Here is a 472,582-nt window from a genome sequence, read left to right as displayed (position 1 = left end):
ATGTGGTTTGTCAGGCCAAAGATTAGCTGAGGGATTGCAGAGAGATGGCCTAGCAATGGATTATTTTGGGATCAGTTAGATGGGAGTCACTCTGAGCCCCTACTGTCTCTGCAGTCAGCCAGAGACAGACAGGAGAGTGTGGGGAGGGCTTGTTGCAGGAGTATTGACCACAGGGCCTCCTGTTGCAGAGGTCTGGGGTGGGGGTTAGGGGGTGTTCAAAATCAAGGTAACAATGTGGCTCTAAAGCTCAAAAGTCTGAGGAAAACCTTTCTGCTCTCATTTCCCAAGCCACAGGTGTTCCTGGCAGCAGGCCAGCAAGCCCTGCTTCCATGTCTGTCACATGGCTCACTTCTCTTCGTTTCTGTCTCCCGAGTCATAGCCAATCAGGGCTCACCTGAATGGCCCCATCTCAACCTACCAATCTTACGAAGGCGCTATTTTCAAATAAGGTGGTGTTTGAGGATTTCAGCAAGTCATAATCCAACCCACAGCACGGAGAGATGGAGGGAGCTGGAGGCACTCTTTCCTCAAGGTCCTCCCGAGCTGGTGGCAGAGCTCCCGCTGGAACCCATACCCACCTCCCTCTCTGGCCCTCTATCTCCCACCAGCCTAGTGGCTCCTTGTGGCAGAACCACCCCACTGTTTCTCACTAGAAACCCAGAACCATAGTCTCAGGGTGTGGGGGGGAGGGGCTCCAGAACCCCAGGTAAAGAATCTGTGTGCGGTTTTCACTAGTATTACAGTGGAAGGTTGAGCTCACTCCTGCTTGAGCTGAGCCACATCCCAGGAGAGGCTCTGCACCACTAGGCCCTATTGAAGGCAGTGGGGAGCCATCTTCCAGAGACAAACAAACCTACCAGAAGAGCAAAGCTGCCCCTTCCATGGAGCTCAGCTCAGGCTGGAGGAAGACAGGCTGTGTTTCACCTGTAACTGAGGAGGCTTCATGGATGCCCTGTGAGGCCAGAGGTTTTCCAGGAAGGAGGCCCACAGAGCACATTCAGCTTCCTGATAGCCTGGCCTAACAGCCCACAGTGAGTCCAAGCCCACAGTACAGACAGCGCAGAAAAAGAACTACACCCCAGCCAGCCCCAAGCTGGGCTCAGCATCACCCACACTGCACTGGGTCTTCCCAGGACCTCATAAACTCTGGAATTCACTGCAAGCAGGACAGTCGCATCCCTCTCCCCAGAAACACATATCGGAAACAGAGTCACTGTGTCATGACAATGACACGACACACCAGAAGTTAAACAGCCTCAGAAAGGCCGCTCCAATATCCATATGGAAAATGCATTGACCCTCAGCCTCACCATAAGCAAAACTCAATTCCAGATGGATGCAGGTGGCAGATGCTTTGAGGACAAACTTACCAGACACTGTCCATGACCTTAGAGAAGGAAAAAAACACACACACGTGCACACGTGCACACGTGCACACGCACATACACGACCTGTAACAAAATGAAGTATTAAAATGAAACACTCTGCTCAGCAAAGGACATCAGTGAGAGTGAAAAATCATCTTCTCCAAGGAGGAAGTGTCTGTCTGACACACACACTCCAGACGATCCAACTCCATGTACACATCAAGAAAAGATCACCAAACTGGAGACAGTCAAAAATCTAGCTAGCGTGAAGACATTTCATGAGAGAGGGTAATTAAGTGACTAGTAAACCTAAAATTTTCAGTCCTCAGGATATACAAACGATAGGGCACAAACGCACAATGTATACAAATGAAGTGTCACCGCATACCAGACAGGATGACCACAGAGGACAGTGACAAATGCCAGGGGGCTTTATGAAGCAAGCAGAAATTTCATGCGCAGCCCTGGATACTGTAAGTCGGCCAACAACCTGAAAACGTGGCGCATGCTAAGGCCAACTGCAGTGACGCCGTGGACCAGTATTTCCTCTTGGTTCACATTGGCACGCATGGTCACGTAAGCACCAGAAACATGATGTTCATAGCATCCTTGTTTGGTGTAACCGAAGGCTGAAATCACGCCTGGGCCCCATCAATACAAGGAAAGACCTGAAGTCTGTTCACAGACTACTACAGAGAAACCAGAACCCATGTAGAAATTGACCAGGTCAAAAAGTACAAAGAGCATCACGCAAAGGTAACAAGACCCAAGGGACTGCACCTTGATTCTCATTTAATGCAGCCTCCAGCCCAGTAACTGAGTGTTAGAAGCCAGGGCAGGATTGCCCTGTGGACTGCAGGAGGGGGGACAGTGAACACTCAGTGAGCTGTTCCCTGGGCCTTTTGGGCCTTTTGTGTAGGTGTGCCAAGCTTTAAAGTACACCAGGGCAGGAGAGATGCCTCAGTGACTAAAGTGTTTGCCCGGCACGCATTAGGGCCTGAGTTCAAATGTCCAGTACCCAGGTGAAAGCTGCATGCAGTAGCACATCTGTAATCACGGGGCTATTCCTGACCTGGAGACAGGAGAATCCCTGGAAACCCCTGGGCCAGCTAGCCTGGTGTTCATAACAGTGAACAGCAAAAGAGACCATGTCCAAACAACGTGGAAGATGAAAACCCGGGGTTCTCCTCTGACCTCCACATGCATGCTGTGGCATGCCCTGCCTCTCTCTCTCTCTCTCTCTCTCTCTCTCTCTCTCTCTCTCTCTCTCACACACACACACACACACACACACACACACACACACACACGTTCGCCTGTCCCCACAGAGTTAAGCCAGTTGTAGAAAAGCATGTCTGCCAACCTGCACTCAGGTGACTAAAGCGGGAAGATTGTGAGTTTAAAGCCAACTGGGGCTACATAGTCAGACCCTGTATCAAACACACAAGAAAAGTGTATGTAAAACAGATTTATACTCTGACTTTTAGTAACAATGTTCTGGTTTTATATTTGAAAATCAAAAGCCTCAACCTTAAAAGCGGTCCCCACCTGCCCGTCCCCGGTCTTCCTTTCCAAGCATGTTCCCTCTAGAGGCCACCAGGTGGCGCTCGATCCCAGCGCAAGATGCTCTGCTGGAGGCACCCACAGGCGTCCACTCGGCTGCAGATAGAGCCGCAGGCCCATCAAGGGTGGCTGGACATTCCAGTTGAGCTCAGAGTGGCACACATGCAGCACTTCACACCCCAGCTGAGGGCCCCTGGGCACGTCACTTCCCTGAGGCTATGATTCTTCCCCCAGAAAAGGATCAAGTAGGTATTTTAGAACAAGGTGGCATCCACGTATGCCAACTAGACAGGACTTAATGTGAATGTGGGCAGCGGTCGGGTCTGCCATCACCAAGGGGGGAACCCTCGTGCCTTGCGGTAGCAGATAAAGCCTACCCTCTGAGACAAGCAGATGGCCCTGGCCTAAGTGTAAAACCAAAAGGTCTATACAGATTTACGGAGAGACACTAACCCCAGGACACATGGGATCTGCGGGGTCCTAGAGGCCCTGGCATCATGGATGGCACAACATGATGGGTAGAGAGGTGAAATACTACAAGTAGCATTCTAGACTTCACGCACACACGTACGCCTACACACACCCCCCAATACAGTAAATTATATGCACAGGAAATTAGATGCCTTAAGATGACCAGAGTGAAGAGGAGAGGGGGAGGGAGGGTGGGAGAGGGCACGGACGAGTGGGCATCCAGTCCAGGGCTCCTGTGAGAAGAAGTCTGAGGAAGCTTCTCTAGCAGGTGGTGGTCGTCTTCTCTGCTGTGCGCTGGGGTACAGGCAGATTGTGTCTGTCTGCCCTGTGTCAGGCGGGGTGTGCACACAGCAACCCAGAGTAACCGACACCACAGACCAAAACCAAACTCCACCACCTGGAAATGACGTGTCACCCGCCTTCAGCATTCTTCCACACTTGTGAGCAAGGAAAGTGACAACCTCTCCTAGGTTTATGATTGCTGCATCTGGTTTTGTACCCAGTCTTGCTGGGCAGTGGGAAATCCAGGATGTGACCCAGATATAATTCTCACGCCCTGAGGCGGGGCTTGACAGGAGCACCATCTGACATCAGTTTCAAGGAACTACCAAATTCTGCCAGTCACCATCCAGGATTCGCCACCGCTGTGACATTATGCCTGGGGGCATCACAGTCCTCTCTCCCAGCAACAAAGGCAGCACCTCCCTGCCACCCCACTCTCTCTCCAGGACTGCTGCCTGTCAGCCAGAGCGCACCTCAAGACGCCTGGCTTCCAGACTCTGGTCTTCTGTGTGCACGTGCCTTCTGCTCCTTGCCTGGGAAAGCAGCTTCGTGCTGCCGCAGCTAGCCAACTTGAAGCTGCTGTCCTGGGGGAAGGCGGGAGAGAGATTCAGGGAACTGAGCACCATGAATTCGCAGCTTTTAAATTCTTTTCCAAGGCTGTGAACAAAACAATAATTAAAATGGCAACAGATATCCCTCATATCAGCCACGCTCCTAGACGGCTAATTTATCAAGCATACTGATGCTGCTGAGTGGCGGATGTTCCAGGCACTGGCAGCTTTGATGGGTGTTGTGACTGCAAATGATCTGAGGAAGACGTTAGCATTGGCCATGCATATCTTTGGCAAAGGGCGGGGGGGGGGGGAAGCCTGGGGCCTGGGAGATGGCACAGTGGGTAAGATTCCTTGCTGGGCAAGTATGAGAATCCCAGTTAAATCCCAGCCAGGTGTGGAGTGCCTGTAGCCCCAGGGACCAGCGACAAGGGGTGGAAACAGGTGGATCCTGTGGCTGGTTGGCTGCTCTATCTACCTGAAGGGGAAAGCCTTGGGTTCAGCAAGAATCCCTTTCGCAAGAGAATAAGGTGGGGAGCAATAGGAGAAAACATTCCACGTCTTTCTCTGGCTTCTGAATGAGCCCACACATGCATGTACACACACACACACCACACACATGCTTACATACATTCTCAGGGTGTGTATATATGTGTATGTGCGTGTTTGTTTGTGTGCATGTGTGTATATGTATATGTTTGTGTGCATCTACATATGTATATAAGTGTGTTTGTGTGTGTGTATGTTTATTTATATGTGTGTTTATGTGTATATGTGTACATTATGTGTAATATCAAGAAGTTTCCAGAATCAGTGTTTGCACTCAAGGTACAAATCCCAGGGAGAGTTCATGTCCTCTGAACATGAGGACAGCCTCCACCTGTTGTGTCAAAAAGGGCTGAATCATTTGAGGGCTGCTCCAAACCAAAGCCACATGCTGGAAGATGGGAAACTTCCCACAGAGCACTGAGCATCTTAGTTAGCCAAAGCTTGATGTCACAGCCCTTGAGCAATGACCCTCAGCCTTCCATAGGGTACCTGAGCATTAGAGCAGGATACAGAAGCAACTAGATGGGAGCTCCAGCTCTGTCACTTTCAGTGTGTGTGTGTGTGTGTGTGTGTGTGTGTGTGTGTGTGTGTGTTGAACAGCTGTCCCAGACTGGCCATTGTCCTAAGGACTGCCTCCTTCACTAGGCTGCATAGACATCAAAATGAATGCTTTCCTCAGGTCAAGCAGTCCACAGGGAGCAGGTAAAAACGTGAGGCCCCAAAGCTTACCAGTCACCACCACATGCATCTGTGGGGTCCTGTTTGTCACACAACTCAGGTCCAGTCAACACAAAAGGAAATAACAATGCTATGCAGATCCAGAGTCCCAGGCACCTATCAGGAGGCACCTATGGGAGCTGGCTGTTAAGAGTGGCATTATGGGAAGAGGAGACAAGAAGGTGAAGTTGTGACCACACCCTTAAACTCCCGGGCTAGAGGAAGGTCAAGTCAGAGACCCTGTTTCCCCTAGGGTTAGCAGCAACCCTGAGCAGAGCAGGGGCCCCTGAAGTAGTGGCACCTCATTGAAAACTTGTAGATAAAGAGCTAGGATGCACTGTGGAGGGGCAGAGCTGGGGTTGAGCCCTTCTGAGACCTAGGAGAGGCTGCAGAGTGGGCTTTAGCAGCCTCTGAAATGTCCGGGCCCTGCTGAACCTGAGGGCCATGCTCCCTGGACTCTCCTTTGTGTTCTGATGCTAGAACTCAAGGTCTCTGGTGGTCAAGGTGAGTGGCCTTGGCTTCTGCCTTCGAGCACCCACTTCCACAGTTCACTAATCCCCCAAGAAGACAAGTCCATACAGCGAAGAGTGGAAGACAGAGCAGTGAGTCTGTTTCTCTGACATGAGGCCCTTTCTGGGACTGCAGGCAAGCATCCAGCATACATGTGCAGAATTCCCAGGGCTTGGGCTGCAGGGCCCTCAGCTCTCAGGGCAGGCTGCCTTGCCTAAGGCATCTGCCTCCCCCAGGATGCATTAGGCAGGCTCCACTGGTCAGAGAAGAGCAGGCTTCAAGCAGCCTGCAGAGACACAGGCTCTGGGGGCACCATCCCAGTGGGGAGGCCACTGGGACTGGTTAGGGAAACAACAGAGGGGCCCACAGAGCCCTCCCTCCCCCTTCTTCAGAGTGGAGAGAAGAAAGGAAAGGCCTGAGAAGGGAGGCAGAGAGGAGGAGTGCTGGAGAAGTGGGGAGGAAAACTAAGATGCAGCGGATGCTATGGGGCTGCCTAACTCCTGTGTGTACCACTGCATGGAGGAGGACTAGGGACCATTCTCTGCAGCAGTGGTTCTCAACCTTGCTAATGCTGCTGCTCTTTAAAACAGTTCCCCATGTTGTAGTGGCACCAGCTATAAACCTGCTTCCATTGCTACTTTACGACTGTAATTTTGCTGTTATGAATCGTAATGTAAATATCTGTGTTTTCCAATGGTCTGAGGCGACCCCTGTGAACGAGTCACTCAACCCCCACCCCCACCAAGAGGGGTTGTGACCCACAGGTTGAGAACTGCTGTTCTACAGGGTCATCAGGACCCAGGCAGCTTTTCTGGAGCCAAGAGAGGGGAGGCCACACTGGCCACCAACCTGTAGGTTCACAGTAAACCAACTCGCATATCAGTAGACTTTCCTAAAGCCATGCCACTTAGGGGAAACAACTCCAGAGCCTCAGAAACCTCCAGAACAGAAACCTGCTCAGCCATGGTAGGGAGAAGGGATATGACACAGCTCTGCTGGGGTCCGCCTCACAATGTGTTTTCATCCCCTCGACATTCTGTGTACATACTAGGACTCCAAGAAGGTGGCAATTTCATCTTCATTTTGTTCATAGAGAAACCGAGGCCCAGAAAAGGGGAAAGAGTTGCCCAAATGTGCAGAATTAGGATGTTGAAGAACCAGGGCAAATTAGCAATTTCACAAGAGCCCTGGGCTCTCTCCTTAGACTGCCATTTTCTCCAGCTGCAACCATCACCTGAGCCTTCTTCCCTAGGTTCTGGGTGCTCAGCCCCAGAGACTCTGAAACGCAAATCCATATATTGTTGCATATCAAGGATCTTTGGGGCTTAGCTGGGAACCCATCCTAAACAAATCTTTTTAAACGTGCGATTGCTGTGTGGGAAGGAAACACAGTGCAGCTTTACAAAGGAAGCGGGCGAGCTGGCTGGCAGGCACATACCTGTGTCCAGGAATAGCAGGAATGAGCATTGGGATCAATTAATAACGTCTGCTTCCGGTCCCTGGATTTGGAAGTGGGTGGGTACTCCAAACACTCCTTTGCTTCCTCAGCTTTGTGCCTTCTCTAGAACCATTGCTTTGCAAAAAACTAGACATACCTCTACTTCTCAGTCTATCATGAGAAAGAGAAGATGACTCCAGTAGAACCATGAGCTAAGGCAATTTCACTAACCTCATCAGTAGAAAATTCAAGGAAGCGAATGAGAACCATTGAGGGAGACACTGTCCACCAGGAAGATGTTAGCCAAGTCTTGAAAAGCCCCAGTATGGAATTTGAGGCATATTGGAACTTGGAAGTTGAGGCATATTGAAAAGATGGCAGTGCTTAGCATGTGGACTAGAGCCTTTGTGGGAAGAACAACTGGGCCTATCCACAGTCACATGCCTGCGTAGACTTGCTTTCAGGGTGCGAGCCCTGTTTCAGGCTGCCAAGTGGAACCTTTCCCATCAGCTCTGTTCTGCTCAGCACCCCATTGGGTGCTCCACCAACGTGTCCCCTGGCCTCCTTATGGGTTGCTACATGTAGGTGGCCTGCTCAAAGTCCACCTATGTGAGCAAGCTGCCTTAAGAAGCAAGGGCTAGCTCAGCCTGCTCCTACCTTTCCAGCCCGTCACAGTTGAGTCAGTTCTTTCCGTGACCCTCAATTGTCCTTACACCAAGGACTGTGTCTGGAGCACTCGCCACCGAATACCTAGTGCCCGCAGAGATTGGATTGGTTTTCAGTTTCTTGCTGAATGAGAGAAGACTGAGAGTTTGGACCTCACCTCATACACCATTCATTGGCTCTGGCTGGGTGGCTGGCAGAGGGTGACGGCAGTATGGCAGCCAAGAGGAATCTCCACTCCTAAGCATTGGGGATGGGAGCGCTCCAGGCAGAGGCGAGCGCACCCTCTCCAGCATCTAGTCAGATCACTTCCTGTTGTTTGAAGAGGCCCGTACTTCTTCCTGAGCCTCTCTGTCTGTCCCTTGCTGCTTACTCACATCTGCAGGCAGGGCCTGTGTTCCTGGGAAGCCAGTGGATTATCAAAACTTGGAGACATACCCGGGGAAGACGGTGAAGCTCAGAGGCGCAGGACAGGCGGACCATGGGCAAGCGGAGAAGGGACTCTCAGAAAAAAAGCGCCTTACACAAAAGGAATAAATGGGATCAGCCTGATACCAGTAGGAGTCTTGGGGAGCAGGGTTCCCCTTGGAGGGAACTAGAAAGAAAAGTTGAAGTGGCATTCATGGTAGACTTCTGTTCTTAGACTGAGTGGTTTCAAGTTGAATACATGGGTGCTGGGAGGCTACATGAGTCTTCTAGAGCTAGGATCCCTGGAGGTTCCAGGAGTGATTGGCAGGAGACATACCCGTGCCAACAAGAGACCAGATTTTGAAAGAAGGGGAAAGACACCCCAGGGTACCGACAGTGGATGATTTTCAGAACCTGTCTGTTCAAAGAAGCCAGCCTCCTTGTTAGTTCTCACAACAGCACATCTTCCCCAGATCAAGACTCCTGTGCAAACACAATGGCCACAAAGTGGGTTTTGTGTCTTGGTTTTTCTGGGCCTCCCTCCCCCGCCCATATCTATTCTCCATTATTGGCCAGACAAAGCCCATCCCAAGATCCCTCGTCTCCGTTTGTCACTAACATCTGTCCTTTCTCACCTGTGCGTTTACCCATGCACGTCGCCACTGAATCTTTCATCCCATCGACATTGTAAGGGTTCAAAGTAAGGAGGTTCACGTTGTCAGAGAAGCCTTGATCTGAACGCCTTCCCCCACTCTTGCCTTAAATGAGTTGTTAACAGGAACCCAAGTGTCTGTTGAACCTAAAATACTTTTTTTCAAAAAAAAATAACATTTCAAGGTAACTTGCGACGCACACTTTAAGAAGCGAGGACTCAGCGTGTCCCCGGCTGCTTCCTCCTTGAAGCTCTGGTCTTCGGGGCTGTGGGAGGCATCCAATCAGACGGCCGCCGCTGAGGGCCAGGGAGGAGGGCTGCTGGGGGTTTTATTTCAGATTGAGCTAAGACCATGAAATGGAAGGCAGGAGGAAAAGTGAGTGAGCGAGCAAGTGTGCATCTGTGTGAGGACGGCCAGAATAATGAGTCACACTAATTCACAGGATTCCATTTGACCATCACACACGGCCCCCTTTTCTCTTGAAGGCCACTTTGAAAAATCCCATTTTTAAAAGTCATTTACTTCCCCTAGGAGGGCAGGCCTTCTAAAAATATTCCCCATTTCTTATACCTTGGAAGCAAATTATTTATGTTAAAGCAGCTTCGTTATCCCGGCCCCACTGGGCCAGCTAGGAAATGGAGGTGACTTCCAGAAGGCGCCATTGTCAATGGCAAAGTCCTCGGAACAGCCTGCTTCCAACCAGACAAAGCAAGGCTGGCTGCTAAGACCTACGGGGCTCAAAGAGCATGCTCAGGTCTATAAGGGAACCTTCCTTCTATTCTCCCACAGCCAAAGTGAGCCGGGCACAGCAGGAAGCACTGGGGAGTCACAGGGGCACCCCGCCTGCATCTTGAAGTTCACATTTTAACACAAGCTGTGTTTAATAAATCACAAATGAGGAGGGGCTAAGCACAAATAGGTACAGTCAAAGCTGGACAGTGAATGATGGACAGTGGTGACCTCTGGGCGGCACACACTTGCATATCCACTGGCCCCATATCAACCAGACATGTATAGAAAAGATTTTTGTTTTTTAAGATTGGGCCTACACTGGACATACAAAGACTTTTTCTCTGGTCATGATCTAAACAATGCAGACTAACAATGACCTCATGGAGTTTGCACAGCAGTAGAGATTACAAGTCGTCTAGGGGGTGGTTTAAAGTTTGATGCACAGGTTGTTTGCAAACACAATGCCATATTACAAAAGGTATTAAAGTACTGTGGCCCCAGATACCTTCCCCAGCAGATCCGTGGACTATGCTTTGACGTGCCACAGGACTTGGGGTCAAGATAGTTATGACTTCTCGGAGGTGGAGGGAGTTCCCAAAAGAAAGTCTGAGAACAAAGAAGCTAGTCTGCCCGGGGCAGAGAGCTGGGAGGTGCCTGGAGGGAGGAGAGGTCAGGGGGAGAATGCCTTCTCTGACCTGGTCACAAACTGGCTGAGCACTGGAGCCCCACAGTGCTTGGCCCAGTAAGCAGGAGGATGCTGGGAGACATCCCTGACCCACCCCTCTCATCTCCACTTCCTCTCTCCACCTGGGAAAACGCAATTAAAAATCACCTCTGAAAAGTCGGTGGGAGGAGGAGGGAAGCCAGGAGGGGATAGGCATTCAAGGTAGGTGGAACTGTCCCAGGCCCCCTAGAGGGGAGTTTGTCTTCCCCCTTTAATCAGCCGCGAGTCTTGTCATTATCCGGTGGGGGAGAGAGTCAGAGCGAGGCGAGGGCTGGCTCCCTGGAGAAGCTCTCCATTCTTCCCATGTCCATAAGGCAATTAAGTCTTCATGTTCGTGAACCTGAAGGTTTTCGAGGCTGTGCCAGTTGGTGTAGCTGCATAAGGAGGGCGTCTTGCACGAGACATCCCCTGGTAGGCACCACCTCACTACAGCACAGAGGTGCTGGTCAGGGATGCTGTGGAGGACAAGGCTGGATTTCAGCGCACATCCACCCCAGCACAGATAGGCTGCCCTGGGCGGGGGCAGGGGTCGGTGAGCCACGAGCCCCTGGGAGAAGCCGAGAGCGGGTTATACCCGGATGATCAGGAGTGCTGTGACGAGTATGCTGGGAGGGTGAGGCCCTTCCGTGAACAGCCTCATTACCAGTGAGCCTGCACGGAGCCTCTACCGAAAACCTCTCTCATTAGAGAGCTAAATATTCAGCTGCCATCCTGTGAATAGATGAGCCAGAATGGTTCCACCAGATTCCAGTGAGACCCTGGAGCAGAGATGTTCCAGCCTTTCTGACATGCTAGGGGAGGGCCTGGAACCAGCAGTGAGAACAGCATGCGCAAAGGCCACAGAGGGAGGCCCCACCGGAAGTTTGGAGGTGCAGTGATGCAGGCACGTGAGGGGAACTGCAGCAGGCAGCCTGGAAGGTGGGTGTGCTTTGAAAACAAAAGAGGGTGCTGGGAGATGGTTCTGGGTAAGGCACTTGCTTCACACGGGCACAAAGGCTTGAGTTCAGATCCCTAGCACTCACATAGAAGCTGGGTGAGGTGTGGAGATACCTTCTTGTAAGCCTGGCTCTGGGAGACAGAGATGGGGGATCCCTGGAACTCACCAGCCAGCCGATCTAGCGAGATGGGCAAGCACCAGCTTAAGTGTGAGACTCTATCTCAAAGAAAGAAGGTGGAGAGCGATAGATTCCCAACACTGACCTCCAGCCTCCTGGGTGCACACTCACAAATATACTGTTCAGGCCACACACCTGTGATGGCATGGACTTGGCACCTTCTCCAGCTCTGCTGAACCACCATGCTGATGGCAATGAGGCCAGGAATGAGACCAGGAAGGAGGACCCAGTAGGGGGAGAGAAAGTGGAGACCAGAGCATTGGGAACTGTTAACACTAGAGATGAAAAACTCTCCAGGGTCCCTGTTAGTTACCCCTCTGCTCAGCTGTGGATGACGGAGCTGCTACAGTTTGCCTCTGAGTGTTGCCCACGGGCTCTTGAGTTGAGCACTGGTGCCCACAGCTTGTGCTGCTGTTTGGAGAAGTTGGTGGAAACTTTTCACTGTGGGCAGGCCTGGCTGGAGGAAGTGGGTTGCAGGGAACCTGCCTTGAAAAATATACCTGGTACCAAATCTCCCTCCCCATCCTGCCCCTCCTCACCCCTCCCCCCTCCCTTCTCCCCCTGTCCACCATGCAATAACAAAGCTCAGCTGCTGCATGCATCCAACACCGTGATGTCCCACCCAAGCTCGAAGGGACAAGAGAACATGGATGGAAACTTCTGAAACTGAGCCCAGGTGATCTTGTCCTCTCTTCTGTTGATCTGTCAGCTGTATTTCTGTCTCAGCAACAAAAAGGACAGCTGCCACAGAGGAGGACCCTGGCCCTTCGTGTTTGTCCTAATCGGCATTGCGTGGATGCTAGGGACAGAGAACGGCTCATGCCTACTGGGGACAGAAGAGCTATAAGAGCAGGCTTGCCCTTGCTTCCCAGGAGGCTTCCTGGAGAAGGTGTCAGGCAGAAGAGAGAAAGGCATCCCCAGCAGCCACTGTCCCCTCCCTGAATAAGGCCTGAGCTTTCTGCAGGCCTCAGACCTGCATATTAGAAGGCAAGTGGGTGAACTAGGAGCTAGCACTGGCTGGACAGAAGGCAGGCTCCTGAAGCCAACCTCCGGACCCTCCCAATCCTGATAATTCAGTAATTCGCTGAGCCAATGGATGAAAGAGTCTCAGGGGATGAGCTGGAGATAGCCACGGTCATGGCTAGAGAGTAGCCTTCCCCAACAGTAACCCACGCACAGCCCTGAGAGGAACAGGACTGGGACCCAGGAACACATGTTAATCATCCCTGACTATGGACATTTGTCCGATGTCCATGGCCTGTGGTGGGCAAGAGTGCCATGCTGAGCTTCTGAGGCTGCAGAGAGGAATGACAGCCGAACCAGAGAGGCCAGTAGCTACGAGAACAGTTGCACAACAGACTGAGGAGTGGGTACATTCAGAGGTAGAACACTAACGATGACACGCATGACCCAGGATGTGGAATCCAGAGCTGCAAACTCAAAGGACCCAGGCTCAGGAAAGTGACCTGTGCTGACAACAGCCCAGAGCTGGGGAGCTCCTCCAGCCAGTGATGAGCTGATGGCTTCTTGGGCCACAGCAAGGAGACTGGTGGCTGGCATTCAGCATGGAGCAACCAGACTGCCTTTGACCTTGAGAACACTACCTGGTGCACACATAAATCCTCCCTCGGTGGTCTCCACCCCAAAAGCCTGAGGCCTGGCTACTTACCACAAAGAGTAAGGAACAGATCCCCGTACCCATCCTGATAGTTGGCCCTGTGTTCACACCCACCCAACACCCAGCAGACAAGAGCCTTGGTTGTCCCTAACGAGTTAATTGTGATGATAGACTGTGTCTCCCCATCCCTGCCCCAGCCTCATCAAAGCATTCCCTTAATGACGTGAGACCATGAAAGGCAACTGGTGGGTGGCTAAATGAAGCGTCTTGCCTGCGCAAGGCAGCAGGGAGAAACAGGGCTGTTTTGCTTAAGGAAGGCACACTGCTGGGCATTTGGGTTTGTTGTCTCACAGACATGGAGCCAACACAGGACTCGGAGATGCTCAGGTTCTTGTCTCCTCCCCCCACTACTCCCCGTGGCAGTTCCCCATGGGGTTGTGAGCCACCTTGCTCCTGCCTCCTCCCAGAAGCACAACCAGATTTCCCGTGGAGTGAGGCTCTTTACCAGCCCCTCCTCCACTCAGAAACTTGCAGTGCCTCCCGAAGGTCCTCCCAAGCTGTTTTTCTCGGCATTTAAATACATTGTAGCTATTAGAGCTCCTTCAGTGGCAAGTGACCACAACCTGGCTCATAGAGTGAAGCAACCAGGGTCACATGATTAAGTGAAAAGGTCATGTTTAATTACCTCTTATGATCTGACTCTTCTCTAGCCAGTCAGTCATCAGAAACAGCTTGGTCCAGAAGCCCAGCGTTGTTATCAGGCCTAGTGGTTCATTCCCATTTTTACACTCATCCTTTGTGTTACCAGGCATGAGCTACTGCAGAAGACAGAGACCTTATCTTCATGGGACACTGTCTGGAAGAAGATCACATGCCAGTGCAAGGACCAGGGTGCGATTCAAAGACAGATTTGGGGGAGAAACTAAGGGCTGTGGCAAGTGGCTCAGGCCCAGAGGCCTCTGTCAGGAAATGAGACTGACTAGTTAGAAAGGAGTAGGTGGGAAACACTGGCAGAAGAGCAGCAGGGAGGAAGGCCCTGTACAGGAAGGAGCCAGCCTCAGTGGCAGCAGGGAACAAAGGACTCTCAGGAGTCTCAGTACTACCTGAACCCCAGGATAGGTTGGACAGAGTAGGAGCAAGCCTGGTATGGACACGTGGATGGGGCGTGAAAACATCAAGTGGGGAGCCAGTTATGGTGGTAACATACTCCTATGACCCCTACACCGAAGGAAGATGAAGCAGGAACATTGAGAGATCCAGGCTAGCCTAGGCTACAGACAATTTATATGATGGGCCTGAGCTCTCACAGGCTCTGAGTGTATAAGCTAGTACATGGTGAGGCTGGGCCTTCACCTAACTGTCATTGCCCCCTGAGAGTCCAGTAGGGAGATAACAGGGTTCAGACAAGAGCTTATCTGGAACGTGCAAAGACAGAGGCACAGAAGTCTTAGGGCCCTTTGTGGGCTAGACTCTCTTCTGGGACTAGTTGCCAGTACCATCAGGAACAGCTGGGGTCACAGGCTGAGTGTGTCTATGCTGAATGTCTGTGCTGTTTGTCTTCACTGAATGTGTTTACACTGATGGGCTCCCACAAGTCAGAAACCACCTCCGTTTTCTGGAAAGCCAAGCCTATTCAGGGAATGGTTTTGCAGCTGAGTTTTTTGCCTGTCTGTCCTTTAACTCCCAGAAGCTGCTCTGCTCCTTCAATGGGCTCCCTCCGGGCCCAAAGCATGTCACAGGGCAAGGAGTCTCTCCAGAAGTAGTGACTGTAGGTTGGAAGGATGCTGACAGCAGTGTCTGGGGACAAGCAGGGAGGATGGCGAGGGATCAAACAGAGCCAGGGCCCCAACAGACTCTCACCTGGGAGAGGAAGCATGCAGGAAGTCCGAGAGCTGAGCCAGGAGAACAGAGCTCCAGCTTGGAGCCTGTACCTCTCCTGGGGTTGAGGAAGCTTGCGTCAGTCTCTGAGATGAGATGGCTTTTGGTTCCTACCCTGCAAGCCAACAACATGACACACTGAGGCTTGGTGCTACACAGCCTACCAACATGAACGAGAAAAGACCCTCTTCCTTCTCACTATCCCCTGAGGGAGATCTGCCATTCCTTCAGATGAAGAGTGCAGGCAACAAGCATCACAGAGCCCTCGAGATGGCACAACATGTGTCACAGTTTTCACATGACAGTCCTCACCAGACCCGACACGGGTGTTGTGCAGTGTGCCCACGAGGAAGCACATTGCTAAACCAAAATTCGAAAGAAACACTCGGGCACCTGTACTTCCCATGCAGAGCTCTTTCTTTCATTTCTGCATTTCAAAGCATTGCTCTGCAACTGCCAAAGGGTCTATAGCATGGTAAAGGTTAAGATCTGCTTCTTCAGTGGGTGAGAACAATGCAGAGTTGGGGACCCTGCTATCTTTCATCTGATGGCAGATGATCAGAGGTAGCTGGTGTCAGTACAAACCTGACCTGTCTTCCCTAGCCCCTACCCTGTCTCCCACCCCCACAAGGCCCAACAGAAGCTCCTGGGGCCTGCAAGTCTCCTGGGCGACTTATGTTCGGTGTGGCCCACAACCCTCACCTTCCTTGCCAACCTCACAGCACAGCTGTCTCCCTTACCTCGGTCCCCTCAACTTCTTGTTCCTCAAATATTTCCTGGGCCTAGCCTCTCCTCACCGGGGACTTCCACAGGGCCCTGCAGAACTTGTCCCTTTACATATCACCTCCCTTGCTCTTGTTGCTGTCACCATACTGGCTCCCTCCAACACATGCTGCCAATCATCAAGGACCTGCCTTTCACAAATTTGTCACAGCTTTCAATGAAACGTTAAGATAGGACCTTGGTCCCACGTACATCGGTCAGCATTCTGCTAAGATAACAAACACCCCCAAATCACACTGACTTACAAGCACTGCTTTCTTTCTCTGTTTTGATATGCCATATGCAGGTGGGATGCTGGAAGGAATGAGAAAAAGATTAGGGAATAGACTGCTGTTCAACCTAAGATATTTGCCCAGACCAGGAGGTCAGGGAAAGAATCGTATGGAGGTTCCATGGACTGGTGACACTTTCAGAGTTGCCCTATAAAATGAAGCCCAAAAATGGGCTTCTAAGGGGAATTGGAAGGAAGGAAAGGTGCTGGAGTTGGGTGGGCCGAGGTGTGGAGCTTAGCAGTAAAGAGATGCTGTATAGGGCTGTCTCTTATGGCAGCCCCTCTTACTCCTATGCCCTTTCCACTGACTACGGGCACACTCTCTCCCCTCCATGACAGGCCTCCCTTCTATTTCTGGTCTGTTAAAATTATCCAAAACTTCCTGTGCAGTTCACTGACCCATATTCTTTAAGGAAATGGATGGAATTTTTTTTGAGCCAAACTTAACAACAGAGAGAAAGGCATTACTAACCTGATTTTACTCAGAAAGGAACTGGCAGCCAGGACGTAACAAGTGTCTTGACAGGCATGTCACGTCAGAGTGGAAGGACCACAGGCTCTGCACGCCTGCCCTGGGGCAGGTCTCCTGGCCTTAGTTGCCCCACGTGTGTCCCATGGATGCCAGGGATCAGCCAGGATCACATATGCCCCAAATGTTCATTGAAGTTAGAGTCCCTCCCAGGCATTTGGGGGTTAGAAAAAAAAAAGACCACTGTCATCTCCCCTACTCCCACCCACTCTCAGCTACTTCCTTCCCCCACTGACCACCTTCTGCAGAAATTAAAAGGTCTGTGAGGCCATTTCTAAGCCATTTCGCAGCACTAAAAGTTGGAGAGATCTGACACAACATCCTCTACAATTTCTACAAGCTGTGATACTCCATAGCATGGCACATTTGACAGGGACAGAGTGGGCAATTTAAAGGTGGCAAACTGGACTAGATGAGGCAGGATATGATGCCCCAAAATGCAGCTGCTCAGAGCTGCTGCTGAACCTTCTGTAGCAAGGGCCTCCAAAGCACTGACAATTCCATCTCTCTGAGCTCACATCGGGGGAATCTTCCATATTACCAAGATAATACTATATTAAGCGAGGTTTTGTATTTGGTGTATTTAATGAGCAAGCAACTCCCCAAAGACCTTTCAATAACGCCAGTAAATTTAACAGGAGAAACGCGTCAATTGGCTTTGCTTCTCCGACTAAGAGGGCTGCCGCTTTCTGCTTCTCCACATCCTGCCGTGTATTATGCTAAGAAAGCCGTAGAATCAATCTCCAAGAAGAGGTCCAAAAGGTGGGCGCAATTAAGTAGCTAGTGCTCAGCCCTCGCTGCCCCAGCAGAAATGATTATTTTAATGTAAAAGCAATGAAGTTGACGAGAAGTCACCAACCCACTCGCCATCAGAATGTCCCAGCCCTGAAGGGTCTCTGAGAGGCCGCTGTTCATAAGGCAGGCCAGAGACCAATCAAAGACTAAGTGCATAAAGGCATGCTGTACCCCGAACAGCATGCTCGGGTGAAATTGATTTATGGAAAGCAATATTATAGGTTTTGACAAGAAGGGAGAGGAGATAAAATATTCATATCCTTCATCTCTTCGTGGTGACTGTGGGCCACCCCGGTGCCCTTGCAGAGGACTGACACAGGGGAACTACAGTTTGTGCTGTTGCAGGGAGCAGGGTCCTGGGTTAGGAGAGGGGGCCTGGCTGCCTTTATCGTCGACCTTAGGCATCTACCTCCCCATCCAGCTCACAAAACTTGGCTGTGCTCTCCAAGTGGTTTCATTTAGAACACTTAACATTTCACAGCAGAACGAAAGTACACATGGCTCTGCGGCCCCGGGAGCACAGCTCAAGGAAGCAGTTCCACACTCAAACATCTCCTGCCACTGTGAGGGCAGGGGCTCTCTAGACTCTGAGAGCAGACACGGGGAGATCTTTGGCCAGCTCCATGTTAGGATCTGAGTGTGGCTGTCCCCAAATTCACACAGAAGTTTGGTTCGAAGGGTCTGATGTAAAGGAGTTAAGAGAGTGGAACCAGATAGGCTTGGTGGCACACGCCTTTAATTCCAGCACTCAGGGAGGTAGAGGCAGGTGGGAATCTCTGTGAGTTTAAGGCTAGCCTGGTCTGCAAATCAAGTCCAGGATAGCCAAGCCAACACAGAGAAACTCTGTCTTGAAAAACCAAACAGAGAGAGAGAGAGAGAGAGAGAGAGAGAGAGATTGAGAGAGAGAATCCCACTGTGATGTTTAGGGCCTTTGAAGAGTTGTTAGATTGATTTAGGTCATTAGGGCAGAGCATTCTAGGAGAGAGAGATAAAGACACATATAGTTCTGCCGTGTTGCAATGCAGCCAAAGGGGCACCCTTGCAAGATCCTGCACTTGCCATTGGGACGCTGAGCTTCTAGAACCACACAGCAGAATAAACTTCTTAGCCTTTTTAAAAAAGTAGCTTGCCTCACGTACTTCATGACAGTCACAAAAGCTGGCCACTATAGCCACATACGCATGTGTCTGGCCAAAATCAGATGTGAAAGCAAGACCATCATCAAACTTCTCTTTCACCAAGCCTTTCCCCCAGGCCACACTCCTCCTTGCCCCTCCTTCTTCCTGTGGGGAGCCCCTCAGCAGAGTGCTCAGCATCTGCAGTCTGTGCCCTGTGTTTGCTTGTCCTTCCTGCAGACATTGCCAGCTACATAGTAGGTCCCTCCCTCCTTCTAGACTCTTTGCATTAGGTGGCCAGATGTGTCATCATTAAGAATATCAGGCTTGGACTGGGATGCCTAAGCTCAGGTGGATCAAGTATTGTACCCAGCATCAGGGTCTTGCTCAGTCGGGGAACCCTGAGCTCCAGCTCTGCATTCTCCTCCTTCTATACTTCAGATCATGGTTCCCAAGGTCGGTAAGCGGCCCAGAGCACCCCAGAGTCAACGTAGCAAAGCACATCCCAAGCAGCCCTGCATCAGGAGTGCACGGGTCCCTGTGTCCACACACAAGCACACAGAGCCCCCCCCCCCCGAAGCCTTTGCCCCTCTCTGCCATGTTCTTTGTACCCTGAAGCTGCATCTCCTTCCACACAGGTCAGTGCAGATCTCTAGCCTTGGGCAGCACAGTGGTTTTTCTCTCTTAATCCTGCCAACAGCACAGCAGGTAGACTCTTGTTATCCCCCACACACATACACACTCCTCACACTGAGGGCTTAGAGCTTCTGAAAGATGGACTGGGAGCCAGCACAGGAAGGTGGCAGCCTGGGGAAGGGGGTTTGCTCTCCAACTCTTCCCATGGATAATACATGGGGTCCCATAGTGTGGACAGCTAAAGACTAGTGTCTCCAGTAGATTGGTGCGGGTGTTGATTACCTTATTCCATCCTTTTAGCTTAACACCTGGCTGGATCATTCTGGAATTTGGGTACCTAACTTTTAGCCCAGGTTGTAAAGGAAGGAGCTGGCTCTAAGTTCAGGAAAGGGCTCACACCCTCTGCTGGATAACCTGACCCCCTGCTCCTCATGTATAAGAAGTGCTAACATCACAGAGCTAACATGGAGGGGTCAGGGCACCCCACACCATCTGCCACAGAGCTAGGGTTCTCCTGGAAGCCCCCATTTTCCATTTCCAAGAGCATTTGCCATGCTTGGGCTGCCTTGAGGACAGCAGATGTTCTCTGGCCCACAAAGGCCAAAGGGACTGGTCACTGTGGTCTCTTGACAGCAGTCTGGACCCCAGAGTGTTTCATCAGTCCTGTCAGGCCAGGTGTGAGCCTGCCTGGCACTGCCACTTCTGCATCCCTCTCCTCAAAACTAGGCCAGGAACAGGCAGAGTGGCTGATCTGCTCAGGTGACCAGGTGCAACCCAACTGCTCCACCTGGATCAGCAATGTCATGGTGTGAATTTTGCTTCCTCCACGCACGATGTTTTATGAACCCCACTTTGTGCCTCACACTCAGAATTCATTGTCAGAGAGAACTATATTCTTTCCCCAGAAGCTTACCATTCAGTGGGACTCAGGCAGCCAGGAACTTGATGTGTAGTTGACAGAAAGGAGGAAGGCCAGCATCTGCTCCTCACCACTGGAATATCCCCACAAGGACACGCTCCCCTGGTTCTGCTCCCCTTCCTGCAGCCTCCTGCCCGCTCCCTCCTCTCCATTGGAAGCCTTCCCTGACCTCTGGCACTCTTGGCCCATGGCACACTTGAGACAGGAGACTGTGTGCCCACCCCCGCCCCCGTGCAGTACAGGGCATGCTGTGTTCAAACAAAGCCTTCCTCAGATAGCTAGCAACACATGTATTCTTTATAACATGCAGAGGAGCTAAGCCAAACCCTGACCACCCACCCTGAGGACATCTTGATGTTCGTGCTCCTGGTCCTAGGCTCTGTGGGCACACTGGCCTGCCGGGATTTGTTTTGTTTTATCTCGACTTGTTTGTTTTCCTTTGCTTTGTGTTTTTATTTGTTTTGTCCTGTTTGTTTATTGATTTGGAAATTGTTTTTTTTTTCTTTTTAATTTGCTAGATAGCAAGACTCAAATTCTCTCTCTTTGTATCCCCAGAGGAAACAGGCCCAAGATGTTTCTCACACCAATCCCACACTACATTTTGCTTCCAACGGTAGGAACTGGGGAGAGTGAGCACTGCTGTGCTTAGTCTGCTTCCCGTCGGGGGTTCGGGGCCTTACAAAGGAGCTTCTCTGGTCAGATGCCCCTGGTCACCCCAGTGTCAGGCCTGCAGTTGGCTGCTGAGTGGCAGTACCCGGAGAGAGAATCTCACACACCCCAGAATGTGCCTGACCCTAAAGAGGTGTTAAGCTGAATGACTGCTGTCCCCACTTCTGAGGAACTTATCATCCCTCATGGTGATGCAGACAAAGGGCTCAGTGGGATATTACCTCAAATGCTGCAGGGCCAAGCCCCCTCTCACCTCCAGATGGCACATGCCTATCGAATCAGACCTTGTTTATTATCTGTAATTGTTCTAGGTGCAGCTACAAGGTACCTGGCTCCTTTTTTTTCCTGTTCCCTTCTTCTTTCTGTCCTGGGGACACAGCAGCAATAGGGAAGAGCCCTAATCACATGGTGCTTAAGAGCACAAGTGAGCCAAGCAGGATGAGCAGTGAGGACAAGCATGAAAGCTGGAGTGATGGGCATCGGGGATGGTCCAGGACGACAGAACATGATCTAGACAAGTAAGTGTCTTCGCTGGGTTTCTACTGCTGGGATAAAGCATCGTGACCAAAGGCCATTTGGAGAGGAAAGGGTTTATTTCAGCTCATGGTTCCACATAACGGTCTCTTACTGAGGAAAGCCAGGGCAGGAACCTGGAGACAGACAGAGGCAAGGTCTATGAAGGAGTGCTGCATACCGGCTGGCTCCCACGTCCTGCTCAGCCTGCTCTCTTACACCTTCAGGACTGCTTGTCTAGGGCGGCACTGCCCACAGTGAGCTGGGCCCGCTCCTGTCAATCACCCATCAAGGAAAATGCTCTATAGACTTGCAATCCTATTACAGAACAATCCTATTCAGCCATTTCCTCACTTAAGATAGTTGTGTAAAGTTGACATAAAAACTAGCCAACACACCAAGTGATTTACATTCTTTTTTTTCTCATTGTGTTTTGATCATACCTGCCCCTCCCCCACAGCTCTCTTTTCAATGACATCATAGTTAGACATGATAAAGCCATACTTAGCTCCACCTAAACGTGAAGATCTCAGTTATTTCTTCCCTCCCCCTCCCTCTCCACATATTATTTTTTGGATTTATTCACTTTACATGTATGAGTGTTTTGCCTGCATGTGTGTGTGTGCACCATCTGAGAGCCTGCTGCCCACAGGGGTCAGAAAAAAACAGTTGGATTCTCTGGAATTGGAGTCACAGTAGTGAGCTGCCGTGTGGGAACCAAACCCACAGCCTCTACAAGAACAAGTGCTCTTAACCACTGAACCATCTCTCTCTCCAGCCCAGTTGTTACTGTTGATCGGTGTGGAAGGTACCACCTCTGAGCACGTGGTCCTGAAGTGTCTAACACAGCCAGCTGAGTAAGAGCCAAGAGAAGCAAGCCAGTGAGCAGCATACCATGGTTCCTATTTCAGCTCCTGCCTCCAGGTTCCTGACTCAAGCTCAAGCTCTTGCCCTGTTTTCCCATGATGAGGGGCTGTAGAGTGCAAGCTGAAATGAACCCTTTCCTACTGAGTTGCTTTTGCTTGTGGCGTTTATCACAGCAACAGAAAGGAAGCTAGGACAGCAGGCTAAGGTCTGGGTGCAGGGAAGAGCTGAGGGGTTCAGCCTGCCACTGTAAGACACCAGCAGCCACGGGGACCAGCCAGGTGGAGCAGAGGAGGTGGAGAGAGGGGTTTCGCAGTGCGCCAGACACAAAGCCCCAGGAAGCTTTGTCAAGCAACTTAGACCAGTCTCTTACCCCTGGGGAGGCGCAGCTAAATGAGAAGAGGGTGTGGACCAGCATTTTGTCTCCATAATGAGATGCCTGAGACTCTGGAAGAAGGAAGATTTGTTCAGCCGTTTTGAAGGCTCACGGGTAAGGTTCCTCCATCCACGTAGCTCCAACATCTGGTCACCCTGTGGTGGATCACAATGGTAGGAATGCCTTCGAGAGGCAGAGAGCCACATCTGGAAAGCTTCCTCCCAAGGGCAGGGTCCCCACCAGACCCTACCACCCAATGTTATAGCACCTCCCATTGCTAACACTCTGGCCAAAGCACCAAGTACAATGGACCTGGAGCAGCCAAACCATAGTCCAACTATAGCAAAAAGGATATAAGTTTAAGTTCAGTCCTAACACAAAAGACAGCTCATCACCACCACAGAGACTCCAGGTCAGTGTGGGCATCAAGAGATCTTTAGGAGCTTGTGACAGGAAAAAGAAAAACAGTTTGAGGGCCAAGCAGACAGGCATCCACATCACAGAGGGAATTGTCTCATGAGTCAAGGTCCTTCCAAGGAATTAGATGCAGAAACTTTTTGAAGACCAGGATTTTGCTTTCACACCAAGAGTAACCCTACCTAGGACTCAACCCCCTTATTCTCCAAACAGAAAGCAGCTTTTTAAATTCTGTTAGTGGTTTATGGGTTCAGATCATGAGCACATCTTGATTGTGTGTGTATATGTCTGTGTGTGCCTGTGTGTGTGTGTGTGTCTGTCTGTATGTCTGTGTCTCTGTGTGTGTGTATATGTCTGTGTGTGCCTCTGTGTGTGTGTCTATGTCTGTGTATGTGCTGGGGATGGAGCCTAGGGTCTGATACATGCCAAGCAATCCTCTACCACCAGGCAACCCCCAACATAGCACAGCAGCTGGAAGGAAGGCTCTGTGGCTGTCCTACAGGCAGGCTGAGGATAGACACTTTCACAGACACAAGTTACTGTGATGCATTTGTTCCGAGGTGTGGCACTCGGAACAAGGTTGTCTGGGCAATGGCATTGTGAGCCTGCTTGCTGCACTGCAGATGGGCCAGCAGGGGCAGCTGTGCCATGGTGACATCATAGCCAAGCCTGAGGAAAGCTGCGCTTCTGCAAAGTGGTGAGACTGCATGGGGAGGCGAGTCACTGTGTCCCATTTTCCCTGAGCCAGCCCAGCACTGCTCCTTACCTACAGGGTCATAGCCAGGATCAGAAACCAGGCCACTGGGGACCACTGAGGTCACACCAGGGACTTAAACTTGCCTTGGAAGGGAAAGGAGAGAGTAGCGTCCCGAACTTGAGCTTTCAGGGAATGAGATCTGGTCTCTCTGCCTAGCCCAGGTGCTGGGTTTCCCAGGAACCACACTTCCAGCCAAATGTGCCACAACCATTCCCAGGGAGAAATAGCCTCACTGGCAGCAGCATCATCCCATGGACAGCCACCAAGGACAAGGACGCACACCAGAGGGCAGGGGGCAGCAAAGACTCACAAAAAAATCCAGGCTCCAAAGGAAGAGCCTGTCTCCACACTCAAAGCAAACTTTGCAAATGCAGACTGGCTGAACCGGAGGGAATGACTCCAAGAGAAGGGGCCCCAGGCTCTCCATCAGAGGTTCTCAACCAGTAGGCCCGAGACCCATCCGAGGTCGCATATCAGACATCCTCTATGTCAGATATTTACATCACGATTCACAACAGTAGCAAAATTACAGTTATGAAGCAGCAGCGGAATAATTTTACGGTTGGGGCTCACCACGACATGAGGCTAGAGGCTCACAGCATTAGGAAGGTTGAGAACCACTGTTCTGGAGAAAGAGGTTTGCATGTGGCTTCTTGGGACACTGTGTGCTTGTGCGTGTGTGTGTGTGTGTGAATGAACATGTGTGAGAGCATTATGTATATGAATACATGTGACTATGTAGATGTGTGTTAGTGCTTATGAGTGTGTTTGTAAATATGTATGAGAGTATGCATGAGTGAGAATGTCTATGAGTGTGTGGGAATTAATGTGTGTGAGCCAGCCGACTGGGTGAACAAACATGTGGGAGGGTGTATGTATGTGTGTTGAGTGAATGTGTGTGAGAGCATGCATGAGCATGTGGATGAGTGTGTATGTGTGCATGTCTCAATGTGTGTGAGTGTGAATGAGTGTGTGAGTGTGTGAGTGTGTGGATGTGTGTGTGTATATGTGTCAATGTAAGAGTGAATTGTAAGTGTGTATGTGTCAAATGTGATTGTAGTGTGTGTGCATTGTAGCGTATGTGTGTGTAAGCTTATTTGTATGTGACTATGTGAGTAAATGTATATATATATATATATATATATATATATATATATATATATATATGATTGTGTGTGTATACCATGATAGTGACTCGGGTAAGAGTGGTGAGTGTGAGAGTGTGTGTGAGTGAATGTGTGTATGTGTCAGCATGTAATTTGTGAGCAAGTGTTTGGATGTGTGAGAGTGTAAGTACCATGTCCACACACACCCATGTCCATGCACGTGCTGGCTTAGGTACTAGATGTGGCAATGAAAGGGGGAAGTGTTTCCAGGAACCATTGCGAGTACATGGTGGGAGGAGAAGGGGGTCAGCCGGGATGTCCCTTGGGCTTGGGACTCATTTGTCTGGTCTTTCGTTTCCATTTCCCCCACTGTCTCTTCCTGTGGAGGCGGGGGCGGGGTTGTCTTTTGTTCTCGGATTCTTTCTGTGTGTTGGTCCCGCTCAGGGTCTTGGTCCTCCTTCTCTGTCCTCTTTGCTCTCTCCCTTCCAATCTCCCTCTCATCTCCTCTGTCCCTTCCCGCTGTGATCCCAGTACCCTCCTTTGCCACAGGAAGTCTCTCCTTCAGCCTTGTCTGCCTGTTCTTTTGTGCTGAGAGAGGTGCGTCTTCCAAATGAGCCGAGCTTACTCCTCCGGGACACCGTTTCCAGGTCTGAATGCTTAATTCTGCATTCCAGCTCAGCAAGGGCGAAGGCTCAAGCCTCATTGTGCCCGGCTTATCATGCACTGTGCCTGTCTGGCTAACATGCTCTCTTCTCCCTGGAGGGCTGGAGTTCCCTCAGGAAGGGGGTGCACCTGGACTCCTCTCACTGGTTTCGCTTCCCTGGCATGGAAGGTTGGGGAGCCCCAAACAAGGTTTTCACTTGCTCAGCAGCCAGGGCACCCAACACATGGCCGTGGGCAGACAGCTCCATCTCCCAAGTTTTGTACCAGAACTCTTTATTCTGTTCTGCTCTGTTCCGAGATCAAGTGTGTGCTGTTTGCAGCTGTGTTTCGCTCAGTTTCGGTTTGGGAGAGTAGACACGGTCATGGATTCAGTGAATGAATGGTTATAACCGCTCTGACAGTGGTGGTTTCCCAGTCTATAGACAAGGAGGCTGAGGCACAGGAAATATACGACTCGTCAGCTCACACCGCCAGCTCACACCGCCACCTGAGGGGAACCCATCTACCCTGGCTTCTCACCCCTGCGTTACACTTGGGCGTTGTCTGGCTGGCACTTCTGCTCCCCTAAGCCATGAACGCTGTGCAGAGCCCACCCCAGGTTGGTACCTAGGAGGACATCTAAGCCCTTTTCCTGCAGAGTTTAGGGGCTAACTGCCTTCCTAGCAGCTTCTAATCTTAAACATGCTCTTCGTTTAAGCCACTCCACACTGCTATGCTCCTCATGGCTTGCACAATAGAAGCTTTCTTGCTACTCGCCATCTGTATTCCGGTCTACTCCCTCCCCCCTGCAATGGAAGCTCACTCTGTTGCCTCCTTCCCAGCTGCAAACCTCAACATCCAAAGTAGCCTGAGCTCCACAATGCATGTGGAGATCTGTGGGCACGAGGAGAGTGATATGGCCTTGAACAGAGAAGACATGAGAACTGAGAGACTGGTTCTGAGAACCAGGGAATGAGGGCATGACGGGTAACAGTGTGGGGGGCGAAGCAGGCAGTCACCCATGCTGTGCTGTGCATGGCAGGGGTTACAAGGACAAGAAGGACCAGGGTGTGAACCGTCACCAGACTGAGGGACCTGGACTTCACCAACAGGAATAGAAAGTGAGTGAGGAGCCTTAGGGAGAGGCCAGAGCAGACAGGGGCCAGGCAGTGTGGATGCCAAGAACACCCCAGCTGTGAACCAGGCAGGCGCAGAACCTAATGCGAGGGAGGAAACCTCCCACGATCTGCAACCGCCCTGATGCATTTTCTAGAAATAAGAGCAGGTCAGAATCTTTGTTTTCTATTTTCCCCTGCCCACTGAGGGCAATGAGGAACCGATCGTGTTTTCAAACACATCGCCAGAATCTGCAGTGGAAGCTGGAAGAATAACCCCAGGCTTCTTGGTCTAATTCTCAAGGTCAACTGATATCATTAGAATAACATGAACTCAATTTGAGTTACAGCAGGGAAATCATGTGAGGAAATATGGGTCACTCTCCACCGCCTGATGAAGCCGCTACCTCAGAAGTACTCGCTCAGAAGCCTGCCAACAGTCCTCACCCTGCTGTCGGGGTGGCTCCTCATAGAAAATCACCCACAAACCCACAGCCGCCTGGAGAAACAGAAGAGTGACTGAGCAGGGGACCTGAGAATCAGCCAGAATGGTAGGGCATCCCAGAACAAAAGGCCGATTGCTTCCTGTTACTTTTCATTGAGAAGTTTGTCCTGTGATTCTTGAGGTTTGCCTCAAAGTCTGCTGTGGGAAAGGAGACAGGGAAGGGCAAGATCAGAACGTACAAAGCCCAGCGCTGGTAGAGAAATCACCAATGCTGGGTGGGGAAACATCAGGTTCCAGTTGGGGCTGCACTGAGATTAAAGACAAAAGTGAGTAGCCGAGGGTCACGGGGACATCCTGCCTAAAAGAGGTCAGCCTCCACAGCCAACCAGCCCCAAGTGACAAGGCTTCCCAGTGTTCAGTGAAAATTAGAAGTCAGAACTTTACGTGAGACCTCCTTAACTTAGAGTGCTGCAGCATGGCAAAATTACACATTTTCTGCTGTGGGAGACAAATCCTGCCAGGATGTAAGAGTTAAAAATGCTAAGGAGGGAGGGTTTGTCTGCAAGTCTAGATACTCTTTGTCAAGAACTGGTGGCTGTTTGGGGATAAGTAGATGTCAGGAACTTGTCCTCTGCCCCCCCAAAAAAATCACTTCACATATGATCACCCCCTCCAGAAAAGAGCCCACAGCTGGTGGGTGACGTCAGCGGGCTTTGGTTCCTTACCTGAATGTAGACTGTCTCTGTAGGACCACGAGCACACCAAGGCTCCAGAAGACATGGCACCATGGGGACCTCCACCTCGGCCTGCCTCAGTTTCTTGTCTCCTGCCTCCCAGAAGACATTCCTGAGCCCTACCACTCTTACCTGATACAGAGAACCACCTTAATCATATGCTTTACAAGTACAATGTGAACCCTGAGTTGGGGGATCTAGAGCCCTGCCCGTGGCAATTCCCCGGCAACCCTTTGCTGTGTGTCTGTGTCGTGGTCTGAGAGCACAGAGAACAGGAAGAAGCTGTGGCTGGGTGACCAGCCACATGAAATTAAGTCTCCCGGATCAGAGCCTCATCACCTGGCAGTGCTGAGCCAACATGGGGATCTGCGGAGTACAGGGGTTTCCATAGGTTGGAGGATATCTAATTGATGCCAAAAACCCACCCCCGTGGGGGGCAGCAAACGGGGTTTCTAGGCACCTGAGAACAAATCTTCCTGTCCTTAAGAACCTGCACCCTGACTGCAGCCACAGATTGGGAGGTGGGGCAAAAGCTGACCAGGGCCTTGCCAGGCCTTCTGGGTGTGTGTGTGGGGGGGGTGGAATCCCAAGGCTGGCCAGCTGGTGGTGTGAGGTATGGGAGGAGCCAGCCCAAAGAGTTAGGCTTGTAGTCAAGTCCCAGAGACTCCTTCCTGCGGCATGGACAGCAGGCTTGCTTCTCCCAGCTCTGCAGCCTTAGGTGAGCTATGGAGACGCCCCGTCCTCCGGGAGACCCTGCAGACCAATGGTGTGATGCACAGGTGAACAGAGTGTGTGCACAGAACAATGGAGGAGACGTGTACATTCAACACACCCAGGCTCGGCTGAGGGAGCACAGCCTGAGGGGTTGAAAAATGAGTAGACAGGCAGGCAGGCAGGCAGGCAGGCGGGCAGATAGATATACTCCCTCGATTTGCATTTGCTCAAAGAACAAGGTATATTAACTGCCCAGAAACCATGAAATCCTAAAAAACAAAAACAGGAATTTTATTTTATTTTCACTTCAGGAAAACTCGCCGTATACAGTGACACACCCCAACCCTGGGTAGAATGCAGTAAAAGTGTGGAACACGCCTGTTGCTGTTTTTAATTCCAAGAAGAACGTGAACTAAACGCTATCAAAGAGTGATGCCACCTTGACAAGCGCATTCCGCCAGCAGTGGGCAGCAGAATCAGAAGTTTGCCTTGGCAACACCTGGAGGACGGCAAGACTTTGTGTGGCTGTCTTCCCTGCCTCCTTCCTACCCTCGCCAAGCCAGAGGGAAACAGCCAGCGTGGTCCTGAAATAGCTCCACTCCCAACAGTGACAGGAAACTGCAGCCCGTTCCGGAGAGCCGTCCTGTGACTAACACAGGGAGCCTTCACTAGCCTGTCACTTCCCTCTGGGGACTCTCAGCCGCCTACATTGCCGGCCAACTGCTGGGGCTCAGGATGGCAGTGGGTGGAAGAGGCCCAGAAGCTTGCTCTGTGGCTCTTCCAGCTTAAGCACAGGAGTCAGTGTACAGCCCCTATGCTCCTGCCCCCGACCATTAAACAGCTTGAAATCATTTTCTAAGGAGTTGTGAGTCTAAAATATGGAAAGAAAACTGTAAAATCAAAATTATTAGTCATTTCAAGAGTACAAACACATTTTTTTCATATTTTAAAGCAAAATTATTTTATTGAACTATTGTACTCAGTGTGAGCTGAGTCAAATATAATTCATGGCATGGAAAGGGGGGGTCCCGTCTTCAGCTGGCCCAGAACATGGGCTTCCTTTCACATCCACATGTGTCCATGGGACAGTGAGGCCGGCATAGAGTGTCCTCACTGGATGTACAGACTGGACCCAGAGACCCAGAGACCCAGAGAGACCCTGAGCCATGGGATTTGGGCTCTAACAAATGACACTAACCTGGGTCCCTTAGGTGTACTCAGAAGCTGATTCTAAACATTCAACATAAACATTTAACACCACCTCTCATGACTGAGCCTTTGTACCAACCACCCTGAATCTTCAAATGTGAGAGAAGATTCTGGGAGTCTGAGTATGAGCCTAAACCTTAAGCTCTGATATTTATTTATTTGTTTGTTTGTTTGTTTATGATAGAAATCCAGTACTTTCTGCACCCACATCTTGGCCAAACAAGAAACACCACTTTTATGTAAAGAAGAGGCCATTCTTTTGTAGAAAAGAAAACCGTTCTCAGAGCTTCATAGGTAAATAAAGTAGGACCTCACTTGCTTGCCTTCCCCAAGCTAGGTCCTTCCAACCCCACTCTCTGGCCCCCTGGATCCTCTGTGAAATCGCATGTGTTGGACAGAGGGCAAATGCCAGAAGGCATGACAGTGTGCCCAGTGCCTGCTGGTCCCCAGCTGGCAGACATCTCTTTCCACAGTCGGTGAGCCGGGTTGTGTTTATTTTGTAATTAACAAAAAACAAAGGAAGTAGCAGGGGGGCTTGGGGGTGGTGCTTTGTGGATTGTTTTGGGGGGCTGAAATTCCTGCCTCATCCCTTGTTCTCTTGGCTCTAGATATGTGGAGAGGTAGGAAGGGGTGTCATTTCATAGGGGGTCTGTGTCTTTTATGGCCAGGTCTCCTGCTATGACAAATGGGCCCTCTATTTCAAAAGAGAGGTGAGGGCAGAACTCTGCCCAGATGGGCCTTTGGGTTGATCAAGCCTGATTGGTGATAAAAGGCAGCCATAGTTGCTGAAGGAAAAGACTGTGAAGGGGTTGATCAACATAGGTACTCCCAGACCACGTCTCAGACAAGAGCCCCTAGTAAGTCCTTTTGTCATACTTATCTTCAAAATGGGACCATGTTCCTGTACCCTATGCAGAGATGAAACAGACCCTTTCCAACAAAAATGGGGAGGTTTGGGGGGCCTGGGAGGAACCTGTTAAGCAGATAGGATTCCAAGCTACCCACGGTAAACAAAGCAAATTCTATTTACTTCCACGGGAGCCGGAGATTTTGACAGCAAAGAGAGACTTATGGTAGAGTTGTCGCTGCATTTATATTTAATAAATTTAAGAGAGAGATGAAATAGACTTTAGCAAGGCTAGTGAAATATTTATAAAAGCACACCGAAGCTGTGTAAGGGAGAGAGGGGAAATAAAACAGCTCGCATGTGGGATCAAGTCGAGCAAGCCAGCTTTTAACCTGACAGCTCCCTAGCACTGCAGGCATGAGCGCTGCCAACGGGCCGCAGATGCACCACACCTGAGCTAGCCTGGAAGGTGGGGAGGGTGGACTGGGAAGTAATATGGGGACGGGTGGGCACAGCCAGCTCCATGCAGTCTGGGCAGCTGTCACACCTGTCCAGCTGCTCAGGTGTGCCTGGCACCTTGCAATGCTCTCCCATTCCTTTCCACCCTGGCCCGTGTCCAGTAAAACCCATGGCCTGGTAGGAACACACAGGGCTGCTGAGTGGCCTCGGACAGCTGAGGGCTGAACACTTTGTGGCTCATATCTTAAGATACCCCATCTGCCTTTAAGCTACTGTCCAAGCAGAGCCCCATCTTTGAATCAGCAAGAAAAGTGGTTACATTTGTTTGCATGTTTTAAACACACAGGTAATAAGCATATATGATGGAAAGCTCCATACATACAAAACACACAAACATCTGCACCAGCAAGCTTGTGAACACCTTGTATTTACCCTGTCCAGGGCGAGTTTAACGTCAGGAGGGTCGTTTCAGAGCAAGCGACGCTTGCAGCTGAATGTCACACAGTGCGGGCTGGACATTTCTTCTTCCATCTTAATCCAAATCTGAACTCGCCTCTCAAGCCCATGCTATCATGTCTCCCCAGAAGGCATCCACAAAGAACCACCTCCAGCCCCACTCTCTTTTTCTTCTCTGCCTTGAGGGCTTGAGCCTCTGCTTGGCTCCAGACCACACCCCAAAGCCATCGCACCCTACAAAAGCATCTTCCAGCTTCAGCACTGGGCTGTGAGCAACATCTGCTCTCTCTGGGAAAACCCCACCAGCACTTGCCTGCTTTCCCTGGAGAAGTGAAAAATTGTTTTGCAGTTTTCAGACTGAGCTGTAAAAGTGGGTTCCCTGAAAGCCAATTCGCAGGAGTCCAGTTCAGCACATGACAGGCTGACCCAGCCTCTTGGGCTTGCTTTAGGAAGTTTGTATTCCTTGGACCCTTCAAGCTATTCTTATCCCAAATAAATGAGCTGGCCACAAATTCTACCTCCATCTCCAGCCTTTGGACTTTGCTTTTGTGTGTGTGTGTGTGTGTGTGTGTGTGTGTGTGTGTGTGTGTCTGTTTGCAGGAACATATGCCTATGTGTGCATGTGCAGGCCAAATTTTGACATGTTTCTTCCTCAATCACTCTCCATCTTATGTGTTAAGACAGGGGTTTGACTGAACCTGTAGCTCATGGATGAATTCAGCAATGTTGACTGGCCCTGCTGATCTGGGGTTTGCCTGTCTTTGCCTCCTTAGCACTGGGATGACACACGGGTGTCACTATGCCCAGCTTTTTACGTGGGTGCTGGCTCTCTGAAGTAAGGTCCTCACGCTTGCAGGGCATGCACTTCGCCCACTGAGCTGCCTCCCCAGCCCCGTGGCCTTTGGACTTTGAATGGCTGCAGACAGCCCTGCCAGACAATCTAAGCCGTGTATCTGATGGCCCATTCAAAAGAATCGTGTCTGCAAACAACTTGTCCACACACTGGCTTTTGTGACTCATCACATATCTTCCTCTGGGCTGTGGGGAGGTTTGGGACTCATTTCCCTCAGTCCTGATGGCACCTTCTCTTTCTCTTTCAGGGCCTGCCTCAGTATCCAGATCTTCAAACATTTACCATGGGGCTCACTTGAACATCTGTAGGGGGAGACGGCCATGCCAGATACAGTCAGGAGTCTTGGAGACACTAAGCATGGGATGTTTTGAAAGCAGGCTACAGGGACAGTAACATCCAACTCTCCCCTCCCCACTTCATGACCTTCTTCTCCAGCCAGGCCTCTGCTCAAGTTGCTCCCTCTATTTGGGGTACTCTTCCTCACCCCCTCCCCTTCTTCCTTTTCTTCAAACATGTCTATTAGGGTTGGTTTGTGCACAATAAATGGCACACACTTCACTGCACAATGAGCTAAGTTTTGACACACATATATGCCTATGGAACCACAGTCAAGTCAGTGGACCTGTCCTCACCCCTCAGACCCCTCCTGGTGCTTTGTTATCCCTCCCACCCATTTGCCCTATAGTTGACTCACAGTCTTTACAGCTGAATATGTGTGCTTTGAATCACGTGGTATGATGCTCGTGTGTCTGCCTTTTTGCATGAGGCATCACCTCTGAGATTCATCCAAGCTATTGAGTAGAACGGCAACTCCTTCCTTTGTTTTGCTAAGTGACATTACATTTTATGGAGGTACCACAATTTATTCATTGTCCTCTCGGTGGACTGTTGACATTAAAAATAAAGCTGCTGTGAACATGCACACACTAAGCTTTACATGGACATATGTTTCACCCCTCTTGGTAAAGTCTAAGCTTGGAATAGCTGGGCTGGGTAACAGGTGCATGTTTAAACCTTTCAGAACATAACAAATCGGGGGTTTTGGCTCAGCATTATACGAGTTCTCGTTTGTCCACGTCCTCACCAACACTGGTAGCTTGTTGTGATACAAGTTTGCATGCTTGATGATCGCTGCTTTTCAGCTTTTCACCTACTCACTGAACACGTACTTGATAAAAGCTTGCCTGTTTTCTCTCTTTGGTGTGTGTGTCCCTGTGAGTTTGTGGCATGCGTGCATGCACATATGTACGCCTGTGTGTAGAGGCCAGAGGTCAATGTAAGTCAAGATAATATTTTGAGGAGCGGTCTCTCACTGAATCTGGAGCTTACCCATTCGGTGTTCCCCGGGGAGCCTCCCATCTCTGCTTCCCCGAGCTAAGACTTCTGTCTCACAGCACCACAGACATCCTCTTACGTGGGCGCTGGGAATCTACCTCAGGTCCCCCTGCTTGTATGGTGGACACTTTCCTGGGGAGGACACCTCCCCTTGTTTGTCATTGTCTGTTGGCTTGTCTTTTTATTTTGTCATTGAATTTTGAAAGTCTTAGAAATTCACTCTCAGAACAGATCCTTCTCTTGCTCGCTGACTGCAAAGGCCTCCCTGCCTTGTCTCTTCTTCCTTTCACTGCATCTTTCAAAGAGGGCGCTTTTCACTCTCCTAAAATCAAAGTCGTCATTGGCTTTTTCTCCTAGGGACCATGATTTTAATGCTACATACAGGAAAGTTTTGCTTACCTCAAGGTCACAAAGATTTTTTCTGATTTATTCAGGGATTTTTGATGGTTTTTGCGTTTTGCACCCGGGACTGTTGGCCCCATGTTCAGCGCTGTATATAACAAGTAATAAATCAAGGTGGGTTTATTCTGTGCAGGGCTCTTCAATGGCTCCAACCCAACTTCTAGAAGTGATTCTTCTAGAATCATTCTCCGAACATCAAGGAAACATGGATTTCCACACGTGGAGAGCTCACACACTGGTCCCTCAGATTGAGCTCCCCCATCCTAAGCCATATACTACTGTAAGTGGTGGTTTTGCTGTTAGTTCCTGACTCTTCCTCACTAGACTGTAAACACAGTGGGTTCTGTATATTACCATGTGTCCTGCAACCCACCTCAACATTATTATTAGTGATAGTGATTGTTTTTTAGATGTATCATAGTCCTACATAGGCAAGCATGTATACTGCAAATAAAAGTATTCCAGTTGCTTTATTTCCTTTATACCCAAGCACATTTGGGAGCTGGAACCACCTAGATGATGCTGAATAAAAGCAGAAAGAGAAGACAGGCCTTGCTCTTGACCTGGTAGGTACCCTCTAACCTGTCGTCATTAAGGTACACTGTTGCTAGTGGGTCTTTGTGGTCAAGGACACTCTGTGTCTATTGAGAAAAAAAATGGATGGTTTCTTCCCTATTTTTTAAGACTTCACTTTTTTTAATTTTGTGTATGAATGCTTTCTTTTGGAGAGCCTGTGCAGATGTGTGCAGATACCAGGAGAGGCCAGAAGAGGGCGTTATATTCCTGGACCTGAAGCTATAGGTGGTTGGTTGTGAGCTTCGCGAGATGGCTGAGGGGAACTGCACTCAGGGGCTGTATGTGAGCAGTCTGAGCTATCTCTCCAGCCCCTCTTTCTTGGGTTTTGGATAGGATGAATTACGCAGCTTAACGGCATGTTAGTTGCTTTTCCATCGCAGAGATAAAACACCATGACCATGCATGACCATGCATGAAAGAACATTTGCTTTGGCTCAGAGTTCCAGTGAGACCGAGTCCACTGTGGGGGGGAGGCACGGCAGCAGGTGGCAGTGTGGTGGCAAGAGCAGGAGGCTGAGAGACTACGTCTTTACCGTCTTTAACCACAGGCATGAAGCAAGGAGCAAACTGGAAATAGGGCAACGCTTTTAACTCTCGAAGTCCAGCCTAAGTGACGTACTTCCTCCATCCAGGCTGCACCTCCTCTTAACCTTCCCAAAGGTCTACTATCTATAGATCAAGTTCAGATTCCTGAATGTCAGGGATGGGGACAACTTTCACTGAAACCAGCACAGATGTAAATTCACCTGGTCAAGAGTCATCTTTTATATGTGTTATTGGATTCAATTTTAAAAGACATTTTCTTTTTTTTTTTTGAAAAGACATTTTCTATCTACAGTCATAAAGAATATGGGCCTATAGCTTTCTTTTCTTGTGTTGCCTTTGTTTGGTTTTGATATCACCATCGCAGCAACATAAACCATATGCAGTAAGGCAAAAATATTCTTTCTTCAAATTTCTGAGGGAGTGTGTATGGGACTATCACCATTCTCTTGTTTATATGTGATAATGGACTCTAACTCTCTAGAATCATAAGCCCAATTAAATACTCCCTTTTAGCTGTTGCTTTTGGTCATAGTGACTTTTCACAGAAACAGAAAAGTAATTAAGACACATATAAAATAAATATATAAGTAAAGAAATGAATATATATTTTTAAAACTTTCCTACTGGACAGTGGTAGCACACTCTTAATCCCAGCACTTGGGAGGCAGAAGAAGGTGGATCTCTCTGAGTTCCAGGACAGCCTGGTCTACAGAGAGAGTTCCAAGACAGCCAGAGCTATACAAAGAAACCCTGTCTCAAGTGTATGTGTGTGTGTATGTCCTACCTATAAACTCTGGGCTAAAAGCTCTTTGAGCATTTAAAAGATGCCATCTACTGCTTTCTTTTGCTTGAAGTTCAGTGAACATCTTGGGTGTGTGGGTTCTTAGTTCTCATTACGTTGAGAAACGTTTCAGTCACTGTTTCTTCAAATATGCTTCCTAGCCCTCTCTATAGAAGCCTGGAGCAGCTGTGGACAGGCGGAGGTCCCACCTGTTCACTCTTACTGCCTTGTTCTTTATTCTGTTTGTGCTGTTTCATTTGAGCTGGCTTCATCACTATGTCAAGTTTGCCATTCTTTCATTCTGTGGAATAGACGCTCCTGTCAGCTCCAGCTAATGTAACTTCTAGACTTCAAACTTGCAGTCTTCACTTGCAGTATCTTCATCTGTGCCTTTGAGTGTCTTCTGTGCCTTGCGTTAACTCTTTAAGCATAGAATACAATCAACAGAACTATTTAATGTCCTTGTCTGCTAACTCCAACATATGTACTCATTCTTTGTCAGTTTTGATTGAATAATTTTCCTCTTTCTCATAGGCCACATTTCCTGCCTCTTTGTACACTTGGTGATTTGTAAATGGACACCAAATGTAATTTTGATGCCGGATATTTTTTGTGCATGTATGCATTCTTAAGCTTTGTTTTGCATGCAGTTAAAGAGCTTAGAACCAGTTTCATCTTTTGGGGTCTTGTTTCCAGGATTTCTTAGGTGAAGCATGAGTGCTCAGCCTGAGACTCATTACTACCTGCTTCTGTGACAAGACCCCTGTGTCAGCGTCCCATTGCTGCAACGCCTAAAAGATGACCAGCTCATGAAGTGAAAGGATTCCTCTCGTCTCGGTTTGGAGGCTCTGGATCCTGGTTGGCTGGTCCCTGGTGAACAATGTGGTGGGAAGCACATTGCATTGTGAGGGACCAAGTCACAGGGACATCTAGGGCAACCTAGAAACCTTGCTGAACTCCCTGCCCCAGTGCCCTGCGAATCACTGGATTCTCCTCCAGCTGCTCAGACAGGTGGCACCCCAGCTCCGAGCCTCCACAGCCTCTTCTCTCTGGACGTTCAGTGTTCATTCCTGGACCGCAGGTAGTTTCCCCCTGGCTCGTAAGTACTGTAGTAAAACACAAGCAAGAACATCTTTGCTTTCTGAGCACAGCAACACTGTACTCTTAACTCCTGTTTAACTTTCTGTTCAGGGACCTGATTTTCTACTGCTCCGCACTCTACCCCGTGCTCAAGGCTTGGGCAGCCCAGCTCCTCCTCCCACCCCTGCACAGTGCTCTGACAGTCCAGCTCCTTGGCAACCTCAAGGCAAAAAGCTGAGGCAGACAAAGGGATTGCTTCATCTGACTCTCCTCTCTCAAGGAGCATAGCCCTTCGTTTCTGTGTCAACATTTAACAAACTACTGTTTCCATTATTTTGTGTGTTTTGCCTGCATGCATGTCTGCGTGTCACACATGTGCCTGGTGTCCCAGGAGGCCAGAAGCATGGGGTCACCCAGAACTGAAGTTATAGGTGGTTATGAGCCATCATAGGTGGTTATGAGCCATCATAGGTGGTTATGAGCCATCATGTAGGTGTAAGGCATCAAACCCAGGTCCTCTAGAAGAGCAGCCAGTGTTCTTAACTGCTGAGCCATCTCTCCAGGCCCCAACCTGCTGGCTTATTGTGCCTTTTGTTTGTTTGTTTGTTTCAGTCTGGCCCATGTTAGTCCATCTTAGCCAAAGTAGAAGCTCCCTAATTTCTGCCAGAAGTTATCCACAGACCCCTCAGTTATTCCTCTGGTGTAGTTCTTAACGGTCTGTATTACTCTTGCCTGATTATGGTCAACTGGACCATAAGAAAAACATAGACCTGGTGGGCCCAGGTCTTCCTGGGGACATGGAATGTAGTAATAATATGAACCCAGAATCAGGATGCTAACTCACCAGTTTGTGTCTTCATGACCCCAGTCAGTCAAGCCACACCGACTAGAGACAATGTGGACAGGAAGGTGACATGCGGAACCAAGGAGGACAGATGGCTGGGCTTCCCAGATAAACAGGGAGCATAGTCTCAGAACAAAAATCTATGGGTGTCCAGCACATCTTTCTTCTGAACTCCAGACTCCCCAACCCCGAAAGTCATGGAAAAGACCCCAGGCCAGGCAGTTTGAGAATGAAAGTCTACAAAATGACCTGATTTCAAATGATATTTTGGTCTGTGTTTGAAGGGGGGAGGAGAATGACACCTCTTAGTCAAAGAATGCTGAGCCCCTCCTCCCTGCCCTTCCCTTCAATGAGGCATTTCCATAAGAGACGCTGCTTGATGGACAGACCTGCTCCCTTTAAATTATTTCCTAACGATTCAGGCCCGAGCCTCTCCTTGGTTCACCTTTCCTTTCAATTACTTTCATTCTTCAGTGGAACAATGGCGGCGGCGGGCCCCTCCTGCCTGGGACTCTGCAACGTGTGCCCCTACAGCCAGGTGCTCAGGCTTTGTTCCCCTGGCCAGACAGCCAGTGTTTCATCTTCCCGTCTCCCCATTCTGCACCATTTAAACTTTAACCTGGTAGTAACTTTGCCCACCTTGGCTCCTGATTCAAAGGCTGGAAGATGAAAGCCCTCCCCTTGGATGTGGCTAGAAACTTCATCCTCAGTCTCTCTCTGTCTTTGAACTGCCTTGGAGCCTTTTTGCCCAGACCCTTTTATTCTCCCTGGGGTTCTAGCTTTCAGGCTTGGGGGCTTAAGAAAGGCAGCAATGGGGGCTTTCCCTGCTGGGGTCCTACAAGACCCTCAGTGTTCCTGGTGTGCAACTCACCTGTCCTCACACATGCACCGTCCCACCCTAGGGCCCAGGAACGTGTCTCTCAGGCCACCATCCCTGGCCTTGAAGGCCAGTCCTGTGCCTTCATCCGGCCCTCCCCCATCTCAGCTTCCCTTCACAAGCCCCAGACCCACAGCAACTTCAAGGCTGAGAGCCCCAGGTGGGTCTTGCAGAAACTTTTTCCTTTTCAATGCCAGGCAGGCCACTCGCTGCTCTCAGATGTTGAGCAAGGCACAATGAGAGAATTTTGCAATCACACACACACATGCACGCACACACATAAAAAAAAATCTAGGTAGTCAAGACCAAATGGAAGGGCAGGAAAATGAAGCAAAGAGAGTAAACCCAAAAGTATACCCAACTTTTCTTGGTCCTCCATGTGGGTACCACACTGCCAGGGGCACAGGACCACCGTCCAAAGCCACTGCAGCCCCACCCTGTTATTATACTCAAGGATCTTGATGTTTGACAGGGAGAATAGTATGCATCACCCATGTCTCTGTGCTGACAGAAGGAAAGAACGCTAGCCCAAGTTGCTTAGTGAACCTCAGAAAGATAAGCCCACTCTCTAACCCTGGGATCTGTGGTTATTGCCTGGCTAGAAAATTTGACTGTTTGTTGCAGATATGTTGAGAAAGGAAATCACTGTGAATTACTCCAGTGATGACAATAGTGAGGTGTCTTCTCAGACTAGAATACTAGCAGCCCATCTTGTGACACTGTCTTTCTCCTGTTTGGATGCCCACAGTTTCCTGTTTTGTTCAGAAAACAAAGAGGGGATCAGTTGGTCCCCAGAAGCTGAGATGGGAGGTGTGGCCACAAGTCAGGGAACTATTGCAATCACCAGAAAGTAGACTGTCCCCTAGAGCCTTGGAGCCTGGGGGAGTGGGGAGGAAGACAGTCCTAATGACACCTTGACTTTTAATGGTGACAGAATTAAGTTCTGTTTTCTAAGTCACCAAGCATGTGGCAATTTACCTTCAGGAAACATATGGAAGCATGCAAGCTGAGGGGAATTGCCTGAGCCATCACATTCCTTCCTCCCTGAGCCTGGATTGTCTCATGACATAACCAATAATGGCTTAAAAAGGGGCCTTAGCCAATGAGATAGGAGGGGAAGGCAAGCTGGGGCCAATGACCCCTCTCCTTTTCCAGGACCACATGAGGATGACAGAAGGACAGAGAGAAGGATAGGGCAGAGGAAGACTGCACAAAGACGCCAGCTCATCTCCACTGCAAGCTGCCCTCCAGGCTAGCATAAGAAAAAGTGCTTCCCAGAGAAGAAACTCTGCACTCAGGAGTCTAGACTGGAGAAGTAGCTTGATCTAATCCTGCCTCCTAAAGGAAACAAGGCACGAGTGAGGATGGAGCAGGAGGTCAAGACACACATGGTCCATCAGCGTTCTGATCTGAGAAGCCGGAACAGAATGCCTTCTGAAGATAGAACTTAGCTGACCACAGAGGCTTAGCATGGGCAAGGTAAGCAAGTATTCAAATGCCAGGCACATGGACTCATCTCCTGACCACACCTCTCAATTCATGCCTTGCCTTGTGAATGAGAAGAGCTATCTACAAATTTTAAAGCCAAGCAGAGATGAGGGGTCGAGCAGGAAGGAACTGAATCTGAAAGCAACTCAATAGTGCCAACACCCTTGTTGTGGGCATGGTACTCAGGCTGCACAGGGCCAGCAGAATGCCACCTCTCTGTGTGCCTGAGCAGCTGTGGGACCCAGTGGAGGTTCTGAGTGCCTACAACGGGTCTCCAGAGATGGCAGCTGAGCCTCCAGAGACTATTCAGATGGTGGAGATATTTGAAGCACCAAGGTGAATGGAAAACCTTTTACATGCCACTTGGTGTCTGAAGGGTATGTTTATAATGTTATATGAGACAAACTTGGTGGATTCCCCCAAACAATTAGGTGACAGTGTAAGGGGGATTCCAGAAAAACTGTAATATTCAGTGAAGACTGTGTGTGTGAGTGTGTGTGTGTGTGTGTGTGTGTGTGTGTGTGTATTCTTGGAGCTGTTGCCAGGTCCCACTTCCAGTGAAGCCAGTACTTTCTGGCAGGTGCCAGCTTCTGGAGACCAATGCTGCCCTAACAGTCCCAGTGCACAGACAGGCATTCCATTTGTCTGCCTTGACAGGAGGCAGAAAGCCCCTCCTTTTGCCTCTGTCATGGCCTGTGCCCTGCTCCTGGCCAAGACTAAGTCTTCTGCAGGGCTGGATCCTCAGGGAGCCTTGCCAGGAGGTCAGAGTCACTAATCACTCAGCATCTTGCCTATGTACAGGCTAACACCTGCTAATGGCCAGGCTATCACTAGGCAAAGGATGTGCTTGCTTCCAGAGGCACCCAAACCCCATTGAACTGATCACATAAATTTTCTCACACATGTAAATTCTCTGGGAAGAGGGGCTGGGCCATAAGCAATCTGCCGTTGAACCACTGTGATCAGCCTTGGCTTCCAATTCAAGGCTGATGACCATCCAGAGAGAGCTAGGCCTGTAACAGCCAACTATGGGCAATATCAGAGGCAGGTGACTTGATCCTGCCCTCCACAAGCTCTCCACATCCCAAATTCCCCTTCCACCTTACAAAGGTCTGAATGCCCTTTGCTACCCTACCTCCCCACACTGCTCGGCAGTGGAGAAGGCTCCTGGTCCCCACGCAATAGTAATGGTGACAGTCAACTGACCTGAGAATCTCTGAGTTCATGCTTCTCAGAAACTCTGCATGTAGGTAAAAATAAAAGAGTCCTTTGTGAGCTCCGGGATATTTTTCGGTTGATGATGGCCTTGCCATGCAGCAGTGGGTCAGCTGATCCAAGATGAATCATTGTTCTGGGGGTCCAGTGTCAGGTGCATACACAGCCATGATTAGGGAAGTCCTATCTCTGGAAACCCAAGGCTGCTTCAAACATCTCCCTACATTGCCCTACCCCCTAAGCTGGAACACATTCCCTGGAGCTAAAGACCACATAGGGAAGGCAACAGCACAGGGCTCTGTGTAGTGCTCCCTGGCCGGAAGAGACCACAGGAGGTTGAACTTAGAGCAGTGAACTTGTTTGTCCTCTGTTTAAGTGGCTGGGAAGGGAAGACATTGACTCTGACACAGCCTGGGACCCACTCACTCCTGGAAACCCATCTGCAAGAGCACAGGAGTATATGGGGCAGACTTTAAAGCTGCTCCTACCCCACCCCTGTGCTGCCTTGGTGAGGGAGCCAAACTGAGGCAAAGGCCTAGTAGTGCATTTGTGCATGAGTCAGATTTCCGGTTCTGTGACAAATGCCTACAGTATATCATCTTATAAAAAAAGGAAGGTTTACTCTGCTTCAAAAGTTCAGAAATTTTAATCACATTCCTTTGACCTTGCTGCCTCAGGCCTGTGTAAACAGGACACAACACCTGTTTACTTCAGGACAGCCAAGTAAGCAAAGAGAGACGCAGGAAGGGGCTGGAGGCCCAGTGACATCTTCAAGGGCATGCCTCTGATGACATAACTTCCTTCCACTATGCTCCACTTCCTTGAGGTCCCATTACCTCCAATAGCATTATGGACCAGAAACCAAGCCTCCAACAAATACAGCACTGGACAAAGTCAAAGTCAAAATGCAACCTCTTTCACCCGACAGACTGGGTAAGACAGCCTCAGCCTACACTGTACATGCCCCAGCACCCCAGTACTACCAGGCTCTGTGCGGACAGATTCCATTCTTTCTTCTACATCCTTGATACTGAGTATATAATTCATGTATTCATCAACTTAGTGACCAAAATGTGTGACAGGAATAACTTTTAAAAGGGTTTGTTTTGCTGAGTGGTGGCTGCTCCCAGTACTTGGGAAGCAGAGGCAGGCGGGTCTCTGAGTTCAAGGCCAGCCTGTTCTACAGAGCAAGTTCCAAGACAGCCAGGACTATACAGAGAAACCCTGTCTCAAACAAACAAAACAAACAAACAAAACAAACAAACATAAAAATCAGTGTGTGTGTTGTTGTTGTTGTTTTGACACACAGTTTCAGAGGTGTCAGTCCGTGGATGTCCATGGCTTGAGCAGGACATCAGAATGAGGCTGAGGAGCTTCTTCATCCCACTGTTGCCAGGAAGGAGAGGAGCAAGGCAGGGACAAGATACTACCAAGGACCTACCCCCGCCCCCGCCCCCGCTCCCCGCCAGCGCCCTGTGATCTACTTCCTTCAGCTAGTTCCCAATTCCTAAAATTCCAGCATTGCCAAAGACAGTGCCACCAGAGTGTTCAACCACACAGGAGCCTGCGGCGGACATTTCATACTCAAACCATGACAATTAATAATTCGTAACTGTAGCTCAGACATGAGCAGGTGATGCATCTGAAACCCACTTAATGTGCAGACACGTCTCACCACCCTCCATGCCCCTGCTTGGAGGGTTTTCTACAGCAAACACCTCCTCCTGAGTCCCAGCCTGCTTCTGGGCCATCCCACCCCCACTTTTAGTGAGCTCAAGGATTACAAACTAATCCTAATATATTTGCCTGAGCGAAACCTAATTAGAAAAACAAACCTGCAAAAAAAAAAAAAAAAGAAAAGAAAAACTGAGAGAAAAACCTATAAAACTGCAGAAGGTACCCCCAAAGCCTAGAGACTAGGGAAGGTGTGGGTTTCCTCACTCTGAGCTGTCTCTGTCTCGGCTCAAACAAGGGAGATGGGCCCCGCTCTGAAAAAGGCATAGCCAGAGAAAAGGCAGCAGTCTTTGATGACGGTTTGGAATTTTATCCTGAAAGGGGTCTGGATGTACTGCACCAGCCATCTTGTTTCCAGGGCCTTAAATTCCAAGCCCACCAGAAATTCTGGCAAATGGCGACAGGTTTCCATTGAAGCCACTAAAATCCCAGTTCCAAAAAGCTTCAGGAAAAAAAAAAAAAAAAGGAGCAGGGAGGGCAGGAGACAGAATGTGCAGGAACAAAGAATTTGTGACTCAGGTAACTAACTAACACCTCTGTGATAGAGAGGGTTGGTACAGTATAGCAGCTTCCACAGAGAACTCTCTCATCCTTCATCCCCTCAACATCACAGACACTGTCTTCACATGGACTCCTGCCAGCAAGCTGTTTCTACCCTCCCTACTCCAGGGCCAGTGGAGCAGAGGTCTGGGACCAGTAGTGGTTAGGTCTGATTGGCCTCTCTTTAGCCACTGGTGAGACCACATGCTAATCGCATGGTCAGAGGAGTGTCATCTTGACTGGGTAGCCCTGGGTCACTTGTTCCACCTCTAGATAGAGTTTTTCTCACCTCTACCAAGGTAGCTTCAAGAGAGAGGTTGATTGGCAAAGCTGAGGGGTAGCCCAACCTAGGACGGCTCTGAGTGGACAGCTTCTGGGAGCCAACTATGCTTCAGTGCTGGGCTGTTTAATGCTGACAGACATGCAGCCCCACGCTGTGTCCTACGGAATGAGTGGACAAGAGAAACTCCACATGGCCTGGGAACCTCAGGCCCAATTCTGCACTGCCATGCCACAGGAATACCATCAGTCCGTCTGTAAACCTAGTTGTCGGCAGGCCTCAGCCAGGAGAAACGGTCCCTGCTTTCTCTGAGGTCTCCTCTGCCAGACCCTGCATCTGTTGACAGGTAAGGCAATGAACCTCTCAGTGATGAGCACGATGCTATAAATCAGGTGTCACTCACTGAGCCCTAAGCGTAGACCTGGTCGTGAAGAACCCTACATAGGCCACAGAAACCTATTTACTGGGTACCCAAGTGTTCTCATACCCCAAGTGCAGCAAGCATGAATGGGTTTTTTTTGGGGGTGGGGTGGGGTGAAGGAAAGAGCTCCAGAGTAGACAGCAATGAGCTGAACCTGGAAGGATAGAGTTGTTTAACAGGAGGGGGAGGGCGTGCATGGGATCAGCAAGTTCACAAAACAGGAAATGTAGATGTAAGAGTGACCGGACTATGAAATATGTCAAGGCATTGATTGCCACGGTTGGTTTGGTTGATCTAGTTGTTTGGCTAAGGGGGGTGGGGGTGGGGGAGAGTCCCCTTCCTCCCTTACCACTCCACATGCATTTCTCCAGAAGCTGTGTGTGGCATTGAAGAGAATAAACCTTCCCTGAACAGAAGAACTGGCCTTCCATCAAAGGTCCGTGGGTAGCGGTGCTCTCCTGCTAGAACCCCCAAACAAGCTATCAAAGCTCAAAGGGGTTGGGGGAGTTACCCACAAGGGTAGGCGCCATAGCCAGCAGATGATGAGGATAGAAGATCAGAGACAAGAGTCAGCTCCTAGCAGCAAGACCCACGAGTTATTTTTCAAGTCTTTGCATGATGCTGGGCACACTTTGCTAAGTGTCTTGTTTTCTGGCATCACTCTCGGTATTACTGATTGGAGTAATTCATTCAGTGCTATGGCTATTACAGAATTATGACAGTACCAGTAGATAGCCATTAAGTGATTGGTGCTATTTTCATATGGTGCTATTATAGCAACACTGTGTCACTACTACAGCAATGCTCTATCAGCAAGTGCCCACTGAGTGCATGGTACTGCCATCTCATGGTATTAGCATCACCCCCCATTCAACAGACAGAACAACTGAGACTTACAGAGTCGTGTGGCTTGAGGCTGGAGTGCAAGAGGCAGGCTTCCTGCCCCAAGATAGCATCCTGTGGAGGATAGGGAATGCACTTTGCATCCAAGCTGAGGGGCCTGAGGAGGAGGCCCGCTGTTCCACTGTGCCACCCAGCCCCAACCCTTTCCAAGCAGACATACAAGGCAGGGAGTAGATGGAAGCCGCCCACCCAGGGACTGGTTCCAAACCTTCCAGAACCCGGCAAACATGAAACAATCACAGATGAGACAAGGCTTGAAAGCCCTCCGTGCTTAAAATAAAAGGACGTCCGCATTGTAAAAGACCTGGCAAAGATGACAAAAAAAAGAAAGAAAGAAAAAAAAAACTTGTTAAGATCAAAAATGCAGCAAACCCTCAAAAAAGAGACTTGGGATAAAGGAAGTGGGGATTTACCTGGGGGCTTCCACAGGGGCTTCTAATGTGGGTGAGGGTGGGGCCATACCCAGCAGGCCCTGGGCACTCTGGCTCTTTTGTCCTATGTGGGCATCTTTTATGTCCTCCCCTGCCAGGGCCTCAGGGATGGAGGACGACGCACAGACGTTGGACACCCGTTAAGTTTTCCAACTTGAAATTCATTTCTTTCCTTTTAAACTCAGAAACTTGGAATCCTTTCAAGGCCTGAGGATGGCGGGCATTCTCACAGTCCCCGTCTTCCTGCCTCTGCATGTGGAGATGGAGGGGATTTCTGTCCCTACCCCATGACTGACAAAGGACCTGATCTTCTGTGTATTGAGTCCCCTGAGGGACAGGACATGACAGGCCTCCAGCGCAGTTCTTTCTTGAAGAAGCGTGCTTCTGGGGTTTACCAGATAAGACTCCTCAAAACTGCCTCCCAACCAAGGGAGGGTGTTGGGGGCAGAGGGTGGGAGGGCAGCAAGCCCTAATTCCAGGCAGCCACTGCTTAAGGATGTCTCTCAAAACAGCCAGTCTTCACAGAAGGCTGGAGGGAGTCACGGGTTCTGTGCACCTCGCCTTTGAGGACAAGCTGCTCACTAGGCCTTACTTTAGCTCCTTGTACAGGAATTCACACAGCTGCAGCACCTCTCTGGCCAGGCACCATGGAGCAAGCAAGGGAGGAAGGAGCTCAGGTGGGAGAAAGGTTGAAGACCAACGGCTGAGGGGTGCGGCAGGCTCCCCCAGTGCCAGGTGAACTGAGCTCAAAGCTAACTAACATGGAAGCCAACCTCATGTGAACTGTGTTCTCACTTGGGCTTCACCTATAGTGTGCACAGTACCAATGCCTCCTACCCAGCTGTCCTGATGAGGGGATGGGCAGCCTTTGATCCTGGTTACAACCGTCGTATGGGCCATGTGAAGGTCACGCAGCCTAGATAGGTCTTTCCTAGCAGTCTAGGCTTGCTGGAGCTGAAGGACAGTGTAGGTGACAGGGGTCTGAAAACTGGAGGCAGGGTGATCATAGATCAGAGAATGGGAAACAAGGTCATACAGGGAGGTGAGAAGAAGAAAGGAGGGAGAGAGACAGCACAACTCCCTTCACCCACAAGCTCATGGAGTTTTGGGAGGGGTGCATGTGCACAGTGATGGCCCAGCCAGCCCCCTGCTCCTCGTGATCCAGTGGAGCACGCCCCCTTCAGGACTGGAGCCCCACCCTGAGAGCACCAGCTGGCGAGCTTGTCAGCACAGGCTCTGGGGGCCACCACCTGGGTGCTCTTCAGCAAGATCTGTGAGGCAGGTTTCTCTTGTGAAACCAGGATCTGGACTTAACCCAGAATACAAGGTCTCTAAGAACTTCCATGAGCTCTGGGGCAAATAGCCCAGCTCTGTGCAAGCCTCGGGAATCTGGACCTCTGTGTCAATGGCCTTTAGCCTCCTGCTTTCCTCTTCTTCACCCAAGCCCCTGCCAGCCCTAGCACTCTCCTTGTCCAGCATAGGAGGCAGCTATATCATGGACACCTCCCAACTCTCAACTGTGACCAGCGGCCTCTTAAAGGGATGCTGGCAGGCCCCTCCTAAGCCTGTGCTGCTTCCCATAGGAAAGTTTGGTCCCCAGAACAGAGATCTACCAAGTTCACAACACAATCAACAGTGTCAACCCCAAAAGGTCTAGAAAATCAATGTCCTTCATTCAAATTTCTCCGTAAAATGAAGCATACAGATGAAGGTGGACATGAAAGGTTGAGAAGGTGGAAGAGGGGGAAGGGAGGGAGAAGGAGGTGAGAGAAATGGGAAGTTAGAAGGTAGAAGGACTTGTGGAAGAGGAAGGTAGGGCAGTGGAGGACGGGGGAAGGGAGAAAGGGAGAGGAAGGGGGAGAGTGAAGAAATACATGAATGAGCCTTTGGAACCTGAAGGGGTAGGAAGGCTTCTTTGCCCAGGGATGTGGTCAGAAGATAATCTGTTCACTGGGATTGCTCCTCCTGGACCCTAGAGCTGAGCAAAGGACCAAGAGGTCAGCATGACTCAAAAGTACAAGACCCAAAAGGTCAAATTAGGTCTGGGTTAGGACTGCAGGGACACGGTGGCTTTAACGTCGCCAGCAAAGAGGCCTTGACCACTGTCCTTGCAGGGCTCCTGGCTCCCTTTACTCTGGACTTTGGAGTTTGCTATAGGGGGACCCAGAGTCAGTTTGCACCCCCCCCCAGACCCTGTGCAATTCTCTGTGACAAGAAGGCAGGATGTTTACATCTGACAGAGAAGCTGGGCAGTGCAAATCCAGAGTCCCTCAGGAACAGGAAAATTATTTCAAAGTCGGGTGTAGGCAAGAAGTATTGGTGCTGAGGAGTGGACATAGGGCTCTTGGCCCTCTGTCCTTGGCCCTCTGCAGAATCTGGAAGGTCCCTTGTCTCAATGAGCCTTTTTTTTTAACCCCTCAGTAGAAGGTGGCCAAGGACATGCATACAGGTAAAAGCAATTAGGGGCGAGACAGAATGCAACAAGGACTATTTAATCAGAAACCAGTCAGGTGTAGCCATGTGAAATTGTCTTTCTTGTGGACCAGAAATAGTCAAACACTTGCAACTTCATAGAGCTCAAACTAAAAATGATCACAATAGGTTTTTCAGAGACTGTGATGCCAGGTGGTGCATAGGGCAGGTCTGTGGAGCACAGGAAAATGAGGGCTTCGGTAAGGGACCCCCAGGTTCCTGTTAGCCCTGTTCTAGGATGCTGTATGTTTGCCATGAGGGACACGGAACGCGTCAATGTCCCCCTCTGATGTAGGCACGGGTGGCTCCTCCCCTGTCTGGTTCATGAAGCAGGTTCCAGGAACCCAAAGCACATGTGCTTGAAGATGGAAGGCTTGACACCTGACTCACAGACAAGCACAAGTCCTGGGGTGAGCCAAGGCTGAGAAAGTCCATAGTAAGCAGGTATTGAGAAAGAACTGTCAAGGGCACAGGGTGGACACACAGAGTTCTGAAGGTTACAGGGACACACACGTGGAGACAGACAGACGCACTACTTGGGGCTTCACTCCAGGGCTGCCTTGCAGTCTAGAGGTAGGTTGTAGGAAATGCCTCTAGACACCCAGTAGGTGGCGCTGTAGTAAAGACTAGATGGAGGCGCCCAGTGAGGTTCCTGGTCGCAGAGCCTAGCCCACAAGGAGCCCAGAGAGGCTGGAAAGAGGCTTCCTGGACCCATAGAGTGCCTGGAGCCCAGGCTGTCCCAGGTTTTCAGTGGACTCCTAAGACCCTGGGTGCTAGGGAGATGGAGCTGGACGGAGAGCAGTGACTGGTCATTTAGTGATGATGACCACTCTCTGAGCACCTGGACCCTGGTCCTTGTCAGAAGAAAAAGGCTCCAGGATGTGAAAGTCCCTTTAGATCTCAATGAACTATGAGGAAAGTGTGGTGTGAGGTGGGGGTGGCTGGGGTCTACTGATGAAGAAGAGAGACTCTAACTTTAGGGCAAGAGGCCCACTATGTGTTACCTGCCTGTCTAGGCTCTGCTCGGAATCCCTTCTCCAGGGACCTACTTCAGCCCTGGTTCATTTTACATGTAGTTGGTTCATTTTACATGTAGTTGACTCTCACCGGTCACCCTCCCCGCCTCAGTAGATGGCCACCTACCACCTGTTCAGAGAGGACAGGGAATCCTCAATAGGACCTGCCTGGGGCTGGAGGAGAGCAGAGCTGGGGGCTGTTGGCAGTGGGGGCGGGGGGCGGGCAGCAACAGGAGATAGAGACCCAGAGGGGTCTGTTTAGTTACCTTCCACATCACTGACAAAACCAGTTTAAGGGAGGAGAGGTTTATTTCAGCTCACAATCCCAGAGTGTTCGTCTGGCCCGGTGCACCTGGACAGGAAGCAGAGTGGGTGGAACACAGGAAGAGGAAAGGGCAGGATACAGAACCAACTATATGTACCCAGAGACGTACTTCCTAACCACCAATAAAGCCACTGGATGGCTCTCTAACCACCTGTCTGAATCCTCACGTAGAAGGCAAGAGAAGCAAAGCCACGGAGGCAGCTAGTGAAGATGGTTTGGGCAGCAGAGGGGACACTTTGAGCATCTGTGTGATGTGCAGGTCTAGGTTCAGGAACCACTGTGGATAGTCTTGTGTTCTTGCTGATCCTTCTTGGTTGCCAAGCAACCTTGTCTGATATGGGAGATAACTGATTATCAACAAAACACCATGGCCTGGCACTGAGAACAAGCCAGTCTATGCCATTTGTTCCTCTCTTATTTGTTCTTAAGACGCTTGGTAAGGCAGAGGCACAATTCAGGGCTGTGCTAGAGCCTTCGCCATGGTAAGTGTTGCTTAAGCCACAGATGCCACAGAGGCCAAGAGGAGAGTGAAGCCTGGGTGCACAACAGTCTGAGCAGCACATGATAGGCATGGTTTTAAGAATACATATGAGCTGCAAAGGTAGAATGATTTAAAGTGCATTACATGCTAGTCCAGTATGATGGTTAGGCAGATGTATCTCTGTGCCAAGACAGCAGCACCCACTGTCAACCTGGAGTCCTATGGTCAGGAGACCACAAGATCTGCCACATAGAGCAAGGTCTCAAGGGCAGGTAGGGTCCCAGGAGAGAGTTGCCCTTTGAGGAACAGTTGAAATCTTCACAGTGGGTGTTGGTATCTTGAAGAAGCGGGGCAGCAGTGCATGGGCAAGACTGTGGCCTCCTGGGTAGGCTGTTTCCTAGGACTTTTATTGAGCCCCTAGTCATAGGACTTGTAGTCTCTTCTTCTGGCATGGTCAGGCATGCAGGCCTGATTGATTTTGAAATCTTGTCTCTTACAGAGGAAAAGGTCATGTTTGCAGGTGGGCAGCCTGAGGCCTCTTTTCAGCAGGGAGCCCTGTCCATGCCACAGGACTTCCATTAGTACAAATGGGGGCTCTCGGCAGAGGGCTCGGGTAGAGGTGGGGGAGGCTTGAGTGTATCAATGTGAAAATCATTCCTCACAAAGCTGCTAAGAGCCAGAGGAGAGCAACTCCAGCCTGTCTTCCTGGAGGTGCCAGAGGAAGTGGGGGCTGCCATGGGGAACAGGGGATCATTGAGGTCCCATTCAGCGTCAGTGTCCCTAAGAAAGCTGCAGCGCAACGTTGACCATCCTTCTAGCCACAGGTAGGACTGCAGCCTCCTTCCACTGGCCTATGGTAAAGAGGATGGGTCCAGAAGCAGGGGCTGGGTGGGACCAATGCCTGAGGCCTGAGACAGTGGCACACGTGCTGTTTCAACATTACCACCTCTGACCAGACAGGCCTGGGGGGCCTCTTGGAGGCAAGTATTTGCACTAGACTGTGAGGACCCCAGATCCAAGGGTTCCTCCAGCTCCCATTGGACTCTTCCTTGAAGCTGCAAGGGGCCATCTGGGAGTGGGACCCATCAGTCAAGATCTGGGCCAGCAGGGACCTCCCAGAAATCTGACTCCAAAGCTGCCTGACTTTGCTTGCAGATGGGTTTGATCTGTAAAAAGGGCTTTAAAAATACCTTCCAGCTTGCTGGGAAACCATTTTACATTTTAAAACATAGAACTGAAAGACCTCACATTTTTAAAATGTAAGGGTTTGAGTGTGTATTCCAGGCCTGCTTTCTGAAGCTGGGGGTCAGCTTCCTGCAGCAGATCGACTTGGTGTGCCAGTCATCTTCCCCACCCGGCCTGAAGGCTGGCACTTTCCTTAACACACTGCTCCTAGTTGTCTCTCATTAGTGGAGCCATGAAAATTAGTAACCTACCCTTTCCCGACCTCAGGGCCTTTGTACTTGCTGTGGCATCCCCTGGAGATACTCTTTTGGATGGCCACAGTCTATCCTGAACCTCATTCAAGTCTCTGCCCAGATGTCACCATCATCACCAAAGCCCTTTCTTCCCCGTAACTTAGAACACATTCACCTGGCCCCTTGTCCCTTGTCTCCAGCCCATTCTACCAACAGGCTGTCCACTCAAGACAGTCCTTGTGTGTCTTAGCTACTCGCTTACTGTTAGCCTGTGGTGGAGCACAGCATATAGTGGATGCTCAATAAATTAAAAAAAAAAACAAAAAGGAAGAATGTAAGCAAGGAGCCTCCGAAAGCTGGTCTGGGACATATGGATGGCAGCCTCCAGGACTTCTAAGCAGCAGAGGAACAGGTCAGCTTGTCAGTCTAAGTCTTCCCTGGGAACTGTCTTCAGCATGTTTACAACAACACTGAGAGAGCTCATTTCCACACTGTCTATGTGATGTAGGTGACAAGCAGCCGCAGTGTGGCCAGCATCTGGGGAGAGAAAGGCCACCAGAGCCTGGCCTTCAGGAGTCTTCAGAATAACTGGGAAGATGATAAGGCATCAGAGGAGGGACAGGGGTCCCTTGAGCCTGCAGACCCATAGATCATTTTAAAGAAACGTGTCCGGCCACACACCCAACATGAGTTGATGGGAGGTTTGACCAGAAGTGGCTGAGAGGGCTTAAATCTAAGCCCCATTTTTATCAGTGTGAATTCAGTGGCCTGTTACACTGAACCCCAAGTGCTCATTTCTGTGCCCCAAATGAATTGATGAAGAAACACAAGGTTCTCTTGCAAACCAGATCAGAGAGGTGTAAAATCCTTGGGAGACACTGCTCAGAGCAGAGGCGATGGTGGAGACAGAATGGGTGGCATCCTTCCATGGCTGGGATGCTTTCCCTGTGTGTGATGTCTTTCCTGGTGCTGGATATTGGGTTCTGGCCCTGGGCTGGGCTCTCCCCAGAGCAGACACTTCTTCCTCTTGCAGGAATGTGCTCTGACTGGCCACCACTCTGTCTGCCATTTTGATGCTCTCCGCGGGCCCAGGATGCTGTAAACACCCATACGCGACTCTCCTGCAGGGTCTCGGGTTGCCAGCAATCACAGCCATCTGGTCGCATGGCATGGAGCCCAAGCCCAGTGTCCAGGGAGCTGTGCCAGGCAGCGATTGGTTCTGAGATGTGTCCCTCAAACAGGGCAGCCCCACCCTCTTCTGAGGAACCCCTGGGGTGCTGGGGAACAAAAGACAGATTTCTTTTTGCAAATTTTTTAAAGACCTATTCACTTAAGACTCAGCACAAAAGGAGGCGTGGGGGAAGATGCAGAAGAGTGTCTGTAGAGTTCTGAATATTCACAAGCTGGCTCTGAATAGCTCTGGGTCCTGGGGGGATCAAGAGGCAGTGAGGGCATGCTCCATGTTTAAAACATCCTCCAAAAGTCATAGTTTCTGCTCAGAGGTGCCTGTCCACAGCCACCTCCACTGCTCGGCCTCTCCATATGCTTCCCATGAAGCTGTAGGTGCCGCTGGCCTGGGGGTCTAGCAGCCAAGGGTGTATGGGAACAGTGTGATCTCTGTGGCCCTCATCAGACAGAGGTGACAGGGTTCGATGGGACAAGAGATGGTGGCATGTGTTTGGGAGGTGCAGTGCTCTGCATGTCTCTCGTATATGGCACACGTGCAAATCACTCATTGGTCCAGGAGGCACGGCTTAGTGTGATGAGGCCAGAGTGCTCTGGTCTCCGTGGCACGCATGTGCCCAACTTGAATTGGTGAGTGTGACTCCAGGAGCCGACTCCACTGTGTCGGCTACTGCTGACATCTGCACCCATAGAGTTGTGAGTGTGTCCTGTGGATGTCCGAACAAAGCCAACCTGCCCCGGCCTGGGTTCTCTCCCTTCTCCAGAGCCAGCTGTCTGCTGGGTATTTGGAGTAAGGGTTCTGTCCCAACCACTCTCCTCACCTAGAAGCAGGCAGAAGCCAGGTACCTCCCTGGAGACTTCTCCTTTGGCAAGTCTACCTTAAACTCGCATTTGGGGGCTGGTGCTCACTTCAAAACCCACAGCAGAAGAAAGCTGACCATTAAGAAGGGATGCTAGGCTGTTCGGGGGGCCTGCATACCCCCTCGTGCCTTGAGCAACAGCTGAAACCTGTACTGATGTTGCCTGAAGCAGGCTGAGGGTAGGGAGGGCTGAAGTGGAGGCTGAATGACTTCAAACTGCACCTGAGCCCCTCAGACCTGCGCCCTGAGACAGCCTAGCTCACCTTTGCCACCATGGCAAAGCAGAGTGACGTTCCATCCCATCCACAGATGAAGGAGTAAGGGGGATGAGGGGAACACAGACTATACCCAGGTGGTCCTGGCTTCAAAACCTCCCCTCGGGCTGTTGAGTCCACATTGCCTGGTCCACTGGGCCAGGGAAAGATGAGTGGCTGTGAGCTAGGCAAACTGTTGGAAGGGCTCCATTCCAGACCCTGTGAGGTCATTTAGCACCAACCATACCCTATCTTAACCCAGAAGATGCCTGTCTCACGGAGGGAGAAGACTGTGCTCTTGTCAGTCTCCTGGATACCCAGAGGCTACAACCCCTTTGAGAGTCGAGAAATGGGAGACTGGAAATATCTCTCATCTTTTCATCCTGTCAGAGATGACAAGGGGACATTCTAAAGTACCCTGGAACTTTTCTGGATCCTGCCATCCGGGCTGGGAATCTCAGTCTGGCGAGAGTGAGAGAGGAACCAATTGCTGAGATCAAGGACAGCCAGGTGTCTCCTGGACCACAGCACATCCTCTTATCCCCAGACTACCCTGCTTTTCACCTGACTGATAGAAATCAGGATGTCTCTGCTCTTGACGACCCCTGTGGTCAAAGGTTCCTCCTCATCTACACTGCCCCACAGAGCCTTTGGAGGTTCCACCGAGATTCCAGGGCCCCCCAAGACCTCAGGACTGATCCGGAGGGTCTCATACCAGCTGGTAAGTGTCATGTCTATGTCTCAGTCTCCGTCATTGTCGCTTTGTGCGGTGTGCAGTGTTCCCGTTGGCACCTATCTTCTGTATTCTGTTCTGCCTCGAGGCAATCTGTATGAGTGACTAAATGTGATTTAGACAGACGTGTCAAATAATCACAGTCACTGAAGTTGGGAGAGATGTCCCCCAACTTCATCAGTATCTAGAGGTGGTCTAGAACCACCCACCACTCAGGCTTCTGTGGCAGAGGAGCCAGAGCGGGAATCTGAAGGTCTGTTTTTAATTTGGCCAGCTGGTGGGTGTTTTTTGTCTCAATGTCTCTGTGCAGTATTTGTTTGTGTCTACCTTCTGTTTTCTGTTCTGAAAGGCCTCACGAAACTTGTTTAAAGTGTGTGCCTATGTGTTTATAAGGTATATAAACGCATATGTATAGGTTACCACGTGGTATATGAAGTGCCTCAGTGCCTCACCGCCATCTTGACTTTACCATGTGGGTTATAATGTGACTGCCATCTTGGTATGGGTAAAAAAAATAAAAAATAAAAAAATAAGGGAACCTTGGTCAAATAATTCTCATTTCCTTCTAGGTTAAAAGGATTAGTTATTTTAAATTGGTATTGGTCTTAGAAATTAAATTGTTTGCACTGGTAAATTCTGGTTTTAAAATTTGGTTTTGACTTTTAAGATTATAGTTATGCCTTGTGACTTCTCTCCTACAAAAGGGGTACTTTACTTTAATATTGTAAAACGGGTTTTAAAAATTGTTTAAATGTTTAGGGCTATAAAATGTTTAAAGTTTATCAGGCATTTGGGTGTGACAATGATCTTGGGCAGTCTAACAGAAAATTTAAAAGTTTCTCGATACTTTGGGGGAAAATAAAAATACTTCGGTATTTTATCAATTTTACTAAATGAAACCCTGCCGTATTGTTTGTGCTAATTGAAAAATTGCAGTTTTTACAATATATCTTGTGGAGAGCTGTTTGTTAAGCTGTTTTGTTTATGGAAAAACATGTTTCCACCCTGTTCTTGAGACACAGAAAGGAGGAAGTTTCACCAAGTTCCTTAAAGCTTGTTCTAAGTTCCTTAGAGTTTTTATGACTTTGGACCATCTTGTCTGCTACAAGGAAGTAATTTTAGAGAAAGAGTTTAGCAGTTTCAGAACTTTTTGTATTCATGTAACTTGTTTTTGCTTTGCCTATCAAAAGCAAATTGTGGATGCTGGGCTCCAGCAGGATCATGTTAGGATGGAAAGGATTTTGATGAGAGTTTTTATGTTGTCTAAAAAGCAAGAGAGAGAGCAAGAAAGTAAGAATGTCTGGTTAAGCCAGAAAAAGGAAGCTAGGAACCTGAAGGTATATAGAACGTTGCAAAAGGTTAGTGAATGTATGTAACCAGAGAGTTAAATATGATTACAGAAAAAAAAACTGTATTTAAATGTTATACTTCATTTAAAAGGCTGATGATTCCTCATTGCAAAATGTTTTCTTATGCTCTTTTAAGGGAAAAGAATTCTGGCTGATAGGTTTGGTGTGGCCAGAATAATTCATATAGTTTAAAATAGTTCTGTACTGTTCTGTTATGCAGTTGGTTCTAAAACTTATTTGATTGCTATGTTAAAACTTTTGGTTGTGGGGGATTGTGGATGCTCCACAGTGTTCGCTGTATCATCATCAGCACCTAATTGCTATGTTTGGTATTTTCATTGCTAGCCGCCATGATGATTTAGGGATAGAGAGCACGTGAAGCTGTAGTTTTGCTGCCATATTTGTTTAGGGCTTCCAGCTGAGTTCAGTTAAACGTGGCCAGCCGCCATGCTAGTCCAGAGATAAATAGGGTGGAGCCATGAGTTTTCGATCATCTTTGTTTAGGTCTGTGAGTTATGTTCAGTCCTCTGATTAGTGCTAAATGCAAAGCTTTTTACTGTTCAATTTTAATGCAAGTAGTAGGAGCAGCAAGATTTGCTAGCCTCTCTATGAACTGTATCTGATTAAAAGGTTTGCTTTAGTTTAGTTCAGAAAGAGCAGACTTAAAGTTATGCTAACAACTGCATTTGGTTAAGATGTTGAGCTTTACCTAGTGTCTTTGTTTAGGTGTTTTTTTTTTTTTTTTTTTAAGGTTAAGCCTAGGACGGGTAACTATAAAGTTGCCTTTGTAAATCTACTTAAAATATATAGTCCTAGAATATGCATCTCAGAAATATGCTAGAACTAGAGAGTATAGCATTCTGTTTTATAGGACACAGTTTAGAGCAGATGATAAAAACAGAGTAACTCAGATACGCTGGCCCTCAAACTTGTCAGAGATCTGAATATGGCATTTTAACATGTGTAAGCTTATTGTGACAGAAAGTCCCAAAATCCTGGCAGTAACTCCCCAAGGTCTCAGAGAAGATTTGGGCACAACAACAGATGACTGTGACTCTGGATTGTGGTATGCTAACCACTGGGCAATACTGCCTCAACTGGCTCACTGCTAGGTCCCAGCCTAAAGTGTGGACAAAGCCGGGGACACCTGAAGAGCCATTGTCTCACATTGTGAGAGGCAAGGTGAGGTCAGTCTCTCCTGTTCCTCTTTTCTCTGTCTCAGGGTAAAGAACAGGGTGTAAACATGTATGTTTTTTCAAAGGGAGTGGCTGGGGGTCTGGAGTAGGAGGGTATGGGATTGAATAGGAACCCATCATCCCCTGCAGCTCCTCTGCCTCGCTGAGCCTTGCTGGGTTAGTCAATGTAACGTTTAATTACACCGAGCGTCTAACGACACAAGGCAAGTCAGATGCGCAGTTCACCTCCTGCTGGGCCTCCTGGAAGCCCGGGCGAGGCAGGTTTCCTCCATATGTGGCTGTGTGGGGGTGTGCGTGTGTGTCTGCAGGGCCTGTCTTCATGCGTGCCTGTGTGCCAAACTGTTATGTGTGCCCCTCTGTGTGGTTATAGGGTGTAATTTTCTATAGCTGTGAGTGTGTGTGTGTGTGTGTGTGTGTGTGTGTGTGTGTGTGTGTGTATGTCTGGGTTGGACTGTGTGTGACTGTTTAGGTCTGAGTGTGCCTCTTTGCATATGTCTCTGTGTCCCTGACTCTGTCACACGTCATAGAAGAAATCTTGCAATAAACAGTATTTTGAGCCTCCCCAGTAAAAAGTATCCTGGTCAAAAACTCTCTGGTTGTGCACTGCTCTAGAGCACAGCCCTGGAGAGGGGAGGTAATGGCCATCTCCAGCACCACCTTCCTTGAAGGAAAGCAGGTACAAGAAGCAAGGACTCTCCCTCCTCATCTGTCCGTCTTCAAAATGTCTCCCCTAGTTGGGCCTAGACCCCAGTGGCTCTCTTTATGCTCATTTTTCTCTCTGTGCCTTTTCTAGCTTTGAACTCTGATCTCCTCTTTTGACTTCAGACTCCTGAACATCTCCAGGCAGTGGGCTATGGATCTGTGCCCCAGCCTGCCTTTCCCAGGGCAGCCCAAAGGAGATGGGATAGGGCACTGTGCTGTAGACAATGTAGTCAAGGCATGCCCTGTAAAAAGCTTGAGCCCACTGGGGTGTTGCCTTTAGAGAAGAAAGGACAGAACCTACAGTGGTCACGTGACCCTTACCAGGGCTAGATTACCTTCTGGAGAGACGTATATGTTCTCCCAAGCAGGCTTTGAGAGTTGATGGCCCATGGACAGCAGAACTGAGCTTGGTAAGGACTAACTGAGAATTTCCCAGAGAACTGGGCAACACCTCGATGGGTAAACTGAGGCAGTCCACTTGCTGCTTGACTCAGAGCATGCTGTTCTTGGTCAAATCACCTGCAACTCTCCATGCACCCCTATTTTTCTCTATACCAAAAGTGTTCACATCAAAAACCGACTGGAGTCCAATCTGCTCAGCCGACAAAGTCTAGAATTGTTACATATTCACACAGGGTACAAAGAATTAGGTACAAAGCTGTCCCTTGCGGTGTTGTTTATAGCACAAAAGGTGGGAACCATGCAAGTTTCCCATCAGTTATGGTTCGTTTATGCAGCCATGTGCTGCAATCACTATAAAGACTGGTCTGCAGGGAATCCAGTGTGTAGGGATGGACATGCTTTTCCCATTTCTACTGCTAAGTACAGTGAACACCCAGAACATTGTATATTACAGAGAAAGAGGGAAGGGAGAAAGGACGAGGGGGAAGGAATTTGAAAGAGGGCAACCTTGGGAACAGTGTGGCGATGTATACTCAAGCTTTGCTTCTTACAGCATAGATCCCATGCTCAGGATTAAAAACCAGGAACCCCAAAATGATCATGAGCACAGACCAAAAAAAGTCCAAATAAAAAAGACTGCTCTCTCTCTCTCTCTCTCTCTCTCTCTCTCTCTCTCTCCCTCTCTCTGGCTCTCTCCAACTGCTAAGCAGCAGAGAAGGAGAAGACTTTTGAGACTAAGAGTTGAAGCTGGAAAAATATCACAAATAAAAACAGTGGCTCTGTTTCCATCAGAGAGCTCGGACACTCACCCTCAGTCCACAGAGCTACCACGTGCCTTCACTGAGTGGGTACCAGAGGAGAGCAAGGAGGAATACTGGATGCTCACCCTTGCTGTACAGCAACAAGGATCCTCCTTGGAGACAGAAGACCCTGACTTTCCACTCCCAGGTGAGGGGCCCTCCCTCATTAGAGTGGTGTCAGACGCTGCTTAGCGAAGCCAGGCCCCGTGGGAAGCAATAACTCAGCCTTCCTACCTTCCTCAGCCTACCTGGATGTCTTGAGAACCCCCCTCAGTCAATGGAGGCAGAGTAGGGGACAGAATACTATTGGCAGCTGACATCAGGAAGGCTGTTGGAGAACCCCCACCCCATTTTTCCTTCCTGGGACTAAATCAAAAGATGTCATAGCAAAGGTTAAAATGTGATACAGAATTTGACAACATAGAAGATATAAACGTTTCAATAAACCAGGAGGATGTCAGATGGAATAAAACAGGATAGGGCAAGGCAGACTTGAGCTGACAGGCATGCTGGAACAACATAGGTGGTAATCCTAAAAATGATCCATTACAGACCTTCCTGAAAGTCTCAGCAAAGAAACATGTCATGGAGACCTGAGTAGAACTTTCTCAATGGAAATAATAATGGCAATGAGTAAGCATTTTAATTGCGCTCAACAGCAGTATAGAGGGGGCAGAAAGAACTCAGGGAGCTGGAAGGTAGAGCAAAAGAAACCATCCAATAGGAGTGAAAAACAAAATAAAGCCCTTGGGGACCTGTGAGTTTATAATAAAGATTAACACCAGTGTCCCAGGAATCCTGGAAAAATAGCAGGTAAATTATTATTATTATACTTGAGGTTATGATCTAAAGAAAAATCCTGATGTATTATAAACCCTCAGAACAGGAAAATCTGAGGAAACTTCAAACTTCACACAAAGAAACCCACTAAGACAGGTATAGACAAATTCCTAAAATAAAGACAAAAAAAAAAAATCTTAAAACAGCAAGAGGGAAGGAGAGGGCTTCTTGCAAAAAAAATCAGAGGCCAGAGAGATGGCACAAGGTTCAAGAAAGAAGCTGTCAAGCTGGAGCTGTACCCAGTGACAAACGTCCTTCAGGAATAAAGGGGACTGAAGATGAACACGGATGAAGGAAAGCCACAAGCGTCTGCACCCAGCTGGCTCTCAGAACAGAGCAGGGGACAATCTCTGACCATGAAAGAATCCGTGTATTTAAGATAAGGACTCTTGGAACACGAGGGGAAACAGGTAGGAAAAGATACATATTAGCACAATTGGTTTTCCTTCTTTGGGGTTTTCTAAAACACCCATTATATTCAATGACTCAAACAAACAAACAAACAATAAAAAACTTTAACAATGTCTGATATAAACTTGTATAGAATACTTAAAACAATTAAGTTATAAAGAGAGGAGTATAAAGAACCATAAGACAAGGTAACATTTCACACCTCCCCTGGGCTGGCACGGTGATGACACCAGATATTTACATATATTTTATTAAATTATTGATTAGTATGAGGGGGGGCATGGGCATGCTACAGCACATGTGGAGGTCAGAGGGCAAAATTCTGGGCGTCAGTTCTTTCCTTTTATACATGGTCCTGATGGTTAAACTCACTGGCCCACATTAGCAGATTTTAGTAAGCTATGTGTATGCAGTGTGAAGCTGAGCGCAGCTACGAAAAGGCTGTAAGTTAGGAAGTCCATTCAAAAACACCAGCAGTAAGGGCAGTTGAAGTTCTTTGTTTAATATTTATTTTTCTCATTTTTAGAAAATTGTGTATAGGTCGTGCTGGAGCCCCTTAAACTGGAGTTACAGATAGTTGTGAGCTCTCCAATATGGGTGACAGGAACCAAGCTCAGGTCCTCTGGAAGAGCAGCAAGTGCTCTTAACTGCTGAGTCTTCTCTCCAGCCCCCACCCCAAATGTAATTCTTTAAATTGTGTAAGGTAATAAGGCAGGAAAAAGTAACTGAGGGCTGAAGAGATGGCTCAGCGGTTAAGAGTACTGGGCTGTTCTTCTAGAGGTCCTGAGTTCAGTTCCCAACAACAACATGGTGGCTCACAACTGTAATGACCCTACCGCCTACCTGCCCACCTGTCCACCTACCTGCCCACCTGCCAGCCTGGCCCTACCCACCTACCTGCTCACCTACCTGCAGATTCCCTCTTCTGGTGTGCATGAAGACAGAGCACTCATGTATATAAGATAAATAAATAAATCTTAAAAAAAAAAATGAAAGAGGAATTGGCCAAGTATACAATAAAACTATCGGCAGTCTACATGAAAGTTGTGTCAACTATGATAAAAACATACTGAAAATACAAAGATGAGAAAAGATATATGATTCAAACATTAATCAAAAGAAAATGCAAGTGACTACATTAGCATCCAATTACAAAGACTTTACAGCAAAGATGATCAACCCACAGAGAGGATAATCTTAAAGGTTTAGCCACTAGCTATGCGGTAGTAGCACCCACCTTTAATCCCAGCACTCTGGAGGCAGAGGCAGATGGATCTCTGTGCGTTCTAGGCCAGCCTGGTCTATGTAGTGAGTTCCATGACAGCCAGAGCAACACAGAAAAAGCCCTATCTTGAAAAACCAAAAACCAACCAAACAAACAAAAAACATTTAGGCACCAAACAACAGAACTGCAAAATGCATGAAGCCAACTGATACAATGAAGATAAGAAACAGACATCCATTATCAAACTTTAGCAACCTCTCTCAACACTGATAGAGCCAATAGGAAATCAACAGGGTTATAGAGCAAGCCAGCAGTATCTAAGACCTAATATTAGGACATATAGAACACCATTCTTTCAAGTATCAACAGAACACATACCATGATAAGCCTTGTCATGGGCCATAGAACGTCCAACATAACAGAACAAAAAGAATTAAAATCACAATGTGTTCTCAGCCATGGTGGAACAAACTAGAATAGAAAACAAATAGGATAGGAAAGCCACCACACACTTGGAAACTAAAAAGGATACTGAGCTAAGATGACGTCTCAAAGGAAAACTTTTCATATAGATTGAACTCAATGACAATATGTTGCATAGCTTAAGACAAAGAATCAACTAGTATTGTGAGAAACACTTACAATGTGCATTTATCAGAAAAGAGGGAAAGTCTATAGTCATCAATAAAATTTCATATCAAGGACCTTAAAAACAGAACTGGAGAGGTAGCTCTGCAGTTAAAAGCACTTGCTGCTTTTCCAGAAGACCCAAGTTCAGTTCTCAGCACCTGTGCTGGGAAATTCACAAACACCTGTAATCCCACATACACAAAACCACAGCACAAACACACATACATAAATAGAAACAAAAATACATCTTTAAAAACAGAACTTTAAAAAGAAAAAAAAAACCAGGTATGGCAACACATGCTTTTAATCCCAGCACTCAGGCGGCAGAGGTAGACAGATCTCTGCGTTTGAGGCCAACCTGGTCTATAGAGTGAGTTCCAGGACAGCCAGGGATACACAAAGAAACCCTGTCTCAAAATACAAAATACAAAACAAAATCTAAAAAAATAAAATAAATAAAATAAAAAAAATAAATCCAAAATGAACAGGAGGAAATAATAGGAGAAGTCAATGAAGTTGAAAACATAAAATTTGACAAAACAAAAACTTGAGTCTTTGAAAAAAGTGATAAAATTGATGGGCCTCTAACATGACTGGCAGAGAGAAGACATAAAGTTCACGATCAGGGATGACATGGGCCATCGCTACAGACACTACAGGCATCAAAGTAGGAATAAGGGGACATTACAAACCGTTCCATACTCCATATGCAATGGATTGCTTTAATTACACATAATTATAACCACTAAGGAAGCTGAAATGATGATGGGGTCTGTTAGGGCAGGAGGGAGGGCTAAGTCACAGTACTAGGAAGCAGGGTGGCTGCGGGTAGAGTGGAGTGAAGCGCCCTCCCGAGGTCAAGCCCAACCTCAACTTTGTTAAGATGACAAGTTTCCTTGTCATTCTCGCAGGGCTGAGGTTTTTTCCTTTGCACTTTTAGAAACTCTTTACAATGTGTTTGTTTGCTGCGTGTATCTGCATATGTGTTGCTCACATGCCACCATGAACCCTCCAGATACGCCAGGGCCACTTGGATTCAGTTCTCTCCTACCACCATAGAGTCCTAGGGATTGAATTTAGGTGATCAGGCTTGAAGGCCTGTGTCTTCGCACACTGCGCCACCTTGCCAGCCCTCTTTCTCTCATTCTTATGAGGTGTTATTGATAACCAGCTGACAGAACTGTCCTCTGGCTGCTCAGCATGTCACCAAGGGCAGCACACCCCCACCTCTCCCAGTCTGAGATGCATGCATCCTCCTTCCGTATATAGATTCACAGCCAGTCGTAAGCCCTGTCTCGAGGCCTCCCAAGGAAGTCACAGACACGTTCAGAGCTTGAAAGGTAAGTGGTGGGCTTTGAGCCAACACGCTTATGGGCGAGGGAATCGAGGCAGAGAAGGATAGGGATAGTATGAACCTTACTTGAACCCCCAAACTATGTGTTAAAGATTTGGTCACCAGCCCCAGATGGGGCTAGGAGATGGGAAAACCTTGGAGTTGGGGCCTAGTGAAAGGTTGTTCGGTCACTGGAGACACGCCTGTAAAGAGGACACTGGGATTCCAGTCCTTCCTATTTTCGCTTCCTGGCTGTGGGGAAATGAGCAGCTTTGCATCACCATACCCTACGCCCTCCATGCTCTGCATTACCACAGTTCCCAGAATTACAGAACTAAGTGGCCGTGGACTGAAACCCCTGAAACTGTGAGCCAAAGTAGACCTTTTCTCCTTGTAAGCGGATTCTCCCAGATGCTGTTATAGTTACCGAATGCTGATTAACTCAGTGTCCAGAGCCACGTGGGCAGAGGGTGAGAGAAACGATCCCCATCCCAACACCAGAGAAGCAGAGCAAGCCCTTGTTTGCTGTTACAGCACAGACTCGTGTATCAAGACACAGAGCCTCGAGATGTCACGTCCTCACTATTTCTTAGTGTTTAACACAAACCAGTGGCAGAGCATCCTCAGAGGCCCGAGGACAAAAGCTGCTTTCCATGCGGCTCCTGGAGCCCTCAGCTGAATGCAGGAATGGGTGGCCACATTTGCACTCACTAAACGCTTGTGACATTGTCTGGGCAACTGCTCATAGCTATGAGAGGCTGGCATTTATACCTGCTCTCCAGATGGGGAAACTGAGGCATAGAGACAGCCAAGGATCAGGATCTAACCACCTGGTGGCCTGGAAGACGGGAAAAGAAAATATTTGCATCCTTCAGAGGAGGCGGAGATGTGCCTCCCACGTCTAACTCCCACCCACAAACCCAGTTTTCCCAGTGGCTGCTCAATCTGTCAAGCAGCACTTGCTCACCTGCTTCTTGTCAGGTACCCAAGGTTTGAGCCATTCTCTAACCATTCTCCAGAGGACTCAAATTGTGGCCCTTGGAATGTTTTTGTTTGTTTGTTTGTTTGGTTTCTGGTGTGAGCCTGAGTGTGTGTATGTATTTTAATTGGATTCTAGCATCGATAGTACTAAAATGCAGATGTTTCCCATGAAATTCTGCATTTCTTCCTCTCTACTGAACTTTCTGATGACTTGGGTTTGCATTCCTATGGGACAAAAGGGCTGGGGCTGCCATGAAGGAGGCATTCGCTTCCCTCCCCCGAGCCCACTTCCCTCCTCAGTCTGCAGCCTGCTCCGGTAAGTCTCAGGACGGGGTTCTGGCTGTAAACACTGGTACAGTCATTCAACAGGCACTCAGGGCTAATAACCGAGTATGCTGGCTAGTTTTATGTCCACTCGACACAAGCCAGCTAGTCAAGCTGGTCACCGAAGAGGAGGCAGCCTCAAGAAGATGGCTCCATAAGATTGGGGTGTAGGCAAACCCATGCCTATTTTCTTAATTAGTGATTGACAAGGGAGGGCCCAGACAGCTGTGGGTAGGGCCACCATGGGCTGGTGGTCCTGGGTTCTATAAGAAAACAAGCTGAGCAAGCCATGGGGAGCAAACCAGTAAGCTGATGGCCTCTGCATCAGCTCCTGCCTCCAGGATCTTGCCTTGCTTGAGTTCCTGTCCTGGCTTCCTCCAATGATGGACAGTGATGTGGAAGTGTGAGCCAAATAAACCCTTTCCTCCCAACTTGTTTTTAGTTGTGGTGTTTCATCGCAGCAAGAGTAATCCTAACGAGCACACTGAACAAATGCATCCCCCCCCCCACTTGGGGGCTTAATTCCCTGCTGTAGCTCTAGCACTAAGAAAGAGACAACTGCTCCATTCTGCACATTTGTCCACTCATGAAGCATTTACTGAGCACTTAGCATGACCATGTTCTGGGTACTAGGCAGATAGCAGAAAAAAAAGACCACATTGAGTCCTCTTGGAAGGACCTTCTTATAGGCTCTCACAGCAAAGAGAGGGGTGTTGGGCTGGGGGTGGGGTTGTTTGGCAGACACAGGAAGGGGTTTGGTGGGGGCAGGGTTTTCCATCAGACCCGAGGCTGTTAGTGCCACAGCTATTACAATGCTACAAAGCAAAGTGGAAGCAACATAATTCCACCAGACTGGCCGCCTGGCCTCTCAGCCTCAGCCCTGAGGCGTACCAAGAGGCCAGCGATCCAGGAAAGCTGTGGGGAGGGCTTCTGGCGGTGAGACACGGGGGTTAGTATGTGCCTGAATCTCCCCAGTGATCTTGACACAGCTGGCGGAGCCTCGCAGACTGTTGTTGTGTGTGTTTGCCTTAGCCTCTTCTTTCCAGGGTCACCAGAGGGATACAGCTGGACCTAGCAAGTCCTTCACAAGGACTTGTGCTATGTGACTAGGTGGAGCCGGGCATGGGCTTGGAGTTAAAAGTAGGGGCGGCTACGGCAGGTGTAAATTATGCATAGCTATTTCTAGAAGCTTCTCAGATTTCTCAAGAGAGAGAAATTAATTTGCCTGTTTGGGCAAATAACACCAATTTTTTCCCCCTGCTTAAGGTCATTTTGTTAAAATAAAATTGATTAACGTTCTCTTTAAAGTTTAAGTAGAAACTGCTCAAACATATTTTTATGCACAGAAGCACGGCTTGTGCCCTTCAGTAATTAATAACTCCACAAATAAGTTCACACCGCGCAGCCCACACTCAGCCCGCAGCAGCAGCAAACTCCGGTGGGCGGGGCTGTCTGGTGGGCGGGGCTGTCCAGGACAGACAAATCAGGACTCCGGGAGAGGAGGGCTGGCCTTGGGGGCGGAGCTAGCTCGGCAAAGTGCTCTTGCAGGCGCAGTACGCAGCCTCAGGACCTAGATCGCGTTGTGCCTGGGTCTCCTGGCGGCGTAGGGGGTAGAGGAGAGTATATGGTGGTTAAAGAAGATCCACGAGGTGCTTAGCTCGGTGCCAAGGCCCGAGTGCGCCCGACGTCGTTCCGCCCTCATTCAGAATTAAAACTTCGCGAGCTCGGCTCTGAGTACACTGTGTGCCGCTGACAGCACCGCCTGGCCTGAGGGTGCACAGCTAGTTAGTGGCAGAGCGGCTCAAACCCAGGTCGGTCAATTCCCTCAACAGTTGGGGCTCTGAGCGGTCTTTGAGCCGGCCTCTCGTCCTGTCCTTCATTCATCTTCACGCTCGCTTTCTCGCTTTCTGCATCAGGTAAATAAGCACTCCTGGGGAGTGTGTTCCCGCACTGGCGACACCCAGCTTCCTGAGTCAGGCTCTGCTGTCTTGCAGTTCCTCAGCCTCTCTTTTAATCACACACACACACACACACACACACACACACACACACACGATCCCCTTCAGGCCCCTTGTGATGGAGTGGGGCCACGAGTTGGAGCTGCTCTGTGTGTGATGAGGGCGGGAGTGAGGGAGTAGAGAGATTCCCCTGTCACAAGAGCACTGAGCTGCCCTTGAGACCTTCCTGAACCCTGCCTGGCTGCTCTTTAAGGTGCTGGCTGCTCTTTGAGCCATACTTGACAACCCGGATGAAGAAAGGCCCCTGGGGATTTGAATCAGGATGGCCATCGAGCATGATTGAGCAGAAAATCTTTATTGTGTCTGCCACTGAAAATTTGGACACTGTTGTTCTATGCCATAATCAGTCCTGACTGATACGTGTTCCAACAGACAGACAGTATAAAGTGTGTGAACTCCCATGATGGACTGATCAGCAGGCCTTACCAGAACTCTGATCTTTGGAGCCAGCTTCAGGTGTTGTTGAGTGCTGGAGATAATCAAATGAATGAGCACTTTAGTTACAAAGCTAAGAGAATGGAAAAATCAGCAAGCAAGAAAGCAGACTATTCTCATACAATATTTTTGAAAATCAGAATTAATGCAAAAACAATCTCAGGACAAAAAAAAAACAGATTTGATGCTGTGTTCTCCTCATCCAAATTGCATCATCGGGTATGTAAAAGAAGGGGCTGCCACCAATCAATTTGGAGATTAAAATACTAGGTTTTTGTTGTTGTTGTTTGCTTGCTTTGTTTTTTCCTCTTGAACGATGCTCCTGAAATGAGCATTTCAGTGACCCCTGCTCACAAATGAGGTGGTGGGGGATCACTGTAAAAGAGCAAAAGGTCATCCTGAACCAGAAGGGAATGAAGTCCCAGCAGAACACAGAATGAGACGAGCTGGAGAAAGCAGGGAGAGGTCTCCAAGCCTGTGCAGCTGGCTGGAGAGCCAGCAAGAAAACGGTAACCTTTCGACGTCTGCTAATTGTCCGGAGTCTCTCCTGCTCTCTACCATGGAGCACCTTCTCTCCTGGCAAGCCCACGAGGACCGAAGCTAAGCGTAAGCTGGAGAACAGTGGCCCGGAGCTTGCTGCTTTGACAGGCAACAAGCATTTGGGAGGCAAATCATTTTACAGTCTCTTCCCCAACCTACACCAATAAGCACATAACACACGAGGGGCAAGAACTGAGGGCTTAGTGCTATGGTCAAGTTACCTTCCTGCTCGTTTAAGGTGGCATCCAGCTTTCCAGCTTTTGAATTCACAACCATAGGGAAGAGAAATGAACTTTTTTTTTCTTCTTAAAGACACTCCTACAATTTTCATAGCCTTTGTTGATATCGCCTTGCTAGACTATGAACACATCTAACTTCTAGGAGTAGGATATGCAATCTATACCTGCCTCTCTTCAGGGTGTAGAGCCTGAAATCAGTTCCTTTATTAAGGAAAGGGGGAACCAGCAAGCTCTCTATGTCACTTACTGATGATTGTCATCATTACGTTTAAATAAAAGTATTGGTGGGAGTCAGACACTAAGGCAAAGGGCAAAAGGTGCCATCGCAATTCTGTCCAGTGTGTGACTTGGACAAATTCTGAGCTTCTCTGGACTGCAGAAAGGAAGTGATGGAGCTCTCCAAGGCAATGTCTAGCTTGCTTCTGTAGCTCAGAGCTCTGCATGGACTGAGCCGGCTTCCCACTCTGTGTGGCTCCTTTTATTCCATAGGTTCAGGCCACTTCCTTGGCACGATCCCTTTGACACAGCCTGGCAGCAAACACTGAGGTCTTTACCTGTCACTCACAGCTTCTGCCTTTCCCCATCATAACTGTGATTGTGTGTTGCTGAGTATCTCTGGGCTTGCTTATTTGGAGGGTAGCTGTCCAATGACTCCAAGCCACAAGGTACAAGGTACAAGGGCAAGGGACACTTGTACCTCCCCATCTGTGGCCCCTGTGTTAGGTGGTGCCTGGGGCACAGGAACAGTCAGAGGACAGCGGGCAGATGGATGAGTGAATGGGAAACTGGGTCAAAGTTTGAGTGCTCATCACCCCAATCCAAAGAACTCATCCCGACTAGGAGGGAGGAAACCCAGATGGGAATTCCACATTATCTAAACAAGAAAGAGCGAGCTGGGAGTCAGAAGGCCCACTCTGTGGTTGGGGGAGGGGAGGCACTAGATCTTCCTAGAGCAGCTTCCCCAGTGACCAAAACTCTTACCGTTCTGCTTCCAGAAGCTCTGGGAGGGTGTTGAGAACAGGGACACGTGTCCCAGGATTCCCGGGTCATTCCCAAGCCTGGGCAAAATCCCTCTGCCTACAGATTGAGCCTCGACGGTCTCCACTTGTAGAGGCACCTACCAAGAAAGTAGGCCTCTGGACACCCACCCCCAAAGCCAAATGCAAATGATACAGCTGGCTTCCCGCATCCGCCCGGCTAATGGTGGCCTGGGAAGAAGGCCTGGCCTCACTTTGCTCACAGCCGAGCCACAGGCACCGTCACATAGATGCCCGGGCTGCGTGGGGAACCGGCTCACTCAGCTCTAAGTCACTGATTTATAGCCGTGCCCCCACTCCCCACCCCAAACGCCGCTTGACAGCGACGAAGGCGAGTCCCAGCCCCCATCCCGCAGGAAGTGGAGAGGGGCGCTCAGCTGCCGCGATGGGGGCACAGCCAGCGGAGAACAATGGGGCTGGGCGAGGGGAGTCGGCGGGGTTCCCTGGCAGCCTTGTCACCGCCATAAACCTCATTACCTCGCCGTCCCCCAGGCCGCCTCTCTCCTTACCCAAGGCAGCAGCCGGCTTCGCCGCTGATTCCCACTCGGCGTGAAAAGCTCTTAAACCCCCCGCTGTATTTTTAATGGGGGCAGTGACTAATTTAGCCCTACGCCACCAACCGTCAAATCACATCTTCTGTTGGTACTTACTGAGGGCTCACCTGGGCTGCATGGGGCTTGGATAAATCCGGAGCTAGAGAGCGCCCAAGGGAGCGAGGTGGTGAGCTCGGGGACCTGGCCGGACAGCCTCCGCTGCCTGCAGACGGCGTTCCGGCCCCACCCGCTCCTAGCGGCCGCTTTGGGAAGCTTAGCGCCTACCCAACTTTGAGATCTCCCCAGAAAGGGCCAACCCCAACAGGGACTGAACATTGCGGCTTTCCACCTTGGCCCACCTGCACTCCAAGGCGACTTTCCCGTTTTTACGATCAGGGGCAGGCTCGTGGAGTGAATCCGTAGGCCAAAGTTCGCTTCGCAACCTGGGAAGCGCCAACCCCTAATCCTTGTAGGCAAAAAGAGGAAGGGCCTCCTACAGGTCACCGGAAACCCCTGGCTAGGAACCCCCTAGAAGATGAGGAGCCTAATTGCTCCAAATTCCGTTGACTCGCTATCACATTATAATTAGGTGCAATCTGTCTGCTTCATTTCCGCTCTCCTTGCCCCGGGTGAAACGCGAGCCAGAGAGGGTTCCCTGCACAGGGTCCAGCCTCGAATAGGCGAGTCAGACCAATTCTGTGATCTGTAGGAATGAAGTAGAGTAGGAGGCGGTCCGGGGAGCCTGCCGCAGTTCCGGGGTGAGGCCCCGGCCAGAAGGCTAGTGTGAAGCTAGGGATTCGCACCACCGCCGTCTGTGTGCCATTGGCCTTTGAGGACTGACTTCTGGAATTCTGCAACGGGAACACCTGCTCGTCCTGCTTCAGTCCTGACCCGGGCCCCAGGTCTCGGTTGGAGACGTGCTAATTCCGCCTTACTCCACTCTGGAGCCACCAGCCCTGACCTCACCCGGCTGGGTAGCTGCTGCCCCCTCCCCTCACATCCTATGTCTCGACTGAAGCCAGATGCTTTCTGCTGCCCCGGCCCCGCGAGGGGCCCCTCTATCTGCCGCCGTTCTAATGGAGAAATGGCAGCATCAAGGGAATGGCGTGGTTGGGAGTCAGTCATTAACATGTGATAGGGACACGGAAATGCTGCCTGCGGCCCGAGCCTCAGTTTCCCTATCCAGAAATGACAAGAGAAGTGCACTTGATCTTTGTGGATTCTTTCTTCTCTGATTTCAATGAGCCCTGCGGCTCATCCGGCCCTCAGGAGTTGGTCTAGGGCACTTCTTTCTGCGGGTCTATTGTGAGGAGTCCCCAGGGGCCTGTGTGAGCCCATGGGAACTCCCCGAGACACACCTCCTGCCAGCCCCTTGCGTTGCGGAGGAGAGAGCCAGGCGGTGTTGCTGATCGCATGGATTCCCTTTATTGAGCTGAGCTAGCTACTGCAGTCAGATCAAGTCACATTTAAAAGCAGGCCATCCAGTTGCACGGAAACCGATTATATTCATTACAGAGCTTTAATCACTGTCCGGTGAACTGGCAAATCCAATCAAAGCATTAGTCTTTAATTAAAAAATTAAAAGGAAATATTCAGACAATAGCCAAGCAATCACATCACGATGCACAATTACCTAGAATTGCAATTAAAAAGTAGTTAACCGAAGGGGGAGAAAGAAAAACAACAACAACAACAAAAAAAAAACAAAAAAAAAAAAAACAAAAAGAAAGAAAGGAAAAAAAGCAAAGAAAAAAATCACACTAATCTTTAAAAAAAACTATCAATACAATACAGGAAGGAACAAAGGACAAGAGCCTCAAAAGCAGGTTTCTCTAACGCTAGAAATGTACTCTGCGGCGAGAACTCTAAGAGCACGCTAGCTGTAGCAGGACAATAAAAAACACTGAGCATGGAATACTTTTAATCTCTGCCATTAATATTCATTTCCAGCTGCTTATAATAGCAGCGCCTCATGGCCAAATCATTAGAGTTTTACATCTGGGTTGCAAATGACACTTTGATTGGATGTAATGTTCAAATGGCCCTCCCCACGGCGTCTCCGGCAAGCCTTCTGCAGAGAGGTGTCCTGTCGCGAGGTCCCTCACTGCGCGTGCTGGCTCATCGTGTGGTTCTGCAGAGGCGAAGAAAGGAGACACGCATGAGGGCAGAAGAATGGCGAGCATGCCTGTCCCCTCCCACCCGGGGCATGGACGCCGAGAGCTGCAGAAAACGGCTCGATCATTACAAAACAAAACGCGAAAGCAAAGAGTGCTCGGGGGACGCAGCTGCCAAGGCGCCACGTCGATCCGAGCTTGGGGATCGGTTCCTGTTGCTGCCAGCCTGGGTTCCCCGTAAATTGTTATTTATCTGTTTATTTCTATTTATTTATTTATTTTAGACCGTTCGGGTCGTACCTGAGGGATGGGCTACGTGGAGGGAGACGGAACAGCCGGGGAGGTGGCAAGAGCGAGCACCACCTCTCTTTCCCTCCAATGGCGAGGAGGAAACTGCCGGCCTGCAGGCTGCCTCCCCACCCCACCTCACCCCACCTCCGCACCCCCTCTCCGTCCCTTGCTCACTGCTCTGAGCCTCGCAGGAGGAGACCGCAGATGTGCAGAGCAGCGCGGCTGCCCAGAGGCACCCGAGTGAGCGCAGACGCGCCAAGGCGGTGGGTGGGCGATGCCCGTAGCCCAGCCTGGGGACAGGTCACCCAGCAGGGAAGGTCCTGGGAAGAGCCTGGAACTGAGCTCCCAGGGTCCTGGCAGTGTGGTCACGTGAGAGGGAGGTGGTGCGCTCCGGCCGCTTAGGCCTGGGAAGCCAGGGCCCAGGTGGGACCTTGTAAGCCCTTCCTTCTCCACAGCCCACGCACATTTTTCCTCCTGCCAGCACCAGCGGGGCGGGCAGGGCGGGCAGTGTGGGTCTGTTTCCACCACAGCCAGCAGCCTGGGGATAGGGGTGGATTTTGGCTTCTGAAACCTGGTCTTTTTGTTTCTTTTCTGCCAGTGGTAGTACAAATTCAGACCATTATTGTCCCAGCTTCAGGCGGAGGTCCGCCTCAACACCTGGAGATGAAAAACAACATCCTCTAGGGACGAAGTCGCAGTGCTGCGACCCATCCTCATTTAAGGGCTTTTTAGTATACCCCTGTCTCCTAGCCTGGGCGCCCCACGAGGAGCCCCAGCCGGCTGAGAGCAACGGCCTGCATCTCTGTCACTAACCACCAGGGGGCAGGAGAGGCGCCGTGACTTTCTCCCAGACTCCAGTTCTGGCTTCCAGAAGGACTAGAGGACCAGACTTTTTTTTTTTTTTTCCCCTATCACGTCTGAGAACTTGGTATGGATGGAGATGGGACCACAGCTACTCTCCAGGATAGGTCCTCTTGGCATGCACGCAGGCCACATACGGACACAGACGCAGCACCGCTTTTGATTCTCACTAGACATCATGAGGAAAGTGAGACTCAGGCAGAAAAAATACCAGGCCGCTGTCAGCCTGCTAGCACCCAAGATGGGCTGATTCAGTACACCCAGTGGGTACATCGGTCCACCAACTACCCACCGCACCCTGCTTCAGAACCCTGCTCCAGGCTAATGCCAGAGTGACCTTGCTCCTCAAATGGGAGGTCCAAGGTCCAGAGCCTGAGGAGGGGTCCCGGGTGGTTTCCATGGGAACCCCATCCGCCAGCCACGTGGAACTGAAAGCACCTTACATTCAGATCTGCCCTCCTTGTAACTCTGGACCTGTGCTGCGCTAACACTCCTCCAGTGCCCTCCTAACCAGGCGTCCCTCCAGTGCTTCGGACATTCATATTGCTCGCCGTGCCTGCATTTCCCATGATAACACCTCCTGACCAGCACCCACATGAGCCTGTGCACTTCCTGTGCTCAGGCCTGGCTGCCTCTGCTGAGCAGAACAGTACCTGGCCCAAGGCCACATGCTGTGCTTCCCGTGCCCAGTGGTAGGTGTGGTAGGCACAGCTGCCTGGGAACAAAACAGTTAACGCAGGCCTAAGGTGCTAACCCACGCCTGGGTGGAGAGGTGGTGTGAATGTGCACTGGGGAGCATGCAGTGAGTTCTGGGTGTGAACCATCTCCAAAGACAGCAGGAAGCCAGGCAAGCCCCTGGCAGGTTGCTCACCTCCATTTTGGGAGGAGTGCCTGAGAACCTGGGAATAATGTGACACTGGCAATCCCTAGGGGTAGAGAGCCATGCCTTGGACCACTGGCTAGGAAACTCTAAATAAATAACACTTCTTGGAGCCTTCTTCCTTCAGGAGCAATAACAGCACGTGCTTTTTAGGTTAGACTTATAAAGGAACTTCCTCCAAGAGAGCTCTAAGGCAGATGAGAAAAAATTACCTTCCTAAAGTTTTGCTCTGCCAACAACAGCCCAGGATATCACAGCAGAAAGAAACGTCCCCCCTCAGTGCTTCCAACGTGACCAGCACCAGACAGAGAGCCTTCAGCCTGTGTCATCAAGTACCTGCTAGGTGTTCTGCTCTGAGCTGGGCCTGTGAGGCAGGGAAGATTACAGCTGGACCCATCTCTACAGGGGTCAGATGCAGCAGTGAGAAACACAGAAGAATTAATGGTAGCAACAGTAGGCGGGGGTTGGGGAAGACAAGGTCACAGGGTGTCCGAGCACACATTGTGTGTGCGTATGTGTGTGTGTGCACTTTTAGCAAGGCTGCTCACGGGGCTGGATGCTCATCCAAGGAGGACTTCACCAAAAGGCAGTCTCTGAGGAGGCAGAGGAGTATCCAAGATCCATCGCTAAGGCTCCCCAAACACCGTGCCAGGCACATCTGCAGTAGCACTTTTCCAAAGCCACGCACTGCTTCAGGGCTTCTGATGGCTTCTCCCCCCCCCCCACCGCCTCTTTCAAGACCATTCTAGCTCCAGCCTGTCTCTTCCTCTAGTTACGCTTATGTTATATTTAGTTTCTTCAGAGAAGGGGAAAAAAAATCAGGTTTTAAAAGATGCCCTCCATCTTAGCAGTTGAGCACTTCCCAGAACCATAAAGGCTGGCAGTGGGCCGGCCAAAGGCTGAGAGGAACCTGGCCAGGACTCCTGGCACCCACAGGCCTCACTGCCTGCCAGGGAGACACAGGTGTGGGGCAGGGAAGCAGGTGAGGAAAATGAAGCGGAGGCATGGTGAAGGCTCTCGGCTCCCCGCCATCCACTGGGGCAGCGCTCTCGTGCACTCATGGATGAACGGGTTCCCATGCTGCCCTGACTCAGGGCCTCTTCCTGAGGCGCGCATGCTGCTGGTGTCTGGCTGAGCCCACCTCGAGGAAATCCCCTTTGTGCTAGTGGTTCTTTAACCCACAGAATCTTCATGGCCCTTCTGTTGGGTGACAGCTGTTAACTTCTTGCTGGATTAGTGTCGGGTATGCGCTGGGCACAGGAGCAGTGGGCTGTGTGTGGACCCTGGCCGAAGGACTGTCCTCAGACCCTAGAGCACATGGAATGGGTGGCCCAGCTAGAAGGTCACAGAAGGTCTAACTGGGTACAGAGCTGGACCTCCACCTACTTTCATGGTCCACATTTTTTTTTTTTCTCTCCAGACAAGAGTTTCTCTGTGTAGCCTTGGCTGTCCAGGACTTACTCTGTAGACCAGGCTGGCCTTGAACTCACAGAGATCTGCCTGACTCTGCCTCCCGAGGAGCTGGGATCACAAGTGTGCATCATCTGGTCTGCAGTGTAGGTCACATCTTCTAGGTCTGGGTTTCAGGTTCTGTTCCTTGGCCTGCGCCTTGCTTGGTCTCTACAACCTGCCCACCAGCATCATGATTGAGGAGACAAGTATTTCAGCATCTTGGCAGGCTGGTAGCATAAAGAGACAGGGCTCCTACTGTCCTGGAGGCATGATTCTAAGCTTGAAGAAACATCTCAGCCTTGTAAATCACCTTGCCTGGCTCTCCCCAAATACCCCCATAGACCCTAGCCACCCTCCTAGGTGACCACAAACAGGAAGGCAGCTTCAGTGACCTGTTAGGTACCTTAGTGGCTAAAATGGGCTCCATCCTATGTTCAGTGTTAGCTGTCACTTGCCAGTCATGGGACCTAGTAGCAAGTTCTTACCTCAAGGTCTGCGGGTTGCCTCTTTCTGAGATGCCACTAAGACTAAGGAAATGATGGTCCTCATGGGAGCTACCTACAGACAAGCACCCCGGGCAGAGTGACTGCTTGCTCCCTGGTAGGACCCTCATAACCATTAACAGCTGGGGATACAAGGAAGTATCAGGGTCCCAGTGTCCCTGAAGTTGACTGCTTTCAGGAAATGTCTTGCACGGCTCTGCCCTCAGGAAAGCAGGTCTCTCCCTCTTCATCAGATCTGGCTGGATATTTGTTTTTCTCTTCTAGTAGGAGGGTGTGGTAACAAGAAGGGACCCAGGAGAGGCTATGATAGAGGGAGGTGTATATACCAGGATCCATCCATCCATTTATGTATCCATATATCCATATATCCACCCATCCATATATCCACCCATCCATCCATCCATCCATCCATCCATGCATCCATTTCACAGACATTCACTGAGTCTGTGAGGTCCCGGGCTGTACACTGAGCATGCAGATAAAGACACCCTGACCCCTCCCTTGTGGAAACACTGCCAGGGTAGGAAGTCTGGACTCAGACATCAAAGAGACTAAGAAAGCAGGGGGGAAAGCCTCATTCCTCGAGACCCGGCCCAGGCTTGTTGCAGACACACTCATCGCTCAGACACCACCAACAGCTCACTCTCTTTACCCACTTTGCACGAACCCCACCTATCATCATGTTCCTCACCCATGCTCTCGCTGTTCTATAGGGCCTTCCTCTTGAAGACGCTTCACCTTCCTCGGCTCCTAGTCCCTCATCCTACCACCGTGCCAATCCCTAGCTGGCTGCAGCTATGAGAAACCCTCGCGACCCTGATTTTACAGACCACGGACCAAGCCCTAGAATGGTCCTTAGTCTGAAAGTTTGTTTTCAGTGACAGACAGCTGCTTTAGCCTGGCTTGGCTGAGCAGGGCTGCCGTAGGGCTCCATTCATTGTGCCCATTTCGCAGTCAAGGAGGTTGGCCTTGGGCAGTGGACAGGTGAGAAGGAGACAGCGTGGAGGCCAGCCTCTGCCAGGTCTCCAGTGGCAGGATTTCATGGAGAGCAGCAGGGAGACAAGATTTTCTGAGGGAGACTCACTCAGGAGAAGTCTTCCTGCTGGCCTTCAAGGGCAGCTTGAGCTAGAGTTTATACTAGGTGTATGTGTGTGTGAGAGAAAGACAGACAGACAGGCATAGACAGAGGGACCGAGAATGAAGGAACACTTTGCGAAGCAGTATTAACCACCCAAGCATCTGTAGGTGCCAGTAACACTGATAAAGGCCATGATTCACTGGCCGGCTCTCAGCAGGTCGGACACCACGTGCTTCGGTAACACGCGCTCACCTGAGCCCTCAACAGCCCGGTAAAGTACCTGCTACTCTTATCCCTGCTGTGCAGGTGAAGAGTGGCGTGCAGGGTGCTGTGGACCCTATGGCTGAGAGTGACAGTGCAGGACAGACACCCACACAGTGTCTGTAACTCCCTCTGCCCGTGGCACTGCTCTGCCTGCGAAATGTGAAAAGTGCAGCATATGCTGGGGGAACAATGAATAATTCAGCTTGGCAGAAGCACGGGATATGTGCTATGGAGACAAGCCTCCAAAGGAAGGCAGGGGCCTTATTGATGAGGCTCCGTGATGCCAGACGAGGCAGCTTGCCCTTAAATCTGGGCCACTGGGAGCTATCGAAGGTATTTGAGCTGTGGAAGTTACACGACGCAAGACAGAGGGAAAGCACACGGCTCCCCCGAAAGGTGTCTCAGCAGAGGCCCTCCATCTCCCTCCGTTCCCTCTCAGGGCCTCCCCAGCACACACCATCACTTGTCTCTCCCTTTGTGGAGGGTGCAGACACACGCAGCTCTGCTCCCCTTTCTGCTGTGCATCACCTGGGCGGCCCCTCTCTGCTTGTGAGCACTTATTTTTAGCAGCTCTTGACAATCGTCCAAGGGTCTAAGACGAACAGATGGCCTGTCTTAAAGGCTCGTATGTTCGCTAGTTTGCACTTCTGACAAACGGTGGGCACACTCGAGAGCACCCCATAAACAGTGCCGAATGAATACTCACAACACAATTTAGCTAATGCGCGTCATTAAAATTAGGAGTGAGTGATGGTTGGGGCTCCCTATAAATGCCTGTCAGAGATGTGCTGCTCCCTGGGGAGGGGAGCAGGCCTTGAAATACTTGTACCCTACTTCCCCCAGGTTCCTCCCACCGTGTAACCCATTTAGCCCCAGGCCAGACAGAAGTTTGCTCCTATGCAAGTGACATCTACCTTTTGCATCAGAGTAAGCCTGGTGACCCAATGGCCTGGGACAAAGTCCTAACTCAGGTGACCTATGAGGTAGAGGAAGAGTGGACACACGTGGGGTTTGCTCACCCCTGCTGTCCAGCCAGCAGCAAAGAGAGGCCAGGAGCCTGCCACCACAGAACGGCAGCAAGTGAGCTGCAGAACTACGCTTAGCATGGGGACCTGGAGTTAAGAGCCAGCGTGAGCAAGGTGTAGCCTTGGGGGATACCCAAGAGCACAAACACAGTTGGGGACCCAAGAAACACCTTGAGAACAGGAGGAACGCCTGTGACCCAGACTCCTTTGCTAGTTGTTTCTCCCAGAAGCTGGCCAAGCTTTAGTTTTTTTATAGCCCCTCCTCCAACCCCTCAACTGTCCCCAGGACACAAAAGACTAAAGCAGGTGGCCTGATGCACAGCCAGTGCTGTAGGTGACAACTGTCTTCCCTTGCATGAAAAGATGGGAGAAAGTGTGAAAATATAAAGTCCAAAAGGCTGCTGGTGTGGGCTCCATGCTCCACCCCTAACACAAAGACCAACATTACCTGCCCAGGGAAGCTCAGCCTCAGTGTGAGGCACCTCACAAGTGAATGGGCCCAGTTGGTCTGTGTGTTCAGTGTGGAGTAGCTTTATGGCTACTGTCACAAGCAGAGGGAGGTGAAATACCCCTTAGGTCTATGTACGAATCTGACCCTGTGAGGCAACAGGGTGCACCCTTGATCCAAGCCCGGAGGAAACTTACCAACTGTCTGTCTCTCCAAAGATGGGCATTTGGGTAGCAGGTGGTCGCACACTCATTTCTGTGGAGACCCACCCCTCCTGGGCTGGCTACTGTACTGGTTCATTGTGAACACACCAGCCTGCTTAGACCCTACTTGGCCACTCTCAAGTATGAACTGGGCCTTGGGTCCCTTCCCTCAAAGGGCCCAAACCAGATCCCTAAAATCTGATTCCGCAGGGCAAGCACAGAGCAAGTCGGTCTATTACAAAGTCAGGCTAGGAAGAGTGCTATGCCATGAAGAGATGTGGGACCAAGAACAAGCCAGGGGGCTGCTCAGACCAGACCTGCCACTGCCTGGCGTCAAAGCGTACAACATGCCATGGGGCATACACATACACGTGGCACGCAGGCACAACCAAAGCAGCCTAGAGGTAGCTGTGGGGACTAACCTCAGGAAATGCTTGTGTCAGTAAGGAAAGGAGACAGATCCTAGAAGAACTGCTCCAGCCATGTTGACTGGGCTCTGCAGGAGTCCTCAACACAAGGCGGGTGGTGCTGAGGACGAGCGGAGCACACACCAGTGCAAAGAAGTGGGACCAGCAGGTCTGTGTCAGCCTCAAGAGCTCAAGCTTGGCAGGAAAGATGCACAGCTCAGCTCCAGAGAGGCCACCATGGGGATGCATGGGCTGGTAAGGCCACATCTGCAGGCTTTGTCCGAGAACTGGAAATGGGTTTTTGTTTTTTGCTTTTTAACTCTACCCTTCCTCTGTGTTGACGGCAGCATGGCGCTATCAACCACATGTCTCTCTTGAGTCTGGCCTGAGGCTTCTGGAGTCTTCCAGCACATGAACTGGGCCAGGGCTCCAAAGGCAGATGGCCCCAGTGCTGTGCAGGGTATAGGACTTGGCCTGGCGAGGCTTTGAAGAGGGTGGAGAGCAGGTTGAGAGGTAAGCTATAAGCTGTAGGAGTTAGGGATGGTTTCAGCTCCTCGCTGCCCCTGCCTGGCGTTGCCTTCCAGTACTGAGAGGTCAGCTTGCAAGCTGGGCAGCGGAGAGAAGGCAGCTAACACAGGGGAAGCAGCAACCCCCCAGCCCAATCAAGAACATGCTGGACAGTTGTCTCAAAAGTGGCCGGGATCCTTCCAGGACATTACACTAGGCAAAATAAGCTAGTCACAGAAAGATGCATGCTGCAGGAATCTTCTTGTCTGGGATCCTGAGTTAGCCCAGCTCGCAGAGCAGCACTTGGCTGCCAGGGCCTGGGAGGAGTGGAGCAGAGTTTCAGGCCAGGGAGATGAAAGAATTCTGGGGCTGGAGGAGGTGAAGTGTGCACGGTGCTGTATGCATCTCAGAGCCACTGAGCTCTGACACCAGGATGGGGAAAACGGGGGCTTCATGTTACATGGACTTACTAAGCAGGTAGGATAAGTGAGAGAAAGGTTGCATTCTACACCAAGGGCAGAGCATTGGCGGCATTTCTGTGTGTACACACACACACATACACACACAGACACACACACACACACACACACAGCCAGCCGTACCCTGTGGCACCCTAGGCTGGGTGGAACTGGAGCTGCAGCATCTAAGGACACCACGCCACCTGTCAGCAGTTGCTGGCATTGCGTGTAAGGAATCTCCATGTCCGAGCTGCAGCAAGCCTTCCTCCACAATAGCAGAACTGACCTTGTCAGTGCTGCGGCTCTCTGAACCAGGCCAACACAGCCACAGAACCAGGAATGAGCACAGAACCAAGGCCCCTGACAGAAGCCCTTTTCCAGGGGACAAGGACATGATGCCGAAGGAGGTGCCTGCATTTTCTCAACACTGGAAAGGAAGCAAGGGACCGGCATACCTACCACCCACTGTAAAAACGTGGGAACAACCTGGAGAGGGACGGCTGCTTCCTCTTGGCTTGTTTCCCACTCTTGGAAGGTTTTCACTACGTCCACACTGAATCATCCTACCTCACAAACCAAAAACCAGGACAACTAGCCAGGACTGGGATGTAAGACCTGAAAATTGGGGCTGCCCTGGAAAATCTAGGTCACACGGTCACTAATTATACTGAACACGTATGTTCAGGTCCCTGAACTGCACTGCCGCTTTTAGGTTTTGTAAATGATACATGAAAACTTTGATCCAGATCTCTGGCTACTTTTCCTCCAAATTCCCACTAAAAAGAAGACTTTCCTGCATCTTCAGATTTTCTTGACAATCATCCTTGCCAACAAAAAGCTGTTTCAGCAGATATTCTAAGGGTGGCTGCCCTTGGAAACGTCATACCCAGCACACGCAAATGGCTTCCAGGGACCACTCGGCTCTGCCCCTTGCCCACAGCCCCGCAGGCTGCAGGGGCAGGAGTCTTGAAGATGACCCTAATTTACTGTGATGAATTGTGGCATGCACCACTGATCCACACTGCAGCTGAGACCCATTACAGCTAATGATCACCACAGTCCTCATGAAACACGTAGGTGTGTACCCTTGCCAGTCCCGAAGGAGTCACATACCACAAATCGAAGGGCACAGGGTGAACCCCCCCCCACTTCTGGGATGTTGTTTTTATAGTCTGCAGCTCAGCCGGAAACCAAGCCATGGCCACAGCATTTCCACCCACACACCTGCCCTACCAACACCAAGTGGCTCTGCCCTATGCTGCCCTTCCACCATAGCGGAATCGACTGGTTACACGAGGCAAACCTACAGTCATCTGCAGTCCTGGTCTATTACATCCCATTCAGTGAACCGAAAGAGTGTGTGTGCATGCGCGCAGGCAGTTTTAAAGGAGAGTGTGAAATCAAGAGCATGTGAGGCATGGAGGGTGCGTGGAGAGATGGCTCAGCGGCTAAGAGAGTCTGCTGCCCTTGCGGAAGACCCAGGTTCAGTTCCCGGTTCCACGGGGCGGCTCACAACCATCTATAAACAGTTCTGAGGGATCTGACGCCCTCTCTGGCCTCTACTAAAGGCAGAACTCATGGAGAGAAAATATTCATACACATAAAATAGAAATCGTTTTTTTTTGTTTTTTTTTTAACAGCATAAGAGGAAGACACTTGAAAAGCTGTACACATGGGTCCTGGAGAAATGGCTCCGAGGTAAAGAGAACTTATTGCTTATGCAGAGGACCCAGGTTCAGTCCCAGCATCCATGCTGGGCAGGTCATAACCACCTATAACTTCTGCTGACCCCTCTGGCCTTGGGCACCTGTATGTGTGCATATACCCACACTGAGACACAGACATGCAGTACATAATTAAAATAAATGGTAAATAAAAGCTAATGTACATTTCTAAATACCTACAGGTGGGTAGATGTGTGTGCAGCTGCCAGAGAGACATCTAGTGGCTAGTTGTGTCTGGGAGGGTAGAGTGTGTGTGCCTGAATGGCAGGAGTAAATGAGTGCCTGGATGGATGAATGGGTTGGGGTGGGTGGACTGGCCAAAACAAACAAACAAACAAACAAACAAACAAACAAAAGTACAGTGGGGTTTGTCGTTCAAACCTGGCTTTGGCTACTTACTACCTCTTTGACCCTAGGCTCTAGGAAGACTTCATTACTTTTAAGTCCTGGCTTTTGCATCTGAAGTGGGCTAACTCTCCTGTCAACCCCAGTCTTGCTACCTTACAGTCTTGTTGTAAGGTTTAAAGTGGGCGGGGAAGGGTGAAACAGCACCCAGAATGCCCTGTGTTGTCAGATGGGGCAGCTCACTGCTGCCATGGAGAACTACAACACTGACAAAACCGAATATGGATGTAAATAAATAATCAAAGAATCAAGAAACAGCTGTGTGGTGTGGTAAAAATAAATAAATTAATTTAAAAAAAAAGTCTCTGGTGGTGGCCAGTTCTGCGGCCCCAGAGAGCAGATCAACCTCTGAGCGTCTTGGTTTCCTTATCTTGACAGAGTCATTGAGAAGATTAGGCATTTAGTGCTTAGAAGTGCTGAGGACCGTGTCTGGCACCAGAGAACGCTGGGATGATAATTATGGGGAACCTTCCCATTGCAAAAGACAGAAACCATTATTTAGCTTCGACAACCTCCAGGCCAGGAGGTTTACCTTCTGTGTTTTTTGATGTTCCGGTAACAGCAACACTTCTGTGTGTCCCCTTGCTCCTGTATGAGTGGAGAGTGGAAGGGTATTTTCTGGATAAGGCATGTTCCCCTGTCCCACACCCTGCCCCCTGAGTTTAGCCGCTTATTTCCTCCTCTCCCTCCACCACTGTCCCCACCAATGCCATGATTTGTTCTGAGACTAGGATGACCCAAGATTTATTACAACAGACACAAAATACGATCAGCTCTACATCCTTGGACATGTCCGTGTACTGGCTATCACACATGAGCCCCTGCTGTGTGCTCCTCACACCTCAGTGTCGAGTTTCTGTCATCTCCATTTCTCTGATGGCAACACTGAGGCTTTCCCTCAATCTTTCAGCAAAGTAGTTACCCAGCTGGCCGAGGCAGCACTTGTTTCTGGCTGTACCCTTCTCCTGTTGGTCCCCTGGTGCCACCTAAAGGCCACACCAAAACGAAACTGTCACCCAGAGAAGGCCTGGACCAACCCTGGCCAGTCTGCTTGATTCTATGTAAACTTCAGTGGCAGAGTGAGTGCAGCCGGCTCACTATTGACACAGCAAAATTAATTTCTTGGGCCCCCCCCATCCCCGCCCTCTGCTCCTTCGAGTGTTCACTGGGCTGCTGACTGCTGCTACTGAAATGCCAACTTGCATTTCTCATCATTAATTTCTTTCTAAATGTCATTAGTAATTGTTCCTGCTGCAGCAAAGATTACAATCCAAGCTCCCAACAAGAGCACTCTGGTCTCCTCTCTCTGCTGGTGGGGGCCAGGACAACTGCTACATCAGGGCCCAGGACCCTAGGAAGAAGTAGCCAGCTGCATGCACTCCCACGAAGAGGTGGTTTGAGCAAGAGTGGCCCAAGCGCACAGAAGCCTCTCCAGGGTACTAGAGCAACGACACTGGCCTGCGAGCCAGGCTGCCTGGGTTTCTCTCCCCACCCACGTCTCAGCCTTCACCTGGAAAAGGTATAGGTGACTGTACTGGCTGCACTGGGACTGTGTTGAGGGAGACAACGATGGGTGAAGGTTTCCCGCTGAGCTTGGCTCGGGGTGTTTCTGGTATCCTCACTTCTCGCCTCACACCACCAGGACTGCAAGCAAGCTCAGCTCTGACACAAGCTGTGTGACCTGAGGTCAACTCACTTATGTCCCTGAATCTAACCCATCAAAAGTATCTGAATCTGAGCCCCAGCACTCAGGAAGCTGAGGCAGGAGGATTAAGCATTTGAAGTGTACCTTGGCTACATAGTAACCACCTATCTCAACAGAGTCAAAGCTAGACAGTAGCAGTAGCTGCCGACTCTGCCCCCCATACAACCCCTCTAGCATGTCCTCTGGGATCTGGGTTCAGTGGCCTATTGTGCTGTTCCTTCTAAGAGGGGTCATATTCCCCAGGGCCTCGCAATCACACCCTGACCATGTCCTTACTGAGCATTAAAGACCCTGTCTCTGTCCGAGTGGGGCAGAGCTTTGTAGTGTGCAACCCTTTCTGAGCACTGAAGCGACATGTCACCCACTGTCACTGGTATTGTCATTGTTACTAAGAAACTGAAGGCATTTAGTCCTGCATGAAATGGCGCCGGTGAGGGGCTAGGCTCAAAAGCACACACAATGGTCCCAGGCTCGAAGCTCCTGGCAGTTCCCCATGCCCATCTGTCATGATGGCATGGTGCCCCAGAAAGTTGGTTGGCCCCAGCCCCAGGGCATGAATGGGAGGCTCCAACAGGCAGCCTGAGACCCACTCTGAATGCCATCTTTGCTCAAAGCTGGGCCTCTGGGAAGGCCCCCAATCCCACATGGGCCTCAACATGGTTATTGCTCAGCTGGACCAAACCCTGGGGCCCAGAGGACATTAGGCAGAGCTGGCCACAGGCTCCAGCCACTCCTCCACTCCCCCTCTGTGACTGAAATCCTCACACACCCAGGGCTGCCGGAGCAGCCACACTCTCATGCCGCAGCAGCTAGGCTTGGCCTCACCTTTATAACTGACCTCTGTGGAAACAAGGCTGCCATGTGCCGCAGCATCCTGAGGGCTCAACCTCCACCCCACAGTCTTAGGGTGAACTCTCTGACAAGGAGACCCGGAGAGCAGGCCTGGGAAGGGCTGGCCCTGGCAGGGGCTGGCCCTTAGGTTCCCAGCCAGCGTACCCTACTGCGCTAGATTATGGACACAGCCCATGTCATGGGTCCCTAAAGGTGGGACTGGTGTTCACTTTGGGCTCCTCTGAATACGGATCTTAACATTTCTGCACATAGTCCCTTGGTACATAAAGCTGACCTCAGGAGCAACGACAATGGCGGTCAGTAATGCGGACACACCACATTTGGATCAAGCAGGCTTGTACCCTTAGACATCAGACACTGACTGATCTCAGCAAATGGTAACCTATAGTGGGCAGAGACAGGATCCAGGCCCAAGGTGTCCTGTGAGGCTCAGCTCTGCAGCTGCCCTGTGGGCTTCCGTCGCTAGAGTGTGGATTGATTAACTGGTCAACCTATTTTGGATTTTTGGAGATCTTTTAATCAGAATGCTTGACACAAGAAGTGTTTCACACTTTGTTTTTGTTTGTTTGTTTAATTTGGAATGTTTGTGTATAATGTCTACCTTATAGGTGGGAGTCAATTCGTAGTTTGTGTACAAGCCAAAGAAAATTTTGTCGAACATTTAAAATAACTTTCTTCCTAAAATATGGTATCATGGTGTAGAAGTTTACACTTGTGACGTCATGGTGCCTCACAAAAGAAAAACCTAAAAATTTTAGAGTTCTTCAGATTTCCTACTTTTAGGGTAGAGCTGCGCAGTTTTGTCAGAGACTGAGGCAGCGGTGAACCGGTATGATCATCCCGCACTCCACAAGCCTGAACGAAAGGCCTGATCCTACTGGTGCTCGGTCCCCGCCAAGCAGCAGGTGCACAGTGCTAGGCCTGGGTGTGTCTGCGCTGTCTGTACACACCCGGCACAAAGGAGGTGCTCAGCACTGAGGTCACACTGAGAACAGGTACTCTGGGCACCCAGACCATGGTCGGGATGAGGATGACAGGGGTAACACTGGCCAGTGCTTATGGACTTGGTGCCGGGGCTCCGTGGGCAGCACAACCTTCAGACCCACCCAATTCAGGGAAGAAACTGCAATCCCCGGGCTCTCAAGGCACCATGGTCACACAGCTGCCTGGTGGCAGGGCTGGGATTCACAGGCAGGCTGGGCTGCAAGGTGGGCAGATCTGGGCTATGCTGGCTCTTACTGCCCCAGTGGCAACACAGTGACCTAGGTAGAAAGTCACTGATGCTAATCTCAAGAGTCCTGGCTTTTGAAAGCCTCTGCCTGTGAGAACGACAACCCCAGGCAGCAGGAACAGTCCTTGTTGTCAGAGGAGGCAGCTGTGCCCAGTGGGGAGGAATGTTTATGAAGCCTCAGAGTAGGGTGGCTCTGAAAGCCTGGCAGCAGCTTGGCCCTCAGGACCCAGGGCTCCTGGCCTCATGAGTGACCAATTCCCGGTGTTAGCAACAAATTCAAACACCCAGGAGCCACTGGGGTATCCCCCATCCCAGGCCCACCCAAGACCAACCTCTGCTCTCCCTCCAGTGGTGAGGTGCCAAGAGCCAGGCCATCTTTAAAGGAGAGTAGAGGAAGATATGCTATTCGCAGAAAGCACAGCTAAAGAGTCAAATGCTAAGCATATGCCTACAGCGCTTTTACTTTTTAATTATTATTAGTTATAATTATCTGGCTGGATCTGACAGCAGCAGCACAAAGAAGCAAGGAAACCAGCTCCTCGATTACCCATCTTATCAAGACCAGGGGTTCTGACAGTGGGATGAGCACCTGCAGATTGTATCCCTCCCCCCATTTTTTTTTAACTTTTTTTTGTTTTTTTTCCTGCTTGTGTTCTTTTTTTACTTTCCAAGTGTTCAAAACATAGAGTTCAACATATGGAAGAAAGTAAGGGATGGATGAAAACATGATGGATGAGCATGCAGGTGGATGGCAGGTGAGCGGGTACATGAGTAGCTGGGTAGATGGACTGGTGGATGGACAATGGGTGAATAAATGAGAATGGGTGGACAGGATGAGTTGATGGATGAGCTGATGAGTTGGTGTAGGAGAGATGGGTAAGGAGATGGATAGACACATGGAAGGACATTTGGATGGATGGATGAGTGGATCTGTGGGAAAATGAGTGGGTAGGTTGGTAAGCAGTGGGTATATAAGTGTGTGGGAAGGAGGGAAGGAGAAGTGGATGGCTGGATCTCTGGATGAATGAATGGATAGGTAAGTATGTGGCGGGTGGATAAGTGGATGGATAGGTAGATGATGGGTGACGTAGGTAGGAAGATGACCATGTGGTATGTGGATAAGATGGGAGGAGGAATGGGTGGATTAATAGGTAGATAGGTGGTAAATCTATTGGTGGAAGGACAGAGAGTAGGAGACAGGTAGGAGGATGGCTAGAAAGTGGGTTGATGGATGGGTGAGTGGGAGTGGGTGGCAGAAATCTTCATCCTCCAAAATCTCACATTTGCATGGGAAATCAGGAATACATGGGTCATTTCTAACTCATATTGATAAAGGGATCCAAAGCTAAACCAAGGACGGGGAAAGCCAGAGGGAGGTTGAGGGCGAGCATCCCAGAGATGCAGCCACTTGAGCAGGGTGAAAGAAGAAAGGAAGGGTGTGCCAGCAGGAAGATGGGCAGTTGCCTCACACTGGCCTTCTCCATTTCAGGTCCAGAATGAAATGCTAAACCTTTCTTAATTGCCCAATCCAGTTCAGCATTAACCTTTCCTGCACAATCACACACACACACACACACACACACACACACACACACACACACTTCTCTGTACTACCTCTGTCACAATGCAATTCATGAATCCACTGGTTTACTGTATCGCCCATAGGTTACCTGTGAGAATGAGGTCCCTGCCTTGCCCCAGCTTCATCTGATGCCCCTGAAATGTCACCAGGTTGTGAGTGTGTGATAAGTGAATAATGAAAATGGGGGAAAGGGACTGGGCAAAAAGCATCCCAGCAAAACTCAGACCACATCCCCGGTTCACAGACACCTCCCCCTGGCTGGGCACCAGGATCCAGCCTCGCAGGGCCGGGCTCTCGCCATCAGAGTGCTCCGGGTTGCTTGTTAGAGCACCAGCTCTGCTTTTAATCAATTGTAATCATTTAGCTGGAAGCGGCATGATTAGGCACACACAAGCAAACAGCGTGAGCTAATCCTTTAAACAGGCCCGCTCGGCGCTGTGCTGGCCGCTTGGCCGCCGCGGGCCAGCTCGGAATCAGTTCCTGCAGTGGTTCCCCCTTCGCCCCCCACTTTGTTACTGAGGGCCTCAAGAGTCCAGGACATAGAGCAGGCCCACAGTTCCCCCTGCCCAGCCCACCAAGGAATAGTGTGTAAACACATGTGCTCGAGTATACATGAATGCAGATGTTATGAAGTGGCCCAGGCAGGCTGTCCCCACAAGCTCAGAAATGCCAGAGTGTTACTTTGGTAGAAAAAGACAGTTACAGTTCTGTGGCTCCACCCCTACTGTGACAGTACCACATGAGTCCCTGGACAGCACACAAGCTGGAAAAGCAGCATCAGGAAGCAGGAGGCCTCGGGCACTGGCCTCATGATAGCCATGGCCAGAGCTATCACCCCTCTTCTCCGTGGCTAGCCCAGCCTTAACAGAACCCGCCCCCTGGCTCCTCTGCAGGTCTTCCGCCTGTCTCCCGGCAGGGCAGCCCCACCAACCGCTTTTCCACCTGGCTCACCCAGGAGCACTTTTCTTTTTCATCCCCTGTTACTGCCACTCGTGCTACCTGCTTGGCCCAACTACTAAAATAGTTTCTGGGTCCCCTGACAACAAGGCTTTTTATAGTTCAGCACTGCAGGCCTCATTTAAATCTATTAGCTCATATAAATGGCAATTTATTTAAACTTTGGAGGGTTTCTGTTTGCCTCGGTGGCAAAGACAATTTAGTTTTGCATGGGGGGCTCTGCCACTTAATTGACCTCAGACAAACCCCCAAACCTCTCAGAGCCTCAGTTTCCATTTCTGTACACAGAGATAAAGCCACTGTCTCAAGGCTGTGTAGAGACAAATTGTGCCAACTGTTTGGTTGGGCTTTGGCAGAAATGAAGCAAGAGGATGCCACCACTCTTGTTCACCTCTTCAGGGACGTGCCCACGATCATAGCCCAGCCCTGGAGGTAGCAGAGCACTGGCCCAGGTGTCTCTGGGTGAGGAGCAGAGGCAGAGAAGCCCTGAAGAGGGAGAAGGACACACCATCCGTGATCTATTGGTGGACACAGAGGTGCCCAAGGGGATGTAGAGACAGCTGGCTGGGAGGGCAGAGTCGGCTACCCCTTCCTTTACGTTGACTTACTCTGGCAAGGGGCCGACAGGGCCTCAGGCCTTCATCTGCTGAGGCCTACGGCTGAAAAACACAAGGCCAACAGCCCTGGCATTTTCCAAGTTCTTATTCCATCCTGCCCTCTCGAACCAGGGAAAAGGCCAGGGTCACAAGAAACATAGGCAGAGGGGCCTGGGGCCATATCTCTCTCATCTCATCTCAATGGTTTTCTCCAAGCCCCAACATGGCCGTCTGGTGCCCACAGCATCTAGGTCAGCATGGTTACCTCAGGCTTTCCTGCTTGGCATGGGAAATCCTTCCAGGTTATTTCAGCACCCACAGACAAGTGTCACCCATCTACCAGGAGGGGACGGAAGCTTCCACTGCAGGAACACTGCCAGCACAGCTGCTGTGGTTACCATAGAGGCCATGTGGGGGTCTCAGCTCCTCTATCCCTGGACAAATGCCCTCTGGCTGACCTTACCACTCTTACGAGGCACTCAGGAGAAACCCTCAGCCTTGCTTTCTTCAAACAAGCAGGACAATCCAGACCAGCGTCAGTTAATGGCAATGAAATCATAGAGCCTGAAAACCCTCCTCAGACTCAGAAAATTGCTATTCAAGTTACTTAACAAAAGCCATTATTTGCATAGATTTAGTGTTGTTACACTTCCCATTAAAATGGTCTGTAATTAAAATAATTAATTGCATGAAATAGTGACTTGTTAAGGCTATAATTTAGTGAGGCTCTTGTACTTGAGGATCCCATTCAAAGGTTATGGGGTGACCAGGGAACTAGTGGCTTCTAGGGACCTGTTTTCCTTTCGGGTAGTGCTGGAGATGGGCCCCAGGGCCTGCACATGCTACGAAGTACTCTGCCACTGAGCTACTGCCTTAGCCTTTACTCTTTAAGACAGAGTCTAAGTTGCCCAGGCTGGCCTTGAACGTTTGATCTTTTTGCCTTAGCCTCCTGAGCAGCCAGGATTACAGGCTTGGTTATTCATGGGTTGATCCACAGCCCAATGTTAGGCAGAGGCAAAATGAGGCATGGTGTCTTTTCCCAGTTTTCCAATACCCACACATTCAGGAAGTCAAACCAGTCCCCATAATGCCACCTACGTGGCAGAGAAACAAGAATGGGGTCTCTTCTTTCAGAGAGTAACTTATTATTTTTGTTTATTATGTATCTTTCCCTTTCTATCCCTGCGTGTATGTTAGAGAGAGAGAGAGACAGAAAGAGGAAGAGAGGGACAGACAGACAAGAGACAGAGACAGAGAGAGACACACACACACAGAGTGTGTGTGCATGCAAGTCATGGTGCATCTGTAAAGGTCAGAGGACAAACCTGGCTGTTTGTCCTCACCTTCCACATTGAGTCAGGGTCTCTTTGTTGTGTGTTGCTGCATGTACCAGGCTAGCTCTCCTGTGAATCTCTGGGAACTCTCCCATCTCCACCTCTGAACTCATGGTAGAAGCAGCAGGATTACAGCTATGTGGTATGGCACGGCGCTTTGCAAGGAATTGTAACTTAGAGCTCCATGCATATGCGGCAAGTACTTTACCCACTGAACCATGTCTCCCAAGCCCTCAGGGAGAAATCTTAAAGCTTACAAGAAGAGACCACCCTGTTCTACTCATGGTGTCTGGGACAATGGAAGAGGACAAAGCCAGGAAAGAGAAAGGCAAATTGTAAGGAAACCGAGTGGTTTACGCACACTAAGGTGTTTTTAAGCAGCCGGTCCTGTCGGGTTACAAAAAGCTTCATCCCTCAGGGGATCCTGACCTACTCTGATTGACAGATGGGCCACACAAGTAAGGCAGGTAGATTAGGACTGGTTGTGAAAACTATTTGGGAGAAAGAACATGTGCCACCAGGCAGGCAAGGCAGCTTCCAAGACAACCCAGCGTGGGTTGGTTGCTAGCTCTGGCCCTGGGTACTGGCTCCTCAAAGTCCTCAATACAGAGACTCAGGGTACAGACCCACTAGGACAGCAAGGAGGACCTGAGCCCCCACTGATAATGGTCTCCGATGATGCTCTGTTGAACTGAATGCCTAATTCAGCCTGTAGTGGGGAGGGAACAAAGGCCATGTGAACCATTTAAGAATGTTTGGGGGCTCAGAGGCTTCCAAAAGGAAAAGAAACCAGCAGTCCCCAAGGCCTGGTCACTCAAGCCAGAGGCGAGCTCAACCACGACCCAGTCAGCTGATGGCAACCCCCCTCTGCATCCTTCCTGGGCCTATTCTCAGCAGCTATGAAGATGGGGTGAGCTGAAGCCTCGGGATGAAGGCCCAGCACCAGGAATCACCACAGCCAGGAAAATGATGGGTAACCGTCCGCCTCAGGCTCTGGGTGGGTGGAAGGTCACTGGGTATGGGCTCGGCACACGTGTGAGGCGGGTGCACTCAGTGAGCGCACGGTGTTTCTGTAGGGATCTTGTCACATGCCAGCTCCCCTCTGCTTCCTGGCAGAGAGTGGGGATGCGATCAGCAACCTTGGCCTTCCAACCTGTACCTTCAGACACTCCATCCCAACCCTAGGTGGTGTGAAGTGATGGCATGTGGCTTCCTCTGAGAACCCTGTGTGGGAGAAGCTGACCTCGCATCTCTGCCCAGTGAAAGCTGGAAGAGCTGGTACACACATCAGCTGCCTCCTTCCCTCCTCCTACCTGCCTGGTGACCATGGAAACATAGACGGGCATGTGGACCCTCTGTGGGCACAGGCCACCTGAATATCATGAACTCTGCCTAGATCTGCCGTGACAAAGAAGCCTTTGTTCCAGGCTATAGTAATCTCAAGGATGCCGCTGCTACAGCCTGACCTCCCCACTGCTGCTGGTAACAGTGTCTCCCCAGCGGACAGCGCTTCTGAGAATCCATGAGGCATGCGTGGTTCCAGTGGCGGGAGCACTGTCTCTGGGACTGCAGTGCTCAGCTGTAAGTGTGCGCCATCCTTCAGTGTATACACCGCCAGTGTCAATGATGGTGCCTGGGTGGGAGGAACTGTCCCTTACACAGTGATGCTTTTGCAAGGTGTGACTTTTGTGTGAGTATGAAGGGTGTTTTCTGGTGGGCACGTGAACCCTTCCATGTAAATAAGAATTTCCCGGGAAAACCAGTGGGACAGAAAGCTCTGGATCCAGATCCAAATCATCAGAAAATCAGCTTCATGAGACACAAAGGCAGGGCTGCAGGTGTCCATCCAGTGATACCCTGCATGAAGATCTCTTGTCTACGGCAGACTCTGGAGGATCCAGGAAACTGATGGAGACCACTGTGGCCACCTGAGGGCCACACTGGCCTCGGTACTTATTGTGTTTCCTCTGAGCCAACAGATACCCACTACTTCTTATACTCCAGTTGTCTGGGAAGAGTTGAATTCAGGCTGCCTGGGCCACCAGCCACAAAGCCAAACCCAGGCAAATATCATCGGGTGATCCGAGTGGAGGGCAGAAGGAAGGGACCCGCTAGACGCATGATGGGTATGAGCTGGAGTCCTGCTCACAGGCTCAGCCTCCTGCTGTAGGCTCTCCCAAGGATGCACAGGCTGGACACACTATGCTGGCCAGCCAAGAGAACCGCCGCTGGGGGCACAGGGATTGGCACACTCACCTGCAACTCTGTCTGGAAGAAAAACTTCTGCGGGCACTGCGAGCAGTCGTAGATTTTGTCCTCCTGCCCATGCACGGCGAAGATATGCTGCTGCAGCTTGTTGGCCTGGACAAAGACTGTACATACAGACGTGGCAGGCAGAGGCCAGCCTCAGGCCCGCCACCTCTCCCGAGCAGGGAGCACCCCGTCGTGGGTGTGGCTGGCCAAGGACGACTGCCGGGAACGTTAGCCACTATCGGAGAACTCTGAACTAGATAAACTACACTGTGTCCCTCAGTAACTGTGCCACCTTGGGAAAGACAATTTAGCTCTCCGGGCTTTGCGTCTTCCTTTAAACGCTGGAGGCCGTTGTCCTAAATGCCTCGCTGGATGTCTAGGAGGGCCATATGGATAATTATGGAAGAGGTGTTTAAAAAATGAAATAGCGCATAGTTAAGATGGTAAATGTACCCTCCATAAAGCAAATGCCTTCCTTCACAGTGCAAGGTGCTTTTCACCTCATCTGCCATAGAAGGAAATCAAGGCTCCGGTAATGTTAAAATGACTTGCCCAAGGTCCCACTGCAAGTGGGCTGCAAAGTTAAGACTGGAATTAGGTCAGCGTAGCACAGTGCCTGGTACCAAGCAGCTAGTCAACCACATGAATCACTGCTCCTGTTGTCAGGGTTACTGCCTGCATCCTTGCATGTGATGCTAACAGATGGGCAGGGGATCCTGAGCTGGGGGAGGGAGGAAAGGACCAGGGTGTTTCGGGGCGGCTGGGCCCCCAGAGACATGTGCATACACATGCATGTCATGAACAGGTCACACATAGCACTGGCTTCCCTTCCCAGGGGCAGCAGTCCCCATGGCAGCCCAGACCTGGGCACACCCAGGAGGTGACCCAAAGCAGCTGTGTGTCTGGGAGGTAAGCACTTCAGAGATAGCCTCCTGCCAGGCACCCTCCCTGGGGTGGGCTTCCCGCAGAGGTAGACAGCAGATGTCGCGGAGGCCGGGAGAGCCCGGCTCCCTGTGCACACCGGCTGCCATCTGGGCAGCAGGAGGGGGCCAGCAAAGCCCCCGAGATATGCCTCAGGCCGGGACAGCCGCTCACTTGCTGGGGCTGGCAGCCAGCCTGGGGGCTGGGGACTTGGCCAACAAAGCTGCCCTCAAGCTGCTTGGCTGAAACCTGGCTGGGACAGGGGGCTCAAAGGCTGAAAGTGTGTAGGGTGAGGAGAGTACACAGAGCAGCCCCACTAATGCTGGCTGGAGCTCATGGCTGCATGGAGCATGGAGGAAACCAGGAAGGGCTGACTGCAGCAGAGAAGCTGAGCTTGGAGTGAACAATTGCCCAGCCACAAAAGAAGGAGGGACAGGAAAGGTGTCGCCCAAGGTGTCCAAGAGGAAGGGACAGGAAGGCTCTGTATGCAGGGAGACAGGGCTTCAAAGGGGAGGGTGGCCGAGAGGCTGGGCTCCAGCCATGATACAGGGCAGACTCCTCCCCCCTCCCATGCATTTTTGCCATGCCCACATGGGGTACCATACCTGTGAAGCATACGGGGCACTTGAAAGTACCGCCCATGCCCTCGAAGCTGTGCTCGATCAGGTGGCAGAGGAGCTTGGCTGGGGAGTCGAACATCTGGTTGCACAGCTTACACTCATGGTTAATGCCTTCTTCTGCAAGAGAAAATGACAACGTCCGTGACGCTCGAGCAACCAGAGCTAAGACTCCCTGTTCAGTCCCTGGACACCACCCAACACCCTACCAGCCCCAGGATACCACCCCACACCAGCCCGAGGACACTACACCAGCGGCAGGTCAGCCTCACTATGCATCTCTGATCACTGGAGTTGAAGTTGGTATAGGGACCACAGACACAAGTTCTCTCTCTGCTCTGGATGGCCCAGCCTTGACTCTTGCAGCCAGGGCTTAGGTCTAGATGGAGGTTTCTGAAATGTTGATCATGATTCTCCTGGTCATAAGCCATGTTCAACAGCCTGAGTTGTGAGCCCCTGTGGAAAGGGGGCCATACCGGGTACTAGATGGCTAAAGCGCATAGCCAGATCTTTAAAAGTAGAATTGCATATTCATCGAGAGTGTGAGAAATGCCAGGAACCGGCTAGAACGAGCTGTGCATTCTTTGGAGAATGACACAGATGGTTTTTCCCTCAGTCCAGTGGGGATGGGGATGACGGTGGCAGAGAGCATCAGCTGGTGATTTGGTTGCTCTAGAATGGAGTGGCCAGAGAGGAACAGAGTGGGAAAGATGGATGAGGGAGCTTGGTGAGACCCTAGAAAAAGCTGCAAGAAGCAACCTCTCTCCTGTGGGTCAGAAGGATGGGCAGCCATCTGATCTGCCTCCTACCCCAGAACAAATGCTCCCACCTGCGAACTTCAACAACACTGAAGCCTTCACTCAATGGTGCCCAGAGAGTAGAAAAAGCCAAGGACCAGCACATGACTGCTCACTTTCTGGATTTGAACTTAGGTCCAACAGCTTTGACCAGAATCAAGATCTGGGTTCAAACGTTGCCTTTCCCCTAACAAGCTCACGAGGCAGGCATGTATAAAGACAGCCTGAGTCTGTGCTCAACTGTGACAGGTGGAGCGGTCCTTTCGGTCAGTGAAGGTGTGGGCACTCCCCTGCTTGGGTATCACGTCAGCCAGAGTAGGCATTCCCTTTTAGAAGCATTCGGTATCATCCTTTCTCTTATAGTCAAGGTGTGAATTAATGAGTTAATTCACATAAAGCAGAACACAGCAAGTGCTCAATTAGTGTTTACTGCTAGGCATGGCTGTTTTGGCAAAAATGCAATCTGGGACAGCCAAGGACACAGCCCTCCCTTGGCTCCCCAGGGAAGTGGGCTCACCAAAGGTGCCAGGTGCTCTGATTTGCCCTCAAAGGCAGGAATTAGGTAGCAGAGGGGCTCTGCTGGTGGCAAGCCACAGACACAGATGGGCTGAGCCTCCTGGCGAGTCCCTGGGTCCCCGGGCCCTGGCAGGAATGCTGGGACAGCAGGCTCTCATTCCCCCTGGCCCCAGCTCATCCCCCATACCCTGGGCACCCCACTGCTGAACTGCACAGGTGGGCCTGCCCCACATAGCCCAGTGGCTGGAATCTGCCGGGTTTTTGTCATGTCCCTGGAGCCCCAGCAACTAGGCCACGTGCGCCTGGCAGAAATGCGCGCAGATCTTCCCTTTACAGGAGTGGAAAAGAGACTCATTGACAAGTTTGGGGACATGGGGCAGCCTCAGCACGCTTGCCACAGAGGCCCTACACACCTCCTCCACTCCCCATGGGAGATCCTCGTTGTAATTAGAGATGACTTCCAGTGTGGGGGCTGCCTCTAAAGACCCCCCAACATACCCTGCACTCCTCCCTGCTACACCAACAATGCCTCCCAAAGCCTGGTGTATGGGATGAACAAGTGCATGCAAGGCTAGGTGGGGACCACCCTTCTGTGTGGCTTTCCTAAGGCAATGTGGACACGGCCGAGGCAGAGGTAACAGTGACAGCTGTGAGAGGTTTCCACAGAGGTTTACGGCAGCGTTCGCAGAAGCAGTACTGCTGACTAGGAAATGGGATTTCCAGGAAGAAGAAACGGGTTCAGAGAATGAGGTCACTTGCTAAGATTGGGGTGTTGCTCTGTGCAAGATACAAAGCCCATCACATGTGTGTGGCCCGCTCCCACCCCCACCTCACCAAGCAGCAGCCTCTCGCTGCTCCATAAATCCAAGACTTTTCAGTTCCAGCCACGGCTGTGGGCAAGGATGCCGCCCTGCTGCCTTGAAGCTCCCGAAGCACAGGCCACCTATAGCTGGGCTTCGGAAGCAGGAGAGGGGAGGTGCCCAGCTGGGTCTCTGCCCCGGTTTGGCTAGAGCAGGCTCTGCAGCAGGGATGACGGATGGCTGACTTCTCTGACTCCAAACAGAGCCTTTCACCACTTGGCTGTGAACGGGGCCGGCACTGCCTGATATACAAACACTGAGAGGACAAAGAAGGCTCCTGCAACTTATAAATCAGAGAAATCATGTCTGACAGTCACTTTCCGTTTCCTGAGCGCCGAGCAATTCATCAGCTGCTCCCCTCTGATTCACAGAGGCAGCTCCGCCCAGCACCCGAGTTCATAAATATGTGCACAGTCAGGCGGCCCTGAGACGCCAGCCGCTTGCGGGGCCTAAACGGCTGACAAATCACAGCCCAAACCTGTGTCAAAGTGAGGTTCCGGGCTAATTAGATCAAAAGCCCAGCAGACAGACAACAGCCTATCTGGGACCCTTTCCTCTGTCTTCCCCAAGTGCTTAAAAGAGTCAGACCTTGGGAAGGAGGGGCCATATAACACATGCAGAAAGTGTGAGGGGACAACAAAGGGCCTGGGGTTCCGGCAGACCCGCGGATGCCACGGATACCTTTCACTAGCTTGGTCTTTGATTCGCCAGTCTTCACAGATCGGGCTCCTCCCTGTGTCAGGGTGGGCTGTGCTCCCTGGGGTGCCCCATCAAGTGCACCTCTGCCTAGAAAGGCAGCCGGAAATGGGGGAGGGCCAGGAGGCGGTGAGGGACTGTCCTAGTTAGTGTGATGAACGCTGCTGGCTGGTGCGCACGGTGCGTTTGACCCGCCGCCAGCAAGCGCAGCACACCTTGCTGCCATCACTCTCACCCCCAGGCTCCAACAGCCTCTCCTTGTCCCAAGACAGCGGCATCCTCTGAGAATCACTTCTCTGAATTATATAAGATTGCGCAGCGCTCACTCGCCACACCTCGGAGCAGAATGACAAAGCTGTCTGGGAGCTCCCGGGCCTCTCCGCCCCAGTGTGGGAGCTGGGGGACTTTGTAAGGCTCAGGATCGCTTCCATCCTTCTATTCTTTTTTTTAGCGCATGACAGGCATCCATAAGAGAGACCTGCACACCTCAAGCGAGTTGCGCAGCCCTGCTCGTTTGTAAAGTGAAATGCAGATCTCGCCCTGAAATTCAGATCTGCCTCCTGCTCCCTGTGAGTCATGCTGGCACAGGGAAATCTTATTGATTTAGTAAGATTTTTTTTTAAGTGAAATAAAGCTGGGCATGGTGGTTACACACGTGAATCCCAGCTCTCAGGGGGACTGCTATGGGGTCAAGGCCACCCTGGGCTACATACTCAGTTCAAGGTTAGCAAGTGCTACACAGCAAGAGCCCACCTCTAAGATAGACAGGCAGACAGACAAACAAACAAATAAATAAATAAATAATAAATGGTCACGATGTGCCGGGCAAGCAAGCCAGCAAGCAGGAAGCTTCCAGAGCCCCTGTTTTGTTTTGTTTCTTCTTCTTCTTCTTCTTTTTTTCTTTTTTCCCTCCTCTGCTCAGGAATAATAAGTGTTAATTTTACACTTCATTTCTCAAAAAAATAATAGGATGTGCTTCTGCTTAAAACCAAGTCAGCTCACTGGAACCTTTCAGGCTGAAACTGTGTCACCCAAAAGAGGAGCTGAGGGCTTTGTGGAAGAGCATCGTGCAGAGATGATAGCTCCCTGTAATGTCCTCGGTACAGACTTTTGTCTCCAAAAGCATTTGATCCCTGGCAGACACATACTTATTTCCATATAGGTCTTGGGGGAAGCTAGAAGGAGCGAGAGCTGATTATCAGAACCCTGAAGGTGAGACTCCAGTGGGCCTCGCTGATGTCAAAGGCAGGCCAAGCACACGCTCAGAGGCCATAATTTGCTGCCTGGGAGGGAGAAGCAGCAGGCTGTGGAGGGAGTGGACAGGGCATTGTTCTTGGACTCCACCGAGCTGAGCGGACCGCTCCAGACATATTGCCTGATCTGAATCTGTAGGCAGAGACTCCATCGGGAAAGCTACTCTGTTACCATTAATGTGTGTCCCTCTCTAGCAAGGGGACTGACTGGTAAGTGCTACCTTGTGGTGACAGGAGGCACAACTAGTCACTTATATTCAGGAAGTGATACGAGAGCTCATGCAAGTCAGAACAGAAACGCTTGTTTTAGAGCTCCACATCATTCGCTGTGCACATTTGGGTGACTCACATCACCTCTCTGTACTTAAGTTTCTTCTAGAAATTGCAAAGAATAACCATAAGGTTTTCACAAGGCAGGCAAGCAGACTAGCTCTGCCACAGGACTTCTGCCCTCATTGAAGCTCTTCCCAAATGTCCTTAACCTCCCTGTCTCTTACACTCAGGTAGACCTCCTTGAAGAGGTCTTAAGTAAGGGTCACCTCTCACTAAATCAGGGCACTCTGATCCCTTCTAACACCTTTCCTGCCTTTATAATCCCTGGGAGTGCTCACTACTACCACAAGGCTGGCTGGCTGGGTCACAGGGTTCAGGGTGGTGCCTGGCAGCTTGTGGTCGACACAAGTCAGCAAGGAGCAATGTTCACAATGCCTGGAACATCAGAAAAGGTTCTGGGAAATGCTGTCACATGCCTGTGGGCACTCCCAACCATACTAATTGATCTCTCTCTCTCTCTCCCTTCCTCTCTCCCTCTCTCTTTCTCCTTCCCTTCCTCCCTCTCTCTTTCTTTCCATTTTTGAGACAGGGTTTCTCTGTGTAGCCCTGGCTTTCCTGGAACTCGCTTTGTATGCAAGGCTGGCCTCGAACTCACAGAGATGCACTTGCCTATGCCTCCTGAGTGCTGGAATTACAGGTGAGCACCACCACCATCCAGCACTGATCTCTCTGGAACCTTTCAGAAGCACAGCTGTTTCTTGGCTCCCGCAACTGACCCAAGAGGAGGGGGGATGGGAGAGAGGTGGTCCCCTCTGAGGGGTACATAGGACATACAACCTTCCTCCTCTTGAAGTCCACGCTCGCCTTAGAAAACATAAGACGAAGACATCAGATTTGAGGACCAGAGCCAGCAAGACAAGACACCCTGTGTTCCTTATCACTTTTTTATGGTAAGCTGACAGTGACACTCAAACTCCTGGACAAGCAAAGGCCTAAGGCCAAACACTTGCCCTAGGACAAACACTTGTGCCTAGGACAGTAAAGGGTTTGTCCTGCCACTGAGATAAGCACATATATGTCCAAGCATGACCATGGCTCACTGAAATAAGCCACATCCTCAGAACTCTAGCTGGGGGAGGGTGCCAGGCAAAAAGGGCCCATTTCAGATGAGCTCAGCAAGGCCTTGCCTGTCACCCTGGATGCCAGGTCTTTAAGGACACTTACGGGGGGGGGGGGGGTGGAGTGGTGCAGGCAGAAGGGAGAAGACAGAGCCACCAGTTTCCACATTTGAGGAAGTTGGGCTCCTTGCTAGCATTAACTCAGGGTCAGCAAGAGGCCTGGGAATTTTTCTGAGTGAGGGAAAGACCATGACAATAGGGATGGTGCCAGCCTGTGGCATCATCCTTGGGACAGCATTGCTACAAGTGGAGGGACCACATGGGAATGCGATCCCAAAGCCATCACCTACCAAAGAGCCCCATGGGCTTACCCCTCAGTGTGAGGCAGGAGCCCAGGGCCTGGGCCTGAGCCTAAGCCTGCAGGCTACCCCAAACAGCGGGTCAAGAGAAGGCCCTGGAGTCCACAGCCCAGACCCAGACACATTCCCAAACCTCCACCCACGGAGGTAAAGGAGGAAAGGGTGCTTCAGTCCTGAAAGCAAAGGTGGAGGCAGGAAGTGTGTGTTGTGGGGAGACCTAAGAGAGGACACCCTCCCCAACACCTTGAGACAAACAACAGCATGTAGACCAGAACAGGAAATAGGGAGAACCAGCCAGGAACAGAAATCCCAGGGCAGAAGACAAATGTGGTTGCAAACACCACCCTGAGGGTGAGGTCTAGAGGGTTTCAGGAGGAGGGTCTTCATGGGATGCAGAGGAACTGCATGGGCACAGAGAGGTGAACTGGACCCTGGCAGGCCCTAGAACTCGCATCTCGACATCATTTGTCCCTGACCAACAAACATGGGTTGTAGAGTCTCAAGCTCAGCGTCAACCCCAAAGAGAAGATGTTATTTTCAAAGCATCCTGGTGTTTGGGGCTTGTACTAAAATGTGATAGCTGCTGATATAGCCCAGAGACTATTGGTCTGACCAGAGTACATACAGGGCACAGCTCTCTAAAAGGCGGGAAGTTATCTAAAGTTGCATTTTGCCCACACTAGCTAATATGGGAAATCATTTCCTGCAGGGAGAGATACTGGAAAGCCCACGAACAGGTGACCACTGCTCCTCCCAGCCTCCAATGCCCTGTACCAATGTTTGGTGCTGTGTGTGCTCCTTGACACTCCATACCAGGCAGGAAGGTTCAGTGGCTACTTGAAGGCGCACTGCCACCTCCACCTTGGGTTCACCATTCCCTAATTAATCCTGGAGGATGGGCTGTACCCCTCATCTGCCCCAGGGGCACCTTCCCAGGCCTGTCTGGCCAGGAGGGACCTATCATCACATAGTCCCTGGGTGTTTCAGAAGGGCGTATAAATGAGCTCTGGCAGCCTGAACCAGGGGCCCCACAGGGACCCAGAGCCTCTTCAAAACAGAGCCCTGACAATTAGGCAGTCTGAGTTTTGAAAGGCCTGGGATTGATGGCGTGGACAGTAAAAATATTACCTGGGGAGCTGGGTGTAGTCCTTGGAGGGTTGCCTGAGGTCAGTTGCTATGGCAACGGAGAATGAGCTCAACCTTGTAACTGACCCTTATCTTTTTTTGATCTGTGGGCCACTTGGGGCCAAGGCTTGAAATCAACTGGAAAATAATCCGGTCACATATCAGAAGGAAAACTATTTATACTTATTTACCCAGCTACCTACTCACACACACCCTGTCCCCTTAGATAGGGAGGCCGAGGCCATAAGGAGATGATGACGCTGCACCAGTACACATGGAGGCTATGTGGTACTAAGAAGGAGGAAGCCTGACTCTCAGCCAAATGTAGCCATTGTCATGGACAGGCCTGTGCACATGGAAGAAACTGTCACCCTCTCCCCATAGTCCCTTGCTTTCTCTTAGACCACTCTGGGCTTTCCTGCCTCCGGACGTCTAGCCAAGTCCTCTAAGCAGGTGGGCTCTGCAGGCTCTGCTGTGTAAGAGACCTTGTAAGCCTGGAATGATCCCCCTCCCAGCTCTCCCCTGTACCAAGGTTTGCTCTAGGCTGTGAGGCTCAGAGGTGCCAGGCAGATGTGAATGCTTCTCCATAACTGAGGCCAGCACGGGGGGGGGGGGTTTGGGTTGGTGGAGGACTAAATTGGCTGGCTTGGCTACGCACACTCCATCTGGGGTTCCAAGGTAAGATCATTCATATGGCCAATCCCCCCTCCAGGATGTGACTCTCCTAAATTACCAGTGCTTTGCTTTCACCTCCTCCAAAACTAAATCCAAAGACTCCAGATGGTTCCACTGACAGAGTGCTCCCAAGAACCATGTCAGGGGTCATATCTCAGCCAGAGGTCGGCAGAGCTAGAGGGGTCCCAGGTAGGCACCACTTTAGAGTAACTCCCTCAGCCAGCGGGGCAGCCCGCCACCTCACCTAACATGTGCCTCTTTAGAGGAGTAAAGGAAAGGGTCTGAGGCTCAAAGGCAGTCCTGGCTCTACCTCAGCCAGTGGGGTATAGCAAAGCAAAGACTTTCTGAACATGAAATGTGAAATACGTCTGCTTCCCATGGCTGCATGAGAGTGAGAGGTGACGGAGCACTGGCAATGCTGTGTCATACTCAGAAACTGGTACCCACTGTGCACACACTGGGGGAGCATAAGCAGGATAACAAGAGCCTAGGTCGCCCCCCACCCCCAGAATACATGGCCCTGGAGCTCATGTGCTTTCCTGCCACCACCACCCAAGACATGCTTAAGTTGCTCTTATACTGCAGCAGGCAGACCAGCCCTCTGTCATTCCTTTAAGGGGTTCACGTCAGCTTTGTTGCTCCCCTCCATCCACCCCCATACCCCTCTGCCACACTGTTGGGTACGCCAAGCTAGCAGGCTCCATGAGATTCCGATGTCCTCAGGTCCCACTCTGCAATAAGAGATGCACTCCAATACCTCACCACCTCTTACTGTTTAGAAATTAGTTAATTTATTTTTATCTTATGTACATTGGTATTCTGCCTGCATATATATCTGTGAGGGTGTCAGACCTCCTGGAATTGGAATTACAGACAGTTGTGAGCTGCCATGTGGGTGCTGGGAACTGAACCCAGGTCCTCTGGAAGAATGGTCAGTGTTCACCTCTGGGTCATCTCTCCAGCCCCCACATCTGACTTCCAGGGATCAAGCTCAAGCCATCAGGCTCATGCAGTCACCTGCTGAGCTATGTCCCTATTACCTTTTTCTCTCTCAAAACCCAGTGAGACTTTTTCCTGTGGAAGTCAAAGCAGTATGAAAGGGAGAGCGTGGCTCAGGTCCAAGTGTCCTTCCTGTGTCTTGGCCCTAGCCTACAGCTCTGGGCAAGTGAAAGCAGCTCCCTGGCTTGAAAGGCCTCAAAACCCCGGTCAAAGCCTGGAGTGGCTCAGGTGGGGTGCAGCTGGGAAGTCTTGTAGCACCCCAGCTGGGAGCAATGACAGAAGCACAAACCTTTAGCTCTCTGCATAGAGCAATGACAGAAGCACAAACCTCTAGCTCTCTGCATAAACTCTGGGACCAAGGGACAGAAGGTGACTATCTCCAGTGCCTTCTGGGTGAGAAAAGGAAGAATAGATGAGCCTTCATCATCAGTCCTCAGATAGGAGAAGCTGACATCTTCAACAGCAACAATTAGGTTGGAGTCCCACACAAGTAAGACTTCTTGGAGTCTGGCTTGCAGGTCATTGGCAGAGTCCTTGCCTAGTACATGCAAGACCTTATGTTCAATGCCCAGCACCACAAGAAAACTAAATTAAAAAGAAAACGTCTCTGCCTCCAAACTTCTGAAACTTGCAACTTTAGAGGATTTGAAATAGATTCAAAAGGAGCTGGTCCCCAGCCCTCCTCACACCCACATGCCTCTCTCTGCCACACTGGGGACTGATACTCCAGAAGCAAAGATTTCCCATCCCCTGCCTAGGCTTCCTGGGCACAAGTAACTTAGCCTCCTTAGCACAGTGCTGATCTTAGATTAGTTTTCCGCAGCAAGGCAACTGCCTAGGACCCCATCTTGTTAATAATCCTCAGATTAATGGCTTCTAATAATATACAATTAACGTGACAGGCAGGCTACAAAGCCCTCATTGTCACCGACCCTGCCGGGGACACACGAATTACCCCTGCTTCAAGGGTTTTCTCTACTGCCAGCACCTCTTTTTGTCCCTACCAAAAAAAAATCATTACTTGAAATGAGCGACAGCATAATATCAAAAAAGCCAGGCTGTGGCTCACATACATACAGAGACACAACACGTGGTGGCACTCGAAGGAGACTCGCTTTCACGGTGTCCCCAAGGTCAGAGGTAGAACAGTCCTCCCACTCAGGAGGCCCTACAGTGGGAAGTCCTGGTGCTCGGACAGCTTGGGACCTAGAGTTCACTGCTTCTTTGAGTTATCTTGGGCCCTTAACTGGACATTGGGCATCCCAACCCTAAGTAGAAACAAAACAAAACAAAAAAACAGAGGACCGAAAGTGATGATGGTTAATTTCTCTTGAAAATTCTTTTGCTTTCTTCTCCTCCTTCTGCTCTTCCTCTTTCTCCTTGTTTTAAAATAAAATAGGCATCTTCTAGATCTATACTGTCAGGATATGGCATGGTGAGGAATGGCAGGAACTACAACAGCACCGGTTTAATCAGGGTTCATTCGCTGAGCCAAACTGAGGTACATGTGCTTCAAAGCATGGTGTACCTGCTTACATGGGAACAACTCTGACCTTCAACTTACACTCTACCTTCATAATCACATGGCCACTGCTCGGGACCGGTAAGAGTTTGGTGAGTGTGGGAACATTTAAGAAGAATGTAGTTTTTCTGAGGGGTGGGACCCATAGCCTGTAACATTAGATAGACATGTGATGCATACAAAAGATATAGTTGTTCTAGAAGCCCATGAGCAACTCTACCATGGAGCCTGTCTGTTGTGTCCTGGCTGTAACACCCTCCATTGGCTCAAGCTCATACTAGCACTTGATTTGTTCACCTCTCAACCTGGGAGACCCCAGCAGGAAAGTCAGGAAACAGAAGATACTGGCTGAAGGTCAAAGTCGAAGAGATGGGACAATCTGGGATGTGCCTTTTAAGCTGGCTAAAGAAATGCATGCTGACTGGAAGGCTCCGAACAGCATCCTAGTGTGGCTTGTGCAACCTCTGCCTCAAAGAACCAGGTTTCTTGCTGGGACCTGAGTCCAGTGAGAAGAAAAGCCATGGTAGAAATCTGAAGGAAACATGGAATGAATTAACAAGCACAGTCCCATGAACGACACTTCCTTCAAGCAGGCCCATGAGTCCAAGGCGGTTAGGGGTTCCGGCTCTTCTGCCTTCAGTTTAGTGGAGAAGCCTCACAGACTGCAAAGCACAGTGTCCCAAGGTATGCAGGCCTCTAAGTGTTTCTTAGGTCCATCCTTGATCACCACCTCTCATTTATGTGTCACCATCTCCAGGGCAAACCCAGCATCGTCACCTGAACTTCTCCCCTCAGTATGCACAGGACAGAGGTAAGACAGAGCCATATCTGCTCAAGCTCACATCAGCACTTGATTTGTTTAGATCTGGAGATGGGAGGTCCTACATACTTCCTCAGGATGCTCTGTGGCAGAACCCAGAGTCTAGACACGGGCTTTACCATCCCTGGACGAGGTTAGAGCCCTGTCGCTCTACTGCTGCCCACGGCCGTGCTGCCTTCTGCCCTGCAGGTGTTGTAGGCTCAGGTCAGTGATGATCCCACTGGCCAGGACGAGGCAGTTTGGAGCAATAGCTCTGAGAGTTCCCACCCCAGAAAGGCGGGGGACAGGTGGCCAGCAGAGTGTGCAGCAAGAGAGAAGCAGACTGCCTGCTGAGCAGCTGGACACCAGGGTAGAAAGCATGCAGGTAGCCTCACTTCCCAGAGCTGCTGCACAGGCTGGATAAGATATGAACAACATGAGGTCACGCACACACCCCGTTCTCCACTCCTGCATATCTCTAGCTTTTGGGGTGTCCATTTCTTTTCAGAAAGGGCATTTTTTATATTCCTTTAATAAATAGCAATCTAACTCTGTATCTTGATTCTACACAAACACACACACACACACACACACACAATCTGTGCAGTAAATGCTGACCAACCTGGAGTTACTGCCCTTTGTCCATCATAAAGTTACACCTTCTACCAGAAGGCCCAGGCCCCACCTACCCAGCAGCCACCCACCTGGCCTGTGTTCCTCACCCCTGATACAGGAGGCCCTTAATCAGGCAGTTCTCTCTTGACACTATGCCTCTGCCCTCCTAACCGCAGACGTCTAAGAGACAGCTACTGTACAGTGAGCTAGCTGACCTGTTACAACAAATGAAAGCATTCTCTTTGTTTATGTCTACTTAACTTTCTGTTGCTTGTAACCCAAACAACCCTAGCTAATAAATTCAAGTTTTTATAAGCCCAGGTAGACACACAGGTGTTCAATAAAGGCCAGGTTGGGTTGATAAGCCGCTGGTTCATGTTTACTGCATCTCATGGCTCTGGTGCTGATTAGCCCAACAGCATACGGGCTACTGTGGTATCCCACACCATCCCATATGCTACCTGACATGCCTAGGTGCCATATTTGCTGTATGGCTCCCTGGGCACCACACATAATGAATGGCAAGGCTGGGTCTCTGCATTAGTCATGCCCAGCCAGTGTGCTGCTCTTAGCTAGTTCTGCCTGTCTTCTGCATACTTGCTACACTCAGCGGACACTTTCCAGGCAAGCCCAGCATTCACAGCACAAGTGCCAACTGCCACCCACAAGCTGAAGGCTCTAGGCTGGTGGCAGCACTCAGAGACCAGAGACTCCCTACCTTACAGGACTAGTGCGCACTTGCAGGTTATAGCAAGTTCTGTTATCATCAACATTATCATACTAGGGCTATGGCTGACTTGCAGGCCACATAGGGTGACAGAAGTGAAAAGGATCCTACTTATTTACTTTATCAATCATGCTGAGAAAGAAAAGTCTGAAAGGCCAAGCCAAGAGACATATGCAAAAACCCTTGAGGAAAAAAAAAAAAAAAGAAATCCCAAATCAGGACTCTTGGAGATGTGAAGGCCTAGGCTGGCCCAGCAATGCCTACACCAGTCCCTTGGTCCTTCCTGTATGCTACAGTCAGACTTAAAACACAGGGCTGGGACACCGTGGCCACTCTGAGGACAGGTGGTATCATAAGGAACAAGAGTCTTGTTGCCAAAGGCTTGCACTGGAAAGATGGTACCTCCCTTCCCACTACACACACACACACACACACACACACACACACACACACACACCTTGATGACGAGGCCAGCTGATGGTTCAACTGTGCAGAGCCATCTTGAGCTCCTTCTCTACAGGTAAATACAGCTCCCCCATTCCATTATGGTAACCTCAGGTTGCTGGGGAAAGAAGACACCAAAAACAGGCTTCTCTGCCTTTACTGCAAGTTTTAACTGCTCTGATCATACAAGGCACGGGCCTTAGAGAAGCCTTGGAACTCCTCCAACCAGGTCCCAGCGAAACGCGCTGAATACTAATTCCAAGCGCAGTTGTGCGCGCCTCTCCGGACAGTAGTTAGCACCTGTCCGTGGCCCTGCCCACTGGGACAAGCACTGCCTCTAAACAGCACTGTCTCCTGCAGTGCAGGCAAAGTGCACTCAGGACAGTACTATCTGGGTTGTGGGGTGGTAGGAGGAAGCAGCGAGGGTCACAGAAACCAAGGGACTACCTTCAAACAGTAGGAAACTTAGCATTGCCTGGCTGCACTGTCTAGTTTTTCTGCAATGAGAACAAATAGCTTTTGTAATAAAATAGAATTAAAGGCTTTTAATTTAAAAAATTGAGCTCAGGCCAGGCATAGCAGCACATCCTTTAATCACAGCACTTGGAAGGCACAGGCAGGTAATCTCCGTCAGTTCAAGTCCAGCCTGGTCTGGACTACATAGTAAGTTCCAGGACAGCAAGAGCAATACACTGAGATCCTGCCTTGAAAACATACAAAAAAATTGGACCCAGTGAATAATGACTGAGACAGTTGTGGTGCTGACAGTGTGCCCACTCTGTAACTAGAGGTGACTGGAGCATAGATCTTCTGGCCCCACTCAACCTCTGCCCTGTAGACCCCTGAATAAGACAGGCTGGTCAAAGTATGGAGAGTAAGCATCCATGGAACATTCAGCCATAAAGGAGACACCCCTTCTCTCCAAGAAGAATGTCACAGAAGAGGAAGAATTAGAAAGATTTTAAGAACCAGAGGTCAGGAAGGACCTGGGAGAAACAATGTCTTTGGGACATGACAGGACCACTGCACTCATGGTTATTCTACATAAGGACCAAGCCAGTCAACATCCCAGCTGGGGGAGCTAGGGGTTCACGAGCCCCCTTCTACCAGCTAAGGGGTATCGACAGTAATGGCTGCTAGAGGAAGGTGAGCCTATTTTCACTAAGCAGATGACACCAGGTAAGTCAAACAGAATTCTCAAAGAATTAATAAAATTACTATATCAAAGAAGAGACCTGTGGTTCCTCTCCTCACTTGGGCAGTTCTTGGGTTCTGGTCTCCACCTATGGTGGGACAGGCTGCTCCCTGTTGGCCTTGACTGTGTTCCCTCACCTGTCAGGAGGGTAGGTCACTCAACAAATGCAGGCTTTTCCACTGTGATGAGAAAAGTCCCCTTTCTGGCTGGGGAGAGGAGCCCCACCCCGTGTAGAATGAGGAAAATCATGACTGATGTCCCTGCTGAGTGATGGCATGCCTTCCTATAGCTTGGCAGATACCTGCTGGGTATGTGGCGAACCATAGGTTCTCAGCCTGGCAACGACGCGGTCTCACCATGATGCATACATAAGTCACCATGGGTTCTCTGCATTCTCACGTTAGGCATCAACTCGTAAGGCTGGGGGTGGGTGCTGAAGCCTCATGTCCTGGACAGCCAAATGTCCTGACTCCTCACCACAAAGCTGGAGGCCAGGAGGAAGGGAGAGAGTGCACGCCAGTTCTGATGGAGGAGCCCTCATGGGTGAGGAGCTGGCATGGAACAGACCCCATGACCTGCTCAGATGTTCTTAACAGCAGAGGCCTCTGGCTGGGTCCAGGCGGGACCCCTGGGGGCAGGCAGCCGCTCCAAGCGCCGAGGGCCAGATGCAGCCTGACCAGATCTGCGTTCTCCATGAGATTGAAGATGACAGGTTTGGAGGCAGGAGAAGCTGGGTCACAAGGAACTTGGCAGTGAGACCTGGAAGAGGACCAGCTGGACTCAGAGGGCCCTGTGTCCCCACATTTGGAGGACCCAGTGAGGGTCCTCTTCATCCCTGAAAGTCTTTAAGTAGTTACTGAATATTCCAGTCTGGGGCCCAGGCCCTCTTGTCGCCTACCCGTCCCTCTGGCGCCCAAAGACAGGGCAGGAAGTGATAGAAAGATCCAATGTTTGTTCGTTGAATGCTAATTTGACAGAGGAGTGGGCATGGGGGAGTGTTTATAATCAGCACTCCAACAAGCCACAAACGACGCCAGTATTTTATAAGCTTGTTAGAAACAAATCACCCCCTCAGCTGATATTTACTTACTGATGAATCACAAAAGGGCTCAATACACAAAGAGTAAATCCGAAAAGAATGTCTTTCTTGGTTCCATCTTCAGCAAAGTGCTGGGAGCCTTCCTGGCCCAGCCTCAGCCCTCTCCTCCCATCCCTAGCAGCCTCCCCAGGGTGGCATGTTGCTGGCACCAGCCCTCTGTGCTCCCCCCTTCCACTGGCCTCCGTCCTTCTGCCGCCCCCGGAGTCCTCTGCAGGAGCGGATCCAATCCTGCTAATTTGCATGATGATGAAGCCTCCAGTGCGGGCTGGGTCTTAAGAGGGTTGGGAAGAAATATGCCCTGTCCTTTGGAGAGGAGCACAGAAGGCTCTACTGCCCAGGAGGATTGGGGTTCCTGGCAGGTGGGTGGGGGTGACCAGGAGGGGCAGTGCCCGCCAATGACAACTCAGCTCTACTAACCTATAAGCTTATGTCCAGCTGGCTCAGCCGAAGAAAGACTGCCCAGGGCTTAACGCAGCGGGAAGTGAGGTACAAAGTGCCAGCTCCAGACTCAGGCTACACAGGCACAGGTCAGAGTGACCGGCACTCACAGCTAGCTGACCTTGAGCAATCATGGACCTCTCTACATCTCGGATCTGGGAAGCAGAGGGCCACAAGCTGGCCGGGAGGACCAGGAGAGACAGCTTATAAGCCTTGAGGAGAACCACCTATCATACTGCTGCATTCATATCTGTTATGTGAGAGCTGCCATTAGTCTTATTCTTGAGTTACCAGGTCCATAAATCTGTCTTCCCCACAGTCATCCCTTCCTGCCTCCAGCCAGCCAGCCCCCCGCTCTGAACCATCTATCCACTGACTTAACAAGGGCAAGTATGCTGGACACTAGGCAGTCCAGGAGACAGGGATGAAGCGGACACATGGCCCATCTTTAAACTACCCCCAGTAACAAAAGGCCTCTCAAAGGTGAGGACAGTGCCACCTTGGAGTCAGCAGAAGGCAGAGGCATGCAGTTTGGGGTGTGGCAAGGGGTGTCAGGTCTGCTGTTCTGAGGCCTTAGCATGCTGTACTCTCAGGGTGTGAGCTTTTGATGGTGCCTGCACTCTTGCCTAAGCAGGATGGGGAGTGACAGGCACACACATAAGCATAAAGCAGGCAGAAAGGAACAAGGGCCGCAGCAACTGCAAGAGGAAGAAATGCCCCAGTCTGTGCATTGCGTTAATAGGTGCTCAGGAACACAGAGCCAGTGAATGAGTGAATGAATGAATGAACGAACGAATGAATGAGGGAGGGCCTGTCTAAGAGCACGTGGGGATGCAGAAGTGAAGATGGGGTTCCCAAGCAGGAACTTCTGCATCCCCACGTGCTCTTTGTGCTGGAGCTGGGGGGAGGCTGGCAAGTGCTGGTATGCAGGGGGGTCAGGGGTGTGCCTGCACCTGGCCAGGCTCACAGTCAGGGGAGTTCTTCCACTCTGCAGATACTGAGTGCGGGCGCAGCGCTGGGGTTGGTAACAAGCAGAGACAGGGTGCAGTGCTCTGACCTCACAGCTCCCCTTCTTCTCTACAGAACTGCAGGGAAGCAGGGTCCAGGTGAGTCAACTGCTCACCACAGCAGGCCCTTGAGCAGCTGGGTTATGCCACAGCACAGACAGGGACACGGATAAATAAGTTAAGTGCCAGGCTTTGTCTATAGTCCTAGGAACTCAACTCTGAACTTCTGTGCTACTGGGTACAAACCAAAGGGCTCAGGATGGTCTTCAGGCGCCTCTAAAACAGGTCACCCTATGTCTCTTGCAACCCCCTAAGCCCACTGGGAGGAGAACAATTCTTAGTCCTATTTTGTAAAGATTTATTTGTTTTAGTTTCATGTGCATGAGTGCTTCTACCGCACATATGTATGTGTGTGTGTCTGGTGCCCAAGGAAGCCAGAAGAGGGTATCAGACGCCCTCCCTGCGACTGGAGTGACACCTGGTTGTGAGCTGTCATTTGGGTGCTGGGAACTAAACCTGGGTCCTTTGCAAGAGCTCTTCACCACTGAGTCAGCCCAGTCCTCTGTCTACAGATGTGACACCTAGCTTCTAAGCACTAGCACAAGGGGCAGTCTAAGTGACAACTCAGAAATCAACTCTTTTTTTTGTGTGTGTGTGGGGGGGTGGAGACAGGGTTTCTCTGTGCAGCCTTGGCTGTCCTGGACTAGCTTTGTAGACAAGGCTGGCCTTGAACTCACAGAGATCCACCTGTCTCTACCTCCCTGAGTGCTGGGATTACAGGTATGTACCACCTTGACCGGCTGCCTCTTTTTTTATTTTTTTTTATTCACTAATTATCTTTACATCCTGACCAGAGGTTCCCCTCCATCCTCTCCTCCAAGTCTCTCAGTCTCCCCTCCCTTCCCCCTATTGCCCCTTCCTCTCTCCTCGGAGAAGGAGAGATCTCAGGGATCACTCTTGACCAGGGCTTTCTCTGCTCCAAGGTATAGGGCAAGACAATGACAGCCACAGAAAAGAAAGGGCAGGCTGAGGGCACCCCAGCACATGCCAGCCGGTGTAACCTGAACCCTGGCCACCACAGGCCCTTGACATCTTGTCCACCTCCATGCTGAGGACCTACGGTTCACATGTGCCCAGAAGGTGCTCTACTGACCCAGTGCCTAAGGCTGAGCAAGAAGAGCAGCCACGGCAGAGCGATGGATGATAATTCAGCTGAGCCTCTGAAATTACTTTCCATGGTGATTTTGAAGTTTGGGTGCAAAATTACTTCACACAGCTCATGGGAGTGAATGGGTTTGTATGTGTAAGACTAGAACCCAAAGTTAGTGACTCTTCAGGACCCTTCAGTGTCTTCCAGGTGCCAACCAAGACTACTGGACACTGGATGATCTCGATGCTGGAGATACTTCTCCCAGAAGCCCTGAGTGTAGTGTTCCTGCACAATACACGCTGCAGCCTAAACCCTGAGCAGCAGAGCTGGAGCTCTGAACCCCCCGGCAGATTCTGATCGCTATCACTAAGAATTTCCATCATCAGTGCACATCCATCTTTGATTCCAGCACTGCCAGCCTGGTCTACGTAGAAAGTTCCAGGACAGTCAGGGCTGCATAAAGACCCTGTCTCAAAAAAAAAAAAAAAAAAAAAAAAAAAGGCCATTAGTAGCCAAAAGATAAGGACAATTCATTTCACACTGAAAACAGGGCAAGGTGTTAGAAGCAGCAGGATTATGAGGAAACTGTTGCCAGGAGGCTTCGTCCAGTCCACTGACAAACAGCAGTTGAGCAGCATGGCGAACAGACAAGCTCTCCACCCAGCGCTGCACAGACCAGCCCCACAATCTAACGCTTCTGACTCAATAAACAAGGGCGACACTTTTTAAGAACACATATCCTTTCCCTTCTGGCTACTTTCTACTTCATTTTAAGCTATTTTAATATTCACTTAAATCGTTATTTCCTCTGTTTTCCAAGAATAGCTCTCCACTCAACAACTGCTCTGTGATTAAAACAAACAAACAAACAAAAAACCCAAAAAAGTGTTCTGTGAGAGCTTCCTTGCTACAGCAATTCCCTTTGAGCCCACAGTACTCGTCTGTGAAAGGTGATAGTGGGCTACATCACTCCTGGCTACTAGGGCACAAGGTCCCAGGACATTAAATGCTAGTCTCCATGTCCTACCCATGAAGGACTTTACCACATCGTTTGCAGAAGATAAAGGAATAAACATGTGGGATTTCACTACAAAGTTCAAGGTTTATACTCAAGGACAAGACAGAGGGGAATGAGCTGCTCACACAGAAAATGTGTCTCTAGAAACTTTACTGTCATGTGCAGGCACAGAAGCAATGCCCCAGCTCATAGGCTCAGCAGAGAGCTCAGCTGCTCGGCTCCTGGAGTACTGTCTGCAATCCTCTCCAGTCTCTACAGTCCTACACTGGAAATGCTCACCCTGGTTGAGAAGAGTCCACTCTTAATGAAGAGCAAGATGGAAGACAGAGCTTGGCAGGTGTGACTGGAAAACACACATGCGGGTTTTCTGCATTCTGGGTAACCTTAGGAAAGTTGCCTAACCTCTGCTCTGCCAATAACAGGGCTGGAGGAGGGGTGCAGATCAACTGCATTGCATTTGAGCTAATCACAGAGACATATATTAGTCAGGATAGGCTCAGATGTGTTTGGGTAACAAATGGCCCCAGCTTTCAAGGGTTGTAGACAACAAGGTTTATTTCTCATTGTCCTTCACATACAGTGCAGGGGCTCTCTCCTCAGGCATCGCTTGGGCACCTGAGCTGGTGACAGTTAATGTGTCCCAGGCCATGAGGGTATTCCAGAGCACGCCACCCTGGAGGATAGTACTCTTCTGGAGATGACCTAGGCTACTTCCACAAACAGAATCCGCTACAAGAGGTACCCAATGCAAAGGCACCAGGATGTGCAACACAGCCTCAGGCCAAAAGAAGACACCAAGGACTTCCAGTTACCAAGAAGAACGTTGCTTGCCAGAGGACTCTGTCACTCTCGAAGCCAAAGTCAGGCAAACACAAGGCAGAAATGGAGGCCTGGTTGACAAGCCTCTCCAAGAATGAGCCAGCAGGCCAAGGTCCAGGCTTTGAAGGGGCAGGGAGATTGAGCCATACTCTCCACTTCTCAGGGTCAGCTCCAGAGCGGTGAGGGGGCCCAAGCAGGGTCCCTGCAGCTCCCAGGCCTTCTCCTGAATGCAGAAGGTGAGCCCTCGCTCCAAGCCTGTGCAGGCCACCAGCTCTCCAAAGAGCTCACCAGGTAAATGCCATCCGCCGTCCTGGGGCTTCGCGCAGAAGCCGCTCTCTCGCCGATAATGGCTTTAGGAGGCTATGCAGCCGCACGCCTGGCATCTGAAGCATCGTCTGAGGCCAGGTGTTGCATCTCTAATTAGGATGGGGATTTTTTTTCACCCCACACAGAATTTACATAATTGGGAAGGAGGTTACTATGAGGACCATCCCCACCAATTGTGCATTTTCCATGCCCTCCTTCCACTTTCTCTTGCACACTTCAAATTTAAGGCAGAAATGAATCGATTTGAATTTTTTGAAATTAATTATCATCATTGCCACAGAAAATGTATCCGCTGCCATCTTTGGGGAATTGTGAGAGGAGGGGGCGGTCTTGACTGGAGAGGAGTGCTGGGAGTGCCACACGCCACCCATTGCTCCCTCAAGCAGCCCCCTCCACCGGCGACCAGCCTCACCCAGCCTCACCCGGCGCTCCTTACAGCACCGACCTCATCATCCTGTGCATTCTTCAGAATTTTTGAGCACCAAAATTAATGCTTTAAAATGTCACTTGCTGCAGTAAAATTTATCAACATTATTATATACCACGGAAACTGCCATCCCAGACAAATGCACGACATTAAACTTGGTCTAGAGCTCCCCAGAGGGAACGTTTGCTGCAATTTGTATAACAGTTTATATATTTATGCTATTTAATGGTACAAAGCAATAATTATGACTTCATTCACTGATAAGCAGCGGCATTACATAAATCTGATGCGGATTTAGAACATGCCAGCTCTGACGCTGGTGGACCAGTTGTAAATTATGTTGCCGTTAAAAAAAAAAAATCCAAGCAAATATGAAGGAGCAGCAGGAAACTAATAATGCATCTCCAGCTGCTGCAGTTAACCTGCAAATGTGGCCATCTGCACCTCGGGAGGGGGGGAAGGGGAGTGGGAGGCAGGGCGGAGCAGCGGCGCCTTCCCAAGCACAAAGCCTGCCCTGATGGCCAACCAAGGACCTTGCTTCCTGCCAGCCTGCAACTGCCCCAACTCAGGACTTCCTGGCCTCCTCTCACTCCCCTGGTGCTCTTCTGTACTCAGCTGAAGGAAGGCAGGTGGCCAATCTCCTCTCTTCTCTCCTCCCTCCTCCTGTCTTCAGAGCTCCCAACTCTGCAGGGCCTGCTCCGCCAAGCAGCTTTCCTCACAATCATTTCTAGTTTTGTTTTTTTTCCCCTCATTTCTGGGTTTTCTTTTTTAACACTTCACAAACTTATCTTGCAAGGTTTGTGGGTTATTTAAAAATATATATCTATACATATACACACACACATATATATATATATATTATATATATATATATTAATAGCCAAGGTAGTGAAGGGAAACACAGCAGTGTTTATGAGACGAGGCCAGCTTAACCTACGCCAGGGGCCTGATGGCTTCCTTCTTCAGCAAGCAGAAGAGAGTTATGGTCCCTATTGCCCAGAAGCTAGAGGTCTTGGCTATGGCCTCGACCCTGTCTTGAGGGCATGGGAATACAGCCAGGTTCCCCAGATGGGTCTCAGGCTCAGAAGTGAGGTACAAGGGACCCTGCATTCTCTCCTTCCATATGAAGACTGGTTGTTAGAAGGCACTCACCCGATCCTTCGTGGGGAGAATTGTAGTGATGACATCAGAAATGTTTTCCCACCAATCTTCTGTGCTGAGTGCGGATGTGAAGCCAGGTGCTCAGGGAAGTAAACTGAGCCCCCAGAGAAATTACACAGCTGTGCATGTCAACTCAACTAAGAGACCACATTTGAGCCATGAAGTTCAGAAGAGTGCCCAGGGGCCTCCGGACTTGTATATCTCAAACTGCATTAGGCAGCACGAAACACCCATGACCTAGTCCCTCACTAGGACTCACAGGCATGAGGCCAAACACTGGCTATACAAAACTACAGCCACACTTAAAGAGGGTGGTGACTACACCCTGCTCCTGGAGGTAGAACACAGGACCTGTCCCCAGAGCCACCTGCAGACATGCTGTGGCATTCCTTTCTTCTTTCTGTCACACTGTTCCACAGCACCCCTCAAGTTCATTTGCCCCTTGCTCATTTCGCTGTTGGGGTAGACTGTGTTGGTTTCATGATCTGCTGATGGGTCTCCTTCCTTGATTTCCAGGAGGAAACCAGGACTTAGAGGTCTCCCATGGGCCCAAAACCCAAGCCTAGACCTCCAGGCCTCTTCCCACAAACGCCTGGCTTCATGTCCTCCCCAAGCCCTTCTTGAACCTCCTCAGGGCCACTTCTGAGCCCCCTGGGTCCCTGGACACAGTGTGATGCAAATGGAGGCACTGAGTGAGGATAAAGGAGGAGGCAGGGGCAGGGCTTTCAAGGTGGGTCCCACGGAAGATTCTGAGTGTCTGGTGGAGGAAATAGCCTGTCTCTGTGGGCTTCTCCTCAAGGTGGTGAGGGGTACCTTGCCTGGTCCCGGGATCCACTGAGCATGAGCTCACCTTCAAGATCCAACAGGGACCCATTGTGCCTGGCACATAGGGAGGGGCCAGCATGACTGAGATCAGACCTAAGAGCTACAGGGAAGAACGTCACAAGCTCGCCCAGACGAGCGCTGCCCCCTGCCACCACATCCCCAGCTGCAGGACGCTCGTGCCATTTCTAGGTCTTCTCAAACTGGGGCATGGGGTGAGAGACACAGCTCCACCAGCAGCCTCCCGCCTGCAACTTCCTATGGTTTTAACAAAATGATCTTAAAATTCTGAAAAAGCAGCCCATTCAGAGTGGGCATGGTGGTCCATGTCTATAAACATAGCGCTTTGGAGGAAGAGGCAGAAGGATTAGGAGTCCAAGGCCAGCCTTTGCTACAGAACAAATCTGATGCCAGCTGGGATTATATGAGACCTGGTTCAAGAAAAGAAAGGAAGGAAAGAAGGGAGGGAGGAAGGAAGGGAGGGAGAGAGGAAGGAAAAGGAAGGAAGGAAATATCATTTTCTTAATGACAGGCTTTTCCAAGGCAAAATGTCAGGCCTCCACCTATCACTCTTCCAAGCTGGCTATGGGTGCTTCCCAACTCCAGCAACACTCTTGGCTTGTACATGTTAGCACTTGTGAGAACATGACCTTTTATTTTGATGGGTTAGAAAAAGTGCTCCTCAGCTGGAACCTATTCAATGACCCACTCTGTATGTTCAGGGACTATCTCTTTATCAAAGCCCAAGGAACATGGATCAGCTCTGTGCACTCCAAACCCCACAAGGTGAATGGAAACCGGAACTCAGAGCAAGGCTGGCTTGGAAGAGCTGAGTCACAGGCAGAGCTGAAGATGGGGTCAGGCCAAGATGCCAGGAAGGTAAAGGTACAGCCCCTTGAGTGGGCTGCTGAGGACAAATGGGGATGTGAAGAAGTTATCTCAACTTGATACATATTTGGCAAAGAGAGAATTTTAGTTGAGAATACGCCTCCATAAGATTGGCCTCTAGGCAAGTCTAGAGGGCATTTTCTTGATCAAGAATTGATCTGGGAGGGACCAAGTCAGTGTGGGCAATGTCAGCCCTGGGTAGGTGGGTGGTCACCAGTGGTATAAGAAGAAAACAGGCTGAGGAAGCCATGGAAAGCGAGCCAATGAGCGGTGTTCCTCCATGGCCTCTGCTCCACTTCCTGCCTTGAGTTCCTGCCATGACTTCCCTCCTCGATGGAGTGGGACTTGAGAACTGTAAGCTGAAATAAACCTTTCCTCCTTTTGGTTGTGTATGTCATCACAGCACTAGAATTCTAAGTAAGAATGTACCCAAATTAGGTAGAAATCAAGACACAGAGACAGGTGGGGCAGCAGTACAGCCTCCAAATGGGACTGAGACAGGACAGTGGCCTTTAGCCTAAGCTGTAGCCTTTGCTGGGAGCCACGCTATGTGTGTGCACCCAGGAGCTTCAGAACTAGTTCTCAACATTTTAAAAGGCACGAGATTTTACATTAAATCTGGGTCTTCACAAACTTGTGATACTTCAAAATGCAGTCAGGCTCCTGAAACGGGAAGAGGGGCACGAGTACGTGCTGGCCTCTGTGACACAGCTGTCCTGTAACAGGCTGTCTCTTACACATGCTAACAGCCCTGCAGCTGCACACAGAAGAGCAAAGGACAACATGGCTCCAGTACCCCCGTCATGAATGGGCCAGGCTTCTGCCCCTCTCTGGGTCGCAGCAAAGCTAGAACGAAGGCTAGAAATCAACTCCTCTCATGCTTGACGCCTCCCCTGCACATCACCTCTGGCCCTTTTGCATGAGGGTGGCCTGATGAAAAGCTAGCACGGCAGGGACAGTAAAGCAGTGGCACGGCCGTGGCCGCCACCCCCAACAGCCCAGGGACCATCCCTGAAGCTGTGCTGACGCCACTCCTCAGAAGCTTGATATGAATATTGTGTCAGAGACCGGGATATATTAAGAATGACAATGCGTTATTATTGCAGCAGGCAAATCTCACGAGTCCAAGAGATAGAATTTCAAAATCCTCAGCCAAAAATCAATAGTAATGCCCAGGCATTTATAAAAGAAGCACGTCAGTCCGCATTGGAGGGGACATGCTTTCGGTTTCCGCAAAACCAAAGGGACAGGTGCAAGTGTGTCATTCAAACTGGCAGAGAAAGGGCGGCAGAGAGTGCCTGCAAGCCGTGAGACCAGGCCGGGGCCTTACCGGGCAGGCAGCAAGGCCAGGAGTGCTGCCTGATGGCTGCAGGAGAGCCCACTTGCCTGAGAGCTCTGCCCAGGAAGCAAGCTCATCCAGGAAGCCAGAAAACAGGTGTGGGTCCCGGAACAGCACTGGGGCTGTTCTTAGCTGCAAACGGGGTAAAGGAAAGCAGCCTGACTGACGTATCTCCTGAGACTGTTGTGAGGATCAAAACTCTGGTCTTTTTTACAAAAATCAAACGTGCCATAGGAGGCCTGAAGACCTGGAAAAAAACACGGGCTCTGAAGGAAGACAGAGCTCGGTCCGTACCCAGCAGTACCGCTGAGAGCAGCAACAGCAACCACCCCTCACCTTCCCGGGGATCACGGGGCCGGAGGGAGCCTCTGCTGTGTCTGGCACAGTGACACCTCCCAGTAATTACAGAATCTTCAATATTGCCACCATTATCAAAAACACAAATAAATGTAAGGTCTCCCACCCCTCCTATTTTTTTAGAGACAGGGCCTTTCTATGGAGCCCAGGCTGACCTTGAACTCTTGATCCTTCTAGCTCTGCCTCCTGAGTGTGGGATGGTTTACCATGGCTGTCTCTATGCATTTCTTAACCAAATTAGCTGACAGCTGGAGTCTCTTTATGGAATATTGTCTTTCTCTGATATAGGACTTCCAGTTTACGAAATTCCTGTTTTTCTTGAGTTAAGCTTGTAGAGGAAGTAAGGGAAAGTCTTCCCATTTCATAGGAAACGGAAGCTGCCAGACTGATGTGAATGAGACAAAGACACACATCAAACAGTCGCAGCAAGAGGCAGGGCATCAGTGCCATCCTTTCCTGAACTCAGGGGAACCCTGAACCTCCAGACTGCCCCATCCTTTGCTGAGTATGTGCCCTCTGCCCCCCTCCCTGCAAACAATGATCTCTTTTTATTTATGCAGCATTCTGCCTGCGTGTGTGCCTGTGCACCAGAAGAGGGCATCATACCTCACTTATGGATGGTTATGAGCCACCATGTGGTTGCTAGGAATTGAACTCAGGACCTTTGGAAGAACAGCCAGTGTTCTTAAACTCTGAACCATCTCTCCAGTCCTAAACTTTATTTAAAAAAAAAAAAAAGATTTATTTATGTATATGAGTGCTCTGTTTTCATGCACACCAGAAGAGGGAATCAGATTCCATTTCAGATGGTTGTGAGCCACCATGTGGTTGCTGAGAATTGAACTCAGGGACCCCTGGAAGAGAAGCCAGTGCTCTTAATTGCAGAGCCTTCTCTCCAGCCCCAATGATCTCGTTTTAACACTGGAAGGGATGAGGATAGGATGACCATGCCGGGGAAAACCTCAGAGAGCTTCTTTCTATTGGCTCCCGACTTTCCAGACCCCAAGCCTGAAGCCACACCTACTTCTGAGTGGAACCTCACTTCCCTCTCTCCCCACATGGACCATCAGGTGGTAGGGCAGGGCATAGCAGCAGGAGACACAGGCGTTGAGCCTGAGTCTGTTACTGCCACATGTGCCACAGTGGAGGCAGCGCCACCACAGGCGCCTCCAGTGAGTCCCCTGTGTGCTCTAGATCCCCACTGGATGACTGGGACACAGCACCCAAAGCCCAGTTACAGCTCAGCTATCTGGAATGCTTCAAGTACTAATAGTAAAGAGGAAGAAGGTGGAGGACACCTGAGGGGTCTCCAGATTCACCACTCAGACCAAGCTGGTTCAAGCCCAACCCCACTCTTTAAAGCAGTGCAAGCGCTCTGTCTGTTTGTTTTTTAACATGTGTCTGAACATAAGGATGCATGTATGTCAGCACAGGTGTGTGAGTGAATCTTCTTCAATTGCTCTCCACCTTATTTACTCAGGCAGGGTCTCTGAACCGAACCGAGAATTTGCTAAGTTATCCAGCTTGAATGGTTTACCTTTTAGAGCTTTGGGAATACAGGAGAACCCCTATACTCACTCAGCACTTACCTGGATGCTAGGGAAGTCCCACACTCTGGACTTCCCACTATATGGCAGGTGCTTTAACTACTGCGCCATCTCCCATACCCCTGTTTTGGTTTTTGAGCCCTAAAACCCAGAATCTGCTCCTCCTGCATCTGCTGAGATCCCAGGGCTATGCCACTCACTGTACTGAGCTCAGACACGCCAATGTATGAACCACTCTGGCCATAGCAAGCGGTCGTTCCCTTCCTGGCTAAAGGCTGTGTGAGGCCAGGTGTGCTCACCTAGTCAGCTTTGTGGTAAGCTTTCTGGTGATATGAAGTGCTTTATGTGACATGCAGTGAGCATCATTGGAAACTTGGAAGTTTACTTCAACTTTATCCCTCTCAGCAAACACTGTCAGGACTGAGTTTATTTCTCTGCAGAAAACATTTGGCATGAGATCTTTTTCAGTATTTAAAATTACCTGTGTGTGTATGTGTGTGTGTGTGTGTGTGTGTGTGTGTGTGTGCGTGCACCAGCCATGGCAACATGTATGGTGGTCAGAGGACAATTTGTGGGAATCAGTTATCATCTCCTACCATGTAGGTCCTGAGGATCAAACCCAGGTCATGAGTCTTCATGCCAAGCGCCATTCCTTGCTGCACCATCTTGCTGGCCGTTCCGTGAGACAGATCTTAAGGACAGCAGTGCCTGGCGGGAAGCCTACTGCACAGCTGGTGCTCAGCACACAGAGGGTGAAGAAACATTTGCGAGAACAGTTCAGAGTGAATAAATTGGAGTCTAAGAGGCCTTTTTGAGAGTCCGGCGAGTAAAAATGTCACTTTGAAACAAAGGACTTTGTCACTGTGGAACTTTCCCAAGAACTATCATTTCCTATGGTATTCCGTAGGCTTGCATAATAATTGAATGTTTAAAGAATTAACAGGCCTTATAGCAAATATGCCTACATTAAAGACAGCATGGACAAATATGCAAGACAGGACATTTCCTCAAAACGGCGGTATAAACAAAAGATGCAAGCTATTTCTTCCAAGTCCTTAATGCCTTACCGATAAGCACCCCCCACCCCCACACCACCCAACCGCCACCACCACCGCCGACACCAGTTCAGGAGCAACCAGCGTACCCACGGCTAGAGCCCTGGGCACTTCTGCTCAGGCTGTGAAGGAGGCACCTGGCAAAGAGCCTCTCAGCACACACACCGGAAAGCCGTTAGCTCTCACCGTGGACCTGACATAGCGCCAAGCACTTCGCTAGTAGCATCTCATTTAATTAATTAATCTTGACTTGTTTCTTGTCCTTTGCTCTTTTTCCCCACTTTCTCAATAAAGAGGTTCTCACACGAGGATTTGAGTTTAAGAAATCGGACTGCAGAACCTCTGTTTTAGTCCCCGCACTATAATGACCTTTGGGGTATATAAATGAGTGGATGGACGATGGAGGGATGGATAGATTGATAGAGGGATGGATGGGTGTCTAGGGAGTGAGTGGAGGATGGCTAGACAGACAAACATATGGGTTAGTAGATGTGTTTATGGGTGAGGAGATGGCAGATAAACGGTTAGTGGATGAACGGCTGATGGATGAAGGGATTAGGGTAGGATGGGTAGGTGGGAAGGATGGAGCTGGAGAGGCAGTTGAGTGGACGTTATATAATGTGTGGTAGACAGATGGGAGCGTGAGTGCTAACTGGATAGATGAAGGATGGGTGAGATGGAAGGAGGACACAGAGAAATGGGCAGAAGGACAGATCCAGGTAAGCAAGCAGTTTGTGCAAGGCCAGGTGTGCCTGCTGCGTCCCTGGAACACACACAGGATGATGACCAAAGGCTGTGCCCATCAAAAGACCAGGACATGCAGTTTGGGAAGAGAACATTTGCCTAGTGTGTGCCGGGACCTAGGTACAATCCCTAGTGCAGCAGAAATGAAAATCAACCAACCAAAACCCCAAGATAACCTGAGTCCCACAGCGGGTCTTCATCTCACTAAAGCCAGCAGAGGCTGTTGCCAAAGCCACTGGGCCACGGGTCGCAGAGAGCCACAGAGTATAACCATGGTCAGGAGAATTTGAAGAACATGAAGAGCACTAGAAAGGCACCAGGTTCAGCCCTTGCCAATTGCTCACAACTTTTTCTCTCACAATGAAGATTAGCTTGGCTTTGCTTACAGTTCAGCAACTCTTGTCAGATTCTTCTATAACTGTGAGTGTGGGCATCCTGTCCCACCCACTCGGAGGTGTTCACATCCCCTCTGCCATAGAGGGTGCTCAACAAAAATGTGACATAGATTCCAAGGTCCCAAACTGAGGCCTCCAAAGCCCTGATTCCCAGCTTGGCCGCGAGGGAACCAGAGCTGAACCCATCAGCAGCAGAATGCATTGCCTGCAGTTTCTTCTTTGTCCACAAGAGGGCAGAGCGTCTTGACTATCTGAACAGATTCTTTTGTAAATGCCTGGTGTACTTACAGAACACTGTATAACTCAAAAATTATAATTAAAATGTCTTAGCGCCTGTATTTATAGTAACATTTAAACTACTGTGCTTTCTTGAAGTCAGTCATTTACTTGAGAACAGCACACTTTATGGTGAACAGATCTTTGAAACAGTTCCGCTGGGACCCAGCCCAGGCACATGTAACTCAATATATGTCAACAGCTGTAAAAATATTGGTGGGAGAAGGCAGGAAGAAAGCCATGAGCCCTGATCAACTGTGCTGTCTCTTGCATCTGACTGTTCTTTAGCTGCTCCCTCCTCTTCCAAATAATTGGGCCATTTTGGTGCCCGCTGTCACACAAGGCAGGCCCTCTTTGAGGCTGGATGATCAAAAAGGTTATAAATGAAAATGATTTCGATGCCGGCGGCCTGGAGAGTGACCAGGGCATGCGTGGCAGCAGAAGGGGTGTTCTAATCTTGCCCACTGCACACCGCCATCGGGAGAGCATTCCTAGGGCGCGAGCAGCTCCCTAGGGTGAGGCCACGGTAAATTCTGCCTAATCCCTTCTGCATACAAATGAGCACTTGGCGGGGAGACAGGGCTAGACTGCAGCGCCCCCCCCCAACCCCATTCTCCTGGGTTGGCTGTCTTAGCTGAACAAACAACCCAGCCGCAAGAGTGAGGGTTGCAGGCTGAAGAAGGGAGGCACATCCAGAGGTCTTGCGGGGCAAGCATGCTGAAGCGTGGTCCCCACTCTGTCCTCACGGCCTGGAGGTGGCACACGGGGGCTGAAGAGCAAACTGTGGTGTGGCAGGGGAGAAGAGAAGGCCACCACAAGCGAGAACACGGACCACTCCCCAGACTCCAGGCAGCTGAGGCCAGGAGGTGACTTGACTGAGCAGTCGGGCCGGGAACCGCACAGGATGGCTCATTACCACCCACAGATCCACACCCGTCCCGCATCACATCACGTCCCCCTACCCTGAACAGCAGAAAAGAGGCTGGACTGCCACAGGCAGGGCGGTTAAGCGTGGGCCCCGGTGTCCCCAGCAGAGAGGTGGCTATGGAGGAGTCAAACGCCAAATCAGGAAGCAGAACCAAGAAAAGGGATGAGCGTTTGGTCAAAGATGGTGCGTGGACAGCAGGGACTTGGGGCACACGTGTCAGTTCTACCTCCAGTGAGTTTGTCGATCTTTGGGGCAAGTGTTTGCAACATGGCCAACCGGTGCACCTCATAAGAAAGGCTTTGTGCCCCTGCTCACAATGCTGTGCTTGGATGCAAATGCCCTTAAAACGCCTGTGTGTGTGTGTGTGTGTGTGTGTGTGTGTGTGTGTGATGTTCACTCTGGTGGTATGGAGAAAGTTCCAAGGCACAGAAAGGTTAATTGCTTTGTGGCTGGACTGACAAGGGCCCCTGCCCTAGCGCCGGGTCACTTCCAAACTTGAAGGTGTTCCAAGACAAAAAGAGTGGATTTGAAATGGGCTGGGGCCCTGCCCCACGAGAGGGGCCCCCGCCTTTGCTCAACAGTGAACCGTATGATAGGTTACATGATGTGTGTAGATGCATATTTGGCATAGCTCCAGAGCCAGCACATGGTCACTTTTCCCCAGGATTCACATGCACATGCTCACACACACACACACACACACACACACACACACACACACACACATGCATGTACACACACATACGCACTTATCCCACCTACCTCACATCTACGTCTTCCATGGAAAGCAACAGGAACTGCACATTCTAAGGACTCAATTAGGCTCAGTGTGTAGCTGACAACCTTTCAACTTCCAGAAGGCATTTTCACAACGCCTTCCAGCTAAGAAATTACTAGGTTCCTGTCCTTCCCCAAATAGTCTTGGCATCAAGAACCAAGGTGCATCTGGCAGTGGGAAGGAGATTCCACCTGAAGAGGTACCGCGGGTGACTGCGTGACCATGGGACATGCGGATCTCAGAGCAGTGGCAGTCCACGGTAGAGAAAAGTTCCCCCCCAAAATCCAGGAGGGCCCAGGCTCGGGGTCCTGGCACAGACTGAGCCCCGAAGGGCTGGGCAGTCTGTCTGGGTAATTCTAGAGCTTCAGCCACATCAGCTTTCCCTTCACCTCCACACAGCCTGCTCCTCAGCAACACTGGAAGGCAGAATGTACGCCTGGAATGGGGCTGCTTTCCATCTCACACATAGAGAGACTGACTGATCTATGGCAATGATCACACTATGTGACGTTACCTGGGAAAACTAGGTGGGATGGGAAGGACCCCCAATTCCCTGACTGTCCTAGCTTCAGTTTGGGGACAGATGGTCCCTGCACCTCCTAATCCTCCAGGAAGCCCACTGAGCCCTTTCAGCAGCTTCCACCTGACCCCAAAGAAATGACTCCAATCACTCCCTGGCTCCAAGTGGGCCCCTCCCTATCTTCCATCCAACTGGTCCTGAGAGCAGCAGGACAATGATGTTGCAGGGAGATTCTTTACAGCTCCTGGCTCTGTGCATCTGAGCTGAGAGCAACTGCATCAGAATCTATGGGACACTGCTGGACAATGACAACCAAGTCCTGGAATCTCAGAGCCTCCCAGCTCACTGGCATCTTCAAACAAAGGCGAGGAAAGTGCAGCTCAGTAGTACATAGGCTTGCCTAGCACGCACAAAGCCCCGGGCCCCTCCCAGCATCACCCCTGAAAGACTCTGCCCACCACATCCATGTTAGTACTTTTGGTCTTCAGGGTAAAGGGTGTACCCAGAGGGCTACCATGCGGTCACAACAGCCCTGTGTGGGGGTGCCAGGCACAACATATGCTCTGTGTGGCTTTATTTGAACTTCTCTCTCTGCTCCCTCACAAGCAGCAGGTTGGCGATTAGCAAAATAGCAATAGTGAAGAGATAGGTGACAATTGCCATAATTGTGGCAATGATGACAGCCATAGCCAGGAGCCAGCCTTGCTGCTTTCTGTTCACTGCCCCCAGAATCCCCACGTAAGCAGGAGCTTGAAACATTTTATGAAAACTTGGCCAATCATTTCCGTGAATCTTTGCTGCCTGGACAGATTAAACCCAGGCCCCAAGTGGCTCTCCCAGTTGACAATTTTTCTTTCAAAAAGGCAGAAGTTGCTGTGAGCCAAGTTCTTGCAGCCGAATTCCTGGACACAGTTTCCAACTATTCCAATCAGCCGGCTCTGCGGTGGGGCTGGGATTTCAAGCTCGCCACAGTATGAAGTCCAGTTTGGGCTATATTCCCTTCCCTCTCGCAGCGTGATGAAGGTTTCCCCGCAAAATCAAAAGGCTTACTGTCAAGTTTTCGATTGGTCTGGGCTTCGTGCTACCGTGTGTGTGGTGATGGAAGGAATATGAATGTGATGCCGGCTTCACCATGGGGCCTTGAGGCCTCGTCCGAGCCGTCCAGGGACCTTATGAAAGTGGAGCGGAACTCTTTTCATGTATATTCCAACTGCTGAAATTCCCCAGACGCGCCACAGTGAGCAAACGCAGTGGAGAAATGAACAATGGCTGGATAAAAACCGAGGCAGGTCCGCAGAGCACTCGGAAGGCAGACCCGTGTGGCTGCTCTGAGGGGAAGCCAGGCCCGGATCCTGCTCCCTTCCTTCACCTCTCCTGCCTCCTGGCCTCCTTCCTGCTCGGCACTTAATAAAAATAAAGTCACTGCATTTGGGGGGGGGGTTCAGGGTGCTCTTTACTTGAGTAAAATGGATGAGCAAATTCACCAAAGAAAGCTGACGCTTGGGAAAAACACGCATTTGACACTCAGGGCAAAGTGAGAGACAGCACTTGTCATCTTTCTCTTTCCTATTCTCTAGATGTGTGTAGGTGTGTGTGTGCACACGTGTGCATGCATGTGCGTGTCCACCTGTGTGTGTATATGAAACAGTGGTGTCCTGGAGCCAGCATCTCCTTACTCCATGTAGCCCAGTGTGTGTTTATCCCTCCCGGCAGTAGCTTCGGACTTAACGGTCTCCACTTTCAAAGAATAAAGGGAAGTTGTGGGGGGAAACTGGAGCATTTACACCACTGAAACTGGCAAAAACTATAAATTGGGATTTACCTTCCTCAGACAAGTCAGATACTTACTGGCTTCATCACTGTATCACTGCCATCACACCACGGCACTGTGTGTGTGTGTGTGTGTGTGTGCAGACATTCAGACACACACACACACACACACACACACACACACACACACACACACTGATGTCTGTATGTTCTCCCGAATCCATAGCTTCTCTTTAAACAGAAGTCAGGACTAGAGCCAAGGATCGCGGTGAATTGTATGCCTGTACTGTAAAAAGGAAGGTAAAGCAACTTGTTCCAAATACAAAGGCTAAGTTGATCCCTCTTTTCAGTGCCTGGATAGTAACTCTCTCCTGTTTCTGCAAATCTGCTGCACCCGCATTTTCCAGCAGCCCCAGACTTAAACACGACTCCAGTCTCTCCCTTCAGGTGCGTTAAGTATGGTATAAGGCACAAATGAATAGTTTTATTGATAATAAATTTTATAATCCATGTAGCACTTTGCTGAAAATGGATGTGTTCTGGATGCATTCGTTCTTTCTCCTAATTTGAAGACCGTAGGATCGCAGCCACCCTGCTCACAACACCTCTGACAATTGTGGGCTATTTCCTGCTAGCCTGAGGTTCAGCTGACAAGTTACACGCGTGCCTTGCATTAGGAGGATAAATGACAATAAAGAGTCCATCAGATTATTACTTCTTTCAGTTTCAGAGACTATCAACACTGGTTGGTGGCTTCTGTCTCCTACAGACAGAGACACCCTGCCAGTTTGACGGTGTGTGAACGGGGGTATAACACGCTGCTGGAGGTAACGTGCATACAGGTGAAACATGGACCATAAGAAGCCATCTGGGAAGTGAGCTGTCTGTAGCTGTGAGGGGAGATGCATGGAAAATAGTAAGAATGATGGAGGGCTTTGAACTTGTTTGCAAAGGAAGATGGTTAAAAACAGGGGTTCGTCCACAGCTAGTCCTGGCCCACAATCCCAGATGGACCATCTAGAATTATGTGACCCTTAGACAAGCTAACTTTCTTAACCCATGTTTCCTCATCTGAGAAACAGGTAAAGTAACACCTGTCCCTGAGAGGACAGGAGGGTGGCAGATAGTGTCTGTGCTGTGGCTGTCATGTTGTCTGTGCTGCTATCACTCACTGGATACAGCTACTGACTGTCTTGAGATTCTACCATGAAGTGGGGCCAGAAAAGTATACACATCCAGTGAGAACCACCAAAGAAGCATAAAGTTTGAAACTGGCCCATGATTGGTTGTCGTGGTAACCTTGGGTGAGCTCACTGCCTTGGGAAACACTTAAAAGCTAGATTACGGGAGAGATTCATGAAGAAGTGCCATCCTCAGACCAGATGGCTGAAGTTTCTGAGACTCTTGTCAAACTACTATTAAAGAGGAATTTGACCAAATTGCTGTGCTCATTATGTATTTACACAGCCTAAGTTGGTTGTAAGCATCACATGTTACCCCAGTTAATCTTCACAACATCACTCTGAGAGGGCTGTTATCATTGCACTTTTTCTTGCTGATATGTTGTTATTGGAGGGGCCAGGGATGGACCTGTGGCCTCGTGCATGCTAGGTAAATGATCCACCACGGGACTGTTCCCCAGTCTCACCCGTATTTCATAGATAAGAACCACAGGGTAAAAAAGTTAAAGAGTCTTCTCAAAGTCGGGTGGAGCCTGGGCTCAAAAGTAGTCCATGTCTGGGAGGCAGGTCCCAGCAACATGGCAACACTGCTCCTAGTTAGGCCTGGCCGTGGCTAATGATGACTGCACCTCTGCCTTACCCCTACCCCTCGGCTCCTGTCCTTATCTAGCATACTCCTGACACCTCACAGGGTCAGTTTAGGACTCCCAAGAAACATCTGGAAGATGGTTAAACATCAGGAAGAAAGGAACATTCCATGTCTGCGCAGGAGCTGCCAATCACACCACCAATGGGCCAAGGTCATCCCCACCATTAGATGGGCAGAGGCCACAGCCAGCATCTTTGGAGTCTAGGATTCTTCTCAATTGTAACCCATGGGAAGTGTGGTCCAGAAGCTCCTGACCTAATACATGCTTCCTCACTTGCTGACAGCCTGCCCGCTATACTGTGAAGAACAACAGTAGGCTCACTGTGAATGGACCACAGATACCACTGTGATGAGATGTGCCCGTGGCTGTACTATTTATAATCATAATGGTAGTTTAGTAGGATTTCTTCTTCTTCTTCTTTTTCCAACCTAGCGCTTCCACTGGGAAGCATTTTGCTTTATGCAAAAATCAGGACATATCCAAAAAAAGGAATTTCTCCCTCAGCACCCAGTTTTTCTAAGAAGGGAAGTGCTGTAGATGGGCTCTCGAGTGGCATCTCTGACAATGGAAAGTAGCCTTTCTCCAGCCTTGAGTCCTGCGTGGTGAGAGCTAAGTCCTTGCCAGGAAATGGCATCTCTTACTTTCAGAAGTGCAATCTAAAGAGCTCTACCTGCAGCCAGGAAGAGCCTGGCTCGGCAGACCACAACAGCAAATGTTCCTCGGCAAGGGGAAGCTGGTGCTACTCCCCCAAATCTGTGCTTGTCACATTAGCCAGGGGCACCTGGACACACTGCAGTGTGTCGAACTACTAGAGAGCTTCAGAAATATGAGAAACACCTGATGTCCAACCCCAACAAGTCCCAGCTGGAGCAAGGCACAGGGTGAGGGCGCTGTGCCCAGCCAGGCCTCCACTGCAGCAACACTCTGTTTCCTGGTCCCCAAAGTCCCAGTGAAGCAAAACATCCCTGGTCTAGGTGCTGGTAACCCCTCGGGTCTCCTCTCGCTCCTCAAATCCCCAGCGGTCCCCTGTCCTTTTCCTCCATTGCCAGACCAACAGCGAGCTAACTTTTCTCAGAGTTCCATCCTGTTCTTGAGTTTCTGTCGGAAACTTGGCCTAGATGACAGCTGTGTGGGCCTCTCCCCAGCTCGACCCAGCAGGAGTTCTAATGCACTTCATTCTGGGGCTGGTTGCTGCTTTTAATCTATCAGCACGGCGCCGCAGCTGCTGTAAGCTAGCTGAAAATTGTCTGCATACGGGTGAACAATTGTAACCCTTTTCCATGCAAGCACACACTTCAGCCCAACACCCTGCCCAGGACCTGCTTAGGAAGTGGGTAGGCAGGGTTTCCAAAGTACCAGGAGGCCCTCACCTGAAAAATCAGTAAACTCGAAAATTTGAGCCACCATTGACACGAAATGCCACCCTCCTTACAATCAGTACATTTTTGTCCTAACCAGAGATTTTAAAAGACCTTCCCATATCACAATGGGGCAGCAAGGACCCCTCCAACTAGGGCTATGACCCAGATTTGTTTCCCCTTCCCTTTAATTCTGCAGAAGAGAGGGCTTTTTCCCATAAGGAAATAGGCTCTCTCCACTTGTGGATGCTATCCCTAGTGCCACTACCCCCAACACAGGAGGGGCTGGCCTGAGGAAATGGCACCAAGTTCTCAGAACCACTAGTGCCATTCCCTTGCCCCATCCACTGAGCAGCAGCAGAATTAAATGGGCCCAGCAGGGCAGGTTTGGAGCTGAAGTCTTTGCCAAATATTAATAACTACCATTCTGACAATAGCCTGCACCATTCAGGCACTGAACACAAGTTTAGTAATCAATAGGGGATGCAAAGGAATAGAAGCAGGAACATAAACAGGAAAGCACATGAAGAGAAGTCAGAGGAGCAGCAAGGTATACCGCCATCAAGAGATACTGTCCTTCCCTCCACCAGAACCCCCACCCACAGTCCATCCTCCCAACCTTCCCTCCTCCCTCAACCTTCTCTTGATTCTCCCCAAACTTCCCTCCATTGTGTCTATCCTAGTTGGCATTAACTGTCAACTGACATAGACTAGAATCATCATAAAAGACCAGTTGAGTAACTGTCTTTATCAGGTTGGTTTGTGGACATGTCCTTGAAGAATTGTCTTGACAAATTTATATAACAGAGTCCAGCCCACTGTGGGCAATTCCACTCCCTAGGCAGCTGGTCCTGGGCTATTACAAGGAAGCTAGATGAGCATGAGCCAGAGCGAGTAAGAAAGCAAGCCAGCAAGCAGAGTTCTCCCATGGTTCCTGTGTGTCTTGAGTTCCTGCCCTGACTTCCTCCAATGATTGATTATTACCTGGAGTATAAGCCAAATTATCTCAGTTCTCCCCTCAAGTTGCTTTTGGCCAGTGAGTTTTATCACAGCAACTGAGGAGTAAGTTAGAGTACCCCTACATTCTTCCCCTTACCCCCTCAACCTTCTCCACCACCCTCATAGATCTCCAAGTGGGCTGAGATGGGAAGACCACGTTCCATGGCTGAGGTCAGTTCTGTGGCATCCTCATGTAGGTACTCAGAGGGCTGAGCTATCCATCACCAGCAGGTCTCCATTATGAAGAGGACAAACTTGGCTCCACCACCTACTCACACAACATTCCCCTCCATGCTCCTCTGCTGTCAGGGACTCTTCTACCCTCCCAGCAAGCCCATGAGCCTACCTGCCTGCTCACTCACATTACATTTCTGCTTCTAGAACGGCATTTATAAGACCCCGATTGCCCAGTAGGACCAGTTCCACATCCAATTCTTGGAGTGGATGGGAGCACGCTGTCAGACTCCAGCCCTAGAAATGGAATAAAGGGCTGTTCCAGACTTTAGAGCCCACAGTTTTTAAAAAAAAGGCTGAAGGGGTACAGGGCTCCCCAAAACAGTCCACCTCAAAATCCAGTCTTCCTTCAGAATTGATATGGCAGCAGCTGTATCTCTTTCATTTGAGTAATTATCATATAATTAAGTGCATGAATTACAAGAGAGCCAAGGCATTAAATTAAAATATTTAATGCTTGTAAATCTGAAAATGATCACTGTGCTGATGCACAGCCAGTGAGAAAGGAAGCTAATGGCTCAGCGGCCAGTGCTGGGAGGCAGGAGGCGGCAGCAGCAGGAACTACAAGTGAGGGCAATGTTCAGGGAAGTCAGCAGCTGGAGAGGCCCCGGCAGTGCACAAAACTTGGCTGGTTCCCTTCGAAGATGGAGGCCTTGGTTCTAAAGTGGAAGCCAAGTGTCCTCATGCCACTGGTGGCAACCACAGATGACAGAAACACCAATCTGGGGACTCTCACTGGGACAGAAAGGAATGGAGCCATGTTGTAGCACCCTCCATAACGGCATTTTACCCTTTTGACTCCCTGTAGGCTCAACAAACAAACAAACAAACAAACAAACCAAATGTCTCTCACCCAAAGCGAGCCTGCCACTGGTCTGTTTTGCTCTGTCCTGCGGACTCAGGTCAGCCTCAGATCTGCCCCAGTGAACTCATAGGAGAAGGGGAGGCAGGAAAAGGGCCTGGCACCCACAGGAAGAGTACAAAGAATCGGCATCCACACCAGGAACAAGAACACGAGTGTCATGAGAGCTTAGAAAAGCCCCTTGCTACCATATGCAGACTCCCAGGATGCATCATTTTATGGTCTCTGCCATCCAGAGTTGCGGGTGGCCAGCTACCGCTACATCATTTGACAGGGAGATCCAGGTAAGATGGATATGCCAGGGAAAGATGGCCATGGAAGCTGACTTTAATTCCTGGCATCATTCACCCTTCTTTTCCAGGAGAATGAACCTAAGGTTCATCTTGGCCAATGGGAACGGTCCATGTCCCTGGAATAAAAATGATTGGTCTGGAGACAAACACGTGACCAGGTATGACCAAATGGAGCCAATCTTAAAAGATTTCTGGTTTTACTGTCATTTAAAGGCTATTTTGTCCCTGGGGCTGTCAAACCAGAAAGACATGAATACCTATAGGACCCCTTTTCCTAGGACCAGAGACAAGCTTGCCAATGCTAAAGAGGGAGGGAGGACAGGGCTGCCTACAGCCTTGACTGAGATTTAGGAAACCAAGAAGACAACCCTTTTTGTTTCTGGGGTCAGTTTACAGCAATCTAGGCTCTTGCAATTCTGAAAAGGCTTGACACCTTCACTTCTTCCCAGGCAGACTTTGGCCCTTAATAGTCTATCTGTCTATCTGTTTCCTTTCAACTATTCTCCTAGCTAGTAGTATTTAGTATAGCTCTGGTCTGAACAAAGGCACACACACACACACACACACACACACACTATATATATATAAAGCCTGATGTTCCTTGCCTGGGCAAATGTTATAGATCTACCCAGAGCTGCAGCCTGTGCCCCTAGACAGCTCTTCTCCTTTCCCATCCCTGTCCCCTGTAGCCTCTCCTAAGCTCAGCAAACCCAGGGAGTTGCTGGCATGAAATACCTACTGTCCAAAAGCCCAAGGGAGAGCCTTGGCAACAGGGGACGTCCTTCTGTCCCTCTTCTGTTCTATGCAACTGGTCACAGGCCACTACCAGTCCCCATGGCCACTGTCTGCACACAGAGGAGTGAGGTGAGGCTCCTCCAGCCCCAGAGCATCCCCCCTCAGTGGCCTGGGCCCCTCCAAGAAGCTCATCCAGCACCTGCTCCCTCCTAATGGTTATCATATAATCTCTGGTGTCCACCGTCACCTTTCCTTGACCGGTGACAACAGCTTCCAAATCACTTTCCTTTCTCCCACAGAGCAACAACAAGGTGACCTGAGCCTTTCAGAGATTCCCTGGAAAAGAGTTAGTGAGGGGCATACAGCCCCCCATGGAAGATACCCTACAGACCCTCCAAGTTCATGGACCGTTCCATTAGACTCGAGAAATGTAGGTTGTCTTCCCGAACAGATGCTTCATCAGAGGCAGGAGAAAGGCGTGTTTTCCTGAAGAAGATGCGGCAGGGCGAAGAGTAGCTATGAGTACCACAGGCCTGAACACAAACTCTAGCCCTGAGATCTCCTCACTGCCCATCTGACAAGTTGGCTTTGAACTTCTGGTACCGTGACCTGGTCCATACTTGCCATTGCAGATAGAGAGCAAATGCTTGCATTCATGGAGCACTGACTGAACACTTGCCATAAGCCCTGTGACCTATGCCCCAGCAGAAACAGCACTTTAGGCTGTCCCAGAGCTTACTATGTAGACAAAGCTGGCCTTGAACTCACAGAGATGCTCCTGTCTCCACAACAAAAGTGCTAGGATTAAAGGCGTTCGTAGCCGCAGCCTCTCCCAGCTAGGTGAGGCCTTTTTTTCTTTTTCTTTTTTCTTTTTAGGACTAGTCATGTTCTTTTTTTCATTCATTCTGAAACACTGATGGTCAAGACAGGAAGACAAGTAGGCTAAGTAGATCACTTAATTAAGAACAAGTAAAATTTATCTTAAAACACACGAACAGAACATGGGGGGTGGCTTTGGTACACCATGGAAAGAACTATCTTTGGAATCATGGCCATAGAAGACAGGTACCATAATAAAGGCATTTTCCCCACATTTTAAAATTTTTATTACAATTTATTAACAGATGAGGCCTTTTAACTCAGCCCAACTCAAAGGAGGCATGTCTACGTTTCTCACCAATGATACACAATGAAGACACAAACTTCTGCTTCAGAAATCACATCTATTGTGGGCCAGACATTAGCTATTACAATAGCTAATGTAAAGGTGACACAGTCCTGCTTTCAGTTCACTGTGAGCATGAGCCTTGCAGACCTGAGGCAAAGGGATGATGAGGTAAGCTGAGGGACACACAATGTCCTTCAGAGGGATGTCCTATGCCAGGAAGAAACAGTTTCACGAGTGATGCTCAGAGGTACTGGACCTGGGCCACAGAGGGTGAGTGGATCCCAGTAGAGCAGGAGGAGTGCAGGTATTGGAGTTCTAGACTGAGTATGTGTGCAGAGCTAAAAGTGTGGAAGCAACAAAGAAACCATACAGGCTAGAAATGGGGGTACCTCCACCCACAGGTAAACAGGAGCGAACACAGAGGGCACTGGATGGACTGGTAAAACTTTGAGATAGCTTCTCAGACAAGGCAGCCACTGGGGTCTTCTGAGAAGAGGTATAACCCACAACTGCACTTGCACTTGGACTGAGAGAGTCTGTTGGAAGGGCCAGCAGGTCATCAGCGGCTACTAGGGCTCAGAGGAAGTGTGCTGAAGGTACAGACAGTTGTAGTGGCAGCGCGAAGGAGTGGAGATACAAAACTTCCCCATAATGCATGTTGGGGAAGGACACTGACAGTGAAAGGCATAGAGGAGGCTGTTCCAGGGCAGAGGCTCAACTGCCATGATCCTAGTACAACAATACTTAGGAGAATCTGCCAGCTTATATGGTCAGGCAGAGTGCATGTGGTCTCTTCATGAGCTAAAATTCAGAGAGACTTTAGTTGCCTAGTTGATGAGTTGATGTGTGGATGGCCACTTAATATGTAGATGGCTAGAAGAACAATTTAAAAGATCCTGAGTGATGGATGGGATGAATGGAATGCCAGGTGGAGGAGAGCAGTAGAGAGATGGGCATGGGACATGCTGGGTTGTATGGGACAATGGGATGCATGACTACTTCAGTGAGAAGGTGGATGGGTAGGGATTCCCAAAGAAGGTGACTAGAGGATGCTGGGAGTTTACATGTGTCTTACTTTATCATGTCCAGTTGAAACACCTCTCCCAGCCCTGCCCACAAGGTCCAGAAAAGAGCACAGTCTTGATTCCAATCATTTTATTAGACTGACTACTGACATCAGTTCTGACGCGACTTGCTACATGAGCGAGCTTAAACAAGCTCCCATCACCCATGGGTTCTTTCTTGACATCGGGCACAGTGAAGAGCCAAGACCTGCCTAGCATCCTGCTGTGGCATTCGACAGCCATCCCTACACTTTCGTATACCTCTCTAATCCAGTTAGACTCTCCTCCAAGAAAGCCTGGCAAGCTGAGCCCCACTTGCTTAGCGAACAACACTCAGGACAGTTGCTACTGATCTTGAGTGTACAATATTCCTTGTACTAATATTCCTTTTAGCCCTCACACTCGGCATCAGACTTAGGAGGCATGGGGTAGGGCTGAGGTTAGGACTCTGTAACAAGATTCCGGGTAAAGCTGACTCACTGGTCCTGGGCCCCCTCTTGGAGGGCCAGTGGCTGCAGGGTCCCATTGCTGCCCCCTGGAGTTTGTGTAGAAACCTAGAAACCATAGAGGGCGGTTTCTCTATCCCTGTTCTTTGCAGACATCCAAGGCGGTGGAGGACCTGATGAGAGGGATGGTCCTCTCCCTGCCCTTTCAAGGTCCTGCATCCACCCTCCCTCACGACGCTCCCTGCCTGCTTTCCTTCACTCCCGGAGCCTGTGAGGCCATCGTGCCTTCTGCCGCTTGCACAACGCCTGCCCCTGCCGCCCTCAGAACAGCTGTGGGCTTAATTATCAAAATAACATTTTAATAGTTTCATAACTGAACTCCCTTCAATATACGCCAGAGAAAGAGGAGGGAAGGAGTCCTTTTAGCACCTCTTCCCTCCCGCCTTGCTAATCGGAGGCATTTAAGCTGCCATGAGGCCCAGATGCCTTGCTGGCCCACAAAGTCTGCCACACAGATGTGGCTTTCAAACTTGCAGTGAGAGCTTCAGTCCATGCCAACCAGAACCCAGAGCCACCACAGAATCCCTGCTCCAAAGCAGTGTGCCAAGAGAACCAAGGCTCCTCGCCGGGATCACCAGGGGGCTTGCTTGCTTTTAACACATTTTTTAAAAACACATCTAAAAAAAGTTGCTTTCACAAGCATTAACTTTGCTCCTCCCATCCCTTTGCCACTTCATGTAATAATTCTACAGGGTCCACATGCTGGTACTTAGCTCCTGGGTTGGCTCACTGAAGACTCTGCTTCTCAGATCAGTTCTTTATTCTCCTGGTAGCCTCTTACATCCCTGGGTCCCTAAAGTGAAACCTACTCACTCTACCCAGCCTGTGGCTACAGTCAGAGCCCATGGACACAGGCCCAGCCCAGCTGTTTGCAGCTTAGCAGCTTAGCCAGGAGAAAGCTGAAGCTGGAAAAAGCTACACCAGGCAGTGGTAAGCTGGGATGGGCAGCAGCGGCCTGCGGCAATAAGGTTCTGGCTTAGCAGGGCAGGGCACACCTGGGAGTATAGCTGCGTAGCAGATTCTTTTGCCACAGAGCCACATCTTGGGAAGAGAGGGTTCATGGGACAAGGTCCCTGGTGAAGTTAGAACAGAAAGTGAGGGGACTGGGAAAGGTGGCATTCGAGCCCAGCCTCCTCCAGCAGCCCTGGCTCTGTCCCCAGGCAGAGTGCCAGACAGTGAGAAAGGAGATGAGGCATTGCAGAGGCCAGCACTCTATCCTGTCCTGGTATGTGTGCTTGCCATCTCAGCCATAGGAAAGATACTGCCTATGCCTCCTGTAGGGAAGTGCTCTCCTCCTTCCCCTACTGCTGCCATAGGCGCCTCCTGCTAGGCATGGAGGCAGGGGCTATGGGAGCACAGTATGTCTAGCATGTGATGCTTATCCAGAAGATGGACACACATGCTGCTGTCTGAGGTTGCACATGGGTCCAGAGGGGTGACAGTGAGATAGAAGTACCACCAAGTGCAGAGGCTGGACTAGCTGGGCACTGCTGGCTAGCCTGAGCCCTGGGAGGCTTAATTTTAGTACAGTTGGACCTAACCTTACATCAGTACAGCAGGAGTCTACCATGCCGCCTGAACACAAGCTTAGGACAGCTGCCTTTTAGACCAATAGACTTGGAGCCACCAGTCCCCAGTCAATTCTTCACAGACTGGCTACCTGCCCTTCGGAAAATCAGGCTTGAAGAATCCTAAATACCATATGCTTTGCTGGCCACAGCCTGCTCACAAGTCAAGAATTCTTTTCAAATCTTGCTCCTGTCCTTCCAAGCTGTGTGACTCTCACCCAGTTAGCAAGGCTGCGGCCCTTCGCTGAGCCCAGTATTTTTCATTAGCAACCTGTGCAGACGAGCACTTGGTGGACTCCCAGATCTGCCCAGAGCAGACATCACCTGTGTGGGGTCTCTACTCAAATATGTATGTGTGTACATTTGTTGTTGTTTATTTTTTCATAGTCATCTTTTGCCATAAGCAGGGAACTGGTTCCAGGAATCCCAAAGACACCGAAACGTGAGGACACTAAAGTCCCTTACGAAAGGAAGCACAGCTTTGCACAGCCCCCCATACTGTCCTATATGCTTGAATCATCACTATATTATTACAGATGCACCCTTTCTAAACATTTTCCAGACACATATGAACTCACACATGTGAAAGGCTGGCTGTATATATTATAGTCTTTATTAAGTACAAAGATTAGAGTCCATAAATCTGTCTCTCCTGTCCCCCTCTCTCAGTGTATGCCTGGTTGTCATGGAACTCACTAGGTAAACTCAGAGATCCACCTGTGTGCAGGTCTCCACCAGGACTAAGAGCGTGCACTACCACACCCTACCTTGAATGCCTTCTAAATTTAGTCTAATATTCAACTAGGTGAGCATCTACTAAGCATCTGTCAAGTCCAGAATGTTGCCAGGAGCAGGGCACAGATCATTGCTCTCAAGGACTAGCTTAGGAGAGAAGCCAAATGCACTATAGACAGAAGAGCAGCCAGACCAGACCAGCCCGGGTCAGGGCACCCGCAAAGGCTCCTCAGAAGGCACGGCAGCAGAGAATGGGCCAGTGAGGTGACAGGACCAAACCATCTCGCACACTCCTCAGAACATACTACTCCACTGGCCTACTAAATACTCACAGGCACTGAATACAAGGCCTTTCAAGGCCACCACCAAGGAGCAGACAGACCCAGAAGTTACATGACTTCCTCATAGCCACCGGCCAGCAAAGAGCATGCCTGGGGTTCACACCAGGCAGAGAGGTCAAGGTCTGAAGTCCACCTGCAGCCAGTATCCCCTGAACGTGACTTAGCAGTGGCCTGGCCGAAGGGAGGATAGGGCACATGGAGAGAGTTGGAGCATCTCTGACCCTGCTGAGAGAAGTAGAGGAATAGGACCCAGACCAAGGCTCCTTCAGAAGGGGAAGACCTCACTGCAGCACGGCCTCTCCAGTCCCTGTCGGCCAACACAGGCTGCCTAACACTCACCCACAATGCTTGGGACAGGAAGTTCTTTGGATTCAAATTCTGGAGCTTTTACATACATATCATGAGAGAACTCGGTGGGTCTCAAGTCTATGCATGACAGCGGCTCCATACAGTGTTCACACAGACCACAGAGCAGCTCCCACAGGACCCTTAGCTCACCTGCCTCTGACCATTACCCATCCCTGGGTTAGATGGGGATGCGCCACTTGCAGCATCACGTCATTGCTCAAAAGCTGGTCTGGAGGATTTGGAATGTTCAACCTGCCCTAGAGACCTGGCTCCCAGACACCCTGGATCAGTGCTAATTGGGACCCGCATGACCTGGCCACATGACAGGTCCATGTACCATGGGTGCTTGGCAAAAGCTGAGGGGCAGTGCCTGCACTTGGAGGAGGAACAGAAAGTAGAGGCACAGAATAACACGCCCTGGACTTTCTGGGCAGATCCTGGGAATTCCATTGCCATAGCCTTTGAAGCCACACAAGTAGCAATAGTGCCAACCAACAATGTCATAGACAAGACAGAAATCTGAGCCTTTGTCTGAAGATGGCCACCTTCCCAGGAACCCCATCTGTAACAAGCTCCCTCTCCCTATCCAGAGACAGCCCTCTACTTTGACCAGACGGGTGGAACACAGCTTCCCTGTCCCCCTAGAGCAAGCAGGATAGGGCTTCTTCCATTAGCCATCTTCATTTCCTTCACCTTCTCACACTGCACTTTCCAAAACAGGATATTAAGGGAAGAGAAACCAAGGGCTTTCGGGGCTTTGCAGCCTCCGCCCCAGGGAAAACCAGACACTCATCCCTGTCTGAAATTGCTTCACTCGGTGAGCCTGTGGGCCACGGGAGCCCTCCCTTCACAGCTGAGCAGAAAATAGAGTTTGTTTCTCCATTTCCCAGACCCCCCTCCCTGCCTCTTGCCCTCTCTCCCCCTGTTTAAGGGCTCCTCTGCCTGGTCCACAGCTGGGGGCTGGGGCCTGGTGACTTGACTTGCATGCTTCCTTGTACCAAGGCTTAGGGCAAGGCTCCCTCAGCCTGCAGCCCTGGGAAAGAGAAAAGAAGTTTGAAACTCTTCATATCTCCTCTCATGCCCCAGCCCCTGTCCATGAAGCCTTCATATAACCTTTTGTTCCCTGCAATATTCAGGTTTCCAGGTCACTCTCTGGCCTTGCCAGGAATTCAGTGTGCTCCTGGCTTGAGCGAAATGTGCTGGTGTTAAAATATTCATCCACTCTGGGTTGGGATGTGTTTCAGAGAAACACAAGCCTTGCTTGCCCCTCTGCCTCTGCTACTAGCCCACCTAAGAGGGCTGCGCTCCACCTTGATTAGGGTAACCAGTGTTTACATTTTAGAGTCCTTGATAGCTGTCTACAACACTGGGAGTGGGAGAGACACAAATGGGCTCAACTAGCTGTCGCCTCTCCGAGGGAAAGGAGAGAGATATTAGGTATTTTCTTGGAAGTTAATTCACTCAAAACTGGGCACTGGGAATATTCTGTCAAAGCAATTAGTCCCTCCCCCACCCTCTGCTGCCCACCCAGCATCAGCTGGAAGCCTACCGCTCTCCAGAGAAGCAGGTGCACACAGACCCCTGTGCAAGTGCCCGGGACAGGACCCCTCTTGGGCCAAGTGGGTCAGGCTGGCCCCAAGGATGCTTTGATTATCAGTCACATAGTTCTCTTTCCCTCTGCTCCCCATCCCCAGCACAAAACCTGCTGAGTGCCCACCCCGAGGAAAGAAAATCAGCTACCTCCTAGCCCTGGTCTGTAACTAAAGGCTTGAGCTAAATTATCCTGCCGGCCTCAGGGAGCTGGGGAGTAGGGGCTAGAGGAAGGGCTGGCAGTGGGTGTGTGGGGAAGGGGTAGGTCCAGACAGGTTGAGTCTGCTTCTTACCCTGTGCAGAGAGTACGGGGAGAGATTGAAGCAGGAGAGTAAGTACCTTAATTCATGGAGCCCTTGCTCCAGCCTTCCTGGGGGACCACCAGGAAAGTGTCATATAGTCTGCAGGGAAAGAAGACAGACATCCGTTGTCCAGTCCGTAGTGAGAGAAGACCTCTGATCATGAGCGGGAGGTGGGGGCAGGGCCAAGAAAGGCATGTGGGTGCATCCAGTGGCAAGGAGCCATTTAAGCTGACATTCTGCCTGCCTCGCTACTTCCCATGAGTTTGCCTGCATACTTTGGAGGTGACCTTGAATAGCCTTTGCACCCTCTGAGTGTCTACAAACCTGTCTCCACCAAGATGACACTGCTACACTACTCTGTCCTCCATTACTGTGACCGCTCATCTTTGTTCACTCATGACCCACTGCTACCTGGGGCCAAAGCAATCTGTACGACCCTATATAGGAGTGTATCCTGGTGGCTCAAAGAGTGTGAGAACCCTCAGCGCTCCTAACCAACTGAAGGACAATGTCACTTGGTCTCTGTCAACCTCTCTCATCATTGGAGCCACTGTGGTCATGCCCCACCCCATCCCCTGGCCCAGCATCCCAGGTCAATATTCCAGCTCTCCTCATGCTTTGCCTTCAAGACATACAACCCCCAATCCCACCTTTCTCCATCTCTGCACTAATTGTCCATCTCTCTATCATCAATTATATATCTGCTTGTTTGCCATTCAGTCTGTGTTCATGCCTATATGGTAAGCCAGACAAAGGAGGAGGAACCAAACCTACTCATTCTCTAGAGTCCAGCAAAATGCCTAACAGAACAGTGTTTGTTGAAAGATTTAACAAACTTCTGGTTAGCTCAAAGCAGAACCTTCCCATGGCCACCAGGTGAAGAAAGCAGGGCTCCAGGCACTTAAGACCCACAGAGGCAAACACTTCTCCAACCTGTAACGAATCTCAACCTTCCCGGCTCTTTCTTCATTCCTTTTTGTTATTTTGTCTTTTTTTTTCCCCAGAGCTGAGGACTGGACCCAGGGCCTTGCGCTTGCTAGGCAAGCGCTCGACCACTGAGCTACATCCCCAATCCCCTTTCTTAATTCCTAATCACAACTGGAGTCGAATATTTAAGAAGCCAGAAGTACTTATTCAATGCCCCAGAAAGCCTCAGAGATCAGCATCTAAGGGTAGAAAAGTTTCATTTTCATAAGGTCTAATAAAATCTTGCTTCCCTGAGCTGGCAGCAATGAACCCACTCAGAGAACAACAAGGCATTCTATGGAAAGCAAGGAAGTGTGGGCTGTGACCAGAATATGGAGTTCCCAAAACCCATCAGAAACCAGATGAGGTGGCCTTTCCAGGACTGACAAACACATGGAGAAGGCCTCCAGGGTTCACAAGCCAAGCTAATTTTCACCCGTGTGGCATTTATAATTATAAATTATAAATCTCTCAGGAGATGGTCAAGGCTCATGACCACGCTCCTTAGGAACTATGAACAAAAGTCACCTAATAAAGCAAGGAGGAGAAGTTGGCGGGCCCCCAGCCCACACTGTGGGCTCCCCCATTGCTCTGCTGTGAACGGAGGAACAGTCCGCATGTCTTCAGTCTCCCTGTCTTCCATGGCTGATTAAGCAGTTGGGAGCAGAGTTTACTGTGAAGAAAGCAAACAATTATGTGCTATCTGAGGTAAACATTACCTTGGTGGTGGAAGCTGAGATGAGGCTCGTTGTCAGGGGGGATTATCATTATAATACTTAAAATAACATTTATAACACTTACTGAAATTACGCCAATGAAGTCTGCAGAGACACGGGAATGAAATCAGCTCGATGTGTTTTTATAAGAATACCAAAATCTCTGTCCCTGGGAGGAAAGTTAGAGGCATTAGCGCTTTTTGCCGGCCTCCATTAGCTGGTAAAATTTGAATACTGTTTCTGAGGTGAGCGCTAATCTTCTTTGAATCCTCCCAACACATTTTATCTGTAAAAAATTGTAGTTAAAAATTTAGTTTGATGGAATGATATTTAAGTGCTTTCTTCATCTTACTCTCTGAAAGCGCCCCAGAGAGTCTCCCTGTAATTTGTTCAAACGAAATAATATTTTCGTTTCCCCGCTTCTCTTTGTTGTCTTGGGTGATGAAAAGTAACATTTCTTTTCTTTCAATCCTATTAAGCAAGGCTCTCAGAGTGCCAGCCACTCAATCCAAATGCGATCTGGCAGACAGGCCCTCGGCTTAGAAAACGGGGCCTGCCAACCCCGCTTTCTGTCAGGAACTGAGATGTCACCAGGCAGCGGTTCCAGGCAGCGGTTCCTAAGCAATAACGGGGGTAGCCAGCCAGCTGCGTGGGCCTTCCCTTTGCTCCAGCACTTGCCCTCTCCCCTCCTGCAGCTGACATGCTGGGAACCCGGGCCACAGTATTCATGCCCTGTGTCTGCCCAGCCTCCCTGTCACGATTCCCAGAGCACCCTGAGCTGAACCACACTCCAGCTGCAGTGTTGTTCCCAGGGCAGGGAGCGCATGTCCCTTTCTTTGTGGGCACAAACTCATCCGTCCTACACAACCTCTTCTATACCAGCCATCGCAGAAACAGCTTGAACTTCCAAACTCCTACTCACTCTTCAAAACCTCTGATCAAATGCTACTTTTGCTCTGAGGCTCTCCCCCAGAAACTTTTACCACAGCCGGAGGGGGTGACTGAACCAGTCATGATTGCAGCCATTAAATAAAGCTCTACAAAGCACACACAAACATCAGTAGAAGTAGCAGACAGCTTCTGGGAAAGAGAACATGGCAAGGCTTCTAGATGAGTTACACAGCAGAACGTTTACACTCTTGTGCGTCTTTGAATCTTTCCCCCACAAATGTGCATTTCATTTTCAGTGAAAACAATAATAATAAATCCATACTAACGAGAAACTTCCAGGGGCCTTATCTCAGCAAAGCACCGTGGACAGAGAAGGGTATCTCCTCTTGCATAGCCTCATCTTGCTGGCCTCAGGAACCCTGCTCCCTGTCCATATGTAATGGCTCTCTTGGCCTGTTACACATACTGCAACCCTCTAAAACTGAGATCTTTTCTGTGTCCTGCTCAAAACTGGGCTCGGCCACCCTCTTTCCTTGCCTGCCTGTGTCAAACGGAGAAGAACCAAGAATGAGGAGAATTTGGGGGCTAGCTCTGGGCCCTAGTGACAACAGAGCAAGTGGCCTCTCTGTTGTGATGGCCACAAATGGCCAAGTTGACACGGTAGGTTACTGATTTCTATCCCCGGACAAAGGAGCAGAAGAGCCCTCTCTGCCTGGGAAAGTCTGCAGGACACTGGTCTTTGGGGTCCCTAGATAAAGCTGCCAAGGGACATTAGGAAAGCATTTGTAATGGTGCTCACAGAACCAAGAGTGGGGGCCGAGGCTGAAATGGTAACTTCACTCCCTCTCTATGTAAAACGTCAGTGGAGTGAAAGTAACTTGAAAACAAACACATGTAGTCACAGAAACAGAAGCTCCTGTCAATGTTATCCTAATGACATAATCTTCTTTACAAATACATGCATCACCTACAAAATTATTTGCACATCACATGCATTCTTTATGCTAAACAAATGTGCACGCGCATGCGCACACACAAACACACGAACCATCAAGCTTAACTGACCAGGACCAAGAGACCTTGTGCTGAATGTCCAATGATGGGAAGACACCCAGCACAGTGTGATGCCACCAACAAACACTCAGTGACGCTTGGTCACTTGAACAATACAAAGATCCCATTACCAAGCACAGCTATCCTGGAAATGTCAGCTCCGTGGGGAAGTTGAGGATCTGAATGGATTTGCTGTGAATTCTTTACAGTGCAAACTGACAGGGAATGGTAAAGCCTTGGTGCTGAGGACAGGATGGCCACACAGCCTGCAGACATTAGCACCGCATGGTGCCAGGACAGCCTCTGACAACCACAGGAGCTGTCCCAAAGGTTTAAAGTATTCCTTCCTTAAATGTAGGTTCATTCAGCTGGGCATGGTGGCACATACCTGGAATCCCAGCACTCAGGGAATCAGAGGCAAACAGATCTCCATGAGTTCGAGGCCATCCTGATCTACAAAGTGAGTCCAGGACAGCCAAGGCTACACACAGAGAAACCCTGTCTTGAAAATAAAAATGTGGGTTCATTCAAGGACACCAACACCTCAAACGCAGTGAAGAAAAGACACGGAAGCACCTAAAGGTCTTCTTGGAAGTGGGAGCTGAGATCAGAAACTCCATGAAAGTCACTTCTAGTGGCAAGGCAGAGCCTTACTCAGCAGCCCTGTGTCCCTTCTAAGTGAGCACGGGTACTTAGGACAGGGCCTGTGAAGCTCTCATGGAATAAGCCCCACTAGGGACCCTCTGCCACCTAAGCCTGCATTAATACTGTCTCTGTCGAGCCTGTAAGGGCATTGCTGAACCTAGGCTCTCAGAGACTTTCCCAGTAGCCCCATTCCATCCTCCCCAGCCGCTAAGATGGAGCTGCAGGGATGCCTGCATGCATCTGCCAGCATGGCCCTGACACAGCAGCAGAGGACAGGGAGGTGTCTGGACAGTCCTGGAGGCAAATGGCCATAGTCCAGGTATCATCAGGGCTAAGTTTCTCCTGAACCTTGGCTTGCAGGTGGCACTGTGTCGTGCGTCGCCTATCTTGTTATACTTACCACCATGACCTCTGTGTGTGCGAGGCTCTGAAACTGAATTAGGGTACCAACCATGTCATCACCCCTATAGAGACCCTTTCCCAGCATTCACACCCTAAGGTACTAGGGGTTGGTTCCCACTAAGAATCTGAGGGAGCCACAATTCAGTCCCAGCTAACAGCCCGCTCTGTGGATCTCTGCTGTTCTAGAAGGGTACTTCATTCACCCCTTGGCTCCTGAGCCACAACCCGTCACTTCCTCTTGTATCTGAGCAAATCTTCCTCAGGCTTCTCTGAACATCACCAAGGCCTTGCCAAGCAAAGGACTAAGAGGTGATCGCTCGCAGAACTCCAGAGTCGATGGTAGTGGCAACCCCATCATCATTATCCAAATAACCTTCATCAAAAGGGACTTGGTAAGCCCCCCAGAGACAACTGAGCACCCAAAGAAGACCCACGCATATGGTCATAAGTAGAGGGCGCCTGAAACATGACACAAGCAGCCTAAGAGCAGAGGGATGTGCAGAAACTCTGCCTCTTGGCACCCCGCCATCCCAATGGTCACAGTCTCCCCACCACTCTGGAATGATAGCAGTCATCATTCCAAGACCTCGGTGGGTGTGGGAACAGGGTTTTTCAGTCACAGCCATTTCTGAGTCTGTCCATGTGTGGGATGCAGCTTGCCTCAGCCAGAGAGGGCACGCTTTGCAATCTGAACGGGCAGACTTGTTAACTGGCTGTTGAGTCTAATGTTATACCACTATTCTGCCTCTCGTTAGCAACACAAATTACCAGCAATTAGCTGGCTGACTGTTCAAAGGCAGTTCAATTTCATGTATAAAGAGAACTATATAATGCTTAATGTATCTATCAAATGTAATAGCCCAAACAAAATTAATGATATGAACACAATGAGTGCTTATACGGGATAATTACAAGGTGTCGGTCACAAGAAGCATGCCACGGCGTCAGACACACAATGCCGGCAAACAGTCACCAAAGTTGTCAAGGCTGGCCCAGCTCTTAGGAGAGAGGGAAGTCACTGTGAGGCATGGTGGGGGCTTAGCCCCATCCAATGACGGGGTGGGAAAAGCAGGCCACTGTGGTGTTCCCAAAACACGAGGCGAGCTAAGGATCCACTGAGACCTGAGGATCAATTTTTCTCATCCGCAAAATGGGGAAATTAGCAACTGCCTACCAGAAGCCTAACATGCACCCGTATTCTTGTGACAAAGAGAGGCTTTGCTAGCTGTCCAGGCCTCGCCTGGAGGAAGGCGGCGATGCTGTTGATGTTATTATTATTACCTAGAAATTTCCAAGGTGCGGCCCAGCAGACCTCTTCCCTCCCTCGTCACTAACAGTATGGTGGCACGATACAAACGACATTTCGATTTAATTACCATCCTTTCTCCCCCTCTGGTAACTAAACATTTTCCTCTGCTCAGTATCCCTGGAATGACAGGGCCATTCCCAGTGTATTACTTGCATATCTATAATTAAATAATTAAGAATTGTTCAAGCCCTTCCAAACACAACAAAAGCCGATGATTATTTCAAACCCACTTTAGGAGAAGTCAAGCCCCGATCAGTTCCATCTTTTGCTAATAGTTATGCAAGGCTGCGCCGGCAGCATTCCCTCTTGCATGCCAGCACACCAATAAATTAAGATATTCCTGGCCGCATCTGCACGAGGGAAATTAGAGCATTACCTGGTCCCCGCCAGTGTGCCAGCTCCGAGCGGCAGGCGCAGCCCACGCTGGGCGACCAGCTGTCTGCGAATGTGGCGTGTGGATCACAGCTCGGAGCCAGGGGATCTCTTAGGAGGTCTGCTCTAATATCAAAACTGCCGCACCGCAGGACTGTTCCCTTCACGGCACAATATTCAAACACTTCTGCCTCTCTTTCCAGATCTGAAACCACAGTGAACCTGGGCCTGGGACCATCCAACATCGCAGTCCCAGCCCCAAGAGCCCCACGCTGCCTGGAGTCCTGGATGCTGAGGTCAGCACCAAGGCACTTTGTTTTCCAAATCCCCGGCCCCAGTTTTGGAGAAGGGGTGACCTCATTCCAGGTGGGTGTAATGTCATCAGGCACAGTGTCTCAGTTTTGATGGGGCACAGTGGCCCTTGCAAAGGCTTCACAGCTAAACAGATTCCAAAAATGATTTTCATAAACCTGAGCTCACACCTTAGAAGAGGGGGAGAGACGTTTTCCCATAAATGGATGGGCTTCCAACCCAAGTCCCAGTGCGCACACCGCAAGGATCAATAGTCAGCTTCCCACGGTTCTTCAAGCCCCAGCCTGCCACTCTCCTGGCACGCTTGGAGACCCTGCTCTGGACCCTGTCCTCTAAATGGACGAAAGCAGACAAAAAAGCGCATTGTCCTGGCAGTCGGCAAGCATACCGGACACAGCAGAGGAGAAATACAGTACGGTCCAGCAATCATCAGGGATGGGCCCGCGGTGCTGAGGCAACGAGTCTGTTTGGCACTGAGGTGTGGAGGGAGGCAGAAACACCCTAAAGCACATCCCGTAAGACGGCCAGTAGACAGTGCGTAGACTACGCAGGTGCAATGGACAGAAGAGGCAGACTTCACTTCCGGCCATCGATCCGAAGGGAGTGGTCAGCAAGGCTCAATGATTAGCGGCCTGGAAGACCCCAAATCCATCAGCTTCCCGTCGGAATCCCCCAGCAAGACCTCTAAAGAGCATTGTGCCCATTTTGACACCTTTAACGTAGCCACCTAAGTTATTTTCCTCAAAGCCTTCCAGTGAACTCCTTGTAGCCATTCATCTTGGATGCCCACCCTCTTCCAATCCTCCTGTGGCTGTCTGCAGCCTAACTCACATATCTATCTTTGCTCATGAGATCAGGACAGCTATACTCACAACAATCTGAACACTTCCCTGTCTTCCCAGCCCCAGCCCCAACCCCCACCCCATCCTCTGATCGAGTCCTTCATGGGTGGAGGCTTTGTTTGTCTTATCCGGGCATAACACAGGCACGAAGGTGGCAGAACTAGAAGACACGAGAGGAAGTAGATTCCAAGCTCACGGGGGAGGGTCTCAGACTTTGTACTCATTCCACATGGCAGAGGGCTGTCCAGCTGCCTTCAGGTGTAGAAAGCAAAGGGCCAGTTATCAGAGGTTCCGCCCTGGTGTCCAGTGGGATAGACAGTGCTCTCCCTCCACACATCTGAGGCTGAGCACAGAGCTCCCACTGGGCCGCATGATGGTGCACACTGGGTCTTCTCCCCAGCAAAGGGGGGGGGAGGGGCGGCGTGTGTGCTGCACCAAATTATGCTGTGTCTTCCTTGGCCTCACAACTATCTAAACGCCATCCATGGTGGTCTTCATGGTGTGCAAATTTGTTACAGCCTTCTGAGACCCTTCCTCACTTTCCAACCCCTCCACACAGCCTCTTCTGTGATAAAAACATAGTTTGATTATGAGCTACTTAAGATCCGAGATGTTTTCTCTCTGGCCTCTCCAACAGATTGACAGCTTCTAGAGGCAGGAACAAATCCTACACTTTTTCAATATTTTCCTTGATCTAGAACCGAAAAAGCCTATTTGGCCACCACACTACCTCCATGCCACAAGTGGCAGAGACTGCCAAACAGGCACTCACCAGCTGTCTTGAGGTAAATGATCTGCTCACAAACTGTTTCTGTCCATTTTATCTGACGTCTGCCCTCCCCTGGACATTAAGGCTCTATGAAAAATAGCTTTCAGGAAGCCCCAGAGGGCACTGCTGCCAGGGCCAATGAGCTTACATATCTCCTCTCTCTGAGATTCCTCAGCCCTCCTCTGCTGAAAGCTAAAGGGGTCTCAGAGCATCAAGAGAAACAAAACCAAGATGCAAAAAACCCTTCTTCCCAATTCCTACAGCTCAAAGGCTACAACGATCCCAAAGGGGAACCTTGGCTCTCGGCAACTCTGCCATGCCGACTGCCCTTCTAACCAAACACTCAACAAAGACCCAAGACAAAAGGTAACGCTCTCTCAAGCCGTCCATTTTCTGTTCCTCAAATTAGTTGATGAACCTTATTTCTTCTGTTTTTGCTGCTCACTCTACTTGGGGCTAAGAAACCCAGCTCAAGACCTGATGTGGGTATCACTTTTCAAATGCCCAAATCCCTGTAAAGGTTTAGTGTCTAGCTGTGTGCATTTTGCTCAGTATTAACATGTTCAATGGAGTACTTTGATTTTTTTTTTATCTAGACGCCAGAAGCTGGTGAATATATGCTTCATAGCTTCAGATAAACCTTTTGTTCTTCTGGGGCTGATCAGCTGGTGGAGCAGCGAGAGGGAGAAGGGGAGGGGAATTCACAGGGGCTCAGCGGTTTCAAAAAGTCAAATTACCTCTGAGCCATAGCAAGGCTGATAATTTAAATGAAAAAATATATATACAGGCCGCAGCACACAACACCGTCTCTGTTAGGACTTTTAATGAAGCCCCAGTTGTGATGACACCGAAGCCGGGAACGCTACGGTGGGATAATTACTTGGCTCCTACACAGCTGAGTTCCATAGATGCATTATTAACGGCACATTCCTCGCCATAACGAGAGCTGAACAGAGGTAGTCTCACAGACCTTGGCGTCCGCCATTAGCGGCCTGGCACAAACACAAATGAGTGTTTTCACAAAAGCATGCAAAGGTTGTGAAATTCCAATGAATCTGTGCTAGGAGGCGGAGTCACGGGGGAAGGGGAAAAGGCCTGTGGGCTGTGTGTAGACACATATATGTGTGCGTGCACGCACACACACACACACACACACACACGCCACTGTGTGGGCAGATGTGACCGGAGACGTCACCTTTCCTTCACAAAGTACTTGGAGTGAGGCAACCAGGGAAATTATGGACTCAGAACACATTGATTTTTCTGCAGCAGATCCAAGCAGCAGCCCCAGTGAAGAATTACCGAGGAAACAAAAATCATCCAATTCTCTTAGAACCTGGCTCTGTCGTGCCAGCAACCCTGAACTCACCTGGCTGGGGCATTGAGCTGCTGCCCAGCTGGACACCCTTGTGGCACCATCAGGCAGCTCCCCATCTACGCCCAGGTTCTCTTCCTGAGATGGCACTCACATGGGCCACATTTTCAAACCATGCAGGCATTCCTCAGACTCCCAAGTGTTCAAGACATACAGGTTCTCCTTAGACTCCAAGGTCTTCTGGAAAGGGTGTAAATGCTGTTTGGCTATTCTTGCACCAAGCTAACAACTCCAATCACAGCCAAGAACCCAGACACACATACATCCTCGAAAAGGCCCTGCCAGATCCTATGAACACCCGGATGTAGGCCCCAGAGCCCCAGTGGCTTAAAGAAGGCTGTTGGGACACTGTGCCCCAGTCCTATGTTTCTCCTTGGTTTCCTCCAATTTGCTTCCCCCGAAAGCGTCTGTTTCAAGGTGACCCTGTTTCACGAGTTAGCCCCAGCGTCCCCCGCCTGCTCACAGAACCAGGGGCCTCCCAGTAATTAACACCCGCACTTGATGAGGTCCAGCTGGCAGACTGAAGCTGTGCCAGCATCCTCCACTCCAGCCCCGGCGTCTCCAGCCAGCCCTGGGAGGCCTCCCCCACCCCCACCATTCTGGCTACTCTGTCCCCAGAGAAAAAGGCAGAAAGTCACCCATCATGGACACTTCACACAGAGCCCTTTGTCAGAGTAAATCACTAACTGCTCCAATTGGAAGTATAAAAGGTGGTACCTTTTATAATGGAGTGCCAAGTGGCCAAAGATGATGGCAGGAAGGGTTTGTGCCGACCCAGAAAATCGGCCATCATCTACTGTTTGAGGATGCAGCACCGTCGTGCTTGAACCACATGCGGTGTGCTCTGAGCTGTATCACAGGGAAGCAAACAAGACATGGCTGCTTCTGCTACTGAAATCGGTATGGTCAAGAAGGCTTGTGAGTCACGGCATCCTGGTGGCACTTTCTGGCTTTGCTTGGGACTCAAGAAGCCCACATGCTTACAGCAATAGAGATTTGCTGCATACAGTAGCATGTCAACAGTTATTAATCACTTATCCATATGTGTGCTTTTCTGCATACATACCAAGCATCAATACAAAATTATCTTAAAGTATGTTTACATGTGTGCAGAGACCTTGAGTCTGGAAAGGCAAACACCAAATTGTTAACAACAGCTTTCTGGAAGGTAAGATTAAGATGAGTTCTGTATCTTCTTTCTGTGTATGAGCATCTTGTCTTCCGTGAGGAAAACGTATTACTTGAGTTTAAATAAACAAACAAACAAAAAGCTTTCTTTAAAGAGTGATGGGTAATTTGCCTTTAGTTATAAAGAACATAGCAATTAGCAAAGTTAGCAATAATCCCGCTGTCATTAGTTGATCAGCAAATACAACACCGAAACGCAGTTTGGATTTGTTCCCGCCCCCTAGAAAAGCACAGGCAGAGTCGTCCACAGAAATCTCTCGTGGGAGTGAATTGAGTGAGCTGCTTCCCCCCGAGTGTGACCTGTGGGCAGTGTGAATACAAACTATCAAAGGCTCAGGACTGGAGAGACCGGAGCACAGATGGACAAAGGCGAAGAAGGAGGAAACAGGATGTGCAGTCAGTGAAGGTGTATGCTGCCTTGCCAGAACCCAGCCTCCTGGGGAGATCTTAACCCTGCCCCAACTCACTTTAGCTGACTTTCTTAGAGGCCTGTCTAGCCCTTTAATTTCTCAGCTCCTGGCATGATGTCCCACCAATGTGTAGAAAAAAAGGGGGGAGTAGGAGGCAGTGAGCAGGGGACCAGAGTGACAGCAGGTGTGGCTGGGGTCAAAAAGGCAGAATAGCAACCCGAGCCCCCCTCCAAACAAATCCAGATTCTTTCTGTACCTGGATAACATGGGTTGAGGGCGGTTGTGTAGCAGAGTGAGGAGAGACCCCTGGTGGTGAATGCCACCCCAGCTCATTCTGGCAAGCAGAACAAGAGCTCTCAGTTCTCAGAGGGCTGTTCAGGGAGCTTTGCTATGAAGGCCTCACCCCTGCCCACTGGTCCTTCCAGAAGTCTGGAGAACTTCTGTGGAGATTTCTGGTGGGATTGTAGCACCTCCCTCAGGATACTCCCAGGCTCAACCAAGAAGCTTTGCTGCATCCGAGCCAGGCTTTTCCAGATGCCGAGAGGAAGGTGAGGGCCATGGCAGAAACAGGGGAAGGAGGAGTGACCCTCAAGATTCCAGAAACCAGAGTCATGCCTGGGGATATTCAGCACTGTGTATGTGCTGAATGAGGAGAACCACTCTCTTCAGAAATGGGTAGACACTACTTAGCTAGCGCACAGGGACTGTGCTTCCACCAGAGGGGAAAGTGAAGACTTGGCGGAAAGCTCTGAAAAAGCCCTGAGAATAGCACTCCCTACCTGTGAGATGCTTGCTCTTCCAGGTCCCTCAGGTGTGCCTAGAGGCAGCCTGCTCCCTGTGCAGTAGGAAATGCTGCCCTTAATTGCTGATGTGGGGTACACAAAAATGTGCCCCTTGAGAGCCCCTTCTCAGTATGGACAAGAATCAAGAGTAGCAAGTTTTGCTCCTCTAGGTTGTATCCGGTGGCTCTTAGCCCCAGTATAGTGTGCCCTTTCTTCATTAAAGCAACCCGCATTACCCTTCGTCGCCTCCCACCCACACCCTGACCCCTTCCTACCTCTTCTTTTTTCATTAGAAAGTTTTCTGGAAAAGGGAACTACTACCAGCAGCCTCTTTCCTGGAAATTACTGCCCAACCCTACACCAGTAAGGGGCTAGCTCATCTTCGTCTCTTCTCAGTAGTGTGCGCGCACACACACTACAGGGCAGGGAGGTTCATCAACATACAATTGCAGAAATACACAAAATGAACAAAGAAGCCAACAAACGGATGCAAATACACAACACTAAAGAAACACTCAAAGAAACTGGGCACGGTGGCGCGCACCTGTAATTCTGGCACTTGAGGAGGCAGAGACAGGCAGATCTCTGTGAGTTGGCGGCTAGCCTGGTCTTCAAGGCAAGTCCAGGACAGCCAAGGCTACACTGAGAAACCCTGTCTCAAACACACACACAAACATACACACACACACACAAAACAACAAATACCACAAGAAACACTTGAAGACAAACACAAAAATGAAGAGCCAAAACCAAATGTGTTGACCTCACAATCACCCAGGCACCTAAACACATCTGAACACAGAATTCACCCACAAACTAGCAACAAACAATGTGGAGACTCAGATCACCCACTACATCAAATAGCAACAGGAGCGAAAGAAACTCCTGAAAGGCTTAAAGACCCCTGTAAACCCTTAGAAGCAGATGCAGAGGGCAGCGGGTGCAGATGCCTGGAAGGGGAAGGAGGTGGAAAGGGGCTGTTCACTACAAAGCCCTGAGTTAAACAGCAGCTCACTGAAGGCAGCAGGGCCCAATCCAGCCCTTTAAGGACCTTCAACAGCCTCTTCTCATTTTGTTCCGTATACTCTCACTCTGGCTCCAAACCCCAGTGTTCTTTAACCCTCTCCAGGTAATCCTGATGGGAAATAGCCAACAGCTGGAGGGCAGGGCATGGATGGGGAAGAGAAAAGAGGTCTCTCCTCTGTCCACCAGGGCTGTTTTTCCCCTGAATGACGACTGTACAAAGGACAGACTCAAGAAGTTACTTGGCAGCCCCCTTCCAAATAAGAGACCTGCAATGAGAGACCATTATTGGGATACTGTCCAAGACAGTATGTATTTCAAGACAGACTGAGCATTAAGGTCAACTCTTTATAGATGTCCCCAGAACTCAAGCAGCCTGGATCAGGCCCTGAGGAAGCCTGAACTTAATTCTCAAACCTTCCATTGCCAGGCTTTCCAAGTCTCAGATGGCTGGACCAGGCCTGACTCAGGTAAATGAGCCTCCAATATGTACCTCCCCACAGAAGGGTACCCAGGTAAGAATTTAGATGGTAAAGTAGTCAACAACAGACAGGTCATGCCCATCAATGTCTAACAAAGACCCATATCCCCACTCCTCAGTCTGTAACCCAGGAAACAGACTCAAAACAAAACCTGAACAAAGTTCCTCAAACCCTGAGTGAGTCCTATGAAACAGCACCAAACTTTTAGACCACATTCATTTCCCGGAAGAAGAAAAAAAAAAAAAAAAAGAAGAGAAAAAAGAAACATCAATTGTCTTTTTAAACCTCTATAGTATTTTGTCAATATTTTTTTATTACAGCGGAGAATGTATAAATATTTTATTATAAACCAAAGGCCTAAAATAAACAGTTTAGTAAATAGTTATTACATTACAAGGAAAAACATCTGTGGAAACGGCTTTCTGTGTAATTATTCTTGCTATTTTACATTAGCGCTCAACGTGAATTTCTTTGGCACTAATGTTTCACTTGTTCTAAATCTTCCTCCTTGTTGCTATTATTAAAATCTTAAAAAGGTGCCAAATCTTAAATGAAGAAAAAAAATGATTCGCTAGAAATTATTCATACCACAGTGAGCCGCTACTAAACCTGGCAGGGGTGCAGTATTTTCGGTGAAATTAACATAAAATATACAACTGCAAATTATCCAGGAAATAGCTATGTTCTTTACGGCATGCTTTTACATTCAGGAAAAAAAAAGCTAAAGGAAAAAGAAAAACCGTTCTCCTCCATCTCGCAACAAAGCCACAAAAAGCTCCATTCTGGCAAGGTTTAAAGAAAAAGTAATAGATCTGTCAGCAAAGCTCGGGCTCCAGAAAAGGGCTAACGCTCACAGGCAGGTCAGCTGTAGGTGAGCACCAGTGTCACCCTGGATGGTCAGGGCAGAAGAGGCAGAAATACAGCCTCTTCTCTCCATTCCACAGAATGGATTTTCTCTCCAAGGCCTCAGCCCTTCCTCCTAAACATAAGAAAAACTGTAACACCATGTAAAATGCAAATGCCCCTGTAAATATTTTATAAAATTGTTGCATACATCCCAAAAGCTATAGGTCTTAATTGAGAGCAGGCGATTTTTCTAGTCAATATATGGAAATGGAAAATGCTAATTTGTGTTTTTCTACTTATGAAAGACCCTGGAGAACAGCAAGCCACAAATGCACTCACTTTAATATTATAAATATAATTTGGCTCCCTCTTTACCATCCCCACAGCCATGGCTTTTATCTCCCTGTGGCTGCAGGGGGAGAGGGAGAATCGCTTTCACAGCATTCGCCAGGGAAGGCAGCCTCGAATGATGGCAGGGGGGACATCAGCGCAAGGCTGCATGCATTCACCCCCACCCTCCCGAGACCGGCAAGCAGGGGTAGAGCACGACTGGGCCACATGCCAGAAAGCTCTGTCCCGCCTGATATGTGGCCTGCCCATGGGACAGAAGCCTGAGCAGTGGCCAGGTTGGGCCGTGTGGATCCCTTGCCCTGTGGGGCCTGCCTAAAAACCATCTCTCGAAACTGGGTTGGTCTGCATTGGGTTGGTATGGAGACACACCGAACACATCTCCACTTCAAAGTTTGATGGCTCAGCGGTTCCAGAGGTTCAATTCCCAGCATCCACATGGCAGCTCACAACTGTCTGTAACTTCAGGATCTGACACCCTCGCACAGACATATGTGCAGGCTAAACACCAATGCACATAAAACAAAAATAAATAATTTTTAAAAAGAGAATCTTAAAAAAAATCTCATTGGGTTGATTTTCTGGAACAAATATCGTATTTTTAGATGTACTGAACTAAATAAAGGTGTATTCTTTTATCTGTTTCATCTTTGCTCTTAATGTGGTTGGCAGAAGATTTCAAATGAGACATGTGGTTCTCGTTGTACATCTCTTTGGAAAGCCTGCTGGGTAGGGTACACAGATGTGCCGTAGGAGCACGTGCAAGCTGCGTGCTTGGACACAGAAGGACCCCAACTATGAGACTCTGTGGTCTTGGTGTTTAGGATTCTGGAAATTCCCAAATCCTTGAGTCTATGGTTCTAAGAAAGTTCCACAAAGCAAAGGGGTCCCATAGCTGGCCTCTAATCCAATGCTAAGTTCTTGCCTATTCCTCAACCAAAACGGCCCCAAAGACTTGGTGATCACAGCTACCTTCTCCCATCCCAGCCCCTCATACAGTTCAGATCATCCCTCCATACTTTGTCACCACAGGAGCTCCTAGCGCTGCAGAAATTTGTGCTCAGGGTAGTCCAGAGAGCCCTGGACTTTGAAGCATCCATACTCTAAGCCACATTTCACAGATGCACAAACACGGCCTCGGACAGCTCACTCAACCTCCATAAGGCCACTCAGCAAATGGGTGGGTCACTGCAAAGGCTCTTCCCGGGACAAGGCCTTAGCAACTCAACAATGTGGAAACCAGGTAGCCTCTATAACATAATTCATAACAGATCCAAACAGGCACAACCAACCCAAACCCAGTGAAATACCACATTGAACACACTCATACAGAGCAACTTCATTCCAGCCACCTCCATGGCTGTCATGAATGAACACTGACCTAAGAAGGCCAGACAAAACAGGAACAACCTAAGCCAAAATCAGTGAAATAACACTTTTGAGCACAGTCATAGAGAAGCAAAATATACAACAATGAAAAAAGGAATAGAACACCAATTTCATTCCAGCTCCCTGCCTGGCTGTCTTGACTGAATGCTGACACGAAAGTCACACTCAGCCAGTAGTACACTGTGAGCCAGGCAGATAGCCTGAAACAGGTGAACTCAGCCACAGGGCCAGACTTGGAACGGCAGCTGCCCCGCGTGGGGGCGTGCTGGACAGAGGCTTGAGGGAAAGACAAGCTGGTGATGCGGCACACCTGTGGACTCTTAACTCATGTAGCCCAGGCCTCTGCTCAAAGGAAGACTCCCTAGTACGGTGGCAGCAATGACCCCATGGTGGGGCAGGCCCATACAGCCCTGCCAAAAGACATCCCAAAAGCTAATCCAGCAGAAACCAAGTGTCTAGAAACCTCTCTGCATCAGAGACAAAATTTTGAGCAACTTTTTGGTCTCTGTGTTCCAATAAGTGCCAAGAGAGGATCCCTAACTGTGGAGACCAGGTTCAGTGGGGTGCCATGAGTTGGCCCCCCTCTTGTGGGGAGCAAGGAGGTAGCTGGTGACGTTTATCACCCGCCTGTAGTGAGACTGACCGCAGGCCTCCTCTGCCTACACTGAGCCATTAGCTGGTAATGGCCCCAGAGGCTCCCGGCCAGACCCGGGCTGCACACACTTGCAACACCAGTGACACTAATGACCGCCACATTGTGCAGATAAATCATCATTGCTCAGAAGGGGCCCCGACTGGCTGGCGGCCTCTAAGCTTCATTTCACGAATTTCCCTAATACTCAGCTGCCTTGTGAGGGGTTCTTGGGCAGACACATCATCTGCAAATTTCTCTAATGCAATGTTGTAAAGAAGGGGCAAAAGGGGGGATGTTAGCCCACATTGTACCATAGAGGTCCACTGTCAGGGGGGCCGATGGCCTGGAGCAGAATCCTTATCTGGGAGTCCTTGGGAATCCATGTAACACACTAAAAATGGTGATCCAGGGACCACTGGCAGTCCAAATCAGAATTCCTCATGCCAGGAGGTTCCATGCTTCACAGAGCAGCATGGCATGGTGGTCAAGGCCACAGATGACCACAACACCTAGGCTCCAGCCCAGCTGACACCTGCTGGCTGTATGGCTTCCAGCAGGTTCCTCTACCTCTGTATTTCCTATGAACAAAATGGGGAGACAGGGGTGAGAACCCAGTGTTCAGCACCTGATACACAGGTGCTAAGGTTACCACGGCCCTGACCTGATTAAGATTTAAAGGACAATCCACAGTGGCCACTGTAAGATGCTTGCTCCCCGCCGATTAGGACTTGGACTGTGGGGTTAGGGAACGCTCAGGGGCAAAAGGCTCATGGGAATCAGGGCCCCACCATGGCCACAGGACAGGGATGAGGAGTTGTGAAAGCTCCAGGCTTACTCCTAAGGCCTGCTGACAGAAGTCACCCTCAGCCTTAGGATCAAAAAGTGACACCAGTATCCCAGGGGCATCTGGAGAGCAGCCTCAGCCTGCCCTCCTGGAGGAGGGCACAGAAGGTAGCCTGGGCAAACACACAGATTCCTCAGGGCCAATAGGCCCTGGCCCTCCTCTCCTTTGCTGCCTGGCACTCAGCCCTTCACTGGGTGATCAGTTCTTAGTCTACCTCTCAGCCCTGTGAGAGAGTCCTCTCCCGAGTTCTAATCAACTTAGCTATTATATATAGTGCTACTCAATTATTGTTGATGCAGAAATGAATTTTACTTTTTTCCTTTCCTTCCTTCCTTTCTGTCTTTCATTTTTTGGAACTTTTTGTTTTTGTTTTTGTAATCCTAGCTGGCTGTCCTGGAACTCATGTTGTTAAAAACAGCCTGGCCTGGAATTCAGAGATCCAACTAACTTTGCCTCCCGAGTGCGGGGGTTGAAGGTATGTGCCACCACCACCTGGAGTTTATTTACCTCTTACACTTATCTATTTAACTTGCATAAGTGCTTTGCCTAGACGTATATCCGTATACCGTGTGTGTCTGGTGCATGAGGAAGCCAGAAAAGGGCATCAGATCCCCTGGGACTAGAGTTACAGACAGTTGTGAGCCAACCTAATGGTTCTGGGAATTAAACCCAGGTCCTCTGGAAGAGCAATCAGTGCTCTTAACTTCTGAGCCACCTCGCCAACCCTTAGCAGAACTGAATTTCTAACCCAACATCTTATTCCACCCTCAACAGTCTCAGCTTCCTGGTCTTGGACCAGAGATACAGCATTCTGACCCTCGCTCTGCTTAGGCTCAAAAATGACCAAAGGAGAGACCAGAGTCCAGATCACTGATGCCTCTGCCAGGAAGCTCTCTACGACCACTCTAGGACACCTCCTTCTCAGCTGCCAGGCTCTCTGACAAAACACTCTCCCAGCCTCAGAAGCTCAACCACCAGCTCTTAGTGCCACCATAGCCCCTACTGTAGGCCAAGCCTCACAAGGCCTCCTCATATCCAGGCTGGTGTGGGACAGAGGTCACTAGGGCTGTCCCAGTGCTGCTGCCAATCAAAAGGCAGGCCTGCATACGGAGGCGCAGTGATCACCTGCATCGGTTGGATGCAGTGATCCCGTGGGAACAGGTACACACAACCCCTCTCAAGTGGGAATCTGCTTGACAAGAGCTTGGCGCTGCCGGGAGACTGGAGCTGCAGGAGTGCAGCCTACAGGCCAGGTGTGGACTGATTTTCTTCTCCTGGGCTGTGCGTCTCCAGCATCCGGGAATCACTCCTTGCTTGATTCAAAACCAGGTCAGAGAAAAGTGGCTCTCGTTTCCGGAAGGGGTGAGCAGGCCTCCCGGGAAAGAGTTCTGCAAAAGTCTCCAAACCGAACTTGAGAGACGAGTGGGAACCAAGCCTCATTCCCTTGGCGGCCCCACAGCTGCCAAAATTACTGACAAACTGACCTACAAAGAGTTTCTATTTTGTGAGCAAACCCCAAAGGTTAGCAGCAGAGCCGCGGGCAGGCAAGACACGCCACAGAGCGGAAGCTTCTCCAACAGCCCGGCACTATGCCCAGGCACTCCGGCTTCCCAAAGTGCCAATGAGGGGAAAGATTCCACAGCCATAAAAGGCAGGGTCCCAGAGCATGGCCAAGGGGCAATTCTATTCCTGAGATCTAGACCACTGCTGCTATCAGGGGCTGACTAGAAGAAAGCCTGCTCACCTACACTGAAGATTCAAGTAATTGTGCATCAATTAAACGCCACCTTTGTGGACGTGCCTCAGAAGTAACACATTTCTTCAGAAAGTTAGATATGAGCCTCATGGTTTAAAAGACCACAATCTTAAACCATATCAGGGCCCCAAGCCATTGCCCCGACTTCATGTTTGAGAGTGCTCCAGCCGTAACCAGTGTACGACCCTAGAAGGGTTTCATCCTTGAACTGTTTATATGAGAGTGTCACAATGTCCCAGCCGCCCTCCATCCTCAGCCTGCAAGCTGTCCCTTTATGACTGGCAGTAGCGGAGGCAGGGCTAGAGACAGGCACGTGCACAGAGTTATCCAACCCTCTCCAACATGGTCCTTTATGCCAGGGAAGGTTCTAGGTGGCAGCAAGACCAGCGGAGAGGGATGAAGCAGAACGGATTTTCTCAGAAGTGGAGGATCTACATCCAGATTTTGGTGATGGGGAAACAAAGGCAGGTCGGAGTTGACACAGTCAGCTCCTTGTGACTCCCCCTGCCCTCTTACCTCCCACTCGGATCTTGAAGAGCACCAAAACCCACTACCTCCCCATCAAGCTGCTGGGCCGGCTGGGGAAGTGGCCACTCCAGGCACAGGAGCCTGGGGGCTCAAGAGCCTCTGCAGACCACCCACCAGGACAGGCTGACACACGTGTTCCAGGCCTCTTAATGATGGGAGGAGCAGAGCAAGGGGTTCCAGGGCAAAGCTTCCCGACCTTGACCACGGAATCTACAGAACACTCATTGTAGAGTGGAGCTCCCCAGCCACACATCCCCACTCTCCCGGGACACCTCTCATCCAGGGGCCCAAGGGCACCTGCATGAAGTATGGCTGTGAGACTAGGATTTGAGACATATCTGTTGGCCTCATTTCTGGAGTCTCTCAACAGCTCCAAGGTTCCCACCGAGCTCTCAGCCAGCAACAGCAGGTGTGGTGTGGCCCAGAATCCCGCAAACCTCCCCACGCTACAAATCCTGGAGGTGGAGCAGGGGTGTTCTTTGTTGCATAGAATCCCAGCCTCCTCCTCTGGAAACTGTCACTCAAAGATGACAATTTGAAACCTTTGCTGAATGAATAAGTGAGATCACATAGGTGACGTGACCACTCAAGGAATATTCCCTGAAGGAGAGAGGAGGCAGAACTTGGGGATGTCAGGGATGGTCTGTATTCAGCCATCTCTGATCAGCTGTGTGACCTTGGGCAAGTGATTTTCCTTATCTGGTTCTGAGTTTCTTGGCTGTGGCTGGATATGAAAACCATCCAAACATTGTTCCTGACACAGACAACACTCGGCCCTCCCTCCTCTGGAGACAGACCCAAGCTTACTCTGCCTGGAGCCACTCTTAACCAGAGAGGGGACACCTGTACCCCACATCAGGAAAACGAAATGGAATTTGCTATTAAATGGGGCCTACTAACCCGCCTTAGCCCGGGGAAAGCTGTGAAGTGGGCTGGGAGCATTTCTACATACCCCTCACCTGCTAGTTAATTTCCATTTTAAATAAATACAATTTCAAGGCCACGGCTATAGCTGACAGGGGGTGGATACTGAACCTAGGGTTGACTGACAGGTGTCAGTTTTCAGTCACGGCCTAGTAGTAGCCACCAGGCTGTAAAAGGAAGACAGCTGTGCTGTTTCCAAAACTTCCCACATCGCCTGACGCAGAAAGCAGAAAATTTCTCTAAGAGGGGTTACAGCCACCGTGAGATCCCCACACCTAGTACGGGGCACGCAAGGAGGCTGAGGGCAGTGAATGAAGCAGAGGGCTGGACCACAGCCATATGCATAGCTCCCACTGCATTCCTGCTGGCTCTGAGAATGTGGACAAGAACAACCATACTACCGAAAGCCCCATTCTCTAGGACCAGGAGCAGGGCAGTGTCAAGCCCATTTCCAAATGGGTTAACTCTTTAGCCATGTGGCTTGGACTGAGGGCTCAAGTATCAAGAGAGGGTCTGCAGGCAGTGGGGAAGTACGAAAGTGTTTTCACAATCATAACACAATTCCTGGGTCAAACACTGGGCCTGGAGCATTGTCCGGCACATGTGACCACAGGGCCCTGGGACATACAAAAACCAAGAGGACATCCTAGTTACGTGTTTGCTTTCATAGAGCAAAGTCCTACTGTCCCAGAAACAGGTTTCCCAAGTCACCGGGCAGAGATGGCACATGCCACCCAAAGGCCATCTGTCCCTGAGCAGTGATCTTTCCTGTGGTGTCCTGTGGGGACAGAAGCCACTAATAGCCAAGAGAAGGAGGAGTCCATCCGGAAGGAGAGGAAATGGCAAGCATCTGAAACCCAAATGACTGGCAGTGGCACACTAACCCTCTTTTCCTTGGTTAAATAGACAGTAAAGGCATTTGCTAGGACAGGCAAAGCCTTTCACACAGGCAACAGCTAACGATGTTCGTCCTTCAAAGAAGTACTCCTTACTAGAAAGCCCTTGTGCAAAGTTCACCCAAAGGGTTTTATGGTGGCCGCACTGTAAGGGGGATCTCTCTGCTCACTTCAGCCTGTATGAGGTGATCAAGCTGTATGACTCAGACACGTAAGATGTTAAATCAGGCTGAGTGAACAGAAAAACTCAACTTCTGTATCATTTGATAACTAATGTAGGGATGTCCAGTCTTGAACTAGATACTGAGGGCAGATTAGCCAACTGAAATGTCTTTTGGAAGCCAGTTTGTGCCAGTCTCTTGCATTTCTATCGGTCCCTCCAAAGCTTTAAAAGAACAGCGGGCAGAATCCTTTTCCTGGAAAAGATGGGCTGAGCAACAGGGCTGTTTTAGTCCAGTGAAAGTATGAGCAAGGCTGCTTCAGAACAGGTCTGTAATTAATTCACACATTCAGCTGTTAAGTCCAGAAATATGTTCATGTTGACAATTTGCATTCAATGCTTCAAAAACAATCTGTTGTGTTTTCATTTGCCTAGCAGCCTCGGAAGTGTCCTGACTCTGGTACCTACCAAAGCACTGCCTTTAGCTGCAAGTTCCTGGGGATGGGAGAAAAGGCTGAGAACGCTCAGCTGGGTAAATCGTGTTTGTGCAAGAACTGTTCCCCTGTGAAGGGACAAGACAACCAAGTAACCCATGAAGTTCTAAGTCCCACAACAGCTTGTAGCCCTAAGCTACAAGGGCTAGAAAGCTCTCTTGACCCTCTAGCTTCTACTTCAGTGATATCCTGATGCCTAGCCCTCAAAATAGCCTTTGCTGGCCGTGCATCTGGTTCAGCCCAGCAGCTGTCCACATGACAAGTCAGGGAGGCTCCCAGACCAGCCTGTCCACTTCATCAGCTCCCAGAATAACATCAGAGTTGGCGAGGAGAAGGAGAAAGACTACATAGGGAGCATGGACAAAGTCTCATTCCCATCCGCTGTACTCTAGGCATGGCTAGGCCTAATTTACAACACTGATGACCAGAGAGGCCTGCACAGTTGACCTTCCTCCATCTCTGCAGAGGAAGAGGGAGAGATCGAAAGTGATCCTGCCCCTCAGGGCCACATTTCTCCACAAATCCTTTGGCTCATGTTTCTGAGACATTGCTGAAACTCTTGACAGCCTGCTTAGCTTCTGGATGGATGGAACATATCTGGCTAAATATTGGACACTGTACAGGAAGGAAACAAGGCTGTTCTGACAGGTGACGAGAAGAGAATCTGCTAGAGACATCAGGACCCAAGTAAAAATACATGGCAAGGATCCTGATCTTCCTTTTTGCCTTATTCACCTCAGGCTTAAAGCTGAAGAGACTGACAATCCAAACACATCCACTAATTTTTTAAAATAATATTTTTACAAAAAAATATTGGGGTTCCTGCTGGCAATGTTTAATGAGGCACCAATACGTCCTATGTCCCCCTATTACAGTGAGGTCAGGGAAGCCCAAGGAGGAAGCCAATAACCTTCTCCCACTGGAAGCAACCAACCATAGCAAGGGCCTGCCACCCACTCACCTAGTGACAGTGAAAGCCAACCAGGGAATAAAGATGAGGCAGCCTTGCCACCAGAACTACCTAGCTGGGAGACTGAAACTCTACCATGCCTGGCTGTAAAGATGGCTCCTGAACCTCTCCTTTCCTAGAGTGCAATAGAAAAACTCAGGTGAGACAGAAGGTCTAAATAAGAGCCAGTGTTTCACCAAATAATCCAAAACATGATGATTTCAATCAAAAAACATTCACCCTCAGAGCTCAGAGGTAGGGTAACACATGCTTAGCATACACCAGACCTTGTATTCAACTCCCAGAACCAAAAAAAAAAACAAACAAAAAAAAAAACAAAAAAACAGCAAATAAATAAATAAATACATAGATGGACAGATGGATGAATAATAGCATCTGCCCTGCAAAAAGCCAAGAAGACATCACATGGGATGAAAAACATTATCAGTGTATACTTTCATTGAAATGATAGTAATGGAAGAACTAATTGACCAAGAATTTAAAGAATCCACAATAAATATGCCAAATAGTCAGCTATGAAAACATACTTACGAGTAAGATTACACAGGCTGAGTAGGTCATGCTTAGGAATATATATGTATGCATATACACATATATGCATATAACAGCAATTAATAAAAAAGGCCATTAATTTGAAGAAGATAAGAAGTAGTATATGGGAGGATTTGGAAGGAAGGGAAGAGAGAAATTATGAAATTATAATCTCAAAAAATATTTTAACAAATATTTATGAATACCCTTAAAAACAGAAAGTCTCATCAGAGACATACATACAAAGAAGCACTAAGCAGGGCTGGGGGTGGATCATGGAGAAAGGGCTTGCAGCATGAGGACCTGACCTGGGGTCCCTGAAAGCCACATAAAAAGGCGGATGTCTATAACCCCAGTGCCGGAGGCAGGAGCTGGAAACAGAAGGATTTCCGCAGCTTCATAGCCAGTCAGTCTGGCCATTAGTGAGCTCTGATTCCACTGAAAGGCCCTGTCTCAAACATTAAAGTGCAGAGCGACGGGAGACACCTGACACACACTTGAACACACACACACAAACACACACACACACACACACACACACACTCATGAACATGTAGACGTGTGTACACTATATACGGACACACACAAATTAAATACAAATAAAAAGAAGCACTTAATAAAAAGTTGAAAAAAAAAATAAAGAAAGTCAGGTATGGTGGCACATGCCTTTCATCCCAGCACTCGGGAGGCAGAGGCAGGTGGATCTTTGTGAGTTCGAGACCAGCCTGGTCTACAAAGCAAGTCTAGGAGAGCTAGAGCTCTGTTGCACAGATAAACCCTGTCTCAAAAACCCAGAAACAATTTAAAATACTAAAAAAAACTAGATAAACAAATAAAGAAGGAGACAAAGGAAAGAATCCATGAAGCAGAATGACCAAAATGACCCAGTCTGAACTAACAGCAAGTGGGGAAAATGAACAGCAGAGATTGCTGGAATTATAATATTCATGTTGTACATTCTAAGTTCCAGAAAGAGATAAGAAAATCAGAGCCACAAAAATGGACTTGATTTTTCAATTAAAAACTACCAAATTTGATGGACCTTATATACCTATTCAAGAAGCTCACTGTGCTACTCACTTCTTTGCTGTATGCTTGTTTTGGGTTGTTTGTCATTTTTGTCCATTACGGGATTTTTGATAAGAGAGCTCACTGTGTTGCCCTATCTGGTCTGGAATTGACAGTGTAGACAGACAGTTGGTCTCAAACTCACAGAGATCTTCCTGCCTCGGCCTCCTGTGTGGTGAGATTAGAAGCACAGGCCACTCTACCTGGCTGATAGTTACTTTTCTCATCACCGGGACAGAATACTGACAGAAGCAACTTAGGAAAGGAGGAACATATTTTGAGAGGGTGTGGTAAGAAGGCAGGTCCATGGCAGCAGAGAATGAGATGGTAGCCAGAGTACAGAGTCGAGTCTGGAACCAGGTCTGGGCTATGACCCACAATGCCCTTCTCCCAGTAACCCATTCCTCCAGCAAGGTTCCACTTCCTAGGAGTCCCAAAACTGCATCACCAACTGGGGACCAAGTGTTCAAACACATGAGCCTGTGCAGGACACTGCACAGTCAAACCACAGCATGGGATGAATCACTAAGGAATAAATCAAAGAAATCCATACCAAGACCCGTCTAGCTGGAGAAAATGGCACCTTGACGACAGCAACTACAAAGCAGCTGGGAGAACTGCAGATTTCTCAGTGGAAACAACGGAAGTGACGAGGAATGACAAATGTCCCATATATTGAAAGAAAAGGAACTATCAACCTAGTACCCTCCACCGAGTCTCCTTCAATTACAAAGGGAGAGAATCGAGATAGTCCTCAGACAGAGGAAACTAAGAAAATGGGTGAGCAGGAGGCCTGTGTTTTGTTAAATTACTGAAGGAAGTTCTCTAAGCAGAAAGGAAAATGACCAAAGACAGGACATTACCAAGGGAGGAACGCCTAAAGAGGTAGCATGGTGTATAGTGACGTCCCTTTTCTTCTTGAGTTTTCTAAATTAGTCTTGATACAAAACAAAAAGTTGAATTAACACTGATTTCTAGTAATTCTAGAAATATAGAGAATAAATAATTAAGGTGATAGCAATAAAAATGGAGGGTAGGTAGTGTTTTCTGCATTTCTACATTTCAATTGAACTGGTAAAATCATACAAGTCATATCTGTAAACACTAATACCGGCAATAACCATTCTTAAAAACATGCAGGAACTAGGGAGATGGTTGAGCTGATAAGAGTGCCTGCCATCCAAGCACAGGGTCCTAGCTTCAGGTTTCGGAGGCTTGGTGGCTATTTGGTCTGGCTGACTCTATAAGCTCAGTGACAGACACTGACTCAAAAAATAAAATAAAATGGGAAGCAATAAAAGAAGGTACCTAACATTGACCTGTGAAAGATTAAGAGTTCAAGGTTAACCTGGGCTACATAGTGAGGCATTGAAGACAGACAGACAGACAGACAGACAGAAAGAGAGTGAGGGAAAAAGACAGGAAGAGGAAGGGAGGAAAAGAGAGGAGTCATACATGGCTGTTTTTCCAAACATGATGAAATATATCTCGAGATTAATAGTGAAAAGATAACAGGTAAAACTCAAATGCTTGCAAACTGATATATATATATATATATGATCATATTTCCAAATAATCATATACTAGAGAGCAAGTTCAAGGGAATTTTTTTTTAACTATACCTAATTAGAACTCAAGAGCTGGCTGTGGTATGAGTGTTTACTATTCAAGCATGAGGACCGGAGTTCAAATCCCTAGTGTCCACATTTAAAAAGGCAGCTGTGTCCATAAGTACCTGTAACCCAATGCTATGGGCATCGGGAGTTAGCAGGACTGCTTGGGTGTGCTAGTCACTAGCCTAGATCCAGTCTGAGTGAAGGATTGTGTCCCAGAGGAATTAGCCAGAGCGTGACAGCATACACTCAACACCCTCCTGTGGCCTCTGCGTGCGCACACAGGTGTGTACATAAATCACAAACACATCACTCACACACACACACACACACACACACACACACACACACACACACACACTAAATAAACTATATTGAATTGAGTGAAAATAAAACTACAATATGTTAAGAATCTGAGGGGCATGGCTAAATCAATGCCAAGAGGGAAATTTATGACAGTAAGTGCTCAGAAGAGATAAAATGTCTTGACACCTCCATCTCAAAACCTAAGAAAATAAAGCTGTAAGGAAGCAGAAGAGAAGAAATAACATATAAAATTAGAAATCACGCAACAGAAAACACAAAATTGAGAATTAATTAACAAACAGTTGGCTCCTTGAAAAGATCAATAAAATTGACAAATCTCTAACAAGACTGAAAACTAAAGGGGGACGGGTTTACAAAATACCAGTATTGGGCTTGAAAGCAAGGCAATCATTATGAATGTCAGAAAAATAAGGGAACAATTAGATGAAACAAACTAACTTCTTGAAAAATAAACTAATAAAACTCACATAATAGGAACTACACTATACTGGTAAGGGAGTTAGTTAAAGTACTCATAACCTAAAACTTTCTGAGAAGAAGTCTTCAGAGCCACTGGATAATCCTAAAGATACCGGGAGAAGAGGGAACATCAGTTCCATACAGTTTATCTTAGGAAATGAAGAATAAATGGCGCTTCCCTCCCAAGTCATCTCACAAAGCTTGTCTGGTAACACGAACCACGCAAGCACAGGACAAACATTAAAGAAAGTTCAGACTAGTGGGTCCTCATAAACACAGACACAAAAATATTTCATGCAGTGCCGCCAAGTAAGATTCAACAACATGTAAAAATTACTCACCACCACCAAGTGGGCAGTGTGTCAAAGATGCAAGGCGGGTTCAATACTGGAAAACCAATCATTACAGGTCATCATTCATGAATAAGGAAGAGCACATGATTGTAACGACAGACGCATGTAATGGAAGTTTGGGCTTCTTTGTAAATTCGGCTATGTTATGTAACATAGCTTTTGTTTTAATCCCAAGTGTGGGATTTTCATTGGGCTACAGTTTGTTCACAGCTGATAATCGTCTCATGCAGGGCGTGGCTTTCGCCAGCTGTTAACGGCCTTCCATGGGCAGCATGGAGAGGCACGTGGTCTAGGACTCTGAGGATATAAACTGGAGAGCTGAGAAAGAGGTGGCATGGCATGCAGTGTTGGTGTGTGGTGTGTAGCAGTTTGGAGAGATCAGAGAGGCAGATGGTGTGACAGTTTGGAGCAAAAAGATGAAGAGGAATGCTTCAGGCATGGCGGCTTGGAGGAGACTGCTGGCGGTGTTTGCTCTTGACGGAGATAGGTATAACCCTAAAAGAGCTCATTGACCCTAAGCGGCCCAACAAGTAAAGTGATCTGCACGCCCTCTCCCAACTAACCTTCTCTCTCCTAGCTAGGGTTGGGTGATTGGTAGAAGGAAGGTAGAGGCCTAAATACCCCAAATAAAGAACAAACACTACAGTCCTAGCTCTAAAAATGACTGTATTCAACAGCCACCTTGTGACTCTGACAGAGGTTTGAGTTTGGCTCCCAGCACCCACATCAGGTTGCTCATACCTGGCTGTAACTCCAGCTCAGTGGGGGACGGGGACAATGCCCTCTTGTGACCTCCATGGGCAGGCACCCTTACACACATGGCTTTTATTTATACACAAAACCACATAAATAATAAAAAAATATATTTTAAATTACAATAAGAATTTCTTTGGGTATATTCTAAGATTTGTCTGAAAAGCATCAGCTCCCCTGGAACAGGAGTTACAGACACTGATGGCTGTCAAATGGAAAAGCAAGTGTTCTTAACCACTGAACCATCCTTCTACCCACCCACTTAAAAAAAATCCATTTTTATCCATGGCTGGTTATATCTAAAGAGACATAAGCTGTGGATAGAGAAGGCTGACTGTACTTATTCTGAACATATGGCAGTTTGATTTATATTGAAATTTAACTAGCCATCTAAATCTTAGAAGCCTAAGAGAGAGGGTTAGAATAGTAGAAGTATAGACCCACCAAACCTGTGTTCAAAAGAGAGACAGGGAAAAGAGAAGACATAAGGGATAGCCAGACGTAGTGGAAGTTTTGGTTTCTTTAAAAACTCAGTTATGTTATATAAATATGTTTTTGTTTTAATCCCTAGTGTGAGACATGGGACTACCTTAGTATATCCACAGCTGATAACAGCCTTGTGCAACCTGGCTCTGAGAGGGGCATGGTCTGTGCCAGCTGGAGTTAGTGGAATTCTGAGCCCAGAGAGAGGAAAGAGCTTCAAAGAGATGGACAGAGGAGGAAGAAGGTTGCTTGTTTATCCTGCTGTATTTGCCATTTGCTGTTGCTGACTGCTAGAAATCCTGACAACTGAGATTGGTATTTTCCCCAAAGAACCCAACCAACCCTAGGTAGGTAGAGGCTTAAGGAACCCCAAATAAATTCTCTCCTTAGTTCCTAACCAGCTGGAACTAAGTCTAGAGAGGTCTACATTCCCTTTCTCTTCTAACTTTTCTCTCCTACCTACAGTTGGGGGGTTGGAAGGGAGGTAGAGGCTTAAGGAACCCCAAATAAATAGTTTTTAAAAGAACAGCACCTATAGCCAGGGAACATACAAAGAAGTACCTGGTACCACTGAGGCAGCGCCATATGCCTAGAGATTGTAGGCTATTGGGTTTGCAGATGGTGATCAGACAGGGCCCATATGGAATGTTTGAGCAGGAAAGCCAGCAAGGTTCAGAAAGAAAGTGGCTTGTGGAAGGCCTGGGACTGAGGTCTGAATCAAACATTATTGAGTAGAGGGGCATGACCTGCAGCCAACCCTGGGCTTTCAGCAGGAACCACCCCTACCTAGTATCACTCCTTCCTGGTGGGCAACAGCACACAGCACAGCTATCCAAGCATCCAGGTCATGGATGCCAGACTAAAATCCCTACCATGCTCACAGGTGACCTTCCCAAACCAGGTACCCTCTTGAGGGGCTGCCACCAGCACATCCAAGGCCTCCTTTAGCTTCTGTGTTCTCTACATTCTCATGCTTTCTTCTTCAACATATGTTTGTCCTCATTCTGCTCTCACCTCTGGGTGGCAGCCAGTGTTATTGGCTATGACACTCAGTGCTTTGCACACAGGAATGGAGGAGCAAATGAAATGGAAGCCCCTTTGTCTGTAGCCATGGCTGGACATGTCTCATGGGCCTCAGTTGTGTCTTCTGAGCTGAGGTCTGGGATGCAAGCTTCACAAGTCCACAAAGAGGTCAGCGTGTTTTCATGAGACAGGTCTTCATCAGCATTGCCATTGTGTACTGGTTTCTTTAATGAGCTGGTAATCTTTCTGCACTCCCAGTATCTTCTATGTGCCAGGCAGTGTGCCCTGTCTTTTATATCTTTTTGAACCAGCCTAATCCACCAAACAGACCCCAACAGGTGGGTGTGAGATCCACTGTACATTGGAAATACTGTATCATTCATGGAAACGGATGCCTACCCTCCTTTCTAGAATGCCCGCCCCACTCTTGGAGGTGATGACTCCAGAAAGGGAATATTGTGCCATCCATAACAACCTAGCATGAGCAGCCTCGGGTCTTCGGAGGTCAGAGGCTCTCCCCTGACCCCTCTGCTGGAGCAGTGAGCTTTCACCTGTACCATAGAGACTGTCTGGGAAGAAGGGCAACAAAGGAAAGTGGGATGAGAGCAGAGAGGTAGGGTGGCAAGCTTGTGGTGAGTTCATTGGAGCCTCTAGATTCAGGCACACCTGAATCCTGTTGCCCACGCATGCCAGAGTTTGCTGTGACACAAACCAAGAGTAAAGTCTCTTGGCATATTGCCCAGAGTTCTACCTGAAGGACTCCATACTAAGCCTGGGATGTGTTGCAGAGGAAGATCCAGAAGCACCCGGGGTAGGCCCAAGCATCTGCCTGTTGTAGCACTTGTTCTCACCACCATGACCTTTATGGCTCTCCACATCCATTGAGGCTCCATTTCTTTGGACTGCTCATGCCTTTGCACACTGAGCCAACTTTTGATACTGAATGTAGATTTAGAAAAGAAATCTACAAGATAGACTCAAAGCACTAACTTGCTAAAGGATCCTCCTTAGAATAGCTCCCGTTAGTGCTCCGGGTTCTCACTATGCCCTAAACTCACAAGGTCATGTTCATTTTTAGGGATCTTTTCCTCTTCTCCCCAGTTCTATGTCCCAACTACAAGGACAATCAGCGAGGACAACCCCAACTGCTGCAGAAATTTTCTGTGTGCACCCCACTAGGCCTCAGAGGTCTACGAAGAAGGGAGACACAGCCGGTGTCCAGAACTAGTATGAGGCTCTGATAGTTACTGGATGCTCAGGACACAGGAGGCCATGCTCTGGAGCCAGCACTGCCCACAGGCTCCTTGATGTCTCTCTCTTATCACCCTGGGTGAGTATCAGCAGGAAGCAGATTCAAGGGAAACTGAACCAAACAGTGTGCTGACCACAAAGGGCATTCAATCAGTTAACACCATAGGCCACCAAGTCCATGGGGACATAAGAGAAAGAAAGGATGGACATACTTAATGTGCTGGTCCATGCAGGATGGTATGGGGCCTGTCCACCACCCAGTACCACTGGGTGGTACTGCCTCCTCACACCCATCCTGCCGCTTCCCCTGTCTACTGGTACTCTCTCCTTGGACCAGTGACATCCTCTAGTTCCTCCTGATGGAAACGGCTAACACATCTGGACCATTTAGACCCCTCAGCTCCTGCTCCTCTTATCCTAGCTGGGGACCTGGAGAGTGCAGGGGACACGGCCCACACCAATCAACTCCTTCTTCCTTCTGCCACTCCAATTCCCTTCGTACCCACACCACAGTGACACTTGTTGCCCAGGCCAGGAGACGCGCTTGGTAGGTTTCCACACCGTTCCCAGGCTCTTGTCTGCCTGAATGGCAGTGTGGGTGTCCTCACACTCACGTCTCTTGAAGATGCCTCTGCTATCTCCACTAATGTTCAGATCCACTTCCTGTTTCCTGTTAAAGCCTGGGATTTCCTGTTAAACTCCCTGCCTAGGGATCCATGGCCAGCTGGATGCCGGCACTCAGATCCACCATCTCAGGCAGGCCAGCTCCTTCATGCACCCAAGTACACCGAGGGTGAGGAGGCTTCAGGAACAAAGGTCTGGCACCCAAGTTCTCAGCCTTCTGGTCTTTGCTCAGATCTCCACCCTGGAATTCCTCACACTCCTCAATTTCCATGTATGGTGGGGGTAACAGATCCTCTGAGCGGGGTGCCACAGGGCTTGGTGTGTCAGCACACACAGACACGGAAGGATAGGCTTGCTGCTTGGTAAGCCTCACCAGACATAACTGGCCAACTACTCTGCCAGCCTGAAAGCACCCTTGCCTTTCCCCACCTACCTCACCGCTCCCTCCTCAGCTGTGCTCAAGTGCCTGCTGATACCTTGGCCAAAGTCAGCCTCTCTTTCCTACGACCTTTACTGTTTGTTTCTTCCACTGGACACTGCGCCACACATTTCTTCCCATTATCCTTGGAGACTCTGGTTAGATGGGGCCAACTCCAGAAAGCCTTCCTGGCACACTGGAATTGACCAACACAGCTGAACACCCCTATCTGAGACTGGTTACATTATGGTGAACTTAAAGTTACCATGCACCCGGTTGGACTAACAGTTCCTCAGAACACACAGAGGATTTTAGCCAGATTTGCTAAATGTCACAGAGTTACCCTTAGGGGAAAACTCAACTGTAGGCATCTTTCCTCCTCTTGAAAACATCACACACCAGGGAAAGTGAGAGTTGCTACATTTAAAATAGAGTGCCTGGCCAAAAGCTTTCTGGAACATACTAACAGCATTCAGTCAAGGAAACTGAGGCCTGCCCACTCCCTCCCCTGTCCAAATTGTGGCTGTCTGTTCAGGCTTATTACTCTGACAGAACAATCCCCAAACCCAAAACCCAGTCTCCAGGGAAGGAGATGTTTCATCACATACTGAGGTGAACAGAGGCATAGGTCTGGCATTACCAGAATCAAAGGCACCATTACGAAGCCTGGCAGGGAGCCCCTTTCCCTTTCCTTTCCATGGTAACCTCTGCAGTTTGATTTGAGAGTTTTGCATGTCCCTGGTGTCAGGGAAATCTCACTGATTTCTACTCTAAACCATCCCCCTTGGACCAGCTAGGACTGTGCCCCAAAATGCTGTGAGCTGGGCCCACAGGGGTCCCAGACTTCCAGGGGGCCATCAAGAAGAAGGGTAGGCTGGGCTGTTAATCAGATATATCACCAGGGAAGTACTCTCTGATATTCTCTCTCTGTCCCTGTCTCTCTTCCCAAACACACACACACACACACACACACACAAGCACACACCCCACAGAAGGATGTCCTATTCTGTATGGTGGGGGAATGGCTGGGAGGCTAACACTGGTGTATGCTTAAGTCCTGAGCAGGAGGTTCCATTCCTTGTCCAGCCCCTGACAGCACCAAGGGAAAGGGGCCAGCAGGACATGACTAGTGGCCCATGGGAAAAGTGTGGCCTTGCTGGCTGCCCGCCAGAGGGCCCATAATCACTGTCCAAGGACACTGAGGGCAAACAATCCTGAGGAGACTCCTCAAGGTCTGCCCCTCCTCAACCTGACTTCCTTGGAGCTCTCCCAGGAGTCCTTGAGGCATTGAGTAAGAATGTCCAGGGGTCCCAGGGTCTGTTAACCCCCTTAAATTACAGCAAGTTTCTTATCTTGAGGGCAAGTTCTTGGAGCCTTCATTTAGCCTTTATCAAATATCCCCCCACCCAGCTCCCCAAAATCAATACACGCCTACTAGCAGTCAAGAAGAGGCCAGGCTGCCAGGGCAATTGGTTTCTTGAAGATTTTTACATACCCATTGCAGGGGCTTAGCCCTGTGTGACATGGAATTTCAAAGGTGACCCTGTATTAAAAAGCTTCCAAAAATCCTTATCTCCAAAAACATTCAAAACCCCTTAGACCCCAGAAGCATTGGGAGGGGTATTTTTAAAAATGCCAGGGCTGGAGAGATGGCTCAACTGTTAAGAGCACCAGCTGCTCTTTCAGGACCTGGGTTCAAGTTCAATTCCCAGCACCCACACAGTAGCTCACAGCCACCTGTAACTCCTGTTCTGGGGGCTCTGATGCCCTCTTCTGACCTCCACAGGGACCAGGCACACATGTGACAAACAGACACACATGCAGGCAAAACATATACAGAAGAAAAATAGAGATACAAATTCTTTAGAAAACAAGAAAAAGGAAACTGCCTCTGAGGATGAGCTGAGTCACCCCAGCATCTCCAGGCAGCAAAGCCACTCGGAGCTCCCAACCCTCCGCCATCAAAAGCCTAGTTTAGCAGCCCCAGGGGAGGGCTCCGGCAGCCTGGGCCCCAGAGAAGCCCTGCCTCGGACCCCCAAGTGCCCTGACTTTATGAGAAGGCTGCCAAGCTGAACAGTGTCACTTCTACTCCAAAGTCCCCTTGGTGCCACTGAGGGGAACTGTTACTCGGGCCAGCTCCAGGGCAGCCACTCTGGACTCAAGCCATTTAGCAAGTGTCCCTAAGGACTCCTAGCCCAGCAGATTTGCTAGACTGCAGAACCAATTCTACCTCAGATCTCCTATGTTCAGGTCTTCCATGCACAAGCCAAGCATCATTGTCCGCTTGTGCTTGTCTCCACACCCCTGGGTGCCAGCAGGTAAGATTTTGTTCTCTTTCCATTTGTTTTCCACCCCCAAACTCTGCATTCTGTCTGATTAATACTCCTAAAATTCTCAGCTCCACCCAAGACACACCCTGCTCTAAAACCTTCAATGGCTCCCTAGTGTTTCAGCCCAAATCTATATACACAGACCTTATGGGGACTAGGCTGGTGACACAAATGAGCCATGAAGCTCCATCTAGCATCCAGCTGACCCCAGTGGGCTGCAGATCCTGGGGAACACTTGTCCACGTGTCTCACCCACGGGGAACAGCCGCTGTTTGTTCCCATGGGCTCTGCCTGTGTGGAGGTAGAAACCTGGTGCCACCTCTTCTAAAATTTCAAGAAAATCCAAACAGCATCAGTGAAGAGGACCCCAGTGATGGACCCCCGCCTACAGGATAAGTCCACATATAATCCCCTTCACTTGGTATTTGAGGCCCTCTGAGACTGTGCCCACAAACTGCCTCCCTATTCTCCCTGGCATGATGCTATGGCCATGTGCTGCCTCATCAGGTTGAGCTCCACAGAGCTTCCACTTTGCCCGTCCCCTCTGGCCCTTCTCTGAAGGGCAGATCATTCATGGCCAAACAACAATATAAAAGACCCCTTTTCCTATGCAGAGCTCACCTCTGTAGAGATTGCCCAACCATAAAGAAAACCCCTCTTCATCCTTCAACACTTAGACCCTGGTGATGTACAGGTCCCTGAACTGGTGGCATCAGCGTCGCTCCAGTACTAATCTGGATGCCTGCCTGCCTCCTCTATAGACAGGAACCCAGTCTTTCCCACCATAGTCCAGGCAGGGAGAGAGCCTGGCTATTGTCCGACCTGCCTCTACTGTGTACCAACTGTGAGCTCTTGAAAAAGTCATTTAGCCTCTGCAAGGCCAGACCCTTCTATTTGTAAGATGTGGACAAGTGCTGCAGTGAGGAGCCTAGCATGTCGCAGGGCCAAGTAAGCAGTAGCGGCTAGCATCCTTCTCAGAGTCCCTTTCTGCATAGCTGTGCCCTGCAGTGTCTTGTATAAGATGTTGTAAGACTTGAGAGCAAAGTGGTGGCCATTTCACCATCCACGGCCCCTTGGCTTTCATCATCCTGCCCAACTGGTGTTCTCTAATGGGTCAGGGTGACAATGTAAGAGAAAAGCAGCAGCTAGAAGGGCAAGTGAGGGTGAGAGGCACTACCCAGGCCACCTGGCTCACGGGCATCAGTGTCACACCCCATGCCTAGGGGACTAAGATCTCCGGGTCCCACCACTCTGAGCTGCTGGAGACCAATAGCTCCCACACATCCTGGCAGCAGGCCAGGTGACAGCGATGCAAGCAGGTGTAGGTGAGGGGCCCTGTCCAGCCACCAGATAAATTCTACTAACAGAAGCTCAGCTTGCACACAAAGCCGAAGGCCCATCACACCCTCCTTCCGAGATCCTGTAGTTGGTGTTGAGCAGCCCTCTTGCCTTGTGCCTAAGGACACATGCTTTCAGGCCACGCACGAAGGAAAGGTGGAAGGGAAGAGGGAGGGGGAGCACCTAGTAATCACCATGGTCCAATTAGCCAGCTCTCACCCTCCATGCTTACAAACAGGAGCCACATCACCACCTGCCACAGAAGCAAACATTTCCAGACATCTTCATCCGCATCTCCCTGGCTCTCCTGAGAAAGGGTCTCCCAGCCAGCGACTGACAGGGCAGCTTCCCTTCCTGTACTTTGCAGGGACTTTCAGGTAGAAGACATTAAAAAGCCACCAATCTCTCTGTCAGGCTGAGCCCCCTGGCCCACCTGCCCCTCCTACTCATTCATTGCCATTGAGTGCACCAAACACATGGCCAGGCTCTCTGCATTCAGAGGACAAACTCCACACCACTGTAGACAGAGGGTGACTGGATGAAGGGTGAGCAAGGACACTCAGCACCTGAAGCCACTAAGCAGGGTGTATTACAGCTGGGCGGGGACCAGGGGACCTTGCTCATTCCGTGCCATCTTCATTAAAGGGGTCCTATGCAGCAGCTTCCTCCATGTAGCATGCGAATGACATGACAGATGTACAGCGGCAGAAGGCCTCACACTGCTGGCTAGAGAAACTTGCATCCATCCACTCTGAGAATTGATGCATCACTGTCTACTGAGGGTGAACATCACATAGCCTGTGACCCAGGAATTCTATGTCTGTCCCCATATTCCCCCTATGTATGTGTGACACATTATATTATCTACACTATATGGTATTGAGATATTCCCACATCCCCATGAAGGTCGAAAGTATACATTCACTCACAGACATGTACAGCACCCTAGTCACAGCAGTGTAGTCTGTGAAACAAACCCAGGATAAGCCAGGAGGGAGCAACTACACAAAGGCATGCTCCTATGATAGAATAGTCCAACCTGAAATAACGGGAAGAATGAGCCTCAGACAGAGGCAAGCATGGGAACAGAAGAAGGCTCCCAACATGAGGAGTAGAAATGGGGGTGGAGGGCTTCCTTCATACGAGATACAAATCAGATACACCCAGCTGTGCTTTGTGACAGCAGGATGGGAGCAGCCTTTTCCCGGTAAAAGGGAACCTATGGAGCCAAGAGAGTTAGCTGATCTGGGGCGCTGTGGACATCTGGCTTTCTTGACCCAGGCAAGAGCTACAGAAGAATGCTCAGATTCAAAGACACATATGTGCCATTTCTGAAAGTGTGCAAAGAAGGGTTTTGTTAAGACCCAAATGAAAAGAAACCAAATGAAGAAAAGCAGAGATGGGGCAAGGGCAGGCTGCACGGGCTGACAACAATCTCTCTGCCCAGAACACAGGATTTGGGAGGTGAACAAAAGTGTAAGAAAAAGTCGGGGTACCAGTATTCCAGGATTTTTTTTTGAGACCTAGGCTGTCAAATACAGCCACCCAGTCACACCACAAACTGGCCCCTGCCATTTCAAGCTCTGTCCACTCCCACAGCAGCACAGCAGCAGTACCTCCACTCCCGAGACAGGCAGCCTTAGCTGCTCAAGGTCAGGAGGAAGTCACAGCATCCCTGGGAATGTTGGGCTGTGCATGAGCTCTGTGGAATTATGAAAACCTCCCTTTAAAAAGAAAATTTCCCAAAGTTCAGATCCACTTGAACAGGAACAGGAAGAGAACGGGTACAACTCTGTGAACATTCTCTTTTGACAGTGTCGAATGGGGAAACGTAAGCAGTTAAATCTATTCAATGTCATGACACACGGAATCGAAGCATAATTGCCCCTGAGTGCTCGGCAACCGGAAAGCACTCATTGCAGAAATGGAGGGAAATTTATGCCAGGAAATGGAAGTGTCTGTCAAAAGTTTGATTGCGGTGTGAGTGGCGCCTCGACAAGAAGGCTTGGGCAGAGCAGGCATTCCCGCCTCGCCATCTTGACTCACAATCAAAGACCACCAATCCTGAAAGTGAGAGATGGCGAGGAGCCACCTGTTTCCAGCCCCGGAGAGGGGCCTGGCGTGGGAGGACATCTCTTACCAATCATGTGGTTGGCAACGTGGATCTGGATCTCTCTCTCATTCTCAAAGGTCATCTGGCACTTGATACACTGGTACGTCTTTTTCTGTTTGGGAATGAGAGAAGGAATCAGGTCAGCAGAGAGAGAAAGGTCCCCACAGCCCACCTCAAGGTATCCCAGAGGGGCTTAGCCTCTCCCAGACATCCCAGCTCACTCTCGTCCCCTCTCCCTCCGACTCTTGCCTCACCGGGACATAAACCACCACCTTCCATGGGGTTGTTGCTGGAGTCGGGATAACCCTGCTGTGTGCCAAGGTCAACTGTGAGCCAAGGGGGTCTCCCCTGCTTAGAAAGGCAAATCCATGTATCCACCCAACCATCTGCAACTACCCCTCCACTTCAGCTTAGGTGCTGTGTACCCACTACAGTCTCTTGCATGAGAGGTGTGGTTTGCCAGCTGACGAGGTTTGGGGAAGTGCCTGAGAATGCTAGCCTGCGTGATGAAGTAATTCCTTGATAGATTCGTCTATGATGGCATTGCGTAGAAGTGGGGTCCAGTGCATGGAAGTAGGGGCCCTGGAACAAATTATCCTGTCCCCTGCCCCTTCTTCCATCCACCACGAGGTGATATCCTCTGGCACACGCTCTAGCCATCATCATGTTATGCCTCACTAGAGGGCCCAGAAATATAGAACCAAGAAGTCCTAGAAAGAAATCTCTGAGATCGTGAGCCAAAATATAGCTCCTCTCTCCTTAGCTTGATTTTCTCAGGTATCTGTCACACACACACACACACACACACACACACACACACGCATGCACTCAGGCACACACCACACACGCACATACACGAATGTAAGTAATGCACACTGTTTAGCCACCACTCTCCACCTTCCCAGCATACATCTCCTCAAAACTCAGCCTCCACACATCCACTCACACACATGCACGTACTCACCCACCCATCTGCCCACACTGCACCCCTTCATTCATCTCAGAACCTCTCCATCTGCTGACCCACCCTAAAAACACTGTGCTTGAGCAGTGGATGCTGCTCCCAGTGATTCTAGCGCTCACGGATGGCTCAGGAATTGCATCCTGGGTATACACAGCCCTAAGTGCCTGTCCCTGGTTCCCAATACACACTGGTGACTACCAATTGCCTTTGGAGGTAAATGAAGGCAGAAAGACGGAACCTAGCCGAAGTTTCCATGCCAGTAGCTCAGCACAAGTGGCTATAAAACCTGGCCCATGGGGACAGAAATGGAGTACCTGTCATGCGTGGCTGTGGTGCACTTTAAAAGGATACGGGCAGTAACAGAACTCAAAATAGCCAAGCTTTTTAATAGACCACTGGTTTCTGAGGTACTGGGGCCTCACTTACCTTTTGAAAAGGTGGTAGGCCTTCTAACCTCCTGGCTAAGGATCCAGGGGCCACCCTGAGCTACAAAGCCAGGATGAGTCATCAAGGAGCTCAGTGCCCAGTTCCCCCCAGGCTCCATCTGCAGGCTCCTCTCCTGGGACTCCTCTCCATCTTGGAGAACTCAGCTCAATGTCAGAGCTTGTGAGAAGCCTTCTGTTCCCAACCCACGGTGGATCCAGGGCCAGGCAGGTCCCCAGCAGGTCCTGGCTGAGTGATTCATCTACTCCTCATCTCTCCCTGAGCACCCAGAAGGCAGGGATGTGTGCTTTCCACCCCATGGGCCAGCACAGACTCACAAGAAGGACCTGCTGAACACATGAGCAAAATTGCTGAGTAATATGCAAAGTGCTACATTAGGCCAGAAGGGACTGAAAGAACTAGAGATGACTGTGTGTCCTGGGTTTCTGCCACCTCAAGAGCCTGGCCAGAGGAGTAAGTTAACTACTCAACTTTTGTGTTGCTTTGTCTAACTGCCCCTTTCCATTTTTTTAAAGCTCCATACAGAGTCTCTCTACATAGCCCAGGCTGTTCTCAAACTCGTGATTCTTCTGCCTCAGCTTCCTAGTATTGGGCTCACAAAAATTCACCATCACACCAGCCTGTTAGGTTTTCTTTGTGCTTATTATTGGAGCCAAGAAGCCCTGAATGGATGAGTGGATGGATAGATAGGTGGAAGCTGGGGTTGGGAGCTTCAAGCTCCAGCTTTAGTGCCCCTGCTCAAACCCCACTATTCCTCTGACAGCCCCCCAGTGTCTCAGGAGAACGTGGAGTTTGATGTGTTCCGAGTGCAGGCCATGACCCTGGTCTCAGAAGAGCATACTCAACTTGAAAGGTCCTAGGAAGAGCAGGGTAAGTCTCAGAGAGCGGATTAAGACAGGGCTGAAGAATCCAGCCCATTGTAAGACCATAAGAACAGGGGTCTGCTGAGAGGGACACGACTCCATAAGCTCTATCTCAGCTTAAGCCTGTGTTTGGAGAGAAGAGGTGCCTTGGCCTCTCTGCTACTAGAATAACTCCTCTGTCTCACACATTAAACTACCTGCTCATCCTGGCGAAGGTAGAAACCGCGGGAGCCTGACTGAATGCTGAAGCCAGTGACTACATGGACGCAGCTTTGTCGAGGGAGCTCTGGCTGAAAGGTGTCAGAGCAGTTATGCTAGACAGGCACCACCTGGCCCTGAAGGACTTGAGGGCAGAAGGCTGAGGGAGGCCAAAGCCACGGCTGTGGGAGGAGACGCCCACTTCTGCCATGGCTAATCTAGACCACTGTGACAGCAGTCTATAATCAGAGCAACCTGATCCTCCTCCTAGGGGCAGGTGAGTGAAGTGCACTTGCTGAGCTTGAGAAATAAATCACCAGAGGGTTGGTCTTAAACACCCTAAACGTAGAGCCACACTGGAAGAGCACTGAAGGATGATGGGGCTTTCCTGGTGGGCAAACAGGCCCCAGAAGATTTTCAAAGGAGGAACTGCTTAGCGCAAATAACACACACAAGGAGACATACACACCCACGTACTCACATGTGCAATCCCACGACCCTTCTCACGCCAACTCATCATCAACCTAAACCTCGTCACAAATACCCACAACCCCTGCATACCACTCTGCAGCACAGATTCACGTGTGCCCCGTGTGTTACAGGTTTACAGGAAGGAGGGATCCTTCTGGATCCACAAATCAATATAATGAACACATACCCAGAGACACGCACGCCTTCAGCTCTCACTGGAACCCTAGTGCCCACATCTCACACCCCCAAGTAGCATGTGACTGAAACACAGGCACGGAATCCCCATAGATCCAGAAGTGTGCATGCACTGCCAGCATGCAAACAAATGTATACACATACACACACACCAACACTGACACTTCCAAACTTTGCTCTACCATCTACTAGGTCTGCCTGTCTTCCCTAACATCCCAGATAAACCACCATCTCCACCTCCTCTTGAGCCTAGACCACACTAGGAGACATAACACAAAGGTAGAATTTGCTCTTCAAAGCACTTCCTTTGTCACAAGGCCCTTCACTGAGGTCAGCCCAGAAACACCAGCGCTGAGGGCCAGGGCCTGCAGCCAGGGGCTGTCCTCCCCGACACAGCTCTGAGCAGCCTTAGAACAGAAAGCTGACAGAGGAAGAAAAGGCAGGGAGGCAGGGAGGAGCTGGCTGGGCTCCTGAGAGGGAGAAGAGACAGCTTCAGAGTGTCCATCACTGTGCTTCATACACTGGGCATCCATGGCACGTGGGCAGTTTATAGTGCGGCCTCACTGCCCTTCCTTATTCCATACTGGAGAAAGAGACACCGCAGCTCCACAGGCCACATCACCCGATCCAAGCCCCATGTAGTAAGCAAGGTCACCGGGACCCACTGCCAGGCAGGCTCCCTCTGGAGTTACTTGCTGAGTTCTTCTCCTGGGCTCCAGGGCCCAGGCGTCCCTAAACAGTCTTGGTCTAGTTAAGAGAAAGCTGGTGCAACCCTCCCACTCGGAAATCCACTACTCTTCTATGAACGGGGAATGGGAGCACCCAGACTGATCCACCTAGAATGGAAGTAACACCCCGGGACCTGCTGAGGCACTGAGGCTTTGGGTCTCCCAGTGTTGGCTAGAGATGAGTCGATGTTGTTATTACTTATGAAAAGGGGGAGCTAGAAACCTCAAGCTTCACGCTCCAGCCGACAGCATCCCCAGCCCCACAGGAACCCAGTCCTCTGAGAGCTGGTTGCTATGGATACACTCCCAAGGGTCCCAGCCTTCCAGCCCCCAAGCCCCTGCACGGCCCCCAGGGTCTGCTCTAACATGAGTGAGTCCTGGGGGAAGCATGGGGTGGGTGAACAGACAGCTGGGTCCCTGGCCCCAGGCGTGCCCAGACAGGGGCAAGGTCCCAGGGGTAATGGCTAGAATGAGGAGGTACCTAGGCTTTGTCTAGCTCCTTTCTGCAAAAGGTCCATCTGTTTGGGCCTCTGGGCTGGAAGGGGTGGGCTTTTCAGGCTGGCACCTCCCACATGGACCTGAGGACAGGGAAAGGCCTGGGGGAAGGATAAGAACAAGGCTTCAATCTGCCTCCTGTGTGTAGCTTTTTGTTTTCCTCTATTTTTTTGTTTGTTTGTTTGTTTTGAGTCTGGGGTCCCTGTACCAAAACAGAAGCCTCACAGTAAGGCTCTTGCTTGTTGTGGAGACCAACCCTGTTGTCCCCTCACGTAATAGGGTTCAGTGTAGGACAGACTGGGGAGAGGAATGTTCCAGGAGCTCAGGATGTGGAGTTACCCAGGGCAGCCTCCTGGCACCAGGACCCTCAGCACAATGGTGGGAGGGCTGAAACGGTGGATAATCCAGGCTGGGATGCATTCAGAAAGGCCAAGAGGAGCCCAGCCACACTCCCCCTGCGTAAGAACAGACTGTCCTAAATTCCATTCCTGCTAGCAGCCCTATGCAAGCTGGATGGGCCAGAGTGGATAGGGAGAGTGATGGTCACGGGTATGAACTGTGAGGACAGAAGGAGTTCAAATCCCACCTCTGCCTCTTGACAGCTAAGGCCTGGGCAGCCAAACTCGTGCTCGTATCCTTTGTGAAAATGAGTGCTAGAAGGAATGCTTAGATGGTAAGTGACCAGCACACACTCACCTCACAGACAGTGGACCATAAGTGGGAGTGACAGCTCAGGATCCATCCTCTGTGCCCAAAACCCCCCACATGGGACTCCAGAGCCCCAACATTCCCCAGGACTAGCCACAGTGCCCTGGCCATCCAAGGCTCATGGAGACAGAGCTGGGCAGCAGAGCCAGCACCCACGCTCTGGATCAATGAGAGGTGCCCATTGGGCCTGCTCAGAAGCTTCACTCAGTTGCTAGGCCATGAGATAAAGCGATATCACGGCCCCCAAAGAGAGGCCTCTGGTCCTCCAGTTTCCAACAAGTTTCACTGTTCTGTATTTGGCCTTCCCTTAGTCAGGTGTCTACAGACAGGTCCCTTGGGTACACTGGGCTTCATCATGCCCACCCATGACACCCACAGGCAGGAGGACACCTTCTGAGGGATGCTCCTTCACTCTCTCCAGCCCTCTCCCTCTCTCAACCCCAAATCTAGGTTCCGATCCTGAGACAAAACTCCTGCAGCGAACACCCCTATGTTTCATCAAGCACCTGTGCCAGGTGGTTTCCCCAGCCCGCCTCCCCATCAATGGCACCAGCACAACCCTCCAGGGAGAGGTTCCCTTGAGACCTACGTGATACCTCCCTCATCTGGAAACACAACAGAGATGTGGTGGGAATTTCTAGCCCAGGCTGTCTGACACCAAAGGCCCCACAGGCTACAACCCCCTCAGGTACTCACTGACCTAAAGCCTAGACCCTGGTGGGCTGGCAGGTAGTCCACACTTCCTCTGTCAATTGCAGCAATGTGTAATGAGCCTGTGGCTCTCCTACATACGTAAGTCAAAGGTGGGATTCGGCCCCGGCTCTCAGGCCCCTCCAGCATAGGGGCACTCCAGACAAATGTGATGACTGCATCAAACAATTGTCAGAAAGCACCAGGCCATACCCAAGGGTCTTCCCTACACCATAGCTGCACCAGCTACCATGATGTTATCCGTGATACCGTGTCAGCAGAAGTTGTAGCAAGCACATACAATCCCAACCAATGCCTGGTTCTAAGTCTCAGGTGTATCCATTATCTTTAGGATCTGTGTTACAAGAATCAAAGATTGAGAGCCCGGAGCTGTGAAGTGATTCACCCAAGAAGACACAATAAGCCAGGTAGTTCACTCCAGATTAATAGCAAAGATGCTAGTTATCACATAAGCAACGCTTATTGTTTAGTAACCAGTATGCCAAGCAAGCACTTTTCTGCATGTCACTGGCCCCTCACAACAGCTTTAGGAAATCAGGATTACTCTCATCATACAGGTGAGCTCTTGACAAACCAGACTCAGAGAGGAAGGAGGAAGGAAGGAAGGAAGGAAGGAAGGAAGGAAGGAAGGAAGGAAGGAAGGAAGGAAGGAAAAAAATGTATACATGCCACACAGCTGGAAAGAAACGGTGATGTGGGGGCTCAAACCGAAGATGAACGGGGCAGATTGGACATAGTTAACTGACAAGGGCAGTGCTGCCTCCCTGTTGCTGTAAGACACACTGCCAAGAGGTATACGAAGGGGTGTCATCTCTGTGGGGAGCACCGATGCCTGAGGAGGAGAGGACGGGAATGGCTGTCAGGCTGCACTTACCCGGGGCACTGGTGACGTCTGGGCAGCTTTCCGGGGCCCGCTGGTCTCTGGTGTGAGATCACGATGGTCCACCTGCATGTGGCTCTCCAGGTCCTCAGCGCTCTCAAACTTCACGTTGCATTCAGGGCAGCGGAGGCCAGCACAGGGCCGGTCGGCAGGTTCGGGTGGGGCCAGGCCACCCACCTGTCCATTGGCACTACGGGCCATGCAGCCCGCACACAGGCCATAGGGCAGCCCGTTGACATCGAGCCTGACCAGGTCCTGCTTGCTACGGAACTCTTTGAGGCACAGGGCACACTTGTAGAGCTTCTGCAGCCCCTGGCCGTTGGGGGAGGATGCCGCCGAGCTGCCCGCCAGCTTCTGCATGTGAAAGGTGCCGTGGATCTTGAGCTCCAGCGTGGAAGTGACAGTCTGCATACAGACCACGCACCGGAAGCCGGTGAGGGAGTTGCGCAAGTCGGGGTGCATCTGGCAGTGCTCGATAAACTCCTCCTCGCTCTGCAGGGGCATCTTGCAGATGCGACAGGTGCCCGTGTCCAGGCTCTTGCTGTGGGTCACCTTGTGCTCAGTGAGCGTCAGCAGCGAGGGGAAGCGCTCGCCGCAGATGGGGCACATGTAGTGCTTGGCAGGGCCCCGGTGCGTCTGCAGGTGCTCCCGGAGCCCGTTCTCCGAGAAGAAAGTCCGCGAGCACACGTTGCACTTGTGGCTGCCCTTGATGAATTCCGCCTTCTTGCGCGAGCCATCGTCCTCGCCGGGCCGGATGTTGTGATCCCGAAGCCGGTGGTTCTGCAGCAGCACCTCCATGGTGTAAGCTGCACCGCAGATGTCGCAGCCATACATGGGCTCTGACGCATCCACGTCATCCTCGCTGGCCTCGTGGCTGTTGGGCGCCTCGGGGTTCTTGAGCAGCATGCCCTGCAGGTCAGCGGGCTCGGCCTTCTTGGCGGAGGCGGGCGGCACCCCGTTGGTGGTGCCGTTCTCGGCGGCGGCGTCGAACACGCAGTGCTTCTCGCGCAGGTGCTTCTCCAGCAGGATGGCGGCGTGGAAGGCCTTGCTGCAGAAGCGGCAGTTGTACTTCTTGCTGTGCGTGGTGATGTGGCACTGCAGCTCCACCTCGGTGCCGAAGGTCTCGCCGCAGAAGATGCACTTGTGGGCCTTGGCCGGGTTGCCGAGGTGGCTGTGCTTGACGTGCACCTGCAGGTCGGCCTCCTTGCGGAAGTCCCAGTTGCAGGCCGTGCAGCGGTACATCTTCTTCTCGTTGCTGTGCTTCACGGCCAGGTGCACCTGGATGGACACCTTGGAGTCGAAGACCTCCTGACACAGGGTGCAGTGGTAGAGCACGAAGGTGTGCATGTCCAGCAGGTGCTTCTGCAGGTCGTCCACCGAGGAGAACTGCTTGTCGCAGCTCTCGCAGACGTAGTGGGTGGACGTGGTCATGTAATGCACCGTCAGGTGCTGCAGGAGGGACTCCTGGGAGTCGAAGTCCTCTTTGCACTGGGGGCAGGCCTGCTTCCGAAGCAGCAGCTCCAGGTGCAGCTTCAGGTGGGTCTGGAAGCTCTCGAAGTTGGAGAACTTGAGGTCGCACTGATTGCAGGGGTACTCGCCGTTCGAGATGGAGTTGGCACTCCCCGAGAGGCGCTGCCGCTTCGGGGAAGACACCTCGACGTCAGAGGAGACGGGGCTCTGCTCGGCCTTGGACTTCTTGCTGTGTGCCAGCGGAATGTTCTTGTGGTTCTCTTTGATGTGCTTAGTGAGCTTCAGGATGGAGCCAAAGATAGGGGAGTTGGTGCAGTAAGGGCAGGAGTAGACCTCCATGAAGGACTGGGTGGGCTGCACCACAGGAGACTCCAGCTTGGTGCTGCCCACGCTGCAGTGCGCCTGCTGGATGTGCTCCGTGAGCGAGGCCTCAGTGAGGAAGCCCATGGAGCACTGGTTGCAGAAGAAAGCATTGTTACCATCAGGGGGGTTGGCGTTGCTGCCGCAGTGCGAGACCCGAATGTGCTCCTGCAGGCTGTTGATGTCAGCGAACATCTCGGGGCAGTAGTTGCAGTGGAAGGCAGAGATGTTGCCAAACTGCATGAGAGGGTAGGCGTGGCTCTTGTGCAGCTTGCGCACGTGCTCGTTGAGGTTGTAGAGTGTGGGCATGGAGTCCAGGCAGATCTGACACGTGTGGCTCTGCTGAGGTTTATCTGCATGAATGGTCTTCAGATGGATCTCCAGCACAGCCAGGCTGGTAAAGTCCCGCTTAGAACAATAGGGGCAGCTGTAGACCACCTTGGACCAGCTTTGCCCGTCATCCCGCATCTTCTTCTGCCCCCGCAGTGGCTTCAAGGTGGAGTCCGGTGTGGAGCCGCGTTCCACAGAGGCGCTGGAGTCAGGGGTAGCGCTGCTCATGGAAGCCACGCTACCCAGCACGGGGTCAGGGCTGACGCTGTGGTTGCTGGAGTCAGGCTGCCGGTGGCTATCCAGGTGGCAGTACACACCCTCCACGGAGGAGAACTGCTCGGGGCACATGGGGCACTTGTGTTTCTGGTTGGCGTGGGCCTGGTGGATGTGGGCAAGCAGCGTGCTCTCGTCAACAAAGACCTCGGGGCAGTGGATGCACTGCAGGTCCGCCTTCTCAGAGAGCTGCGGGTGCAGGGTGAGCACGTGCTTCTCCAGCTCCTCCGTCTGGCTGAACGTGTCCTCACAGTAGTCACACATGAAGTCGTCCTTCTTGGCTTCCTTCTCCGACTTGGCCAGGTGCTCCTTGTTCTTCTTGTGGGCCTGCATGTGGCTCTGCAGAGAGCTGGTGGAGGAGAAGCCGCGCTTGCACACGCTGCACTTGAACGGCTTGCTGGAGCTATGGGTCTTCAGGTGGATCTTGAGGTGGTCGCTGCGGGAGAAGGCCGCCTCGCACTCGTGACAGTGGTACTTCTTGTCGCCCGTGTGCAGCTTGATGTGCCGGTCCCGGCTCCTCTTGTGTTTGAAGAGGCGGCTGCAGTAGGTACACTTGAACGGCAGCTTGTCGCTGTGGATCTGCTCGTGCCTCTTCAAGTAGCTCAGGCGGATGAAGGACTTGTCGCAGAACTGGCAAGGGTATGGCAGGCCCGTGCCGCCTTCCTCCTCCCCGAGGCCGAGGTCACAGCCATCTCCGATCATCTGCGTGGGTGACGCAACATCCTTGCTGGAGGGAGATGAAGCCACCCAGGAGAGCTGTGGGTCGTCATCACCATCTGCAGGGGAAGGCAGAGGAGAGATTAGAGGCAATTCCCAGGGCCGCTGGGAAGCGAGGACAGAGCCAGTTTCTCGACAGCTCTCGGCTGAACCTATGCAGCTGGCCAACTGCTGCAAGGGAGGGGTGACGATGGGGCCGGAAGTAAGTGGACATACAGGCCTTCTCATCCACAGAGGACATGCAAAGGTGTGGCAGTGCTGAAAGGGAAGTGTCTTTTTCTGCAGTGACACCTGCCTGAACCGGCCTGATCGCAGTACACCCTCAGCCACTTCCCCTGGAGAGGGGAGGAGGGGCAGCCTGGACAAAGTCACCGGAAATGACCTCACAGACCATCAGTCCCACAGGCCAAAAGGAATCCAAGTCCCCTAATTCCAATCACATCTGGGAGCCGACTTCCATCAGTCCTCAGCCCTAGCCCCTAGTCCCCGGCCCCCAGGCCTCGGCTCCCAGCCTTAAGGGATAGCCTACTGGTCCTTTGGGCACAGCCAAAATTTAGCAGAGACAGAAAATGCCTTTTATTTTGACAGCCCCACCATATTCATGGATGGGGGAGTGATGAAGTTGGAAACTGCTGTTTTGCTAATAGACAAGACATGAGGGGTGTAAAATTGCAGGGCTCCCGACATCAAACTCCAGTATGAAAATGAAGCAAGCTGAAGTCAGAAAGGAAGACCTGAGGTACCCAGCCAGCATCCCAAAGGAGTTAGCTCTTTGTTTTCAACCCTGGCTTTATCCTACTAGCCCAGGAGCCCAGGTGATAGCCATAAGGGTGGACCAGGCCACCAAAGGCCAGAGCCCAGGCCCAGCAGCCCTTCAGTCCATGTAAAGGACTCTATGCTCTCCAGAGACAAGAAGGACTTCTCTGGCCCTTCCAACCTTCTGAGGGAAGCTAAACAAACCTCAGGGCTGGCCGTTTCTGGGAAAACAAAAGCACACAGGACACAGCAAATAAAGCCAGGGAAGTTCGCAAAGCACAGCAGGGGCTGGACAGAGCCAGCACGAGCAGGGATGCATTCGGAGGCTCAAGTTTCTCATCGAGTGGATTTAAAACTTAATAATGAATGAAACAGACCGCAGGCTGCTGCGGGCAGGGGAGAGACAAACAAAAGCCCAGATTCGGCTGCACTGACCTTGTCTTGTGACCCCAAGAAAAGAGACCAGGGCCCCTGGCCACACTGCCAGTCTCCAGCCAGCCAGCTCAGTCCTCAGAAAAACCTCACAGAAGTTGCCCCATCCGCAGGAAGAAGACAGAGAGCCACACACCCAGCATATGCAACCATAAGTGCGCACACACGCACACACCTACACATTTTACACAGCACTCCCAACCCCATTCACATAAGTAAGCACATGTGCTCACCACAGTTAACACGTAGCTCCCAAAACTCACCTATGTAATCACACAATCACACACACATGCACCCCCACACTAGTTCATACGCACACCCATTCTTGCTGTGTGGCTTGTGTGTATGCAGCCCACACACAGGAGTCACAAGGTTCCTATTATGGATGCCATATACTTATGCATAAACACACACCTTACACACACTCACACACACACACACCACCACCACCACCACCACCACCACCACCACCACTACACCATCACAGACCCAGGGCCCCATACAATTCTCTCTGTAGTCACATTGCTGTTTCTCCCACCACAAAAGCTTATTTGAAAGATAACAAGAGCTTGATAGGAAGTCCCTTATAACTAGCACTGGGAAGGCTCCACTGTCCACCGCCTAAACCCTGCTTCCAAGGCATAGTTACCCCAGCGGGCACCACCAGTCCAGCTCGGCCTGATGAAGCGTGCTCTCCATAGCTCCTATTCTGTGTCTCCCGGCAGCCTCCTCAGCTCTAAAGCCCAGCACCCCTAGGAACGCCCTCCTGGAGTGAGGGCACCTTCTCTCCTGGGGGCCTCACATTACAGGCCCTTTGGCCGGGTAGGACGCAGCCGCCACCAGCTTCCTAGATTAGGCACAGTGGGAGGTGCCTTATCCCTTGCCTATTAATTCCCAGCCTTTGCCAGCTGGGCTCTGAGGGGCACAGACAAAGGGACCCAGGGGAAGAGGTGGATGGAGCTAGGACTTGCTTGGCCTCTGCCCACTGGCCAGGTTCAACTACCTTTAGGTTGTTTTGATATCATAGCTCAGAAATACTCAAACTACCACAGAACCTCTCCCGTGTGCCCGCCTCTACTCAGTGCTCCCTCGTCACCGGGGAGGCAGGAGCCAGGGCATTTCCACTGTATGGGTGGAGAAACTGAGGTGGATCCCAGAAACAGAATCCTGACAATGAGACCACAGCGACAGGGCTAACACCAGGACCGGTCACTTCCCCAGGCTGGCTTCCTTTAGTGCCAGGCAACTGAGCTGACATTGCCACAGGTAAGGAGAGGAGGTCACAGGTGCAAAGCTGCCAGCGTAAGTGGGCCCCACTCTTTTCCTAGTCCTCCCTTAAGATGTAGGCATTCAGGGTATATGTTTCAGGGAGAGGCCACCACGCCTAGGGAAGACCCCTAAATGACAGATGACTGGAGAAAATGAACAACCAGGAGGGTAAAACCAGGAAGACACTCTGCCCCTCGGACAAGCCTGAACTAGCACGTCTACTAAAGTCCTTGGTTCCTAAAACCTTCGTGCCAACTGATGGCCAAAGGGCAGCTACATGTGCCCCTGGCCTTCCAACCCATCCATACCAGGGCTGGTCCTCACTAAGCACATCTAGAAAAGAAGAACCACTGTGAGAAGGAGATGAGGAAATTCATATGAAACCACTATAGCTCTGTTGGCACGCATCCACAGAGAGAGCCTGCTCAGGACTCTGAGGTTGAATATGGGTGCAGTGGCTCAATGACAAACTGACAAGCAAAGTCTGCTGAGAACATGAAAACGGGTGCAGTCATGACTACAAAGGACCACACAGTTCTGAGGGCTAAGTACAGAGGTGCTGAACTGTATACCAAAATAAGTGAGTGTTATGGGATGCAAATTATACTTCTATAGAGCTGGTAAACAAAAGCAGTATTTTGCCAATAATAATAATTAATTCTAATTAGTACCACTAGCGCTAATTTTAGCAGTCACATTTATCACTCATGTCCCACATGCCAGCACTGTCTGATGCTCAATGAGTCTTTTAGCCATCACAATATCCATATCTGGAGGACCCCATGTCTGAGGTGAAGATGCTGAGGCCCGGAGTGGTGAGAGAGCTGGCCACACAAAGCTGGACGCTTCACAAGCTTGCTCCCTGAATTTCCAGATCTGGCAGCATCTCTTCCTATGCCTCCATCAGCCGCTCACCACCATCACCACCACCTCCAAGGGAATCATGACCTGCTGGGTTGTGCCAAGGTACCCAAAGTTCATTGCAGGTCTGGATGCCTGGCTTTATTTTCTGCAAACAAGTTTCAAAACTGAAGGGAAGTGTATTATTCTCCATCAACAAACCGAGCGACTGCTGCGATGGTAATCATCTGAATTGAAATGAAAATAAGGCTCCTTAATGTGAAAAGGCCCAATCAGGGGAAAGGGGCATGTTGACACACGAAGCCCCAAACTGGCCACCCTGCTTACAGCCTGTTATTCAAAATCACTTGGCCCTGGTGGTTCTCCTCCCACCTGCTCCAAGTGCATTTTGCACCAGGGGCATCTAGCCAAGGGCACCAGAAGAAAACTATTCGAGAGATGAGCAGGGGCCAAGCTGCCATTGGATCGACAAGGGCATCCGCAGAGGAAGGGGGCCTATGGGTCCTCACGGTAACAAACACCCTCCAAACACTGTTAGCATTGTGTACAAGCATGACCACCCACGAGCAAGCATAACGACCCGTCAGCAGCATGACCACACATCCTCTAGCAGGACTGCAGAAAGGGAAGGGAGAGCGTGGAAACAGACAGGGTGAAGGGCATCTCAAGGTCCCTCTCCATGTGAGCATGCCAGGGTTCAGCAACAAACAGGTTCAAGGAAAGGCTCACTTGTCCCCACTATCCTTTCATCGTCAAATGAAGATTTTCTGTGTTCCAGGCGTTCTTCTAGGACTTTCCATGCATCAGTTCAATCCTCAACAGTTCAATCAGCTGTATTATTACTTCATTTCCATTTACAAAAGGAGAAAAACAACACAGAGAGAAACTGACTTGCCCAGTGCTACCCAGCTGCCAGGCAGTAGAGCCAGGAAGCAAACCTACTTAATCCTATTCAATTGGTGGCTTCATCCACAATGCTGAGATGGGAGACACAGTGACAAATGCCAGCCCCTCAGCTGTTCCCTCCTCTAGAATAAGCATGGTCAAAGTATAACAGAATGTGAGGAGAAAAATTACTTTCAAAATGGAGATTTAATTCATTTTAAAATGACTAATCCAGCAAAAAGGCCTGGAAGGGAATGGTTTCTAGGAAACTTCTGCTGTCTGCTGGAAACACACACACACACACCATTAAAAAAAAGGAAATTTTGATAAAAATTCAATTAAGTAGAAAAAAACGATTAACTGGGCTTTTGAATACATCTGCAATATAAGCAAGTGGGTCCCAGGCTCCTGTGGTCATACTCAGAGACTGCCAGGAAGCCAGGGGCAGGAAGTGGCCACTGCAAGTGCAGCAGGCCAAGGTTGCAACAAAAGCACCTGACACCAGAAGACAGCGTAGGACAGACACCAAGGAAGGTAGGAAGCAAGGTTCAGAGCTCTATCCATCAAAGAGCACCAGGGAGCTTCTCCAAAAGGTGCTAGGGCCCAGGAGGGAGGATGGCCTAGCCCTCAGACCCAAGGGGTTAAGCTAACAGTGACTACCCAGCCATAAGAGGGGAGAGTGACCCTCCATCACTGAGACAAGAACTTTAGTGGAGATCCCCGCTTCAGAAACAAGAGGATTATAGTTGAAACCTAGGAAGTTCTGGGTCTCCAGGACATTGCTAGGCTGAGAAGTGCCATCCATGTGAATAAAAAATGAAAGCAACCGATGATGTCTGCCATGATGCAAAGGTGTGTGGGAATGGAATGGTCTCAGAGCACAGAACAATAGGAAAAAGGGTCTCCCCAGGTTCCTCCTCTAACGAAAGACGCTATTCATTCTCTGTGAGTAATGAGGCAGGGTCCCCCAAATCCTGCCATCAGTGCAAAGACAAAAGGACATGAAAGATAATCTGCAGCTGCGCTGAGGTCTGAAGAGGGGTTGCCAGCCAGGTCAGCTCTAACCCCAGCTGATGGGAGCCTTTCCTGAGCAGACACAAAGCTGCCTGGGTGCTCAGAACACAGCTGTCGGTGCTGCCTAGAGCACACAAGACATGCATGCATTTGCTGTAAGGAATACACAACCTGCTTCCTTCGAAGCCAGTCAGAACCGAAGTAGGTGGCTTTCCAGAAACAAAAGGGTATGACACAATGTGGAGCACCTAGGCGTGACCCTGCTTTCCATCCAGGAATCCTGAGTCCTGCTGCAACGGGAGCACATGACCCAGGGAGTCTATGGCCCTGGTCCTCAGAGGTGGGAATAGCTGATGCTGGCTGGCCCTAGGGAAGTCACCATACCTTCCTGAACCAACAACACCCCTATACCATGGGTGGACTGGAACTGCTTCCAGCAATCAGCAATGCAAGTTTCCCAAGAAGCCTAGAATTCCCAGCACACAACCCAACGTGTTTCATGGCTTTCCTGGGTAAATGCAAAAGAAATGTCAAGACTAAAGAAAGATTTCATTGAGTCCACGTTGGCATATAGATGAGCTACTCTCTGGAGCACATGTGACTAATGGCATCTATTGCTCACCTTATATAACTTAGCATTTCTCAGATTATATACAGTTAGGTCAGGAAGGAATTGGAGATTGGCCTCTCAAGAAAGGGACTTATGATACTCCACTTCAAGAAGGTATGTTAGCAGTCTCATTCCCATGGACCTAGTATCTTCTATCTAGTTCTACTTCTTCACCATGACTCAAGTCACGGTCTCTGTGTGTCACTACAGCCATTCTTGCTCCACTTCACAGTGGTGATGGTATGAGTGTAGCCATCCGAGGCACAGCCAAATCCTGGGCGACGCTGCTGACTGGGGAAGCAGACTAGACTAGGGTCTGCTGCAAACACCCCTGAGGGCAGCAAAGCAGGCTGCCTACAGAACCTGCACAGGACCAGACTCAGAGATGGTGCTGGGCAAACGCAAGCCCTGAAACTCCACATAACCTTTACTTTCAGGAAAGCATAGCCCAGAGGAATGGACGTGGGTGTGGCTGTGCATTTTGCTACCATCTCAGGAAAATCAAGAGGCCAGTGTTGAGTCACACAGAGACTTTTTTAAGAGATGAAGGGTGTGACTCTCAGATCATTCCGGATCAAAGCAGAGTGTCTGGAAGATTTAGGAGCACTGTCCTCCAGCCATATCAACAGAACCCAAAGGCAAAGACAGAATTCTCTAGAAACTGCCTCTGAAGGAGGCCCTTGTCTAAAAGAGCAATTCCCCATGAAACACACAGGAGAGCCACAAGAGTCTTGAAATTTTTATACCAGCAGAAACACTGCCAGGTTAGCCCAACAGGGAGAGAGAGGGTACAAGATGAAAGATGTCCAATCACACGCCCAGAGTCCTACAAGCAGGAACCAAGACAGCGGAACTGCTCGGATGCACCTACCTTTGTAGATGGAAAGGATGACTCAGTGGGTGGAAGCTCAAACCCGGAGGGTGGAGCCATGAGCTATCAAGGATGAGATCACTATTGGACCAGGCTCACACATGGCACCATATAATCATACACAAGGATTCCCTCTCTTGCTGTTTTCTTTGCTCTCTTAAAAGACAGACTCAGAGAGGCATGTCTCCACAAGCCCCTGTAGCTCTAGCAGTTGACACAAAGTCTGCCCCGATTACAGGAGAGTGCTGCAGTGAGCACCTCAGCTCAGTGTGTCTCCCTCCCGGTCTGGGTGTTTCATCCGTCCAGGACATTTTGTTGAGCTTGCTCTATATTCCAGGTTTCTTTGTTGCAGAAGGTACCTAGCACCCTTGGGGTCCCTATGGTGGTATCTACCCAACATCTATTAATTAATTCATTATTATCTGTTTACATTCTAAAACAACTTTTGGCTGATTTCAAAAAAATATTCTAAAAGGAAGAAAAAAAAAAAGAAAAGAAAGATCCCTTCTATGGCAGAAGTCGTGATTTCATTTTCCTAAATCCACAGATAGGGGTATGGTGAAAGGATAGAGGAAGTCCAAAGCCCACACCAAGGAAAAGGATGGGAGGAGCTGGGAGCTCATCTGAGCAAGCCACAAAGCTACCATGGCCAACTCGGCCCACTTGAAATCTTGAGTTAGAATTATGTTTTCAACAAACATAGCTGAAGCTACAACGTGCCCATCAGGAAATTCAGAGTCTTTCTGGATATGGTGCCATGATACCATCATTGTCCCCAATGAGGCTGCACCAAGAAAAATTAGGGACCATTCTCAAGCCTTATGGTGATAGTCTGTTAGGGTAGAAGTGGCCATGCCGAGGTCAGAAGTCTTTGGAAGCCCGGGAAAGCACTATTGCCATCAGAGAATGGGAGTCCCACCTCTGCCTCACCACAAAGGTATACCTGAGCACATAGTTCTGAGACCCTTTGGTCCCTCAACAGAATGATGGCCTCTGCCAGGCATTTCTTTTACCTGCTAACTCTGGGTTTCCCATAATATCATGAAACAGCAAATAACTACCATCAAGAGCCTTAATAAGCCTTCCAAAGAGCCAGGCTTAAAGAAACAAAATGTGTTTAATCCTGGCACTCCGGAGGCAGAGGCAAATGGATTTCTGTGAGTTCAGGGTCAGTATGGTCTATACTGGAAGTTCCAGGATAGCCAGAACTACACACTGAGACCTGTCTCAAAACAAAACAACAAAAACAAACAAATAAAAAACCAAAGATAACTGTAGGGAGAGGGCAGAGGTCTGGACCAACACAGGCTTGCCCTAGACTCAGAAGGGCCACTGCTCATCAGCTGTGTGACCCCGGGCAAGCCATTGCGCCTCTCTGACACTCTGCAGGATGGGATAACAGAAATCACTGCCTTACAAAGTGGCTCCTGCATTTGTGCTTCAAAGGTTGGCAAAAGAAAACAAAGGAGAAGGGAGCCAGAGAGATGGCTCAGTGGTTAACAGCACTTGCTGCTCTTGCAGAGGACCTGGCTTTGATTGGTTCCCAGTACCCACATGGTGGCTCATACATACATACATACATACATACATACATACATACATACATACGTAAAACAATCACATACATAAAATAAAGAAAAGGAGGCCCTGGATAGTTTATGCAGCTACTGGCAATCAGAAGCCGGCCACTAGAGTGGTGACACTTCACACCATCGACAGCAATACCATCCATCAGTGGCACATTTGCTTCTGCAGGCACCCTGTAATGAGCCCAATGACTGCCAAGCTTGTGGGCACCCCAAGAGAAAACCCAGTTTCCCATCTAGTGACTGTCCCCCTTCATATTCAAAGGAGGTCACCTTATGGATGGGAATCAAGAGAGGTGCCACAAAGCCAACGGTATTGGCTTTTGGCCAGCGAAAGCAGTAGAAACGATGTCCTGGGCAGCAAAGCCTCAGGTCGCCGTAGCCTGCTCCCACCAAGCAGTTATTGGGTATTTTGGGAAGACCAATGAATTTACAAATCATCCCTTCTGAATGGTTTTCAAAAGTCCACCTTCCCTCCAGGCCAGTCCTGGGAGAGGCTGAAAAGCCCCAGAGGCACAGGCCACCTATCCATGGTACAGAGGAGCCACGGCTCCCTTTCTAACCAAGGACACTTGCCTCCCAGCATGTCCATACCCAGGAAGTTCCCCTCTTTGGTCTCTGTGGCCTAGACCCAGAGAGCATTTGCATTCCCAGCAGCTAACCAGCCAGCCACTGGGTGTACCCCACTTCTGGCTCCACCACATCCCATTCATTATGCAAGCTCATTACCCTGATGCAGTTTTACAGATAAACCTCAGTTTTCTCCTCTGTACAATGGGGACACTGACAGATGAATTGGGTGTTCATGAAATGTTTTTCAAGATTAACGCTCTGAAGAGGGTGCAGGAGCCACTGTTGCTGGCTCCCAGTTTACCACAAGATGGCCAAAGTAGAGAGGAAGTTTTGGCAGTTTCAATGGCCAAGACAGTGAGGGAGATTATCTCCCCAGACTCATAGTGGCTAGCAAAAAGGAACTGAGTTGAGGACCACAGGTCACCCTGCAGGTGCCGGTTTTCAAGGCAAAAGAAATGACCTCTGTGGAGGCGAGGGGTAGCCCTGACTTTGCAGCTCCGGAACACCATCTAAAAGGGACTTTTGAGACCACCCAGCCCAACATACTCATGACAGATGGCAAAGTGAAAGCCCCAGCAGCCTTGCAATGGCTGTGCTCCACTCACAGCACCCGGCAAGGCAACACAGGAACTGCCATTCCCAAGCCCCGCCCCCGGACTCACAGAGTGAAGCAGGAGGCAGTGTGCTCCCCTTAAACTTCCAACCTGACAGAACACAAAGCCTGCTGGCTGCACTATTCCTTAGACAAATTTACTCAGTACCGATATTGTAAATGTAATCACATTCGAATTTTATTGCAGAAATTAAACAGATTAGAAAAAACAAGACAAGACAAAACAAACAAACAAAACCACAACAGCACACGTCAACTGAGCTGGCTCAATCAATCCTGCCAGCAATGGATGTGGCTCCCCAACCTGCCCCTCCAGGACTCCAGAGAAACTGGGCGCTGAGAATCCAGGGGACCCTGCAAACCTGCGCTGCTCTGCTTGCTTGCACAAGGAGCCAGCACCCCAATAAGTGACCTCTGTGAGGATTCAAGAAGCTGCCGAAGGCCGGTGCACAGGGCGCCCTGCTGACCAGAGAAAAAACAGCGTGCTTTCGGCTTGAATCACTGTTTTTCTTCACTCCCTTTGGAGATCGGCAGAGCCCACATTCGGCCACGTTCATGGACCTGGGACTGTAGACAGCTGCGCTCTAATTACATGTAAAGTGTACCAAAACATCCCTTTTATCACAGACTGGAAATCTGTTAGCATCTGTCTCTCCTTTGTTTCTTCCACAAGATACAAGCTTGTTTCTACATTTTTCTCACCTGTAGCGGTGATTAAAATTCATTATAAATGAAAGGAGTGAACAGAGAAACAAGTTCCTCTGTGTACCGTTCTAAACTCAAATTAGAAACAGCTGTTTGCTAATTCATGCAGCGATGTTTTGTCGTGCTCTGTGAATCAATAATAACTCACCCTATTGCTGCAGAAATTTTTGGATAATCCATATATTTAACGCGGCATCGGGTTCTCAGACACAGAAGCTCTTAGCAAAGCAGGCAGGAGGGGACTTAGACTGACACTCTGGAGACAGCTCCCATACCCCACCCCAGGTAATCTTAAATTCAGAGCCACCTGGTGCCTCTCCCCCAGAAGAACTGCTGAAATGGTCTCGTTCCCTTCCCTTCTTGGGAATCACAGGAAGGAAGGAAGGAAGGAAGGAAGGAAGGAAGGAAGGAAGGAAGGAAGGAAGGAAGGAAGGGAAGAAGGGAGGAAGGGAGGGAGGGAGGGAGGGAGGGAGGGAGGGAGGGAGGGAAGGGAAATGAAGGGAGGAAGGGAAGGAGGGAGGAAGAAAGAAAAGAGAAAGGAAGGGAGGAAGAGGGGGAGGGAGTGAAAAAGGAAGGAAAGAAAAAGAAGGAAGGAAGGAAGGAAGGAAGGAAGGGAGGGAGGGAGGGAGGGAGGGAGGGAGGGAGGGAGGGAGGGAAGGGAAATGAAGGGAGGAAGGGAAGGAGGGAAGAAGAAAGAAAAGGAGAAAGGAAGGGAGGAAGAGAGAGGGAGGGAGGGAAAAGGAAGGAAGGAAGGAAGGAAGGAAGGAAGGAAGGAAGGAAGGAAGGAAGGAAGGAAGGAAATTGAATTCTGATTAAACATCAACCATATATGTTCTCCAACCACTGAAGGAAAGAGCAAAATGAAAAGTCTAATTGGTGCCCTGAACAGTTTAAACGGTTAAGTGTAGGTGAAGCTTTCCATGAGAAAACAGTCCTCTGGTTGAGGTTAGGTGAGTTTGGATAGCTTTCTGCCCGTGCTTGAGTCTGAGGAACAGAAGTCAGAATCACTGTCTGGAAGCCCATGGGCGCTGTGGGAGGCATGTGGGTATACCCGCACCAGCTCCAGGGACAAGCAGGCAGCAGGCAGAGCTGCACCCCTGAGGCGAGGCGGGGAGCTGTCTCTGCTCTATGGTGAAGAGGGTGGCTGAACGTCTGGAGGACTCTCTGCTGCTCCCTGGTACACCACCTTGCTGTCTGTCTTGGCTAACACAAGCTGTCCTTTAAGACACTGCCTCCAGGAAGCCCTCCCCAATAGCATCTGCCATCTGTTGGTGTCCCCACCTTAGCCTCAACAAACTGCTTGTCTGTATATGGATGCTTGAGGTATCCCTGTGTCCCCTGCACCCTTTTGTGTTTGGGACATGGTCACACTGACCCCTCTCTGTGGCCAGCTCTTTATGAGCTTTACATATGTGAATCTTTACTTCCAACCTGGGCAATGACCACCTTCGGTATGGCCCTATTTTACAGCTTAGAGGTTAGGGACTTAGAAAGACCCAGGGCCTGAGTTCCTTGACACTCGACTGGAATGACCTCCCCGTTTATGCAGAAAGTCTTAGCTAAGACTGCTTCAGTTCTATAGCTTCTATGTCCAGGCCATGATGCCCAGCAAGGATGCCCTCTACTGGCCATGTAGCCCAAGCTGCTCAAGACCAGCTCTGCCACACCCCAGCATCCCAAAGAGCCCCTATGTGGAACTATCAGGCCACATTCTCTCACTTCCCATCCACATGAGGCTTCAGAAGACAGCAGTCCAACGCCCCTGGGCTCCAGGGCCAGACCCTGGTGAGTTCCCACTGGAAAGCCAGACAGAGCCTTCCCTAGGGAGGTCCACGTTACAGGACCGCACCAACTACAGACAGGATCAGGCAAGCACAGAAAAGCACTTTGAAAGACAGGAGTTCTTAAATTGGGATCTGAAGACCAGGTAGGTTCTCCATAGACTTTCTCCAAACATGGGTTCCCTACTGTCCTGGAACACTGATGACTGGAGGGGGTATCAAGTCGCTCTTAGTGACACTGATACTGATTCAGCAGTTGCCCCTCAGCTCCTTTACAATCCTTGGGAAGGGTCAAAGGCAGTAGACCCATTTAATAGTGTCTCTACCCTCTCATAGAAAAAGATCAGACCCAAACTGGGCATTCTAGAAGGCTCCTGGCTGCTGTGATAGGATCATCTTTGCTTCTGTTTTTCATTTACTTTGTTTGTTTGGTTGGTTGTTTTGAGGCAGGGTCTCACTGTGTAGCTCTGGTTGTCCTGGAATTCATTGTGTACATCAGGCTAGCCTCAAATTCAGAAATCCACCTGCCTCTACCCCCTGAGGCCTGGTTTTAAAGGCAGGTGGCTGCCACTCTGCCTGATGTTTTCCATTGACTTTCAAGTTCCCCATCAGTTTAGAGCAAATGGTGCTGTGTTGCACCTGCAGAATGAAGTCAATGAGTTTGCCTAAGTATGAAAAATGGGAGGCCTCAAGGGGAAGTACCAAGTCTCAGCACTGATTCCAGGGTACAAAGGCTGGGGAACTCCCAGGAGAGGTAACCAAGAGACAGTAAAAAGACAGGAGAAAGTGGGAGTGAAGCGGCTGTCAGCTGATCAGCCATAGGAAGAAGTTTGGAGGGTACAAAGCAAGCCCAGGGCAGACTCCCTGACTATTAGGCATAGAAGCCCAAAAGCATAGTTCACGGTACCAGGGAGCCACCGCAACATAGAACAAACTAGCCATAAGTGGGCTCCGAATGACTCCAGTGTTAGTACCAGGATCACATTGCTCCAAAGACCAAGTGTATAAATCACTATAAACAGCAGAAGCACCCACAGTGGCGACCTCTAGTACACCCAAGGAGAGGACACAGCATTTCTCAGTGAGCTCCATCCCTGCAGCAGCATTCCCTCCAGTCTTAGAATGGACCACCATGGCCCCAGTCTGTATACGGGAGCCAGGATGACCGGAGAGACACATATTGGACCTCAGAAAGATCTGCTCTCTCAGAAGGAACTGTGGTGGCTGGATAGTTGTAGAACCAGCAAGCCAAAGTTTGTCTCACGTCCATCAGCCTTTCCAGAAATGCTAACGAACCCGAAGCCACCGATGTCACACTGGGGTGCAAGGTGACCCTAGATCTCTGCATTATCATCCACGGCAGGGCTCCAGCTCTCAACGACAAAGCCCCCACCCACCAGCCTAGCTGGAGACACAACGACATTCGGTTTACTTTTGGTTGGTTTTGGATTTTGTTTCATTTTTCACATAGAATCTAGCTAGATATCCTGACTAGCCTGGAACTTGGTATGTATACAAAGCAGACCTTGAAATCAAAGAGATGCCCCTGCCTCAGCCTCCTGAGTGCTGGGATTAAAGATGTGCCGTTATGCTCAGCGAGGCCTTGAACTTCTGATCCCCGGCCTCTACCTCTCAAGTGCGAGGACAACAGACTCCCAGCCTGCACTTGTATGGAGTGCAGTTCCTTCTTGGCAGGCATACTATACAGATCTTCTCAGAAGGAGAGAACACTCAGAGCCCCAGGCCCATTTCACCCTACAATGCCTGTGACTGAGGGTGCCCTGACTTTGGAGCCAATAGCTCAGGTGGTCATGCCTCAGTCTCTCCTCAACCTAGGAGCAACCCATCCCTGCCCTCACCCCTTTGTCATTGACAGTCCTGGGCCCTGAAAGAAAACAGAAGTTATAGCAGAGTGTGTGTCTAGCACAGCTCAGCTTCTCCAGAGAGCACACACATAAAGAGGTGCCCATTAAGGGCCTCGGTGCTATGAAGGGAAAGACAACTATGCTACCGGCCTGCCACGCCCACAGGTGGCTCCATCCCAGCAGCCCAGAAACCACTGAAGGGCTCGATGAGCTCACAGAAGGTGCCAGAGGGAGGCCAGAGGCAGGGTGTGGGGAGCAGACTACACAGGTTCAGGTCTCCGCAGAGCCACATTCCTAGGGGAGGCCAGGCAACACCAGTTATCAATACCACACTGTCCTCTTCTGGTCAGCTCATCCCCAGAATACAATCTGACCGACTCCTGACTGTGCCTTTTACCCCGCTAGCCCAGCATCTTCCGAGTGCCATGGGTATGGGGAAACCGCTGGGCCACACTCCACTGGCTCTTCAACAAAACACGGCTGGCTTATGGAACTTTCTTGCTGGAAGTGGAGGCAGATGTGACAAGTGGAGAGCACCTCTCGGCAGCTCCTGTGGAGGGTGTGGACCCATGTCCGAGAGGAGCGCACTGAGAGGTGCAAAGACGGAGGGTTCACCATCGCAGCCACCGATTCCTTCAGCGGTAGCTGCTGTCACCCTGGACAGCCTGAGAGCTGGGGCTTTGTGTCCCAGCCCAAAACCCTGTGCAGGTCTCTCCCCTCTCAAAGGTCAAGGAGTCGGTACTCCCACGGCGATCCTTCGAGGAGCCAGAGAGCCAGCGGTGACAGGGACATTCACAGGCATGCGACCCAGAATGAAGGTCCGGCAAAATGGAGCCTGGTGATCTGCAACTGGTCCCCGAACAAGCTTTCCCCTCTCTCCTGCCTCTGAGTCAGAGTCTGCACCACATATCCCCGCCTCGGGCTCCAGGTCCCGACAGCCTGTCCAAGCATGTGCCTAAGGTGGTCCAACGTGTGCTGGGTGTGGGTGGGTGGCAGCCCCTTCGCAGTGCCTGCCCCTGCTTAGATTTGCATACTGGATGACGCCCTAGCACAACGGCTCAGGTTGGTCCTCTAAATTGCCACACCAGTGACAGAGCTACCTACCTAAGGCCAGTCCTAAATCATGACATGGAGAAAATTGATGCGCTGTTTTCATAATGTCTGTTAAAATGAATGCATTACAGAAAGAAAAAAAACAAAAACAAAAAAACAAGTTGTCCATTCTTACAAATGGCCTGGGGGAGACCCTGGAAAACCCAGCTCTGGGCACTTTCCCCTCTCGCTCTCCAAGCCCCTAGTGTCAAACAGACAGTGGCATGCCTGGGTAGCCACCGGAATTTCAGCACCTACCACTCCTGACGGAGGCAGGAAAGAAGGAGGGGGTGGGCTAGGATCTGCATGGAAGGAGTAGGAAGGAGGAGATATGGTGGAATCTGTGTTCTGGTGCCAGCCCACAGCTACTCTGAAGGCCTTGTTCGGCCTTTGTGCTCAGCAAAGAAAATTTCCACTTTCTCCATATTTTCATGTTGCAGCCTCCAGAAAATCTGCCACCATGGGCTTTACTGCTGAGTTGTAGAGCTTCTGGAACGGAAAGATTGAAGGTTGCCCTCCCTGCCCATGTTAGCCCGCCATTGAGCATGCTCCCTGTGTCAGGCATCTGAACAGTTAGTCTTAAGTGTCTGGCTTGTTTGAATGCACTGGGCCTATGCTCTCCCTTCACTAGACACATTTTACAAATGAGGAAACTGAGGCTCGGTAGGACAAAAAGGGGCGTGGGAACTACCTGTACATACAGGGAAAATGAGGCTTCTAAAGGAATGGGGGGTTAAGCTTTCCAAGTTCAGAGCAAAGCAGGGTGTAGGGTCCTCTGACCCAGCCACCTGCCCGCATGAAACCCTGGTGTCACTGGAACTATAGGGCTGTCTACCTACCACCCAGACACTACCAGGTCACCTTAGTGGCTGATGCAGAGCACCGATAGGCATCTCCTGAATGCAGCACTGCCGAAGCTTTCCATGAAGCCACCTGTCAGTAATGGCTCAGGACAGAGCTGTACGAGCCTCACCGCAGCCACAGTGCTCCTCCTAGACCGCATCTCCAGATGGGCTATACGAATTCTCACAGGTGCTCTGCATTTAGAGATACCTTCAGATCGCCCAAATAAACCAGGACTGTCCTGACTCATGGGGCCTCACAGGTACCTGGCAAAAACTCTGGTGGATGGATGATGGATGGATGGATGGATGGATGGATGAATGAATGAATGAATGCAGGCATTAATGACAGACTACAAGAAGCAGTTGGTAACTACGGGATGGATGGATGGATGGATGGATGGATGGATGGATGGATGGATGGATGGATGGATGGATAAAGCATTATGGTCTGGGGCTTGGTCCAAAAAAGACATTTTATATTTATGGTATGAATGAATATGTGTATGCAAGAATGAGAAAATGAACAAATGATGGATAAATAAGATTTGCTGAGAAAATGAACAAATGATGGATAAATAAGATTTGCCACAGAGCAGAAGCAAGGAGCTAGTCAAGACAGACCTTGTAAGGGAGGGGGCTGAGGAGTTTTGACCTTGACTGCTCAGACTGCCTGGGCCCAAGGGGTCTGCCCTGAGCAGGGACCCTCCAGCTGCCAAGTGTAGAGCTCCCACACTTTACGGCAGAATGCAATTAGAGCAGTCTTCTGTATGACCTGCATTTGCCTTTTTTTAAAAAAAAGAAAAAAGAAAGGCAGAGGGTAGTAAGGAGTGGTGGGGACATGGGGACAGAAGGAAGAGCTCCACCTCTGGCCAAAGCCTCAATCCCTAGAGAAATACTGTTAAAACAAAAGAGATACCAGGCAGGGAGGGGGCTCTTGTTTGCTTAGACCAGAGCAGAACAGCCTTAATAAGATAATATGCTGAGATTCCCTCCTCTTAAAGAGACAGACATAGCAGTGAGATGAGAGGTACACATTTTTCTAGCAAAGCCACTCAAGTGGTTGTCTCTCTTCACACACTGGAGATTTGTGTACATTCCACAGACATGTCCCATGTGACCCCCAGAAAAAAAAAATCCTGACTTACTAAATTGTATCCCCAAGCAAGTGAGCCCTCTACAGGAAAATGGTAAAGCAAACTCTGGCACATGCGTCTTCCTAGAAAAGAGCTGCAAATGGTTATCACCCCTAGTCAGCCAGGACTTCCATCTCCCTGCCTGATGGACAGTCACTAGACTGAGTACTTCCTATTCATGCTGCATCCATTCATGCCATCAAATCGCCAGTCATCCTCCAAATATCTAGAGTGCCAACCTGAGCCACACTGTCCCCGGTAAAAAGCTCCTGCAGTGGCTGCATCTGGGCACCAGAACAGAACAAGAAAGCCTAGAAGAAACACTCACTGCACCTATGATGGCTGGATGCTTCCAGACCGGGGTAGCCTGAGTGGAGACCTCTGCAAAGACCCCTAGTGCACAGCAAGATAACTACAGCAAACCCTGCCCTTCCTCCCAGCTCACTCTTCCCTACCTTAGTTTATCACCTGTTAACTCACACCCTGCCCCAGTAACATCCCGTGAAAGAAGTTATCGTGAAAGAGAAAGCCAAGCACCCTGTCTTGACTCTGAGCCCCAACATAAAACCTGAACACAGAAGGAACCCTGAAGGAGATCTGCAGTTCTTTCTCCAGTTAAACCCCTTCTGCCATGAGGTTTGGTCTCTTCCAGTGATAGAGAACCCACTCCCCTCCAAAACCTCTTAATATTCAGGAACAAAATATCTTATTGTGAGTCCTAAAAGAACAACTGCTCACACCATTTGGGAACAGGAATAACAGATACCCTGATGCCAGTTATCCGTCATAAATAAATAAATAAATAAATAGTCACCTGTTGCCTGGAAGCCATCTTTAAAGTGACACTGCAATTTACATTAGTCTATTCCTTCAACAACTATTAACCAGTGCCTCCTCCACCAGCCCGCTCAAGCCTCTGGGGACAGGGTGTGATTACAACCAAGTCCTTGCCCTCAGCAAGCTTTGAGCATAACAAGAGAGGATCCAGTTTTCCAGCTGAACAGAGCAAGGCATCCTCAGGTGGAGCCACGGACAGAGAGGAGCAGGACATGGGTGAAGGAGGAGGCACCATTCTGCACAAGTGACAAGGTGACATGGCAGCTGAGCAGACGCTTTATGCCAGCACAGAGACAGCTAGAGCCGGATCTGAGAAGTAGCATTCCAGACAGGGAATATGTATACACTCGCCAAAACCCAAGAAAGCCAATATGGAGTCATTTTCTGAGATAGCAGTGTGGTAACTTCCTCTAGCCAGGTGCTATGGGGAAGGAAGTAGAACAGACAGGGAGGCTACAGTGGGGCTCACAAGCCAAGGGCCTCCAGGACCAGAAAGCCCTTAGTGATATCCCAGCTCAGCAGGCACAGAGGGATCAGGGATACAAGCCAGAGGGGACAAAGCGAAGGCTACCGTCCTGCCTTCAGACAGTGCAAGCCAAGCTGTGCCCAGATCCCTGCAGAAACCGACTCACTGTGTGACCTGCTGCTGCTCTCTCACCCTCTCTGGTCTTAGTTTTGGCAACAGCTCATGAAGGCTGTATATCCTCCAAGCAGGCGCTGGCAAGACCCCGGAGTCCTCGGAATCTGCTGTTCCATACAAGACGCACCCACCATTCCTCTACCCCACTGCGCCATCCTTATACCCATGCCAGCAACACCACGCAGGATTGGTACTCCTGCCAAAATAGCTATTAACCCAGTAGCCAATAATAACACGTTATCCTATCAATTTGCTGCTGAAACGCTGTGTAATTGCAGAACCTAAGTTTGCCATCTCGGTAGCCTGGTTACGACATAAACAGAAAGGACCTCACCAGCCCCCTCCCGAGGAGAACAAGTGGCTGGCCAGGAGCAATCCTCACTTCACACTCCCACTCACCTCCGGCAAAGCCCCAGGAACCTGTCCAGAGACCTGGCTTCTTATCCTGAAACCTTGTCGCCCCTCTGAGCAGAGAGGGCCACCAGGCACGGGACATGATGCTTTGTGAGCAACAGCATCAAGCCCAGGAGCCAGCAGTCCTTCAGCTTCCTGGCTGGCAGTAGGGCTGAAGGGCCAAGGGGCCTGAGGCCAAGAGACACTGAGAAGCACCCAAATTCAAAGGCACAAGGAGATGTAAGCCAGGGATCCTTGAAGGACAGGAGCAACGGGAAGCTAATAGACTGTGGGTCAAGAAGGGAAGGGCAGAAGAGAATCCAGAGCGGCATTATACCCGGAAAGCAGCATGCACCCTGAGGGCTGTCCCATTCCCACAATTCAGAGCCCAAAGCTTGTCTGACACTCTGGCCATCGGGTCTCTCCTTAGCAGCTAGTCTGCTCATTTTACCCCCACATTCCAAAAGCCCAATTCTCGTCCTTCTGGATTTGATACACAGCACAGACATTCCACTCTCGACAAGCTGGGAGCCTCCAATGGGACTTGGCATCCTGTGCAGAATAGAGCCTGATGGATCCGTCCTTCCCTCGTCCCAGGGTCAGTCTGTAACTCCCCCCCAACCACACTCCACCCTACCCTTACCTCTCCCCATGCTCACCAGGGTGCCCAGAAGGCAAGTAGCTGGTGCCAAGAGGACCAGAACTGAGCCTGTGTTCCCAGCACCAGAGGCAGGGCAGGCAAGGGGGAGACAGGCACTTCCCACTGGCCCACGAGTGACCTCAGCCACGGGATACATCTCCACCCGCCCCGCCTGGCCAGCCCAGGAAGGCTGGGTTGAGGGTGTGCTGCTCCCGCTGCGGGCTTGGCGGGGAATCCAGCTAGTGGGGAGAGGAAGAGGCTTGGGAAAGGAGGGGCAGCAGATGGAAAGAGAGAGGGCTGCGCAGGCCAAGCTCAAACCACATGGCCAGATGTTGGCTCGATGGAGGCCCAGGCCCCAGGGGTGCCAGGGGAGCTGTGTTTTAGGAATCCATAGAGGAGGGAGGCCTGAGCTTGGGGCTGAAGTAAAGACCAAAGAGAGGCAGCAAAGGGGCTCTCAGTCACATCCAGTTGGCCAGCACGGGATTAAGGACAGCCTTTTGGAGGCCCCTGGGTGGAGTGGGTGGGGCGCTGTCTGCGGGAAGCAGCACTCAGCAAATGAAAACCAGGCCTGGAAACTGGCTGGTTACTGTTCAGCTCCAGGGAGACCCTGGCTAAGGTGCCCCGCCAGAGCAGAAGGTGGTGTTCCAAATGTAAGGGCCGGGAAGGGACCTGAGTGCTGACACCAGGCTGGACAGCTACTGCTCGGCCATACAGCCTTTCATTTCTGTGCTCTGAGTACGTTCCGTGGTTGGCACATAAACACCCAAGGTCAGCTTGGCCTAAAGCACTATTTAAAAATTAAATAAATAAAAAAATTAAAACCACTAAATGTTCACAAAACCTTCCCTCTGCAAGGCTGTCAGGCACGTTCCCGCCAGAGGACTGGAATCAGGACAGCCGTCCAGGAGTGAGCTCCCCTACATCAGAGGATGGTGTGTAGGAGCATCCTCACCACACATCATAGGGAAAGAGTGCCTTCCATCCCACTAGAGGGATGAGACTGTCTGTTGCATACAGCCATGGCCAACAACTCATACTCAGTTGGACCCCAGGTCCTGACACATTGAGCTGGGCCTGTGGCAGGGTTCTTTAAAAATGAATGTCAGCTGCCTGTTCATTCATTCATTCATTCATTCATTCATTCATCCATTCATCCACACATCCAGTCTCCCGACAGAGGTTTCATGATCTGCAGCTAGTAGCTGCCAAAAACCCTGGTGTTACAGACAGGAGGATGAACCCCAAAGGCTGTGAGGTTCCCACATATCTGTGAGGGTTACAGAGACTGGAGAGTACTTGGGACCATAAGAAAACAGGGGACTAATGGGGGAGCTGGAGTTTCCCGGCAAAAGCAGCCTCTGCATGGAGCCCAGTAGGTAAGACTTAAGAAGGATAAGGGAGCAGGGAGGAACAGAGCCCTGGGAGCCTTCACACGAAGGCCAGGGGAGACTGAAGCCCTTGAAGGCCTAGAGTGGGCCTCCCTCAGCTCCTCCTCCTCTTCCTCAGCCATGGTGGGTGGCCCAGGCCTGGCCCCCAGCTCACACAGTGGCATCTCTGGAGGCCATTCCCACTGAGCCATGGTCAAGCCCTCATTCCTAGCATTAGTTCTCAGTAAAAATGTTTTTGTTATGTTTATTTTTAAAGGAGGATAGAAAAAGAAGAGGAAAACCTGAGGTCTTTTTCTTTGGTAATGGTAGAGTGTGGGGGGTGTAAAATAAATAGAGCTGGGAGAAAAGGGCACGGAATGGTCTCAGCATCTGTAGCCACTGAACAAATTAAAATTAGCTCATTTAATCAGTGCCTAATGGCCTGCTGTCCCGAGCGGGCCCCAAACACAGCAAACTTCACAGCAACAAGGAGTGTATATCGATGTCAGTTTTTTGTGCGACAAAGGGATTTGTCTAAATATGTGATCAGAATGTAGAGAGGGCTGCAGTGAACTGGGGAGACAGAGTATAGCCCCCCAGATCCTGGAAGGACCCTGACTCCCTGCTGGATCTCTTGGAATAGAATTGTTCTGTTTTTTTGTAGTAGTAGTTGTTGTCTTGTTCTAAATTATCTAAACATGTGTAACTATATCCCACCACGCATTTCAACCAGCAGAGGCGGGAACCTAGCCCACTGTACCTCACCTTTGTTCAAAGTCCCGAGCCTTGACACCAGCCTGAAACATGCACACAGACACACACATACATGCAGAGTTACAGATGCACAGTTCTGCTCACGTGGTCACAGACATGCAGTTTCATACGTACATGCATATATACAGCTACATAACAGAGAGTGCCACCCCACATGTGGATTCATGTGCACACAATTCTTTCCACTCCTCCATTCCTGCCTAACAGCTGGAGGCAGGGGAGGCCCAGCTCACCAGAACCCTAGGGAGGACCACTGCATGCACACCTGAGGCCCAGGCTGGTCCAAGGGCTCTTATTTCCCTGGAGTCACTTCTCTATTCAGCTTGCCACCTGGGCTAAGTCATTAGGGCAACTGAGGAGGGGGAACAAAGGCCAAGGGAGGGGATGGAGAACACCAGCAAGAAGGCACAGGAAGAAGAAGCTGCTACGCAAGGACAAGACAGGAGCTGCTCCGGGCCCAGCCCTGAAGCGAGGCCAGCTCTCTCTCCAATGCCCAGCTCTACAACCTTCCCCCTCGACAGCCTTGTGCTCAAGGGATGCCTGGGGGCTATGAAGTTGGGTGGCCTGATGAACCCCGAGACACAGTAGGGGATTCTACTAGACCACTCAACACGGTATGTAATTTAAAACTTAAAAACAGCTCATTTCTAAAATGTTCCATTTTACTCCACAAAACATGGTTGACCTCAGTTAGCTGAAACACTGGGAAACAAGCTGAATATGGGTAGAATTTTAAATATATTTATATATTTAAAATTTATATAAATTTAAAATATATATAAAATAAAGGGTAAAGAATGACCAACCAAGAAAATAGGAAGCTTCTAGAAGGATTCTGGCCCAGAGGCAGACAACAGTTTGCAAACACCTACCCTTTCTGATTTTTACAGTAACACTCAGCTCAGTTGTTAAGGAAACTGAGGCTTAGGGAGAAGCCCTAACTGGTATGCAGGGTGGTGAACAAGGAGACAGAGTGTTCTGTGTACAGGGCTCTGTCCACACTGGTCAAGACCCTGACACCATCCTCCTTCCCAGGACACATGTACTGGTCTTGGCTTCTCCACACTGCACACGTTCCTCAGAAAGAAAAGGATGAGCTGGTCTAAAGACCCATCAAGACAGGGGTACAGCAGACGATGAAAGGGGCTGCTGACTCCTGGGACTTCATGTGCCTTGGACCATCCAACTCAGGTCCAGATGTGCAATCCTTTTCCACATAAAGTCACAGAGTCCTGAGTCTCCAAGACTCTACGCTAAGAGGTGGGCGAGAGTCCCTTTTTCATTTCTCCTCTTTGGAAACAGCTCAGAAAGAGGGGAAGTGGAAAGAAACGCAAGCCCCCAGGAATCATGGACAGTCTCCCAGAGGAAGCCAAGTCTTCCTGGAGACTCCTACCAGGTCCACCAAGCCCTCACCCTGACCTCCCCACTGTGGTCAACAATATGTTCATTTTGACAGCAGCAAGTATTCAAAAAAAGACCAGGATATAGGTCCACCTCATAGGTCCCTCTGGGTTGACAGTAGTCCTGTTTAGAGATCTACTTCACTTAGCTAGCATGATTAGCTGTGGCACACAAACTCCCCTCCTCCAAGGCACAGGCAGTTGACAGGAGTGAGAACATGAGGGACAGCCATGTCGTAGGAAATAGACTGCAGGAGGGACAGTCCTTCCTTAAGACAGCACATTCTGTAGGCTCCGCCCAGCCTGACCACATGACCAGGTGAAGAAACTAGTCTACTCTCTCAAAGCTTCTAACCTGAGCTCTACAATAGAGGCACCTCGCCTCTAACTTGAAGGTGGAGGCAGATAATAGTTCTGGCTTCCCTGTTCCCACAGGACCCTTAGCAAGCACTGAATGGAGTGAGCGGGTACAGAAATGGTCTTGACTCTGCCTCTTCCTCTGCATGGGTCTCCTGAGAGGCCAGCCATAACAGCCAGTAAGCAGGATGTAAGTGCCCTTCCTCTTTAGATCCAGTAAGACCATTGCCCTTGACTCCCTGGAGCCATCTTTGCAGCACGACTGAAAGGGTCTGGGCCTAACAGGCAAGAGTAGTTACACCTGAACTTGCTAAGAACTGCAGCCAACTTCATTCTCTAACCATCAAGATTCGGAAAAAAAGCAGGAGAAAAATACTGCTGGGAATTCCCTAGCCCAACGGCCCCGGCTGGGTAGCCTTCGTAACCACGGTGTCCGCCCATTTGGTTCTGTGTACTTCGCAGGGCTGCAGTGGGCTCCAATGAGAAGGACGGCTGGGAAATGCTCTGTAAATTGCAAAATGCTGTTGCAAGCCTGGGATTGCTGGGACAACTGGGAAAGGGGATGAGGTGCCTGCTCCCCTCAGTCGAGGCAGTGGCCCCAAAAGAAGAAACCTAGTGAAGACAAAGTCAAGGGAGGCCGTGGCCGGCTGGACGATCACTGGACCCCTGAGTGTGGGCCACAGCTGCTGAGCAACTCTGCCTGGTGATGATCAGGTGGGAAAGTCTCTGGCACTGGTCTCTGACAAGCATCCACTCAAGCACAACACCCTGCACGCGGTAGTCACTATTAGCCCAGAACTCAGCCCATGGTGGGTATTATCAACTGGACGACACCAGGGTTTCCCAGCCTCTGGCCCCTAGGCAACTACTTCTGTAAGCCTGTATATGCAGGCGTATACAGATGAACCTCAGCCAAGGGTATGGGTCGCTGAGACACAAGACCCTCTAAGACCCTCTAGACCCTGGGTCTAGAAGAGGATCCACGGTCACAACAACTGCCTGACACCAAGGTCTGCCAGATGCAGGAGCACCGTGGTGCCAAGAGGCCGGGCAGATGGGAGTCGGGTTTCTGCCTTCCAATCCTTCCTCACGTTTGCCTGTCGTGCCTTATCCACCAAAGGCACGCCCATATCTGAGACCTGGTTACCCTGGTGCTCCAACACCCTGCAACCCAAAAGCTCTGAAACCCAAGGGTTGCAGTGCATCACCTCATTCTGAGCCAGCACAGACCGCAATTAATCTGACGCAGGGATTTTGTTAATTGCTGGTTTTCACAACCCAAACATGAATATAAAATATGGATAGCTGGCAATGGCAGCTTGAGGCAAGATGTTTCAAGCCTCTTTTTTTGAATGTGGAGTTGGGGGAGGGGTGCAACTTTTAAAAGCTCTCATGTGGACAGGCTTATGCCCAGAGCACTAAAGCAGAATACTCACTGTCTGGACAGAACTGCAGTCAGCTGAGGAACTTGGGCACAAAACACAGGGACAATGTCTTACTGGGAGTCAATATCAATATATAAGGGGCAGTTTGCCTCCAACTTGCCTGATTGCCTTCCTTTAAAGACACTTGAGGCTTCATACCCCACAGCCTTCAGAAGATGGTGCAGTGCCTACTGCAGCATCCCTCCTTAGCTGAGCTTGGCCACCCAGGCGACACAGGGAAATGGTGTCAGCATACACCTGGAATGTCCTATAACACAAGGATGACTACTTGGAGAAGAATCTGTGAAGAGCATCCTTCCGGTACCATTCTATGAGGGGATCGGTGGCCAGGCGCACTCACCTCAAGGCTGAGCCACAGGGCATGACCTCGGTATCATCCTATGAGGGGACCACAGGTAAGGCAGCACCCAACTTAAGGCTGAACTCCAGGGCATAACCTTGACTCTTTCTTAAGGTCCCAAGCACAAATCAACCCATCACAGGCACCACCATTCCTACCAAAAAGGAATGATGCCCACACATGGAGGGCAAGACAAGTGACAAGCCGATGAAGGACCCTCCCTGGCTATGTGGCTGAGAGGGACAAAAGAAAGAAGAGGCAACAGACAGAGAAAGCCGTTCTCCTGCGGGGCCTCCTGACAGCTCCAGGGACCATCCAGCTGAGCAGGGATTATGTGGGTTCCCCACATACATCTTTCCCATGAAACAGGCGCAGCCTCTGCCTCCAGGCATGGTCTGTAGTCATACTTCTTGAGGAAGAAGCTGTGTTTCTTGAGTATTTAGGGGTTTCCGGAGCAACCAAGCGTTTTGCTGTTTCTGTAGCGAAGTAAAGCCTGCAGCCCTAAAACAGTACAAACTGTAGCACTCGTTTTTAAAACTCTACTTTATTTGGGGTGTTTAGGCCTTAACCACCCTTCCAGCCTCCCAACCCTATGAAGGAGAGAGAAGGTTATCGGGGAGAGAGGGCTCCTTTACTTTTCCTGGCTGTTTATGGTCAAAGGGTTCTTTTGGGGGCTCTGTACCTATCTCCGTCAACAGCACATGCAGCCAGTAGTCTTCTTTAAGCTGCTGCATCCTGAAGTGGTTCTGTCTGTCGGCTCCAAACTGCTACACAGCACCACCAACACCACACGCCTCTCTCTGGGCTGCCATATTTATATTTGCAGAGTCTAGGCCACACCCCTCTCCATGCCGCAGGCGGAAGGCCATTAGTTATCAGCTAGGCAAAAGCCACACCCCCACACAAGACAATTAACAGGTGTTGCCAAACTACAGCCCAACTAAAATCCCACACTTGGGATTAAAACAAAAACATATTTACATAACATAACTGTGTTTACAAAGAAACCAAAACTTCCATTACAACAAGGAGCCTTAGATCAGCTCAGGTCAACCTGTATCGCTAAACCACTCATGGAAACACAATCACAAGCTTTCTAGAAGTCAGGATGGTGAATAAGGCATAATAGAGCTGTGTTGTCTCTTCTTTCTGCTGTGTGTAGCTACTGTGTGCAATAACTGCTTCCCAGAGGAAGAAAGTGAGGCACAAACATGAGAACTCAATATCCTCAGAGTCACTGGGCTCTGAGGAAGTGGAAAGTGTAGCCAAAGGAGCTGACCAAAGTACTGGGCTACAGATTGATGGCTTCCTAGGAAAAACCAACTCGATCAGATCATCACTGGAAGCATGAGTCCAGGGTCAGATTTCCACCAGCAGGTGACACTCAGCATCCCACACGGCTGCCCAGGTAATTACCCCCCACCGGAAGGAATCTATGCAGATCATCATCTTGCCGACAACAAATATGCTTACCGCATTCCTAACCCTCGACAAACAGGGAAATCCCGCTTTCTGGAGGATGAGAATTCAGGCAGGACTTCCAAATGGGAAGACAGTGTCCTCACTTCTTCCCAGGGGTGCTGGCACCCAGTGACCCCTCTGGTACATTCCCACCAGCTTCTCTTCATCGGTGCTTTTTCAACTATTGGAAAAGATTCCTGCACAGGCAAAAGTCTAACACTACATTATCAAATAATTACAAGGCGGTCTTATGGCATTCAAAGAGCCCGCCACCAGTGAGGGCCTCTGGTGTCTATTCTAATGGGGGCGGCCCTGAACTTGGAGCTTGTTAAGAAAAATTCCCGTTGCAACTGGCTGGTTCTCGCTGCTCTGATGACTAAAACTTAAAGCAAGTGCCTTTCTTCAATTATACAAATAGAGAGAAGCTTTGGACTGAGGGGCGCAGCTATGAGTGAGTGTGCACACATGGGTACACGTGAGTACATACACCAGTGCACAGCTGTGAGAGTGTGTGCATTCTCTTCCCACCCGACCACACCCTCCTTTCTCCGGCCGAGAAAGTCCAGTCTGATCAGCACGGTAATAAGGGCTCTCAAAGTGCTGAGCTTACATCTGGAGAGATGGCTCAGTGTTTGGGAGCACTCACTCAATGCCCAGCACCTACAAGGCAGCTCACATCTGTATTTATGTAACTCCAGTTCCAGGGTTTCTGACATCCTCACACAGACAGGCACATAGGCAAAACACCAAACATAAAAATAAATTATGTGTGTGTGACACACACGCTGAGCTCTTGTGTGCTCACAAGGAAAAAATGTTAAGCGTGGGCTTTTGGCTGTGGGCTGGAACTAGTGCAGGTAAAGCCAGCACAGAACAGAGGCAAGGCAAGTATGGAGAGACCACCAAAAGGCCCCCTCCATCCCAGGACGCTCAGATCTGGCCAGGAGAACAGACACCAAGGGCAGGGAGGCCTTGTTCTGGATCCTAATTTAAGGGGAAAATATAAAGGAAGAAATCATGAGGATCAACATAAGAAACCAGAACCAGTGTCCAAGAAACAGACACTATTTTAGATAGCAGCGGGACACAGATACGATGGGCCTTCAACCGGTGCCTGTCTCACGTGAGAGTCAGCATTCTGGGCAAGTGGACACAGTGAGTTCCAGCCAATGTGTCCTTGACACATCATCCACCTTCCCCGGGAGGGTGGCGGGGCTCTGAGAGGTGATGTCACTCTGCTGGAGTCTCAAAGCCAATCAGGGTGGAGTCTGCTCAGGCCCCAAGGCAGGAGGGAGGCATGCAAAAGACAAGATTTCAGAATTCACTGGGCAGTGGGCATGGTGAAGAAGTGGGTTGAGTAACGCTAAGGCCAAAGCACAGAAGAGAGGCCTCTGGGGAGCTCAGGGGTGCACAGCCGCCCCTGGAACAGACAACAGCGGGAGGAGACAAGGCCTTTCATGGGGTGCCTTCAGCACCTCTGAGTTCCCAGACCAGCTTGTCTCCGGGAGACTCAGCCCTATCTCTCCCATTCCCATCCCGACCTCTGATGGGAGAAAGCCCCCTCACAGCACACAGCCTGGCAAGGCACCCTTCCCACCATGCAGACAGTCGTTAGACAAGTCAAGAACCAGGAGGTGAGGCACATTCAGCCGTGGAGAGATGAAATCCGTCCACTATGATCAGAAGCTCCCTGAACCAGAATTTCACAGGGTGAAAACAAAGTTGACACTTTTAACTGTGTGACCCTGGAGATAATGCGAAGTCTCTCTGAACCTTCCTCCTCTTTTCACTGTGTCATTCGTGCAACAAAGAGATGGAGAACACTGAATACGCCAGGTGATGAGTGGGGATAAAGGGTGGTCCCATACAACTCATGGTCCGAAGCCCATCCTTGATCATGGTGAGAGCCACAGGCTCCACCCATGGAAGCAGGAGCCCCAGGAACTCCAAGGAGCTCATCCACACCTAGAAACCTCCCTGCTGGGGTGACACCCAGCACCAGGCCTGCTTGCCACTCCACGCTCCTGTGGCACCATCAGCTGGGACTGACACATTGGAAACACAGGCTGCAGAGGCTCTTCTACGCTGCCTCTGCCCCGCCCCCTCCAGCTGCCTTTGCGCCTGCTGCCGGCGCTGCTCATTTCCAGGCAAATGTTCTAGTTAATTAAAACACACCCAAGTGCTCACACGCACATGAAGCCAAGCTACAAAATCTGCTCTAGCAAACAGCAGCTCCAGCATGGGATGGATGCAGGCCAGGGAGGTTTCCAAAGCTGATGTCATTTCCATCCAAACTGCTCTTATCTTTCTTAACATTCTGCCCACACACACACACACACACACACACACACACCTATATATATATGTGCACTTCTGTATATGTACCTGCAAGCCAGGTATATTTTAGGTGTGTTCTGAATACACCCATATCCACACTGCCCAAACTCAGACATGCACACATACACGCCCTCTCTAGCTACTGTGGCCCTCCAGCCTACAACACTGGCCAATGGTTAGCAAACAGACCCCAACTGCATAAGGGAATAGACAAATACGTGAATCAAAGCACTGAGCAATAAATAGGAACAGCCCAGCCCACAAGCCCAATTTTGTGTCATCACAGACTTGAGTTCCCCAATAGTTAGAAAGTACAAAAGGGTGGAGACAACCTCCCTCCAGTCCAGGTGGAATATTGCCATTCCCAGACCTGGACATGCAAACAAGCCAGAAATGGCAAGAGAAGCCTGTGATTTCCAGTTCAGAAAAAGGGTGACCCTGCTCCAAGAGGGACCCCAATAGAAGCCTGCTCCAAGGGGAAGGGGAGATACCTGGCAGCCCACCATACTTCTTCACTGTCTGAGGCAGGTAGAGCCTCAGACAATAGGGGAAACTTCAGGCAAAGCACAGCCAGTCACAAGCAAGCCTGCTCAGGAAAGCATGGAGACTGCTCAGAGTGAGACCCAAACAGACCTCTTCTTCATGAGATAAGATCGATGCTCATACAATGTGGAGCCCCAGATGGGACATGAAGAAATCCCTGTTTAAAGACATGGGGACAGCTGTGCTGGTGCCTTAAACTCATCACATGGACAACTGACCTTCTCGCTCATGCCTTGGGGCTGCCAAAGCTCTGATGTGAGCAGAAGGCATGGGAAGGGTGGGGAGGAAAGGGCAGCTTGGAAGTCAGGAGCAGCCTCTCCCAAGGGGTGAGGACCAGCATACCAGGCCTCGCCTGGGAGCCAGGTAGAGATGCAGTTTGCCTCCCCACTCCATCTGCTTGCTGAGAGTCATCTACGCTGAACACATTCCATCAGCAACTGTAAGACTAAAGGCAAAATATGTCTTACTCTCGATGTTTGTTTTTTTTTTTTAAGTTTTCAAACAGCTGTGTGTTAATACAGACACACTAAGCTGCCTGGGCCAGATCAGCTTAACATGAAATGCTCAGAGCCCTTCTGGGTCCTCTGTGATCGGAGGCCTTGAGGAGTCATAAGAAAGTAAGACAAAGGTCTTGGATTCAAGGAGCTGCTGTCCTGGTTACAATGACAGTAAGAAAACAGTGATCAAGAGACACGCTATAATGAAAAGATGAGGACAAAGATAATAAGTAGCCATGTCTCCGGCCTCTACTTCTCCTCTGTGTTCACCTCCCCCCTCCTACAACAATTATTATCAAATCTACCCACCTGCTGTCTTGACTTTGCTGTTTTACCCTGACCCAGGGCATCATGGGTAGATGGATAGGTGATTGGGTGAGTTGGTTGGTAAGGAATCCCATGGGCACTGGGAACAATTTCAATGGGCGGAAGTGGGAAGTGAAGGATGGCTCTGGAGGAAAAGGCTGAGCACCAAAGGGATCTCTAGTCCTGAAACCCGGTAGTGATGGTCTTAGTTTAGAGAAATTAGAATCTACCCAGCATCCAGACCAGGGCACTCCCAAGTCTAAGTGGAAAACAGAACGTGGGTTCCTGCTTGGCAGCTGGCTCCCAGAACCTGCGCACTCTAGCTTTGTCCAGGCTGGTGGGTCAGGTGCAGCCAGATACTAACAGTCTCCCATGCCTGTTCCAATCTGGACATAGCAGGCAAGCACAGGCCATCGAAGTCCTATGCTGCTTTAAACGCCCAAGGCTTTCCACCTCTCTCCAAAAATCCCTAACTCTCAAAAAGCCCATCAATCACCTCTCTTCTGGGCAATGTGCAGCTTCGGTCTGGGAAGCAGACTGGATGTGTTATCCTTCTTTCTCTTTCCATATAGATTTACCTGACTGGGTTGCTTTTCACCCAGGGCAAGCGCCAAAAGCTCAGCTGTGCAAAGATATGATGTGACCCAAAGGAAGACAGCACAGCCTCATGCTGAAAGGGTGGGTAATCTGAAGCTAGTAACTCACAGCACATCCACAGTGAGTATCGCTAGGTTTCCCTTGACAATCCTATCACCCTGCAGAGCCTCTGAAGGTTAGCTGGGGTGCCCTAGAGTACACAGGTTATTGCAATTAACCTCAGCTATGCAGTGGATGGATGGATGGATGGATGGATGGATGGATGGATGGATGGATGCATTAAAAGGATCTGACACAAGCTGCAACAACCAATACAAATGATGCAAATGTCAGGAACACTAAGGACTGGCTCAGGAATGCCAGCCCAAAAGCCAGAGCCCACTCAATCTCAAGTCTGTTCCCAGAGGCAAACAGGTGAGAAGCCACCTGCCATTTGTGAAAGCTCACTCTTTAGGGGCTGGAGACAGCACGTTGCCTGAGACCACACTGGCTGCTCTCCCAGAGGACCTGGGTCTGATTCCCAGCACCACACAGCTGCTCACAGCTATCCAGTGAACTCCAGTTCCAGGGCATCTGACACACCCTTCTGGCTTCTGTGGGCAGCAGGCATGCACACGGTGCACAGACACACCTGCAGAAAAAACACTCACATGCGAGCTGGGTACAGTACAGACCATGGCCTGAGCTGATAGAGCAGGATGAACGCTGCAAACTGGAGGCTCGTGAGACTAAGAGGATCGTGTCACCCCAGCGTGGGGGTGGCAAGGACACACACTCACACATCATGCACACATACGATACTAGATCGGTCTGTCGTGAAAGCAGCCTGCAGGCCTGCACAGCCCACAGCCTCAGCCTCAGCCTCACCCATGCACTGCCACCTCACTCTTGGTGGCTGCTGGGACTTTAGTCTTCAACATTTGCCAGTTAGGACTTTCAAATGTAGCTCACCCCTCTCCACCTCTGACTCCTCTCAGCCCCCTCCACTCCCTGATGCTTCCCTCCCTCCTCATGACACCTGTCCCAGGACCAGCTCTGACCATCCCAGGTCTGCTGGCTCTGCCTCCCATTTCCCTACCCTCACCCTCTGGGGCTCTACCACCGTCTTCCTCTCCTGTCCCTTGGCCCTGTGCTTTTCTTTTAACCTCCCTCACTTCATTCCCACAGCCTCCCTCCAACACCAAGGAAACAGGCAGAATGCGTTCTCTGAGTCCCACCCCACCTGCTTAGGAAAGAAGCTACTCACAGAAGGCAGGCTGGGCACAAACCCTGGGGCTACTAGGCCCTCCTGGCCGCACTGGCAGACCAGGGTCTGGACTGAGGCCGAGGCCTGCGAATTCACTTCACCTCCCTCTGCAGCAACTATCCTGCTCAGGGATCCCCAGGAGGCACCTCGCATCTGGCCAGAACAGAACCTCCGACAGATGGGACTGAGCCCGGAACACAGCGGGAGGGTTGGGAGATGGGAGCTCTCGGGGTAGCGAGCACATAGAGGGGGAAGGAAGGGGTCACAGGCTTGAATATAGTCCTGCCACTTCAGGCAAATTACCAAACCCCATCGAGCCCTAGTTTCCTCATCTGGAAAATGGGAATGACAGTCCTGGGCCGTGGTGATGAGGAAAGGAGACGCCATCACAATCTACAAATGGCAGTTATTTTGCTGCAGTAATGATTGTTACACCTGTGCCTTATGGTGACAGCTTGAGACAGATTTCAGGAGACCCCTCGACTGCCAGCAGCCTAGGACCCCACTGGGCATGTGTAAAAAGCAAGGTAGTCTCAGACACCAGGGAACCCCTGACAGCACCTAATCCCTGCCTGACCACAGCCAGGCCTTCAGAGGCTTTGGAGTGGGACTCACCCTGGCACCCACCTGTGTCCCGATCAACTGTAATCCTGGGTGCAGGTGGTAGAAGGTGCCCATTATCTGCCATCAACTTTGTTCTCTGACATTTCACCCCACAAATGTACAGTTAGCTCTTCTGTGTGCTGCAGAATGGAGCATTCATCAGTGGTGACCAAGGCCAAGGGAACCCTTCAAAAAGTTCACCAAGACAGCCACTGCTCAAGAAACTACAGATGGAGTAAGAGCTGCCAAGAATGTTCTCACACTGAACACTGAACACTCGGCATTCTGACTTGAGTTACAGTATGTGCTGGTGTCTAATATAAGTATATTTTCACATTTAATGCACAGCATATCCTAATATTTAACAATAAAAGGTTCTCTCCCTGTCTCCTTCCTTTTTTTTGCTTTGTTTTGTTTTTGTTTTTCAATACAGGGTTTCTCTGTGTAGCCTTGGTTGTACTGGACTCGATTTGTAGACCAGGCTAGCCTCGAACTCACAGAGATCTGCCTGCCTCTGCCTCCCTGAGTGCTGGGGTTACAGGCATGTACCACCGCATGTGGCTTCTTTCTCTCTCTCTTTCTCTCTTTCTTTCCTTACAGAGTCTCACCATGTAGCCGAGGCCTCAAACTTATGATATCCTGCCTCAATCTCTGCAGTGTTATGATTACACGTATGTGCCAAACATGGGCTTTAAAAATCATATTCCTCTGCAGAATACTGAGCATGGCGCCATATGCTTCATAAGCGTGTTCCTGTATGCTTACTATGAGTATATTCCTTATTTGGCATTCCAGTTTTTGGAATACTGGAAGTGAATGAGGTCAATCCTCACCTTTTTAGACAGAAAAACGATTCCCAGAAGACAATGGGACAAGTTCCCATGTAGCTATTTAGTGGTAGGCCTGTAAACCGAACTTCAGAGTGTAGTGACAATAGTACCTATGTACATAAACGATTAAACATGGAGAAAGAAAAGCCTCCTGCTGGACATTTCCAATGGGCAGGGCATGTCATTTCACACGGGCTCCTCACATCTCAGTAAACAACTGACAACTATAGACCACAGACGTGGTCCCAACCATGAGCTCACTGTGTCACAGTAGAGTGCCTTAGAGGCTCCCTGTTATAATCCCAGGAACACGTATATTTGCAGACAAAGACCAAGAGAAAACAAATACTCAAAATTATACTGAGTTTAGATAATAAGAAATGTTTCTCTCAAAATTCAACTGAGTGTGCTGTCTTTGATTACTCTATTGAATTCTCAAAGTTGTTATTATCAGGGGTTTAAATTCTCCAGTTGTCCTGGGGGGAAATTAAAGGGTCATTTACAAAATTCAATGAGGGTACCAATGCCTTGTGCTCAGCACAGAAGCTAGATGAGGAGAGAAACTGCACGTTGGAGGGTAAAAAGACCACAGGCTACAGGCAGAAAGTCATTTCTGTGAGGGCCATCTGCTTCCCCCACGTCTCCCCACCTGTCCAGACCCAATCACGTGTCCTTACAAAGCTGCTGAGTCCCAGAGAAGCTGACTATGCAAAGAAGGGCCCTTAATATTGGGCTCCTGCCCCTCGGGAGGAGACGCTGGGCCTGGCTCATGACGTGTACGAGCCCATCTGGGAGGGCCCCACCTTTCAGAGCCTCCACCTTCTCAAGTTCTCCCCCAGCAAGAGCCACTTCAAGGCCTTTTGCCAGGCCAAGCAGCACCCGATTTCCACTGCATCCCAGCTGCAAGAGACCACTGCCAAAAGTGGTGGAGCATAAATGAAGGGGTCCTGACAGGCCACGGGGTGAGGAGTGCAGAGGGCTGGGCGCCAGACTCTATAGGCACCAGGTGCTGCACACGCCTGGATCTGCATGCACCGGGCAAAGCAGTTTGTGTGCAGTCAGGTACGTGGGTAGAAATACACTTCCCCCGACAGCCAGAAAGGCAGAGCTTGGGAACCATCCGTGTGGCCCAGCTTGACCAGCCAGGAGGATTGGCAGAGGAGCAAGAGATCTGGACACCACCTTCCATCCAAGGCCATAATTAACTGGCATAGAATGCCAGGGCAGGTACACAAGTTCAAGAATCAGCAGGTTAGCTTATCCCCATAGATTCTGGATGCCTGAGATGGGAGGGAGTAGTTCAGGGCAAAATCTCCATGTGTCAGGATGTCCACCCACCCTTCCTACCATGTTTCTGCCCTGTGGCCTCAGGAACAACTCCTCTCAGCTGATATCACTGTGGCCTGGGCTAGGGCAGATGTAATCCACTAGGCTGGGGACCCAGTGTGGAATGCTCCCAGACAGCAAGGAATTTTCTAGGAGTTGAGAGGCAGCTGGGCTCTGGCTCCTTGGGCCTACTGCCCTCACCTTTGTTCCCAAGTTCCTTCATGGGCCCAGCATTGTCAGAAAAGGAAGTTTCCCACCTCACATTCCTGACTCCAATAAAGACTCCCCTGTCCTTGGATGTCCAAGCAAAAAACTCAAGGCTTGTCCCAATGCTCATATTCCTTGCTTCCAACATTTAACTCACATTCAGACCATATCTGTGTTAGCACGTCTCTAGAATAAACTCTTTGTCACAGCTCTAGAATCTATACTGACCAATGCCAAGACAGTTAGCTGCCCACCTGGGCTGCCAACCACTCAAACAACAATCACTGCCAAGACCCCAGCTCTTCATTTCTTCCGTCTGTTCCTCTCCTCCAAGCATACTCATTGCTTTTCAGATACCCCAGTGGTACCAGCAATGGCCTCCTTCACCAGCAATCTTCTACCTCAGGTCTCTGAGCCTCCATCTACTCTACTACCCTATGAATCCACCCCCAGACCCTTCTGAAAGACTACTGCTTCTCTCATGACTCACACTCTTCCTCAGCACTCTTACACACTATAACAATGGCCAGAGAAAGTCACAGGAGAGTGGGTGGAAAGATGGTAAGAACCAGAATACAGACCATCTGTTGTGAGATAGTGTCTTGCACACATGACAGGGAAGCTTCATCCATGATCTCTCATCAACATGGTTTCCTGAACAAAACCAGCATAATGACAACAGCAGCTGACATGCCAAAATGGACAGGGGAAATCCCACAGAGTCCTGCCCCTAGATAAAGAACTACAGATGGCCAAAGACTGCTGAAAGAGGAATTCAATCTTCTCTTGGGACAAGCTCCCATGAAGGATTTCTGACGTGGGTGGTCAGCCCTAGACACAAGAACACATGAACTTAATGGATTCAGAAGGTTTTACATTCATGTGTGTGTATATATACATGTAACGATATTAATTGAAGACATCATGAATTTGAGAGGGAAAAACAGAAAGAGCTGGAGAGGGAAAAGAAAAAGGTAGAGGTGATGTAGATGCAGTATTCATGTATGCAGTTCTCAAAAGAAATTATTAAATTAAAAAATATATAATGCAACTGGAAATTCCCTAATAAAGCAGTAGACCACAGCTCATCACTTGGGAGTTAGTGGTGCTACTGAGGCAAACAAGCTGTTGTATAGCAGTTTTGTCAGTGATGACAAGCTTCTGTCTTGGAGGGAAGCTCACTAAGACAGAGAATGTTAGAAAGGAGGTGAGACAACAGGATGTTCTAAGAGGAGGAGAAACATTCCACCGTGCATGAAAGCTTGTTAAGCACAGGAATTAAACAACTCAAAGGTTTCAGGAAGTCCCTGAAACTGACTGTACTCACTGGGCCCCTCCCTCCCCAAACTTATATAAACAGTATGTTTTGTTGACACTCTCAGACAAGCTTAGCTGCCTAGAAAAAAAATACTCTTTAACTTGTCAAACTCTGACAGACTGTGGATTGTGCTCCAGGTCTCCAGATTTTATGAGCTGTCACCTGTGCTGGAGTGATGCAAATATTTTTGGCTGATTTCTCTTCCTGTAAGTAACCCCACACTCATATTCTTGTAAGTAATCCCAATAAAATGTACTGGTTCACCAAGTTGGACTCTGATCCATAATTTGGCCTGTTCATGATTCAGGAAGAGTGGACATGTCTCCCCAGGAATAGTATCATACAACAAAAGCCCACACTGCTCTTTGTCAGTGTGTGAATATACATACAGTTCATAGCACTCAGCAGTCATAATAAACAGCAATGCTGCTTACTGGCTTATATTCATACTAGCATATACTGTTGGTGGTGATGTGTGTGTGTGGTGTGTGTGCACCTGTGTGCATACACACGCAAAACTTTGTGGAGTTGGTTTTCTTCTTCCACCTTTGTGTGGGCTTGGGGTTGGAACTTGTCAGGTTTGTGTGACAAGCAAGCACTTTCATCCACTGAGCCTTCTTTATCCACTAGCCTCTACTTCTTACGACCATTATAGGTTGTGTTTATCTGTGTGTTGAGAGTAAGGCTGTTGCGTGACACCAGTCTCATACATCTCATGCTCATCTCCTACTTGCCTCAGGTGACCACTGGGGTCTTGGCCTGGACCACAAAGGACCACAATGTTCACAGGACAGTAAACTCCTCTAACACATCAGTTCTGAGAATCTGTCCCCGTTATTTAAGTCCATCTCCTGCATGCAATGAAGTGGTGCGGTCTACATGGACAAGTCCAGACAAGCCCTGGTCACCATTAAAAACCTAGCACTCAGCAAGTGCTCAAGAATGTCAACTGAAGAAGTCATTGGCTGGAAGTTCTGCATTTGAGCCTGTGGAGGTGGGCAGAAAGGTCCCTGTTTTAGTGTGGGTTTCCATTGCTGTGAAGACCATGACCAAAGAGACACCATAACCAAGGCAACTTTTTATTATTTTTGAGACAGAGTTTCTTTCTCTGAGTAGCCTTAGCTGTCCTGTCTTCTTTGTAGACCAGGCTGGTATCTCTGGAAGCCTCACAGAGATCTACCTGGTAATGCAGCACTGCCCCCAGATGATCAAGTCAACTCTTATAAAGGAAAACATTTCATTGGGGGCTGGCTTATAGTTTCTGAAGCTCAGTCCATTATCATCATGATGGGAAGCATGGCTTCGAGCAGGCAGACATGGTGCTGGAGAAGGAGCTGAGAGTTCTACATCTTGATCTGAAGGCAGCTAGGAGGAGACTGTCTGACTGTGAATAGCTTGAGCATATATAACCTCAAAGCCTGCTCCCAGTGACACACTTCCTCCAACAAAGCCACACCTACTCCAACAAAGCCACACCTCCTAAGAGTGCCACTCCCTATAGACCAAGGATTCAAATACTTGAGTCTATGGAGGTTATACCTATTCAAACCACCACAGTCCCTAAACTTGTGAACACATGCACTTGTATCTGATAAAGTGCAGAACCATCTAGCCCATGGAACTCACTGCCTGGAAATGTCCCACAGCTGTTCAGAGGCAGCCATCTTTGAGCCATGGGCCTTCCAAGTACCCCATACACGCAATGGATGCTGAGTGCACATCAAGTCCCTCCAAGCCTTCCTGCTGGTCCGTCATGCTGAAGAAGCCACAAGAATCTTGCCACCTCCTCCCCACCAGACCCGAGCTTTCCTATCTCCCAGACATTCCACCGCTGTCCCATAACAGAAAGACATCTTCCTTCTCATTTCTCCAAGGTATTTCTAATGAAGGTTCAAGTGCCCAGTTGCCCATGGCAATCTGGGAGTGTGGACACTAGGCTCAGCCTTCCTCCAAGCAGCCTTCATGAACAATAAGTAGCCTTGGCTCATCTTGTCCCAAGAAGTCCCCACTTCCCTGCATCACCTGTGGTCCAGGCACTACACAAATAACCTTGGCCTGAGCCAAGACTTCCTACCATAGAGCCAGCTTTACTTTCTCATTCTTATCTACTCCTGGAGGGAGATGAGGTGCCAGAAGGTATGGGAATGCACCTCCCAGACAGCACACCCGCCTATGCCTCACACCTCCTGATGCATCCCAGCATGTCAGATGGCTGAGCTATCAGTTCATGTACGACTTCTGTGGCTCATCCTGCGGAGTTTATTAACATCCGCTAATAACGAGTGTACAGGCCTCCCACCAGCGCCAAGAGAAGCCTGGCTGAGTGGGCGTGTCCTCTGGTCCTGCTCTCACTCTCAGCACATTTTTCCATCAGGGAACAATTAGGAAAAACTCTCCCCAGGTTATATTTAGAAAGGGGTGGAGGGGGAAGCTTCCTCTAGTAATTTTCATTCAGTTGTACAGGACTGCCTGGCCCCACCACCCCCAGGCCATCACCGCAGGGCAGGCAACCTCCTCTCCCCCACACACATTGGTGGAAATGAAGCCAGCCTTTGCCTGGCCCTGATTATGCCTGCGTTTAAAAATAAGATGTGAAAGATGCATTATGTAAGACCTATACCACTCTCCTGGCCACCTCCGACTCGAGAATCAAAGATCATCATTTCTACCATCAAAAAAGAATGAAAGGAAGACAGGAACAATGAAAATAGCCGCCCGACATGAGCCAGATCAAAGACGTGGACACAGAAAACGAAGAGCCGGGGGGCCTTTAATTACTGCCTGCATCCTCCGAGTCATGTGGTGAGAGGGGAGAAGAAAAGTTTTGAAGGCCACCAGGCCCTGTCCTGCTGTGGCTCCTGTTTCTACCGCCAGCACCAGTTCCCGACAAACTCTCGCCTTTCATTTCCCTCCCTTTTTTCCCTCCTTTCTCTCTGCCCCCTACCTGTCAGACAGCACTCCCAGACTCCCTAGTGATGGTTGTCCGCCAGCAGAGAGCGCTCGGAGGGGCTCCTCAGAGACCTCAAGCAAGGGACCGTCCCCAGAAGGTCTGCAACCTGGGTGGGCCCCTGTCAGCCTCTCTCCCCAAAACAGAGAGCACTGGGGACCCGCCATGGGTGTCCAAGTTGCTGTACCAAAGTGGTTACCCCCTGCCTTTTTTTTTTTTTTTTTTGCAAGTCTCTCTGGTGCATGGGGAGGGGGGTACTCTTCAAATTCACATTGGGCAGGGCTCCGTGGGGCAGCAGATCAAACCTGAGAACCGGCTGTTTGAGCTCAGCGGCAGAAAAAAGGATTGCCCAGGGACTGAGCTTAAGTTGAAGCTGGATTAAACTTCAAACACAAACTCCTTCTTTTTCTACACAGCAGACAGTCATGGCTAATATCGCAACGTGGACTTTAAAAACGAATTACAAATAACTTACTCTGGGACTTGGTTCTTTTGTATTAAAAGGAGGGGCCAGAGAGATCATTGCATCAGAAAGACAAACGAAGAGCCTGCCCTCTTGCTCTGCACAGGGAAGACTGTGCAAGGTAGGGACAGAGAGGGCCCAAGTGAGAGCCCATTGAGAAGGAGGCTTGCTGGCTACCAGGGGCTTCCACAGAGGCTCGTGACTTTCAATGTAAGATTCCAGGTACTTAAAGAAATGTGAGGCTAAGGTGACCATCGTTAGTGGCACATTTTAAGTGTCTAGAGATTTAAATGTTAAAGTACTCTGTTGAAACATATACAAATAGGTAATATAAATGTCCTGTCCACATGATCAATGACTGACCAGTTCACAAGAAAACACTTGGGCAGGGAAGTGGCTCAGTGTCTAAAGGCTTTTGCTGCCAAGCCTGATGACCTAAGTTCAAATCCCAGAACCCTAAAAGGAGAGGAACAGGCTGAGCAGATTTCCCTCTGACACCCATAGACATGCCAGGGCATGTATACACGCACACACACACACATGCAAACACACAAGAGAATGAATGTGAAGAGTGATTTTAAAACAAGAAAGACAGGAAAACATGAGCTTTCATGGTGGCTGGGGAGAAGACAATGTAAAATTACAAGATTTTCTTCTTCCTACCTCTCTCTGGTAACACAAGGTTGAGTGTCCCACTAGCTTAGGAAAAATCATCCTACTATCTACCTAGCGGTGACCCTAGTTACCAGAACAAGTTCAGAGTGAGCTGGGGCCAGCCTGTTCTTCTGGGTCCCCTATGCTAGATACCAGGCACCTTGAGATCTTTGAAAACTTGAGCACAAATGTGGGGACTCAGGGGGCTGAAGAGAAGAGATAGCTGGTGGGTAAGGGCAAGCGTTCCTCTTGCCGAGGACTGGGGATTGGTTCCCAACACCCACATAGGGTGGTTCACATCCTCTAACTCCAGTTCCAGAGGATCCCACTACTCTGGCCTCTGTGGGTACCCACAGTAATATACAGACACGTGTCTGTCTGTCTATCTGTCTGTCTGTCTCTCTCTCTCTTTGACACAAATATAATTAAAATAATAAAAAGCTAGGTATGGTGGCATATTCCACAGGCAAGGAGATCCCTGGAATCCAAGGCCAACCTGGTCTACGTAGGGTTCCAGGACAACCAGGGCTGCATCAAAATAAATAAAGGCAGGGGAGGGCTGGGAGGGGAGGGGGAAAGAAACAAACACACGTTTAACCATAGGTTTAGATATAAGGGTGAGGTCACAGCATGACTTCTGCGTCTCCATAAGTGCATGTGTTGGAATGTTTATCCCCAGAGCAGCAGTGTTGAGGGTAGGAACTGGAGTAGCTTGGCTGCCACAGGAAGAGGCAGGCTCCTGTTGGAGTACAGCTGGTCTCTTTCCCTTCTCTCTCACTATCCACACTCTGGCCTACTTAATGCCTTCCTCCATGTTACAACACAGCACGGAGGTTCCCTGCAGATGTGAACCCTCCATCTTGGCAAATGTCTAGTGTTCACAGAGTCTCCAGCCTGAGTGGCAGAAGACAGGGAGATGTGCTCCTGGGTCTTTGTTTGTTTCCACATTTATACTGTCACTTAGGATGTGGCCTGAGACACCGTAGTCTAATCAAGACTTGGACAAAAGTGCAGTGTTCTTGAGACACTTTTGGAAAAGCCTGAAGCCCACCTTCCGAAGCACCTCCAAGACAGAGTCCCTCAGCATGGCTGTGAGCTGCCTCTGTAAGGTGTGCATGAGGACTTGAAAGGCACATGGTGTATCACTACTAGCTCCAAAGTTGCCCTGTCACAGTCACCTTAACAGCCAAGGGTCCTGTGTCTGTCCTGAGTCCTACCATGCAGCCCCACCCTGCCCTCTCTCTCCATCCTCCAGCAAAGCTCCATTCAGCCACTCTGGGCATATATTCCAGAAATGGAAAGAACCACAGACTCACTGACTGCAGCCCCAGGTTGCAGTTGATCCCACAAATGTGAGCACTTGCACACACACACTATGCAAGGGAAGTGTCTCCAGCCCCATTTCACAGAAAGGTAAACTAAGGCTCAGAAATAAGTAAAGTGGGAAGCTTGAATAGCTCAATTGATAAGGCTCCTGTCCCTGAATCTGAGAAATAGGTAAGTTGTTGATCATAGACTTTGAGTAGAGGAAGCACGCACGAGCCTAGGACTGTCAGGATGCAATCATTTGCTTTTCTTTCATTGGCTTGATGTCATCTCCCCAAAATTCTTCAAATCAACCATGCTGCTGCTGCTGATGATGATGGTGGTGATGACTCTTCACATCAATGGGTGGGGATGCGGGGTGGGGGTGAGATCAGAGAGCTCTGGAACAGGCAACAATGCAGCCTATAAGAAAATTTATCCACACACAGCAGACGGTGCGTGCTGAAAACCTAATATCCTGACACAACACAACAAGACAATCACAGCTGGCATGGGGCCAGAGGGGAATAGAAAGCAGATAGAAACCTCAAAACAAGAAGGCACGGGCCCTGGTGGAGCACAATGGGCAGAGGAAGAGATGGCAAACCAGACTAGGCCCTGGGGAATGCAGAGAGGCAAGAGGGACACCCTCCTCCTCCGCCTGAGCTCCAGCCCAAGCATAGACATGAGATCAGAGCCATTGATTGCTTTCTTCCCAAAGGTGGGGTCGTGGACATCTCCTCCAGGCTTCTGGTCACCAGAGGGGTAAAACAGATGGAGTGAGCACATCCCACAAAGACAGACTAGAGACAGAAAGAGAAACACAAAGCCAGTGTCCATAGATGATCCTCTTCCGGCTACTGGGCTCCAACCCTCCTGACAATCTATCTGTGGGCTTCGGACTGTCCATGGAAAAGCAGACACCTATGGGAGACCTGTGAGTCTATGCTGACATTCATACTACACCATAGAACAAGCCATGACCAAGAACTTGGGCTGTGTGGTCAAACATATTTAAGTTTGCCTCTGGGCCCTATCATATTCCTGGGTGAGCCTGAGTGTCTGGGCCTCCGTTTCTCTGCAGGATTCCCCAACCTATATTACTACAAAAGTATTACAAATGCTTGGATCTCTACAAAGGCCCCTGATTACAAAATCACTGCAAGATGTGAGTGGTGATTGGTCAACCTGCCTCAAGGGTCACAAATAGGGCCTGCTGGGGCTGTGAGCATGGCTCAGTGGGTAAAAGCTTGTTGCACGAATCTGAAGACCTGGGTTCAATCTCTGGGACCCACATAAAAGCCAGAAGAGGTAGCATACATCTGTAATACCAGCACTCCCATGATGAGATGCAAAGCATACACGGGAGAAAGAGCCCAAAGCTCGCAGGCCAGCTAGCCTGGAATATGCATCAAAGCAGCAGAAACCAGAGAGCTCCTCTTTCAACAAGTTGGAAGGCAAGAACCAACTTCTGAAGACCTGTCTTCTGTCTTCTCTCCACACCGTCCTGGCACACACTGGCACTCACACACTTACACAAAAATAAACAAACCAAAAAGAATCTTAAAGCCATTTTGTAAAATCAGGGATGCTAGCAGCTGGATGTGGTGGCACACACCTGTAATCCCAGCACTTGGGAGACAGAGGCAGGCAGTTCTCTGAGTTCAAGGCCACCCTGGTCTCCAAATAAGAGTTCCAGGGCAGCCAGGCTACACAGAGAAACCTCTGGTGTGTGGGGGGAGGGGGAATGGGAGAGACAAACAAATAAAATCAAGGGTGCTGATAAATAAAAGTTTTAAAAGGCCCATGTCCCACACTAGCTTTGGCTCGTCAGAAAGCAAGTCTACTTGGAGTGTGGGGGTGGGGGGCGGGGCGGCCCCGCAGGGAAAAGACTCAGTATGCTGCACACTCAAGCAAGCTATTCTGGATGGGAACAGGGACCACCAGTGAACACCTGCCTAGGTACCACTTACCTAGCAGCATAAATAAATGTATTTGAGACTGAAAGAAAGATGGTTTGGCAGGTAAGGTACATGTTGCTCAGCTCCGACAGCCTGTGTTAGACGCCAGGGACTCACAGGGTGAAGGAGACTCCTCTGAACTCCACATGGGTGCTGTGGATGCATGCGTGCACACCGGCACACCACACACACATAAGAATTAATAGAACTGTTTTTAAAGACAGAAAGAGGGTGAGGCGCATGAAGAGCCACAGCAGAGGCCAGCACGCTGGTGACCAGTGGCCCAGCTAGACAGAGAACAGGGTTACCATGTTGCTGGTGCTGAGGCCATATCTTAGGAAGGGCATCACAGGTGTGTACTCCATCCTCTGGGCTAGGGGGAGGAGGGTCAAGGCTGTCTCTATCCACATCTTTCTGGCAGGACCCCAGCATGGTACATAGGGCTGAGGAAATGTATTTTAAAAAAATTACCTAGAGACCCAATTGTGGCAAACCTGAGACTCCCAAGGGCACATGCAGAAGCTTGACATGAGGTTGCTATGAGGTGGAATGAGCTCCCAATCACCAGATGCTGTGTCTCTCACCACAGTCCAATACTGAACCAAAGCATGACCCCCCTCGTCCCCCACAGACCATAGAGAGGTCCTACCGTGCCTCAACCATCTTGCAGGTAGCACAGAAGCCACAGAAAGGGACACAGCCAAAGAAAGGCAAGCTCCTGAAGGCCAGCCACTGTAAGGTTTGTGACGCACTTTCACACCTCTTCTCTTTATTCCTTCTCTCTGCAAAGGAGAAGAGTGTCCCTATTGCTCAGATGAGAGATTAGGAATCAGAGAGATGCCTGTCTGCCTCCGTAGAAGAAAGGATGCTCCCTTACCTGTGTCCCCAACTCACCCCAGTCCTGCACTGGACACACAGTATGTAATTAAATAAATAAATGAGTGAAAAGTAATCATACAGTCCTTGTGTGAGTCCCACAAAAGCAGAGACTGGTTCATTATTTGCTTGCTTCACCGAGTGCTTAAGAGGTCATGAATAAATAAATGAAAGAAAAACTAAATAGTTAATATTTATTTAGGTGCTTATCATGTGCCAAGCATTGCCCTGAGCACTTTACATGGATTGATGTATTTAATTTCTACAACAAACCTAATGAGGTAGTCACAACTATTAGCTCTGTTTTACAGGTGAGGAAACAGAGGCATGGAAAGCAAGGTATCTTCCTCAGCACCACACAGTAAGAAGAGAGTTTGGTTGGGACTAAAAATTGAGACGATCCAACCTGTCTCAAGAATGAGCAAGGACTGAGAAAAGTTGGGGTAGGAGGGTTCATGCTTCTTAGGTGATTCAAGCATCTATTTCTGCCTACTTGGGAGAAATACCCCTCCCCATGTGGTCAGAGACCACACATCTAGCCAGGCGGCAAGGCATCAGGCAGCCAGAGGAATAGATGGGTGTAGCCAGGGTCAATCCAGCCAGTCAGAGAGAATCCTGAGGCTTAGAGATATGTTCTGCCTGAATGAAAAGGTCGTGAGCTTGGACCCTGTGTGGGGAAGGAAACTAGCTTGTCCTCTTCAGAAACGGCAGAGAATGAAACTAACAAAGGAGAAAGGTGAGAGAGGATGACAGGAGAGGTGAACCTCACAGTGTTCCTGTTCAACACCCTCACCTTGTGAGGGCTCAGAGCAGGCCCTTGATTGAGATAAGTACAAACCGTAGTTTATTGCCAAGGCCAAAGTCAAGTCTACAACATTCCTCCCTGGTCCAGAAAGGTATTCCCATGCTCTGCTCATCATTAGCACAGGAACTAAGAATAAGCCATAGATTACTAATGATGAAGAAGGAAGAAAGAAAGGAAGGAAGGAGGGAGAAGAGGGGGGAGGGAGGAAAGAATGAAGGGAGGGAGGAAAGGATGGAGGGAGGAAGGAAAGGATGAAGGGAAGACTGGACTCCTGAGTGTCAAGGCTATGCTCATGGTACCACCAAGCCTGGCATGCACAGAAGGTGAATGAGCAATTGAAGAGAGCTGGACCTAACTCTGCCATCGGCTACAGAGGTCCCACTAGAGCCCTGAGCATTTGACTGCATCTCAGAGATTCAGAAAGAAAAACATGGGGTGGGGTGAGAGGCGCTCCTTCAGCCATAGGGTAAAAGCATCCAATAACCACTGCTCTGCAAGGAGGGGTGAGAACTTGTGCTGGCCAGTGCCACCCTGTGGGACGCTCCCTTCACTGCACTCCTCTGATGTCCAAGGGACTGCAGCTCCCTGCACCCTGCTGTCCCACCACACCTGTTCACATGGCTACACCCACCTCTGGTGCAGGGGAGGCCAGCCTTCTTCCACCCAGGAAAGATTGTGTGCTTTGTGGTCACAGTTGACAACTCATGGCCACCATGACATATAGGGAACCCAGCAGCCAAAGTTTTGTGACTCCAAACAATTTGGGAACAGGATTTGGAGGACTTTGGGAAATAGTAGTAAGCATTTCCAAGATATTGAAAACAGCATCTCTCTCTCTCTCCGACTAGGAAGAAATGTATCTTGGCAATGCAGTATAAAGACTGAGGAGTCTACTCCGTGAAGAAAAGACATGGTGGCCCTCGGGCTTCTTCACCCATATCCTGCTCAGCCTGTGGCATGCCTGGGCCTCTGTTACTCTTCACAGCTCTAACTAACCACATCAAGCTACTACATTATTTGTTCACAAAGCTGGGGCGGGGGTTGGGGGGAGAGAGATACATGGCCTAGAATCTAGGCAGGACAGCCTGAGCATGACAAGGGAGTGGCTACTGGTTTCTGAGTGCTACACACACGCCAGGCCCTCCACACATGATCTTTGCTCCATTTCAGCAGCCCTAGTGTAGGATGTAGCCCTAACCCATGTTACAGCTGCAGAGTGGAAGCACAGAGACACCCCTACTAATTCACAAAGGTCAACAGTATGTGGTGTCAAGTGGCTTATTTGAGCCCTGATAGCTTCATCTGTAAAAGCAAGAACCAAATGCCCAACTCTCAAGTGTTACAGTGAGAACCCTAGGAAGTGATGAGGAGGAAAGAGCAGAGCATATGACCGGAAATTACTCTTTCCCACCTTCCTGTCCCATGAGAGCCACACATCCTCCCAGCTGCTCCCTAGCCACACCGAGCAGGCAGATGCCATTAAGATTCCTGTGGAACAGACTCTGAATTCAGTAGCATAACTCCTTATACATGGGGCATTGTTATTGCTACTAATTTGAAAGGCTGAAGGCTCTGGTTTGCCTGGTTAGCTCAAGCTGCAAACTAAAAGAGTGCATCAAGACTAAGTCTGGCAGAGAAAGATGCCAGACCATGACTCCCTGCGGAGCCAAATTCCACAGCCCAGGCTCCCTGCACACTCTCAAGGGTGTTTGTCCACCTCGGGGCCTGGGGGGATGAAGGGGGAGGGAGGAAGACACACATGGACTCTGGAGAAGGAGGCCCAGCCACCAGGCTCTGGCTGGCCTCTCCTCTTGCCCCTTTGAAGTTCCCAGCATGGGGTGGGCTGGAAGGAAACCCTGGGCCACAGAGGCTGACTAGGGCCTCACCTACCCCCCTACCCTGCCACCTCCCCCCTTATTGTGCAGTCCGGCTGGGCTTTTGTTGCCAGAGCCCTGGCAGGGGACAACCAGGGACCTGCCCTCATTATGTGCCTGACCTCAGGCACACCTCCCCCACCCAAGGCCTGGGCCTCCTGGAGGCCTCCTCCAAGGGACAAAGGACCAGCCCCCAAAGCAGCTGCCGGCATGCACAGCTCTTTCAGGGGGGAGCTGAGGGGCCTAGAGGCGGCCAGCCAGTCTGGCTTTGATGGCTCAGAAGGTGGAGGGGGTGCTCCTTGGGAAACCTTCCTGTTGAGCAGACAAAGCTCAGGGGAAGCCACTGAGGACTGGTGCAGAGATGGAGTCTTGGGGGCAGAAGGTTGACCTTACTTCTCTCTGACCTCCCAGAATTCCCCACGAACAGGTCACCAAGGGGGTATGGAACAGACGCGTGAAATAAATGTGCGTTGTCTCAGTCCATGCCCTGGGTTCCTCTGTCACCTAGCTTCTGGGTACAGAACCGATGTCACCCACTCAAGGAGATGGCAAGGAGCAAGTAAGACAGCTCCAAGAAAGAGGAAAGCCAGAGGAATGGTGGGATCGCCCTCTGATAAGAAGCCTCCTTCCTAATATCTAATTACCAGCCAAGCGGATCCCGAGTACCAGGTAGAATCATCTAGAAGGCCGTACCCAATCTCTTCCTTCAGACAATTTCCAGTTATTTGGGGACCTGTGCTTTGCACGCCTGACTGGCACACAGGTTTATTGTGCACCAATTTTAATATCAAAAGACTCTAGGGAAATTTTTTGGAGTGTTTTATTTGCTTAAGATCCTGGAGCTGACACAGGGGCTCCCTTGAGCACAATGGGACTCGCTCGGGAAACAGCAAGGCAGGGCCAAGCATGGAATGAGTGCGTGTGCCGGAGTTGCGTGGTCACGCGTGTTTTGAAGCAGGTGTGTCCCAGCATGCGCATGTTGTCAGTGACACAACAAAAGGCCCGGCTGAAAGCGTCACCTATGGAGCAGGCAGGCAGACTGAGCCCGCAGAGAGGGAAACAGCCTGGCTAGCCCATTGTGGAGAAGGGATGCCTTTTAAGGGACAAAGGGTGGAGGGGCAGAACTTCACCAGAGAGGCAGGCACAGGCACATCTGTATCTGCTATCAACTGTCACATCGTCCCATTATGTTGTCTCTCCTGCAGCATCATTTGGAGCGAACACATGCATGTGTGTGCAGACACAGGGGTAGTTCCAGGGTTGGCCTGACTCTACATTGTCCTGCCCAGCCAGGAGACTCAGAGCTGTGCTCTTACAAAGACATCCATTTTCCTCCTTCCCTTACGGAGAGAGATCAGATGAGCTCCCGGAGTGACACATCCTCAACTTTTCAGTGGGGGTTTTTTGTTTGTTTGTATCATTTTTTTTAAGACTAGGTCTCTAATTGCATCTTTTTTTTTTTTTTTGGCCACATGCATCTCCCTGGCTTCTGGTCCCCCAAAACAAGGAGGGCATGCACTGATTATCTGTGCTTGCAGACTGCTCAGAGGGCATCCTGGGCTCAAAGAATGCCAGGGGGTTAGAAATCAGGGAGGGGGGGTGAAATTAATTGCCAAGAAAACACAAGGCTGTGCTGTGACTCTGATTCCATCAATTACCATTATCTCTCCGTGCAGGTCTGCCAGCCATCCCCCAGATTCGGCCCTGCTTAACTTTCTTTGCCAGTTGCGATACCCCGTCAGATGCCTGGCGCTGCCAGGCTACCCGCATGGGCTCCTTCTGGGCTCTTATCAGCCTCCCCCAGTCGGCCTGGTCGGCACAGCTGTTCCAGGCCCCCAGCCCCTCACTTTATCTGCTTGCACAGACCTCGGCCTGGCAAGCAGTGGGCCCAGTGCCTGCCTTACATTCCCCAGGAAGCCCTCTGGGAACACAGCCTCCTGCTCCCAAGCCCTGGGAGAGTTCATTACCAGCCAGGGTCCCCCAGCTCAACAGCCTTGGTGCAGACTGCATCGCCCAGCCTGGCCGCCAGAGCCGCCTGAATCATTAAAACTCCAACCTTCGGAAGGGAAGAAAGAACAAAACCACAAATTTAGATTAATAAAGCATTTGTTGATTCTACAGCAATTTAGCAGGCCCCTAAGAAACCCACCAGAGACCCACGGAGCTCCAGTAATTTTCTGTTATATTATCTTTCTTGTAAAATACTTCCCCAGACAGAGTCCCCAAAGGGGCTCAAATATCACTGTGACTAACCAAAATCAATGTGCACTCACCTATTGACATTTTTACATAGTTTTTGGATTTAGTATCCAGCCGAAAACACAATCAACTCCTCTGCCAAGGAGCAGACAGGCACTTAGCTAGCCAGCTATTAGTGTTACAAAGGAAAAAATGCTGGCACCCAGGGGAGCCGGGCAAGGCGCACTGACGTCAGGGGGTAATTGGGTGTCTGAGAGAAATTGCCAGCGGCTGGCCGGCTCCCCCGGGGGCTGCACAAAGCTGAGCTGTAACTCTAATAAAGGAAAGGAAATTCTAGAAAAGGGGGCCTTGCTACAAAGAAGCCCAGGCAGATACCAAAAATAGCCCTTTGGAAATAAATAAATAAATAAAAATAAATAAATGTGGCCAAAACATATAGATCTAAAAGATAAAAATAAATCACTCCTCTGAGGAGGACTCCTGGCCTCCCCTCTCTAGACATCTGGAGTGTTCTGCTCTGGGCCTCTTCTCTAGAAGCACGGGGAACCATGCAGGAAGACCCCTGCCATCTACTTTGGCACACAGGGAGCCCTTTCAGAAGAATCTAACTTTGTAAACCCCTCTTTCCCAAAGGTAATGCTTTCCTTGTTTTTGGTTTGGGGGCTTTGGGGAGTTTTTGTTGTTTGGTTTTGGTTTTAAAGGCTAAGGGGAAAAAATTTTTCTATTGTTTTTTTTCCTTATTTTTATGTTGTATGTGGCGGGGGGGTGTCCCCTCAAAATGCCACCAATGTCAGAGTTTCCAGCTACATGGCTCTGGCCTCCTTTGGAAAAAGTCTATGTGTAATGGTCAATGGGTTGAAATTTCTTGCCTGACAGATTGCCCAATCACTGACTGAAGGTCGGAGACTGTGGTAGAATCTTGATGGGTCCCAGCATTTTCCCCAAAGACAGCCAACATCTGCAAGAGGAAAGAGCAGGAAACAGCATCTGGAATGTCCCCGGCTGGGGTGCTGACCTCCATGGGCCACCACAGGACCCAGGGATGCTCTGAGGCCCACAGGCTTCTAGGAAATTCATACCTTCTTAGCCAGAATTCAGAGAGTGGTTTGGGGGTGGGGGAAATGGGGAAAGGGAGGCAGGAATGAGAGTTCCAGGCTCAATTTCAATTTTGTTGTTCTGCAAGAAGGAAAAACAGGACCAGGAGTTTTTGTTTTGTAAGGACAAATACACGCCCAAATAAATGAAAAGGAAAAGGAAAAAAAAAAGCCAAACGCACTCAAAGCCTCTTGGAAATTGGTCTGAACAAATGTTTTTAGCCAAAAATGTCAAATCAGCATCTCAGGATGCTGGCCCTTGGTCTCTAGGTCTCTTCTGAGGGTCCTGGGACTTGCTAGGGGCAAAATCCCTCCTGGAGTCTCCTCTGAGCCCAAGCCTCGCTCCTGTGATCTGACTGTCCAGGAGCCCCAAAAGCTTTTTGGCTGGAGATGAGGGGCAATCCCTCTCAGGGCAGAGCCTCCAGTGTTGGCACGAAGGAAGAAAATCCAGCTGGGAAAAAAGATAGAGAGCCTGTAGTGCAGACCCAAGGGAGGCAGGCAAAGCTTTGGAACGCCGCAGCCAGTGCCCTGGCGCCAAATCACAAACCTTGAATCAATGATGCAATTGCTTAATTAATCAGCCTGCTAGGGAGGGTGCAGAGGGTCTCTGTGAGTGTCTGACCCAACTAGCTCCTGACGGGCAGGCCCCCCTCCTCAGGGCCCCTCTGCAGGGCCCTCGGGACCACAGATGGTTGAACACCGTCTGGGAGTCTCACTGAGGGGAAAAAAATGTGAGTTCCTGAGTCCCCTGTGTGATCCAGTCACTCTGGCAGAAAGAAGGAAAGAGAAGGGGGGGAGGAGGGAGGGGGGTCTTATCAGCAACTTAGGATTTCTTGGCCTTGGCAGCTGCAAGTCAGTTCTCTCAGTGTTATTTTCTTGTCCCAGTCAATGAGACTGTAAAAGAAATACAGAGCATAAGACCTCTTTTCAGCAAGCCAGTAAGTGCCAGACTTAGACAGGCAGAGGCCATTTAAATTAACCCTGAGGCTTAACATGTTTAAAGGCTTGGAACTTTAAAACACAGTCCGGAAGGTGAGTGTGCCACTGGCTGGGACAGAGCAGGACAAGTAAAAAATGGAGCATGTGTCTATGTGAGTGAGTATGTTGGACAGGAGGCATTCCTTCTGTCTCTTCAGGACTTCAATAGCAAAAATGAAGTAGCTGGCAACCTTGCTATTTCCTATTCTGATGGCCCCAATAGGCAGAGAGGGTTTGTAACCAGTCCTCACATGCAATTGGACCATCTCCAAGGTTGATTTTCTCATCTTTAATTCGCAGAGGGGAAGGGAAGGGAGGAGAGGAGACATGAGGGGAGCAATATCTCAGAGCGACCCCAAATGGTTAATGATAATGAGCTGGATCGCGACAGGAGTTTAACAGCACTGAGGAAGAGGGGAGACCCGGAGAGGGGCCTGGCCAGAGGTGTTTCAATTACCAAAAAGAAAAATCATTTATTTTATTTTTAAACAATATCCCTCAACACTGGGTGTTTAAAGAGAATATACTCTGGCCCCTAAAATATCAAAGTGAGATTTAAAAATAGAAAAGTCATTTCCCCCCTTCCCCGTTGCAGATTTTACTGTAGCGTTCTAGAAGGCAGATTAAATGAAGGAAGCTCAAACACACTCAATTTTGTCCTTTAGCAAATTCTTCTCTTTCACTCTTGCATGAAGAAAAAAAATCTCCCCACAGAGTTTTTCTCTTCTTCCTGGTGTGGATCTGGGCCCCTGCAGTGCCCTGTGTAATTTCTAGTTCCTCAGAATTCAGGTATTAATAAAGACCCCATGGGGACTTCCAACAATATAACCCTACATTTTGAGGCATTATGAAAGGAAACCCCCAGGGGTCTGTGGCTCAAATTTCTGAAATGTAGGCATTGTAAAAGGCACCCCAGGGGATGCCCGCAATAGAAATCTGCTGAATTCAAAGCATTTTGGAAGTCCTGGTGGGAGTCATTACTCCCACTGGAAGCTTTTTACAAAACATGTGTTGCTGACATGTTGACAGATTGCTCAGTGAAGTGTTTAGGTGCATGCACAAGGCGGGCCTTTGGAGACGCTCGGCGCTGCCAGCGAGTCTCCCAACGCTGGAACCGGTACCATCCATATTTCATAATGGGGGAGGCCGCTGCAGCCGGGGACTAGAGACGTGTTCTCCACACCCGCAGCCAGCCTCGCACCCCTCCACCGAGGAGCAGTTTGAGTGGGCTGGCCCAGTCCTCGCCTTTGGAAGCTGGTCTGTGCTGCACAGCTGTGACGGCCCTTGTCTCCCTGCCAAGGGCTCTACTGAAGGAATCTTGAAGCGACCTCAGTGATCACTGCAAGGCAGCGCGCAGATCAAACTGAGGAGGGGGCGGCAAGCTCCCCCCACCTCCACCCCTTGCCCTTGAGGAGGGGCAGCATGGCAGGGAGGGGGCTTGAACTCAGGCTTGCTGGTCTTGACAGCGTGAAGCTCAGGAAAGTGATCTGTGACTTTAATAAGGCAGAGGGGCTCAGAGGAATTAGCTGCCTAGGTGATGGGGGCGGGAGATGGATGGAAATGCATCTGTGGCCTGGTGGGCTATGGGCCAGGCTGGGGCCCTGGGGAGGCAGCCTCACCTACAGCCACACACTCCCAGACACTCATCTCCAAAGAGTTTTTTCCGCCACCACAGTCTCAGTCTCAGTCTCTCTCTCTCTCCCCCCGTGTGTGTGTGTGTGTGTGTGTGTGTGTGTGTGTGTGTGTGTGTACCAAGCCAGCCTGCTTGTGTGTGTGTGTGTGTGTATACACACATACTTTCCCACACACTACAGCAGGATAATGTACCATATGCTCATGTTCATAAAATTTTAAAGGTAAAAGCAGATGTAATTTGACAAATGCGCGCGTGTGTTGACAGGAACGCAAGCACAAACCCCACATTCCAACACTGAGCCCTTTCCCTCTACCTGGCTCTGCTTTTACCTTCAGGACCTCTCCACTGTACCCAGATGAGAGCAGAAAGCTGCTGGAACACACAAAGACATCTCTTGAAATGTCTTTCTTCTTTTTGTAATCTGTTCTCTTGGAACTGTACTGTCTACTACCTTGCTGGCGTGGGGCTTTTCCTTTACTGAGGTTTTTGGAGTGTGGAACAGAGAGAAATCACCCAGATTTCCATTCCAACATAGTTAGGCACACCAACAGAAGCAAGGCCCACAAGCAGCCCAGCCCCCATCCCTCCAGGACCTCACCTCCTTCCCCCCCTCTAGGCCTTTCTTGCCTTTATCAGCCTTTCAGAAGTACGTTGCATGTCAATGGACAAGTGGCTTTTCCAAAAGAAAGGTACAAGATTCCATTCTCACAAGGCCCTGGCAGGCCAGAGGAGACAAGCCTGCTAACGCACCTGGAGGGTGGGCTTCCTGGGGTGTCTATCCTGGGGGAGGAGCCCTGCTGACTTAATAAATTCTTTTCCAGGTAGGGTGAGAAGTCACCAGAGCTTGCAGAGTCAGCAGGCTCCAAGGCTGCCTCAACTCACTGGGCTGACAAAGGTTTATATTAACCAGCTCTTGTGTGCTTGGTACACTACAAAACCATCTCCCTGCATATAAAGAATACACCGTGACTGTTAGAGTTTTCCAAGTCGACCCTCCAGATGCACTCCCTTCAGACCCAAAGCAGGAAAGACAAGGACCTCCAGACTTGGGGAAACCTGCTCTGTAAACAGGGGCAGCTGAACCCAGGCCCCAGAGACCCACTTTCTGTAGAACTGCCCTTGGCACCAGCTCCCTGACCACACCAGGATAGAAGGCCCATGGAGCAATGAACTGAGAGGGCCTCACCCTTTCTGAAACATCACAGCTCTGTAAAGTACCCACTAGACATGCCACACCTTAATGAAAGTCAAGATGTCTGACAAAAGTAACAAATTTGTCCCAGTTTGCTGGGACTTTTCCCAGGTCACCATTTCCAAATGGCCTTCCCAATAACCCTCTCTCACCACACCCTTCCAGCCTCTTAAGCCTTTTAAGTCCAAATGAAATCAGAGTGGCCAATTGGGCTCTCTTTTATAGATAAAGGTAGGAGAATACTTGCAGTGAGTAAAGATGAGGGTGCAAACAGCCTCCTTCCTACAGGACACTGGTGCACACCTCTACAGGCTATAAAAGAAGGAGCACCAAGATGGTATCCAACATTGCGTGAGGTCACAGGAAGTGTGGCATGCTGCCAGACAAGAGCCAGACAAACATGACATGTGCAACACGACCATCGGACCTCCACAGCACAGCTGCTCTCACTTTTGTACTTTTGCCTGTCTTATTTTTTTTTAATAATCTTCCACAGTAAATTTCTACAGTGTGCATAAAAAAGGGAAATGTCTTCTGAAAAGACGGAAGCATCTGAGCATCCCAGGGAACCCTGGGGGGGTGGGGGAATCACTGAGAGATCAGGGAAGGCTTCCAGAATGACCAAAGGAGATGCCTGGCTTTGCAGGAGAAGCAGGTCAAGGACACACAAAAGGCAAAGGCAAGACAGAGCATGGGCTGTAACTAGGGGCAAATGGCCTTCAGGGTGAACTATGGTGCCATAGGCACTGGCCCGTCACTCCTGCCATCAACATGAGATCACTGCACATCTGCAAAGTGCTGGGTTCCATCTAAAAATGAGATGTCATTCCAGATAGATGGGGCCTCCCTGCTTCATCATTGAGCCAGTGCTATTATAGCTGCCTGGCCAGGCTGGCCCCACCCTCAGGCAGGCACCAGGCCTCTGGTCCCATATTCTAAGGGATGCATTGCTTTCTGGGGGCCAGGGTACCACTGTCTCTGTCCATGCCCACCAATCATGACAGAGCCAGGTGCAGATTAGGCCCCGTGCCACCCACCACCTGGAAGAGGACTTCCAGCCACTGACAGGATAGCTGCCACCAAATGTAAGAGTCCAGGTGTCAAAAGAAAATTAAAACAAATGACCCTGCCACATATTTCATCATTCATTCATAAAATATGCAAAAGCAAGATAGAAGAAAAATAGGCCGATTTAGTGAGAATTACAGTGACAAGGAAATCTAAACACCACCCAAAGTACCCCCTCCTGGCTTCGAAAGGCTCAGTGGACCTAGCCCAGAAATATAAGAGGAGTCAAGAAATGGGCCTAGAGTGTAGTCATGGCCAAGGGCATCAAGAACACAATGGCATCTTCAGCCTCGAGTCTCAAGTGATGACCAACACCTCTGAAAGAGAAAAGCCATTAACACGTACCCAGGAGGGCACCTATAAATTCTCCATAGTAGCCAGAGACCTTTCATAGAGAGACCCAATACATCACCTCTCACCTGTCCCTTCCAGTGGCATCCCACTAGTCCTAAAATAAAAATCTCAGCCCTGTCCCAAGCCATTAAAGGTCTTCTCTCACCTGGTCCTAAATGACCTTCAGCCTAACCCCATCCTTTCTGCCCTGAGGGCTCACTGGTCTTAGCATCTGGTGTCTCTGCTGGCCTGGGAGCCCCACCCCCACCTTGGCAGCCTACTCTTCATCTTTTCATTCCACAGCTCTCACCCATTTCTACCCACCGATGATCAAGCAGGAGGGCCCTTAAAGGCCCAACTATTATGTGGGGGAAAAAACCTAATATATATATATGTATATATGTATATATATATAAAATATTATTTATAAAATAAATATATATAGAAATCTGACTTTTTTTAATTTGTTTATTTACTTATTTATCTATACAATTAAAAAATAACCTTAAATTGAGGCTTGGGCATCATCTCAGAGGTAGAACTCTTTTTTTCTTTTTTTTTTTTTTTAATTTATTTTTTGAGACAGGATTTCTCTGTGTAGCCCTTGGCTGTCTTGGAACTCACTCTGTAGACCAGGCTGGCCTCAAACTCAGAGATCTGCCTGCCTCTGCCTCCCGAGTGCTGGGATTAAAGATACACGCCAATCCCCCACCCCCAGCAAGAGGTAAAACTCTTGCCTGAGAACTTAAATTCAATCCTCAATCTTACTAAATAATAATAATAACAGGAACCTTAAATTAAGCTCTTTAAAACACACACACACACAACTCTCATCTAGAAGTGCCTAACTAATAGCTTGGACAGTCCCTGGTTCTGAGGGGTGGGTGGGCACAACCCCTGCCATCTTCCACTGCCTGCACACCATCCAGATCCCACATCCAATGCCTTTCCAGCGCCATGGCTGTACTTTCCCCAGAAGCACCTAGGGAAGCTGTGATCTCCCCACTGTGGAGAATGTTTAGATTAATATCTGCTCCTCCATACACCACTAGCTCCACAGTGAGGGCAATGGCTGCTTCATTAAGGGCCCTGCACATAGCAAGTGCTCAGTAAACATTTGTCCAGAGAATGAATAGACTAACAATGGCATGAACAAACAGGCCAGTGGTCACATCGCAAGCACATGCTGCAAAAACAAAAGTAGCCCTCGCTGCAATCCTGAACTTCTGCTTCTCCTTAATAAATGTAAGTAGCTCTTTCAGCAAGCATATATACATAAAACACCTACTATGTGCTGCCTCCTGGGACTCAAGTATAAATATGACAGACCTTATCTTCTAGCTGATCAGCCTAGAAACAACAGATACAAATGTTGAGGATGAGGCAAGAGAATTGTCATGAGCTAAAGGTCATTATGGACTACATATTAGTGTCCAGAACAGCCTGAGTTACAGATTGAGGCCCGACAAGAGATAGATAGAGAGAGAGAGAGAGAGAGCGCAAAACAAAGAGAGAGAGCACAAGAGAACAGAGCTAGCTGTGGGTTGATTGACAACATTGCTCTAACAGACACAAAGCCGCAGGTTCAATTCCCAGCATCAAGAAAAAGCACAAAGTGCTGTAATCCCAGCACTTGGGAGGTGAAGGCAGGAAGATAAGCAGTTCAAGGCCTTTCTTGGATACACAGAGTTCAAAGTAAGCCTGCGCTGCCCGACACCACATCAGATACAACAAAATAAAATAAAGAAAACCCCGAAAGCTCAGCACCTATTTTATGAGGAGCAGACTCTGTGCGTGTGGGTAAAGACAAGGGGGCAGAAATGGACTGTACACACTGTTGCTCTCTGGGATGCATCTCCACAGAGGTCCTGAAGCAAGACAGCCCCAGTGGTAGGCAGGTCCCAGATGGATGCAGCAGAGACACAAACCAGAGTCTGAGAAGCAAGGATATAAGATGGCGCCGCACACATTCCAGAAGCTCTGACCCCACATGTAGAGTTCTTAAAACTCTGCTTTATTTGGAGTGTTTAGGCCTCAACCACCCTTCCAACCTCCCAGCCCTACATAGGAGAGTGAAGGTTATTGGGGAAAGAGGGCCCCTTTACATTTCCTGGTTATTTAGGGTCAAAGGGTTCTTTTAGGACTCTTTACCAATCTTTGTCAACAGCAAACACAACCAGCAGTCTCCTCCACGCTGCTGCGCCCTGAAACATTGCTCTCCGTCTGTCTACTCCATAATGTCACACTCTCCATCTCTGATCTCTTCAAACTGCCACACACCACAGGCCAACACCACATGCCACCCCCTCTCTTTATATCCTCAATTTATATCCTGAGAGTCCTAGACCACGCCCCTCTCCGTGCTGCATGTGGAAGGCTGTTATCAGCTGGCAAAAGCCACACCCCCCACGAGACAATTAACAGGTGTGGACAAACTACAGCACAACTAAAATCCCACACTTGGGATTAAAACAAAAACACGTTTACATAACATAACTGTGTCTACACAGAAATCGAAACATCCATTACACCCACGTTGAGAATGGTGACCACCACTGGCCCTCTCCCAAGGCCACATCTAGCTCAGTAGCTTTGTAATCAGGTGCAGCAAATGCCCTCCATGAGCAGTTTTTCAAGTGCTATTATCATGCTCTGTATGTTTGCATCTCCCTGAAATTCATACTGTGAAAGCTAACCTTGCCCTGAGGGTGATGGTATGAGGAGGAAGGAGGTGATTCTAGCAGGTGACCAGGTCATCACTGGCCCTGAGAACGGGATTAGTGCCTGTCTAAGAAAAGCCCAAGAAAGCTTGCCAGTACCTTTCTGTCTTTCCACCATGTGAGGACACACAGATGTGACATCTCCGAGGAACAGCTCCTCATCAGATACTGAACCTGCTAACACCTTGGACTTGAACTTAGACTTCCCAAATCTCCAGAGCCATGAACAATACATTCCTATTGCTGGTATATTACCCAGTTTGTTATAACAGCCATAATGGATGGAGATTTTACTGGCATCTAGTGGGCAAGACTAGAGATGCTTCACATCCTGACAAGGAAACAGTACACTGCTCTAACTGCTAACCTGTAGCGAGAAGCTCTAGCAACCAGCAAACCCTGACCCCAGACTGGAGAGCAGTGAGCCCAAGGCACCCATGAGAAGTGAAGTGCTAGATGTGTCCAGAAAACTCAGCTTGCACCAAGCTCTCCTTACCAGCTGCCCAGCATTCCCAGCCTCCGGTTTGCTTTTCACTCCCATAGCCTTTGTCACTCGAAGTGTGGTCAACGAGCCCACACCACCTGTACCTCGGAGGGCTCATGTAAAAAGCATACTCTTGCACAACCCAGAACTGCCAACTTAGAACTTTCACCAGACTCCAATTCAGCTGAAGTCTGAGGGGCATTTCTGGAACTGCAGGACGGGCTCTGGGCACTGTTGTCCAAAGATCACTGCTGCCAGCGCTGGCAGGAAAGGTTCCTTCTACCTCCTCCTCACCTCCCTCTGGTCTCATATTCCCTGTATCTGGTGAGAAATGGCACAACATCTCCATGTAGAGCAGCCAGGCACCATGGGGATTTATAGGTCGGTCTGTTCCCATTGGTGGGCAAACACGAGGAGCCACTACAACAAACCCAACAGGTATCCAGAAAAAGGGACCCAACTGGGGAAGGCCCTTGTCCCACACTCCACCTGTAGGTGTTACAGAGCTTAGATCCCGGTCTCATTTTAGCTTCTCTCCCAACTAAATCAGAAGCCACTGTGGGGGAAGGGAAGGTTGACTACCCTTTACAGCCTCCAACTATCAAATAGAGCTAAGCCCAAGATCTAATACCAAGTAAACACGAGGGTTACAATTGTGGAAAGAGATAGAATGGGATAAAATGGATGGGAGAGGGTAGACAGAAGGATGTGGGAGGGGATGAAGATAGAATGTGATTGGATGAGTGGTAGTGGGAAAAAATGGGATGGGATGGAATAGCGCTGGTAGAGTAGAAGGGAATAGAATAAAGGCTAACCCAACAATGGTCTTTCTCTATCAACCATGGAAAAAGTGCTCCTAGGGAGGCATGCATACAGACATTTTCTGCAGCAAACACTTGGAAACAGTCTAAATGCCTAGCGCCAGGGGACCTGCACAAGCCATGGTGCATAGTACATCACACCAAGCAGTGCCATGCTACAGCTAATAAAGGCCAGGGAGCTCCCTACAGCACCTGGAAAACTCTCCAAGGCACAGTGCTGAGTGAAAGAAGCAGGCTGCAGAATCATAGATCCATTATGGCACCGTTTATCTTTTTAATCAAAAATCAATATGGCACCATTTCTGTGGATGCAGGTACACTATCTTTTGTGGGATGTGAGACACTATGGATGGTTAAAACACAGTATTATTTTCCATACTGCTGAAAAGAAAAGAAAGCCTCTGTAAATTAAGCCATAAGCCTCTACTTGGAAGATGTACTTTGACTTGGGAGATGTTCAAGTCTATCCATGAACATGTTTGGTTTTATGTAAATTTACTTATCTGTAAAGCCAAAAACAGTGGCAGTGATTAGCCTGAGGGCTGGGAACAGGACCAGGCCTTATCTGGAATCTTTAAAATGCTGCTTACCGGAGGCATTTTCATGTATTGCTGGATTGTTTAATAATGTTTAAATTTTTTAAGTAAAGAAAAACGGAACAGCTCAGAGGTGATGAGACACGATGACACAGCATTAATGCGTGAGTCATGGGTACCGGGGGCGCTCCACTGGCTAACTCAGAGGGCCTCCAGCAGATGAGCGAGTACAAGCTGCAAAGCTGTGTGAGGGAGGAAATTCTAGGAAAGTCCAGTGGGGAAGCTGTCACTGGGAAAAAAGGAACAAAAGGGAATTTGATTTGGAGAAGCAGGCAGTCACAATTGCACTCACAGTCACCACCAGGGCTCACAGGGGCAGCAGGTTGTCTCCTAAATGCTACTTCTCCACCCTTGCTGCGCTCTTCCCGAAGCCAAGAGTCATAATGCCTGCTCGAACGCACCACTCACAGGGGACCTCCTCAGACTCACGCTCCTAGATCCACCTCATATCCAACTGTATGCCAGGGACAGCTGAACCTTGGCCTACAGCAGCCGCATCACCTTGCCCTATGCACAAACAAAAATAGCTTTGGTGTTCAGAGCACAGGCTCTCTCGCCTCATCCTCTGGGATCCCAGGAGCAGCTTGGTCAGCGAATGGAAATGATGGGCAGTAGAAATACATAATGAACTGGGGGTGGGGGGAACGCCTCTACTGAAGCATCTTCGACCTTCGAGCTTCTCCTTGACTTTTCCGCTGCCATTGTCCCCATGAAGTCACAACTGGAATCATGTTGGTCCACAGTTGCGAAGGCCAGTGTGCCTTCCAATGCCAGTTCCTCCAGGAGCTAAACGAGCAATGGCCTTGATGGGAATGATAGCCTATTCACAACTCCATTTCTGCAAACAAAGTGTTGGCAGCTCCAGACTCCATGGAACAACCGCATCTGTCAGGACCCACACCTTGCATTTGAAAAATATGCAATGCTAGTTCAGGAATCTGTGGGCCAGATCAATGCAGAAACAAATCACAGACACGCCGCCCTGTCCCAAGAAGAGCACCACAGAAGGCCAAAGCTCACAACAACCAGGCGTGCTCCAGGAGAAACAGCACAGCTCACATTCCCAACACATATCAACACAAGAAACTTCTGGAACCTGGGGTTAGTAACCAACATGTGATTTCTAAGTGTGTGCTCCTTGGCAAGCTCCACGTCAGCCCAGGGGATGGTAGATGAAACATAAGATGTTGACCTTGAACCTCTTAAGAGTCACACTCTACCTTCATCCACCCTGCCTGTGGGTGGCAGGTGGGATGGGACAGGGAAGCAGATAAAATTGGTCCTTCCTGCTGCATGGCTCTCCTGCCAGCAGGCATCCTTCAAGCTCCTTTCTTCAGCTAGCAATCAGCACTGGCCCATTGGCTTCTGTAGATGTGAAACCATCTTTCTCAGCACTGTGAACAGGTTCCTTACTGAACGCTTCTCACTTCCAGATCTGAGCGTCTCACCTGCTTTCCATGGGGAGCCTGACCCATGCTTTGAGCCTTTCCTAAGTCAGTATGCCCACAGCTGTTTAGTCCACCTATGGTGAGGAGCTGTAAGAGAGCTCAGGTCTCACTCGGTAAAGCGCTTGCCCTGCAAAATGAAGACCATACTCTGGATCCCTAGCACCCATGGGAAAGCTGAGCACATCTGTAACCCCAGTGCTTTGGTTCCTAGGAACAAAAAAATTCTGGATGCTTGCTGCGCAGCCAACCAGATTATTGAAAAACAGTGAGCTCCAGGTTCCCTCAGAAACTTTGTCTCCCGAAACAAGTTGGAGAGCAATCTAGGAAGACATCCAGCATCAACCTCTGACCTCCACATGCACACAATGTGTGTGCACATGTGCTCCCATGTACATGTTCACACGTGCATGAACTCTTCCACCACACCCAAAAGCAAAAGAAAGCTAAGCTATTTGAGGAAGCAGAATGGACGATGGGATCTGCCAGGGTGGCCAGCACACCCTTCCATAGTCTTTCCAATAACTCATCCAAACCATGCCCCAGTGTTCTGCCACCAAGCCCATACAGGTTGGTGACTCGTCTTCACCTTCTACTCCACAGTGCTCTCACAGGCAATCAAATTAGCCCTGTAGTTTGATGAGGGGGGAGAGGGGTTAGTAACCCCACAGGATACAATCGCAGTCTTTGTTCTGCTCGAAGCTTACCTGCAAACTAGCATCTCATTTACCACACCATGACCTGCATCTAGAACCATGGTAGCTTTCCATCTTCTGGAGAGTAGTTCTCACTGTCAAACAGAGGCCGGTAGGCATTTGTCCTAGCCACAGGCACCCTAGGCTATCGTTCTGCTTCTATGTTTATTTCATCTGTCTCTCCTGCCAGGGCTACCAAGGCATTTCCTTGGTCACTACTGTGTTCCTGACACTCAGCTAAGGCCTGGCACATGGCACAGAATATAGTAATAACTATCCTCACGAAGTGCAGCATGAACCTGTACCCGGAGGAGTGGCAAAGTCCTATGCCTTCACATTGCCCCTCAACCTGCCAAGTCTGTAGAGAAAGTCTCTGGGGAAGATAGAGAGAGAGATGGCGAAGGTACTGATGTTGAAGCCTGAGGAGCAAAAAAGTCCTCTCCAGGCCACAGGAGACCTCAAGCCACAAGCCTACCAGAATATCTGGCCCTCCAGCTATCCCATGATAAATGGCAATTCAATGTCATTCAAGGAACTTCTAACATTCATCCAGCAAATGTTTCCCAAGCACCTACTACATGTCAGGCTCTCTGTGAGGTCAGAGACAGGTACAGACGAGAAGGACAAGGCAGGGCACTTCTAATGGCAGAGATAAGAATCCAAAGGGAAAATTTAAAAATAATAATAATTTCCAATAACAACTACCAGGAGGAAATCAAATGAGAAGGTTCGAGGGAGATGGGGAAGAGCTAACTGCAGAGAGACATAACATCTAAAAGGGAGCAAAGGACAGAGTGCACAAAGCCCTGTAGGAAGCTCTAGGCGGCACAGAAAAACAGTACAAGGTTCCCAGCATCCCTGTGCAAGGCTGGCCAACACTTCCACAGGGACGAAATCCGAAGGGAGAGGCGTGCAGGGTCAGCAGGGTCAACGCAAGGCAGGGGGGAAAGCTCAGGTCTAAGCAGCTCTGAGGACCACTGGGAACCATGGCTGGGAAGGGGTTAGGTGGCCACAGATAGATGGCAACATCTCACCTGCACCCGGCTTCCTTCCTCCCACCCACCATGACCTGCCGCCCTCAGAGGGCCTCAATTGGTCCTGGCAGGTCTTCTTTTGTTAGCCCAACACTTGCTAGTGCCAAAAGACTCAGGAAGTCACTTGGAGAGACCCAAACTTTCCACACACAGGGTAGCGGGGTGAAGAGACAAGCTGCTATGTGCATTCCTCAAGGAGGCCTTCTACCCCTCCCCGCGCCCCCTACCCCCCCCCCCGGCACTTTCCCCAAGTGCCCCAGAGCCATGATGTCATTTCCAAAGGCAGAGATTCTAGCCAGTCAGCTCCACACTGAGACTGTTTAACACAAAGACACACATTTTATAATCTCCGTATGTTCCCCTGAGCTGGAGCCTGAAGCGTGGACACACTGCCAAAAGCTTCAACCAAGAATCCCATTTTATTCAGGCCAGCGCCGGGACTGTGCTTCAAATGGCCTTGTTCTTTTCTACCCTGAGCCCTGCTTCCTCAGCCTGTCCCTTCTCTCAACAGGAGCTACAAGGAGACTTGCCTATGTTCAGAGGCCGCAGAGCCCACGAGAGGTGGAATCACACTGTGCACGAACCCCTGCTGGCTACTCGCCTTGAACTGCATGCCCCAGCAGGAGGGAAATAAATTTGGTTGGTTTCTCATTTTGTTTGGGATGTTCTTTATTTTGTTGTGTTAGGGTGTCATTTCAAGGATGCCAATCAAAGTTTGGAAGAATCGGGGGAGAGGGAAAACCTCAAATAAACAAGTGCCCATTCCTGGGCGTCTCCCCCCTTTCCACCCTCTACTCCCACAACTTCTGGTGTCCAGCTGCTGAGCTTGCAAAGACTACCACCAACCAGAAAGCAGTTTCTCCCTCAGAGACATGGTCCGTGTGGCTTTCAGAATTGGCTCTAATTCTGTCTCTTGAAATACTGAGGTCAGGGGTTCTATCCCTGCTTCCCCTTGCCACTGGTACATGGCTTTGACACAGTCCCCACCTTACTCAACAGCAAAGCAATGAGCCACTTCAGCCTGTCCTCACACCATAGCAGCGGGTTCTAGTGCAGCTATGGTGCTGGGAACCAAACCCAGAGCTTGGTAGGAAAGCACTCACCACTGAGCCATACCCCCAGCCTCGCACAGCCCTAACTCATCCCTAAGCTCACAGCACCTACTCTGGAATCTTCACTGCTGCTCTAGGTTCAAAATCAAAAGTCCTTTCCCTCTTTGAGCTATTGCCATCTGCCAACACCCATCCCTGTTTCCTACACCAGCAGCACCCTTACCTCTAGGACAACTAACTGGACATGGCTTGGGTCAAAAATCCAGTCACTCACCATGGGCAGGAGATGCAGGAAGACTGGGTGCAGCAGCCTTCACCACACTCCCTGGCTTTTGGTAGACTGCTGTCCTTAACGAAGCAATACTGGGCTTGGCTTGCTGACACTGACCACCAAATAATCTCCACTTCTCAATTTGCAGCCATGACTCAGGCCCCCCTTCTGTCTTCTGGCAGCATGGGAGCAAAGGGGACACTGTGCTTTGTGTATCCTCTGATGTGGCCTGGGTCCAGCTAACCTATCTGCTCTGTTCTTTGCTCCACACTGCTCATGCTGGCCTCGAACACTTCACCTACAATTCCACAGGGGCAAAGGGCCGACCGGCTCCAAGGCCAGTTTAAGAATCTTCCAGGTGGTAATAGGCTAAGTAGTATGAAACGAAACCTCTACAAGGGCAGGAACCCCCACAGGCTTGGAATCATTCCCAGCAAAGGGCAGGTGCTTGAGAGACATCCTTCTGGGAATGAACACATACGGACACCGTGCTTCTGAGAACTACACTTCTCCTTCAGTCTACATGTTTGCTGGTTTCTTGGGCCATCATATACATTAATGAGAGTAGGAAGAGTCACCGGTAGTTTTCAGCTATGTCTTGATCCATTTTAGCTGTTATGACAAAATTACCAGAAGTGGTGTAACAGTAAGCATTTTATTTCTCACATATCTGAAGGCTGGGAAATCTATGATCAAGATTTGAGTTCACGGTTTATATCATATGGACCCAGAGCCACTCAAGTCAAGGGACCAGACTACCCTGTGCAGCCTGGACATCCTGCCTCAGAGACCTGCCTGCTGTGGACACGGGGGCTTGATGCTTTTCCACCCACAGCTCGGCTCCTAACAAAGATCAAAGAGGCCAGACTATGGCCTCTACGACACACTGATGTGAGGAACGTGTGTTAGAATTTAAGGTACTCCTCTACAAAACAAAACAAAGGTCAGTTCTAAACTGGCAAAAGATACGCAAACAATGGGTCCCGTGTGCCTGCTGACAGGCATTTGCAAGTAGCCATGGCATCAGGCAAAGGCTCTTAGTCTCCTGGGCCCCCTGGAAGCTGCCAGTGGAGATTATCAGACAACCCAGGCTCTTGTCACCACCTCCCATGGACCATCACCTCTGGCCACTCTTGCCTTACTACCAATTTGTTTAGTTTTTGAATGAATAGTTCTATAGGCCAAAATGGGCTGACATTAAGGCTAAAAAGGATTCTGCCCTCCAAAATGTCCAAGTTGGCTGTTAGGGGTGATGCGGAAAGCAAAGCACACCTGCTTTGCTTGATGGATATCCCACAACCTGGAACAGGGCTAGGCTTTCACTCTCTTACATTTGGTTGTATTGGAATTCTCAACCTCTGGAAAAGGATGTCCATGTTGCCTGCTCTCCACCTCCTCAACTCCTATCCAATAATATGGAGCTGCTGACTTCCTGCATTAGGCCAAGTTAATGCACATAACTTGGGACATGGCACAGCAATGTGGCCACCTTACTCCGAATATCAGGGATAAGTGGTTCCTGGTGCTGGCTGTTCCACTGGGGATCAATTTTAGGAGGTCTATCCTGGCCGTTAAGAGAAGCCACATGTTCCAGTGACACTGTTGAGTTGGCAAGTGGTCACTTGGGGCTACTAAGGGCACCTCTACTGATGCTTATATGAAAAAAGATGAGGTAGTGTCCTCGGAGGCCCTGGGGAGCGTGGTGTGAATCCACCTTCTAGGTTGTTTTAAGATTTACTTATTTATTTTATGTAGATGAGTGCTCTATCTGCATGTACACCTACATGCCAGAAGAGGGCATCATATCACATTATAGATGGTTGTGAGCCACCATGTGGTTGCCGGGAATTGAACTCAGAACCTCTGGAGGAGCAGACAGTGCTCTTCACCGCTGAGCCACCTCTCCAGCCTCCAGCCTTACTTCTTAGTTCTCTAGGCTGGTGGGTCTGTGATCTGGTTGCAATTTCGATCAAGTCCCCAAAGTACATTAACTAGGGACCTACTACATACCAAGCAACCAAAGAGGTTATTGCAATAACTTCACCCTCCAGCCAGGCTGTGCATTCCTTCCAGATAGGAACAGATGAGCACAAAAACACACATAAACACAGCCACACGCAACCACAGTATGTGGCTTCTTTACTTGCCTTATGAAAATTTCCAAAGTGCAACAGATAAGACCTCATCGGGTCACATGTGCAACTATCCTGGCACCAGGTTAGGTTTGGACCTCCTGGTCTCGCTGAGACCAACAACAGGAAGCCAAGAGGAGCTTTCAGGCATGGAGAGAGAAAGCAAGCCTGGAGCGATAAAGAGGGACCTGGCTCACGGCACGCCCCAGAACCATCTCAGCCTCTGCTCATTTCGGCCAGGCTCAGCAGGTGTTTTCAGAAGACCCACACGATTACAACCATTGTACCTGACCCAACCCCAACCCACCTTGGGCCATCAAAGCAAGTTGAGTGATGAAAAAGCACAATGTGGTGGCTATGACGGCCAGGAGGGAAAGAGGTAAAAACCTCTCTTTACTCAGGACAGTCTCAAGATCCACTAGGCCAGCACATAAAAACATATTTTCCCATGGCCCAAGGGAGCCCTGCCTTCTACAGCACTGGCTTCGTTAAGCAGCTGTGAGGAGACATACTACCAACAGACAGTCACGCTCACTCTCTGCAGCTGGGTCAAGAGGAGGATGCACTGTAGAGCTTCTCCTACCACAATCTGCATCTGGTGTTGCAGAAGACCCCCAGTTACAGGACACGCTAAGTTTAACACTTGTGAGATGAAGAGAGACTATTGTGTGCATTTTAAGACTTCCCTTCCAGGACGCCATAAATGAAAACCTACCATGCCTGGGAACAGCATCTGTGGTGATTACCCACAATGCAAAGCACCTTATGGAAAGCGCTTCCATGTTCATCTTGCCATAGACACATCTTTACCTTTCGGAAGCTACAGCTTCCCCTTGGCAGTATCAGCAAGCACTATGGATTGCCTATGTGCTCTGGCCACACAAGCAAAGGTGACCTTAAGGACAGAAAAAAAGAACAAGATCCAAGCCTGGACACCAAGGAACATCAGGAGCAAGATGGGTTGGCAAGCTTTCTGATCTTTGCCATCCTGGTAGGTTAAAAACGGCATTTCCCTGTGGCTTAAATGTATAGTTTTCTTATTATAAACGGAGCTCTGGATCTTTTTAAATGTTTAAGATCCCATTAGTATTTCTTTTTCTGGTTCCATTTCTATCCTTTGCACATGGGAGATATTCAAAATATCTAACTACCAGTGTGGCACCAGCCAATCAGAGCGGGCACTGGCCTTCGGCAAAGCTGTCATCTCCAGTGGCCTGGCCATGGCTCAGCCCAGGCTCCGCCTGGTTTTCTGCTGATTTATTGACTATTTGCTTAATATTTATAGAAGCTTCTTACACACTGAGAAAAGTATTCTTTGGTTGTGATATGTGTCTCATTTGATTTACTATGGCGCATGCAAGGCAGTATTTTAGCTTTGTTTTTATGCGGTTCGATGTTTCTATCTCCTGTTTTATGGCTTCTGGGTCTGAGGTTATAGCTAGAGAGGCCTCACTCACCCTGGCCCTATTAAGTTGATTTCTTAATTCTCCCTATGTTTTCTTTTAGTATTTAAAGTTTTCTTTTTCTACTTAGAATTCTGATCCCTATGTGATTTACTTTGGCTTGACGAGTGAGAGGTCCAGTTTCCTTTTATTTTGGGACAGCCACCCTACTAATCCTAGTCCCAATTCTTGAGTAACCCACGTAGCTTTGTGCCCTAAGTTTTCAGCTGTGTTTGGACTTACTCTGTCTCCAGCCTCCTGCACTGCCCTTGGACACTTAAAATCCACTGGCTCCAGCCCAAGCTGACCTGGGTACCACTCCTCCAGACTCCTTCCTGGGCCTTCACACCCTGATCTCAGGAACCTTAATTGTCCATGGCTGAACAAATCCTACTCTACTCTTACTGGCTAAGAGTAGGCTAGGATAGAAGAAACTGAACCTTTCCAACCTAAGGCCTGCCTCTTTATTTCTTTCTCTGTGTGCCCTTCAGTAGTCAGGCTTGTCTGTTTGCCCCCTCATACGTGTGTATGTCACTTCACTTTGTCCATCTGGCTTCCATACACTTGGTAACTAATGCCACTTCCTGTTCTGTTGTTTAGCCAGATACTGTCCACACACAGGAAAGCTCCTAATGTGTGAGACTGTGACAGAGCTCCCCAGGCCTCCTGCACCGCTTGCTGTCAGTTCCTCACAGTTGGAAGAAAGCCACACCCTACACCTGTGTATCTGGCAGCACACTGCCCAGCGGCTGGCTCCAACCCTTCTCTGTATTACCCAAATGAAGCCAGTATGTGGGATGCCCCAAGCCATTAAGGCAGGGAGGGACCCCAAAGCTGTTAGAGCAAGAAAGAGGCTGGCACACACAAAGGTGAGCTCTGGCCAACGGCAGACAGGAACAAGGCCAACAGAGGTGCCAGTTTTTGTGCAGCCCCAGACCTGTAATTGGGACTCACAGGTCACTCTGGCCACAAATGAACAAACCAGGGTCTAATTAACTCTCCCCTTGGCTTCTGCTACAGCCACATCTCAGCTTTACCAGAAGAGAATAGCTGGCCTTTTAGAGGGGCTGGGAACAGTCCTGGGTCCTCAGGAAGAGGCAGCAACAATAACCCAAGGGAAAGACAGCTTTTGCTGCTATTTAAATAGATTCTCAGGTTGTGTTTTTGTGGTTGGGCCTTTAGAACAGCTCTGTCTGGAGTCCAGTTTGGAACTTCACCCAGTATCCAGCCTGTGTTCTTGCATCAAACAATTCAGACCTCATCTGTCACCTTTTCTTTCAATGTTTATTTTTCTGGGTGAGCTCCTTCAATTCTGAGCCTCAGTTACCCAATGTGTAAATCGGGAATGACTGGGAGTGAGGAAAAAACTACTGCCTCTTTGCAAGGGTTGTTGCAAAGACTAAACAGAGCATCCATTCACTCAAGCATGGCTGCCTCTGTCTGCCAGGTGCTGGGCTAAAATATAATGGAATACAACCAACATGGCTCTTGTCCTCGTGAAGCTTAATGAGGGACATGGACAATAAATGGTGAAAGCCATTACAGACTCCCTGCAGAAACTGTCAGGGGCATGGACTAAGGGCGCAGTGGCTACAGAGAGAGCAATAAGGGAAGGCAGTGGGGGACCATGTTCCAGGCAGTCTCGGGGTGCCCTGCATGCAGTAAGAGCTAAATATGTGCAGAGCAGTAGGAGCGCAGTCCGTACGATGGGATAAGGAAAGAAGTATTTGCTTATTTTTTCACTCTGGATACCAGGGACCCCATGGGCCTCAGGACTGCCTCTCTGTAGCTATCATGTAGCCTGAACAAAGTCGGAGATGAGAGAATGGTAGTGGAAGTGAGGAAATCCTGCTCAGCTCTGCACCTGTCCTGCAGGCTTTGTCTATTGCATGGAGCATGTCCCTACAGCCTCATATTAGACCCCATGGTCTGTCTACAGAGATTGCACCTGCCTGCCCTTCCCTGTAATGAAAAGCCACAGATATACCAGCCATCCCTTTAGCAAAGAGGCCACTACCTCTAAAAGCCATCAGGAGCTCAGCTTGGGAACCAGGATTGTTGCAGGGCAGGATTGACAGGCAGCTTTGGGCATTATCAGAAGAATCACAAGGAAAGTCAGTTTTAAAATGCTACAATGGCATAGACAGAGTACCCAGCATCCTCGGGAGGGCAGCCTCATTCAATTAGGCCAAAGCAATGGTCAGCTGAAATCACAAACTAGCCTCACAAGGTAGCACCAGTGCCAGGAAATGATAAAAGATTCCATCTGAATCTAGACTAAAGGTCCACAGCGATCAGCTTCAATGGCATATAAACATTGGAAGCTGCCCCTGGCCAAATGGAACCTGCTTCTGCGGAGCCCCAGGCAGTGCCCAGAGACACTTTCTGAAATCACTGGAGTCCCTCAGCTCCCTGCTACAACCATTCCCAGCACTTTCATGGCCAGAACATCACAAACTGTGTTTGGGTAAATTTTAGCTCACTCCCTGTTCCAATGTTATTTAAAACAGCAGAGCCTGAATTAGTGGGGATTTTCCGTAACCTGCAATTCAAAGGACCACCAAAAACATGGCATCTCCTAACAGGGATGCCCACAAGTCACGCCACCATTGGCACAGCAAGCCAGCACACCCAGCAAGTCCCCACTGTAGAGACTCATCCTGTTTACAAGATGCAGACACCATTCTAGCCACCTGAGCTTCTCCTAGCACCATTTGAAAACAAGAGCCCCATTCTTCCAGCCCCGCATCCCCCCAAAAAGAGACTGCACAGTGATGCAAGAATCTATCCAGAAAAAGTTAAGGGTTAACCACGTAATACTTCTGGGTCTTGGTGTATGCTTCTAACTCCAAGCATGGAGGTGTCTGCTATCCTGAGGACAGGGGCTGGAAAGAAGCAAAGACGGGAGTATAAGAATAAACAGAACAGAGTTTTCCTTGTTTCTTTTCACTACCTAAAAATGCACACACACCCTTTGTGTGTTGTGGGGAGGGGGGAAAAGACTTTCACGCTTCAACAACAGATGGGCCAAATATGGCCACTACTACCAAGAAACAACGACACCTTCTGAGGCACTGACCAGAAATGAGGATTCCACAGGATAGGCCTAGGTGCCAGGTGGGGTGAGCTTTAAGAATCCCACTGTCACCTTTGTTCCCCTTCTATGTGAGTGAGGGCCCCTTCAGCTGGGATGGTCTTCAGTCCCTGTAATTCCTCCCTCATGTCATGATGAAGCCAAGCACCAGCTCCTCCACCACCACACCCAAATGCTTCAGATAGAAAAGTCCAGAGGTCCTGTTATGGATCAGAGATGTCTCCTAAAGGCTCATGTTGTTGGAGACTAGTTTGCCAGCTAATGGTGTTTTGAGGTGATTATGAGGACTCTGACCTAATCAATGAATGAACCATTTAAGAATTCTTGATGTACAGAGCCATGCCTCATATATCCATTTTCTCTCTTCCCTCCTCCCCTTCCTTACCCCTGCCTTCTTTCTGGCTACCAAGACATGAACAGATTCCCCCTGCATGTCCTTCCTCCATGATGCTCTGTCTCATCATGGTCCAGAAACCAAGGACTGAATCCTTCCTCATTTAAGTGGTGTTTTCTCTGGCATTTGGTCATAGCCAAATAAAGTCTGATTAGCACAGGTCCCACTGGCAAAGAAGTTTTACATAAGCTACACTCAAGATACCCTGCCCCAGCCTGGGGAGCCAGCTCAGTAGCTAAAGTGCTTGTCATGAACTCAGTTTAATCCCAGCACTCAGGCGAAAGGTATGGTGGCACATGCTTGTGATCCCACAGCTCAGAAGGCAGAGACAGGTGGATCTGTGGCACTCACTGACCAGCCAGCTAGCCTAGCCTAAGCAACAAGACTCAGACGCCAGTGAAAGACTCAGTCATTAAAACAAAAAGAAAGAAAAAGAAAAAGGAAAAGAAAAGAAAAGAAAAGAAGAAAAAAGAGGCAGTTGAGAAATGATTGAGCACTGACCTTCATGAAACGCTCCCATGCATACACGCAGGCACACACATGTACACCTGCACACATATATTTTTTTAAAAACCCCTTCCCATGAAGGCACCCATCACAGTCCTCCACTCAACGCGCCAGCTTTGTAAATGGGCTCCCCTTTCTCTTTGTCTCACAGTGCTGGCTCCTACGGGGACAAGATTTCCATTCTCAGAGGGGTGGACATCGGGAAAGACAGTATTGCCCTTGGCCCCCAAATTCTCAACAGCATGGAGAATTTCCTGCCCTCACAGCCTCTGATACTGTGAAATATGTATTTTGCTCCCAACCTCCAGGAAGGGGAGAGGCCAGAGAGTAAATACCAACCACCAACGGCCAATAATCTCAGCAGCCTGATGATACAATGAGCCTCCGTGAAACCCCAGGAGGCCAGGACTCAAGAGCTTCGGTGAAGATGAGTACAGGTGATTGGGAGTTAGGTATGCAAAGGTCAGGAAGCTCCTTGTCCCTTCCCCACACCTCACCCCACATCCCTGTGTTAACATCCTCCATAACAGATTTCAGAATAAGCTTGTATTTACAGAAAATGCATTTCCTTGAGTTCTTTGGGTCACTGTGACAAACTGTTCAAATCCAGTGTAGGGGACTGTGAGACCCCCATTTCTTGGCTAGAAAAACAGGGCACAGCCAAAGCTTGTGCTCCTATTGAAAGTACAAGAACAGCCTCAGAACTGAGCCCTCAACCCAGACATCCAAGGCTGTCTCTAAGCAAGCAGTGTCACACTTAAACCAGGGGACACATGCTAGAGCCTACTGCTCAGCAGGATGGCTGCTGGTGGAAAGAAATTCCTACACTTGACATATGTGTGTTCTGGGCTAAGCACTGAGGGGAAGAATCAAGGACTGAGCCTAAGAGTTACCTTTTTGATTGATAGGATCCTCAGCAGAACCCCATAGCTGCCTGACTCAGCAGCGAGGGTCTCTCTGGATTGTGTTTCCCCCAGATTGGACACACCTGAGTCAAATTCTGTCCACCATCCGCCAGGGAGCAGGGCTGGTGACTCTGGTCAGCTAATCATTGGCGTGCCCAGCCAAGGTAACCAAGCCTACTACTGCATTCTGTTTCTTTATTTATTTGGTTGGTTGATGGGTGGGTGTCTTTCTCTGTAGCCCTCGCTGTCCTGGAACCAGCTCTGTGGACCAGGCTGACACTGAACTCACAGAGATTTGCATGCCTCCGCCCCCCAAGTGCTTAAAGGTGTGGGATTAAAGGTGTGGGCCACTACCGCCCCAATGCTGTGACTGCATTCTTACAGCACTTCTAATACGCAAGCAGAAACCAGCTTCCCATAACATCTCTGTGCTAAAGCCCAGTGTATAGAATAGAAGTGGTAGGTGAATAGCTTGAACTGGCCAAGGCACCTGAGGACCTCAGAATGAAAGGCTGCATGCTCACACACACAGCTGGCAGTGCAGGGAGCAGTGGCAGTGTGTGGCACACCCCAGGTAGGGAAGAGTTTGGGGTAGGGCCCACACAATCCCCAGTGGTGCGTCTCAGTGATCCGAGGAGTCCTAGGGAGAATTCTGCACGTGTCTCATCCATGTCAGGGGAGCTCTCGGATGGAGTGATAATGAGTTTCTCCAGGACGCTATTAAGCAAGGTCACTACTCATACTCTGACTCCCTTCCAATGCTCCAGGTTTTGGGGGTGTTCCTAGATATCACATCCCAATGGAGGTCGTTAGTGGGGTCCTGTTAGGAAGTAGGCAGGGCTATAGTGGGTACCGCCAACATCAATACCAGTGCTGGGCACTCCGCAAATAAGCTGCTGCTGAGCTCAGCCTGCCGGAGGCCACTAGCTGAAGCAGTTAGCTGCCCACTCCTACCTCCACATAGACCTCAGCCCTGGGCCCTTCCCCTCCACACACACACACATACACACACACACACACATACACACACTAGCACTGTTAAAAGTGTAGTAGACAGGCTTGAAATTCAAGCTGATGCTGAAAGCTGAAGGAAGGTGATATAGGTGAGGGATAAGGTCCCATCCTGGGACCTGCTGAAATGGGAGAATGCTCCTCAGCCATACCCAAGGGCCTTTAGGAAAAGGGTAGGCAAGACTTTTGAGTATCAAGCTTCTTCCTATCAGTAAATTTGACCCCAAATGGGTGACAGTCCCGAGGGCTGTAGAAAACTGACCTGATATTTAGAGGTCTTTTTCCCAAAACTAGCATCCAATGGGTTATTTATTTAAACATGGAGTTGTAAAATGAACACAGATACTAGATCTCTCTCTCTGCAAAGGCCAGGGCCCAGAAATGCATGTGCCCCTCTACTGTGGCTGGCACACCCCTGATGCATGTCCCCAGCTCCCTATCCACCAAACAGAGAGAGCACACACTCTGCTGATGTCTTAAGAGACTCCTCATGACACCTTGCACACCCTCCAAAGTGCTGGATGCCTGCAGAACAGGGCTGTCATCACCTCTAGTACTTCACTTACTCACATGGAGGGTACTAAGCCCAGTGGTAGAGCCGGTCTCCATTTCATGGGGTGCCCTTGGTCTTTGTAATTTCCCCCATCTCACCACAAGCCCTTCCTCACAGCTCACTGCCTTGCATGGCTTTCCACACTTAAGCTGCTTAACTTTGTACTAACAACCTCTTAATTGCTAGGTTTCCAAAATGCTTTCCAGAAATCAAGGATTCACCCACTTACAGCCCATATACTGTGAAGTATGGTTAGGCAGGGACAGGGGACCTCTACCTAATTTCTGCCTGCCAGGAAGCCATGGCTTTTATTTTTAATTTTATTTAAAAGAGGATACAGGGTACCCAAGACACCACAATAAAATGACATTAACTGTAAAATTACATTATTAATTCTTTAATCTCACTTGAGGCTTCAAGCTGTTGCTATGTCCAATTATCCGTGTAACCACCTGTCAGAATCCCGGCGCTATTTAGCATTACCTCCAGGACAGCGGTGGGCCCGGTGGTCCGTCAGGTCTGCCAGAGACTCGAAGTCCTGCTGACAGTGATCGCAGGTGTAAATTGACTCATCCTCCATGTCTTCATCGTCCTCATTTCTCTCCTCTTGACTTGTCACGCTGTTCCTGTCTTCCAGCGCACGGCTGGTTTTCCGATCGCACTCTGGCTCTCCTTCTAGGCCTCCTGCCAACAGGAAGAATACAGTCCACATCAGCTGACAGGGTCTTGGGAAAGGGGTTTAAAAGAATCACCCAGTATTTATTACGATACATTTAATTACTCTATCTCCTGGGGTCCATTATTCTTGACACCTCTCAGTATATTAATATATGGGGGGGGGGAGGTTTGTAGCATGTGGCGCAGTAATTCTCAACTAGATTTTTTAATTCATGGCGCAAATCTTCTAGGAGGACGTCCTGTCATCTTCCCTCTATGCATGGCTGCTGGGGGTTGTGACCCCTCAAGGAAGTGAGAGCGCCTTGTTTCCTAAAAATCCAATTCCATGGCATACCTCTCTGAAGCCCCCCACAGCTAAGCCTTACACACCCAGGCTTATAGTTTTCCCTAAAGCCCTGCAGTTTCCAATGGGAACCTCTTGGTCATGTGGGCTCTCCACACAACACCCAGGTCCTTGCAAATGTCCTGTCTCTAGAATAAAGAAAGGGCATGAAGTATAAGGACCCAGGATGGTGAAATTCAGAACTTGAATGGAGCTAGCCATGGTGGCACATGCCTGCAGTCTCAGCATTGCAGAGGCTAAGGTAGGAAAATTTCGAGTTCAAGGCCAAAACAAAGCACATAGTGAATACAAGGCCAGTCTCAACAAAACAAAGCAACGACAACAAAAAGCCCGAACAGACGAAGCCATTCCCAGTGACCAGGGAGCCACCTAGACAGTAAATGCTAGGCGTGGATAATGATAGCAGTTTCTGCTCTGGACTTAACCCTCTGCAGTGAGCCTGTGGAGTAAAGAGATTCACGGTCACCCTCTACATTCACACGCTCTGCAAAATCACAGTCTAAGTCCACGGCCCCATTTTACAGCCTCACACCGCAGAGCTGAAAAGGAGCTCAGGAAGTCGTGTGGTGCAGCACCTCATGAAGAGAGACAGCTCTGAGTCCCATTTCAAAGTAGGGCCTTCCCATACCCAGCTGAGGGAGAGCATCCCAGAACCCTCCATTTCCTGACCTCTGTCTACCTTACATCCCTACACATCTGTGGGGACAGAGAATAGCCTCAATCTTAGCCATTAACACAACCTGTATATCAACGCGCAGGAAGAAATAAGTAGCAAGGTAAACATACTACACATATTCGTAACCCTCATAAATGTCAGTGGCTTCAGTTTGCCCAATAAAATTCAGGGACCCTCGGACTGGAAAACCAAAGTGTGTGCTGTCCCTTTCCATGCACCATTGTCCTAGAACACAGGTCCACTGGTCAAAAAACTGGCAGCACTAATCTAAAGCTCAACAAAAAAGGCTCCTATCATGCATAAATGTATTTATGCAAATATATATGCATGCAAAAGTACATGCGTATGTGCACATACGAATGCACACAACTGTAACAAAAAGGGGAGGTACTTAGCAGGCAGACAACCTTTAAATTCCCCAGGATCAGAGAGAGACCGAAGCTAAAGAACACATTCAATTTGAGGTGCAAAGCACAGATCCATAAATATTTCAATTTAGAAACAGATGATGTTATAAGGGCCCCATTTCTCTTGTCTGCGAAGAACACACACCTCCAAACCCCGAGCATCAAGAGCCTGGGAACACAAATCAGCTCATCGGAGAGCCAGCTCTCGCCTCCCATGGCAGGGAACAGTGTAGGACACACGGCAGAGGCAGTAAAAATCAATGCTTCCATTTGTGGCCCATCAAAACATCTCTCTTCTTGCCAATTAAGGGATGTACAATTTTTAGGTTCTTTTATTACCAGAACAAACCAACTCCCGGCAATACAGAAATCCCATTAAAAGCTAGGCAGCATCTTTATCTCAGGGAATCTGATCCACGGCAGCAACAGCAATGTAAAGAAATAGAAAGTGAAGAAGTAAAAAAATATCATTCAGAGCCTTCAAAATTATAATCATCACACAACGTAGTTTCACAGGCAAGCACCGCTCTCTGAAATTCTAGTTTACTGTCTCTTCCCTTAATTTAAAAACAAAAACCAAAGAAAACCTTCTGCAGAGGATTTAAAAGAGCCATAATTCCAGCTTTATCTGTTCTACCAACTCTCTAGATAGTAAGTTACACTCCACACCAAGCCTTTGCTACTTTACTTAACACACAGTTTAATAGACATATTTAAATTACCCCCTTGTTTGGTTGTGGCTTTTTTTTTTCTTTGCCATATTTACTTGGCAGTTCTAGCTGTAATAGCTCAGCAAATCCACAACTGGAACCACAAACAGCACACTGCATTTGATCTCTTTAAATCTGGCACATCCTGTTGACTCGGGAGTAGATAAATCAGAATGTCAACTCTCGGTTTTTATAAGGCAAAAACCCATAAAGGCATCCAAGAGTATAAATCTGTTTTAAGAAACTGTCACCTCCCCTATGTCTGGCTACTAATGGGAAGGCAGGGTAGGCAGGGTGGCTGTGGAGAAAGGGGCAGGAGAGGGGAAGGAAAGGAAGGGGCTGAGGCCCAAGACAGCGCAGGGCAGATGAAGGCCCAGACCTCGGCCATCCAGCCCCCGCCCCCAGGGTGGAAAGCCCTACCAGCCTAACCTTCAAGGAAAGCAAGGCTGAGAGAAAGTTCTGCCAGCCAGCCCAAGTTCTAAGGATGATACTTTCCCCTGAAGACCCAGCACCCAAGGATTCTGAAACAAAAAAGCCCTCTTACGCTGGGCAGGACAGACTCGTAGAGTCTCTTTCCAAGAAAGGACTCTTTAATCCCAGCACCCAGGAGGCAGAAGAATGTGGATCTCTGTGAGTTCTTAGCCAGCCTGGTCTACAAAGCAAGTTCCAGGACAGCCAATGTTACGTGAAGAAACCCTGTCTCAAAAAACCAACAACAATAGAAAAAAAGAAAGCAAAAAGGAAGGAAGGAAGGAAGGAAGGAAGGAAGGGAGGGAGGGAGGGAGGGAGGGAGGGAGGGAGGGAGGGAGGGAGGGAGGGAGGGAGGGAGGGAGGGAGGGAGAGAGAGAAAGAAAGAAAGAAAGAAAGAAAGAAAGAAAGAAAGAAAGAAAGAAAGAAAGAAAGAAAGAAAGATGGATGGATGGATGGATGGATGGATGGATGGATGGATGAAGGAGTATGACCCCTACTTTCCTACTCAGCCACACTGGAGCTTCACTAGAAGTGGGGAAGGGATGAAAGGTCTTTTCCTTTTGAAAGATAAGAAAACAGAGATGGCTTCAGAGTCACCCCAAGCCACACAAGAAACGGAACCAACACTGTTCATCTGTTGGGACAACAGCCCTCAGAGACCCAAGGGGTCAACATTCTCCCTGGAGCACTCTCTGGCTTCTCCTCTGTCCCAACCCACCTGGAGCAGCTGTATAATAAGCCCTAGAGTCAGAAGAATGACCTTCCCTACTCCCCTGACCCAGTTCATCTAGTCAGGGGTAGCCCTGCCTGTCTCATACCTTTCCTGTCCAGCCTCCTGGTCCCTGATCCGAGCCTGGACAAGACTAGAACAAGCACAAGAGGTACAGAGGCCCGGGCATGTCCAAGTCTCTACCAAGTGCCACCACATGTTTCTGGCACAGTGGACTCCCGGCTTCAACGTCAGCTGACCTACAGGCCCCTCCAACCACCCAGAGATCGGACACAGCAATGAGCAAGCTGGGAAAAGGCAGCCTACTGGTTTCTCCTCTGTGAAGGCCTCTGGGTCTGTGGGGGCCTTTCTGCAAGGCCATTAGCCAGCTCCTTTCCCTCCCAGTCCACCTCAGTTCTCCCCAACGCCATCTACAGCAACTGGAGTCTTGAACAGGGGAAAGCCAAGCTACAAGGACATTACTCCCTTATGGCCACATGCATGGGACAGGAAACCAAACGAGCCAGAAAACACTGCCTTGCCAATCCAAACTGATATTGCATCTACTTCCCAGACCTCATGCTCCACAGTTTAGCAGTTTCTCAGTTTTTTTTTTTTTTGTTTTGTTTTTTGTTTTGTTTTGTTTTTTGCCTGGGAAGCCATTAAGTCAGCAGCTAGTATTAACTGTTGGGTGCCCAACACCTTCCAAGCACAGCCAGCTGGGGGGGAGGGGTTTGCTATGAGCAGTTGCCATCACATCCCCATTCTAAGCAATGAAAACTGTGTTCTACAGGTTAGTCAAGGCCAGAAGGGAAGTGTCTACCACACACAATCCACCCACAGCAGAGACTTGACAAGAAAAAGATGAGCCAAGTGTTGGGGAATTTGCACAGACCATTGAAGACATATGGAGGACCAGTGTTGACTCCTGCTGCCTCCTCTGCCTTAGCACATGTCTGCATGGCCACACAGGCCTTTCAGTTCCATGAACTGCCCAACTGCTTCCGCCCAGGACCTACTACATCCTGCTCCCCAGCAGGAAGGAGATCTTTTCCTCTTATCCGCCTAACACAAACCCCACACACACCTGGACCCCCTCCCGGCTTCCCCTTGCTGTGAGAGCTCTTGGTGCAAAAGGTACCCATGTGGACCAACTTGCTCTTTCTCTCATCCACTATGGCAGTCTGCATTTTCTGGAAAATAGTTCTCATTGCACCTTGACCCTGCACCCATCAAGAAGAGGAGCCTATTCTCCTCCACAACCACCTTCAGCCTGGCAGCCTTGGCAAGCCCCTTACCAAGAGAATGCAATGAATTGTGCAGCGAATCCGAGGCTAGGTAAGAGGAACTTGCCAATAGGTCTCCTGGGACACTCCCACTGGGAATAAAGCTGCCAGGCTGTGAGGAGCCCAAGGATAGCACAGTGTCGGCTTAACTCCTCACCTCAAGTACCAACCACCAGCCACGTAGATCCACCAGTTTAGACTTGCAACCCTGAGAGACTTCCGACAGCCACAGCTCCGGGCACCACACAGAGGCCACTCAAGGAACACCAAGGGGACCTGCCACCCAAACCCAGTCAGTCCATGGAGCAGAGAGAAATGACCTCAGATTGTCAGTCACTCTAAAGCACTGGGCAAGGATGGCTTGGCACGCAGTAGTAACCGGCCAGAGCATGCGCAATCACATTGCAAGCTCCGAGGGGTGTGGCTACGGCTGCCTCTGCTTACTATCATCCCCAGCTTTGGTGCAGACAGACCCACGGCGGGCACTCAGTAAGTGCTGAGCCTGCGAGAGAAAAAATGAACTGGTCTCAAAGAAGCAAGTCTCTATCTGGAAGGATGGGGACTACGGAAAGCAGAAGTCACAACGCTGTTTAGCAGATGGTTTTAAGTGGGGTGGCATAAAGAGGCCGTCTTTTAAGTCAAGGAAGTCAAGTATTGCTGACCTCAAAGCATCCAGCCTGGGTAGAGGAGCTAGCCACCCTGTCGCACTGCCACAAGTGCCTTCCTCTCACACCCCACCCCACTGTGCCATTCTACCCTATGAAACCAACCCCTGAAACCAAAGGTGTGGATGGGAGGTTTCCACAGCAGAGGCCATGACATATTCTGCTTCTCGATAGCAAGGTATTTCCTTTACCCCACCACGCCACAATCCTCCTCAGGGGGATGGGGAGGGCATGGACTCTGAAGAGAGAACCATACAGCCCAAGAGAGGACAGCAGTTTCTCAAAGGTAGAGGAAGGTAGCCCAGCCAGGTCCTCTGCCCAAGGTTGCCTGGTCATGGTAACTTGACGCCTAGACACCGTGGCTACCCTCAAGTTTCGGACAGGGAAGCAAACTACATTAGGAACACCCCAGAAGAAACAGCTCCGGATTCCAGATTTCCCAGCTAACCACTGCACAGGGCACCAAAGGCGGGGGGCAGGGGTACCTGAGGAAGGGCTGGATGGAAAGCAGATGTGCTTGCCCAGTCCAGAGAAACAGAAGATATGGAAAGTCTGGGCCTGGGGGTCTGGGAGACTCCTGGCCTCTGGCTCTTGGGGCTCCCTAGTATCTACAGGCAGCTGAAGCAGACTCAATTGGAATCCCCAGTGAGTAAGGCCCCTCTGTCCCATCCTAGCCAATGAGAGTCAGCTGTCAGGACAGGGCCCTGGACACCTTGAGAACCTCCAAGAACCTTGGGGAAGGCCCTGTCTTTGGGACTTCGGGGCTGAGCACCACAGGATGGAGGCAGGAGACCATGATATCCCCAGGGCAGAGCTGAAGAGAACATGCCAGTGCCAACAACCACACACCTTGTGAACACCTTGTTCACTCTCCCTTCATCCACAAATGTTTCCTGAGTGCCCAGCGTGTGCCAGGCATAATATACTCGTGTTTGCTACAACTCAAGTGCACTTCGTAGCCCTGTTTATCTTTTGGAAAGTGGGGCAGGAATATGGGTTACACAGACAGCTCCAGACGTCCCCTGCTACCAATGACCTCAGAAGTGTCTCCTGCCAGAGCATCTAGTTGCTGCTGTGCCCAAAAGGCCCTGGGTGGGACCAGCAGCATCTGTTCCTGCCACAGCAAGCAGAGAGCAACACTCACTAAATGGACAGCCACGGTGGGATGTTGAGACTAGCTAAGCCCCACCTACCCATAAGAACAGGAGCCTGGAGGGGGACGTCCTCAGGGGGAGGTGAGAGCGGGCAAAGGCAGAAAGAAGAATCACAGGGAGAGGGGGGCTGGGAATGAGGAGAGGGCACAAGTCAACAGCAGCCAGGCAGTCAAGGCCTCCCTTCTCATCTCTTCTCACAACCAGACCTGGATGTGAAACTGCGCTCTCCACCACTGCAGAAAGCAGAACCACCCAGTGCTGAGTTCCAGGTATATCCACCATCTGGGAAACATCAAGATGCTAGGAACATCCCACTACTGATGGACACAGTTTCTGGGCATTGGCAGTCATTTAAATATCAACATACACAGGCAGCAGATGGCTGGATTTACAGTTCAGGGACCATGGAAAGGGGAGAGAGGACAAAAGCCACAAGCCGTGGAGCCAACTTGACTCAGTTCAAATCCACATCCCACTATTTAGCAAGTGAGGACGTTGGACAAGTCATTTTCTGTCCCTGAGGCTCATTTAAATCTTTAATTGTTGTAATGAGGTAATAAATATGAAGCCTGGTACCTAGTCCATATGATTTGAGAAAATGGTTCGTGGTTACTGGCTTATTGCCGCTGTAAGTCAAACCCATCATACAGGACATCATGACTCAGGCAAGGGTTAAAGACATCAGACAGCAAGTAAGGCCTTGTGTGTTCCTAAGGGTGGAGAAGGGTGGGGACAGCAAGGCACATGTCCCTGTGAAAGGCACAAAAATGTCCATGTAGACCCCCCCCAATAAAACTCACTTGGCCCAGAGGGGAAGGAGACTGAGTCAGCTCCAAATGCCCACCTCCCTGAACAAGCTTACCATGTAACTTGAGTCTGCCAGAGTGTCAGCACTGATGATACATTTACCTCACACACCATTCTCTGTCCCACCTTTCTTGTCCTTGACCCTACTGTGGCTACGGGGGAAACAGGCTGGAAGGTACCTGCCATCTCCATGTTTACTGGAGGGCGACATTTTCTTATGTAGAGAATCTGGACTCTATTCTAACAGCCGGTAAGCATCTTTACTACATGTTCCCAAGGCAAGAAGCGCTTTCAGAACTTGGCTGCTGGGGCAAAGCCCTAGCTTAGCTCCATGCATATCTGTCTGGGCCCTACCTGCAGAAAACGGAACATTTTTGACACAGCCTGGGCTGGTGGGCCTGCAACAGGCCAAACAGGGCCAAGAGCTTCCAGCTCCAATTAGACAGCACATTTGTACAGCCATTGCTGCCCCCCCCCCCCCGTTAGTTCTGAGGTAACCACTCTTTATCTGCAGGTTTACAATATTTGCAGTGCAAACTAGTGCTTAATACTCAATCTCAGGTATTCTTGGTAAATTATTGCCATGTTCTGAAGGAAGAGACTGTGGCTCCCAGTCATGGCCAGTGGGTTCATGGATGGAAGTCAAGTCAGTGGCAGGGGCAGGCCGCAATAAATGAGCCTTGCTGGCTGTACTGTCCCAGTTGTCCATGAGGGACTGTTCCAACCCAGGATCCCAGCTGACCATGGAAATAACCAAAACCGTCCAGAGAACAGCTCATCCATGAAATATCCTGGGACCTGCAACCAGAAATGACTCACACTGTTGTAGCAAGGTTTTCTCCTTCCTTCACATCTTTCATCTTGTATCCTAGCTTGCTCTCTATTGCTGCAATTAAACACCATGACCAAAGGCAACTTGGGGGAGGAAAGGGTTTATTTGGCTTACATTCCAGTGCCACAGTCCATCATTGAGGGAAATCAGGGCAGGAATTCAAGGCAGGAGCTGACGCAGAGGCCATGGAGGAGTGCTGCTTGCTGTCTTGCTCAACCTGCTTTCTTATACAACCCAGAACCACCTGCCCAGGGATGGCATGACCCCACAGTATTCTGCGCCCTTCCACAGCAATCATTAAAAGAAAGGCCCCACAGATCTCTACAGGCCAATTTGATGAAGGCATTTTTCCAGAAATCCACCGTTGTGTCAGGCTGAAAAACAACAACAACCCGACTAGCCTATTTTGTGATCTATAGCACATTAAAGAAAATGTCACCATTAGACTGGTTTTGCAGAAAGCCTTGTAGGCTCAGACTGGGGTAAAAACCCATTGCCACTGACGCAAGTGAAACAAATCTCCAGCATCATTCAAACTATATCCTGAGTTGCTAGAGGGGTACAAGAGCATAGCCCTGCCTGGCTCCTAGACACGTCATCCCCTGTGGGAAGTACCCAACACAGCCTCATTAGGTTTTGTTTTGTTTTGTCCTTAAAGAAGGAAGTCTTTATGTTTGTGTATAATGTCTGGAATTTTTAAGACCAGTTTATCTTGTGTGTGCCCACATACTCACGAAGCGTGTGAGCGCACACATGTGGAGGTCATATGACAACCTAGAGAAGCTTTCTCTGCTTCTGCCACTTGCAATCCAGATAACAAACCCAGGTTGTCGGGCCTGGCTGGGAGTGCCCTTGCCACTGAACCATCTTGCTGGCCCCAAAACTCTGGATTTTTGGGTGTTAACTTTAAGTTTTAAGAAACTGGTTTTTAAGAGCTGGGTGGCGGTGGCACACGTCTTTAGTCCCAGGCACATCTGAGTTCAAGGTTAGCCTGGTCTACAGAGTCAGCTCCAGGACTTAGAGGGCTACACAGAGAAAGCCTGGGGGGTTGGGGGAGGGGAGCCTTTGGAAAACTGGATACAGCCTGGAACCCCACCAGGATGCTCAGCCCACCAGGGGCTCTCTCATCTGGGGCCATCTGCTCAGTGCTCCTTAGATGAGAAGGTCAGCTGAGCAGTATATGACAGTGTCCCTTCTTTGGACACTGTGAGCATGATACACACACCTGAGCCTGTATCCTAACTTTGAAATATCATGGCCGGGTCAAACTATGAGCTCCCTGCTCATAGTAGGGCCCTGCTCATGCTCGCATCACGCCAGTTTCTGCCAACCAGGCCCTGGTCAGCAGGGAGCTGCTATCGGACAGAAAACTCACATCTGTAGTCCACCAACATTTATTCAATACTTCCTAAATCCTATCCACCGTTTGAGGCACTGCAAGAGCCCCACAAAACCAAGCTCAGCTCTGTACTGTGCAAAAGCCAACATTCCGTCACAAGCACCCTGCTCTTGATGGCTGTGTATAAACAGGGGGAAACACTGTCTGCCAACCCAGCTGTTCAAGTGTGGAGACAGTCCCACAAAGACACAGGTTCCTCTGCCCAAAGCACGCCTGCACAAGCTCACTTGAGATAGGCACTTGAGGAGTGGAAAGCAACAGGTCAGGTGGGGTGGAGGAAAGGAGAGGGGAGGCCATAAAGGAGGGAGGGCAGCCATCCATGCTGAAAACAAAAAATAAATGTTCTCCACGAAGCAGTTAATGGAATCTTACTAGAACCAATCTCACCATGAGCAGTGGTGAAGAACCGAAGGACAAAGCTGCCCTGGAACTATGAAAACTGCACATTGTGACTTGCTGGTGGCCTCTGGAAGTGGTGACCATTCTGCCCTCCCGGCACTGTGAGGTGACATCTCCAGGCAGGCCAGAGGTAGGCGGAGGTACCTCTCGGGAGCTGGATCAATCCAGCTGATTTGTGGCTAGGGCCAAGCCTGGCTCTCCAAGTTGCTTCAGATCTTGGTACATAACTCAAGGCCAAGATGCTGGAACGAAAACCACTCCCTCATGGTGGCTGCAGAAGAAATGCCCCATGAGGAAACAAGGGGAGTGAAGGAGTCAGCCTTGCTCTAACTAGGACCCACGCCAGCCTGCAGAAGCTTGGCCGAGGATGAAAGTTCACATGCAGCTCAGAGTGAGCACAGCAAAGCTGTTGTGGATTCTGGGTACCATGTGCCTCTCTAGTCCTCAGTGGGACCATCTGTAAGTTAAGGCATGGACAGTGTGGGCACAGCTTCCCACCCAACAGGGAATCCCTGCTTCTGCTGTCCTCTGCAAGGGTTCCAAAAAGGAACACTTTCCAGGAGCACAGAGGTCCACCACGCCAACTCTGCCTCACCAGCCATGGCCACCCTAAGTCCTACCCCTTGCTGTCTGCCCACCCCCACAAGCACCCTGGCACTCCTTCTGCTAGCGATCATTACAGTTTATTGGACCAACTTCCCTTGCCCTTCAGCATCCAGCATAAGGGCTGGTATACAGTAGGTGTTACAAAAAAGACTTGTGAGCCAGGTGTGGTACCACAGGTCTTTAATCCCAGCACTCAGGAGGCAGAAAGGTAGGAGGATCTCTGTGAGGCCAAGGCCACCCTGCTCTACATAGAGATTTAAGACCGGCCAAAGCTCCATAATGAGACCCTGTTTCAAAAAAGGAAGGAAGGAAGGAAGGAAGGAAGGAAGGAAGGAAGGAAGGAAGGAAGGAAGGAAGGAAGGAGGAAGAAGGAAGGAAGGAAGGAAGGAAGGAAGGAAGGAAGGAAGGAAGGAAGGAAGGAAGGAAGGAAGGGAGACTGAAGTGAAGCATGGAATCAATCAGGAAGGGCCCATTCCACTGTTGTGTGGGGTGTAGCTCAGTGGTGGAGTACCTGGCTAGCATGCCCTTGTGTTTCATCGCTACCACAGCTAAACAAACAATCAAATCCACCTGTATTAAGACAGAGCCTTGGGGAGGGTAAGACGGTAGAAGCAGAACCAGGAAGAGGCCCCTTATTCTGCCCCTGCCTGGATGCAAGTGACCTCTGTTTCCAGAGGCCCTTAGCCCATGCTCCAGGACCTCTACTGGAACCCAAAAGCCTGAAATGTCCCCTACCAATGACCCTCCCAACCCAAGGCCTAGCTTCTGTGCAGCCCTGGGAGGCTAGGAGTCCCCTCTCCTCCAGCCACAAAGCGAAGATTGTGTAAAAGCTTTAAAAACTAACTAGTGACTGGCTATGGAGACAGCTTGGCGTGTGGAACCACAGAAGCAGCTCCTGAGAAAAGCAAACGGTCTGCTGGATGCTTCCCAACATGAAGAAATCAAATGGTAGTACATTTCTGAATGCCAGGTCCTATCCAACTCAGGCCAGTTACTTCTAGAGCAGGGTAACCCCAGTCCACCTACAGGGACCCTAAACATCAGCAGGTCTTTTCCAGAAACCATAGATTCTCTGTGTAGCTTAATCCCACCTACTTGCTAAGGTCCGTTGGCTTTCTGCTTGTTTCGTTCACTCTAGTGCCCCAAGAGAGTGTTTGGGGTCTCACAAGTGGGCTATACGACATTCAAAGTCTAAAACCTATATTCCCTACAGCAAGGCATGGAGCAAAACCTGCTTCCCAGCACCTTTACCAGCAAGAAAACTGAGGGGTCTCTAGACCCACATAACTTCCCTCGTGGGATGGACTGACGCAGGAGTTCTGCACGTTGACCTCAAATCCAGGGATCTATATTCCCACACAAGAAGGGCCCAGACTTCAGACTAGCCACAGGTCAGAGGTCAAGTGAACAGCACAGAGGAAGCTTCCAGATCCACCCGAGGGTCAGGATTGAAGTAATATTTATGCACACGCACACACAGCACCCCGCTCACCCCCAGGGCTCATCCTCAAACCGTCACTTAACTCATATTTCAAATTGCTCTTGATGCTCTTTAGTCAACATGAGGCAGAAACCTTTTATTAAATGCTGCTAATTTTTTATTGATCACACCGTGCATCATTTCATTTCCCATTACCACAAATGTCTCCTGTCAGGGCTCCGCAATGATGTTCCTTCATGCAGTCTTGAGCTACTTGTCACTTTTAATCAGTTTTCAGTTTCCATGTGGCTCAAAAATTAGAAAGGAGGCTCTTTGTGTCATTATTGCTTTTGTTTAAAAAAAAAAGTTTCCATACAGGAAAGATTATTATACTTGGAGTAAATATACACGAATCAAATTCAAGCTAAATTCCTCCCTGACTCTAACCAATTTTAGCATTAGCTCTTATAATTTTTTTAGGTTTATTTTCATGGAAAGACTGAGCATAATTATTGTTCGTGCCCTCCCAAAACACTTATGTTACTAAAGTGCGAAATGTCTTCTAACACAAAGACAGATCTCTGGGAAGTAATTACAGAAATGCATTCAGGGGCAATAATTCTATATTAGCTGTCAGCAGCAGACATCCTCAGAAAGGCACTTGTTACCAAGGAATTATTTTTGTTGCTGTTGAAGGCATGGCAGGCAAGCCCAAACCAAAGACTGCATCTGACCGGAAACACAGGCTCCCTCATCAAGGGTCAAATTAAGTTTAAATCATTACCTTGAAGCCCAGCAAACTCATACCTGACTGTCTATTGTGGAGACGTTTTTTGAGACGCACTCGAGCGCGACGTGGTCTTCCCTTTCGCAGCGTGGTGCAATTACCTTGAGTCTCAAAAGGATTCTGCCAGGAGCTTGTCACAATAGGGAAAGAGGAGGTGGCAGGGTGTCTATTAAATGCTAACTCATGTCACCAAACAGAATTTTCAAGAATTATAAATTGCCGAGCCGCCGCGCAGCTGACCCCCTCGTGTTAAGAAGAGCCCAGAATATTATCAGGAAAGTGCAGGAATTTGCATCAAAGGCAGGAGAGGTCGCTCTACAGGGAGCCTAAGGGGATGCAACTGAGGAGACAGACCACAAACCGGTACTCGGTCCACAGGAAGTACGGGAGCCATGCAGCTCCAGTAGGGGTAAAGAAACACCCTAAAAGGAAGAGCTGTGAGGACCGGAGATGCCTGGCTGCTGTGTGAACATTGTTCCCAACTCTTGGTCTTGTCCATGAGCCACAACTCTTTTCCCTTCCCAAGCCTCCACTTCCCCAACTTCACTACCTACCTCAAGGCTCCGTTGCAACATTAAGTTGCAAATTGCCAGTGCACCTGCTCCTGTTTCAGGCTCCTTCTCCCACTTGCAAAATGCCGAGACCTATTCTAGACCCTGAAAGGAGCCAGCCTGGCCTCCATGCCAGGAGGAAGCAGAGAGCAGAGAACAGAGGGTTGGGGGTCCTGGAGTTGCCAAGCCTCAGTTTCCCCATCTTTAAAAAGGACATGCTGAAACACGTTCCTGAAACCAAACAGAACGCAAACATAGGCTTCTTAATCTGCTCACCCTCCACTGCTTCCACAGTGACAGGTACTTGCTGAGGCCCCTGGGGGGAGGGTGTACACCCACCCTGGCCACCTCTTGTGGAATTAGCCCTTCCCACTGTCCTATATGAAGCTCACATGGGATCACCAAACCACAACCCAGGAACATTTTCTGTAACTGTCCCAGGACAGGAAGTTACCTAAAATGAAACCCATAGTGGAGGATAGAGCTAATAGATAAACCTGGAGGGAGACATTGGCACCATGCCCTCAGACCCAACCATTCAGCAACAAAGCATGTGTACTAGAAAGCCTGTGCGCTGGAGAACACTGTGAGAACAGAGCTGAGGAATTAAGGTTGCAAATAAATAAACACTTCAATATGTCCATGAGTGGAATATGGAAAAACTGATATATTCACAAGGAGAAGCCACATAGCGATTACTATTAATGAAACAGGGCTGTATGGCTCACCACAGATCTTCCAAGCATAAGCTGAGAGAAAACAAGCAGGTGGCAAAAAGCAAGCCAACGCACACTTGAAAACGCTGTGCGCATATACCGATATTGCAACATTTGTGCTGTTTTTAAAGTGTGTCCAGCAACGAGATTTAGTTACATTTTACCCACATTCAGGAAGAAAGACAGGCACAGAACCCGTGGACACAGAGCCCGGCAGGGAACGAAGGGCCCTTCAGAGCTCTGCGGGTGGGCGAACAAGGTGTGTTCCTGAAGTTGAAGGTCTGTCCTGGATGGCCCTCGTTCCCTTTCTTACATGTGAAATAGCTCACTTAAATAAACACTACCGCTGAGCCACCGAAGTTTTAAATGCTAAAAAAAAAATTGTAAAGAATGAATGGTGGGTAAATTTGAGAATCACAGTGGAAGCACGGGTTTTGTGGTGGTAAAGACTCTGGAGAAGAAACAGCCAACCCAGTTGGCTACAGCTACGGCCCAAGATCCTGCTTGCGCAGTCCGAACAGCACATTCATACCGCAGCCAGGGGCGGTGCCACACCGACAGATCCTACTCCACTTCCATCCAGGGCAGGGCCAATGGGCAAGGAAGGAACAGAAATGTGAGAGGACTTACATCTGCGGCGGTAGGGACAGAAAACAGCCCCCGTCACTACAGTGTTCCCAGTGCCTCCAGCAGTACCTGGCGCAGTCGGGACGCACAAATACCAGCTCTCAAAGGAATGAACGTGAACTCGATGAATTAAAGCCATGTGTGTCATTTCTTTAGAGCAGGTGGACAGCATCGTTAGCCATTTTTACTGGAGTCTTAAAATCACATGTGTTTGTGTGTGTGTGTGTGTGTGAGAGAGAGAGAGAGAGAGAGAGGGAGGGAGGGAGGGAGGGAGGGAGTACACTGGCCACATTAATACATGTGGAGGTCAGAGAACAATCTACAGGAGTCAGCTCTCTTCTCCCACCATGCAGATTCTGGGAATTGAACTCAGGTCATCAAGCTTTGGCAAGTGCCTTTACCCCATGAGCCATCTTGCTGGCCCAAGTAAGTCATTTCTAAGTAAATGCAGGGTTGTATTTTTTTCCCCTACCTCTGAATTGGGGAAAGAATACTCCAGCCCTGACTTCTCACCAATTTCCTGCCCCTCCTGTGGGCAGGCTGCGCTCGTGAGTCCTGACTGTGCACGCAAAGCACCTTTGGGGAGATGAGAATGGAAACAGTCTAATTCAAGAAGGAGCCAGGCGCTGCCTAGAATGCATCCTGGCCTCCTTCCACGATCACACATCGAATGGAGAAAATTACTCCAACCCACTCCACAGGAGCGCATCCATGCCTGGCCAGCCAAAGGCAGCCGTTGCTAAGAAATCTCACCGGGTGACGTCACATGATCACTTGCTACAGGCAAGCTGTAGCCAGGGTCAGAGTTCAGAACAGTTTCTGCAAATCTTTCCAACAAAGCAGGCGGAGGAAGGGGAGGAGGTTTCCTAACAGGCGTCCACTGCAGCTGCATACCCTACCGATTATGTACTATATCGACATGGAAACTGAGGCCAGCACTAGAGACTGATAATGTTCAAACCCCCAGAAACAGGTGCCTCTTCAGTGCTGGGGTATTTCCCAGGACATGAGGGTCTGAGCACTCCAGAGTCACCATCCTCTGTGGAAAGGAGTGAACGAACATGCTAGTCCAAGCTAGAGCTAAAACCATGTGGCCTGCAGCTTCCCACATAGAGAGCTCAGTTTCCATAGAGTCCGGGTGCCAACAGCTGTTCTTACAGCATGAAAGTGGGGAGGCAGTAGGTCTGTCCAGCCAAGCACCCAGGGGCACCCAGCAGCAACAAGACCCATAGAAAGTAGGTTCCAGGAGTGAGGTCCCACAAAATCTCTCAGCTACAATGGACACAGGGACACACACCTGGGAGGACACAGCCCAGAAACCCTTGCACTAAAGGGTTCGCCCACACTCCCAACAAGGGTGCACACAAACACGGTCATGGCCTTTTACAGGGAGTCCATCGGGACAGCCTGTGGTCCTAGCCAGCTTTCTCCCCAGAGCTCTATGTGTCTCTTATCCCACCAAGAAGTGGAAGAGGAAAAGGAGGATGAAGGAGGAGGAGGAGGAGGAGGAGGAGGAGGGGGAGGAGGAGGAGAAAGCAGCAACGGATTTCCTCTAGTTCTGATTGCAAAGATACTTGTGATGGATGTCAAACACACAAGCCAAAACTAGCACACGTCACTGAAATCTCACCACCCAAAGGTTTGCTCTGGGACAGCTCTGAGGCACAGAACCTCACCTATCTTGTCCTGCATTTGAAGGCAGGAGCAGCAATCACTGTCCAGAACGAGAAGGCGCGTTGCACGAGGATTTTAACCTTCTATACTTTGATCCACTCAGTCTTGTCCTGTGCTCACCTCTTCTAGTAGACAGTTTCTGGGAGCAACCTTTAAAGCGTCATCCGGAGTCAAATGACTCATAGTTAAACACGAGCAAGTGCTCATGGAGAGGACAGAGAGTCATGAGCAAGAGCTCATGGGGAGGACAAAGAGTCATGAGCAAGTGCTCATGGGGAGGACAAAAAGTCATCCTCCAGAAGAGGTTTCCTCGTTTTGCAAATGGGTCCACCCAAGAGACTGTGAGCTAAAGAAACTCTCCGGTGCAGTCTTGGTTCAGAGGACCACCTACATCAGCACTGCCTGGAGGCAATGCTGCCAGCATCCCCAGTACCATCATCTCTGGCCACCACTCGGTGTTCTATGCACTCACAAAAATAAAGGCCCACGTGGCAGAAAGTGTAGAAATATCTGTGAAGGCACAGATATTTTCCAGCCTAAGATGATGTCCAGTGGACCCAAAATCCATTCTCTGCTACTCATGTGCGATCATGCATGCGCCTTTGAGCACACACCACATTGTGCTTCTATTCCAGCATGTCACTGGGGGCCTCATCGGCACACTTGGACGATCCCAGTGAAAATCAGCAATTTCCACCTCAGGAACTCTGGCTATAACATCAAGAGGCACAAAACAGGGGCGCCGCCGGGTTTCCTAACTACCACCTAACCAGGGAACTCCAAGTTGCCCCTGCATTTCAGGGGCCAAGCTACGGGGGTCCTGAGAGGCATCAACACAACGTTCCTCTGTCCCAGAAACTCAGACAGGAGTAAAGGCCAACTGTTTTGGGGACTTGGACTTCCCTTAGATGGACTTCTCTTCCTCACTGCCAGCTGCTGGCCAGTGCTGAATCACGGAGTAGCTAGTGGTCAGGCGCAGAAAGAATTCTGGACCATTATCCTGGACCAGAGGGGGATGCAGAAATATGAGGACACAGCATCTTATGCCCTACAATGCCAAGGACTGTCCTCAGATCTCAGAGAAGAAGGCTGAGCTTCCAGGTTCACCCTCTAGTGGGGAAGAACGATGACAGACGTGTTCACAGAGCAACTCAGAAGGAGATCAGAAATAAGGCACAGGATCTAGAGAGTCAAGGCACAGGGTCTGGAGAGGCAACTTCAGCACATGGTGGCGCTGTCCTCACTGAGGGGATAAGAAGGACCCAGAGTACAAAGAAGCAAAGGAGATGGAGACTCAATCCATTCTAGGACCAGAGAGGGGGTCCGCATATCCACAGCCAGGGTTCAGAGAGCTAGGTCTGCAACATGGGAATGCCACCAGGTCCTGAGTCAGAAAGCTGGGAGAACCCTTAGACTTGGTTCAGAACTACTGCATCTGTGTCTGATCTTATGTCTACTCTGGACTTCAAGTCAGTGGTGGCCTCATACAATAAGATTGTTGAGAGTCTCTGCACCTTTGAAATCCTTGAACATGGCTGAATCTTACTCGCAAACCCTTCAAGACGACAGGCCACAGGTTTGAAGATACATCCAATTCTACGCAAAAGAGTCATGCCTGGGCCGCAGATCCACCATGACCATAGCAGGAAAGTGTTTTCATTTCTCAAAGACTAAATTCTACTCAGAACCCTCTAGGTTAGCCAGGTCTTAGGATAGCCATACCACCAACTGCCTGCTTCCCAAAGGAACGATAGCATCAGCTTCGATAGCCATACTGTGTTGGACAGTGGAGCTTGGGGCAACGCGGGAGTCCTCATCTTTGACCTCAGAAATACCTGAATCACAGCCCTAGAAGGAAGAACAGCAAAGAGGTCCCTGTAGCCAGAAAGCACAGGCATCAGGGCAGAGTCTCACAGTGAGAAAAAAGTGAACAGCTCACCTCAGGACCTCAGCCCCACCTCCCAAACTCCCTCCCAAAGCAAACCCCTACAGGAGAAAGCTGGGACTGTCGGGCAACTCTCGCTAACCTGTGGTTCGTCAACCCAGGCAGCCTCATCGCTTAGAGGAAGCCTTAGAGACAGGTGGCCTGGTGCAGCTGGCTTCCACAGATTCTAGCTCACAGACGAACCCTTGGGAGCTGCTTGCACTGGCGCACCTCCACCTGCTCAGATGCACTGAGCCTCAGCAGCCCGCAGGTGGGGACTGTCAGAGCTGGGCCCCCTATGGCCATCTGAGCACCGGCACAGGACTTTGGCCTAGGATTTGGGGGGGCAGCTTGTCCTTTGGACAAGGAAGAACAGGAGTACACAGTCAGAAGGAGGCACATGGAAAGACAGGTCGCTCTGGGAGCTAGGTCCTGGAACACATCATCAGCTGTAAAGAAAGGAAGGAACGTAGCTGCGCATGGTGATGCACACCTTTAATCCCAGCTCTTGGGAAGCAGAGGCAGGCAGATCTCTGTGATGTCAAAGCCAGCCTGGTCTACAATGCTAGTTCCAGAACAGCCAGGGCTACACAGAGAGACCCTGTCTTGAAAAGCCAAAAGAAAGAAAAGAGAAGGAAGGAAGGAACTTGATGGACTCATCAACATAAAGACTGAGACATGGGCTCACCTTAGACAGCTAGACAAGGTCTCCTATTCCTTAACTGCTCTCTCTTAACCACAGCTTCTTCCCTAGCAGGAGAAGTGGAGGTGGGTCCATAGGTGATAACAGAAAGCCTATGTGTACCTCGTGGACCCATTAAGTATTAGGCATCGTCCTGGCCAGAGGACACTGAAGGGCACAAAGGAGCACAACAGTCTGGAAGCCCCAGATGGCGGTAAGCACAGGCACCAAAAAAGGGCCAAGACAGTGGCTGGAAGCGAGGAGGCAACTGGAGCTCGAGTGGTCAACAAAGGCCTCTCTGGGACGGAGACGTTTGAGGCAGCACTGAAGTGGCACAAGGGCCAGGCATGAAAAGGTGGAAGCCAGTATTGCAGGTAGAAGGCACAGCTCACACAAAGGCCCCAAAGCTGTAGGCGCTACGCCAGCATGCTGGGTGGCAACCAGGTTAGATGAGGCTTGTAGACACATGGTGAGTGCAGGCTTCAGGACTCCTTCTCATAGACCATGGCACTGGTCTGTGAGAGCCCTGTCTGTTATTACTTCCAACAGCACTGGCCACTTTGGTGTTTTTATCAGAAACTTTCTCCTGACACACAAACCAGCGTAAGCTCCACGAAGGTAGAAAATCTCCATCTTGTGTCACTGGTCAATCCCAAAGCCAACTGGACAGGGTGGCACATGCATTCCATCCCAGAACTGAGGAGGCTGAAGCAGGAAGAACCCATGTTGGAGGTCAGGCTGGACTATAAAGAAAGGGTAGTGGGGGGAGGAGCGAAGGGAGGGAGGGAAGAAGGAAGGTAGAGAGGGAGGAAGGGAGGGAGGGAGGGAAGGCCACCGTATCTGGCCCAAAGGAGGACCTCAGTGGTCGAATGCCTGCCAGTATTCAGCATGTGCTCAGAAGACATCACATCAGGGCTTCCATTGCTTTGGGAGGCAGTGAGCCTCCCATCCCCAGAGGCATCCAAGAAAAGCCTGGTAGAGCATGTCCTAGAGGCCCTAAGAACTAGGAAAGGTTTGGATTCTAGTTCTCTCCCACTTTCAAAGCTGGTGCATCTACGCTCTGCCCGGTGCCCAGAGCTGGGGGACAGCTGGCGCCTGCTGTCGATTCCAGACACACAGGACAGCCAGCACAAACAGCCAGGACACATGCGCACAGTGTGGTCTGTGCCTCCACGGCTTCACTAATAAATGCACAAAGCCTAGTCTCTTACGTGGTCTAACGAAGAAGTATTAACCAATGAGGAGGAGGAAAGTAGAGGGAAAGAAAAAAGTTTTCCTGGACATTGTGCGTGGAATTCCAAGGACATTGTACACGGAATTCCAGGCAGAATGGCCTTCCGCCCTACCTCTGGGCCCCCTGGGTAGGCACTTCCTGCAAACATTGGTACTTGCCTGCAGGGGTCTACTTCCTTTGTGTTACCTAATTTCTGACTGGGTTTTCAGCTACCCGTCCCTGAAACAATCCTTACTGCAGCCCTCCAGTGTTCCCTCCTCTTCAGTGGCGGCAACGTGTGTTCTGTCCCTTAGAAGGAGAAGGGACGTGTGAAAAATCATCTAAAAGAGGTGGCAGTCAAGCCCTCTCCCCACGTGCAAGGTTTATTTTTAACCCTATGAAGTAAAAAACTCAAGAGGCAACAAGCGGAGGAGTCTTGTCCCCAGGACTGGGCAGACAATCTCAGGAAGAGCCAGCCCCACCCACCAAGGACCCTCCTTCACCAGGAGTTCAGTGCTGCAGCAGGCCACACTGTCCTGCAGCCCTAGTCTCTAATTTGCCTGTCTCCAGATTCCTCCAAGCCACCTTAATTGGAAAATCTACAGTTGACATGCAAAGTCACAAAGCCACTCCCCACTCCGGGTGGACATCTATGGAGGATGGAGCCACATTCTCCAGCATCATTCTTGCCAGCTGCTGCTAATAACGACCCTCTTTGGCTAATGAAAAAAACACACATGTAGGCATCATGGCTGCTGTAATTAAGCTTCTGACGAGTTGAGTTGGAGGGAAATTAGATTTATTTACACGCCGTTCTGCAGCTGATGAAGCACCCGCTATTAGGGAGACTCCTCATTAACCCTCATTTTGAGGGAACACTCTTTTGTGCTTCCCTCCCTCTATGTCCCCTTCATAAATGGTAGTTGGTTAAAAAAAATAATAATTAGCCATTCTCAGAGCTGCGTTTTCTCCCACAGCTCTCTGATTCTCAAGCCACGTCGCCCGGATTCTGACGGTAAGATGTCAGGGTGATTACAGTTCTTGATGACCTGGCACCTGTGCATTAGCTCAGTGCTTGGTGGGGTGGGGTGGAGAAGGGGGTTCTAGGCACTTTGATGAGTCATAGTGTGGGGCCATCCCCGTCGGCGGGGCCGACCTAGAGGTAGGAAAAGAAGCAAGTGAATGGGTTGTTAGCTGAGACAGATAATGAGAGGGAGCCAAACTAGAGAAGGGAGAGGCAGACTGAGCAGGTACAAACGCGCAGCTTCGGCAAGAGCAGCTGGAGCCCACAAAGGCAACAGAGGTATCAATGGCCAGGGTGGCTGTCTATTTTCCTAGATACACAGACAGAGGAAGCTAAAAGCTTCCTTAGAGCTCTGGGCTTTGTTCAAATCCTAGAGGTGGGCTGTGTTCAAATCTTGGAGGTGGACTGTATCAAGAGTACTACCTCCCTGTGGATCTTAGAGGCTCTGAATGCACCATACAAACTTAATGAAAGACAGGTTTCTTTCTAAAGGGCACTGTTGCTTCATTAATTATACAAGTGGACACTAACAACACTTTGCAGTTTCCGGAAATGCTTGACGGTGACTAAATACACGTATTAGAGTTAAGGCAGCATGATAATCAAGGGGTTAAGCCTTGCAGGACAGTACCTGCCAAAGGGTTTGGCCCACTTCTGAGTCCTGCAAGCAGCACAGGCAGGGAGCAAGTAGCCCAGCATAAAGGACTCTGGCATCTTCTGGCTCCACAGTCAGCACCTCTCAGGGCACACTGACAAACAGCCTGAGATAGAGGATGTACCCATATGAACTGAAACCAAGTTCACAGAGAGGGGATGTAGGCGCCTGGGACGCAGACAGGGAGATGGGCACCAAGAGAGAACCTGGGCTATAGGCTTGCATAATTGCCTGAGTTTTTTCCTAATGCAAGAGAACTTTTAAAAGCCTAAAGTCCTTCTGACCACAGTTTGCCTGTGGGCTCCAGAGCAGGCAGGTGAGAATAACAATGCTGGGTGACCCAACTGCTAAGACAAGTATTTATATATAGGTATTTGGCCTTGTTTATAAATTACTTTTTTTTTCCTTTTCCATTAGCCTACGTAACATTGCGACTGAATCCAATGTCTCTATCTGTTCCATGCCAAAGACAAAAATCAGGCTTTCAACATATGCTTATTAATAACACAGCCAATGGCTTCCATTCTCATTCTTGTTGCATTTCAATGTCAACTTCATTGTTGGCTTCGTACAACCTCCTGTACTTCAAACTTCCCACATAAAGCAGTGAGTCCATAGGATCATTATCACCTTCCTCCCAGAAGTGAATGGAGACCAGGCCTTTACTGCTGCCAGACTGATAGCTTTGTCAAACACCCACAGAAAGGGTACACAGGGCACAAGAGGACCATGCAGCTTATGCCAGATTCACAGCAGCTTAAAGCCAATGTCAGCCCTCTCCTATGCAACCCACCTGTCCCTAACTACAAAACATCATCACATCCCTCCAAGTATTTAGGGATCTTGGGAAATCAAAGCAGCTGCTTCCAAGTGGCCACCTTGGGTAGGGCACCTAGCTCAACTCAGCAGGGAAAAATCGCTGCCCTTACTCCTGGCCGGCCCCATGACGTTCAGTTCCATCAGGGAAGCTGGAAGATGATGTTTGCGCACGATGTGGGCAGCCCAACAGTCAACCAGGTTTGTTTACCGTAGAGGTGCCGTGTCAAGGACCATAGCAGGTGTGGTGGTATGCATACAGAGATGGATTTCCTCTAACACAAAAAGGAAGGCAGCTAGTCAAAGGCAGAACAACAGACAAGGCTCTCTTCCCCACAGACTGATCTCTCCCTCCGAGTCGGCGTCAGCCCCTTCCCCCCACACAGTTGCTCCACTGGGGTTGTGGTTACCTGCTCAGGACTGTAGTATCTCATCTATAAAAGGTCTCGTTTCTTCAGCCACTCACCAAATGAGTGGGCCATGAGTGGCAGTCTTGTGCTGATCTATCTTCACCTACCAGTGGCAGGATATGGCCTGTCCAGGGGCCTTGTCACAAGCAGTATCCGGAGCCAAAGTATATTCTAACAGTGTCTGTATAATAACCATCCATAAAGTTTATCTTCACTGTCAACTGGACTGAATTTGGAATCCTAAGAGACAGATCTTTGAGTGTGTCTGCAGGGCATTCCCAAAGAGATGGAACTGAGGTGGAAAGAGCCACCATGAATTTGAGTAGCACCATCCCATGGGCAGCTTCCTGGACTGAATGAGAATAGAAAAGGGAAGAAGGCAGCATTCTCTCTGCTTCCTGCCGATGCATACACTGTAACCAGCTTCCTCGTGCTCCTGACAACACGGATTCACTGCCGTAATGGTCCACATTGTCAAACAGGGGGCAAAATAAACCGTTCCTTAAAGTTGCTCTTTGTAAGGCATGTGGTCACAAAGGCGAGAAAAATTACTAATACATCACTCTTGCAAAAATGTTCTTCCCTTGTGCTTCTTGAAGAAGAAATTCCGAGAAACGCACACAGGGACGACAGAGGGGGAGATGGGCGCAGAGGTCAAGCCAGCGGTTACTTCTGGGAGGGGAGGGGCTACAACCATAACAGGATTTGGAGGTGACTGCTAAAGTCCTATTTCTAGGTCTGAGAGGTGGTTTCGGTGGCATCCGTCTTCTATAACACTCGCGAAACTGTTCTGCAGAATTTCTGTATCTGCTTCTTTTTGCAATAAACGTTTGGTAGGAAAGTGAGAGCAAGAAAGCCCAGGGTCAGCTCACCAGCCTGATGCTGTGACCAAATAGAAGGTGCTAGAAGACCAGCACAGGCTCACCCACAAAGTGCCAGGTTAGGGGCGTCTTTTATAGGAAGGTGGCTCTTCTGTCCCACTGTGTACAAGATTTAGACAACTAACTCAAGCTGGCCCTAAACTGGCAATCTTCTTGCCTCTGCCTCCTAACTGCTGGATTATGAGCAAAGGCTGTCTAAAGCAGAGTGTCCCAAGCTGAGCCTTCCTGCTTTCACCACTGTGCTCTTTCAGAGTTCAGATGCTCAAACTCAGGAAGCACTCACTGTATTTGGAACGGGCTGAGCGAGGCCTGACGTGCCAGGTGCAAGTCTTTCCAAAGAAGCAAACTGGGAACAATGAGAGCCACCTGCAACAATGTGCATAAGGCGACACTTGCACCCAGCATCCACCTCCCCTGCCTCTTAACTAACTGGCTTAACTCCAAGACAAAAGAAGGAAGTGTGCGGATGCGTGCATGCATCTGCCTCCTCTGACACCCCCGTGTGCGTGTGTGTGTGCACCTCTTCTGCAGCCACACACTTGTCTGTGGACCTAGATGCAGACAGCTGGGATCAACAGTTCCCCTCTCCAGGCCATGCTCTACACGTGAGCTGCCATCGTGTGCACAGACTGACTGGATCATGCCGCTGCTTAAAAGATGAGGCCACTGAGGAGCAGAGCACCTATCACACAGCCCACGAAACAGGACCAACTGGCACTCAAGGAGGGAAACCCTAACACAGGCTGTGACGTGGATGAGCCTTGAGGACAGGCAAGAAGGGAAACAGCCAGGCACAAATGACCCAGCACACCTATTGGTACCTTAGAAGGAGCCAGTCAATAGACAGAAGGACAGGGGCAGCTGGCATGCGGGAACAGAGAGGAAGGCTGATGTCAGGGGAATGGATTTCAGGAGTTCTGGAGATAGAGGGGGCAAGACAGTCAGCAATGCACTTTAATGCTGGGGAATTAACAAATGCCTCCCAAAAGCAGATTGTTACAATTTTTCTTTTAGAAAATTATAAATGAGGGAGGTGGGTGCTGCTGAGAAGCCTAGCCAGCATATGCAAAAAAGCAAAGGCAAAAATCATGATATTATCACAAACAAAATGCAGTTTGAGGCAGACAGCTTTAAAATAGGGCCAAGAGGGTTGCTTTATATTACAAATAAGTTTTTAAAATGGGGTTCAGGGCCCTCATATGGCCAGAGTGCAGCAAGCAGGAGAGGACACTACCTCCAAACAGGTAAAAGCCTGCTATTTTCATTTATATTTTTAGTTTATGGAGGACAGGTGCAAGTGTGGGGGTGGGAGGATACACAAATACGCATGTGTATTCGTTACACCAGCTCGCCAGCAAGCCCCACGGATGCAGTTGTCTCCGGCTCCTCAGGGCTGGAATTACAAGCACGCACTATCACCTCCAGCTTTTTACAGAGGTGCTGGGAATCAAACTCAGTCCTCAAGCTTACACGCCAAGCACTTTCCCACCTGAGCCCTCATTCCAGCCCCCAGAGCCTTCTCTTTCTTTCTTTTTTAAATTTTATTTTATTTATTTATTTATTTGTGACAGGGTTATTCTGTGTATCCTTGGCTGCCCTGGAACTAGCTCTGTAGATCAGGAAGGCCTTGAACTCACAGAGATTCACCTGTGTCCCAATGCTGGGATTAAAGGTGTGTGCCACCACCCCCTGGCAACCCTTCTTTCTCGATTGCTTGGCCAGGGTGGTTCCAGAGAAAGTGAGACTCTACAATGTTTTTTTTGTTTTTTGTTTTTTTAAAAAGGCTACAGGTCAGCATGGTGCCCACAGCACAGGCCATGATAGGCACCTCCTTTGGACATCTCTTGTGGTGTGTTTGTTCTTGTCTGTGTTTAATTGTTGTTGTTTGGTTTGCTTTTATTGAAGGGTGTTGCTGTGTGGCCTGGGCTAGTCTGAATTCAGCCTGTAGCCCTGGTGGCCTCAAACTTTCCACCCTCTTACATCAGTCTCCTCGGCGCTGTAATGCCAGGCCTGTACCACCAAGCCCAGAACACTGATATCATACACTAGCTCTGAACAATTCCTTCTCCTGCAGCTCCCAGTAAAGCAAGGTTTTGCATCCTGGGAAGTCAAGGAAACTCAAGTTGCTCCAAGCCTGAGGCTGAGCTGTGTGGAAAACAAGAGACTTCAGCCTCAGACCAAGCCCCATCTGCGGCTCAGCCCCGCATGCACTTAAGAGCCTAGCTCTTTATAATCTGCTTGCTTTACTCTTCAGAGCAGGGCTACAGCCTGAGAGCCTCAGACTACAGGTGAAGAAACTGCGGCTCAGAGAAGTCAAGTAAGAAGAATAAAACACAAAGAAGGCAAGGCATAGACTCAGCCCAGTGTCCTTCTGGAGACGCCAAAGCAAACCAAGCCATAGCTGAGACCTCAGACCATAGAATTTAATGTGGGCCAAGGTCCTAGCATCCTTACCCCCAAGCCAAAATCCAACTCACTTAGTTGGGATGGGTGGAATCCTCAGGGCACATGGCTCTAAAAAATTCATTTGGTCTAACCAGCCCAGGAGAGGTTTCTTTGTGATCTAAAAATGATGAGGCTGAAAACTAGAAGGATCAGAGAGGAATGTGGATAGCCAAAAGTCACACAGCAAGTTCTGAACCTTTGACCCTAGAGTCAGACCTCACCAAGCCATGAACCACGGACACACCTCTAGGATGACCGAGACACAGACAAGTTTTCTAAAGTCTTCCTGCCAGGCCACCACCTACTGCCCACCGGAAGAGCAGCCCCTCATTTTCTCCTGCTAATTAACTTGGATGGAAATGTCTTTAAAGTGAGGCTCAGGGCCCCCCACCCCTTCTGTGAACCAATTTCATCACAACGGAAACCGTGTTGCCAAAATGAGAAAAATGAGAATCCCCTTCTCCTCAGGCCCGCGCCCTTGAAGGCATCTTATTAGAGAAGGCCAGTTCTTAATTAACATTTTGATCTTTAATCCGTTACCCATCTCTCTAATCCTGTTCAGAGGTGCGGCTGGCCCACTTCCGCAGGCAGTAAGTCCAGCACCCGGGCTCACCACAGCTGGACGCCACCGACAGCCTCCTTTCCCAGACACCTTCTCTGCTCCAGGCGGGAGCCACATCCAGGACGGGTGGGAGCCAGCTCTCTAGCTGGCTCAGTGCAAACCTGTATGGCCACTGCAGACAGGAGATCACTTCATTAACCCAGAGCCCCAGCTGTCCCCATTGGCCGTAGTTCTCTTGGCTCTGACAGGCTTTGCTTCAAAGAAATAATGTCCTTCCTAGCCCGGCCTTGCCTACTCCAGCAGTCTCCAGCCCAAGATCAACTCTGCAGCTGCAACGAACACATCAAGATGGGGCTGGCACAGCAGCCTAAGGCCTCAGAAAGCCCAGACCCTGCCCCGAGACTCACAAGCTAGGTTAGGGATGTGGCCACCTCTGTCTACCTCCAGAAGCCACCTCCAAAATCACACTCAACCTTCACTGCCTGCCCAGCTGGTATGATCCTACTACATGCATATGACCTGACCTCCACAGATGCAACGGCTCACAGTCTCCCATCCCGAGTCCCTCAGTACCTACCAGGAGCCTCGTCCTAATGACAGTCCAGCCCAAGTCCTGATCAGCGGTCTCGAGGTTTCCCCACACCTCAGTAATCCTCCTCCAGAGCCAGCAATGCAGACACCCAGACTTGGAGGGCCTGTATCCTAGCCTTGGCTCTTACTCTTTATTCTGGCATGAATGTGTCATGCCCTGGAGAGGCTGGGCTGACCACTTCTGTCTGAGCGTGACTCCAGCTCCCTGACCCTCACCCAGAAGTGGGTGGCATCACCCTACCTCCCGCTCAGGCACACCTGGAGGGGTGTTCCAACAAAGCCGCAATGCTACGGTCTGCTCGGTGCCCTCCAAGCACCTAACAATGTCCAGAAGAGCTCAGTGTCTCACCCTCACGACCCGCCTCACCTCCATAGCCTGGCCCCAGGGGCTCTGCTCCAGCTACAGAGACAATCCCTCACCCTACAGGTTCACCTCGAAAACTGCCCCTGGGCCTGATACCCCTTTTCTCATGAAGAAGCCTCTGATCACCCCACCAGCCTACCACATATGGCTACCTACGGACCACGGACACTTTGGTGGCACGTGCCATATGTCCATTCACACAGCCACACTCCCTGCACTGTCTCCACCCTACACAGAAGAGCTTCGTCAGTTCTGTTCACCACCTGGAACAGGGCGGGACATGCAGTAAGCATTCAATAACACTGGTGGCTGCGGGAGTAAATAAGCCTGGGGGGACTGTGCCAGTGGTGACTCAGGCTCAACCTGTATCAACATCGGTGAAGAGGTAGTTAGACATAAAGCAGAACTTCCTGCCGATACATGTCCTGAGAAGTTGTCCATGCATGAACAAAGGCAAAACTCCTGCTGGGGAAGGAGGAAGAGGAAACTGGCCTCAGTGGGAGAGGATATAAAGCCTACAGACCAGGGAGAAAGGGCAGCCAGCATGTGGTCATCCACAGACTCCTAAGAACCGGATGAGGACTCATACACAACTTAAAACCCAGGTGCCGCACAGACCACTGCCTGAAGGGCAGCAGAGAGCCCCGGCACTCACGGGTGCGTTCCACAGTTGTCCTTAAGTTGCCGGCACTGCCCACACCGGGAAAAGCTATCTGTGCACCAACGACCTGGAAGTCACCCCCATGTCACCCTCAGCAAGGTAAAGAGTTGCTGCTTGTTCGTTAGTTGCATTCAGCCGCAATTCGCTATGCAGCAAATGCCCAGACCCCTGGCATCTCTGAGCCCCACACTTGTGCATCCAGAAAGCAATATACTACCCACGGCCTGAAGGCTTCTACGAGGGTTCCAAGAAATGCTGCCTGTGGCTCTGCCGTGGGAGGAAAGGTAGCACGCACAGGTGCTTGGAGGTGCATGGCTCACCCCTGGCCCCTGAAGAGCATTCTGGAAATGCCTTGTAGAAAGCATGCAAGCTGGGAGATAGGAGCAGGGCCACGGAGGCATGGCCATCAAGGTGTCTGCTGGGGCCTCATGGCCCTCCCTGAGGGGTCGGACCCCTCTAGAGAAGGCCAAGTGATGACAGGTTCCCTAGGTTGAGCACACCTCTTTCTTTGGGAGTTTTTTCCTCCTACCCAGCTGGAAGATGTTCCAGGGTTCCCCCAGGAAGTCTCAACATTGAAAATCTACAGATCACCAGCTGGGCAGAGGAAGCAGCCAAGAGTGGGCTGTAAGGGCCTAGGCCCAGATCCCTCTCTCAGAAGACGTGTAGAACTAGCTAGATGGAGGAAGCATGGTGGAAGACAGAACTCAAAGCCCTACACCTGAGCTCGCTCTCTTTTGCGCGTCCATTCCCCTGATGGTGTCCCTCCTAGAAGCTCTGTTCTAGCCACACTCAGCAGTAAATGGAACAGCCCAGTAGGAAGCAGCAGCTGTGGCAAGAGGCAAGTCCTCGCTAAGTCTGTGGCAAGCGCGGCCAGCAAGGCTTGGGGCAAGCAGAGGGGTGAGGTGCCTCCCAAAGGGCAAGGCTGGGCTGGCCAGTACCAGCAGCTCCGCCCACTGTGCCCAAACTTCAGGAGCTGGATACAAAACAAGGCAATTGCTGTTAAGCCAGTCCAGAAAAGTGTACGTGAGGAGCCCTCCTCAAGGCTCACAGGACCTCAGCCAGGGATGGATTCACCAGGACAGCTCTGAAAAAGTTGCTCAGCTGCATTATGACCCACTTCAGACAGATATCCTGGGCATCTGCCCCTCCTCCAAGGCAGGCTGCTTGACAGCTCTCCCCATGGGTGGCATGGAGCCCTGGGTTACAGAATACCCTTGTCCATGAGTGTCTTCCCAGGGTCAACGTGAAAAAGATTACGGAAGAACGCTTATGCAGCATGTACCAAATTGTGACTGTGATGATGGCTGCTGAGATGGCTGGTGGCTGCAGTGATGGCGACAGCCACACTTTCTTCATTCTATTTCTCTTTTGGCCTAGGCTGCCAGGAAGCTCATCAGCTGTACCCTGACCCAGCCTTTATCATAAGTTTCCAACAAAACTAGTCTTTTCCTCCATGACTTGGGCTGTCTGGCGAGGTTCAGGCCACTCCTATCCTGTCACAAGTCACCACAGAGAGCATTTAATAAGTGTCAGGCCCTGAGCTGAACACATACGTTCTACTCTCTCACTGTCCTCCTACCAAAGCCATAGGTCACGGCTCTGTGATCCCATTAGCGGTCAGGAAATGTCCCCAGGAAGAGGCAGTAACTGAGTCAGGCCCATTCTGCAAGAGCAGCCTCCAGAGTTGCTATGCACTCATCAGTCGCCCCCCCATTGGTCTCTGGGGACAGGATGATAGAGGGCAGGGACCCCACTGTATTCTGACACCTCGTGCGGCCCAGGCATGTGCTGACCTACACTGGTGCAAAGTTGCTGATGGAAGCAGAGGTCCGTGGGCTTCAAATCCTGGTGCCTTTGCATCTTCAGGGCTCAGCAGCCCTCAACCTAGCATTACCTATAACCGCAGCCTGGACCCTAAAGTCAAACCTAAACTCATTCAAACACACGTAAATTAACAACTATGGAGCTTCTCCTAGCCTGGTCTAGCCTCCACCCTGCATAGCCAGCAAAAGCAAGGCCAGGTTGGGAGGGGAATGCGGGCTCTGGATGACAGCATGGGCTCACACAGGTGATGGAAGCATGTGGGGTCTGCTGCAGGGAGTCAGCAGAGATGGGAGGTCCCCACACACACACACACACACCACAAAGCAACTTGTCAAGAGTAGGCTGAGGCCATAAAAGCCCAGAGAATTAGACCAAGAGCATTGTGTTGACCTTCCACTCAGTGTAGTGATGGCTCTGGCCTTCAAGCGCCAGCCTAGGGGGTGGGAAAGATACCCAGCCCTGCTTCCTGCCTATTTCAGGCTGGCCAGGAGCCCTACAGCCAGCACAGGAAATAACAGGGGCCCCCAGAGGCTGCCTAGGCAGGCCCAGCGCCGGCTGGCCGAGGCTGCCCAGGGAGGGAAGGAGGCCACTGTCAGCCTTTGTTTCGGTTTCCCCAGCACTACCCAGGCTCCAAGAAACCAGGGAGCTGACAAAGCCTCCCCTCTGCAGCTGTCCAGCTCCCAGCCCAAGCCCCAGCCCTTTGGACAGGGCCTGCCAGGTCCCTGGGCTCTTAAAGGGGCAGGTGCTGGGTGAGCGCTCAGCCATGTCAAAGTTGAAGGTGGTGTGCATGGGCCAAGATGGGCCAGGCAGTCAGACAGGCAGATGGGTATGGGAGTCTGGATTCTGCCACGGTCAGGCCAGCACTGGGACCAGTAGCATGGCTGAGTGTCTAAAAGGAAAGGTCTAGGGCCTGAAGGAAACAATACAGAAGGTGGAGAGCCAAGGAGACTGTGCACACTTCAAACACACTGACGCCAACCTCACCCTGCAAAGGGGCCATGGGGCCATCCAAAAAGCATGCATCAACCGCCACATGCAAGCGCTGCACTTTGGCCAGGGAGAAGCCATTTGCAGTGCACATGTACAGAGGTATACAAACAGTTGCAGATATCTTTGTGAGCATGCATAGACAGTTGAACATACATACATGTGTGTTATTCAGGGGGGCAAGAAGGCCTGCGCGTGTGTACATGTGAAAACCTGTGTGCATCTTATTCTGAAATGCACCCCAGGCTTCTGCCCCGGGATGGCCCTGGCAGCTTCTCACCTGTGACCTGTCACTACAGTGACTTCATCGAGGCTGGCAGCCCATCCTAATGCACCCCACACCAAAGGAAGAAGACTGCGCCCCGGGACTGCGAGGCGGCAGCCCCAGAAGGTAGGCCCTGGACTCAGCTGAGGAAGAAGCCCACCGGCTGTGAGCCAGCCCACGGCTCTCTAAGCCTCCGGGCCACAACGGCCATCTGCAGGGTCAGGGAACATGCTGCAGGTGCCCTGCCTCTGCCTGGCACTGAGTGACAGCTCCCTGAATGGTACTTGTAATGAGTCAGCAATGAGCATAACAACCATTGTCCCAGCCTCTGCAAGCCTGAGGAGAATGCAAAAAGCACTGAAACCCTGAGAAGAGCTACTATAAAATGTATCAAGTTTACCAGATACAGCACCTGTGTGATGTGCTAACTTGATGTGCTACCAAGTACCAAGCACAGCCATCAGTTAAAGGTAACAAAAGTGGGGTGGGGTGGGGGAGTATAAATTATATAGATGCAGTGATGATGTATGAAGCTCTCAAAAAAATTTTTTTTAAAAGAAAGCAATCGAAAAGCAAAGCGAATGCAATGTCGACAAAATGACTCCCATGAGCAGGACAGAACTGGATAACCAGCTTCAGTGTGTACGCATACGCCATGTATGTTCCCATCCAGGAAGGGGCAGCAGCCAGAGCCCAGAAAGTTGCCTGCAACCTACAGCTGATGCACCTCTGACCATGACCATGAAGACCTAGAGGCTGGCCCACAGAGTGTCCACCCAGGAAGCCAGGACTAGCCAGGCTTGGTTGACCTTGGCCATTTCCTGCCAGGCCCTGGCTCTGCTTCCACAGTCCCACCAATGAAGCAGTCTAACTGCACCACTGGCTCAGGGCTCTACCTTTCAGAGAAGACTCTGCCCTCACACCAGGCCCTCTGCACCCCATGTTCCTCAAGCAGGGGTGGCATGAACGGTGGTTCTGGGGCCTGCCTAGGAACAAAGGTGAGATGCAGGGAAGGGGTGGTTAGGGGGAGGGCTGCGATGAGGTGGGGGTGATCTGAGCTCCTCTGTTACGCCAGACCCAAGCTCAAAGCTAAGTAAGGTCCAACATATGCTTTTCCATGTATGGTCCACAGCAAGAAGAAAGGAGCAGAGGAGGGCCCAGAGACTGACAGGAGCCCCTGGAGACTGAGGTCTGCACGTGGAGTTCCTCCTGAGCCCTCACTGCCATTCCCACTTCAGATGAAGAAATGGAAGAGCCTCGGAGAGATACAGTAACTACCTCAAAAGCCACACAGCTAATGAGTAGCTAGATTTCAAACCCAGACTTTGTTCTTATCAAAGACGACAAAAGTCAGGCCTCAAAGTGCCCAGGGAAAATACTAAACAGGAAAGGTGCTGTTCTGGACCTCAACAAACACTTGCTAACTTCCTGCCAGTTGCTGTGCCTAGGCTGGGGTTTGGGGCCAGGGAATGGGAGCAGTACCCTGGGAATGACCGGAGTACAGTGGCGATCTCTTCAGTCCAGCAGGGTAGGAAGCCAGAGGCTGGGGCCCAGCAGCACTAAGGAAGGCCAAGAAACCATTGCGGGGTTATCCTGGGAAGCTTCCAGCTGGAAGTGGGATGCAGGCTGCTTCAAAAGATGAACAAGGATGACACGGACTAAGGTCTCAGTAAGAGAAAAGACTGGAGAATAAAAGAACCAGGTTGAACCAGTGGCATCTCCACGCCGGTGTCCGAACTACAGTGTCACACGCACATCTGGACCTGCCAAGCCACCGTCGGCATTTGGACAAGGACACCATGTCTGCTTACGCAGTCCGGTTCAGACAGTGATGGCGTAAACTGCGCCAGGATATGCAGTCTGGGCATCAGCCTGGAAATGCATCAGCCCCTACATCCCCATCCGCCCCTGAGGCTGGTCCTGTTTAATGACCAGGCTGGAAAAAACACCAAAGAACTCCAGGCTTCTAGGCCCCACTGCAGGGCTCCCAGGCCTTTGGGAAGGGGTGATGCTTTCCTATACATGCAAGTAACCTAAGCTTGAAGAAGCTGCAGCATCACCCCATTCCCCCTGCCCTAACACACACCCTCTGACGTCCTCTCAGAGCCCATCATCACGGAGAGGGAAAGTACTGCACGCTGGCCTTGCCAAGACAGACAGACCTGTGCCTAGGGCCAGTGGCACAGCACTGGCTGAGCACTGGCTGGGGCCGTGTATCAAGCAGCAGGAGAATGGCCACATCTAGCTGGAGAGAGTGGAACTGAGCAAATCAAGCCCCATGCCACTGAGGCAAAACACCGGAGAAAAGGAAGGGCAGAAGAGAAACACAGCTCTCAAATTCACTCCCTGTGCCCAGGCTCCAGCATGCCCGGCAACCAGCACACACAAGCACACAGACGTCTTAGGCTCTGCACACCTATGTGCACACAGACCTATCAGAGAGGAAGCACTGCCAAGTGTGGCCCAACAGAAGCCAAGATGCTAAGAAGAACCACATCCTCTGAGAAGAACTGGCCTGTGTCTGCTCAGGCCTAGAAAGTAGACCAGCTAAAAGGGACACGGAGGTACCAAGATGTCAGGGGTCTGAGCCAGGGCAGCAGGAACCTGGACACACACACACACACGTCTGTGCACACATGGCAGATGCCCTACCTTGTGGACTGCTCACCATGGTAACAGAGTGGCCCCCTCCCAGCTCCAGTTATCACCTGAAGGCTTCTGAGGTCCCCCGTGCTGTTGGGAAGCAGGTCTAACAAAGGCCCAGCTCAGACCAGCCCAGCCAGGGGGCCTTCCAGCCAAGCAGCTGACGCATGCCCGCCACGCTCCCCTGGTGAGCTCAGGGCCACCATGTCTTTTTACCCAGCCTGCCTGGCTCCACTTAGCTCAACTCCCCACAGACTCCCCAGCCGAGCTAATGAGAAACTCCCCAGCTGGCCCTGTATAAAAACGCATTTCATAAGTCTTTAAAATGCTGGGAAATTCTACATCTCTTTACTGAGACTTTCCTGTTCCTTGAAAATGTCCCCTGGTCCTCATCAAGAAGACAAGGGGAGGGGGGCAGAGCACAAAAGGTGGACAACACCCTCCAGTGCAGCCTGGAGTCACAGGGCCCAGGGGGAGCTCCCACCATGGGACACAGCAAGGAGACTCCCAGCTAGTGCCGGAGGGACAGGGTGGAATCCATGGTAAGAAGCTCAAGGAGGGGGACCATAGAGGGAAAGCGGGGAGAAAGGGGGGAGTCAATCTTGACTGCCTTGGTTTGAGAACTGAAAAGAAAATGAATCTGGGTGTGGTAGTGCCTGCCTGTCACCTCGGCCCTCGATAAGGTGACAGAGGAGGGCGCACCAGCTACAAGACCACTCCTGACAGCAGCGCAACCCACCCCACACCGGGGACCCAAAGCCTAGCACCTACGCCCCGCCTACGCCTTTAGCACAGAGCTAAGGTGGCTGGGGCGGGAGGGGGGGTCCCTGAGGTTCTGTTTACTGAGGTGGACAATGGAGTGAGTCCACTGTTACATGTTCCCTGCCTTCACCGAGGCTGAAGGTCCAGGATACAAAGGAACTTGCAAAGGCCTGGAATGTGAGTGGCATGAATGGAAATGCTGCAGGCGAGGGGAGGGGGCTACAGGATGATCTCTGTGAACCCCAGAAACAACAAATAGTCAGTACACATTCTGACGGACCAGAGTGGCCTCCAGTCTCCACACCACGAGGCCTACTCTTCTGGACATTTCCGTCGACTTACCTAGCTGCAGGAAGTGGGGGCCGACTACACCCTGCCCCGTAGCCAGAACTGGGTTATAAGCAAACAAGGAGTTCTGCATGCTTCTCCTCAAAGCCCAGAACAGGTACCCGGCTCCCAGTGCTAACCCCAAAGCCAAGCAGGTCCCTGCTCCCACATTCCCTACAACCTCCTTCCCCAACTTAGCGGGTGATGAAAAGCCTGGTCACAGGGCCTGCCAGGACTCAACCTTTGCGGGAATAAGGTCTTCACGTAGGCATTTTCCAGGTAGCCGGCAAGGTTAGACAGCTCCAGCAGGAGCCTTCCCCGACCTCGGTGCCCTGCCGCAGTGCCAACCGCTCAGTGCATCTCTGGCCTTTCTGCAAGGAAACAGCATTCTCACAGGCAGGCCTGCCATCTATGGGCGAGCTCTGAAGTTCCTGCATGAGCTTCCTGGATTCAAGTCCCTGCCCTGCTGCCTCTGGCTGTGTGACCTGCAAGCAACTGGAAGTGTCTCTGTGCCTCAATTTTTTTTTTTTAATTCATATATTCAAAGTCGATGAGATCTGACTCCAAGAGGCATCTACTATGTAGCAGTGATGGACTCTCTTAGCAAAGACAAAGAGACCAAACACCTGGCAGGAAGCTCTCCAACTTTGACCACAGGGCAGCATCCAGAGTCTGGGCCAGGACAACGACGGATTAGTGACTGTTACAAACCACAGCATGTGTGTCACTATGCCACACAGAAATCTCTTAATCTGCCAGGCAGGTCAAGGAACATTAATCAACAGGTTCACATGGCCCGCCCACCTCTAGCCCATTCAGTCAGCCCTCCAGACCCTCCTCCCTCTAAGTGCCCATGGCTCAGCCCCATGGTAGCTATGTTGGAAGAAACCTCATTGTCCCTGGATACTAGGAGAAGTCACCATCCATGACACCAGGGCTGGATAGTGTGACAGGCATGGGGACAAATAGGCAGGGGCTTGGCTTGTGACTCACAGTCTCACACTTTGAAACTTAGAATCACACACATCTTTACTAGAACTTTCCAACATTTCAAAAAGAAAGAGGAACCCTAGAGGGGGAAATGGGATCCCACCCACACTGGGATGGACAGGAAGACAGAAGGAAGGGAGGACACAGGCAGGAAGACAGGCTCAAGGCTGGAGACCTGAACACAAGCCAGTGAAATGCCCCTTGGCAAAGCTATTCCCAAAGCGCGCGCGCACACACACACACACCCTTCTTACCTGTAACCAGGCCAAGAGCGGCTGATACAAGGCATTTATATGGCCAGAACAATGATTTTCAAAACACAAGTTGTTCACAACGAAATGCCGTCCCATGTAGGACAGCTATGAGGGTGGACAAGGGGGAGCCCTCTCACACCTCGGCCAGGTGCTGAAGGAGTGTGGCTGCCATGCAGATCAGTCCAGGCACCTCACAAAGCTCAATGCCATGCTACTGTAGGACCTGAGCACTCACCCCGGAGCAGAACACAGGTGTCCAAACAGAAACTTGCACAAGGTAGCTCACGGCAGCACTGCACACAGCAGCCAAAGACGTGAGCACCCCACAAGAGTCCACCAGCAGAGGGACAGCAAGCAAAATGAGGTGTATCTAGACTGGGGATTTTATTCAGCCATAAGGGAGGAGGGGCAACACACCCTGCTCTGTGGATCACTGCGTGGGTGAAGGGACCCTGTTGGTAAATGCTCTCCCCCAGCCATGGGCACATAGAGGGAGGAGGGTCTGGAGGGCTGACTGAATGGGCTCGAGGTGGGCGGGCCATGTGAACCTATAGTCCATGTCCAGAGAAGGCAGATGTAGATGGATAGAAGGCAGCTGAGCCACTGCCCAGAACATGGAGGGGGGGGGAAGAGGACAAATAGCTATAGAGGTGCAAGGCCTCTTTAGGGGGTTACCCAATCATGACAACAGTCCCCCACATCTCTGGACATGAGGAGAGCCACAAAGGGCTTCTTCAAGTGAGTGAAATGATCTCAAAGCTGCTTCTAAAACTGAGTTGCTGTTTGTTTTTGTTTTTAATTCTACCAATTCTATTTGAAACTCAACTCTCTGTGCTGTCTTTGCAGATCTCAGATGACCTGGTAATTCCAGGCCCAGTGCTCCACAGCGCAGCCAGCAGCTGGATGACAGCTGCCTTTAGCAAGGCCTGTATCATGTCACCTATTAGTTCTGCCACCAAGAGTCTGGGGGCGGGGGGGAACACACTCATGGTCCCCAGAAGTCTAGGGGGAGAGGAGGAGCTGCGGGGGTGTCATCTAGAAGTCCTGGCAGGTAGAGGGTCTCTGGGTGAGCCATCTGGAAGTCTAGGGAGAAGTGGGGTTTGGGGCTGTGTCCCCTAAGATTCTAGAAGAGAGGCCTCTTGTGGCTGAAGGAGTTGGGGGGAGAAAGGGCTCTGGCTGTGGCTCTGAGAAGTCTTTTCCACTAGCAAAGATCTGCCGCCTTCCTAAGGAGTCCACAGATCAAGCTGGCTAGCAAGGCACCTGAGGCCGTAACACCACTGCAATCACATGCGGGATGCCCCAGGTTCTGGAGGAGAATCCACACCGAGGCAGGTGCTCAGAGGCAGAGTTTCGAAGCAGGTTCAGGACTTCTCCAGATTAAAATCTCTTATAAGATACACACGCACACCACACAGACCACACACAGCCTCCACACACTACTCACACAGAACACCATAGCCAGCATGCACCATGTATACACACAATGTATACACAGCCCCAAAGACGACACAGCCCGAGCACATCATATACGCACAATATACATATAACCCTGACACACCATACATACACACATACAATCCACACGTAACCCACAAAGGCCATATGCACACACAATACACACATAACCCAAAGATGATATACATACACAAAGCCCCACGTTACAAGCAGACACAAGCACACATAGACATACACACCCCACATATAGCCCCTATACACAGCCTCTGCATTAACACAGCCACACACACACACATCACAAGCACAGGCCCACACTCAGTGCACACACTACACACAGATCACATACACAGTCCCCACATACACGACATACCACACTCAGTACATACACACTACACACACATAACCCACATAGGCACACACAATATTCAACATCTATCACAAACAGATCACACACACACACACGCACATGCATGTCCACACTCAGACACAAACACACACTTGCCACATCCGCATGCCATACACACACCACACAAGCACACGTCACATACATACATGATACACTTCACACACACCACCACACCCCCTGAGCTTTTCGGGTGTGAGAAATCTCGGCCTGGGAGCATGCCTCACCCAGTAATGAGCTCTCACAAGCTTTAGGACCCAAACTGGGATCCCCTCTACCCAGGTCAAAGCCATCTGGGCTTGGCAACAGTCCTGTAACCCCAGCACTCACAAGGGGGAGACAAAATCTTCAGAGCAAGCTGTACACTCAGACTAATCAAAACGGAGCTCAGGGGAGAGGCTCTGCCTCAGTATATAAGGTGGAGAGCAGTTGATAAAAACACCAGACAGCAACTGTAGGCCACATGCAGAAGCACCTGAGCACCCGCGCGCGCACACACACACACACACACCTCCCCCATTCCAGGACCACAATCACATGAGAAACCAGTCATTTAAGACCCCACACTGCCAAGGCCCTGCCTCGGCTCTGAACAGAGGGCTTTCCCCAGGGTTCCCTACCTATCAGCAGCCCTGTGCTTGCCAGTCCAAAGGCAGGAGGCAGCTGCTCACCAGGTTGAAGAACACTACACAACTTCACTCCTTCCCTGCCAGGCAAGACCAGCTTCTCCTTTGTTGTCAAGGTCCCAGATCAAGAACATAAAGTGAACAGGCCGGCTGTCCCTCGGATCGCTACAGGGCCCAACTAGTTGGGGGGCAGGGCATGCCAGGGTGCCACTTCCAAGTCTACTTGGTTCTCCACCTCCCTGCTCGGTAGGGAAAGGTCAAGTTGCCTCAAGTCCCTGCTCCACAGCACTCTGGCCACCACACCACTCAGCATCGACCACCCCAGCCCATCTGGCAAATGAGAACAGCAAGTCTCAGCAGCTTGTCAACGGTAGGTGGGGGAGGAGCGGTCTGCTCCCCACAATCCCCAGTGTACCCTGTCTTACTTGCTAGTATAGCCATGTGGCACCTGAAAAGTCCTAGACAAAGAAAGCAGTTTCATCTGGACCCTTGGCCCTGTCCTCCTCGGTGGCCCATAACCATCCCACAGAAAAATGACAGTACAACCACTGGAAAGTGTCACCTCACGGAGCTATCACATGAGCCAAAGGGTAAAGTGCTCCCTGTGAACGGCACACGCTAAGTTACATGAGTAATAAATGTGTCATCACCCACGCACAAGGGCTGACTGCCACACTGCCTTCATCCTGTCCCAGGGTCAGAGCCATCTCACAAGCCGCACTCAGAGCCCTCAAGTTCTTTCATGGCCCAAGTCCAACAGAACTGGGAAGGAGGGACTAGCACATGCTCTCTTAGAAATCATCCCAGCACACCAGAAGGCAGCAGAACGGTCCACGGCTGGCTCTGCTTGTCCACTCCCTGTCCACAACAATGAGCAGGCCTAAAGTTCTCTGGAACGGTGGCCACGGGGTCCTTAGGGTCAGAGGTGGTCACAAGGATACATTCAGCTCTTGAAGAGAAACTGGGATATCTCACCACTCCCACCGCTCCTGGGATCCCAGGGACTGGCCAGCTCGCTGCGGAGTCCTGAAAATGTAGGTGGCACAGAGCACTGTGGATAGCAGCCCTGCCTCCTCCGGATCAGGAGATGCCTTGAGTGTCAGTCTGGGAACCTGACGGCCTCTCTACACCACAACCACCACCTTACCACCCCCGCACACCCTACCACAGTTTCCATCATGGGAATGAAGACAACAAACACAGAGAGGGATGGCACCTCCCTCCACTGGAGGCTTGTCAGCAGGTCCTTCTCAGGAGCCGAGTTCAACAAACACACACACCAGAAACTAAACATCCTATTTGATTGATTGATTGATTGATTGGTTGATTGATTGATTGATTTTTTTTTTTTAGATATGGTCTCTCTATATACTCCTAGCTGTCCTAGAACTCACTATGTAGACCACTTTGGCCTTCACAGAGATTCGTTTGCCTCTGCCTCCCAAGTGCTAGGATTATAAGCATGCACCACCATGCCTGGCTTGGTCTTCCTATATTTGAGTAGCCATAGGGGACATATCTCTTCAGCCAAAAAAGGCAGACAGGGCAGCACAGCCCACCTGTCCAGCACTGACCCGTGGTCTTGCCTCTGCTTCCAGAGATATGGAACACGCCCGTTACTCAGGCTTCCAACAAGTCTCCTCCATCGAGGGAGCCTCTGCCACAAAGGGCCAGCGTAACAGACCATTCACAGACATAACAAATCCCATACCCAGGTCAACCAAGACACTGCAGGCTCTACACAGCTCTAAGAGCTTCTGTGAAGGCACCGGGCTGGAAGCAGGGGGCAGGGGATCAAGGGCCAGTTCCCTACTCTCCTGTTAAAAGTCTGTTACATCCTTCACAGTTCAGTTATTTGGAAACCATCTTCAAGATTTTTGCTAGGGCACTAACAAGATGGCTCAGCAAAGAAAAACATGCCTGCCACACAAGCCTAAGATCTACTTTCAATCCCCAGAACCCACAAAAGGCATAAAACAGAGGTTTTCAATCTGTGGGTCATGACCCACAGGGTTGAACAACCTTTTCACAGGGGTCTCTAAAAACCATCAAAAAACACAGCTATTTGCATTACAATTTGTAACAGCAGCAAAACTACAGTTATAAAGCAGCAATGAAAATAATTTTATGGTTGAGGGGTCACCACAACATGAGAAACTGTATTGAAAGGTGGCAGGATTAGGAAAGTTTAGAACGACTACCTTAAAGGAAAGAACCAACTCCACAAAATTGTCCTCTGACCTCCACACATTCAACATGGCTCCATCACCACACACACACACACATACACACCGCATTAATAACAAATTTAAAAACTTGCCCAAGTATCCAAGTATTAGATGCTGTCACTCAAAATTTTTGCCAACTCAGTTTCTTCAACTAAGTGAGCTAGCCTCATAAGCCATATATGTCCACCAAGTCACAAATTAGATGTGTAATCACTGATGGTAAGTGTATGTAGACCTGAAATGTGTACCCAATATTAGCCCCTCAGTTGCCTCAGTTTGCACAATTAAATGAGAAGAGTGGATGTAATGATTATCTGATAGGACTCATCAAATGACACTCAACAGGCCTTGGACCCCATGACTCTGGAGGCAGCTATTCCGAATCCAAGGATACAGCTGGCATGATGTGGCTGAGAGGGACAAGGGAAGGAAGCCTGTCATCTGCCAGACAGAGAACCGGGGCCCAATGCAATGGGAGGCTGTGGCTGAGTGCAGAACCGCTACTCCAGAGCTCCAAGGTCCCAAGGATGGGTCTAGCCTCAGTCCTTGTGAGCTGCCACAGAGGATTACCACTTCAAAAAGTTTCACCCATCAGCTGCTTCCCCCAGCTTGCAAACAACCACAAGAACTGAAAGACCTGAGACGGAAAACCCAAGGTCCCCAATGGTCATGCCACCCAGCACCCCACAACGCCACACACCCCACAAGTCTGAGCTTGCTCCCCATCACCTCCCCCTGAAGGCATGTTCTCGGGTCTGAAAGTCCGTCTCAGGGGCGGAAGTACAGAAATCTGGTTTTCACTCCTTCGGGTTTCACTCTACTCAAGTGGCTTCTGCTCAGTTTGTTTGGCAAGGACATCAACAGCATTCAGAGAAGATGCCACGCCTGGCAGTGGGGGTACTCACCACCCACCTAACTTGCCCAGAGGATGGAACCAGGGCCCTTGGGAGGAGAAGGGTTGACTTGTCTCCACATGGAATGAATTTTACTGGCCATATGGAACAGATATACAATCGTGTTGCAAGGGGAAGTCTGGACTAGACACAGGAATGTGACAAGAAGAATACCATTTCCATAACCATCTGGGTGGCTTTCTGACTCCCTGTGCCAGTCTTCCAAGCCCCCAGCAAAGCTCCACCAGCCCCTGGGCACTTACCTGCTGCTGCCACAGAGGAATCCCAGGCCAGCGAGAAGTCCGAGGCCTCCCCCTCTTCAACTGGAAGAGAAGAAAGAAGGGCTGTGAGTTTGTAAGCTGTCCACATAGGTCATGGGGTAGGGCACAGGTCAGATGGGAGCACTGTGGGGTATTTGTAAGCCATCTGCCAGGGGACGGGGGGGTCACAAAACCTAAGCCAAGGTGGCTTTTGTTGGTGTCACAGAGATGAAACCGTGATCAGAATAAAGCACAAGGGCTAGGGCATCTTCAGCCAGTAAGGTAATGCCATGCAAGCATGACGACCTGAGTTCAGGTCCCCAGAACCCACAGAAAGCTGGACACCATAGCGCATATCTGTAATCCAGGTGTTTTTATGGCGAGACTGGAGGCAAAGACGGGAACCTTTGGAAACTCATAGGTCTGGTAGCCTATGGACACACTGGCAAACAAGAGATCCTACCTCAAACAAATTAAAAGACAAGGGCCAAGATTGTCCGCTGTCCTCCATGTACACATAAACACACACACACACACACACACAGAGAGAGATTATAAATAATAAAAAAGCATCACACGTAAACGCCAAAGTACTGTCTCTGTTTCCACAGCCCTGCATTCTGGCAGACATCACTAATCAATCACAGCGCTGCCTCCAGACAGACATATCAGAATCCTTTTCTATTCAGTACTACAGCATTAGTACATAGTTTCCACTCAGGAGCAAAACATCTGCCACCCCCCAAAATGAGGCAAAGCTCAGAACAGTCCCTAATCTTGCAGGCATTTTTCCCTACCAAAGGCCACATTGCCTACCGCTGAGATACAAAGGCTACCTTGATAATAGAAAGGAACAGATACGGCGGCTCTTGGAGGCTGGGAAGATTCAACGCACCATTCTGTGTGTTGGAGCCATAACCTGCAGACGGACGGCCCTCGGGACACACAAAGGCCTGCTTTCCCCAGGCCAGCAGACAGAATCACTGCAGCTCATTGGCTGGCAACATGGCAGGGAAACTCACCTTCCCCCACCTCAGCCTGGACCCCACAGAATGAGGCTTGACAGGGATGGAGTCTCCCCTACCCCAGACCCCAGCACTTGAGACCAGGCTGGTGGGGACCAGGGAGAAACACTATACGGCATAATAGCACTCTCGCCCTGGACTCAGGCCCAGTCTGGAGCACATAATAATATTAAAGCTGGGTTATGGACTTTGTAAATGGAACTTTGTTTAAGCCAAAAACGTGCACACATGTTTTTCAGATTTAACAGGCCCTGCAGCTCTGCGCATGTGTAAGCTGAAGGGACCTGAGCTGCCCACCTCTCAGTCCTCGACACTGGAATAGCTGGGTGCCCCCTGTGAGACAAACACTCCCCTTGGCTAAGGAGCACCAAAAGTCTCAGCGTTAATGAGAGCCTGTGCCGAGTTTAGGCCCCCACTCCGGGTGGTCCATGAAGAATGGGGTCCTCTAGAAACCAGGGCACCGAGGGCATGTCTAGAATCCTAGGTAGCTCGAAGGCAGTGAGGCAGTATGCTGAGGGAGAGGGCTGGCTGTGGTCAGAACCTGGCCCTGGGCCTCACTAGCTGTGTGATCTTGAGCCCTGCACTCAAGTCCACTCAAGGCTGTGAATTCACAAGAAGAGCTAGCATGAGCCATAAGACAAAGCACATGTGAACTTATCTCCCATTTTGTACCCTGTGAGGGGCAAGGGATCAAGGACTGCTCTGTCCTGGAGACAAGCGACTGTGGAGTTAGGAGGAGAGTGGTCCAGTGCAGCCGGTGAGGAAGGTCAGAGTTCATAGGTCATGGTGCAGACTTCCTCCAGCATGTACAGTGGCCCTGACCACGGCCCTCTCAGTGAGGGACGCATATGCCATCTGGCCTTGTGCCTGGAACATGAATGTGTTTTCCCACAGCTGCTGGCATGCAACACCCCCCCCCCCCCGACAGCTCTGGCCCACATTCTGTCCTTTGAAGGTATGAGCATATGGCCTTTATATATTCTTGATGAGAAAAAGAAACGCCCTGCCCCATCCCACTCAAGGCTCTTCATTGTCCGAAGCTATGACAATGAAGAGGGTTTCCTACCTGACCAGGCTCTGCAGCCCAGTTGGAGTTCCCAACATGACCAACAAGGACAGCAGGCACAGAAAAGAAACTATACCAGGTGCTGACTATGAGAAATAGGAGATTGCTCTGGGGGCCCAAAAGGCCGCACACTGGGAGCCCCATATCTTTACCCTGGAATTCTGCTGCAGAGGCACAAAGAACCCAGGAGTGTGAAGCATGCTGGGGATGACCAGTCAACGAAGGCCAGAGCTTAGCAGCATACCACGGCATCTACCCACCATCCAGGGGCGGTGCTCCATTTCAGAGCCAATCAGCAGATGTCCAGGATCCTGTGTCCAAGAGCATGAGTACAACACAGAGACTATGGGACACAGGAACACTGGACTTGCCCGGGGTCGAATGTCAGACAGCTAGGCCAGCCTTTCCTCACTCAAGTGTACCAAGTCCATAAAGAGCTTGTGCCTCATCTCCCTCACTGCTCAGCTCTCCATAGCCTTGTCCCCACTAAGTGGTCCACCTCCCATGTCTTGGGCTTTCGTCTACCTCATTACAGGGCATACACCTGCCATCTTGTCACTGCTAATGCCAAAGCCTAACTCAATGTCAACAGCAGAAAACACAAATGAATGAATAAGTAAGCAAGGCATGGCCCCCACAGAATGAGCACCCCTCACCCAGCCTGCTGGAACAGAGCTCTGCTCTGAACCAGGCTTTGGTAGGACACCCCCAGGCACACACCTGCCCCTGCAGGGCAGGCTCACCCCACATGGCTTGGCCTCAGCAGGTGGAAGGTATGTTGGACTTACAGCTGCCCTGGAATAAAGAGGTGGGGAGCCTGTAAGCACTGTCCTCACTCAGGGCCTGGACTATGGCCACCAGGGACGGCCCTTCCACAGAGAACCCAAGAGCGTCTACTCAGAGAAGGTGGAACAGTCCCCTCTGACATTTTAGGAGATTCCAGCACTGTGTGCAGACCAGAATTCTTAGTAATGGGGGAAAAGGGGACTGAAGGGGACCAGGAGGCCTAGAGAAGGCATTTGTCTGGTGGCAGCAATTCAAAGATAGCTCTGACTAGTGCCTCCACGAACACTAATAAGGATTCTGAGACTCTGTAAAGGCTTCAAACATCAGAAGCCCACATTCCTTCTCAACTGTGGGATTGATAGCTAACTGACCCATGGGAATGGGTGAGTCCCACCAAATGCTGTCTCCATAATTTTTCTTCCGGGATATGCAAAGTCTTTTCCATGAACCATGATTGGATTTGCAGCTCCAGAGGTACCAGGCAGACCCAGGGCCTTGTGTGCTGGCCTCTGAGCTACAGATCTCAATGGCAGATCAGTGCATTAAACTAGGTGTGAGCCTCTTGCTCCTGGCTGTAAAGCAGTGTCCTCGACCAGAGGGAAAGGCCTCCCAAACACCTCACTGAGGAAGAAGACACTGGAGACAGAAAAAAGGTGCAGAAAGTGGGGCAGAGGTGAGGAGAAAGAAAAGCACCCTCTGGCCTAGCAGCCTGCTAACTCAACAGGGCGTTCCCTCCCTCGGAGCTGTGGCAAAGTCAGCAGGACCTGTGTTGTCATAGGCAGGAGAGCTGCGGGGGATGACGCGCTGCAGACAAGCTCTAAGGCGATGGCCTCAAGAAGGGAAGGAGCAAAGGGAAAGGCTGCCTGAGCCAGAGCCCCCTCTGAGCTCCAGAACCCACCCAGACCAGTGCTCCCGAGGAGCCCAGAGTCAGGTGTTTAGCTTCTAAATACCTACGCATTGGGCATTTCTTCTTTGGAAAGGATCATTTTCACCAAAAATCATCTGGGAAAATTTTCTCCCCACAACCACCTGCCGACAAAGTCAAGAACTTCTGTACTCTTTGGAGTTTGTTTGTTTGTTTGTTTGTTTGTTTGTTTTACTCTGGGTTATGTCTCTGAGAGTCTTAGTAGACTCTCGTAAGTTCCCCTGGACCTTGGGACACACACACACCTTTGCAATGAAGCCGGGCTCACCTTGGCCCCAAAGAGACTCTTGAAAGTCCCCCTATGCCACAGGAAGTGGTAAGCCAGGCAAGCTCATCTTTAGAGAAGCCATGTCACCCCCACCAAGTTAGGCACCAAGAAGTTACCCTAAAGCCCAGAGACGGCCAAGCATAAAGGAGAGCCTAGCTGCTCGAGGAATGAAAAACACACAGGGCTGAGGTGGGCTCAGAGATTGGACACCAGGAAAGAACATGGGAGGCCTGAGGCTGGTCTCCAGTGCCACATAAATAAACAAACACGGACAGGGCAGTGGCCTACTGTGTGTATGTGTGTAGAGGGGCAGGCCGGGCCTTGTCCAAAAAAAAATAAAGAAAAAGCAAAGGTAGTAGAAGAAAGCTAAAATACAAAAGCTATTGTGTTCACCAAGAGGTGTATCCTGGCGCAGGGCTGTGAATGCCCAGGGAAGAGTATGTATTCCTCTACAGAAAAGCATGCTGGATTCCTTGTCCAAATTGCACAGAAGCGCTGGAAGGCAGAGCCCAGCCTGTGGTCACTCCTGAAATTGAGCTTCCGGGAAAGATGACCACGTTCAAGAACAAAACAAGCACCCAGCACAGCTGAAGCTCCCTCCAGACTCCTCTCCAAGCCCCTCGGCACCAGCTAGGTTCTCAGGGAAGCCTAGAAACAGCATGACTGAGACTCCCAACCTGGGACCCCATGTTCCCTCTCGGGTCATTTGCTAAGATGAGGACAACTAGGCAGACACAGCAGTACATACCTGCCATCCCAGCCTCTAGGAGGCCCAGACAGGAGAACCAGAAGCTAGCCCACAGCCATGGGGGAGGGAGTGGGGAAGGAGGCTCATTCACAATCTTAATGGCAAGACAGGAGGACCAGCAATGTCCTAAACTGAGGCTAAGTGGCAGCCGGGACTCTGGGTCCCTCTCAGGCCTCTCTGCCACACCCCCAGGACCAGCACCTCACAATAAAGCAGCTGAGTCTATATAAATTCTCCAAGCATGGTCAGTATCAGCTTACTTACATACATACATACACACACACACACACACACACACACACACACACACACACAGCCTCACTGGGGGCAGAAAAGAAGCAGCAGGCTGCCGATGGGACAGAAAAACCCTACCTGCCCACTCCCTCAGCTCACCCTACCTACCATACCCCTACTTGCTTATAAGCAACTGTAAAATATGTAAACAGAGAGTTCACGAGCCCCTGCCTTTTTCTCACTGCTTCCTAGAATTAGCATGTTTTCTTTTTATAAAAGTTGCCTGCAAAAGTGTACCGTGTATACTACATGTATACAGTGTATAAAATGAGGAAATTGAACCATTAAAAAAAAAATCACTGGAACTAGAAGAGCAACTTTTCAGGCACAAAACCCATTGTTACAACTTTGCAGAAGGCTGGAGCAGCTTGGGTAACTGAAGGAGGCAGCCGCTTCTGCAGGATTCCTGCCTCAGCGTGAGTGTACACAGCCAACATCTTTCCCCATCAAATCCGAGACCATCGCTACTGATGACCCTCTGAGTCCTACCGCAGGAGGCTTGGGGACTAATTTAACCAGTCCCCTGGTGCTGGATGCCCAGCCTGCCTCCAGCTGTTCCCTACCACCAGTGTCTAGGCTGCATCACACACTCACAAACATCACACCTGGCCATAGACTGTACAGTGATTTTTCTTAAGATTAGTTCTCGGAAGCCGAGTTTCTAGAACAAAGACTCAGCCCCGTTGGAGCTATAAAGACACACTGTCAATTTGTTTGACTTTCTCTAACCCTTGAAGCAAGGTACAGTATGTAAGTGACCAGAAAAAGGATTGGGCTTTGACCTTTGACCCCTCCACTATGAACTTTGCCTCAGGTTTCATCTTCCCAACTGTCCTAAGATGTAAGTTCCCAATTCACCAATGAGGAAAACAGATGCAGTTTGGTTAGCCACATCATACAAGCACTGGCGTCTTATATTTGAAGCGGGGCCTATCCTCATAGGACAAAGCTTGCCTCCCAGCTGAGCTGTAGCTTCCTCTCCGCACAAGTGTGGGGAGTTACTATCTGAGCCTCCCAGAAGGTCTGCACCTTCCCAGAAAGACAGAGGCTGATTGAGAAGGTGGAGCCGAGACTCCGCTGTGCCAAGCCTTACAGACATGGTGCTCTGAGGGCTGGCCTTGAGTATGCTGGAAAGTCAATTACAAGCTCTCCCTCTTGCTTACAGTGTGACCTCTAGCAATGACTCTACCTCTTTCAGTCTTAATTTCCACATCGTAAAGTGAGGGCAGTAAAACTCCCATTCATTTTGAAGACAAAGAGAAACAACCCAGGCAAGAAGTTTGGCTTAGTGTCCCCAGAGAATGGGTGACACTAAGCAGAATCACTCTTTGTTCTTTGTCTCTGGGGAGCAGCCTGCACAGGCCCTGATGGCTGCCCTCCTGTCTACCCAGGTCTTCTGGATGTATGCCGTCATCCTTCTGTGTTCTCACTGCACACAGAAACATGCATTCGTGATATAACATGACTGCATTGTTTTGAGAAGAACATGGGGGTCTCTCCTGCTAGCTGCTCCACTCTGAAAAAGAATAACATGGGGTGTCTCTCTTGCTTAAACAGTGTGAAGGCATTAGAAGTATATGGAGGGGCCACAGGCTATCCTCAAACAGGGCTGCAGGGAGATGCCAATTGTGAGGCGGGCAAGGCAAGGACCAGGACTACACAGATCCAAGCACATTGGGGGAACCCAGCCCCTCATGCAGGATGGAGGCAACCTGTACTCACTCCCAACTGTGGCTGTTCAGGGCAAAAACCAAGAAGGGTGGAATCCCACTCTCTTTTTCTTTTTACTACTTCTGTTTGAAGGAAAGCATCATAAAGTAGAAACTAGTACGTTTTTATGAGCCCTTAACAACTTGGCCTCTGTGCTAACATACCATGAATGAATGTCTAAGCCTTGTTATACATGTGGTTTATTTTAAACACCCACAAAGAGGAAACTGAGGCTCTGATTGGAAACTGATGTGCACACACACACACAGGATGGTGCACACTCACAGGAGCACGTGGGGTAGGAAGCAATTTTTAGTGATTGGGGCATACAGAACTCTCTCTCTCTCTCTCTCTCTCTCTCTCTCTCTCTCTCTCTCTCTCTCCCTCTCCTGCCCCCTTCTCCAACTGTGTGGTGAAAAGTACCTAATATAAAGCGTCACAGTCCGACAACTTTGGAAAGTGTAGGACACTAGTGCTGACCACACGCATGCTGCTCTTCCATCCCTCCTGCAGGGGGGCACCCTACGTCTCCCACAGAACTCATTTCCATGTCCCCAGGGTAGAAGAAGTTGGTATTTTTCCTAAGTCTGATTTGGCAGGGGGACATTTCATGGGCACGAGTTGTTATGCCCCCTCCCCACTCTGCCCCTTTGTGCATCCCCAGTGACTTCCATGCCCGTGGAAGGACCTCCAGGGTCCCAGCTTCCCCATCTGCCAGCTGCTAGGCAAGGCTTCCCCGACTCAAGCTTGCACAGGGTCCCTGAAAAGCTTCGCTACACCCAGCACCCATGCCAGGGGGGGAAAAGGGCACACACTTCCCAGCAGTGACAGCCTTACAGCAGACAACTCCTAGGGGATGGGTATTTCCCACACTTCCACCAAGCATAGGCACGCGCAAAATCGCATGTGCATGCATGCGTGAACACACACACAGTTATGTTACAGTGCTGTTCTGCTTCCACACTCCCTTCATCACACATTGCTTAGTTTCCCTTCACACACTGGCTGCATTAGTAACCCACTTTTCTAATTCATTCGTCCTTCCTTCCTTCCTTCCTCCCTTCCTTCCTTTCTTTCTTTCTTTCTTTCCTTCTTTCTTTCTTTTTTTCTTTCGGCAGGGTTTCTCTGTGTAGCCTTGGCTGTCCTGAAACTCACTCTGTAGACCAGGCTGGCCTGGAACTCACAGAGATCATGCCTCTGCCTCCCGAGTGCTGGGATTAAAAGCACGCACCACCACTGCCTGGCCACTCTAATACTACTTAGAACAGACATAAAAAGCAATGTTTTCCTGAGCGGGTGTGGAAGCATATGAGCCAAAACCTCTGGAGACTGAAGCAGAATTGACAAGAATTCAAGGCTAGCCTTGGCTACAAAGCAAGTTCAAAGTCAGACTGCGCTACATGAGCTCTTAAACTAAAAAAGAAAGAGAGAGAGAGAGAGAAAGAAAGAAAGAAAGAAAGAAAGAAAGAAAGAAAGAAAGAAAGAAAGGGTTCCCCTAGCCAATAACAGAATGAATGTGAATCAAACTGATGGGCATGAATGTAAATACAAATTCAAAGCCTGAAGATCTGGGCATTTCACAGATGTGGAGAACAGTGTGGCTGTCAGCCGTGCTTTATGGAGTGCAAGGGCCCACCATCCAATCTAAACAAAGTGACAGCCAACTGCTGTAAAGCAGGGGCAGTGCTGGGCAGGGAGGTGGGAACACGGTCATCCAAAAATGAAAGAAGACAGATACATTTGGTCCTCTTTCCACTCCAGGGCTGGGTACTCAGCTCAGGGACACAGGCCCATCTCACAGACTGTGCGTCCCATCTGGGCTGGACCGAGGAGACTGGGCCTCAGGAAAGCTCATGGGAAACCCAGAAAAAGCAAGACCTCAGGAGTCTGTGGATGGGGAAGAATGATGCTGGAGGAAAGACGCCTGCAGCCCTCCTAGAGTCTTGAGGCCGCACAGTCCTGAGAGAGCCTGACACTGGGTAAGGGGCACACAGTACCCCTATACCCCAACCATGTTTGTCTCAGGTCCCACAGCCCCGAAAGACCCAAAATGTGCCAGATGTGGGCCGCCAAGAGAGACCAAGTTCATTTCTCTTGTGTCCTCTGATAATACTTGGCTGTGTTTATTTAACTTTCAGCTTTGGACAGCAGAGAGAAGGAACAGGAAAATCAGCTTGGCTCCCTTCAAAACATAGCAGCCCACACATCAAGAGAAGACACCCACACAGACTCTCCCCTCCACCCTCCAAGAAGACATCTGGCCCACTGCTGGCAGGGAAGCCCTTGGGGATGGGGGAAGGCTGCAGTTCATCCACACAGTGCCTGGTGGCCTCCGGCCAGAGTCTCAGGCACTCCTCCCCATCAGCCCCAGCCTCTGAGAGTTTTAGGTGACCAGCTATAGGGGAACCAAGATATATGACAGAGCCTGAAGGAAGAGAGTGGACTGCAGGGGAAAGGGAGAGTCACATGACAGGGCTGCCTTCCCCACCCTCGGCAGTATGCCAGGCTTCCTGTAAGCAGAGGGGGCTCTCTGGGCGGGCTGTCCAGCCTAGAAAAGCCCTTCTCCCTGTACTTTTCCTCTAGGTTTGGTGCTCTATCCCCAAGGCATCTGAAGCATGCTCCCCAGGCTCAGGACAAAGACATCAGTGATGGGAGCTGGAGTGTCCACACAAGACCACCCAGCAGGACTCAGGGGACAGAAAGGGTTTCTGCACTGCCATAGGCCTATAAGCTCTCCCGGAATGGCAGGACACAGCCTTCCATCCAGACCTGACAGTCACAGAGCCCATGTCCTACACTCTTCCTACCCCACCCTCTAAGGCGATATCCCCCTGCACTGGCTCTCACCTCGTTCCTAGTCCCTCAGCACTCAGGCTCAGCCACCTTGGGAAGCAAATACGGAAGTAGGCACAGTGTCCACAGGGGCAGAGGCAGAGAGAAGAACCGTTATAGAAGAAAGCCATGGCTTCAGTGCTCCTCATTCCAAGAAGTACAAGAGAAGGCCTGTACAGCAGAAGTTAAGGCCTGGTGACCCGGCCCCAACACATCCTGCTCCCCAGCCTGGCATGCCCCAGTCTCTGATTCTTGTTCATCCTTTGGCAGGGAAGCACACTGGGAATGTCTGGCCCGTTCAGGACTCATGGTCGGGACTTTAATATCACAGAGCACAAGGCTGGGAGTTAGACAAGCATAGCCTCTGACACCAACAACTGTGGGTACTTGGCTTGCAGCCCACCTCTCTATTCCTCCATTTTCTAGACAAGGTCAAACGGGGGCCATACTAGGACTGACCCGAAGAGTTCTTGTGAGGAGGTAACTGGGTTCTGAGGTGGCAGTGCACAGCGAAAAGGCCTAATGAAGGATGACAGGAGGCGGGAGAGCAGCCGGTCTCAGCAAATGCCACCAAGTGAGCAAACATAGCAAACACAGTCACCTATTCTCCTCTCCAGGAAGAACTACACTTGATTCTTCAGAGTGCTGGGTCAGGATGGACAGTATCATGGGTCACATCACATGTCGTGTGTCACATGTCACAAAGACTGGTGTACTTGCTAGGGTCACACATATGTCCAGCTCAGCCTTGGCTCCAGGGTCAGGACCAGGCTCTTGGTATATTCCTTCAGGGTACTGCTTCTTGACATGCACCAGGTGTCATAGAGTCTGGTTTGAAGATTATGGGGCAGAGGCAGGATGCCAACAGTCTAATACAGTCACTTCCAAAATTCCTCTGATGATGCCAAGGCCAGCAACAACCAGCCCCCTCGGGTCCCAAGATCCCCTGGAGTGGAAAAGTTGTCCTGCCCCCATTCTTGCCCTGCCAAGACCATGCCACAGCCACAAGAAGAGCACCAACGAGACCTCAGAGCTCCTCTCCCAGCCCTGGGACCAACCCAATGGGCCTAAGGATGGACTCCAACTGATCTGCTGTGCCAGGTGCCCTATCTAGCTCCTACCAGGAGGGCAGAATCCACCAGGCCTGCCATGAACTCCCCCAGCCTGGCAGCCATATTTCCCCTGCCTGGAAGACAGCCCTGAAAACACACCTGCAAGCTAGGAGATACCTGGGCAGTTGTCTGTGGCACATGCAATCCCCCAAGCCGATTTCTCTCCCCAGACCTGAAAGGTAGGACCAGTTAGTCTGACAGAAAGCCAGCAGATTGGGGTTTTTAGTCCTAGTAGCTATGCCAGTCAGACCAGCTTGGTGCAAGAAAGCACTCAAGACTTGCCACAAAACAGCCTTGGGTGATGCTGAGATCACTAAGATAAGATCATTTTGGATATTAGCTCATTCAATCCTCACCTTCACCAGCCCAGCCAGGCAGCCAGACAGCAAAGCCCATGTCACAGGACATCACAGAGCAGGTCAGAGGTCACCCAACCACAGACTGGAAGGGCAGAACAGACTAGCCCTGGCTGCAGAGACCAGACTCTCCTGTAGCTGCAACCACGCTTGCTGTGATGTTTCACTGAAGCTTCTGACACTCCTCTCTATCCGAGGCCGGTGCCCGTCAGCCCTCTTCCTCTGCCACCAGCGCCTTCCCCAGAGACTACGGCTGTAGGAGATGCTTTTCTTACCATCCCAGCTGACCCCCTCAGTGACAGAGGCCCCATCTGATCTCATTACTCATGACGCTACCCCAGGCTCCTGTACAAACAGAGCCTCACTCCCCTCTGGTTCCCCTAAACCTTTCTCAGCGACTTGTGCAGCCAAGACACCCCGTGGCCAAGATGCCAAGCATTAGGTTTGTGTAGGGTAAGCCTCAGCTTCTTGTCTCTGCTAGCATACTTGCAGCCCAGACTCACCTTCCAGGACAGCACTTGAAAACACACCTTCCACTAGCTAGGAGATACCTGGGCAGCTGTGTCTGTTGTTCTGAATTCATCCAAGGCTCTTTGTTTCTTTGCCTTTTTAAATCTTCAAGATTGCAGGGAAAACATTTAAATACAGGTGCACCCGTAGAGAAAGACAGCTGACACACAGAACGGCCTGCCAGAAGCAGGGTTTGTGGATAAGAACACGTCCACATGAGCTTACACCTCTCCTTCTCAACATAAGGCACTTAGTGGTCTTTGGCCCTCTGATTGCAGGGCAAGGCTGTAAAGAGCAGCTGTAGGAAGTCCACAGGCCCACAGGGATGTGCCCAAGGAAGGGTGCCCGGGTAGATGAGGTCCTGGAACCATGTCTCAGAAACAGAGCTGAGGAAGAGCGGCATTACCCCAGTGGGACAGGCTCAGGAGGGCCCAGAGCTGTCTTCAGGATTCTGAGAGGCTGTCACTGGGAAAGAGGAGATGAGCTTGCTGTATGGCCTCAAGGGGTCAATTGCCAGGACCAAGCAGCGGAATTCTGGACAAGAGAGTTTCAAAAAGGAACGGAGGATTCAATCAGCAAAGGCCACTTGAAGAAAGATAAAAGTGGGAGGTGGCAAGGCTCCTGGCATGGAAGGGGATGAAGCAAAGCCCCCTGGAACTTCCAAGGACTGCAGAGAAGGCAGCTTGAGCTGAGAGGAACAAATGGATTTTGAAAGACTCACCCCAGCCTGCTCAAGCACCCTTCCCCATTGAGCCTGGGCCGGATAGGTTCTCCCAGGGATCCAGAACCCAAACACTTTTGTGGACTATAAATGAGTGCCCCTCCAACACACACCTGGGCCACTGTGGTCAAACAAAAAGTCACAGGGCAAGTGAGGCCCCCACCTCAGACACAGAAAAAGCTCCTCAGGAATGAGAGGAGCCACCATACATAAGGGAACAGAGTGGGTCAAAGGTGACTTGAAGCTCTGCCCCAATTTGGGGCTGCAGCTGGCTTCCCAGCCCTCTGGGAGATTTTGTCAGCTGCCCAGGGGCCCCCACCTGACTGGCCTGCCTCAGCCACCCACACTGAAACCCCCGCTCTAAGGAACAGGGCAGCCAGCCAGAGGCTGGGGGAAGGTCACAGCCTGTGGAGGAGATTCTGTTCCACATGACACAGGAAGGAGAGCCATTTGCTCAGATGGGGTGAGCACCACAGGGGGTAAAGCAGACCGCTGGCCTGTGTTCTCCTCTCTCTCCCCGCTTGCACCTATAAGCCTGCAGCTAGAGCAGACCTTCATTTGGTGACACAGTCAAGTGGCTTCACAGTATGGTTTCCCAGAACTTAGTCACCAAAGACTGGCAGCTGTCTGTCTCAGAGATGTACTGAGAGAAACCAAACTGATACGTGCTGAGTAAGTTTTCTCTAAATTTGCCCTAGTATGGAGGTATGTTGCACAACATGGCAAATTGTGTGGTACAGTAAATTGAAGTCTTGGGATTGGAAATGCAATCTGAGGAAACAGGTCTCCAAGAACCCAGGAGTAACCCCAGGCTTGTCTGTAGTGTGTCACAGGGGCTGTGCTGCCCAGGCTTCTTCCAGAAAATATCAAACAAACACCCAGGACTCAGCAGCAAAAGGCACTCACCATGCAAGCCTGAAGACCTGAGTTCAATCCTCAGAACCCACATAAAAGTGAAGGAGGAAAACAACCCCACAAAGTTGTTCTAAATATATATTTAGAACACGCCAGGAGAGGGCACCAGATCTCATTGTAGATAGTTGTGAGCCACTGTGTGGTTGCTGGGACTTGAACTCAGGACCTTTGAAATAGCAGCCAGTGCTCGTAACCTCTGAGCATCTCTCCAGCCCCCACAAAGTTGTTCTTTGACCTCCATGTGTCCAGTGATATATGCCTACTCCATACACATATATAATGAATTATTATTAAAAAAAAAAAAAAAGACATAGCAATTCAAATCCAAAGGGGCCATGGCACTGTGACTACCATTCTTGAGCACAAGGCTCGGCAAGGTCTAGCCCTAGGAAATAGAACATGGGTCAACTCAAGAAGAAGCCAGGTTCCTGAGTTTGTCCTATTGCTAGGCACCCTGAACTTCCCTGCACACAAAGAATCAGCATTGGTAGCAAACTGGCTCAGGATGGGCTGTGAAAAAGGCAGAGGGCTGCATGGTTTGGGGACAGAGGGATACGTCTTTCCTTCCATGAATTGCTCTATAACCATACAACAGAAATAGTAAATAGAGGGGCAATGTGTAGCTGGGGCTGGGGCTAATTTAGTATGTTATGCACTCATTGGCAATAGTTTTGAATCCACCTCAAACCACCAGTGTACCCATGATGAGTTTGGGGCACAATATTGTGCCACTCATTCAGATCTGGCCTTCTTGGGCTGAGGGATAGGTGAGATGGCCTCTCTGTGTCCCTTTACCTATGTATGCTAGACACTGGTGGAGCTCCACCTAGGACCCACCCATCCTAACAGCCTAAATGTTGTGTCTTGGGGAATTCAACCCTACAGCCCAAAGCTGACCAAATGGACCACATTCCAGTCACCCCCAGGCACCCTGAACTCTGGGATTCTCCAAGATGGCACAACAACCCAAGGACCAGCAGCAGTGAGGCAACCCATCAGCCTCCAGATGCCACGGACCAGCCCTGCTAACAGCACTCCACCTCCTATCCATGCAGTGTTCACTGGATTCAGCCTTCCCAACACAGCTGAAAGCCTCACTCTTCCCAGATACCCTCCCCTCCTCCAGTGGAGCCTCTCAAGTGAGGGTGTAAGTGAGGCCTCACCCCCAGTCAAAGGCCCAATCCTCCTTACTCCACTAGTTTCCCTCAGTTTCTTCTCTTGTTCATTCTCTTATCCTCCCATGAAATTCCCCTTTAGCTTACGCTGTCCAGTGTTTACTTATATCAAGAGCAGCCACTATATCTTAGTAACAGGAAAGCTATGCAGAAGCTAGGACAGTAAGTTGTGCCCATCAGATAGTCCCACCCTCATCCCCTACTCAAGAAAGGACCAGTGCTCTCAAGGCAAGGTGGGACACACACACACATGCATATGTCAGGAGGTGCCCACATCGACTACCCAGAGGAAACTGGAGGAAGCAAAAAAAAAAAAAAAAAAAAAAAAAAAAAAAACGGCTCATTCCTGAAAGGCACCATTGGGACTGGTGAGAGATCCACACTCCTTTCTCAACATCCCAGACGAGCAGGAAGCATCATTATAGCAGGGTTGGGCTAAAGGCTGCCCAGGAGCCAAGAGCAGAGATTCTGGTGCACTGAAGCTGAGCACCTCAGACAGATCTGTGACATGAGGTTTTCTAGGTACCCTGTCTTCAGGATGAACCATTCATCTGCCTTCTGAGAAATGGGGTGAATGGGGCACCCTGGGAACCTATGGTTATTCGGTAGCTTTCCAGAGAAGGGTGTTTCCCTTCCCATGGGGCAACTGAGGCTCAGATGAGACACACGTTGGGTCTTCGAAGAGCAATATCACCCAAACCATCATCCCAGCTCCAAGTTAACTTACAAGGCTACACAACTTGACCCAGAGATCTTGGCTAGCCACTACTGTCCCCTCAAACAACACCACAAAAAGGTTATACCCAGACAGACTTTCTTACCCGTTTCTCTAACTCACGGGAGACCAGGAGCAAGGCCTCAAACAGTTCTGGCAGAGGGGTTCTGGGACATGAGGAGGATAGCAGCAGAAGGCCAGCTTTTTGGGGAGGGGGAGGGTAGGGACAGGCTGGCGCAGGGGGCCCAAGCCTCTTTGGAACCAGCTGCAGTGCCCTGGCCTCATGGGCAGTCACTCCTTCCCGACACCCACTCATTGTAACAGCCCCTTCCGATAGCCCCACACTGCTCAGAGCCTTGGGGCAATGAAACTAGCCCAAGTTCCTGCCGCTCCTCAGCTGTGTGACCCCTGGAAAGTGACTTAACCTCTTAGAACTTCATTTTCAAGAGGCTGAGTCAGAAAGAACTTGACTTCAAGACCCACGTAGGCACAGAGTAGGACTCTAAATAAATAAATAAATAAACTCTTCTTTTATAAAACAAGAAGGAGCACCGACTTTAGTGGCAGAATAGAGCCGCCCAACAAATGCCGCCATCTAATCCTTAAAAGCACTACTGTCTTCAGGCTGGCAATGGTGGCACAGGGCTTTAATCCCGGCACTCAGGAGGCAGAGGCAGGCAGATCTCTGAGTTCAAAGCAAGCCTGGACTACTGAGTTCCAGGACAGCCAAGGCTACACAGAGAAACCCTCTCACAAAACAAACAAACAAAAAAAGTACAGCTATCCCATCCCTATGCCAACAACCCCATTACTGGAAACAAAGAAGGCCCACCCCACCCCACCACTCTTGAGTCAACATGGATACATTGTCTGGGAGACTCCCAGCCCCTGCCAAGCAGGGGCTCTTATGTCTCCTTCAGAAATCTAATGTACAGGCCTAGTTGATGAAGAGAGAGGAACCGGCTCTCGGCCCACCTCCCCCACCAGGCTCATTCACACACTGTGGGAACCGTGATGTAGCCTGGCGCTCCACCAGCCACAGGGAAAGCTGAAGCACAACAACAGGGACAGTGTCACACAGCAAACGCTAAGCGGATGTGGAATGAGGACTGGTCTAGGCTTCAGGTAGATCCCACAGGAACAGCGCTGGCCCCAAAACACACACTCATATATGCCTCGGCACCTGCAAGCATAAGCAGGTGGAATGGCAAGCATATGGCTGTGGAATGGGGAGAGGAGAGCTGGTAGACTAGGAGTGGAGGGACAGCACTCTACAGCTGACCCTCGACAGGCAGAAGAGGGGGGAAGGGGGGAGGGGTGGAGATGTGAGTATAGACATGAGCACAAGTCAGAGCTCTTGTGGAGACGTGGAAATCAGAAGACAACTTTCGGGAGTCAGTTCCCACATTCTAGCTTGTTTTGAGGCAAGGTCTCTCTAGTGTCTGCCATTTCTCCTCACACTCCAAGTCAATTGGCCTCGAGCTCCCGTGAGCTTCTCCTGTCTCCACCCCCCACCTCACGGCTCCTGGGATCCAGACTGGGGTGGGCAGGTCTGTGTACAGTAAGCGCTTTCGGCCGCACCATTTTCCAGCCAGAACCTGGATTTTTGTACACACTTTGCTAAATTTATAAGTGTTCCACCTTAATTCCAAACAAACTTTAATCCTGAGCAGCCACCAAAAAAAGAAAGGAAAGGAAAGGAAAGGAAAGGAAAGGAAAGGAAAGGAAAGGAAAGGAAAGGAAAGGAAAGGAAAGGAAAGGAAAGGAAAGGAAAGGAAAGGAAAGGAAAGGAAAGGAAAGGAAAGGAAAGGAAGGCAGGGGAAGGCAGGGAGGGAGGGAGAAAGAGAGAGAAAGAAAGAAAAGAGGAAGGAAGGAAGGAAGGAAGGAAGGAAGGAAGGAAGGAAGGAAGGAAGGAAGGAAGGAAGGAAGGAAGGGAGGAAGGAAGGGAGGAAGGAAAAAGAAAGAGAAACCCAGTTCTGGTGTTGTGTGTGTGTGCATCTCGGGTTACCAGTGCAGCCTCGGTCCGGGACTCAGAACAGGGCCTGAGGATGAGTTCCTGGCACTGAGTCAAAATGGCACGAGAAGTGCTTGGAAAGTGTCTTTCCCCATAAATCAGTGTCTTGGCCCAATGGCACAGACTCTACCATTAGCTATTCATTCCACTGCAACAAACCGTGCTCTCCTTGGGCATTCTTTTAAAAAAAGCATTTTGAGAATTTGTTATAGATGTCTTTGTCTGGAGGAGAGACATAATAATAATGATAATAATGGCAATGACTCAACTATACTGAGTGATTCCTGCGCTAAAGCCTCCAGTACATAACAGACCAGCAACAGCTCTGGAAGAGCCCAGGAAAGAATGCAGCTTACAGTTTGCCCAAGTCCCCTAGAACATGCCCCGGACTGGGTCAGACTCTTGGTGTCTGCCCAACGAGAAGTGTCCACCACATCTGCCACTTCAGAGTAAGTCTGGCATCTTCCAGAGACAAAACTCTCTGCTGCCAAATGGCTGGGGCTTGGCCACCACTCTAAGCACCTGACGTGGGAGTTGAGGGAGTCCCAGAATTGGGGAAAGGTGGGGGAGGAAGTCAGGAGAGAGTTTGCCTGGACACTGTTCCCTAAAATGCTGATCTTAGGTCTAGACAAAAAAGAAAAGATGCTGCTAAAATTACTATGAGCCTTACCCAAAAGGCATCTGGTTACATCTGACTCTAGACCAATGCTTGTGGAAGTTTGTGCTCTTACTGGTCCCTGGATTCCAGAGTAGGGCACAGTAAGACAGAAGCTCAGGCCCAGGCAGGGTTTCCCAGGAAACAAATGGAGGGCAGAATGAACACTACAGGGGTCTCCTAAACCAGAAATCAGGGGGTCAGGACAAAGAGTCACAGGTTGCAGATAAGAGGAGGTAGATAAAGCTGCTCTGAACAGTCTGAGACCCTGGGGAAAAAGAGAAGAAGGTGGAATTAGAGACAAAGGGAAAATCAGTAAGAAACAAAAATACCAGGAGATGACTCAGCCCACCCAACATGTGGGCTCTGCATCAGGGGCTTCCTGCAGCCTACCCACCTGTTGTCTGGCTCTGTCAGGTAAGTACTAACAAGGCATAGCTATCTACCAGTCATCAATGACAAACACGAGGCTCCAATAGGTTAAAACACTAGTCCAGAGTCACTGAGGCAGCAATGCCAGGTCTTCTATCCTCCTGTCTCCATCAGTCCACAAGCTTCCAGTCTCTTAACTCCAATGTAGTGGCCCTTTGAATTCATCAAATGTGCCAAGCCTTTCTTGCCAATGGGCGTGGTAAGCTGTGTACTGCCACCACAACCACCAACAACAACAACCACCACCACCACAGTCCACACACAGCCACTGTCACCACCTTACTTCTCCCTCCGCCAAAGCTCCATCACACCTTTTCTCAGGATCTTTGGTTTGTTTGAAATTCAATCTGCTATTCCAGTGAGCTCTGATCTAGCTAGGCTGGACCATAGCATAAAACCCACAGGCTACTTTTCAGAGGCAAGGCTACACAAGCCACCTGAGAGCCTAATGAAAACTCAGACTCCATTTACATGGTGGCTAAGAACCAACAACAACTCCAGCTGTGAGAGACCTAAGCCCTCCTCTGGCCTCCTTTGGCACCTGCACTCACACAGGCACATATACATGCACATAAACAAAAGTTTAAATAAACAAGTAGTTCTCGGTGACTAGCCACAACAACCGTATGTGGCCAGTGTCCGCTCTGCTGAACAGCTCACATGCAAACATCTCCATACTGTGAGTTCTACTGGACAACACCAGAGCAGACATTATCAGCAGCCACAGGCTCACCTACACCAGTTTCTCCTTTAATACTGTGCTGCCCTCACAGAGGACCCTCAAGAAATGTTGACAAAAAATGAGGAGAGAAGAGAAGGGAAAGAAGAAGGAAAGGAGAGCTACATGGAGATGGACTGGATAGACAGATGAAATGACAGATGGACAGACAGACTGATGGCCAAGTCATGATAGGCAGGTGGACAAATGGATGGATGGATGGATGGATGGATGGATGGATGGATGGATGGATGGGTGGATAATGGATAAATGGATGGATGGATAAATTGATAGACAATGAATGGATAAATAAATGGATAATGGATGGGTGGATGGATAATGAGTAGATGGATAGATAATGGATGGATGGGTGAATGGATGGATGGATAAAGGGATAGATAATGGATGGATGGGTGGATGGATGGATAATGGATGGATGGATAATGGATAGATGAATAGATAATAGATGGGTGGGTGGGTGAGTGAGTGGATGGATGGATGGATGGATGGATGGATGGGTAGGTGGATAAGGAATGGATGGGTAGATGGGTGGGTAGGTGGATGGATAATGGATGGGCAGGAATCTAGATAAATCAGGATAAGAATCCCCAGCACCTTAACTCTTAGAGATCAAACCCCCAACATAAAACCTTACCTTAACTGCCCTGACATATCCCTCTGCTCAATCCAACTGTCCCTGCCCCAGACATGAGCAGCTGAGGACTGTCCCCTGTCACCACACCCTGCTGGACTAAGAGAATTCTGTGTTGGAAAAGAAATGGCAATTCTAAAATGTCTTTACTATTTTGAGTTACTAGATACCTAGCAAACAAGAGCTGACACTCCGCCTTTAGTAGCTTCTGTTCTGAGAGTCTTGAAGACTTTTCTTTCCAACTAAGTAACCCAAATAAATGTAGAGGCTTTTTTATAAAGAGAAATAATTAAAGAACAGATGGTGTTGCTTACTTTGAAATGTTTGCTCTAAAATAGATTTGTGTGCACCTTGGTTGGAGTTCATACCCCTCTGCATCCATGTGTCGGGAAAGAAGATCAGCTCGCTAATTACCTGGCTGTCTTTTCCCTACAAGATCCCAATTTAAGAATCTCGTTTCATTCTAAGAAAATTAATTCAAAATGCCAAATAATTTAAAAATGTATTAAGATTCCCCTTAGACCAGAATGCAAAAAGGAGTTTTCATCTGTCTGCTAAAAATCACCTTGGGTAGTTAGACTGAAGTTTAGCTCTTAAGACTTGATCCCCAAAATTGAGCTTCTGGCACAGCTATTGGCTCCATATGTCCACAGAATGTTTCATTTAAAGTATATGTGCTTTTAAATTGGTCTCTGACCATTTTTCTGCTATGTGTCTCTAAGCACTCCACACATTTTCCCACCCCTTGGAGCCTTGTTCTCCTCGGAAGCTAGCCTCTTTTATTTGCATTGGAGGTAACCTATTTCCCGCATGCCAAAATCTGTTCATTTTCAAGGCCACTTTTGGAGATTTTATAGCCTAAAATGGAATAAAATTTAAATTTAATAAAATTTGAGACCTGAACAGAGGGAGGGATGGAGAAAGGAAAAAGGAGAAAGAGGAAGGGGGAGAGGGAGAGAGGGAGAGAGAAATGAACTGGTTTAGAAGCCAGCCACTCAGACACTGAGGAAAATATCCTAAGAAACCCCCAAGGGGCGGAGACCATGGATAGCCTGCCAAATGTCATTTGGGGCTGGCTTCAGAAGAGAACCAGAGCTGAGGATGCAATGCAATTATTTAAATCCAGAAAGAAAAATGTTTGCTCCCAAATTTGGCAGCAGATGCCAGCTGCTGGTTCCAACCGCCCCTGTGCATGGGTGGGGAAGCTTCTTGCCTGGGAGGCATTAGGACAGAAGCCACACCTGTGCTTGAGGTGAGCTTTGCGCTGTCAAGGGTCCTGGGTTTGGGGTTTTGTTTTGTTTTAATCACATGAACTCTGAGTGGCACTTAAAGCCTTCCTAGGGTAACTAGTCACTTTTTCTTTAAATTACAGGTCAGAACATGAGATTTCCTTCTTCCTTTGTTTCTCTGCAGCTGCCTTTGTCACTGGCTGGCAGACCCCTCCTCTGGCCCTGTAACTCACTCTCTTCCTCTCAGTGGTGGCCAGGTTCTAGGTGTGAAGGCCCACTCTGGCTATCACTCAGGCCTTTCACAGGTCCAGGGAAGGAAGCTACAATGAGGGGTAGTTGCTACAACCCCCCTCCAACCCAACCCCTCTGCATCATTGGAGGATGCACTCAGAGGCCATGGGTTTTGCAATGCACACCCACAAAGGGCCTTGGGAAGATGCAGTTCAGCTCTCATTGGCTTTGTCTGTACCGCTATCACCATCTTCACCACTACCCCCCCAATGGCTTGGTTATCTCCGTGACTCTTGTTCTATTGTGGGGCAGAGCTGCAGAAACCAGGAGGTGGCAAGAAGGGACACTCCAGCTATTGGCTGGCTCCCCATAGGAACAATGGGCAGAAACGCCAGGTGTAGGCAGGAGCAGGGGTTGAGGGTGTTGAGGACAAGCTGCCATCTCCTAAGGCTGCTGTGAGATTATGGGCATGTTGGACCTGAGAGGTCAGCTCATTTGCCTACATAACTCCCACAGGAATCTTCACCCCTAGAGGATTATAACTGTTTTCAATACTAGGCAAGTACTCTACCCCTGGTTTTCTCAGCCAGTTGCAGGAAATTCTGAAGATGGGGGGCGGGGTGCAGAAAGGTTGCAACTTCCTTATCCTTCTTCCTGAAAATGCACATCCCATCGAAAGGCCCCAGGGGGTCAGCCCCAGGAGGTTAGCCCGAGGTGTCCTTGATGAGAACTGAGCTGTTCAGCACTTTATATCTCCCTCTTCCCTTGCCCCAGTCCTCAGGTTGGATCGCCTCATAAATCCGTGGTTTTTCTCTCCAAGATAAGTTCTGTCCTCCTCCGGGAACCTTCCCTGGGGAAACGAAGCAGGACTGCTTGCAGCAAACTGATAACCTACTCCGTCTCACAGAGAGACACTAAAATATCCATTGAACAGATCAAAACACCAAGGCTCACACTGGTTAAGTGACTTGCCAGGCTAAGGGTCAGCTGAAGCCAGGGCTGACATGCTTTTGTGTGTGTTTGAATGGCTGATCCTGTGGACTATCCATCAGCAAGGCCTGGATCTGGGTGTGGCCCAGGGGGACCTGAGTCATCTCTACTCTCTCATCAGGCCATCCCGGTGACTAATGGCTCTGGGCAAGACAGAAGACCATGTGGGGGACATGAATCCTGGAATCGACCTTGAACTTAAGAGGCTGTGAGCCCCGGGCAGGGTTACTAAGAAGCCAGGAGTAACCCGAGCCAGGCCTTAGATGGAAACACAGGCATGGTGGCTGGCCGGACTGCAGGCGCTGGCATCCCAGCAGATACGAGCCTCCCTTCTCCATTTCACCAGCCTCTGTTCTGCACAGCCCTTTCTCTGCAGCAACAAAGCAGCTTCTGCTCAGCAAGCACTGAGAAGGGGCCAGACACTGGACTAACTACTTTACACACGGTATCTTGTTTAATCTCCAACAAAGAGCAAAGCAGAGGGGTTCACCCTGCATTCCAGGCAAGGAAACTGAGGTGGCTGTGACACTCATGACAGGCCTCTGACACAGGTTCCAGAACAAGGCTTGGGACTTACCATTGCCCTGCTTAGCCACTGGGGGTGTGGGGGGAGGCAGAGCACATCTCAACATATTCTGTGCCATGTAAGGAGAGGCTGTGACGTGCTGCTCACGTTTAAGAGAAGTTTCACATGTATTCAAACACATGGAATGTGTGTACGCGCCTGCACGCAGTTATTGCGCATACAGCAGCTTTCACCTGCCATTTATTTGAGGCTTCATGAATGTAGAAATATTAAAAATCCAAAAGGCTCACTAGGCCTGGAGGCTGAGGCAAGGAGATCGATCACAAGTTCAAGGACAGCCTGGCAAATTAGTAAGATTTCTGTCTCAAACATTAAAAAAGCTAAAGGGCAGAGAATGTACGTCCATGATAAAACATACATCTGGCAAGTATGAGCCTCAATCCTTGGTTCTAAAAAACTAAATAAAATTAAAATTATAAAAGGCAAATGTTGCTCACCCAGGCCTGAGAGGCATCAGTTTCAAACTTGGGTAGAAAATCTCAAGTTCAAATTCTTGTGTATCATGCTCAGAAACTACATTGCAAGTGGCTGCAATCCTGAGACTGGTGATGAGGATGACAGCCCAGAGTGAGGTTCACAGGGCCGGTAGGGGTTGGGGGGGGACAGATCTCACTGCTCCTCGGCTAACATGTGGTGGAGCCAGGTTTGGAACCCTGAGGTCCACAGTTTTTCCAACCTGCTTCTAACATCCAGACGTACGTATCCAGCCTGAGGGCTGGCAGCTAGATGCTCAGGGGTCGAGAGGATGACAAAGACTCTGGCCAGCATTCCAGGGATGTCAAGGTTTAGGAAAGCAGGGGCGATGGACTGAATGCTGGAGGTCTGGGCTCCACCTAGGCCAAGGATAAACCAGGGCAAGGCACTTCCCTTCTGGAGCCATTCCAGGCCTCCCATCCTAGATCCCTGCAGACCTTTGCTAGGTCTCCCCCAGATCGGAAACCAGACCCTTTTTGCTTTCTCTTCTGGGACCTCATCTCCCCACCAGATGTCAAGCTACCTGGTCAAGGACTTAGCTCAGGATGCCCCATAACAGAGGCCCTGGGATCAGCAGGTGCCCTCAACAACAGGAAAGAAACTCCTGGACGGTTCTTAAGGCTCGAAATAAAGTTTAAATATTACTTGGAAATTACTAAACAAATCAAATCACTGTTAAGTGGATGTCGTGGGCTTCCTCTAGACAATACGTTTAATGAAGATTATTGTCCTCCTGGTTATAGTTTGAGATTTGCATTTTATTATCAGAGAACCACTTATGCATTACTCCAGGATTTTCATTAGGTAAATAAATTTTTATGTGGATTTCATTATACTCCCTTGGCTGAAATTCTGATCACTTAACAGCAAGAATGCTGCTCCAACATCCTGTGTGTCAATCAGGATGTAACTGTTTCCTCGGGATGTTGAAAAAGACTTTTTTTAAAAACCTGGTGTTGATGGGGAAAGGAAAAGGAACAGGGTCAGAACTCAGGGTGGATTTTGTGTCCAGTTCCTTTGCTGAAACACACCCTAGAAAGGAATTCTCTCTTTCAAAGCACGTGTGTCCTTTTGCACATACACTATGCAAGATCTATATAAATCATACACTATTTCCCTATGTTGGTCACTTGGAGGATTTAACAGCACCAGGACCAGAGAGACTGAGGTTAGAACTAGAGAAAGAATCGAAAGAGACATGCATGGGAAGATTCAGGAAGGAAGACAGTAGAGGAAAGCATTCCTGGAACCTCAGCCATCAGCAGGGAAAAAAAAAAAATCATTTCTAAGAAGTCTAATATGAAGCAATTAAGCTAATTGGAATCTAGACTGTACAGGGCGCCTCCGGAAACTGGAGACCAAGGGACTCTCCTTGCTGGAAATTCACACCTCAGTATGAATGAGTGAGGGAGGGAATGAATGAAGCAGCTTGACACAGACCCTCACCTCCAGACCCAATCTCACCAGCCCTGTAAAGAGCCGCAGGTGTTTCTGGATGGCCCTTTCCCATTGGTTCTCAGGGTTGCACAAAAACTTGCCAAAAGAAGAAGGAAGAGAGAGAGAGAGAGAAAGAAAGAAAGAAAGAAAGAAAGAAAGAAAGAAAGAAAGAAAGAAAGAAAGGGAAAGAGATAAAGAAAAACTATTGTTCATTACAAAGGGCTGCCCCATGCCAGAGTTGGGCTGGGACCCTGTCTATTATCACATCCCTCTCTGGTCCAGGCAGGAGGACCCAGATAGACCTTTCAAGATGGCTTTGCTCAAAGCACACCACAGGGCAAACTCCTCAAATGGTCCAGGGGAATACAGCAGCAGGACCCACATAAGAATTGCTCTGGAGAAAAGAAACTGTGCCAGGCTCCTCATCCTGACAGAATCTTAACATCCTGCCCAGCACTAGAACTGAAATGTTGAGGTCCTTCTGTCCAGAGCCCCTAATAATTGGAGGAAGCCATTATCCTACCCAGTTCTCAGGTTCTTGTCTATAATTAATGAGAATAACCACATTGCCTCACCAGGTTGGGACAGCTAAAAAAGACTTCAACTAAGAAAGAGTACCTAGGTAGGGCCTAGGTAGGGGATGTAGAAGATCTCCATGGATCACTACTGAATACTGTCTATACAAGACCATCAATACACAAGCACTTGTCTTTCCACAATAGCTTTAGCTGTGAAAAGCCTACCAAAGGTGCCCAGAATTCAGTCTCAAGTATCTTCAGGGCACAACAAAACCTCCTGATCGCTACCCAAGAATAGACACCTGGGACTTTCCAGCAGAAAGCTAGCTGTTCTTCTCTAGGACCTGTGGGCTTTTGTTTGTTGAAACAGAGTTTTACTACATAGCCCAGGCTGGCCTTAAGCTCTCCATCCTCCTGCCTCAGTCCCCCGAGTTCTGGGATCTATGCCACCATGCTCTGCTCTTCTAAGATCTCTGAAAAAACAGTAGGGAAGAAAATGAGAATAATGGAAAATGAAGATGTCCAACAGGAGGGCCCCCAAAGATAACAGTGTTTTTCCCAAAGAAGAAAGGTGGGGGTTTTTGTTGTTTATATTTACATGTGTGTTCCCATCTATAACTGAGTAAATATAGAAATTTTATTTTCCTTTAGAGGTAGGTTCTCACTATGCTGCCCAGTCTGGCCTTATACTCCTAAACTCAAACTATTCTCCTGCCTCAGGTCTCTAAGAAGCTACAACTGTAAGTCTGTGCCACTGTGCCCAGTTGCACACCAACATTTCGAAGTCTTCTTGGTTAGGAAGGAGGGGGGCGAGCAGCCTGTTCTGCTTTACAGCAAACTGTGTGACCTGACCAACCTCGTCTCTTATCACTCCTTGCAGTAGGGCCACTTGGACACCCAGCCTCAAACATGTCCTCCCCAGCCTAACACCCTGTGCTTAGCAACCCTTATCTTGTCTATTGCTCTCCCCCCCCCAACAACAACCAGAGATGCTGTGGTCCCAGGACCCTGTGACATCTTACACCAAGCCACCAAGAACCTCATTACCTGCTCTGGACAGACAGACAAACAGGCAGACAGACAGACAAAGTCAACCTTAAATCCACCCTCCCCTTCATCAGCCTGGCCCTGAGAATCTCTGTTCCACACTTCTCCAGAAGGTCTTAGTCTCAACCCCTAAAAAAATAAAATAAAATAAAATAACCCATGGGCATAGGCTGTGAAAGCCTCATGGATCACTCTCCCCAAAGGTGACTCAAAACACATCCCCTAGGGACCCTTTCACGTGAGGCTCAGCCACTGCTACGCAGAATCTCACTTGTCCTCAAATACCTACTGTTGATCTTGGTAACCACCTACATGAATAGACCATTTGTTGCAAGAACATAATATTTTCCTTGGCTTTTTAGGCACCAGTCTGGCAAATGAGCATTTCCCCCACCTAACCTTCTGATGGCTTTATGTGAGTAGTTAATTAGAATTACACACACATGTTTATGAAAGTTTAAATAAGGCATAGTTCGAGTCTGTGAAAATATATGTAATTACTCACACCGACACTTACCACTGAAAAGAAAGGCAACATAAGCAAGACCCTGGAAGGACCAGCGGGTGGAGGAAGCCTCTGCCAGCTCCAACAATTCCACCTTGGGGGACAGAGCCTGAAGCCCCACCACCAAGCCTCTTTCTTGCTCATTATGCAAACACTGCAGCCAACACATTTCACAAAGGCCCTGGGGTAGGCTCTGGGCTGCTGGAGTGGCCCTAGGCATGCTCAAAAAGGCCCAAATCTAGCTTCAGCCAGCCATGGAGGAGAGGCTGGGGCACCAGGGGAGCCCTTTCCTACACCCAGGAAGAACCTCTACTTGCTGAGCAGAGCTTTGAACAGTCTGAGAACCCAAATGACCAGGGCTTGATGGCAAAACTGCTGCCTTCAAGGCTCTTCTCCCCTGGGCTTCCTCTGCTGACCTAGATCCCACCCTGCCATCCACCTATGTTCCATTGGCTCTCCAGGGTCTAGGCTTGCCATCTCCCTCCCCTCTCACATTTCAGAAAGGTGGTTGCATCCACCTCCTGTGAGTGTGCCCAAATCCACTTCGGCTTCCTATTGCAAGCAGTCTGATGGTTCCCTCTAGGAATTCCTGATGGTTGCCCGATGACTTGCCTTGGACAAAGAGGTCTTAGTTGTTCCCATCACCTTTGTTTGTGCTGTCTAGTAAACGCTGCTGGCTCCTGGGCCAGCCCACCTATGCAGCAACAGAGGACTATGCTGCTTTGCTGGGACAGGGAGGGCTGATGACACTAAGTCCTCAAGTGGAAAACAGCTGTCCTAGGCAAAATGACTCAGCCGACATGGGCAAGAGTGAGATCCTGAAGGCCAGTTCCTCAAGGCTGCCTGCAGGCTTCAGCCACAGACCTGCCAACCAAACATCTTCAGAGCTCCCCTCTCTCACCACAAAGTGTCCTGAGACAAGACTTCCCCTGCAGTGGCCCTTGGGGAAGCCCAGCCACATTTCTGCTACTGTAGTCAATGGGTCCAGAGGCTCACAGAACAAAAGACTGGGGCCCTAAGGGATCAGGACCCAGCAGATAAGGCAGGGAAAAGAGAAGAAGCTGGTAAACCCAGAGTCCTTCTCCCAAGGAAGATTTGAAAATGCCATGACATGCCAGGCGCTTCTGAGTTCTTCCTCTGCCCCTCTGAACGACCTCCTGAAGCCCAGGGACTTGTCCAGGTGGAGCTAAGAGTCTAGCAAGGAAGAAACCACAAGCAAGTAAAACACATCAATTCTGCTGAGAATAGCTCATCTGGCATTAAGTGAGAGAGAGAGATGAACGACAGTGGCCCTTCCACACCCAGGCAAGCAAGGTGGTCTGAAAATCCTTGCTTCATGACCTTACACCTGAGCAGAAAAGCTGTGACTCCAAAAGGCTGTGAAGGGGTCTGCAAGTCAAAGAAAAAGAAAGTGTTTTCCTGTTGAAAAAGATGCAGAGAGAAAAGGACTGAGGTCAGGGTGGAGCAGAGCAGGAGACACCGAGATGGTGTTCTAGAACCTTGCAGGTAAAAGGGCACGAGCATTTGCAACCCTTCTGGAACCTTCCCACCCACAGCCTTCCCACATCCCTTTTTCTTGCGGATATAACAAAGATTTTGTTGGGATGTCCTCAGAGGCCACTAACTCCAAGAAGTGGTGCTCTATCGCTTGGCCTGTGGCTGGACTGGATATTCATGGGATATCTCATCAATAAGACACAAAGGAGGGACTGTGGGGTCACTGGAAGAGTGACCCCCCTCCTCCAAGGACACACACACCCTCCAACACAAACATGTGAGGTGTGGTCTCTGATACAACAGCAGACATTTCCATGAGAAGACAAATCTGAGGACAAGGGCCAATGCGTTGAGCAGAACAAAGCGTAACCATGAAAAGTAGCCCGGTCCAGCTTGGCAGAATTAAGCAGTGTTCCACGGCTACGTCTCTCCAGGTCTCTCCCCCTGTTATATCCCCCATGTCCCACAATCCCGTATGCTTGGGCTCTTCTAAGTTTGATTTACTGGTCTTGCTGCCTAAAGCACCCCACCCGAAAGGCACCACCCCTGTCAGCCAGCCGGCTCTTCCAGTAGTTTACTTTGTCCCCTCTCCAGAGGACCTTTTCGGCTTCTCTGTACTTCAGGAACCTTAGATGGCAGGAGAAATCCTACCCAGAGCAAAGTACAGGTCATCAAGGCGGGCAGAGAGGAGACTTCAGCCTAACACCTGAAAGAGCTCTTGACTCCAGGCTCCTGCCCAACGGGAGAGGTAAGAAAGAGCTCATGATGGCAGCTTCCTCTGCTAGTCTCATATTTAACATTCCTGACAGCTGGAGAAACTGAAAACATGAAATGAGGGTTGAGAGGGCAGACTCCAGAGCCAGGAAACCTAGGTTCAAATCCTAACACTTCCATCCATTTACCAGCTACATGACTTCAGGCACTACAGCTTCCATGTAGACAGCCATAAAGTCAGAAGAATATCACTCAGGGCTATTGGAAGACCACAGTATAAAGAGCTCAGAGCCCAGACTAAGCAGGCTTCCAACCAGGCTGTCCTCAGTAATACCAAGGTCCACTGGAGACTGCGGGAGCTACTTCCATAAGGGGACATCAGAGCCCTGCAGCCATCAGGAGGTGCAGGGTAGTACGCAGTGCTAGCTATGCTGCTTCCTTTTGTTAAAGTGGAGGCTCCCAAAATCAGTCAGGGTCCAAGGACCCTGGATGCCAAGCCTAAACCATGTGGACATGGGCGAGGACCTCCTCATCCAGCTTCCATTCTTGTCAAGCCGTTTCTTGACGGGATGGTACAACTTGGGTCCACTCAGTGCAAATCAAGTAGGCCCAACCAGATTTCCAGTTGCTTTAGAATGAGCTAAAAAATGTCATCCCAGCTAAGCCAGCTGACCCATCCAGATTATACTGCCTGAGTCCAGAGCACAGACTGAGACTATGAAATATCTAACCAAGAATGTTCTAGAAAGGGGAAGTCACTGGGAATAAAGGTATGACCTCTCAAAGTGACTTTTTCTCCAGATCTCCTCTCTTCCATGCACTAATTTGGTTACCAGGAGGTCCGTGAACCCAAGGCCACTGGGGCAGAGCCTAGGAGACATAAACCTGAAGGACGACAACGAATTCAGCCACCAAAGGCAGGACAGCAGACGTTCTGAGCCAGTGAGAGGGCTCAGTGGTTAAGGGCACTTGCCACCACACCTGTTGACCTGAGTTCAACCTCAGAAGCCTATATAGTAGAAAGAGAGAATGAATTCCTACATATTGTCCTCTGGCCTGCACAGGCTCACCATGGAATATGCAGATAAGTGTGTAACACACACACACACATAATAGATAATAGATGGATAGAGACAGACAGAAAGACAGACAGGTGGGTGGGAGTGTGGATGGATGGATGGATGGATGGATGGATGGATGGATGTGTGTGATCTTTTTAAAAGGAAAAAGAAAGCAAAAAAAAAAACAAAAACCCAAGCTCCACAGGAAACTTCCACAAAGGAAAAAAAATCCATAGGTTGGCAGGAGACTGGTCCACAGACAACTGTGCCCTCCCGTAGGAGCAGCACCCGCACAGGCCTCAGGACTCTTGCCAGGCAGGAGGGTGGGCCTCATAGTCCCAGGTCCAGCTATTAGGTGCCAGAAAAGGAAACCAGAATATTAATTTTGATGTGATATTTCCAGCTTTCCCCATACTGGTTTCATTTTTTTCTTCTTTCAAAGACAGTGCAGGAAATAGAAAAGTGGCTCAGCAGTTTGGAGCACTTGTAGAGGATAGGGGTTCAATTCCACGTGATGGCTCACAGTCCATCCATAACTCCAGCCCCAGGGGGATCCAACACCCTCTTCTGGATTCTGTGGGCACCAGGCACACACATGGTACACATACATGCATGTAGGCAAAATACTCATACACATTAAATAAATAAATCTTAAATTTTCTTAAAGAAAGAAAGACGGAAGGAAGGAAGAACAGGGAAAGGAAAGACAGTGAAAGCTGATCATAACATCAGTGAGCAGGGTGGTTGATGTGAGCCTGTAACCCTTGCACCTGCTTGTCTCAAAAGAAATCCATAAGCAACACTCATCCTCAGGCCTCCAGTCTGCAGCCTTTATCTAAGAGCTGGGAAGGCAGGGTTTCATGACAGTGTGAGTCCATAATGCAAGCATTCAAGAGGCTAAGGATAAAGGATCACAAGTTCGAGTACAGCCTGGCTATAAAGCAAGGTCATTTCAAAAACTCTAAAGCCTTTAATCCCAGCACTCAGGAAACAGAGGCAAGCGGACCTCTCTGAGTTCGAGGCCAGCCTGGTCTAAAGAGTGAGTTCGAAGACAGCCAGACAGAGAAACCCTCTGTCCAGAAGGGAAAAAAAAAAAAAAAAACAACTCCAAGCAAAAGTCAGGGAGGACTACATGAAAAGGGGACTCAGATGCATACCTTCCCCCTGTTGCACCAGGGTCCCTGGTGACTAGACCACTTCATCATCACAAGCTCCACCCATGAGCAACACCCACAACCCAGGACTCCATCCAGGGAAACACCCCGGGTTCCTCAGAGAAACCCCAAGCACCACAGCTTTTTCCAAGAGTCTGAATTTCATCCCCAAACAGGATACATTTACATGTGGGAAGAAAGGCCCGTGCACGCACCAAAGACGCAGACCCAGGCATTTATACAGTTTCATAAACTGTGAGTGATTATTCTGTTTCATAAGAACAATCACTATGCAAATGAAACCTCCAGCTAATACAAACAGGGCTGTTAAACTCACTTGCCAATGTTTATGAAAAGAACCCCAGCCTGGCCCTGACCAAGCATGCTAAGAAAATGTTTAATCACAAGACACATTTGAGTGAGGAAATTAGGCAAATAAGAAAAGATGGCCTGACTTCATTCCCAGAGCCCCTTGCCACCTCCCAATCCTCCTTTATTCAGCAAGACAATGATGGCAAAATGAAAAGGTTCCCAGAGGAAGGAAGATGTCAAGGCTCCAGGAAAAAAAAAAAAAAAAAAAACAGGACAGATTGGGGGGAGGGGGCACCCTCACAAATTTTAACAGCCCCTCAAGACCTCCCACCTATTCACACTTGTGTTTTAGTGGGGTGGCAGGAAGGGTGGAGGGGACAATGTGCAAGAGGCTCATGGGCAGGGCACAGGAAATTCCTGGCTGCTCCTACCCACGGCTGGTATTGAAAGCAGACCCCTGGGATCTACTCTATCCCCAGGTTTTGTTCACAAAGGGGCCACCAGGCTGGGGTCAGTACTAGTACCTGGCCTTCACACAACCTATCACAGAGCAAAGGGCCACTAAGAAGGGTACCAAAGGTGCAGGAAGCCACATCCGAAGAGAGCCATGCCACTGCAGCTGAGGAATCAATAGCCCAGATGTCAGGATGGACCACGGAATGTAAAAGGACGAGGCAAGGTATCATCAGTCCAGGTGTGGGGGATGAACCCCTGTGTGGCCTCCCCTTTAAAACAGAGTAAGGAATTATGGTCCCAATGTTGTCACGGGACACCGAAACACCTAAATGCATGGTGGTATGCAGTCTCTGGGACTTGATTCAGCTCAGTCAAGTTAGGTATACAGTGACTCCCTCGCTCTATAGAAGGGGTTCAATGGGGACTGACGGAATTCCCCAGGTCACACAGGTTAATAGGACACATAAGAAAACCCCAGTTCCAGCTTCTCCAATAGAGGTGGAGGGGAAGGATGGGTGGAAACTCAGCTGGTACTGCCCCCGTCCTGTGGCTCCTCCCGGAAGTGCTCCGCAAGGAGGCAGAGGTGGGAGGGATCTCTGCAGCCATTGCTCCCTGGGGCTGGGGGGAAACCAGAGCCGTGTCCTGGCAGGGCCTCCCAGGGGCCTGGGCAGGGGCAGCTGTCCAGAACTGTCTGTCCAAGGTGGGGGCAGGGAGACTGCCACACGGAGCTCGCCGTGTGCCAGTCCCTGGGGCCAGGCCGGCTCAGCCTGCTGGCTCCATCCAGAGCCCGCCCCAAGGGATGCTGGGGGAGGCAGCCAGGATCAGAGCCGCCGGCTGCGCATTCCCCTCCCCCAGCAACAGGGGACTAAAGTGGGTCAAGGAGGAAGGAGGGGGCCCAGGAGGGCTGGGGGAAGGGGCCGAAGAGCTCGAGAAGGCACCCAGGGGGAGGGAACCAGGGGAGGATGCCTGGAAAAGCAAAACCATGTGTGCAGTAGGCCTTGGGGGGCCAGGCAGAGTGACTGAACGGCTGCAAGAAGACTTGAGGGTTGTCAAAATCGCCTCAGAATTAACTGCAGGGGCGATGGAGGGGAGCTTCATTCGGACTCCTCCCTAGGTTGGTCCTTTCCTTTACCCCACCCCTTGGCCTTGGAGGCTCCTTTCCCGACTTCTTTGCCTCTCCTAGAACCCACCCTCCAGTCCGTACGGAGCAGCTGGTTGGCTCCGAGCAGGAGGTGTGCCCAGCTGGAGCCCAGCTGTCCCGCCAGGAGGTGGGCTCCTGGGAGTGGGGAGCAGAAGTGGAGCCCAGCCAATGCTGGGCCCTAGTTCAGCGGAACCGTGGCTATGCCAGGCCAAGTCAGCCACAACTCACCAGTGAGAAGACTGAAGTGGGCCGCTGTCCCCCCAAGAGGCATCCTTGGGGAGTCTGGTGAAAAAGGAAAAGGAGGGAGACAGGAAATGCCGCCCAAGCTGATCCCCACCCAGGAGAGGCAGCCAGGTCCCAGGGCTCTTAAGGGAAGGACTAGGGGACACAGTTTGATCCAGGGAGACACCAGCCTCTTTAGAAAGCTCCCCAACTCCCGGCCAAAAAAAAAAAAAAGGAAGCATCTACCCACCAGGCAATTCGATACGGTCCAGAAACCTCCAGGGTGCCTGACTTCCAGGAAGCCAAAGAAGGAGGGAGTTGGGACAGAACAAGTAGAGGGGTTCAAGTGTCCTGGTGTAGAAGAGTACCCAGGGCTCCAAGCTTTTGCGGGGGACAAGGAGGGAAGGTCAGGGGAACAAAGACTTAGAGCAACCTGACACAGCAGGCTCCCTGTAGGGCCATACACCCATGGGATGGTGGGGGTTGGGGATGGCAGGAAACACGATGCAGGCTTACAGGCCAGCCTCAGGCCCAGGGGGCAGTTCAAGCAGGCGTCCTACTTTGTAGCCACTCAGCCCCTCAACAATCACATCCAAGATTCCTGATGATCCAGAAGAATTCCCAAAGCCTGGTGGGGTGGGGTGGGGTGGGGTGGGGTGGGGTGGGAGAAGCCACAGGAGAAAGGAGCCCTCCCCTAAATCCCTACGTCCACTAATTCCCACTTCACGGAACAGAAGAGCTGACCTTGGGTCTTGCCAGCTTCTCAAAACACCGCGAAGGAAGCACAGCCTGGTCCAGCACCCTCTTGGCTGTCACGGCAGGACACCCTGGTTAGCCTTCCCTCTCTAACCTGTCTCAACTGCTACTTCCCAAATGGGACTTCAGGAGTGGGCCCAGCCATGAGACCCAGGGAAGAGATAACACCAGCCACCTTCCTCAGGGGGACACCTGCTCTGGGTCCAGAACCTTTTACCTCCTGGGGAGGAACTGGGTTGGCACTGGCTGGCCAGGTGTGCAGATGGCAGCCCAGGAGAGACTCTTGCAGGCCCCACAGCATCTAGCCACTGTGACCTTGAACACTGGGCTGCCCCTCATCGCCCACAGCCAGGTAAACAGGTTGGTACTAACCTCACAGGGCTACTGAGGGGATCACAGGAAACTCGTGAAGCACTCATCCCGCAGCTGGTACCTACAAGGAAAACTGATAACCATTCTGTCCCTTCTGTTGCCCCTTGCACATGAGCCAAACCTCCCAGGTGGACTCTCCAAAGAAAATAATGCAGGACAAGATACGGAGGGAGGCAGGGAGAGGTTCGGTCTCCCAGAGAACATCCAAGTGGAAAATGGCTTTAGGAAACCCAGGACAGGCCTCCTCATTCCCCCTGGAGAACGTGGAGAACCAGTCCTTAGAGCCAGTGAAGAGGACAGGACATTCAGAATAAAGCCCCGTGAGACACCCGAACAGACCGAACTGTGGACACAGCAGGCGCATGTGGGCAGCTGGCTTCTCCTGGATCCAGGGTGGGTGGTGGGAACAGCTTAGCTGGGCTAGAAGCAATGCTGGACTGTCAGTATCTCCCTTCCATCCCCAACCCTAGCTAACAGTGTGCATTGCATGAGCATCAGAGTCCAGCAAGGTCCTTGCACACTAGAAATAAACAGCCCAGCTCATAGCAGCACATGGCCTTATGCTCCTAAACTTAGAACAAGGCCTTTAACTTCTGTGGACCCCCTTTGTCACTTGGCACAGCAGAAGAGACCACGCCAAAATCATCTCCCTAGGCACGAGGTGCCATGTGAATCCCCTAGAACTACACAATTCACAGAGTTTGTATAAAGATGTGTGTCCTTTAAGAGCTGGGCATGGTGGTACATAACTATACCACTTAATCAGGGGCTGCTGCAAAACTGAAAGCTGAAGGTCAGGCAGGATGACTCGGATTCACTTAAAAATAGGGGTAACAGGGGTTGGAGGGATGGCCCGATGGTCAGAAACATTGGCTGCTCTCCCAGGACCCAGGTTCAACTCCCAGCACCCACAAGGCACCTCACAATCACCTGTATCCTCTAGCCTCCACAGAGACCATGCAATACGTGGTGCTCAGACACGCGTGCAGACAAAACACACACAAAATCAATAGATTTAAGGAGTCAAGATAATAAAGAATGGGGAACATAACGTGGTGGTAGAGTACTTGTCTGACATTTGGGAATTCAATATTCAGCGCCTCAAAAAATAAAAAAGTTTTAAAAGAGGCCTTTAAAGAAGAAAAAAAAAAAAAAGCAAGGACTAGCCAGATGGCTTATCAGGTAAGACTTGCTACCAGGCCTGGTGACCTGAGTTCAATCCGGGAACCTATGCGGTGGAAGGAGAGAACAGTCTCCTGCAAGTTGTCCTATGACCTATGCGCACACGCTAGGACTTGTGCACACTCACTCATATATGTCATAAACGCAAAGAGCAAGGCCGAGGCAGCCATCTTGGGGACTCTCCAGAACGGAGCATGCTCTGTACTGTGCACGTACCAGCAGGCTACCCCACAATGCCATCCGCAGTCTTTTCCACTGTTCTGCATCGCCTCTTCCATCTGCTGTGCTCTAGTCTCAAAGAAGGCCCCATCCAGGCTTGTTCCAGTCCTGCCGGACATATGCACCCCACAGATTTCGTTCCACTGATTCTCAAGGGTGGGGACAGTGACTTTTTCTTCTCCTTCTATCCATTGCAAGGCTGGGCCCAGGCAAAGCAGGCAGCCCAGGGTTTGAAGACAAAGAAGACTGCTTTCCTCTGTGGTGCCTTCCCATCTTCCCAGGTCCGCTATCCCATCACCTCCTCTATAATGCCCTCCCAGAGGACCCAAAGCAGATAAGAAGAGCAGGCTCCCAGTAAGAATCAGCTCACATTGGCTGCACTGTGTGCTCTGCCTGACTATCTCACTCCGAGGTCTGTGGTCAGCTCCTTAAAGGCCCAGAATGCCTCTGAAACGGCCATCCAGCTCAGGCAGTACCAGCCATCTACTGAATGAGCAGGGAGAGAATTTTAAGAGGCAAACTAGGAGAGTCGGGTCTGTCTGTCTGCAGGTCTTCTGCCTATAATTCCTTGGACAAACGCATTCATAGGTCGGGAATGAATTTCCTTAGGTAGTGCTTGCCTAGCATGAATGAAGCCAGACCTCGGATCTCTGGCAACCCATAAAGTGGGTGTGTTGGTTAGTACATGTTGGAAATCCCAGCCTTCAGAGGGTAGAGGCAAAAGGAACAAAAATTCAAGTTCATCTTCAGCTATAATGCAAGTTCTAAGGCCAACCTGAAACACATGAGACCCTACCTCAAAAAAGAAAAAGTAACCCCATGCCCACATGTCCAGACTACCTACGTATTCCTGGCATGATGCAGAGACACAGCAGAGTTCTGTGATCTCCAAGCTTGCCTTCAAATAAGCTCTAGTCCTAATTGCCCAGCATTGGGCAATTGATTTTACATCCCTGTGCTTCAGCTGCCCCCCTCACCTCCCCCCCGTAACGCACGAGTGATCACAGTACCTGCCCATAGGTGTCTGTGACGCTTGTACTGGTGTGTCGTGCTCAGAACAGCCCTGGCCCCTAGGTAGCAAGCAATGGGGGACACTGACTGTGTTACCGTGCACGGCTCTGACCTCCTTAAGTTCCGCCCCAAAGCTGGGGCCAATCGGTGCTCCAGGACCTCAAGGCTCCCTAAGGTGCACATCTGGCCAGCGGGCTGCATCCCACCACCCACCCCTGGCAGGCACCCTGCAGGGGTAGCGACGCCGCCCCCGCCGGGCCTGGGGCTCTGAAGCCTGGGGGCGGCGGGATGGACTGAGTGGCAAGGCCCACCCCGCGACGCGCGAGCGGCGCAACCCGCGCCTTCCCAGCCGGTCCCCCGCCGCGGCCGCTTTGTGCCAAGCTCAGGCCCTGAGTTACTGCGTCGCAGCCATGGAGCCCTCAGCGCGGGGGGCAGCCGGCGCGTTCCCAGGACGGCGTCTCAAAGGAGCCCCAGGGCCGCCTCATGGGCAGGAGGGTGGGGACCCCGAAAGGGCCACGTTCCCAAGGCCCCCGGGCTTTCGCGGGTCGCAAAGCAGAAAGGGACCCCGGAGCCGCGGCCCTTCCTCACCTACCCTCATCCCATCCCCCTCCCTCACCACCACCACCCCGCCTTTCCCCCAAATGCCTCCCCACTCCCATTCCTTGCTCTATCCACCCATGACCTCTTCCCTTTCAACCACTGCCTCGCTGTCTCCCCATGCCTGCCCTGGTGTCCCTGCGCCCAGATCTCTGAGACAAGTCGACAGACAGGCTGCAGTAGGCCCTACTCCCTGCCTCTTGTCCTGTAAGTCTCTGGTGTCCCTCAAGGTGCTTCTGTCACCAACACCACTACCGTCCAGTCACTGCCTGGCCAGGGAAGGGGCCGGGTTCTGGACCGGGCCTCTGAGGAGGCTGTGGAGCTTCATGGCCTCATTTTCCCATCTGTCAAATAAGTCTGGAATGTGAGTCCACTGCCAGGTGCTGGGGACAATGAAGTGACCAGACAGAGGAGGCACTCTGCTGGGTGGTTCTCACAGGGACAGGTCATGGCCTGAGGCCTCCCATCAGGCTGATCCACTGAGAGAGTCCTGTGTGTCTGTGCTGATGGTGGAGGACGTGGCACTTGAGTTCCTGGGGCAAGAATGTGACTCAGAATTCTAAGCTCTTGCTGGGGACAGCCCTAGTTGAGATGACCCATCACCCAGGGAGTCAGTCTCTCTGGAGCCTGGATTGCACCACAAAAGCCAAAGGAACTGAGCCAGTGGGGAGTGCAAGCAAGGAGTGGGGAGGGAACTCAGGGATACCACAATCTTCCCCAGCCCTGTAGAGGCAAAACCTTTCAGGCCCGCTCCCATCAGAAACCCCTGTCATCTAGATAGGCGTCCCCTCCAGGACGATGCTGTCCGGACAGCTTCTCAACACCGTTCCCTCGGAATGGGAATTGTGTTATTGACCGGTATACCTGCAGAAGCCCCTCCCTCCAACACAGTGAACTTACACATGCACCCGTTGCTGGAGCCTCAGCACAGAGTGCTGGCATGGAGTACATGTTCAGTAAGCGCACGGGATGTGTAATGAGCAAGCGAACAAGCAGCAACAGCGTCGATCCTAGAAACCTTGAAACTCAAGCGGAGAGGAAAAGATCCAGCAACGAGGGATCTCGTGGACGTTCCACAGCTCCAGCCTCTCTCTCTGAGAGACTCTCACCTGAGCATTTTAAAGGACTTAAGAAAGTTGTGACTCTGATTAACCCAGCATTGCCAAGTGTGTCTGGCCACAGGAGACATTATACCACTCTCATCACCACAACTTTACAAACAGTCAAAGGACTTTAAGAGAAGGACTTGCTTGCCTCTCTGTGTTTACAATAGGACCCAGCCAGGCATGCATGCTGGGCACACCGGAAGTGCTCCAGAATGCCTAAATGATGGGTCAGAGAAGCCACGCAAAGCCCGCCACTGCTGAGAGCAGCCTCCTCCCTAGGTTGATGGCACCTGAGGTTAACTCACACATGCACACACCTTGACTCTGACAAACATGTCCAAAGACAGAGGCACATGCATGAGGAAACATAATGAAATACAGACATTCACACGCAAGCGCATATACTCACAGGAACACACACACAGGTCTGTATGCACATGCACACACACACAGCCCATTGTGGCAATACCCTGATCTCCCAACAAACATTTCCTGTGCCTGGCCAGTGATCAAGAGGACAGAATCTACAGGGAGGGTGGAGAAGACAGGCCTTGGTCAGCACAGCAGCAAGTTCCCAGGATGTCCTTGCTCTTTCCCCAGGCACAATTCTGTCACAAGGTCACTGCACGACCTTGGACACCTGACTTGCAGCTCTCTGGGCAGTTCTGACCATCCTCTTGAGAAGGGTGCTTGGCTGAGGAGTCATGATTAAGGCTCATTATTAAGAATCATTATTGCAGGCCAGGCAGTGGTGGCACACACCTCTAATCCAGCACTCGGGAGGCAGAAGCAGGCGGATCTGTGAGTTTGAGGCCAGCCGGGTCTGCAAAGCAAAATCCAAGACAGCAAGGGCTACACAGAGAAACCGTTATCTTTAAAAACAAACAAACAAACAAAAAGAATCATTATTGCTCAGGTAGCCCAAGTACTCACCAAAGTGGACAAAGTGAGTCAAGGACCTCCAAACTCTGCCTATGACTGGCAGTTTGTGCCTGCATACAAGCATTCATTAGCTACTCCTGGTGGGCTGATCCCATCCCCAAGGCAGAAATAAAATGCTGGATTCTGCCTATTCCCCTGTCAAAGGAATTCCCTCTGTCTACCCGACCTGAAGCCCAAGGCTCACGCCACTCTCTCCCTTCAAGGGCTGTACTGTGTTGATTCCAGACACCCGGCTTTCAGACCTTTACCAGAACAGCCTCCACCTGGCTCCTTCTGAATCCTCCTCTGAACCAGGCTGAGTCTCCCCTAGGTAAGATGCTCAGGGTGTAGGAGGAAGAATGGATGTATGAAGAGGAAAAGAGACACGGGGGTAGTGGGCTAAAGGTCTCAGGGAGAGAAAACAATGCCACACCCCAAGCAGTGCCCGAAAACATGAGAACCTTCACTAATAAAGGAAGTGCAAATGAAAACAATGTATGATTTCTTGGCTGTCTGCTTGGCAAAAGAAAAACAAAACCAATAGGGGGGGAACCTGTTTGGGCAAAGATGAGGTGAAACCAGCCTTCACACACCAGTTAGAGGTGGGTGAGCTGGCATGACGACGTTTGCAAGTCAGTTTGGAAACAGCTACCCAATTTTTCAAGTGAATACTCCTCGACCCAACAATCCCACCCCTAGAGACCTACACTAAGAAATGCCCAAACAAGAACACAAAAATCTGTAAGTGAGTATGCTCCCTGCCTCGGTGTAAGAGCAAAACACTGGAGGCAATTACAGATCCACCAGCAAAGGGCTGTACGTAAGCTCCACTGCCTTCTGGCTGTTAACGTGGAGATCTACAACACTAACATGTAGTAACTTCCATGCTAGCAGTCTTTAGGCCTGTCTGTACATTCAATTTACAGGAAGCTTTAAAACAAAAACTAACCTGGGACCTTAGCTTCAAAATTTCTGCACTCTGGTCCCAGGTCATGTGACTACTTCGGGTACCTAAGAAAAAAGCTGTGCAACCAAGACTGGAAACCCACCGCTATGATGAAAATAGTAACTGAGAGGCAGTATAGTCGGATAGCATAAGATGCTATCTGAGGTCTTGTATATATGCATCCTTGAAAAAGTCTGGGTTAGACCATAACAGCCACTAAGACTAGGAAGAAATATAATTATCTCAAGATACAGAAAATCTTGTTTGCTGGTTGGTTGGTTTGGTTTGGTTTGAAGACAGGGTTTCTCTTGTGTAGTCCTGGTTGTCCTGGAACTCACTCTGTAGACTGGTCTGGCCTCAAACTCACAGAGATCCACCTGCCTATGCCTCCCAAGTGCTGGGATTAAAGGTGAGTGCCACCACCAGCAGCTCAGAAATCTTTTACTTTCTTTTACAGATATGAGCACAGACAGTCCAAAAAGCAGTGTACAGAAGAATGAAAGCAGGGCTGCCTCCTGTTCCTACAGAGTCAGGCTTTCACAGCCCTGAGAGAAGGCAGATCTTCTGTTACTTTCCAGGGTCACTGGTGTAATTATAAAGCTAATGGCCACTGGAGCAGGCTCTGCAGCAGGCTAAGACTTGTCCTCAAATCCTAGTTCTTCGGAATGACCTTGGCCAGGGCATCTCAGTGGCGAGGTTTACATGTCTCCAGCATAGACATCATCCAGGAAGCTGCTACAATAATCATGGGAGAAACAAATGGGATGGAATTGTACAGCGCTGACTCCGCATACGTCCTCCCCATGGTTCTGGGTAGACATGTGTATGGCCTGATCATTCCCCACCTTCATCACCCCTAGATGAAAAAGGGGACCCACAGCCTGTGGTCCCAGCACTCAGGGAGGCAGAGGTGAAAGTTCTCTGTGAGTTCAAGGAAGGCCTGGTCTACAAAGCGAGTCCAGGACAGCCAAGGCTACACAGAGAAACCCTGTCTTAGAAAAAGAAAAGGAAAGGAAAGGAAAGAAAGAAAGCAGGCAGGTACCCAGAAAACCAGCTTCAGTGACACTTGGCCAAGCCTCTATGGCCAAAGAATACAATGACCCCAACAAACTCTAGATTCTCAAGCATCTCAGCACACCCACGGCACCCTCAACCCTTATGCCATCTTCTCTTGTCTCATATACTCCCCAACTTCCAAAAGGACAGGAGAGCAGGACAAGCCCAGCTGCCCGCTGCAGGATTCCCTAGAACAATCCCTTTGGACTAATCACTACCAAGCCATTAGTTTCCCCTCTTTATGCTTTTATGAATTAAAAAACTATACCTTGGCTGCATGCACTGGCATGCAGAGTACTCGGGTTGCTGAAGCGTGAAGACCTCAAGTTCAAGGTCAGCCTGGCTGGCTACAGAGCAAAACAGTCACCAAACAAACAAGCAAGCAAACACAAAGAGCTAGGGCTGTACCTCGAGGTGAACATCCCCCACATAGCACTCGCAAGGCCCCGGGTACCAGGCTCTTGTTTCAATTCCCCCGCATACAGTAACACTACAACTAGCTCCATCCCCTTCTAGAAGCAGGAAACAGAACACAGACAAAAAAAAACTGTCTTGCCCACGGTCTCAGTGTATGCTCTCTCTTAACCTCCCTCACCCCATGATAGAAGCCAGGTTTACCTGAAGGAAAGGGGGTGGCTTGTTTGTTTTGTTTCTATTCTAGATAATTAACAGGATACCATGCCATTACTGTTCACGTTCTCTTTCTGACCTCTGTTTCAGCCTCACCCCTCACTCCTACCACTGCTCCTGAGGCAAACCCTGAAGGCAGGGTGGGTCCTATAGGCCTCCAGTGGTACTGAAATGGAGAGCCCTGGCCAGGCCCAAACCAAACAGGCATTTCCAGTCTGACCCCTGTAGTTCTGTGGCAGTTCAGTAGGGGCAGCATGAGGTGTATGCTCAGTCAAGCATTCCACTTTACTTAAAATTATCATTAGAATCTCAGGCTAAGCTATCATTTCTAAAGAGTCTAGAACAAGAGATGGTGGCTACAGAGGACCAAGAATGGAGAGGAAATGGCACCAGCCACTCCCAGCTTCAACAGGCAGAAGGCTCACAGCCCTCACAGAGGCAAAGGCTGGGAAGGTAGTAAGGAGGAAGCGGGACCTGTTTCCGATATGGATGCCAGGAAGTCCTTCTCTGGCCTTTTAAGTGTGTGCCCCAGCAGTCCACCCCCTCATTTGCTCACTCACTCACTGATTAACCCATCTACATATTTCCCACACACTTATTCACTACTCATTCACTCTTCCTCCATTCTTATGTAACCCATCAACAGCCAACACACTTGCCCAGTTACAGGTTTCCAGACCCACAACCCAGGCAACCAGGTGAGGCTCGTGTATAAATGATTGTGGAGGCCCAGAGAGCCAATGGTGTGTCCACATCTCAGTGAATTCCCTCACCTGAATAAGGCAAGATGGATGCTACCATCTCTCAAAAGGGCTGGCTCTGAGGACTAAGGACTGTAGTCCTAAGAAGCAGAAGCAAGACTACCACAGCTAAGTCAGAGAGACATACAGCTCTGCAGTTAAAATTAAACGCACGGATGTGCAGAAAAAGTGCTGTCCCTGAGACTGAAAGTGTACCAGTCCAGGATGGATGAGATTAAGGATGCCAGAAACATGCAAAGATGAATTTGAATCCAAGATTGTTCTTCATCAACTCACCTTCCGGACTGAGGGACCCCAAAGAGGAAAGGCCTGAAATTTCCCAGTGTGTGCAAAGCCTGACTGATTCCTCATGAGGGACAAAAGGGTGTCCCTAAAGGCTAAGCTGGACACTGCTCACAGGTCCCCGGGGGATGGCACTGTGCAGCCTCCAGAGCACCTCTTCCCATCTATCTTCTCTAGGACCTGCTCTCCCCCTGTACCCTCTCCCTGGAGAACCCCTGGAGCAGGTGGTTGCCTCTCCTCTCCCTAAGTGACAACCTGTCACCCTTGGGGGTTAGGGACAGAGCTCCATCTCCTGATCAGGAGCCAGAAATATCCGGGCAGCTGCAAGGTCACACAGCACCTGCACCCAGAGTTACCCTTGATGTGGTAACCACCCCCACCTGCTGCCTTGTCCTGTCCCCTCACCAAATCCAGAAAGTAATCACTCTGCCTTTAGGCAGGTAAAACTGGATACAAGAGGAGTCAGTGGGTTAGCATGTTTTATTGAATTAGGGCCAACAGAAGAAGTAAAAACCAACCTTTGAGCAGGACAGGAATGACAACGATGCACAAAACAATGTCATCCAGGTAACAAACAGGCAAATCTCAATCACAGGAAAGGAAGAGATAGATAAAGTGGTCCCCCACCCCCACCCCCGGCCTGGACTACCAAATGGCTCTGCACCAACATCCTCACCTATGTGCCTCCACTGGGACTTCCAAGGACTAAGATTCAGAGCAGCCATTCCAAGGAGCTGTTCCTCCCTTCTCAGGGGAGGTGTCCTGGAGAGAGCAGGCTGGATGACAGGCAAGATTGTCTGGGTGCTGGCAGGCTCTGGGATCTGGCCTACCTTGGCTGCTGGTCTAGTCACTCACCCAGGCTCCATCTCCAGAAATGTGGTATCCATGAGGACAGGACAGACGCTGTAATCCTGGCCGCCAGACTGCCCAGCAGCTCCTGACCCAGCACCATGTCACCCTCTGGACTACAGATCCCCGACCCACACCGATGTAGCTATAAATGGGGAGATCACAGTGATGGGCAAACCACACCTCATGGTACATACTTGCAAGCCACTTACCAATCCTTTGCACAGCAAACTTTAATGATTTTACAGTTTCATAATCTTTCTCAAATCACGTCTGTTTGTTTAGGGTTGGTGCACAATAGTACATGTGTGGAGGTCAGAGGACAACTTGCCTTCCACACGTGAACCCTGGGATTGAACTCAGGCCATCTGGTTTGGTGGAAGGTACCTTTACCTACAGAGCCATCTCGCCAGCCCTATTTTACAATCCTTCAAAAACTTCTCTGACCAGTGAGGTGAACTTTTCCAGGTCTGGGCCCATAATCTGAAATCTTTCTTTTGTCTTTGTTTTGCTTTGTTTTGTACTGAATGTTCGTTGGTGTTTTGCCCACATGTATATTTGTGTGAAGGTGTGGGATCCCATGGAACAGGAGTTACAAATAGTTGCGAGCTACCATGTGGATGCTGGGAGTTAAACCTGTGTCCTCTGGAAGAGCAGCCACTGTTCTTAACCACTGAGCCATTTCTCTAGCCCCTTTCTAGAGGAAAAAAACAAAAAACAGGGTTTTCCTATGTATTTCCAGCCACATCAAGCCTGCTACATGAGTCAGGTTGGCCTAGAACTCACAGAGACGCTCCTGCCTCTGCCTCCAGGAACAGAAGGTGTGGGCCCCTAATGTGCAGCCTTAACCAGTTTTACTCACACAACAGTAGGGCTGCAGCTGCAGGAAGTCAGACTCTTCCCTAGGCCACAACTCCTCTTACTGTCCCCACACAAAGCCCCAAACTGTCTTGCAGGAAGGAACTTTCAAAACAATAAGCTCTGGAAGTCCCCAGCCCAGGGAGAGCCTTTCACTAGTGTTGGCTCCAAAAGGAAGCCTCCAGGAATGCAGAAGGGCTTCACACAATCCTCTCCCTCTCAGGCAGTCCCTGGCCCTTAAGTGATATCAGCCCCAACACCCCCATTATCTAGGAGAGGAAAGTGGCTGTTAAATTAGTGAGCACATCCACAGAGCCCCATTTTATATCCCAATTCAGAAGATGACATGAACATCTGCTTTCACTTCAAGACATTAATTTTCAATTATTGGAGAAAAACAAAATTAGTCCTGACAAATTGCTGGTGAACACTGGCTCTTGTCTGGTGGTTCATAACAACTTCGGGGGCCCACAATTAGAGTCCTAGGACAGACTTTCCTGATGGATTCCTCCCTGTTATCTGGAGTCCAGGATGATGGCCATGCCTCACAAAGGACCCTCTGCCAGGCAACGGTGAGGTAACACTCCCACAAGCCTCCGAAGGCAGGTGCTTGCCTCTTCAATGACCAGATTAGAGAACTGAGCAGAAGCCAGGGATGATGAGGAGGGAGACCACTGTGGAAAGCCACACAAAGCTTTCCTCTATCTCTGAAAGATTTTGACACTGCAATGGGGACGCCAAGTCCTCCTGTATCCAGAAAAGGTTGAAGCAACCTCATGAGATCACCTCAGAATGTGGTGGGCCCTCTGTGGTGGGAATGGGAGAAAGCACATAATTCTCCTTCTGAGACCCCTCTACTCTGACACTATGTTATCCAAACTCAAGTGCTGCAGCCCCCAACATCCAAATTCTTACAGATACTGAGCAACAAAAAACAATTTGTCAGCCAGAGTGGTGGCAGAAACCTGTAACCTCAGCACTTAGAAGGCTAAATAAAGCAGAAGGCCAGCCTTTTACACAGAAAGATCCAGCCTTTAAAAACACTTAATTAGTTAGGGGCATGGTAGTGCACACCTTTAATCCCAGCCGTCAGGAGGCAAAGGCAGGCAGGCAGATCTCTGTGAGTTCAAGGCCAGCCTGGTCTACATGGTGAGTTCCAGGACAGTCAGGGCTATGTAGAAAGACCCTATCTCAATAATAATAATAATAACTTTTCCCAAGATCCCCTAGACCCAAAACTCAAGCTCAGCTACAGTCTCAGAACAAATAGAAAAAGGAAGAATACTAATTTTGCCAACTTCAATGACCCCCCAATCCAGAAAACAATCCACGTGATAAGCGATTATAAACTCTTTAATCTCATTTGTTAGGTTCTTTCTGTATCTTGGCTGCTACAATAAGAAGCCCCAGAAATATGAATGAGCAGAATTCCAAAATAACCATGCAGCAGTCTTTGACTGTGATTTGTCACAAATGAAACTAGAGTATATGTCTAGCTAACGTGAGGCTATTCTGGGGATGGGGGGTGCACAGGAGAGGGGAGGTAACCATGGCGGAAGGCAGGTTAAAAAAGAAAGAAAACAAAACAACAACAACAACAAAGGAAAATTATATCTTTAAGAAGAGACTGAAAAACATTGCTACTTGCAAAGTCAACTCGGTAACTGAGCTGACATTGTGTAATTGACTTTGCAAGTAGAACAACAGCAGTGTAACAAAGAAAATGTCAGTGTTTTCACAGCACTAATCTATAACGCTGGGAGGCCCTCCCGCTGTCAGCCAGGCCTGACAATACAATAGCTTTCAGAGGGATATTACCATCATGCTTTTATTCCTGACATCAATCAAGACAAAGAGAATCCTTTTCACAAGACATTAAAAATCAAACCTTTGTACAAGAAGATAGGTAAAGCACCATTCCCTTAAAGACAGCCATGAGGAGCAATCAGCTAATTGGCATCCTTGAAAGAGGTAAAGTATTTTTATTTACTGAGTGTACAACCCCAATCGTTGGCTGCCCCAGACCCTGGCAGGTAAGGTAGAAATAAGAACTTTGCATTCTCGTCTCGTCCACTCGTTTCACCCTTTCTAGAGCCCACAGCAAGCTTAGAAAGCCAGTAGCTAGTGCCAAAAACTTCAAGCAAGATATAACCAACTCAGGGTTTGTCAGATCATTTTGGGTACAAAACTACTCAAAGGACGCTGCATATAATGCAAGCAGAAATTGTCAAATTTGCCAGCAAACACATACGGGAATTTCCCCAACTACCAATAATACTAGGGCACCCCAGTAAGTCTCCACAGCACACTAGACCCACACACACCTGAAGGAATCGTCAGGACAAATGTTTTAAGCCATGAGAGCAATAGTCTTGTACCGAGGGCTAGGCTTGTTTTGTGCAGGATTTGTTACAAGGTGGGGGAGTTCCTAAACCTACTCACTGCTAAACCCACCCACTGACCTTGTCACAAGGATCAAGCCACAGGGAAACCTAGCCACGTTCAGCTCCAAGACTTTGAGACAGTTTGAATGCCTGTGTATTAAAAAGCAGCAGTGAACAGGGCTAACGTTCATTAGAGCTTATTATCTATACCTTTCCCAAACTAACCCACCCAGCCACCAAGCCACCAGAGAGCACAAGAGGGTGCTCATGACACACTGACACAGGGCGTGGACAATTGTGATAGAGGGAGGAGAGGAAAGGTCCTCTAGACTGGAAGAGCTCAAGACGGTGTAACTCGCCCCTTGTAGCAAAAGTCTACACTAACATCTGATAACTCAGACACAGAAATGTTAAGCCAGAAGCATCTCTGGCAGACAAGGGTGTTTTCACTTTTCAGACACAAATGGACACCTTTGTTCTATACAGTATTGAAACAACAGGTGCTCTTCATTTTGTTGCAAAATGACAGAATAGGAGAAATCATTTTAAAAGCAGAAGTCATCCTAATGCCGCCTTGAGGATTCACTCTTCCACCACCATCCAACCCTTCTCAGAGCCGGGCGGCAAGCCTGCACCGCAGCCTCAGTGGTGGGCTCCTTCCGTTTACACATCCAAATGAACAGTTAAGAGAAATCAATGCATCTAATTGCCAGACTATTAAATCCAACATCAGGGGAAGAATTCCACAGCCACCAGCTTAAGAGCTGGCTACCGATATAGCAATTGTTGCAAGTTTCTATTCGACTGAAGCAGATCTCCAGCCTCCCTGTCTCCAGCTAGGAAGGCTGCACTCTAAGATGCTGTGCTCCAGTTTCCTCCTCCTGTGGTCCCCCTCCTCCTCTGTTAACATGCCACAGCACTGCCAGGGCTGCCTGGTTCTACTGAATTGCTTTCTGACTGCAAAGTCACCGGCATTTTGCACCTTTCCTGGCGAATGCACACCAGACACCTCAGAGTTAAACATTTAGCAATATTCTCCTGCCAGAGGCACATAGTTATCTTATTTTATTGCTTATTAAGTTTTTGCAAGGAAACAGGTGTAAGAACCTAAACAGCAATTACTAGACATAAAGGATATTTCCTAGAATCAAACAGGCCCTTTCAAAGCTGGGAATCAGTAACTTAATTGGTGTGGAAAAAAAATTAAACATTAGGATTTAAATAAATGTCATCTACCTGAACCCAAAAAAAGCTAAGGAATCTACAAAGGATTTGTCTTGCCCTTCCTGGAAGATCATGCACATTTAGCCAAACAAATCTCAACCATTTACACTTGTGTGTGGTCTCTGCTGAATCAAGAAACCTGTAACCTCAGAACGCCTCTATTTATTACATCTCAATTATTTCCATGGAAACAGGCACAATGGTGAACTATGCTGCTCCCAAGTCCCTAGACCACCAAATGTAGAAGATGGACTTCTGAGGTGCTCAGGCTGGCAAGAGAAGACAAAGAAAGGAAGTACAGAAGTCACTCCTGGCCATTTTGGATGGGGGGAGTGGGGGCACAAGACTAAGTGCCAATTAATATTAAGAACTGTAATTAACCAACAGACAGTTGCTAAAATAGAGAAAATCAACAATATTGCAAATTATTAAAAAGTTTTTAACTGAGGCTGGGGAGGAACACAGTCATTTTCTACAGGAATGAAGAGGTTGCTGCCTGCAGTCTAGGAGGGACAGGTCTCCTTAATGTTGAGTGACAGACAGACCTGCTGGTAATCCTTACCAAACTACCTGGTGTCATCGGCCAAAATGACATCAGTGAGATGACAACAGCCTAGGGAATGAGGCCAAAATCATCAAAGGAAACAAATTGTTGCAACTGCCACACCGCCAGGACAGGCACACACAAAAAATAAATAAATAAATAAATAAATAAATAAATAAATAAATGAAAGGGAAAAAAAGAAACTCGGTCAGAAAATGTGACTTTTGTAACATTTATGAATTTGTTGGGTGGTTTAGAGGTTTTGTATTTTTTTTTTAAACAAAATCACAAGGCTTTTGAAAAACAGCCCTGCCCTCCTGCATCGGCACCCCCTTTCCCCATTTGCTGGGCATCCTCCCTATAGAGCAGAGCTTTCCAAAGAAGGACAAACATCCTGAGGGGACAAGTGACCCCACTCCAGAGGGAGCTTGTGTCCAGAGTGGGAAGTGACCCCTGAGGCCTGTTTGATTTTCAAAGCGGCAATACCCCGTGCTTTCAAATCACACTTTCTGAGCATTCATTCAAAATTGTTACATTTCTGTCTTTCCTTCCTGCTATGAGCTTTCATATTTCTGAGATCAATTACAAATTACGGTCAAGCAACTTTCACAGAGAATACTCCAGGCTGGGGGAAGCCCACAATGCCTGCACATCAGCTCTGACACACAGCAGTAGACTTAAAGTAGAATAAAATACAATGTAAAAGGCAACCGCTGTTCCTTAAGAAGCACCTTCAAGCATCTTTAAAGGTGAAGACCTTGTCGTTTCAAACCCTGGGTGTGGATGGAAGAGTCCACACTTAAGCACTGGCTTTGGAATACTGCTTGAGAGAAAGGGGGCTGTTCTTGAGAAGCAATAAATCTCTCACCCATTGTAATCCTTATCTATTCAAATTATCTTCTCTCTTAATTCCTCTCTTGATAAGTGATCACATCTTCTCCACCTCATTCACCTCAGTAAAGGTACTAAAAGGCAGAGAGTGCTGAGAGAAAGGGGCTGGAGCAGCTTTTGGAAAAGAGCCCTGGGGGGAGTCAGGGGGGAGGCAGGGGTCCTTCAGCCTCCAGGGATGGAAAAGCAATGTGTAGCTGGTATTCCACAACTTCTCAAAACACCTCTGCTGCTCTGCCTGCCATTTGGCTGTCTCTGCCCATCACTGCTTGAATCGTCTGCTACATATAAACACGTAGATTTAGGAACAGACACTCGTTAAAAATCATTTCAAGGATCATTTCATGAAAGGCTGAAAAAACTCAATTCTAGTCCTTCTCCGTGATCCACGGAGTGTTTTTAGAATTCGGTTCAGGCAGTTCTGAAACACCCACCCATCTGTTTGCTGTGATCTGCCCTACCTTTGCTTTCTGTGGCTTGCCTTCTAAAATAAGAGGTTTGGGAGACACAGACCAGGTTATAGGTGGACAGGCTTTGCGTCTTCACACACACACACAACCTGCTTTTATAGATAGGTTTAACTCACAATGAACTGCCTTGGTTAAGGAAAACTGCTTCCCCACCAGCAGTTCCAACTCTACTTTTTTTTTTTTTTTTTTTTTTTTTTCCTGGGTTGCTTTAAGTGCCTCTCCAAGAACGGAGTAGTTAGCCGAGGAAAGAAGAGAGAAATCAAATATTATTTCAAACTGCAAAGCTCTTCTTTCCATTCTCCTCTTCCCTGTCGTCTTCTGGGAGCCTTCTCTTCTGGCTTCCTTGTCCCACAATCAGAACTCTCCGGGACCTCTAGTTCTACGGAGCAAGTCAGACTCTGCTCCAGACTGGGGGGCTTGGAGGGGGTGCTCAGCTAAGCAACTTCTCTCGATGAAAGAAAGGAGCCGGAGCGGAGAGTTAAGACCACGGGGAGGGTCTTGGTGGGGCCAGGTGCCCCTGACTCTCCTGGGGCTTTAGAAGGAAGGAAAAGCCAAGTGTCTCGAAACCCACGTGGTACAGATTCAGCACCAGCTATTCCAACCAGGAGCAAGACTGGCAGGAAGGGAGCCGGCCCCAACGCCTTCCCGCGCACAGGCCTCCAGGAAATGAACTTTTCAGAGCAGAGTTGGGCTGTGGCCAGAGGTCATCAGGGGAGTTGAAGAAGGATAAGGGCCTCAGGACTTCAGGCTTCACGGGTACTCTCATCCTGCTCCCGTATCATCTATCAACCAACGAGCCCAGGAGAGGCTGGAAGGGGTACAAAGCAGCAGGCCATGCCTGCAGAAGCTAGCTGAGGAGGGGGAAGGGGCCGGGAGGTGCTAGAGGCCCTCGCTCAGCCTCTCCCGGAGGCATCTGCTCTCCAGGGGTCCCTTCAAACCCGGGGCTCTCCGGGGAAATACAAAGCAAGGGGGATGTGTGTACTTGGCTATCTATAGCTCCTCACAACCGTGCGCACCCTGGGGACTCGCTACGGAAGACACCCTGGGTGCCCGAGGCGCGGCGGCCCGGGTTGTTCCGGACGCGCTGCTCCGAGGGGCGCTCACTGCAGCCACTGCGCTCCCCTGGGGACCAGCATCCCGCCGGCGCGGCACAGACAATGAACTCCTGGCGAGGCTCCCTGCCCAGCTGGCCTCGGTGGAGCCGGCAGGAAGTGCGGGGGCCCGGACCGGGAGCTCGGCCTGGGCCCGAGCGGGGAGGAGGCGCCCGGTTTGCTTTCTCTCCGAGTCCCCGAGTGACCAGAAGGGCATCGGAGAACGCGAGCGAGAGCCGGGGCCAACCAAGGCGCCTCAGAGCTGCCGGCCTCTGGGGCATCGGTCCTCGCCGCCTCTTCCTCACGCTGCCGCCGAGATTCGCAATCCCCGCCAAGTCGGCCCGCACCCCTTGATTGGCCACGCGGGCCCGGGGCTGGCGCGCTAGGGGCAGCGAGGGCCCCTGTGCTGAGCCCCCCGACCCACGTCCCCGAGAGCGAGGGAGCGGGGCAGAGAGCCGGTCGGCGGGCAGGGTGTGCGTCCTGGCCCCGCCGCCGGCGCCTCCTGCTCGCGGCCTCCGCCTCCTCCTCCGCCTCCGCCTCCCTCCGCCTCCTCCTCTCGGCGCTCGCTCGCTCGCGCGGTCCCCGGCCGCCCGCCCGCCCGCCCGCCGGTCCCTCCTCCTCCCTCTCTCCCTCCCTCCTCGCTCGCTCGCGCCTCCGCCGGGCCTCTCTCGCTCACCTTTCACCGAGCGCGGCTTCGCCTGCTTCCGCCTGGACATGTCCGGGGCTCCGGGCGCTCCGTCGCCGTCCGCGGCCGGCTCCCCGCGCCGCCCCCCGCCGCTCCAGGCAGCCCTTCTCCCCCTTCTCCTCCGCCTGCCTCTCGGAAACTTTGTTTTTTGCAGCCGGGTCGGCGGCCGTAAGGAGCGGACCGCAGGTCCTAGGCAGCCTCCCTGGAGGGGGCAGCCGTGGCCGGCCCAGGCCTCTCGGGGGCCGGGGGAGGCCCGGGGGGCGCGCCGGGGCCCTGCCTGTTGCAATGCGGCAGCCGGGGGCTCCGGGTCCCAGCGGCGGTCCCAGCGGCGCGGGGAGTCCGGAGGCCACTCGGCCGAGCCGAGTTATGCAAAAAAAAAAAAAAAAAAAAAAAAGCCGCCCCCCTCCTCCTCCCCACCCCCCGCCGGCCCCCGGCCCCTGCGGCCCCCTCCCTTTCTCCCCCACACCACAGCCACCCTCACCCTCCTCCTCCTTCTCCTCCGCCCCTTGCCGGATTTTTGTGCAAAGTTTGCAGGCGTCCGGCCACACAGCCCGGTGCGGAGCTCACAATGAACCCATCTGAGGAGGGGGAACGAGCTGGAGCCGGGAGGGTCTCAGGGGGCGAGGAGACCGGAGGCGGTCCGGAGCACAGGAGCTTAGTACCCCCCGGGAAAAGAAAAAAGAAAAAAAAAAAGAGCCTTCAAATTATCCCCTGCCGCACGCCAAAAATAAAATAATAATAATAATAATAAATATTAATGGCTCAAAAATGCTCAAATGCCTGGTTTGGAAATTATGATGAATGGGGGGGTCCCTCAACTCAGCCTACTTGGAGGGGGGCTCGAAACGGCCGCAGTGGCTTGTAAGCCGCGGCTGGGGGTCCCCGGCTCACGCCCCCTTCTCTGGCTCTCGGCTCGATCTGATCTCGGCTCCCCGGAGGAGTAAGGGGAGCGCGGGGGCGCTCAGGCGGAGGCGGGCAGGGGCGCCCGTAACACGGGCATTGCTCAGCCGGTGCGCCGGGCCGCCGCTGCCTGCCCTAGGGCTGCGGTGCTCAGCGCGCGACGCGCAGTCGATCCCCAGGCCGGTGCCAAGTCGCCGGCCCCGCTAGCTGCCTCCATGGACCAGGGGCTGGGAGAGGGGGGAGGTGGCGGCCGCGGCGGCGGAGGAGGAGAAGGGGGAAGAGCGGGCGGCGGCGGCGGCCGGGCTCCCGTCCTCCCGGGCAGCGGCGGCGGCGGCTGCGCCCCGGCTCCTCCGCGCTCCAGCCGGCGCCGGCCCGCCCGCCAGCCTCCCTCGCGCTCCTGTCTTCTTTGTGGTCGCTGGCTCTCCTCCTCCCGATCCGGCTGCTGGGGCTGCACTGCAGAGACACATAATAAAGCCAGGCTTGGCTGGAAATGTAGCCGGGTCCCAGCAGGAGGATGTGAGGAGCGGAGTCCCGGCGGGGGAGCGCTCTGATCCCGTGGGGCGCCCCGCACTGCTCCGGCTCGGATCAGACGGAGAGAGGGCCAACAGCACCGAGCGATGGACAGCGCTGGAAATACAGCTCCGGACGCCCGCAAAACCCGGACCGCGGCGGTGGCGGCAGGCACGGCACGGGCGCCGCACCGGCACGCGGGGCCTGGGCTTGGGCGCAGACAGCGCTGGGCGGGAGGAGAAAACAAATAACAGGCCCACGCGGGCTGACAGGCTCGCCTGGATGCCTTCAGCATCACAAACTGAAAAAGCGAGGGAATGGGGGAGCAAGCCGAGGCGAGATGCCTCGGCATTGCGGCCCCCGAGGATTTTGATCCATGCACAAGAATTACCCCCAGGACATGGGCTTTCTCGCTGGTTCGGTGTTCTAAAACTATCTCTGCCACGCACCCAAGAGACTTCCACCGCTGAGCTAACCTACGCCTCCGTCTGTGTAACTCCCGCGCCCGGTTTAAACTAACCAGACACCGTATACTCCGCACACCCTGCGTGTTTATTTCACCCCTTCCCTCCTCCTGGGTTAAGCAATCGGCTCCTACTTTTCACGAAGTTTTACCACAGCCACCAGGGGGCGCCTTGCGTCCCTGCAGCTCTTGCAGTGGTGGCCGATCTCTCATCAGGCCCTGGGATCCGTCATCCCGAGGCGGTTCCCCTAAACTGCCCTTTGAGCCTCTCCCACCAGCCGCAAAGGCCGGGTCGTGGCTGGGGAGGGGTCCCAGCATCGCCCCCTCCCAGCAAGTGGCGCCACCTTAGGCCGGCGCGCCCCGCAGCGGGGAGAGCAAAGCGGGCGAGCGGCGCGGCGCTGGGGGTTATCAATCTCGCCGATCGATAAGTTGCCACTTGGAGAGGGGAGGGCTGTGTCCCCTCGGAGACGAGTTACCCAGGGCAACCTTTCACGGAAAAAAGAAAAAAAAAAAAAAAACGCTGCCCGCGGAGAGCAGAGCCCAGCCCAGCCCAGCAGCGGCGCCCGACCCAAGCAGGGTGCCCGCGCCCCGCCGTTCCCGGGCCTGAGCGCCAGCAGGGCCCGCGCCCCCCCTCGGTTTGCTTCGCGGTCCTGCGGGGCCTTTTTCGCCAAGCTCGTGCTGGGCTGATTGCCGAGGTAGATGCCACCCCCGCAACCCTGCGGCTTGGGAGCGCAGGCGGGCGGCTGCAGAGAAAGGCCTGAGGCAAGGGGGCCAGTGTGCGCGCACCTAGGGCCGTCTCCCAGGATGAGTCGGGCGACCGCGCTCTGCGTCGCCAAGGCAAACGCTCTGGCTGCGGGAGGGAGAGGGCGAGGCTCCCTAGAGGGGTAGGGTCTGACCAGAGACATCTTCCTGTCTGGGGCCGGGGCCTGGGGCCTAGGGGCCACTCCTGCTTCGGGGTTAGGGCTGCCATCCCCGACCACCTCCCTCCCCTCCTCCGCAGCTCGCGCCTCTGAGTGCACACCATCCCCGGCCTCCCGTAGGGATTGAAAGCAGCCGCCTGCAGCCCAGAGACGTCCAGCGTTAGACGGAGAAGGGGTGCCAAGGGCCAGGGCAGAGGCCGAGAGGCGCCTGGGAAGGCGCCAAGAAGGAGGGGCTGAATCCGCCGCTCCCCCACCCCCGCCGGCGCCTGGGATCGAGGCCCATGGAGAGTGGCTGACAGGCGGCAGATGGCACACGCTGGGGGAGGGGGCGATTGGCCTCGGCTCGGGGTGCCCCCGCCGCGGGCTGCCTCTCCTAGGTGGAGGGGGAAGGGACCAGCCCCCAACTTGTGCGCTCTGGCCCTCTAGGGCGCTGAGACTGCAGATTGAGACTAGCTGAGAGCTTTGAGAGAGTGTGTCAGACAAAAGAGCCTGGTAGGGAAGGGGTGTGCTGGACTGGAGAAGGGGTTCCTCGCTGGCGTGGGGGGGGGGTGATTAGGAGACCCTTGTCGCTGCCCTTTTTCACCCTCAGGGAACTGCGGGAAGCTTCGAGGTCGGAGGTGGCTGGAACAGGATGGAGGAGGGGGCGGCGGTGGACCGTTTGGAACTAATCTTCAAGGAGAAAGGGCGGGTTGCACATCACCAAGTTCTCTGGACCCTTCCCGCTCTCCACAGTCACACACGTTTTCCTCCCGAAGCTCATCCCTTCCCCCATCGGCGCGCGGCTGCGGTCTCCCAGCTCAGCCGCAGTCAGGGTGCGGAGGGAACTCGACCTCGTCCCAAAGCAGCGGCTGGAGTCCTCTGAAGCTTGTTTCATTTTTAACTCCTTCCAGAAAAATGTTGTTTTAAGGAAAATTGCAAAGCTACAAAAAAGCCAGTAGTGTTCCCCCTTTAGCTGTCTTTACCCCTGCTGAGTTCCCATCCCTGGGGTCTCAGGGAATACCTAGTGACCCTTGGGCCTTGTTTCTCAGCAGCCTGAATATTTTGGACCAGAAAGAGGTCGTTTTCTCGTGGTGTTTTACCTCCTGCCTGCTTCCTTGGGGGACGCAAAGGTCTGGGTCCCTCCTGATAAAGCAGGACCCTTCGGCCTTCACCCTCTCGGCTCAGAGGAGTGCCTGGGAAAATCCACCGCAGAGGAAAGAGAAGGGGTAATAAACAGGCTCTTCCTTCCAAGCCAGCCTTGGTTGACGGCAGGAAAGGCTCCTGCTCTAGGCACTGCCCTTCGGGCTCAGTGCTCCTGGAGGCTATAACTCTGGACACCTCAGAGGAAGCTGCCGCTTATCTCCGAGCACAGGCAGGCATCTTGGAGAGACATCTGCAGAGAGTCTGGCGGACAACAGAACAGAGAACAGAACACCAAAGGAGGAGTTTGGGGGTTTTGTGACTTCTAACCTCATGAAGAGTCCCCAATGTTTCAAGAGATGTGTCTGTGCAGACAAAGTGGCCCACGCCTGTCATCCCAGCACTTGGAGACAGAGGCAAGAGAACCAAGAGTTGGAGGCCAGCCTACGCTGCGCAGTGAGACTGTCTCAGAGGACAAAAAGATGATTTGGAGTACATGAGGTGATTACCTTCTCCCCACTCACAGACCACAAACACAGTTAACCTAAACAACAAGTCACTTGCATACATGCAGTCTCAACTTGGTGGGTTTGTTGTTTTCTGTCTCTCTCTCTCTCAGAAAACCCCCATTTGAAGGAGTATTGATTACACGTTCATTTCCTTGCCCACTTGTTGGCTCCTAATGAACTTGTTGATTGTATTCCTACTGTGTGCCAGAACAATGAGCAAGAAGGACCACACTGGGATTTTTGGGGCCTGTCTTTAGGGGGATTCAAAAGGGAGGCTAACTTTTCATAAGTCACCAGTAATGATTTCATTCTATTTTTTGAACAATCATGAAAAATATACAATCATGAAAAATATACAGTGTAAGTGATGCCAAAAAGCAAGGGTCGCAGTGGTGGTCTAGCCAAGAGTCTGAAGGAAGGGATCAAGGAAGAACGGGGTAGACTGTGTGTAACGGTGCCTGGGGTGAGAAGGTGCTGAGCGGTTTTAAGGGGAAATTGCATAGTCTGGTCAGAGGACCAAAAGAAGGCGATAGATAGATCGTAGCCAGGCTTGACAGCCAACTCAATCAACTCTCCAGTCCATCTTCCCTCACTGTCTTACTGGAGAGTCTCAAGTAACAAGAAACTTTCTTGCCTCCATTTTCTCATCTGCAAAATGGGAATACAGACAGCGTGCATCCCACTGAGTGCTGTCTGTCTATGGCAGAGTAAAGCCATGAAGCTGCTCCCAGGCTTTTGCTAACCCCTCCCTTGTCATCCCTCACTTTCACCATTGAGAGAAATGCCAGTCACACAAACACAAACTCCTTTCTTGTCCTGGTAGGCTCTTCCTTTCTGATGTTCCCGCCCCCTTCCCCAAGATAGTCTTGCCCTGTCTTCTAGAAGTTTCCCAGTTGCTCTAAATATACCAGGAGGGTTTTGTGGGGTTCTGTGTGTGTGTGTGTGTGTGTGTGTGTGTGCACATTAGGAGGTAAAGACAGAACTTGGGACCTTGACCATGTGAAGCAATGCTCTACCAGGAGGCTAGACACAGCCTAGCTTCAACTCCATGCACATTTGTTGTATTTCAATAATCAGTCATTGTCTATGGAATCCACGTCCCCTGGATCCTCTGGCTCCAGAGACGCAGAGGGAAGCAGGAGCAAGCCCTCTGCTTGGATCTCTGAGCCTGAAAGCCGTTGTTAGCCAGCAGCTCCCCTTCCCAAAGTCCCTGTCTGTCTTTTCTGCAGCACAGGGTCTCCCCGTCTAGGACCTGGTGAAGAGTGAATCACAAGATGGAAGAAGGTTCCTTTCTCTGCTTCTAGTTCTCAGCCTGACGTCTGGGGGAGGGAAACCCCTGCAGTTGCTTCTGATGCTCCCCGGAGATCTCCATTGTCCCCCTGACCACAACTCAAAGAGGCCAGCAGCAGGCCCAGACATCTGCCTCCCTGGGGCTATAGGAGCCTGGTGCCAAAAACAATAAGTCACGGGTGTGAGAACCTCCTTGTCCTCTCTAGTTTCTGCTCAGCTGGGAAAGCCATTTCTATTTTATCATCGTTATTATAATTATTCAGTTCTTCACGAATCAGCAGTCTTTGCAGCGAACACCCACATGGCAGCAAGGAAACCAACTTGGCAGGAGGGTCCCAACGGACTCACACCCTGAGAAAGCTTGCCACCGCTGGCCCAACCTGGGACCTCCACCTCACCCCCACTAGCCACCCGATGTGCAACACTCAAACCTTTGAGCCGAGCTTACTTCCTGCTTTGTTCTCTCAAAATATCTCTTATACAGTGTCTGTGACTGGCTTTATACATTTCATTATTTCTTATTTTTTAATTTTAAAATATCTATATATTTTTTAATCCAATATAATAAGTTGAGAATGATGGTATATACCGTTCACCCAGCATTCGGGAGATAGGCCAGCCTGGTATACATAGCGATTTCCAAGCTACGCAGGGCAACATAAGTAAGACCCTGTTTCAAAAAAAAAGAAAACAAAAATGTAGTATAATGAATGTGATATCCAATTTTAAAAGCTTCAGCTAGGAATGCTTGGATAAAATACTCCCAGCATGCAACCTCCAAGCCTTGTGTCACAGTGTTCTAGGACTGATCACAAGTCCATTGACCTTAATCAACCAAGCTAGTTAGCAAATTTGACAGCAAAAAGTGATAGACTTAGAAGTAGGCTCTTACTGAAGTAGAGTCTCATAGATGTAGACTCAAATTCAAAGGCATTCAAGGCACTGTTGACTCACATACCCCTCTGGGACCCCATATGATCAGGAGAGGCTGGGACAACCTGGACACGCCCCATCCACCCCATGCATACACATAAACACTCACCCTCAGAGCTCAGCCCCTAAGGGGTCCCGGTCCAACCATGAACAGTATCCTGACTGTGCTATGGGCTGTCACAAAGGGAGTGGTCAGATGCCCCGGAAAGACAAAGGTTGCACTTCGCTGAGCTGACACAGCTGTTTAAAGACTGGCTTTGTCCTTATAGCTGTCCTGCCCATCTACTGACAGGTCACGTGGTAATGATCTGTCTGAATGCTAGGTCTGGTCTGAGGCCTTTTCCACCCACTACGGGGGCTGTAGCAAGCCCTCACCTATATCCAGTCTCTTTTGTGACCACAAGTATCTGAAGCTACTAAGAAAGCCCATGCTGGCTTAGATCACTAAAGGGAAGATTTGGTTTGGTTTACTTGTTTGTTTTATTTTTTTTCCCAGTGTACATGTATGCCGCTTTCCTTGTCCATCCATACTGTATTAGAAAAAAAGCTCTTTAGTATCCAAGGTGTGGAGAGATACCATGGAGATTTGAGAACACCAGCATGAGGTTTCCCCTCACCAGCTGAGCACACACCCAGACATGAAGAAGGAGAAGAGTCCTTTGGGGTCCCCATCATATCCCAGTGACTTTCAGGTGCTTAGAATACAGTGATGTCATTAAAAATAGAACTATCTATCTCAGGGGCAGACAGAGGAGTGGATCAAATATGTTGCCTTTTGTTCTACCGTTGTCATGGCTTTCTAGTATCTTTCTGGTGAGAACAAAAACTAATGGCTAGGGCTGGAGAGATGGCTCAGGGGTTAAGGGCACTGGCTGCTCATCCAGGGGTCCTGAGTTCAATTCCCAGCAACTACACGGTTGTTCCCAACCATCTATAGTGAGATCTGGTGTTCTCCTCTGGCATGCAGTTGTACATGTAGGCAGAACATTTGTATACTTAACAAAATAAAGTAAATCTTAAAAAAAAAAAAAACAAAAAACAAACTAATGGCTAGAAAATTTTTTCTGCCCAACTAGACCAAAAGCTCTTTGAGACAGAGCCCTAGCTTTTGGTACGTACCTCCATCAGATCACATTGCCCTATTCTATCCAGTGAGTGCTGGTATCTGAAGAAACTGGTGAAAGTGAGTGCTGGACAGAGCTGCTATGTAACACAGTGACCCACGATGCAGAAAGAGCCAGGAAGGTCTAAATTAGAACCCAGGTCTATCATGTACCGGCTGTACCCCTCAAGTGTGAGCTTTGGAGAATCATATCAACAGCATGGGATGGCTGTGGGTAAAAGTTCCAGGAGCGCTGTCAGGAAGCATCTAACAGTGATATGTCCTATGGGGCTGGAGGATGTCCAGCAAGTAGCACTCTATACTGGAAGACCTGAGTCACTATTACTGCGTCTGTGCGGTGCTCAGCTTCAGTAATGGGTGTAGCTGACACAGTACGGCAGGTCAGCTCACAGAGAAGCAAGCTCCCTTGCCAGGACTAGAACCAACTAAGGCTGGAGGAAGGAGAGGGTGGAAGAGCCCCCCAGGGACAAGCCTTGAGAAGTCACCTGTTTTTCTTTGCCAGTTCCCAGGATTCGTTTTGGGGGATGAGAGTGGGGTCCTATTGTAAGTTTCAGTGAGTGTTGCCTGCTCTTGCAGTTATCAGCACAACTTGGTTAAGTCAGATTTCCCAGGGTGGCCTTGATCTGCCTCAGTCTCCCCTTTTGCAAAATTCTTCTGGCTTTCTGAATGAAGAAACAGTTCTAGACCCACCTTCTGGCCCAAAAGGCAGTAGGCCAGAGTTCAGAGCCTGAGGGAGTAGAGGGAATTCAGGCAAAAGGCCGCTAAAGGGAGGTTATGGGGCTTGGGCCCCACAGGGATGGGAGCAGAGGGGGCGGGGCCCAGGCCCCAGTGGACAGTCCTGGTGCACATTTCCCAGGGCCTGCTGCCTCCTCTGAGCGGCCTGGCCCCATCCTGGTCATGCACATTGGGACATGCCAGGGCCTGGCTTCCCAGGGGCTGGAGGGAGCTCCCGCAGGGGACTTCAAAAGCCCAAATGCCTTTCAGAAAGAAGCTAAAACTTTCTACTTAACCAAAGCCTCCACAGGAGAAGAACAAGCCTGGCCCTTTTCTTTTTAAATCTCTTTATTTTCCAGCTGGCTGGCCTGGTCATTCTCTCTCTCTCTCTCTCTCTCTCTCTCTCTCTGTCTCTCTCTCTTTCTCTCTCTCTCTCTCTCTCCTATTATAAACGGTCCCAGTTGCAACACACAGGGAATAAAAAAAACCATCTCCCAGGCCTGGACAGGGGCTGGTTGCAGCCTCAGTGCCTGGAGGGCCTCCTGGGGACAAAAGCAGCTCTGGCCTCTGGCACCCACTGGGAGAGGCCCAAGAGCCCCGCCCAAAGCTAAAGCCAGAGCAGGAGGAGGGGACAATTCTGGAAGTTTCTGCCTGCACTCCAAATCTTCCTGCTCCTAGAAGCCAACATGTCAGGGACAGAAAATGAAGAATCAGGTACTCCTTACCAGGCCCACGGTATTTTGGACTTTATACCAAGAACGGTCCTACCAGATGATTCAGAATGGACTAGAAAGCTGGCAAAGCCCGCGTCTGGAGAGCAGTTATACAAGGGTAAAACTGTTTTCAGGTCCAACATCAGGTAACAAAAGAAAGTCTGGGGGAGGTCCAGGAGCACCCTGGGGCTGCTGGAATGTGGTATGTCACTCCTTTCAATTGTCCTGTCTCCTGGCAAGCCATTTCCTTTTTCTGTTTCCTCAGTTTTCTCATTTATGAAAAGAAGACTCCACGCATGCCCACCTTGTAGGAGCCCTGGGTTAAGTTCTTAGTACAGTGCTGGGAAAAGTTACCTCTTATTGTCTGTAAATGCAAGGACGTGTTTTCTTCACTCAGTGACTGTTTATTTGTTACTTCCTGCGATCTGTGTTATGATGGGCACTGGGCCAGAGACTAGTGACACAGCTGGGCCAGATGGAGAAGCCCCTGACCAGGTGGATCTTAAGTAGGGGTGAGCTATCGGATACTCTAGACCTGACACGTGGCACACCCCAGTCTTTCCTTCAGATACTAGAGGTTCAGCAGGATTTCAGAGCCAAGGAGCCAGGGAGATACCATGGATATACTGAGAAGATCTAGTTCACAGAGTGGTTGTGCCTTTCTTTCAAACACTGCTGACAATGAGTTTAAGCATTTCCGTCGTGTCTTTAAGTGGGACTGGGCTCCAGGCTACAGTTTGCACAGCCCCGCTGGGTGGTTTAGAGTCCAGCATCTGAAGCGTCTCAGTTTTCACTCTAATGACAGGGAGACAAGAGTGTTCCCTGGAGAAGAAGACCCCTAGTCCTGATGCCTCTTGAGGTGCACTGCCCCACCCTCCAAAACCTCCTGAATGTGACCTGCCAGGAGGGGTTTTCACTGGGGCTCTTCACAGCCAGCCCAGGCTCCCTACCTTTGGTCTCCTGTTGGGTGCCAGTCTGCCATCACAAAGCCAACACAAAGCAAAACAACTTCTCACCGTCTGCCCACAGGATCCCAGAACGTGGTGGAAGCCTTGCGCCTGCCGAATGGGGCAGGAGACAGACAGATCTGCGTCCAGTTTCAGTTTAGTTTAACTTGGGAGGAGCTCGCTCTTTCCCAGTCCTTTCTCCAAGTGCCCTACCCAACAGCCCGCTTGATGGCTGCCAGGGAGCTAGCTCTCCCAGCAGGTCTGAGTTGCTACCCACAATTCAGCAGCATCTATCTCCTCTTTGCATCAAGGAAGCAGGTTCAGAAAGGTTGTGGGGTCCCTGGTGCCTGGTTGCACAACCTTTAAGGGAAAGAGTGAGGCTTTTGGTTTTATTTGTGACAGGGTCTCATATATTCCCAGACTGGCTTCAGACTCACCATGAAGCACACTAAGGAACTGGAGACAATTTTGAACTAATTGTCTTCTTTCCTTCACTTCCCAAGTGCTGAGATGACAGCCATGTGCCACCATGCTCAGTTTTATTCACTCTGCCAGCGTAAGCTTCAGCCCCAGCCCTGGTTTTGTTTTTTGAGAGAGCATTACTGAAAAGCTCAGGCTGGCCCCAGACTCAGCCTCCCACAAACTGGAATGGCCCCCTGCCTCAGCCTCCCACAAACTGGAATTGCAGGTGTTAGCCTCTGAGCCTTAGCAGCCAGGACTGAAATCAAGCTGGAGCTCCCTCTGGAGCAGGAAATGCCTCCTTTCCAGTTAATTTCAGCTTCTATAACTTTGCCTGAAGCACAGCATTGACTTATTGATTTCAGATAGCGGGATGCTGAGATAGACATTTAAACAAGTAGGTAGACAGAGAGATAAGGATGGTATCTGGGATCACAGACAGCAACACCAGGTGCTAATAGAGGTGACAACCATCCTCCAAATCTCCAGCAATCCCTAATTGCTTTTTGTTGTTACTTTTTAGTTGGAAAGTATATTTTGTTTTGTTGTCTGGGACAAGGTCTTACATAGACCAGGCTAGCCTTGAACTCACTATCTAGCAGAGGCTGGCTTTAACTCTGGATCCATGTACTTCTCAAGCATGGCTTAAGATTTTTATTTTATTTTATTCGTTTATTTGTCATTTTGGTTTTTTGAGACAGGGTTTCTCTGTATAGTCTTGGCTGTCCTGGAACTCATTCTGTAGACTAGGCTGACCTCGAACTCACAGAGATCTGCCTGCCTCTGCCTCCCTGGGTGGGATTGGAGGTATGCACCACTACCACCTGGCTTTAAGATGTCTTTTAAAGATTTGGTTTTTTTGTTTTTTGGTTGTTTTTTTTTTTTTAAGATTTACTTATTTTATTATGTATACAATGTTCTGTCTGCGTGTACACCTGAACACCAGAAGAGGGCACCAGATCTCATTGTAGATGGTTGTTAGCCATCTGGAATTGAACTCAGGACCTCTGGAAGAGCAAGCAGTGATCTTAACCTCTGAGCCATCTCTCCAGCCCCCAAAGATTTGTTTTTAAGGACTGGAGAAATGTGTCAGTAGTTAAGAGCACTTGCTGCTCTTGCAGAGAGCTTGGATTCATTTCCCAGCACTCACAACCATATGTAACCCAGTTCCAGAGGACATACAACAGACATATATGTGGCACACATACATACATACATGCATACATACATGCAGGCAAACGCTCTGTACACATAAAATGTTTTTAAAACTAAAGATTTATTCTTATTATTTTAACTATGTATACATGGTGAAGAGGGGGTGTGCCACTGAGAGCAGCCAGTGCTTTTAAGTACCAATTATAAACCTCTCTCCAGGCCCCTGGCTTATAATTTTTTTAATATGCAGAAAATAATACATTGTAACATTGTAATTCACATTCCTTCATAGATGTTTTGCTGGAGAGAGTTTCTTTCTTTCTCTCTTTCTTTCTTTCTTTGTTTCTTTCTTTTTAGTTTTTGTTCTTTTATTGTTTTGTTTTATTTGTTTGTTTCTCTTTGGTTTTTTGAGACAGGGTTTCTCTGTGTAGACTTGACTGTCCTGGACTCATCTTGTAGACCAAGCTGGCCTCACAGAGATCTGCCTGCCTCTGCCTCCCTGATTGCTGGGATTATAGGTGTGGACCACCATGCCCAGCTGAGAGGGCTTTCCTTAACAAGAACAATTTATTGTGGTGGAAAGCCACCTGTAGCCGTCTTCTTTAAGATTCTGCTTTATTTGGGGTGTTTGGGACTCTATCTTCTACCACTCCCCCAGCCTTAAGTAGGAGAGAGAAAAGGTTAGTGGGGAGAGGGGGCCCAGACCCTTTACTCTCCCTGCTAGTTAGGGTCACGGGGTTCTCCATCAACCACAGATGCAGCCAGCAGCACCCGGAAGCGTTTCTCTCCACCTGCCTGCTCCAAACCGCCACACCATCTCTGGTTTCTCCAAACTGCTACACGCCACATGCCTTCCCTGAACACCACCCCCCACAGCAATTAATGCTTCTTTTATCTTACTCAATTCCAGCTGTTAGTCAAATGCCACGTTGTCCTTACCACCATCTCCAACTTGGGTCAAGCAATACAAATTATGAATGTAAAGGAGAAAACTCCCAATATTTAGATATTTGCATTCGGGGAGAGAGCTCCGGGGGCCACGGTGGAAATGCCAAGTTCTTGGCCACCTGGGGGGCATCTGAAGTTGGAAGAGGCATAGTCACAGACATTGGCAGGAACAACAAAGACAATACATCAGGTAGGGCTGGGTCCCCACACACGCTACAACTGTCCATGCCAAGCGACACTCACTCACACCAGGCTGTAGGTTGTAACTCTGAGCTCTCCATCTCTTTTTAGACAAACTACCTCCTGCAACCACACATAAACGTGTTCAGCCTCATCCACATACAGTCACACCTGTAGAGCTAAGCCTAACATTGGGAGTCCACAGGCAGACATTCTGCATTCTTCCCTTGGGCAAGTGCATGGTCTTAACAGAGGCTGTGGGCAAAGCTGTGCAGAAACACTGGAAGAGTTACAAGAGGAACAACAGGTGTATTCTGCTCCAAGTGGTTTATCAAAATCCAGCTCTAAAGGCCATGTAGGTTCAGGTGTTCCAACAGCGTTTGCCTGCTAAACTTCCTCGAGGAGGGACATAAACAATGTTACTCCTCCTTCCAGCGTCCTAATGCAGATCACAGTAGAACCCCCTACAGTGCACCTAGGGGGAACCAATGGGCTTCCTTTTATATTTATTTAGGTTTTTTGTTTTGTTTTGTTTTGTTTTTGAGACAGGGTCTTGCTATGCAACTCCAGTTGTCCTAAAGCTCACCATGTAGGCCAGGCTGGCCTCGAATTCACAAATTCACAGAGACCTGCCTGCCTCTGCCTCCCCAGTGATGGCATTAAAGGCATGCGCCACCACCGCCCAGTTATAAGGCTCTATCTTGGCAAGTAAGTTACATCTGATTCCCTGAAGATAATGGCAGCATTGCTCAGCCGGTGCCTTATATACTACCAGAGCACAAGCTCTCTATCGCTCTGCCTGACAAACCACACAGTGACTCCCACGTCCCCCCAAACCACCACACCCTGTTTATGAAATGCTGGGGACTGAACCGCATGCATGCTTCACCAGCACTCTACCAAAAAGTTACAACTGAGCAGGCGCAGCGGCACTTGACTCTGATCCCAGCACTTGGGAGGCAGAGGTAGGTGGATTTCAGTTGAGTTTGAGGACTTCTTACACAGAGAAACCCTGTCTGGAAACAAAAAGAAAGAAAAAAGAAAGTTACAACCAGCTTCCAATGCCTTTGTCATGAACACATAGTAGCACATCTGTAAATGTATCACATTTTGTCTTCTGAGTAAATGTTTTCCTGCTTCTGTTGCTTTGTTTGGATTTTTGGTTTTTTGAGACAGTGTTTCTCTGTGTAACAGGCCTGGGCTGTTCTGGAGCTTGTTCTTTAGACCAGGCTGACCTCCAACTCACAGAGATCTGCCTGCCTCTGCCTCCCAAATTCCGGGATTAAAGACTGGTGCCACCACTGCCCAGCTTGCTTTCCTTTTGTTGTGTTTTTGAGACAGGGTCTCCCTATGCAGACCTGGCTGCCCTGGAACTTACTCTCTAGACCTGGCTGGCCTTGAACTCACAGAGATCCACCCGCCTCCCAAGTGCTAGGATTAGAGGCATGTACCGCTTCCACCCAACTTTGAAAGACATTTTTAAGTATCTGGCTATCTTTACTCTTCTGGCTCAGGACAACACCTGTGTGGCTGCTGCACAAAGGCCAGGAGTTTTGTTTGTTTGACATAGTTTTGTCTATAGCAGTGGTTCTCAACCTTCCTAATGCTGCAACGCTTTTGATGCAGTTCCTCGTATTGTGGTGACCCCCAGCCATAGAATTAGCTTATTGATAGAGGTTTCCTGTGAAAGGGTCCCCTGATTCCCAAAGGGGTTGCAACACACAGGTTGAGAACTGTGTGTAAAGGGGCGCATAGGGGTCGGTTAATCTTCACTGTCAGTTTGATAAAATCTAGAATTATCATGGCGACACACCTCTTGGCACATCATGCCTAGGAGGGTATGCCCAGAAAGATTTAACTGCAGAGGTAGCCCCCACTCTAAATGCAGGTGACATTGTACCACTATTTTGTCCTGAACTGAATACAAAGGAGAAAATGAGCTGAACGGCAGTGTTCATCTGCCTCCGTGCTCCTGCGTCCGTGTCTTCCATGACATGATGGACTGTAGGTTCAAGCTGTAATTTTGCTAGTTATGAATCATAAAGTAAATATCTGATAGGCAGGACATTGTCAATGGGGTCGCGACCCACAGGTTGAGAACCACTACATTAGAACATCTCTGTCTCAGTTTGGTCTTTGAAAACAAGAGTTTCCCTGTGTAGCCATGGCTATCCAGGAACTCTCTCTTTACACCAGGCTGGCCTCCAACCCACAGAAATCCACCTGCCTCTGCCTCCTGAGTAATGGGGTTAGAGGCATGAACAACCATGACCGGCCAATATTAACCTCCCTTTAAAGTGGCCACGTCAGGGAGACATTAAGTCCCCCACCCCCTGTTGTCACTCTGCCTTACTCACAACAGCCTTTTCTACAGCTTCCTCCAACCCACCGTTCCTCAGCATTCCACGTCCTGGCTACATTTCAGCTTGAATTCCACAGCCACAACGATGTTGGCATCACTTTAACGCTCCCAGATATTTGCAGAGGAAAGATCCAAAGTTAAACAGCCCCAGGAGACAGGCGGGACTGGGAAGGTTTAGAAGCTTCCATTAGCCTTGGGCGACAGGAACGGAGAAGGCTGAGGGTCAGATGGCAAAGACCCGGAAAATGACGGCAAGCTAGGAGGCAGGGGTCTGCTTCCCAACTCTTCACCCCTAAAACAAACCTGGCCTCCCGGGTCTTTAAAGGAGCGAGAAAGCAGGTGAATGCTCCGCGACTCCCAGAACAGGGGGAAAATGCTTCTGGCATTAAACAAAGCCTTTTTATATTTAAACTGCCAGCCCAGGATTTTCAGGAAAGTTCCCTAAGCGTCACTGAGTGTGTGCACAAAAAATTATGCCCCGGTGTATAAACACGGTTGGATGCAGAAACAGGAGCGTGCAGGCCTAAGCCCCACTCTGCCCCCGAGCCCCGCGCTCCTCGTCCCCCACACCCAGCCGCACCCAACGCAAGGAGGGGGCTCGCTCCAAAGGACCAGAGCGGGCTCCACCAGGAATTCCAGAGCCACAGGGAAGGGGAAGAAAGCCGCCGCAGGGGATGGGAAAGGAGGGGAGAGTCCCCCTCCCCCCATTGTTAATCAGCCCAGCTGGCCGGGTGGGGGAGGACCGGGAGGAACCCAGGGCGCAGAGCCAGGGACCTGGGGGCAAGAGCGGGGTCTTTGTTGAATAACTGGCAAGCAAGGTTCCCAGGCGAGGAGCCCGGAGTCCTGTCCTTGGGGGCGACTCTGAAGGCACAGGACGTGGTCAGTGCACAGGATCCGGCGTCCCCTGCTGCTAGGCCTGGACAGTGACTCTTCAGGGTCCTGGAATTCTTTTTCCCTGGGGTCCGAGAACACTCTAAACAGATTCGGTGGCGCTCCCAAGAGAAGCTAGGGCCCGAGACCCTCCACCCGATATCCTTGTGAATAACTTTTTTAGTTTAGTTTTGTTTTGTTTTGAATGGAGTTCCACTGGCCACAGCTTGTCTGGGCTCTGCAGTTTTTCCTCACACCTTGCCGGGCCCAAGAAGACACCCTACCCTAGGCCAGGGGCTCAAATATGTCTGGGTCCTCGGTCCAAGACCGGATTTCCTTTTAAAAGCTAGCATATCTCCTAGAGGGAGTCAAGCTACTGTCAGTTACTATCAGTGCAAGGAGCCAAAGCTGTCTGGGGATCCCTAGGGAACCACACAAAGTTTAGTCCCTGCCTGCCCACCCGGCCTCCCAGCCTCCCCCACACCCTGCTGCCCCCGAGACAGGGTTTCTCTGTGTAGCCTTGGCTGTTCTAGATTGATTCTGTAGATCAGGCTGGCCTCGAACTCACAGCAGTCCCTCAGCTCTGCCTCCCTGAATGCTGGGATTAAAAGCCAGTACCACCATGCCTGGCTCCCACCTGCCCCTTCTTATTCTAAGGTGAATTTCTGACAACAGTGAAAATCGCACCTTGGCCGGAACATGGCTACTGCTGGCCAAGCTGAGTCCCAGACTGGTTTCATCAAACAGTTGAACTCCACATCTGGCCAGAGGCAGAAATTAGGCCAAGTTGCGGGGAATTTTATTATGTCTCAGTATTGAAGGAAATGGACTTGTTTTCCAAGTACAGCTCAAGCTACTAAGTCCAAAACAGTTCCCAGTTGCTTCCTGGCATTGTTCACAGAACACCTTTTCTGAGCCTGGCCTGGCCTGAGAGAAAGAATCCTTCCTGTACTGCTCGCCCACAGCCTGCTGTTCTCAGCAAGAGGACAGCCCTCACTCCAGTCACCAGGCCATCCCTGCCACAGCCAGGGGTCAGCCCTGCAGCTACTGTCTGTTTGCAAGGAGCTGTCTCACCCTGGCCTCAAAGCCCAGTCCTACATGTGTGACAGGGATTTTTCTCGTGCAAAGCTGGCAAGCAGAGAGCCCAGTCTGGCTCACTGGTCTCTTTCCTTCATGTTCCCATCTTAATCTTGAACATACTATACCAGTCAATTTTGCATCAAAATCTTAATTTCTGACTTGTTTTTTTTTTTTTTTCAACAGTTGGAGGATCATGCATCCTGATTTATGTGTCTGTCATTAAGTGGATGGGACACATGGCCTGTTCAAGCATCTACCTACTTACAGGTCAAGTAGAGAGCTGGTCTCAGCCTGTAATTTCTAGACACGGAGGTAGAAGGATCAGGGGTTCAAAGCCAACCTAAGTAACTTGGGTGAGACCCTGCCTCAAAGTAAAGAGAAGGTTTGGGATATAACTCAGTGGTAGAGGACCTATTTGACATGTTCAGTCCCTAGCACCACAAAGGCAAAGAAAGCAGAGGGGAGGGATGGGAAAGGGAGGGAAAGAATGGGAGCAAGGGGAGGGAAGGGAAGGAGAGGGGGGACTGGTTGAAGCCAGGGGCCTGGCTCTCACTCCTACTCATTTTGAGCACCACCCAATTGCTGCTGAGCCATTTTTAGTTGAGGTTACCTAGCTAAGCAGGGGAGGCCTCTGTGTGAGGAAGGGTCCACCCAGACACCTTCCGGCCTCTGAAGTCCCTGGGCATTCTCCTGTCCCACAATGCTGCTGGAAGACAGTGGGACAGCCAGGAGGCCCTTGCTGGTGATCCACAACACTCCAGGTGGGAGCCTCATGAGAGCAGTTGGGAACGTTCTGGCATGGGGATAGAACACACTACAGAGGGAACAGGGCAGGGACAGGGACATGCAATTCAGATGAGGCAGCCATGGGGCCACTCCAACTTTGCTTCCTCTCAAGAAAAATGGGAAACAGCTGGAAAGGATTTTAGGACTAAGACCAATTGAGGAGCTGGTGCAGGAGGAAAAGACTGTCCCAGCTGCTACAGCAGGGTGGCTAGATGGGTGTGGAGACCCTAAAGCAGGTTAGATTCCAGGAACTGGAACATAGGTGGTAAGCTGGAATGCAGCCTTCTTTCATGCTAGGACAGTGCAGGGGATGAGCAGGGGGACCCTGAACATGACACTGAGCCACATCTCCCGCCCACTGTCTTCTAGTTTCATAAGTCAGTCGGGCTGGGAGCTGTTAACCCTTTTCTATTCTGCAGCACAAGTATGGGCTGGGGGAGCACTGCTTGCTCTTCCAGAGGTCCTGAGTTCAATTCCCAGCAACCACATGGTGGCTCACAACCATCTATAATGAGATCTGGTGTCCTCTTCTGTCGTTCAGGTGTACATGCAGGCAGAACATTGTATAAATAATAAAATAAATAAATCTTTAAAAATAAAGAAAAAAGAAAACAAGTGTGGACTGGGGAAATGACTAAGCGCAAGCATGGAGACCTGAGTTTAACTCTAGCACCATGGAAGATAAAAACAGAGTATCATTGGGGCTTGCTGGCCTCCAAAAACCAGTGAGCTCAGTCATTGAGAGACCCTGTCTCAAAGGAATTACAGAGAGTGATGCAGCAGAACACCAAACTGTCTTTCTTGGCCTCCAGGACACTTGTCCATATGGCTGCATGCAACACACACACAGTCCATGCCTGAAATGGTGGCCCATGACTTTAATGCCAATACTCATAAAGCTGAGGCAAGAGAATTGAAAGTTCAAGGCTGGGGGCTGGAAAGATGGCTCAGGGGTTAAGAGCACTGGCTGTTCTTCCAGAAGACCCAGGTTTGATTCCCAGCATCCACATGGCAATTCACAACTGTCTGTAACTCCAATTCCAAGGATCTGTCTCCCTCACATAGACATATGCAGACAAAACACCAATCCACACAAAATAAAAATAAATTAATTAAAAAAAAAAAAAAGAAAAGAAAAAAGTTCAAAGCCACCCTGGGCCATCTCAAGCAATAAGTCAGCAACTCAGCTGGCAGCACCAAGAAAGGAGATGTTTGAGTCCGGTGAACAGAATCAGGTGCCCACTCTCAGCTTAGCATGGGCTCCGGGAAAAGCAGACATACTGGGGTTTCTTGCTTCCACCACAAACCACACTGCCATTATGATGGAACCTACAGAAGACTCGGGCAGGAGGAGAGGGTATGTTGTGTGAGTTTCAGGGTGAAAATCTCGTCTCCCTGGACAGCCTTTGTAACTCCTTGCTATATGGAACCCAGTGCCGTGGCCTCTTTAAACATGAGCCTCACTGTCATCACAGCAAAAGTAATGCTGTGACAGCATCCTAGGACACTAAGGCAGGTCTCCGCCTATTCAGGGTCAAGGGTACTGCCGACCAGGGTGTTAGGCACAGTCTCCTTTCTTTTCTGGGGCTGCCTGTCACAAAATGCTGACAGGGGAAGCACAGGTTGTTTCTTCTCTCTACTTTGTCTCCTCAGCTAACTGTCCCAAAAAGTGAGATGGGAGAGCCCAGAACCTTCTCTGGCTGCCTGCAGCTGGAGCTGGGTCCCCAAACATATGTTTAGAGTCCTGCTTTAAAGCAGAGCCAGGCTCCATGTGACCCAGAAGGAAGTCCCAGAGAGGTGACAATGCAGAACTGACTGGCTGAGCTGCAGAAGATGTCCAGGAGGCAAGAGTAGGAAGGGAGCATAATAAAAATAATAATAACAACAACAGCAACCACCCATATTTAAGAAAGGCATCATGGTACTACTTGGGAAGGCTGAGGCAGGAGAATTGTTTGAGCCTAGGAACTTAAGGCCAGCCTGGGTAGCATATTTTAATCTCAGATTAATAAGTACCTGACATTAAAATTTTTTTAATTTTTTAAAAATTATATGTATATGAGCATTTTGACTACATACATTTATTGCACCGTATGCTTGCCTGGTACCTGAAAAGCTCAGAAAAGGGCCTCAGATTCCTGAGAGCTGGAGTTACAGGAGGTTGTGAACTGAGATACGGGTGCTGAGACTCAAACCCATATCTTCTACAAGAGCTCTTAAGCACAGAACCAGCTCTCCAGCCCCAAACAGCTGACATTAGTGAACTCTAGGGATGTCTCTAAATCATTCTGTAAAACCACACACGTGTGCAGGTGCTATCCCGGCCCCAGGGAACAGATGAAGAAACATACACCCAGAGAGGGCAAGTAATATCCTTCTTTCCTCTTTTCTTTCTGTGGGGAAGAAGGAGGGCAAGGTCTCATTATGTAGTCTTGGTTGTCCTTGAACTCATACATAGACCAGGCTAGCCTGCCTCTGCCTTTTGAGTGCTGTGATTAAAGGTGTGAGCCACCACACCCAGAAGATGATGATTTACAGATAGGGTCTCATTAATAGCTAGATCTTACAGCAATCCTCCTGCCTCAGCTTCCCAAATGCTGAGATTACCACTCAGAGATGAAGCCAGGTAATTTAACTAGATCAAACAGCTTATGGGTAATAGAGCAGCTGACCAAACAAAGTCCTGGATCCTGTCTTCCAGAGTTACTAAGAATGGTGTATAGATTGTCTGGTCTTCCTTGTCTCTGCTTCACATACACTCAGGTGCTGCGGCTGCTGTGGGTGCCCTGGAGAGGCTATATAGCCAGTTAAGCCTGCTGAAACAAGGGCCGCAAAATGTGCACATTAAACATGGACTGGGCTGGGAGATGCAGCACACACCTTTAATCCCAGCACTCAGGAGGCAGACGCAAGTGGATATCTATGCATTGGAGGCCAGCCTGGTCTACAGAGTAAGTACTAGGACAGCCAGGGCTACACAGAGAAACCCTAGCTTGAAAAACCAATTTTAAAAAAAAACAAACAAATAAAACAACAACAACAACAAAAAAGCAGACTATTTTCTCACGGTACTAGAGGCTGGAAGTCTAAGATGGAGGCTTCCCAAAATTGGTTTCTTTGGAAGTCTTCTTACCCTGAAGAAGGCCAATTTCTTCCTGTGTCTTCTTTTGCTCATGTCCTTTTCTAGGAATTGAACCCAGGGCCTTGCTCACTCCAAATAAGTGTCCAACCACAGAGATACATCCCTAGTGCTTGCTGTTTTGAGACAGAATCTTGCTATATAGCCCAGACTTGAGTTCACAGGCCTCCTGTCTCACTCTCCCAAATAGTATATGTTACAGGTGCATATGTCATGTATGTAGTGTCTGCTTCGCCAGAATGCCTGGCATAATCTCTTCTATAGACAGCAGCCATCCTAGGTAGCTTTGGCCTTTGGGTATGGATGCTGTTGGTCAGCCCTAGAGCCTAACAGCCACAGTGATGCCTGGAAACATTCTAGGAGGCAAATCCTGAAGCCATCATAGCCAAATCTAGGCCCATCCTGGGCAAGCTGGCCCTTTTCTCCCAAAGATGTCCCCTGTCCTAAGTGTACATTACTCTTAACTTTTGACCACTGTAGTTTGCCTGTCTTGTCCCTCTCTTCTCCAATGGCCACCAGTCAACTAGAGGGAACTTGTCACATATAAACTTATCCATTTCACCTTTTTTCACCCCTGTGCTGGAGATGGAATCCAGGCACTTACACAGCATGCTAAGCAAGTGCTGTACTAATAAGCAAAATTCCCAGCCCTTGTTATTTTGAGACAGCATCTCATAGAGTAGCCCAGAAAAAGCCTTGTCCTTTTTCCCTGTATCACCTTAGGTTTTTTTTTGTTTTTTTTTTTTTCTTAGCTGTTACAGTCACAGGCCATTCCCCATTGAGATACCATAGCTGGCTCTGAGCTTCAGGTCAGAATTTCAAAGGGCCTTGTAGGGCAGGCTGGCCCTATGCCAGCTAGCAAGTGGGGTGGATGGTGAATGCAGCTGTGCTGCCTGTGGTACAGAGAGCCAGCTAATTCTGATCCTACCAGAGCAGGAGCCATAGGGACAATGACCTCCTAAGGTGGTATCACTGACTACAGCCTCACCCAGAATAGGGTTGAGCTTTGTGCCCCTTCCTAAGGTAGAAAAATCTGGGCCTAGGTGAGAAGGAGGAACAGCTATCAGAGGGTACACAAATGAATACATGGGCTGTATAATGATGAAACTGTATACATGAAGATCCAGAGAGATGTACAAATCGAGAGATGATTGTCTCCTGGGTCAGTAACCCTACATGCCTGAGTGGCCTCCCCCTGGGGGAATTTCAAATGAGATGATGAAGGACTAGGTTAGTTGCCAATGACTGATAAATTTCTAGTGATGCTGGTGTCTTCTGAGTTGTGTATTTCTCACATGTTTAAAAAAAAAATTTGCCTGAAGACAAAGAGATGAACTGTTAATGAGATTTACAGCAAAGAAGCATTGAGCCAGGCAGGGTGGCAAAGCACCTATAATCCTAATACTCTAGGGACTGAGGCAGGAGGATCATGAATTCAAGGCCAGCTACATAGAAAGTTCAAGGCCAGCCAGGTCATTGTGGCATTCGCCTTTAATCCCAGTACATGGGAGGCAGAGATAGGCAAATCTCTGAGTTCAAGGCCAGCCTGGTCTACAGGATGAGTTCCAGGAGAGGTAGGGCTATGCAGAGAAACCCTGTCTCAAAACAAACAAAAACCAAAAGAAAGAAAGAAAAAAGTTCAAAGCCAGCCTGGATTATACAAGACCCTACTTCAAAAACAATAAATAAATAAATTAGAAAACATATATGTGTATATTCATATATGTGTATATATATATATATATATATATATATATATATATTTGAAAAATATGTATGAAATCTTGTCTTTCCCACTTCTTGGCACAGTGCTCAGAATCCCATGGCTAGTGGTATCCTTTGTTCCAATGGACTCCTGAGTAGAGGCTAGTCACCTGAAATCTCCAACCTCTAGCCCCACCCTACACCATCCTTTGAATACGGAGAGGGTCTGGAACCTGGATCAATAGTCTTGCCTGTCTGAGATCCAGCCAGGTTGGCTGCTCATTTGAGTGGGGACTTCTGTCCCAGAAGCATTACATGCTCACAGATAAGGAAGATGAGGATGAGGGGGGGGAAGGATTTCAGTTGAGTTACTTAAGCAGCAGCAGGTAGCTAGTCTCCTCCAAGAAGGCTGAAGAATGTGGGAGCAGAAGGAAGGAAGGGGAAAAGAGGAGGTTTGGAGAGGAGAAGAAAGCACAGGAAACACAAGCATCTTTACCAAAAGGCACCAGGGAAAACAGATATCTACATGGTGTGTCATAGGAGAATGAAACTTGATCTTTCCCTCTCACCCTGCACACAAATCAATTCAAAATAGATCAGAGATCTCAATATTAGACTAGAACCTCTGAACCTTCTGGAAAATTAGGGAGTATGTCTTCGGTAGGATAGGACTTGGTTGCCCAGGAAACAGGACCAATAATCAATAAATGGGACTTCATAAAACAAACAAACAAACAACAACAACAACAAAAAACTTCTGGACTGCAAAGAAAATGGTTTATCAACTGAAGGGGCACCTACAGAAGAGAAATCTGCTAGACATCTGATAAACGATTAGTGACTAGAATATACAAGAAACTCAAAAAATTAAATATCAAGAAAATAACCAACCCAATTAAAAGTAGGCTGTGGGGGCTGGAGAGATGGCTCAGAGGTTAAGAATGTTGGCTGCTCTTGCAGAGGTCCTGAGTTCAATTCCCGGCAAACACATGGTTGCTCATAACCATCTATAATGAGATCTGGTGCCCTCTTCTGGCATGCAGACAGAATACTGTATACTAATAAATTTTCAAAATCTTTTTTAAAAATCTATAAACATTAAAAAAATAGGAGCTGAACAAAGTTTGCAGAGGGAATACAAGTGGCTAAAAAATATTATAAGGTGTTAACCATCCTTAGCCACCATCAAAATGCAAATTAAAACTACTATGAAGTTTCATCTACTCTAGTCAGAGTGGCTAAGCTTAGGAAAAGAAAAGACAATAAATGCTGGCAAATACATGGGAAATGAGATCTTTCAAGCACCATTGGTGAGAATGCAAACTGACTTATTGCCACTATGGAAATAAGCGTGAAGCTTAAAAAAATTAGAAATAGCTCTACCATATAACCCAGCTATGCCACTCCTCGATATATTCAACGGACTCTAATTCCTGCTGCAGAAACACAGGCTCGTTCATGTTCATTCCAGCTCTGTTCATAGTAACTAGGAAATGAAAACAGCCTAGCTGTCCATCAGCTGAGGAATGCATAATGAAAATGTGGTACCCAGTCACAGTGGAGTTTTATTCAGCTGTAAAGAAAAACGAAGTTTGCACATAAATGGGTGGAACTGGAAAACATTATAATGAGTGAGGTAACCCAGGCCCAGACAGATGACATATGTTCTCACTCAAATATGAGCCCTGCTGTTGAGTCTTTAGATTTATTAGTACGGCTTTCAGACCCCATCAGAGAAGTTCATTTGCACAGAGGACGCTAGTTAATGAAGAAATTTACAGCTGCCAAAGTGCAGAGAATAAGTGTTGGAGGAGAGCTCAGCCACAAAAGGGTTGAACCCTCTTCTCCTAAGGCTCAGGGAGCATCATGGAAGGGGAGACAGAGAGACTGTAAAAGCCAGAGGTTAGGCAGGACTAGGGTGAAAGACTACATCTTCTGGACACTCAGGACCACTACAGTCATGGATTCATAGCAGCCGTGGTTGTCTGCACAAGACCTGAGCAAGACCGAGCCAACCAACATTCCAGCATGGAGGCAGAAGGGGCTCGGAGCCCTCACCCCTTACTGAGGAGCTATGGACAGAGGATGGCTGATAGGGGAAGGAGAGTCGGGTTTCCTTAAGGCCCCTGACAAGTCAGGAGTTCCAGTGATGTCTCCACAGCCATGAGTATATGGGCAGCTGGAATCAGTGGGAAGAAGAAGGAGAAAGAGAAGGAGGAGGAGGACATAAAATTGGGAAGGGGAGAAGGTGGGAGATGGATCTTGGAGGAGTTGGGGGGGGAGGAGCAAGGGTGAATATGATCAAAATATATTGTATGCATGTATGTAATTCTCAAAAGCTTAAAATATTATATATATATATACACACATATATTTTTCTTTTTTTTTTTTCAAGGCCAGATGTGGTTACACTGCAAGTTCTAGACCAGCCTGGACTACAAAGGGAGACCTTTTCAAACAAGTGAGCAAACAGCAGCAATGTGTAAATCATACCTACATGAATCACACAAGGGTGTGGTCTGCAAAGATCCCTTTTCTTTTTCCTCCTCTTAATCCTCATTTGTTCTGACAGAGCCTCCTCTCCTCCTCACTGCTCCCCTCTAAACCCATCTTTGCCACCAGGTCCCTTTGCTGTCCTTCACTGATGCTTTCAACTGCTTTGGGTTTTGTTTATTTGTTATTTTTTTGAGACAGGGTTCCTCTGTGTAGCCTTGGCTGTCCTGGACTCACTTTGTAGACCAGGTTGGCCTTGAACTCACAGAGATCCACCCGCTTCTGCCCCCAGAGTGCTGGGTTTAAAGGCATGAGCCATCATACCTGCACTCAACTCTTCCTGAGGTTTCCCTTGGGCCCTCTCTGTCCATCTTTGGCAGTGCTATTGTTTGCTGGGGATCCGAGACAGGCTGCACCAGACGTTGCAAGTCTGGACTCAGACTGAACTGAAGTGAAACCCTTTGTTTTCCTCACTTTAAAGGGAGAAGCTTTATTCATTTTAAAGAAATCTGGCTTTACTTCCCTCATACAAGCATCCAACATGTGCAGTGTGAGAATAAATGCACGAAGGTTGTGCCATGCCCTGACCCCTCAGCAATAAACCCTGCCAGTGTCCTCCCCACCCCCCTACCCCAACCATCCCAACCCCTCCCCACCCCACACCAACTGCTTCAGTGCCTGCCTCTCCTCAGGTTCCAGCAATGCGGCCACAGGAGGAGCTGATGAGAATTCCAGCATCTCCCTCTGGCGTCTTTCTACCCTCATCTGGATTCTTTGTTAAGGGATAAGGCATCAAGCACTTCCCAAATTCTGTGAGCTGTCTTATCAGATCATCAAACACGAGGCTAGAATGGTGGCTGCTCCTGCACCTAGCCAGTTGGCCCCAAGTAGAGGTAAAGGCGCAGAACTTAGGACTGTCTTGGGAACTAGAGGACAGGCAGCTTTGTGACTGAGTCCTTAACCTCTGCAGTCTGCACAGTGTCTGGATTGTGGGAGAACAGAACTGAGTCAGCTGACCTCCAGCCAATAACCATAGACAGCTAAAGATTATATGGGACAGGAAACTACCCACATCTGGACCACAGTGAGCAAGAGCTGTTTCCCTGTCACATGAACAATGATGGGTTCCATGGGTCCTCATCACAGACAAGTTTCCTCCTATGTTTTCTTAGAGCCCACTGCATGGCTGACCCTGGGCCACCATGCCCAATTTCCAGAAGCCTGTGCAGCCAGGCCTTGTTCTGTCAGCTTCTCTGGTGGAAAGCCTCTTGCTTTCACCCAGGACTGTGGAGAACTACCAGGTAATTTGCTCAAGTACATCTGACTTTAAGCTTCCCTCTCCTGGCTGTCCTGCCCCAGGCACCATCACACAGCCTAAGCCCACCATGGTACAGGGGTGTCAGATGTGAGCGGCCTCCTCTGGCTGCGTGCTCCCCTGCTCTTTGGAGACCCTCTGTCCTTAGCTGTCTTCCTAGGCTCAGATGCACGTTTTAGAACAGCTTGGCCCAAAGCCATTGTATTTGTTTTCTATGACTGTAGAGATAAGATTCCACAAACAGCACAGACTTATGCTCCATCATGGATGTCGGCCATGTGAGGCAGGCCTCACTAAGCTTTGCCAAATCTCCGTTCATGGAAATCCATTCCTCTGTCTCCTCCAAATTTAAAAGACCACTTCCATCTTTTGCTTTGTGGCCCCTTCCTCCATCTTCAAAGCCAGAATCTTCAAATCTCTGACTCCAAACCCTGCTTCTGCTTCAAAGGACCCTGGTGACTACACTGGGCCCACCCAGTGTAAGACACCAAGGGTGTCTTTTTATCTTAAGGCTGTCTCATAGCAACCTTGATTTTAGCTGCAATCTCTGTCCCCTGCCACCTTTCATAGGATACTCACAGACTTCAGGAATTAGGACAGAGACACCTGCAGGGCTGTTATTCTGCCTCAGACAGTGAAGGGCAGCATTCCCCTAGCATTATGGAAAGAAGGAAGGAAGGAAAGAAAGAAGGAAGGAAGGAAGGAAGAAAGGGAAAGGAGAGAACAAAAGGAGGAAAGGAGGGAGGGAGAAAGGAGAGAAGAAAGGAAGTAAGAATGAGGAAAGAATAAAGAAAGAAAGGAAGAAAGGAAGGAAGGGAGGGAGGGTATCCTGGGAAAAGGAAAGGCCCAGGAGGCAGATGAGGAAGTTGACGAAATCACCTGGGTAAGCAAAGATGGACAGCCCACTTCACTTCTCTGAATTCCAGCCCCATCTTATTTGGTTGGTTTCTTGAGGGTAGCTCAGGCTGGTCTTGAACTCACAACAGTTCTCCTACATCAGCCACCACACAATGGAACTTGATGGATATTGACACAATGAGGAAGTGCCCTATAAAATCACTGAGGGAGCTTAAAATTCTTTTCATCTACAGTCCCAAACCCAGCTCAGGTGCATGAGACTCTGTCCAAGGAAGAGCCAGGCACTGATGCTTTGAGGACATTGCCAGGGGTTACAGGCGTAAGACAACCTGCTGGGCCAACCTCCTCACTTGAAAACTAGAAGATAGTGTGATATGTCTGGGCAATGGAATACCACTCCTCGATGAAAATAGTGGACTGTGCAATATCACAATAGTGGATAAATCTCAAAATTGTTATACTGAGTGAAGCCAGACCAGAAAAAATGTGCTTGCTGCGGGATTCTGTTTATGCACACTTCTAGACAGTGCAAACTGGTTTACAGCAATGGAAAGGAAATCGGTGCTTCCATGCGGCCAGAGGGAGGGACTCCCAAGGGCACAGGGAAGCTTCAGAGAATGGTAGAGAAGCTGACTGTTGTGCTGTAACTGTGAGCTCATGGATATATAAAATCACCCGTAGGTCCAGTGTACCCAGGTACGGTTCATTTTGTGATAGTAAGACCTGCGGCATGCTTATCTGTAAATGGGACATCAACAACACGCTTCCTCTCTCCAAGGTTCAGGGATCACCATGGTAGATGAGGGCAGAAAGACGGTAAGAAGCAGAGACTGGCCGGGCAGTGGTGGCGCATGCCTTTAATCCCAGCACTTGGGAGGCAGAGGCAGGCAAGTCTCTGAGTTCGAGCCCAGCTGGTCTATAGAATGAGTTCCAGGACAACCAGGGTACACAGAGAAACCCTGTCTTCAAAAACAAAAGAAACAAAGAGAACCGGAGACTGAAGAGGACTGGGGGAACCAGTGTCTTCTGGGCATGACAGGACTGTACTCATGAACTCACAGGAAGCTTCAGAGAGTGGTGGAGATGCTGACTGTTGTGCTGTAACTGTGAGCTGTGGCCATATGATCAAGTCAGTCGACATCTCAGTGTTGGGGAGGGAAGGCTTCTTGAGTCCCCTTTCCTAGCAAAGGACCTACTGACAGCTAGCGGCTGCTGGGAAGGGAGAGTCCATTTTCTTTTAAGGGTATGGCCCCTGGTATGTTGACTGTACTCCAATGTAGCATGACTCCCATACCCATGACTATGTAGGCAGCATTAATTGATTTGGGATGTAAGAAATAAATAAACAACATGAAGTTAAGAGAGAGGACTGGGAGTGAATGCGAAGCGTTAAGGGAAGAGGCGGGGTGAATGTGATCAAAATATATTGAACACGTGTATGAAATTCTCAATTCATGAAAACACTGCATCAGGAATAAAGTACGTTCTACACCTACACAGCTCGTTGTGTGTCCCGAAACTGTGTGCTGATCACTGTAAACTGTTTCTGTATTAATAAAACGGTTACAATCTGAGCTGACTATAGATTCTTCCTCTCAGGATGATACTATCATCAAAAAGCCTCAGGACAAAATCTGGCACACTCAAGAGGCATCAGGCAGAACCGTAATTCCAGCACTCAGGAGGCTGAGGCAGGAGGGTTGTGAGTTCAAAGGCAGCCTCGGCTACAGAGTGAGTCCTTCTCTCCAAAAAAGGCAGGGGGAGGAAGAAGTTGTGGGGAGGACATCTAGAACAGTGTTAGTAGAGATTCTGTCCCTAGGGCTGGAGGGCCCTGGTCCCTCGCTGGCTCCCATTGCAGTCCTCACGCAAAGGTCCTCAAAGCACAGGTGACCTGCCCCTCCCCCACCCCCACATGGTCTGAGGTAGTTGTGATAGAGTAAGGGTGTGGCTGGCAGCTTTAATTAATTAATTAACAATTAATTGATTTTAAATATTTTAAGCTCTTGAGTGATTGAATGGATTTGAATAAGCCCCGACCCTTCCTCACCGTGTCAATAGCCATCAAGTCCCTAACGTGTAAACTCTGGTAGAATAGTACAGCTAGTTTTGTCACACAGGCCAGAGCTCATGTGTTCATTCACCAAATATACTCCTCTCTGTCATACAGCCCTGACCAGATGCTGGGGTCCAGGGCCGATGCAGGTCTCTGTCTCCTAGAAGCTGACCTGTGAGGGGAGAGACAGGTGAACTAATAGACCTCCAGTAAGCAAGGATGGAAGAGACACACAGGAGGTCTGACACACGGGGGGGGGGGGAAGAATCCATGGGCTTGTCGCTGGAGGTACAGACATCGCTCTAGGTCCTTAATGAGGAACATATTGGGGTTTGCTGTGCAAGGAGAGGCAAAGCTATACAACAAATTACTCCAAGCCGGCATCTTAAGGGACTATTGCACTGTGTCTAAGAGTCAGGAGTGTGATGGGCAGGGTGAAAGCAGCTGGCCTCCCTCTTTACTGTTTTGTCTCTGCTGGGGTCTCATTTCACGGAGCAGCGTGACACGGAGATTCACTGCCAGTGGGAGTGCATCCTCTGTGTGGAATGGGGGGACCTCCTCACAGCGTGGTGGCCTTGGGTAAGGCGAGGGTGAGTTCATGCAACTTTCCACAGCATCATCTACGGCTGAGGTGGTCTGAAGCCCACCCTTCTTTAACATCTGTAACAGATAATATTGTCAACTGAACAGGGACAGGATCTAGAATCATGTATGAAACAGAACTCTGGCCGTGTTTGTAAGGGAGTTTCCGGCTTTGGTTAACTGAGGCAGAAAATCCGCCCTAAATGTAGGTGGGATCACCTCATGGACCAGGGTTCCTGGACTGAACAAAGAGGAAGGAGTGAGCTGAGCACTACGATTCATCTCTCTGCTTCCTGACCACAGATGCAGTGTAGTGTGAGCAGCCGCCTCCTGCCACCACTACCGTGCCTCTCCCCCTCACGGACTGCGAACCCTCGAACTGTGAGCCGAAACAAGCCTCTCCTTCCCTAAGTTGCTTTAGTCAGGTATTTTGTCACAGCGACAAGACAAGCATTAGGGAACCCTTCTGACTAAAGAAGAACATCCACTGAGCAGGATGCCCTGGGGCTCCGGATGGGAGTGCTGGTGTATTCAGGGAATGAAAGTGATAAGGAGGCCAATGACATCGTGTATATACTGGTCACGCCTATGTTCCACACACCATGCTGAGCTCTCCTGTGAATTAACTAATTCACTGAGTCTGTTAGCACAACCAGGGTATGGACTGGCTGTTTCCAGGTTCTTGACATCTTGTTCAAGGAAAAAAAAAACAAAAACAAAAGTGTACGCAGGTTGCAAAGTAGCACAAAGACTTGGTTTAAAACAAAGCAATTAGAACGGACCAGATCATCAGGAGTGACGGGATACTCAACAGCCCTGACTTTTGTTTGGGGCTCCCTTTTATGGGGCTCAACAGAAAGAGAAGTTTGATTGCTAACGGGGTGGTTAGTTTGGGTGGTTCTTTACCTTGATTGACAGATATGCAATCACTAACCTACTGAACGTGTTCCTTTCCCATAATGCAGCTGACTTTAATCATATGCATGTTTATTTATGTGCAGGCAGGAGACAATAAAGAGGGAATTCTCCTGACAAGTTCACTTAGAATGCAGTTTGCACCCTAAAACAGTCTAGGTGGATTGGGCCTCCTCTCTTCATAATAGACACACTGAGAATGTTTGAATTGAAAGTGCCCAAGTTGGATGTCCACGGGGGGAAGGAGAGATTATTCTGTTGTTCCAAGGGGAGTGTGTAGCTGGATGCAGGTTGGAGGGGGGGCTACAGGTTGCTAACAGCTCTAGGTACATGGCCAAACTCAGAGGATCCCACCAGAGACAGAGGGGGAATTCACTGGAGAAGGTAACACTTCCTCTAAGCGGGGCAAAGGCTGAGGGCTGTGCTGCATGGAAGAGGGGCAGCTCAGAGGGAAGGCAGAGGGTAGAAGTCAGCACAAAGCTCCCTGGCCATGAAATATTCCTATTTTGAAGAAGGTTCTTGCAATATATATAAAATACAAAAATTTATGTAGTATGCCACATTAACAAATTAAATTTAAATGTAAAGTATAATATGTAAACATTTATGTATTATGCATCACACAATGGAATGATAGAAACATGTAGCATAAATACGTAAGTGATGTGTAATAGTTAACAATATAAACATACAATATGAACGTAAGTTGTGTATTGCTGGGCACTGGACCTTGCCAAGCATGTGCTCTGCCACTGGACTGATCGCCTAGCTCTGTGGCAACACAGTGTTGAGGATAGCGCCCTGGGTTCCAAGCTTGATGTTAGATTAGATAAGACTGAAGACAAAGAGCTGCCACTGGGGAAAAGGATGGTACTCACTTAGGGAACGCTGACACGTGGGTCATGGTGGAGGTGGCCTGGGGGGGGCACTGAGGCAAAAGGTTTGGAAGGTAAGAAAGAACGACCCCTTCTTCAGTATCCCACAGGATCAGGCCCCACATGCCCACAGACTACCAGACCCCCAGAGGCTCAAGTTCCGTCATCAAATTGCATGGTTGCACATGAGCTAAGCACACGTTCCCGTTTCCTATAGAACATCTCTAGATTACTCATAACACCCAATGCAACAGAAATGCTGTAAACTATTTATTGTGCTATATTCTCACATTACTTTGGTATCACTGTGAAAAGAAGAACTGCCAGAGACAACGTTGGAAGGTCAGGGTTATCTTGGCTGCTGGTTTCAATCCATCATGGGGGCCGGCAGGGAATGGCTGGGCTGCTTAGTCTAGAGCAGCAGGAGCGTGGGTAAAGGCTGTTCACATGGTGATGGACCAGGATGCTAGAACTGTGACCCAAACTATAAAACCCTCCCCTACTGACCTTCTTCCGCCAGCTAAAATGTCCACAACCTCCCAAAACAGTGCCAACATAGAGAACAGGCATTCAAAAGATGAGCCACAGAGCTTCCATGTTGCAGATTCACACATGAAAATTATCTGCATCATATTTTATTGTTGTATTGTTATTTTCAATTTTTAATATTTATTATTATTTATTATTAATTAATTTATTTATTTGAGGCAGGATATCACTATAGCCCTTGGCTGTCCTGGAAATTACTATGTAGACCATGCTGGCCTCAAACACCTGCCTCTGCCTCCAGAGTGCTAGAATTAAAGGCTTATTTTTACATTTATTTATTTATTTATTTATGTATTTTGGTTTTTTGAGACAGGATTTCTCTGTGTAGCCCTGGCTGTCCCCTAAACCAGGCTGGCCTTGAACTCAGAGATCTACCCGCCTCTGCCTCCCAAGCGCTGGCACTAAAGGTGCGTACCACCATCACCTAGCTTTTTTTAAAAATATTTTCAATCCATGATGGTTGAATCTGTGGGTGGAAACCCCACATACAGAGGGCTGACTGTCTGTCCTTCTGTGGACTGGATTCCTTTCAGCCCTTCTCCAAACATGGGCCACCATCACCCAGAGCTTGGGGGAGGGGCCCTCTTGACCTTATTCTGCTCAGATAAGTTTCTTTTCAAGAGCTTTCTCAATTTCATTTACTCTTTCCACGCTACCATGGAGAGATGGAGTATGAAGAAGCCCACCTCTCCATACACACTCTGCAGAAGCACTCACCAACCCACACTCTCAGGCTGGAGCCTTCTCTCAGGACCAACTCCCGTCCTGAGTGATTTCAGTGATGGCGACTTCAAAGGGAGGTAAGACTCCTTAAAAACCCCACATAGCATCCATGTGGGACCAACTCTGCTTCCCTGGGTTCTCAAAGCCCAATTTAATCCAAGCTTATTAACACATAACATTTTAATTTGCCTTTCAATGTGCCCCACACTGTATAAGCGTAACAAATTTAATAATATCAGAAGTAAGGATTTCATATGTTAATTACAATGTTCTATTTCTTTGAGAAGCTCAAACCAGTTGGGGTAACCCCTGTGGAAAAGAGATTGATGGAAAGAAAGAGTTTCTGGTGTCCCCATGCACCCCCATACCTCCAGAATGCTGTTTTGAAAGCAATTGAAAGAGGAAGAAAAATAGGTTTCTTGGGCGTGGAAAATGAACCGGAATCTGATATTCTCTGCTATCATCCTTTGGAGAGCTTTATCAGAGGCTAAGACCCAGGTACCACACTAAGTTGTCCATTTGATTCCGGGATGGGAAGGGAGGAAGACGTCAGTAGACAGGCAGGGAAGGCAGCCAGTCAGAGCTGTGCCGCCGACCTTGCTGCCACTGAGGGCCGCTGCGGAGCTTGGGGAGCCAGGGAAGAGCAGGCTCACTTCATAGGCACCACGCGAGGAAGGGGGGACTTGGATGCTTACTGTCCAGCCCCACAATCACCCACCACAGGCTGTTTCTAGAGCATGCCCAGTGTGCTGTGTGGCTGGCAAAATGGACCCCAGTTCCCACAGGAAGCCCGCAAGTAGGCCAGGGTCTTCCAGGGCCTGGCAGCTAGAAGTCAGACAGCATGCCCTGCAAAGTCCAGCTGAGGAACGTGAGAGCACTGGGCCTTGCAGCAGCCCAGATTTAAGTGAGGGCCCTAACCAGACAACCCAGCAAGTGATCTAAGTATCTGTAATGTACCAGTCCTGCTTAGGTCTGGACACTCAGCCGTAGACAAGGCCTGGTTTTTGGTTTTGCTATTTCTGAGGATTGGTCCCTCCTCCACCCCCCCATCCCAGTGTTTCTCTGTGTGTCCCTGGCTGTCCTGGAACTTGCTCTGCAGTCCAAGCTGGCCTCAAACTCAAAGATCTGCCTGCCTCTGCTTCCTGAGTACTGGGATTAAAGGCATGTGCCACCACTGCTGGGCTCTTATATGAGAAATTTATCTTAAATTTATTTTTTTTATTGTGTGTGTGTGTGTGTGTGTGCGTGTGCATGCATGATAGCGACTTATGGAAACTAGCTCTCTCCTCGCATCCACTATGTGAGAACCAAGGATCAACCTTAACCAGTCAAGATTGGCAGTAAGTGTGTGTGTGTGTGTGTGTGTGTGTGTGTGTGTGTATACAGATACATATTTGTGGATGGAGCTGAAGGATGGCTCATCAGTTAAAAGCACTTGCTGTTCTTGCTGGGAACCTGAGTTTGGTTCCCAGTGCCAATGCTAGATGGTTCATGAAGATCCAGCTTCAGGGTGATCCAAGGCCTCTGGGGCACCTGCACTCACGTGTACAGACTCTCACGCAGATACATGTGATGAAAAATGATAACAACAACTGTTTGTAAATGGATGAAGATATGATATACATTGGGCATGGTGGTGAATGCCTGTAATCCCAGCGTTCGGAAATGGAGGCAAGGAGGAACGGAAGGTCTAACCCTCAGCTATAGAGTGAGCTCAAGGCCAGCCTGGGCTACATGAGACAAAAGCTTAAAAAAAAAAAAAAAAGTGAGGGCTGAAGGACTGGCTCAGTGACCTTGGCTTACATGATACAAGGTCTTGGTTTCTACCCTAGCACCAAAAGACAAATGGCAACATGTTAAGTTTAATGTCATGTTTATTTTAGCACAATAAAAATATAAGCAGATGAAAACATCAGCTTACATAAATGTGACAAACGAGTAACCATACACCTGTGACACATGCCTGCTACAAGGGATGTCTGAGAAACTGTCACACCAGTGTGGAAGAAAGGCGACAGGTGGTTGGCAAGCTGCTGGGGGGAGGGGAATATGGAAGCAGATGCATGAGACTGCCAAGGATAGGCCCCGCAGTCAGGCAGGGAAAGGCACGGATGTCTTGGGAGCACTGAAGACAGAATGGGGTACCAGCTTGTGGCAGGGGAACATCTTTGGGGGAGCACAAAAGCCTCACCACTTCCCAGGTGACTGGTACAGACCAGCTGGGATTCGGGGACCAGAGGAAGTCCAGGGAAAATCTAGAGCCAGGGAGGCGGAAGCTGGATGAGCACACTTGCTGGTGTGTGCTGTGGGGCCAGAGGTAGCTCTCGGCAGTGACGGCAGCAGAATCCCAACTCAGTGTCCTAGGCCTTCTCTTCCTGATGTGGAGGGCAGAGGAAACATGCTAAGGCTCAGACATTCCTGCTCATCGCTGTATGCCTGCAGCTCTCAGAAAGCTCTTGGGAAACACCCTCCAGAGGCTCATGTGGTGACGGCTCTGAAACACACACTTCAGCGCTGACCTCTCCTTCAGTCTCTGTCCCTCTGCGACACAGAACTTCTTTTCCCTTCCTTCCTCCTTTCTTCTGCCCCTCATTTCTTCTGTTGTCTTTGGACTCTCGGACTTAAAGATCCTCTCCTGCTGGGTGGTGGTGGCACATGCCTTTAATCCCAGCACTTGGGAGGCAGAGGCAGGTGAATCTCCAAGTTCGGGGCCAGCCTGGTCTACAGTGTTCCAGAACGGCCAGGACAACGCAGAGAAACCTGTCTCAAGAAAACAAAAAGAAGACAAAAATCTTCTTTTATCCCCTTCTGGAGCAGCTGGAGCTACAGCTATATGTCACCCCTTCCTTTCCCTCATCTTTTAAACAAGGAGGTGGGAAGATGGCTCTCACTGATTGCTCTTCCAGAGGACCTGGGTTCAAGTTTCAGTACCTACCTAGTTGCCCACAACCAACTCTAACTCCAGTTCCAGGAGATCTGACCCCCACCTCCAGCTTCTGTGCAGATAATATACTCATACACATAAAATAAAATTAATAAACATTTGTGGACACACACACTTCTTTTTAAACCCCCAAAAGAAGGCTGTTCTCTTTAGTCTAATTTAACAGATAAAGCAATAGGCCCTGGTCTAGGCTTGCTGCAGCAGGCCCTGAGGGATTCCTCCTGTCTCCCCCTTCCCAGCTCTTCCAGTGCCTGAAGGACAGACATACAACTGCCAGCATCGCCCCTTCTGTGTCTGGAGACTTTCTCTGGTCACCCAAGCTCACATGTATGGGGGGCCTAAGTGCTATGGAGCTGCAGTCCTGAGAACAGCCCTCAACCAGTGACAAGACCCCAACTCCCTGCCCCTCGTGGACAGACCATACACAACTCCCCAGCATCCCCAGTGGGGAGGCCTCCAGGTACCTAGAGTAACTTCATGCTACGTTGGCTCTTTCTGTCCCTGACGTCATGTCACACCGTCCTCATTCCCTGCTGAAGCAGCTCCATGAGGTCAAAGTACATAGCTATACACCTGCCTCGGCATCCAGACTGCCTCAGTGCTCCTGAGGTCATTACATGACTTGCCAGCCAGGCTCAGTCTCAACCTCAGTCCAGCAACGAGTATAATAGTAAGCAAACACAAGAGACTTCGAATTTTCTTTTAAAAAAAATTATTCATTTATTTTATGTATGTGAGTGCTCTATCTGTATGCGTGCCCACCAGAAGAGGGCACCAGATCTCAGTATAGATGGTTGTGAGCCACCATGTGGTTGCTGGGAATTGAAAGTGTTCTAACCACTGAACCATGTCCTCAACCTTTTTTTTTTGGGGGGGGGGGGCATTTAGACAAGGTTTCTCTGTGTAGCTCTGGCTGTCCTGGAACTCAGTCTGTAGATCAGGCTGGCCTCAACCTCACAGAGCTCCAGCTGCCTTTGCCTCCCTGATGCTGGAATTAAAGATGTGCCCCACCCCCACCCAACCACAGAGACTTTAAAAAATATTTTCTGAGTGTCTTGCCTGCTTGTGTATATATATATATGTGGGACATGTCCCACATGTGTGCCTGGTGCTGAAGAAAGCCAGAAGAACAGAAGAGGGTGTCAGATCCCCTGAAACTATACTTGCAAATAGTTGCAAGGCATAGAGAGGATGTTGGGAATTGAACCCAGATCCTCTGCTAGAGCATGTAGTGGCCTAGCTGCTCTCGCCGTCTTTCCAGTCCCCGCAAGAGACTCTTTCTGCAGCCTCACGGGAGGGGAGCAGAGGCTCAGGGCCCTTCCACCTCCCTGAGTCAGACGTCCTCTACTGACCACCTAAGGAGATCGGCTCTTTGGAACCCACAGCTATTTACTCCTTTTTTTTTTTTTAGACAGGGTTTCTCTGTTTAATAACGCTGGGTATAATAGCCCTGGCTGTCCTAGACTCACTTTGTAGACCAGGTTGGCCTTGAACTCACAGAGATCTGCCTGCCTCTGCCTCTGCCTCTGCCTCTGCCTCTGCCTCTGCCTCTGCCTCTGCCTCTGCCTCTGCCTCTGCCTCTGCCTCTGCCTCTGCCTCTGCCTCTGCCTCTGCCTCTGCCTCTGCCTCTGCCTCTGCCTCTGCCTCTGCCTAGAGATGGTGTTCAGTAAATAAGCACAGAGAAAATGCACAGATGAGCGAGCACCCATTTGTGCATTTCCCAGGAGGGTGGACCAGACAGACAGAAAGAAAGCCCAGATAGACTCCTCCGGCCCGGTGTTCCCCAGAAGGAGTCTCCCTTTAGCTGGAAATCCGATCACCAAGTATACTTAGAAGACATCTGCTTACTTATGGCTCACGACTACTCGAATATTCCATTTTCCACTCAGGCCTCTCAGAGGCCCAGGGGAGCCCACAGAACCTTGGGGAGTATATCTCTGATCTCCAGGTGTGTGTGTTCAGGGGGGAGGTGGCAACCAGGCTTTCAGCACCCTGATCTTCAGGTATCTCTTGAGGCTTTTCCTCATCTCCCAAGTCATGGTGCCCTCTGCTCAGCAACCACCCAGGCCCCAGGGGGAAAGAGCAGGTCCCTGAGGGTAGAGACTGGAAAGTAAGACTCTGGGGTCGGGGCCTCCTAGGAAGAGGCCTTGAAGGTGGAGCAGTCCACTGGGTGTCACCCAGCTCTAATCACCCAGAGCCCCCTCCCAGGGTGATGCCTCCATGGGAGCCCAGCTCTGGGACACAGCAGGCCATGTCCTTGGAGAATGCACCAGGTCACTGGCAAATGGCTTGGAAAAGTTTGGCAGTACTCTGTCTCCCCAGGGTGCTCCTGGGCTCCAGCTACTCTGAGGAGACCAGGGACATGGATCCCAGAAGCTGAGTCCCAGGCTGTCCTCATTCTTTCCAAGATGGGTCTCAAGGGCTGGGCAGTCCCAGAGAGTCTAAGTCTGCGCTTGCGCAATCTATAACCTCATCAGGTCCAGACCTGCTGTCCAGTTCCACTATATCCTACCTGCCACAGCAGAGTCTTGTCAGCTATCAAGCCTGGCTTGGCAGGTTCCATGTGTGCTCCTAGCCTGGACCTGTCATCCTCAGGCAACCATAGGTCTGGCTTCCATTACAGACCATAGAGGCCCTTTTTATTTTTATTTTTTAAAGATTTATTCATTTATTTATTTTATGAGTGCTCTATCTGCATGTACACCTGCATGCCAGAAGAGGCCATCAGATCACATTATAGATGGTTGTGAGCCACCCTGTGGTTGCTGAGACTTGAACGAAGGACCTCTGGAAGAGCAGCCAGTGCTCTTAACCACTGAGCCACATCTCCAGCCCCTAGAGGCCCCATTTTTAACATGTATTTGTAACATGCCTTTAATTGTCCTGTTCTCCCAGACAAGCTTTGATGTAAATGAAGCAGAGAAACAAAGGCAAGTGTAGCTTATGCATCTGCATTTATTTTATTTTTAAATGCTATTTTAAATTTAACCTTTGTAGATTCCATACACTGTCCTTGGATCATATTCATGGCCACATCCTTCCTCCAATGCCCTTCCAGACCCTCTAATGCATCTCCCTTCTGACTTAATGCATTATTATTATTATTATTATTATTATTATTATTATTATTATTACTTCTGAATCCATCTGTGCATAGGTATGTGGCCATCCCCTGGGTCATGGGCACCCTACCAGTGGCAATATTCTCAAAGAACAGATGCATCTGTGTTTATAGTGAGCTATGAGGAAGACCTCTTGGAAGTGAACATTAGCCCGAGAATCACCAGGGATCCCTCCTGTCTCCTGGGGAAGCCATACCTGGACCCTCAGAGGCACTGAGGAAGCACCACTGCAGCTGATGGAGGGCAGCAGGTTGGAATGGTGGCCGAGAGAGATCACACGTCAGTCAGCTGCAGCACGTGGCACTCAGTAGCTCAAGCTCTGGGGTCAGGTCCTTAGGACCACAGTCTGCTTGAACCTGCAGTGTCACAGTGGAGGATCAGATGAGCTAGCACACACTAAGACTCAGGAGACACACACATATACAATGGTTCAGAGCCCAAATATTTGCCCATGTTCTACTGCGTTTCAGGTTCTAGAGGTTCTCAACCTGTGGGTTGTGAACCGCTTTGGGGTCACATATCAGACATTTGCATTACAGTTCATAACATTAGCAAAAGGACAGCTATGAAGTAGCAATGAAATAATTTTATGGTTGGGGTCACCACAACATGAGAAGCTGTATTAAAGGTTACAGAACTAGGAAGGTTGAGAACTACTGCTCTTGGAGGTAGAATGTGGACACAAGGTACAAATACATTCCAGAAGCTGACATTCTGGCAGGGCATCATAACACCCAGGGAAACAGATATGCAAGGAGAAGGTTGTCAACAGTGACATATGAAAGCAAGTATTAAAATAGGAAGTAATTCAGGGTTTCTTATATCATAAGACCCAATGTCAGGAACAGACATTGCAATGAGGGCAAAAATGATGAGACACCGAGACTCAGACAAAGATGGAAGAACACTGCATTCTAGGTGGAGGGGCATACTGTACAAAGGCCCCAGGGCAGATTTTCAGTAGCTTGAGATGTTAGAGAAAAATCACAGAAGGTGTAGAGAACAAGAGGATTAAGCCAGATGTGGTGATGCACACCTTTGATCCCAGCACTTGGGAGGCAGAGGCAGGCGAATCTTTGTGAGTTTGAGGCTGGCCTGGTCTACAAAGAGAGTCTAGTCCAGCCAGGACTACAAGAGAAACCCTGTCTCTTTAAAAAAAAAAAAAAAAAAAAAAAAAAAGGAGTACTGACCCATAGATTTGGCCAAAGACAAAGGCTCGATTCCACACGGCCCTAAAAGAACGGCAGTGTGGTGGACATTTTAGGCAGGTTATGATGGAACCTGACTTAGAGTTTAAAAACCTCCTTCTGTTGCCATGTGAAAAAGAGATGGGCAGGAGGTGGGGTGGGAGGGGGCCACGACTAAAAGGAAGCCAGAGGGAGGCTGTTGTGGATGGCCAGGGGTGGGGTGGCAAAGCAGATGGACAGATACGGGATATACATGGCTCCACCCGGAGGCACGTGGGTGGTCCCTCCACACCCCTCTCTCACAGTGTGCTCCCTCAACACGACCCGTGAATCCCAGCACTCCCCTACGTGCTCTACGGCTGGTGCATTCTGGATTGGTAGTGCAGGCCTGTGCCCCAGGCCACTGGGAGAAGCTCTCTTGGCCACACCACAGCAGCGACCAAAGCCAGCAAAGCCACTATGGGTGGTGGCTTCTGCTCCCTGCTCCTCTTCCGTCACAGCTTCCTAACGCAGCCTGCACACCACCTTGGACTAAATGGCAGGGCTCTTGCAGCCTCTGCCTTCCCAAGTCCCTCCACGCAAGCCTCCTGCTCTGCATGGGTTTGAGTGCTGCAGGCTACAGGGGAGCTTTCACACAGCTCCTCAACCTGGACCTCTGTCCATTATTGTACTGTGCTTTGAGAAGCTGTGGCCTCTTTTCCCTTTGGAAAGGATCAAGGCTTTAGCCTGGGCCAACACCGACAATGTTCTAAGCACACAAAACTCATATGCACTCTCAATGCCTCGGCATTTAGACTACAAGCAGCTTCCTGTATTAGAACAGGGAAATGGGGTGGTGGGTGCGCCTCAGCTCTCTGCTCACAGCCCTGCCTTTGTGGTAACGGTTGGGCCCATAGATAGAACACAGGTTAGCCATGCCCCCCCCCACCCCCTTATCCAGCTTCCACAGCTTTGGGAGCTTGGCTCCTTCTGTCTTCATTCTACCGCTGAGAAAGTGGAGGGTTTGGTGTGTCCAACCTGCTGTCAGTGAGGCCCACTGCAGATACACAGCTGTCCTCTGGTCTCTCGGGCACAGGCAGGAATCTGAATTCAACCCTCATCCTGCTCCACCCAGCTCCATCAGCCAGCTCCGTGGGCGGAGCGCTCACTCCACACATGAAAAGCTCGATGTCTGTTGGCCACCAGCTTCCCAACACACCTTAACTTCTCTTCTCCCCACTTCTGTCCCACAACACTGCCATCCATGGCCTATGCCCGACTTCCCCAGGCTCCCTGACCATCCCCTGCTACCTTCTGCCTAGGCTCAGCAACAGTGCTGGCGGAATTACGACCCCAGCCCACTACATTTATTTTATTTTCTGCTATTTGTTTGGGGTCCATTTATTTATTTATTTATTTATTTATTTATTTATTTATTTATATGTTTTGAGACATGTAGTCCAGGCTAGCCTTAAACACCTGATCCTTATGCTTCTACCTCCCAAGTATGAAAATGAAGGTTATTTTCTGTCTTAATTAATTTTTATTTATTAAAAACAAAGTTAAGACAAATTTTATTAAATTTTAATTTTTATATTAATTACACTTTATTCACTTTGTATCCAGGCTGTAGCCCCCTCCCACAATCCCTCCCAATCCCACCCTCAATTTAAGACAACTTAAAAATTTATTCAAAGCCAGGTGTGGTACACATCTGTAATCCCAGCACTCTGGGAGGCCAAGGCAGGCAGATCTCTGTAAGTTTGAGGCCAGCCTGGTATACAAAGTGATTCCAGGACAGCCAAGGCTACACAGAGACACCCTGTCTCAAAAAATAAAATTATTCACTCTTTATGTTTCTTTACGGGAACAGATTCCAGTATGCGCTTATACTAATTTGCTATTTAGTAAATACAGTGATACTCTTATTAAACAGTCCTATGTAGAAGCTACAGCTATCCATCTAGATAGACCTCAGTTGTACTCTGCCTATTGGTGGAATAGTTCATCCATAAAGTCTTAAACATAAGAAAGGTTTGAATTTGACCCGGTGATTTTCCATTCATCACCTCTGAGAAAGTAGCATTTAATCTCAGCTTGACTTCCTAGGACTAAGAAGCCTACACATGGGTTGGAGAGATGGCTCAGAGGTTAAGAGCACTGGTGGCTCTCCCAGAGGTCCTGAGTTCAATTCCCAGCAACCACATGGTCATACCATCTATAATGGGATCACATGCAGGCAAAACTGTATACACAATAAAAGAAGAAGCCTACACATCATGTAGCATCCCAAAACTCTCTGCACAATGGCACTGAGAAGACTGGGATCTTCGCCCAGATCCACGCAGTCACGTCTGAGGACTTAAGCTGAGGGCTTAAGAGTCTGCTGATGTGGACTTCTTGCTCATCTTGTTGGACATTTATACTGCTGATGACGACCCACCCAAACTGTCCATGTACAGCCGACTTTAAAGCAATGGGTCTGTGTGACAGTCGTAGCAGTTACTGCTGTTACACTATCTAGATCACTGAAAGCCCATTAAGTTAAAAAGAAAAAAAAATGCCAGTTGGCATAAAAAAAAACAAAAAACCAAGCGTGCAACCACATGGCAGCAAACTCTAGCCATGTTTCCCAGCCATGAAGACACCAAGACATGATTCAGATCCCTCTCCTCCATCTGCATAGCCCTGAGGGAATCCTGCAAGCATGGATTAAAAACTACAAACTTAGAGGTTGGCTCGGCTGTTAAGAGCGCTTGTTGCTCTTACACAGGACCTGGGTTTAGCTCCCAGTACCCGCATGGCAGCTCACAACTTCAGTAACTCCAGTCTCAGGGAATCCAATGCCCTCTTCTGACTTTGAAGGCACTAGGCACACATGTGGTGTACATACATACATGCAGGCGAAATAGCCATGTGCATAAAATAATAAAAATAAATCAATATTTAAAACATTAAAAAAATATGAAGTTTGGGGGATAAAGTTTGACACAATGCCATTATGCAGGCCAGACTTGGAAGATCATTCTTGTTTGTTTGTTTGTTTTTGGTTTTGCTTTTGCTTTTTGAGACAGGGTTTCTCTGTGTAGCCCTGGCTGTCCTGGACCTCACTCTGTGAACCGGGCTGGCCTGGAACTCAGAGATTCTCCTGCATGTGTCTCCCCAGTGCTGGGATTAAGGTGTGGGACACCACCACCTGGCTAGAAGATGATACTAAGTAGCCACTGTGATCAAACCCTTCACATATATATTTAGTTTTGTTATAACAAAGCAACATAAATATTTTTATATAATTTATTTAATTTCTATTTTATGTGCATTAGTGTGAAGGTGTCAGATACCTTGGAATCGGCATTAGAGACAGTTGTGAGGTGCCATGTGGATGCTGGAAATTGAATCCGGGTCCTTTGGAAGAGCAGACAGTTCTCTTAACCACTGAGCCATCTCTCCAGCCCTAACATAAATATTTTTAAAGTTAAGAGTACTATCTTTCCTTTCCATTGGGAAAAAAATTTAAAATAAGCACTATTGTATTTTATACATCTCTCTGTGTGTGAGCATGTGTGTGGTGCATGCAGAGGACAAAGTGGGAGGTTAGACCCTCTGGGGCTGGACTCACAGGTGAAGGAAATGGGTGCCAGGAACTGAACTCAGGTTCTCTGAAAGAGCAGCTAACCCTCTTACTGCCAAGCCATTCCTCCAGCCAAAATTCTTGCCCGTTTGCTTTATAATTGAATTTGTTTATTTAATAAATACCTGGATGTCAGAGATGCATTGTGGGAGTTGGTGGTCGTCTTCCACCGTGTGGGTCCTGGGGATTGAACTCATGTGCTCAGTCTCAGCAGCAAGTGCCTTTACCCACTGAGCCATCTCACTGACCCTACAATGAAGCTGAAAAGAAAAAAATTAGTATGTTTGTGTGCATGTATGTGGGAGGGGGAAGCCCATGCATACACGTGTGGAGGCAGCAACCGTAGGTGCCGTTCTTCCTTGCACCGTAAACCTTTTGCCTTTGAGAGGGAGTTTCTAGCTGTTTTGGAACTCACCAAGTAGACCAGACTGGCTGGCCAGTGAACCCCAGAGCTCCACTGCCTCAGCTTCCCTGATGCTGGGAGAGTAAGCATACAGCACTGTGGGAGTCCTGGGAACTGAGCTCAGGTCTTGGTGCACGCAGGTCAAGCGCTTTGCTGAATGAGCTGTCTCCCTAATACTAGAATGAACTGTTAGTTGACAGGTAAAAAACCTGCACATTTGAAGGCTTGAGTGTAACTCAGCAGTAGGATACATACCCTGAGGGGGCAAGGCCCCGGGTTTGATCGCCTAGTACTGTAAAAGCACAGTGTATCTACCTTTCTAGGGTACTGTGTCTTGTCTAGATACACGTGTCCATAGTGTGAAGCTCAAATCAGGGCAGTTCGTGTTCTCATCGCCCGAAACAGTCGTCATTCCTTTGCGGTGAGATCATTCATCTTCTAGCTGTTTTGAAGCGCACTGTATGTTATTATTAACCATGTTCACCCCAGAACTCATCTACTCCATCTGGGCAGCTCTGCCCTACATCCAGCCTCTCTCCATCCCTGGTTCCTCTACCTTTCCACCATTCTACTGTCTACTTCTGAAACCAACTTTTTTCTTTTTAGATTCCTAGCTTTTAAAATAATAAAGAGAAGCAGATGAAGTTAATTTTAATACTGTATTTTAAACTGACTCTACCCAATGCATCATCACGTCGGCGTGTAATCAGCATTTAAGGCTGCTGATGAAACTGTTCGTCCTCTTTTTCATGTTCAGTCTTTGGCATCAGGCTGCACAGACACACACAGCACGCCTGATTCAGATGAGCCACGTTTCAAGCCCTCAACAGCCACGGGTGGCCAGTGGCTTCAACAATGAGCAGACAGCTCTGCTCTCAACCCAGCAGCCGGAACGGGCCTTTACAAAGTACACGAGAGCGTGTTGGTCTCTGTTGGAAGCGATGCAATGGTTCCAGTTTCTGAGTCAAAGTCCTCGCAAGGTGAACAGTCTTTGTCCAGCTGCCTGACCTCTGCTATCTGCTGGGCCTTTGCCTCTCTCCTTCCTGGGGTGCTCTCATCCTACACCACCCTGGCCTGCTTCCTGGCTCTCCTTCAGCTCTCCCTCCAGCACCACATTCTCAGGGCGGCCTACTCAACTACTTTATTTCACCTGTAGTCTCACCTTCTACTTCTCTTTCTTCATCCCAGGCCCCACTTCTAGTTAATTTTCATTCCAAGTGCTTATTCTTCCAATTGGCTATATAGTTAACGTGTTCACTATCTATCTTTGTTGCTCTTGTTAAAAAAATATTGGCTTCAGTAGAGAAGAAAATTTTGTCTGTTTTATGTATACCCCTATGCTTAGGGTTTGGTATATAGCAGATATCAACAAATGTTACTTGTTGGGGTGTGGAGGATGGATGAATGAATGGGTGTGTGCATAGATAGATGGCTTAGATGGGTGGATGGATGGATGGATGGATGGATGGATGGTAGTTTGAATGAGAATGGCTCCCATAGGCTTATATGCTTGCATGCTTGGTCCCCAGTTGGTAGAACTGTTGGGAAGGATTAGGAGGCATGGACTTGTTGGAGGAGGTATGTCACTGGGGTGGGTTTTGAGGTTCCAAAAACCCATGCCAAGCCCAGTGTCTCATCTCTCTGTCTGCCTGCTACCTGTGGATCAAGATGTAAAACTCTCAGCTACTGCTCCAATTCCATGCCTCTCTCTGTCTCCTACCACAATGATCATGGACTTATCCTCCAAAACTGTAAGCCAGCCCCAATTTAATGTTTTGTTTTGTTTTTTTATAAGAGTTGCCTTGGTGATAGTGTCTCTTCACAGCTATAAAACTAAGACAGATGGATGGATGGATGGATGGATGGATGGATGGATGGATGATGGATGGATGGATAATAGATGGATAGATGATGGATGGATGGATGGAAGATTCATGGATGACTGTGTGGATGGATAGAGGATAGGTGCCAGTGTGGGTGAGTGGATGGGTAGTTGAAAGGATGAGCTGATGCATGTGTGGATGTTTGAATGAAGAGATGTACAGTTAGATTGATGGATATATGTGTGGGAGGTTGGCTGGATCAATGTGTAAATGTTTAGGTATTTGGATGTTCAGGCCGGTTGTGGTGTCGTACGCCAGAAGGATTTGCTGAAAGAGATGGAAGCAGGAGAGTCATGAGTTTGAGGCCAGCCTGGATGTTTGGATGGATGGTGTATAGATGGATGAGTAGATGGAGACCTATTATGTGACAAGGCAGGGCCAATGGAAAGACCATTATTTAAACTCATACACACAGGCATGATGGGAGGCCAGAGGAGCCTAGGTTGATTCATCAGGTTTCTAGCTCCATCACACACAGTGACCTGCTTTCCTGAAGAATCCACTATGCAGCATCAGGAGCTGCAGAGCACACAGCTGTCAAGGACACCTCTGGAGGCTCATTCTCTCAGGCCAGCTTCTTATGTGGTCTGAGAAAGATTTAAAAGATCTGTGATTTGAAGATAAAAATTTCCCAGTCTGCCCAATTAATGGTCACAGTTCATTGTTTGTAATTGCACATAAAATGAAATAATGAGAAATTATATGAATTCTCTTTGAAGACTTTCCACAAGGAATGAATTTAAGAAGAAAAGTCCCAGGACTGGGGAGATGACCCAGAAGTTAAGAGCACCTTTTTTCACACAGGTCCCGAGTTCAAATCTCAGCACTCACATGGCAGCTTACAACTGTCTGTAACTCCAGTTCAGGGGGATGTGATGCTCTGTTCTGACCTCTAGGAGCACCAGGCACGCATGTAGTGCACATATAAGCACACAGACAAAACACTCATGCACGTCAAACAAATAAATAAATCACTCCCATTTCTGCTCTCAAAGCATGTGTCTCTTAGCAAAATGTTCTGGACCCATTATAGAAACAGTGGCAGGATGGCATAGGGCCCAAGCTCGGCCCTGTAGATGAACCTGGCCTCTCCAAGCACTCCCACACCCAGCTTCAGATCCTCACTGGACACAGCAGACTCAGGCTCAGAAGGCTTCGTGAGCTGCTTCCCAAGTCTGACCCACGCCTGGGACTATCTGATCTTAGAATCTTGGAGTCCCAGGGGCCTTTGCCACATCAGGCTTGGAAGGGTCTCCAGGTAGGCCAGCAGATGCCACAGTGTCCATGGCAGGAGTGTTAATGAAGACCACACCCATTTTTCCTGCCACCCCTTCAGGCCACTGTGATCACCTCTGAACAGCAGAATCACACTTCACAATGACTTTAGAATATATTCAGTTCTTAGGTTTTCAGTGTAAGAAATGAAAAGACACTATAATTTTGAATCTCGATTTGGGCATTTCTCCACTTATTTTTTCAACTCTCTGGACCTAAACGTGCCTAACTCTAGACTCAAGCTTTATATAGAGCCCTCCTATGCATGTGGACTTCCTGTGTCGAAGGTCAGGACTTCCTGTCTTTTGACCTCAGTTCCTGTCTAGCCACAACATTCCAGGAAAACCTGATTTTTGCCACCGCTGCCACAGAATATCCTGAGAGGAACGAAGTAGGACACCCAGCCTTCACCTCGAACCCTTGATAACACCTGCCTGCTGGCCTCTCATCACAGGGTCCTTAGGTGCTGTAGCCCCTGCGCTGGTGGCTTTGCTGATAGCTTTGCAGCTCCCTCAGTGTGTTGGTGTCTTGTGGGTGGCAGCATGGCCTCGTTCCCACCTGAGGCTGCAGCTGCACCACTGCCCCAGCCCCTCCCTAACAGCCCCTGCCTCCTCTCTGGGTAGAAAACCTGGGCTCCCCACTTTCTGTGAGCAATATCTGAGCACCTACTGCAAGTAGACTGTAGGGGCAAACAGATACAGACTCTTCCCTCCTGGAGCCTGGGGCATAGAAATGAACAAGCACTCAGCAAAATAAACAAAAAGAAACAGGAGGATAAAGACAGTCCTGGGTGACCAGAGAGGCCACTTAGAAAATGGCCACATCCTTGATGGTCAGGAAACAGTATGGGTAAGGGGGGCTGGGAGAAGAAATACAAGGCCATTCCGAAGGGGAGGAAAGCAAGCCTCCTGCCAAGGCATTCAGGGACTCGAGCTAAAGGCCCCTTTCTGTCAGGGCTAAGGAAAAGAGCAGAGTGTCATGAGGTAAGTGGAGCAGATCAAGGCTGCCTGGTGTGCAGCCACTGCCCATGTGAGGTTCCTCATCTTAACGTTAATACTGTCATTCTGGCCGAGCAAGCAAGCAAGAAGTAGCTAGAGAGGACTGAAGGACACTGGTGAGTTTGAGCTTTGGAGCTGCTTAGACATGAGTCCAAATCCAGTCTTTTCCAGTTAGTCACCTGAGTTGCACGAGTCACCAAGCTCTGTGCCTCAGTTTCCTTATCTGCAAAGAAGTGACAAAGGGCTCTATAGAGGACTAGGAAAGCAGCTCAGTGGTAGAGTCCTTGGCTAGAATGTTCCAAGCCCGATTTCCTTTCCAGCACCATAGGGGGTGGGGGATTGGGGGGTGGGAGTGGGGGAAGGTCCTGCCTTAGTTCAGAGTACTCTTAAGAAAACACCAGAGAGGTGCCTGCTAGCTTGGGTTTGTTGCTGTTTCAGTGTTGGCAATAGAACTCAGGGCCTGATGCATGCTAGAAAAGTCCTCCATCACTGGACTGTGCTCCAGCCCCAGGCATTGCTATCTTGCAGTTCTAGAGAAGAGGACTTCTGAGGCCTTGTGTCTGCATATTCAAGTGCTGGTGGGAGCACTCTCCCTGGCTCTCAGCACCTCCCTCTGGTGGAGGGAGGAGGATCTAGTGTCTTCCTCTTCCTGTAAGAGAATGCCCATGAAGGGACTGGTCCAGGCATGAAGCTCTCACACAATATCTGAAAAGCCTGATCATCCATTTGCAGGGCAGTGGTGGATACATCTTTGATCCCAGCACTCAGGAGGCAAATCTCTGAGTTCAAAGCCAACCTGATCTACGGAGTGAGTTCCAGGACAGCCAAGGCTACACAGAGAAAACCAGTCTCAAAACAAACAAACAAACAAACAAAAAATGACAAACCAAATCAAACTAAATCAAACCAAATCAAACAAAACTGATCACTCTCTAAAATCCTTCCTCCAGAACCAGTCACTCAAACCAGACACCAGACACATTCTCTCTTCCTTCTCCTCCTCCTCCTCCTCTTCTTCCTCCTCCTCCTCTTCCTCCTCCTCCTCCTCCTTCTCCCTCTTTTTGGTTTTTCAAGACAGGGTTATTCTGTGTATCCTTGGCTGCCCTGGGACTCACTCTATAGACCAATATGGCCTGGATTTCAGAGATCTGCCTGCCCCTGCCTCCTAAGTGTTGGGATTAAAGGTGTGTGCCACCACCACCAGGCCATGCTCAGTTATAGATACATAATATAAATTATATAATATATAATATATATTATGTATTATATATTACACACATGTATATATACACATATATACATATATAATTTATATTCTTTAAATATATAATTTATTCTAATTTTATGTCCATTGGTGTTTTGCTTACAATTTTGTCTGTGTGAGGGTGTCAGAAGCCCTGGAATTGGAGTTTCAGACAGGTGCAAGCTGCTATATGGTGCTGGGAATTGAACTCTGCTCCTCTAGAATAACACTCAGTGCTCTTAACTGCTGAGCCATCTCTTCAGCCTCCATACCCACTTCTTAACTGTTCTCTGCTGAGCGTGGCTTTAGGGAGGATGACATGGAACCCAGGGATGGGCACACGGCTCTCCAAGTTGCCCAGCACCAACTTCAGAAAGAAAACATTGAGGAGGCAAGATTAACAAGCTGCACACTCCAGCTCACGCAGGGCTTTGCAGAACACTCAGTGACATGAAGGAGTCCGGTGCACTCAGTCCCCACCACAGCCACTGTCATGTGATCACCACAGCGACAGCGGTCATCTGTCACTCCCACCAAAAAGAAAGGAAAAAGCATACCCGTAGTCACTCTTGAGATTTGTGCTTGTTCTCTCTCTTTCTTTCTCTCTCTTGCTCTCCCTCTTTTCCTCCCTCCCTCCCTCCCTCTCTTTCCCATCTAGTTAGAGCCACAGAGCAGAGACCCTGTTCCCAGTAAGGTTACTGTTAAGAAGAGTGGCTAGGGACACCTAATGACCCGTGGCCACCTGATCGGAGAGGGAGGGTGGTAGCATCTGTGCCTTGGTTTGCCAGTGGCTGCTTTGGAGCCAGTTATTGAGAGCAAACACCGTCACCTGAGTACCTACTGTGCTTCAATAGGAGGCACCCTCCCCCGACTCCCAATGTACAGGGAGATCTCTTGGTTTGCTTAACACTGGTAACCAGCTCAAACATTTTTCAGCCATTGTCAGTCTAAAGGAAACACACTGGTAGGTGACACTGGGCCCATGTGCCACCTTTAGGACAAGGGGCAAGCGTGCACTTTTGAAGCACAGAAGAAGGGCGTATTTACACGGAGCACTGGGTTAGACTCAGGCCTGACCCAAGGTCGAGGGAGAACTAATCTGGTCAAACCTGAGTGAGAGACAGCAGGATGGGATGAGCAAAGGCCAGGGGTACGGCCATTTCTGCTGTGGTCAGGGCTGGCTAGCAGGGTGACTGGAATAGAGTGGGTGAGCAGGATTGGCCCTAAAGACCACACCAGAAGTCCAGAATCTTCTCTGCTCTGGCTCTTGTCTTCCTTGGGAGGGCTTCTAAATCTTATGGTATTAAGGAGAAAATGCCTGGTGGCCTTCGCTAAATCTTTGGCTGTGCCCCCCCTTCCTCCAGCAGAACTCAGGCCTCCCTTCCCTCTGGTAATCTCCACAGCTCACTCATAAATTATGAGCGCATTCATTTGCATGTCAGAAGCTCGGCCAAGAAATTAGATAAAATTGATCCACCGCAATTTATTCTCTCTATTTTTCCAAGAAATGGCCTCCCTCCCATGTTTTATTCATGGAGACACCAGCTCTCTCTTTTATCTCCAACCCCAGTAACATTTTCAATTTACTCAATTTATAGCTGCAAGACGCCCTTGGGCTGGGCAGGAGGGAGGCCACCCAGGAAGGTCCGCTGCGCCCTGGGGCTCGCCCAGCCTGAGTAGTCTCAGCCGGGCGGAGCTCTGGAGCGGGATACAAGCTGGTTCCAGCAGGATCTCACAGGCCCTGGGCTCGGAAGCTTTCCCAGGGAGCCTGCAAAGATGGAAGTGTGCACTGAGGGCCCTGGGCTCCCTGGAGGGCTGAGCGGGGTGCCTCGTCTCTGCTGGACCTGGGCACTCAAACGTCTGCTCTCTCCTGGGCACCTGCAGGTTGAGAATACTTCTCCGGAAGGAGTATGGGTTTGATTGGAATCACTCACTGCCTTCCCGGAGAGGCACAGTTTCTACCAAGTTGCAGTCACAAGGCTGGTGGTGGTGGCGATGTCAGCTTACTATCCACACAGAGGCGCCTGGCATGTGTCTGACAAGCCACCAGGAGCCTTCGGGTGGTAGATGCATGGCTGTCAGAGTTGTAGGTTTGGCAGCATGAGCCAGCAGAGCTTGGTGGGGCTGCAGCAAACAGGAGAAGGACCCCACTAGGAAGAGGGACCATGAGGAAACAGTGCAGGCCACATTGCCAGAGCTTCTAAAAACCACTCTAACCTGGCAATAAAGTCCAAGTACATTTCACTCTGGTCCATCCATCATTCCCTCTCTACTGACACCTAAGAAGGGCGGGGGGGGCTGCATGTTAACTGTCTCTGTGACAAAACACAGCCTGGGATACGCTAGAGGCTTACAACGGTATGGACCTTGAATGACCCCAACAGCCATGTGTTAAAGGCTTGGTTCCCAGCCCATCGATCTACAAGGACATAGTGGAGCCTTTAGGAGATGGGTCCTGGTTACAAGAAACTACATCTCTGTCCTTGAAGAAGATGTGAGAACCCAGGTCCCTTCTCCTCTCTTGTTGCTTTCTATCCACCATTGAGGGAGCACCCTCCCCTATCACATGCTTCAGCCATGATGTGCCGTACCTCCAAAAGCCCAAAGGGACAGGACCAAGCAGTTAGGGATTGACACCTCTGAAGCCATGACAGAAAACTAACAATATCCTTGTGATTGTAAGCCTAGGATATAGGCTAAATTCACAACACAGGCTGTCTTTACCTTCTTCAGCCTCCTCTTTCTCACCTCTCTTCTCTCTCTCTCTGGTTTTGTCAAGTCCAGGTTTCTTTGTGTAGCCCTGGCTGTCCTGGAATTCGCTCTGTGATTCTGATCATGAGGGCATAAGCTCAGGCAGGCAGCAATCTTAGAGCATGTATCTCAAGGATGAAAATGAATGTTGTGGTTAGTAGAAGAGAAGGCCAGTAACTGGTGGAGCAGAGTTATCTTATAATCCTCAGCTGGACTTGTTCTAGGAAAAGGACATAAAGTCTAGCCTCTCTAAGACATTGCTTTTGAATGCCTATAATCCCAAGCACTCAGGGAGGCAGAGGCAGTTGTATCTCTGTGAGACCAAGGCTAGCCTGGGCTACAGAGTTCCAGGACAGCCAGGGCTACAAAGAGAAATCCTGTCTTGAAAAGACACAGTTTTTGAGTTTTCTGTTATATGCTTCTGACTTAAGCCTAGCACAAGTACAAAATGTGACTGCTCACCACTACCTCTGCCTTTCAAATCTGGGGGAAGATGGGAAAATCCAGTTCATGGAAGCCATTCTGTGCAAGCCATTCTATTAAGGTGCCTGAAAGGAAAGTGTAAAGATGGCCACAGATGTCTTGGGGGCTTCTGGGCTCTCAGTTCACAAAAGGCCAAAGGAAGTCATTGGCCTTCATGGAGTATGGTTAGCCTAGTATGGCAGAGGTACCTACGTGGAGGCGGGGTAATGCACCAAGCGGCTCTGTGTGATCCTAACACTCCAAGAATGACAGTACTGTCTTTGCATGCAGTGGTCCCAAAACCTAGGACAAAAGCCACTGAGTAAACAATAACCAGGTAGAGTCATCAATCTCTCCAGAGAGAAGAAGCCAGCTCTTGATTTACATACCCCCAGAGCATGCTGGGGCCAGGCCCTGCTTCACAACCCCATTGGAGCACATCAGAGCCTGACTCCCTGAGGGCCCTGTGCTGGCAAAGCTTCCCAGGGTCTAGAGTGGGAGAGGAGGAGGCTGTATTACATTCTCAGAAACATGGGCCCTGGCATGCAGGCAGGATAAGGGGCTCAGGCCCAGGTGAGAGAAGCCTGCTGGGTCTCAGCCATCTATTTCCTTCCTGGGGGTCTGCGAGGAATGAAAGACCCAGTTCTTTTTATTATTTATGCATTTATTTTAATGGATGTGTGTGTTTATTTCTGAGATAGGGCTTCTCTGTGTAGCTCTGGCTGTACTGGAACTCACACTGCAGACTAGGCTGGCCTTGAACTCAGAGATCTGCCTCTGCTTCTGCCTCCCTAGTGCCACCACCTGGCAAGGCCCAGTTCTTAAAGCTTAGAGAAGCAATCTGTTCCCTGAACAACCAAAAGCACGAGGGTAGGGTAGCCCTAAGCTAGGCAAAGTCAGTGACTCTCCCAGACCACTCCAGGAACAGATTTTGTTTGTTTTGTTTTGTTTTTGAAGCAGGGTTTCTCTGTGTAGCCTTGGCTGTTCTGGACTCACTTTGTAGACCAGGCTGGCCTCGAACTCACAGAGATCTGTCTGCCTCTGCCTCCCCTCCGTGCTGGGATCAAAGGCATGTGCCACCACACCCATCAGATTCTTTTCTAAAAAATGTTTTTTCCTTTTCTGTGTATGTATAGGTGGTTGTGGTTATGTAAGTTTATGTGCCCCATGTGTGTGCAGGATTCCATGGAGCAGAAAAGGGCATTGGATCCCCTGGAACTGGGTGCTGGGAACTGAGCCTGGGATCTCTGGAAGAGCAGTCAGAGCTCCGAAGCCCTGAGCCATCTCTCCAGCCTCAGGAAGCAGACTCGTACGTCTTCTAGCTGCTCTCTGTGGTAGACTGGTCTTATGGCTCCCATTTGTCACCTCTGCCTTGTAACTCATGCCCTGTGCTGGTGAGACACCAACACTGAACCCAACTGCACTCCTTGCTCTGACTCACATGTGTTAGAACATGGATGTAGGTGAGGCTAGCCCCAGGCATGCACACCAGGGCCTGTTCGCCTCACCACTGTTCCCAGAACCTGGAGTAGGACGGGAGACACACAGAACCAGCCTGAGCCAACTTCTGTCCGCTGGTTCCAAGCACGTGAGTAACGCCTTTCAGTTTTCTTTTTTATTTTTAAATTAAATTTTTATTTTTTATATTAATTACAGTTTATTCACTTTGTATCCCAGCTGTAGCCCTCTCCCTTCTCCCCTCCCAATCCTACCCTCCCTCCCTCTTCTTCTCCTATGCCCCTCTCCAAGTCCACTGATAGGGGAGGTCCTTCTCCCCTTCCCTCTGACCCTAGCTTATCTGGTCTTATCAGGACTGGCTGCATTGTCCTCCTCTGTGGCCTGGTAAGGCTGCTCCCCCATCTGGGGGAGGTGGTCAAAGAGCCAGCCCCTGAGTCCATGTCAGACACAGCCCCTGTTCCCCTTCAGTTTTCTTTTTGATATATACAGTATTTGCATTAATTCCCCAAGATTTTCATGCAGTGCATTTTGACTGTTCACCCTCACTCTTCCCCATAACTCCGACAATGACCATCCTGCCCTTGCCTCTCCCAACATTTGTAGAACTACCGAGTTATCTGTGTGCTGCCATGTACTCACAACTGTGGTCCACCAGAGACCACACCCTTAAAGCAAACGGACCCTCCCTCCCTCCCTCAGAAGCCATCAGCCTTGACTAACTCCTCAGCTAGGGGTGGGAGCTCATGAGCTCTTCCCTCCATGTTAGGATGCCAACTGACTTGACCTTGTGTGGGCCACAACTGCTGTGAGTTCAAACGTGCAACGGTCCTGCCGTGTCCAGGAGACACTATTTCACCTGCCCTTCCTGCCGCTGCCCTTTACCGTCTTCCCACCCACTCTTGCCATGCTCTATGACATTTCTAACTATGCCGTATGCTGTACAGTGTTACTGTGGCCTTACACGACCAATACACATCCCCAGAACATGCTTGGACTTGAGCCTCCAGCCAGCCTTCCTCGCGGCTCCAAGCAACCAGCGGAGCCGTGAGTGACTGCACAGAGTGCAGGAACGCTCCTAAGGTGGGCGCTTTTATCAGAGCACAGGCTAGCTCAACACTTCTTTTGAGGGCAGACTCCTCAGCCAGCAGCTCACAGCCATGCTTATACAGCCCTTGGCAAGAGGAAGAGGCAGCATGGCGCAAGCAGAAACCCACCCTCTTCCAGGAAGTTGGGGTGAGAATCAAAGAAGGGTGGTATCAAGAGGTGGGATGGCTGGGGGACAGACAGTCAGCAACATGAGCCCCACATGGTACTTGGGCAATGAGTTTCCCTCCCTGTCAGGTAGAGGAGGTGTGCTCTACCTACCTCCCTGGTTTTAAAAAAAAAAAAAAAGCTAAACAGCTGAAGGCCATCTAATGTTAACTTCACTCCTAAATATCTGCATTGTGTCCATTCCTTTGTGGTTTGTTTTGGGTTTAGCGTGATGGAATTAAACCCAGGACCCGTGTGAGCTCTCAACCCAGAGCTACAAACTCAACCCTCTCTGCTGTTTCTAATTTATTCTGTGAGTGTTTGTGTATAGATGTCAGAGGATAGCTTGGAGTCAAGTCTTTCTTTCTACCTATGTGGACCCCGGGGGTTGCACCCAGGTATTTGTAACAGGTGTACTTACCCCCTGTGCCACCTCTGCTGGTCCTTAACGGGCACTAGAAATCTCACCGAAGCAGCCTTCCCATTTTCTCCCAGTCCTCCGTGGTGAGGGTGTTTGTGTCTGATGGTCTCACTGAGTTGGGTCCTGTGTCACCTTTACCATTCTGAGGCACATGGATCTCTATCTATATGGTGAGTTCTAGGCCAGTCAGACCGACATAGTGAGACCCTGTCTACAGAAAAGGAAATTTAAAGCCTGGTGATGGGAGCACACAACTTTAATCCCAGCATTTAGGAGGCAGAGGCAGGTGGATCTCTATGAGTTCAAGGCCAGCCTGGTCTACAGAGTGAGTTCCTGGACAACCAGGGCTACACAGAGAAATGCTGTTTTTAAAAACCAATAATAATAATAATAATAAATAATAATAATAATAATTAAATAAATAAATAAACATAAACTTGAGTTTTATTTCGGCTCACCATGTCAGAAGGGGGTCCATCATAACAAGGAAGGTGTGACAGAGCTCGTGGGGGCAGAAGTGTGTGGCTTCTCACACAGCAGCCAACCAAGTCTAGAGAGTACAGACAAAACTAGAGGTCTGGATACTTTTCAGTGTCCTAACCCTAGTGACCACCGCTAAGTCAGTTCCCACCTCCTCAAGCTTCCACAGCTGTAAAAAACACCACCAAACTTTTAAAGCACAGAGCTACGAGAGACCTCGAAAAAATCAAAACAAAACAGTTCTTCTGTGGTTGGTTCATCAAGGTCCATGAGATCAAGCTACCCCACTCTCTGTGGAACAGATGATGAACCTTCTCTGTCAATCGTCTGCAGAAGGGGAGGAGACTAGGCAGGAGCTAGGTCCTGGCCAGTTCTGGCTGATGGCACAGATCTACAGCTTTGAGGGGGGCGGCACCTACTTAAGGAAGGACAAGCCCCTGGAGTCTGGGGACACTGGCACCGCCTTAGCAATTGTGGCATCAAGCTCTTCCATGAACAGGGGAAGGCTGGGGAGGTGGTTCAGTGGTTGAGAGCACTTACTGCTCTTGCACAGGACTCGGATTTGGTTACCAGAACTCACCCAGCAGCTCACAACTGTCTGTAACTCCAGTTTCAGAGGATCTGCTGCCCTCTTCCAGCCTCCAAGAGCACTGCATGTACAGGGTCTTCAGGACCCAGCAGTGCCCCCCTACAGTGCAGACTTTTCAAAAGACCTAAATGTTTTCATTCAAGGTAATAGCAAAGTCTGCAGAGACGTTCCCCCAGGGTGAAAGAAGTGTGGCACACATCTGCAATCTCAGCACTCAGGAGGCCGAGGCAGCAGGATTGACAGTTCCAGGCCAGCCTGGGTCCCATGGAGGTCTTGTCTAAAATAAATAAATAAGGCTGAGTGGTGGCTCATGTCTTTAATTCTAGTACTTGGGAGGCAGAGGCAGATGGATCTCTATGAGTTTGAGGTCAGCCTGGTCTACAGGGCAAATTCCAGGACAGCCAGGGCTAAAAAGAGAAACCCTGTGTCAGAGCCCCTCTCCCAAATAATAATAAACAAATTAAATAGATAAAAATTAAATAAGTACAATAGTCCTTCCACATTCAGCTGTCTGCGTAGGTTAGCTCCATTTCAAAGGTAACAGGGCTGAATCTTGGAGAAGCACCAGGCCACAGTCCCCAGGAAAAGTCCAGTGACCTGAGAACTGGCTTCCTTACTCTCAGTGCACAAGAGATCCCAGCACACAAGCCACTAACCTGCAGGCCAAGACCCTCTTGCCCACTCTCCCAGCTGCCATCAGCCCGGCCCAAGGCGCCCTCAAGTCTGGGCATCTGAAGCTCTGTGATGCTGCTGTAGCCAGTGGAGCCGACACTAAGAGGGTTAGGCCAGACCTCTCCAACACGACTCAGACATGAGATCTCCCTCCCGCCAGCCCTGTTCCCATCATAGTGTGCTGCTTGTAAAATACAGTCTTAAAACGCCTGTCATATTTTATCTGATGTTTACAATTGATTTTCTCTTCGGGTGACAGGGAGTATGAGCCAGCTGCCTAATGATCTCTCTATCAGGCATGCATTCCAGCGTCCTCCATCCCACTCTGACGGAGGCCTAGAACTAACCAGCTCAGGAGAGGAGGGTCCTCAGCTCTGGGACTTGGTGAGCTGTGGGGTTGCTCAGATCAGCTCCCAGGTGACTGCAGAGGCCATCAACGTGTCCCCACTGAAATGTCTGCATGAGGGACACTAGCTGAAAGCAAAGACCCCAAAACAGAAACATCGGCTGTGAACCGGGCAGCCACCACGGTGCTGTGGAAGTTGTCTCTCTGGCCCGGCACGATGGCCAGTGAGGTTGGGCTTTCATTTGTTTCTTTAGGGTCTCACTAAAGCTAGGACAGCCAGGGGGAGGGGCCATGGGATGACAAATGAATTCACAAGTTCTCTGAGTAAATGTCTGGTGAAAATATATGAGGCACCTTTCTGGGAATGACACATACATCATACAACAAATGGAAAATACATTTACCGTGTTTATTTTATTCTGATTTATATTTTTGGGGGGTACTGGGGATGGAACCCAGAGATTCACAAACACTTAAGCTCTTGCTCTACTTCTGAGCCACACCCGTAGCTCACACAGGCTTACATAGGGGAGACCTCAGCAGGGAGGTGTGAGCACAAATCTTATGACTGAAGGAGCCTAGCTCAGGGGGTTTTGGACTGAAAATGGGAATGGAAAGGCCTAAGGCATGTATCTGGCTTCAGGCACCCTAGTGCCCAGCCTGGTCCAATCAGCTGTGGCCAGGAGTCCCAGCTAAATAGAAACTGACTCATTAGGAAGGGTTGTGTGCCCCCTCCTCCGCTTCCAAGCGGCAGCACTGTGATTTTTCAGGGGCCCCCTATCAAATACTGTTCACGAGACCATTTTATTTGCCTTGCTAGCTTGGTTGGTTTTTGTTTGTTTTAGTAACTGAGCAAACATTTATTTATCCAGTTTGTTTGTTTGTTGACAAAGGGCATTGCCTTGTAACTCAGGCTGACCTGGAGCTCACCATCCTCCTGCATCTGCCTCCCAGGTGCGGGGATTATGGGTCCTCTTCTGTCAGCCCAGGCTTAGCCAGCATTTAAAATGAGAAACCTGAGGCTAAAAACCTAGATTTTGTTGTTGTTGTTTTTTGCCCTTGAAAACCTTTCATTCTCTTCTCTCTCTCTCTCTCGTTTTTCGAGAAAGGGTTTCTCTGTGTAGGCCTGGCTATCCCGGGCTGGCTCTGTAGACCAAGCTGGCCTCAGACTCAGAGATCCACCTGCCTCTGCCTCCCTAGTGCTGGGATTAAAGGTGCCACCACTATCCCGCTCTCATCTCTTTCTATCTGCCAGGTCCCGTCAGCTGTGCCATCCCCTGGTGGCACAATTGCTCCCCCTACTAGACACTTGAGACTGTGCTAGCCCCTGAGACCATATGACTTGCTGCTTTGACTTAACATTTGTTCAGTATCCCAGAGGTGTGGACAGGAGCTGGGACAGGGCCTGCTGTCTCCCAGGGCACCCCTGAAACAACTACCCTATGGCTCCTGAAGCTGCTTATGGGGTGGGTACCTGTCCCGGCGCTGCCACCAAAGAAGCCCTCTGAGCAGACAGAAGGGAGAGCTCCCAATGACCTCTCCCACCCACTTCTGCCCATGGTACAGCATTCTTCCTGGCTTATAGTCCTTCGTCCCTTCCTAGGAGCCACCAAACGTACTGTCCTTCCTGAAAAGAACAAGAAGTCCTGGGATCATTCCAGGTCTGAGGACATCAGCCCTGTGCTCATGGTTCTTTTAAGATTTACTTTTAGTTATGCATATGTACAGTAGTGGCAGAGTCCAGAAGAGGGCTTCAGATGCCCTGGAGCTGGAGTTACAGCAGATTGTGAGGCACTGGATGGAAGCCCTGGGAACCAAACCCAGGTCCCCTAGAGGAGCATCAAGTTCTCTTAACCTCTGAGCCATATCTCCAGCCCTGTGCATGACCTTTGGTAATCTCTAATTCTGAGCACAGACTATGGTTCTTAATAGATTCAGGGGAGACAAAGGACATTTTTCCCTCTGCCAAAGGTTTTCAACAAGAAGTTAGAGGTGTGATTTTAAGAGCTTGGTGAGGCTAGGGCCTATGCTTGCCAGGAAGAGGGGCTTGGGTAAAGCCTAAGGATAGGAAGGCAGGATCCTGACAAAGCTGGTTCTATGGCAGCCTCTAGTTTGTGGCACTTGCTCACTGAGCAGGTAGCCAGCTCAGCTCAGTCCTGCTGGAGGTCCTTGATGAAGGGCAAGCAGAGACTGGTTCAAGTAGGGGGCCGGTGGGCCTGGGTGGTGGCGGTGCTCAGGTGGGGATGCTCAGATCCAGGTCCTCCTGCCCATGTGTGAACACACACACCTCAGTTTCCCAGCCAAGCCCTACCCATGCTCAGTGATGCCTTCACCCAAGGGAGAAACTGCCTCTCATTCCTCCCCAAATTCAGGCAGCACTTGCTTGTAGAGGGCCTACCTACCATGTACCTGGAGGCAAGCTGGTCTGAGTGGCTGACGGAAAGGGAAATTTCTAACAAAGAATAAAATTCATGACCACACAGAATGAGGGGGCGGGACAGAGGCAGGAGGCGGGCAGTCTTGGAATGGAGAAAGAACTCAGTTATATTTAAACTGCAGCTTGAAGGACTGAAGAGTGGGCAGCACAGAACTGGAAAGTGCAAGATGGCTGGAGAGGTGGGTGGGGTTCATGGGGGTTCTGGCAGGCCTGTGCTTTGTCCTGAGGCTGAGGTTGGTCACGGAAAAGTTGTAAGCAAGAGGCAGACAAGGCAGGATCCTCCTGGCAAAGGACCATGCATGTCAGACAGAGCACTTGGGGCAGATACTGATTTCAGGGATGCTGGCATCGGGACAATGGAATAAGGCAATGTGTACAATACAGTGGGGGTGTGACCGACCGCCTGCCCAGACACCTCCCCCGAAGCCTCAAAGGACAGGTGAGACCTGCCTAGCCATGGAGTGAGGGCTGGCCAGGCTCTTCTTAATTCCATTGTGGAAATCCATCCTCACCCTGGGAAATCGAGGGACCTTCAAAGCCCCATGCTGGAGCTTGCCTTAATCTGGGCAGACACCCTCTCGTGGCAGCGTGTCCAGCTTGTCTCGCTTTAAAATTCTCTTTGTTCAAGCCATTCTCAGTGCTGCGCTGTTTCGTGGCTTAGAAAGCAGACAGAGAAGGCAGTTTCAGCAGGGATCTACCCCATGGGGACACCGCTGAAACGTGGCTCCTGAAGAAGTCCCTAGGCCGAGGACCATTGGTTGTGCTGCAACCTTGGGTGCTGTAGCTGTGACGGTGAGGAAGGGAACAGTGCTGCCCACCTGGCATCGGGACACCAAAGGACATTCTGGAGGTCCACATCTATGTCCTCCTTCAACGAGGAATGTGGTAGCCCTGGGGGGTTCTGAAGCCTGAAGGACCTCCTCAGCATCGTCAGAGCCACATCCCCAGAGAAACTTAGGGGGGCACAAGCCCACCCGACGTCCCTCTAGGCTTGCAGTCACCCTGTAAAATATATAACCCCAGAAGACCTGTTCTGCTTTAGGACACACTCGGGCCAGAACCCAGCCGAAAGGAAAGCACCAGCCCAAAGACCAGCATCTGGCTTGAGACCCTCTGAGCCAGGCCTTGCTTGAGCTGCCCTTCCTACCCCTTGCTCTGGTGGCCAGGTTAGTCCAGCCTGCCTCCTTGTAGCCGCATTGTGTCCGGGCTTTAGAAGCTAAAGCCTGCCCCCTTCTGGTGACTGGTGATTCTCAGGATGACACGGGCTGTCAGGCATACTAGCACAGAGGAGCCTGTGAGAGCCTCTAGGCTACTCCTCAGCTCTAAGGGTGGAACATGGTGGGTCCTCCCCTCACCACTAGGAACCTTTGACCTTCACTGCAGCTGCTATCCCGCATGAGCCAGAGGAGCAGGGCTAAAGGGCAAACATTCCCTCCCCTGAACCTATATTCCCTAGGCAGCCAGCCTGCTCTCAATGGACTGTAAATTATTGTGTAAAAATGAATATGGTCGTGTATGCCTATAACCCCAGCAGTGGGGAAGCTGAGGCAGAAAGATTGCTGTAGGTTTAAGGATATCCTGGGATACAAATAAAAAGATTCTGTCTTCAAAACAAAACAAAACCTCTAAAAAGCATAAATAAGCTAGATGTCTGCAAGGACAACAGTTAAATTGCATCATGCATTCAAAGTATTCCGGTGTTAAAACTGTGCACATGAAGAACAGTTCAGGATAAATATTTTTTCGTTCTGTTCTGTTTTGTTTTGTTTTTCTGTCCTTTCCCTCTTTAGCATATGAGAAGCCTTTAAAATTGGATTTGGCCCAACTGTGCACACTTCCCAGGCGCAGATACAGTAAGGCATGTTTGCCACCAAAGCCCAGGGTAGGTTCCAAGCCGTTCACGCTCGATGAGGGCAGAGCTTACAGCTAAGACCAAGAGCTCTGCAGTGGGCAGGACTGGGAGGGCCAAGTGCAGGCTCCATGACCGCTCTGTGACACTGGACCCACTGTCATTGCTGAGGTCCACCCTTGGCTACAATAGGCAGCCTCCCCCCCCCCAAAAAAAAAACCAGGAATATACATAAGCTGCCAGACAGCTGCTGAGCTCTTGTCCCATCACAAGCTGGCTATGATCAGTTTTCCAAGTGACTCCGTGTCTCCTTGGGTCGGGATCAACAGGAGCTCCTGTTCCCGAGAACCCAACCAGCCTGGCTCCACCACAAGGCTGAGGGAGCAGGAACAGGAGGTGAGGGCTAATCTTGGCTGTCAGCTTGACTGAACCAAGACCACCTAGAAAACTGGCAAAGCACATGCCTGTGTGTCTGTGTTTCCAGGGAAGAGTGGAGAGTGAGTTGGCAAATTGAGTGAAATCCCATCCTGAACGAGAGCACGACTGTCCCACAAGCTGGAGGCACAGACAGGAAGTCAAGGAGGAGGCTTGCTCTGATCCTTCTTGACCCTTCTTGAGCAAGCACCATGGTTCCTCCTGAAAGACGAGTCTCCAGTTTCTTCAGATGCTGAACGTGAGCCCACAGCTCTGCAGGCCTTCAGTGTTGGGCTCGGGCTGCATCACTGGTCTATCTTCTGAGGCTTCCAGATTTTTGGCATGTACAGCTACATTCTAGCCTGCTGGATGCCATAATGGAGCCACCTAGCCTCTGTGTGAATCAATCTAATACATCGCCTATAATTAGATCCCCATTCTATAGGTTCTGACCTGCTGGAGAAGCCTGATTTACACAGAAAGGCTTCTGGGTCCTTAGCGTGTGCTAGAGATTTACAGGAGACCACCATTGTATCCTGGCAAGGAGAAAAAGGCAGACACATTGTTGAAACAGCTTGCTTTTCCAGAAAGCGTGTTGTATGTGACCCTTGCATGGTTCTTAGAGGTTGTCAGTCCATGCCCTTTCACTTTTAAGGGACATGTACCAATTCAAGCTGGATTAAGTATAAAAGTGGGTTTCTTGGCTTGTGTAACTGAATAGGCCAGAGCATGGCTACCTTCTAGCAGCAGGGGACCTAGATCTCACAGTCATAAATAGGGGTTGCTTCTCACACTGCCCTCCCTTGTGGAGGTTTCTTTCCCAGTGGTTTCCTCTCCTAGTCCTAGCTCTAGGATGGTACCGTAATACTTTGGCATCCCATCAGAAAGAACATATGTGCCTGGTTTTCAGCACGTAAGAGGCAGACAGATCTCTGAGTTTGGGCCATCCTGGTCTGCAGAGTGAGTTCCAAGACAGCCATGGCTACACAGAGAAACCTGTCTCAAAAAACAACAAACAAACCAAAAAAGCAGGCCAGGCCCAAGCAAGCCAGTAAGCAGCACTCCTCCATGGCTTCTGCCTCAGTTTCTGCCTTGAGTTCCTGCCCTAATTTCTCTCAGTGATGGAGTATGACCTGAGAGTTGTAAGCTGAAACAAACCCTTTCCTTGACAAGTTGCTCATGGAGCTTTATCACCAATAGAAACCCTAAGTAAGGGGGTTAGAAATGGCTCAGTGGTTTACAGCAAAAAGCTCCTACAGAGGACCTGGGTTTGATTCCCAGTGCCCACATGGAACTCCAGTTTCAGCAGATCTGATATCCTTTTCTGGCTTATTTGGACCCCCCCCACACACAATGTGCATACATATACGCAGGAAAGTACTCATACACATACAAATTTTAAAAAAAGAACAAAAAGAATAACTAAGAGTGATAGGGTAACTAATGAGGTGACGTTGTCAGTTCTTGGGCTGGGGATTTAGTTCAGTGATACAGAGCTTACCTAGCATGCCCAAGGACTTGACCTTGATCTCCAGCCCTGAGAAGGGAGGAAGGGAGGGAAATAGGGAAGGAGGGAGAAAGGAAGGAAGGAAAAAGTTCTTTCCATTTTCTAGATTGAGCAGAATTCAAGTCAAAGCACCAGCAAGTTATTTTGAAGAGATAAAATGAGTAACATGCTCTTAGGTACGTAGAGAGAATACTGTACCTAAGGTGTAGTACATGTCTGAAAACTAGCTGTCTCAAAAATAAATTAAAATAAACAAATAAAAACAAACCAGTGAGGCACTCCCACAAACTCATTAGAATGGGCCAAATCCAGATCAGCAACACTGCCAAATGCTGACTAAGGGGAAGGAAGAGAAGTTTGTGATTGTTGGGAATATAAGATGGCTCAGCCCTGGAAGACAGCTCTGGAGCTTCTTCCATACGACCCGGCAGCTGCATCCTTGGTTTGCATCCAGTGGAGTAAAACCTGTGCTCACACAAAACTCCGCACACGGGTGCTTACAGCATTTTTACTCCTAACTACCCAAACTTGGAAGCAGTAAAAAATGGTTTTCAGTAGAATGGTTCACTGAGGTCTATCTAGAGAATGGCCTGTTAGTCAGTACTAAGAAATGAGCTATCAAGTCATGAAGACCTGTGGAGGAGCCTTAAGCATTGATAAGAAAAAGAAGCCAGCTTGAAGAGCTTCCCACGGAACTGCAGCTCCACAACACGGCCGTCGGAAAATGGCAAAACTGGAGACTAGTAGCATCAGTAGAGGCATGGGTTGATCTGCTCACGTGCCGCAGGATAACTGCTCACCCACCATTCAAGGGTTTCTGACAACAAGCTGATTTGTCATCTGTCTCGGTCTGCAGCGTGATGGAGCTCAGCTTAGTCGTTTTCCCTTGGGGCGCACACAAGGTTGCAGTCCGATGGCTCCCGGAGCTGGAGTCATCTCCAAGGCTCCTCTTACAGATGCGTGACCACACCACAACTGCCAGGACCCCAGCAGGGGCTGTCAGCCCACACAGCGTGACCCTTGTAGCCTGGCTTCCTTGATGCATGGTGGCTGGGTTTTCAGGGTGGGGATCCCTGGAGAGGGAGCCAGGGGAGGGAAGCTGGTGCCAGTTTGTGCCCTATCCCCTGAAAGCCTAGCAGGGAGGTCATATTATGAGGGGGCATGTGTAGTTTGGGGATGCAGCTGTTGGTAGAGTTTTTGTCTAGTCTGCAGGAGGCTCTGGGCTTGGTTGCCAGTACTCGTGAAGCGGGTGCAGGAATTTATATCTGTAATTCCAGCACGTGGGGGGGGGGGAGGCAGATTATAAGTCTGAGCTATATATAATGAGTTCCAGGCCACCCTGGGCTACAAGATCCTGTCTAAAACAAAACAAAACAAAACAAAACAAAACAAAACAAAACAAAAAAAGACAAGTCTTGATTCTCCATTAGAAAGTGACCCCTGACCAACTTTCTGGCAGGGCAGAGCCAAGTGCATGAGTAAGACCTTTGTTCCCTGACCTCCCCCTGTGACCTGCATGCCCATTGCCTGTCTGAATTCAGCTGCCATGCCCATGAACCTCCCAGGACCACCTCCCTTCCATCTGTAGGCCTCTTTGCTCTCCATCTGCCATAATTCCTGAAGCCTCTTCTTAGCTCTTTCCTTGGGGGGGCCCCCACATCCCTATTCCCACTACCTAGCCGTCCCCCAAACCAGATAAAGGTGGCACCCCATCAGTCTGTGAGGCAGCAGGACCATTGCTCAGCTCTTGTCCTGTCTCTGCTCACACTGGGGGAACCCCTGTCCTTCCACACTCAGCTGCTGTGTCCATATGGTGTCTAAGAAACCTTTCAGAGGCTCCTTTGCCAATGGCTGCTCACTAGCCAAGCCTAGGATATGTGGAAGATCCATCACTGAGCTGGGAACATATCACTACTTCCACTGTACGGCACACGGGGGCACCTACCTGCAGAATGACGGTGTGTGGAGCTGAATGAGGTCCTCTAGTTGAGCGTTGGTTCACCAAGGGAACTACAAATTTTCCCAGCCCCAAAGCACCTCCCACCCAGTGGGGCCAAGACCTGCTGGGAGCTTCCTTCAAGGTTTAAGACTGTGCACTTGGCTTCCCTCCTCCCAGTTGCCCCTCCTCCTCCCTGGCTACTGCACAGAAAAGCTACACACTGGAACCATGGAAGTCACTTTGCGGCTCAGATTTGTAAAACTAACACTCGTTTCTTAGGTCCATATATAATTAGAGTACTTTAAAATGTAAAAGAAAACAATTACAGAAGAAATTTACCCATATTGCCAGAATTAGAACGAACATTTTGGAATACTTTCAGCATTTTTTGAAGCATAAATATACTTCACACGGTTGAAATCATATAGCTTATGTATTTGTAACATATTTTCAACAGTCTAGCATAAATCCTATCATTACATTTTCTCCATAAACTTAGTTCTAATGTATGTTTTGATACTGGATTATATTCCACATCAGGAATAAGCTACAATTTAAGCTGTTGTTTGGTGTCTTGCATTTTCCTATGACACAGTGAGGAGTCATGGGCTCCAACATTTTGCCCATCTACACCTTTCTCTAAGCAGGAAGGAGCACGAACACTCCTGCTTTAGTTTTGGGCATATGGGAAAGAGCATCATTCACACTCCTGCCTGAATAGGGCACAGAATTGCAGCCTGACCAGTTGGCTCACTCTGTCCCTCTGGTGATTGGCTGATGAGTGATCGTGGGACCGAGTCAGAGCCAGCACCTCTGTTCTAGGCCAAGTGCACAATGCTGGACAAATGTTCTACCACTGAGCTTCACCCTGACACCTTTTGGGGTTTCCTGAGACAGGGTCTCACTAGATGCTTGCACTGCCCTAAAACTGACAAAGTCCTTCCTTAGCTAGTAACTGGGACTGTAGGCATGAGGGACCAAGCTGGGTTCTGAGAAGCGAGGCTTTTCCTCTTGGCCTCTGAGCTCCCCAGATCTGGAGGGAAGGAGAGAGCTTCTGGGTAGCATCTAGCAAGCAGGAAGAAAGCAGACACCTGCCCAAGCCCTCTGTGCCCAAGGCCAGAAGTTCTTAAGTCTTTTTTTGTCATCTGAACCAACAGATTCCCGTGCTTTCTTCAGCCAGTTTGGGTTGGTTCCTGACCCTTGAGTCCCATAACAAATTTGTCTGACACATGTACCCACACTTCAAATCCTACATCTCTTTGTGAGACTGACCTGTTGTAGAAAAAAGAAATGCCTAATAATGCTTATTATTAAAACCTATAATTATTATGGCGGTATTAATCAAACCCACTATCATAATTAATAAAAGACAGAGATACCTGATAGATTTTAGAATAAGCCTTTTACCTGGGCTGGGCAGATATTTCCACCTAAACTATCTCCTTATCTTCAGCCTCCATGCCATGCCATCTGATTTAATCATTTCTGTCAGGGCTACTTGCCATCCATAATCCCAAAGCACTTGCTAATACTCTCCACGATAACCTGATAACCCACTGCCATTCCCTCCTTTCTCTTTCCTATCTTTCTCCTGCCCATCATCCTTCTCTCCTCTAAGACCTCAAACCTCAGCTCTGCCTCTCGCCTCTGCCCTGCCCAGGCTTCGGCATTTTTAAATTAACCAATCAACTTTAAGTTAGGTAGAGCAAGGTTTACACAACAAGAACAGGTGTGTGTGAGAACGTGCTTGCAAGAGACAGCAAGCCGACCTCGGGGAACAAAATAATTAACAATCAAATACAAAGCGCCTGATCATGCTGCTGCACTGACCCAGCAGTAAAACCCATGGAATGTTGAACTTGTCACTGGCAGGCCTGCCAGTCAACCCTGTCATTGAGAGGAGGACTGCAGTTTGGTACAGGGCTCCCAACTTATCTTCCAAAGGAGGAAAGTAGGGAGCAGTGTGAGGACCAGGGAGTGACAGCTCCCAGAAGCGACTCACCAAGTCACTGTCAAAAGCTACAAATTAAGATTCCCCCAAGTGCAGGCTCCTCCCCTAACTCCTCTTGCTTGATACTTGAGTGTCCCAGAACCCTTTCCTCCCTAGAATCAAGAATTTAAGACAAATTGTTTAATTTTCACATTTTTAGCATTTATTTTTTGTGTGTGCATGGGTGCACACACACACACCTTCCAGAGTAAAGGTACACATCAAGGGAAAACTTGAGGATTCTGTTCTCTTCTTCTACCATACGGGTCCCACAGACAGGCTTGGCGGCTGGCGAGCACTTGCTGAGCCATCTAGGCTTCCTCAAGACAAAGTCTTTAAGGAGCTGATCACTGGGACACATCCAAACCGCCAGGTGAGTTGGGAGGGCAGAGCCTGCTGCTCTTCTCCCTGCTTTGAAAGCGGTCTCTCTCAAGGTGGGGAGCCTCATGGCTAGATGCCCTTCAGCAGGCACAAGTCAAACTGTGTTACGGTCCCCTCCACAGAAGAGGCCACAGCCCAGGGAAGTCCCGTGCCCAGGAACAGCAGGCTGGAAGCTGACGCTGCACAGAAGGCACAGGTGTGCAGGGACGCGAAGGGGGGACAGGGGCTCGCTGTTGTCACAGGCCACAGCTCTCAGGGTCCCACCTCCAGATCCAGCACTTGCTCTCTCCCTTCCCTCTCTCCTCCAGGCCTAGCGATAAGAACAACTTTGTGCTGATCTTAGTTTCCTAGGGTCCCATCTCCTTTTTTGGACTCTCATACCTCTATAATTAGGGCTTGGGATATGGCTCCATGTTAGAGTGCTTGCCTCGCATACCTAGGCCCTAGGGTGAATCCCCAGGGTCCTCCACCCAATCAGAAAGTGGCACTTTCTTTGGATCACCACCCCCCGAGTAATAACGCAGACTTGTATTTATTACAAGCTTGGGCACCATCGCTGGGAAGATTCTCAGCTATTCTAACCCAACAATACTGCCCCAGCCTATGTCCTCAGTCCTGGCCTATTACCTTTCCTCAGTCCTCTCCTCAGTCCCGGTTCCTATTTCTTCCTCCTGAGCCTGATTCTTTTCAGAGTTCCTACTTCTGCCAGAAGTCCTGCCTATCTCTTGTGCCTTTGCTATAGGCTGTTCTGCTCTTTATTAAACCAATCAGAAGGTGTTGGAAAGAGGGTTTACAAACTGTAATGCATAAAAATACAGAAGTCTGGCCTATAATCAGATCTCTGCTGGTACAGACATCAGCATTTGAATAACACAAAGAATTTTTTACCACCCCAACAAAAGCATACTTGATATTAGACTCTGGTCAAAGCTTTAGAAGGTGCCACGCGCCTGCTGACATGAAAGAATTTTTTTTTAAAGGAAAGGGGTTGTGGGAGACTGGATCTCACTAAGTAGCCATGGCAGACCTGGAACTTGCTATGATAATACACAAGCCTCAGTTTCCCACAGATCTCACTGCTTCTGCCTCTGGGATTAAAGGCAATAGGCATTACCTCTGGCTAGTGACAGGAACACAGTATGTGTGGCTGAGTCTAAAGATGTTCCATATCCTCTCTCACTGGTCAACATGAAGAATAGGATGTGCCCAGGCCACCTAGATGGTTTCCTTCCAGCAGAGCCACCCATCCACTGTATCAACGTACCCCTGCTAACTGCACAAAGGCCAAAAAGTCAGGTTTGCTGCCATACAGACCAGAGAAGGCAGAGTTCTCTGTGATTTTGGGTGACCTTATTAAAGTGGCCTCCCTCTCTGAGATTATCCCCGTGAGCAAACTCATGCTCACAAGTACCCAACAGTTTATATTCACCATGACATCACACGAGAGCTTTGTCCTGAGGCCTGTCTGTACTAGGCCAGCACAGATGCCCTCTTGGCAATGGAATGGGACACTTCCACTGGAGGTGGCACACACTGGTGACACACACCAGCTAGTCTCTCCCCTCACTCTGGCTCCCTTTAATATCTTATACTGTCTCCTCCTCTCCAGAGCAGAATCTTCCAGAGAGGAGCCTGGGCTCTACAGGGATAAGGGTCCCTGGCCAAGTGCCCAGAAACCTTCAAATAAGCACAGTAACTCTGGTTTCTGAAGTTAGGATATGTGCTTTTTAAGGTTTGTTGAAAGTTGGACACACAAACTGACACAGAGGTACAGATCTCTAATCCCAGTAACTCTGAGGAACGAGTAAAGACAAAGCCAGACCCTGCAACCTTTGTTTGCTTGTTTGTTTGTTTGAAAAAGGGTTTCTCATGCAGCCGTGGCTGTCCTGGACTTGTTTTTGTAGACCAGGCTGTCATCAAACTTACAGAGATCCACCTGCCTCTGCCCACCGAGGGCTGGGATTACAGGGGTGCACCCAGTTTCAGAACCCACAACTTAGGGCAGACCCATGGGAGAGACTGGGAAGGGGGCAGAGGAGGGAGAGAGGAAGAAATGGAAGAAAGGAAGGAGGGAAAGAAGAGAGCTCATCAGCTCTAGCTCTGGGAACTTATCACAGAAGATGACTAGCAAGAGCCAGAAGTCTGGTTTAAAAACCTAGTCATGGGCTGGAGTGATGGCTCAGTGGCTTTCCCAGAGGACACAGGTTCAAATCCCAGTACACACACATAGCAGCTCACAGCCATCTGTTAACGCCAGTTCCAGAGGGGCTGATACCCTCTTCTGGCCTCTGCAGGTACTTCACACATGTGGTACACAGACATGAATGCAGACAAAACACCCATACACATAAAATAAAAAGTAAATAAACATTTTCCTTAAAAAAAAAAAAAACCCACAAAAACAAATACAGAGTTTAGGGAAGCAGATGAGTATTAGAACCCCGGCTTTGCACATAGGAGGTTCTAGGTTTAATGATCAGTGAGGATGTATGTGGGTTCAAGTTTCCCCACCCTTTATTGACAGGGGTGGGGGTGCTAGGGACCCAAGACCTTGTATATTCTAGGCCTAGTCTACCACCTGTCAGTTCAAGACAGGGTTTCTCTGTATAGACCAGGCTAGCCTCAACACAGAGGTCAACTGCTTCTGCCTCCTGAGTGCTGGGATTAGGGTATGCACCACCATCATCTGGTTTAAAGGCTTATCTTGGTGTTTTTATGCCTGGCGGTGGTGGCGTGCACCTTTAACCCTAGCACTCAGAAGGCAGAGGAAGTCAAATCTCTGAGTTTAAGGCCAGCCTGGTCTACAGAGTGAGTTCCAGGGTAGCCATGACTACATAGAGATACCCTGTCTCAAAAAAAGAGCTTTTATTAGTACATATTAATTAAGCATAATAATGGATTTCACTGTGACATTTTCGTTTCTTTTTTCCTTTTTTGTTGTTTTTCAAGACAGGGTTTCTCTGTGTAACAAGAGCCCTGGCTGTCCTGGGCTATCCTGTAGACCAGGCTGGCCCTGAACTCACAAAGAGCTGACTGCCTCTGCCTCCCAAGTGCAGGGATTAAAGGTGTGCACCACCACGCCAGGCTCATTGTTACACTTTCATTCATGTACATGTATCTTGATCATATTCCCAGGTTCCCTTCTCATCTCTTGGCTCCCTCCCACTGATCCTTTTTCTCTTCTCAACTAGTCTCTCTACCCCACTATCTCCGCCCTTCCCTAACATCTCCTGAACGTTTCATGTCTTTTTTCCTTCTCTTGTGACTCAATGACTTTGATTAGGGTTGCTTATAGGAGCATGAAAAACTAATCAATGATCATACTGAAACCATTAAGCACCTGCAGACCCTCAGGGAGACGTTCTTAGGAGGGAATACAACACTCCCTTTAAACATAATTAGGCCCTCATCTGCTGTTATGAAGAGGCAGATGGAAAAGCAGATACAGAGGAAGTATTTGGATGACACTGGTTATAGGCCTCGGGCTATTCCAAGTGTTTCACATATAGGAATTCATTTTGTTTTTTACTGCAAATTTATGAGATGAGTCCTTTTCTCATTCCATTTTGTAGATGAGAACACTGAGGCTGAGAACACTGAAGTAACCTGTCAAGGACATATAGCTAGTCAGTGGTGGCCCAGACATGCTGGCTCAGAGCTCGTGTTCTCAACGCTGGTCCCAGCACGCACAGGACGCCATCCGTGGCTTCGTCCAGCTACTGACACTCGGTCCAGAGAGGAGAGCTGAGATGGGCTTTTAATTGTCGAAATCAATATCACTAGTTAATCTTTTCTTACTTTCTAGACCTTTGACTCAAGAGTTCTACTTCTCAGGAAGGTTATGAAAGAGACGCAGACAGAAATATATGGATAAGGGTGCTCATCTCGGGAGAAGCGTAATCCAGCTCTGGGGTCACTCGAAGTGTTCCCCACAAGACTGGTTAGGTAGCATGTGGTGTTTGCACAGGTAAGATAACTGATATGGGGGGGGCGGGATGTTCAAGCTCTTTCAGTAAGTGAAGGAGGTAGCAAGCTGCATCTGAAAAGCATCTGCATCATGTGGGCGCCCAGGAAAGACAGGAGAAAGATGCTCCAGGGCCCTCTCCAGGCACGCCTCTGCCACTTGTACTTTTTCTTTTTCTGCACAGCCAGGTTTTCTGCCTGAGTGTATGTTCCTCCCGGAACAGTAAAAGGAGATGTCCATTCTCTGAGTGGCCATCACCACACTCCTCAAATATGAGATGGTAGAGAGCAGAATCCCGAGCGGTCTATGCCATTCACTCAAAGTCTCAGGAGACCGCACGGGACTCCACCAGCAGGAAAACAAGAATCAAGCCCTCACGACATTAATCGCCTCCTTCAAAGACCACCGTCTAGGAGTACAAGGAAATTTCGGAAGCCAGGGCTGCTCTGCGCTGTTTAGGAGCGCACCCTCTGTATCTGCAGCCTGGTCAGGAAGACTGAGCCCCTCCAGTCCGGAGTGCCAACAGGCACTAAAGGTTGATCAAATAACGATACACAATCCAAACATTTACTTTGCAGATGCCTCCAGAAAGTTTATCATACACAAACAAGCACAAGAGAGATGAGGAAGGTTCAAGTTCAAGCCAATTCGTTTGCCCAGTGGCCCCAGAGAACAGAAGCACCACAGTAAGCTGCCCACACAGGCCCAGGGTGGGAGCGGGGCGGCTCCCTTTCAATGGAGGAGAGTGGCTGGCAGCTGTAAAGCGCAGCGGCTGTAAAAAACACTGTTGGTAAGTGTAACCAGTCATGAAAAGGTCAGGCTCCCGAGTGGGCCTAAGGGCTACGTGCACGGGGAAAGAAAATCAGGGAAGCCCAGTGTGTACAGCAGCCACAGGCGCCTGTTGGCACAGCCTGACGGAATATAGCAGCTTAGGAAAACTTCAAAAAAAAGTTCGGCAGCAGTGGTGTTTCCTGAGCCTAGGAGGCAAAGCCAGGGCCTCACCCACATGCCCTGGACCTAGACAAACCACGTGACAGGTGTGCACCCCAAGAACCTGTGGGTTTAGGTACTGGACACACAAAGGGATAAAGCATGGTCCTGCCACCTGGGCCCAGGGTCTACTGAGGTGACAGCTAGGCAGTCTCCATGGCACTGAAGTAAATGCCAGGAACTCTGGAGCAAGTCTCAGGAGCTCTCAGAGCCCGGAGTATGGCTCGTGGGAAGGAACACACAACAGGCACAGGAGGCAGGAAGAGCACAGTCTCAGATTTGCATGGACAAGCGTGACTAGAGAAGCCAACACAATCTTAGCTGCGCTCGGGGTGCAGCAGGTCCTTCTGAGCCTAGGGGGTGCTCAAGGCTGACCCAAACCACTCTTTCTCGAAGCTGTGTGTGGACACATGTATGTTTGCCCAGACCCACGTGTGCAAATGTGTCTACAGATAAAACAGGAGAGAAGCACCAGGCCGACAGTTAAAAGTCAAGGGTTCCACTGGATGCAGTGCCACAGGACCACAGTCGCAGCATGTGGGGAGCAGAGGCAGCTGAGAACCCTAAACCAAACTGGAGCACTCTCTATCCCACCCCACCCCCTTGTTGCCATGACAAGATGCCTCCCGAAGGCAGCTCGAGGCACGTAGGGGTCGTGGTGACTCAGTGGGACTGTGCACTGTGCGTCTGACACCGTGGGGAGGCAATACCGCCAGCAGAGAACAGAGGGGCAGGCCAGGCTGCAGCTGGCTCTTCTTCGCATTCAGCCAGGACCTCAGCCCGTGGGATGGTGCCATCCGCACTCCTGTCGGCTTTTCTTTCCTCAGTTAAACCTTTCTGGAAATAAATACCCTAAATAGCACACCAGAGGTGTGTTTCCACGGTGATTCTAAATCTAGCCAAGTACAATGAAAATGAACCACCACTATATAGCAAGACTTTTTTTGTTTTGTTTTAGTTTTGTTTTTTTGAGACAGGTTTTCTCTGTATAGCCTCGGCTGTTCTGGACTCGCTTTGTAGACAAGCCTTGAAGTCATGGTGATCCACCTGCCTCTGGCTCTCCAGTGCTAAGATTACTGGGGTGTGCCACCAAGCTCGGCTAAGACCCAGACAACAAAGGGTCAAGGAGATGGCTCAGCAGGTAGGAGTGCCTGCCACCGAGGCTGACAATTCCAGTTCAATGCCTGGAACCCACATGGGGGAAGAAGAGTACTGATTCCGGAAAGTTGTCTTCTTACATCCACTTGTGCATCATAGCACACAGTATCTGCACAAAAATACAAACAAGGAAAAATAAAAACTGCTTAAAGGGAGAACAAAAAGACAAAGAAGTCATAACCGTTTAGTTATACTAAACTAAACGTTTAGTTATGCTTTGATCCTCTTGGCATCAAAGCAAAGAAAGTAGGCACGTGGTTACAACAGGTCGGTCACCAGAGAGACAGGTTGGTAGAGAAAGCTTTGCCAGAGCCAGGTAGATCCCTGAGTTTGAGACCAACCTGGTCTACAGAGACAGATTCAGGACAGCCAGGGCTACACAGTGAAACCCTGCTTTGAAAAATCAAAGACAGTTTAGCCTTTTGCTGCCACACCCTGCAGTGGCAATGTTCTGTCTCAAAAGGACCCCAGAGGCACAGAAGCAAGTGACCACAGACTGCGCCCTCTGAACCTCCTCATGTCCAAGTCCATCCCCTTCATTTGTTTCTATCAAGTTATTTTTGGCCTCAGCAATAAGAAAAGTAATTAAAAATAAAACGAACAAACATGCAACCTGGTACCAAATAAGTGAAGTTTTTACAACCAAAAAGAACCATGTAGTTCCCAGGCCCCAGAACTGGTTTGCCTGGAACAAATGTGAGCTAGTGAAGGCTGAGGGTAATCGGAGTTTACTGAGAGTCTTCACAGGGTTCTCACATTAGAATGCCAGGATGAATAAAGACAGTGCTTGGTGGATGGTACTCTTGTTATCATCTAGCCCACTGCCCTGCTCTTAAAAAACCCAGGCATAGTGGATTCGCCTTTGATCCCACGGGCGGCAGTTAGATCTCTGTAAGTTTGAGACTAGTGTACAGCACACCCGAGACTCCATCCCCAACTTGGAATGCACTGAGTGTAGTGGTACACACTGTAATTCCAGTAGTGGTGGCAGGAGGATGGGACATTCAAAGATATCCTTGAATGTCAAATCACCCTGGGATTCATAAGGCCCTATCTTGATGATGATGATGGTGATAATGATGATGATGATGGGATGGGTGAGATAACTCAGCAGGAAAAAACACTTGACATCAAGCCTTATGACCCAAGTTTGACCCCTGGAACCCACATAATGCAAAGAAAGTTGTCTCCCGCCTAAACATGTGTACCCATACACAAATAGAAAAATGCAATTAAAAAATATTCTTAAAGACCCAGATGTAATGACATGCTTGGGCGGGAAAGGAAGGCAGATCTCTGAGTTTGAGGCCAGCCTAGTCTACAATGTTGAGTTCCAGGACAGCCAGGACTACGTAGAGACGTCCTGTTTCAAACACAAACACACAACAAAAAACATCTTTTAAAGATGGTGATCCACAGAGCACTCACCTTCAGGAGGACCCACACAGCTGCTCTGGAGGAAACCCAAATTCTCTAAGGGGACCTTAGAGCTCCTGAGATGTCTGCAATTCCTGTATTAATTGCAGAACTGTTCACGACAGACAAGATATGAAATCAACAGCACAGGCCAGGATGTAGACACCACTGGTAGGAATGCAAACTAGTCTGGCTGCTGCTGAAATTGATAAAGGTTGCTCCAAAGACCAACAATAGGTTAAGCCACTACTTCTGGGTATTTGCCCAAAAGACCCAAGTCAACATCACAGATTCTTGTATGCCAACATTTACTGCAGAACTACTCACACAGCTCAGCTGTAGAAACAGCGTAAGTGCTCAGCAATCGAGTATGGAGAGAGAAAACAGTTCATAGACACAGTAGGATTTTTTTGTTTGCTTTCTGTGGTTTTTTTTTTTTTGTCATAAAGAATCAAGAATAGCCTTAGCTTACAGAAAAATGAAGATAATCATATTATATGAATCAAACTAGTCTCAGAAAAACAAATATTACTTTTCTTTCATCTACATGTCCTAGATAGATAGCAAATACATGCACCAATGATTCAAAGAAGCAAGAGTTTGGGGTTGGGGGAGGGACTTAACAAGATGGGAAAGAGAGAGAAGAGGAAGGATAGTGAAACGGAGGGCATGTTCAAAGAATATTATGTATTTATATGAAGGCAGCCTTATGTAATACTGTGAACAAATTTTTAAAAATTACCTCTATAGTGGGTCTGACTTAATCAGGGGAGCTTTCTAAAGGGCTTAGAAGCATCCGAGAATGCTGATGGCCCAGAAAGCACACACATTCATGTTGGGCAAAAGGGAGGAGGCACACGATAAGGTCTGAGGAACCCTGGGAGCAGAGGGAGCCTCCAGCCTCCTTCCACTAGAAGGAAAACAAGGGCCCCAGACATAAATAACTACAAGGAAATTAACTCTGGAAGACAGAGGACAACTTGCAAAACTCAATTTTTTCCTTCAACCATGTTGGTCCTGGGAACTAACCTCATCCAGTTTGGTGGCAGGTACCTTTAGCCAGTGAGCCATTTTGCCAGCCCCCATTATTCCCAAACTTTCTTTCTTTATATAATTTATCTTTGTTTTATGTACACTGGTGTTTTGCCTGCACATATGTCTGTGAAAGGGTGTCAGATCCCCTGGAACAGGGGAGCTGCCATGGGGATGCTTAGGAATTAAACCCGGATTCTCTGAAAGAGCAGCCAGTGCTCTTAACCACTGAGCCATCTCTGCAGCCTGTTCCCAAACTTTCTAATACAATGCTAGAGTGCTTCCTTCCCTGGACCTCTTTTCCAAAAAGTAGCCTCACTCACTAATTACAGCCCAAAGGTAAGCACAAATATCGAGTCAACGTGGCAAAAAACAGCTTACATGTATCTCTTTAGCTTAGGCAGCTAAATACTAGAAATGATCAGAACTGTGTATCAGTAAAGGCCCAATGTAGGTGAAGGCATCTAGGCTCTAGAAACATTGCAAACACTGAAGAGGCAGCAATATACACGCGCCTACACTACCAAGACATACCAGAAAAGAGAAAGCTCTACAGGATGTTGAGCTGCCGCTGAGCGAGGGAAGCTGAGGTAGGACAGCAGCTCCTCTCTGCTCACCTTGTTTGCTTTGAGTTTTATACTGTGTGACTTTTCTTCTTTTCAGTGCCAGAGCCTCATACACCGGAGGCCATTGCTCCCCTACCGACCTATACAGCCAGCATTGTTTTGAAACGTTGTTTCCTTGCCGCTGTAGTTACAGGTGATTACAGGTGGTTGAGAGCTGCCAACGCACATCACACTTGGCTCCTCTGTGACAGCAGTGCACATTTTTACCTGAGTCAGACTCTATTTTTTTTTAAACATAAGATTTTTAAAAAGAATGCATGCCTTTAATCCTAGCACTCAGAGAGGCAGAGGCAGGCAGATCTCTGTGAGTTCAAGGCCAGCCTAGTCTACAAAATGAGTCCAGGACAACTAAGGCTATACAGAGACCCTGTTTCGAAAACCCAAAGAGAGAGAAAGAGACAGAGAAACAAAGAGAGAAAGAGAGAGAAAATGATTTAACAGCAAGAATTTTATTTTATGCTTTTCTTTTCTTTCTCTCCTATTTATTTATTTATTTATTTATTTATTGGTTTTTTAAAGACAGGATTTCTCTGTACAGTCCTGGGTGTCCTGGAACTCACTTGGCAGGCCAGGCTGGCCTCGAACTCAAGAGATCCACCTGCCTCTGCCTTAGTGCTGGGATTAAAGGCATGTGCCACCATCACCAGAACTATGCTTTTCTTTCATTAAAAAATAAAAACTGTCTTCAAATTCTTAACAAGCTACTATGTGAATCTTGTTGTATTTAATTATTTAAAAACAAGAAATGTTTTTCCTGTAGATAATAGTAAAGTGCCAGCACTTCTGAATGCCAGCAGAAAGTTCTGTGTTTCTGCTCCAAGGAGGGCTCTACAAGACAGAAGGCTTCATGACTCCTCTCAGAGAACACTAAAGCCAGAGTGCTCCACTGCCTGGCTTGTTTTCCCCGACAGGGAAACAGGTGTTCAGCAACATTCCTCCTCAGAGAAATGCAAGTTCAAAGAGGATCAGAGAGATAGCTGAGAGGGAGAGTGCTTGCTTAGCATGTCCAAGACTGTGCTTTAATCTTCACCACTGTAAATAACCATCATCTTCATCATCATCTTAAAAAGTCAAGACAATGACCAACATTTCATAGCCACTTAAAAGGCTAAGATCAAACACAGATAACATGATGAGCAGGTGAAGGCAGGGAGCAACCAGACCTTAGGCACTATTAGGGACCCATTTTAGTCAATCTACTTGTGACCTGGTAATCCTGTTCCTGTGTCCTTAATTAAGAAAAAAGAAAATATACATTCATAAAAAGTAATGAACGAGATTAGAGAGACAGGGACGAGAGAGGTGGCTCAGCAGGTTAAAGCGTACTGGCTATTCTTCTGAGGATCTGGGTGTGTGATTCCTAGTACCTACATCATGACTGCTAACTGCCTGTAACTGTAGGAAGTCTGCTGCCCTTCTCTGGCTTCTGTGGACACAAAACATGTACAAATATACATACAGGCAAAACATTCATACACAATTGAAAAATACATACTAAGACAATCCAAAATCCCATCAAGAGGAAAATGAGCAAAGAGATGGGCCACACCCATCCACACAATGGCCTCCTGGTGAACAAAGAGAACAGAGCCCTGGCTCACAAGACACAGGTCCTCAGAAACATCCAGTAAGCAAAAGCAGCCAGCCTCCACCAAATATACCCAGCATGGATACTCAGGTAAAACACAGACAAGGGACATTTTGAGGTCATGGCTTATTTCAAATAGAAGTTACATGAACAACCAAACACACTAACACTCAAGAGATGACTCACTTAAAATGGAGGGAAAGTCCATACATGAATCTCCCAGAAACCTTCAGTGAATGAAGAAGTGGGTGGGGCATGGGTACTTTGTGTGATGCCAGGGGAATTTTATCTCTGTATGAGGCAGTCACCACTCTGCCCACATGGCCACACACTGGTGAAGTCCAGCAAAGTGATGTTCTATCCTCAATATTCTAGCTAAAAACCTGTGGCATGAAAACCATCACACTGCTAGACCAAACTCTGTAGACACAAGACCTACGGAGCTCCTAGATAAAGGGTACCATGCCCACACAAGCAGAGTCACAGTTAACACATTTTGCAAAACCATTAGCTGGGACTCAGACTCAGTATGACTGAAAAAGAGGTAAGACTGATTTCTATAAAAAGAAACCAAAAGCAATGAACAGATATTAATTAGGTCCCTGTTTAGGAAAAACAAAGTCATAACTGCATTCTTGGGACAATTGTGGGAATTCAAATCTTTTTAAACTAGTTAGGGAAATATCCTGAAATAGTATTTTCATTATTCATGGTGTGGGGAATTTTGAGGTAGGTCTTACTATGTAGCCCAGGTAGGCATTGAACTTGAAAAGCTTTTGCCTTAGCCTCTGGAATGCCCAACATTCCAGGCTAGTTATTACTTGCTCAGGTAGGATAATGGTATCACAGTGATGTAGGAAAATGTCCCTATTCTTGGGAGATGCACACTCAGTCATTTACAGGCGGTGTGATGCACTCTAGAGTTTACCTTCATAGCAGAGAGAAAGAGGTTAGGGATGTTTACAATACTTCTTGTGGTGGCTTAGCTCGCACAGGCCCATAAGAGGGGCACTATCAGGAGCTTGGCCTTGTTGGAGAAGTGTGCCTCAAAGGGTAGGCTTTGAGGTCTGAGACCCTCGAGCCTGCCTAGTGACTAACAGTTCCACCTCTGTTGCATACGCTCCAGACGTAGAACTCTTGGCTCCTTCTTCAGCACCATGGCTGCCTGCATGCTGCCATGCTTCCAACCACGAAGAAAATGGACTAAACCTAAGCCAGCCCCAATTAAGTTTTTCTTTTCTTTATAAGAGCTGCCATAGTCATAATGTCTCTCCACAGCAGTAGAAACCCTAAGGCGCTTAAAAAAAAGTTTAGATTTGTAAGCGTATTGCTTGTGTATATGTATGTGTGCCATGTGCAATACCTGATGCCCACAGAGAGCAGAAGAGAATGTAAATTTCCTGGAACTGGAGACACCATGTGAGTACTGGGAACCAAACCCAGATCCTCTGAAAGAGCAACAAGTGTTCTTAGCCAATGAGCCAGCTCTCCAGCCCTTAAAGTACTTCTTACGCAAATGTATTCATACTAAAATGATTCCCAATAAAAGAAAGGAGTATGTTAAAAAGCAGATGTATTGTGGTTACCAGACTAGGACTCTGGAACAGAAAAATGACATCAGTGAAAAAAACTAGTGAAAGCCAAATAAAACCTCTAATATAGTTCCTGCTACTGAATCACATGAAGGTACTAGGTTTAACAAGTGCACCAGGTTACATAAGATGCTAACTACTGAGGAAGCTGCAGGAAGAAATTCCTCGTACCATCTTTGCAAATTCCCTGTAAATATACAATTACACCAAATAAACCGTTTTTAACATGAAGGCAAGTACTATGCAAAAAGCAGACATTTTATTGTACTTTAACATAACTGTATAACTTCAGGGTTCAATGCAACAATGACATGCATAGGTTGAGAAAGTCTCCATGGGACTGTGTGTCAGAGAGAGCCACAGTTATGTTCAGGGCTTGCACAGCAGCGCTGCAGCCAGGCGGGAGCCTTGATTCTTGGAAGATGTAAAGCTGCCATCTGAGCCACAGCCCCCTTGTTCTTCAAACTCTGAAGCACATCCCTTAGTTCCGTGGGGCTATGGGCTGGAGTGCCCACTTGCATGGCACTGTCTTCAAAAAGAACTACAAAAGGAGGCATAAAGCGGTATCATTTCACATGCTAGTAGCCAACCTGGCCCAAGGCCCAGCCACATCAGGACCGAACATATCTGTGCAATTCTCCATCATACTGAAGTGTCATTAGCTCACTAAGTCCTGGTGATGACCTTCCTCTTACAACAACGTGGACCAGCTTCCCCACACCCCTGTCCCCAGGGAGTCACATATATGACCTACATGTCCGTTCCTACAAAATCAGGATGTCTGTCCCCAATAGGCTCCCAAATACTGACTACCTCGTGGTACACCCAGGTCCATGCTCACCATGCTCCCTTCTCCCTCTGTCTTTTTCTCTCTCTCCTTTTTGGTTTGTTTGTTTGTTTGTTTGTTTGTTTTTGGAAGCAGGGTTAACTCTGTGTAGTCTTGGCCATCCTGGACTCGCTTTATAGGCAAGGCTGGCCTTGAACTCACAGAGATTCACCTGCCTCTGCCTCCCCAAGTGCTGGGATTATAGGAGTATGCCACCTCACCCAGCTCCCTCTGGCTTTCTACAGCTCTCACAATTGTGATGGGTAAAGACAGGTAACCAATCCTTTTGGCCTCTCTCTAAGGCAGGCTGTGGGTTACAGGATATAACTGAAATCAGGTAAAACCCATGGCTTCCCTTGAAATTAACATCACTAGCTAAGATAACGTGGCTTGGGGAGCACAACATGAAGAAGAGCACAGGCTGTGAGGTCACGTGGCCAGTGTGTAGTCTTGGCTCCACAGGTACCTGAGTGTGCCTTGAGCAGCTCATCTAGAAGATGGAGGTAACCATAACACCAAGGTCACAGAAGTGGTAAAGAACTGATAGCAGAGCTGGAGAGATGGTGCAGTTGTTAAGAGCACTTGCTGCTCTTGCAGAGAACCCAGGTTCAATCCCCAACACCCACGGGGTGGCTTACAACCATCTGTAACTACAGTTCTGGGGGACCCAACACCCTCTTCTGACCTCCTCAAGCACCAGGCACGCATGTAGTGCACATAAATACATGGAAGCAGAACACACATGCATAAAATAAAAGTTTAAATTAAAAAATAAATATATATATAGCTGGGTGCGGTGGTACACACCCATAATCCTAGTACTCAGGGAGGCAGAGGCAGGCAGATCTCTGTGAGTCGGAGGCCAGCCTGCTCTACAAAGTGAGTCCAGGACAGCCAACTACTTTAAATTAAAAACAAACCAAAACCTATATGACATTCCTATGTCCAGTACCTGATGGGGATTTGATATACCCTAATGGTTACTCATCTACTTTGTACCAACATGCTTCCTGCTTCCCCTTTTTATGGTTAGAAGGGGCTACATATACTTTTATACTTTGATTCATTTATTCTGTGTGTGCGTGTGTTTGTGTGTGTGTGAAAGATGGGTACCACTATATCCAGCTTTTTCACATTTGTGTAGTTAGCTTTACACACTGAGCTCAGCCCATGTGTGCGTTCTGAGATATAGTCTCACTACTCAGGCTGGCCCTAAACTCATTATATAACTGAGGATGACCTTAAGCATCTGACCTGCCTTACCCAGCTGATACGATGCTGGGGACTGAACTCTGGGCTTCATACATTCTATGGCAAAACTTTGCCCACTGAGCTGTATCCCCAGCTGCCTTTAAAAAACTTCCCCCCAATTGTTGTTTGAGGACTAAAAGAGCCTCCAGAAGCCATGGGTACCCACCTTAGGGACAATTTAAACTTCCCCCAAGGAAGTCCTGCCACTCCAACCTGCCAAATAGACATGTCAAAAAACAAAACAAAACAAGTCATATTATCTGGGTGATCAGGGGTACAAAGCTTCCACTCCTTCCACCATTTTATAAATATGTGTATCATAACCACAGCAACATCTCTGTATGGAGAGCAGGCCTGTCTTCATCCCACAAAGGGGAGCCTCCTTCTTCCTTGATCTCAACGGAATCCTCCAGAGGCTTTTAGAGACTGAAGGCCCACAGCTGACTGACAGTCTCATGAGAAGACATTCCTTTTGCCTACCTCTCCTGGCCTGTCTGAATAAGTCAAAAAGAGAAGAGTATTAGTGTGTTATTAGCACCTCTTTGGTTCATAGCAATCCCCATTTTAGCCAGAAGCAAGCAAGCTTTAAATTTAAGCAACCAGAGTCAGGCAAGAACATCTAAGAGGAGCATAACGCTGTCATGTGCCTATTTTTCCTGGTTACCATACATCTGACAGCAACTGACAGTGATTTACAAAAGAAACAATTCTTTTGTATGTGTGCAACTTTAAAGAGAAGAGACAGAGCAGAAAAGACTAAGAAATCAGGTTTATACTTAGTGAAAACATGACACAGCTGTCTGATGCCCTCACTGGCCCAGAGCTGGGCTGCTCATTATGGGCTTATTAGTATAGAACATGGTTATGTGAACAATTAAAATTAAATAAAATTAAAAATTGACATCCTCATGCCAGGTGTGGTGGCACACACCTTCAATCCCAGAATTTGGGAGGCAAGGCAGGTGAATCTTTCTGATCTACATAGTGAGTTCTAGGACAGCCAGGGCTATATTAGAGGGACTCTGCTTCAAAACATAAACAGAAAAGATGTTATTTATACATTCAGTCACAGTACATTCAACAGCCACGTACATGTGGCAAATGATGCTGTCTGCACAATGTAGCCACAGATCTTGTCCATAACCATAGAAAGTTCTACGGGTCAGAACTAGTGAAAACACCACTCAAGATCAACTGGCATTGCGGTAACTCAAGATTGCCTACCTGGCATGGGAGCCAAAAGTCTTGGCTTCTCCCGCAGTGGTGGCCTTTGACAGGCACAGCAGGGGCATCCAAAGAGAGCAGGCTGCTTAGATGGGCCTACCTGAAGCAAGGTAGGGGGAAATGGACATTCGGGGTTGACCAGTCCTACAGAGAACAAAAGTCAAAGCATAAACGGGAAGAAACGTCCAACCACTCTCCCTAAATGACTTTCCTTAATCTTTAGAAAGAGCCTAAGCAAGGAGCAATCTGAGTTCACAGCAGGCTCGACTGAGCTGGGAACATTATTCATTATTCAGACAGGGATAGTTCCTTATTGGCCCAGCATTGGGCTAGGTAAACTAGAGACCAGGACCCAAGCTGCCATCTAGGATAGACTTCAGGTAACAAAGGATGCCTCCCCTGACCCTTAGTTTGTGTGACTTCTTTTGTTTTATTCTTGTGGTTTTTGAGACAGGATCTGGTTATGTCATCCAGGCTGGCCTTGGTGCCACTTGGCTCAGAAGTTTTAATATTTTAAACCACTATTCAAATATACACACAATAACCTAAATTTTGCTTCTTGCCCCAAGTCCTAAATACTTACTATCTACACCTTCAAAAAGAGGTTTAAAAATATTGGTCTAATCCCAGTTTATCTTAATTCTCTGGTACACTCACCCTTCCCTTCCTATAAAACATTTTTTAAAATATATTTTTTTCAAGATTTATTTATTCTACTGGGTGGTAGTAGTACACATCTTTAATCACAGCACTCAGGAGACAGAGGCAAGTGGATCTCTGTGAGTTCAAGGCCAGCCTGGTCTATAGAGCAAGTTCCAGGACAGCCAGGCCTCACAGAGAAAACCTGTCTAGAAAAATCAAATTTATTCTATGTGTGAGGGTCTTTTGTCTGCATGTATGTGTACACGACATATGCCCTGTGTCCATGAACATCTGAAGGGGATGCCAGACCCCCTGGAACTGAAGTTACAGATCAGAGAGTTGTGAACTGCCATGTGGAGGCTGGGAATTGAACCTGGGTCCTTTGCGAATACTCTTGACTGTTGAGTCATCATACCAGCTCCCATTAAACTTTTTTTTAAAGTTATCACAACACTTGGGAAACATTTTCTTATTTTAGTTTATTTATTTATTGTATGTATATGAGTGCTCTATCTGCATGTACACCTGCACGCCAGAAGAGCGCATTAGAGGGTATAGATGGTTGTGAGCCACCATGTGGGTGCTGAGAATTGAACTCAGGACCTCTGGAAGAGCAGACAGTGTTCTTAGGCGCTGAGCCATTTCTCCAGCCCCCAGGAAACATGTTCTTAAACATGCAAAGCAGTCAGGTTCCCTGGCAGGTCACAGGGTCTAAATATAGAACAGACTGAAAGCAGTCTGTTCATCAAAACCTGGCATTCATTCATTCACCTGAAGTACAGCCCCAGACACTACACCTAACCCCTGGCCTGGCACAGGCCCTGCATTGCCTTCTCTTTGCTGCTCAGGACGCCTTCGTGGCTCTTCCCAAAAGCTCTGAAGCACCTAGACATTTGGCAGCGCCAAAGGGCTGCCTCTAGTAGCAACGAGGATGGGAAGCACATCGGGGAGCCTTACAAACCTCCATTACCTACAGTCACTTCTCTCAGGAATAGACACTTGTCTCACTGGGGCTGTGCTAAGCAGATATACCCAGATGGAAGCCATGGGGAGTAAGGGCTAGGCTCTGAGACCCTGGGAGGGAACACAGGATGAACATAGTGGAGGAGGAAAAGGAATAACACCGTAGAAGTACAGAGTGCGCTACGCTCTGGCTTATCCACCAGTCCACAGGGATGTGCGGCTGTGCTTGCGTCCAGGGCCATCGCTATTCAATACAAAGCTTGACAGTGATCCACACATGTACAAGCTACCAAAGCAAAACAAGCACATTCCTTTCATTTCCATCCAAAAGAGCACGCAGAGTAGAACTGTGCTCATGGAAAAGACTTTTGGCCTAATCTCTGCTCACATAATAATCAAACCATAGGCTAGGCAGTGGTGCTCACCTGTAATCCCAGCACTGGGGAGGCAGAGGCCAACCTGGTCTATAGAGCGAGTTCCAGGGCAGCCAGGGCTACAGAGAGAAATCCCCTGTGTGTGTGTGTGTGTGTGTGTGTGTGTGTGTGTGTGTGTGTCAGGGTTGGGGGCACAACATGACGACAACAATAACCGAATAAAGGATAGCTGACATTTATATATATACAAAAAGGAGCCCTAAAGCTATGGATGTAGGTGAGCCTCTGGGTTCCGGCCCCTGCACTGGTGTGGGGGTGGGGGTGGGAGGAGGGTTAATATCACTGACTCTAAATTTTACTTAATAGACCAGGTGAAAAGTCAGTTTTGGAGGCTGGAGGATGGTTAAACCTGGAGGATGGTCCAGTGGTTAAGAGCGCTAGCTATTCTTCCAGAGGACTCGGGTTCAATTCCCAGTATACACAATCACCTGTCAACTTATTCCCAGAAGGTCTGACACCCTATTCTAAATTCCCTGGGTACCAGGCACACATGTAATACACAGACATACAGACAGACAAAACACCCATAGATATAAACTTTTAATTAACAAAAAAGTCATGCTTTTAATAAAGACCTCACTAGCAAGTAGCAAGTCTCTTTTTTTAATGTAGTAAACTGGAAATGTGCTCTTAGCAACCATCCCCCCCAAAATCTACTTCAGGGAAGGATGGTCACAGGTGTAGGATGTGCTCTGTGGAAGACAAACTCTATCCTCAGACCTACACAGGGAAAAATCTCCTGCTCGTTGGGCAGAAAGGGCTCAGCCTCAGGCACAGAGGCTCCTCAGCGATACACAGAGGTGGCTGCTGAAGGCCATATGCCTGGGTGGCTGGACATATGTGGTTAGCCTTCAGCCAGGCGTCCTCCCGGAGGGAAGAAATGGGTCTGAGAAGCCTTTCTGACAACAGGATCCAGGTAGGATTGAGGTCAGTCAATGTCTGCAGTTTCTAGTCATGAGAGCTTTCAAGCCTCTAGTGTTAAACTAACCTGAAGCAGATTCTGTCACAAGAGAAAAGGGGGACACTGAGGCTGGAGAGATGGCTCAAAGGATAAGAGGGGGTATTACTCTTACAACAGACCCAGAGTTGGTTCCCAGCACACACATGGTGTCTCACAACTGTCAGTAACTCTAGTTCTGGGAGATCTGGTCCCTGCTTCTAACACCTCAGTGGGCACCAGGAACGCACATGGTACACAGACACACGTAGGCAAAACACTCACTGATAAACTGATAAAGCTATAATAATGCAGCCTCACTTTAGAAGACTGCCATCATTCATAAATAACAGCCTCAAAAACATCTAATTTAGGGTAGGGATTATGAGAACCCAGTTTAAACAGCTCTAGCCATGGCCAAAAACTCAGTGGAGGATTTCTTCAAGTTTCTGTGTCTCATTCAGGAGGAAATGGAAAGCACATCATCTGGTCCCCTGAGAGGAAGAGACGCTCACTGCTAGAAGAAGATCTGCTCTGCCTCTCACACACAGGCACTGACATTGTGCTGGGAGCAGGCCAACTTCCTGCCTGTCTCCTACAGGAGGCTTGATGGACCAGGGAGGAGATACTGGTATGGGCTGGGGGCCAGATACTGGAGTCAGGGGAGGAGGCTCGTTCACAATGGGGGCGATCTAGCCCTGAAATGCGGTAGGAATGCTGCTGCCTGATGGATCCAGAGTCCCACAGCCTGGAAGAGTAAAGAGAATCAATAGTTGGCAGAAGCCTGTAGTCCAGGCCAGTGGGCCTCCCTCTCAGGCTGTTCAAGAAAAAGTTTTACTTCTTATTCAAGGAAAGCCTTCTTTCCTTTTATTGATTTAGAAAGCCCTATAATAAAAAGAAACAGGACTGTCATGTTTTAACTTTATACATTTCACCTACCTTGAGAAAGTAAGTATAGTAAGTATATAAAACTAAAACTCACTCTCTTTTGTCAGATGAACGAAGGAGTCATTAAAGCTTTAATCATCCCAGGTGTGCTGCACAGCAGTCACTTTTTCCGTGAAGAGACAAGTGGTTATTATTTTTGTTTCACCTACTTCACTCAAAACAAGCTAACAAGAAAGTTTCTATCTGTCTGTCTGTCTGTCTGTCTGTGTATCTCTCTCTCTTTCTCTCTCTCTCTCTCTCTATCTGTTTTTTGTGGTTTGTTTGTTTGTTTGTCTCTTTGTTTTTTGAGACAGGGTTTCTCTGTGTAGTCCTGGCTGTCCTGGAACTCACTCTGTAGACCAGGCTGGCCTTGAACTCAGAGACCTGCCTGCCTCTGCCTCCCAAGTGCCGGCAGTAAATGAGTGCACTACAACACCCAGCTAGAAAGTCAATATTCTGTTTTGCTTTGCTGTCAAACTGCCGTCTAAAGATTTACGTTTATACTTATAGCTAGTGCTGCTCTCAACCTTGCACAGAGAAGCTTTAGTTAATGCAGCAACTTAAAACTGGTGAAGGTGCTGAGAATAAGTGACTGGAAGGACTCAGCCCTAAATGGGACATCTGTATGTCAATCTTCCCACTCACCCCTCAGGCTCAGGGAGAGTCAGGGAACGGGGGCAGAGAGAAGATGAGGGCCAGAGAAGGGAAATAGTGCTTTGAAATGCTATCTTCTAAACAATACGTGGCTTTTATACCCACAAATGCATAGTAGCTGTGCTTACTTAAATAAGACTGGACCTGTCAACATTCTATCGTGGGTTGAAGAGACGCTCATGAGGCCCCACACCTCCCTGAGGAGCTATGGGCAGTTAATGGCTGTTGGGGGGGAATGGGAGTCATTTTGTATCAGTACCGTAGCCACTAGTGAGTTGCTCATGCTCCAGTAAATAATCCCACATTCATGCTTATGCAAGCAACCCTAATTAAACTCAGCAGGCCACAAAAAGCAGTCATGACAGTAGGAAGGGGACTTGTGAGAAAGGATGAGTTCCAAAGGAGTAAGACCAGGGTGAGAGAGAGCAATGAGGTGGAGATGATCAAAATTCATTATGTACATGCATGAAGTTATCAAAGAATAAATTAAAAAATATATTTTAGGGCCAGTGATGGCTCAGCCATTAAAGACATTTGCTACCAAGCCTGACTTCTGAGTTTAATCATTTGGATCTACCTTGTGAAAAAAAAAAAAAAAAAAAAAATTCCCACAAGATGTCTTCTGACCCAAGCCTGTACACACACGCACAACAATAAATGCAAGAAATTTGCCTTAAATATATTTATAAACATCTGACTCAAAAGAAACTTTAACCTCAAAAGAAGCATTTTAGCCTATAAAGGTTATATACTTAAGAATGTTTCTGTCTGAATCCCATGCAGACTGTGTTACTTTTGTATTACATGCACACACACTCTTCTCGCTCTGAATGAACAACATATAGTTTTCTTGCACACATGTGTTTATAGAGAAAGAGCGCAGAAGGGAAGGGACAATGCCCCAGACCTTGCAGCTGCTCTTTCAGGATTGTTAGGGAGTCCATGCGCAGGCCCAGCTCGTCACTATACAAATGCTTCCCCTTACTCAACAGGAAAAGAAGATGACGGGAAATGCTAGATGGGAACAGAATAGCTGGCCAGGAGCTCGCAGGCCAGGAAGCCATCCACCAGATCAGCGGCCCTCTGAGAAATTCCAGCACTTTGCTCAGTGAAAAACCTCTTCAATTGTTTAGCCACTAGCACCAGTGGCATATGCCTGTGTACTAGAGACAAGAACAGGTGTTTTAGCACTCAGGTCCCTCTTTTTTTCTTTTTTTTTTTTTTAATTTTTGTGTCACACAGAAATTAATTTTTTTTTTAATTTTTTGTCCACATGTCTTTACTTGCTAATGTTCACTGCAGTGAGTCATTGGTCTGTTTCCAGGCCTCTGTCTTCTGCTACACTATTAATACGGTATCTTCACAGGGACTCCTATCAAGTATCCTGTTGTTGTCCTGTCATGGAGGTCCTGTAACCTTGGATCTGCAGGACCAGCCCTTTCATGAGCTCTAGCAGACCAGGGATGGGGTAGATATTGAGGTGGGCCAATCTGAAGTTCTGGATCTGGGCCTGAGAGGTAGCTGAGTCGGTCAGCCCGCCAGCTCTCATGCACCCACGCCATTAGGGTGAGCTCTCCAAGCACTGCCCCAGCTCCCGCACCCAATGCTGCAGCTGGCAAGGGGCAGACATTATTTCTTATTTAAGAATTATGGTGGGCAGTGGTTGTGGAAGCTGTTAATCCCAGCATTCAGGAGGCAGAGGATCTTTATGAGTTCAAGGTCAGCCTGGTCTACATACTGTGACCTAACCCATTAATATAGTTCCTCATGTTGTAGTGAACCCTTAAAAACAACAAAAACAACCATAAAATTGTTTTTGTTGCTATCGTAACTAATGTTGTTACTGTTCTGAATCATAATGTAACATCTATGCTTTAAATATCTGAAGCTACCCCTGTGAAGGGTCATTTGATCCCCAAAGGAGTTGCAACCCATGGGCTGCGGACCACTGATACAGACAGACCCTATCTCAAAAATATTTTTAAGTAAATAAAATAAATAAATTATAACAAGCAACAGCTGTGGGAATAAATGGGATAAGTGTCAATACAATTAATTTTAATTATTTACTTTTTGTATATGTGTGTGCCAAGAGTGAGTCAGAAAGAGAGCAAGAGCCAGTCATGGTAGCGCAGGCCTGTGATCCCAGCACTCGGGAGGCAGGGGCAGGCAGACCTCTGTGAGTTTGAGGCCAGTCTGGTCTACAGATCAGGTTCCAGAACAGACTCTTATACAGACAAACTCTCTCTCAAAAGAACAAAACAAAAACAAAATACAGTAACAACAAAATACAAAAACAACAACAAGGGAGTGTGCAGAAGCACAATAGGGGTGGTATCCATGTAGCAGTCAGGAAACAGCTGTCCAGAGCTCCTTTCCTCTCTTCTACTTTGTCTTGAGGCACGGTCTCCCTTTTGTTTCTGTCACTGTATGCTACATACTCCAGGCTAGCTGGCCCACAGACTTCCGAGACATCCTCTCTTTACCTCCCACCTTGCCACAGGAAATTCTGGGACTACATATGTGTGTCACAGCATCTCACTTTTTACATGGGTTCTAGGTATGAAACCCAGGTCATCAGGCATGCACCAAGCATGTCCACTCATTTAGCAATCTCCCAGGCCCAGAAATTCTTGTTTAAAGAAAAGAAACCCCGTTCATTTTATTTTATTTTTTTATATTAATTAGTTTATTTACTTTGTATCCCTCATTCCCTCCCAATCCCATCTTCCCTCCCTCTTCTTCTCCCATGTCCCTCTCCAAATCTACTGATAAGGAAGGTCCTCCTCCCCTTCCATCTGACCCTAGCCTATCAGGTCTCATCAGGACTGGCTACATTGTCTTCCTCTGTGGCCTGGTAAGACTGCTCCCACTCAGAGGAAGATGATCAAGAGCCAGCCATTGAGTAAATGTCAGAGACAGCCCCTGTTCCCCTGACTAGGTAACCAACTTGGACACTGAGCTGCCATGAGCTACTTCTGTGCAGGGGTTCTAGGTTATCTCCATGCATAGTCCTTGGTTGGAGTATCAGTCTCAGAAAAGACCCCTGGACCCAGATTTCTTGGTTCTGTTGCTCTCCTTGTGGAGCTCCTGTCCCCTCCAGGTCTTTCTAACTCCCCCTTCTTTCATAAGATTCCCTGTACGCTGCCCAAAGTTTGGCTATGAGCCTCAGCATCTGCTTTGATACCCTGCTGGTTAGAGTCTTTCAGAGGCCCTCTGTGGTAGACTCCTGTCCTGTTTCCTGTTTTCTCCTTCTTCCAATGTCTGTCCGTTTGCCTTTCTGAGTGAGGACTGATCATCTTACCTAGGGTCCTCCTTGATTATCTTCTTTAGGTGTACAGATTTTAGTATGTTTATCCTATACTATATGTCTAATATCCACTTATAAGTGAGTATATCCCATGTGTGTCTTTCTGCTTCTGGGTTGCCTCACTCAGGATGATCTTATCTAGATACCACCATTTGCCTGAAAATTTCATGATTTCCTTGTTTTTAATTGTTAAGTAGTATTCCATTGTGTAAATATACCACAATTTCTGTATGCATTCCTTAGTTGAGGGGCATCTGGGTTGTTTCCAGGTTCTGGCTATTACAAATAAAGCTGCTACAAACATGGTTGAGCAAATGTCCTTATTGTACACTTAAGCATATTTTGGATATATGCCCAGGAGTGGTAAAGCTGGGTCTTGAGGAATCACTATTTCTAATTATCTGAGAAAGTGCCAGATTGATTTCCAAAGTGGTTATTCAAGTTCACATTCCTACCAGCAATGGAGGAGGGTTCCCCTTTCTCCACATCCTCTCCAGCATGTGTTGTCACTTGAGTTTTTTATCTTAGCCATTCTGATGGGTATAAGGTGAAATCAGAGGGTCATTTTGATTTGCATTTCCCTGATGACTAAGGATGTTGAGCATTTCTTTAAGTGTTTTTCTACCATTTGATATTCCTCTATTGAGAATTCTCTGTTTAGCTCCGTACCCCATTTTTTAATTGGATTACTTGACTTGTTGCTTTTTAACTTCTTGAGTTCTTTGTGAAGTCTAGATATTAGCCCTCTGTCAGATATAGGGTTGGTGAAGATCCTTTCCAACGGAAAAAAGATAGCATCTTCAACAAATAGTGCTGATATAACTGGATGTCTACATGCAGAAAAATGCAAATAGGTCCGTATTTATCACCCTGCACAAAACTAAAGTCCAAGTGGATCAAAAACCTCAGCATAAAACCAGACACACTAAATCTGTTAGAAGAAAAAGTGGGGAAGATCCTTGAATTCGTTGGTACAGGAGACAACTTCCTGAATAGAACACCAACAGCACAGGCTCTAAGATCAACAATCAATAAATGGGACTTCATGAAACTGAAAAGCTTCTGTAAAGCAAAGGACACTGTCATTAGAACAAAACAACAGCCTACAGAAATCCAGTTTTAAAAGGCCAAAGTATCATATCAAGAATTAAAAACAAAAGTCAAATGTGATAACACATCTGTAAACTCAGTACTTGAGAGGCAAAGATAAAATTCAGCACTATCCTAGACTACATAGCAAATTTGAAGTCAGAGTAGAACACATGCAACCTTATCTCAAACAAACAAAACCCAAAAACAAGGGGAAGGGACATGAGAAAATAATGGGGAGTGAATTTGGTCAAAGAACCTAACATACCTGAACAACGCCATTACGAAACCTATCATTTTACCATGACTACAGAAGACATAAACAAGGAACGAGCTGAAAGGCAGAGGCTGTCTGACTACAGCCTCAGGAGGAAGGGAGGAAGGGAACTCACAGAAGAGGTGGGCGGGAGTGGGACAGGGCAGTCTTCAGAACAGAGAGGTTCCAGGTGGCAAGAAACGGCTAGTCTCTGCTACATTCTTAAAGAGCAACTACTAGGTTCGTACGTGACAAGCTGGCACACAGGGCTTCCAGGCTGGTGCTGCCATGTGAGGAGTGACCCACAGGGTCTTGCAGCCCTGTGGAATTTTAGAGCATAAAAAGCCTTTCGGAGTCCTGGCAGGAATACTTAGGAGGGAAATACAATACAGAAAACAATTTCTAGGCCAGCTTTCCCGCGCCTTCCTGGCTGTAGACACTCCATAGATGCCTTCCAGTCTTCCCTAGGTTGGTTTGGGGAAGAAGAGCTCATGACAGTTTACTCTTAAATGGAGTACCTATCCTGCCTGGTCTGCCAAATAGCACCGTGTTCTGAACAAATCCCAAACCCAGGGCTCCTCAGAGTGCAAGGGCCATGACCATGTTTGGCTACATTTTAAACTATGTTTACTAAGAATACATTTAGGAAGTTGTACAGCTGCATTACACATTTGTACGGCTGCATTACACGTTAGCCTTTAGGCTTTAAGCTTAGCAGTGTGATTACTTAAAGTACTTGTCTTGGCACTGAAGACACATACTTCACAATGCAGACTGTGTGAAAGCAGGAAAAAAAACTTACCGTAACGGATCATGAAAGAGAACAGACACAGCTTATCAGAGAAAGGTGTTTGGTTGTTTTTTGTTTTGTTTTGTTTTGTTTTGTTTTGTTTTGGATTTTCAAGACAGAGTTTCTCTATGTAGCTTTCGCTGTCTTGGAACTTGTTCTGTGGACCAGGCTAACCTCAAACTCATAGAGATCCACCTGCCTCTGCCTCCCAAGTGCTGGGATTAAAGGCATGAGCCACCATGTTCAGCAGCAGTGTTCTTTTTATTTATGATCTGAACCTGATATTCATGAATGACAAATAAATAAATCCACATTAACATCATTCTGAACATAAAAAAAGGAATTACCTCCTGATTTACAACATATTGAAAGCAGATTAAATGCTTTTTGAAGTAATGGTGATTTTTTCCTTATTTTTTTTTAATTTTTAAAAAAGAGTTATTTATTATTTATACAGAAGAGGGCACCGCATCTCATTATAGATGGTTATGAGCCACCATGTAATTGTTGGGGCTTGAACTCAGGACCTTTTGAAGAACACCCAGTGTTTTTAACCACTGAGCCATCTCTCCAGCCCAATTTTTTATAATTTATCCGATTTGTATCCCAATTGTAGCCCCCTCCTTCATCTTTTCCCACCCTCTTCCCCCTCTATATCTTCCCTAGTCCACAGAAAGGGATAGCCCACCTCCTCTGCCATCTGACCCATAGCCTATCAAGTCTCATCATGACTGCCTGCATCTTCTTCCTCTGTGGCCTGGCAAAGCTGCCCCATCAAGGGGAAGGGGTCCGAGATCAGGCAACAGAGACCATGTCGGAGACAGTCCTTGCTCCCCTTACTAGGGAACCCACATGGCGACTGAGCTGCCTATGGGCCACATCTGAGTCATAAGGTTGATTTTATAAAAAAATTAACTAAAAAAAAAATGAATATACAAATATTCCACCTACTTTGTGGTAGTTTCGTAAATGATCATGCATGATGTCAACACTTATGTAACTAAACACAATTCGTCCTTTTCACAACTGGTTAAAATTAAACTTTTCCCAGGAGAAGGAGATTTGTAATTAATGAAAGAGTGTGTTCTACATTTTTAGAACTTATGTGTAACATAACCGTGATTTTTGCCTTCTAAACTACCGCATACAGAAAAATCATAATTTCATACTCTCTTGAGTATAATACTGAACAAAAGCTGACAGGTAGGCAAAAGACATGCCGAGATCTTCATAAAAGATGCTCAGTCTTCCCAAGATGACAGAAACAAGAGCTTATCATTTTCCTCCCTTTAGACCCAATGTGACAGCTGAATTTAGAACAATAACCCTATATGCATTTCTCTACCAGTTCTAGAAGTTATGGGGATGAACTAATTCTAGCTCCTAGTGTTCCACGGGCTTCATTTAGGGGAAAGGCTTTCTGACTTAGCCATGGGCACCTGAAACTGCTGGCACAGGTGACCGAGATGCTGCAGGAGAACCACACTCAGCTCTGGCTAACCAGGGCAGAAATGAAGCCAGGTATACAGAGACTGGGTTACAGGAGACACTTAACGCATCTCGACTCAACTGAACAGTACAGGAGCTTCAGAAGAAGAGGACTAGTAAACTCGTGGAGGTCTGGGTGTGAGAAAGAGGCAGGATACGAAGGAAGCCCCTGTGAGGCTCTCTCCTGCCTCCAGGATTAAAAAATGCCATTTTCAACCTTTGACTACAGAGGACAGGGTCAAGACAGAAACAGAACAGCAGACCTGAACACAAGAGGAGAGGATGAAGAGTGCGCTTGGACACGTGCATCTGCCTACGTTTGTACATTCAGGGAACAGAAAGGGGCTCATTTCCATTGGGTGTGGTGGCTCTTGCCTTTAATCCCAGCTCTTGGGAGGAGAGGCAGGTGTTCTAGCAGCTCAGGAATAGCCTGGTCTACAAAGTTAAGTTCCGGACTACCTACTCAGGACTATACAGTGATACCCTTGTCTCAAGAACAAACAATCAAAAAGAGTGGGGTTAATTTTAATGAATTCTCATGAATGCTAGAAATGGATGAGAAAGCCTGGAAAAAGCAAATAGAGTCTAAAAAAAGTTTGGATAGGTGCAAGTGTTTGGTCACTAGCCATTGTGTCTGAGACACTGGTATCTGGCCACTAGCTCTAATGGCACAGGTGTGTGGCACCACTGCCGTGAGTGATGAATGGCCACAGCATAGGCCCAGTATTATGGCTGTAGATAAAAGCAGATGGAAAACTAAGACACTTGGGCCAACAAACCTTTCCCTTTTTTTAAGTTGATCGTCTTTTTTTTTATTATTATTATTTATATATATTAAGGGAAAGTCAACCAATACAGTGTTTAAGAGAACTCTTGGAAAGGGAACAGTGTGTGACACTTAATATAAAAGAATATAAAAGCCAGTGGCAAGATTTGGCCCAAAACTCTACAGACAGTAATCTATTATATAACATTGGTGATGGGATATTTTAGGCTCTCTTTTATTTGAGTCATGGGCTACATAGCCCCAACTCCTGCCTCTCAAGTGCTGGAACCATAGCTGGGGGCCACTCTACCTGTCTGTGTGATTCTTACACAGATGTACTAAAGGCGATTTAAGTTTCAGTTTTCAGCGATACATAGAGAAAGTACCTGTGGTACCTACACGCCTCTTGCCCTCAACTAAAAGCAACTAATTCAGCCTCAAACATGAACCTTCAAAACATGCACATACAGTGAAAAGGCACTTTTAGAACTGACACTTTTGATGGATTCATGAAGCATGATTATGGTACAGGAGGAACATTTCACACTGGACTGCTCCACAAGAATGCAAAATGGGGAACCATCATCTTTAACATCCTGCAGTGCACACATGAGGTCCGATTCCCAGGCAAGGTGAAATGAATTGTTTCCACTACAAGACCTCAATTCCGCAAGCGGCGGCCTATGGCTGTCACATAATCCCTTAAGACACACACACACACACACACACACACACAAACACAAACACAGACACACACAAAATAAAAATAAAGGTTATTTTTCAAATTAATAAAAGAAAAAAATCCATGTCACCACTACACATTTAAGCAAGCAAGAAGTAAGATGTTTTTATTCTATTTATGTTAGTGAAGTATAATCTTTCTGAAATTATAAAAATTTGTATAGCATTGACTATGTGTGTAATTTAGTAAAGAAAGCATACTAGGCCTGCCCGCCTTCCATTCCAACATTGGGAAGTAGCTATAGGAGGATCTCTGTGAGTTCAAGACCAGGCTGGTCTACAAAACAAGCTATGTAGGACAGCCAGGGCTACACAGAGAAACGCTATCTCAAAAACAGAACAAGAAAGACTGGGTCATGTTCTGAGCTAGCACCATAAGTATTCTTCAAAATGGATGATGCTATCTGATGATGTCATGTTAACTGAGACATAAAAGAAGCTTGAGATTGTTTTAAAGAACAGTTGAGACGAGAAAGGAGACAGTATTCACCTCGACTGGCTAGAGAGGCCCTCACTGTGTCATTTCCATCAGGAGGGTTCTTCCCTATGGAAAGGAGCCAGCATTCAGCACTACTTAACTAGCCCTGGATCAAAAATCCAAGGGATTTCATGTTCTGCTTCCTCAGCCTCAATCCTCAACGTCTTCAAGCCTCTCACTGAGCTGATGTGGTCATTCTTGCCTAGTAATTGCTTAGAAGCCTGCTCTGCAACCTAAACTCCCTAACTAACATTCTCAGTCCCAGCAAGACATATCTTGAAAACAAAGACAATGTAAGGAAATAGAAGATATTACTTTAACCCATCCACACAGGCTCTCTACATACTAAGCTTCAAATACCCCATTCTCCTGGCAAACTAGCTCATCACTGTTGTATGATCAACTCTCCATTTTTTCTTCTGTTCTTCCTCTGCCAATGTGTTTGTTATTCACTTACTAGTCCTCAGCCCAGAGGCTCAAAATAAGTGACGATCGATATTCTCCGCAGTCTCTAACTTGTCCCCAAACTATGGTAATCCACTCTTCCTCATTTGAATATTCAGCTTCTAGTGGGACAAGCCCTTAGTAGATTTGATATCTCTGTCTCTCACAGACAATCTCATGTAGTGCAAGCTGGCTTAGAACTTACTGTGTAGCCAAGGATAACCTCAAATTTCTAACTCTCCTGTCTCCATCTCCAAATAATAGGCTTGTAAGAGTAAGCTAGGACGGGGACTCTTGTAACTGAGCTATATTCCTCATTGCTACATCCGCTCTTCTAGCTGCTGTCTTATCCTATTAAACGGCACCTCTTACCAACAGGATTGTTACTGAATTGTACTTACGTTCCTGTGCATGGAGCTATACATGCAGTAAATCAGTCAAATGCATGCTTTACAAACCTAAAAATTATTAAGATGGCAGGAAAACATGTTTCTGGCAAAATAGCAAATTATGGGTGATTTCAGAAAAAAAAAAACTGAAGAAAACATAAAATAGTTCATACAGCCTATGGTTCAAAGTCATCACAGAAATAATCCATATTAGATGACATGAACTGAAAATTAAGTATTTTGCCCTATAAAAGAATGAATCAACCAATTAACATTACTATAAACCTTCCTGACATCAGAGTGACAACAGAGCAAATAGCATGTCCTGCTTACAGGGCACCAGCAGCTGCAGACACACCATGACTAACATGATTCCACATGCATCCACTCCAGTGTCCTGGTCCATGGCTAACTGCCAAGGCCACAGAACGCCAGGCAGGAGCTAGGCAACATGTGAGGAGTAGCTTCTAACCCCACTCCAGATGGACAGAAGACATGCAATCTCATCTTCACTACAAGACTATCCTCCATTAGCACCAGCTACCCAACTCTGCTGATGGATCGAGAGCCAGAACATCCAGGTCCTGTGAGCCCAACAAGCAGCTGGAATAAGCCTCAGTTCTAAATGAAATATGAGATGATCTAAGTCAGATATATGATTCTTGCTACAAATGCTAAGAAAGACAAGGGCGGAGCTATAGCTCAGATAGCACGCACAAAACCCTGACTTCTATCTTCAGCACCACATAAACTGTGAGCTTATGGCACATATTTATAATCCCAATTGGTAGAGGTAGGAGGATTACAAATTCAAGGTCACCTTCACCTACATAGCAAGTTTAAGAGCAATGTAAGCTATATGAGACCATGTCAAAAGGAAGAGAAAGAAGGAAAGAAAAGAAAAACAGAAACAAAGAAAGCCAAGCTAGCTAATCTAACCCAGGCATTTTGGCTCAAACCTGTGATTAGTACCTGGGAGGCTGAGGCACAAGGGTTGCCTCAAGTTCACAGCCAGCCTGGGCTACACACTGAGACCTTGCCCCTAAAAGAGGCTCATGCAGTGGGGGTGGAGGGGTGGGGCCCTAATCTAGCCAAAGACAAATGCAATGACCAGGCCAAAGCAGAGTCTTGTGGCAAAAATGATAAATGCTGAGACTTAGAACCTCCTCTTCTCTGCCTCTAGGTTCAAAATCTGTTTCAATTACTACAAAATCAAATTAATGCAGGGCATGTCTGGACATCTTTCAATTAATGAGAAATTCCATCATTCAACTGTAGAAGGAATGTCCCTCTCCCACGCTGTGACTGACCTCATTCTTTTACCATACTGTCTCTCAAGGTCCAACCCAAATACCCTACAAATGAGATGGAACTATCATTTTGCTTTTGACTAGTGAATAAACATTCTGAGTTACCTCAAGATTGAAGATTTAAAAAAAGAAGAAGAAAAGCAAATAAAAGAGAGGGTATGGTGGTACATGACCCTAACTAATCCTAACACGTGGGAAACAGGCAGGCAGATCTCTGAGTTAGATGTTAACCTGGTCTCCACAGCAAGCTCCAGGACACCGGGCCTACACTTGTCTCAAAAAATAAAAAAAAAAAAAAAGAATGTGAGAAAGCCCAAAACTGCCCTAATATAGTCATGTTTCACGTGTGCCTGGTATCTTACAGTAGAATTATGTTCATTGCACCTGAGTCTTAGTATCACTTAGTGAGTGAAGGCAACAAGTGTGTACCTCCAAGCCAGCCATCTGTCTACCAACCAGACTCTGCCAAACACTATAAAAACAGATATAAGCCAGAGACACAGCTAGTACCACTCATGCAATCACTGCCTTCAAGTCATGGACAGAAGCAATCTTAAACAGCATAGAAAAGGCCAACGCACAGTCAGAACCTAAAAGGGGGAAAATGCAAGCAATAAAGGAGATCTGAGTAAGACAGGACTCTGGAAACGCTGCCCCTACATCCACTTCAGTTAAGCCAACGGTGACATTTTTACAATTCTAAAAGGAATGTCCCAAAGGCTGACTCCCAGGAAGTAAGTACTCAAGGCTGAACACTTAAATCACAAAGTGGCACAACCTCATTAGGTAAGCTAAAAAGAAACGAAGTCACCTCTGCTTGGTGTTCATAGGGACAGTAATGCAGTCCGAGGGTTTCTTGCCATGCCGTGCTTTCTGAAGCACTCAGTAGAGTGCTGGAAAAAGTTCCTCTCTCTGAGTGTCCCTGCCACTGGCAAGATCGGAAAAACATGTGCACTGGGGCTTCCGCACCGTCACGGAGGCTCGCTAGGGTGGCCTTACAGAAGTAACACACAGTTCTTGTACACCAGTCAGAACTGTAAGCAGTCCTGACAGAATTCTTACCGAGCTGAAAGGACTGCTGTTGCTCATGGTTATCTTCATTCCTTTTTGAACAATCAACCACATTCCCCCATCATTGTTCAGTATTGCTGGAAGTATGAAAATATTTTCTCAAATTGTGCAGATATGTTTTCTCTCTGAACATGCCCCCACAACATAAAAACCAAATACCAGATCACCCAATGCAAGCATGGAGCTACCTAAGACAGCAGCTGCTTAGAAACGTTACCCAGTAATCTGTTCTCATTTTAGAGTATTATGTGAACCTAAAAGTTTCTGCCATTTCTCACTCATTTCTTCTCATCTGCTACAATAAGACATGCTAAATGGAGTCACTATCCTTTTAAAATAAGATGCAACTCACAAGACAAACAGATTGATTCATGCTTACAGCATATAATCTGAAGGACAGGAAACATTTTTATAAAAATGTTCATCTGTGAAGAAAGATGCCCAATTAGATACATTTCTAAGGGTAGTTGTTAGATGCAGGCAAAACACAACTCCTTGAGCTCTGCTTCCATACTCCTAAGCACTCCTCTGCTCCCTTGAGCAAGTTATTTTCCCTTGTTAAAAGCATGAAAATAGTGCACAGATGCTGGGTAATCTATTAGCCATCCAAAGTGCTCCCGTTTGCTCTGATTTAACAGAGGAAAGGGGGAATTAGATTCACTCTGTACCCTAAATCAGGCACTTTTATTGTGGCTTCCCAGTATCCAGATAGCAATGTTTTTGTCCATAAGGAATGTGCTGCCAGGGAACGAAGTCTCGGCAGGCAGCAATTAGCTGTGTTCCTTCAAGAGGCCTCACGACCATGGCAGAACAGCACCGGATATACTCTGTCAAACTGACTGCTCAGTATGCTGCCTACAAGCATCAATCCCTCTGCTTCTCCCCTTAGGTTTTGGGTTAGGTTCTTCTCATCTGCTCTCACAGTAGACATTACTGTGTGAAGTGTCTGCCTGTGTCTGAGATTGCCTGTATCTCCTGGAGGATCCTGCACTCCACCCAGCATTCCGTCACCCAAGCAGCTGCCGCAGCTTTGTCTGCTGTGACAAACACAGACCATGGAGTCCAGTAGCTGTTCTCGAAGTTATCAGTTTTCTCTACCCCTGGCCACATCTGTTCTTGCTGTCTTTCCCTCAATCTTTGTACTTTCTCTCTCCATTGCTGCTTTTATTCCTCTCTCCCCTTCATTCCTTCCTTCTTGGGGGAGGGAGTGTCAAAACCAGGGCCCCATGCATATCAGACCAGTACTCTACCACTGAGCTACAGCCCTGGCCCTATATACTTTGTAATAATAAAGTGGAAAGTAAATTCCCCTGCGTCCCCAATCAAGGAAGTACAGGGGACTGTGAGAAACTCCAGACGCTGAGACCTGGGAGGTCCACGTAGGCAGTGTATGGGCTCCGCTGGGCTCACTCACAGCTATTACCTACTAGCAGAGAAGATGTTATCACCATCCTGTTTCAGATGCCTCCCCTCTGTTCAGCTGGTTTTTCAGTTTATTTTAAGGTAGGGTGACACTGGCCTCTAACTTGCTCTATAGCTAAGGATGACCCTTCAGTGTTCCAAGGGCTAGAGATGTACAGCTCCACACCAAGCTAAATTCCTCCCTTTTGTCATGGAAACCACTAACAGAGCCTGTCTCAGGGATACCACCCCCAAGAGCTGATAAGGCAAAGCCCAGAGAATGGTGCCTGAGACAGAGTAGGCCCTCAAGGGCAGCTGACCATTATTGTCCACTTCTGCTTCTAGGCTCCTTTCAGACCAGGGCCAGAAAACCTCCCCTTTAGAAGGTAACCTGACAGTGAAGGCATTCTAGGTCTCTTTTTCAGGAAATGCTACCTGAGAGAAGAAACTAACCCCTATTAACAGCCACTCCTGAATTCTGTATTTCCAAGTGCTTCTACAGTAGAGGAATTATTTTTCAATTTTGAATTACTAATTTAATATGTCACAAAACTCATCTTTAATGGAGGCAGAAGGGAGGCCTTGTCAAGGTTCATACAAATAAAAATCAATTCAAATACAATTCAAGGAAAACTGCTTTTGTCAAAACTACACAGAAAGATCCAAGCTGGGCAGCAGAAACGCCATGCTGGTTCACCTGCCTAGAGGCTCTGCACTGCTGAATTCAAAAGACAGAAAAGAAGATAGAGGAGCCCTGAGAGTGAGGTGTGCATATTTCAGAACAATAATGGTCTGAGTCACTAAGGCCACTAAAGAAAACAAAACATGGCACCTGCCCTAGCTACAGCTACCCAAGGCTCAGACAGGAGGTCACTTGAGCAAGGCCAACCTAGGAAAAAAAGCAAAATGTTGTTTAAGGCCAGGTATGGTGGCATATGCCTTTAATCCTAGCACTCAGGAGGCAGAGGAAGGTGGATCTCTGTGAGTTCGAGGTCAGCCAGGGCTACAAAGAAAGACTGTGATTCAAACATACCCTAAAACCTGGGAGAGCCTAAACAGAAATTTTCACTTTAATATCATATGCTTTTCTATGTCTACCCATTTCTCAGGGTAAAACAAAACTATTTTTCTTATATGTTGTTTTGCCTTCATGTATGTTTGTGTGCCAAGTGCATAGCCACAGAGACCAGAAGAGAGTCGGGTGTGGAGTCAAAGACAGTAGGTACTAGAAATCAAACCTGGGTCTCCTCTGGAAAAATGTTAGTATTTTTTAACTGCTGGCTGAGCCATCTCTCTAGTCCATTTTTAAAAACAACTGATGTTTGCCTCTGAAGTACTAATTTGTCTTGAAGTGAAATAAATTTTCTTTTTTTGAACACATAACAGCAATTAGACAATAACAGAAAAGTAGATATAGAAGAGAGCTAGAGCCCTGCTACAGAGAACGAGCAAAGCGAGGAAGCCACCCAGAGATGGCTGAACAAAGACCTGTCAGCTGAGGCCCCTCTGGCGAGAGGTATACTTCAGTTAAGAGTCCAAATGACTATGGAAAGGGAAAAGTTAAAGTACAATGGTTAATATGATCAACTTGACCCAAGGGACTTCCCAAAAGCAAATATTAATAGCACCAATTTCAGCAAACATCTAGATCCTCACAGTAAGAACACATTTGCATCACTGCTAAAGCTTTTAGCAAACGGAGCCACAACAATAAAACCTCACCTTAGCCCGTCTTCACACTCCTTTAAGTAGCCCTCTTGGGGAGAATGAGAAGTTGGCAGAAAAGGTTTAGATGGCTTACTGCTAAAAAACAACAAAGACAAATTACACTCAAGAAGAAATTATTTCCCATCGTTCATACATTAGTTTCCACAGTTCTGGTACACTCAAAGGTGATTAAGTCTTCAGTAAAACTGGATTTCAAAACTCGAACAATGGCTTTTTTCCACAAATCTCTTTGTCAGAAGCTCTACTTTATTCCTTAATACCTGTTTCTATTTTTGCTTAGTGTATTTGTTCAACTGTTTCTGCAAAGTTGGCAACTGACTATGTAGCTCTGACACGGAAAAGACCATTACAACTCACCCACATAAGGGGCTTCAGCTTAAGTCTGAGCTGCCCAAGTGAACAGGCAATGCTAGAAGATCCTGCAGCTATCAATTACAAAAACGAGAACCGCCAGCTCTGTTTTAAGCTCCTTTGTGATGGATGCTCCACCGACACCATCAAATTTCCAAGCATTCACTGTCACTTAGACCATAGCTGACAGTCACTTGATGATGGAGCTCCTGGTTTATGCGCATCGACTCCAGTGTAAACCACCTTCCACTAAAGCCACTATTACATTCACACTCCAAATTCCCTTTGACACACACAGCCACCATCTGCCCCGTTGACGAGATGTGTGATTAATATAGATTGAATATATGACAGAAAGAAGAGTCAAACCTTAGAAGAAAATGCTTGCTGAAAGTTGCCAGCTGACAGAAACAAAGGTTTTGACAAGAATGCTACAAATTCGGACTGAGAGGGTTAAAGAGTTAGTAGAAAGCATTCCATTTCCAAAAAGGATGAGCACAGATGCTCGGCTCGACCCTCTTCTCAACGATCCTAGCCAAGTTTGAAGGCCATGGAAAGGAATAAGCAGATGGTTCAATGTGAGCAAGTCAAAAGGAAGTTGCATTTGCCTTATTCGGCTTCCTAGCAACTAGACCAAATGATGCCAAGAGAGCCAGCCGGCTCTAAGGAGAGCACTGCAGGGTATTGGAAACCCAGCGGTTGGGCAGAGCAGAAAAGCCTTAAGACACCCCCACCTGGCAAAACAAACCCTCTGCCTACCAATACTCATCTCTCCCACTTTCTTGTAGCTACAGCTCCAATCTACCTGCCAGTGCTGAGGGCAACCTTTCAAACTCCACTGACATCAGTTGAGCAGACTGGCACAACTATCAAAAAATAACTCCCCACTTCTGCATTGGAGGGAAAGCTCCATACTCTCTTAGCACACTTCAGCCAGCTGGACAAAGGATTTTGTGGGCCAAAAAGACAGCATCCTTGCCACCCGTGGTCAAACACTGCTGAGAAACTCAGGCAGTGTTCACAGCCATGATCCCAGAAGCCTGAAAGCAGCTCTAATGGAGAAAGGATGTTCTCTGATCTCCTTAAAAACAGACTGTTGAATAGTCACTAAGCAGACCAGAGACTTTCCTGAACTGGTTGCCTAAATAAACAGTACATACACACCCATGCTATATCCCCACTATGGTGCAGGTGATCAAAACATGCCCTGGATATTGTTAAACACTGCATGGTTGCCCTGACCTGGCAATGCAGCGTAACTGGTGAAAACCATTAAGACCTCAGTTCCTCTAAGTCAGTTAGTGGGTAATAGGTCAAACACTGTTCAACAGAAAAATAAAACTAATAAACCTATTTTAGTTAATAAACAAATCCTCCCTCATGGTCAATAAACAAAGATGTTTTGAAGCATTGTATTGAGTTCTTGCAACCAAACAACCTGGAAGCTTTGCTTCCCCACACACTGTTAAAGCAAGACAAGGAAACTGAGGCTCATGTCACAGGACCTCACAAAGCTATAAAGCCTAGATTCAATTCCCTGTGGCTCAGACTATAAAATCCTGAGGACTTTAAACAATTTTTATTTATTTGTTTGTTTGTTTATTATATTAATTACAGGTTATTCACTTTGTATCCCAGCTGTAGCCCCATCCCTCATTCCCTCCCAATCCCCCCCCCATCTCCTCCCATGCTCCTCTCCAAATCCACTGATAGGGGAGGTCCTCCTCCCCTCCATACAACCCTACCCTATCAGGTCTCCTCAGGACTGGCTACATTGTCTTCCTTTGTGGCCTGGTAAGGCTGCTCCCCCCTCAGGGGGAGGTGATCAAAGAGCCAGTCACTGTAAACACCTTTTTTAAGTGTATTGTTCGTGTAAGAGATATGCATGAGAACAGTTACACCTGTGCCAGCACACGCGTGGGAAGGCCAGAGGCTAAGTCTGGGGTCGATTTTTGATGATTCTGAAGCTCTGTGTACTCCATATTAGCAGGCCTTCAAGCTCCCGGCTAATGCTCTTGTTGCCACCTCCCATATTTCCACAGGAATTACTAAGATTACAGATGCATGGGACCACACCCAGCTTATTTTCACGAGGGTTCTGGGGTCAAATTCAGGTCACCAGGCTATAGCAAATGCTTTTTCCCACTGAGACATGGCAATAGCCCCCGCTTCTTTTACTACCAACTTCTTTTACTACCACTCTGTCCAGTTCTCCAAGGCAGCAAGTTTTTGTTTGTTTGTTTGTTTGTTTTCTTCTTTGTTTAAAGGAAAAGCAATAAAAGGACAAGGACAAGGGGTGGGAAAAATGCCATTTTAAGTTTTTATGAAAAGGAAAGTGACATAATAATTAAAAAAAAAAATCCTAATCTAAGAGCCTGAAAGGATGATGGAGGCTCCACAGTACAGCATGTCTGTCTGGTTGATCCTGGACATAGTACACCAAACAGGAGCCTTTGGTATGAGAACAACTGAAGACTGGATGTGGATAAAAACAGAACCCTTGCTGTGCTCCTCAGAAAGTTCTTTGATAGTTTCTTAACAGGAGCTTCATCAGTAAAGCCCATGGAGCTGAGTTCAATCCCTAGCACTCATGTTTAAAAAACAGGTTGGGGGGGAGGGGAGGAACAGCTGGTTAAGAGCAGCTCTTGTAGAAGACCCAGAGTTGGGACTCCAAAACTTACATCAGGCAACCTACAAAAACCTGAGGACTCAACACCCTCTTCTAAGACTCCATGCCCACCTGAGCTCACATGTTTACATAACCACATATAGCCATACATATGTAATTAAACTTGAAATAAATCTTTATTAAAAAAAACAGCTGAGCAGGGCAGCAATGTGTTATTTCAGTGCTGAGGGGCAGAGATAGTAGGATCTCTAGGGTATGCTGACTTGGCAAGTTCCATATTACACACACACACACACACACACACACACACAAATAAGTAAGACATAAACTCAATATATAAACTAGCCAATCACTCCTAGTTACTTACACAATAAAAATGCTTATTTTCTTACAATAATGAAACAGCTGTGGCTATGTAACTTTATAAAGCATATTTATTTACTTCACAGTTATAAAGGCTTAAAATCCAAACAGCTAACTCCACCTAGGGCTCCTAGGGTTCCTGTAGTAAAAACACAGGGCAAAACAAGACCCCAGAAACACTGGGGCCTCCAGCATGGGCTTTTATAACAACTCAGTCAACCCAGAACCCCTTCAGCTCAGAGCTCTCTGGCAGTGTCCTTGAAGGCTAATGACTTCACACTAGTCATAATCTTTCAAAGAACACCCTTCCAACACATTAGGAATCAAGCTTCTAACATTGTGGACATACACTCAAACCACAGTGGATTTATCTGTATAGACTATACATGTGCTGCACTGTTTCCAAAGGCTTTGTGTGAAACGCAACTAGAAACCAACCAACAGACTGTCATACAGTCATGCCTTCATTGAACTGCCACAACAAAGCACCAGAAATCATGTGCCTTAAAAAACAGAATTTTATTTCTCAGGGTTCTGGTGGGAAGCCCATGGTCAGAATGGTCCACTGCAGGTCTCTCCCTGACTTAGAGACAACTGTCTCTCAGAAATCTTTCTTCTATAAGGCAACCAACCAATCCAGTATCAGTATTAGGGCAGCCACTCCTGACATCGTTCAACGTTAACTACCTACTTATGCTGAATCTCAAAGCTGCACTGGGGATTGAGAGCTTCAGCATTGCCCCCTGGGCTGGGCCACACTGATGTCTATGGCCTGTAATGCCACCAAGAGCCACACAGATGCTCGGAGTCTGCTGCAGCCTGAAGGCATGCTGACGTCTGTAGTCTGGTTGCTGCCGAGGACCATGCCTGGGTCCATGGTCCTACCAAGCCAGGGTCTGTGTTGATGTCTATGGCCTACGTTACCACTGAAGGCCACATGGATGTCTGTGCTTTATACTGTTGCCAGGAACCAAGCGGAGGTCTATAACCTGTGCTTCCTCAGGCTATGAAGAACAAGGAGGCTACTCTTGCTGTGATATGGATAATGGCAGATGCACAGTTATGAGAGAGGGACATGAGAGGGCTCTCTGACAACCCCTACTCCCACAATCCCCCCCCAAAGTAACAGCCTAGACAGGAAGCCACTGAAGAGAAGCTTAAAGTGTGATGGGGACACTGAAGAGATCTCCATGAGTGATGGCTTCCGGTGGAATGCAGGATGGGAAGGACTCAGTTCTATTTAAGGGGCAGGCCACGGAGAGTCTGACCATGCTCCAGTGAGTGTAGACATAATACAAGCTGGACTTTCATTATTTTCACCTTTTTTTGGTGGGGAGGTCACAAAGATGGGTGGGGGCGGACATGGAAAGACTGGAAAGCTAGTGTGATGAAGTGCACGGTGTCAAAGTCCCAGAAAATCAATAAAATTGTTATATAGTTTTTAAGATTTATTTATTATTTATACAGTTTTCTGCCTGCATGCCAGAAGAGGGCACCAGATCTCATTATAGATGGTTATGAGCCACCATGTGGTCACTGGGAATTGAACTCAGGACCATTTGGAAGAACAGTCAGTGCTCTTAATTTCTGAGCTACCTCTCCAGCCCCCTAAAATGTTGAAGAAGAAGAAGAAGAAGAAAAGGAGAAAAAGAAAAGAGAAGAAGAAAAGAAGAAGAAGAGAAGCGGGGTGCAGTGGCACATGTGTAATCCTAGCACTCGGGGAAGCAGACACAGGCAGATCTCTGAGTTCAGGGCCAGCCTGGTCTACAAAGTGAGTCCAGGACAGCCAAGGGCTACACAGAGAAACCCTGTCTCAAAAAAAAAGTTTCAATGTATGAAGTGGACTAGGACTGAGACAGCTTGGTAACAATGCACTTGCCTGTGTGCAAATCTTTGGATGTAATCCCAACACTGCAAATAAGTAAACAGAAACACAAGGGAAATGCATTTATCTATCCAGCAATGTGGATGCATCTCAAAATACACTGAAGACAACAATGAATAACCCTAAAAGTATTTTCTGCACAATTCTCTTTATATATATTTTTATAAAATTGTATTATACACAACTTCATACAAAATGCAAACTACAATAGTAAGAATGACAGATTACTGAAGACAAGTTAATGGCAGGCTGGATTACAGAGGCCCTGCAAAGCTCGGAGAGGTCACAGTGTGTTCACTATCTCCGTTATAACAGTCAGACATACAAAAGCCAAAATCAAGTCATACATTTTAACACGTGGCTCAATATTATGGAGCTAAAATAATACTGGTGAAGAACCTCAGCCTCACTGCGGGGAGGGGTGGCTTGGTCTACAGAGGAAGTTCCAGGACAGCCAGGGCTACACAGAGAAACCCTGTCCCAGCCCCTTCCTAGTTTAATTTTTTGGTCCTTTAACATTAGTAATGGGCTTAAGTGGTTTTTCAGGCTCTGTGCTGGTCGAATGTTACTCAGAGTTTGATGTCACTGTGTGGAGAGAGGTCCCTTGAAGACACTCAGCAAAGCGCTTTCAGGTTAAATACGCACACATTCCCAAGGCCTCCAACAAGGCCGGGATGACTATTTTTAACTTTTCACTGTTGCATCTCAATTACCTCAACTTCTAAGACAGCCCATCTATTAAATTATCAGAGTAGGAATCTCTAGGGGTAAATTTTAAAATTAAAAAGATTTTTAAGAATCCACTCTTAGAAGTCCCATCATAATTTTAAATTTCACTAGAAAGTGTGAATTTTAACATTTCTCTGGAGAAATTTTAGCCAAGCCTCTAGAAATAGACAAAGTAACATGGCTTTGTCAAAGAGAGAGAGAGAGAGAGAGAGAAAAAGGAGCCTGAGGTTCCTTCCCTGGCTATGCACCGACCCTGTGCTTTAGATTGTGGAGCTGAGGCAACGGGTGCCAGGGATTTGAGGGGAAGGAAGTGAGCTGGAAGGGAAGCTTGCTTATGACTTGAGTGCATCCCCCAAGAGCCTGTGGGTTTGAAGTTTAGTCCTCAGGGCAGCAATGCCCACAAGCGGAGCCATGTGAAAGAGGTCACTAGGTCATTGATGGTGCTATTCTTGGAAGAGATTAAGGTAGCTCTTGGAGAGGACTCCTGAATTTTTGAGAGAGTTAGTATCTTAGTTTTGTTTCTGGTTGTTCTGATAAATACCCCCCAACTAAAGCAACTTAAGAGAGAAAGTTGCTAGGCAACGGTGGTGCATGCCTTTAATCCCAGCACTTGGGAGGCAGAGGCAGGTGGATCTCTATGAATGAGGCCAGCCTGGTCTACAGAGCAAGTTCCAGAACAGCCAGGACTACACGAAGAAACCTTGTCTCAAAAAACAGAGGAGAGGAGTATAAGGGGAGGGAGGGAAGAGGGAAATAGAGAGAGTGGAAGGAGGTGTAGGTTTCAGGTTATATATAGCTCATCATTTCAGCAAAGTCAAGGCAGCAGTTACTAGAAGTCTTTAATCATGCTACATCAACAATCAAGGGCAGAGAGCAACAAATCAATGCTCATTCAGCCAGCTTTCTCCCTCTCATTCGGTCTAGGACCCAAGCCCAATCAAGATAATCCATCACAGACATTTTCAGCGGCCCTTTCCCCAGGTGATCCTAGATTGTATCAGGATTGAATTAAAACTAAGCACCACGATTGCGGATGAGAGGAAGCCAGCCCACCGGCTCTCTCTCTGCTCTCCCGGTGTTGGGCGATGTGGCCTCTTTTTCTCTGTCAGCGTGTGCTCCCGTCATAACCATCTACTGTGAGATCCTCGAGAGCACTAAGGTGGTAATGGATTTATGCCTGTGAATCTCCCAATAGGCAACTTCTTCCTTATGTTAGCCTGCCTCAGAAATTTCATTATTGCCATAGTTAGGGTCTATTGCTGTGATAAAAGAGTATTACCAAAGCAACTTGGGGAAGAAAGGGTTTAATTTCAGCTCACAGTCCATCATGAATGAAAGTCAGGGCAGGAACGGAGGCAGGAACTGAAGCAATGCAAATCACTGCTTATGGCTTATGGGCTTGCTCACTCCTGACTTGCTCAGCCTGTGTTCTTATACACAGGACCACCTGTATGTTGTATACAGATGGAATTCCCACATCAGTCACTAATCAAGAAAATGTCCCATAGGGCCAATCTGGCGGCCCCTTTTCTCAACTGAGGTTCCAATCTTCCAAATGATTCTGACTTATATCAAGGTGACAAAAACTGTGTCTTAAATACACAAGGATTGCAACAGACAGTAAGCTAATACACACAGGATGGTTTTTAATATTTACTTTTATTTTTTAAAATTGTATGTACGTGTGAGCATGTGTGCGTACAGCTGCCCATAGAAGCCAGAAAAGAGTGTTGGACTCCCCCTGGTGCTAGAATTATAGGTGATTGTTGGTCACTTGGCATGGGTGCCAAGAACTGGATTCAGGTCCTGTAGGAGAGCAATACACTTTCTTAACCAATGTGTCTTAAATGGTGTCCACTACTGTCCCATGGAATGCTTTCAGCACTCTAAAAACTATGTGTGACAGAGACGGACAGTTAAGATGGCTCAACAGTTGCTCTTCCAGAGGGCCCAGATTCAATTCCCAGCACCCACATGGCGGCTTACAACTGTCTGTAACTCCAGGCCTAGAGGATCCAACGTCCTCTTTGGGCTTCCATGTGGCGCACAGGCATGTGTTCAGCTAAAACACGTAAATTTTTCAAAACATTAAAAGGAAAAACTCTTACTGAAGAGCACTGGCTCTTCATTACCTAGCTTTATAGGAAAACAGATTGGTAGGAGTTGGCCCAAGTCTAAGCCTTGCAATGCCCTCTAGTGGGAGTTCTCAGAAGATTATTAAGGCCAGTGGTAGAATGGGCTCTGTGGGATCAAAGGTAACCAGAGTCACAGCTTTGCCATTATCTGCCTAGAGTCAGGCCACGGTCCTGGCCAGAACTTACAGGCACCCAGCTTAACCTATCTGACCTCGATTCCCTACTGTGACCCTACTCTCCCAACAGTCTCAAGTTGCTCCTGAAGGACCTTCCCGTCTTTGTGTCTTAAGTACACATCTCCTGGATACCACATGTCATGCTCCTTCCTGCAGGTGCCACATGAATGTGACTGGTCCAGAGGGACCGTTCATCTTCCTAATCACCTGTGCTCTGTCCTGACACATTTCTTCCCAAAGCCATCACATCCCCTGAAGCTGTGGTTTCATCTAGATTGTTCTGTTCTTTCTTTCTTTTTTCTTTCTTTCTTTCTTTCTTTCTTTCTTTCTTTCTTTCTTTTTTTAATGTTTCTTAAAGTCTTTAAGTTCCAAGATTATATTCAGGATACACTGCACTTAGCCATTGGGTCTCCAGAAGCTCTTGGCTACAGCAATGACCTTAATAGTCTTCAGGAGTACTGGCCACACACTAAGTACTCAGGTCCTGTGTGTCACCTCACTCCTGGTGGGAAGAAGAGCTCCTGGACAGGAGTTCTGTTAGCTGCTGTTCAACACTTGGGACAAATCTTGCCCCCTTTCAAGTATGTGATGACCCACTGCCACATGAATCTGTTACATGAGTGACTTAAGACCTTCAAGCAGAAACCCCTCCTTTCTCATGTTGTAAATAAACAAAGCAAGTCCCTAGGTGGGGTGTGGGTCTGTGTGGTAATCTGCTGGTTGTAGTTAGAACAACCAGACATGTCTGGTCTACAGAGCAAGTTCCAGGACAGCCAGAGCTATACAGAGTCACTGCTCTTAACTACTAAACCATCTCTCCAATGCCCCTCTTTAAAAAATAATGTATTTTATTTTGTGTGAGTGTGTGTGTGTGTGTGCACACATGCATGTGCACTCGTTCCTTCATGTATGTATGTATGTATGTCCACCCTCTGTGCTCAGGAGGCCAAGGGTGTCGGAGAAGCATCAGATCTCCTGGAACTGGAGTCGTGGGTGATGATGAGGTGCTATGGGGTTGCTAGGTGCTGAACCCAGTTCCTCTGCAATAGCAGCAAGTACTCTTAACTGCTGAACCATCTCCTTAGCCCCAACACTCTTTTAGCCTCTCCTCCCCTCCACACATAC

General features: G+C 49.4%; 1 protein-coding gene across 1 annotated transcript; it reads right to left on the bottom strand.

Annotated features, from left to right (window-relative positions):
• Positions 1–71,155: 71,155 nt before the first annotated feature.
• Positions 71,156–359,257, bottom strand: Znf423 (zinc finger protein 423). Its single transcript, XM_021656686.2, has 8 exons — positions 358,897–359,257; positions 306,874–306,933; positions 264,292–264,492; positions 185,757–188,971; positions 179,133–179,217; positions 94,312–94,443; positions 92,789–92,904; positions 71,156–71,786 (listed from the first exon to the last, which is right to left on the bottom strand). Exons 1-8 carry the CDS (start codon positions 358,934–358,936, stop codon positions 71,757–71,759), a joined length of 3,879 nt encoding a protein of 1,292 aa, XP_021512361.2. The 5' UTR covers positions 358,937–359,257; the 3' UTR covers positions 71,156–71,756.
• Between the last annotated feature and the right edge of the window lie 113,325 nt (positions 359,258–472,582).

The sequence above is a fragment of the Meriones unguiculatus genome, chromosome 10, assembly GCF_030254825.1.
Source record: "Meriones unguiculatus strain TT.TT164.6M chromosome 10, Bangor_MerUng_6.1, whole genome shotgun sequence".
Classification (NCBI taxonomy): Eukaryota; Metazoa; Chordata; class Mammalia; order Rodentia; family Muridae; genus Meriones; species Meriones unguiculatus.
This window is presented reverse-complemented; position numbering and strand designations above follow the sequence as displayed.

Coding starts and splice junctions, on each gene's coding strand:
- Znf423 (XM_021656686.2), bottom strand. CDS start 358,936: ATGTCCAGGCGGAAGCAGGCGAAGCCGCGCTCGGTGAAAG. Junction 264,493..306,873: donor TTCCTCTGTGGCAGCAGCAG/GTAAGTGCCCAG, acceptor TCCTGTTGGCAG/GAGGCCTAGAAGGAGAGCCA. Junction 92,905..94,311: donor GTGCCCCGTATGCTTCACAG/GTATGGTACCCC, acceptor CTGTATGTACAG/TCTTTGTCCAGGCCAACAAG.